The 481,780-nt window shown below is 47.4% G+C and overlaps 1 protein-coding gene and 1 non-coding gene across 3 annotated transcripts; one reads left to right on the top strand and one right to left on the bottom strand.

Annotated features, from left to right (window-relative positions):
* The first annotated feature begins 105,117 nt into the window (after window positions 1-105,117).
* Window positions 105,118-329,777, top strand: fbln2 (fibulin 2). 2 transcript variants are annotated; one of them, XM_078413935.1, is made up of 19 exons: window positions 105,118-106,369; window positions 110,821-110,937; window positions 148,458-148,628; window positions 213,184-213,292; window positions 225,812-225,941; window positions 229,433-229,631; window positions 242,067-242,273; window positions 248,350-248,439; window positions 253,364-253,465; window positions 256,544-256,681; window positions 263,524-263,658; window positions 270,526-270,663; window positions 278,793-278,936; window positions 280,434-280,562; window positions 300,568-300,693; window positions 305,955-306,074; window positions 309,973-310,101; window positions 321,796-321,919; window positions 327,703-329,777. In XM_078413935.1, exons 1-19 carry the CDS (start codon window positions 105,247-105,249, stop codon window positions 328,058-328,060), a joined length of 3,789 nt encoding a protein of 1,262 aa, XP_078270061.1. In that variant the 5' UTR covers window positions 105,118-105,246; the 3' UTR covers window positions 328,061-329,777. The 2 variants fall into 2 exon arrangements, with proteins under 2 accessions (XP_078270061.1, XP_078270062.1); XM_078413936.1 differs by lacking the exon at window positions 263,524-263,658.
* An 80,291-nt stretch (window positions 329,778-410,068) lies between these two features.
* Window positions 410,069-410,151, bottom strand: trnal-uaa (transfer RNA leucine (anticodon UAA)). The gene has a single exon. It is a non-coding gene; the product is annotated as a tRNA-Leu (tRNA).
* Between the last annotated feature and the right edge of the window lie 71,629 nt (window positions 410,152-481,780).

Below are 481,780 nucleotides of genomic sequence, written 5' to 3'. Positions count from 1 at the left end.
TTATAGTATTTTGCACGTTTTAATTTATGTTCAATTCAAGTGCAATTTATGAACTGTAATTACATAATATTACTTTCAGGTTACAGAAGGAGGGATCATTTTGACTTATCATGACAATATTTTGCAATGAATAATTTAAACATCAATTATCAATTATTTCATGTATTCATGTAGTTAGTGCTCTTATTTTTTAATTATTGCTTTCAACATGAATGCAGCTTGTTTATTATGGTGTTTTATTGCAGCTCTGACACGTCTGCTGTGTTCAGCAGTGTTTCCTCCGTTTACTTTGATCTATGTGCGCAAGATGTGGACATCACCAGCAAGTCCAGCACTTGTTATCCTGCCCTAACTGGTTCCCTCAATTGAGTGGTTGGCTGTCCACAGACAGACCACAAAAAGCTGGAGCAACTCAGCGGGACAGGCAGCATCTCTGGAGAGAAGGAATGGGTGATGTTTCGGGTCCGGACCCTTCTTCAGGTTAGCTTCAGGTTAGCAAACATCATATAACATCCTCGGTGCCACCATTGAAGAATCCAAGCAGACCAGGTATCTTGGCTTCAAATTACAGTACGATCTACGTTGGAATAAGAAAATAACTGCAGATGCTGGTACAAATCGAAGGTATTTATTCACAAAATGCTGGAGTAACTCAGCAGGTCAGGCAGCATCTCAGGAGAGAAGGAATGGGTGACGTTTCAGGAGAGGAATGGGTGACGTTTCGGGTCGAGACCCTTCTTCAGACTGAAGAAGGGTCTCGACCCGAAACGTCACCCAGTCGGTCTCTCCTGAGATGCTGCCTGACCTGCTGAGTTACTCCAGCATTTTGTGAATAAAGATCTACGTTGGAATGGTCAGACCCATCGTGCAACGGTGAAAGCAACAGGTGTCCTAAATTTTCTGAGACGCAACTTTTATCATTGTTCAACTTCTATCAAGGAGAAGTTATACTTCACCCTTGCTAGATCACACTTGGACCAGGCAGTTACAGCATGGGACCCATACACAAATAGGAACATTTCTTCCATCGAACGTGTCCAAAGACCGGCAGCTCGTTTTATTACAAATACCTATGAGAGAGAAGTGATTGTTAACGAACTTCTAAATTCATTGGGGTGGAACACTCTCCAAGACAGACATAAAGCTCACCGTGCGACCTGTTTTTACAAAATGTTAGATGGTCAGCTTGACATAGATGACCACATCTACACCAAACCCAAACCTGTCAGGAGCAGACCAGGGTATTCGATTCAATTTGAGATACCAGCTATCAAGACAGATGTGTACAGCAATTCATTCTTCCCTCACACAATTAACGCATGGAATAGTCTTCACCCTCAGAAGGCAGTGGAGGCCAATTCTCTGAATGCATTCAAGAGAGAGCTAGATAGAGCTCTTAAGGATAGCGGAGTCAGGGGGTATGGGGAGAAGGCAGGAACTGGGTACTGATTGAGAATGATCAGCCATGATCACATTGAATGGCGGTGCTGGCTCGAAGGGCCGAATGGCCTACTCCTGCACCTATTGTCTATTGTCACCCTACTATTGTTACTCAACCAGATGCAACTACATTTAAGGCAGCTCTTCTCCAAGAAGCCCTCCTTGCTTAGGTCCATACTCCGCCACCTCCAGTTTAAATTCCATTTGGAATATTTTGGAGGACCAAGAACCAAGCTATCCATTTCAGTTGTCAACAGAGAGTCAACCACATTGGTGACTCGGAATAATTGTAGCCAAGTCCTGGTGAGGAGAGGAAAGCCTGAGTTTTTTCAATCTGCAGGGAGAGACTGCTGATGCTGGTTGAAACCGAAGATAGACCCAAAAATCTGGAGTAACTCAGCGGGTCACACAGCATCGGTGGAGAAAAGGAATAGGTGACGTTTTGGGTCGAGACCCTTCTTCAGACCCAAACCTATTCCTTCTCTCCAGAGATGCTGTCTGACCCACTGAGTTACTCCAGATTTTTGTGCCTACCTAGTGTTTTTTTTCAATAGTCAGAGATTCTCATGCTCACCATCACTGAAAATAACTTGTTCTTTACCAAATTTAATGAACTACTTTCAGTTTGATTTTACTGCTGCCGTGATAAAATTTGAACTTGTGACACTAAGCCAACGAATCAGGCCTTTAGATATTAGTCCTATAAACCGACTCTGCTCCCATATCCCAGTTTGATTAACACCTTGAAACATTCCAAAAGATGAAAGGACCATACACCGATGAGCCAGAACATTATGACCACTGACAGGTGAAGTGAATAACATTGATTATCTTGTTACAATGGCACCTGTCAAGGGGTGGGATGTATTAGGCAGCAAGTGAACAGTCTGTTCTTGAAGTTGATGTGTTGGATGCAGGAGAAATGGGCAGGAGTAAAGACCTGAGCGACTTTGACAAGGGCCAAATTGTTATGGCCAGACGACTGGGTCAGAGCATCCCTGAAACGGCAAGGCTTGTGGGGTGCTCCCGGTCAGCAGTGGTGAGTACCTACCGACAGTGGTCCGAGGAGGGACAAACCACAAACCGGCGACAGGGTGTTGGGCGCCCAAGGCTCATCGATGCGCGAGGGCAACGAAGGCTGGTCTGAACCGACAGAAGGTCGACTGTGGCACAAGTCATAGAAAATTTTAATGGTGGTCACGGAAGGAATGTGTCACAATACACAGTGCATCGCACCCTGCTGCGTATGGGGCTGCACACGGAGGACCAACAGCATATTAGGCAGGTGGTCATAATGTTTTGGCTCGTCAGGTCATAATGTTTTGGCTGATTGGTGTATGAGTAGGAAGGAACTGCAGATGCTGGTTTAAACTGAAGATAGACACTAAAAGCTGGAGTAACTGAGGGAAAACTGGCAAGGAACGTAAAAACAGACTGCAAAAGCTTTTATAGATATGTCAAGAGAAAAAGATTAGTTAAGGCAAATGTAGGTCCCTTGCAGTCGGAAACAGGTGAATTGATCATAGGGAACAAGGAGATGGCAGACCAATTGAACAAATACTTTGGTTCTGTCTTCACTAAGGAAGACATAAACCGTCTGCCGGAAATAGCGGGGGACCGGTGGTCTAATGAGATGGAGGAACTGAGGGAAATCCAGGTTAGTCGGGAAGTGGTGTTAGGTAAATTAAATGGATTAAAGGCAGATAAATCCCCAGGGCCAGATAGGCTGCATCCCAGAGTGCTTAAGGAAGTAGCCTCAGAAACAGTGGATGCATTAGTGATAATTTTTCAAAACTCTTTAGATTCTGGAGTAGTTCCTGAGGACTGGAGGGTAGCTAATGTAACCCCACTTTTTAAAAAGGGAGGGAGAGAGAAAACGGGGAATTATAGACCAGTTAGCCTAACATCGGTAGTGGGGAAAATGCTAGAGTCAGTTATTAAAGATGTGATAGCATCACATTTGGAAAGTGGTGAAATCATCGGACAAAGTCAGCATGGATTTACCAAAGGCAAATCATGTCTGACGAATCTTATAGAATTTTTCGAGGATGTAAAAAGTAGAGTGGATAAGGGAGAACCAGTCGATGTGTTATATCTGGACTTTCAGAAGGCCTTCGACAAGGTCCCACATAGGAGATTGGTGTACAAACTTAAAGCACACGGTATTGAGGGTTCAGTTTTGAGGTGGATAGAAAATTGGTTGGCGGACAGGAAGCAAAGAGTAGGAATAAACGGGTCCTTTTCGGAATGGCAGGCAGTGACTAGTTGGGTACCGCAAGGCTCAGTGCTGGGACCCCAGTTATTTACAGTGTATATTAATGATTTGGACGAGGGAATTGAATGCAACATCTCTAAGTTTGCGGATGACACGAAGCTGGGTGGCAGTGTTAGCTGCGAGGAGGATGCTAGGAGGCTGCAGAGTGACTTGGATAGATTAGGCGAGTGGGCAAATGCATGGCAGATGCAATATAATGTGGATAAATGTGAGGTTATCCACTTTGGCGGCAAGAACAGGAAAGCAGAGTATTACCTGAATGGTGACCGATTGGGAGAAGGGGAGATGCAACGTGACCTGAGTGTCATGGTGCACCAGTCATTGAAAGCAAGCATGCAGGTGCAGCAGGCAGTGAAGAAAGCGAATGGTATGTTGGCATTCATAGCAAGAGGATTTGAGTTTAGGAGCAGGGAGGTTCTGCTGCAGTTGTACAGGGCCTTGGTGAGACCGCACCTGGAGTATTGTGTACAGTTTGGTCTCCTAACCTGAGGAAAGACGTTCTTGCCTTAGAGGGAGTACAGAGAAGGTTCACCAGATTAATCCCATGGATGGCGGGACTTGCATATGAGGAAAGACTGGATAGACTGGGCTTGTACTCGCTGGAATTTAGAAGACTGAGGGGGGATCTTATAGAAACATATAAAATTCTTAAGGGGTTGGAGAGGCTAGATGCGGGAAGATTGTTCCTGATGTTGGGGGAGTCCAGAACCAGGGGTCACAGCTTAAGGATAAGGGGGAAGTCTTTTAGGACCGAGATGAGAAAACATTTTTTCACACAGAGAGTGGTGAGTCTGTGGAATTCTCTGCCACAGAAGGTAGTTGAGGCCAGTTCATTGGCTATATTTAAGAGGGAGTTAGATGTGGCCCTTTTTGCTAAAGGGATCAGGGGGTATGGAGAGAAGGCAGGTACAGGCTACTGAGCTGGATGATCAGCCATGATCATATTGAATGGCGGTGCAAGCTCAAAGGGCCGAATGGCCTACTCCTGCACCTATTTTCTATGTTTCTATGTTTCTATGTTTCTAACTCAGCGGGTCAGGCAACATCTCTGGAGAGAAGGAACATGTGACGTTTTGGGTTCGGGTCTGAAGAAGGGTCTCGACCCAGAACGTCACCTATTCCTTTTCTTCCAGAGACGCTGTCTGACTCGCTGAGTTACTCCAGCTTTTTGTGTCTGTCAAAGGAACATATGGCCTTTTTTTCTGGCTAAAAATGTTACAACGTGGATAAATCGAACCCATTACCCAGGTGATTCGGGCAATACAAGCAGCTCGGATTGTGGAAATATAGGCAGCTGCACATAAAATACTTGCTCCATTTCCCCTGTAGATTCCTGTGCATAATTCAGGAGGAAAATCTCTATTGGCAGCTATAAAATTCCAGTATCTTTTGCATGGCTCATATAAGCAGAAGTGGAGATAATGAACATGAGTAATGGAGTGGAAAACAAACCTGACTCATTTCATGAGTGAGCAAGACTGAGGGGAATTGCAGCAACATCGTAAACAAATGTAGAACTTTTTCCTTTTGTTAGTGTTTCTCGTGAAATGGGTATATCCCGAAAATGTCAAGTCAAGTTTATTTGTCACATACACATACACATACACGACGTGCAGTGAAATGAAAGTGGCAATGCCTGCGGATTAAGTTAACAGTCCTGATGGCCTGTGGGAAGAAACTCCATCTCATCCTCTCTGTTTTCACAGCGTGACAGCGGAGGCATTTGCCTGACCGTAGCAGCTGGAACAGTCCGTTACTGGGGTGGTAGGGGTCCCTCATGATCTTGCTTGCTCTCGATCTGCACCTCCTGATGTATAGGTCCTGCAGGGGGGCGAGTGTAGTTCCCATGGTGCGTTCTGCCGAACGCACTACTCTCTGCAGGGCCTTCCTGTCCTGGGCAGAGCTGTTCCCAAACCAGATTGTAATGTTGCCGGACAAGATGCTCTCTACAGCCCCAGAGTAGAAGCAATGAAGGATCCTCAGAGACACTCTGAATTTCCTCAGCTGTCTAAGGTGGTAAAGGCGCTGCTTTGCCTTACCCACCAGTGCGGCAATGTGTGTTGACCATGTCAGATCCTCTGTGATGTGGACTCCCAGGTATTATGACTCCCAGTCATAACTTTGGAAGTTTGGAAGCTCCTGTGTTTGATTATGACCAGAGGAAACGGCATCGAGAGTGCAGTGATGTGATGTTGCAACGCCGTCTTTGAATATAGAATGAAGCTAATGTTTCGTGCCACAACATTTACACTGTTCCTATGGCCTGCCCTCGAAATAGTGATTCTTTACATTTGAGAAATGTTTGCACACACGGCATTGGGTCTCATCGTGTGCAAAGTGCGCACGTACTACCAAGCAGATGTTGACCCATTCCTTCTCTCCAGGGATGCTGTCTGTCCCGCTGAGTTACTCCAGCTTTTTATGTCTGTCTTCGGTTTAGACCAGTATCTGCAGTTCCTTCCCACGCATTTTGTCTGCTCCACTGCGAAATCTCCTCAAGGCATGTCTACGTTGAGGAGGTTCTCCGACGGGTTCTGCAAAACATCCTGTCTCGCTGCTCCCCCTCTGTGGTTTATCTCTCTACATCATCATCTATATCTCTTGTTTCACTTTTCCCTGGCTGGGCTGGAGAAGGGTCTCGACCAGAAACGTCACCCATTCCTTCTCTCCAGAGATGCTGCCTGTCCCGCCGAGTTGCTCCAGCTTTTAACGTCTATCTTCAGTTTAAACCAGCATCCGCAGTTCCATGCTGTACATTTAGTCGGATAAGAAAATAACTGCAGATGCTGGTACAAATCGATTTATTCACAAAATGCTGGAGTAACTCAGCAGGTCAGGCAGCATCTCGGGAGAGAAGGAATGGGTGACGTTTCGGCTTTGAGCCTTGCAAGCACCCAAGCCCTGAATGAATCGATCTGTGAGCAAACGATATATTTCACCGTTAAATAAGAATTCTGCATGCCGACTGATGCCTGTAAGATTCTTTTGGAAATGCGCAGCGCAAAGGAGATTTCAAAAAGTTGGTAAATCAGAAGCAAAAAACAGAAGCAAAGCAAGTGAAAATGAATAAAGCGATTTGTCGAGTCAAAAGGTTGGGCAATATATTTTAGCTGCTGGAGGAGGTAGGGGGCTTTTCCACACACAGAGGTTTTGCAACGGCTACACCAAGCTGTGACACTTTGCGCGCATGTTATCCAGCATCTTATATAGTGTAGCAGTTCGCAATGTCTAGTCATAGAAAATAACCCAGTGTGTTTTGGACAGATCAGAGGAGCTTTCACTGAGGTGATGGTTCTCAAACTGCAGCTGATGTGTGCGTCGGTGAGTGTCCACGGGAGGTGCACCTGCAGGCTGCAGCAACTGTTTGGGACCAACCTTGACAAATACCACTCATATCCCCCCACGCCTCCCTGGCAAAGATGCAATAGACAATAGACAATAGGTGCAGGAGGAGGCCAATCGGCCCTTCGAGTTAGCACTGCCATTCACTGTGATCATGGCTGGTCATTCTCAATCATTACCCCATTCCTGCCTTCTCCCCATACCTCCTGACTCCGCTATCCTTAAGAGCTCTATCTAGCTCTCTCATGAATGCACTCAGAGAATTGTCCTCCACTGCCTTCTGAGGCAGAGAATTCCACAGATTCACAACTCTCTGACTGAAAAGGTTTTTCCTCATCTCAGTTCTAAATGGCCTACCCCTTATTCTTAAACTGTGGCCCCTTGTTCTGGACTCCCCCAACATTGGGAACATGTTTCCTGCCTCTAACGTGTCCAACCCCTTAATAATCTTATACGCACTCTTGAAACAGATGGAGGGCAGTCTCATTTTCAAAGCAGTCACGAGGCTGTGCGGCTGATTTTCCAACAGTCTTTGGTGGGAATGAATAGGCTAAGTGTGGGTTTTTATTATTATTGTTGCATCACCCTGGTGGCTTTCCCTCTTTTCACATTTCTGAACATGGATGGCAATTAGAAACACAGGAAAATAGGTGCAGGAATAGGCCATTCGGCCCATCGAGCCACCACCGCCATTCAATATATCACCCCGTTCCTGCTTTCTCCCCATATCCCTTGATTCCTTTCGCCCTAAGAGCTAAATCTAACTCTCTCTTGAAAACATCCAGTGAATTGGCCTCCACTGCCTTCTGTCTTGACTAATTGACTAATACACCTATTCATTATTTTCATTATTGCTTTCATTGGGTTCTACTAATTCCTGCAAGAAACATTGAGCTACATTACTTGAACAGAAATGTAGCTAAAAGTAAACTAAGTTGTACAAATGTGTACAATATATATTTTGTTTCCGTTACTTCAAACATCCGATAGCTAATTAGAATAGCTGAGTATAAATCATAGAGTGATACAGTGTGGAAACAGGCCCTTCGGCCCAACTCGCCCACACCGGCCAACATGTCCCAGCTACACTAGTCCCACCTGCCCGCGTTTGGTCCATATCCCTCCAAACCTGTGCTGAAAATGTACCTGTCTAACTGTTTCTTAAATGTTGGGATAGTCCCTGCCTCAGCTACCTCCTCTGGCAGCTTGTTCCAAATTACACCCACCACCCTTTGTGTGAAGAAGTTGCCCCTTCAGATTCCTATTACATTTTTTTCCACCTTAAATGTCGAAGAAAATTGAAGTCTCCAGATACTTAATTATGGTTAGAATTAAGTGATGAAAGGGGGTGTTGATGTGACTGTGGATATCTTTCAGCGGCCAGTTGCAGAGATCATGAGAACCTTGCAAAACAAGTTTTGTCCTCGGTCAGAAATGCTTTCTTGACAAAGATAATATTCATGGTAGATCAGATCGGATACGATGTCCTTGTCAGGAAGTCCTTGTATCAAGCTCAATTTATATGAACCATCTGTTGCTGACGAGGATTAACATAAACAAAGAAATATGTTATGACTAACAGAATAATTAATGTCCATGTAGCAGATAACAATAACAGGAAAACATGCAGTCAAGGACAAAGTGTATTCTCGTATAATTGTATGTAATCGCGCAAAGTTGTTTTACTGCAGTGTAAATATCAGTTGATCCTGCTGCAGAACTGGTGAGCAGTTGGGCTGGTGAAGTCTCTCCATGATATCATGCAATAAAGCCTCTTGAAGTGAAGCTCGAGGTCCCCGTTTTTCCTTGCAGTCAATTGCAGTCAATTTCCTCGACAGAATCTGGCATAGTCGGCAGGATCCCAATTGTAACAGGATCCGAACTAAAACAAAAAGGCTGGAAAGGAATAGTCTCACACTAGGTGGCGCTGTCAGCGATGGCAGCCTCGTCAACGGTCTGTCTGTCTTTGTCTTTTTTGTTATTTTTGGAGTGTTTTAAAAGTATGTGATAATGTTTTATGTGGGGGGAGGGGGAGGGGGTCGGGGGAAACTTTTTTCGATCTCTTACCTTGCCGGAGATGCGATTGTTTTGCGGATCGTATCTCCGGTCGCTCTGCGGCCTAACATCATGGAGCTGGAAGCCTTGCCTGGGACTGACTTTGAGCCCCACTGCGGGCTGTGGACTTACCATCGGAGCCTGCGATCCCTTGGCTGGGATCAACGCTCCAACCGTGGCCTGCGGATTTCACCATCGAGGAGCTCGCAGTCTCGGGTAGAGACTGATGTCGGGAAGCTCCAATTGTTGCAAGAGGTTCGACCAGCCCTGACCTGGGGTCTGATCACCCAGAGCGGGGGAGCTGAGATCCCCCCCGATGTGGGAGCTTGATGCGGAGGGCCCGACCGCAGGCTACGGGAGCCAAGATCGTCCCGTCAACGGAAGGCTCGAGGCCCCCGACCGCGGGAGAACAAAGAAGGGAAGAGATTGAATTTCTTTTCACCTTCCATCAGAGTGAGGAATGTGGAGGAGTCACTGTGGTGGATGTTCATGTTCAAATGTATTTTGTGTGTTCTGTTCCGTTTTATTGGCATGATGACTGTATGGCACATGAAATTCCTCGTATGTTGCAAAACATAGAAACATAGAAAATAGGTGCAGGAGGAGGCCATTCAGCCCTTCGAGCCAGCACCGCCATTCATTGTGATCATGACCGATCGTCCACAATCAGTAACCCGTGCCTGCCTTCTCCCCATATCCCTTGATTCCGGTAGCTCTATCTAACTCTCTCTTAAATTCATCCAGTGAATTGGCCTCCACTGCCCTCTGTGGCAGAGAATTCCACAAATTCACAACTCTCTGGGTGGAAAAGTTCCTTCTCACCTCAGTTTTAAATGGCCTCCCCTTTATTCTAAGACTGTGGCCCTTGGTTCTGGACTCGCCCAACATTGGCTAATAAAGTATGATTGTGATGATTATGACAGGGGGACAGTACCTGGGGCTTCCCCAGAGAAGGGGCAGCCCCGGCAGCCTCGCTACCAGGCCGGTGGCTCACGCTGGGCCAAGAAGCCTCTAGGTTGAGGCAAGACTGCGGAGAAGACAAGTGAAAGTATAGAGGCCGCAGTACTGAGTATCGCACGCTGAATCGTTGAAGGGTGACTTTGAGGCTTGTGGACGCAATAAAACCGGCGAGCTCAAACTGTTAAAAGAGTATTGTAAGAAACTGCCTGCGGAAACCTAACCATTGTTTGCAGACTTGAGAAAAGAACATGGGAAACAGCGGGCAGTCGATCGGATAAATCTCATCCTCCTGGCAGGAAAATGTCTAAGGGGCGGCACGGTAGCGCAGCGGTAGAGTTGCTGCTTTACAGCGAATGCAGCGCCGGAGACTCAGGTTCGATCCTGACTACGGGTGCTGCACTGTAAGGAGTTTGTACGTTCTCCCCGTGACCTGCGTGGGTTTACTCCGAGATCTTCGGTTTCCTCCCACACTCCAAAGACGTACAGGTATGTAGGTTAATTGGCTGGGTAAATGTAAAAATTGTCCCTAGTGGGTGTAGGATAGTGTTAATGTACGGGGATCACTGGGCGGCACGGACTTGGTGGGCCGAAAAGGCCTGTTTCCGGCTGTATATATATGATATGATATGATGATATGAAGGGAAGCGGGTGATCCCGGAGGGGAAAATGCAGATAAGTCAGAAGACTGACAAGAGAATAAAATAGGTCGTAAGACAAGGGTGTGGCACGGTGGTGCAGCGGTAGAGTTGCTGCCTCACAGCGCCCGAGACCCGGATTCGACCCTGTCTGTACGGAGTTTGTACGTTCTCCCCGTGACCTGCGTGGGTTTGCTCCGAGATCTTCGGTTTCCTCCCACAATCCAAAGACGTACAGGTATGTAGGTTAATTGACTGGGTAAATGTAAAAATTGTCTCTAGTGGGTGTAGGATAGCGTGAATGTGTGGGGATCGCTGGGCGGCGCGGACCCGGTGGGACAAAAGGGCCTGTTTCCGTGCTGTATCTCCAAAACTTTTTTAAAAAACTAAAAAACACTGGGAAAAGGTAGGAGGGGTAGGATTGGCCCACCAGGATCACCAGCTGATGTTGCAATTAACGAGACCCCCCCAGAGATGACCGACACGTGGAAACTTTTAGTAGCGATCTGTGTGATCGGTCAAATGGAGATTGGCCATATGGGGGGAGTTTTAAGCCATCTCTGATAAAGGAATGGGAGGAGGTAACTAAATTAGAAGACAATAGACAATAGACAATAGGTGCAGGAGGAGGCCACTCGGACCTTCGAGCCAGCACCGCCATTCATCGTGATCATGGCTGATCATTCTCAGATGAAGGAGACCCCAATTGTGATGTCCCCTACATGATGTGTAAGAAGGAACTGCAGGTGCTGATTTAAACCGAAGATAGACACAAAATGCTGGAATAACTCAGCGGGACAGGCAGCATCTGTGGAGAGGTGGAATGGATGACTTTTCGGGTCGAGACCCTTCTTCAGACTGCTCTGCTGGAGAGAGTATATGGGGGAATAAAAGCTACTTTGGCTAAAGTATGCCAGCAAAATAGGTTGTTGTGGCCAGACATCGTGCCCATAGTAATGTATGCCCTTAGAAATCAGAACAATAGAAGATATGCTCAAGCCATGTGGTAAACAGCAAACAAAATCTATGAGAAAGTGAAGCAGGCTCGGGTCTCTCCAACGCAAGGAAATATGCACCCGTTTAATCCAGGAGATCAGGTTCACGTGCGAGCAATGAACAAGGATTCTTCCTCTCATAGGTGGTAAGGACTATATTTGGTGCTGCTAACAACACGGACAGCAATAAAAGTAAAAGAGAAACCTGATTGGATGCACGCCACCAGATGTAAACGGCATAACTCAGACGAAAAACCGTAACATTTTGTAAAAGATAACAAGTTTTTTTGTTGTTGTTTTGTTTTGTGTTGGTTTGTGGTTATGCAATTGCTTATTTCATTGCTCTTACTGTTGTACTGTGGGTGACGAAATCTGGTCCAAAAGACTTGTTTTTTTGGATGACAATAAAGGTAATTCTGATTCTGATTCTGATTCTGAAGTTAGATGAAAAGTCAAAATGAAGACATATTGTTTGCTGCGAATTATTCTTGTGGCGTTAAATGCTTCCGGATGTACTAGATATGTATGGAATCATAGAGGACATGAGGGTGAAGTGAGGCATCATCATCATCATCATATATATACAGCCGGAAACAGGCCTTTTTCGGCCCTCCAAGTCCGTGCCGCCCAGCGATCCCCGTACATTAACACTATCCTACACCCACTAGGGACAATTTTTCACATTTACCCAGCCAATTAACCTACAAACCTGTACGTCTTTGGAGTGTGGGAGGAAACCGAAGATCTCGGAGAAAACCCACGCAGGTCACGGGGAGAACGTACAAACTCCTTACAGTACAGCACCCGTAGTCAGGATCGAACCTGAGTCTCCGGCGCTGCATTCGCTGTAAAGCAGCAACTCTACCGCTGCGCTACCGTGCCGCCCGTGCGCTACCATCTAGATCATAATGAGAAACAAGAAGGTTTAAGAAGCTGGAGTACGCAACAGATATAAAAGAATCTTTAATAGGGCAACGTCCACGACAATAAACGGGCAGGAAGGATGCAACATGCCCTGTAATAGGAAACCCTGTCTCTTTGGTGTCAGATGCCTCTTCTTCTTCTTTCGTGTCCATCGTCCATGTCTCAAATGTTACATCACTGTCATCATCCGTCCTGAAGAGGGCGCAAGCTTCCGGCGGCAATCAGTGGGAGCCATCGCGTGTACAGTAGACGATGGTGGTAGCAGAATTAGCTCGGGACACTTCCAGTTTGCAGACCCGCGACGTGGATGCTTCTGCTGTGGGGCCGGACCACTGAGATGGCCTTGTAAGGAACCCGAGGAACATTAGTAGGGGAATGAAGAAAAAGAAAAGCCGTAAAGTGCAGAAGGAGATGTGTAGGTAGAAAAGGACACGCCAAGAGATGAAAGAGGGTTGCACGTGAATACCTTTTTGTATATGGCTTATAACGCCGCTGAGAAAGCCGGCAAGAAAAAAGGTGTTGGGTTAGTGCCCATGTCCCCACCCTCGCTGAAGGAGGTGTCCCTCTGCGAGCTAACCCATTTACTGTGCCCGAGGTTGCTCAATGGCTAATCAGATAGAACCACTCGGGAGTGGTTCTTGTGGTCAAGTCAATCACTTTAAGCAGCAGTACATTTTGAGTTAAAATAATCTGCAAGTGACAGATCAGAGAGTGGCAGATTCTGAGGTGCTCAGGTTGCACTGAGTGGTGCAGATTTGCAAGAGCACGTTCTGCAACAGTTCTCTCTGGGGTTGTAATTTAGCACAGTGTTCATAGTCCAGTGTGTGCACGTTCAGTGCTTCAGCCTCATTAGGTCGCAGCTTGATGCAATAATCTGAATGAAAAGCTTGGTGCAAGTCTGCAGTATTTGCTCTGTATTTGCATGTAGACATTTTGTACAGGGATCAAGGAGGGGCTGCAAAACAACACACAAATGGTCTTTTGATATTTTAAATTGCACAGAAACGTGTTGCTAGTCGAACCTCTTGCGACTTTGTCGCTACCCGAGACTGCGAGCTCCTCGATGGTGAAATCCGCAGGCCGCAGTTGGAGCGTCGATCCCAGGCAAGGGATTGCAGGCTCCGATGGTAAGTCCACGGCCCCGCCCGCAGGGGCTCAAAGTCAGTCCCGAGCAAGGCCGCCGGCTCCACGACGTTAGGCCACAGAGCGACCGGAGATACGATCCGGGAAACAATCACATCTCTGGCAAGGTAATCACATCTCCAGCAAGGTAGATAGATAGATTCGTGATTAGTACAGGTGTCAGGTGTTATGGGGAGAAGGTAGGAGAATGGGTGTGATGGGGAGAGTTAGATCAGCCATGATTGAATGTCGGAGTAGACTTGACGGCCTAATTCTGCTCTTATCACTTACGAACTAATCTGCTGGTGACCTTCTACCGCTCCACCATTGAGAGCGTACTGGCATACTGCACCACTGTGTGGTTTTGCTGGATGCTCATCTACAGACCAGAAGGCCCTCCAGAAGGTTGTTAAGACAGCAGAGAAAATTATCGGTTGTCCACTGCCTTCTCTGAAGGACATCTCCAGCTCGTGTTGTCTAAACAGGGCCAGAAATATAATTAAGGACAACACACACCCAGGATATGAACTGTCCTGCCCTCTGGGGGGCGCTACAGGAGCCTAAGGACCAGAACAAACCCACTTAAAACTGTTTCTTTCCCTGGGCCATAAGATCTGTGAATGGAAATACTTGACTTGATGTGACTCTCACTTTCGTTGCTCCTTTTTTATATATACAGCATCTTAGGTGTATTATACCAAATAAAGCTCTGTTATTTATTAGTTTTTATTGGTTTTTATTGATATTGGTACTTGCAGCGGGGCTTGGGTCGGCCCGTTGCGGACATTTCACCGTCCGGCGCAGCCTGGAACGTGGCAACGACAACAGCCTGACCGCAGGAGAAGACGGCAGGGGAAGAGAAAAGACATTCTGGCCTTCCATCACAGTGAGGAGGGGACTGGAGGAGACTCACTGTGATGGATGTTTCTTTTTGGGGGGTTTTGTGTTGGTTGGGGTTGTGTAATTTGCTTATTTTATTGCTCTTATTGTTGGACTGTGGGTGACGAAATTTCGTCCAAAAAACTTGTTTTTTGGATGACAAATAAAGATATCTTGAATCTTGAATCTTGTTGTGTTGGTTCCTATGTTTGTGCGATTGTTTTTGAAAGATTTGCACTGTTTCAGATGTAGCACTTCAAATTTCGTTGTACTGTTTGTACAATGACAATAAAGGCATATTATTATTATTATTATTATTATTATTATTATTATTATTATTATTATTATTATTATTATTATTATTATTATTATTATTATTATTATTATTATTATTATTATTATTATTATTATTATTATTATTATTATTATTATTATTATTATTATTATTATTATTATTATTATTATTATTATTATTATTATCATCAACTTATGAAAACTCTGTTGTCAGGTGAGTGTGTGAGCTTCAGGGAAATAGGTTACCTGTAATTAAACAATTCAACGTCTGTATCATTGTGTTGTAAGATGCCCTATCCACCCCCAGCATCAGATCAGACGGATTGATCTCACTTGGTTGAATTTTCAATAATCCAATCAAACCAACAGTTTCTCAAGATTCTTCATATTACATCAAGAATCTACAAAATAGTTATTCTTAGCTCCATTCTGTTTGCCAGCATCTACAACACCGACCAGAGAGATGAGATCAGACCTCCACATGCACTGACAAAACTTAGATCTGCCTTTCATCATTTCTTTCATGATGTAATGCTGAGGCTCTATCAGACACTGGCCAGGCCAGTGAGCAATTGTGGGCACCGTGTCTGAGGAAGGATGTGCTGGCTCAGGAGAGGGTCCAGAGGAGGTTTACAAGAATGATCCCAGGAATGAGTGGGTTAACCTATGATGAGAGTTTGTCAGCACTGGGCCTGTACTCACTGGAGTTTAGAAGAATGAGGGGGGACCTAATTGAAACATACAGAATAATGAAAGGCCTGGATAGAGTGGATGTGGAGAGGATGTTTCCACTAGTGGGAGAGTCAAGGACTAGAGGTCATAGCCTCACAATTAAAGGATGTTCTTTTTGGAAGGAGATGAGGAGAAAGGCGCTGAGCCGGCCAGGGAGAGGAGGGGAGCTGAGGATAGGCCCAGTGCCAGACCTCAGCCTCCATCTCCACCAATGCCTGGCCCCTCAGGCTCGCGGTTCCCCGGTCATGTCCAGGCCCAGGCCCAGGCTCCGGCTGCTTCTCCCGGCACCAGGCCTGGCTCTCCCGCCGCGACGGAGCCGGCAAACCCGGCCCCAAGAGACAGGCAGCCAAGCCCCGCTCGTACCCGAGATCAACGGGGTCCCATGCGGCGGCCATCTTACCTAAGTACCAGATCAACGGGGTCCCAACTGCACATGTGCGGTTTTTTAAACTTTAAAATGTGAATAACTTAAAAAATTTAGAGCCAATTTGAATGAAACTTCATCCATGGCACCACAGGACGATGGTGAGTAAGGTGGGCCTAATATTGTTGCGCTATCGTGTACCGTTTTGGCTGTAGTTCAGGAACAAACAAACAACCGTTTTAGTATATAGATATATATACCCACACATATACACACATACGCACACACAGAAAACAAACAACAAACAAATGTGCGGGGCATGTTTTATTTTATGCACATGGTGGTAGACGCTTGAAGTGGTGGTGGTGGAAACAGATACAACTGTAGAATTTAAGAGAAACATGTGAACATGAAGGGGATGGACGGAGACACATCACAAGCAGGCAGAAGGGATTAGTTTAACAAGGCATCATGTTTGGCACAGACTTGGTGCCTGAAGGGTATGTTCTAATGTACTGCGTAGGAAGGAACTGCAGAGGCTGGTTCAAACCGAAGATAAACACAAAATGGTGGAGTAACTCAACGGGTCGGGCAGCATCTCTGGAGAGAAGGAATGGGTGACGTTTTGGGTCGAGACCCTTCTTCAGACTGGAGGATGTCCTCCAGTCTGAAGAAGGGTCTTGACCCGAAACGTCACCCATTCTGAGTTACTCCAGCTTTTTGTGTCTATCTTCTAAGTTGTACTGCTCTACAAATTTTATATTTGTGCAATCTTTCTCTCTAATTGATTTGTTTATTAGTAGCAAGTACTCTTTTGTCATGGTTGTTTTAGGATATGCAACATGAAGTAAGTCGTAAAACAAGGAAAGACCGGGGTTAATATAATGCCATTCAGGCACCTTTCAGATGTACAAACGTTTTCTGACTCGTATGATACTTCTGAAATGTGGTTGTGGTTGTGCTGAAGAAAGCTTATAACTCTTACTGATTCATTATGAAGTACCCTGAAGTAACAAGTTGTGTTCTGTTCCATTTAGTTTCCTCCACGACATTCAATACACTTAAGTGATTCTCAACCTTTCTTGATGCTGTCTTTATCCCCCCTAGAGCATTGCACAGAATGGACCAAGCATTAATAAGATCATTAGTCATAGTTTGAAGTGCTCCAATATGTGAAGGTTAAAAGGTGAGTAGACACAAGGAACTGCAAAGTGTGCAGAGATTGAAAAGAGTGTGTTGGATGTCAAATGTGTGGCTGCAAATACAGAGCATATTCTGGACTTTCTGTGATGACTGCCTCATCTTCTGCTCTTTAAAAACTCTTGCTGTAAAGGAGCCAGGAATTCAAAGCCTCATTTTTCCTGAAATAAAGCAGTTTTTCCTGGAAAATTGTAACCACAATGCTCAAGAGGCTTAACACTCCTGCAAAGAGTATCCCACTAGGTTTGAGAGCCTACTATTGGAGTCAATCTATCACCAGCATGCTACCACTGCAGTCTACATCTATTACAATCTATAACTGGAGTTGTCATTCCTCAGAATTTACCACCAAGGAGTGTTTGTGTAAAAAAATCAGGAGAGTACTGTAACTTCCCATTTCTGCCTAAAGTAGTTTAGTTTAGTTTCGTTTGGTTTTGAGATACAGCACGGAAGCAGTCTCTTCGGCTCACCAAGTCCGCGCCAGCCTGCGATCCCCGCACGTTAACACCACCCGACACACGCCAGGGACAATTTTACATTTATGCCAAACCGATTAACCTGCAAAACTGTACGTCTCTGGAGTGTGGGAGGAAAGCGAAGATCTCGGAGAAAACCCACGCGGTCACGGGGAGAACGTACAAACTCCGTACAGACAGCGCCCGTAGTCGGGATCGAACCCAGGTCTCTGGCGCTGTAAGGCAGCAACTCTACCGCTGCGCCACCGTGCTGCCCTATGGTCTTGTAGAATTGTGATTATACTATATTGTTTGATTCTTAATGTTTTAATATTTTATGTTTTATTCTCAATTGTTTACTGTGTGTCGTGTTGTTACTTGCGAGCAAAGCACTGTAAGGGGTTTCTGCGCCGAGCTTTCGCCCGACCTAAGGTCCCTGTGCCTTGCTCTGATCCCTTGACCAGGCCGCGCACACTGGTTCCCCGTGAGTGGTTCGACCCACTCACCCCCTACGGTTCTAGACACTGGACTTAGATGCAGGAGCGTTTATAGTGCAGAAAAACTCAACCAGACCAGATTTGAAAACCAGGGTTTAAATGGAAAAGGCTTTTATTGAGCGCTTGGGACTATTGTCCATGAATACTTATACAGTTCTATAAGACATATCTATAAGACACATACCGAATCACATGAATACTTTTGACTATGAATCATAAAACGCACAGTTCTACAAGACATATACATGAATACCTTTTACTCTGAATTCTAAAACGCACAGTTCTATAAGACATATACACAACTGTAAGATGGGGAACGTACGACACATCGCAAAATTGACCAACACACATTCCTTTACACACCCACGTTTATTCAAACCACCCTCCCCTCTACACTAAACTATGTCCAGGATATGCAAGATCGGGGTGCATGCTCACCATGGGGCTATTACTGGGGTTACTGGCTGTTTGATTTGCAGTATTTCTTCTCGAGTTGCGTGCCTGTTCCTTTCTCTTGCATCCGTTCTTCTTGCCCGTCTTTTCTTCCTCCTGCATCCGTTTGACTTCCTTCTTGCGTGAGTTGCAGGTTTCTTCTTGCATGAGTTTAAAACCCAAAGGTCGTGGCCAGTTATACTATTCTGACCCGTCCTATCTCCCGCCAGATCTTGGGATCTCTTTGTTCAAAAAGATATGTATGAGTTCTCTCTCTGATCTGCGCTTATGTCCGGGGGTACCGGGGATGGCCAGACGGTGTTAATTGGTATTTTGTTGCGAGGTGATGGGTTTAACTGGTTTCCCCTCACCTACCAGGTAGTTTTCTGTGGGCTATTGTGCCCCCTTAACGAGATTAACTGTGTAGGTCGGCTTGGGGCATTGTGAGTATGCTGATGTCAGCGCCCCAGTGTCTGGACTTCGACCTGGTTTCGCAGGTTTCTGCATGGCCAATACCCATCCATTGTTCTGGCCGTGGCTTTGCAGAAACCTAGAGACTGGGCTGTAAGGTTTTTTTTGCTCTTGTGGCCATTTTAGGACCCACAGATTGTGACATCCCTTGGTAAACTGACCACAGCCTTTCTCCGCTATCAGCCCCAATCTCCCGTTTAAAATGTCCAAACTGCAGCTCTTTGGTTTGGTGTTGCTTTCAGAATGAGGGAAAACTTCTCAAATCTTACAGCACCAAGGCAAATTCCTTGTATGTGTACATACGTGGCTAATAAAATTTATTCAACATTCAATTCAATTCAATTCAATTACACCATGGTTCATTATTTCTGGATCAGGAGATTGGAATTACCTGCATATGTTATTGTGGAAGCATCAACAGCATAAATGGATATGCAACGTGAAGTAAATCAGAAAAAACGAGAAGACCTGGCTTACTTAATATGGTGCCATTCGTGCAGGTTTGAGAGGCACAAATGCTTTCTGACCAGGGCGGCACGGTGGCGCAGCGGTAGAGTTGCTGCCTTACATGCAGCGCCGGAGACTCAGGTTCGATCCCGACTACGGGTGCCGTCTGTACGGAGTTTGTACGTTCTCCCCGTGACCTGCGTGGGTTTTCTCCAAGATCTTCGGTTTCCTCCCACACTCCAAAGACGTACAGGTATGTAGGTTAATTGACTGGGTAAATGTAAAAATTGTCCCTAGTGGGTGTAGGATAGTGTTAATGTGCGGGGATCGCTGGGCGGCGCGGACTCGGTGGTCCGAAGAGCCTATTTCCGCGCTGTATCTTTAAATCTAAAAAAATCTAAAAGACCCCAGTCGAAAAAATGTGGCTTGGCCCATACTGCACACAACCTGGGAATGAAGCACAACAAAAGGTGTGACATTCTCTTATAAACCTGTGGATCAACAGAAAAAATATACACCTTTAAAGCAACAAGGTGGTGCAGCAGTGGAGCTAGAGCTACTGAGTTAGTTAGAGCCACTGAGTAGAGCTACTGCCTTACAGCGCCAGAGACCCGGGTTCATTCCCGACTACGGCTGCTGTCTGTACGTAGTTTGCACGTTCTACCTCTGACCTGCGTGGGTTTTCTCTGAGTTCTTCGGTTTCCTCCCGCACTCCAAAGACGTGCAGGTTTGTAGGTTAATTGGCTTGGTATAAATGTAAATTGTCCCTAGTGTGTGTAGGACAGTTGTAAGTGTGCGGGGATCGCTGGGTCGGTGCGGACTCGGTGGGCCGAAGGGCCTGTTTCCGCGCTGTATCTCTAAACTAGACAGAAAAAACCTTGTTGTAGATGCTGCTCATTGATGCTTGGTAACGTAGGTGTACTGTTGCTTGAGATGAACGAGGGCGAAGGTTTCAGACTGCTGGGATTTCTATTTCTATGTGGCTGTGCTTGGCACCATCCCCAGAGCACTGACTACTGAGAAGCAAATGTCAGGCCTAGACCCAGGCTTGCACTCCAGGGCTTTATCCTCCCCTTCAGGTTTTCACATTTAAACAAAGTATTAGCTTCATCTTGATGGCAGGGAAAAGAATTCAACTCAGAAATTCTTTTAGATCCTTCACCTAAATATGTCACTTTTTATCTAGACGTGAAATTTCATTTCAGTTCCTGCACATTATTGATATTCAGGCATTTATTTCAACTGCAATTTATTAATTTTTTATACATCTTTCCCTATTAAAACATGCATTCTTTTGTACAAAGTAATGGTTTGATGTCTGAGGCAGGGTCTCAACCCGAAACGTCACCCATTCCTTCTCTCCACAGATGCTGCCTGTCCCGCTGAGTTACTCCAGCATTTTGTGTCCACCTTCAGTTTAAACCAGCATCTGCAGGTCCCTTCCACACAAGTAGTGGTTTGAATACTGCTTTAAGCCCCTGTCTCACTTAGACGATGTTTTAGACGACTACAGGTGACTAGGCTGTCACCACACGGTCGTCGGGGTGTCACCTGTATGGTCGTGAGTTGTCTCCAAAGAGTTGTAGCGTTTTTCTGGTCGCCGCTAGATTTTGAAATATTTAAAATTTCCGGCGGCTGTTGGTTTGATGCCACTGATCATAGCTTGACGTCTCCTGACGTGGGCGCTGTCGTACGTTGTCGCCAGGTGACGTAGGTTGTCGCCGGTGCTGACTTCGGTGAATTCCATTGGCGACGACCAACATCAACCTACGTCAACCGGCGACAGGTACCGGCGTCAAAACCGGAGGCCAAAATGCTGAGAATTGTCTTCAGTTGTCGCCAACAGGGTCGTAGCTTGTCACGGGTAGACGTAGGTTGACTTCGGTTGTCGTAGGTTGTCGCCTGTGTGGTTGTAGGTTGTCGTAGGCGCGGTCGTAGGTGGACGTCCTAAGTCGCGACGATTGGGTCGCCGGTTGCCGGTAGCTTGCCGTAGCTTGACGTCGACTAGGTGGTAGGTTGTTGTAGCTTGTCGTAGACATTGTCGTAGGGGGTGTCCAGTCTCTGGCTTTTCGGCGACCTGCTACGACTATGACAGTCGCCGGCAGTCACCTAAAAAATCGCCTAAGTGGGACAGGGCCTTTACAAAAAAAAGGTGTACAGTGAACACTTCATGCTACATAAAAATACTCGCTAATGTTCAGAGGTCTTATCAAATGGCAGTGATGGTCCTGTGTGGGAAACAATATGATACTCATTGAAAAGGGATGGGACTGGTAGCTTTTCCAGGTGTTACAGGTGGGATAGTGGTTGGGGTAAAAGAGGAAGGGAGTTGCTTTAGATTGTTTTTAGATTTAGAGATACAGCGCGGAAACAGGCCCTTCGGCCCACCGGGTCCACGCCGCCCAGCGATCCCCGCACACTAACACTATCCTACACACACTAGGGACAATTTAAAAAAAAACATTTGCCCAGCCAATTAACCTACAAACCTGTACGTCTTTGAAGTGTGGGAGGAAACCGAAGATCTCGGAGAAAACCCACGCAGGTCACGGGGAGAACGTACAAACTCCGTACAGACGGCGCCCATAGTCAGGATCGAACCTGAGTCTCCGGCGCTGCATTCGCTGTAAGGCAGCAACTCTACCGCTGTTAGTTATTAGGGAGACTGTCATGGTAGTCCGAGATGACATTACTTATTGTTCGTCTATTGAGGCCATGTGTTTAGTCTAAATTAGTTTAGAGATAGAGTGTGGAAATAGGCCCTTCAGCCCACTGAGCCTGTGCTGACCAACGCTCACCCGTACACAAGTTCTGTCCTACACACTAGGATCGATTTGCACAAGCCAATGAACGGACAAACCTGCATGTTTTCAGAATGTGGGAGGAAACGAGAGAAAGCCCACGTGGTCACAGCGAGGCTATACAGCTCTCTTAGTATCAATGTGTGAGTATCACAAAATGCTGGAGTAACTCAGCGGGTCAGGCAGCATCTCAGGAGAGAAGGAATGGGTGATGTTTCGGGTCGAGACCTTTCTTCAGACTGAAGACTATAAAGAACTGGACTTCAGTAGATCTGACCTAAATGTGCGGGGATCGCTGGCCGGCGGGCACCCGACGGGCCGATGGGCCTGTTCCGGGGCTGTTTTCTCTAAACTAAAAACGAAACTAATCCGGCATTACCAGCGCCATCCTTGTCCCATGAATGAATAAGTGGAATATGGGTTGACCACCTTCGATGACACTGAGATTACACAGCACTCACATGACCAAATCTCCAACATGGAGTTAGTTGCACAGTGCTCACACGCTCAATGTTGGTCTCAAGCCTGATTTTCGGGAACACACAACAGTAACAGTACTGATTTCAGAGAAAGGGTAGTGCCCACACTGCCAACTTCAGAGAATTCCAACCCATCAATAACAGAAGAAGGCTGGTGCTGATGAGATGATGGGATTTGTAATCTAGTTTAGGGTTAAATCGTCCACCAAATTGTCAAATTGACACCGTGTCAAATTTGAAAGTGTGTACGCTCATTGTTGTTTCATGACTAAGAATCACAAGTTCCCTGACAATGGACGGGTCAGATTATTCATTGCAACGAGAACCCAATTGCTCTTCAACATGAGGGATCACATTGCACATTCCAGGAAAACGGCTGGGTGTGTCTTGTCCCAAGTACGAATGCCAGGAATCCTGTAAAGGGTACAGAATGTTCTGCAGTCACGACAAACACATTAACTTGGCTTCTTGTTCGTGCGGCCAAAAGATGAAGCTGCAAACGGGGAATCATTAAAACACAAGGAATTCAGCACGATTGGCTTCAATCGTGGTCAGGATTTCTCCGTTTATGTGAGGGATAAAGAACCGGATGTGTTACAAAATGTAACAGGCACAAAATGCTGGAGTAACTTAGCGGGTCAGGCAGCATCTCTGGAGAGAAGGAATGGGTGACGTTTTGGGTCGAGCCCCTTCTTCAGACTGAAGACTATAAAGAACTGGACTTCAGTAGATCAGACCTAACATTTTAGGTTATAGACCATTTATCGGAAATTGGAAAGAGAGATACAAAATATAATTTTGGACTGCACCGAAGGTGGTGGGAAGGGTGGGTTGGACAGAGGGGATATTTGTCATTGGGTGAGATTTGCCATGGGGTTGACTTGTTCGGTTAACTGAGTTAGTTGGACAGTCAGAGGATAATTGCACTGTGTGTGTGTGTGTGCTGTGAACAGTGGGCTGTATGACATGCTCAGCAGGTCGGGTTGTACTCATGGAAAGAGATAAACTGTCAATATCACAGACAGACAGCTTATATCAGAGCTGTAGGAGGGAACTGGTTTACACCGAAGATAGACACAAAATGCTGGAGTAACTCAGCGGGACAGGCAGCATCTCTGGATAGAAGGAACGGGTGACGTTTCAGGTCGAGACCCTTCTTTATATCAAAGCTGGCCAGATCTGATGCTGAGGGAAAAAAGCGTGTTATGTAAATTGGAGAAATCATTATTGAGTTCAGAGTTGGAAGACCTTAACCCCACCTTAACCCTGGCCTCATGCTGTGAATGGATCCTATTGAGTGTTTCCAGCATTTTATTTCAGATTTACAGCACCTGCATTTTGATTTTGATTTTCCATCAGCTCAGAGCTTTTGGCAAAGTCCTTAGCGCAAATGCCCATTTGCCATTATTCAGGTGGAAAAACCCACAGTTGTCTGACCATCCACGGCTCAACTTCAGCAATACTGCTCACGTTGTACTGAAGATGCAGTTCCAACTTTGCTGAGATATCACTACGTGAGACAGAGACCACTAGGGAGAAATAGCACGTGCAGATCTAGCCTGCAGATGAGGCCAGAGTTATGGTGGGGGTCGCTCAGATCTAATGAAAACATTGTTTGTAAATTCATTTGATCATGGAGAGGCGATGTTTTTGCTAAATTTCTTTATGGTTGTTCAGGAAGATGGGGCCCAGAATGAAGATGGATTTATGAGAATTCCAAGCAGTCGGAATCCAACGCAATTCAATGTATTTTTCATTTAAAATATTTCAACAGCCCTCTTGTATCTGCTGAATTATACACATTCTATGAAGTAAGTTTTGGCAATAATGGATCATTTTAAAATTTGAATTTGTGTGCCTTTTGAAAGCTCTGCACATCTGGGATCAATATGTACAGTCACAGATTTCTGAAACGTTCTCATTCCAGCTCACAGTGAAAGATGTACGAGATCTCCTGCAGCCTAATCACCAGAGAAATTATTTGCTTTGAAATCTGATTCAAAAATGATGTAATGGAATGAAAGCAATTAGTACAAAAGATCTTTTCTGTTGACACATTTATCTCGTACAAAAGCCTCTGGTTAAATGAAAGCATTAAACCATTTCTAAAACAAACATCAGATGGCGAGATTTATTGGTTAACTGGATTTCCTTTCACTATTTTGCTTTTTAAAAATCGTGGCTTTTATGACCCTGCCGTTTATTAATTTAATCCCGGTGAAGTATTTGTCAAGCACGTCTGAATCTGATAACAGCATTCTGCTTCACTGTTTGTTGTGAACCCCGCTGGACTCATGACAACCTTGCACGGATGAACGAGGACTTGTACATCTGCTCAATGTCCAGATGTGAAGCATGTTTTCTCGAAATGCTTTCATTTACAGGTCTACGCTTTTACAGTCCCAAAGAAAGGAAATCACAAATTTGTATTTTAAAAGCGCAGAGAGAATATTCTGTTTTATTGTTGCTCTTTACTGAAAAAAAACAGACTGCTGTAACATTTTCTACTTTGGAGACGAATCTACAATCGCCTTCTCCAGCAGTTTACAGGAGAAGATCGACTCTATCCAGGAATAGTTCTTGAAATGATTTAATGGGAAAATATTTTTTATTTAAATTGAAGGAGTTTTTACAATAACGTGGTATAATTGTTGAGTTACTGTACATGAATCCCGAAATGAGAGCATGAATCTCACTGCAATAGACAATAGACAATAGGTGCAGGAGGAGGCCATTCGGCCCTTCGAGCCAGCACCGACATTCAATGTGATCATGGCTGATCATTCTCAATCAGTACCCCATTCCTGCCTTCTCCCCATACCCCCTGACTCCGCTATCCTTAAGAGCTCTATCTTGCTCTGTCTTGAATGCAGAAGATGTGGACTTAAAATTAATGAAATAAACTTTGAATAATAAAGCTGATATCATTAATGGCAATGTTCAACTGTTGAATTATTTTTCTAAGTCTAGGGTGTATGAGAAATATGAAGTCATTAAATGAACGATCAAAAGAATGATTGCAGTTTTGAGTGCACCATTAAACAATATGAACTGCAGATGCTGGTTTAAACCGAATATAGGCACAAAATGCTGGAGTAACTCAGCAGGACAGGCAGCATCTCTGGAGAGAAGGAATGGGTGACATTTCGGGTCGAGACCCTTCTTCAGACTGCAATACCAATATCTTTCATTTTTGAGTTAGCTAATTAAAAAAAAAAATCTTCTTATTTTTGAGCGTACTCCATTTAAACAGTTGCTACGTCACCTGGAAAAACTTGCTGTTTAGTTTGGATTTGATCACACTGGTTGTGTTATTCTTGCTATTGAGGGCGTGCAGCGTATTCTTTCTATTGAGGGCGTGCAGCGTAGGTTTACTAGGTTAATTCCCGGAATGGCGGGACTGTCATATGTTGAAAGACTGGAGCATACACTGGAATTTAGAAGGATGAGAGGAGATCTTATTGAAACGTATAAGATTATTAAGGGGTTGGACACGTTAGAGGCAGGAAACATGTTCCCAATGTTGGGGGAGTCCAGAACAAAGGACCACAGTTTAAGAATAAGGGGTAGGCCATTTAGAACTGAGATGAGGAAAAACTTTTTCTGTCAGAGAGTTGTGAATCTGTGGAATTCTCTGCCTCAGAAGGCAGTGAAGGCCAATTCTCTGAATGCATTGAAGAGAGAGCTAGATAGAGCTCTTAAGGATAGCAGAGTCAGGGGGTATGGGGAGAGGGCAGGAACGGGGTACTGATTGAGAATGATCAGCCATGATCACATTGAATGGCGGTGCTGGCTCGAAGGGCCGAATGGCTTCCTCCTGCACCTATTGTCTATTGTCTATTGTCTATTCCTTCAAAGGGAGAGAGCTTTGGATACCGCTGTGACCCATGACAACCACAATCATTGAATGATCATGTATCAGATACAGTCTACAAACATGGGCTCATGGTCAAGTAGCTGTCAAATGCCAAGGTGACCCACTATGGACATTACCAGCAATCACAACACAAGGATTCACATTTAAAATAGAATAGAAAACAATCACAATCACAATAACCACAATCATACTTTATTAGCCAAGTATGTTTTGCAACATACGAGGAATTTCATTTGCCATACAGTCATAACAATAAAAACCAACAAGACACACAAAACACATTTTAACATGAACATCCACCACAGTGACTCCTACACATTCCTCACTGTGATGGAAGGCGAAAAAAAGTTCAATCTCTCCCTTCTTTGTCCTCCAGCGGTCGGGGGCCTCTCACCTTCCGTTGACGGGACGATCTTGGCGCCCATAGCCAGCGGCGAGCCTTCCTCGTCGGGGCGATCCAGCTCCTGCATCGGTGGGGGTGAATCTCAGCTCCCCCGCCCCGGGCAATCGACAAATCTGAAGAACGGTCTCGACTCAAAACGTCATCTATTCCTTTTTCCAGAGATGGGCGCCATATCTGAGGAAGGATGTGCTGGCTCTGGAGAGGTTCCAGAGGAGGTTTACAAGAATGATCCCAGGAATGAGTGGGTTAACCTATGATGAGCGTTTGACAGCACTGGGCCTGTACTCGCTGGAGTTTAGAAGGATGAGGAGGACCTTTTTGAAACACACGGAATAGTGAAAGGCTTGGATAGAGTGGATGTGGAGAGGATGTTTCCACTAGTGGGAGAGTCTAGGACTAGAGGTCATAGCCTCAGATTTAAAGGACGTTCATTTAGGAAGGAGATGAGAAGAAATTTCTTTAGTCAGAGGGTGATGAATCTGTGGAATTCTTTGCCACAGAAGGCTGTGGAGGCCAAGTCAGTGGATATATTTAAGGCGGAGATGGATAGATTCTTGATTAGTAAGGGTGTCGGAGGGTATGGGGGGAAGGCAGGAGAATGGGGTATGGAGGGAGAGATAGATCAGCCATGATTGAATGGCGGAGTAGACTTGATGGACCGAATGGCCTAGTTCTGCTCCTATCACTGGGGGTTATTCATGGCACATCTTCCTTTTCATGTACGTCAATGTAGTACACTTACAAACCTTCAATTCAATTTATTACCCTTGCTCTAGTCCAACAAAAAATTAAAATAATTTAATATTTTAAAGTATTCTATTAATGGTTCTAACTGCCATAGATAGTCAGAAACACATGGTTAACATGGTGATGCTGGGGTAGGTTGTCGTAATTACCTGACAAACATTTAATTTCAGCAGGTTTGGGTTGAACTGATCACCTTCCCATCACATAAGATAGACACACAATGCTGGAGTAACTCAGCGGGTCAGGCAGCATCTCTGGAGAGAAGGAATGGGTGACGTTTCTGGTCGAGACCCTTCTTCAGACTGAGATGCAATAATTTAGGCCAATAGCGAATCCCTCCCCTCCTCCTCCTTAAGACCTCCAAAGTGTTGCAACAGATACTTTTCAACTTCACCATAAGCACCATTGTTATATGGTTATTACTACTTTGCCATTGGTGGGAGATTGCTCTGTATATTTCCTACATGACAATGGTGAATCGTTAACATTGTTTGGAAACCACTTCAGGACGTTTTGTTTCGAGATACAGCGCGGAAACAGGCCCTTTCGGCCCACCGGGTCCGCGCCGACCAGCAATCCCCGCACATTAACACTATCCTACCCCCACTAGGGACAATTTTTTACATTTACCAAGCCAATTAACCTACAAACCTGTACGTCTTTAGAGTGTGGGAGGAAACCGAAGATCTTGGAGAAAACCCACGCAGCTCAATAGACAATAGACAATAGGTGCAGGAGGAGGCCATTCAGCCCTTCGAGCCAGCACCGCCATTCAATGTGATCATGGCTGATGATTCTCAATCAGTACCCCGTTCCTGCCTTCTCCCCATACCCCCTGACTCCGCTATCCTTAAGAGCTCTATCCAGCTCTCTCTTGAATGCATTCAGAGAATTGGCCTCCACTGCCTTCTGAGGCAGAGAATTCCACAGATTCACAACTCTCTGACTGAAAAAGTTTTTCCTCATCTCCTACCCCTTATTCTTAAACTGTGGCCCCTTGTTCTGGACTCCCCCAACATTGGGAACATGTTTCCTGCCTCTAACGTATCCAACCCCTTAATAATCTTATACGTTTCGATAAGATAAGGTCATGGGGAGAACGTGCAAACTCCGTACAGACAGCGCCCGTGGTCGGGATTGAACCCAGGTCTCCGGTGCTGCATCTGCTGAGACACCATGCCTATGAAAGCTGCCGGATGGAAGCAAGTCTTTCTCTTCCCATTGTTTCCTTCACGTCAGAGGGGTCCAGCAGAGGCAGCTCACGCTCAATTGATCGCAGTCCAAACTATCATGAATTGCTTGAAAAGGAAAGCGATTTACAGCTCAGGAGGTGTGGGGGAAGGTCACAAGCCTGCCCCTACTCTTGACCGCAATGTGCCGGCCATCTTAGCCTCAGTAGAGCGTTGCAGTGAGATTTGCAGCAAGAGTGGGAAGAGAGGGCGGTCACGGTGGCGCAGCGGTAGAGTTGCTGCCCTACAGCGAATGCATCACCTGTCTCTCGAAGCACCCAGAAGACACAAGCATTATCCTACACATTAGGGACAATTTACACATTTCCATGAAGCCAATTAACCTCTAAACCTGTTCAGGAAGGAGCTGCAGATGCTGGTTTACACCAAAGGCAGACACAAAAAGCTGGAGTAACTCAGCGGGACAGGCAGCATCTCTGGCGAGAATGAAGGGGTGACGTTTCCGGTTGAGGCACCGAAACATCAGCTATTCCTTCTCTCCAGAGACGCTGTTTAACTGGCTGAGTTACTCCAGCACTTTGTGTCTATCTTCGGTGTAAACCAGCATCTGCAGTTCCTTCCTGCACAGGTTTATCCGTTAATTGGCTTCAGGGAAATTTGCAAATTGTCGCCAATGTACAGGATAGTGCTAGTGCATGGAGGCGTCGCTGGTCGGTGTGGACCCGGTGGGCCGAAGGGCCTACTTCCACGCTGTATCTCTAAAGCGAAGTAAAGTATTGATGGTTTTAGGAATTCGACTTCTATTAGCTGTTTGCCTGAAATTATAAAGTAATGCAAACTTTTGGAATGCGAGTGAAGTGTTTTACGAAGGGTCCTTTGAATGCATTAGGGGTTAACCTAACATGCCTGTCGAGTACGAAAGTCAGCTCACTGGCAGTCCAGACTGAGTTACATATTTTGTTTTTCTGCTGTCTCCCAAATGCCCAACTTAATCACGAAGACAGAATTCCAACCTTCTCTCGCCCCTAGTCTGTCTGATTTAATGGCCCCAAAGAAAATCACATTATAATCTGTCTCACTGACATTCTCAATGTAGGTGGCCACGATTCAATGGCAAAGTAAATATTTTCCGGTTGTAAGTATGCAGTGAGCTGAGAAGTCTTTAAGTTCCAATACTGCTGCTTTGCCGTTGCTAACAAAGGCCGGGAGTGTTTTTGTAAGTTTTAAGATTGCTAAAGCAAGGTGGAGCTCAAAGTTTAAGCTCAGTCGATGACAACTTAATGACATATGGTGTCACGCAAAAGGTAGCTCAGCGGGAACGTGAAATCTACCTGACATCAACTTCCTTTCCGAAAAGTGGAACGGCTTGAATGTATTAAAAGTGGACCCGTTTGTCTTGGGCAATAAGACAGAACGTGACTGTTTTCCGAGCTTGCAGTTGGGGTTGGAGGGCTGGGAGATTCGGAGCTGAAAACGTCAATAGACAATAGACAATAGGTGCAGGAGTGGGCCATTCGGCCCTTCGAGCCAGCACCGCCATTCAATGTGATCATGGCTGATCGTCCACAATCAGTGCCCCGTTCCTGCCTTCTCCCCATACCCCCTGACTCCGCTATCCTTAAGAGCTCTATCTAACTCTCTCTTGAAAGCATTCAGAGAATTGGCCTCCACTGCCTTCGGAGGCCACAGATTTACAACTCTCCGAGTGAATTTTTTTTTCCTCATCTCTGTTCTAAAAAAGGTTTTTCCTCAATTCCATTCTAAAAAAAGTTTGTCCTCATCTCCGTTCTAACGTCATGGATATCACACTCACTAGAGCCCCATCCAATGATGCATCCCAGTCAATGGCACATAGACGCAGTCTGAAGAAGGGTCTCGACCCGAAACGTCACCCATTCCTTCTCTCCAGAGATGCTGCCTGACCCACTGAGTTACTCCAACATTTTGTGTCTATCTTTAGCGTCACATAGCATGGAAAGAGCCCCTTTAGCCCGACTCTTCTATGCTGACCAAGTTGCCTAACTGAGCTAGTTCTGCTTGCCTGTGCTGGATGTATACCCCTCCAAACCTTTTCTATCCATGTAGCTGTCTAAGTGTGTTTTAAATGTTGTAACTGGATCAGTCTCTTGCACTTCCTCTGGCAGCTGGTTCCATGTACACACCACCCTCTGTGTGAAAACATTCTTCCTCACTTCCCTTTTCAATTTTTTCCCTCTCACCTTAAACCTGGGCCCTCTGATTTTTTACTCCCCCACCCTAGGGAAAAGACTGGCTATTCACCTCATTTATCCTCCTCGTGATTTCATATACCACTATCAAGCCAGCGTTCAGCGTCCTACACGCGAGGGAACAAATACCCTGGCTAACCAACTTCTCCTTATAGCTTTAAACCTACAGACCCAGTAACAGCTCTGTAAAGTGTAGCAAGGAACTGCAGGTGCTGGTTTAAAATGAAGATAGACACAAAATGCTGGAGTAACTCAGCGGGACAGGCAGCATCCCTGGAGAATTCCCAATGTTGGGGGAGTCCAGAACCAGGGGCCACAGTTTAAGAATAAGGGGTAGGCCATTTAGAACTGAGATGAGGAAAAACTTTTTCAGTCAGAGAGTTGTGAATCTGTGGAATTCTCTGCCTCAGAAGTCAGTGGAGGCCAATTCTCTGAATGCATTCAAGAGAGAGAGCTAGATAGAGCTCTTAAGGATAGCGGAGTCAGGGGGTATGGGGAGAAGGCAGGAACGGGGTACTGATTGAGAATGATCAGCCATGATCACATTGAATGGTGGTGCGTACAGGCTCGAAGGGCCGAATGGCCTCTTCCTGCACCTATTGTCTATTGAGAGCAGGAATGGGTGACGTTTCGCTTTCACATCTTTGTAAATCTTTTTTGAACCCTCTTCCAATTCCATGCCATTCTTCTTGTAGCAGAGTGACCAGAACTATACATAGTATTCCAAATGTGGCACCCCAAGAATTCTGTTTGACAAACCACCCCAGGGGCAGCACAGTTGCATAGCGCTAGGGCTACTGCCTCACAGCGCCAGAGACCAAGTTCCCATCCTGACTACGGGCGCTTGTCTGTACGGAGTTTGTACGTTCCCCCAGAGACATGCGTGGGCTTTCTCCGAGAACTTCGGTTTCCTCCCACACTCCAAGGATAGTGTTAGTGTGCGGGGATCGCTGGTCGGCGCGGTCTCGGTGGGCCGAAGGACCTGTTTCTACCCTGTATCTATAAACTAAGCTAAACTAAAGGGATCTAGCGTTTACTGTAAGTCCTGCCCTGGTTTATCTTACCAAAATGGAACATCTCGCATGTATCTGAATTAAACTCCATCTGCCATTCCTTAGCCCATTGACCTTGTTGATTAAGATCCCACTGTAATCATAGATAAAGTCTTGGCACTTTCCACTATACCACCATTTCAAGTGTCATCCAGGGGTCAAGGAAAGAGCGTTCACATCTCGGCCCTGTTTCCACCAATCTTCCCACCACCACTCACAAGAAGCACAAGAAGTACAAGATGCACAAGATGCACAAGACGCCGTTGTATGCAGATGCTGGGAAGTGTGTTTAGCTCTGGCTGAACTATTTCTAATCTTGTGATGTGGACTCGATAAGAAGAAGTGCCATCCATAAACGTGCCTACCATGTCATGCACATTCACATCCAGATTGTTAATATAAATAACGAACAATAGCTCACCAGCACCGATCCCAGTGGTGGACCACCAGATATGAAGTCAAATAGCTGGGGTAGTTGCAACTGAAGTCACGGTGGCGCAGTGCTAGAGTTGCTGCCTTACAGCGACTGCATCGCTGGAGACTCGGGTTCGATCCCGACTACGGGTGTTCTTGATAAGGAGTTTGTACGTTTGTACGTTCTCCCCGTGACCTGCATGGGTTTTCTCCGAGATCTTCGGTTTCCTCCCACACTCCAAAGATGTAGAGGTTTGTAGGTTAATTGGCTGGGTAAATGTAAATATTGTCCCTAGTTGGTGCAAGATAGTGTTAATATGTAGGGATCGTTGGTCGTCGCGGACTCGATGGGACGAAGGGCCTGTTTCCGCATTGTACCTCGAAACTAAACTAAACAATGAGGACAGAGAATGTACTCTGGCTTCAAATAAGCACTAATGACAGGGCAGAAGGTTTAAAGGAGCATTGATGTTTCTTACTTTTGGCCCCTCAGATAAATATTGCTGATTTATGCTGTTGTTTGGTGGCCCTCTGTTACCATTAATCTGTTGGGAATAAACATAAGAATGTAGATACCAGGGGCAGGGGCAGGCTACTTAGTCCCTTGAACTTGCTGAACCATTTAATGATAAAGAAGGGTCTCAACCCGAAACGTTACCTATCCCTTACAAATCTCCAGAATTGCTGCCTGTCCCACTGAGTTACTCCAGCATTTTGTGTCTATCTTTAATTCATTGTAACTTCAACTCTCTAATCCTGTTTACCCGTGACAATGATGGGGTTTATTGTAATTGCAGGCTAATTAGTTTAATATTGATGGTGCAAATGTTTAGTTTTTAGTTTAGTTTAGAGATGCAGCGCAGATACAGGCCCTACCGACTAGTGATCATCATCATCATATCATATCATATACATACAGCCGGAAACAGGCCTTTTCGGCCCTCCAAGTCCGTGCCGCCCAGCGATCCCCGTACACTAACACTATCCTACACCCACTAGGGACAATTTTTACATTTACCCAGCCAATTAACCTACATACCTGTACGTCTTTGGAGTGTGGGAGGAAACCGAAGATCTCGGAGGAAACCCACGCAGGTCACGGGGAGAACGTACAAACTCCTTACAGTGCAGCACCCGTAGTCAGGATCGAACCTGAGTCTCCGGCGCTGCATTCGCTGTAAAGCAGCAACTCTACCGCTGCGCCACCGTGCCGGTATTGGAATCAAGGCCGAGAGTCTGCGTAAACCCTCATTTCAAGAGACACAACTTAATCAAAGACAATCTTATCGAGAAGGTTATGGCTTACAAATTTTTTTAGGAAAAGATAACAAGGACAGTGGATCAGGGCGGTGCTTTTGATGTAGTCCATGTGAATATCAGCAAGGCTTTTGTCAAGATCCCGCGTGGCAGGTTGGACAAAAAAGTAAAGACCCATGGAATCGAAGAGAGATTGGGTCCAAAATTGGATCAGTTGCAGGAATCAGAAGATTTTGAGTTACTGTTGAGTGCCCATGAGGTTCAGTAGCAGGTTGCCCAATTGATTATTGATTCTCCTTAGTTTAGTTTAGTTTACTTTAGAGATACAGCATGGAAACAGGCGACCCAAAACATCACCCATTCATTCTGTCCAGAGACGCTGCCTGTCCCTCTGAGATGCTCCGGCATTTTGCGTCTATCTTCGGTGTAAAACAGCATCTGCAGCTCGTTCCTGCACATCCAACGGCTGCAACTCACCAGAGAGTCCATGACAGAATTTCTTAACTTCCAGCAAACCAAATTCTAGTTGGACAGCACCAATACCTTGGCAGCGACATTAGCTGGCAACATCACAACATACTTTCAAGAGACCCCACAGGGTGCAGTCCCCACGAGCAAGGTGATTAATGCATCACTTGCAAGGGCAAGCCTGTTCAGTGTATTCTGGGCAGCTCATTGGCAGCAGGTTATGAGATTTTTCCATCTGCTGAGATCACCTCTGTTCAGGGTCGGTGATGGCACTTGGTTCCAGACCCAATTGTGATTGCTTCCGTGAACTCGCTCCCTGAATGTAAAGGTTGGGTTTGACCTTTGTCTTAACATAAAGCCAGTCTAACCCTGACTGTCAGGCATGTTCACAAACGTATTGGTTGCGATACGAGGTATCCCTCCCACACTCAGTTCATTAACATCGGGGGTTATGTTACGTACCGGAAACAACTAAAAACATCACGGTTTTTGTAGAAATTAGTGTGGCCAGACTGCTTTAGATGCGGCAATCAGGAAATCCATTCCAGTACACTGCCAAGAAGTCAAGTCATGCATGACATCATTTTAGGTTTACTTCTGACATCAGAGTTGGCAGAATGTCTATTTACTCAACGTTTTTGGGGCCCGTAATCGCAGATACAATCCACTACACTGACGGCCAGCTTGAGGGGAAGCTGAATAAGCCTGACATCGTGAAAATCTCCACTTAAAACCTGCAATTCACTACAAGAGAAAGCTAAACTGAGAAATCGCAATGGATTTTTAAGTTCAAATAGCAAATTCAGAAGTGTAATAAATTTCTAAATTTCGAGAGAATTAAGTGATTTTAATGTTTATTCACAAATTGCATTTCCATTGTGTTGTAATTGGGTATGTTTTTCATAGGGCACATTCAGGCACAAATAACATTACTGTGATCACATCAATGCTACAGAGGCTGGAACTGTGATGGTTCTGCCTGCCTGGTGTTTTAATTTAAAGGCTTAATCGTAATGGAAATGCCACTAAATTTAGAAGGATGAGAGGAGATCTTATCGAAACGTATAAGATTATTAAGGGGTTGGACACGTTAGAGGCAGGAAACATGTTCCCAATGTTGGGGGAGTCCAGAACAAGGGGCCACAGTTTAAGAATAAGGGGTAGGCCATTTAGAACTGAGATGAGGAAAAACTTTTTCAGTCAGAGAGTTGTAAATCTGTGGAATTCTCTGCCTCAGAAGGCAGTGGAGGCCAATTCTCTGGATGCTTTCAAGAGAGAGCTAGATAGAGCTCTTAAGGATAGTGGAGTCAGGGGATACGGGGAGAAGGCAGGAACGGGGTACTGATTGAGAATGATCAGCCATGATCACATCGAAGGGCCGAATGGCCTCCTCCTGCACCTATTGTCTATTGTCTATTGTCTAAACTTTGAATTACAGTTGATGAGAAGTTAACTTAAACGTTTTTCACCAAAACTCTGGTTGTTAAACACAGATTGAAGAAAATAGATTTTTTTTGTCTTCTCTCTGTAATCAATGCAAATTGTAATTAGCATTTTTTATTTTGGGGAATGTAAAAGGACTGGTCTTCAGACATTGAATTCATGACCTGTGTTGTCTCGGGTGCCTGTCTGAGCTATTTTCAGGATTTTCATGACTCACGGTGCTTTAAGAGTTCCCTTTTAACTTGCCCTGGATGGATATTAGGTCCGTAACTAAGTGGAGTTGTGTGACCTTGATGCAGTCACATCTGCGCTGACAGCAGGGAGGGAATGTCTTTGTTATGTTTAGTGATAAAAAATCCATTGCAATATGCTTCTTGTTCAAGGGGAGGTTGTAGAGGGAAACAGGCCCTACAGTGCAGCTGGCTAGGTATCATAAAATGAAAAGCAGCTGCACTTTCCAAAGGCTGAATTTGTTTTTAGCTTGTGAAGGAAAGAACTGCAGATGCTGGTTTAATGTAGACACAAAATGCTGGAGTAACTCAGCGGGACAGGCAGCATCTCTGGAGAGAAGGAATGGGTGACGTTTCGGTTCGAGATCCTTCTTCAGACTGATCTGGGATCCATCGATGTGAACTGTGGAACTGCTTAAATGGCTTTCAGTGGGAGGAAGGGAGGTGGAAGGGTAGAGAAAGGGGAGAGGGATGGAGGCACATGTAGAGGTTACCGGTTAGAGATAGACACAAAAAGCTGGAGTAACTCTGCGGGACAGGCAGCATCTCTGGAGAGAAGGAATGGGTGACGTTTCAGGATTCAGTCTGCAGTTCGTACCTGTTAGAGAACCCGTTGTTCATACCGCTGGGTAGTGAGCTACCCAAGCATAATATGAGGTGCTGTTTCGTTTCCGTGTGGCCTCATTCTGGCAAAGGGGGAGGCTCAGAACGGAAAGGTCAAAATCGGACGGAATGGGAAAGGGAGTTAAAGTGGTCGCTCAATCTATGCTTTGCCTTGCCAATGTACAGGGGGCCACTTTGAGAACACCGGATGCAGTGGGTTAGAGTAGAGTAGGTAAATGTGACCCTCTGTCTCATGTGGAAGGACTTTTGGGATCCCTGGATGGAGCCGAGTGAGGAGGTATAGGAACAGGTGTGGCAGTTGCAGGAGGAAGTACCTGTGGAGGGGGTGGTTTGGGTGGGAAGGGATGAGTAGACCAGGGAGTTGCGGAGGGAATGGTCTCTGCGGAAGGTGGAAAGGGTTGGGGAAGGGAAGCTGTGACTAGTGGTGGGATCACGTCGGAGGTGACGGAGATGTCGGAGGATGACGTGTTGGCTGTGGAGGCCGGTGGGGTGAAAGGTGAGGACCCAGGCGACCTCTACCTTTGTTGTGTCTGGGGAGAGAGGGGGCGAGAGTAGAACTCTAGGACACAGAGGAGACGTGGGTGAGGGACCCATCTATGACGGCCGGGAGAAAACCACTCTCACTAAAGGATGAGGGCATCTTGGATGTCCTCGCGTGGAAAGACTCACCTTGGGAGCAGATATGGAAAGCCTCGCCACTGCCTCTTGCAAAGACTCCATCCCCTAATTTCAATTCCTACATCTCGGCCGGATCTCCTCCCCAAGTTGAGGCGTTCACTTGCTTTCATCAAACTGATGTCTGTAACAGATTCCTTATCTTGTGCACGGTGGCACAGTGGTAGAGTCGCTCTCTTTCAGCGCTTACAGCGCCAGAGACCCAGGTTCGGACCCAACCGCGGGTGCAGTCTGCACGGGGTTTGTACGTTGTTCCCGTGACCTGCGTGGGTTTTCTCCGAGATCTTCGGTTTCATCCCACACTCCAAAGAAGTACAGGTTTGTAGGTTAATCGGCTCGGTATAAATGTAAAATTGTCCCTGGTGTGTGTAGGATAGTGTTAGTGTGCGGGGATCACTGGTCGATGCTGTGACTCGGTGGGCCAGAGCGCCTGTTTCTACAAAACTAAATTAAACTAAATTAAATACTACACCAGTGTGAGACGCCAAGCTGTGAGTAAATGTTCCCATATCCCTCAGATTTTCTTATGCTATAATTTGGCCCATTGAATCCGCATGAAATCTCATAGCATGCCAATAAGTCCACTCCCCCACTCATTACCCTGTAACCTATCCTCTCACATACCCGTCAATCCCCTCTGACTATCTTGCTCCACACCAATGCTGGAGGGATTATTCAAGAGCATACTTTGGCATGCGGGAGGAAACCAGAGCACCAGGTGGAAACCATGTGGTCATCGGGAGAACGTGCAAACTCTATGCTGCCAGCTCTGAAGCCAAGATCCACCCTCTGCCCCTGGAGCTGCAAGACAGCAATACTGATTGCAGTGCCTCAGTGCTGCCCTGGAAATAACTCTATTGCATTGCCAAACCAGATTATTGACAGTAATGTCTTATGACATTAGGGTTGCCAACTTCCTCACTGCCAAATAAGGGACAAAGGGTGATGTCACTGACCCGCGCCCCCTCGTGACCTCTCCCAGCCAGCGGCCATGTGCTCCCGCTCCACTAATGGCGGCGGCCCGGGCCGGGAGGCGGGTTGCTATGCAACCTCGGTTAGGCGAACACTGTAGGCCCGGGGGCGCTGTAGGCCCGGACACTGTAGGCCTGGGGGCCACTGTAGGCTAATGGAGTGTATTCGGGGAGTGGGTCGAGTGTGTTTAGATTTAGAGATACAGCGCGGAAACAGGCCCTTCGGCCCACCTGGTCTGCGCCGCCCAGCGATCCCCGCACATTAACACTATCCTACACACACTAGAGACAATTTTTACATATTACCCAGTCAATTAACCTACATACCTGTACGTCTTTGGATTGTGGGAGGAAACCGAAGATCTCGGAGAAAACCCACGCAGGTCACGGAGAGAACGTACAAACTCCATACAGAATCGAACCTGAGTCTCCGGCGCTGCATTCGCTGTAAGGCAGCAACTCTACTGTTGTGCCACCGTGTTCACCTAACGGAGGTTGGGTAGCAACCCGCCTCCCGGACCGGGCGGCTGCTATTGGTGGAGCGGGAGCACATGGCTGCTGGCTGGGTGACGTCACCCTTTATCCCTTATTTGGGAGTGAGGAAGTTGGCAACCCTACTCATATGGGACAAGGGCGGTCCCATAATGGACAAACTAATTTCAATAGTCAATAGTCAATAGTCGTTTATTTGTCACATACACATAAATGTGCAGTGAAATGAAACATTACCTGCAGTTGAACAATAAGACCAATAAGAATAATCAATAAAAATGCAATAACACATACAATCGTACACTAACACCAAACAAAAGAAACATCCATCACAGTGAGTCTCCTCCAGTCCCTCCTCACTGTGATGGAAGGCCACAATGTCTTTTCTCTTCCCTGCCGTCTTCTCCCGCGGTCAGGCTGTTGTCGTTGCCATGTCGGGGTGGTCGGGGCTCCCGACATTGAAGCCCCCGCTGAGCGGTGAAAATCCCGCGGCCTATTCCAGGCCGCGCCGGACGGTGAAAGGTCCGCGGCGGGCCGACCCAAGCCCCGCGATTCGGGGCAGGCGAACACGCTGCCTCTGCCGCTGCCGGTGCTCCCCATGTAGGCCCCCACCCAGGGGCCTGCGGGCTTCCGACGTCCACGCGGCCCTCGCCGGAGACGAGTCGCAGCCGCTCCCACAGCATCCGCAGGCAGCCAGCGCCGCAGGTGGTGAGTCCAGGCCACGGGCTCTGCGAACCAGAGCCCCAGGTGGTCCCAGGTGCATGGCCGGTGGTAGGCCGCAACGGGAACGGAGACACGACACAGAACAAAGGTCGCGTCTCCGTTCGGGAGAGAGAATTTTTTACAGTTCCCGTTCCCTCCCACCCCCCCCCCCCCCCCCCCACATAACATACAAACACTACACCATATTAAAACTACAATTCATACAAAAACAACAAAAAACACAAAAGACAGACGGACTGCAGGCAAGATAGCCCAAGATACAAGATGTCCCGGCTAATATGGGACAGTTGGCAACCCTACGTGACATCCCAGCAGAATGCTCTTTGGCATCCATGACCAGAGATTGGTGCTTGATTCAGAGGCCTGGAGAGGCTTGTCTCTCCTGCATCAGATGCCAACGTGAGCCCCCTGATGCAAAGGCAGCAGACATGCATTTGCAGCTGTAAACATGCAGCTGCCAGTGTGGATTGCAACTCTGCTTTAGTCCTGAGGCGAAGGTTAAACTCGTGATGTAAATGATGGTCCTTTTTTACACAGATGCGGAATATATCTTGGGTTGATTCTGCCAAACCACAAGCTGCTGAAAGGCACATGGAGCTGTTTAACTACGTTATCTAAAGGGACCATGGTTTATCATGGACTAGAGGGACTGCTTTATCATGAAGATAGGCACAAAATGCTGGAGTAACTCAGCGAGACTGGCAGCTTATCTCTCTCTCTCTCTCTCTCTCTCTCTCTCTCTCTCTCTCTCTCTCTCTCTCTCTCTCTCTCTGTCTCTGTCTGTGACTCTGTCTCTGTCTCTGTCTCTGTCTGTCTCTGTCTCTGTCTCTGTCACTGTCTCTGTCTCTGTCTCTGTCTCTGTCTGTCTGTCTCTGTGTCTCTTTCTCTGCCTTTATCTCTCTCTCTGTCTCTGTCTCTGTCTGACCCTCTCTGTCTCTGTCTCTGTCTGACCCTCGCTCTCTCTCTCTCTGTCTCTCTCTCTGTCTCTGTCTCTGCCTCTGTCTCTGACTCTGTCTCTCTCTCTGTCTCTCTCTCTGTCTCTGTCTCTGTCTCTGTCTCTGTCTCTCTCTCTGTCTCTCTGTCTCTGTCTCTGTCTCTGTCTCTGTCTCTGTCTCTGTCTCTGTCTCTGTCTCTGTCTCTGTCTCTGTCTCTGTCTCTGTCTCTGTCTCTGTCTCTGTCTCTGTCTCTGTCTCTGTCTCTGTCTCTCTCTCTCTCTCTGTCTCTGTCTCTGTCTCTGTCTCTGTCTCTGTCTCTGTCTCTGTCTCTGTCTCTGTCTCTGTCTCTGTCTCTGTCTCTGTCTCTGTCTCTGTCTCTGTCTCTGTCTCTGTCTCTGTCTCTGCCTCTGTCTCTGTCTCTGTCTCTGCCTCTGTCTCTGTCTCTGTCTCTGTCTCTGTCTCTGTCTCTGTCTCTGTCTCTGTCTCTGACTCTGTCTGTCTCTGCCTCTGTCTCTGTCTCTGTCTCTGTCTCTGTCTCTGTCTCTGTCTCTGTCTCTGTCTCTGTCTCCGTCTCCGTCTCTGTCTCTGTCTCTGTCTCTGTCTCTGTCTCTCTCTCTCTCTCTGTCTCTGTCTCTGTCTCTGTCTCTGTCTCTGTCTCTGTCTCTGTCTCTGTCTCTTCGAGTTGCTGCCTTACAGCGCTTGCAGCGCCGAAGACCCGGGTTTGATCCTGACTACGGGTGCTGTCTGTACGGAGTTTGTACGGAGTTTGTACGTTCTCCCCGTGACCGCATGGGTTTTTCCCGAGATCTTCAGTTTCCTCCCACACTCCTAAGACGGACAGGTATTTAGGTAAATTGGCTTGGTATAAATGTAAAATTGTCCCTAGTGTGTGTAGGATAGTGTTAATGTGCGGGGATCGCTGGTCGGTGCAGACTCAGTGGGCCGAAGGGCCTGTTTCCACGTTATATCTATAAACTAAACTAAACTAAACTAAAGGGACCTAGCGTTTACTGTAAGTCCTGCCCTGGTTTGTCTGACCAAAATGCAACATCTCGCATTTATCTGAATTAAATTCTGTCTGCCATTCCTTAGCCCATTGACTTTGTTGATTAAGATCCCACTGTAATCATAGTGTCATCCACAAACTTACTAACCATGTGTGTAGGGTAGTGTTAATATGCAGGGATCGCTGGTCGGTGCCGACCTGGTGGGTCGAAGGGCCTGTTTCTCTAAACGAAAAACTAAAATAAAAGAAACTATTGTGTCTCACAATCACAATCACAAAACTCAGTCATTGACAGAGTTTGAAGAATGAGCCCATTGTGTGATCTATCAGCTGTGAGCTGAGGGCGAGTTTAAGTTGCAGCAAAATGTGCAGATGCTGGTTTACATCGAAGGTAGACACAAAATGCTGGAGTAATTCAGCAGGGCAGGCAGCATCTCTGGAGAGAAGGAAAGGGTGACATTTCGGTTTGAGACCCTTCTTCAGACTGTCAGGGAAATGATCTATATACTTTCCCTGAGCTTTGTCCCCTTTGATCTCTCGTTTTGTGAACAGGCTTGCAAATTAAGTGTCATTAGTTCTGGACAGTGGATCTGAATGTGTTTCAGCAAGTCATCATGTAGCTGAGTTCACTTTACCATTCCATATCCCTCGTTTACGTCACCCCTGACTCCCAGTCTGAAGAAGGGTCTCGACCCGAAACGTCACCCATTCATTCAATAGACAATAGACAATCGGTGCAGGAGGAGGCCATTCGGCCCTTCGAGCCAGCACCGCCATTCAATGTGATCATGGCTGATTATTCTCAATCAGTACCCCGTTCCTGCCTTCTCCCCATACCCCCTGACTCCGCTATCCTTAAGAGCTCTATCTAGCTCTCTCTTGAATGCATTCAGAGATTGGCCTCCACTGCCTTCTGGGGCAGAGAATTCCACAGACTGAAAAAGTTTTTCCTCATCTCAGTTCTAAATGGCCTACCCCTTATTCTTAAACTGTGGCCCCTTGTTCTGGACTCCCCCAACATTGGGAACATGTTTCCTGCCTCTAACGTGTCCAACCCCTTAATAATCTTATACGTTTCGATAAGATCTCCTCTCATCCATCTAAATTCCAGTGTATACATTCAATCCACAGATGCCGTCTGTCAGATTGAGACCCAAAATGTCACCTATTCCTTCTCTCCAGAACTGCTGCCTGACCCACTGAACTACTCCAGCATTTTTGTGTCTATCTTCCTTTGAAGGGAATACCCTTCTGAAAACTTTTCACCTCACAAGCACCCTTTCCCATTTTTCAGCGACTCCTTAAACCCATTTTTTTGACAAAGCTTTTCACCATTTGACCGACTGACTCTTTGAGTAGATGGGTGGTCTGGTAACTGTTCTGTAAGCACTTTGCCATCACCACAGGAGGAATGTAATGCGAGTGTGAATTATGATTGTTTAGGGGGAATTGCACTTGTCGGTTTGACTGCCTCTCATTGTTGGCGGCGCCACCTACTATTGTAAGGGGCGTCACGGTGGCGCAGCGGTAGAGTTGCTGCTTTACAGCGCTTGCAGCGCCGGAGACCCGGGTTCCATCCCGACTACGGGTGCTGTCTGTACGGAGTTTGTACGTTCTCCCTGTGACCTGCGTGGGTTTTCTCTGAGATCTTCGGTTTCCTCCCACACTCCAAAGACATACAGGTGTGTTGGTAAATTGGCTTGGTAAATGTAAGTTGTCCCTAGTGCGTGTAGGATAGTGTTAAGGGTCTGTCCAGATTTTAAGGCGACTGCCGGTGACTAGACTGTCACCGAAAGTTTGCCGGGGTGTCGCGGGCATGATCGTGAGGAGTCTTCAATGAATCGTAGCGGATCTCGGCGCGTCGCGGAAAAATCTTCCAGATAGAAATTTCTCGGCGACAGCTGGCTTGTCGCCAGGTATCGTAGCTTATTGCGGGCGCTGTCTGTCGCACGCTGTCCCCAGGTTTGCTAGGTTGTCGAAGATGCGTTTAGAAGCACGTAATTTTAAATTAAGAAAAGGCATTTGAAAATACCAGAAGATAGTTTTGTTGAACCAATTTATTTACCGTCAGGACATTTGACAGGTAGATTGGAGGCGGCAGTTTGACGGTCAGGTAAGCGTGGGAATTTCGCGATGTTTCCGAAGACGGTGTAATCTCTTAGCCAGGTGCTAGTTTCACAAAAAAAGTCACTTGTATCGACCTGACTCGGCATTGTCGTGGTCATTGTCGTAGGGTAAAATAAAATTTCAGCGATCTGCTACGACTTTGACAGTCGCCGGCAGTCGCCTTAAAAATCACGTAACTGGGACGGGCCCTTTAATATGCAGCGAACGCTGGTCAGTGCCAACCCGGTGGGCCGAAGGGCCTGTTTCCACGCTGTATCTCTAAACTAAAAACTAAAATTAAAAACACTATTGTGTGTCACCTTTTTCGCCACCTCCAACGGGATCCTAACATCAGCCCCATCGTTCCATCTCCACCCCTTTCTGCTTTCCACAGAGACCGTTCCCTCCGCAACTCCTTGGTTAACTCATCCCACCCAAACCTTCCAGCTGCACCTTCCGCAGAGACCGTTCCCTCCACAACTCCCTGGTCCACTCATCCCTTCCTACCCAAACCACCCCCTCCCCAGGTACCTTCCCCAACAACCGCAGGAGATGCAACACCTGTCCCTTTATCTCCCCCCTCGACTCAGTCCGGGGACCCCGACAGTCCTTTCAGGTGAGGCAGAGGTTCGCTTGCACCTCCTCCAACCTCATCTACTGTATCCGTTGTTCTCAGTGTGGACTCTTACACATCAGCGAGACCAAGCGCAGACCAGGCGATTGTTTTGCTGAACTCCGCTCAGTCCGCCTTGGCCTAGACGACCCCCCGGTGGCCAAACATTTTCCCTCCCATCCCCACACTGACCTTTCTGTCCTGGGCCTCCTCCACTGTCAGAGTGGGGCCCAGCGTAAATTGGAGGAACAGCACCTCATATTTTGCTTGGGTGGCTTACCCCCCCCCTCCCCCCCACCCCCCGTAGTACGAATATTGATTTGTCTAATCTGACGTTTCGGGTCGAGACCCTCCTTTAGATCAGAGCTGGCCAGTTCCGATGCTGACACCTATCGGTTTTGGGTGGAGAACCTTGTTTGGACTGAGAGTCAGGGGAGTGGATATCCAGAGATCCCTTTAAACTCAGCTGGGCCCTGTTTCCCGCAGAAACTTCAACTCGCCCGGTTCACTGAATGATTTACTATGTAAGGAAATAACTGCAGATGCTGGTACAAATCAAAGGTATTTATTCACAAAATGCTGGAGTAACTCAGCAGGTCAGGCAGCATCTCGGGAGAGAAGGAATGGGTGACGTTTTGGGTCAAGACCCTTCTTCAGACTGATGTCAGGGGAGGGGGCGGGACAAGGATAGGATGTAGTCGGAGACAGGAAGACTAGTGGGAGAACTGGGAGAGAAGGAACACATCTCTGGAGAGAAGGAATGGGTGATGTTTCGGGTCGAGACCCTTCTCCAGTCTGAAGATGGGTCTGGACCCGAAACGTCACCCATTCCTTCTCTCCTGAGATGCTGCCTGACCTGCTGAGTTACTCCAGCATTTTGTGAATAAATACCTGAGAATGATTTACTATAATACTGTGTAAGATAGAAACATAGACATAGAAACATAGAAAGTAGGTGCAGGAGGAGGCCGTTTGGCCCTTCGAGCCAGCACTGGCATTCATTGTGATCACGGCAGATCATCCACAATCAGTAGCCCGTGCCTGCCTTCTCCCCATATCCCTTGATTCCGTTAGCCCCGAGAGCTCTTTTAAATTCTAGATCTAAGAAAAGTGAACGAGAAGTGTGCTGGGGTATTAATAGCAGTCAGTGATAAAGAACTCAGTCAGTCTGCCCCCTCAGTTCTGAGTGCGGTGCATGATGGGAATTTTACTCTGCCCCCCCAAGTGTCACACACTCTCAACTGTTCCTCTGCTCTTCAATGCTTCACTTGCATCCTTTCCTGTTTTTGCAGGAGCGCCACATCAATTCTCCTTCACAAGTCTGTGAGCTTTTCACTGGAAGGGTTTAAGGTTCCCACTATGGGATGCTGGCCAGGGCATGCTGAAAGTACGTGTATCACGACGTCTATTTTGATGCCAGTGCTGACATGATTCACGTGCCAAACCTGACATCACGCAAAGTGCTCCATGCTGTGCTTTCAACCCACAGAGATTATCCTGCGTTTTGCATTCGGAAGGAGCTTAATAGTCAATAGTCAATAGTCAAGTTTATTTGTCACATACACATAAATGTGCAGTGAAATGAAAGATTACCCACAGTCCAACAATAAGAGCAATAAAAATAAGCAATAACACACACAATCAAACAAAAAGAAACATCCATCACAGTGAGTCTCCTCCAGTCCCCTCCTCACTGTGATGGAAGGCCACAATGTCTTTTCTCTTCCCCTGCCGTCTTCTCCCGCGGTCAGGCTGTTGAAGTTGCCACGTTCCAGGCCGCGCCGGACGGTGAAAGGTCCGCAGCGGGCCTTTTAAAACGATCGGCAATTGGTGTAGGGAGGAACTGCAGATGCTGGTTTACACCAAACGTAGACACAAAATGTTGGAGTAACTCACCGGGACAGGCAGGTTCTCTGGTCTGAAGGCAGCATCTCTTTAGTCTGAAAAAGATCCTCGACCCAAAACGCTACCTACCTCTGGAGAGGGGTGGCACGGTGGTGCAGCGGTAGAGTTGCTGCCTTACAGCGCCAGCGACCCGGGTTCGATCCCGACTACGGGGGCTGTCTGTACAGAGTTTGTACGTTCTCCCCGTGACCTGCGTGGGTTTTCTCCGGGATCTTCGATTTCCTCCCACACCCCAAAGACGTACAGGTTTGTAGGTTTGATATAAATTGGCTTGATATAAATGTAAAATTGTACCTTCTGTGTGTGGGGTAGTGTTAGTGTGTGGGGATCGCTGGTCGGTGCGGACTCGGTGGGTCAAAGGGCCTGTTTCCGCGCTGTATCTCCAAACTAAAACTAAACTAGAAAAATCTGCAGTTCCTTGTGACACAGACCCTTGTGAGGAGGGTGTGATTGGCATATTGTGCCTGTCCCGCTGAGATAGACACAAAACGCTGGAGTAACTCAGCGGGACAGGCAGCATCTCGGGAGAGAAGGAATGGGTGACGTTTCGGGTCGAGACCCTTCTTCAAAGGGTCAGAGAAGGAAAATGAGAAGGGAGGGAAGGATGTGGGAGGCAGGGGACGTGGGGGGGGGGGGGGGGGAAGGAGGGGGGGTGAACGAGGGTGCAGCAAAGGGAAATGTGGGAGATGGAAGAAGAGCGAACGAAAGAGGGGAAAGGGGCAGGGTGGCTACGGGGGATTGGAGATGTCAGGGGAAATGTGCGCACACCAGGGTGGGGGTAAGGCAGATGGAAGAGAAGGGGGGAAGAGGTGCATTGCTTGAACATGGAGAATTCATTGTACCTACTGTTGAGGTTGTAAGCTATTCAAGTAGACCACTTGGTTGCTCCAGTTTGTGAGTGACTTCACTGACAACAATGGAGACAAAGGCCAGAATGGTTGCTACAGGAATCGAAAGGGGAATTAACATCGTTAGCAATTGGGAGCCCCAGCAGGCCTCAGGGTGGTGAATCTGCGGAATTCTTTGCCACGGAAGGCTGTGGAGGCCAAGTCAATAGATATTTTTAAGGCAGAGATAGATAGATTCTTGATCAGTGCGGGTGTTAGGGGAGAAGGCAGGAGAATGGGGTTAGGAGGGAGAGATAGATCAGCCATGATTGAATGGCGGAGTAGACTTGATGGGCCGAATGGCCTAATTCTGCTCCTATCACTTAAGAACTTATGAACAGAGAGCCCAAGTGCTCGGTGTAACAATCTGAAGGTATCACAAAATGCTGGAGTAACTCAGCAGGTCAGGCAGCATCTGGGAGAGAGGGAATGGGTGACTCTTTGGGCCGAGACCCTTCTTCAGACTGGTGTAACAATCTGTTGGCCAAGCTGCATTGGGTTTGAACACAAATATAAATGTTTATTTTATTTCCAAATTTATGATTATATCCCAATATGTTTAAATAGAGATCGTACAAATAAATGTATTTTCTCAGCATGGTATTGACTGGATGAAAGAATTAACTTGGATGAGGATCTCTGAGGAAAGAGAGTCTTTTTGTGTAGGAAGGAACTGCAGATGCTGATTTACATCGAAGATCGACTCAAAATGCTGGAGTAATTCAGCCGGACAGGCAGCGTCTCTGGAGAGAAGGAATGGGCGATGTTTCGGGTTGAGACCCTTCTTCAGACTGACAGTCAGGGGAGAGGGAGACATAGAGATAATGAAGGCTAAGGTGTGAAAGCGAGACATCAAAAGAGATGACGATCAAGGAAAATGTAGAATAGATCATTGTTAGCCAGGAGAAGGTGACAACAGAGCAAACAGAGATAAAATGGAGTCAGAGGGGCAGTCAGACTGGTTGGAGAACTGGGGAGGGCAGGGATGGAGAGAGAGAGGGAAAGCAAGGGTGACCACAAAGTCTTTTAGTGTCCTGTTTGTGACTTGCACATTATTCGGTAAGATTTTCACTGTACCATGACAATAAACTAAACCAAAACAAATAATGTGACTGAGGTCAGCTCAAGATTTCTTCCAGTTCTTTGCACATCTGAGGTTTTTTTTGTTGTTTTTCCCATTTAGTTTGGAAAGTTCTCTCAATCGCTTGGTATGTGCTTTGTCAGTGTTTGTGATCAAAACTCTAACTTGCAATGGCGGCTTTTAAAGCATCATGAGTCGAGGGAAGCTCTTAGTGTTCACCGATAAGATGAGTGTTGATGTGTTGATGAATAGCGTATTCTTACGTGGCCTTAATGTTTCCTTAAAAAGAGGAAAAATATATTCCTGAATCAACATTGTTAGTTTACATACAGGCCATTTGAAAAGAAGATTGATTTAAATTTGCACAAAATGTAAAAAGCAGGAAATCCTTAGATTGTGAAACAAAGTTAACACAATGAACGAACCACAAGGTTTAATTATCTTTTCATTCTACTTTTAGCATTACCGTTAACATATTGGTGTACTAACTTATTTTTGCACTGTAGATACTAAGATGTGTTTGTTCAGCTCATGTCTGTGTTGAAATAAGGCACAAAGGTAGACATGCAATGAGTTAACAACTGCTCAAGATTTTTGCCATGGAAGAAATTAGACAAAATCTAAAAGAAAAATCTTCGATCATTAATGAAATTAAATTCAAGGTCCATGGAAGAATAGAACCGTTATAAGCATTTATCAGAACAACTGGCAGATCTTTTTCATTATCGGGTAATGTTTTAAATTTGTTTTATTTATGTTAACAATTGTTCTGCTGTGCATTTCTTGCATGACGTAATGGAGAAGAAAGCAGTGGAGAAATGGTGTACAATTTATCCAGAGATGCTGCCTGTCCCGCTGAGTTACTCCAGCATTTTGTGTCTACTTTCGATTTAAACCAGCACCTGCAGTTTTTCCTCCTATGCAATTTATCCTTGTTCATTCTGGAAGGAAATGTAAAAGAAAATTTATGGGCAGCACGTTGGCGCAACAGTAGCGTTGCCCTCTTACAGCGCCAGAGACCCGGGTTCGATCCTGACTACGGGTGCTGTCTGTACGGAGTTTGTACGTTCTCACCGTGACCTGCATGGGTTTTCTCCGGGATCTCTGGTTTCCTCCCACACTCCAAAGACGTACAGGTGTGTAGGTTAATTGGTTTGGTATAACTGTACATAGTCCCTTGTGTGTGTAGGATAGTGTTAAAGTGTGGGAATCGCTGGTCGGTGCGGACCCGGTGGGCTGAAGGGCCTATTTCCGCGCTGTACCTCTAAACTAAATTAATCTAAAATTATAGTAATTTTTTTGAATAATAATATTTTTTCCAAATCGAAAGAATGCATATTAATTCATTTTAATTAATGTGCTTTTTAAATTTTTTACCTTGAGGTTGATAATTTTGATTGGACTGATTATAACTTTGAGTCCTCAAGATACAACTTGTATTTCCATTCTAAAATGTTATACACATATTTTTACGGTAGTTAAGGTGCATAAGTCATTTTGATTTTTTGAGGACAACTAACTTAGGAAAGCAAACCTTCTTGAATTTGAAGCCCATCCAGATTTTCCACCATAATTTTTGAAACCTCATTATTATATTGATATTAAGTTTTATTATTTCATTGCTTCAGGTAGTTTAATAAAATATGAAAAATGGGGCAAACATAGAAACAAAGAAAACTGGGGCAGGGAATGGCCATCCCACCCTTTTGAGTCTGCACCCCCATTCATTACAATCACTGATCCCAATACCAAAGAAGTACAGGGTTGTAGGTTATTTGGCTTGGTATAAATGTAAATTATCCCTCGTGTGTGGACAGTAGACAATAGGTGCGGGAGTAGGCCATTCAGCCCTTCGAGCCAGCACCGCCATTCACTGTGATCATGGCTGATCATCCACAATCAGTACCTCGTTCCTGCCTTCTCCCCATACCCCCTGACTCCGCTATCTTTAAGAGCTCTATCTAACTCTCTCTTGAAAGCATCCAGAGAATCGGCTTCCACGGCCTTCTGAGGCAGGGAATTCCACAGATTCACAATTCTCTGGGTGAAAAAGTTTTAACATAGAAACATAGAAACATAGGAAATAGGTGCAGGAGGAGGCCATTTGGCGAGGATAGTGTTAATGTGCGGGGATCGCAGGTCGGTGCGGACTAGTTGGTGTACAGGTTCTGGCAGCTTATTCCAGAAGAGGACTAGCCTCTGTGGTAAAAAGGTTCCCTCTGGGCTCCCTTTTAACTTTCTGTCCTCACACTTTCAGCCTCTGCCCTCTAGATTTAGAATCCCCCACCTTGGGACAAAGTACTGTTAGCATTTACCTTAACCTTGCCCCTCATAATCTTGTACACCTCACTAAGGTGTACAACCTTCTCAACAACCGTCAGTTTAGTTTAGTTTAGTTTAATTTAATTTAGTTTAGAGATACAGCGCAGAAACAGGCCCTTCGGCCCACCGAGTCCGCGCCGACCAGCGATCCCCGCACATAAACACTATCCTACACACACTAGGGACAATTTTTACATTTATACCAAGCCAATTAACCTACAAACCTGTACGTCTTTGGAGTGTGGGAGGAAACCGAAGATCTCGGAGAAAACCCACGCAATTATGCGGAGAACGTACAAACTCCGTACAGGCAGCACCCGTAGTCGGGATTGAACCCGGGTCTCTGGTGCTGTAAGCGCTGTAAAGCAACGACTCTACCGCTGTGCCACTGTGCCGCCCAACTACAACCTTCATTACAACCTTCTATGCTCCAAAGACTAAAATTCCCACCCCTTCCAACCTCTCCTTATACGTCAAGCCTGCAAGCCCAGGTAACATCCTAACTCTTGCATCCTTCCCAACTTAATGACAAAAAGCTTCCATCATGTAGCCAGGTGACCAGAACAGCACTCTGTGCACGTCTTGGTTTGATACGCCAAAGTGCAACACCTCTCACTCACATGGCCCACTTTCCCAAGTGATCTAAATCTTGTTCTCAACTTAGATAACCTTCCTCACTGTCTACTATACCTCCTATTTTGATGTCATTTGCAAATTTACTAACAATGTTAAGTACATACTTCATCCAAATTGTGGATAGGCACAAAATGCTGGAGTAACTCAGTGGGTCAAGCAGCATCTCAGGAGAGAAGGAATGGGTGATGTCTAGGGTCGAGACGCTCCTTCAGACTGAAGAAGGGTCCCAGTCTGTAGAAGGGTCTCGATCCGAAACGTCACCCACTCCTTCTCTCCAGAGATGCTGCCTGTCCCGCTGAGTTACTCCAGCAGTTGGTGTCTCCCTTGACTAAGAACATTGCCAGGACTCGAGGGTCTGAGTTATAGGAAGAATCTGGGCAAGCCAGGACTTTATTCCTTAAAGCATGGGAGACTAAGGCGTGATCTAGAGGTGTATAAAACCATGCTTGTCTGACAAAAGGTGAACGCACACAGTCTTTCCCCCAGGGAAGCACAATCCTTGTACACCTCTGAAACTACTCCCAACGTGAACATCGACGACACCATTGGTGCCTGTCTCCTGCAACTGTGCTGAACTTGTCATTTTTATCAGTTCCGCTACTCACTGCACTCATTTACAGTCATAGAGTCATAGAGATTCGAAACGGGCCCTTCGGCCCAACTTGCGACAACTGAAGACAACTGAAGACAATTCACGTCATTTTGGCATCCGGTTTTGACGCCGGTTCCTGTCACCAGTTGACGTAGGTCGTCGCCAGTGGAATTCACCGAAGTCAGCACTGGCGACAACCTACGTCACCTGGCGACAACCTACGACAGCGCCCACGCCAGGAGGCATCAAGCTACGATCAGTGGCAGCAAACCAACAGTCGCCGAAAATGGTTAAACATTTCAAAATCCAGCGGCGACCAGAAAAACGCTACGACTCTTTGGAGACGACTCACGACCGTACAGGCGACACCCCGGCGACCGTGTGGAGACAGCCTAGTCACCTGTAGTCGCCTAAAAAATCACCTACGTGGGACAGGGGCTTAAGTGACTGATAATCTCATCCTTTACCACGCCCGCTGGCAGTTTCACCATGAGGCTAACTGATTTGCAGTTTTCTGTTTTTTCTTTGTGCTTATTTCTTTGACTAACAGCGTTACATTTACCATCCTTCAATCTACAAGTACCATTCCATAGAAACATAGACATAGAAAATAGGTGCAGGAGGAGGCCATTTGGCCCTTCGAGCCAGCACCACCATTCATTGTGATCATGGCTGATCATCCACAATCAGAAACCCGTGCCTGCCTTCTCCCCATATCCCTTGATTCCGCTAGCCCCTAGAGCTCTATCTAACCCTCTTTTAAATTCATCCAGTGAAATGGCCTCCACTGCCCTCTGTGGCAGAGAATTCCACAAATTCACAACTCTCTGGGTGAAAAAGTTCCTTCTCACCTCAGTTTTAAACGGCCTCCCCTTTATTCTTAGACTGGACTCACCCAACATTGGGAACATTTTTCCTGCATCTAGCTTGTCCAGTCCTTTTATAATTTTATACGTTTCTATAAGATGCCCTCTCATCCTTCTAAACTCCAGTAAATACAAGCCCAGTCTTTCCAATCTTTCATGATATGACAGTTCCGCCATCCCGGGGATTAACCTGGTGAACCTACGCTGCACGCCCTCAATAGCAAGGAAGTCCTTCCTCAAATTAGGAGACCAAAACTGCACACAATACTCCAGGTGCGGTCTCACCAGGGCCCTGTACAACTGCAGAAGGACCTCTTTACTCCTATACTCAATAGTCTATAACATTTTGTGAAACAGTAATAATGTTTCTATTCTCCCAACCATCACTGCCTGTATTCGTGGTGGGAGCTCCAATTATTATGTGCTGTGGAAACATCAGCTTTCAGGCTCATTAATTTCCTCAGTTCCATTTTCTTGCTAATGCTAATTTTATTTGGTTGTTCACCCTCAATTGATTCTTGGTCCTTAAAATTTAGCATGTTGTTTATTGAAGTCAGACCAAAGTATTTGTTTAAGTGCTTTGCATCCCCCTATGCCTGTTATGAATTCTCTGATTTCTGATCACAGGGGCACCTTTTTGACTGTACTAATCTTTCTTTTTCTATAGTACCACAAAATGCTGGAGTAACTCAGCAGGTCAGGTAGCATCTCTGGAGAGAAGGAATGGGTGACGTTTCAGGTCGAGACTCTTCTTCAGACTGATGTCAGGGGGGTGGGACAAAGGAAGGATATAGGTGGAGACAGGAAGACAGTGGGAGAACTGGAAAGGGGGAGGGGAAGAGAGGGACAGAGAAACTATCTAAAGTTGGAGAAGTCAATGTTCATACCACTGGGCTGCAAGCTGCCCAAGCGAAATATGAGGTGCTGTTCCTCCAATTTGCGGTGGGCCTCACTATGGCACTGGAGGAGGCCCATGACAGAAAGGTCAGACTGGGAGTGGGAGGGGGAGTTGAAGTGCTCAGCCATCAGGAGATCAGGTTGGTTAATGCGGACTGAGCGAAGGCGTTGAACGAAATGATCGCCGAGCTTGTGTTTGGTCTCGCTAATGTAGCGAAGTTGACATCTGGAACAGCAGATACAATAGATGAGGTTGGAGGAGGTGCAGGTGAACCTCTGCCTCACCTGGAAAGACTGTTTGGATCCTTGGATGGAGTTGAGGGGGGAGGTAAAGGGACAGGTGTTGCATCTCGTGCGGTTGCAGGGGAAAGTGCCCGGGGATGGGGTGGTTTGGGTAGGAAGGGACGAGTGGACCAGGGAGTTACGGAGGGAACGGTCTCTGCGGAACGCAGAAAGGTGAGGAGATGGGAAGATGTGGCCAGTGGTGGGGTCCTGTTGGAGGTGACGAAAATGTTGGCGGATGATTTGTTGGATCCGCTGGCTGGTGGGGTGGAAGGTGAGAACGAGGGGGACTCTATCCTTGTTACAAATGGGGGAGGGGGAGCAAGATCGGAGCTGTGGGATATAGAAGAGGGCCTAGTGAGAGCCTCATCTATAAAGGAAGAGGGGAAGCCCCGTTTCCTGAAGAATGAGGACATCTCTGATGTCCTAGTGTGAAACACCTCATCCTGGGCACAGATGCGGCGTAGATGGAGGAATTAGGAGTAGGGGATAGACTTTTTGCAGGAGACCGGGTGGGAAGAAGTGTAGTCCAGATAGCTGTGCGAGTCAGTGGGTTTGTAGTGGATGTCGGTCACTAGTCTGCCTCCTGTGATGGTAGGGAGATGTCGGAGATGGTCCAAGTATATTTAAGAGCGGGATGTTTTCTATACATCTGCAGATGCTTTTACATCCATTGATTATTCCAACCTGTTCACTCTCATACTTTGAGCTGTTGAACTATTGTCCTTCTTTGTTGAAATCTAAACTGCTCCCATTCCTCAGGTTGGTACGTGTAGGAAGGAACTGCAGATGCTGGTATACATTGAAGACAAATTGCTGGAGTAACTCAACGGGACAGGCAGCATCTCTGGATAGAAGGAATGGGTGACGTTTCGGGTCAGGGTCTCGACCCGAAACGTCACCCATTCCTTCTCTCCAGAGATGCGGCCTGTCCAGCTGAGTTACTCCAGCATTTTGTGTTGATACGTTGTCTATCAATCATTTCTCACTCCTCACTGGATTTAATAGTAGCTTTATTTCCTTTTGAATTGGGCTGCTTTTCCTTTTACAGCTTTATACCCTAAGAATGTCTGTTAGATTTTGTTCTTGCATTTGCTTCTTGAACGTTAGCCATTGCCTATGCCCCAACAGAAGAGATAACCATTTTTGCAGAGTGCCTATGTTTAGTTTAGTTTAGTTTGGTTTAGAGATACAGTGCAAAAACAGGCCCTTCGGCCCACCGAGTCCGCACCAACCAGCGATCCCCGCATGCTAACACTATCCTACACACACTAGGGACAATTTTACATTTACACCAAGCCGATTAACCTACAAACCTGCACGTCTTTGGAGTGTGGGAGGAAAACGAAGATCTCGGAGAAAACCCACGCGGGTCACGGGGAGAACGTACAAACTCCGTACAGACAGGAAATACAAGTTGTATCTTGGGGACTCAAAGTATTAATCAGTCCAATCAAAATTATCAACCTCAAGGTGAAATTATAAAAATAAACACATTAAATAAAATGAATTAATATGAATTTCTTCGATTTAGAAAAAAAAAAATTATTCAAAACTTACACCAATGCAAATGTTTTCATCTTTTTAGTTTAGTTTAGGTTTTAGTTTAATTTAGTTTAGAGATACAACGTGGATACAGGTCCTTCGGCCCACCGAGTCTTCACCGACCAGCGATCCCTGCACATAAACACTTCAACGTTTAAGAAACAGTTGGACAGGTACATGGATAGGACAGGTTTGGAAGGGATATGGGCCAAATGCAGGCAGGTGGGACTAGTGTAGCTGGGACTTGTTGGCCAGTGTGGGCAAGTTGGGCCACAGGGCCTGTTTCCACACTGTATCACTCTATGACTCTATGACATCATTTTATAAACATCTGACAGTTCTCCCCACAACCTCTGACATTCCAGAGAAAACAATTCAAGTCTGTCCAACCTCTCCCTGGAGATAATAGTCCTTAATCCAGCTAGCATTCTGGCAAACCTCCTCTGCATCCCTTCCAAAGCCTCCACATTCTTCCTGTGATGTGGTGACCAGAGCCGCACGCAATACTCCAACTCGGCCTAAAGAAAATCCTGAGATGCTGCCTGGCCCGCTGAGTTACTCCAGCATGCTGTGTCTATCTTCAGTGTAAGGAGATGTTGCCTGGCCCGCTGAGTTACTCCAGCATGCTGTGTCTATCTTCAGTGTAAGGAGATGTTGCCTGGCCCGCTGAGTTACTCCAGCATTTTGTCTCTATCTTTGGTGTAGAATAGCATCTGCAGTTCCTTCTTACACTAAACAAAGTCCTATGAAGCTGCTTCATGACTTTCTGACACTTATACTCAATGCCCCAACCTATGAAAGCAAGCACACCACATGCATTGTTAGTAGGGTTGCCAACTATCTCACTCCCAAATAAGGGACAAGGTGACGTCACTGCCCTGCGCCCCACGAGACATCACCCAGCCAGCGGCCACGTGGTCCCGCTCTACCAATGGTGGCCGCCCGGGCCGGGAGGCGGGTTGCTACGCAACCTCCGTTAGGGGGCGCCCGGGCCTCCGGGCCTACAGTGTCCAGGCATACACTGTCCGGACCTACAGCGGCCCCCGGACCTACAGCGGCCCCCAGACCTACACAGTCCGGACCGACAACATCCGGGCCTACACCGTCCGGGCCTACAGTGCCCCGCGGGCCTAATACGGGACAAGGATGGTCCCGTACGGGACAAACCAATTTAGCCCAAAATACAGGATGTCCCGGCTAATACGGGACAGTTGGCAACTCTAATTGTTAGCCATTCTATCTACTTGTGTTGCTACTTTCAGACTGTTATGGGTTTGGACTCCCAAATCCCCGTGTACATCAATGCTGTTCAGGGTCATGCATTAACTGAATATTTCCTCCTTACATTTGACCTCCCAAAGTGCAGAACTTCAGACTTGCTCAGATTAAACTCCATCTGCATTTATCCCCCCATTTCTGTCGTTGATCTACATCCTGCTCTGTACGTTAACAGCCTTCCTCACAGTCCACGACTCCAGCAATCTTGGCGTCATCTGTAAACTTATGAACATACCTGGTGATGTTTAAGTCGTTTGTATATGCCACTAACAGCGGAGGTCCCAGCACGTAACGCTGCAGAACTCCAGAGGTCACAACCTTTCAGCATGAACATTGTCCTCAAGTCAAGTCAAGTCAAATCAAGTCAAGTTTATTTGTCACATACACATACACAATGTGCAGTGAAATGAAAGTGGCAATGCCTGCGGATTGTGCAATAAAAGAATTACAATTACAGCATATAAATTAAAGTTAATACAGAAAAGAAAAATGTAGTCCCTGGAGTTATAATAGTTAACAGTCCTGATGGCCTGTGGGAAGAAACTCCGTCTCATCCTCTCCGTTTTCACAGCGTGACAGCGGAGGCGTTTGCCTGACCGTAGCAGCTGGAACAGTCCGTTGCTGGGGTGGTAGGGGTCCCCCATAATGTTGCTTGCTCTGGATCTGCACCTCCTGATGTATAGGTCCTGCAGGGGGGCGAGTGTAGTTCCCATGGTGCATTCAGCCGAACGCACTACTCTCTGTAGGGCTCTCCACCACAACCCTCTGTCTTCTATCAGTAAGGCAGTTCTGAACTCATACGACAATGTGACTGTTAATCCCAAGTATCTTAATCGTCTGGATTTGCCTACCGTGGGGGACTTTATCAAATGCCTACTAAAATCCATGTAGACAACATCTACTCTCCTACCCTCATTGATCATCTTCATCATCTCCTCAAAAAACTCGATCAAGTTAGTAAGACATGAGGTGCCATGTACAAGGTCATGCTGACTGTCCCAACCTAACTCACCCCCTTCCACATGGGTGTACATCCGTTGCTGAGGAATCCTCTCCAATAAGTTCCCTACCATTGATGTGAGGCTCACCGGGCTATACTTCCCTTCTTAAATAGAGGAACAACATGAACTTCTCTCCAGTCCTCTGGAGCTTTGCCAGTTGCTGGAGGAGATGTAAAGATCTTTGTCAGGGCGCAATCTCCTCTCTTACATCTCTCAATACCCTGGGGCATTCCCGCTGCTGGGGCCGCTGCTGTGGACTGGGAACACGGCCGGAGGCCTTTATCGAGGCGCCGCGGTCTCGATTCCTCACGGATGGCCGCGTGGACGCCTGGGTCGGGGCCCAGCCAGGGCCTCGCGGGGTCGGTGGAGTGGCCGTCGGAGCCCGCGGCTGGGGTCCGGCTCGGCACCACGGAGGCGTGAAGTGGGGCGTCGACAGCGGCGAGGCCTCAGTGGTGGTGAAGCGGCGGCAGAGGCGAAGCCTTGCGACAGTGGGCCCTTGGTGGCGGCAATCCCTCGCGGGTTGACCCGTGGTCGATCGGAATGTAGAGGATCGCCGTGAGGGAGGGGGGGAGAGGAAGAACAATGGAGGACCCAACGTGGGAGGACCACCGTGAGATGGGCGGGGGGGGGGGAGAACAATGGAGGACCCAACGTGGGGGGGGGGGAGTACAATGGAGGAGCCAGTGTGGGGGGATTGTCTTGAGGGGGGGGAGAACAATGGACAATAGAGGTCCGGCGTGGGGGAACCGCTGTGGGGAGGGGGGGGGGGGGGGGTTGAGGGGGGGTTGAGGGGGGGGGAGGAACAATGGAGGAGCCGGCGTGCTTTGTAACTTTGTCAGCTCCGTAGATGGCCGCTATTTGTGTACATCGTGTATGCAAGCAAAGAATCTCACTGTGCCTGGTCACACGTGACAATAAAGCATTCCTAATCCTATTCCTCGATCCCACGCGGTAGTGTAGATTTACGATACAAGATGATACGATAGAACTTTATTTATCCCAGGGGGGAAATTGATCTGCCTTATCCACCTTAATGTTTTTCAAAAGCCCCGACACCTCTTCCTACTTAATCTCAAACTGCTCTCAGTGTGCACATTAGTGTTCTCCACACTGATCTCCCTGTCCTCCATTTCCTTCTCCTTGGTGAAAACAGATGCAAAGTACACTTAGATGCTCACCTACATCCCCAGCCTCCAAGCACAAATGCGTTCGATGCACAGTATCGATCTATTAATGAATATAACATCGCACAATATTGATCTGACCTGCCTGTTAACAATTTAAAGGCTGTATTTCACAATGGAAATTGACATCGTGATTTTCCCCAGGCCCACTCTCAGATATAGAGTGTCAGCAGAATGAATAGATCTGGGTGAACTCAGCAGTGAAGATGATGCCTTCCAATTTGGAACAGCTTCCAGGCAATGATTTCTCCATCTGATTGGTAAACGTGGTGCAGAAATTGCATGCCCTATTTATTCAGATTCCACCAGTTCAGGTTCCAACAGGGGCGGCACGGTGGCGCAGCGGTAGAGTTGCTGCCTTACAGCGGATGCAGCGCCGGAGACCCGGGTTCGATCCTGACTACGGGCGCCGTCTGTACGGAGTTTGTACGTTCTCCCCGTGACCTGCGTGGGTTTTCTCCGAGATCCTCGGTTTCCTCCCACACTCCAAAGACGTACAGGTATGTAGGTAAATTGGCTTGGTATAAGGTAAATTGTCCCTAGTGTAGCGACCATAGAGAATGGTCCGGGTCGTCGAACCCTCAGATTGGCCAGCGAGGTCACGTGTGAACGCGACCATGGGGATTGGTCCAGAGAGCGACATCGCTGATTGGCCAGCGTGGTCATGTGCGCTTTTGGCGCCCGAAATGTCCAGTTCGGCGAAGTCTTCGAAGAAGCCAGTAAGTTTTTGATGGTTGTCCTTTACCTTGTTGTTTAACTCTGTATTCGAATATTGCGGCTGCAATAAACTTCTTCTACAACCAACAAGTTTTCGGACTCGCCATATTGGTGACCCCGACGTGATCTGCACGATCACCGACTATGCAGGGACATGACGCCTCGTTGTTGATTGCCGCGCCTGGCACACCGGAGTTAAGCGCGGTAAGCGTTCACCTTCCGTTGTTTTGGACACATTCACCGCAATCTTGGTTTGTCCACACCGAAGCTCAATTTCATATAAAGAAGATATCGGACGACTCGACGATGTACTACTACCTCGTCAGCGCTCTATCACCGGAGACGACCACACGCGTGATGCGGTTCATCGTTAATCCGCCTGCGGAAAGCAAGTACGAGGCCATGAAGAAAGTGTTACTGCGAACCTTCGGGTTTAATAGGCATGATTGCGCTGCAAGACTTCTGCACCTACCGGACCTCGGAGATCGACGGCCTTCCGTTCTCATGGCCGAAATGATGATGCTAGCCGGTGAGCATACGGATTGCCTTATGTTCGAACAGGCATTCCGAGAGAAGCTTCCTGAGGATGTCCGACTGCTGCTCACGGATTGTTCTTTTAAGGACCCCGAAGCATATGCAGCGAAAGCGGACGCGCTCATAGCGGCTAAAAACAAGGCAAGCGGTTCGATCAACAAGGTCTCGACATCAGTGACCACGCCACAGCGACATCAAGATGGCGCCGCGTCTCCCGCCAGTTCTCCGAAAGCCCGCCAAAAAGATCCGCACAAGCGCGGCTGGTGCTATTATCACCTACGATGGGGTAGCGAATCCCGCAACTGCCGCTCACCTTGTACCTTCGCGGAAAATGCCTCGGCCGATCGTACATAGGGGCAGTTACGATTGGCCAGAACCGACGCCTCTACGTCCACGATCGATTCACGGACACAGAATTTTTGGTGGACACGGGAGCCATCGTCAGCATAGTGCCGCCGACCGACCTCGAAACCAGAACGGGTAAGACAGGTCCCACCCTCATCGCGGTTAATGGCAGCCCCATTCGCACTTTCGGTATACGGAAGATGTCCCTTGTGTTAGGCCTCCGCACGTACGAATGGCCGTTCATCATAGCAGACGTCAGACAAGCGATCCTGGGCGCAGATTTTCTCTGGGCTTTTTCACTGATCCCTGATGTCCGCGGTAACGACCTCCGACCCTCCGCCGGCGAGGAGCCCGTCGCTCCGACAATCGCCTCCCCGCCCAGCCCTACTGTCCAGGCCGTCGTCGCGGCCCCTGACTCGTATGCTGAGATCCTGGCGGAGTTTCCAGAGCTGCTCATCCAACGTTTTGACACGCCTTCGGCCAAGCACGGCGTGGTCCATCACATCCGCACCGAGGGCCCTCCCGTTTTCGCTCGGGCCAGGAGACTACCGCCAGACAAACTGGTGGTGGCACGGGCGGAATTTAGGAAGATGGAGGAAATGGGAATTGTCCGTCAGTCCGACAGCCCGTGGGCCTCGCCGTTGCATATGGTCTCCAAGGCATCTGGGGGGTGGAGACCATGTGGCGATTATCGGCGTCTCAATGCTGTCACCACGGCTGATCGCTACCCCATACCGCACCTACAGGACTTTTCGTCTGGGCTGGAAGGAGCGGTGGTGTTCTCCAAAATCGATTTGGTGCGAGGATACCACCAAATTCCTGTGCGTCCGGAGGACATACAGAAAACCGCCACGATTACTCCGTTCGGGTTGTTTGAATGGTTGCGTATGCCTTTCGGTTTAAAGAACGCGGCACAGACTTTCCAACGACTGATGGACCGTGTGGGTCGGGGTTTACCCTTTTTGTTTATTTATTTAGATGACATCCTGGTCGCCAGCCCCTCAGTGCAGGAACACCAGGTCCACTTGCGGACTGTGTTCCAGCGGCTCCAAGACCACGGGCTCATTATCCAACCCTCCAAGTGTCAATTCGGCCTTCCTTCTCTTGATTTTCTAGGGCACAGAATTACCCCTGCCGGCGCCTCCCCTTTGCCCGAGAAGGTGGAGGCTATCCGGGCATTTCCCAGGCCCACCACAGTAAAAGGACTACAGGAGTTCGTAGGCATGGTTAACTTCTACCATAGGTTCGTTCCAGCAGCTGCGCGGGTCATGCGCCCGCTCTTCCAGTGCCTTGCGGGGAAACCGGTAGAGTTGATATGGTCCCCGGCCGCAGAGTCGGCTTTTACAGCAGCTAAGGCAGCATTAGCAGATGCCACCATGTTGGTCCACCCGAGCCCCTCCGCCCCCATGGCCCTGACGGTTGACGCCTCTGACGTAGCGGTGGGCGGGGTCTTGGAGCAGCAGGTCGGTGGCCGTTGGCAGCCCTTGGCGTTTTTCAGCCGGCAACTAAATTCGGCTGAGCTGAAGTATAGCGCATTTGACCGAGAGCTTCTGGCCCTCTATTTAGCTGTTCGTCATTTCAGGTATTTCCTTGAGGGCCGCCCATTTGTGGCCTTTACGGACCACAAACCATTAACATTTGCATTTTTCAAATTGTCTGACCCATGGTCGGCCCGCCAGCAGCGGCACCTGACTGCTATCTCCGAATTTACCACCGATGTCCGTCATGTCGCGGGTAAGCTTAATGCCGTTGCTGACGCCCTGTCTAGACCGGCTTTTTCCCCTATTTCGGCGGTGGACTGCGAGGTGGATCCCCAGGAGCTTGCGGAGGCACAGCTTCTAGCGGATACCGCTTCGGCATACCAGTCCACCACTTCGGGATTGAAGTTGGCTCAGGTAGCCTGCGGGTCGGAAGGCACGAAAGTCTGGTGTGATGTTTCTCTTCCCCGTCCCAGGCCGGTAGTACCGCCCTCCCTTCAGCGCCGGGTTTTTGATGCCATTCACGGGCTGGCGCACCCGTCCATCCGCTCCACCTCTGCTTTGGTAGCAGCTCGGTTTGTCTGGCATGGCCTACGGAAACAGGTAGCGGGTTGGGCGCGTTCCTGCGTTCCCTGTCAGACCGCTAAAGTCCAGCGCCATGTCCAGCCCCCCGTACAGGAGTTCGAGGTCCCAGCAGTTCGTTTTTTCCACATCCACGTGGATTTAGTCGGGCCTTTGCCTTCCTCCCGGGGCTACACCCACCTCCTCACGGTGGTGGATCGGTTCACCCGGTGGCCAGAGGCTTTCCCATTGTCTGATATTTCGTCAGCGTCTTGTGCCAGGACTTTGGCCCTCCATTGGGTAGCTCGTTTCGGGGTCCCAGCAGTTATTACCACTGACAGGGGGCCGCAGTTCACTTCGTCCCTCTGGGCCGCGCTCGCAGAACTGTACGGTTCCAAGTTACAACCCACTACTGCATACCACCCCCAGGCAAATGGACTCGTAGAAAGGTTCCACCGCCAACTTAAGGCGTCCCTCAGTGCAAGGCTTGAAGGCCCGGACTGGGTAGACCAGCTCCCCTGGGTTCTTCTGGGCATCCGGACTGCTCCTAAGCTAGATCTCGGTGCGTCGTCCGCGGAGCTAGTATATGGCTCGACACTTCGAGTACCGGAGATTTGTTTCCGGACCCTTCAGACCAGCTGCCTACAGTCCCATCAGTTTTAGCATCTCTCCGGGCACGGGTGGGTTCCCTGGCTCCAGTTCTGACTTCACGTCATGGGTGTCCCATGGTACATGAACCGCCTTCCCTGAAGGACTGTGAGTTTGTGTTTCTGCGAAAAGATTCCCATCGCGCCCCGTTGCAGAGGGTCTATCAAGGGCCGTTCAGGGTTTTGCGTAAGGGAACGGCTACCTTCACCTTAGACATGTGCGGCAAGAGTGAGCTCGTCTCGGTGTCCCGGCTCAAACCTGCACACTTGGATCCGGATCAACCAGTCCTGGTCGGCCAAACCCCTAGGAGAGGCCGACCTCCGTTAGTTCCGCTCAGTCCAGGACCCCCCGTTCCGGCAGTTCCTCTAGGACCCCCCGTTCCGGCAGTTCCTCCAGGACCCCCCGTTCCGGCAGTTCCTCCAAGTCCGGAACCCCCGGCTCCTGTGGTTCAGGCTGCCCCTCTCCGTACTCGTTATGGTCGCGAAATCCGGCTCCCTGCTAGGTTCCGTACCTCGGGTTCTGGGGGGGGGGTCATGTAGCGACCATAGAGAATGGTCCGGGTCGTCGAACCCTCAGATTGGCCAGCGAGGTCACGTGTGAACGCGACCATGGGGATTGGTCCAGAGAGCGACATCGCTGATTGGCCAGCGTGGTCATGTGCGCTTTTGGCGCCCGAAATGTCCAGTTCGGCGAAGTCTTCGAAGAAGACAGTAAGTTTTTGATGGTTGTCCTTTACCTTGTTGTTTAACTCTGTATTCGAATATTGCGGCTGCAATAAACTTCTTCTACAACCAACAAGTTTTCGGACTCGCCATACTAGTGTGTGTAGGATAGTGTTAGTGTGCGGGGATCGGCTGGTTGGTTCGGACTCGGTGGGCCGAGAGGGCCTGTTTCCGGCCTGCATGACGAAACTAAGTTCCACATTTTGCTGTAGGTTGTACCTTCAGCAACTTCTGATGCAAAGTACTTAATCAGGCAAAGGCAGATCCAAAAAACTGCAGATGCTTGTTTACAAAAAAAGACACAACGTGTCAGGCAGCATCTCTGGAGAACATGTGTGGGTGATGTTTCTTCAGATCCAATGTTTGGCTAGTATTGCTTGATTCTCTCCTCCAGCAAAATCTTTGTGGAATTTGTGAATTAAAGATGAAGCACTCACAGGCTTTAAAAGAATAACCACAGGGGTAGGATTTGTTAGAGTTTCAAGGACGGATGTAAAGTAAGCCAATGTTGATTGAAATGGATCAAATAGGTACTCGGGTAGTTTTGATCACATTAAACACCATGTGAATTTGCAACTGACATTGCAAAGTGTCATAAGAAAATAACTGCAGATGCTGGTACAAATCGAAGGTATTTATTCACAAAATACTGGAGTAACTCAGCAGGTCAGGCAGCATCTCGGGAGAGAAGGAATGGGCGACGTTTCGGGTCGAGACCCTTTTACTTCATGTGGGCTTAAGTTTCATATCTAGCTCTTTGCTTCAAGGGCAAATAATCCGTATCAGACACCAGAATTCTTTGATTTGCAGCACTTAGTTCCGTTTAGTTTAGTTTAGAGATACAGCGCGGAAAAAGGCCCTTCGGCCCACCGGGTCCGTGCCGACCAGCGATCCCCGCACACTACAGAGTGTGGGAGGAAACTGAAGATCTCGGAGAAAACCCACGCAGGTCACGGGGAGAACGTACAAACTCCGTACAGACAGCACCCGTAGTCGGGATCGAACCCGGGTCTCCGGCGCTGTGAGGCAGCAGCTCTACCGCTGCGCCACCGGCCACAACACTTTATCAAGAAAATATAATGCCTTAGCTGAACTAATAACATGGAAAGATTTAGCATTTTAACCTTTCAGGACAAGTTGCACCACAGAGTTTCACAACTATGACGTATTGTTTTTAAATTCTTGTACAGCAAAGATGAGATTTAATTCAGAACATGAGCACATTTCATGGGGAAACAAAGAAACCATTTCTGTATTTTCACTCGTAACTCATTTTGAACATAAAATGGTAACTTCAGCAAATCTGAATTGCATGTTAATTTTTGATTCTGTTTTTCATTGGAGGGATCTTCCCGCTGGTGGTCTGGAAAATGTGCTGATTTAATGGGTAACACATTTTATTGCCAGCAAGCGTGGAAGAATTTCTTGTTTGAAGTTGGGACAAATTTTCAAAAAGTACGTTTCCAAATGTCTTTCTTCAGCACAATAATCTCTGCTGCCGTCACCACTACTGCAGAACCTGTCGGTTTTTTCGTGTTGTTGTTCCACCGGGTGGCACGGTGGCCCAGCGGTAGAGTTGCCGCCTTACGGCGCCAGAAACCCAGGTTCGATTCTGACCACGGGCGCTTGTCAGTACGGAGTTTGTCCGTTCTCCCCGTGACCTACGTGGGTTTCCTCTGAGATCTTCGGTTTCCTCCCAAGGCAAGACCTTCGCCCGGTCCGCCTTAACCAACCTGATCTCCAGGTGGCTGAGCACCTCAACTCCCCCTCCCACTCCCAGTCTGACCTATCTGTCATAGGCCTCCTCCTGTGCCACAGTGAGTCCCACCGGAAATTGGAGGACAGCACCTCATATTTCGCCTGGAAACATTGACTTCTCCAACTTTAGATAGTTCCTCTGTCCCTCTCTTCCCCTCCCCCTTCCCAGATCTCCCACTGTCTTCCTGTCTCCACCTATATCCTTCCTTTGTCCCGCCCCCCCCCTGACATCAGTCTGAAGAAGGGTCTCGACCCGAAACGTCACCCATTCCTTCTCTTCTGAGATGCTGCCTGACCTGCTGAGTTACTCCAGCATTTTGTGAATATTGTTTGTAGGTTAATTGGCTTGGCATAACTGTAAATTGTCCCTAGTGTGCGTAGGATAGAGTTAATGTTGGGATCACTGGTCAGTGTGGACTCGGTGGGCTGAAAGGCCTGTTTCCGCGCTGTATCTCTAAAACTAAACTAAATTAAACCAAGACACGAAACAATAATGAAACCAGCAGCAAAACATTCTTAGTTGCAGGTTGAGACACAAGAGATTGCTGGTTCTGGGATGTTGTGTAAAAGGAACATGTCACCAGGCCAGGCAGTATCTATGGAGGATGTATTCAAGACAGAGGTAGATAGAGCTCTTGGGGCTAAGGGAATCAAGGGATATGGGGAGAAAGCAGGAACGGGGTACTGATTGTGGATGGTCAGCCATGATCATATTGAATGGCGGTGCTGGTTCGAAGGGCTGAATGGCTTCCTCCTGCACCTATTTTCTATGTTTCTATGTTTCTATCTGTGGAGAGAAATGCCCAAAGAAGGCTCCCCACCTGAAATGTCATCTGTCCTTTCTCCTCCATAGATGCTGCCTGGATCTGCTGAGTCACACAACCTCTCTCTGAAATGAAAGGTACCAAATCCATGAAAACTATCAACCATCCAGATTTGGAGTCACAAGAAACTGCAGAAATTGGTTTCTGGAGCAAAGATAACTAATTGCTGGACGAAGGCACCAGGTCAGGCAGCATGTGTGGATGCAAAGCTATAGTTGATGTTTCATGTTGTAGCCCTGCATTAGGACTGAGAGTGTAATCACAATCACAATCATACTATATTAGCCAAGTGTGTTTTGCAACATACGAGGAATATCATTTGCCATACAGTCATAACAATAAAAAGCAACAGGACACGCAAAATACATTTTAACATGAACATCCACCACAGTGACTCCTCCACATTGCTCACTGTGATGGAAGGAGAAAAAAAATTCAATCTCTTGTCTTCCAGCGGTCGGGGGCCTCTCACCTTCCGTTGACGGGACGATCTTGGCGCCCGTAGCTGGCGGCGAGCCTTCATCGTCGGGGCGATCCAGCTCCTGCATCATGGGGGGGATCTCAGCTCCCCTGCGCCGGGCGATCTACCCCGGGTCGGGACCAGTCCAATGTCGTGCAGCTTGGAGCTCCCAACCGGTCTCAACCCGAGACTGCGAGCTCCGCGATGTTAAAGTCCACAGGCTACGTTGGAGCGTCGATCCAGGCAAGGGATCGCACGCTCAGATGTTAAGTCCATGCCCCGCTGGGGCTCAAAGTCAGTCGCAGGCAAGGCCTCGAGCTCCATGATGTTAGGCCACAGAGCGAGTGGAGATACGATCCGGAAAGCAATCGCAAGGTAAGAGATTGAAAAACAGTTTCCCCCTCCCCCTCTCCCACCCCCCAGATAAAACAAACCAGAGAACATCAGGTGCAGGAAGAGGCCATTTGGCCCTTCGAGCCAGCATTGCCATTCATTGTGATCATGGCTGATCATCCACTGCACCTATTGGCCAGTGTACGAACGTGTGTGTGTGTGCGCGAGTTAAAAAAAAAAATCGGGAGCCTCGATCGTCCAGATGTAGCAGTTTGACTGCCTGACCTCAGGAGAAGAAGCAAGGAGGAGATAAGACTTTTTTACCTTCCATCACAGTGAGGAGGTGCTTGGCGGAGAGACGCGGTGATGGATGTTTATGTTAAATCTATGTCATTGTGTGTTTTGTGTTCTTTATTGTTATGACTGTATGGTAACGACATCTCGTTCAAACTTATTTTTGAATGACCAAAGGTGCATCAATCAATCAATCAATCAATCAATCAATTAATCTGATCTGTATACATGTGTATATTCACAAAATGCTGGAGTAACTCAGCAAGTCAGGCAGCATCTCAGGAGAGAAGGAATGGGTGACGTTTCGGGTTGAGACCCTTCTTCAGAGTGAAGAAAGGTCTCGGCCCCGAAACGTCACCCATTGCTTCTCTCCTGAGATGCTGCCTGACCTGCTGAGTTACTCTAGCATTTTGTGAATAAATACCTTCGATTTGTACCAGCATCTGCAGTTATTTTCTTACACTACCTGTATACATGTGTATGTGTGAGTATGTGTATATACACACAATGTGCTTTTTTTTCTCGTTTATCATATTGTTTACAGTGTACTATGTTTACATATTCTGTTGTGCTGCTGCAAGCAAGAATGTCATTGTTCTATCTGGGACATATGACAATAAAACGCTGTTGACTCTTGGCTCTTGAGGTGTACACCTGATCACGATATCATCAGTGGGTCCATTTTATACTTACCACCCATTTCATCACCAAACATCGCAAAGTTTCATGCTAAGTTTAGAAGCAAATACTTGCAAACAATGTAACCACTCAAGGACAATTGTGGTCCAGTTATTCTTAGCTTCATTATTTCTAAATTGCATAAAACTACACCACAAAGTTCTATTTATATAATACAATCAGGAGAACGTTCAAAGTACTGAACAAGGAGGGTTAAAGTAAATAGAATTCAAACGGGGGATAATAGAAACTGTAATGAGAAAATGAGAGGAATAGATCGGGTAGATGCACAAAGTCTCTTGCCCAGAGAAGGTGAATAGAGGACCAGACGACATAGGTTTAAGGTGAAAGGGGAAAGATTTAATAGGAATCTGAGGGGTAACATTTTCGCATAAAGGGTGGTGGGTGTATGGAACAAGCTGCCAGAGGAGGTATTTGGGGCTGGGACTATCCCAACATTTCAGAAACAGTTAGACAGGTACATGGATAGGACAGGTTTGGAGGGATATGGGCCAAACATGGGCAAGTGGGACTAGTGTAGCTGGGACATGTTGGCTGGTGTGGGCAGGTTGGGACTGAAGGGCCTTGTTTCCATGCTGTATCACTCTGTGACTCCATGAAACTTACTTATGGATATGGGGTCCAGTGGGAGAGAAAGAATGGGAAAATATTTAGGAAGGAAGTTGCGGAGTTGATCCAAAGCAGATGAAAGCAGATGGTGATGTGACTATAGTGCGAGCCTGGTTGGGTGTTGGGGAGGAAGTGGAGTAATGGGTATCAGTGGAATGGAATGCACGGATGGATATTGGACTGGTGGAAGTCACAGAGGTGGGCCCATGGAAAGGACCTGAGAGAGTTACGTCCACAAGTGTTAAGCATGATTCATGGGGAGACCGGAGATGGCAAAAGTCGGAGCATGTGCTGTTGTGTTCTTGGGTGGAGACTCGCAATGCAAGATGTGTAGAAACTGGGGGTTGTGCAAAGTGGAGGGTGGAAGAGCAGGACCGAGAGAATGTTAAAATAGGCTCAATATCGAAGTAAATACAGCTAGAAATGTATGTTTTAACTAGTGCTTGAGAGACGGAGAACAGCTGGGGACCGCCGAGTCAGATTTAAATGGACTTGGGAGATATTAAACCTTTCCATACATCATTTATTGTGAGGCGGGGTGGGATTGAATGTTTCCGTGTTTATAGCATGTGTTTATAGAACTGTGGAAATATGCAATACTGATTTAATCTACCATTAATGTATGCCTTGTTCAATCAAAATAAACATGAAAATAAGCAAGATTCAGACACAAAGAATGTAAATTCAGCATTCCATCAAGCCACACGTAGCCAGAATTCCAGAGAATGTTTGAAGGAGTCTGAAGAAGGGTCTCGACCCAAATCATCACCCGTTCCTTCTCTCCAGAGATGCTGCCTGTCTCGCTGAGACACTCCAGCATTGTGTGTCTCTCTTCGGTGTAAACCAGCATCTGCAGTTCCTTCCTACCCAGAGAATGTTTCATGTGACACGGTGGCATTTTATCTTTTATGTTATTTTTAGTTTGGTTTAGTCTAGTTTGGAGATACAGCGCGGAAACAGGCCCTTCGGCCCACCGGGTCCGCGCCGACCAGCGATCCCCGCACACTCACACTATCCGACACACCCGAGGGACAATTTTTAAATTTACCAAGCCAATTAATCTATAAACCTGTACATCTTTCGAGTGTGGGAGGAAACTGATCTCAGAGAAAACCCACGCGGGTCACGGGGAGAACGTACAAAGATAGTACCGGTGTCAGGGGTTGTGGGGAGAAGGCAGGAGAATGGGGTTAGGAGGGGGAGATAGATCAGCCATGATTGAATGGCAGAGTGGACTTGATGGGCCGAATGGCCTAATTCTGCTCCTATCACTTATGACCAACTCCAGAGTTCCTTAAGCAAAACATGTTACTATATTGCAATGTGATATAAGAGGAGGCCACTTCCACCCATCGAGACTATGCTGGCTCCACAAAGCAATCTGATTTCCTCTCTAACTATCCCTGTGACCTATATCCCCAAATTCCCATCAACTCTCCCCAGATTCTGTCACTCACCCTCAACGTACAGTGACCAATTAGCTTACAAACCCACACGCCTTTAGGATGCGGGAGGAAACCAGAACACCCAAGTCCAATCCATACAGTCACACAGAGAATGTGCAAACTCCAGATAGACAGCATCGAAGGTTAGGATTGAACCTCAGTCAAGGATGTGTCGCACCCTGGCCACTCCCTCTTCTTCAAGATTTCAAGATCAATTTATTGTCACATGTACAATTAAGGTACAGTGAAATTTGAGTGACCACACAGCCGTACTAAGTGAAAAGCAACAAAACACACAGCCACATAAAATAAAATTGAACATAAACATCCACCACAGCGGATTCCACATTCCTCACTGTGATGGAAGGTAATAAAGTTCAACCATCTTCCTCTTTGTTCACCCGCGGTCGGGGTTGTTGAACCGTCCGCGGTCGCCGCTGCCGACTGTCCGAGGCCCTCACGTCGGGATGATCGAAACTCCCCGCATTGGGGCGGTTGAAACTCTCCGCGGCATGGAGCTCCCGAGTCGGCCTCTTCTTACCAGAGACCATAGGCTTTACGGTGTTAAAGTCCACAGGCCCCGCGGTTGGAGCTCTCCGCAGTCGATCCTCGGCAAAGGATGGCAGCTACACGATGTTAAAGTCCGCGCCGTGCCCGCGGCTTGAAGCGCCGGGCCGGTCTCCAGGAAAGGCCGCCAACTCCTCAATGTTAGGCCGCAGTGGGGACGGAGATACGACACGGAGAAACATCGCATCTCCGTCGAGGTAAGAGATTGAAAAAAAGTTTCCCCCAATTCCCCCTCCCCCCCCCACATAAAACAAACCAAGGAACACTAAAACATACCTTAACACACACTTAAAATAATAAAAACAGTAGAGAGGACAGGCAGACTGTTAGTGAGGCAGCCACTGTGTCTTGCCTCTCCCATCGAGCAAAAGGTGCACACCCCTCCAGATTCAGGGACAGTTTCTTCCCAGCTGTTATCAGGCAACTGAACCATCCCACCACAACTAGGCCATCGGACTATCTATGATCAGACTTTACTGGCTTTATTCACATTATTCCCTTTATCATGTATCTGTAGACTGTAAATGGTCTGAATGTAATCATGTAATGTCTTTCCACTGATTGGATAGCACGCAACAAAAGCTTTTCACTGTACCTCAGCGCATGTGGCATTAAACTAAACTAACCTAAACTAAACTAAATCATTCACTGCTGCTGTGAGGCAGCTGTTCTACTAGTTGTGTCCACTGTGTTCACACTCCCCCTCAACTTTGGATGCACATTAAGCTATTGAGGGAGTGCAGCGTAGGTTCACCAGGTTAATTCCCGGAATGGCGGGACTGTCATATGTTGAAACAATGGAGCGACTGGGCTTGTATCCACTGGAATTTAGAAGGATGAGAGGGGATCTTATTGAAACTTGTAAGATTATTAAGGGATTGGACACGCTCGAGGCAGGAAACATGTTCCCGATGTTGGGGGAGTCCCGAACCAGGGGCCACAGTTTAAGAATAAGGGGTAGGCCATTTAAAACGGAGACGAGGAAAAACTTTTTCACCCAGAGAGTTGTGAATCTGTGGAATTCTCTGCCTCAGAAGGCAATGGAGGCCAACTCTCTGGATGCTTTCAAGAGAGAGTTAGATAGAGCTCTTAAAGATAGCGGAGTCAAGGGATATGGGGAGAAGGCAGAAATGGATACTGAATGGATGATCAGCCATGATCACAGCGAATGGCGGTGCTGGCTCGAAGGGCTGAATGGCCTACTCCTACACCTAGTGTCTACTGTTTATTGTCTATTGTCTATTGTCTATTGGAGCATGAAGATGATGCATGTGCACAGATTCAGGATCTTGGCAGTGTGTCCTATTCAAAGTGTTTCCAGTTATGAACCTCTTCATGATGGCCCTACCACCATCATGATTGAGAAGGCTCAGCCAAGTGTTTATAAAACCTAAATTCACAGCTTACACAACAACATTCCAGATTTCCTCCAGTGCAAGTAATTTCTCTTGTTACAAAGCTACACATGGATTCCTAAAATGTTGCTTGGGCAGCTTACAACTCAGCGGCATGAGCACGGTGTCACAGCGGTAGAGTTACATAGAAACATAGAAACATAGAAAATAGGTGCAGGGGTAGGCCATTCGGCCCTTCAAGCCTGCACCGCCATTCAATATGATCATGGCTGATCATCCAGCTCAGTAGCCTGTACCTGCCTTCTCTCCATACCCCCTGATCCCTTTAGCAAAAAGGGCCACATCTAACTCCCTCTTAAATATAGTCAATGAACTGGCCTCAACTACCTTCTGTGGCAGAGAATTCCACAGACTCACCACACTCTGTGTGAAGAAATGTTTTCTCATCTTGGTCCTAAAAGACTTCCCCCTTATCCTTAAGCTGTGACCCCTGGTTCTGGACTCCCCCAACATCGGGAACAATCTTCCCGCATCTAGCCTCTCCAACCCCTTAAGAATTTTATATGTTTCTATAAGATCCCCCCTCAGTCTTCTAAATTCCAGCGAGTACAAGCCCAGTCTATCCAGTCTTTCCTCATATGAAAGTCCTGCCATCCCAGGGATCAATCTGGTGAACCTTCTCTGTACTCCCTCTAAGGCAAGAACGTCTTTCCTCAGGTTAGGAGACCAAAACTGCACACAATACTCCAGGTGCGGTCTCACCAAGGCCCTGTACAACTGCAGCAGAACCTCCCTGCTCCTAAACTCAAATCCTCTTGCTATGAATGCCAACATACCATTCGCTTTCTTCACTGCCTGCTGCACCTGCATGCTTGCTTTCAATGACTGGTGCACCATGACACCCAGGTCACGTTGCATCTCCCCTTCTCCCAATCGGTCATCATTCAGGTAATACTCTGCTTTCCTGTTCTTGCCGCCAAAGTGGATAACCTCACATTTATCCACATTATATTGCATCTGCCATGCATTTGCCCACTCGCCTAATCTATCCAAGTCACTCTGCAGCCTCCTAGCATCCTCCTCGCAGCTAACACTGCCACCCAGCTTCGTGTCATCCGCAAACTTAGAGATGTTGCATTCAATTCCCTCGTCCATGCAGCTCCCTGAATGCAGCGCCGGAGACCCGGGTTCTATCCCGACTAAGGGGGCTGTCTGTACGGAGTTTGTTCGTTCTCCCTGTGACCTGCATGGGTTTTCTCCGAGAACTTTGGTTTCCTCCCACACTCCAAAGACGTACAGGTTTGTAGGTTAATTGGATTGGTATAATTGTAAGTTGTCCCTAGTGAGTGCAGGATAGTGTTAATGTGTGGGCTCGGTGGGCCGAAGAGCCTGTTTCCGCATTGTATCTCTAAAACTAAAACTAAAACTAAAACTATTGACTTCTCTAATTTCTTGTTTCTCTCTCTCTCTCCATCCCTCCCCCATCCTAGTTCTCTGACCAGTCTGATTACATTTTATTTCTGTATGCGTTGTTGTCACCTTTCCCGAGCTAACAATGATCTATTCTACATTCTCCTTGACCCCCGTCCCCTTTGATGTCTAGGTTTTAAAAACCTCATACTTCCTTATCTCTGTGTCTCCCACTCCCCTGACTCTCAGACTGAAGAAGGGTCTCGACCCAAAATGTCCCCCATTCCTTCTCTCCAGAGATGCTGCCTGTTACTGAGTTACTCCAGCATTTTGTGTCTATCTTCATAAAATTTGAATTGCAGTATAAGACGTAATATAACACAATGTAATTGGGGTCCTCAGAGTGCAGCGGAGGTCAGTTTGGTTAAATAAATACAGGGGGAAGATTACTTTGCCAAACACTAAGAATCAAGAAACATACCAATAAATTTAAAATGTCATACCTCACATTGTGCAATTCAGACCATTTTAGTAAAGCTCAGGACACATCAGGATGCCTCATTTCACTAATTGACAAAACAGAATATACATGTGTAGGAGAGAACTGCAGATGCTGGTTTAATCCGAAGATAGACACAAAACGCTGGAGTAACTCAGCGGGTCAGGCAGCATCTCTGGAGAGAAGGAATGGCTGACGTTTCGGGGCGACATTTAGATTACATAGATAATTTGTTTTCCATCCATTTCTAGTACAAAGAGTCAAAGAAATGTTTACATGAGTTTTAATGCTTAACTTTTACTTCTCGATGTACTTTTGTAAATGCATCTTATTCCTGAAGCTTTCAAAGTTATATTATAAATATTACTGTAGGTATTATGCAGCACAATTATTGTGCTTACAATAGACAATAGACAATAGACAATAGGTGCAGGAGTAGGCCATTCAGCCCTTCGAGCCAGCACCGCCATTCAATGCGATCATGGCTGATCACTCTCAATCAGTACCCCGTTCCTGCCTTCTCCCCATACCCCCTCACTCCGCTATCCTTGAGAGCTCTATCCAGCTCTCTCTTGAAAGCATCCAACGAACTGGCCTCCACTGCCTTCTGAGGCAGAGAATTCCACACCTTCACCACTCTCTGACTGAAAAAGTTCTTCCTCATCTCCGTTCTAAATGGCCTACCCCTTATTCTTAAACTGTGGCCCCTTGTTCTGGACTCCCCCAACATTGGGAACATGTTTCCTGCCTCTAATGTGTCCAATCCCCTAATTATCTTATATGTTTCAATAAGATCCCCCCTCATCCTTCTAAATTCCAGTGTATACAAGCCCAATCGCTCCAGCCTTTCAACATACGACAGTTCCGCCATTCCGGGAATTAACCTAGTGAACCTACGCTGCACGCCCTCCATAGCAAGAATATCCTTCCTCAAATTTGGAGACCAAAACTGCACACAGTACTCCAGGTGCTGTCTCACCAGGGCCCGGTACAATGCACGGTGTTTCTCTCCATTTCCGTCACATGAGTGATTAATGATGCATTCATTTCTGGCACAATCATTCCGAGGGTTATGTTTACACTGGCTCCTGCTTCCCAGTGCTCAATGCCAGGGGGCTGGAGGGCAGAACTGGTGGCCTTTCTCCAGTGAGTCCTTGCCACAGAAGGTAGACCACAAAAATGCCGGAGTAACTCAGCGGGACAGACAGCATCTCTGGAGAGAAGGAATGGGTAACGTTTCGGGTCGTGACCCTTCATCTGGACCGAGCTTCGACTTGTCTCTCAGCCTGGGAATGTGCCAGTCCACAATAACAGACCAGAGACAGCTCCTGGCAATAGCACATGGCAATTTCTTTGGGGCAAAAACAAAGGATGCCTTTCACTGAGTTGTTAATCTTCCAGCAACCGTTGATGTTTGCTTGCGAGCAGCCCAGAGAACACGAGCCTTGTATTATGGAATTGACCAGGGTGAAAGTTGGATGCCTTTCCAGACTTTGTAAATGTATAAGACAGAAGGTGAAGGTGGGTGGTCTTTTCCATGATGCAGCTGCCTCCAGGGCCCTGTCCAACCTCCCTTCTTTTGACTCCATTTCCACCTCACGCTGCCTCGGCAAGGCCAGCAGCATAATCAAGGATGAGTCACACCCTGGCCACTCCCTCGTCTCCCCCCCTCCCATCAGTCAAAAGGTGTGGAAACGCACACCTCCAGATTCAGGGACAGTTTCTTCCCAAATGTTATCAGGCAAATGAACCATCCCACCACAACCAGAGAGCAGCGCTGAACTACTATCTACCTCATTGGTGACCCTCGGACTATCCTTGATCGGACTTTGCTGGCTTTACCTTGCACTAAACGTTATTCCCTTATCATGTATCTACGCACTGTAAATGGCTCGCTTGTAATCATGTGTTGTCTTTTCACTGTCGCTCGGTACAGGTGACAATAAACTAAACTAAACTAAAGTGAACCTGTCCAGTATTGCTGAGATACTGATGTGTTTGTTTGAGCGTTCGGGTAATAGGGCAATTTTCCTTTTTGCAGGTCTGACTAGATGGAGATGCTTGATTCAGGCAAATTATCAGTATGTACACAGACTAAGCCAAAACCTTTAGATCGGATTAGAGTGCAGTACACACTTCATTTACAAGAAGTCATTAATGAGTGGGGAAGGAACTGCAGATGCTGGTTAAAGCTGATGAAGACAAACTGTGTAGGGAGGAACAGCAGACGGCAGATGGGATGTGATCTGAAGAAGGGTCTCGACCCGAGACGTCATCTATTCCTTTTCTCCAGAGATGCTGCCTGACCTGCCTGCTGTGTTACTGAGTTACTCCAGCGTTTTGTGTCTGTCTTAAGTCTTTGATGAGATTAGTTAAACTCTACATATCTATTGGATGTACACTACTTTTAACAATGAAACAAGCCACTTTGTTTAGATCAAAGGAAATGCCTGCTGTTCAAATCAGATCCCATCTGTAGTTTAAATCAGTGAATTCATTTGCCTCAACTTAAGAGACACAACTTGACCTTTAAAGGCAAGGGAACAGAAACTGGCCTTATCTGATGAGCCTTTCAAGCATTTTCTGCCTTTATTTCAGATTTCCAATAATCTGGGTGCTTTTGGACTCAGGATAAACCTTCACGTCTGCAGTGGGAAGTTAAAACTACTTACAGGGTTTGTGCTGAGTCTTTCATTCCTATTTCATTCTGAGTGAAAACAGTAAGGATGGGGGAATGTCACTGTGACAGCCTGCAACAGGAGCTAGACCTGTTAGCTCCTTATCAACAAGAGGAACAAAACAATGACACTCTGGTGAAAGCAGGGAGCCAAACGGTAAATAGAAACGGCTCCAAAGTGACTGGGAGTTAAATGGGGAACTAAAGGTAATTTGGATGGTGTAGGAAGGAACTTGTCTGGCGAAATGCCTCATCGCCAGAACTCACCAACAAGCACCAAGACCTGGCTTGGCTGGCGGTGAGGGGAGCCCTCCCTGTCAGATCCTTCCTGCACCGCCGGAACCTCACTACCAGCGCACGCTGCTCTCGGGACGGCTGCTATGGAGGGGAGACGGTGGCCCACCTCTTCACAGAGTGTGGATTTGCAAAGAGAGTCTGGAGAGGTCTGCAGGGGTCCCTGTCACGATTTATTCCGAGCAGCTCCGTCACAGAGGACTCTGTGATCTACGGACTGTTCTCAGGGACGCATTCGGAGACTGACATCGAGTGCCGCTGGAAGGTCATCAACTCGGTGAAAGACGCTCTTTGGTCTGCCCGAGCTTTGTTGACCTCCCAGCGGAGCGAGCTGTCCGTCGGGGAATGTTGCCGACCCGGCCCGCTGCAGACTGCAGGAGTACGTGCTGAGGGACGCACTGAAGCTTGGTGCAGCCAACACCAAGGCTCTGTGGGGGAGGACCACAGTCTAGGGTCCTTCCGCTGCTGGACATAGGAGGCAGGGTGTGGTGGAGACGGCCCTCCAAATAAGGGAAGGGATATCAACCCAGGGGGCCACATGAGTGGCAAGGGAGGGGGGGAGGTAAAATTGTATTTGGGATAAACAGTATTGAATGCATGTCGAGCCTCCGAGAATGTTGGATGGATTTTTTTGCATGGTTCCTGTATTGTACATGTTTATTTACTTGAATAAAGTCTATTTTGAAATTTAAAAAAAGGAACTGCAGATGCTGGTTTACACCGAAGATAGACACAAAATGCTGGAGTAACTCAGTGGGACAGGCAGCGTCTCTGGAGAAAAGGAATAGGTGACGTTTCGGGTCGTGACCCTTCTTCAGACTGATTAAAGTTTCTATAACTGTAAGCCTAATATTTTTATTTGCCATTATACAAATATGTATTGTGCCTGATGAACACACATCTTAGATAGAGCTCTAGGGGATAGTGGTGGAATCAAGGGATATGGGGAGAAGGCAGGCACAGGTTACTAATTGTAGATGATCAGCCATGAACACAATGAATGGCGGTGCTGGCTCGAAGGGCCAAATGGCCTCCTCCTGCACCTATTTTCTATGTTTCTATGTTTCCGTGTACATAAGCATAAAATAACACTTTAATGACACAAGAACATGTATTTTGGAAGTGGAGATTCCTGGCTATTTGTTGGTATCACATTAATTATTTCCTTTGTGTAATAATTGTCTTGAAATCTTAGCACATTGTCAGTCTTTGGTGTCATTGATGGTGATGAGACCTAATGGGGAAACTGACTGCTTCAATAAATCTCCCAAAATATAAACCTTTTAAATTGAAGCAATGCCTGCTTTAATATTGAAAAATGCAAAAGACACCGAATTTTATCTCAGAGTTTAGAATTCAGCGACTAACCTACTTCACCACAAAATCAGGGCGGCACGGTGGCGCACTGGTAGAGTTGCTGCCTTACAACAAATGCAGCGCCGGAGAACCGTGTTCGATCCCGACTACGGGCGGCGTCTGTACGGAGTTTGTATGTTCTCCCCATGACCTGCGTGGGTTTTCTCCGAGATCTTCGGTTTCCTCCCACGTCCACAAAGACGTCCAGGTTTGGAGGTTAATTGACTCGGTATGAATGTAAATTGTCACTAGTGGGTGTAGGATAGTGTTGATCCACAATAGTGGGGATCGCTGGTCGGCGCGGACCCGGTGGGCCGAAAGGGCCTGTTTCCGCGCTGTATCTCTAAACCAAACTAAACCAGAATTCCTGACAATGTTTTAACCTGTTCATTGGATTGCAATTAAGTACCGAACACTTATTTAGTTTAGTCTCTTTTCAACTGTTTTTTTTAGGGAAATGTTTGCTTTCACTTATTTGCTGAGCACTGCGTTTAACAAACGTATTTGGACTCACAGAAAATTCCTCCTCCATTGACCTGGAAAGCAATACGATGACCTTGTCTGCAGAATGCGACTTACAACTTGACAGAAAATGGACCACAGTTTGAAATAGAGGTTTGCTTCATTTTGAAACACATTAGACTAGTTTTGCCTGATTTAGGACGATGAAGTCCTTGTTCATCATCAGCACTCCTAATTCAATGCACTCTGTACCGTAAAATCTTTGTTCAGAATCAGAATCAGAATCAGAATCAATTTAGACACAAAAATGCTGGAGTATCTCAGCGGGACAGGCAGCATCTCTGGATAGAAGGAGTGGGTGATGTTTAGATTTTTTAGATTTAGAGATACAGCGCAGAAACAGGCCCTTCGGCCCAACGGGTCCGCGCCGCCCAGCGATTCCCGCACACCAACACTATCCCACACCCACTAGGGACAATTTTTTTAACATTTGCTCAGCCAATTATGTCTTTGGAGTGTGGGAGGAAACCGAAGATCTCAGAGAAAACCCATGCAGGTCACGGGGAGAATGTACAAACTCCGTACAGACGGCGCCCGTAGTCAGGATCGAACCTGAGTCTCTGGCGCTGCATTCGCTGTAAGGCAGCAACTCTACCGCTGCGCCACCGTGCCGCCACTAAGGGTTTCGGATCGAGACCCTTGTTCAGACTGATGTCAGGGGAGAGGGGAGACACATAGATAACAAAATGTAGGGTGTGAAACCAGAAGAAAGGGTAAGTAGATCAAGGAAAATGTAGATGTATTGGCCAAGAATGCACACATAGAAGGAATTTGATATGGTGCTTGGCTCACACATAGTAAAAACACAATATACAGCAGATAATTAAAAAAACATTATAATTAAAAAATGTAAAAATAAAGTGCAAGAGTAACAAGTGGCAGCTTTAGTTAATAGGTGCAGGAGGAGGCCATTCGGCCCTTTGAGCCAGCACCACCATTCATTGTGATCATGGCTGATCACCCACAATGAGTAACCCATGCCTACCTTCTCCCCATATCCCTTGATTCCACTAGCCCCTAGAGCTCTATCTAACTCTCTCTTAAATCCATCCAGTGATTTGGCCTCCACTGCCCTCTGTGGCAGAGAATTCCACAAATTCACAACTCTCTGGGTGAAAAAGTTCCTTCTCACGTCAGTTTTCAATGGCCTCCCCTTTATTCTAAGACTGTGGCCCCTGGTTCTGGACTCCCCCAACATTGGGAACATTTTTCCTGCATCTCGCTTGTCCAGTCCTTTTATAATTTTATATATCTCTATAAGATCCCCTCTCATCCTTCTAAACTCTAGTGAATACAAGCCTAGTCTTTTCAATCTTTCCTCATATGACAGTCCCACCATCCCAGGGATCAATCTCGTGAACCTACGCTGCACTGCCTCAAATACAAGGATCAAAACTGTACACAATACTCCAGAAGTGGACTTACAAGGGCCCTATACAACTGCAGAAAAACCTCTTTACTCCTACACTGAAATCCTCTCGTTATGAAGGCCAACATGCCATTAGCTTTCTTCACTGCCTGCTGTACCTGCACGCCAACTTTCAGTGACTGGTGTACAAGGACACCCAGGTCTCGCTGCACCTCCCCATTACCTAACCTAACCTGACAGCATTGAGATAATAATCTCCCAACTTGTTTTTGCCGCAAAGTGGATAACCTCACATTTATCTACATTATACTGCATCTGCCACGCATCTGCCCACTCACTGAACCTGTCCAGGTCACCCTGCAACCTCCTAACATCCTCTTCGCAGTTCACACTGCCACCCAGCTTTGTGTCATTTGCAAACTTGCTAGTGTTGCTTCTAATTTCTTCCTCCAAATCATTAATATATATGGTAAACAGTTGTGGCCCCAACACCGAGCCTTGCGGCACTCCACTCGCCACTGCCTGCCATTCTGAAACGGACCCGTTTACTCCTACTCTGTGCTTCCTGTCTGCCAACCAATTCTCTATCCATGTCAACACCCTACCCCCAATACCATGTGCTTTAATTTTGCTCACCAATCTCCTGTGTGGGACCTTATCAAAGGCTTTCTGAAAGTCCAGATACACTACATCCACTGGCTCCCCTTCATCCATTTTAATTGTCACATCCTCAAAATATTCCAGATTAGTCAAGCATGATTTCCCTTTCATAAATCCATGCTCACTTGGACTTGTCCTTTTACTGCTATCCAAATGCACCATTATTACCTCTTTAATAATTGACTCCAGCATCTTCCCCACCACCGATGTCAGGCTAACTGGTCTGTAATTCCCCGTTTTTATATATTGCCCGCTTTGTTATATATTGCACATCTAAAGTGCACTTGGAGAGTTCATAAGTGTTTGTTTACAGATCAGAATGTCGTGGTGTAGTGCGGGTGTTAAGTAGAGCTCCTGCTCTTGGGAAGAAGCTGTTTTTGTGTCTGGGTGTGGAGGTTTTCAGGGAAGGACCTCAGAGTTTTGGGTATTGATTTTAAAGTTGCTGTCAAAATATCAACATTTCCGACACTCGTTATTAATCACATTATTGTCCATGTGTACTGAGTAGTGTTGCCAACTGTCCCGTATTAGCCGGGACATCCCGTATTTTGGGCTAAATTGGTTTGTCCCGTATGGGACCACCCTTGTCCCGTATTAGGCCAGGGGGGTGCTGTAGGCCCAGACACTGTAGGCCCGGGGGCCGCTGTAGGCCCGGACACTGTAGGCCCGGGGGCTGCTGTAGGCCCGGACACGGTAGGCCTGGGGGCTGCTGTAGGCCCGGACACTGTAGGCCTGGGGGCCACTGTAGGCCCGGACACTGTAGGCCCGGGGGCTGCTGTAGGCCCGGACACTGTAGGCCTGGGGGCTGCTGTAGGCCCAGACTCTGTAGGCCCGGGGGCCGCTGTAGACCCGGACACTGTAGGCCTGGGGGCTGCTGTAGGCCCGGACACAGGCTAACGGAGTATGTTCAGGGAGCGGGACCGAGTGCGTTCGCCTAATGGAGGTTGCGTAGCAACACGCCTCCCGGCCCGGCGCCATTGGTGGAACGGGAGCACGTGGCCGCTAGCTGGGTGAGGTCACGTGGGGCGCGGGGCAGTGACGTCACCTTTTGTCCCTTATTTGGGAGTGAGGAAGTTGGCAACCCTAGTACTGAGAAACAGTGAAAAAATAGTTTTGCAGCTGTCCAGGCAAATCATACTTTATACAAGAACAGTATATATGAGTATAGAAGTTGAGAGGTCATGTTGCAGTTGTATAAGACGTTGGTGAGGCTGCATGTAGAGTCTTGTGCTCAGTTCTGGGCACCGTGTTATAGAAAAGATGTTGTCAAGCTGGAAAGGGTACAGAGAGGGTTTACAAGGATGTTGCCAGGACTAGAGGGTTTGAGCTATAGGGAGAGGTTGAGTAGGCTGGTAGTTGGCTGGGACTCTGAGCACAGGAGGATGAGGGGTGATCTTATAGATTGTAGTTACTGGAATCCACCGGAATTTAGAAGGTTGAGAGGGGATCTTAAAGAAGCATATAAAATTATTAAGGGATTGGACACGCTAGATGCAGGAAAAATGTTCCCGATGTTGGGGGAGTCCAGAACCAGGGGGTCACAGTTTAAGAGTAAGGGGTAGGCCATTTAGGACTGAGATGAGGAAAGACTTTTTCACCCAGAGAGTTGTGAATCTGTGGAACTCCCTGCCACAGAAGGCAGTGGAGGCCGATTCAACGGATGTATTCAAGGGAGAGTTAGGTATGTCTCTTAGGGCCAACAAAATCAAGGGATATGGGGAGAAAGCAGGAACGGGGTACTGATTCTGGATGATCAGCTATGATCATATTGAATAGCGGTGCTGGCTCAAAGGGCCAAATGGCCTACTCCTGCACTTATTTTCTATGTTTCTATAAAATCATGAGAGGAATAGATCAGGTCGATGCACACTTTTTCCCTGAGTAGGTGAATCGAGGACCAGAGGGCATAGGATTAAGGTGAAGGGGAAAAATGTAACAGGAATCTGAGGGGTAACTTTTTCACACAGAGAGTGGTGGGTGTATGGTACAAGTTGCTAGAGGAGGTAGTTGAGGCTGGGACTATCCCAACATTTAAGAAACAGTTAGATAGGGACATGGATAGGATAGGTTTGGAAGGATAAGGACCAAACGTGGGCAGGTGGGACTAGTGTAGCTGGGACATGTTGGCCGAAGAGCCTATTTCCACACTGTATCACTCTATGACTCCATGAATCTATCTAAATTATGATGATAGGTGGTGCAAAAAGGGAGAGAAAATAGAGGGCAGAATAATGTGTAGGAAGGAACTACAGATGCTGGTTTCCACTGAAGATAGATACAATATGCTGGAGTAACTCAGCGGGTCATGCAGCATCTGTGGAGAGAAGGAATAGGTGACGTTTCGGGTCGAGACCTTTCTTCAGATTGAGGGTCAAGGGAGAGGGAAACTAGAGGTATGAAAATGTACTGAGCAAATCAAAGCCGGCACCAAATCAAAGATGGCCAATGAGCCCACAATGGTCCATTGTTGGAGTTGAAAAAAACGTTTTCAGTCAGAGAGTTGTAAATCTGTGGAATTCTCTGCCTCAGAAGGCAGTGGAGGCCAATTCTCTGAATGCATTCAAGAAAGAGTTAGATAGAGCTCTTAAGGATAGCGGAGTCAGGGGGTATGGGGAGAAGGCAGGAATGGGGTACTGATTGAGAATGATCAGCCATATTCATATTGAATGGTGGTGCTGGCTCCAAGGGCCGAATGGCCTCCTCCTGCACCTATTGTCTATTGTCCATTGATAATGAAGCGATAAGAACAGTGAAACTAGCAAGACAGCTAGGGTGGGGGAAGGACAGAGAGAGAGAGAGAATGCAAGGTTTACTTGAAATTAGAGAAATCAGTATCGAACCACTGGGCTGTAAACTGCCCAAGCGAAATATGAGGAGCTGTTCCTCCAATTTGAGTGTGGCCTCACTCTGACAATGGAGGAGGCCCAGGACTGGATGGGAATGGAAGGGGAGTTAAAATGTTTGGCACCTGGGAGATCGACCAAGGCGTACGGAGCATAGGCGTTCAGAGAAACGATCACCCAGCCTGAGTTTGGTCTTGCAGGTAACTTTGATATTTAAGGTGGACCCAAAATGCTGGAGTAACTCAGCGGGTCAGGCAGCATCTCAGGAGAGAAAGAATGGGTGACATTTTTGGTTGAGACCCTTCTGCAGACTGAGAGACCGGGAGAGGGAAACTAGAGGTATGAAAAGGTACAGAGTAAATCAAAGCCGGCACCAAATCAAAGATGGCCAATGAGCCCACAATGGTCCATTGTTGGCTGTGGTGGAGGTGATAATGAAGAGATAAGAACAGAAGGGTCTCGACCTGAAACGCCACCCATTCCTTCTCTCCCGAGACGCTGCCTGTCCCGCTGAGTTACTCCAGCATTTTGTGTCTATCTTTGCTGCTGGACCTGCTGAGTTCTTCCCACGTTTCCTCTGTTGCTCTGGCAGTGCATTCCAGTTATCCACCACTGGCAATCTGAACCTTGCACCTTTGATGCTGGTACTCTGGGCCTTTGTGCTACTTGGACAGGCACAGATAGGGTAGACAGTCAGAATCTTTTACCCTGGGCGGAAATGGCAAGGATTAGAGGGCATGGCGTTAAGGTGAGCGAGGAAATGTTTAGAGGATGATCTGTGTGGGGCTAGTATTTTACCCAGGGTGTGGTGGATAGCTGGAAAGCACTGCCAGGGATGTTGGTGGAGGCAAATCCAATAGAGACATTCAAGAGGCTTTTAGATAGGCACGTGGATATACGGGGAATGGAATGATATGGTTCATCAGTTCAGTTTAGTTTATTGTCACGTGTACCGAGGTACAGTGAAAAGCTTTTGTTGCATGCTAAAACCAGCCAGCATAGAAACATAGAAACATAGAAACATAGAAAATAGGTGCAGGAGTAGGCCATTCGGCCCTTCGAGCCTGCACCGCCATTCAATATGATCATGGCTGATCATCCAGCTCAGTAACCTGTACCTGCCTTCTCTCCATACCCCCTGATCTCTTTAGCCACAAGGGCCACATCTAACTCCCTCTTAAATATAGCCAATGAACTGGCCTCAACTACCTTCTGTGGCAGAGAATTCCACAGACTCACCACTCTCTGTGTGAAGAAATGTTTTCTCATCTCGGTCCTAAAAGACTTCCCCCTTATCCTTAAGCTGTGACCCCTGGTTCTTGACTCCCCCAACATCGGGAACAATCTTCCCGCATCTAGCCTCTCCAACCCCTTAAGAATTTTATATGTTTCATTAAGATCCCCCCTCAGTCTTCTAAATCCCAGCGAGTACAAGCCCAGTCTATCCAGTCTTTCTTCATATGAAAGTCCTGCCATCCCAGGGATCAATCTGGGCAGAATCAGCAGAAAGACAATGTGTGGGAAGGAACAGCAGATGCTGGTTTAAACCGAAGATAGACACAAAAAGCTGGGGTAACCCAGCGGGACAGACAGCATCTCTGGAGAGACCCTTCGACCCGAAACGTCACCCATTCCTTCACTCCGGAGATGCTGCCTGAGTTACTCCAGCCTTTTGTGTCCATCGTCAGCAGAAAGACAAAACATGATTACAGTTGATCCATTTACGGATACATGATAAGGGAATGACCTTTAATGTAAGGTAAAGCCAGCAAAGTCCGATCAAGGATAGTCTGAGGGTCACCAATGAGGTAGATAGTAGTTCAGCACTGCTCTCTGGTTGTGGTAGTGTAGCGACCATAGAGAATGGTCCAGGTCGACGAACCCTCGGATTGGCCAGCGAGGTCACGTGGGAACGCGACCATGGGGATTGGTCCAGGGAACGACATCGCTGATTGGCCAGCCATGTCATGTGCGCGTTTGGCGCCCGTTTTAGTCAGTTCGGCGAAGTCTTCAAGGAAGACAGTAAGTTTGTATTGGTTGTCCTGTACCTTGTTGTTTAACTCTGTATTCGTGTATTGCGGCTGCAATAAACTTCGTCTACAACCAACAAAGTCTCGACATCGGTGACCACGCCACAGCGACGGCAAGATGGCGCCACGTCTCCCGCCAATTCTCCGAAAGCCCGCCAAAAAGATCCGCACAAGCGCGGCTGGTGCTATTATCACCTACGATAGGGTAACGAATCCCGCAACTGTCGTTTGCCTTGTACCTTCGCGGGAAATGCCTCGGCCGATCGTACATAGGGGCAGTTACGATTGGCCAGAACCGGCGCCTCTATGTCCATGATCGATTCACGGACACAGAATTTTTGGTAGACACGGGAGCCATCGTCAGCATAGTGCCGCCGACCGACCTCGAAACCAGATCGGGTAAGACAGGTCCCACCCTCATCGCGGTTAATGGCAGCCCAATTCGCACTTTCGGTACACGGAAGATGTCCCTTGTGTTAGGCCTCCGCACGTACAAATGGCCATTCATCATAGCCGACGTCAAACAAGCGATCCTGGGCGCAGATTTTCTCTGGGCTTTTTCACTGGTTCCTGATGTCCGCGGTAACGACCTCCGACCCTCCGCCGAAGAAGAGCACGTCGCTCCGACAATCGCCTCCTCGCCCAGCCCTACTGTCCAGGCCGTCGTCGCGGCCCCCGACTCGTATGCTGCGATTCTGGCAGAGTTCCCAGAGCTGCTCGTCCAACGTTTTGACGCACCTTCGGCTAAGCACGGTGTGGTCCATCACATCCGCACCGAAGGCCCTCCCGTTTTCGCTCGGGCCAGGAGACTACCGCCAGACAAACTGGTGGTGGCAAGGGCGGAGTTCAGGAAGATGGAGGAAATGGGAATTGTCCGTCAGTCTGACAGCCCGTGGGCCTCGCCGTTACACATGGTCTCCAAGGCATCTGGGGGATGGAGGCCATGTGGCGATTATCGGCGTCTCAATGCTGTCACCACGGCTGATCGCTACCCCATACCGCACCTACAGGACTTTTCATCTGGGCTGGAAGGAGCGGTGGTGTTTTCCAAAATCGATTTGGTGCGAGGATACCATCAGATTCCGGTGCGACCGGAGGACATACAAAAAACTGCAACTATTACTCCGTTCGGGTTGTTTGAATGGTTGCGTATGCCTTTCGGTTTAAAGAACGCGGCACAGGCTTTCCAGCGACTGATGGACCGCGTGGGCCGGGGTTTACCCTTTTTGTTTATTTATTTGGACGACATCTTGGTCGCCAGCCCCTCAGTGCAGGAACACCAGGCCCATTTGCGGACCGTGTTCCAGCGGCTCCAAGACCACGGGCTCATTATCCAACCCTCCAAATGTCAATTCGGCCTGCCTGCCCTCGATTTTCTAGGGCACAGAATTACTCCTGCCGGCGCCGCCCCTTTGCCCGAGAAGGTGGAAGCTATCCGGGCTTTTCCCAGGCCCACCACAGTAAAAGGGCTGCAGGAGTTCGTAGGCATGGTTAATTTCTACCATAGATTCGTTCCGGCAGCGGCGCGAGTCCTGCGCCCGCTTTTCCAATGCCTTGCAGGGAATCCGGTAGAGTTGTTGTGGTCCCTGACCGCAGAGTCGGCTTTTACGGCAGCTAAGGCAGCCTTGGCAGACGCCACCATGTTGGTCCATCCGAGCCCCTCCGCCCCCACGGCCCTGACGGTTGACGCCTCTGATGTGGCGGTGGGTGGGGTTCTGGAGCAGCAGGTCGGTGGCCGTTGGCAGCCTTTAGCGTTTTTCAGCCGGCAACTAAATTCGGCCGAGCTGAAATATAGCGCATTTGACCGGGAGCTTCTAGCTCTCTATTTAGCTGTCCGTCATTTCAGGTATTTCCTCGAGGGCCGCCCATTCGTGGCATTTACGGACCACAAGCCATTAACATTTGCTTTTTTGAAATTGTCTGACCCATGGTCGGCCCGCCAGCAGCGGCACCTGACTGCTATCTCCGAATTTACCACAAATGTCCGTCATATCGCGGGTAAGCTTAATGCCGTTGCTGACGCCCTGTCTAGACCTGCTTTTCCCCCTATTTCGGCGGTGGACTGCGAAGTGGATCCCCAGGAGCTCGTGGAGGCACAGCTCCTAGCGGATACCGTTTCGGCTTACCAGTCCACCACTTCGGGATTGAAGTTGGCCCAGGTAGCTTGTGGGTCGGAGGGCACGAAAGTCTGGTGCGATGTTTCTCTTCCTCGTCCCAGGCCGGTAGTACCGCCCTCCCTTCAGCGCCGGGTTTTCGATGCCATTCATGGGCTGGCGCACCCGTCCATCCGCTCCACCTCTGCCTTGGTAGCAGCGAGGTTTGTCTGGCATGGCCTGCGGAAACAGGTAGCGGGGTGGGCACGTTCCTGCGTGCCCTGTCAGACCGCTAAAGTCCAGCGCCACGTCCAGCCCCCCGTACAGGATTTCGAGGTCGCGGCTTTTCGTTTTTTCCACATCCACGTGGATTTGGTCGGGCCTTTGCCTTCCTCCTGGGGCTACACCCACCTCCTCACGGTGGTGGATCGGTTCACCCGGTGGCCAGAGGCTTTCCCATTGTTTGATATCTCGTCAGCGTCTTGTGCTAGGACTTTGGCCCTCCATTGGGTAGCTCGTTTCGGGGTCCCGGCAGTTATTACAACTGACAGAGGGCCACAGTTCACTTCGTCCCTCTGGGCCGCGCTGGCGGAACTGTACGGGTCCAAGTTACAACCCACAACTGCATATCACCCCCAGGCAAATGGACTCGTAGAAAGGTTCCACCGCCAACTTAAGGCGTCCCTCAGTGCAAGGCTTGACGGCCCGGACTGGGTAGACCAACTCCCTTGGGTTCTTTTGGGCATCCGGACTGCTCCTAAGCCAGATCTCGGTGCGTCGTCCGCAGAGCTAGTATATGGCTCGACACTTCGAGTACCCGGAGATCTGTTTCCGGACCCTTCAGCCCTGCTCCCTACAGTCCCATCAGCGTTAGCATCTCTCCGGGAACGGGTGGGCTCCCTGGCTCCAGTGCCGACTTCACATCATGGGTGTCCCATGGTACAGGAACCGTCTTCCCTGAAGGACTGTGAGTTTGTTTTTCTGCGTAAAGATGCCCATCGCGCCCCGTTGCAGAGGGTCTATCAAGGGCCGTTCCGGGTTTTACGTAAGGGAACGGCTACTTTCACCTTAGACATGGGCGGCAAGAGTGAACTCGTCTCGGTGTCCCGGCTCAAACCTGCCCATTTGGACCCGGATCAACCAGTCCTGGTCGGTCAAACCCCTAGGAGAGGCCGACCTCCGTTAGTTCCGCCCAGTCCAGAAACCCCCGTTCCGACAGTTCCTCCAGGACCCCCCGTTTCGGCAGTTCCTCCAGGACCCCCCGTGCCGGTAGTTCCTCCAGAACCTCTCGTTCCGGCTGTTCCACCAAGTCCGGAACCTCCGGCTCCTGTGGTTCAGGCTGTCCCTCTCCGTACTCGTTGTGGTCGCGAAATCCGGCTCCCAGCTAGGTTCCGCACCTCGGGTTCTGGGGGGGGTCATGTAGCGACCATAGAGAATGGTCCAGGTCGTCGAACCCTCGGATTGGCCAGCGAGGTCACGTGGGAACGCGACCATGGGGATTGGTCCAGGGAACGACATCGCTGATTGGCCAGCGATGTCATGTGCGCGTTTGGCGCCCGTTTTAGTCAGTTCGGCGAAGTCTTCAAGGAAGACAGTAAGTTTGTATTGGTTGTCCTGTACCTTGTTGTTTAACTCTGTATTCGTGTATTGCGGCTGCAATAAACTTCGTCTACAACCAACAAGTTTCGGACTCGCCATAGTAGGATGATTCAGTTGCCTGATAACAGCTGGGAAGAAACTGTCCCTGAATCTGGAGGGGCGCGTTTTCACACTTCTGAACAATAGACAATAGACAATAGACAATAGGTGCAGGAGTAGGCCATTCAGCCCTTCGAGCCAGCACCGCCATTCAATGCGATCATGGCTGATCACTCTCAATCAGTACCCTGTTCCTGCCTTCTCCCCATACCCCCTCACTCCGCTATCCTTAAGAGCTCTATCCAGCTCTCTCTTGAAAGCATCCAACGAACTGGCCTCCACTGCCTTCTGAGGCAGAGAATTCCACACCTTCACCACTCTCTGACTGAAAAAGTTCTTCCTCATTGAACCTATTGCCCGATGGGAGAGTCAAGTCAAGTCAAGTCAATTTTATTTGTATAGCACATTTAAACACAACCCACATTGACCAAAGTGCTGTACATCAGTGCAGGTACTAAAAAAGAACATACAATAGCTCACAAACCTAACAACACAGACATAAACAGTTCACAGCGCCCCCTCAGAGGGCCTCAAACGCTAGGGAGTAGAAGTAGGAATAGAGAGGGGAGAAGAGGTAGTGGCCAGGGTGCGACTCGTCCTTGATGATGCTGCTGGCCTTGCCGAGGCAGCGTGAGGTGTAGATGGAGTCAGTGGAAGGGAGGTTGGTTTGTGTGATGGTCTGGGCTGCTGCAATTTCGTGTGGCTGATATGCGGGCAGAGGATGTTAGTTTAACGTAGCAATATGTTCAGCGCAAACATTATGGGCCAAAGGGCCTGTTCCTGACCTGTACTTAGGGTTGCCAACTGTCCCGTATTAGCCAGGACATCCCGTATTTTGGGCTAAATTGGTTTGTCCCGGCCTTGTCCCTTATTAGACCCTGGGGGCGCTGTAGGCCCGGAGGCCGCTGTAGGCCCGGACACTGTAGGCCCGGGGGCCACTGTAGGCCCGGACACTGTACGCCCGGGGGCCACTGTAGGCCCGGACAGTGTAGGCTAACGGAGTGTGTTCGGGGAGCGGGGCCGAGTGTGTTCGCCGAACGGAGGTTGTGTAGCAACCCGCCTCCAGGCCCGGGCAGCCGCCATTGGTGGACACGGGAACACATGGCCGCTGGCTGGGTGAGGTCACATGGGGCGTGGGCGGTGACATCACATTTTGTTCCTTATTTGGGAGTTAGAAAGTTGGCAACCCTACCTGTACTGCTCTATGTTCTCCATTCTATGCGCGACATCTTACTGGGAAAGCCATTAAGATCCATTGCAAGTAACAGCTTCGATCCTGTCAACATTAAATACTACACAAACCACACTATTTACTTATAAAGTGGCATCTGCTCTGTTTATCATTCTGTGGGTTTAAAAAAAATCTTGGCCGAGGTTTACATTCTACCTAAGTATTACTTATAGCGAAAGGCATAAATAAAGCGACTTTAGCCTTTCAAACCAATGATGACCCACGCCTCCTGAGAGTTCCCTTGGAGTGACTCATTGTGGCAAAGGGAATAAAATCGAGACAGGCAAGTGATGAAATATTAGCAGAGCAAATAACCGTAGGTTTGATTATTTTTTAGTATCCTGGGACCTAGACCAAACTACCATTCAAATGAGGCAATGGATTGAAGGAAGATTTAATACTTTGAATCAGAATTCTTTAACTGCACAGGAAAAAAAACTGCAGACGCTGGTTTCAATTGAAGGTAGACTCAAAATGCTGGAGTAACTCAGCGGGTCAGGCAGCATCTTGGGAGAGAAGAAATGGGTGACGTTTCGAGTCAAGACCCTTCTGTTCTTATCTCTTCATTATCACCTACTCCACAGCCAACAATGGACCATTGTGGGCTCATTGGCCATCTTTGATTTGGTGCCGGCTTTGATTTGCTCTGTACATTTTCATACCTCTAGTTTCCCTCTCCCCTGACTCTCAGTCTGATATATATCTCGAAACGTCACCCATTCCTTCTCTCCCGTGATGCTGCCTGACCCGCTGAGTTACTCCACCATTCTTTAACTGCGAGCCTTATTAAACATTTGGTACAATTAATTATGATTTCACAGATTCCGTCCGACTGAATTGCAGTTTATGAATCATGATAACCCAGCAAACTATTACATTTTCAATTGTAATGCTTAAAATATATTCTTAGCAAAATGTAGGAAAATAACTGCAGATGCTGGTTCAAATTGAAGTTAGACACAAAATGCTGGAGTAGCTCAGCGGGTCAAGCAGCATCTCAGGAGGGAAGGAATGGGTGACGTTTTGGGTCGAGACCCTTCTTCAGACTTAGCAATACCGGTATTTTTACCAGAGATTTCAGTTCTACTCAACATATCTCACTTGTCTGATAGCATGTAAAATCGGCAGCTGCACAGTTTGAATGTAAAGTTAGTCTCAGTATGTGATTTCAGTGTTTATTTTCATATAGATGGTGCCATAGTTAACATGGATCTCTGTTCTCGAGTCACTTAACATTATAGACCGAGGAAACGTTTTCTGTAAAAAAAAAAAGTTTGTCATTTTCTTTTCTTTTTTTTGTTGCAGTTTTCATGCAATTTGCCGATGCTGAGGAATTGTTGATCAGAAACGCCAACTTCCAGCAGTGCAGTGTGGTAGACGGGGCATCTGAGAGTAATTTAGGAGTTTCTCTCTAATCTCGCTCAACCACGATTCAGCACTGGGAGAAGTGGTTGCTTACCGGCCATCTGCGATATTGTTGCTGCTTGTCTGCCTGTGGGGACCCCCTGCATTCCAAGCACATAATTGGTCCCCAAGAATCGGGATAGAATCGCATTTCCAAATATTTCATTCGGACCAACAGACGGATGAAAATTCACCAGATTTGAAAGAGTGGTGAGCTAAATACTGAAGCTTTGTGGAACTGTACATTTTTCTTTGCCTGTTGTAACAGCAATATGTTTCATTTCCTTCATAGCAATAAATCAGAACTGTAACCATTTCTTTTCTTGTCTATTTCCACCTGTGGTTTGGACTTATTTTCTCTCTTTAATATTTAAAACATTTTTTAAAAGTTGTCCATTTGAGGGGAAGTATTGTTGTTCAGGTTTTTTGGTGGGGTTTATATGTTTGGAATTCTACAAGTAAGAACTCCAGGAGAATCTAGATGTAGTAAAATGATGGTAATTTCATTAGCTTCCTGTTCCATAATGTAGGTCATGGCAAATATTACTGGATTAGAATATTAGAAACACCCATTACATCATGTCATCCGTAGGTTCCCCTTGGCCACAGAAACATGTGAAAGTGAGGGAAAAGGGTTGTGCTCAGAGGGAAGTCTCAGAGACATCACTTGCTGGAGTGAGGAGTATTAAAAGTGCCTGACAGCAGGTCGCCACATTAGGTAAGCGACTGTGATTGACGAGCGACTTCTTGGGTTTCAGGTTGTACAAATCGCCCTTGCTGTTGGTCAGTGGAGATTGAAGAGTTGGTCCCACCCTGTTAAAACACGTCAAGGTTTACACGCTGTGCACAGCATAAGCTGCTGGAACGGGTAAGTCTCGCCTTTATGCTCTCTTTCTTTTTAGATAGTTTTATGAACCTCCCAGATAAATGTGAAGGAACGAAGACTTCTTGAAATCAGCGGGTGCTGCGTTTGAGGGAGCAGTATGGCAGTTTCTAGTGAAAGTTTTCACTAGCTGTGATTTAAAGCTGCAGTTTGCAGAAGTTGATCTGACCCATGCACTTTAATTTTTCTGTAGGGCAGGAGATTTAAAAGGGGGAAAGAATGTTTATTGAACTGTTTTGGAACCTTGCATTTTGTGTAGAATGCAAACTAGAAATGCATTTTCCAGTTTTGTTTGCAAACTTCATTGTGTTTTGATTTGATAGTTTCAAGACTTGAACAATCCTGTCTGTGTGTTAAAAAAAAACCCCAATCTGTTCCAGCTTTAAAGTTGCACTAACTTAAATCATGGAGTCTCCTTTCAAAATCACCAAAGAGTTAGTCTTTCTAAGGAATTGGAAACTATTTTGTAGAGGCTAACTTTTACAGCTTCGCCAGGAGATAGTTTTTTGTTCTTTACCTTATTTGTCATGGGCTGTGTTCAAACAACACCTCTGGGAGAACTAGCACCCAGTGTGTATTAATGAGAAAGTCATTGTAATCTTTAATGGCAGTATCTGCTTTCAATCTACACGGTGTAGACAGAGTGACCATGCAGAAACATTGCTTCCGATTAAACCAGAGTCCCTCTGGACTGATAACAACTCTGCGTCTTTGAAATTCTAAACAGTTTCCTCACACATCACAGGAGGTAAAAAACTCCACCATAGTCATGGCACTTTTGACTGCTCGGGTTTCACTTTACTCGGTGCAGTCCCAGCCTAAAGGCTGGATTTTGAAAACACACATCATTGCATTGCATGTGCAATAAAGAAATAACTCCCTCCATCCCGGGAATGACAGAAAACTGGGCACCACAAAAGACCGGTTGTATGAAGTGTCTTTTAAATTGTATGTTGATATTGGGTGACTTTTAATCACTCATGTTAGATGTGAATGTGAAACAACATTGTAACCCTTTGCCCAACTTGCTTTAAGATATTTTGGTAGTTTGTGCTGACCACTAACAGTCTCTGAGGGATTATAAGGCACCTTTCTTATTTTATGAAAAATTCTGTTTTACAAAATTATGCCGACGATAAAAAGTTTTAAAGATATTGTTAAGTGTTGGACTGAAGCAAAGCAGTTCTGTGTAGGCACTGCCAGAAAACCATCTAATTAAATACTAGAATTTCCCCAATGTTAAGTTATTTACTTAACTGTTAGACTGTATTGAATTTAGCCAGGAATGTTTACTTGAGATGCAGGAGGTAAATTGTGTTATACAAAGGAGAGATCATATAATCTTGGATTTATAGGATTTGGTTGAAAATTGAGGAAGTAATTAAATTAGTTTTTAAAATGTTAACCATTAATTTACTTGGTGCAATTTATATAAAACATCTTGTGCTGTAAATCAGTAATAGTAGACTTGGCTACTGCCCTGTATGTAAGGGTTCAGCATGAACAGTATTCACCTCATCCCAGTGAAGATGGAGTTGCTTTTTCTCCCACTTTCACAGTTTACTGTCAATGTGACTTGTCTGGATCACATGCATTTCTGAGCTGTTACTGAGCTTGCAGAGGGAGGCTGGGGAAGAAAGGAAGGGCACGTTTAGCTTTGGACAGGGCATGGTCAGTGTAACGGCAGCCGCACAAACAAAACCTGTCCAAAAATAATAATGTGTCGGTACTAAACGAAAACGTGGACACTTTTGACAAAAAGCTGATAGAGGATTCTAACTCCTCTTGGAAGGTGCCTCACCATTTTGAACCTGCAAAGGTATATAGCTCTTTATTGAAGGGTATCACAAAATGCTGGAGTACTGACTGACCCTCAGCGGGTCAGGCACCATCTCAGGAGAGAAGGAATGGGTGACGTTTCGGGTCGAGACCCTTCGTCAGACTGATGTCAGGGGAGGGGGCGGGACAAAGATGGGATGTAGTTGGAGACAGGAAGACGAGTGGGAGAACTGGGAAAGGGGAGGGGAAAGAGAGGGGCTGAGGAACTACCTGAAGTTAGTACCTCGTAGCTCTTTACAGATGTGGCTCTTGGGGCTGGCGGAATCAAGGGGTATGGGGAGAAAGCAGGAACAGGGTACTGATTTTGGTCAACCGTGATCATATTGAATGGCGGTGCTGGCTCGAAGGGCCGAATGGCCTACTCCTGCACCTATTTTCTATGTTTTTATGAAAAAGTAATAAACTGAGTCTGAAGAAGGGTCTTGACCTGAAATGTCGCCCATTCCTTCTCTCCAGAGATGCAGCCTGTCCCGCTGAGTTACTCCAGCACTTTGTGTCTGTCTTTGATGTAAACCAGCATCTGCAGTTCTTCCTACAAACTTAATAAACCCCCCCCCCCGGTTTGTTGGGATCCCTATTTCAGTTTCTTGTTGAAGATTTGCATTAGAATTCACATTACTGGAAGCAATCATTGTGGCAGTATGCTGTGTGATATCCTTACAAGAACATTCACAGTAAACGCTTGTGAAATGAAGGTCCCCTTCTGTGACTGATGCATTAATGAACCACATCGTTGCCAAAGGCAGGAATATTAGTTCTGTTCCTGTGATACTCTCCCAAATCTTAACAAAATACACAGCCATGAGGTAATCCTAAATTGTGACTTGGACTTTATTGTCTGAATGCGAGGAAATGATTGTATTCAGTAACCGCATTTGGGATTTCATTGTGCATGCATTAAGGTGTGGTTTCTATAAACAGTCTTGAACTATTTTGAGTTACTCTCTTGAATGAGAGAGTAATCTCCAACAATCTCTGCAATAGCACAGTGAACATTTATTTGCCGCCTTGCTTGATTTCTTGCATAATGTGATATTAGTGATCGTTTTAAAAAAAAGTAAAAGCAAAAAATACTGCAAATATTCAGCAGGATAGTCAGTATATCTCAGGGAGAGTTGATGTTTCACCAGCTTTTCTCCTGAAACAATTAATTCTACATAATTAATTTTGAAAGTGATTTCTTTATTCGTCAGGCTGATGAAAGCATGTGACAGTCTCACAGCGTCAGAAGGAACTGCAGATGCTGGTTTACACCAAAGATGGGCACAAAATGCTGGAATAGCTCGGCGGGACAGGCAGCATCTCTGGATAGAAGGAAAGGGTGACGTTTCGGACTGAAGAAATGTCTCGAACCGAAACGTCACCTTTGTTTCTATCCAGAGATGCTGCCTGTCCCGTTGAGTTACTCCAGTATTTTGTGTCTACTGTGTAAAGCAGCATCTGCAGTTCCTTCTTACAGATGCACCATAGAAAGCATTTTATCAGGATGCATCACAGCTTGGTTTGGGAACAGCTCCATCCAAGACCGCAAGAGATTGCAGAGAATTGTGACACAGCCCAGGCTGTGAGACAAACCAACCTCCCTTTCATTGACTCCATTTACACCTCACGCTGCCTCGGCAAGGCCAGCAGCTTAATCAAGGACGAGTCGCACCCTGGCCACTCCCTCTTCTCTCCTCTCCAATCAGGCAAAAGTGTGAAAACGCACACCTCCAGATTCAGGGACAGTTTCTTCCCAGCTGTTATCAGGCAACTGAATCATCCATCAGGTGCCGTTCCAGGTTGAGATCCTTCTTCAGACTGAGAGCCAGGGAAAAGGGAAACTAGAAATATAGACGGTGATACACAGAGAGAGAGAGAGAGAGAGAGAGAGAGAGAGATAGAACAAATGAATGAAAGATATGCAAGGAGTATTAACGAACAGGGAAACTATCCATTGTGGGCTAGGTGTTAACGAGATATACAGACAATGAAACTCACCAGGACGACAGTGAAACTAGTACAACAACTTGGGTGGGGGAGGAATGGAGAGAAAGGGGATGCAAGTCGAATGAAAGAATACGTTTATTGGCCAAGTATGTGCATGTACAAGGAATGTGCCTTGGTGCTCCGCTCACAAATGACAACACAAACATACAGTTAACGATTAAGAATAAAGCATAACCACTTCAAAACAGCAAGGATACAACATTACGGTCTAAACATGTGGGTGAAAATAAACCAGAGCAAAAAAGAGACGACTGTGTCAGCTCCCAAAGGTCGGGCCATACCACTACCGAACCCCTCGGCACGGGAATGGACCAGTCCAGGGGGGGCGACCCTTAGCTACGGGGATAAAGGACGGGATTTTAGGCTCGATCTCTCTCTCGCAGACTCGACCGGACTAGAGAACACAACAAATAAATCCCTCCCGAAATACCTCGCCTTTATTTCGGGCTTTTCAACGCGCCACACTACAGACTTTGGTTATTGAGTAGAACTATTACTCGTGGGAAAAAAGCTGTTTTTGTGTCTGGCTGTGGCTGCTTTGACAGTCCGGAGTCGCCTTCCAGAGGGAAGTGCTTCAAAGAGTTTGTGGCCAGGGTGAGAGGGGTCAGAGATGATCTTGCCCGCTCGCTTCCTGGCCCTTGCAGTGTACAGTTTGTCAATGGGGGGAAGGTTGCAGCCAACAACCTTCTCAGCTGATCGAACGATCCGTTGCAGCCTCCAGATGTGCGAACGATCCGTTGCAGCTTCCGGATGTCGTGCTTGGTGGCTGAGCCAAACCAGACCATGATGGAGAAGGTGAGGACGGACTCAATGATAGCAGTATAGAATTGGACCATCATTGCCTGTGGCTGATTGTGTTTCCTCAGTTGCCGCAGGAAGTACATCCTCTGTTGGGCCTTTTTGACTGTGGAGTCGATGGTGGCCCCCCCATTTAAGGTCCCTGGAGATGATGGTTCCAAGGAACTTAAATGACTCCACAGATGTGACTGTGGTGTTGTTGATGATGAGTGGGGGGAGGGGAGGGGGAGCTCTTCAAAAGTCTACAATTAGTTCCACTGTCTTGAGAGCATTGAGCTCCAGGTTGTTGCGATGGCACCAGGACGCCAGCTGTGTCACTTCCCCTCTGTAGGCAGATTCCTCTCCATCCTGGATCAGTCCAATCAGGGTAGTGTCATCCGCAAACTTGAGGAGCTTGACAGAGGAGTCTGTGGAGGTGCAGTCGTTGGTGTAGAGAGAGTAAAGGAGAGGGGAGAGTACGCAGCCTTGCGGTGCTCCTATGCTGAGGGTCTGGGGGTCCGAGATGTGCTTTCCCAGCCTCACATGCTGCTTCCTGTCCGTCAGGAAGTTGATGATCCACTGACAGAGGGGTTCAGGCACAGTCAGCTGGGAGAGTTTGTAGTGTAGTAGCTCTGGCACAATGGTGTTAAATGCAGAGCTAAAGTCCACAAACAGAATCCTGGCATAGGTCCCCTTGTGGTCTAGGTGCTGGAGGATGAAGTGCAGGCCTAGATTGACCCAAAATGGCGGCGCTGCCCTAACAGCTGTTGCTTACCTTCGGTCCGTTTGTCTTTGTGTTTTTGTTGTTTTTTTTGTCTTAATTGTAGATGTGATGTCGTGTTTTTGTTGCTGTGTACTATGTGTGTGTGTGTGTGTGTGTGTGTGGGGGGGAGGGGGGGAACTGTAAAATTGTAAATTTGTCCCTTCCGAACGGAGACCTGACCTTTGTTTTCTGGGTCGGGTCTCCGTTCCTGCTGTGGCCTACCATCGGCCCAACTCCTGGAGCTGGCGGCCTCCAGGGCTCTGGTTCGCAGAGCCCGCGGATCGGACTCGCCATCAGCGGAGACTGCGGGAGCAGCTGCGACTCGCCTTAGGCTCGGGCCGTGTGGATGCCGACATCGGGAGCTCCGGCAGCGGCAGCGTGTTCGCCCGCCCCGGATTGTGGGGCTTGGGTCGGCCCGCTGCAGACCTTTCACCGTCCGGCACGGCCTGGAACGTGGCAACGACAACAGCATGACCGCGGGAGAAGACGGCAGGGGAAGAGAAAAGACATTCTGGCCTTCCATCGCAGTGAGGAGGGACTGGAGGAGACTCACTGTGATGGATGTTTCTTTTTTTTGTGTTGGTTGGGGTTGTGTAATTTGCTTATTTTATTGCTTTTACTGTTGGACTGTGGGTGACTAAATTTCGTCCAAAAAAATTGTTTTTTGGATGACAAATAAAGATATCCTGAATCCTGACTGCGTCATCCACCGATCTATTGGCCCTGTATGCAAACTGCAGGGGGTCCAGCAGGGGGTTTGTGATGTTTTTCAGCTGGGCCAGCACAAGTCTTTCAAAGGTCTTCATGTCCACAGAGGTCAGTGCGACAGGCCTGTAGTCGTTAAGACCAGTGATCCTTGTCTTTTTGGGTACAGGGACAATAGTGGAGACCTTGAAGCAGGCAGGGACAGTGCAGGTTTGCAGGGACTGGTTGAAAATGTCTGTGTTAGAGAAGTCAATATTCATACCGCTGGGGTGTAAGCTGCCCAAGTGAAATTTGAGGTGCTGTTCCTCCAATTTGTGTTGGGCCAGTCATGATGATGATGATGATATGCAAATATCGTGACCTGTGCATCAGGTGACTGGAGAGGGGGAAGGTGTGTTTGCTGTGTACTGCAAGGCCTGAGGTTGCAGTCAGGAGAGTCAATAAACATAGAAACTAGATAATGTAACTTATACAGATTGTGTCTGCATCATTATTCCACATCTGAGGCGGAGATGCGACACTGGCGACGAGGATATTTTGGATATTCTGGATTTTGGATTTTGGATTTGGATTTGGATATTTTGGATTCTGAATCCGTGACTACCTGCTGGAAAAAAGGTTAGAAAGAGGTTGTCATGGCAGTGGCTGGAGCTGATTACTTAGCACTTCGGAGTTCCACACTTTGATCCGATGGGTGATGCGAGTACTGTCGGCGTGACGTGGAACGCGAGGCTGGAGGAATTCGAGGCCTACGCCGAATGGCGGCGCTGCCATAGCAGCTGCGGCTCACCTGCGGTCCATTTGTCTTTGTGTTTTTGTTGTTTTTTTGTCTTAATTGTAGTTGTGATGTGGTGTTTTTGTGTTTGTGTACTATGTGTGTATGTGGGGGGGAGGGGGGGAACTGTAAAATTGTAAATAGGTGTCCCTTCCGAACGGAGACCCGACCTTTGTTTTCTGGGTGTTGTCTCCGTTCCTGCTGCGGCCTACCATCGGCCCAACTCCTGGAGCTGGCGGCCTCCAGGGCTCCGGTTCGCAGAGCCCGCGGACATTTCACCGTCCGGCGCGGCCTAAAATATGCCGCGGGATATTTCTCTGCTGGGCGGGGGCTTCAATGTCGGGAGCCACGACCGCCCCGACGTGCAGCAACAGCAACAGCGGCAGCGTGTTCGCCCGCCCCGGATCGGACTTATCATCGGCGGAGCCGGCCGTCTTCGGAGGCTGCGGGAGCGACTGCGACTCGCCTTAGGCTCGGCCCGCTGCGGACCGTCCGGCGCGGCCTGCAACCACAACAACCTGACCGCGGGAGAGGACAGCAGGAGAAGGGAAAATACATTGTGGCCTTCCATCACAGTGAGGAAATTGAAAGGTCGGCAAGTGAAGTTAGCCATTGATGTAACTGTCAAGCTGAAAGCACAACCAGTGCACAGAACGCCATTTGGACTTCGTGGAGAAGTAGAAGCTAACATCAAGGAGTTGATTGTGAATGATCAGCCACGATCACATTGAATAGTGGTGTTGGCTGAATGGCCTCCTCCTGCGTCTATTGTCTATTGTCTATTGTCTGATCAGGACATTATTGAGCCAGTTGGACGTTTGACACCAGGGGTGAGTCCAGTAGTGATAGTGCCGAAACCCAATAATGACATCCGACTGTGCGTTGACATGAGGAGAGCCAATGAGGCAATTATCGGAGAAAGACACCCAATTCCGACGATCAATGAGGTGCTACAAGAGTTATCAACCAGTAAAGTGTTCTCCAAAACTGATCTCAAGTGGGGATATCACCAATTGGAATTACATCCAGAGTCAAGAGAGGTGATGGCATTTGTCACTCACTGCGTCTCTGAGATGGATTTGATGGGACAGACTCACAAGTGAAGGGCTGAACCCGGCAAAGGCTGAAGTGAAAGATGTTGCAGATGCACGTGAACCTCAGAATGCAACCGAGATGAGGAGCTTTCTAGGACTGGTCAATTACTGTGCAAAGTTTATCCCAAATTTTGCTACACTGGCAGATCTGCTGAGAAAGTTGACCAGGAAAGACATATCGTTCCAGTTTGGTAGTGAACAGAAACAGGCATTCAAAGCACTGAAACAGAGCCTAATGAGTGCAGAAACCCTTAGATATTATGATCCAGCTGCACCAACAAACGTCATAGCAGATGCTGGTCCGGTCGGCTTGGGAGCAGTGCTGGTACAGACACATGCAGATGGACCCAGAATCATAGCATCTGCCAGTCGATCTTTAACCAGCATGGAGAGAAGGAATTCTCAAACAGAGAAAGAACCACTGGGACTAGTGTGGGCCTGTGAAAGGTTCCATGCTTACTTGTACGGCATTGAATTTGAACTCGTTGCAGATCACAAACCGCTGGAAGTGATCAATCAATAAGGTCTAAGCCATGTGCCAGAATAGAATGCTGGGTGCTGAGACTCCAACAGTACAAATACAAAGCGACACGATGGCGCAGCAGTAGAGTTGCTGCCTTACAGCGAATGCAGCGCCGGCGACTCGGGTTCGATCCTGACTACGGGCGCCGTCTGTACGGAGTTTGTACGTTCTCCCCGTGACCTGCCTGGGTTTTCTCCGGGATCTTCGGTTTCCTCCCACACTCCAAAGACGTACAGGTATGTAGGTTAATTGGCTGGACAAATGTAAAAACTGTCCCTAGTGGGTGTAGGATAGTGTTAGTGTGCGGGGATCGCTGGGCGGCACGGACCCGGTGGGCCGAAGGGCCTGTTTCTGCGCTGTATCTCTAAATCTGAATCTAAAGTAGTCCACATTGCTGGGAAAGCAAACATCGCGGACCCGCTGTCGAGACTGTTGAAGGATGAACAGCTGAGAGGAACATCCACGCTAGGGATGGAGGCAGAGAACTTTGTGCGCTTCGTTGCAATTCAGTCAAGGCCAAGAGCCGTGACAACGAAGGAAGTCGAAAGGGAATCAGAACATGACCCTGAACTCACAGATATCAGACAGCCTATTCACAGTGGGCAATGGGATCAATGCCCTTACAAAGTATATGTTCCCATAAAGGATGAAGTTTGTGTGATTGGTCAGTGTGTGCTGAGAGGCAGCAGATTGGTGATCCCACAGGCACTACGGCCAAGGATCGTGTCGTTGGCTCATGAAGGACATTTGGGCAAAGTCGGTACCAAACAAAATTTGCGGAGCAAAGTGTGGTGGTCAGGTTGTGACGGAGATGCCGAAGAATTCGTCAACACCTGCCACGGATGCCAAATCACAAGCAGGAGCAACCCACCAGAACCAATTAGTAGTACAAAGTTGCCCACAGGACCATGGGTTGACGTAGCTGTTGATTTTCTTGGACCACTTCCAACAGGTGAATCAATCAGGTTGGTTAAGGCGGACTGAGCAAAGGTGTTGAGCGAAACGATTTCGGGTTTCGAGACCCTTCGACGTTTCGGGTCGAGACCCTTCTTCAGACTACTTAGTTTCTTAGAAACTAAGTAATGTAACTTATACATCAGGTGTGTCTGCATCATTATTCCACATCTGAGGTGGAGATGTGACAGAGCTTGTGGAGGAGGCCCAGGACAGAATGGTCAGTGTGGGAAGGGGAAGAGAAGTTAAAGTGTTTGGCAACCGGGAGATCAGGTAGGTTTAGGTGGACTGAGCGATGGTGCTCAGCGAAACGATCGTCCGGCCTCTAAAGGACCGCAGAAGAGTTCAGTAGTTGGCGTTCAACCGGGGAATCCGGCATTTCACAATGAAACCTGAGGATGATTTTTAATGATGGTGGCATTAGATGTTTGTGACCATGCTGACAGTTTGGAGACTATGTTAACATGTCACACCACGCTGCCTTAACTCTCTTAAACAGGTTCGGAATACTTTAATTCAAATTTACTGAGATATAAATTAAGATAAAACCATATTATTCTGCATGATTAGAGCCATAGAGTAAGAAAATAACTGCAGATGCTGGTACAATTCGAAGGTATTTATTCACAAAATGCTGGAGTAACTCAGCAGGTCAGGCAGCATCTCAGGAGAGAAGGAATGGGCGACGTTTCGGGTCGAGACCCTGCTTCAGTCTGAAGAAGGGTCTCGACCCAAAATGTCGCCCATTCCTTCTCTCCTGAGATGCTGCCTGACCTGCTGAGTTACTCCAGCATTTTGTGAATAAGAGCCATAGAGTGATACAGTATGGAAACAGGCCCTTCGGCCCAACTTGCGCAAACAGGCCAACATGTCCCAACTACACTAGTCCCACCTGCCTGCGTTTAGTCCATATCCCTCCAAACCTGTCCAGATTTTAGATGATCATATTGAATGGCGGTGCTGGCTCAAAGGGCAGAATGGCCTACTCCTGCACCTATTTTTCTATGTTTCTATCCATGAACCTGTCTAACTGTTTCCTGAACGCTGGGATAGTCCCAGCCTCAACTGCCTCCTCTGGCAGCTTGTTCCATACACCCACCACACTTTGTGTGAAAAAGTTACCCCTCATTCCTATTAAATCTTTTCTCCTTCACCTTGAACGTTAAATTCTTAATAATTAAGAATAATTATAATAATAAGTGAAAAAGGCTGCCTCAAGTCAAATCTAGTGTGAATAAGTTTAAACTCCTTCATTATGCACTGAACAAAAATAGCACTTTAAAGGTAGATAGACATCAGAGTGATCAAATAATTTTCTGTTTGATATTGTGAAATGTCAACATTCTGTTTCATGTGCATTTTCAGATTGCTGTTGATAATAATAATAACGGTTCAGCAATAAACACTTTTGATGATTGGTGATACTTTAATTAGCAGTTATGTTTATGCTATAAGCATTTATGATGGCTGATAATTGTGAATTTGGAAGTTTTCATTACTTTATATTTTTAAAAAAAATTATGATGATCGGCAATTATGTAATTGGAACTAAATTGTTTAATTTTTACATCACACAACTTTGCAAAACTATAAACACTGGGAATCTGGAATGAAAACGAAAAAATTGGGCAAACATGGCAGGCTTGTCATGGAGGACAAGAGGGTATTATTCAGACAGAGTGACTTTTGTCACAGCCAAGTGTCTTATTTTCAGCATTTTCTGCTTGTAGAGTAACACCAAATAAAGCATATTGATTGCAGAAAAATCTAAAACTTCCCAATTTTAATTTAATCTCTCCCACAAACCCTGCCATCAAACTCAAAGGCCTTTGTAAATGAGATTTATGCATATCAGAGTTAAATGTTGTGCATATTGAAAGAATACTGATGGAACAATTTCAGTTAAGAGTGTATAAGAAAATAACTGCAGATGCTGGTACAAATCGATTTATTCACAAAATGCTGGAGTAACTCAGCAGGTCAGGCAGCATCTCGGGAGAGAAGGAATGGGTGACGTTTCGGGTCGAGATCCTTCTTCAGACTGATGTCGGGGGCGGGACAAAGGAAGGCTATAGGTCAAAAGTGTATTGAATTGTTTTCATCCAAGTTCTGGCATTGCACAGAATGAGGCAACCTATGCAGTAACTCAGCTGGAGTCATTTTAAAACAATTCTTGTGTCTGTGGCTGGAAGTAATATTATAGCCATTGAAAATTTATTTTCAATTAGTTAAAACATTGACTTTTTACTTTTAAGGAGGTTTATGTTTCTTTTTGAAATTGATTAACGAATTACTCATTCGAACCCACAGAAGAATAACTTTAATGATACAAGTGTTGTACCATGTGGAATAAACTGCTAATGAGAGTAATTTTGTTGCCATGCACCAAGTCGAGGTGATCCTGTAAGATATGAATAAAATGTTGATTTATGTGCAGTTGAAAGTTGCCAAGAGGTACTTTGAGGCAATCCCTGAGGTTCTGGTAATGGACCATTGATTTCAATTATAAGAACAAATGGTTTGGGTCTTGCCCCAAGTATTAGTGTGTTTTTCCTGTTTTGCACAGAAAGTTTCAGACTTTTCTTTTATTATTTCGAGGTTTAAGAAGAAGAGGAGGAGGAGGAGGAGGAGGAGGAGGAGGAAGGAAAAATAATCTACCATCAGAACTGGGACCTGGATTTTTTGTTTCATAAATCTAACAGTGGAAATCTTTACCTGGCACTGAAACCGAAGCTGCTTCTGCTCACTTTTGCCCGTCTGTGAGATCTCTGCAAAAGACCATGGCTACGCGGAGGCAGGAGATAATATTTGCCATGTTGGACCTCAGGATTTGGACCTGCCTGCTGGTGTTCTACGGCCGGTCTCTCGGCCAGAAGGACTGTACAGGTGTGACTTGCCCTCTGCTTGAATTCTGCTTTGAGGAGGTGCTGGAGCCCGATGCCTGTTGTGCGTCGTGCGTGCAGCACGGCTGTACCTGTGAGGGCTACCAGTACTATGACTGCGTTAACGCTGGCTTCAGGGGTGGCAAAGTGCCCGAGGGCTCGTCCTACTTTGTTGATTTTGGGAGCACGGAGTGTGCGTGTCCCAGTGGAGGCGGCAGGATAGGCTGCTATTTCATCCCTTGTCCCGAGCTGCCGCAGAACTGCATAGAGGTGGTGGAGCCGGCTGAGGGCTGCCAGCAGTGCGCCAAGGTGGGCTGCCTCCACGAGGGCCAGAAGTACATGGCGGGCCACACCTTCCGCATGCCGCCCTGCAAGATGTGCCATTGTGCCAACTCTGGGGGAGACTTGTTATGCTACACTCTGCCCCACTGCGATGCCACTCAGGAACTGAAGTCCGTCCATCCAGAGACCAGCGAGAATGAAGAGCCAGCACAGCATTACGACGATCAGTACAGCTACGACCAGGAGCCTTCGGGGAACGAGCACTTCCAGAAGGAAGCCCCGAAGCAGGCCAAGGAAAACAAGCCTTTTAAGAGAGGGCAACAAAGGCACGACATTAAAAGCTCGGGCACCGATGATGAAATTGAATTGAACAATATGGTGCCTGTTGTTCCCCGCAGTCCACTGTACACCACGACAGAGCCGAGCCTCACCACTGCAGCTCCAACAGAAGCCACAGTCCAACCTACGCTGCCTAAAAGGAAAGGGAAAGGTGCGCGGAGAGCAGAACAGTCGCAACGCGAACGGATCTCGAAGAAGAAAGTGATCGAAGAGAAGACGGACAAGGAGGAAGCCACAGAGCCTGTGTTCCCTACGGTTAAATTCAGCGTCACAAGGCAACCCCCTATTGCTATCAAGGAAGATGACAATTCGGTGCCAAACAAACAGCCACAGACACTGTTGGATTTCCGTTTCGATGAAGTGGACAATAACATTAAACTGCCCTTGGATTTGGATGAAGGTAAGATTTCACAAGAGTTCTTATTTAATGGTATCAATATTAAGGTAAAGTGTTTTGGTCTCCCAACTCATGGACTCTGAGCTAAAGAGAAAGGTTGAGTAGGTTGGGTCTTTATTCCTTGGAGTGCAGGAGGATGAGGAGTGATCTTATAGAGGTGTAAAAAAAAAATCATGAGAGGAATAGATTGGGTAGATGCACAAAGTCTCTTGCGCAGAGTAGGTGAGTCGAGGACCATAGGACATGGGTTCAAGGTGAAGGGGAAGAGATTTAATAGGAATCTGAGGGGTAACTTTTTCACACAAAGGGGTGGTGGGTGTATGGAACAAGCTGCCAGAGGAGGTAGTTGAGGCAGGGACTATCCCAATGTTTAAGAAGCAGTTGGACAGGTACATGGATAGGACAGGTTTGGAGGGATGTGGACCAAACGCAAGCAGGTTGGACTAGTGTAGCTGGGACATGTTGGCCGGTGTGGGCTAGTTGGGCTGAAGGGCCTGTTTCCACGCTGTATCACTCTAAGACTATAACTGTCTAGTCTGGGTTGAGGTTTGAACTTTAACGGATATTAGCATTGATATTTTTGAGTCCCATTATATCTACTAATAGGGATTATTGTTGGAAAGGATGATAAAGATCACTTAACCTCTCCAAGGATGTTGTCGTAAGCACAACTGATCAGTACTCTAAGGTAGACAAAATGCTGGAGTAACTCAGCGGGTCAGGCAGCATCTCGGGAGAGAAGGAATGGGTGACGTTTTGGGTCGTGACCCTTCTGTTCTTATCTCTTCATTATCACCGCCTCCACAGCCAACAATGGACCATTGTGGGCTTATTGGCCATCTCTGATGTGGTGCCGGCTTTGCTATACTCTGTACCTTTTCACACCTCTAGTTTCCCTCTCCCCTGACTCTCAGTCTGAAGAAGGGTCTCGACCCGAAACGTCACCCATTCCTTCTCTCCAGAGATGCTGCCTGACCTGCTGAGTTACTCCAGCATTTTGTGTCTCCCTTCGCTTTAAACCAGCATCTGCAGTTTTTTTTTCCCCTACTGAACGGTACTTTATTTTAAACAGACTGTTCAACAATTTCATTGCTGGGAAATGGACTGAAGGGGGGTAACTTAAATACAATTGTTTATCTTGTACTCTCTTGTCCTTCATTGGAAACGTTTACCAGGTAAAAGCAAGAAAATGACCTCTGTCACCGAGCTAGGTATCATTTAATGGGTCATTAAACCAGCGGCAGAAACGGGCTGTGGTGTTGAAGTGCCTGGTGTGGCTCCAATCCAGAGTAAACTGTGTATCCCAGTGCAGCAGCCTCACCCTTTCCCATAAATCTGGGAACCAATACAATTTTATTTCTCACATTTCTTTTTTTAACAAGAAGCACCAGGACCAGAAAATAGGATGTATGAAATGTTAACTGTCAAAAGAGTCATTAAATTTTAGTTTGTGGCTGATAAAATGCATGGCCTTGACACCATTAATAGCCAACAGATATAATACAAAAAGAACATTCAGAGCTTGGGGACTGGGAATGTAGCTCGTGATGACTCATTACATTGCTGGTGTAAGAAAATAACTGCAGATGCTGGTACAAATCGAAGGTATTTATTCACAAAATGCTGGAGTAACTCAGCAGGTCAGGCAGCATCTCGGGAGAGAAGGAATGGGTGACGTTTCGGGTCGAGACCCTTCTTCGGACTGATGTCAGGGGGGCGGGACAAAGGAAGGAAATAGGTGGAGACAGGAAGATAGAGGGAGATCTGGGAAAGGGGAGGGGAAGAGAGGGACAGAGGAAAAGTTGGAGAAGTCAATGTTCATACCGTTGGGCTGCAAGCTGCCCAGGCGAAATATGAGGTGCTGTTCCTCCAATTTCCGGTGAGACTCACTATGGCACTGGAGGAGGCCCATGACAGAAAGGTCAGACTGGGAATGGGAGGGGGAGTTGGTCATCATAGCAGACATAGCTGGTCATCATTTGGAACAGTAATATATAGCTTTGTAACATTAAAATGATTATGTTTCCTTTAAAAAAAAAAAAAAATGCCAGTTAAGGACATCAAAAGTGGTAAAGCAAAATAGTGTGCTCATAAGGCCATATGTGATAGGAGCAGAATTAGGCCATTTGGCCCATCAAGTCTACGCCATTCAATCATGGCTGATCTAGTTTAGAGGTACAGTGCGGAAACGGGCCCTTTCGGCCCACCGGGTCCACGCCGACCAGCGATCCCCACACATTAACACTATCCTATACCCACTAGGGACAATTTTTACATTTACAAAGCCAATTAACCTACAAACCTGTACGTCTTTCGAGTGTGGGAGGAAACCGAAGACCTCAGAGCAAACCCACGCAGGTCACGGGGAGAGCGTACAAACTCCGTACAGACAGCACCCGAAGTCAGGATGGAACCCGGGTCTCCGGCGCTGCTTTCGCTGTAAGGCAGCAACTCTACCGCTGCGCCACCCCTATCTCTCCCTCCCGTTCTCCTGCCTTCTCCCCATAAACCCCTGACACCTGAATCTATCTACCTCTGCCTTAAAAACATCCATTGACTTGGCCTCCACAGATTCCAAAGAATTCCACAGATTCATTTGGTTCGAGCCACTTTGACAAGTCTGGCCACTTCAATATATTTTTCAATGACTAGTGTTCAGTCCTGTCTTTGAGGAGAGCTCGCCACAGTGATTTAGCAATCCTCTGGCATGGCCTTTTCTTTTTCCCAATGTTGGTTTCTGTGAGACTTCAATCCTTGCCCTCAGCCACCCCATTATTTTAATTCAGTTGGCTGAGCAGCCAAGTACAAATAAGGGAGCAGAAATCACGTTTCTTACTAAAATATTAACTCTTTTGCACGAATGAAATAGAGATTAAACACACGCATCAGATAAAAGGAGAAGTTGAAATGGCTAATAAGCTTATTCATAAATGAAAGAAAGGAATTTCCAGATCACTTTAAATAGAAATAATTAATTGCCTGTGGTAATCACAATCTTCATAGATAAAACTAACACTTTTAGGCCAGAGAATTTGCTTAATCAGTAAAATTCTGATCCTGTATGCCATTAGAAAGTGACTTCTAGTTCATACAGCAAATCCTAATATTTTCAAGGTATTTCACAGATAGAAACTTGCAGAATAGTGAAAGGCTTGGATAGAGTGGATGTGGAGAGAACGTTTCCACCCATGGAGAATCTAGGGCCAGAGGTCACAGCCTCAGAATTAAAGGACGTTCCTTTAGGAAGGAGATGAGGAGGAATTTCTTTCGTCAGAGCGTGGTGAATCTGTGGAATTCATTGCCACAGAAGGCTGTGCGTGCCAACTTAATGGATATTTTTAAGGCCTAGGTAGATAGATTCTTGATTGGTATGTGTGTCGGGGGTTATGGGGAGAAGGCAGGGCAGTGGGGTTGAGAGGGGAAGATGGATCAGCCATGATTGAATGTCAGAGTGAACCTGAGGGGCTGATTGGCCTAATTCTGCTCCTATCACTTATGAACCTGTGAAGAGGCTGCAAGTTCCTGAACTTCCCACAACATCGCTATTTGATTTTGTGCAAGCTCGGACGTGCAAACTTGTGAGTTACAATGCAAGACTGATGATGCCTTGTGGGACCTCATCTTCCTTATTAAATGGTAGTATTTACTTCAATGTAACTTTGCACCTGAAACGCTGTAGCCAGTTTGTACATAGAACAAAGGACAGAGGTCCCAGCACAGATCCCCATGGAACTCCACTGGTCACAGAACTTCAGACAGAAAAAGCCTCCTTCCACGCCAACCCCTTGCCTTCTTGAATGAACTCCTCTGATTAGAGACACATGCCACATGCTGATAATGATCCACTTGCTCCTTCTATTCCCGTTTCCTTATCCAAAAAGAAATTATTCCCCAGCCTCCCATTTAACTAGAAGCAGCCATTTAAATATATCCAGCCCTCTCCAGAATGGCAGGCGGCAAAAGAACGAATATGAGATGGAAAACAAAAAAAAATATATAAAATTAATATAAATGATAAATCGGAATCTGATAAAGTTTAATAAAAAGATGCTGGTTTACCCCAAACGAAGGCACAAGTCACTGGAATAACTCACTGGGTCAGGCAGCATCTCTGGAGAAATTGGATAAATGACGTTTTGGGTCGAGACCCTGCTTCAGACTCAAAGCTTGATAGTTTATAACGTGGAGTAACAATTTCAGTGAAACATGTTGTACTGTTTTTTAGTGAATTGATAAATAATTCAAGGGCATTAATAATTAAAATGCCTGCCAGAAGTTTTATTTTTGAATCTTGTACAAAACTTTCTTTTGTCTGCAAGTGTAAGTATCTGGTAATAATTTGAGGATTTATTTCTGTGTGCTTTTGTGCTTAATTGGTATGGTGTGGTTAACATTTACTGTGCTTGTATAGACAAAACTCACTGAAATCTAATAAAAGTGTTTCCATCTGAAAGGGGCTGCAAGGCATAATATCAGTTACCAGCTTGTGCAGGCTGTTCATCCCAGTGAACCTTCGTTTACCAGTGCTGCTCCCCCACCCAGACCAAGTGAAGATGGAAATCCAACGACAGGTGAGTCCTGAGGTTTAATTTTGACAGCCTGCAGGTGGAAACCCAAGTTAAAACTGAATACATTGGCTTGTCTTGTTGAAGATCGAGCGGTTATTCGGGCGAGAAAAGGGATGCATTGTCCTTTCAGTTTTTTGCATTTCATTTGAGGAAAAAGTTGGGTGAAAACTCAACGGCAGAAGTTAACTTTGCCCTTCGACATTGCGCGAAGATGTGTTTTTTCATGTTTAATCAATTATTTTTCGCGATACTGCTGTACGGTACACTGAAAGGGGAATTTGCAATCGAACCGCTGAGGACTGCTGCTCACAAAAACATCACTGCAGGTCCTGATTTCACTATGCCTTTTTGTGCTATTTCAGTCATTTCCTGAGGTTTATGTAATTTAATCTTGCCAAGTCTCCTCCAGGTCTATTAAACACAGCTGCAGCTAAAATGTTCAAAATTGCCCCCATATACTACCTGAGAATTAACCATTGAAACGTGCATTTTGAATTATGCTGACTTATCTCAAGGTTTGGACTGACCATGAAAGTCTTCTGTTTTTTTTGCCTCCAATGCACAAAAAGCAGAACTGAAAATCCTTTTAGGGACATGTGGCACGGTGGCGCAGCGGTAGAGTTGCTGCCTTCCACGCTTGCAGCGCCAGAGTTCCCGGTTCATATCATATCATATCATATATATACAGCCGGAAACAGGCCTTTTCGGCCCACCAAGTCCGTGCCGCCCAGCGATCCCCGTACATTAACACTATCCTACACCCACTAGGGACAATTTTTTTTTTTTTTTACATTTTACCCAGCCAATTAACCTACATACCTGTACGTCTTTGGAGTGTGGGAGGAAACCGAAGATCTCGGAGAAAACCCACGCAGGTCATGGGGAGAACGTACAAACTCCGTACAGTGCAGCACCCGTAGTCAGGATCGAACCTGAGTCTCCGGCGCTGCATTCGCTGTAAAGCAGCAACTCTACCGCTGCGCTACCGTGCCGCCAGGTTCGATCCTGACTACGGGTGCTGTCTGTACGGAGTTTGTACGTTCTCCCCGTGACCTGCGTGGGTTTTCTCCGAGATCTTTAGTTTCCTCCCACACTCCAAAGACGTACAGGTTTGTAGGTTAATTGGCTGGGTGTAATTGTAAAATTGTCCCTCGTGTGTTAATATGTGAGGATCTCTGTTATAAAGATATATTGTTGTTGTGGGCCGAAGGGCATGTTTCCTTGCTGTATCTCTAAACTGAACCAAAAATGCATCTCGGAATACTTTTTTTGTTAAATTGAAGGGGTGGAAACAAAATGTTAACTTGTACTCATTGTTATAATTGATTTGTGAAGGGTTATTTTCTGTTTATGTAGATTTAAACCATTGCCAAAGAAACCATTGCCCCAAATTATGGCATTACTCTTTCAGAAAGAACAACGTATCCAGTTCTGTCACCAGTGTAATAGTGACCAGAGTTTGTGCTGAGTCTGAATAATGCCCACAATAATTAGCATCCGGTGGCATGGCCTTCCTTTAACCACTGTTGGTTACTGTCAGTCTGCAGTCTCAGGGAACCCTGATACTCAGCAGGCCCTATTGATTTTAATCAAGTTGGCACCATGCCAGTACTAAAAGAAAGTCTAGCTTTTATGTATTTTTCATGACCCCAGAATATTACAATGTTTTTACAGCCAATGTTTTTGAAGTGTGCTGCTTTTCTGAATATTGCAATGTAACTCTATGAATCAGCCTACGCCCAGGATGAGGTGTTTCACACTAGGGCATCAGAGATGTCCTCATTCTTCAGGAAAAGGGGCTTCCCCTCTGGCATTATAGATGAGGCTCTCACTAGGGTCTCTTCTACATCCCGCAGCTCCGCTCTTGCTCCCCCTCCCCCCACTCGTAACAAGGACAGAATCCCCCTCGTTCTCACCTTCCACCCCACCAGCCAGCGTATCCAACAAATCATCCACCAACATTTCCGTCACCTACAACAGGACCCCACCACTGGCCATATCTTCCCAAAACCCTCCCCTTTCTGCATTCCGCAGAGACCATTCCCTCCGTAACTCCCTGGTCCACTCGTCCCTGCCTACCCAAACCACCCCATCTCCGGGCACTTTCCCCTGCAACCGCACGAGATGCAACACCTGTCCCTTTACCTTCCCCCTGAACTCCATCCAAGGACCCAAACAGTCTTTCCAGGTGAGACAGAGGTTCACCTGCACCTCCTCCAACCTCATCTATTGCATCCGCTGCTCCAGATGTCAACTTATTTACATCGGCGAAACCAAGCGCAGGCTCAGCGATCGCTTCGCTGAACACCTGCGCTCGGTCCGCATTAACAAAACTGATCTCCCGGTGGCCCAGCACTTTAACTCCCCCTCCCATTCCCAGTCTGACCTTTCTGTCATGGGCCTCCTCCAGTGCCATAGTGAGGCCCACCAGAAATTGGAGGAACAGCACCTCATATTTTGCCTGGGCAGCTTGCAGCCCAGCGGTATGAACATTGACTTCTCCAACTTTAGATAGTTCCTCTGTCCCTCTCTTCCCCTCCCCTTCCCAGATCTCCCTCTATCTTCCTGTCTCCACCTATATCCTTCCTTTGTCCCGCCCCCCTGACATCAGTCTGAAGAAGGGTCTCGACCCGTAAGGTCGCCCATTCCTTCTCTCCCGAGATGCTGCCTGACCTGCTGAGTTACTCCAGCATTTTGTGAATAAATACCTTCGATTTGTACCAGCATCTGCAGTTATTTTCTTATACCACAATAACATGCTAAGGTTGGCCAACAACATTGTCTCTGACCCCGACTATGTCCTGAACAGTGAACACGAATTGTTACCATCAAATCGGAGGTACAGGGTACCAAGATTTAATAAGGTTAGACTGAAGCACTCTTTCGTGCACCAGTCAATCCTGCAACTAAACAATAAACTTCATCCCAGATCAAATGTACGTTGAAGGGCCTTGAATGTGTTGTCATTTGTGATTGTAATGTTCTGGTGAATATATGTATCCTCGTTTCTTGTCTTACATTCTTTGTCTTTGTTGATGTTGCAAGTGGAGCTGCTGAGATGCAAGAAAAAATTTAGACTTGATCTGACAATAAAGTATTATCGTGTGGTAATGCTGCTGTTTGTAATCTCAGTCAGTTTGAGATCTCAATCCCACTTGGCTGCAGCATGCACTGGGACTCTCTGAAATCCAGAGGCACTGCATTGGGGCAAGTTCCTCCCTCCTCCCCCTCCTCTAACTCTTCTGATCTGTGTGCAAAGGAGATTACAATAAAACCAGCTTCAAGTTGCTCACTTGGACCATTGATGAAGGAAATGTCGTGCAGTTGTGTCAGTGGAAATTTCTCGAGTCCTTTGAGTGATTGAAGTGGACTCTGTTTGTGTGCTGTAACCTTTCTGAAACTAAAACAGTTGAGCCCATGTTGTGCTTTGTGGCTGAGGCTGTGCTTTTCGCATCTAGATTCTTGTACTGTTGGCTAGGCATTCATGAAAGATCTTAACCTACCTGATCTCCCGGTGGCTGAGCACTTCAACTCCCCCTCCCACTCCCAGTCTGACCTTTCTGTCATGGGCCTCCTCCAGTGCCATAGTGAGTCCCACCGGAAATTGGAGGAACAGCACCTCATATTTCGCCTGGGCAGCTTGCAGCCCAGTGGTATGAACATTGACTTCTCCAACTTTAGATAGTTCCTCTGTCTCTCTCTTCCCCTCCCCCTTCCCAGTTCTCCCACTGTCTTCCTGTCTCCACCAATATCCTTCCTTTGTCCTGCCCCCCCTGATATCGGTCTGAAGAAGGGTCTCGGCCTGAAACGTCACCCATTCCTTCTCTCCTGAGATGCTGCCTGACCCGCTGAGTTACTCCAGCATTTTGTGAATAAATACCTTCGATTTGTACCAGCATCTGCAGTTATTTTCTTACACAAAGATCTAAAGGCACTTGCCAAAAATCCCCTCTTTGTGCAATCCCTTCCAGCAGTAGTAAATTCACCCTCTTGACCCAGGAGATACATGGGGATGTTGTTCTTATTATGAATGCGTATTCCTTGCTTCACCAAGTCAACATATCAACTTTGTATTCTGCTCATGTGGGAGCAGTATCATTGAAGACTTCTTGTGCTAATCAACGGCTGCAACTTCTATAATGAATTCAGCCTGGGGAACCGGCATTAGTCCTATGCTTGCCGTCCCTGCAGCTAGCTTTGGCTGGCCTGAAAAAATTATTATATACTTTCATAATTGCTCAAGGGGCAGATAAATTTCAATATCACGACTGTGCTGTTGACATCAATATATCATTGAGGAAACTGAGGACCAGTCAGAATTGTTCCCAAGTTATCAGAGGGATATTCTACGACTTGGCCAACTCCAGAATTTCATTCGTACTCTCGGGATATTTAGAGCATCACCAAGTTGAGAATCTTAACTGATTTCGCGGAAAAGTTAACCGCACCTGGGGCGGTGAATCGGTGGAATTCTTTGCCACAGAAGTCCAAGTCAGTGGACATTTTTAAGGCAGAGACGGATAGATTCTTGATTAGTGTCGGTCGGTGTAGGACATTTTGGGGAGAAGGCAGGACAATGAGGTTGGGAGGGAGAGATAGGTCAGCCATGATTGAATGGCGGAGTAGACTTGATGGGCCGAATGGCCTAATTCCGTTTATGACCTTGCAACATCAGAGAAATGTTTAATCAATGGAATTGTCACAAAGTACTAACTTTTTGTAAAGAAATGGGTTCACTTGTAACTTCATGACCATAGATTTGTTGCGCCTATTTCTGACCGTGAATGACCTTTATTGTCATTCAAAATGAATTGAACGAAAACCATTTGCCACGCAGCCACAACTCCAAAGACGTACAGGTATGTAGGTTAATTGGCTGGGTAAATGTAAAAATTGTCCCTAGTGGGTGTAGGATAGTGTAATGTACGGGGATCGCTGGGCGGCACGGACTTGGAGGGCCGAAAAGGCCTGTTTCCGGCTGTATATATATGATATGATATGATATGATATGAACAGTACAGAGTAAAAGACAAAAGACACACAATTTTAACACAAACATCCATCACAGTGACTCTTCCAGACACCCTCTCACTGTGATGGAAGGCAAGAAAATTTCTTCTCTCTTCCCCATGCTTCTCCCACGGACAGATAGTTTGACTTCTGCCGAGGCGACCGAGGCTCCCGACTCGCGCAGCCACCCCCCCCCCCCCGCAAGGAGATGGAAGGTCCCGCGGCCGAGCCGTGCCGGGCGATGGAAGGTCCCGCGGCCGAGCCGTGCCGGGCGATGGAAGGCCCCGCGGCCTAGCCGCGCCGGGAAAGTCCCGCGTCCGAGCCGAGCTGGGCGATGGAAGGCCGTGCCTTCTGCATGCCATTTGGTAAAGAAAATAGTCTGGGGGTGGGGTTGGGGTGGGGTTGGGGTGGGGTGGGCAATTGATGGATGGGACATAATGCATGTGGCATCTGCCGTTCCTTGTGTCTCCTGGGGCATGAATGTATTGTCAGCAGCCTCTGCCTCGCGTATCTGAGCACTGCAAGGCACAGATATGGGCCCCACATTTGAGGAAGGATGTGCTGGCTCTGGTGAGGGTCCAGAGGAGGTTTACAAGAATGATCCCAGGAATGAGTGGGTTAACCTATGATGGGTGTTTGATAGCACTGGGCCTGCGCTCGCTGGACTCATCGAAACTTACCGAATAGTGAAAGGCTTGGACAGTGTTGGATGTGGAGAGGATGTTTCCACCAGTGGGAGACTCTAGGATTGGAGTTCAAAGCCTCAGAATTAAGAAGTTCCTTTAGGAAGGAGATGAGAAATTTCTTTAGTCAGAGGGTGGTGAATCTGTGGAATTCTTTGCCACAGAAGGCTGTGGAAGCCAAGTCAGTGGATATCTTTAAGGCAGAGGTAGATAGATTCTTGATTAGTATGGGTGTTAGGGGTTATGGAGAGAAGGCAGGAGAATGGGGTTGAGAGGGCGAGATGGATCAGCCATGATTGAATGGCGGAGCAGACTTGATGGGCCAAATGGCCTAATTCTGATCCCATCACTTATGACCTTATGGCACTCCTTCTGAACTTTATGTTTGCTGTCAAGCATTACTGACAAAGACTGCTGGACTTTTATAATCGCACTCCAGTGTAGGGTGCTGTGATCACAGGCCCCTTAATAGACAAAAACAGTAGACACACAATGCTGGAGTATCACAGGCAGTATCTCTGGAGAGCAGGAATGGTTGACGTTTCTGGTCGAGACGTCACCTATTCCTTCTCTGAGTTAGTCCAGCATTTTGTGTCTATCTTTGGTGTAAACCACCATCTGCAGTTCCTTCTTACACTTAAAAAAAAAAAAAAAGAGTGTTTGAGTAACTCAGCTAGCCGAGCATCTCTGGAGTACATGGATAGGCAACGTTCCTGGTCGAACTTGTTCCTTACTGTGGCGTGACCAACTCATTGGCATAGCTCATTGAGCAAGGATATTGAGTTCGCCAGGCACGAGAGCGCCATCTTCCCAGTGTCCCCTTAGCCTCCTTGATAGATGATGTTACTATAACGATTGTAGGACCAGCAAATGTACTTTTGAGGATGTCCTCATTCAATGCACGTATTACATAGACCGTAACGATATTTCACAAAATCAATTCAAAACGGGCTGTGCTAATACCTGTCTTGTGCAGCAGGAAAGGATTATTTGTGAATTTAGAGAAAAGGATTCTTCACGTAAATGGGATAATGCCTGAAGAAGGGTCTCGACCCGAAACGTCCCCCATTCCTCCTCTACAGAGATGCTGCCTGTCCCGCTGAGTTACTCCAGCATATTATGTCTGTCTTCGGTTTAAACCAGCGTCTGCAGTTCATTCCCACACATAATGTTTTACGTGTGTTCAAGAGCAGCACAGCTCAGTCGTGATTTTCCAATCCAATTGCGTGGGATCAATTTGGCTAAGGAAGGTTGGGTAATTGGGATCAAAGTTTCGCTCGTTGATCATGGCACACATTTAAAAAATGCATCAGATTTATCCATGAAGCTTTTTTTTCTCCATTATTGAGAAATAAACCTCTCCATGGAAACAGTACTTCATTCATGGTTAACTCAGGAGATGGAACACAGAAGTGGTGCAAAAGAAGAGGCATGTAATGTAGCCAAGAAGAGTGGTGAAAATGGGAGGCCTTTAGGACTAGCTGCAAATGAAGCAGGAATGCGTGAATATGAATGTAAAGTGCAAAACATTATCGGTAGAATTTAAACCTCCATCGGGCAAAAGGTACAGAAGTGTGAAAACGCACAGCTCCAGTTCAGAGACAGTTTCTTCCCAGCTGTTCCCTGGGTTATTGTGGTGAAAATATCATAAGCCACTATCATTATATGTAACCATATGAGCATAACAATTGCCAGTTAAATTAATGAAATTGATTTGGTTGCGCTCTGAAACAGGAAATGAGGCACCGACCGACCAGTGATCCCCGCACACTTACACTATCCTACACACGCTTTTACAAATTTTACATTCATAACTAAGCCATTTAACCTACAAATCTGTACGTCTTTGGAGTGTGGGAGGAAACTAAAGATCTCGGAGAAAACACACACAGGCCACGGGGAGAACGTACAAACTCCGTACAGACAGCGCCCACAGTCGGGATCAAACCCGGGTCTCTGGCGCTGTAAGGCAGCAACTCTACCGCTGTGCCACCGTACTGCCCTATGTGTGTCATCGATTCCAGTATTTAAATAATTAATTAAGCTGAGAGGAATAAAAATGACTTTTTCATGGAATGAGACACCAGTGGAATATATCTCCAGTTGATGGACACGCTTAGCTGATACGCATGGTTATGTTGTGTCTGATTTGAGGCTCTTTGTGTGTGAGCTGTGTAGTCATCCAAAGAACATGGCAATTTGTCATTGGTAAATCCATCATTAGTTGCAAGTCTCTAAATTGGACTCAAATTCAAAGTAAATCCATCGCAGATTGGAGGAACAGCACCTCATATTTCGCTTGAGCAGCTTCCAACCCAATGGTATAAATTTTGATGACTCTAACTTCAAGTTACCCTCTTTCTCCATCCCTCCCCATCCTCGTTCTCCGACTAGTTTCACTGTTCTCTTGATTAATTTCACCGATTGTCTACCACGTTGTCACCTTCCCCTCAGCTACCCATGAACCATTCTACATTTCCTTATCATTGTCTGCTTTGATCTGTCACTTTCACACCTTGCCCTTCCTGCAACTAATCATGGATTTAGTCAATGACAAATTGCCATGTTCTTTGGATGACTACGCAGCTCACACACAAAGGGCCTCAAATCAGACACAACATAACCATGCAAACCAGTTAAGGGTATCCATCAACGAGAGATATATTCCACTGGTATCTCATTCCATGAAAAAGTCTGCAACCTTCCCCCCATTGACGAACTGTACACTGCAAGGGCCAGGAAGCGAGCGGGCAAGATCATCTCTGACCCCTCTCACCCTGGCCACAAACTCTTCGAAGCACTTCCCTCCAGAAGGCGACTCCGGACTGTCAAAGTAGCCACAGCCAGACATAAAAACAGCTTTTTTTCCACGAGTAGTAGTTCTATTCAATAACCAAAGTCTGTAGTCTCTTTTTTGCTCTGGTTTATTTTCACCCACATGTTTAGACCGTAATGGTGTATCCTTGTTGTTTTGATGTGTTTATGCTTTATTCTTAATTGTTAACTGTATGTTTGTGTTGTCATTTGTGAGCGGAGCACCAAGGCACATTCCTTGTATATGCGCATACTTGGCTAATAAACTTATTCATTCATTCATTCATTCATTCATTTTTCTTTTCTTAGCTTAATTATTTATTTAAATGCTGGAATTGATGACACACATAAGGCGTCTTCCTCTCTCCTGACTCTGTCTGAAGAAGGGTCTTGACCCGAAACGTCACCCATTCCAGAGATGCTGCCTGTCCCGCTGAGTTACGCCAGCATTTTGTGTCTGTACTCTGGCAAACAATACCCTGCAAGTAATACTCTGGCAATTGTCAAGATGGAAGATTATTTTCCAGTCTTTGCAGCTGGTATCACCAATCTCAGGGGAATATCAAAATAATTGCAAATGCTGTTGCACATTTGAAATTGCATTAGATGTTAAGACGGAGAGGGATACTGTATATCGCAAGTCATATTTAATATTATTTATAATACACCACAGGCCCACATCAATACAACTCCCGTAAGCTCAATGCCTGCTTCTAATCAAACATGTCAGATGTAGAGAATCATTTCATTTTGTTGTACTAAAAAATGTTATCGCGATTGGCTGTTCTGTACAACAAAATCTAACTCGGGCATGCAGCTCGGTAAATGATATGCGCAGCACAGTGTGTTGCAGTGCAGTGTGTGTGTGTGTGGCTTCTCCATACCACTGCACACAAGGGATGTTTCTGATTTCCTTTGATATGAATGATGTATTATGTGCTCGTGGCTTGAATCGGTTTGTGCATGAGCTCTGAGGCTCCGTTTCCAAAGGAAATTGAACATCCCTGTGTTAACTGACCACAGAGGCACATGAGAGAGTGCAAGATCATTAGCGAGGACATATCTGTGCAATATCAGAGAGCAGATGTGGTTATTCATGTGAATCCAGCAGGAGGAAGGAGAACCAACGGGCAATGAAAAAATACAGTGTCAAGATCATACTCGGAGGACATGGGATGGTGAAGCTGCCTCCCTTAATATTAGGCACTTGGTCTTCGTAAATAGCAATGTAGAAACGTTATTTACAGTGCAAAAGAAATGCAAGTATTGCAAAATATTCTGCAAACTGTTTCTGTTAGATTCTGTTCAGAAATAACAAATGTTAACGTCCACGTGTGGAGGTTTGGGATTTGAGTGCAAATGCCCAAGTCTTGCATGTCGGCACAGTAGATCACGACTGACCCTGCCCTTACATCTGTGGTTTATCCAATGTCTTTGGACTCTTCACACACATGCAGCGGTAGAGTTGCTGCTTCACAGCGCCGGAGACCCGGGTTCCATCCTGACTACGGGCGCTGTCTGTATGGAGTTTGTACGTTCTCCCCGTGACCTGCGTGGGTTTTCTCCGAGATCTTCGGTTTCTTCCCACACTCCAAAGACGTCCAGGTTTGTCGGTTAATTGGCTTGGTATAAGTGTAAATTGTCCCAATTGTGCGTAGGGTAGTGTTAATGTGCGGGGATCGCTGGTCAGTGCGGACTCGGTGCGCTGAAGGGCCTGTTTCCGCGCTGTATCTCTAAACTAAACAACGTTGATAGAATGGAAGCCTCCACACATTTCTCAGCAGACACGTTAGGAAATGTAACATCCTATCTCTTCCCCTCGTGACCTTCTACACCTATAAGATCACCCCTCCTCCCTCTGTACTCCAAGGAATAAAGTCCTAGCCTGCCCAACCTCTCCCGTTAGCTCAGGCCCTCGAGGCCTGGCAACATCCTTGTAGATCCTCTCCGCGCCTTTTCCAGCTTAACAACATCTTTCCTACAGGATGGAGACCAAAACTGAAAATAATACTCCTAATGTAGCCTCAACAACATCTTGTACACTGTAACATAACATTCCAACTGCCAACATTTCAATACGCTGACTGATGAAGGCCAATGTGACGCAAACTTTCTTGACCACCTTATCGACCTGTGATGCCACTTTCAAGGATTTGTGTACCAGCACTCCTACATCACTCTGCTCTACAACACTCCCCAGAGCCCTGCCATTTACTATGAAGGCCCTGCCCTGGTTTGACTTCCCAAAATGCAACACCTCGCACTTATCTGCATGAAACCGCATTAACCATTCCTCAGCCCGACTTGCCCAATTGATCGAGATCCTGCCGCAATGTGTGATAACCTTCTTGCTTTAGTGTTATCTGCAAATTACTAATCATGCCTTGTACATTCACATACAAATCGTTGAGATAATCCACAAGCACCGATCCCTGAGGCACACCACTAGTCACAGGCCTCCAATCTTCCACTATCACTGAAGATAGACACAGAATGCTGGAGTAACACAGCGGGACAGGCAGCATCTCTGGAGAGATGGAATGGGTGACGTTTCATAAATAGGAGCAGGAGGAGGCCATTCGGCCCTTCGAGCCAGCACCGCTATGCATTGTGATCGTGGCTGATCGTCCACAATCAATAACCCGTGCCTGCCTTCTCCCCATATCCCTTGAAAAAGTGCTGGAGTAACTCAGGTGGGTCAGGCTGCATCCCTGGAGAACATGGATAGATGACGTTTGGGGTCACGGCCCTTCTTTAGACCAAGTCGGGACTCGAACCCAAGACTTCTCCCATCCAAAGCAAGAACCATACCAGTAGACCAAGAAGCCAATTCACATTTCAGGTCGGTTGTGGGTCGGCTGTGGGCTGAAGGACATGTTCCTGTGCAGTACAGCACTCAGTTCTATGTACTAATTGTCTTCATTAAGATATACTTAATGATTTCATTAATTTAAATTGGTTTCTTGCGTTTTAAAGGTTTTAATGTTGTATCGTCTTTGTATGAAAAATAACAGAAATCTGTGAATTGATAGATGAGATATATTCTGCATTTTCATGGTATCATCACACATACTGTTCCCCCAAAACACTGATTACAATATGAGAGGCATAGCGAAGGGCAGGTTTTGCTTGCTAAAATGGCGGACGTTATGCTCCTTTGCGTACTACACTTCAGTATAGGCGATTTCAATGGAGAGGTTCATCTTGCTCCTCTAGTATAACATATATAACATATAACAACTACAGCATGGAAACAGGCCTGTCCGGCCCTACCAGTCCACGCCGACCATTCTCCCTGACCTAGTCTCATCTACCTGCGCTCAGACCATAACCCTCCAATCCCCTCCTATCCATATACCTATCCAATTTACTCTTAAATAATAAAATCGAGCCAGCCTCCACCACTTCCACCGGAAGCCCATTCCATACAGCCACAACCCTCTGAGTAAAGAAGCTCCCCCTCATGTTACCCCTAAACCTTTGTCCCTCAATTCTGAAGCTATGTCCCCTTGTTGGAATCTTCCCCACTCTCAAAGGGAAAAGCCTACCCACGTCAACTCTGTCCGTCCCTCTCATAATTTTAAAAACCTCTATCAAGTCCCCCCTCAACCTTCTACACTCCAAAGAATAAAGACCCAACCTGTTCAACCTCTCTCTGTAGCCCAAGTGCTGAAACCCAGGCAACATTCTAGTAAATCTCCTCTGTACCCTCTCCATTTTGTCGACATCCTTCCTATAATTTGGCGACCAGAACTGCACACCATACTCCAGATTCGGCCTCACCAATGCCCTGTACAATTTCAACATTACATCCCAACTTCTATACTCGATGCTCTGATTTATAAAGGCAAGCATACCAAACGCCTTCTTCACCACCCTATCCACATGAGATTCCACCTTCAGGGAACAATGCACAGTTATTCCCAGATCCCTCTGTTCCACTGCATTCCTCAATTCCCTACCATTTACCCTGTACGTCCTATTTTGATTTGGTCTCCACTCAGAATGTACTGAACCTTTGGAATTCAATAGATTTCAAATAGATGTTTGGATGTTGAAAGAATCAAGGAATACAGGATTAGTACAAGAAAGTAGCATTGAAATAAAAGATCAGACATGCCCACATCACTGGTCCCTGAATTAACTCAATAGCATAAGACTGGTTCCTGAAACTGAAGGGTTTAACATAAACCCATCAGCCAAAACATTATGACCTGATGAGCCAAAACATTATGACCACCTGCCTAATATGCTGTTGGTCCTCCATGTGCAGCCCCATACGCAGCAGGGTGCGATGCACTGTGTATTGTGACACATTCCTCCCGTGACCACCATTAAAATTTTCTGTGACTTGTGCCACAGTCGACCTTCTGTCGGTTCGGACCAGACGGGATAGCCTTCGTTGCCCTCGCGCATCGATGAGCCTTGGGCGCCCAACACCCTGTCGCCGGTTTGTGGTTTGTCCCTCCTCGGACCACTGTCGGTAGGTACTCGCCCCTGCTGACCGGGAGCACCCCACAAGCCTTGCCGTTTCAGAGATGCTCTGACCCAGTCGTCTGGCCATAACAATTTGGCCCTTGTCAAAGTCACTCAGGTCTTTACTCCTGCCCATTTCTCCTGCATCCAACACATCAACTTCAAGAACTGACTGTTCACTTGCTGCCTCATATATCCCACCCCTTGACAGGTGCCATTGTAACAAGATAATCAATGTTGTTCACTTCGCCTGTCAGTGGTCATAATGTTTTGGCTGATCGGTGTATATAGAGATGTTCTTTACATCTCCAATCCCCTCATATAGCGGCCTCATTGAAACATACAGAAGAGTGAAAGGCTCGGATAGAGTGGATGTGGAGAGGATGTTTCCACCGGTGGGAGAGTCTAGGATCAGATCTTCTTATAGCCTCATAATTAAAGGACGTTCCTTTAGGAAGGAAATGAGGAGACATTTATTTGGTCAGAGGGTGGTGAATCTGTGGAATTCTTTGCCACAGAAGACTGTGGAGGCCAAGTCAGTGGATATTTTTAAGGCAGAGATAGATAGATTCTTGATTAGTACGGGTGTCAGGGGTTATGGGGAGAAGGAAGGAGAATGGGGTTAGGAGGGAGAGATAGATCAGCCATGATTGAATGGTGGAGTAGACTTGATGGGACGAATAGCCTAATTCTACTCCTATCTATTAAGACCTTATGACTTTACATTCACTAGGTTTGGCTCAGTGCATTGAGTTTTTTAAAAAAAGGTCTTGTATAAACACTTTAAGGTTCTGGCTGGGGTTGACAGGACAGATGCTGAGAGATTGTTTCCAATATGAAGGGTATATAGAACAAGGGGCATAATTTTGGAATAAGGGATCACCTGATGAAGATGAAGATGAATTATTTCTTCTCTGAGAATTGTATCATTGACATTCTCTACTATAAGGAATGGTGGGGGAAGAGTCAATGAGCATACACAAAGTGCTTGACATATTTGGAATTTCAGGGGAGTCTAGGAATACTGAAGAGATTATGTTGGGACTATACACAGTTACATTGAGAAGAATAAAAGGTGATCTTGTCAAAACACATACAATTCCAGGGAAGAAAGGGACTAAAAGTGCTGGAGTAACCCAGTGGGTCAGGCAGCATCTGAAGAAGGATCTCGACCGGAAACATCACCTATTCCTTTTCTTCTGAGATGCTGCCTGACCCGCTGAGTTACTCCAGCTTTTTGCGTCTATCTCTGGAGAACATGGATAGGTGATGTTTCTGGTCGAATCCCTTCTTCAGACTGATATTTTTTTTGGGGGGGGGGGGGGGATTGGTAAGGTGGTGGCTGGGAGAATGGAAAGTTTAGGGGGTATGGTTTCAGGATCAGGGATCAAGATTGGAGCAGCCATGAATGAACCAGATCGGCTATGATTTTATTGAATTTATCCGAAACAATCTTTCAGCATCCGTCCTGTCAACGACAGCCAGAACCTTAACATATCATATCATATCATATATATACAGCGCGGAAACAGGCCTTTTCGGCCCACCAAGTCCGCGCCGCCCAGCGATCCCCGCACATTAACACTACCCTACACCCACTAGGGACAACTTTTTACATTTACCCAGTCAATTAACCTACATACCTGTACGTCTTTGGAGTGTGGGAGGAAACCGAAGATCTCGGAGAAAACCCACGCAGGTCACAGGGAGGACGTACAAACTCCTTACAGTACAGCACCCGTAGTCAGGATCGAACCTGAGTCTCCGGCGCTGCATTCGCTGTAAAGCAGCAACTCTACCGCTGCGCTACCGTGCCGTCCTAACATGTTTATATATGATTTAAAAATAAAAATAAAATGCACTGAGCCAAATCTAATGAATGTAAAGCAGATTTGATCAGCCAAAAGGCCTGTCTACTCCAGATACTGTTGCCCAAAATTGGAGATAGACTTACCAGCTATCAGGTTACCAAGAGTCAAGAGTGTTGTATTGTCATATGTCCCAGATAGAACAATGAAATTCTTACTTGCAGCAACACAACAGAATATGTAAACATAGTACACTGTAAACAAGATGATAAGTGAGAAAAAAAAGATGTGTATATATATCATATCATATCATATATATACAGCCGGAAACAGGCCTTTTCGGCCCTCCAAGTCCGTGCCGCCCAGTGATCCCCGTACATTAACACTATCCTACACCCACTAGGGACAATTTTTACATTTACCCAGCCAATTAACCTACATACCTGTACGTCTTTGGAGTGTGGGAGGAAACCGAAGATCTCGGAGAAAACCCACGCAGGTCACGGGGAGAACGTACAAACTCCTTACAGTGCAGCACCCGTAGTCAGGATCGAACCTGAGTCTCCGGCGCTGCATTCGATGTAAAGCAGCAACTCTACCGCTGCGCTACCGTGCCGATGCATACTCGCATATATATATATACATATATACAGTAGTGTAAGAAAATAACTGCAGATGCTGGTACAAATCGAAGGTATTTATTTCACAAAATGCTGGAGTAACTCAGCAGGTCAGGCAGCATCTCAGGAGAGAAGGAATGGGTGACGTTTCGGGTCGAGACCCTTCTTCAGACTGATGTCAGGGGGGCGGGACAAAGGAAGGATATAGGTGGAGACAGGAAGACAGAGGGAGAACTGGGACCCGAAACGTCACCCATTCCTTCTCTCCTGAGATGCTGCCTGACCTGCTGAGTTACTCCAGCATTTGTGAAATACATACATATATACAGATCATACACCGACCAGCCAAAACATTATGACCACTGACAGGCGGAGTGAATAACATTGATTATCATGCTACAGTGGCACCTGTCAAGGGGTGGGATATATTAGGCAGCAAGTGAACAGTCAATTCTTGAAGATGATGTGTTGGATGCAGGAGAAATGGGCAGACCTGAGCGACTTTGACAAGGGCCAAATTGTTATGGCCAGACGACTGGATCAGAGCATCTCTGAAACGGCAAGGCTTGTGGGGTGCTCCCGGTCAGCAGTGGTGAGTACCTACCGACAGTGGTCCGAGGAGGGACAAACCACAAACCGGCGACAGGGTGTTGGGCGCCCAAGGCTCATCGATGCGCGAGGGCAACAAAGGCTATCCCGTCTGGTCCGAACCGACTGTGGGAAGACGACAAGCCGGTGGAGGGAGTGTGATGCTCTGGGCAATGTTCTGCTGGGAAACCCTGGGTTCGGCCATTCATGTGGACGTCAATTTGACACGTGTCACCTCCCTAAACATGAAGGTACTTTGCAGACCAGGTACACCCCTTCATGGCAATGGTATTCCCTGATGGCAGTGGCCTCTTTCAGCAGGATAATGCGCCCTGCCACACTGCACACATTGTTCGCGAATGGTTTGAGGAACATGATGAAGTGTTCACAGTGTTGCCCCGGCCTCTAAATTCTCCAGATCTCAATCCGATTGAGCATCTGTGGATGTGCTGGATCGACAAGTCCAATCCACGGCGGCTCCACCTCACAACTTGCAGGCCTTGAAGGATCTGCTGCTAATGTTTTGGTGCCAGATACCACAGGACACCTTCAGGGGTCTTGTAGAGTCCGTGCCTCGGCGGGTCGGCGCTGTTTTGGCGGCACACGGAGGACCAGCAGCATATTAGGCAGGTGGTCATAATGTTTTGGCTGATCGATGTGTATATACATATCACATATATGTATGCAGACACGCTTATTCGAGGTTGTAGTGTTCAATATCCGAATGGCTGTTGTGAACAGCCAAGGAAGTTACCTTGCGGTTTATCATATTAGCACAAACTAGAAATTGGCTACTTCATTAAGAGCAGTTATTACAGGCCCTTCGGCCCAACTTGCCCACACCGGCCAACAATGTCCCAGCTACACTAGTCCCACCTGACTATCCCTCCAAACCTGTCCTATCCATGTCCTTGTCTAACTGTTTCTTAAACGTTGGGATAGTCCCTGCCTCAGCTACCTCCTCTGGCAGCTTGTTCCATACACCCACCACCCTTTGTGTGAAAAAGTTACCCCTAATCATTATGAAGAGTTTTGATGTGATTTGAAAAAGTTATTTTTGATAAACATAGCTTCAAATGCTTCAAAACTTTCCTTTAGCAATCCCCATGTGGATTAGGAACGAGCTGTCACAATAAGGCCTGAATGGTAGTTGTGATAAAAGTGTCACCATGGATTTTAATGCGAGTATAATTGTATTAATTAACTTCTCACTGCTTCAGCCTCTTGGTACAAATGCCCCAGGAAGTGAAGGCATTTATGCCACGATTTCCTCTTTCTCTGCCACTGTACAACATAGATTCAGCATGACAGTTACAGGTCTCCGTGACACCCTGGGCCCTACGTTAGAGGTTCGATATAAATACAGCCTGTTCAGTGAAGGTAGACACAAAATACTGGAGTAACTCAGCGGGTCAGGCAGCATCTCAGGAGAGAAGGAATGGGTGACGTTTCGGGTCGAGACCCTTCTCTCCTGAGATGCTGCCTGACCCGCTGAGTTACTCCATCATTTAAACCAGCATCTGCAGTTTTTCTTCCCCTGTTGTTGAGTGAGTCGGATTGAAAGGAGCAACAATTGATAGGAGCAACAATTGATAGGCCAAGTGCTGTTGACCTGTTACTGTGTACGAAAGAACTGCAGATGCTGGTTGAAACCAAAGATACATACAAAATGGTGGCGTAACTCAGCGGAACAGGCAGCGTCTCTGGAGGGAAGGAATGGGCGACGTTTTCGGGTCGAGACCTGTTATAGTTTTACATAGATCACAGAGAGGAGACATGGCGATGGATGTGTGTTTGCTGCAGGCTCTTATTAAATCTTGAGGCTGAAATTAAAACCATATGCCTGAGTTGCAAAACCAAATCTGAACTGAGTGTTCGGTCTGCGTTTCTGTGAATCCCTGCAGGCCTCATTTTAGACGTGTCGTTCACAGTTACCGGCTCTGATCTACAGTGCCCTCCATAATGTTTGGGACAAAGACCCATCATTTATTTATTTGCCTTTATACTCCACAATTTGAGATTTGTAATAGAAAAAATCACATGTGGTTAATGTGCACATTGTCAGATTTTAATAAAGGCCATTTTTATACATTTTGATTTCACCATGTAGAAATTACAGCTGTGTTTATACACATTCCCCCCATTTCAGGGCACCATAATGTTTGGGACACACAGCTTCACAGGTGTTTGTAATTGCTCAGGTGTGTTTAATTGCCTCCTTAATGCAGTTCTAAGAGAGCTCTCCACACCCAGTCATTCCTGTGTCTTTCCATCACCTTTGGAAACTTTTATTGCTGTTTATCAACATGAGGACCAAAGTTATGCCAATGAAAGTTAATGAAGCCATTTTGGGACTGAGAAACAAGAATAAAACTGTTAGAGACATCAGCCAAATCGTAGGCTTACCAAAATCAACTGTTTGGAACATCATTAAGAAGAAAGAGAGCACTGGTGAGCCTCCACAGCTGATGACAGAAAAATTATCTCTATAATAAAGGAAAATCCCCAAACACCTGTCCGACAGATTAGAAACACTCTTCAGGAGTCAGGTGTGGATTTGTCAATGACCACTGTCCGCAGAAGACTTCATGAACAGAAATACAGAGGTTGCACTGCAAGATGCAAACCACTGGTTAGCTGCAAAAAATAGGATGGCCAGGTTACAGTTTGCCAAGAAGTACTTAAATGAGCAAACACAGTTCTGGAAAAAGGTCTTGTGGACAGATGAGACGAAGATTAACTTATATCAGAGTGATGGCAAGAGCAAAGTATGGAGGAGAGAAGGAACTGCCCAAGATCCAGAGCATACCACCTCATCTGTGAAACACGGTGGTGGGGGTGTTATGGCCTGGGCATGTATGGCTGCTGAAGGTACTGGTTCACTTATCTTCATTGATGATACAACTGCTGATGGTAGTAGCATAATGAATTCTGAAGTGTATAGACACATCCTATCTGCTAAAGTTCAAACAAATGCCTCAAAACTCATTGGCCGGCGGTTCATTCTACAGCAAGACAATGATCACGAACATACTGCAAAAGCAACAAAGGAGTTTTTCAAAGCTAAAAAATAATCAATTCTTGAGTGGCCAAGTCAATCACCCGATCTGAACCCAATTGAGCATGCCTTTTATATGCTGAAGAGAAAACTGAAGCGGACTAGCCCCCAAAACAAGCATAAGCTAAAGATGGCTGCAATACAGGCCTGGCAGAACATCACCAGAGAAGACAGACACAAAATGCTGGAGTAACTCAGCGGGTCAGGCAGCATCTCGGGAGAGAAGGAATGCAACAAAATACTAAACATGGCTACTTTCATTTACATGACATTGCTGTGTCCCAAACATTATGGTGCCTTGAAATGGGGGGGACTATGTATAAACACTGCTTTAATTTCTACATGGTGAAACCAAAATGTATAAAAATGGCCTTTATTAAAATCTGCCAATGTGCACTTTAACCACATGTGATTTTTTTCTATTGCAAATCTCAAATTGTGGAGTACAGAGGCAAATAAATAAATGATGGGTCTTTGTCCCAAACATTATGGAGGGCACTGTACCTAGGTGTAAGAATTCAACACTTTCACATTTTCAAAATGTTCTGCATCACTGAAGTATATCCATTAAATCATAACAAAAGATATGAACTGTTCATGAATAGCATTTCGGTAAAGTGTTTCAGATGCTTGCATTGATTCTGATTACCATACAAACAGGCAATTCTGTATATACTTCATTGTCAGTGAGGCAAATTTGAGGAACAGCATCTCATATTTTGCTTGGGCAGCTTTTCAGCCCAGCGGTATGGGTATTGATTTCTCTAACTTCAAGTAATCCCTGCATTCCCTCTCTCTCCATCCCTCCCCCACCCAAGTCCCACCAGCTTTTTGTTCTCACCTCGACCGCACCTGGAGTACTGTGTGCAGTTTTGGTCTCCAAATTTGAGGAAGGATATTCTTGCTATTGAGGGCATGCAACGTAGGTTTACTAGGTTAATTCCCGGAATGGCGGGACTGTCATATGTTGAAAGACTGGAGCGACTAGGCTTGTACACACTGGAATTTAGAAGGATGAGAGGGGATCTTATCGAAACGTATAAGATTATTAAGGGGTTGGACACGTTAGGAAACATGTTCTCAATGTTGGGGGAGTCCAGAACCAGGGGCCACAGTTTAAGAATAAGGGGTAGGCCATTTAGAACGGGGATGAGGAAAAACTTTTTCAGTCAGAGAGTTGTGAATCTGTGGAATTCTCTGCCTCAGAAGGCAGTGGAGGCCAATTCTCTGAATGCATTGAAGAGAGAGCTAGATAGAGCTCTTAAGGATAGCGGAGTCAGGGGGTATGGGGAGAAGGCAGAAACGGGGTACTGATTGAGAATGATCAGCCATGATCACATTGAATGGCGGTGCTGGCTCGAAGGGCCGAATGGCCTACTCCTGCACCTATTGTCTATTGTCTATTGTTTCCTTTAACATTGTTACTTTTTTGCCTATCTTTCATTCATTGTTGTCTATATCTCTCTAAATTATCGTCAATATCTCTCGTTTCCCTTTCCCGTGACTTTCAGTCTGAAGAAGGGTCTTGACCTAAAACGTCACCCATTCCTTCTCTCTAGAGATGCTGCCTGAGTTACTCCAGCATTTTGTGTCAATCTTCAATTCTGTATAATTCTGTATAAAGAAGAATGACTGAATGAAGAACAATTTTAACACAGGCTTCATTCCAATGCAGGTTCCTGCTGCTTGTATACTCTGCTGCTGACTATGAAGGTCATCAGAGGCCTCACTTTATTGTCTTAAGACACCTTAGACAATACCGACAGTACCAACATCCACCAGTCACCTCGGGTTGCCAACTTTCTCACTCCCAAACAAGGGACTAAAGGTGATGTCACCGTCCCGCGCCCCACGTGACCTCACGCAGCCAGCGGCCACGTGCTCCCGCTCCATCAATGGCAGCCTCCCGTGCCGGGAGGCGGGTTGCTACACAGCCTCCATTAGGTGGCGCCCGGGCCTCCGGACCTACACTGTCTGGTTCTACAGCGGCCCCCGGGCTTACAGTGTCTGGGCCTACAGTGTCCAGGACTACAGTGCCCCCCGGGCCTAATACGGGACAAGGGCAGTTCCATGGGGGACAAACCAATTTAGCCCAATATACGGGATGTCCTCGCTAATATGGGACAGTTGGCAACCCTACAGTCACCCCACTGCTGTGTCAAGCGGGTGTTCCACAGGGATTGATGCTGGTTGTAATATATGTGAATGACTTGACTGTGGAGGCAACATCCCGTATTTTGGGCTAAATTGGTTTGTCCTGTACGGGACCGCCCTTGTCATGTATTAGGCCTGGGGAGGGGGATGCTGCAGGCCTGGACACTGTAGGCCCAGACACTGTGGGCCCGGACACTGTAAGGCCGGATACTGTAAGTCCGGGAGCCGCTGTAGGCCCAGACACTGTAAGGCCGGATACTGTAAGTCCGTGGGGGCCGCTGTAGGCCCGGACACTGTAGGCCTGGGGGCCATTGTAGGACCGGACACTGTAGGCTAACAGAGTGTGTTCGGGGAGTGGGGCTGAGTGCGTTCACCTCACGGAGGTTGCATAGCAACACGCCTCCCGGCCCAGGCAGCCGCCATTGGTGGAGCGGGAGCACTTGGCCGCTGGCTGGGTGAGGTCACGTGGGGCGCGGGGCGGTGACGTCACCTTTTGTCCCTTATTTGGGAGCGAGAGAGTTGGCAACCCTAGTTCGGTGTACCGTAAATGCGGAGCCTTCAATAAGGGGCAGCATATCCTTGCCCCATAGCTGGTCTAAGACCTGCAGGAAGGCTTAAGAACACCAGAAGATTTGTTCTAATTCATCATTGTGCAAAGTCTTACTGCAGCAATCTTGCAGAACAATCTGCCGGATGAGAATGCGGCCGTGATTTAAACAGTGCTTTCAATAGGCCTCAGGGGACTTGCTGTAAATTAAGGCCACAAGAGAGTGGCTGGTTTTCCTGTTGCCCACGTGATAGATTGGGAAGCTCCTTGGCCAAATGCTAATGAATTCCAGTGGTTACAATATCATTCATTCACGTCTGTTTTTAAATCAAGAGTAAAGAGTGTTTAATTGACATAAGCACCGGGAATGGAACATTTAAATTCTTACTGCTGCGGCTTAACAAGCCTGCTAGGACAATAACACAACTGAATATATAGTAAATGATCAGTCATAAGAGGTAAGCAGACTATAATAGTGCACCCCAAAGTACATTGTGTAAACTAAACAAAGTCCAGAGAGGATTATTCCCGAGGTAGGGTCGTGGTTAGGGTTGTGCAGTGTTAGAGTCATAGAGACATAGTGATACAGTGTGGAAACAGGCCCCTCGGCCCAACTTGCCCACACCGGCAAACATGTCCCAGCTACACTAGTCCCATCTGCCTGCGCTTGGCCCATATCCCTCCAAACCTGTCCTATCCTGTCTAACTGTTTCTTAAATGATGGGATAGTCCCTGCCTCAACCACCTCATCTGGCAGCTTGTTCCATACACCCACCACCCTTTGTGTGAAAAAGTTACCCCTCAGATTCCTATTAAATCTTTTCCCCTTTACCTTGAACCTATGTCGTCTGGTCCTCGATTCACGTACTCAGGGCAAGAGATTCTGTGCATCTACCTGATCTATTCCTCTCATGATTTTATGCAAGGTCTTGTTCAAGATCATGATGGTTGTTGGGGAGAAGCTGTTCTTGAAGCTGGAGGTTGCCGTTCCCAGGCCCCTGTAGCACATTGTCGATGGAGGCAGTGTGATGAAGAGTGTGGCCAGGGCTGCCTGGGTCTGATATATGCTGCCTTTTTGTGGCAGTGCTTGCTGTAGATCCCTTCAACGGTGGGAAGCTCAATACCTATGATGGACTTGGTAATGTCCATGACTCTCTGCAACCTCCTTCGTTCCTAAACATCCGAGTTACTAAAGCAAGCCATGATGCCACATGTCTGCACCCACATTTCCCACATGGGGGTGCTGCCCCTCATCGTCTGCGGGTGGCAGGTGGCAGGAGGCAAGATCATCTCAGCCTTGGCTCTGTCTTGGCCTCGAAGAGGAGGTGAAGACAATTTCTGGTTTGTCCCAACAGCTCACTCTGGCCTCAAAGGCTCGGTGCTGGGACCTGGAACAATAGACAATAGACAATAGGTGCAGGAGGAGGCCATTCGGCCCTTCGAGCCAGCACCACCATTCAATGTGATCATGGCTGATCATTCTCAATCAGTGCCCCGTTCCTGTCTTCTCCCCATACCCCCTGAACGTGGCAACTTCAACAGCCTGACCGCGGGAGAAGACGGCAGGCGAAGAGAAAATACATTCTGGCCTTCCATCGCAGTGAGGAGGTGACTGGAGGAGACTCACTGTGATGGATGTTTCTTTTTTGTTGTTGTTTGTGTTGGTTGTGATTTTGTGTGTAATTGTTTATTTTTATTGCTCTATTGCTGGACTGTGGGTGACCTTTCATTTCACTGCACATCTTGTATGTGTATGTGACAAATAAACTTGACTTGACTTGATTTACAATATACATTAATGACTTAGATGAAGGGATTAAAATTAACATTAGCAAATTTGCAGATGACACAAAGCTGGGTGGTAGTGTGAACTGTGAGGAAGATGCTATGAGGTTGCAGGGTGACTTGGACAGGTTGTGTGAGTGGGCGGATGCATGGCAGAGATGCAGTTTAATGTGGATAAATGTGAGGTTATCCGCTTTGGTGGCAAGAACAGTAAGGCAGATTATTATCTGAATGGTGTCAGATTAGGAAAAGGGGGCGTAAAACGAGATCTGGGTGTCCTTGTTCATCAGTCACTTAAAGTTAGCATGCAGGTACAGCAGGCAGTGAAGAAAGCCAATGGCATGTTGGGCCTTCATAACAAGAGGAGTTGAGTATAGGAGCAAAGAGGTCCTTCTGCAGTTGTACAGGGCCCTAGTGAGACCACACCTGGAGTACTGTGTGCAGTTTTGGTCTCCAAATTTGAGGACGGATATTCTTGCTATTGAGGGCGTGCAGCGTAGGTTCACTAGAATAATTCCCGGAATGGCGGGACTGTGGTATGTTGACAGACTGGAACGACTGGGCTTGTATACAGAAGGCCTCTAAATTCCTCATCTCTGTTCTAAATGGCCTACCCCTTATTCTTAAACTGTGGCCCCTGGTTCTGGACTCCCCCAACATTGGGAACATGTTTCCTGCCTCTAACGTGTCCAACCCCTTAATAATCTTATATGTTTCAATAAGATCCCCTCTCATCCTTCTAAATTCCAGTGTATACAAGCCAAGTCGCTGCAGTCTTTCAACATACGACAGTCCCGCCATTTAACATTATAACAAACAAAAATCCAATAATTTAATAACCCCAATACTACTGCGTACCAATCCCCAAAATCTCAGTACATCTCAAGACGATCCCTAAGTGATAGTTATCCACAAAATGCTGGAGTAACTCAGCAGGTCAGGCAGCATCTCAGGAGAGAAGGAATGGGTGACGTTTCGGGTCAAGACTCTTCTTCAGGCTAGTTGTGCAGTGTTCAAGAGCCTGATGGTCGTTGGGATGAAGCTACTCTTGAACCTGGTGGTTATGTTTTCAGACTCCTACACCCTCTTCCCGACTGTTGAAGTGAAATGAGAGAGTGGCCGGGGTGGTGTGGATTCGGGGTGGTCTAGATTCCCTCGATGGTAAGGAGGTCGGTATCTGTGATAACCGTTTGAGTTGCCGAACCTGGCGGTAATGCATCAAGTCAACATGCCCTCTGCTGTACATCTGTAGAAATTCAAGAGAGTATTTGTCCACATGCCAAATCTCGTCAATCTTCCAAGGCAGTAATGGTGTTGATGGGCTTACGTTGTGATTGCATCAATGTGCCTCTTCAAGAGCCCTAACTCTTAGGGCTGCACGGTGTAGAGTTGCTGCCTTACAGCGAATGCAATGCCGGAGACCCGGGTTCCATCCTGACTGCGGGCGCCGTCTGTACGGAGTTTGTACGTCCTCCCCGTGATCTGCGTGGGTTTTCTCCGAGATCTTCGGTTTCCTCCCACACTCAAAGACGTGCAGGTCTGTAGGCGAATTGGCTCGGTAAATGTAAAAAAAATTGTCCCTAGTGGGTGTATGCGGGGATCGCTGGTCGGCGCGGACCCGCTGGGCCGAAGGGCCTGTTTCCGCGCTGTATCTCTAAACTAAACTAAACATTTGCCACGTAATGGAAAAGTTCTCCGCTGCTTCAGAGTCGACCCAAAATACTGCCGCGCCACATTTTGATTGTTCAAAACCGAGATGATGTTTTTTGAAGGCCCTTGAGAGGATCAGTGCGAATAGCAACCAAAACAGTCTTATCCCCAAATGTTATTAAGATATTCCACTGATTGTGGGTGAAGACACACACTGCTTTGGCTCTGAGTGAAATGCTGTTGTATCCGGTATTTAAAATGTGCTCTCTCTCTACCCTGAAACCCCTGTCCCACCCACGTAGGCGATGTTTTAGGCGACTACAGGCGACAAGGCTGCCGCCACACGGTCGCGGGGTGTCGCGTGCATGGTCCACTACGACAGTGGCGGCAGTCGCCTAAAAAAACGCCTAAGTGGGACAGGCCCCTTAAGCCACAGAGCTCAATGGCGTCATTGGTAACTGTAAATACTCAAACTTGCCCGGGGTACCGGAACGTACAAATCACAGCAATTAAACTGTAGACTGCTAAGCAAGGGGGAGATTAACGAGTTGGTGTAGATGTGTGTTGTGAGGCTCAGGGCAATTTGATATCTTAGTCTCTGCTGCTCATGTTCATGGAAATTATCTACCGTAATTAAATTTATCTCTCAAATATGGTGCTTCAGTTAAGATAAACTTCAAGGCAGTGAAACGTTAATGTTGTGTCACAATCCATGATGATAGTTAAAGACTATTTGAATTTTTGCTTTTAGAGATACAGCGCGGAAACAGGCCCTTCGGCCCACCGAGCCCGTGCCGACCCGCGATCCACGCACATTAACACCATCCCGCACAAGGGATAATTTTGATATCTATACCAAGCCAATGAACTTCCAAACCTGTGTGTGTTTGGAGTGTGGGAGGAAACCGAAGTTCTCTGAGAAAACCCACGCAGGTCAATGTACAAACTCCGTACAGATAAGCACCTGTAGCCAGGATCAAACCAGTGTCTCTGGCACTGTAAGTGCTGTAAGGCTGCAACTCTACCTCTGCACCACCTGTTTAAAACATTCATTAGAAAGGACTTTCTGCAGTACAAATGCAACTCTTCACTCAAGCCATGCCCAAGTGCCTTTCACATCTCTTTTGGCATACCCCAAACTAGTTTACACCCAATTAAATAGGAATCAGGGCAACAAACATCCTCATAGCAAGCTAGCTCACCTTCGCCTTAACCAACCTGATCTCCCGGTGGCTGATCACTTCAACTCCCCCTTCCACTCCCAGTCTGATCTTTCTATCATGGGCCTCCTCCAGTGCCATAGTGAGGCCCACCGGAAATTGGAGGAACAGCACCTCATATTTCGCTTGGGCAGCTTGCAGCCCAGCGGTATGAACATTGACTTTAGATAGTTCCTCTGTCCCTCTCTTCCCCTCCCCCTTCCCAGTTCTCCCTCTGTCTTCCTGTCTCCACCTATATCCTTCCTTTGTCCCGCCCCCCTGACATCAGTCTGAAGAAGGGTCTCGACCCGAAACGTCACCCATTCCTTCTCTCCTGAGATGCTGCCTGACCTGCTGAGTTACTCCAGCATTTTGTGAAATAAATACCTTCGATTTGTACCAGCATCTGCAGTTATTTTCTTACATTAGCGCAAACAGCAATATCATTCTGAGCAGATAAACTGCTTTGTTCCTGTCAATTGAAGAATAATGTACAGGTGCTACTTGCATGATAGAGCTACAGGTACAAGACGAGGGGAGGATATCGTTTTGTACGTTCTCCCCGTGACCTGCGTGGGTTTTGTCTGAGATCTTCGGTTTCCTCCCACACTCCAAAGACGTGCAGGTTTGTTGTTTAATTGGCTTGGAAAAATGTAAAAATCGTCCCTAGTGGGTATAGGATAGTGTTAGTGTGCAGGGATCGCTGGTCGGCGCGGACCCGGTGGGCCGATAGGGCCTGTTTCCGTGCTGTATCTCTAACTAAACTAAACTAAACTAAACTAAACTAAACTAAACTAAACTAAACTTTATTCAACGATACTTTATTCAATGATACTGTACCTGGGTACAGGGACATGCTTTGTTTTGCACACAACCTGCTAATAACTCATGCAGCAGCCTCACCTGGCCAGTACATAAGTGCCGGCATGTTTTGGTGCCGACAAAAGTTGCAAATGCTCCCTAAAGAGTCCTGTGTACCGCACGTGGCAGCAGGCCACACCCCTCCCTCCCCCCCACCTCGCTGGCTCCTCCCTTCATTCCTGGCGGACCCCCCCAATGCCCGCTCGGACTCCCCCCCCCCTCCCCCCCCCCCCCCACCCACACTTATTTCTCAGCGGCCTTCCTCGTTCGCCGATGGCCTTCCTCGGTCTCAGCGATTGCTCATGGGTCCCCCCTCGATCTCATCACGTCCCAATCGACACCCGCTGTGGACCAGCCCGACCTACCTGGCCATCGGGTTGCCACCTACTCAGCAACAATCCGAGATGCTGTTCCTCCAGTTTGCATGTGGTCCTCACTCAACACATTTACTCGGTGTGTTTGCTCTTTGCTCAGATGTTAGTCACTCGCATTAAAATGGCAGAACATCACAACAGTGGAAGGCAGACAAACGGAACAGCAAGTTGAAAGAATTCAGGCAGAACTCCAAAAGGAATGTAAGAAAATAACTGCAGATGCTGGTACAAATCGAAGGTATTTATTCACAAAATGCTGGAGTAACTCAGCGGGTCAGGCAGCATCTCTGGAGAGAAGGAATGGGTGACGTTTCGGGTCGAGACCCTTCATCAGTCTGAAGAAGGGTCTCGACCCGAAACGTCACCCATCCCTTCTCTCCAGAGATGCTGCCTGACCTGCTGAGTTACGCCAGCATTTTGTGAAATAAATACCTCCGAAAGGAATGAGTGAGATATGTGTAGGAAGGAGCTGCAGATGCTGGTTTAAAAGAAAGAAAGACACAAAATGCTGGAGTAACTCAGCGGGTGGACAGGCAGCTTCTCTGGAGAGAAGGAGTGGGTGACGTTTCGAGTCGAGACCCTTCTTGCATTTGGTTTGGTCCTTATTGAGAGGGCACTCTGCATGCAACATTGATGTGTGGCACCTCACCACACATATACCAGCATGTCCAAAATGTGGCAATGCTTACCCATGATTCCTTGAGGGTGAAGCAATGCTCTTATGCCCCATTAACAATAATTATATGCATATTTGTTTTGTAGTTGTAATGTAAGGTCATAAGGTCAAAAGGAATAGGAGTAGAATTTTGGTCATTCGGCCCATCAAAGGCTACTCCGCCATTCAATCATGGCTGATCTATCTCTCCCTCCTAACCCCTTTCTCCTGCCTTCTCCCCATAACCTCTGACACCTGTACTAATCAAGAATCTATCTATCTCTGTCTTAAAAATATCCACTGACTTGGCCTCCACAGCCTTCTGTGGCAAACAATTCCACAGATTCACCACCCTTTGACTAAAGAAATGTCTCCTCATCTCCTTCCTAAAAGAACGTCCTTCCTCCTTATCCCATTAGAAAAAGCAACGTATAATCTGAGAAATAGATATGACTTCTTCTTGAAGGTGTGGAACCCATTCATTTTAAAGCTAGGATTAAGAATTGGAAATATTTAAATTCAGGATTGTGTTGTTACCTTTAATAAGAATTTAATAAGAAAGTACTCGGAAGTGACTCCCTCGGGACTCCAGGTTCCTCTCTTTCTTTCTTTTGCTTTTTCTTTTTCTTTCTTTTTAACTGGGGGGTGGGGGAGGGGAGAAAATACAGAACAATACGTGTATAATCGAATTTATAATGTAGTTATTATTGTTTATTATGAAATTTAAAATGTATGAGTTCTGTTAAAACTTAAATAAAATATTTTAAAAAAAAAGAAAAAAAAAGAACGTCCTTTAATTCTGAGGCTGTAACCTCCAGTCCTAGACTATCCCACTAGTGGAAACATCCTCCACATCCACTCTATCCAATCCTTTCACTATTCTGCATGTTTCAATGAAGTCCCCCCTCGTTCATTTACATAAATATGCACCTGTTAAAATATAAGCAGCTACATTTTTGGGCTGCTGCAATCTCCAACCTATATGTTCCACCCCAGCTACTCCTGTAAGCCAGTATTCTGTGTGATCTCACAACCAGTTTAGAATATAAACTGCCCTAGCGCTGCGGCTCGCCTGCAGTCCGTTTGTCTTTTGTGTTTGTTGTTGTTTTTTGTCTTAATTGTAGTGTGTAGATGTGATGTAGTGTTTTTTGTGGTTGTGTACTATGTGGGGGGGGGGGGGAACTGTAAAACTGTAAAATTGTCCCTTCCGTACGGAGACGCGACCTTTGTTTCTGGGTGGTGTCTCCGTTCCCGCTGCGGCCTACCATCGGCCAAACACCTGGAGCTGGCGGCCTCCAGCTGGGACCACCAGGGCTCTGGTTCGCAGAGCCCGCGGACCGGACTTACCATCTGCGGAGCTGGCTGCCTTCGGAGGTTGTGGTGGCGTTGCGGGCTCGGCTGCGACTCGTCTCCGGAGGCTTCGGCCGCATGCCGCATGGATATCGGAAGCTTGCAGGCCCCTGGCTAGATGCCGACATCGGGAGCTGAGGCAGCGGCAGCGTCTTTGCCCGCCCCGGATCGCGGGGCTTTGGTCGGCCCGCCGCGGACCTTTCACCGTCCGGCGCCGCCTGGAATAGGCCGCGGGATTTTCTCCGCCCGGCGGGGGCTTCAATGTCGGGAGCCACGACCGCCCCGACATGCAGCGGCAGCGTCTTCGCCCGCCCCGAGTCGCGGGGCTGGGGTCGGCCCGCTGCGGACCTTTCACCGTCCGGCGCGGCCTGGAACGTGGCAACTTCAACAGCCTGACTGCGGGAGAAGACGGCAGGGGAAGAGAAAAGACATTGTGGCCTTCCATCACAGTGAGGAGGGGACTGGAGGAGACTCACTGTGATGGATGGTTCTTTGTGTTTCTTTGTGTTTGATTGTGTGTGTTATTGCTTACTTTTATTGCCCTTATTGTTGGACTGTGGGTAATCTTTCATTTCACTGCACATTTATGAGTGTGTGACAAATAAAATGGACTATTGACTATAACAATGCAAGCACCTTGCAAATGGATGCTGAGAAAATCACAGGATTTGGGCAGAGTAAAAAAAAATGTTTTTTGATGGGGCGATTGGACTTGACAAATCCAATGTTGTTCAAGATGTAACTTGCAAGATGGATGCAGCGTTGCAGGCTGATGCAGCTGATGCGGAATTTTAAAAAAAGCATTAGAAGGTTGTGACTTAAAGTGAGGGCTGATGAGATGTGTATGAAGGAACGGCAGATGCTGGTTTACACTGAAGATGGACACAAATGCTGGAGTAACTCAGCGGGACAGGCAGCATCTCTGGAGAGAAGGAATGGGTGACGTTTTGGGTCGAGACCCTTCCTTGGGGCTGATGAGGTGGCAAGTGATGTATTCCCATGGATTGAGGGGAAGGCATTTATCATGGAATTGCCACAGGATCTATCCTCAGCCATTAGCTATTTAGTTATGAGGAGAAAAAAACTGCAGATGCTGGTTTAAATCGAAGGTGGACACAAAATGCTGGAGTAACAGCGGGACAGGCAGCATCTCTGGAGAGAAGGAATGGGTGACGTTTCGGGTCGAGACCCTTCCTCAGACTGATATCAGGGGAGGGGGCGGGACAAAGATAGAATGTAGTCGGAGACAGGAAGACTAGTGGGAGAACTGGGGAGGGGAAAGAGAGGGAAAGCAGGGACTACCTGAAGTTAGAGAAGTCATTGTTCATACCGCTGGGGTGTAAACTACCCAAGCAAAATATGAGGTGCTGTTCCTCCAATATGCGCTGGGCCTCACTCTGACAATGGAGGAGGCCCAGGACAGAAAGGTCAGATTGGGAGTGGGAGGGGGAGTTGAAGTGCTGAGATCAGGTAGGTTAGCTATTAGTTACAGGCCAGGCTTGGACTGTTTTGTTTGGGATGCAGGAGATTAGGATGCAGTAAATTAGCGGGACAGGCAGCATCTCTGGAGAGAAGTAATGGGTAACGTTTTGGGTCGAGACCCTTCCTTGAGGCTGATGAGGTGGCAAGTGATGTATTCCCATGGATTGAGGGGAAGGCAGTTATCATGGAATTGCCACAGGATCTATCCTCAGCCATTAGCTATTTAGTTATGAGGGGAAAAAAACTGCAGACTCTTTTGTTTGGAATGCAGGAGATTAGGTAGGTTAATTAGGATGCAGTAAATTAGCTGGACAGGAGATCAGGTAGGTTAGCTATTAGTTACTGTTGTTATTACTGCAGCAAAAGAGGCAATTTGCCCGTCTCTCTGTGGAGCAACCCAGTCAATCCCATTTCCCACTCTAAGTAGCACTCCACCTACAATTTCCTCAAGTTCCTAATGAATTTCCTCAGAAAATCAATGAATCATTTTCACTTTAGGTTTTCCGAGGAGGAGATGAAAGTGATTGATGGGACTAGGGGGGTTGTCTAACTGATTTATACGGCATTTGATAAAATCCCCCATGGTACGCTGATCCAAAAGGTTAAGATGCACTACATTCACAGTGACATGATCGTATGGATTCAGAACTGGCTGACTGACAGCAGACATTGGCTGTGGTGGAAGGTCAATATTCAGGCTGGAGGCCTTGGGATTCTGTGCTGGAACCTCAGTTGTTTGCTGTTATATTCTATATAAATGATTTGGATGTAAATGTAGATGGGTTGGTTAGAAGTTGCAGGTGACACGAAATGTGCAGGAAGGAACTGCAGATGCTGGTTTACACCGAAAATAGATGCAAAATGCTGGAGTAACTCAGCGGGAACGGGCTGCATCTGTGGAAAGAAGGAATGGGTGATTTTTCGAGTCGATTGTTGGAGTTGGAGTCAAGGACTATGAGGAATCTTGGGGTCCAAGTCACTAACTTGCTAAAAGTGACAACACAAAGTTGGGCGGCACGGTGGCGCAGCGGTAGAGTTGCTGCCTTACAGCGAATGCAGCGCCGGAGACCCGGGTTCGATCCCGACTACGGGTGCTGTCTGAACGGAGTTTGTACGTTCTCCCCTGACCTGCGTGGGTTTTCTCCGAGATCTTCGGTTTCCTCCCACACTCCAAAGACGTCCAGGTTTGTAGGTTAATTGGCTTGGTAAATGTAAAAATTGTCCCTAGTTGGTGTAGGATAGTGTTAATGTGCGGGGATCGCTGGTCGGCGCGGACCCGGTGGGCCGAAAGGGCCTGTCTCCGCGCGGTATCTCTAAACTAAAACGAAACTAAAAGTAGCTGGAGTGGTAAAAAAGGGCATGTTGTACACCTGCTTTCGTTGGTCGAGGTAAGAGTTGGTGAGGAAGTCGTGATGCAGCTTTATAGGATCTTGGTTCGGCCGGATGTGGAGTATTGCCAGCAGTTCTGGTGATCGCAGTAAAGGAAGGATGTGGAGGCTTTGGAAGAGATTTACCAGACTGATGCCTGGATTAAAGGGTATTAGCCATAAGCATAGTTTGGCCAGGCTTGGACTGTTTTGTTTGGGATGCAGGTGGTTGCTGGGAGACCTGACAGAAGTATATAAAATGATGGGAGGCACAGATACCAATATTCTTCTGGGTGGAAATGTCAAAGATATAGTTTTCAGGCGTGAGGAGAAAACGGAGAAATTGTGTGGGGCAATTTATTAAACAGAGGATAGTGGATGCTTGCAATTCACTGCCAGGGGTGGTGGTAAGGCTGGTACCATAGTGGCATTTAAGAGCTTTTGGAAGGGCACATAGACATCGAGGAATGGAGGGATCTGGATCACCTGCAGGCAGATGAAGTTTAGTTTATCTTGGCCTCATGTTTGGCACAGACATTGTGGGCCGAAGGGCCTGTTCCTGTGCTGCACTGTGCTATGTTTCTTGCAGGCAAAGAGTTCCAGGAGCCGTAGAAGAGTTCTAGGATAGGACCCGTCTGAAGAAGGGTCTTGGCCCGAAATGTCGCCTTCTCCCGAGATGCTGCCTGACCCGCTGAGTTATTTCCAGCTTTTTGTGTCTGTCTTGGGTTGAATCCAACATCTGCAGTTCCTTCCTGCACAGTTCTAGGATACCACCTGCTGTACTGAAAACTTGGATGAAAGAAAAACGTTGTGAGGTTCACCATGACATGAAGTAGACAATAGACAATAGACAATAGGTGCAGGAGGAGGCCATTCGTCCCTTCGAGCCAGCACCGCCATTCAATGTGATCATGGCTGATCATTCTCAATCAGTACCCCGTTCCTGCCTTCTCCCCATACCCCCTGACTCCGCTATCCTTAAGAGCTCTATCTAGCTCTCTCTTGAATGCATTCAGAGAATTGGCCTCCACTGCCTTCTGAGGCAGAGAATTCCACAGATTCACAACTCTCTGACTGAAAAAGTTTTTCCTCATCTCAGTTCTAAATGGCCTACCCCTTATTCTTAAACTGTGGCTCCTTGTTCTGGACTCCCCCAACATTGGGAACGTGTTTCCTGCCTCTAACGTGTCCAACCGCTTAATAGTCTTATACGTTTCGATAAGATCCCGTTAATTCCCGGAATGGCAGGACTGTCGTATGTTGAAAGGCTGGAGCAATTAGGCTTGTACACACTGGAATTTAGAAGGATGAGGGGGGATCTTATTGAAACATATAAGATAATTAGGGGATTGGACACGTTAGAGGCAGGAAACATGTTCCCAATGTTGGGGGAGTCCAGAACAAGGGGCCACAGTTTAAGAATAAGGGGTAGGCCATTTAGAACGGAGATGAGGAAGAACTTTTTCAGTCAGAGAGTGGTGCAGGTGTGGAATTCTCTGCCTCAGAAGGCAGTGGAGGCCAGTTCGTTGGATGCTTTCAAGAGAGAGCTGGATAGCTGGAGAGCTGTTAAGCGCGTGCTCAGAGCAGTGAATCCCAGGAAAGCTGCAGGCCCCGATGGTGTGACGGGCAGAGTGCTGAGGGAATGTGCAGACCAATTATCTGAGGTCTTCACAAAAATCTTCAACCTGTCCCTTTTAAAATCCACCATCCCCCCCTGCCTGAAGTCCGCCACAATCATCCCACTGCCGAAAAAGTCTGTCATCAGCGGCCTTAACGACTACCGTCCGGTAGCACTCACACCGGTCATCACAAAGTGCTTCGAGAGACTGGTCCTGCAGCACATCAAAGCCAGCCTCCCACCCACCTTCGACCCATACCAGTTTGCCTACAGAGCAAATAGGTCTACAGGGGATGCCATCGACACTGCTCTTCACACTGCACTGACCCACCTTGAACACCAGGGGAGCTATGTGAGGATGCTCTTCCTCGACTTCAGCTCTGCCTTTAACACGGTCATCCCGAGCAGACTGGTCACCAAACTTTCTGACCTTGGATTTTCCCAAACCATCTGTCAATGGATCAAGGACTTCCTGACCAACCGCCCCCAGACCGTCAAAATAGGCCCTCACCTCTCCTCCACCATTACACTGAGCACCGGCTCACCACAGGGCTGTGGGTTGAGCCCCATCCTTTACTCCCTCTACACTCACGACTGCGCCCCCACCCATCCCACCAACACCATCATCAAGTTCGCGGATGACACAACTGTGGTTAGACACATCTCAGGAGGAGATGAGACAGCCTACAGGGATGAAATCCAAAGGCTGGCCGCATGGTGTTCAGTGAACAATCTTGTCCTGAACTCCTCCAAAACAAAGGAACTTATAATAGACTACAGGAAAACCAGTGCAGAACACGACCCACTCTACATCAATGGGACCTGTGTGGAAAGGGTACCCGCTTTCAGGTTCCTGGGTACGCACATCGCAGAGGATCTTACCTGGGCTACCAACACCATCACCACAGTGAAGAAGGCACAGCAGAGACTCCAATTCCTGAGGATCCTCAGGAAAACCAACCTGCAGGAGAAGCTCATGATGTCCTTCTATCGCTGCTCCATCGAGAGTGTGCTGGCATACTGTATAACCACATGGTATGCCAGCTGCTCAGAAAAGGACAGGAAGGCCCTTCAGAGGGTCATCACGACGGCCCAGAAGATCATCGGCTGCTCACTGCCCTCCCTGGGGCACCTGTTCAGCCTACGCTGCCTCAGTAGAGCAGGCAAAATAATAAAAGATCCATCCCACCCCGGCCACCGTCTGTTTGTTCATCTGCCCTCTGGTCGACGTTTCAGGTCGATCAAATCCCGAACAAACAGACTTAAGAACAGTTTTTACCCCAGGGCCATACGAGAACTGAACACTGCCTTCTGCACTAGGCAACAATGTTAAAAAATCTTTTGTACTTAATATAATTGTATTTATTTGTTGTTGCATTTATTGCATATATGTTTTTACGCACCGTCAGGATTGGCTATTTTTTAATTTCGTTGTACTCGTTGCAATGACAATAAATGAATATTATATTATATTATTATATAGAGCTCTTAAGGATAGCGGAGTGAGGGGGTATGGGGAGAAGGCAGGAACGGGGTACTGATTGAGAGTGATCAGCCATGATCGCATTGAATGGCGGTGCTGGCTCGAAGGGCTGAATGGCCTACTCCTGCACCTATTGTCTATTGTCTATAAGATCTCCTCTCATCCTTCTAAATTCTGTGTATACAAGCCTAGTCGCTCCAGTCTTTCAACATATGACAGGCCCGCCATTCCGGGAATTAACCTAGTAAACATACGCTGCACGCCCTCAATAGCAAGAATGTGCAGAGCATGCTGAGAGGAGGTTTTAGAAGCACCGTAGTTAAATTACTGGACTGGTACTGAAAGGTCTGGACTACTGATCTGTAGACTTGAGTTCAAATCCCAATGTCACATTTAGAAATGTAAACTAGTTACCTAAATGTATCCAGAAGCTACTGCCAACGAAGCTACTGGTTCACTGAACCCTGCTGTGTTTTCCAAACGCATGGCTGGTGTATGTATTCTGATCCCACGCATTTGAATAAAATTATTCTAAATAAAACGTGGCCTTGAGCAAACAGGTTTCTCATTTTGCTTCATCTTGACATTTTGAATTCATTTGAGGCCGTTGAAGATGATTTTAGTAAATGTTTTTGACATTTTAATTAATGTTTCCTAATTAATTATTTCCGTTGGAAACAATTTTGAGTATCTCTGATCATCGGAGGCATTTAGAAATGGTTCAACGGCCATTGAATGAATGAATGAACAAATGAATAAGTTTATTGGCCAAGTATGTGCACATACAAGGAATGTGCCTTGGTGCTCCGCTCACAAATGACAACACAAACATACAGTTAACAATTAAGAATAAAGCATAACCACATCAAAACAACAAGGATACAACATTACGGTCTAAACATGTGGGTGAAAATAAACCAGAGCAAAAAAAGAGACTACAGACTTTGGTTATTGAATAGAACTATCACTCATGTAAAAAAGCTGTTTTTATGTCCGGCTGTGGCTGCTTTGACAGTCCGGAGCCGCCTTCCAGCGGGAAGTGCTTCAAAGAGTTTGTGGCCAGGGTGAGAGGGGTCAGAGATGATCTTGCCCGCTCGCTTCCTGGCCCTTGCAGTGTACAGTTCGTCAATGGGGGAAGGTTGCAGCCAACAACCTTCTCAGCTGTGCGAACGATCCGTTGCAGCCTCCGGATGTCGTGCTTGGTGGCTGAGCCAAACCAGACCATGATGGAGAAGGTGAGGACGGACTCTATGATAGCAGTATGATCACAGCAACCAAGCCTCAGGGATGATCAGAGATTCACCGAGGAATCATGTGTCTCATGATAGCCCTGTGTGCATTCATTCTGGTGAAAGTCGACTGGAATTTAGGTGCTTTATTCCTTTCAAGGGATGAGGCATTTAAGACTGAAATAAGGAAATATATCTGTCGTGAGGAGGTATTTGAACGAAGTTTGAGACATCATTGGTGGTATGTTGCCAGTGCTTTGAGTTGGCTGCTGTTGGGAGAACAGGTCTTGGAAATATACAGGATAGTTGGGGTAATGCCACTGAAAAAAAATTGTAAATATAGGTAAATGGAATATGGACACAAAATGCTGGAGTAACTCAGCGGGACAGGCAGCATCTCTGGACAGAAGGAATGGGTGATGTTTCGGGCCGAGACCCTTCTTTCGACCCGAAACGTCACCCATTCCTTCCCTCCAGAGATGCTGCCTGTCCCGCTGAGTTACTCCAGCGTTTTGTGTCTACCTTCGATGCAAACCAGCATCTACAGTTCCCTCCTACACGTGAGGTAAGCAGAATGTTGGACTGAAGGGATTTCAGCAAGACATCATTTCAAGGGTTCGGGATCATCTTAACGACTTACAATGTAAAAGTGCTATTTATTCAAGCCACTGTGCGCGTTACTAAGCTTGTTCTTCTGTGTTTACTATTGAAGGAGATGCCTTGGAGAGGGAGGACAATCTCCCCAGTGGTCCCTTAGACCTAGTTGCTTCCAATTTCACAACCGCTGCCGCTCCTGGATCTACCACTCATCCTACTTCCACCACAACTCCACCATGGTACCCCACCACCACCAGCCCTGGCTCCACCCATGAGGAAATAGACCGTGAGTAGCCTAGATTTAAGCTTGGCGCGGGAAAGCGGGATTATAAACACAAACGTGACATTAAGTTCGCAACGTACAAAGACCCTTGGGCTGGTACCCAACACTGTATTGCCAATGAAATTATTGTGAAGGTAAGAGATTATTGTAAGAGATTAAACATGATGAACAATATGCAGACAGCAAGCTGCCACCAGCAGCATTTTGGTAAGGACCAGCTAATACTGTTTGTAATGTTAAATAGGAAAAGCCATTAGAAATAGCTCCCACTGCCAGGCGTGCCATGAGATCTTTTACATCTACTTGACAGACTGTGGTGGTTATCTCCCATAAGACCAGCTAACCTTGCTTTAATATCTCATCGGCAAGGTGACTACTCCAGCAGTGCAGAACTGAAGTGGATTGTAAAAGACACCATTCTGCTCAGATTTCCAGATTGAGATGTGGTCGGAATAATCGGACTATTGGGCAAAAGTGGCGCTGAATTAGCTGTAGGTCATTCCGTGACCAGGTGGTCCGAGTGGGAGAGAAAGACATGAGAGATGCAGAAATATCTGCTCTGGACAAGTGGTACAACGTCGATCGTTCTTGAGTCGTGGAACAAGAAAGCACCAAAGCGGTTTGTTCGGTCCACTGTGCTGATTCTGCTTTTTTGAAAGAGCTATTGAATGATCCAAGTCTTACGTTCTTTCCCTTTTCATATCATATCATATCATATATATACAGCCGGAAACAGGCCTTTTCGGCCCTCCAAGTCCGTGCCGCCCAGCGATCCCCGCACATTAACACTATCCTACACCCACTAGGGACAATTTTTACATTTACCCAGCCAATTAACCTACATACCTGTACGTCTTTGGAGTACGTCTTTTAAAAGGCATATAGTTGTCATTCTCGGCTGTTGAAGGAAATCTTTCAAGTTTTGAAAGTTATTGTTGAACCTTTCTCGGCCGCCTTTACTGTGTGGTGAATTTTGTCTTCAAAATTATAATTATAAGGGCGGCACGGTAGCGCAGCGGTAGAGTTGCTGCTTTACAGCGAATGCAGCGCCGGAAACAGGTTCGATCCTGACTACGGGTGCTGCACTGTAAGGAGTTTGTACGTTCTCCCCGTGACCTGCGTGGGTTTTCTCCGAGATCTTCGGTTTCCTCCCACACTCCAAAGACGTACAGGTATGTAGGTTAATTGGCTGGGTAAATGTAAAAAAAAAAAATTGTCCCTAGTGGGTGTAGGATAGTGTTAATGTGCGGGGATCGCTGGGCGGCGCGGACTTGGTGGGCCGAAAAGGCCTGTTTCCGGCTGTATATATATGATATGATATGATATGATATGATATGATATGATATATGATATGATATAAAATTATTGCCCCTATTATCTCAAATCTGAGTCCTCTTGTAGACTCTTTGGTTGCCCCTTATTTTCCCACACAAAATCGTTCAAAATCCTAAAGAACTCCCTCAAATGTATCTGCTTTGAGGAGAGTAGTCCAGTTCTATCCGAATTCTGCCTTCTCCCCATAACCCTTGACACCCATATTAATCAAGAAGTCGACAGTCATGTAAGGTGTTCTCAGAGTACTCCGGATCAGTCTGAAGAAGGGTCTCGACCCGAAACGTCACCCATCCCTTCTCTCCTCAGATGCTGCCTGACCCGCTGAGTTACTCCAGCATTTTGTGTCTACCTTCGATTTGAACCAGCATCTGCAGTTATTTTCTTACACTCAGAGTACTTGTGGTACTCACATGAAAGGTACTAATAAGGTCCTCTCTAGGAGTTCCTCAATTTCATTATTGTAGTGCTTGTTGAAGGGGTTGACAATCCTGCAGGATACCAGAATATCACGAAGGCTAAGTTCCTCAATGCTTGTTAGCAATATAGGAGGAAAAGATTTAGGGTATTCACCAACATCTATATATATCTATATACTAAAAATCTCATCTTATATATATATATGTATGTCCCCGAAATACAGCCAAAATGGAGCACAATAGCGCTACAATTTTAGGCCCACCTTACTCACCATTCGCCTGTGGTGTGCAGTATTAAGTTTCATTCAAATTGTTGCGCTATCGTGTACCGTTTTGGCTGTATTTTGGGAACATACATATATATATACAAGATGAGATCGCCATTTTGATCTAATACTTCCGTGTTCATCTCGCGTCACAACGGGTCCAAGGGTTGTCTAGTTATTTACTATTATATTTTACTTGAACTGCTGTTATTTTTAGTTTCAACAATATAAGATCTCCATCAGAAAGGCTTAGGTTTTAAGTTTTAGGTTTTTTTTGTTTTGGAGATACAGCACGGAAACAGGCCCTTCGGCCCACTGAGTCCGCACTGACCAGCGATCCCCGCACATTAACACTATCCTACACACGCTAGGGACAATTTACACTGGTACCAAGCCAATTAACCTACAAACCTGTACGTCTTTGGGGTGTGGGAGGAAACTGAAGATCTCGGAGAAAACCCACGCAGGTCATGGGGAGAACGTACAAACTCCGTACAGACAGCACCCGTAGCTGGGATCGAACCCGGGACTCGAAGCCCTGGCACTGTAAGGTAGCAACTCTTCCACTGTGCCACCGTGCTTTGCCCCAGGTCCATTCTTCCCATCTATCTCACCAATGACAGCAGGCACAAGCAAGAGAGATCTTTCTTGAAAGCTGGCAGAGACCATTAAGAAACGGCCCTCCCCTGCTCCCTGCCACCCACCTTTACTGGAATCATCCCTTCAATGATATTGATTTTTATTTACTGTCAAACTGGATGTACTGAGACAGAAGTGAGAGTTGACTTATGAACTTCTGCAGCAAAGCGAATCAATAATGATATTGCACTAATATCAAAGAAAACTTTTCTTGTCAGTTGACAGCTTAATGTTTAAATCTCAAATCACGTCACAGTGACAATAGACAATAGACAGTAGGTGCAGGTGTAGGCCAATTGGCCTCCACTGCCTTGTGAGGCAGAGAATTCCACAGATTCACAACTCTCTGACTGAAAATGTTTTTCCTCTTCTCCGTTCTAAATGGCCAACCCCTTATTCTTAAACTGTGGCCCCTGGTTCTGGACTCCCCCAACATTGGGAACATGTTTCCTGCCTCTAACATGTCCAACCCCTTAATAATCTTATACGTTTCGATAAGATCCCCTCTCATCCTCCTAAATTCCAGTGTATACAAGCCTAGCCGCTCCAGTCTTTCAACATATGACAGTCTCGCCATTCCGGGAATTAACCTAGTAAACCTGTGCTGCACGCCTTCAGAAGCAAGAATATCCTTCCTCAAATTTGGAGACCAAAACTGCACACAGTACTCCAGGTGCGGTCTCACTAGGGCCCTGTACAACTGCAGAAGGACCTCTTTGCTCCTATACTCAACTCCTTTTGTTATGAAGGCCAACATTCCATTGGCTTTCTTCACTGCCTGCTGTACCTGCATGCTTCCTTTCAGTGACTGATGCACTAGGACACCCAGATCTCGTTGTATGTCCCCTTGTACGTACGTCCCCTTGTATGTACGACCATCTGGAGAAAATGGAAGCTTCCAAGTTTTGAGGCATTATTCTCTTACATCACCAAGTTTTGAGGCATTATTTTGGGTCATTATTTTCCGAGTACAAATTAAAAATTGGGAACGTTCAATGGAATTGTTAAGAGTGTAGGAAAGAACTGCAGATGCTGGTTTAAATCGAAGGTAGACACAAAATGCTGGAGTAACTCAACGGGTCAGGCAGCATCTTGGGAGAGAAGGAATGGGTGACATTTTGGGTCGAGACCCTTCTTCAGACAGATTGTTATTGTGATTGAATGAAATTGTTAAGAGGCTTGACAGGGTAGATGTAAAGCCAAAGTTTCTTTAGCTTTAGCTGTGTGGTTTCTGAAATCAGGGGTCACAGTCTCAGCGTAAGGTATTTATTCATAAAATGCTGGAGTAACTCAGCAGGTCAGGCAGCATCTCAGGAGAGAAGGAATGGGTGACGTTTCGGGTCGAGACCCTTCTTCAGACCCGAAACGACTCGACCCGAAACGTCACCCATTCCTTCTCTCCTGAGATGCTGCCTGACCTGCTGAGTTACTCCAGCATTTTGTAAATAAATACCTTTGATTTGTACCAGCATCTGCAGTTATTTTCTTACACGTCTCAGCGTAAGGAGTCTGCCATTCAGGGAAGAGGTAAAAGCTTTCTTCGCCCTGGAGTAGTGGCTCTAAAGAATCTCTATCCCTGATGAAAATGGAAGTGCAGTCAGTGGATATATTTAAGAATCAGATCAATAGACTTTTAGCCATCAATAGACAATAGGTGCAGGAGTAGGCCATTCAGCCCTTCGAGCTAACACCGCCATTCAATGTGATCATGGCTGATCATCCACAATCGGTACCCCATTCCTGCCCTTTCACCATACCCCCTGACTCCGCTATCATTATAAGCTTTATCTAGCTCTCTCTTGAAAGCATCCAGAGAATTGGCCTCCCCTGCCTTCTGAAGCAGAGAATTCCACAGATTCACAACTCTCTGAGTGAAAACGTTTTTCCTCATCTCCGTTCTAAATGGCCCACCCCTTATTCTTAAACTGTGGCCCCTGGTTCTGGACACCCCCAACATTGGGAACATGTTTCTTGCCTCTAGCATGTCCAATCCCTTAATAATCTTATATGTTTCGATAAATGGTGCCTACTCCTGCACCTATTGTCTCTTGTCTATTGTCTATTGTAAGATCCCCTCTCATCCTTCTAAATTCCAGTGTTCAAGTGACTCAATAAGCAGGTACGTACGAATGAATGTCACCACCAAATGCCAACTCCTGCTCATGTTTCTGATTTGTTCTTATGAAACCTGGAATCACGGTGGCTCAGCGGTAGAGTTGCCGCCTTACAGCGCTTGCAGCACCAGAGACCCGGGTTCCATCCCGACTACGGGTGCTGTCCGTACGGAGTTTGTACGTTCTCCCCGTGACCTGCGTGGGTTTTCTCCAAGATCTTTGGTTTCCTCCCACACTTCAAAGGCATGCAGGTTTGCAGGTTTGCAGGTTAATTGGCCTGGTATAAATATAAATTGTCCCTGGTGTGTGTTGGATGGTGTTAATATGTGGGGGGCCGCTGGTCGGTGCTGACCTGGTGGGCTGAAGGGTCTGTTTATACGCTGTATCTCAGCTAAAATTAATTTTCGAAACAATGCCAATATTGATGAATTCATCTCTCATTCACCAATCATGCAGAGAAAAAATCTTAAAAATAAGAAATACACACATTTAATAATAATAATAATAATAAATGTTATTTGTCATATGTAGGTTGGCACAGGGTCAACGGTACAAGACAGTGGGTCACCTCAGCAGCAATATTCCAAGGATAAATAAGATTTTTTTTTAAATGACATTAGTAAGGTAAAAAGACAATATTAAAAATAGGTAAAAAGACAATATTAAAAATAAACAACATATATGATGTGAAATGTGTTTCTGAGTTCAGAAGCCTGATGGCCTGATGGTAGAAACTGTTCTTAAGTCTGGTGGTGCGTGCAGCCACACTCCTGTATCGTCTGCCTGACGGTAACAAGGAGAACAGCCTGTGTGCTGGGTGGCTGTGGTCCTTGATGATGCTGCGTGCCTTCCGCAGGCACCGCCGGTAGGAAATGTCCTGAATGGCCGGGAGACAGTTGCCAGTGATGTGCTGTGCCGTCTTCACCACTCTCTGCAGTGATTTGTGACTGTGGGCAGAACAGTTCCCGTACCAGACTGTAATGCAGCCTGTCAGCAGGCTCTCGATGGGGCATCTGTAGAAGTTTGTGAGGATGCTGGCGTTCATGCCAAACTTCCTCAGTCTTCTCAGGGAAAAGAGCCGCTGGTGGGCCTTCTTTGTTATTGTGTCCGTGTGCAGTGTCCAGGAATGGTCCTCAGTGATGTGCACACCGAGGAACGTAAAGCTGCTGACCCTTTCAACCTCAGCATCACCATGTGGATGTGGAGGTGTCCACTCCCCTGCTGTCTCCTGTAGTCCACCATCATCTCTTTACTTTTGCTGACATTGAGAGAGAGGTTATTTTCCTGGCACCAGCTGTTTAGTGCCTTTATCTCCTCTCTGTAGGCCGTCTCGTTGTTGTCTGTGATGAGGCCCAAGATGGTCGTGTCGTCGGCAAACTTTAGGATGCTGTTTGAGCTGTGCTCAGCAGTACAGTCGTGCGTGAACAGAGAGTACAGGAGAGGACTGAGCACACAGCCCTGTGGTGTGCCTGTGTTGACGATCAGTGGGGAAGAGGTGTGGCTGCCAATTCTCACCACCTGGGGCCTGCCCGTCTGGAAATCGAATATCCATCCGCAGATGGAGGTCTCCAGTCCAAGATCAAGGAGCTTGGGGACGAGTTTTGAGGGAATAATAGTGTTGAATTTGTAGCATTATAATGAAGTGTCACTTCATCAAGATCCGGTCTTTGGTTTGCATCAGATTAATTGACCAGTTTTTCTGATATCTTAACACTGCAAAGACATTGGATACAAATGCTTTATGCAGCACATTGCTGCGCAGAGGAACTTAAATCAATTGTTTCTTGCGGACATAAACATCAGTCACAAAGTTCCTCCACTCATCTGAGACAAAATTGGCCAATAAGCCAAAAGTTCAAACACTTACAGTTCACGTGAAAGTAAAAATCAATGTCATGTCACTTAGGCCTTAGTTAATCCCATCTATTCTCCTCCATCACATGATGATCGGGATGAGGAAGGTCATTCCATCTAGATTACTTCTCCCATCTCCTTCCTAGTGCCATTTCAAAATTGTTAGTCATAGAGTCATACAGTGATACAGTGTGGACACAGGCCCTTCGGCCCAACTTGCCCACACCGGCCAACATGTCCCAGCTACCCTAGTCCCACTTGCCTGCGCTTGGTCCATATCCCTCCAAACCTGTGCTATCCATGTACCTGTCTAACTGTTTCTTAAATGATGGGATAGTCCCTGCCTCAACTACCTCCTCTGGCAGCTTGTTCCATACACCCACCACCCTTTGTGTGAAAAAGTTACCCCTCGGATTCCTATTAAATCTTTTCCCCTTCACCTTGAACCTATGTCCTCTGGTCCTCGATTCCCCTCCTCTGGGCAAAAGACTCTGTGCATCTACCCGATCTATTTCTCTCGATTTTGTACACCTCTATAAGATCTCCCCTTATCCTCCTGCGCTCAATGGAATAGAGACCCATCCTACTCAACCTGTCCCGATTGCTCACATCCTCTAGTCCTGGCAACATCCTCGTAATTCTTTTCTGAACCCTTTCAAGCTTGACAATATATTTCCCATGACATGGTGTCCACAACTGAACACAATATTCTAAATGCGGTCTCACCAACGTCTTATACAACTGCAACATGACCTCCCAACTTCTATTCTCTATACTCTGACTGATGAAGGCCAAAGTGCCAAAAGCCTTTTTGACCACCTTACCTGCGACTCAACCTTCAAGGAACCATGCACCTGTACTCCTAGATCCCTCTGCTCTACAACACTACCCCGAGGCCTACCATTTACTGTGTAGGTCCTGCCCTTGTTCAACGTCCCAAATTGCAACACCTCACACTTCTCTGTATTAAATTTTATCAACCGTTCCTCGGCCCACCTGGCCAATCGATCCCGATCCTGCTGCAATCGTTCACAACCATCTTCACTATCTGCAAAACCACTAACTTTTGTATCATCAGCAAACTTGCTAATTTTTGTCCTGTATGTTCTCATCCAAATCATTGATGTAGATGACAAACAGTAACGGGCCCAGCACCGAAACGTGATTCATAGTTTTTCATATGAATGACTTAATCTGAAAATCCATTCCCTTGCTAATCAATTTTATGTAAGGGGAATTTGTCGATGATCGATTAGCAGAATTTTTTGAATCCAAGTTATTGATGTAAATGAAAATCCTAGTTTTTCCATCACTGATCCTTAAGCCAATTATTTTTTTCATCTTAAATGATTGCTCTCCAAATATCTGCTCTTCTCTACACTATGATCATTTCCTACTAGATCCACACGATTTAGTCCAAATCCTAGTTTTTTTCTGTTGAAGTTCCGATGCAATAATAGTGGTAGCAACTTATACGTTCACATCCAGAGTTTGGAACCGGTTAATGGTATCTAGTAGTCTTACAGAAAATAAGAGAGGCAGCTATACACCAATTTCTTATTTATATTGGAACAACAAAACTCAAACAGCACTGGATAAGAACATCTGCCCACAATGTCCGTGCCAAACCTGATGACGAGTTTAATGATTCTCCTCTACCTGATGTGATTTATTTTCCTTCCTTCTCTGCACATCCATGTGCATCCAAAAGCCTCTTGAATGCCATTATCCTATATGTCTCACCACCTGCCCCCCCCCCCCCCCAGCAATGTGATCTGCCACTCTCTGTGTAAAAAAAACGTTCTCCCTCTCACATTGTGAACTGAGATGAGGAAAAACTTTTTCAGTCAGAGAGTTGTAAATCTGTGGAATTCTCTGCCTCACAAGGCAGTGGAGGCCAGTTCTCTGAATGCATTCAAGAGAGAGCTAGATAGAGCTCTTAAGGATAGCGGAGTCAGAGGGTATGGGGAGAAGGCAGGAACGGGGTACTGATTGAGAATGATCAGCCATGATCACATTGAATGGCGGTGCTGGCTTGAAGGGCCGAATGGCCTCCTCCTGCACCTCTTGTCTATTGCCTATTGTCTATGAGATTTCAGCCTGGGTAAAGGTTCTGGTTATCTACACTAGCAATTGTTGACTTTTTAAAGAGTAAGATGAGAGAGATCTGGTCTGATGTAGTAGTGCTCATTCAATTGGGCGGCACAGTGGCGTAGCAGTAGAGTTGCTGCCTTACTGCACCAGACACCTGGGTTCGATCCTGACTACGGGTGCTGTCTGTACGGAGTTTGTACATCCTTCCCCGTGACCTGCGTGGGTTTTCTCCGAGATCTTTGCTTTCCTCCCACACTCCAAAGACGTACAGGTGTGTAGGTTAATCGGCTTAAATGCACAGAGTATTTTACCCTGGGTATGGGAATCAAGAACTAGGGGACGTGGGTTCAAGGTGAGGGGGGTAAGATTTACTAGGAACCTGACAGGTAACTTTTTTACACAACAGGTGGCAAGTATCTGGAACAAGCAGCCAGGTGTGGTAGCTAAGGCAGGTACTATTATGTGCCTTAATTTGGACAGGATAGGTTTATAAGGATATGGGCCTGACTCGGGCAGATGGCACTGGTGTAGATGGGGCATGTTGGTTGGCGTGGGGGGGGGGGGAAGGGTGGTTAGGCGGAAGAGCCTGTTTTCATGCTGTATGACTCTGGGACTCGAAATCCCAACACACCAGCTGTGGACTTGTAATTCAATAAATGAAATAAACAACAGAATCTAAGGCTACAATTCAGCTTTTGCAATTGTGAAGCCACGATTGCTTTGTGGTTGCTGCAAAGATCATCCTTTCCTGTTGCCTTGCCTCAGGTCAGTTGAGTCACAATGGGCTCTGCCCCAATGTTCCTCTTGAGGATTGAGGGGTGGAGATTAAACACCGACCATGGAATCATGCCTCACCCCATCCCTGGAGAAAACAGGAATCCAACAAAAACCTCAATCGGCACAATAGTCAACATGGTCATCGCAAAATTGTAAATGCACGAGAGGAGGCATGGCAGCCTAGTGGTAGAGTTACTGCCTTACAATGCTTACAGCGCCAAAGACTCAGGTTCATTCCCGACTACGGGCGCTGTCTGTACGGAGTTTGTACGTTCTCCCCGTGACCTGCGTGGGTTTTCCCCAAGATCTTCAGTTTCCTCCCACACTCCAAAGACGTACAGGTACGTAGGTTAATTGGCTTGGTATAAGTGTAAATTGTCCCTGCCATGCGTACTATAAGTGTTAGTGTGCGGGGATCGCTGGTCGGTGCGGACTCGGTGGGCCGAAGGGCCTGTTTGCACATTGTATCTCTAAACTAAACTAAACTAAAGTAAACTAAAAGGTGGCAGAATAATGATAAAAAGCCAAGTTGGAAATGTTCTCTTTCGTAACCTTGAAATATTTAAATCATGAACATAATTATTTCCTCATCCCTGCGGAAAGTATTTGGACGACGTTAATATTCTCCATGGGAACTTTAGGTTTCTCTAACACTTCACTTTCAGTGCCAAGGAAATGAATCATCACTTGGTTGAATATTATGCTGATCGTTGTTGTTTATTTCCAAGCTAATGAACAAACCATATATTTTGAGTCAACATGCCGGAGTAACTCAGCGGGACAGGCAGCATCTCTGGAGAGGAGGAATGGGTGACGTTTCAGGTCGAGAGCCTTCTCGATCCCAATGTTCCCAGTGTTGGGGGAGTCCAGAACCAGGGGCCACAGTCTAAGAATAAAGGGGAGGCCATTTAAAACTGAGGTGAGAAAAAACTTTTTCACCCAGAGAGTTGTGAATTTGTGGAATTCTCTGCCACAGAAGGCAGTGGAGATTAATTCACTGGATGAATTTAAAAGAGAGTTAGATAGAGCTCTAGGGGCTAGCGGAATCAAGGGATATGGGGAGAAGGCAGGCACGGGTTACTGATTGTGGATGATCGGCCATGATGACAATGAATGGCGGTGCTGGCTCGAAGGGCCAAGTTGCCTCCTCCTGCACCTATTTTCTATGTTTCTTCAGTCTGAAGAAGGGTCTCGACCCAAAACATCACCCATTCCTTCTCTCCTGAGATGCTGCCTGTCCCGCTGAGTTACTCCAGCATTTTGTATCTACCTTCGATTTAAATCAGCACCTGCAGTTCTTTCCTACATATTTTGAGTCAAGTGTCTTTTTGCCACCACCACTCACATTCTTAAGGCAAATGTGCATTAACTTCTTCCCAATTTGGTTTTGCCTGACATTATTAAATAACAGCTCAAAAAGATTCAGCGTTCATTTTTCACTTTATAGTCATTGATTCATAATTCACTTTTTCACTTTTTAACTTGTCATATGTCTCGACAATTAAACAGTGAAATCTCCACTTCCTGCAGCTTAACAGGCCCATAAATGCAAAAACAGATAGATAATATAAATATTCAATAGTACCATAAATTAATGATCAGTAATACCAGGTAACCTTAATAGTTAAGGTTAAAACCAAAGACCTTGGCTGCAATCAAAGACACAGGTCATAGAGAATCATAATAGCTGAGGTTGGCGTTGCCTCGTGTTCAAAAGCCTGATGGTTGAGGGGAAGAAGCTCTTCTTGAAGCTGGATGTCATGAGGAAAAACTTTTTCAGTCAGAGAGTTGTGAATCTGTGGGATTCTCTGCCTCAGAAGGCAATGGAGGCCAATTCTCTGGATGCTTTGAATGAATGAATGAATGAATAAGTTTATTGGCCAAGTGCATATACAAGGAATGTGCCTTGGTGCTCCGCTCACAAATAACAACACAAACATACAGTTAACAATTAAGAATAAAGCATAACCACATCAAAACAACAAGGATACAACATTACGGTCTAAACATGTGGGTGAAAATAAACCAGAGCAAAAAAGAGACTCCAGACTTTGGTTATTGAGTAGAACTATCACTCGTGGGAAAAAAGCTGTTTTTATGTCCGGCTGTGGCTGCTTTGACAGTCCGGAGTCGCCTTCCAGAGGGAAGTGCTTCGAAGAGTTTGTGGCCAGGGTGAGAGGGGTCAGAGATGATCTTGCCCGCTCGCTTCCTGGCCCTTGCAGTGTACAGTTCGTCAATGGGGGGAAGGTTGCAGCCAACAACCTTCTCAGCTGTGCGAACGATCCGTTGCAGCCTCCGGATGTCGTGCTTGGTGGCTGAGCCAAACCAGACCATGATGGAGAAGGTGAGGACGGACTCAATGATAGCAGTATAGAATTGGACCATCATTGCCTGTGGCAGATTGTGTTTCCTCAGTTGCCGCAGGAAGTACATCCTCTGTTGGGCCTTTTTGACTGTGGAGTCGATGGTGGCCCCCCATTTAAGGTCCCTGGAAATGATGAACTTAAATGACTCCACAGATGTGACTGTGGTGTTGTTGATGGTGAGTGGGGGGAGGGGAGGGGGATCTCTTCGAAAGTCTACAATTAGTTCCACTGTCTTGAGAGCATTGAGCTCCAGGTTGTTGCGATGGCACCAGGACGCCAGCTGTGTCACTTCCCATCTGTAGGCAGATTCCTCCCCATCCTGGATCAGTCCAATCAGGGTAGTGTCATCCGCAAACTTGAGGAGCTTGACAGAGGAGTCTGTGGAGGTGCAGTCTTGGTGTAGAGAGAGTAAAGGAGAGGGGAGAGGACGCAGCCTTGCGGTGCTCCTATGCTGAGGGTCTGGGGGTCCGAGATGTGCTTTCCCAGCCTCACATGCTGCTTCCTGTCTGTCAGGAAGTTGATGATCCATTGACAGAGGGGTTCAGGCACAGTCAGCTGGGAGAGTTTGTAGTGGAGTAGCTCTGGCACAATGGTGTTAAAAGCAGAGCTAAAGTCCACAAACAGAATCCTGGCATAGGTGCCCTTGCGGTCTAGGTGCTGGAGGATGAAGTGCAGGCCTAGATTGACTGCGTTGTCCACCGATCTATTGGCCCTGTATGCAAACTGCAGGGGGTCCAGCAGGGGGTTTGTGATGTTTTTCAGCTGGGCCAGCACAAGTCTTTCAAAGGTCTTCATGACTACAGAGGTCAGTGCGACAGGCCTGTAGTCATTAAGAACAGTAGTCCTTGTCTTTCAAGAGCGAGTTAGATAGAGCTCTTAAAGATGGCGGATTCAAGGGATATGGGGACAAGGCAGGAACGGGTTACTGATTGTGGATGATCAGCCATGATTACAATGAATGGTGGTGCTGGCTCGAAGGGCTTAATGGGACATGTTGTGGGCAAGTTGGGCCATGGGGCCTGTTTTCCACACTGTATCACTCTCTGACACTACGACTCTAATTATATTTCCAATCTGCCGCTCGGACTCTCACTCACTCCCATAATGCACCCAACATGACGAGGTGGAATCATTGGAGAGTCTAAAACTCGAGCTGTGTTTGGCGAGATGGTCAAGGATGTCGAGAGAATGAGGGGTTTATTCACAAAATGCTGGAGTAACTCAGCAGGTCAGGCAGCATCTCGGGAGAGAAGGAATGGGTGACGTTTCGGGCCGAGACCCTTCTTCAGACTGATGTCAGGGGGGCGGGACAAAGGAAGAATATAGGTGGAGACAGGAAGATAGAGGGAGATCTGGGAAGGGGGAGGGGACGGGAGGGACAGAGGAACTATCTAAAGTTGGAGAAGTCGACGTTCATACCACTGGGCTGCAAGCTGCCCAGGCGAAATATGAGGTGCTGTTCCTCCAATTTCCGGTGGGCCTCACTATGGCACTGAGGGGACTGAGCTCACAGCTTGGAGGTATTCCTGTGTTGATGGTTATCGGTGAGGAAGTGTTGGTGCCAATCCGCACTGATCGTGGCTTCCCAGCGGGGAAGTCGAGGATCCAATTGCAAAGGGATGAGCAGAGTATTCTTTGAGTTTGATGATAAGTTTGGAGAGTGTGATGGTGTTGAACCCCGAGTTGTATTCGATGAACAACAGCCTGTGGTAGGTGTTCTTATTGTCCATGTGGTCCAGTGCAGAGTGGAGGAGAGGAGACCCAGTGATATTGCATCCCGCGTTGATCTATAGTGGTGGTTAGTGAATGGTAATGGGTCCAGGTCCTCACTCAGGTAGAAGTTGATCTGCATCATGACCAACCTCTCCAAGCTCTTCATCACCATGGACCTTAGTGCCACCTGTCAGCGGTCATTGTGGCATGTCCCATTGGTCTCCTCGTGTGCCAGTGTTACTGATGATTTTTTTAAGCGGATGGGAACCTTGGACCTTGGCCATGAGTGGTGGAAGATGTCAGCAAAAAACCTCAACCAATTGGTCTGGACGTGGTTTAAGAATGCATCAAGCTCACCATCAGAGTCAGCACGGATCGTCTGACATCGGCCTCGGTGACCGGGGTTGCAGCATCGCTGGGGGTGTGGGAGCCCGTGAAGGTGCATCGATGTTCTCCCACTCGAAGCCAGCATGGAAAGTATTGAACTGGTCTGAGAGTGCTGCCTCACTGTCCCTTGAAATGCCACCACTCGGAGGAAGTAATGGCCGGCGACCCGGCCACAGCTGCCAATCGTCCGTCCCACCCTCCCCGTTCGACCAAAACTGCCTCTTCATTTTTCTGCTGGACTTATCGAGGTCTTGCCTGGAATTCCAATAAGACCAGAACAAGGGGCCACAGTTTAAGAATAAGGGGTAGGCCATTTAGAACTGAGATGAGGAAAAACTTTTTCAGTCAGAGAGTTGTGAATCTGTGGAATTCTCTGCCTCAGAAGGCAGTGGAGGCCAATTCTCTGAATGCATTCAAGAGAGAGCTAGATAGAGCTCTTAAGGATAGTGGAGTCATGGGGTATGGGGAGAAGGCAGGAACGGGGTACTGATTGAGAATGATCAGCCATGATCACATTGAATGGCGGTGCTGGCTCGAAGGGCCGAATGGCCTCCTCCTGCACCTATTGTCTATTGTCTATTGACCCTCTATTGCCAGACCGGAACAGAATGCCCAAGATGTGGTCCTCAGTAGATTACAGATCTCTTGGTTCTTACAAGGCCAGTGATGGAACCATTGATCTTGCTGGGACCACTCTCCCTTACGTGTTTCCATATGAAGTCTGTAACAACCGTGGCATATTCATGCAGACGTGTTGCCGAGCCCCTGAACATCGGCCGGTTTACCAATGGCAAGCAGCTGCAGAGTTGTTCCTCTGCCTCCCTTGACCAGCTCAGTGTGATCGTCACTGCCGGAGTTGCACTTTTCAGCTGCTGCCTCTAGGCAGGAAGAAGGATCACAGCCAGGCGTTCCGGTTCTGCTAAGTGAGGGTGAAAGTTGGAGCGATGGACAGGCATCTTGGATTGTAGAGTCGCAATGGTCGAGGGTGTTTGATGCACTGGTCATGTGCTGGTGCAGCTAGCAAGTGGCTCCTTCACACTTGACTAGTTGAAGTCTCTGGCTGGGGTGGGGAAGGCATCCAGGAATGCTGGCTGGTGTTGGTAGACCGCGGCGTGCATCTCCTCCTGTGTTAGCCGAACGTCTGCCTGGTGCGGGATGCAGATCATGGCCATGATGATTGAAGTAAATTCCCTCAAGCGTAGGATGCCTACCACATCATTGCCAGGTGTTCCAGGTGTGTGCAGGTGTATGCAGGTGTGTGTAGCGCTGGTCTGCACCACACGCTGAAGGTTTAACGTGAGGCAGACGCGCTTCCCGTCTCTTTTCCCCAATGACGCTGACTGGTTCCTGTGATGGATCAGGAAAGCTTTGGGCTGGAGGGCTGAGTCTGGTGAGTCGGGATGAGCCAGGTGTCTGTGAAACGCAGTACACAACATCTCGATGGAGATGCGATGTTTCTCCGTATCGTATCTCTGTCCCCACTGCGGCCTAACATCGAGGAGTTGGCGGCCTTTCCTGGAGACCGGCCCGGCGCTTCAAACCGCTGGCGCGGCGCGGACTTTAACATGGCGGAGCTGCGATCCTTTGCCAGAGATCGACTGCGGAGAGCTCCAACCGTGGGGCCTGTGGATTTTAACACCGTGAAGCCCGCGGTCTCTGGTAAGAAGAGGCCGACTCGGGAGCTCCACGCCGCGGAGAGTTTCAACCGTCCCGACGCCGGAGTTTCGATCATCCTGACGCGAGGGCCTCGGACAGTCGGCAGCGGCGACTGTGGACGGTTCAACAGCCCCGACCGCGGGTGAACAAAGAGGAAGATGGTTGAACTTTATTACCTTCCATCACAGTGAGGAATGTGGAATCTGCTGTGGTGGATGTTTATGTTAAATTTTACTTTATGTGGCTGTGTGTCTTGTTGCTTTTCACTCGTAGTACGGCTGTATGTAGCTCAAATTTCACTGGTCCTTAATTGGTACATGTGACAACAAATTGATCTTGAAATCTTGAACCTTGAATCACATGGCGCTTTGTTTACAGTTTACACTTTAGTTTATTTTCACGTGTTCCGAGGTACCGTGAAAAGCTTTTGTTGCGTGCCACCCAGTCAGCAGAAAGACGTAATTAAAGGCAAACACAAAACGCTGGAGTAACTCAGCGGGACAGGCAGGATCTCTGGAGAGAAGGAATGGGCGGCGTTTCGGGTCGAGACCCTTCTGATCAACCTGAAGAAGGTTCTCGACCCGGAACATCACCCATTCCTTCTCGAGAGAGAGAGAGAGAGAGAGAAATGCTGCCTGTCACGCTGAGTTACTCCAGCTTTTTGTGTCTATCTTCGGTTCCTTCCTACACATAATTAAAGACAATACAGATGTTCCTCGACTTACGATGGGATTACGTTCCGATAAACCCATCATAAATCGAAAATATCGTAAGTCGAAAATACATTTAATACACCTAACCTACCAAACATCGTAGCCACCTAACCTACGGTTTCTACTGAATGTTTAGTTTAGTTTAATTTAGTTTAGAGATACAGCGCGGAAACAGGACCCTTCGGCCCACCGGGTCCGCGCCGACCAGAGATCCCCGCACATTAACACTATCCTATACCCACTGGGGACAATTTTTACATTTACCAAGCCAATTAACCAACAAACCTGCACGTCTTTGGAGTGTGGGAGGAAACCGAAGATCTCGGAGAAAACCCACGCAGGTCACGGGGAGATTGTACAAACTCCGTACAGACAGCACCCGTAGTCGGGATGGAACCCGGGTCTCCGGCGCTGCATTCGCTGTAAGGCAGCAACTCTACTGCGTTTGCAACATCGTAAAGTCGAAATATCGTAGGTCGAGGAGCATCTGTGCATGATTAACGACAATGATAAAGCAATCTTGCCCTTAATTACTCAACCATTTTCTAGGGACTATAGATACGTGCAGGGGAGGGGCCGGCTGGTAGTTCCTTCTGCTTCATGTTGACTTGCACGCAGGCTGCTCTTTGCTAGGTACTGTACTCACTGTTCCAGCCACTGTTCCTGCGGCTTTAGGGCTTGTCTACCTAGTACGTGAAGCTTGGGTTCGGCGAATTGCGCGGAGGAAACCACCAGAAGGTTCAACGGGAAGAAAGACGATCCCAGCAAAGCGCCGTGGAGCGCAAACAAGGCAGAGTGAGATACGTAGGACACTTCTGACCATCCACTGCATCCTGACCTGTCCCCAGCCGCCTCGACTATGTCTTGCTGCTAGGCCGGGACGAGAGAGTGAGGCCGGCGATCTGCGCAACTCCCCCTCACTTAAATCCAAGTCAAGCGCAAGTCATGACTTCAACCTCGGCCAGCAGACCACGGCTGGCGGCGATCCCAATCAGCGGTCAAAATAATAATACTGAAAGTGAAGTCACGGTCATCTTCGAACCCGAAGCACGAACAACAACAACAACAACTCACTATTTATGTGGGTCATTGGGTCAGGGGTTCCCCTGCATTACAGCGCTTTTCCATTTAATTGTGAGCTCGTGTTTGTGCCTATAACCATCCTCACTTTATGTGTGTCTATCATGTGCAGACCACATGCCGTCTCTTCCAAAATTTCAAACTTATGAAAATGCTTTCAATGAATAATGAGCTCACTGCTCAATTAATCGGAACCCGGGGAAACCCCATCTCTTATTTTGTGCCTGAATTTCCAAAAAATTAATATTGCTCTTTGAGTGTGTCTGCAAACTGTCTGACTCGTGCATCTGTATCCTTGCTGGTTTTGCATGCAAGTTTCTACGATAGAAATTGCAAAAGGAAAGTTTGATTTTTAAAATATAAAATTGCTCACTTTGTTGCCTTTGAAGGCATTAGCTACCGAGGATTTAAAAAGCACGGAACTGGGCGCACATTGAACTAGTTTGTGCATGTTGTACAGACGCTTAAAATCCCTCCCGAGTGGAAATTGTATGTGGCAGTTGTTATGAGAAAATGGAATGCAAATCATGGTTGGCTGCACTGTGATGAATGAATCATATCAAGGCCGATACCATTGTCTTCCAATGTTCGATATCTTGCATCTTCCAGGAAGGGTTGGGGTTACTCGATCTTGATTTGATCCCATTGATAAAGGCCTCATGTTTACAAGCCATCGCTGCCCCCTCAGGCTGGGATGGGCTAACTCAGCACACGCTGCTAATTGAACCCAGGGCCTCTGGCCTGAACTGTTCAGTCACACTCAAGTGAACCATGAGACAAGCTGTTTTTACTTTCAAAACTATAACAGGATGTGGAATTCAACGGAAACAACGAGCCAAACTGTACAATGCAACTGTTGTGCATCTGAACGTGTGGATTCTACTCTATCTACAGCCTGCACAGAGCCCCACTCACACGGAGAAGACATGTAGAAGTTGTACATGTGCAACCTACAATGTTCCTGTTATTGAAATTTGGGAGGATTATGTGTTGGGTGGACATCGAATGAAGAGTGTGAACATAATGCTGACAGAATATGGAGACAATAGAAACATTCAAGACTATCAGGGTATTTGAAAGGGTGGATTCAGACAAGGTGGTTCTACTTCAGGAGGAGTTTGACGCTGGACATTATAAAAGTAAAACTAACAAATAAATTCAAAAGGAATAGTTTATTTTCACAGAAGATGGTTTCAAGGTGGAACTCTGATCAATGTGATTGATTACAATGTCCCATAAATGTATTTACAGAAAAGATAGAGAAATGTAAGCATAGGGGAATCGATGAGTATTCTGTTTGCTTAAATGACATAATTTTAAAGATATACCAGTTGCATCTGCACTGTAAAATCTATGCAACATGTAACTGCACACCCCACTCATGTGCTTTTCAATTTAAGATCTGCAGTGAAGTTGAGAAAGTTTTGAATCGTTCAGTTCAGTTTAGTTTATTGTCACGTGTACCGAGGTACACTGAAAAGCTTTTGTTGCGTGCTAACCAGTCAGCGGAAAGACAATACATGATTACAATCCAGCCATTCACAGTGTACAGGTGCATGATAAGGGAATCACGTTTAGTGCGAGGTAAAATCAGCAAAGTCCGATCAAGGATAGTCTGAGGTAGGTAGTAGTTCAGGACTGCTCTCTGATTGTGGTCGGCCCTGAATCACGGGGCTTGTGTTGGCCCGCTGCGGACTTTTCACCGTCCGGCGCTGCCTGAAATAGGCCGCGGGATTTTTCTCCGCCCGGCGGGGTCTTCAATGTCGGGAGCCCCGACCGCCCCGACCGCCCTGACGTGCAGCGGCAGCAGCAACGTCTTCGCCCACCCCGGATCGCGGGGCTGGGGTTGGCCCGCCGCGGACCTTTCATCGTCCGGCGCGGCCTGGAACGTGGCAACGACACCTGACCGCGGGAGAAGACGGCAGGGGAAGACAAAAGACATTCTGGCCTTCCATCACAGTGAGGAGGTGACTGGAGGAGACTCACTGTGATGGATGTTTCTTTTTGTTTCTTTTTGTTTGATTGTGTGTGTTATTGCTTATTTTTATTGCTCTTATTGTTGGACTGTGGGCAATCTTTCATTTCACTGCACATTTATGTGTGTGTGACAAATAAACTTGACTTGACTTGACTTGATGGTTCAGATGGGAAGAAACTGTCCCTGAATCTGGAGGTGTGCGTTTTGATGGGAGAGGGGAGAGGAGGGAGTGGCTAGGGTGCGACTCGTCCTTGATTACGCTGCTGGCCCTCTGGGACATGGATGGCGTTGGTGTTTGTCAGATCTGCTTCAGATCTGCTTCAGATCTACTCTGGCAACGGCTTCTTTGTTTCCATTGATTCCAGTGGACGAGCTGGACTGTGTTTAAACTGACCAGGCAAATGCACCCAATCTCTTGGGGAGATTAGCATTGGCAGATCTGGCAGAGTCTGGGTGGGAACATTTCACAGAGCAGCACATTGCAGCATCAAGAAAACCTTTATGAGTTTGGACATCAAAGAGAAAAAAAAAACTTGCGAAATCCTTTGAAGTCCAAAGTACTCAAGAATGTAAACTTGGAAGCAGCGAATTAGACTTGCTTTCCTTCACCGAAGCTAAGCATTCCTTCAGATGGATGTTTCATAAACTTTATTATCTCTGAGAGGAGAACGTCTTCAATGTTGGCATACCTTGAGGAGAATTCGCAGTGGAACCGAAGAGGGTCTCGACCCAGAAACGTCACCCATTCCTTCTCTCCAGAGATGCTGTCTGTCCCACCGAGTTACTCCAGCATTGTGTGTCTACCTTGTTATTTATGATTTGTGGATTGGTTTGAGACGCGTGCTATTTGTGTGAGCATTTTCTCCGGCGCTTCTTTATTCATTTAATGGAAAATAGAGTGGATTGACAGGAGAGGAGAATGTCCTCGGTCATAACTGGTAAATGTACAATACATAGTAGCATTTGTGCTTTAAATCCAGCTTCTAAAGTCCACCCGCATTGTCTCACAGTAGAGTCGAGGACACCTCTTCTCCCTTGAACAGAACTGCACTCAGTATTCCAAGTGGTACAAGTTTAAAATAACTACTTTTGAATTGTCAACTGATGGATGCAAACATTTGTTTTGTTAGCAGTATTATTGCTTTGCTACATTGTTTTGTTCACATTTATACTTTACTAGACCAAGTGGACTGCCTTCGGGCCCAAACCTCTCCCTCCCATTCCCCCCTTCCCTCTCCCCCCCACTCCCCCTCTCCTCTCCCCCCCACTCCCTCTCCCCCCTCCCTCCTGCCCCTTCCATCCTCCCTCTCCCTCTCCCTCTGCCCCACTCCCTCTCCTTCCTGACCCCATCCCTCCTCCACCTCCCCCTCCCTCCCCCTCTCTCCTTTCCACCTCCCCCCTCCACCCCTCCCCCCTCCCCCCTCCCCCCTCCCCCTTCCCCTACCCCCTCCCCCTCCACTACTCCCCCACTCCAACCCCCTCAACCCCCCCTTATCCCCCCTTTCCCCCTCCCTCCCCCTCCCCTCCCCTTCCCTACCACCCCACTCCATCCCCCCAACCCCCCTTATCCCCCCTCTCTCCCCCTCCCTCCCTCCCCCCCTCCCCCTCCCTCCCCCCTCCCCCTCCCTCCCTCCCTTCCCCTCTCCCTCCCTCCCTCCCTCCCTCCCTCCCTCCCTCCCTCCCTCCCTCCCTCCCTCCCTCCCTCCCTCCCAAGGAGATAGATTTAAACTTTAAAATGTGAATAACTTAAAAAATATAACACCGATTTCAATGAAACTTCATCCATTAGCACCAAAGGGACGACGGTGAGTAAGGTGGGCCAAAATTTGTCGCGCTATCGTGTACCGTTTTGGCTGTAGTTCAGGAACAAACAAACAAACAAACAAACAAACAAACAAACGAGAGTTTTAGTGTATAGAGATTATCCACCTGAGCCAATTTCTTATTTCCTCGGTTGTCAGGACGTTCCTACTTTTGCTTTGAAAGTGCATCATATTGACTTCACATTTCTCAGTGCCAATGCCTGTTGTGTTACAATCGTTATACCTTTCCCATCTAATTTCAGTAAAATATTCTATTTTAACAAAAAAAAAATTGTGAAATTATTAATGAAATATGGAACTCACATTTTGCGAAATTGATCTAATTAATTACATCTGATTGACATCTAATAACTGTCTATGGATCCCAATTCATGCAAAAATGCTCTCAAACATTAAAATGTAGATGTGCTTTTTAATGATGTAGTATTAAATGCTGTAATGTAACTACCTGCTTATATTGCAGCATATCTATAATAATATTTAACAGTGAGGACCTATCTACCTATTTTCCAGACAATCCCAAATGAATTTTACCCACATAATCTTTTGTTTGGTCAAAATACATTAGATATCTCCAATGGTCTATTATGCCATTTATTCATAGAGTCATAGAGTGATACAGTGTGGAAACAGGCTGTTAGGCCCAACTTGCCCACATCGTCCAACATGTCCCAGCTACACTAGTCCCACCTGTCTGCACTTGGTCCACATCCTCCAAACCTGTCCTATCCATGTACCTGTCTAACTGTTTCTTAAATGGTGGGATAGTCCCAGCCTCAACTACCTCCTCTGGCAGCTTGTTCCATACACCCACCACCCTTTGTGAGAAAAAGTTGCCCCTCAGATTCCTATTAAATCTTTTCCCCTTCACCTTAAACCTATGTCCTCTGGTCACACTCTGGGCAACAGACTTTGTGCATCCACCTGATCGACTCCTCTCATGATCTTATACACCTCTATAAGATCACCCCTCATCCTCCTGCGCTCCAAGGAATAGAGTTCCAGCCTACTCAACCTTTCCCCATAGCTCACACCCTCTAGTCCTGGCAACATCCTCATAAATCTTCTCTGTACCCTTTCCAGCTTGACGACATATTTCCTACACCATGGTGCACAGAACTAAACACGATACTCTAAATGCTGCCTCACCAGCAACGTCTTATACAACTGCAACATGACCTCCCACCTTCTATATTGACTATTTTCATTCTTTTCTAACTGGACAATTGTAAGCAAACTGCACAGCTGCAGGGGGGTGGAGTGTGGTCATCTCATTTTCATTGCTGCGGTAATGAAGTGAGGTGCAGACTAACACCACCATCTGCTCCAGTTAGCCTTAAATTAATGCGTTGGCAGATCTACACGAGCACATTACCCAAAATCAACGTGAGGATATTATAACCTACAGGCTTGTGGGTTGAAAATTCCATATCAAAGCTCGGAAAGGAGACAGATGTAAAAATGCAATGCTCGCTCTTCCAAAGGTCTTGATTTGCATCATGAGCCGTTTGTATTTTGGGGTAGATTAGCTAAAGTGAGTCAGTCAAGTGGCCTTCATCAGTCTGTGAAGCAAATCTGTGAAGCAATAGACAATAGACAATAGGTGCAGGAGGAGGCCATTCGGCCCTTCGAGCCTGTACGCACCGCCATTCATTGTGATCATGGCTGATCATTCTCAATCAGTACCCCGTTCCTGCCTTCTCCCCATACCCCCTGACTCCGCTATCCTTAAGAGCTCTATCTAGCTCTCTCTTGAATGCATTCAGAGAATTGGCCTCCACTGCCTTCTGAGGCAGAGAATTCCACAGATTCACAACTCTCTGACTGAAAAAGTTTTTCCTCATCTCAATTCTAAATGGCCTACCCCTTATTCTTAAACTGTGGCCCCTTGTTCTGGACTCCCCCAACATTGGGAACATGTTTCCTGCCTCTAACGTGTCCAACCCCTTAATAATCTTATACGTTTCGATAAGATCTCCTCTCATCCTTCTAAATTCCAGTGTATACAAGCCTAGTCGCTCCAGTCTTTCTACATATGACAGCCCCGCCATTCCGGGAATTAACCTAGTAAACCTACGTTGCACGCCCTCAATAGCAAGAATATCCTTCCTCAAATTTGGAGACCAAAACTGCACACAGTACTCCAGGTGCGGCCTCACTAGGGCCCTGTACAACTGCAGAAGGACCTCTTTGCTCCTATACTCAACTCCCCTTGTTATGAAGGCCAACATTCCATTGGCTTTCTTCACTGCCTGCTGTACCTGCATGCTTCCTTTCAGTGACTGATGCACTAGGACACCCAGATCTCATTGTACGTCCCCTGTTCCTAACTGAAGCAGTTATTTCAATATGTCACGTCAATCTCAGGTCCACTGATGATGGAAGTTCTCAGATACAATCACACAGTGAAAGGAAGGTTTGGCCCTTGTGCTCGTAGCTGGAAATCACTTGCATGGATACGTTGTAGCTCCATTAAGGGAGGAGACGTATAGCGAGCGGATTCTGGGCAGCAGAAACCAAGATTACTAAATTTCAATTCGGTTCAGTTATAGTTTATTGTCACCGTGTACCGAGGTGTATAGTGATAGATAAAGCTCTTGGGGCTAACGGAATCAAGGGGTATGGGTAGAAAGCAGGAACAGGGTACTGATTCTGGATGATCAGCCATGGTCATGTTGAATGGCGGCGCTGGCTGGAAGGGCTGAATGGCCTACTCCTGCACCTATTCGCTATGTTTCTGTGCGCAGTGAAAAGCCTTTGTTGCGTGCTAACCAGTCAGCGGAAAGACAGTGCGTGATTACAGTCGATCCATTCACGGTGTACGGACACTTGACTGCGGTTTGTGAAGCCTAAAAAGAAAGACCACCTTCACTCTCCCAACTCCACGCCCGCCCCTGGCCAATCCTCCAAGCTGGTTTCAGGACGTGACTAACGACAACCCGTACTCTCTCACGGAGTCCAAGGTGAAACACTGTAAATGCAGAAAATCTGAAATGAAAAGGAAAAGTCTGAGAATTGTTCATCAGGCCCAGGCTCCAGCAGTGGAGAGAGAATTAGAGGTAAAACTCTCACAATGATGACCTTTCATCAGCATCTTTCATGAACCCCACATTAGAAAATCATAAGTGATAGGAGTAGAATTAGGCCATTCGGCCCATCAAGTCTACTCCACCATTCAATCATGGTTGATCTATCTCTCCTAACCCCATTCTCCTGCCTTCTCCCCGTAACATTTGACACCCGCACTAATCAAGAATCTATCCAGCTCTGCCTTAAAAATATCCACTGACTTGGCCTCCACAACCTGCTGTGGCAAGGAATGCCACAGATTCACCACCCTCTGACTGAAGAAATTTCTCCTCATCTCCTTCCTAAAAGAACGTCCTTTAATTCTGAGGCTGTGACCTCTAGTCCCAGACTCTCCCACTAGTGGAAACATCCTCTCCACATCCACTCTATCGCCACGGCGGCACGGTGGCGCAGCGGTAGAGTTGCTGCCTTACAGCGAATGCAGCGCTGGAGACTCGGGTGCGATCCTGACTACGGGCGCCGTCTGTACGGAGTTTGTACGTTCTCCCCGTGGCCTGCGTGGGTTTTCTCCGAGATCTTCGGTTTCCTCCCACACTCCAAAGACATACAGGTATGTAGGTTAATTGGCTGGGCAAATGTAAAAATTGTCCCTAGTGTGTGTAGGATAGTGTTAGTGTGCGGGGATCGCTGGGCGGCGCGGACTCGGTGGGCCGAAGGGCCTGTTTCCGCGCTGTATCTCTAAATCTAAAATCTAAATCTAAATCCAATTCTGTACGTTTCAATGAGGTCCCCCCTCATTCTTCCAAACTCCAGTGAGTACAGGCCCTGTTCCGACAAACGCTCATCATAGGTTAACCTACTCTTATATATTCATTCATAGATTGTGCATCATCTATATCGGATGTAGATGCATTGATGGCCAAGAAGGCAGTTTAGTGATTCTGGGCGTGCTAAGATGATTCTACTTTGGCAAAAGGCATGGGACAGATGTGCACATTGGTTTACAAATTACTGACCCAGTGGGATTTCTGTTGGATCAGAAGGCAGGCCATATATGGAATAGATTTCATGGTATTAAAAACTGATGGTACACATCTGCATGAATGAAATAGCTTTTGGGTAGCACCCTTTCATGACCCCTCAACATCCCATATGTTTTAAGAATTGGACGTTTCACTTAATAGTCTTACACTTGGGGCTGTGTTTGCTTGCTTTCTGTGAAATCCAGATTGGTTTTGAATCTTGTCAGGAAGGTCTGTGCAGGTTGTGGCGCTAATGAAGTCATAAACATTCAGAGAATCAAAATCTTGCTGCAAATAGATTTTTTTTGTTCATAATGATGTGACAAACTCTCAGGGTGTTCATGATGCCTTCCTGGCATGCCGGACATATTTGGTTTAGAGATACCGCGCGGAAACAGGCCTTTCACCCCACCGGGTCTGCACCGACCAGCGATCCCCGCGCATTAACACCATCCTACACCCACTAGGGACAGTTTACCCATACACCAAGCCAAGTAACCTACAAACCTGTACGTCTTTGGAGTGTGGGAGGAAACCGAAGATCTTCGAGAAAACCCACTCGGTCACGGGGAGAACGTGCAAACTCCGTACAGACAGCACCCATAGTCAAGGTCGAACCTTGGCCTCCGGCGCTGCAAGCGCTGTCAGGCAGCAACTCTACCGCTGCGCCACCATTTTTGTGCTGGCCACTTTTGAGAGTTTGCCACTTTATCTAGATTTTTGGGCTGCAATTCTTCCGCTGCATTCTAACAGTTGGGATTAGTTTAGTTTAATTTAGTTCAGTTTAGGTGAGAGATATAGCATGGAAACAGGAATTTCGGCCCACCGAGTCCACGCCGACCTGCGATCACACATACACTAGTTTTATCCTGCACACCAGGGGCAATTTATAGAAGCCAATTAATCTACAAGTTTGCACGTCCTTGCAATGTGGGAGCAAACCGGAGAACCCGGGGAAATCCACGCAGTCACAGGAAGAACGTACAAACTCCACACACGACAGCACCTGCAGTCAGGATCGAAGCCGGGTCTCTGGCGCTATGAGGCAGCAACTCTACCACTGCCTCCCTGTTTACCTTGATTAATATTTACTCATTGCAGTTCCACCACTGATTTTCTGGCACTCTTGGTTCCAGAGCTTTGCTGGTTTATCCAGCCGGCCAAGGAAGTCGGCTGTGGGGATAGATGTGCTGGCTCCAGCTGGGCTGGAGTTCCAGAGCCCCGGCCGCAGGTTGCAAATTCAACCCACCGATCGGATGTGGAAGTCCTGATGAGGTTGAGATTGGCTGCCTTGCCCAGCCTGGGTGCCACATTTTCGGGGAGATTTCCAGGGCGTGGGGGATTTCTCGCGGAACCCCTAGTGACATCTAGCGGCCGAATGGACAAATTGCAATTACCGACTGTTTTGTGGAGAAATGCGAGGTGAAATCGGAATGGTGATATAAGAAAGCGGAAACTTTACGCCAAATTCAGAAGGGTTGGGAGGGGTGCAACAGTGAAGTGGGGTCCAAAAATAAAATTAACATGGAGAGAAGATAGAAACAATGGCATGGAGATAGTTAAATGGTGAGTTTACAAAACATTGAGGAGAACTAAGATTGGAGATAGAAACTATTTCAACTGATTAGGGAGTTAAGATTGGAGTCATTACATTAACATTTGAGCCAGCCCTTTCTGGCGTGAAATTGCAAAATATTTCTATATACGAGAAGGGGTCGAAGCTTACAGCTAGCTCTTCACTGCCAATTTACTGTCAATTGGTTGCTTTAAATTTGAGACCCACATTTTGTTCAAGGGTGAGATTAAGGACTAAGAGACAAAAATGAGTGAGGTCAGAGATTAATAATGATTTAATTGACTGACAGAACAACGTTGAAGGGTAAAACGTTCCCAGGTTCCCAATTATTAACCCTTGAACTGTAAGGTGAATATGGGTCCTTCTAACATAACAGTAGAAGCCATCACACGTGTTTACACCTACAACTGACACAAATGGAGCAGTGTTTTCGAAGGAATAAAACTAGTGAACTAGAACATAGACACAAAAGCCAAGAGTAACTCAGCGGGTCAGACAGCATCTCTGGAGAAAAGGAATAGGTGACGTTTCGGGTTGAGACCCTTCTTCAGATTGGTTTGCAATCTGAAGAAGGGTCTCGACCCGAAACGTCACCTATTCCTTTTCTCCAGAGATACTGCCTGTCCCGCTGAGTTACTCCAGCTGTTTGTGTCTATCTTTGGTGTAAACCAGCATCTGCAGTTCCTTCCTACACAAGTAGAACATGGAATTGGTTTTCCAAGGGCCTTTCAGGCATTTGGCAATCTTAATGTGGGCAGTGGTGGGGGAGGGAGAGAGTGAATGGGCGAAGTGTGACAGGTTTAGGGTACGTTTAGTCTAGATTTATTATTGTCATGTGGGCGAGTCCAGAATCAGGGGCCACGGTTTAAGAATAAGGGGTAGGCCATTTAGAACGGAGATGAGGAAAAACATTTTCAGCGAGAGAGTTGTAAATCTGTGGAATTCTCTGCCTCAGAGGCAGTGGAGGCCAATTCTCTGAATGCATTCAAGAGAGAGCTAGATAGAGCTCTTGAGGATAGTGGAGTCAGGGGGTATGGGGAGAAGGCAGGAACGGGGTACTGATTGAGAATGATCAGCCATGATCACATTGAATGGTGGTGCTGGCTCGAAGGGCCTACTCCTTGTCTATTGTCTATGTGCACTGAGGTACTGTGAAAATAAGTGAAAAGCTTTGTTTTGCATGCTATCCAATCAGATCAGATATACCGATGGTCCTCGACTTACGATGGGATTACATTCCAATAAACCCATCGTAAATCAAAAATATCGTAAGACGAAAATGCATGTAATACACCTGATCACGTGGCTGACTGGGAGCTGTGGCTTGCTGCCGTTTAGTTTAGTTTAGTTTAGAGATACAGCGCGCAAACAGACCATTTCTGCCCACCGGGTCCGCGCCGACCAGCGATCCCCGCACATTAACACCATCCTACACCCACTAGGGACAATTTACACATACGACTAGCCAATTAACCTACATACCTGTACGTCTTTGGAGTGGGGGGTGAAATCCGGAGCACCCGGAGAAAACCCACGCAGGTCACGGGGGGCGAACGTACAAACTCCGCACAGACAGCACCCATAGTCGGGATGGAACCCGGGTCTCCGGCGCTGCATTCGCTGTAAGGCAGCAACTCTACCGCTGCGCACCGTCGTAAAGTCGAAATATCATAAGTCGAAGCATCGTAAGTCGGGGAGCATCTGTGTACGATATTTCAATACGAACTGAAGGACAATCTTAAGAGCAAAGGGTAAGGTGGTGCAGATTGTAGTTCCCTGCATTGCAGTGCAGCACTATCGTTGACAAAGTCCAATGTTCACAAGGGAATAGAGGTGAATCGGACAGTACCCCGGCTTCTGGAAGAAGCCTAATAGAGAGGAGAAAGCTGCCCCTGAGTCTGGTGGTGCACACTTTAAGGCTCCTGTACCTTCTCCTCTCCACAGGAGTGGAGAGACGTAGGAAAGACCGGGTGGGACGTCTCTGTTCATGTTGGCTGCTTTTCCGAGGCAGCGTGAAGTGTAGATGGAGTCAGTGATGGGGGGTCTGGTCTGTGCGATGGGCTGGGCCAGATCCACAACTCTCTGCTATGCCTTGCGATCCTGGACAGAGCTGGTCCCAAACCAAGCTGTGTTGTAACTCCACAGTAAGCTTTCCACAGTGCATCTACAGGAGTTGGCAAAAGTCATTGGAGACATGCCGGATTTTCTCGGTCTCCTGAGGACGTGGTCAGTTTTAGTTTTAGAGACACGGCACAGAAACAAGCCCTTCGGCCCACCGAGTCCGTGCCGACCAGCGATCCCCGCACACTAACGCTATCGCTACCCACTAGGGACAATTTGCAATTATACCAAGCCCGTTAACCTACAAACCTGTAAGTGTTTGGAGTGTGGGAGGAAACCGGAGCACCCGGAGAAAATCCACGCACTTCACGGGGGACAACGTACAAACTCCATGCAGATGGTACCTGTAGTCAGGATGGAACCCGGGTCTCTGGCGCTGTGAGGCAGCAACTCTACCGCTGCGCCACCGAGCCGCACGGTTTGCCATCTTGGCTGTTGCTTCAATATGCTTGGACCATGATAGATTGTTGGTACTATCAACACCAAGCAACTTAAACATACTGGAAGGATTCATGCACAGGAGATCACGGCCTGAAACCCATCTGTACCCAAAGATATCCAGGAATCGTGTCAAAAGCAAGCACATCTGCTGTGAGACTGCACAACCAGCACTGCTCCCATCAGACTGGTCAACAGTAACAGTTAAGGAATACACAGTAAAACAATTTATCCTTGTCCTTACTTTTATTTATAATGAATGATCTCTTGCTATTCATTTTGCTGCTGTAACACTGGTGTGGGACGAATAAAGGAATATATTATTATTCTCATCCATTAAGAAAATGCGTTAAGATCTGTTAACGTAATACGCTAAAAAATTCACTGGATCCATTCATGAAAGGTGTTAGAGTCATAGAGAGTCACAGAGTGATACAGTGTGGAAACAGGCCCTTCGGCCCAACTCGCCCACACCGGCCAACAATGTCCCAGCTACCCTAGTCCCACTTGCCTGCGTTTGGTCCATATCCCTCCAAACCTGTCCTATCCATTTACCTCTCTAATGGTTTCTTAAATGTTGGGATAGTCAACTACCTCCTCTGGCAGCTTGTTCCATACACCCACCACCCTTTGTGTGAAAAAGTTACCCCTCGGATTCCTGTTAAATCTTTTCCCCCTCACCTTGAACCTATGTCCTCTGGTCCTTGATTCCCCTACTCTGTGTAAAAGACTCTGTGCATCTGCCCGATCTATTCAATAGACAATAGATGCAGGAGGAGGCCATTCGGCCCTTTCAGCCAGCACCGCCATTCAATGTGATCATGGCTGATCATTCTCAATCAGTACCCCGTTCCTGCCTTCTCCCCATACCCCCTGACTCCGCTATCCTTAAGAGCTCTATCTAGCTCTCTCTTGAATGCATTCAGAGAATTGGCCTCCACTGCCTTCTGAGGCAGAGAATTCCACAGATTCACAACTCTCTGACTGAAAAAGTTTTTCCTCATCTCAGTTCTATACGGCCTACCCCATTATTCTTAAACTGTGGCCCCTTGTTCTGGACTCGCCCAACATTGGGAACATGTTTCCTGCCTCTAACGTGTCCAACCCCTTAATAATTTTATACGATTCGATAAGATCTCCTCTCATCCTTCTAAATTCCAGTGTATACAAGCCTAGTCGCTCCAGTCTTTCAACATACGACAGTCCCACCATTCCGGGAATTAACCTGGTGAACCTATGCTGCACGCCCTCAATAGCAAGGATATCCTTCCTCAAATTTGGAGACCAAAACTGCACACTATTCCTCTCGTGATTTTGTGTGCAAGTGTTGCCCTCTCTTGTACCTCCGTGTGAGCCACTGGGTGAAATTCATAAATAACCTCCAGCTTGGTTGTCCGAGCTCAGGAACATGAACGCATCCCCATGGCGACCGGAGTGTGGATATCATCTGAACAACCCATAAACATTCATTGTCATGTAGGAAACTGTTGGATCAATGGTGATGTGAGATTTCATTTCAGGATGTGATATTATTAGCGCTGCATGGGGCAGAGATTAAACCTCTACCCACCTTGCAATAACTGTAAGATATTACACAGAATGAGGAAACATCTGCAAGAAATCCAATGACTAGATACGGTCGGAAAGTTTATTACCCATGAGGGGGGAGGCAGTCTCATGGAGGATAAACTGTACCGGGGGGAACCATTATACTGCCGATCAAAGCTGTGTGGAATTTTATGATTACGTGGTCCAATATTTTGCTTGAATAATCGTCATGGAAATTGCCGTGTTCTGATGTGATTTATTCCCCTCCTGACTTCATCTCTGTGCTGAGTTGTGACTCACACTGAAATAACTCACCCAGGGGCTGGCATGGGAACCGCGGGCTGAACAGCCTCACATAAGCACTGTGAATTCATGTGCTTCGATGTGGAATCACCCTTCAATGCTTTGCCAACTAGCTGCTCCTCCCAGTCCCATGTCCGGAGTGAAACCATAATCTGAGCACTGCAAGGCATGCAGGTATCTGAGGAAGGATGGCTGAGGCTGGCTCCGGAGAGGGTCGAGAGGAGGTTTATCAGAATTATCCGAGGAATGCGTGGGTTGACATAAGATGAGTGTTTGACGGCACTGGGCCTGTACTCACTGGAGTTTGGAAGGATGATGCAGTTTAATGTGGATAAGTGTGAGGTTATCCACTTTGGTGGTAAGAATATAATAATAATAATAATAAGCATTTATTTTATATAGCGCCTTACCAGAAGCTCAAAGCGCTTTACAAAAACAATCATAACATAAAAAAACAAACAGACAAACTATCCTAACGGAGAAGCGGCGAATAAACAGCGCCAGCGTCCTCTCACGTCAGGGTCCGGCAGTATACAACACAAAGCACAGGACACACAGAAACAATTTATAACACAAACAGCCATCACAGTGATTGCTCCAGGCACACCCTCACTGTGATGGAAGGCAAAGAAAAGTCTTATCTCCTCCTCATTCTTCTCCCGTGGTGCCACGAGGTGATCGAGGCTCCCAACTAGCACGAATGGAGACACGACACGATAAAGGTCGCATCTCCGTTGAGGAGGAGATTAGAAAAAAGGTTTCCCCCACCACCCCCCACCACCCCCCCACATACACAAAGTTAAAAATAGAACAAAACATACATTAAATGATGACAATAGATAAAAAAACAAAAAAAAGACAGAGAGACTGCTGGTGAGCCGCAGCTGCAGAACACAGCCACGACCCTTAATAGGAAGGCAGAGTATTATCTGAATGGTGTCAAGTTAGGAACAGGGGACGTACAACGAGATCTGGGTGTCCTAGTGCATCAGTCACTGAAAGGAAGCATGCAGGTACAGCAGGCAGTGAAGAAAGCCAATGGAATGTTGGCCTTCATAACAAGAAGAGTTGAGTATAGGAGCAAAGAGGTCCTTCTGCAGTTGTACAGGGCCCTAGTGAGACCGCACCTGGTGTACTGTGTGCAGTTTTGGTCTCCAAATTTGAGGAAGGATATTTTTGCTATTGAGGGCGTGCAGCGTAGGTTTACTAGGTTAATTCCCCGAATGGCGGGACTATCATATGTTGAAAGACTGGAGCGACTAGGCTTGTATACACTGGAATTTAGAAGGATGAGAGGAGATCTTATCGAAACGTATAAGATTATTAAGGGGTTGGACACGTTAGAGGCAGGAAACATGTTCCCAATGTTGGGGGAGTCCAGAACCAGGGGCCACAGTTTAAGAATAAGGGGTAGGCCATTTAGAACGGAGATGAGGAAAAACCTCAGAAGGCACTGGAGGCCAATTCTCTGAATGCATTCAAGAGAGAGCTAGATAGAGCTCTTAAGGATAGCGGAGTCAGGGGGTATGGGGAGAAGGCAGGAACGGGGTACTGATTGAGAATGATCAGCCATGATCACATTGAATGGCGGTGCTGGCTCGAAGGGCCGAATGGCCTCCTCCTGCACCTATTATCTATTGTCTATTGATGAGCGGAGACCTGATTGAATCTTACCGAATCGTGAGAGGCTTGGATAGAGTGGACGTGGAGAGGATGTTCCACTGGTGCGAGAGTCTAGGCCTCAGAATTAAAGGACGTCCCTTTAGGAAGGAGATGAGGGGGAATTTCTTTAGCCAGAGGGTGGTGAATCTGTGGAATTCATTGCCGCAGAATGAGGTTGTGGAGGCCAAGTCAGTGGGTATTTTTAAGGCAGAGATAGATAGATTCTTGATTAGTATGGGGTGTCAGGGGTTACGGGGAGAAGGCAGGAGAATGGGGTTAGGAGGGAGAGATAGATCAGCTATGACTGAATGGCGGAGGAGATTTGATGGGCCGAATGGCCTAATTCTGCTCCTGTCACTTGTGACCTTATGAAACCATCCCTTTTTCACTCTGTTAAGAAGTGTACAGAGCTCTGTAGAGTTGAGGCTTTGAATGGTAATAGGAATTCTACATTTATCATGGGAAGCTGATATACATCTCATTATGCAATAGTTATGCGGGCTGGGTGGTTCAAAGGCTCAAGTGTTGGTAATCCTCACCATTGCTGATGGTTCACCAACTCTGGATCTTTTCAAGGTGCATCGGTGTGAATTCTATTTCTACATTCATGTTTAATGGACTTTTGGATCACAGGGGTATTATAACTGACCATCGCATCAGCTACATAGGAAAATAACTGTAGATGCTGGTACAAATCGAAGGTATCACAAAATGCTGGAGTAACTCAGCAGGTCAGGCAGCATCTAGGAGAGATGGAATGGGTGACGTTTTGGGTCGAGACCCTCATCAGTCTGAAGAAGGGTCTCGCTCGACCTGAAACGTCTCCCATTCCTTCTCTCCTAGATGCTGCCTGACCTGCTGAGTTACTCCAGCATTTTGTGATACCATCGTATCAGCTATGGCAGACACAAAATGCTGGAGTAACTCAGCAGGTCAGGCAGCATCTTGGAGAGAAGGAATGGGTGACGTTTCGGGTCGAGACCCTAATCAGTCTGAAGAAGGGTCTCGACCCGAAATGTCACCCATTCCTTCTCTCCAGAGATGCTGCTTGGCCCGCTGAGTTCCTCCAGCATTTTTTGTCTACCTTTGATTTATATCAGCATCTGCAGTTTTTTTCCTACACATCATATCAGCTATGATTAGTTTGGGTTAGAGATACAGTGTGGAAGCAGGCTCTTCGGCCCAACGAGTCCATGCCGACCAGCGATCCCCGCACATTAACACCACCCCACACACACTGGGGCCAACTTACATTTATACCAAGCGAATTAAACTACAAACCAATAATGTCTTTGGAGTGTGGGGGGGGTCATAAGGTCATTAGGGTATCGGAGCAGAATGAGGCCATTCAGCCCATCAAGTCTACTCGGCCATTCAATCTTGGCTGATCTATCTTTCCCTCCTAACCCTATTCTCCTGCCTTCTCCCCGTAACCCCTGACACCCGTACTAATCAGGAAACTGAAGATCTCAAAGAAAACCCACGCAGGTCACAGGGAGAATGTAAAAATTCCGTACAGATAGCACCCGTAGTCGGGATCGAACCCGGGACTCCGGCGCTGTAAGGCAGCAGCTCTACCGCTACGCCATCGTGCTGCATAGAGGAGGAGTGGCCTGCGTGGCTCCTACCTCATGTGTCTGAAATGGAGTCCTGACCTGTTCGGTCATCTGTCCACTCCCCTCTTCAGACGCTGCCCGACCCACTCAGCTCCTCCGGGCAGTTTGTTTTTGCACATGATTCCAGCTTCTGCAGTCACTTGTTTAGCATCCCAGCTGCTCTTCAGTGCTTATCATCCTTCCATTTACAGCGTACGATGGATTATGCAGCTTTCTAAATTTGCTGAGATATCACACCGTTACAGTTTACAGTTTAGTTTATTGTCACGTGTACCGAGGTACAGTGAAAAGGTTTTCTTGCCTGCTACCCAGTCAGCAGAAAGACAATGCATGATTACAATCGAGCCATTTACAGTGCGTAGATACATGATGGAATAACGTTCAGTGCAAGGTAAAGCCAGCAAAGTCCAATCAAGGATAGTCCGAGGGCCAACAATGAGGTAGATAGTAGTTCAGGACTTCTCTCTGGTTGTGGTGGGATGATTCAGTTGGCTGATAACAGCTGGGAAGAAACTGTCCCTGAATCTGGAGGTGTGCGTTTTCACACTTCTGTACCTTTTGCCCGATGGGAGAGGGGAGAAGAGGGAGTGGCCAGGGTACGACTCGTCCTTGATGATGCTGCTGGCCTTGCCGAGGCAGCGTGAGGTGTAAATGGAGTCAATGGAAGGGAGGATGGTTTGTGTGATGGATGGTCTGGGCTGCGTCCACAATTCTCTGCAATGTCTTGCGGTCTTGGGCGGAGCTGTTCCCAAACCAGGCTGTGATGCATCCTGATAAAATGCTTTCTGTGGTGCATCTGTTGAAGTTGGTGAGGGTTGTTTCCATTGATGACGGAGAAAGTAAATTCTGGCAAGCGGTGTCTATCCTCAGTGCACCGGCTAAAGGCGTCATGGGCTACTGTGTGAGGGGGGCGAATGTTTCTATGTGGAGCTGCCACCATTTACCTTGTTGTGGCTCTTCCCAATGCTGGTCCATTGGATCTGGATGCTGTTTCAATGTTGAAGCCTTTCACACCACTTGCATTCATATCACAAAGTGCTGGAGTAACTCAGCAGGTCAGGCAGCATCTCAGGAGAGAAGGAGTGGGTGACGTTTCGGGTCGAGACCCTTCTTCAGACTTGCATTCATATCCTTAAAAGGATGCTTTGTGCACGGGTCCGTTTCTTTGCCTCTGACCACGTTCCATCCAGCATGCTCTTGGAGATGGTACCTGGTCATCTGTGCACGTCCAAGCCAACACCATCTTAGCTCGATAACTGCCGGGATGCTTGGCAGCCCTGCTACACTTTTGTCAATATGTTCAGTTTGAACAGGGTTGTTTTGAACAGAGAAAGCTTCCTCTCTGACAGCGTAAACAATCCACCTCTGTCCTTTGGGAAAGAGTAAGCCCGGAGCACAGTGACGCAGATGTCAACCAGACTCAGGGCTAGGGTTGCCAACTGTCCCGTATTAGCCGGGACATCCCGTATTTTGATTGGTTTGTCCCGCACGGGACCGCCCTTGTCCCGTATTCGGCCCGTGGGCCGCTGTTGGACGGGACACTGTAGGCTAACGGAGTGTGTTCGGGGAGCAGGGCCATGTGTGTGTTCGCCTAACGGAGGTTGCGTAGCCATTGGTGGAGCGGGAGCACGTGGCCGCTGGCTGGATGAGGTCACACGGGGCGCGGGGCGTGAGGCGGTGACGTCACCTTGCCCCGTATTTGTGAGTGAGATAGTTGGCAACCCTAGTCAGGCCCTGAACACGATCCCTATGTCTTCCCATTCTTCATCTCAAAACCCTCAGGAGTTAAGATGTCTAGTCTAATGGGGCGGCACGGTGGCGCAGCGGTAGAGTTGCTGCCTTGAGGAGCTTGCAGTGCCAGAGGCCCGGGTTCCATCCCGACTATGGGCGCTGTCTGTATGGAGTTTGTACGTTCTTCCTGTGACGTGCGTGGGTTTTCTCTGAGGTCTTCGGCTTCCTCCCACACTCCAAAGACGCACAAGTTTGTACGTTAATTGGCCTTGGTGTAAATGTATAATTGTCCCCAGTGTGTGTAGGATTAATGTGCGGGGATCGCTGGTCGGTGCGGACACGGTGGGCCAAAGGGGCTCTTTCAGCGCTGTATCTCTAAACTAAACCAAACGAAACTAAATGAAAGGAAACAATTTGATCATGTTGTCATGTTGTCATGAAAGGAATGAATGAGACGGGGAAAGGTTGTATAAACACCCTGTTTGGGAGAGACCCATCCTGCTCATGGGATCAAATACTTTGCTGGAGTCAACAAACACAAGATAGTGTGGGGTTTGCTCTCTTGAATTCTCTTGAAGTCAAAGTTGGAAGAGCGTGTCTATTGTAGACCTTGTCACTTCAAAGCCACATTATGCTTCGAGATATATTTCTGCCAGCTTAATTACGGAGGCTTTTACAAATGACGCCTGCAATGGTTTTTCCAGTGACGTTTAATGGGGAGCTGGCCGGGCAGAGATGCTCGAGCATTCCCGGTTATCCTTGCTGCGGTACAATGTGGTGGTGGTTACATATCCCGTGGGACAATCCACCCCTTCAGTGCATTGACACATGTTGGCAAGGCAACAGATGGGAGCTTCTTCATTTGGGCAATTCAGCTGAAACTCGATCCCTGTCGGGATCTTTCCCGACTGAGAGTTCCCCAACTTTTCCAAGCATGTTCCTTTGAGCCAGCTGTCCTGCCAAGTATTCCTAGCTTTTTTTGCATCTCGCGTATACACACAAAATGTTGGAGTAACTCAGCGGGACAGGCAGCATCTGTGGAGAGAAGGCATGGGTGGCGTTTTGGGTCGAGATCCTTCTTCAGACTCGACCCGAAATGTCACCCATTCCTGCTCTGCAGAGAGGCGGTCCGTCCCGTTGAGTTACTCCAGCATTCTGTGTCTATCTTTGGTGTGAACCAGCGTCGGCAGATCCTCCCAGCACATGGTCAGGAGATGCTGGCATCTGACCTCCAGTTTGCCTTCAACGTCTGCATTTGTTCACGCTTATGTAAGTCTTGAAATGATGAGATCAAAGGGGCTGAGAGTGGACAGCTCCCGACAATTTAACCTCACTTAAAATCATAGTTGGAAATGTGGCCCTTGTTAATCTGCCGGAAGGTTAGCCTGCTACTGTAATGGCTGCATTCACTTCAGATCTCCTGGCATGGTGGTAAGTGGATGCAGGCAGACTCAGAAGCATCTGAAGGACAAACGGAAATAAAGATTCTGATGCGCGGATGCTGGAACTTTGAGCAAAGTACAAAGTGCCGGAGGAACGCTGGGTCAGACAGCAGCCGTGGAGGGAATGGGCAGGTGACGTTTCGGGTCGGGGCTGGTTGGAGTAGGTGGGAAAAAAGCTGGAAAAATGAGGTGGGAGTGGTACAAATCCTGGCAGGCAATCTCGATACAGGTGAGGGGGCTGGGATTGGATGGTGCGTGGAGTGAGCAACAATGGGTGGAGTGAGTAACAATGGGTGGAGTTAGTAACAATGGGTGGAGTTAGTAACAATGGGTGGAGTTAGTAACAATGGGTGGAATTAGTAACAATGGGTGGAGTGAGTAACAATGGGTGGGGTGAGTAACAATGGGTGGAGTGAGTAACAGTGGGTGGAGTTAGTAACAATGGGTGAAGTTAGGAACAATGGGTGGAGTTAGGAACAATGGGTGGAGTGAGTAACAATGGGTGGAGTTAGTAACAATGGGTGGAGTTAGTAACAATGGATGGAGTGAGTAACAATGGATGGAGTGAGTAACAATGGGTGGTTAGTAACAATGGGTGGAGTGAGTAACAATGGGTGGAGTTAGTAACAATGGGTGGAGTTAGTAACAATGGGTGGAGTTAGTAAAAATGGATGGAGTGAGTAACAATTGGTGGAGTGAGTAACAATGGATAGAGTGAGTAACAATGGGTGGAGTTAGTAACAATGTGTGGAGTGAGTAACAATGGGTGGAGTTAGTAACAATGGGTGGAGTGAGTAACAATGGGTGGAGTTAGTAACAATGGGTGGAGTGAGTAACAATGGGTGGAGTTAGTAACAATGGGTGGAGTGAGTAACAATGGGTGGAGTTAGTAACAATGGGTGGAGTGAGTAACAATGGGTGGAGTTAGTAACAATGGGTGGAGTTAGTAACAATGGATGGAGTGAGTAACAATGGATGGAGTGAGTAACAATGGGTGGTTAGTAACAATGGGTGGAGTGAGTAACAATGGGTGGAGTTAGTAACAATGGGTGAAGTTAGTAACAATGGGTGGAGTGAGTAACAATGGATAGAGTGAGTAACAATGGGTGGAGTTAGTAACAATGGGTGGAGTTAGTAAAAATGGATGGAGTGAGTAACAATTGGTGGAGTGAGTAACAATGGATAGAGTGAGTAACAATGGGTGGAGTGAGTAACAATGGGTGGAGTTAGTAACAATGTGTGGAGTGAGTAACAATGGGTGGAGTGAGTAACAATGGGTGGAGTTAGTAACAATGGGTGGAGTTAGTAACAATGGGTGGAGTGAGTAACAATGGGTGGAGTGAGTAACAATGGGTGGAGTGAGTAACAATGGGTGGAGTGAGTAACAATGGGTGGAGTTAGTAACAATGGATGGAGTGAGTAACAATGGATGGAGTGAGTAACAATGGGTGGTTAGTAACAATGGGTGGAGTGAGTAACAATGGGTGGAGTTAGTAACAATGGGTGGAGTTAGTAACAATGGGTGGAGTGAGTAACAATGGATAGAGTGAGTAACAATGGGTGGAGTTAGTAACAATGGGTGGAGTGAGTAACAATGGGTGGAGTTAGTAACAATGGGTGGAGTGAGTAACAATGGGTGGAGTTAGTAACAATGGGTGGAGTGAGTAACAATGGGTGGAGTTAGTAACAATGGGTGGAGTGAGTAACAATGGGTGGAGTGAGTAACAATGGGTGGAGTGAGTTACAATGGGTGGAGTTAGTAACAATTGGTGGAGTTAAGTAACAATGGGTGGAGATAGTAACAATGGGTGGAGTTAGTAACAATGGGTGGAGTTAGTAACAATGGGTGGAGTTAGTAACAATTGGTGGAGTTAAGTAACAAAGGCTAGAGGTGGAAAGGAGGCAAAATGGTGTCAGATGAGTGGCGAAGGAGAGTGAGATGTAGTGATGAACCAAGGGGTTGCTGAGCGAGTGGTCTCTGCAGGAAGGTGAAAGTGGCGGGGGCAGGGTGTGTGACTGGTGGTGGGGTCACCATGGTGGTGGCAGAAGTGTCGGACAATAATTTATTCAGAGGCAAACTGGGTGAAAAATGAGGACCGAGGGAACTCAAGGGGCGGCACGGTGGCGCAGCGGTAGAGTTGCTGCCTTACAGCGCTTGCAGCGCCGAAGACCCGGGTTCCATCCCGACTACGGGTGCCGTCTGTACGGAGTTTGTACGTTCTCCCCGTGACCTGCGTGGGTTTACTTCGAGATCGCCGATTTCCTCCCACAGTCCAAAGCCGTTAATTGGCTTGTTATAAATGTAAATGATCGCTTGAGTGCCAATGTGCAGGGATCGCTGGTCGGCGCGGACCCAGTGGGCCGAAGGGCCTGTTTCCGTGCTGTATCTCTAAACTAAACTAAACTAAACTAAACTAAACTAAACTAAACATGGGTAGTTTGCAACCCGCCTGCCCACCACCATGCCAGTGGGTGCCCAGGTCTCCCACTAGCACCTGCACCCCACCTCTCTCCCCTCTCTCATACACTCATGTCCCATTCCCAGGCCCCGCTCCCCCTCTCTCCCCCTTCCCCCCTGTCCCGCTCCACCTGTATCCCTCCCTCTGGCTTCACACATCACTCCTCTCGTATCCTTCTCCTTTGTCACTTACCCACCCATCTGAGCCCCCCTCACCTGTGTGCACCTGTCACATGGCAGGCTTTGTCCAGCCCCCACCTCTCTTCTCCAGCTTTCTTCCCAGTCGTTCTGAAGAAGTGGTGCAGCGGTAGAGTTCGATCCTGACCTCTTTTTTATTTTTTTTTGTTTTTTTAATTAATTTTTTTTTAATTTTTTTTTATATATAAAAGTTTTTATTCCAAAGAAAAACATACAAACATACTAAGCAAAATGTGATCAAACAAAAGCCGCCTGTATCGGCAGTTTACAAATTAAACAATTATCACATTAAAATCCCGCCATCTCTGTCAACAATACATTCAACCCCCCCGCGGCGACCAGCGTTCCCGGAAGGCCTCCAGAGTCCCTGTGGACACCGCGTGTTCCCTCTCCAGGGACACGCGGGCACGGACGTAAGCCCGGAACAGGGGTTGGCAGCCGACTTCTGTGAGGCCGTCGACTGCCTGCTGCCTGGACCCGCGGATGGCCATCTTGGCCAGGCCCAGGAGCAGACCGACAGGGAGACCCCCTCCTCCCTCCTGACCCTCCCCCCTCTGTACCGGGTGCCCAAACTTTAAAAGCGTAGGGCTAAAATTGAGCCAGAACTTGAGGAGCAGCCCCTTCAGGTACTGGAACAGGGGCTGTAACCTCACGCACTCTGTATACAAATGGTACACGGTCTCCTCCTCGCCGCAGAAGCGACAGGCAGCAGACGAGACCGTGAACCGGCTCAAGTACCTGTTACAGGCTATAGCCTTATGCAACACTCTCCACCCCAGGTCCCCGATGTAAAGCGGGAGGACCCCCTTATAGAGAGACCTCCACTGGGGACCGCTCCCGCCGTCAGGTGGTAACACGGACCGCCAGGGCGTGTCCGGACGGAAGACGAGAGCGAGGAAGTGGAGAGTGTGCAGGAGCAGCCTGTACAAAACGCGCCTCTCCGCGTCACGGAACGGCACGCTGGGCATCTGGGAAAGGCGGCTCATATTGCGTGGGGCCGGCTCTCGGGAAGGGACCCGTGCCGTGGGTCCGATGAGCAATTCCGACGGAGCGGGGGTAAGCCCGGTCGGAATCGCTCCATGCACACGCCTCGATCCTGACCTCGGGTGCGGTCTGTGCGGAGTTTGTACGTTCTCCCCGTGACCGCGTGGGTTTTCTCCGGGTTCTCCAGTTTCCTTCCACATCCCAAAGCCACGCAGGTTTGTAGGTTAATTACCCCTCTGTAAATTGCCCCTCTTGTGTAGAGAGTGGATGAGAAAGTGGGATAGCATAGAACTAGTCTGAACAGCTTGGCGTGGTCTCGATAGGCCGAAGGGCCTGTTTCCATTGGGTGGCACGTTGGTGCAGCGGTAGAGTTGCTGCCCGACAGCGCCAGATACCCGGGTTCGATCCTGACCACGGGTGCTGTCTGTACGGAGTTTGTACGTTCTCCCCGTGACCTGCGTGGGCTTTCTACGAGATCTTGGGTTTCCTCCCAAAAACTTAGAAGTTTATAGGTTAATTGGCTTAGTATAAATGTTAAAATAATGTGTGTAGAGAGTGTTAGTGTGCGAGGATCGCTGGTCGGCGCGGACGGTGGGCTGAAGGGCCTGTTTCCGCGCAGTATCTCTGGATTTAAAAACTGAACTAAGAGTTTTCACCTGAAATGTTTATCGTTTCGAGATACATTATGGAAACAGGCCCTTCGGCCCACCAAGTCCACACTGACCTGTTTCACACTTGTTACCCCACTGCTCACTAGGGGCAATTTACAAGTCCACCCTGACTTGCAAACCCATACATCTTTGGGATGTGGGAGGATACTGAGCACCGAGGGAAACCCACACGATCACAGGGAGAGCGTGCAAACCCCGCACAGATAGCACCCGAGGGGGGGGTCAGGATTGAACCCGGGTCTACGGCACTATGAGGCAGCAACTCTACCGCTGCCGCCCAAATCAATCAATTAACTGTCCATTCCCTCCACGGATGCTGCCTGACCCAATGAGTTACTCTAGCACTTGTGTTTTGCTAATGTTTCTGGGCGATGGTGAGAGCGAGTTTTTATTATATTAATTCTGATGAAAAGGTCATCAATCTGAAGGGTCATCTATTTTTTTCTGTCCACCGTGCATCATTACTGTTGAGCGTTTCCAATATTTTCTGACCTTACATTGTATTTCCAGCATCGGCAGTTTTGTGATCAATGTGCTCGATCACACCGACTGATGGCTGATGGTTCCGCAGGGAGATGTTGGCCATCAGCCATGTTGGTCTCAGCATGTCTTTCAACCTGTGGCCAAATACAGGAGCTCAGAGTGAGTTAGAGGTCAGGTTTGAGTAAAGCACATTTGAGTAAAATCACCAGTACTGAGGAAACAGCTACGTACGTGCTATGGTCTGTTTCAAAAGCAAAAACAAAATCAGAAAACCGCAGTGAACATTGAATTCTCCAATTTTAGGTAACAACCCAATAGGGTTGCCAACTTTCTCACTCCCAAATAAGGGACAAAAGATGACGTCACCGCCCTGCGCCCCACGTGACCTCACCCAGCCAGCGGCCACGTGCTCTCGCTCCACCAGTGGCGGCCGCCTGGGCCGGGAGGCGGGTTGCTACGCAACCTCTGTTAGGCGGCGACCGGGCCTACACTGTCTGGGCCTACAGCGGCCCCCAGGCCCACAGTGTCTGGGCCTACACTGTCCGGGCCTACAGCAGGCCCCGGGCCTACAATGTCCGGGCCTACAGTGTCCAGGCCTACAGCAGCCCCTAGGCCCACAGTGTCCGGGCCTACAGCCTACACTGCCTACGGCCTACACTGTCCGGGCCTACAGCAAGCCCCGGGCCTAGAGTGTCCGGGCCTACACTGTCTGGACCTACAGTGTCCGGGTCTACAGCGCTCCCCGGGCCTAATACGAGACGAGGGCGGTCCCACATGGGCAATCCAATTTAACCCAATATATGGGATGTCCCGGCTAATACGGGACAGTTGGCAACACTATAACCCAACCACAGCCGCCACTCCCTTTCTCTTCCCTCTTCCTTGTGCCCCACTAAGGTCATAAGGTCATAAGTGATAGGAGCAGAATTAGGCCATTCGGCCCATCGTCTACTCCGCCATTCAATCATGGCTGATCTATCTCTCCCTCCTAGCCCCATTCTCCTGCCTTCTCCCCGTAACCCTAACACCCATACTAATCAAGATTGCTCCCATTTCTCCCAATATCCAGCTCCCCATTCCCCTTTCATCCACCCCCCATCTCCTTTCTCTGGCATCACATTTCATTTCTCTTCTCTCCTTATCTTGTCCCCCCATCTTCCAGTTAAAAAAAACCCTCACCTCTATCCACCTATCACTCACCAGGGCTTGTCCCCCCTTCACCCTTTTCCACCCTTCCCTACTGCAGTTAGTCTGAAGAAGGGCCCTGACCCGAAATGCCACTTATTCGTATCTTCCAGAGATTCTGCCTGACTCATCGAGTTAGCCCAGCACATTGTGTGTTGTTTTGTGAACCAATATCTACAGTTCCTGGTGCATGGAGAAAACTACAGCTGCAAAGAGGAATCGGAAGCAAAGGTAGACAACGCTGGAAACACTGCAAGTCAGGCTGCCTCTCTTGGATAGAAGCCAGGCAATATTCCGGGACTGGTGATCTTTGTCAGAACCAGGAGACACACAAAATGATGGAGCTACTCAGCGGGCCAGGCAGCATCTCCGGAGAGAAGGAATAGGTGACGTTTCGGGTCGAGACCTTTCTTCAGTCTGAAGAAGGGTCTCGACCCGAAACGTCACCCACTCCTTCTCTCCAGGGATGCTGCCTGTCCCGCTGAGTTAGTCCAGCTTTTTGTGTGTATCTTCGGTTTAAACCAAAGATACTAGAGGAGCAAGATGAACCACTCCGTTGAAGTCGCCTATACTGAAATGTAGTACGCAAAGGAACGTAACGTCCGCCATTTTAGTAGGCAAAACACGCCGTTCGCTATGCCTCTCGCAGTGTAATCAGTGTTTTGGGGGAATAGTATGTGTGATGATACCATTAAAATGCAGAATATATCTCATCTATCAACTCACAGATTTCTGTTATTTTTCTTTCTAAGTGTTTCTGCAAGTTTCTGCCTACTAAAATGGCGCCGTGACGTACAACGGTTTTTAGGGTCGAGTGGTCTATCTTGCTCTGCTCTATTATCTTTGGTTTACACCAGCATCTGCAGTTCCTTCCTTATGCATTTTGTCAGAACCAGAAAGTTTTGGACCAAACAGTTGCTCTTTCCACAGACACTCACGGCGTTTCCAGCATTTTCTGATTTAGTTTCAGCTTCAAAAGCTGTCAGGGCAATCAGTGGTCAGAGCCTCAGGCTATGAGCACACGCTGGAGCCTACTCCACCTTTCCAGACACCTTGGATGCACAGAGACGGCAAATACTGGGCCTGTACTCGCTGGAGTTTTAACAGGATGAGGGGGGACCTCATTGTCATCCGCTGAGTTACTCTAGCAGTTTGTGTCTACCTTCCAAATCACAGGAGACAGACTAGTGACTGACATCTACTATAAACCCACTGACTCGCACAGCTATCTGGACTACACTTCTTCCCACCCGGTCCCCTGCAAAAAGTCTATCCCCTACTCCCAATTCCTCCGTCTACGCCGCATCTGCGCCCGGGATGAGGTGTTTCACACTAGGGCATCAGAGATGTCCTCATTCTTCAGGAAACGGGGCTTCCCCTCTTCCATTATAGATGACGCTCAACACCTGCGCTCGGTCCGCGTTGGCCAAACTGATCTCCCGGTGGCCGAGCACTTCAACTCCCCCTCCCATTCCCAGGCTGACCTTTCTGTCATGGGCCTCCTCCAGTGCCATAGTGAGGCCCACCAGAAATTGGAGGAACAGCACCTCATATTTCGCTTGGGCAGCTTGCAGCCCAGCGGTATGAACATCGACTTCTCCAACTTTAGATAGTTCCTCTGTCCCTCTCTTCCCCTCCTCCTTCCCAATTATCCCTCTATCTTCCTGTCTCCACCTATATCCTTCCTTTGTCCCGCCCCCCTGACATCAGTCTGAAGAAGGGTCTCGACCCGAAACGTCACCCATTCCTTCTCTCCTGAGATGCTGCCTGACCTGCTGAGTTACTCCAGCATTTTGTGAATAAATACCTTCGATTTGTACCAGCATCTGCAGTTATTGTCTTATATTCCAAATCTGTTAAATTAGCCTTTGTCATGTGAGCACTTTTGCTCAGGTTAGGATGTCAGCAGTAACACATTGTTACATTACTATCAGATTATAAGTAAAATAATTTTAATGGCAAATTGATTTTACTAGGTATTTTTACTCTATTTATTATAGAGTAGGATATTCAGGACTGGGCTCACTTAAACCCAATTTAACCTTGTCACCAGCAGGTATATTACTTTGATCTAACAACCTTAGCTCAAAACAAATACAAGGGTGCAATGCTGAGGCTTTATAAGGTGCTGGTCAGACCGCATTTGAAATATTGGAAGCAAATTGTGGGCCCCATATCTGAGGAAGGATGTGCTGGTGTTGGAGAGGATCCAGAGGAGGTTTACGAGAATGATCCCAGGAATGAGTGGGTTAGCATGTGGTGAGCGTTTGACGACACTGGGCCTGTACTCGCTGGAGTTTAGAAGGATAAGGGGGGACCTCATTGAAACTTACCGAAACATTGAAAGGCCTGGATAGAGTGGATGTGGAGAGAATGTTTCCACTAGTGGGAGAGTCTGGGACCAGAGGTCATAGCCTCAGAATTAAAGGACTTTCCTTTAGGGAGGAGATGGGGAGGAATTTCTTTAGTCAGAGGGTGGAATTTTTTGCCACAGAAGGCTGTGGAGGCCAAGTCAGTGGATATTTTTAAGGCAGAGATAGATAGATTCTTGATTAGTACGGGTGTCAGGGGTTATGGGGAGAAGGCAGGAGAATGGGGTTAGGAGGGAGAGATAGATCAGCCATGTCTGAATGGCGGAGTAGACTTGATGGGCCGAATGGCCTAATTCTGCTCCTATCACTTATGACCTGATGACATGTGAATACTGGCGGGTTGTGCAGGCTATGAGCCCAGCCAGTGGGCTCAGATCAGGAAAATCTCGAACAAATGTAGCACAGTTCAGAAATATTGGTTCCATAATAAATTATTTTCTCTGGATGCCATCAGCAGTTGAAAGCTTTGATCTATTAGCATGAGGCAACATGTGAGGTTGTGAAACTTTGGCTCTGGGTTTATTGGAAAAGGTTGTGCTGCTATTTTTACTTTGATTCCCACTGTGGCTGTCTCAGTTTCGTGCCAGCTTCCTTTAATGTCTTTAAAGTGCTCAAGAGTTACATCACCCCGACGCCTTGACGTTTTGACAGGAGGTGAAATGTGGGGCAGATGGAATCATAGGATGCTGGAAGGGTCAAATGAAACTCGGGCCACTGCTCGCATGGCTTTCCAGTGAGGGACTAAGATGGACATTGTCATTAGTTCGCAGGGCGGCACGGTGGCGCAGTGGTAGAGTTGCCGCCTTACAGCGAATGCAGCGCCGGAGACTCAGGTTCGATCCTGACTACGGGCGCCATCTGTACGGAGTTTGTACGTTCTCCCCGTGACCTGCGTGGGTTTTCTCCGAGATCTTCTGTTTCCTCCCACACTCCAAAGACGTGCAGGTTTGTAGGTTAATTGACTGGGTAAATGTAAACATTGTCCCTAGTGTGTGTAGGATAGTGTTAGTGTGCGGGGATCACTGGGCGGCGCGGACTCGGTGGGCCGAAGGGCCTGTTTCCGTGCTGTATCTCTAAATCTAAAAAAATCTAAAAAAATCTGAATGTAAGTGGCAGAAGCAGGTTGAAAAGAAGAAATGTCTGAAGAAGGGTCTCGACCCAAAACGTCACCCGTTCCTTCTCTCCAGGGACGCTGCCTGTCCTGCATTGCCTAAGACTGCTGAGCAGTTGATGGAGTCATAGAGTGATACAGCGTGGAAACAGACCCTTTGGCCCAACTTGCCCACATGTTCCAACCACACTAGTCCCATCTACCTGCGTTTGGCCCATATCCCTCCAAACCTGTCCTACCCATGTACCAGTCTAACTGTTTCTTAAACATTGCGACAGTCCCTGCCTCAACTACCTCCTCTGGCAGCTCGGTCCATACACCCACCACCCTTTGAGTGGAAATTTACCCCTCAGATTGCGAATAAATCTTTTCCCCTTCACCTTAAACCTCAGTCCTCTGGTCCTCGATTCACCTACTCTGGGCAAGAGACTCTGTGCATCTACCCGACCTATTCCTCTCATGATTTTATACACCTCTATAAGATCACCCCTCATCCCTTTGTGCTTCCAAGGAATAGAGTCCCAGCCTACTGAACCTCTCCCTAGAGCTCACACCCTCTAGTCCTGGCAACATTCTCGTAGTTTAGTTTAGAGAAACAGCGCGGAAACAGGCCCTTTCGGCCCACCGGGTCCGCGCCGCCCAGCGAAACACCGCACATTAACGCTATCCTACACCCACTAGGGACAATTTTTACATTTACCAAGCCAATTAACCCACACACCTGTACGTCTTTGGAGTGTGGGAGGAAACGGAAGAAGAAAACCCATGCAGGTCACGGGGAGAACGTACAAACTCCGTACAGACAGCACCTGTAGTCGGGATCGAACCCGGGTCTCTGGCGCTGTGAGGCAGCAACTCTACCGCTGTGCCACCGTGCTGCCCAATAAGGTACAACTTAGTTGTGGGCTATAATAATTGAAGATGCCTTGGTTGAAAAATATGTGGACTGATTGAAGTTTTTCAATTCACTACCTTGAGATCCATGGCAATTCACATCCACAGATTTCACGTGACTCTTTCAAACACCTCTCGCGCTGGCCATCTTTCCCACGTTGCACCACCTACGCTAACTGCTCAGTGCAGTCAGGAACATGCAGAGCCTGCTTTTTACCATGGTATGGAGTCTCGAATACCTAGAGAGAGAGTTGTGAATCTGTGGAACTCATGGTACAGAAGAATAAGGGGTAGGCCATTTAGGACTGAGATGAAGAAAAACTTTTTCACCCGGAGAGTTGTGAATCTGAGAGATTCTCTGCCACAGAAGGCAGCGGAGGCCAATTCACTGGATGTTTTCAAGAGAGTTAGTTATAGCTCTTAGGGCGAACGGAATCAAGGGATATGGGGAGAAAGCAGGAACAGGGTATTGATTTTGGATGATCAGCCGTGATCATATTGAATGACGGTGCTGGCACGAAGGGCTGAACAGCCTACTCCTGCAATTATTTTCGATGCTTCTACTTACTCATCCTTAGTGATCAGTCCACTCACCCACACTTCAGTGCCCCTCTAGTCTTCAAAACAGCCCGAGGTGATACATCCTCGAGGAGCCCGAGGAGATACAGTTTTGGTCTCCAAATTTGAGGAAGGATATTCTTGCTATTGAGGGCGTGCAGCGTAGGTTTACTAGGTTAATTCCCGGAATGGCGGGACTGCCATATGTTGAAAGACTGGAGCGACTAGGCTTGTATACACTGGAATTTAGAAGGATGAGAGGGGATCTTATTGAAACATATAAGATTATTAAGGGGTTGGACACGTTAGAGGCAGGAAACATGTTCCCAATGTTGGGGGAGTCCAGAACAAGGGGCCACAGTTTAAGAATAAGGAGTAGGCCATTTAGAACTGAGATGAGGAAAAACTTTTTCAGTCAGAGAGTTGTGAATCTGTGGAATTCTCTGCCTCAGAAGGCAGTGGAGGCCAATTCTCTGAATGCATTCAAGAGAGAGCTAGATAGAGCTCTTAAGGATAGCGGAGTCAGGGGGTATGGGGAGAAGGCAGGAACGGGGTACTGATTGAGAATGATCAGCCATGATCACATTGAATGGCGGTGCTGGCTCGAATGGCCGAATGGCCTCCTCCTGCACCTATTGTCTATTGTCTATTGTCTATCCAGCTCCTCTGGGTGTATCTGCAAGGTTGCACGAGATAGCTATCCACGCATTGCAGAAAGTTACTCGTCACTTGCAATGGACCTTGGAGAGGGTGGTGGGCAGAGGGATGTCTGATGCCAGCCTGATATGGGGAGGAACATTAACAGGCATTTGTGGCCTATGGAATGGAAGCTGAAGGTGTCACAATGCAAGAATAATACAGGGTTATTATTTGATGGGTTCCAGCTCAGCAGTTTCTCCTGTGTGAAAAGATGCTTTGAAAGGGCATTTACACAGGGCCTTCAGAACTCGATTGGACATCACGCGCTGCCTCGGCAAGGTCAGCAGCATAATCAAGGACGAGTCGCACCCTGGTCACTCCCTCTTCTCCCCTCTCCCAACGGGCAAAAGGTACAGAAGTGTGAAAACGCACAACTCCAGATTCAGGGACAGTTTCTTCCCAGCTTTTATCAGGCAACTGAACCATCCTACCACAACCAGAGAGCCAGTGCTGAACTACTATCTACCTCATTGGTGACCCTCGGACTATCCTTGATCGGACTTTGCTGGCATTACCTTGCACTAAGCGTTATTCCCTTATATATATATACTCTGTAAATGGCTCGATTGTAATCATGTAATGCCTTTCTGCTGACTGGATAGCGTGCAGCAACAGCTTTTCACTGTACCTCGTTACACGTAACAATAAACTAAACTGAACTACACTGGGCGTGTACTGTCCAGGATGATGTGGACAGTGCCAGCATGTGGGCAGGTAGACGGCACAAGCTGGCATTGAAACCCATTAGATACCATGGCAAAGGTTGTTGCTAAGTTGTCCCTCTGGCCCATGGGTTTCTCACTCATATCATCCTTTAAATGTTCCAGGGAATCTCTCCAACCATTCCACCTCATTCTGCTAAGCAGCACATTGCAGAAATAAGTTGTTTGGAGACAGGAGCACCGAGGAGAGGAATGGGGAGGTTGAGCAGGCCTCCATTCTCAAGGAGGAGGGTGTGAGCAGTAGGGTTGCCAACTGTCCCGTATTAGCCGGGATATCCCGTATTTTGGGCTAAATTGGCTTATCCCTTACGGGACCGCCCTTGTCCCGTATTAGACCTGAGGAGGCGCTGTAGGCCCGGACACTGTAGGTCCGGACACTGTAGCAGGAAAAAAAGTGCAGCTGCTGGTAAAAATCTGTGCCTTCCTTCCGGACAGTGTAGGTATGGACAGTGTAGGCCCGGAGGCCCGGGCTCCTCCTAACGGAGGTTGCATAGCAACCCGCCTCCCGGCCCGGGCGGCCGCCATTAGTGGAGCGGGAACACGTGGCCGCTGGCTGGGTGAGGTCACGTGGGGCGCGGGGCGGTGATGTCACCTTGTCCCTTATTTGGGAGTGAGATAGTTGGCAACCCTAGTGAGCAGCCAGAAGTCATTGTGCACATCGGCACAAATGACATAGGTAGGAAAATGGATGAGGTCGTGCAGAGTGAAGATAGGGAGTTGTCTATGTCCTCTGGTCCTCGATTCACCTACTCTGGGCAAGAGACTCTGTGCATTCCTCTCATGATTTTATACACCTCTACAAGATCAAAAGGTTAAAATGCAGGACCTCAAGGCTGGTCATCACTGGATTACTACTAGCGAGTGAGGGTAGCACCAGGAAGCTAGGGCTGATCTAATACCTGGCTGAGGAGTAGGTGCAGGGGGCAGGGATTCAGAGTTTTGGATCATCGAGATCTCCACTGGGGCAGAGGTGACTTGTACAAGAGGGACGGGTTGCACTTGAACTGCAGGGGAACCAACATCCTTGCAGGGAGGTTTGCTGGTGCTGCTCGGGACGGTTTAAACTAGAACAGCAGGGCCGTGGGAATCAGAGCAACAGGCCCTGTCATAAATATTTCTGTGCAAATTTCTGGAGGCACAGCGGTAGAGTTGCTGCCTTACAGCGAACGCAGCGCCGGAGACCCGGGTTCCATCCCGACTACGGGCGCTGTCTGTACGGAGTTTGTACGTTCTCCCCGTGACCTGCGTGGGTTTTCTCCGAGATCTTTGGTTTCCTCCCACACTCCAAAGATGTACAGGTTTGTAGGTTAATTGGCTGGGCAAATGTAAAAATTGTCCCTAGTGGGTGTAGGATAGTGTTAGTGTGCAGGGATCGCTGGGCGGCGCGGACCCGTTGGGCCGAAAGGGCCTGTTTCCGCGCTGTATCTCTAAACTAAACTAAACTAAAGCCTCAATTCCTTAGCTTCCATGATTTCCTCTCCGTTAAAACGGATGAGAACTATTCATTTAATACTTCCCTCCTCTCTTTAAGGAGACCTATTCTTTCCCAAGTCACTCTTTACTCTAACTATACATCTAGAATCTCCAAGGATTGCAGCCTGCTCAAAATCTGACTTGTGCCTCTGTTGTTTTCCCTCCAAACCTCTTGTCAACTAGGGTTCCCTCAACTTACCAGCCCGGCCCTTTCCCCACACAGGGAATTAATTGCTTCCCCTGCAACCGTGCTATTCCTGACTGTGAAGAGATGTAATCAATTTTATCTTCATCGTCTTAAACTTGACTTCTTCCTGCTCCTTTATATTGAGCTCGGACACACCTGAACTCAACTTTAACACCATATCCTCATTTAACTTGTCCCACCAGCCCTGTCATGTGCAAGCTCTCAAAAGACGACAAACTGTACCCTTCAAAATTCTTAAATCACTTCCATGACCTTGATTCACTTTACCCCGGTGAACTGCTACCAATTCTAACTACCCTTTCCATCGAGCTGGAAAAGGTACAGAGAAGATTTACGAGGATGTTGCCAGGACTAGAGGGTGTGAGCTACAGGGAGAGGTTGAGTAGGCTGGGTCTCTATTCCTTGGAGTGCAGGAGGATGAGGGGTGATCTTATAGAGGTGTACAAAATCATGAGAGGAATAGATTGGGTAGATGCACAGAGTCTCTTGCCCAGAGTAGGTGAATCGAGGACCAGAGGACATAGGTTTAAGGTGAAGGGGAAAAGATCTATTGGGCACCTGAGGGGTACCTTTTTCCACACAAAGGGTGGTGGATGTATGGAACAATCTGCCAGAGGAGGTAGTTGGGGCAGGGACTATCCCACCATTTAAGAAACAGTTAGACAGGTACATGGATAGGACAGGTTTGGAGGGATGTGGACCAAACGTGGGCAGGTGGGACTAGTGTAGCTGGGACATTTTTGGCCGGTGTGGGCAAGTTGGGCTGAAGGGCCTGTTTCCACACTGTATGACTATGACTCTGGTTGCTTTCTTAAGTGTACACTCGTGTGGGGATTTGCTTGATCCTCACTGCCAAAATCCTGACTTATGCCTCCATCTTTTTTTCCAACCAAACCTTCAACATCTCTTGTCAACCAGGGTTCCCTCAACTTACCAGCCTTGCCCTTTGTCCAAAGGTTTGCCCCTGTAAACTTGCTGTCTCACTTTTGAAAGCCTCTCACTTGCCAGCCATCCCCTTAACTGCAAACATCTCCCATTCAACCTCTGCACGTTCATGTAAGGGTTGCCAACTTCCTCACTCCCAAATAAGGGACAAAGGGTGACGTCACTGCCCCACGTGACCTCACCCAGCCAGTGGCCACGTGCTCCCGCTCTCGCCCGGGCCGGGCGGCCGCCATTGGTGGAGCGGGAGCACGTGGCCCTTGGCTGAGTGAGGTCACGTGGGGCACGGGGGCGGTGACTTCACCCTTTGTCCCTTATTTGTGAGTGAGGAAGCTGGCAGCCCTGCTAATGCGGGACAAGGGCGGTCCCGTACTGGACAAACTAATTTAGCCCAAAATACGGGTTGTCCCGGCTGGCACGGGGCAGTTGGCAGCCCTACGTTCATGTCTCATGCCAACAAAATCACCCTTGCCCAATCTAAGGCGTCAACTTGTGGGCCTGTCCTATCCTCCTCCTTAACTACTTTAAAACAGAGTCCATATAGAATTATGATTACAGGTTCTGTTGCTGATGAGGATGTCAGTTTTTTGCCCGCTTGTGGTGGGACGGGAAGATGCCGATGGTCTTGGTTTTGAAGCACTTGCAGCCGATGTAATACTACCAGTAAGCAGATATAGGATGTCGAGCCAGACAATGAGGCGGTGGTACAGCATGTGCCACATCAAGGTGCCGTGTAACTTGAAAGGTGACTGTCCCCCTGATTAAACTTCTATCTCTGCATGCTTCCTTTCCACTTTCTCCTAGCTAACAACGATCTATTCCAAATGTTCCTTGATGCCCATCCCCTTTGATGCCTCCCTTTCACACCTTCACGCTTCCTTATCTCGGTTCCTCCCACTCTCCTGACCCTCCGTCTGAAGAAGGGTCTCGACCCGAAACGTCACCCATTCCTTCTCTCGGGAGATGCTGCCTGACCCGCTGAGTTACTGCAGCATTGTGTGTGTGTGTTAACAGTGACAGCGTTCTTACGAGGTTCCTGCACTGGTCCTTCCACATTTATGTTGTCACATTTTGCTGCCGTGGCCTTCAACAATAGCTTGCTTGGCTTGCGGCTGAGTGGTCTGTCTGCCCATGTTTATTTTTTTGGCGGGGCTTGATGCAATTGAACGGCTTCTTTGACCACTTCAGGAAGTAATTGAAAGCCGACCATGTTGATGCGGGACTGTCCGCCTTGGATAAGTACTTTGAAGGGGGATAAAAAAAACCAAATTGCAGGACTGGGAAAAGTGCCAGGAAATGGGATTAACCGGGTTGGTGTCCATTGCACGGCTGCAGCTCAATGATTCTATAATTACATGACACTATCAGACTAGACCAGGCAATCTCAGAGCCCTGTGCAGTTTATCAGCCAACTTCGAGCTCACGAGAGCACAGTCAATAGACAATAGACAATAGACAATAGGTGCAGGAGTAGGCCATTCAGCCCTTCGAGCCAGCACCGCCATTCAATGCGATCATGGCTGATCACTCTCAATCAGTACCCCGTTCCTGCCTTCTCCCCATACCCCCTCACTCCGCTATCCTTAAGCGGAGTGATAGTCAGGTGCCTCACCACACGAGCTGCTGCCACCATTTCCGATTTCTTCCACAGTTTTGTAGCCTGGTCCGTTTCATAACCGAGTGAATTGAGGAGAAGGCCTGATATTCATGAACAATGCGCTCTGTGAAGAAGCCTGAAGTTGCTCTACTTTGTTGCATGATGTCAAAGCAATACTTAATGGTGCATTGACCCACTATGAGTGCTTATTGATGTCTTTGCTACTGCAGAACTCTTATACAAATTAGAATTTTAACACTTCCGCTAATTATTTTAGAATTCTGTACATTTTAGCATCTAGTTTATATTTTACTTTAAACAGGGCATTGGGGGTATTTTATCTAGAAATCATAATTTGGAAGCTCCAGGAATGACTGTAATGTTTGTTTAGAACTTCCCGAAGGTATTTATTCACAAAATGCTGGAGTAACTCAGCAGGTCAGGCAGCATCTCGGGAGAGAAGGAATGGGTGACGTTTCGGGTTGAGACCCTTCTTCAGAACTTCCTGCTTGCTGTTGTGATAATTTATGGATGGCACGGTGGCGCAGCGGTAGAGTTGCTGCCTTGCAGCACCAGAGACCCGGGTTCCATCCCGACTATGGGTGCTGTCTGTACGGAGTTTGTACGTTCTCCCCGTGACCTGCGTGGGGTTTTTCCGAGATCATCAGTTTCCACCCACACTCCAGAGACGTGGGGCGCGGGGCGGTGACATCACCTCGTCCCGTATTTGGGAGCTAGATAGTTGGCAACCCTAATTGCTGTGCCCTCCCTGCCCGAAGTTACACACAGAGCACGTTCTTGGGAAGAGTGAGCTGAAAGGTCACGGCACCATGAGTTCAGCTTTCATCACAGCGCAACACAACACCGCCAGGACACAATAACGGAGCGGAAATGATAATATTGGCCAAAAGAAGATCTTAATTACACATCAGGGGCCATTTTGCACGTCCCTTGAGCCAATAAATAAACACAATCAGCATCCCCAAAACAGCAGCTTTTCCGGTTGTTATCACATTTCTACTGGATGGAATTTGCTGAGCACTGATTAGCCACACTTGCCTTGATTATACTGGCCGAGCTTCACAGGCAACTTCATTGGCTTTGGCTCATCTTGCGATCATGAAAGGCATCACATTAATGCGAGTTTTCCTTCCAATTCCAATTTTCTTGCTTATGATGCACCATTAAAAGTGTATTCAGATGCTGATAAAGCAATCAATGGATGACACTGCATCAGTGGAAATGAGTCGATCAAGGTCTTGTAGGAAAATAACTGCAGATGCTGGTACAAATCGAAGGTATCACAAAAAGCTGGAGTAACTCAGCGGGTCAGGCAGCATCTCAGGGGAGGAGGAATGGGTGACATTTCGGGTCGAGACCCGTCTTCACACTGATCTGACGAAGGGTCTCGACGCGAAACGTCACCCATTCCTTCTCTCCTGAGATGCTGCCTGACCCGATCAAGGTCTTTATCTCTCCACGTCATCGTCTGTATCTCTCGTTTCCCTTATCCCTAACCAGTGTGAAGAAAGGTCTCGACCCGAAACGTCACCCATTCCTTCTCTCCAGAGATGCTGCCTGTCCTGCTGAAGTTACTCCAGCTTTTTGTGTCTGTCTTTAGATTTTTATTTTTTATTTTTTAGATTTTAGAGATACAGCACGGAAACAGGCCCTTCGGCCCACCGGGTCCGCGCCGCCCAGCGATCCCCGCACATTAACACTATCCTACATCCACTATGGACAATTTTTACATTTGCCCAGCCAATTAACCTACAAACCTGTACGTCTTTGGAGTGTGGGAGGAAACCGAAGATCTCGGAGAAAACCCACGCAGGTCACGGGGAGAACGTACAAACTCCGTACAGACGGCGCCCCGTAGTCGGGATCGAACTTGAGTCTCAGGCGCTGTAAGGCAGCAACTCTACCGCTGCGCCACCGTGCCGCCCTTCGATCGAGGTCTTTGATGAATGTTAACATTTCACATTTGGTATTTTTCTCTTTTTGAAAATATGCAGATTTGTGAAATTATAATAAAATGCAGCATCTCCCAGTATCCACCTCACCTCACATCCGGAATCTTGGAATCATCTTTGATCAAACCCTCTCCTTCGACAAACACATCAAACACATCACAAAGACAGCCTTCTTCCACCTCAAAAACATCGCCCGTCTCCGTCCATCCCTCTCCTCCACAGCTGCAGAAACCCTCATCCACGCCTTCATCACCTCCCGTCTGGACTACTGCAACAGCCTCCTCTATGGCGCACCCTCAAAAATCATCAGTAAACTTCAATACATTCAAAACTCCGCTGCCCGTCTACTCACCCACTCCCTGATCCGTGACCATATCACCCCCGTCCTTTACAAGCTCCACTGGCTCCCCATCCCCCAGAGAATCCAGTACAAAATCCTCCTCATGACCTACAAAGCCCGCCATAACCTGGCCCCATCCTACCTGACTGACCTCCTCCACAGACACACTCCCACCTGCACCCTCCGCCCTGCTGCTGCCAACCTCCTGTCCCCCCCCATCCGGACCAAACTCAGATCCTGGGGGGACAGGGCTTTCTCCATCGCTGCTCCCACCCTCTGGAACTCACTACCCCAAACCGTCAGAGACTCCTCCTCACTCACCACATTCAAAACATCACTGAAGCCTCACCTGTTCAGCACTGCCTTCAACCACTGACCGTCACCTCACCTTCTGTCTCCTTTCTCTGTTCGTTTACTTATTTATCTATTTATTTTCTTCTCTATGTTCTAGTAATCCCTGTAAAGCGTCTTTGAGTGTTTGAAAAGCGCTATATAAATGTAATGCATTATTATTATTATTATTATCAAATGATGGCTATGAAGGTTTAATTCTGCATTTCCTAAAACCCACTATGCATCATCAGGATGTAACGATAAGTGCCATCTATCCTGCATTTTCATTGAGGAACTGTGTTTGGAGGTGGCCTGGATTGCAGAGATGGCTGCTACACTCAGAGACACCAGCGCATTCCCAGAGCATGCCCTCATTTGATCGCCAACACTCGTGAACATGCCTCGTGTTTCAAATGTACGTCAACAAAAAGCCATGAAAGACAGTAAATTCCCACAAATTTAATGAGAAATAGTTGGGCGATCTGCCAGCAACCCTTTACATTTCTTGAGCAGGTAGGCAACAGAATGCTGCGGCAAATTTAGGCCCCAGGCAATTGTGTTTTAACTGGCGCTGAGCTCCGTTGTGGGAGGCTGATGAGGAAACTTTAATTATCTTCTCTTTGAAAACAATCTCTACCTTGGGGTCCCAGATGGCCCAGGAATTCAAAACATTGCCCTTGGTGTGGTGGAGGAAGGATATTCTTGCTATTGAGGGCGTGCAGCGTAGGTTTACTAGGTTAATTCCCGGAAAGGCGGGACTGTCGTATGTTGAAAGACTAGGCTTGTATACACTGGAATTTAGTATGATGAGAGGAGATCTTATCGAAACGTATAAGATTATTAAGGGGTTGGACACGTTCGAGGCAGGAAACATGTTCCCAATGTTGGGGGAGTCCAGAACAAGGGGCCACAGTTTAAGAATAAGGGGTAGGCCATTTAGAACAGAGATGAGGAAAAACTTTTTCAGTCAGAGAGTTGTGAATCTGTGGAATTCTCTGCCTCAAAAGGCAGTGGAGGCCAATTCTCTGAATGCATTCAAGAGAGAGCTAGATAGAGCTCTTAAGGATAGCGGAGTCAGGGGGTATGGCGAGAAGGCAGGAACGGGGTACTGATTGAGAATGATCAGCCATGATTACATTGAATGGCGGTGCTGGTTCGAAGGGCCGAATGGCCTCCTCCTGCACCTATTGTCTATTGTCTATTGTCTATTCAGCCTTTGACAGCAGAATCCAACGTCAACCAACGGCATGGGAAACATCCTTGTTCAGAAACTGCCAGATGTCAGGGGTGTCAGGGGTTACGGGGAGAAGGCAGGAGAATGGGGTTGAGAGGGAGAGATCGAATGGCAGAGTAGACTTGATGGGCTACTTTTGTTCCAATCACCTGTGGACATGGACTTATGAATGAGATATTGGGATCAAATGTGGAGTGGGTCAGACAGCACATGGGTGCAACCCATGAAGAAATATATTCCTGATAGGTGCCCTTGTCAGCACAGATGGGCTACTCATCTCTCATGGAGAGGAACTAGTATTTAGTTGCTTTGGTCAATAATATTAGTGTTCTTAGAGTCACAGAGTCATAGAGTGATACAGTGTGGGAACAGGCCCTTCGGCCCAACTTGCCCACACCAGCCAACATGTCCCAGCTACACTAGTCCCACCTGCCTGTGTTTGGCCCATATCCCTCCAAATCTGTCCTATCCATGTACCTGTTTAACTGTTTCTTAAACGTTGGCATAGTCCCAGCCTCAACTACCTCCTCCAGCAGCTTGTTCCATACACCCACCACCACTTGTGTGAAAAGGTTACCACTCAGATTCCTATTAAATCTTTTTCTCTTCACCTTAAACCTATGTCTTCTGTTCCTTGATTCATCTACTCTGGGCAAGAGACTCTGTGTATCTACCCGATCTATTCCTCTCATGACTTTATACATTACATTCTAGAAGTTCCTAGTGTTATCTTAAGTTGCTTTGGGGTGTCAAGCTTTTACGTTACTGCTATCTAGATAATAAAACTCTCGTTTGTTTGTTTGTTTGTTCCTGAACTACAGCCAAAATGGTACACGATAGCGCGACAATTTTAGGCCCACCTTACTCACCGTCGTCTCTTTGGTGTTAATGGAAGAAGTTTCACTGAAATCGGTGTTATATTTTTAAAGTAATTCACATTTTAAAGTTTAAATCTATCTCCTAGGGAAGGAGGAGGGAGGAGGGAAGATAAGGAGGGGTTGAGGGGGATGGAGTGGGGGGGGAAGGGGGAAGAGGGGAAGGGGGATGTTGGGGGGTGTGGGGGGGGGAGGGGGGGAGGGGGGGGGGAAGGGGGGAGGAGGTGGGGAGGGTGGGGGGGGGGGATAGGGGGAGGGGGGGGGGGACGGAGGGGGGGCGGTTAGTGTAGGGAAGAGAAGGTGCTGCACCAATGCAGGAGAGGTTTGGGCCTAACGGGGTCCACTTGGTCTAGTTTGATATCGTTTTTAACCAGCAGTTATGAGAGTTAAACTGGCTTATTCAAGTAATAGCAATTGGCTATCAGATCTGGAAAGGTTTGCACTGTTGAAATTTGTTGGGTCCTTCAGCCAACAAATAAAACGAGGCCAATTTATTTCTTAAAACTGTGTTGCTGCATCGGAAAAGCAAAGTGGAAAGTTTACTAAAACAAATAAAGTGAATTCAAACACTGAAAAGTTTTATCATTTTCTGCTGCGGATTCTGGTTACTTACAACCAGTCAGTTGTGACATATCTTTGGAAGAGTTCGGCACAAGGAGGTGCGCCTCAGATAAAGCGGGGTAGGAGTTTGCTGACCTCCTGTTCCCCTTCTGTGGGCCCTGGTTAGCAGTCACGAGTGGCTTGGTTGTAAGTGATGCTGTTTGGCAGTTTCATCAGCGTGTTGTGACTCTTTCGAGCGAGGACGAATGTGCTCCAGGTGGATGACCCTGCTTGGTGACAGAAACGTAGCTCTTCCCAAAAAAAAGTAGCAAAAACAAAAACCAGTCGTTGTGGCAATACTTCCGAGGAGCATTGGCATTGTCTCCATCGCATGGCTTTTGAACAGTAACTACCTAAGCTGCAGGGGAAATGGACTCTTCCAATGCTGTTACATTTGCCTGGGCTTTGTGTTTCCAGTTCAGTGTTACAGGTACTGTGATGTGTGAAGATACCATAGCACTTTTTAACAACTTTGTGAAACCGCATGTCTGTGAAAAAAATGATGTAGAATAATGAAATTTGTCTTATTTTTGCATGGAACGAACCCCCATTCAGATGATTGGGTTGAAATTTTAGCTGCTGACTAGACCCAAGTGGACCCATTGGGCCCAAACCTCTCCCTCCCCTCCCCTTCCCACCCTCTCCTTCCCTCCTCCCCCCTCCCCCTCCCCCCTTCCCCCCTTCTCCCTCCCTCCACCCCCTTCTCCCTCCCTCCCCCACCCTCCCCCCTCCCTCCCCTCTCCCTCCCTCCCCTCCCTCCACCCCTCCCCCTCCCCACACCCCTCCCCCTCCCACCCTTCCCCTTACCCCCCCACTCCATCCCCCTCAACACCTCTTATCCTCCTCCTTCCTCCCCTTCCCTCTCTCCCTCCTCTCTCTCTCTCCCCCTCCCTCCACCCCCTCCCCTCCCTCCCTCCCCCCCTCCTCCCTCCCCCCTCCATCCCCCTCTCCCTCCCCCTCCCCTCCACCCCCTCCCCCTCCCACCCTTCCCATTACCCCCCCACTCCATCCCCCTCAACACATCTTATCCTTCTCCTTCCTCCCCCCCTCCCTCCTCTCCCCCCCCCTCCCCCCCTTCTCCCTCCCTCCACCCCTTCTCCCTCCCCCCACCCTCCCCCTCCCTCCCTCCCCCTCCATCCCCCTCCTCCTCCCTCCACCCCTTCACCTCCCTTCCCCCTCCCACCCTTCCCATTACCCCCCACTCCATCCCCCTCAGCACATCTTATCCTTTTCCTTCCTCCCCCCCCTCCCTCCCTCCCCCCCTCCCCTCCCTAGGAGATACATTTAAACTTTAAAATGTGAATAACTTTAAAAATATAAAACCGATTTCAGTGAAACTTCTTCCATTAGCACCAAAGGGACGACGGTGAGTAAGTTGGGCCTAAAATTGTTGAGCTGTCGTGTACCGTTTTGACTGTGGTTCACGAACAAACAAACAAACAAGAGTTTTAGTATATAGATATCACGTGAATTTGGCACTTCACTGCCTCGGCATTAGATGCAGACTTTTGCTTTAGCTGTGTATAGAAGGAATGTCGCTTCTGAAAGTTCGTCTTGTAATAATTCATTGCAGAAGATGGATTTATAGCAAATACAGAGAAATATCCTTGTTCTCTTTTGCGGACTGTCGAGTGGGTTATAAAAGCTTGTGAAGATCACTTCCAGTGATATTACCTTCTTGTGCAGGAAGGAACTGCAGATGCTGGTTTAAACTGAAGATAGACACAAAAAGCTGGAGTAACTCAACGGGACAGGCAGCATCTCTGGAGAGAAGGAATGGGCGACGTTTCGGGTCGAGACCCTTCTTCAGACTGAGAGTTCAGGGGAAAAGGGAAACGAGAGATGTAGACGGTGATGTGGAGAGATATAGAACAAATGAATGAAAGATATGCAAAATTGTAACGATGATCAAGCAAACGGGCCATTGTTGGCTGTGGGCTTGGTGTTAACGAGTTATACAGACAATGAAACTGACCACGACAACAGTGAAACTAGTAGAGCGACTAGGGTGGGAGAGGGATGGAGAGAGAGGGGATGCAAGGGTTACTTGAAGTTAGAGAAATCAAGATTTATTCCCATTCGAAATATGAGGTGCTGTTCCTCCAATTTGCGTTGGGCCTCACTCTGACTGTGGAAGAGGCCCAGGACAGAAAGGTCAGTGTGGGGATGGGAGGGGGAGTTAAAGTGTTTGGCAACCGAGAGATCACTTTAACTGCATTTAAAGTAACTGCAAGATACTCCAGCGTTTTGTGTCGATCTTCGATAGTACCTTCTCGTTAGTCTCAGGAACTGGATACTTAGAATGCTTTTACAGGATCGTGTAGAACACATTGAGTTATTAAAAATCATCTTTTCTATGTTTTTTGTGGAAATTGCACGAACAGGATATTAGTCCAGATCCAAATATATTAAAACAAAATCTACCACACAATTAACCACGACAGAAATGGCTGTAATAATGTGTAAGATAAAGTAAACATTAAGATTCACGCTATCCTGATTCGGGCGGGTCAAGGTGACGCAGCGGTACAGTTGCTGCCTTACAGCGAATGCAGCGCCGGAGACCCAGGTTCGATCCTGACTACGGGTGCTGTCTGTACGGAGTTTGCACGTTCTCCCCGTGACCTGCGAGGGTTTTCTTCCAAGATCTTCAGTTTCCTCCCACACTCCAAAGACGTACAGGTATGTAGGTTAATTGGCTTGGTAAATTAAAAAAATTGTCCCCAGTGTGTGTACGATAGGGTTAATGTGCAGGGATCGCTGGTCGGCGCGGACCCGGTGGGCCGAAGGGCCTGTTTCCGCGCTGTATCTCTAAACCAAACTAAACTAAACTAAACTAAACTAAACCGAAGATAGACACAAAAAGCTGGAGTAACTCAGCGGGACAGGCAGCATCTCTGGAGAGAAGGAATGGGCGACGTTTCGGGTCGAGACCCTTCTTCAGACTGAGAGTTCAGGGGAAAAGGGAAACGAGAGATGTAGATGGTGATGTGGAGAGATATAGAACAAATTAATGAAAGATATGCAAAATTGTAACGATGATCAAGCAAACGGGCCATTGTTGGCTGTGGGCTTGGTGTTAACGAGTTATACAGACAATGAAACTGACCACGACAACAGTGAAACTAGTAGAGCGACTAGGGTGGGGAGGGATGGAGAGAGAGGGGATGCAAGGGTTACTTGAAGTTAGAGAAATCAAGATTTATTCCCAAGCGAAATATGAGGTGTTGTTCCTCCAATTTGCATTGGGCCTCACTCTGACAGTGGAGGAGGCCCAGGACAGAAAGGTCAGAAAACCAAATTAAACTAAACAGTCTGAAGAAGGGTCTCGACCCGAAACGTCACCCATTCCTTCTCTCCCGAGATGCTGCCTGACCTGCTGAGTTACTCCAGCATTTTGTGAATAAATCGATTTGTACCAGCATCTGCAGTTATTTTCTTAAACTAAACAAATCTTTCACTTCAGTAGATGTTATTTGGATTCTGTTGTATCTTGATGTCGGAACTGTTCCTATAAGTTCCAAGTTTACGGAAAACAAATGGTATAATATTGGGATGGTGGGTTTATAACAAATCCTTGATCTAAAAATACATAATCCAGAGATCTCCAGAGATGCTGCCTGACCCACTGAGTTACTCCAGCACTGTGTGTCCATCACTGATGTCTTGGGTACTGAAAGCTTGATTTCAGTTTCTCACCTTCTCTCTCCAACACTGAGGAAAAGCAAGGGTGGAGAGAAGGGTTAAAATGCTGAAATGTGAAACTCCACTACTAAATCGTTAGGTTCTAGGAAACAGTAATATTAATGGCAGTGATCCATTTTTCACAGGGCCCCCCCAGCTGTGACCTCTCAGCGTCAAACACAAGTGCGTACACACACTGCCAAACTACCGTATTTAGTTTAGAGATACAGCGCGGAAACAGACCCCTTCGGCCCACCGGGTCCGCGCCGACCAGCGATCCCCGCATATTAACACTATCCTACACCCACTAGGGACAATTTTTACATTTACCAAGCCAATTAACCTACATACCTGTACGTCTTTGGAGTGTGGGAGGAAACCGAAGATCTCGGAGAAAACCCACGCAGGTCACGGGGAGAACGTACAAACTCCGTACAGACAGCACCCGTAGTCGGGATCGAACCCGGGTCTCCGGCGCTGAGTTCGCTGTAAGGCAGCAACTCTACCGCTGCGCCACCGTGACTCTTAGAACATGACTACCGCTGCGACATCTGGGACTCTTAGAACATTTGTTCAATTGAAGCTGTTGCGTTAGCTTCACTGGAAACCCTGCAACCCAGAAGGCGTTTTCCAATGCATTTTTCAATGCCTCAGCTCTGCAACTGATGAGGTAGTAGCATGAAGGTGTTTCAGTGGGATGTGAATGAGGTATTTGTGCATCTGGAGAGGCAGGGAGCAGAGGCACGATGCATTGCTTGAGGGGGAGGGGCAAAGAGAGTTTGGGTAGATTGTTCATTCACACTCCCCTGATAATTGCACGAATTGGTTTGAAATATTTATTCAACAAAGCCAACAAATTCAGTGGTAGAGTTGCTGCCTTACAGCGCCAGAGACCCAGGTTCGACCCCGACTCCGGGTGCTGTCTGCACAGTGTTTGTACGTTCTCCCCGTGACCTCGTTTTTTCCGAGGTCTGCGGTTTCCTTCCACACTCCAAAGACGTATGGGTATGCAGGTTAATTGGCTTTGTATAAATGTAAAATGATCCCAACTGTGTGGGGACCATTGGTCAGTGCAGACTGGGTGGGCCGAAGGGCCTGTTTCTGCACTGTATCTCTAAACTAAACTAAGCTAGAGTCCTGCAAACAACATCTTCACCAAGGGACAGTGCCACCTATACAGAACACACAAAAACATTCGTGACTCGTGCTGTAATAGATGCAGATGTGGTTAAAATAGTGAAGCAAATCCATTTTTTTCCTTCAGCTTCTATAGATGTGATTGAAGACTGCTGCACTATGGGACAACAGTGGGCTGCAGACAACGGCCAATGCTTTGATATCCCCGCGAGAGGGCTGGAATCTCACACCTGCAGGTAAGCGTGTTCCTCAACCGTGGACATCACGGTCAATGAATGACTCGCATTCCTTTGAAGATGGTGAGAGAAGCAAAGTGTTACCAACAAAAGCATCCACTGATAAACATTTTTATTTATTCAAAGTTGTAGCATCTGGAAGAGTCTAGAACTAGAGTGGGAGAGTGTCGGACTAGAGTGGGAAAGACTCAGAATTAAAGGACGTTCTTTTAGGAAGGAGATGATGAGAAATTTCTTTAGTCAGAGGGTGATGAATCTGTGGAATTCTTTGCCACACAAGGCTGCAGATAGGGTTGCCAACTGTCCCGTATTAACTGGGACATACCATATTTTGGGCTAAATTGGTTTGTCCCGTACGGGACCGCCCTTGTCCTGCATTAGGCCCGGGGGGGGGAGGCGCTGTGGGCCGGACACTGTAGACCAGGACAGTGTAGGCCCGGAAACTGTATGCCCGGACACTGTAGGCCCGGACACTGTAGGCCCGGACACTGTAGGCCCGGACAGTGTAGGCCCGGAAACTGTAGGCCCGGACACTGTAGGCCCGGACACTGTAGGCCCGGACAGTGTAGGCCCGGACACTGTAGGCCCGGACAGTGTAGGCCCGGAAACTGTAGGCCCGGACACTGTAGGCCCGGACACTGTAGGCCACGACACTGTAGGCCCGGACACTGTAGGCCCCGACACTGTAGGCCCGGACACTGCAGGCCCGGACAGTGTAGGCCTGGAAACTGTAGGCCCGGACACTGTAGGCCCGGACACTGTAGGCCACGACACTGTAGGCCCGGACACTGTAGTCCCGGACACTGTAGGCCACGACGCTGTAGGCCCGGACGCTGTAGGCCCGGACAGTGTAGGCCCGGACACTGTAGGCCCGGACATTGTAGGCCCGGACACTGTAGGCCCGGACAGTGTAGGCCCGGACACTGTAGGCCCGGACACTGTAGGCCACGTCGCTGTAGGTCCCGACAGTTTAGGTCCCGACAGTCTAAGTTTCCGACATTTTAGCTCCGGACAGTGTAGGTCCGGAGGCCCGGTCGCCGCCTAACGGAGATTGCGTAGCAACCCGCCTCCCTCCCAGACAGTGATGTCACCTTGTCCCGTATTTGGGAGTGAGATAGTTGGCACCCCTAGAGGTAGAGGCCAAGTCAGTGGATATATTTAAGGCCGAGATAGATAGATTCTTGATTAGTACGGGTGTCAAAGATTATGGGGAGAAGGCAGGAAAATGGGGTTAGGAGGGAGTGACACATCAGCCATGATTGAATGGTGGAGTAGACTCGATGGGCCGAATGGCCCAATTCTACTCCTATTCCTTATGACCTTATGATCTGGATTGCAGGATTGCATCTAAATAAATCCTTAGGTAGCCGTCAGATTCCAGTTGAAGTAAATCAGGTAATGGGAAGGGGTAGGAAGGATCTACAGGTGCAGACCTCCAGTCTGAAGAAGGTTCTCGACCTGAGACCTCACCCATTCCTTCTCTCCCAGATGCCTGACCCTTCTGAGTTACTCCAGCATTTTGTGTCTATCTTCGGTTTAAACCAGCATCTGCAGTTCCTTCCTACACATTTCTCCTGAACAATGTGCACATGACCAAGGTCGTACACTACACGGTTGACATTTACAGCCCATTGACATCTGCAGTAAACTGTCCGATTTTAACTAAATTAATCTCAACTTTGAATAATCATTGTTTACCACTGTCTGACTGTGGGCTGCCTGATTCAAGAGTCAAGAGTCCAGACTGTTTTGTTCTCATACCAAACATAACAATGAATACCATACCAGACCAGACCATACCAGACCAGACCATACCAGACCAGACCATACCATACCAGACCAGACCATACCAGACCAGACCAGACCATACCATACCAGACCAGACCAGACCAGACCAGACCAGACCATACCAGACCATACCAGACCAGACCAGACCAGACCAGACCAGACCAGACCATACCAGACCATACCATACCAGACCAGACCATACCAGACCATACCAGACCAGACCATACCAGATCAGACCAGACCATACCATACCAGACCATACCAGACCAGACCATACCAGACCAGACCAGACCAGACCATACCAGACCAGACCAGACCATACCAGACCAGACCAGACCAGACCATACCAGACCAGACCATACCAGACCAGACCATACCAGACCAGACCAGACCATACCAGACCATACCATACCATACCAGACCAGACCAGACCATACCATACCATACCAGACCAGACCAGACCAGGCCATACCAGACCATACCATACCATACCAGACCAGACCAGACCAGGCCATACCAGACCATACCATACCAGACCAGACCAGACCAGACCAGACCAGACCATACCATACCATACCAGACCAGACCAGGCCATACCAGACCATACCATACCATACTAGACCAGACCAGACCAGACCATACCATACCATACCATACCAGACCAGACCATACCAGACCATACCAGACCATACCAGACCAGACCAGACCAAACCTTTCTCTAAACAGTGAGGGCATCTTTCGTTATGTCTAGCGATACCATCTCTGAGACACCACCACATTGAGAGTTACCAGCAGAATCGTATTCTGCTACGTTAGAGGTTTCCATTTCTCAAGTGGCATTAAGATGGGCGAATGTCAAATGTTGAAGGGCATTAACAAGGCAAGCCTTATGATAATGGTCACACATGGCTACCTGCATGCCGATGAGAGCAGGCTATTTATTTGAGCATCAAACAGGCGGTGGAGCGGCGTTAGAGTTGCTGTCTCACAGCACCAGAGACCCCGGGTTCCATCCCGACTACGGGAGGATAAGAAGGAACTGCAGATGCTGCTTTAAACTGAAAACACAAAAAGCTGGAGTAACCCAGCGGGCCAGGCAGCATCTCTGGAGAGAAGGAATGGGTGACACTTCGGGTGGAGACCATTCCACGGACTGGTTAGGGATATGGGAAACGGAGAGATATAGACGGTGATGTGGAGAGATAAAGAACAATGAATAAAAGATATGCAAAAATGTAACGATGATAAAGGAAACCGCCATCGTTTGCTGTAAGACCGTCACCCATACCTTCTCTCCAGAGATGCTGCCTGTACCGCTGAGTTACTCCAGCCTTTTGTGCCTATCTTCGGTTTAAACCAGCATCTGCAGTTCCTTCTTACACATTGTTAGCTGTTTGTCGGGTGAAAACGAGAAGCTAGTGCGACTTGGGTGGGGGAGGGATAGGGAGAGAGAGGGAATGTCGGGGCTACCTGAAGTGAGAGAAATCAATATTCATACCACTGGGCTAACTACGGGCGCCGTCTGTACGGAGTTTGTACGTTCTCCCCGTGACCTGCGTGGGTTTTCTCTGAGATCTTCGGTTTCCTCCCACACTCCAAAATTGGCTTGATGCCAATGTAAAACTGTCCCGAGTGTGTGTAGGGTAGTGTAATGTGTGGGGGATCGCTGGTCGGTGCGGGCTTGGTGGGCCAAAGGATCTTTATCTCTAAACTAAACTAAAAAACAATTAAAACAATTTTCTACCAAATGTCCTACAATGCCTAGCGAACAATTTTAGTGGGTAACCTGGCAGTTAACAAAGGAACGATGCTTTGGGCAGCTCACAACCCAGTGGCATGAATATTAATTTCTCTAACTTCACGTAACCCCCCTCTCTCCATCCCTCCCCCACCCAAGTTGTACCAGCTTCACAGTTGTCTTCTTGAGTTTCAAGTCAAGTCAAGTCAAATGTATTTGTCGCATCCACATACAAGATGTGCAGTGAAATGAAAATGGCAATGCCTGCGGATTGTGCTCAACTACAAAACAAGATAGAATTATTTTTTTTAACTCCAAAAATAAATGAATACAGTAAATTAAATTAGTCCCTGGTAATGTGAGAGTTAACAGTCCTGATGGCCTGTGGGAAGAAACTCCGTCTCATCCTCTCTGTTTTCACAGCGTGACAGCGGAGGTGTTTGCCTGACCGTAGCAGCTGGAACAGTCCATTGCTGGGGTGGTAGGAGTCCCCCATAATGTTGCTGGCTCTGGATCTGCACCTCCTGATGTATAGGTCCTACAGGGGGGCGAGTGTAGTTCCCATGGTGCGTTCAGCCAAACGCACTACTCTCCGCAGGGCCTTCCTGTCCTGGGCAGAGCTATTCCCAAACCAGATTGAGATGTTGCCAGACAAGATGCTTTCTACAGCCCCAGAGTAGAAGCACTCTACTCGTTCTCACCTAGCCCACAGCTGACAATGGCCTGTTTCCTTTATCATCGTGACTTTTTTGCAGATCTTTCATTCATTTGTTCTATATCTCTCCACCATCGCCATCTATATCGCTCGTTTCCCCTGACTCTCAGTCTGAAGAAGGGTCTTGACTCGAAACGTCACCTATTCCTTCTCTCCAGAGATGCTGCCTGTCCCGCGCTGGGTTACTTTATCTTCGGTTTAAACCAGCATCTGCAGTTCCCAAGGTAGACACAAAATTCAAAGTTGAAAGTTCAAAAGCACTTTATTTGTCCCTGTGGGGCAATTTACAAAGGCACGTCGAGTAGTACAAAAACTATTGGGGTGTGGGGGATGAGCAGGGCGAGCAGCAGGACAGGGGTGGTTGGGAGTTGAGGAGCTGAACAGCCTTGGGGACAAAGGTTGCCCTTTGCTGGAGTAACTCAGCGGATCAGGCAGCATCTCGGGAGAGAAGGAATGGGTGACGTTTCGGGTCGAGACCCTTGTGTCTACCTTCGATTTAAACCAGCATCTGCAGATTTTTTTCCTACACATCTGCAGTTCCTTCCTACGTAAGGAACAATGCTCTTCAACTTCATATTGGCAAAGCCCAGCAAGTAAGATACAAGTCTGAAGTATTGTTTGCCAATATCTGTTGCCACATGCTACATGGATTTCACTTTTCCACGTCTTTAGGAGTACTGGGAGTTTGCAATAATTATGGCCTTGTACCATCACCTCCACTAAAGAACATTTTGCTTTACAAAAGCTCGTTGGGCTAATGTACCTTGTGGTATACACACGATGCTGGAGTAACTCAGCGAGTCAGGCAGCATCTCGGGAGGGAAGGAATGGGTGACGTTTCGGGTCGAGGCCCTTCTTATGTTGACCACAGTCTTCAATCTCGCATTGGATAGAAAATTCTGACATGGATAGAAAATTGGTTGACAGACAGAAAGCAAAGAGTGGGGATAAATGGGTCCCTTTCAGAATGGCAGGCAGTGACTAGTGGGGTACCGCAAGGCTCGGTGCTGGGACCGCAGCTATTTACAATATACATTAATGACTTGCATGAAGGGATTAAAAGTACCATTAGCAAATTTGCAGATGAATCAAAGCTGGGTGGCAGTGTGAACTGTGAGGAAGATGCTATGAGGATGCAGGGTGACTTGGATAGGTTCTGTGAGTGGGCGGATGCATGGCAGATGCAGTTTAATGTGGAGAAGTGTGAGGTTATCCACTTTGGTGGTAAGAATAGGAAGGAAGATTATTATCTGAATGGTGTCAAGTTAGGAAAAGGGGACGTACAACGAGATCTGGGTGTCCTAGTGCATCAGTCACTGAAAGGAAGCATGCAGGTACAGCAGGCAGTGAAGAAATCCAATGGAATGTTGGCCTTCATAACAAGAGGAGTTGAGTATAGGAGCAAAGAGGTCCTTCTACAGTTGTACAGGGCACTAGTGAGACCGCACCTGGAGTACTGTGTGCAATTTTGGTTTCCAAATTTGAGGAAGGATATTCTTGCTATTGAGGGCGTGCAGCGTAGGTTTACTAGGTTAATTCCCGGATTGGCGGGACTGTCATATGTTGAAAGACTGGAGCGACTAGGCTTGTATACACTGGAATTTAGAAGGATGAGAGGAGATCTTATCGAAACGTACAAGATTATTAAGGGGTTGGACACGTTAGAGGCAGGAAACATGTTCTCAATGTTGGGGGAGTCCAGAACAAGGGGCCACAGTTTAAGAATAAGGGGTAGGCCATTTAGAACTGAGATGAGGAAAAACCTTTTCAGTCAGAGAGTTGTGAATCTGTGGAATTCTCTGCCTCAGAAGGCAGTGGAGGCCAATTCTCTGAATGCATTCAAGAGAGAGCTAGATAGAGTTCTTAAGTGTTGCGGAGTCCGGGGGTATGGGGAGAAGGCAGGAACGGGGTACTGATTGAGAATGATCAGCCATGATCACATTGAATGGCGGTGCTGGCTCAAAGGCCTGAATGGCCTCCTCCTGCACCTATTGTCTATGGTCTATTGTGTATTGTCTGTGCTGGGCTTGATACGGCAGTGCCTGATGTTGACACAGTCGACGCCAAGAAGGTGCTGTATTCTCCAAAAATCAACAGGTTTTCATTCAATTAGTACAAAAACCATCAGTTATTGAAAGATTAATTACCCTGTGGTGCAGTGAATCTGTAAATTATCCTGCAATCGATGATTTATTACATTCCTTCACAGGGCACCACTTTAAGGAATGTAGTGCATCTACACCGTTAAATAATTCAAACAGATTCATTGGTTGGAAAAATAACCTGGAGCAAGACTGCCAAATGGATGACTTTTAATTGATTTATAAATGAGCATAATTTCATTGGAACAAAAAATTGCACAAATCATTTTTAATACGTTAATCACTCAAAGGTCGTATCCATGGGACAGCATATTAAAATTTGTACTGAAGGTAGAATTTTCAAAATACCTTGCATATTTTCAAATTGTAGGCTATGCTATTTACGGTGCTCCAGCGGAGGCCTCAATTAGTGACTGAATTGATAGTTTGTCTTTCCCATGGGACAACGTAATTAAGAATTCAAAGGAGAGGCATTGGGCCTGTACGCGCTGGAGTTTAGAAGGATGAGAGCGGACCTCATCGAGACATACAGAAGAGTGAAAGGCTCGGATAGAGTGGATGTGGAGAGGATGTTTCCACTGGTGGGAGAGTCTAGGACCAGAGGCCACAGCCTCAGAATAAAAGGACGTTCCTTTAGGAAGGAAATGAGGAGAAATTTATTTGGTCAGAGGGTGGCGAATCTGTGGAATTGAAGGCTGTGGAGGCCAAGTCAGTGGATATTTTTAAGGCAGAGATAGATAGATTCTTGATTAGTGCAGGTGTCGGGGGTTATGGGAGAAGGCAGGAGAATGGGGTTAGGAGGGAGAGATAGATTAGCCATGAATGGCGGAGGAGACTTGATGGGCCAAATGGCCTCATTCTGCTTCTACCTCATGACCTTATGACCTCAGGAGAGATCACTGGAGATCGTGGAAAAAAGCTGTTTTTATGTCTGGCTGTCGCTGCTTTGACAGTCCGGAGTCGCCTTCCAAAGGGAAGTGCTTCAAAGAGTTTGTGGCCGGGGTGAGAGGGGTCAGAGATGATCTTGCCCGCTCGCTTCCTGGCCCTTGCAGTGTACAGTTCGTCAATGGGGGGAAGGTTGCAGCCAACAACCTTCTCAGCTGTGCGAACGATCCGTTGCAGCCTCCGGAAATAGAAGATGTCCATTGCTCCACATGGGGCTTAGCTTAAACTGAGTTAACAGTCCAGAAAAACATTTGAACCCTAATGTAATGAAACGTGCTCCAAGTCCCTTTAACTGGGAAAGGCCCTCAACATATCTTACATATCCTGAGAACAATCTGCAGGAAAAAAATAGTTAGAGTATAATACTTTAAGGATGGGCCTCCAAATTTGGAACCCTTTTTCACTGTGCTATAAACAGTATTGTTCTAAGGAGGAAAATGGTAAGGGCCTGAGGAAATGGCATTCACTTTTACATCCCCTGCCTTCCTACATTCATGATTCAATGGCCAACAAGCTGCAATAACAAACGGTGTTTTGGACTGACTTCCGCACAACTGGTATCTTAAGAATTCGGCAGTCACCCCACCTTGCGCAGGTAGAGCTGCTGCCTCACAGCGCCAGAGACCCCGGTTCCATCCTGACTGCAAGTGCTTGCCTGTACGGAGTTTGTACGTTCTCCCCGTGACCTGCGTGGATTTTCTCCGAGATCTTCGGATTACTCCCACACTCCAAAGGCGTACAGGTTTGTAGGTTAATTGGTATCAATGTAAAATTGTCCCTCGTGTGTGTAGGGTAGTGGTAATGTGCGGGGATGGGCTGGTCGGTGCGGGTTCGGTGGGCCAAAGGGCCTGTTTCCACGCTGTACCTCTAAGCTAAACTAAACTAAACTAAATCAGCAGTATCATGAAACCTTTTCTTTTAGCAGTCTATGTTAGGAACGAATACTTCCTGCTGCATTTAGCTGCAATCTGAAGCATTCTCTCCTATTCACCACTATGTACTTCAAATTAATCCTCAGGCAAGGTTCTCCTCAAACTAATGCTCAGGTTTTTCGGTTAATTGGCCTGGTATAAATTTAAAATTGCCCCAAGTGTGTAAATGTGCGGGGATCGCTGGTCGATGCAGACTCGGTGGGCCGAAACGCCTCTTTCCGCGCTGTATCTCTAAACTAAACTAAACTAAACTAAACCTCTAACTGCTGCTGATTTGCAAAGACCCCGGGAATTGGATTAGAGAAATTCTACTTGTCTTGCTCCTTGAACCGGTCGGTACAAGCACAACATGCAATATTCAGCACGCTTTGCAGCATTTGCACAATGGACAATTGGGGAAGTGGATCGCGGGGATTCTGGGACATTTCAGTTCAACCGCAATGTCTTCTCACTGTTTTACTTGCAACTGTAATGACATTATGGGCGGCACGGTGGCACAGCGGCAGAGTTGCTGCCTTTCAGCGCTTGCAGCGCCAGAGACCCGGGTTTGATCCCGACCACGGGTACTAGTCTGTACGGAGTTTGTACGTTCTCCCCGTGACAGAGTGGCTTTCTCCGAGATCTTCGGTTTCCTCCCACACTCCAAAGACGTGCAGGTTGGTAGGTTCATTGGCTTGGTGTAAATAAGTGTAAAACTGTCCCTGGTGTGTGTGTGGCGTAGCGTTAAAGTGCGGGGATCGCTGGTCGGCGCGGACATGGTGGGCTGAAGGGCCTGTTCTGAGCTTTATCTCTAAACTAAACTAAACGAAACCAACATTCGTACCATTCTTTATGTAGAGAGGTGAACCGAAAGGCCATGATTTTCCTGAAGATAGACACAAAAGGCTGGAGTAACTCAGCGGGTCAGACAGCACCTCTGGAGAAAAGGAGTCGGTGACATTTTTGGGGTTGAGACCCTGTTTTGATGAGATGATGATTTTCTCGTGCAGGCTGAGTAAGCTGTGCTGTGAGCAGGGTGTGCAGAATAGTACAGCTGCCTCCTAACTCCCAGCATCGCAAGTGCAACCTTGACCTCCGGCAGAGCCTGCACCTTCTCCCTGTGACAGTCAGTTTTCATCTGGGTACTCAGGTTTCCTCTTGTCTCCCAAATATCTGCAGGTCGGTAGGTTAATTGGCCAGTGTAAATTGCCCCCCTATTTTCACGACGAATGGTGGAATCTTATGGGAGTTGAGAGGAATGCAGGAGGAATTAAAATGGGCCTGTGTAGGATGGAACTGCAGGTGCTGGTTTACACCGAAGATGGACACAAAATGCTGGAGTAACTCAGCGGGACAGGCAGCCAGCACATGTGTACCGAGGTACAGTGAAAAGTTTTTGTTACCTGCTATCCAGTCCGTGGAAAGACAATACACGATTACATAGAAACATAGAAAATAGGTGCGGGAGGAGGCCATTCGGCCCTTCGAGGCAGTGCCGCCATTCATTGTGATTATGGCTGACCATCCACAATCAATAACCCGTGCCTGCCTTCTCCCCATATCCCTTGATTCCACTAGCCCCTAGAGCTCTATCTGACTCTCTTATACAAATCTTCATCCAGTGATTTAGCCTCCACTGCCCTCTGTGGCAGAGAATTCCACAAATTCACAACTCTCTGGGTGAAAAAGTTCCTTCTCACCTCAGTTTGAAATGGCCTCCCCTTTATTCTAAGACTGTGGCCCCTGGTTCTGGAATCACCCAACATTGGGAACATTTTTCCTGCATCTAGCTTGTCCAGTCCTTTTATAATTTGATACGTCTCTATAAGATCCCCTTTCATCCTTCTAATTCCAGTGAATACAAGCCTAGTCTTTTACAATCGAGCCATTTACAGTGTATTAGATGCATGATAAAGGAATAACGTTTAGTGCAAGGTAAAGCCAGCAAAGCCTGAACAAAGGAAGTCCGAGGGTCACCAATGAGGTAGATAGTAGTTCGGACTGCTCTCTGGTTGTGGTAGGATGGTTCAGTTGCCTGATAACAGCTATTAGCTTCATGTTTTGTCTCTATGGAAACCTAATCCTATGGGGAAAATACTAGACGTGGGACATGTGATTGGATATTAAAAAGTCTCTGCAGATTTGATCTTACTCAAATAAAATGGTCAAAGCAATAATCTAACCATCCTAATTGGATGCTCAGAGGGAATTCTCTATTGGTAATTTATCTCTTTACAGGATGCAGTACATTTTAAGTAATTAAACTGCTGAACTATTGATGTGTGTTGCATATTTACTTGCAAATGACCTTGTTACATACTTTATCATATCATATCATATCTATACAGCCGGAAACAGGCCTTTTCGGCCCTCCAAGTCCGTGCCGCCCAGCGATCCCCGTACATTAACACTATCCTACACCCACTAGGGACAAAAAATTTTTTTTTACATTTACCCAGCCAATTAACCTACATACCTGTACGTCTTTGGAGTGTGGGAGGAAACCGAAGATCTCGGAGAAAACCCACGCAGGTCACGGGGAGAACGTACAAACTCCTTGCAGTGCAGCACCCGTAGTCAGGATCGAACCTGAGTCTCCGGCGCTGCATTCGCTGTAAAGCAGCAACTCTACCGCTGCGCTACCGTGTCGCACTTTTCAAGTTGCAAATATGACGGAAAATTAATTGGCAGTAAGAGTTAGTCCAATTTGAATTGCAAATATAGTGAGTGAAGCTCTAAAAGAATCTTATGTTCAGCACTCTCGACAGAGAACAGAGAGCTTATCTCAACGGATCACTCCTGATGTAACCCGTAGCAACCAGCCCAGAGCAATACATGTGCAGGTATTAAGTGAAACGCCAGTCTGTCCATTTCTTGTTTTTTTAGATTTAGAGATACAGCGCGGAAACAGGCCCTTCGGCCCACCGAGTTCGCGCCGCCCAGCGATCCCCGCACATTAACACTATCCTACACACACTAGGGACAATTTTTACATTTACCCAGTCAATTAACCTACATACCTGTACGTCTTTGGAGTGTGGGAGGAAAACGAAGATCTCGGAGAAAACCCACGCAGGTCACGGGGAGAACGTACAAACTCCGTGCAGACGGCGTCCGTAGTCGGGATTGAACCTGAGTCTCCGGCGCTGCATTCGCTGTAAGGCAGCAACTCTACCGCTGCGCCACCATGCCGCCGTTTCAATCATGCGCATTATTGTAGGAATATTAAAGCCCCTGTCCCACCTAGGCGATGTTTTAGGTGACTACAGGTGACTAGGCTGTCGCCACACGGTCGTCGGGGTGTCACCTGTACGGTCGTGAGTCGTCTCCAAAGAGTCGTAGCGTTTTTCTAGTCGCCACTGGATTTTGAGATGTTTAAACATTTTCAGCGACTGTTGGTTTGACGCCAATGATCATAGCTTGACGTGTCCTGACGTGGGCACTGTCGTAGGCTGTCACCAGGTGATGTAGGTTGTTGCCGGTGCTGACTTTGGTGAATTCCATTGGCGACGACCTACGTCAACCGGCGACAGGTACCGGCGTCAAAACCGGAGGCCAAAATGACGTGAATTATCTTCAGTTGTCGCCGACAGGCTCGTAGCTTGTCGCGGGTAGACGTAGGTTGACTTCAGTTGTTGAAGGTTGTCACCTGTGTGGTCGTAGGTTGTCGTAGGTGCGGTCGTAGGTGGACGTCCTAAGTCGCAACGATTGGGTCGCCGGTTGTCGGTAGCTTGCCGTAGCTTGACGTCGACTAGGTGGTAGGTTGTTGTAGACATTGTCGTAGACATTGTCGTAGGGGGGGTCCAGTCGTCGGTTTATCAGCAACCTGCTACAATTATGACAGTCGCCGGCAGTCGCCTAAAAAAACGCCTAAGTGGGACAGGGCCTTAACTGTGCTGATTAGTGTAGGAAGGAACTGCAGATGCTAGTTTACACCGAAGACAGACACAAAATGCTGGAGTAACTCAGCGGGTCAGGCAGCATCTCTGGAGAGAAGGAATGGGTGATGTTTCGGGTCGAGACCCTTCTTCAGTCTGAAGAAGGGTCTCGACCCGAAACGTCACCCATTCCTTCTCTCCAGAGATGCTGCCTGACCCATTGAGTTACTCCAGCATTTTGTGTCTACCTTCGATTTAAGCCAGCATCTGCAGTTATTTTTCCTAACCTTCGTATCATGCCTGATCATCTGTGCAAAATTCAAAATCTTTCCTTTGAAAATGTCAAGGCTCATGAATATTTATGCCGCGTCTTGATAATTTTGCCAACGCCATTCGCTGAAGCACTGCCTTCACTCTTTAACATGCCTGTGTTTTGTAACAGAATTGCTCGGAAACAGTGTTGCATCTCGTACTTGGAGGAGCAGAACTGTTTGGTGGGTATGAACTTTGCTAAAGAAAGTGAAGACTGCTTTGCAAACCCAAAAGACGTCTGTGGAGCCGACATATACAAGGCAAGTACTGTGCTGAGGGGCACCCTGCTGCCAACGCACTTTCATGGTTTATTTTGCTTGTACAGAGTAAACCTCTGCCTGGCCTGAAAGTAGGGTTGCCAACTGTCCCGTATTGTAGGCCGGGACAGTGCAGGCTAACGGAGTGTGTTCAGGGAGCAGGGCGGAGTGTGTTCGCCTAATGGAGGTTGCCTAGCACTCGGCCCCGCTCCCCGAACACACTCCGTTAACCTACACTGTCCCACGGGCCGCTGTAGGCCGGGACAGTGTAGGCTGACGGAGTGTGTTCGGGGAGCGGGGCCGAGTCCTAGGGTTGCCAACTGTCCCGTATTTGCCAGGACATCCCGTATATTGGGCTAAATTGGTTTGTCTCGTATGGGACGGCCCTTGTCTTGTATTAGGCCCGGGGGGGGGGGCGGGGGGGCGCTGTAGGCCCGGACACTGTAGGCCCGGACACTGAAAGACCCGGACACTGAAAGGCCCGGACACTGTAGGCCGAGACACTGTAGGCCCGGGGGCCGCTGGAGGCCCAGACAGTGTAGGCTAACGGAGAATGTTCGGGAGCGGGGCCGAGTGTGCTCACCTAACGGAGGTTGCATAGCAACCCACCTCCTGGCCCGGGCGGCTGCCATTGGTGGAGCGGGAGCACGTGGCCGCTGGCTGGGTGAGGTCACGTGGGGCGCGGGGCGGTGACATCACCTTGTCCCGTATTTGGGAGTGAAATAGATGGCGACCCTACCTGAAAGGACTGTCGGGGTTCACTTGCACCTCCTCCAACTTCATCAACCTCATCCTCGATGCTCCTGGTGTACGCTCAGATATATCGGCGAGACCAAGCATAGACTTGACCATCGCTTCGCTGAACACTCTTGCGAGGTCAGCCTTGGCCTACCTGATCTCCTGTTTGCCAAAACATTTTAACTCCCCCTCCCATTCCCACAGTGACCTTTCTGTCCTGGGCCTCCTCCACTGTCAGAGTGAGGTACGGTTGCCAACTTCTTCGCTCCCAAATATGGGACAAGGTAACATCACCGCCCCGCCTCGCCCGCGCCCCACATGACCTCACCCAGCCAGCGGCCACGTGCTCCCGGCCCAGGCGGCCGCCATTGGTGGAGCACGAGGCCGCTGGCTGGGTGAGGTCACGTGGGGCACGGGGCGGTGACGTCACCCTTTGTCCCTTATTTGGGAGTGAGGAAGTTGGCAACCCTACTAATATGGGACAAGGGCGATCCCGTACGGGACAAACTAATTTAGCCCAAAATACGGGATGTCTCGGCTAATACGGGACAGTTGGCAACCCTAGAGTGAGGCCACATTCAAATTGGAGGAACAGCACCTCATATTTCACTTGGGCAGCTTACACCCCAGCAGTATGAATATTAATTGATCTAATTTCAAGTAACTCCTGCATTCCTTCCCCCCCTCCGCTCTGCCCCCCTCCTCTCCCCCACCCTAGCGGTCCACTGTTCACATCCTTGTACCCCTGCAGTCAGCACATCTTCCCCAGCCAACAATGGGCCATCATGGACTCCACCCTTCGTAGGCTGAGGTCACCTGTTGCTGGCCCTGTTCTGTCCTGCCTTCTCTATCTTTCAGTCTGAAGAAGGGTTTCCGAACCGAAACGTCACCTATTCCTTCTCTTCAGGGATGCCGCCTGACCCAGTCCTGAAGCATTTACTTCAGCATGTTGTGTCTTATCTTCAAGAGAAGGGTTGTGTATGGGGTTGGATCAAGGTACTGTCCTATCACGAGGGTCTGACCTCTCCTGGGGAATGAGACGGAACACATTTCCTTGTGCCCCCTGCGTCCACATTATGGAATGGAGCTGATCAGAAAGCAGCACATAAGGCAGTATTGTGTGGAAAATTATTGTGTCGCAAATTGTATTGAAAATAATACGGTTTTTCAAGACTGTATTGAACATCACACCCTGAAAGGTGACAAGAATGTTTAGAGTGATGTAAATCTAAGGCAAAGGAAAAAGTTAGCACAGCTCGGATCACTGAAATGACTGTTGTGTTAAACCTGAAATGTTGTTTCATTAAGCACCTAGAGTCACTTACAATCCACTTGCAATTTGTTCCAAAGAAAGTTTAATAATTGCTTTCTGGAATTCCCTCTCCCACATTTGCATTTCACAGAAACATAGAAAATAGGTGCAGGAGGAGGCCATTTGGCCCTTCGAGCCAGCACCGCCATTCATTGTGATCATGGCTGATCATCCACAATCAGTACCCCGTGCCTGCCTTCTCCCCATATCCCCTGATTCCGCTAGCCCCTAGAGCTCTATCCAATTCTCTTTTAAATTCATCCAGTGAATTGGCCTCCACTGCCTTCTGTGGCAGAGAATTCCACAAATTCACAACACTGGGTGAAAAAGTTTTTTCTCACCTCAGTTTTAAATGGCCTCCTCTTTATTCTTAGATTGGGAACATTTTTCCTGCATCTAGCTTGTCCAGTCCTTTTATAATTTTGTACGTTTCTATAAGATCCCCCTCTCATCCTTCTAAATTCCAGTGAATACAAGTCCAGTCTTTCCAATCTTTCCTCGTATGACAGTCCCGCCATCCCGGGGATTAACCTCGTGAACCTACGCTGCACTGCCTCAATAGCAAGGATGTCCTTCCTCAAATTATGTTCATTCATCACAGTGAGAGATCTTTCAAAGGTAGATCTTTTCAAAACCGACCTCTGTGTGCAGTCATCAGGTTTGATTTGAAGTCCCTTGTGCTTTAGGCAAATGGTTTAATATAAATTGTATTTTGGGTTATCTATGAAACACTGCATTTCTCAGTAAACTAACAGGCAGGAATCAGTTGATGGTAACCAAGTGTCCATTGAACACAAAAATGTCCAGTCAAATAAATTCACCCACTACATTTAGGCCAAGGAACTGATATGGGAAACATTCATTAAAATAAACTATAGGCGTTTCATCTTTACTAGGAAAACTTGTTTAGTTTAGTTTAAGATACAGCGCGGAAACAGGCCCTTCGGCCCACCGAGCCCGCACTGACCAGCGATCCCCGCACATTAACACTATCCTACACACACTAGGGACAATTTACAATTATACTAAGCCAATTAACCTACAAACCTGTACGTCTTTAGTGTGTGGGAGGAGACCGAAGATCTTGGAGAAAACCCACGTGGGTCACGGGGAGAACGTACAAACTCTGTACAGACAACACCCTTAGTCGGGATGGAACCCGGGTCTTCGGCGCTGTAAGGCAGCAACTCTACCGCTGCGCCACCGTGCCGCCCTAGATCATGTTCCTTTAAAGTCAAGGAGCCGGAGGGCTTGGTTCTTCATGTGTTGTTTGCCATTTCATCTTGCAATTTATAATCAGGGTCCTCACCAGCATTAATTGTGTAATCTGGAGATTTTATCTGCTTAATCGAGGTGGGAATGCTAAAGAAATATTTCCTGTTAAATCGTGGATGTGTGCTGTAATGATTTGTTATTATCTGCTCTAATTTGGTTCTCCTTTCAGAAATGTTGTGACTGCTGTACATTAGGTATTATATTCTGGAACCAGTACAGAGTGTGTGAAGAGAAGCCGAGCCTGGGCTTCCCCTGCAGTCAGGCATTTATAAGCTGCTGTGTCGAGGCTGAAGACCTGGGGCATTTCCCCGTGAGGCGCTGGCTCAAGCCAAGACCACTCCCTGAGACCACGTCCATTCCTGAAGAAGGTACTGCATTATTTTACATGTGGATTTATCATTAAAAAAGATGATATGCAATTTCTCATGATCGGAAAGGTCACAAACTCCAAAAACACTTTGAGGGAAGCTTTTGACTCACTAACTCCCAACTGAGCAACTGTCTAGCTCCCAAATAAGGGATAAAGGGTGACGTCACCGCCCCGCGCCCCACGTGACTTCACCCAGCCAGTGGCCACGTGCTCCCGCTCCACCAATGGCGGCCGCCCGGGCCGGCAGACGGGTTGCTAAGCAACCTTCGTTCGGCGAACACACTCGGCCCCGCTCCCCGAACACACTCTGTTAGCCTACACTGTCCGGGCCTATAGCGGCGTCCGGGCCTAACATGGGACAAACCAATTTAGCCCAAAATACGGGATGTCCCGGCTAATACGGGACAGTTGCCAACCCTACTTCCTACTGCCTACTTCTTGTTAGTTTTTTTTTGGTTTAAAGATACAGCGCGAAAACAAGGCCCTTCAGCTCACCGAGTCCACGCCGACCAGCGATCCCCGCACATTAACACTATTCTAAACTAGGGACAATTTACATTTTATACCAAGCCAATTAACCTGCAAACCTTTGGAGTGTGGGTGGAAACGAGATCTTGGAGAAAACCCACGCAGGTCACGGGGAGAACGTACAAACTCCTAAAGAAAATCAAAACTGGTGTTTGAACATTAATTGAGAATCTTACACACTCATTTGGTAACTTGAAATGTCATCCTACCTACTGGAGATCTTGGAAAACTAGTGGGTGGCACTAGAAATATGCAAACCAGTTTCTAATCTGCCAAAACACCCTGACTGTAACGTCCATGGTGAAGGAAAGGTTCTTAAAAGTTGACACACCATGAGGAGATTTCGCAGTGGAGCGGCAAAATGTGTAGGAAGAAAAACTGCAGATGCTGGTTTAAATCGAAGGTAAACACAAAATGCTGGAGTAACTGAGCGGGTCAGGCAGCATCTCTGGGGAGAAGGAAAGGGTGACGTTTCGGGTCTTCTATTCTCCTATGTCTAGCCTACACGAGTGGTAAATCTACAGTAATGAGAGGATGAGAGGAGATCTTATCGAAACGTATAAGATATTAAGGGTTTGGACACGTTAGAGGCAGGAAACATGTTCCCAATGTTGGGGGAGTCCAGAACAAGGGACCACAGTTTAAGAATAAGGGGTAGGCCATTTAGAACTGAGATGAGGAAAAACTTTTTCAGTCAGAGAGTTGTGAATCTGTGGAATTCTCTGCCTCTGAAGGCAGTGGAGGCCAATTCTCTGAATGCATTCAAGAGAGAGGGTAGATAGAGCTCTTAAGGATAGCGGAGTCAGGGGGTATGGGGAGAAGGCAGGAACGGGGTACTGATTGAGAATGATCAGCCATGATCACATTGATTGGCGGTGCTGGCTCGAGGGGCTGAATGGCCTCCTGCTGCACCTATTGTCTATTGTCTATTGTAACAAATTAACCTGACAACTTGATGTGGGAAGAAACTAGAGCACTCGAGGGGAGGTTCACGTGGTCTTTGAGCAAACGTGCAATGTCCAAGTAGACGTCAACGGAGGTTACAATCAAAGATACTAGAGGAACAAGATAGACCACTCGACCCCGTAGTATGTCATGACGCCATTTTAGTAGGCAGAAACTTGCAGAAACATTTAAAAAGAAAAATAACCAAAAATCTGTGAATTGATGGATGAGATACATTCTGCATTTTAATGGGATCACCACACATACTGTTCCCCCACAGCACTGATTACACTGTGAGAGGCATAGCGAACGGCGGGTTTTGCCTACTAAAATGGCTCCTTTGCGTACTACACTTCAGTATACGCGATTTCAACGGAGCGGTACATCTTGTTCCTCTAGTATTCTTTGGTTACAATCTCCACCTGTTGTTTGAGCTGTGAAGATTCAGCAGCAGATACTGCTCCCATTACACACTGTCCAGATAACCTGTGACGCGGTTGAGTCTCAGGCAGGTTATTAGAGTGTACTCAGAGTTTATAGATATGCGGCTGTACAGTTGATCCCTTACCATCAATAGTCAAGTCAAGTCAAGTCAATTTTATTTGTATAGCACATTTAAAAACAACCCACGTTGACCAAAGTGCTGTACATCAGTTCAGGTACTGAGAAACGAACATACAATGGCACACAAACATAACAGCACATACATAAACAGTTCACAGCGCCCCCTCAGAGGGCCTCAAACGCTACACTGCTTGCAGGGCATATGTCGAGAACAAGACCTATGTTCAGGACCTGGCATGAGAGGCATAGATCGGGCAGACGCACAGAGTCTCTTGCTCAGAGTGGGTGAACTGAGGACCCGAGGACATAGGTTTAAGGTGAAGGGGAAAAGACTTAATAGGAATCTGAGGGGTTACTTTTTCACACAAAGGGTGGTGGGTGGGTGGAACAAGCTGCCAGAGGAGGCAGTTGAGGCAGGGACTGAACCAACGTTTAAGAAATAGTTAGACAGGTACATGGATAGGACAGGTTTGGAGGGATTTGGATCAAATGATTGTCAGGGGTTGTGGGGAGAAGGCAGGAGAATAGGGTTAGGAGGGAGAGATAGGTCAGCCATGATTGAATGGTGCAGTAGTCTTGATGGGCCGAATGGCCTAATTCTGCTCCTATCACTTATGATCTTATGAAAAGCAGGCAGATGGGACTAGTGTAGCCGGGACATGTTGGCCGGTGTGGGCAAGTTGGGCCGAAGAGCTTATTTCCACACCGTATCACTCCATGACTTTGTGACTCTATGACCCAGCAGTTGTGACTCTATACCAGATTCCCACGGAAATGCCCCTCAATCATTTTGATCTTTTGTACATTGTTTAATAATATTAGTGCGGTTCTTTTTGCAGATTTGTCAGTGTGATATGCTGTTGGTTGTTCCAAAGATCTTTTTCTTGTAGCTCTCCAGTCTGTTGCCGATGACACTGCTCTCGAAGTAAGATTCTCAGTTTCCACCAGCAAAATGTTTACCAAATTAGTGTAGGTTCCAGTAAGGAGTTTAAAAAAAAATGTGGCTAATTGAAGTTTTGAGAAAGTCAGTTATGTTGATGATCAGGTAATCCTGAGTAACTGGTTCATTGCTATAGACCAGGGGTGGCCAAACTTGCTTGATGTAAGAGCCACATACGATAAAGTTCAGATGTTTGACAGCCGCAAGACATGAACAAAATTTAAACATACGTTTTTATTGTTACATACACATTTTGTTACAAAAATATTAAGAAATGCATGTATGCAATAATATTTATTCATGTATGCAGTTTTTTAAACTGTTAATTTGTATTAGTTTCAGTAACACAAAGTACACATATATACCAAATGTTTTCAAAATCTTGACTGATGATTGTTTTAACTATATTGAGCGTATTTAATACGGTAATGAACTAAGGGAACTTCTAAGATAAATGTGCGAATTTGCATTTCAGTAACATAAAATGAGACTGCCAAAACTAAAACTAAAAAGAAAAAAAATTATATTTTTAATGATATTTATTTGTCTTAGTAAATATCAGGTCAAAACATGGAGGAAAATATGGAAAAAAAAAGCAAACCAATAAAATCAGATACCACCTTACAAAATTACAGTCAATAGACAATAGACAATAAGTGCAGGAGTAGGCCATTCAGCCCTTCGAGCCAGCACCACCATTCAATGCGATCATGGCTGATCACTCTCAATCAGTATCCTGTTCCTGCCTTCTCCCCATACCCCCTCACTCTGCTATCCTTAAGAGCTCTATCCAGCTCTCTCTTGAAAGCATCCAACGAACTGGCCTCCACTGCCTTCTGAGGCAGAGAATTCCACACCTTCACCACTCTCTGACTGAAAAAGTTCTTCCTCATCTCCGTTCTAAATGGCCTACCCCTTATTCTTAAACTGTGGCCCCTTGTTCTGGACTCCCCCAACATTGGGAACATGTTTCCTGCCTCTAACGTGTCCAATCCCCTAATTATCTTATATGTTTGAATAAGATCGAGCTCTTGTTTTAACTATATTGAGCGTATTTAATACGGTAATGAACTACGGGAACTTCTAAGAAAAATGTGCGAATTTGCATTTCAGTAACATAAAATGAGACTGCCAAAACTAAAACTAAAAAGGAAAACATTATATTTTTAATGATATTTATTTGTCTTAGTAAATATCAGGTCAAAACATGGAGGAAAATATGGAGAAAAAAAAGCAAACCAATAAAATCAGATACCACCTTACAAAATTACAGTCCGAAGTGTACCAAATAGGTCTGCACAGTTCAACGTCTTGTGCGTGAGTGCAGTCGGGCCTAGACTCATTAAGCCACCTGTGACCACACTCACTCCCCGGTGCACCCAAATCTTTAACCCCCTTACCCATGACCTCAGTCTTCTGACATTCCTCTGTAACCCTTGCTAACCTGAAATTTCTTTAATCCCTCTGCCTCCCACCATTCCCTCCCCCAGCACTAAAGAACATTTAGCATTAAAATCAGGATTTAAATTCTTAAATATTTTTACTAACCATGAACATTAAACTTACGTTTTATTCCAATGGGGTCTCAATTCATACCCAGTAAATAATTATAAAGCTTGACATTTTTTCTTATTTACCTTTTATATTAACTGTGATGAAAAAAGGAGCTCAGCCAACATATTTCCACGAGCCGCATATTAAAGGTCAAAGAGCCGCATGTGGCTCGCGAGCCGCGGTTTGGCCACCCCTGCTATAGACAATAGACAATAGACAATAAGTGCAGGAGGAGGCCATTCGACCCTTCGAGCCAGCACCGCCATTCAATGTGATCATGGCTGATCATTCTCAATCAGTACCCCGTTCCTGCCTTCTCCCCATACCCCCTGACTCCGCTATCCTTAAGAGCTCTATCTAGCTCTCTCTTGAATGCATTCAGAGAATTGGCCTCCACTGCCTTCTGAGGCAGAGAATTCCACAGATTCACAACTCTCTGACTGAAAAGGTTTTTCCTCATCTCCGTTCTAAATAGCCTACCCCTTATTCTTAAACTGTGGCCCCTTGTTCTGGACTCCCCCAACATTGGGAAGATTTGAAGAGATTAACCAAGCACAATTCATTATATGTTCAAGTCCAATTCATTATATTTTCCTGGTGGGTTCTGTACATTTATTAAGTAATAAAAATATAAACAGTTATGAGTGTGGAGTTGTCTATACTGGGCACTCTTTTTAGAAATAATAAATATATCATCAAAGGAAATTCTGATGGAGGATAGAAATGTTTGCAGTGTTTAATAGTTACTCCACTAATGTGATTCAATGAATAAATGTAATGCTTTGCTTCTGACTTGTAGTCCTTGGTAATTAGAAATTTCCAATTAGGAGCTCTGTTTAAAAAGATGAATTGCTTGTCATTTGTAGCCCTTTCTCCAACTTGTGCTTCTTTCCTGTGCCTCTCGCCGCTGAAAGAATGGGAAGGCTACAGTAGATCTCTGATGTTTTGCAATTTAAATTGTTTTAAAGTTTCAGCCGAATGCCCTACTCCTGCACCTATTGTCTATTGTCTATTCATCAACTCAATGAACAATGACAGACACAAAAAGCTGGAGTAACTCAGCGGGTCAGGCAGCATCTCTGGAGAGAAGGAATAGGTGTTGTTTCGGGTTGAGATGCTTCTTCAGACTGAAGAAGGGCTCCAGTCTGAAGAAGGGTCTCGACCCGAAACGTCACCTATTCCTTTTCTTTTTTTTTTAAATGTCAAGTCAAATTTATTTGTCACATACACATACACGATGTGCAGTGAAATGAAAGTGGCAATGCCTGCGGATTGTGCACAAAAAAGAATTACAGTTACAGCATATAAATAAAGTTAATAAGTTACTATAGTGTAGACAAAAATTTAGTCTCTGGAGTTATAAAAGTTGACAGTCCTGATGGCCTGTGGGAAGAAACTCCGTCTCATCCTCTCCGTTTTTACAGCGTGACAGCGGAGGCGTTTGCCTGACCGTAGCATCTGGAACAGTCCGTTACTGGGGTGGCAGGGGTCCCTCATGATCTTGCTTGCTCTGGATCTGCACCTCCTGATGTATAGGTCCTGCAGGGGGACGAGTGTAGTTCCCATGGTGCGTTCTGCCGAACGCACTACTCTCTGCAGGGCCATCCTGTCCTGGGCAGAGCTGTTCCCAAACCAGACTGTAATGTTGCCAGACAGGATGCTCCCGAGATGCTGCCGGTCCCGCTGAGTTACTCCGTTTTTTTGTGTCGATCTTCGTTTTAAACCAGTTCTTTCCTACACTCAATGAACAATGAGTTTGTGTTTGAGTTTCAGATTTGATTTCAATTTGCAATGAGTGCATTTTGTGGAGAAATTATGTGTATTGTTTGCTCAAAATGCATTTACATAATTCATAAGCGGAAATGCTTTAAGACTGGGCAATTGTTAACTTTAAACACCTTTCTTAAAGGATATTCCTTGATATATTTAAGAATAGTAAACTGCTTTTGTTTTACTAATGTGGCTGAAGTTGTGGTTTAAAAAAAATCGCATTTTTATCAGTGCCCAGTTTATGCCAGAGAATAGTTTGACTTTACGTAGCTAAATATGACTTTGAAAATTATGGCTAGTTTCATTGTCTTCATCGTTCAGCTGCTCAGCTTTTTTTTACATACACGTGAATGTTCAGAAGTTACTTTTAGAAACATAGAAAAATAGGTGCAGGAGGAGGCCATTCGGCCCTTTGAGCCAGCATCGCCATTCAATATGATCATGGCTGATCATTCTCAATCAGTACCCCGTTCCTGCTTTTTCCCCATATCCCTTGATTCCATTAGCCCTAAGAGCTGAATCTAACTCCCTCTTGAAAACATCCAGTGAATCGGCCTCCACTGCCTTTTGTGGCAGAGAATTACACAGATTCACAACTCTCAGGGTGAAAACGTTTTTTTCTCATCTCAGTCCTAAATGGCCTCCCCCTTTATTCTTAAACTGTGACCCCCTGGTTCTGGACTCCCCCAACATCGGGAACAATTTTCCTGCATCTAGCCTGTCCGATCCTTTAAGAATTTAATGTGTTTCTATATTTTGGTATCTGTCAGAAAATTCCTCAATTCAATTTGAGAAGTCGCCTTAGCAGTCCAAAGTTGGCATTGGGCAGAAAGCTGGCATATTCATCAAATTAAACGTGGGAGCATGTGCAAAATGTGCTGGCAGGGCCAGTCTCCAGGGCAATGATTTTTAAGCCAGTGGAACCAGTGGAAATTCTACTCCAGTGTAGCTCTGTGTGCATGAAGATAGTCACTAAACTGCTTGTAACTTGTGAGAAAATTGGCTTTCATCTACAGATAATGTGAGAATTACAACACTTACATTGCCAAGCGAGCATCAATTTCCATCGATGTGTTTAACGCTGGAGGGAACTTGGCTGGCATGCATTCCATCAAAGATGTACACCGAAAAGATCAGCCAAAACATTATGACCTGATGAGCCAAAACATTATGACCAGCTGCCTAATATGCTGTTGGTCCTCCATGTGCAGCCCCACACGCAGCAGGGTGCGATGCACTGTGTATTGTGACACATTCCTCCCGTGACCACCATTAAAATTTTCTGTGACTTGTGCCACAGTCGACCTTCTGTCGGTTCGGACCAGACGGGATAGCCTTCGTTGCCCTCGCGCATCGATGAGCCTTGGGCGCCCAACACCCTGTCGCCGGTTTGTGGTTTGTCCCTCCTCGGACCACTGTCGGTAGGTACTCGCCCCTGCTGACCGGGAGCACCCCACAAGCCTTGCCGTTTCAGAGATGCTCTGACCCAGTCGTCTGGCCATAACTATTTGGCCCTTGTCAAAGTCGCTCAGGTCTTTACTCCTGCCCATTTCTCCTGCATCCAACACATCAAGAACTGACTGTTCACTTGCTGCCCAATATATCCCACCCCTTGACAGGTGCCATTGTAACAAGATAATCAATGTTATTCACTTCGCCTGTCAGTGGTCATAATGTTTCGGCTGATCGTGTAAATTCACTCCACATGGTGGTGTAGTCACCAGAAAGTAGGGACAGGTGTGGGTCACCAGGCCCCTCTAACCTACGCCGTCATTTATTATGGTCATGGCTGATGTACCCAAGTCTCCCCTCCACTTCTGTGCCAGTTCTCCATTGTCCTGAATTCCCCACTCTTTCAAAAATGTCCCTCACACCTCATTCAGTGCTCCCAATGATTTAGCCACTGCATTCCAAAGACGCACAGGTTTGGTGGTTCATTGGCTCGGGATCATTGTAATCTTTTAGTTTTAGTTTGGTTTGGAGATACAGCGCGGAAACAGGCCCTTCGGCCCACCGAGTCCGCACCCACCAGTGATCCCCCACACATTAACACTACCCTCCACGCACTGGGAACAATTTTACACTTATATCAAGCCAATTAACCGACAAACCTGTACGTCTTTGGAGTGTGGGAGGAAATCAAAGATCTCGGAGAAAGCCCACGCAGGTCACGGGGAGAACGTACAAACTCTGTACAGACAGCGCCCGTAGTCGGGATCGAACCCAGGTCTCTGGCACTGCAAGCCCTGTCAGGTAGCAAAGTCACCGCTGCGCCACCATGCCGCCCTGTCCCTAGTGTGTATAGGAAACCGTTAGTGTGCGGGGATCGCTGGTCGGCACGGACTCAGTGGGCCGAAGGGCCTGTTTCCGCGCTGTATCTCTAAAACCTAAACTAAAATAAACCATCTGAGGCAGACAATTCCGGACCATCACGGAAAATGATTTTTTTAAATTAATAAGCAATAAAACAGAAATTCATCTTCTGTTGCACATATTAAATCATGAGCCTTGTCGGTGGAATTTAGTTTCATTGACATTAATAGAGCTGAGTTTCACAAGGAGATTTCTCAGGCAAACGTTGCTACAAATAAAAATGTCTAACTTTTCCGCATGAGAAGAAAAACGTTGGGTTATAATTGTATTTAGAGATATTAAGTCTCTTGTTTCTGTTATTAAACTGGGGACATAGTTAACAACACAGATGGCCTGTGTTTGGCTGCCAGGAAAGAAATGTGTTGGAAACAATACTTATTGGCTCTGATTTTAGGTTGAAAGTAATGAATAGAAATGGACATTTCTGGATGTTGGCAGGACCCTTCCATCAAATTCCTCTTGCCAGTGGAAAATCGGCTTTGATGCAGTTTACACTAATTGTGGCAGTATGGGCAACTGTATAATGAACAGAGGGGGCAAATTATGAACGTTTTTTTCCCCCATCACCTGGAAAATATAAAATTCAATAAAGCTGACCGGCTTTCGAGAAGGTGCTAAAATAGGACACTTCTGACCATCCACTGCATCCTGACCTGTCCCCAGCCGTCTTGACTATGTCTTGCTGCTGGGGCCCGATAGGCCAGGACGAGAGAGTGAGGCCGGCGATCTGCGCAACTCCCCCTCACTTAAATCCAAGTCAAGCGCAAGTCATGACTTCAACCTCAGCCAGCATACCGCGGCTGGCGGCGATCCCAATCAGCGGCCGAAATAATAAGATTGAAAGTGAAGTCACGGTCATCTTCGAACCCGAAGGAAGAACAACAACAACAAAATTGTTTTGCGGCACGGTGGCGCAGCGGTAGAGTTGCTGCCTTACAGCGAATGCAGCGCCGGAGACTCAGGTTCGATCCCGACTACGGGTGCCGTCTGTACGGAGTTTGTACGTTCTCCCCGTGACCTGCGTGGGATTTCTCCGAGATCTTCGGTTTCCTCCCACACTCCAAAGACGTGCAGGTTTGGAGGTTAATTGGCTGGGTAAACGTAAAAATTGACCCTAGTGTGTGTAGGATAGTGTTAATGTGCGTGGATCGCTGGGCGGCGCGGACTCGGTGGGCCGAAGGGCCTGTTTCCACGCTGTATCTTTAAATGAAAATGAAAATAAACTAATGGTTGCAAATGCGTACAGATGAAAAGATGCATAGACCCTAGACGCAAAATGCTGGAGTAACTCAGCGGGTCAGGCAGCATCTCTGGAGAGAAGGAGCAAGACCCTTCTTCAGACGTCACCCGTTCCTTCTCTCCAGAGATGCTGCCTGACCCGCTGAGTTACTCCAGCATTTTGTGTCTACCATCGATTCAAACCAGCGTCTGCAGTTTTCGTTCCTAGGCCCTAGATGCCGTGAAAATGAATCATTTTAATTTAAACCTCTCATTACTTCTGAAAAAGTTTTCATTGAATAATCTGGAACCAAGTGTCAAAGACACAAAGTTTTTATGGTGCCATGATTTAAAAGGCTCTCCATTAAATATAAAAAATATGACGCATGGCTTAATGTCAAATGTAACCTAAATAATAGCTTAGATATGTTATATTGAACAGGAATGCCAATAACTGATGAGATACAGTTTCTGAGGACAAAATCGGAAGAAAACTGTGGAGGTTTTTTAGTGAATGTTGATCTGCAAACTTTGGTTAATGACGATAGTTTGCAATATAGTAAACCCTCGCAACAACGGTGTCTGTTATTGCCACATGTCCGCTATAACAGGGTGTGGGGGGTAAATGTTAATGTTTACGGGTCGAGACCCCTCTTCAGACTGATGTCAGGGGGGCGGGACAAAGGAAGGATATAGGTGGAGACAGGAAGATAGAGGGAGAACTGGGAAGGGGGAGGGGAAGAGAGGGACAGAGGAACTATCTAAAGTTGGAGAAGTCAATGTTCATACCGCTGGGCTGCAACGTCACACGTTTCGACCCGAAACGTCGTCCATTCCTTCTCTCCCGAGATGCTGCCTGACCCACTGAGTTACTCCAGCATTTTGTGAAATAAATACCTTCGATTCGTACCAGCATCTGCAGTTATTTTCTTACACAACCTACGCACCTGTGCATCTTTGGAGTGTGGGAGGAAGCCGAAGATCTCGGAGAAAACCCACGCAGGTCAAGGGGAGAACGTGCAAACTCCGTACAGACAGCACCCGTAGTCGGGATGGAACCCGGGTCTTTGGTGCTATTAGCGCTGTCGGGCAGCAACTCTACCGCTGCGCCACCGTGGAGAGAGTTAAAGTTCCTTTCTACCCATTCCCAAGTGGCATGGGTCGAGAGTAAACAAAGACTGACATGCATGTCGCAATTGGTAGAATTAAATTGCTATTAATATTCTGAGACCTTTGGATAACTGGCATACGAGTTGGAAAATGTCACACCACAGCTTGCCTGAGGATTGAGCTGTGGAACATAGTGGTGAATCGGTGAGAATGCTTCAGATTGCATCTAAATGCACCAGGAAGTGGTTGTTGCTATCATAGAGTGTTAAATAGAAAAGTTCCATGATACTTGCTGGTTTAGTTTAGTTTAGTTTAGAGATACAGCGCGGAAACAGGCCCTTCGGCCCACCGTGTCCGCACCGACCAGCGATCCCCGCACATTAACACTATCCTACACACACTGGGGACAATTTTACATTGATACATTTACACCAAGGCAATGAACCTACAAACCTGTACGTCTTTGGAGTGTGGGAGGAAACCGAAGAACTCGGAGAAAACCCACGCAGGTCACGGGGAGAACGTACAAACTCCGTACTGACAAGCACCTGTAGTCGGGATGGAACCTGGGTCTCTGGCGCTGCAAGGCAGGAGCTCTACCACTGATGGAATTTTTAATTAGTTACGCAGTTGCATTTATAAACTATGGTTTTTAACATTAGCTAAATAAATATGATTTATAATCGCTACCTGCGAATCTCTCATATGTACAAGCTAGGCTGCCTGCCGTCTTGGTGTTTGGTTGCATATATGTTTCAACGTATGTGAAGGTTGCTTTCCTGAACTCTTGCTTGCTCTAATGTGGCAGCTTGTCCTGACTTCAAGATGTTGCTCAGAGTTTCACTGAAACTCTGTCGGTAACGTTGTTTGGCCCAGTCGTTAAGTCTTTGCGCATGTCCGGTCGATGTTTGCGGTATAAATAATCACACGGCACGGTGGCGCAGCGGTAGAGTTGCTGCCTTACAGCGAATGCAGCGCCTGAGACTCAGGTTCGATCCTGACTACGGGCGCCGTCTGTACGGAGTTTGTACGTTCTCCCCGTGACCTGCGTGGGTTTTCTCCGAGATCTTCGGTTTCCTCCCACACTCCAAAGACGTACAGGTCAATTGATTGGGTAAAATGTTTAAAAAAATTCTCCCCAGTGTGTGTAGGGTAGTGTTAATGTGTGAAAATGCAACTGCGTAACTAATTTAAAAAAAGAAATTCTATCAGGGCAGTGCAGTAGTAGAGCTCCTGCCTTGCAGTGTTAGAGACCCGGGTTCGATCCTGACTACAGCTGCTTGTCTGTACGGAGTTTGTACGTTCTCCCCGTGACCTGCGTGGGACCTGCTGGGCGGCCCGGACTCGGTGGGCCGAAGGGCCTGTTTCCGTGCTGTATCTCTAAATCTAAAAAAAAATCTAAATCTAATTGAATGTGCTCCTTCCCTTCAGTTTTGGAAAGAGACCGTGCGAAGGAATCTCATTCACTGACGGAGGCAGAGACGGCATTTAACTTCATCATGGACAATGAGCTCGGTGAATGCACCATGTACCCTGGGCAGCTGTGCCAGCATTTCTGCACCAAAACAGTGGAGTCCTATGAGTGCACGTGCTTCCCCGGATACACCTTGCAAGCAGATGGACGCAGCTGCAAATCAGGTGAGAGGACATGACATCTCAAAATCGTCTCCACAAGTCACCACGCATTTCTCCCCGTCACCTCTGCGAGGTTCCCAGGGGCTCGGGGCGAGCGGAATCAAGGGATACGGGGAGAAGGCAGGCGCGAGTTACTGATTGTGGATGATCAGCCGCAATCACAGTGAATGGCGGCGCTGGCTCGAATGGCCGAATGGCCACTTCCTGCACGGTGGCGCAGCGGTAGAGTTGCTGCCTTACAGCGAATGCTCCGTATGCTCCAGGTTCAATCCTGACTACGGGTGCCGTCTGTACGGAGTTTGTACGTTCTCCCCATGACCTGCGTGGGTTTTCCCCGAGATCTTCGGTTTCCTCCCACACTCCAAAGACGTACAGGTTTGTAGGTTAATTGGCTGGGCAAATATAAAAATTGTCCCTAGTGGGTGTAGGATAGTGTTAGTGTGCGGGGATCACTGGGCGGCGCGGACCCGGTGGGCCGAAGGGCCTGTTTCTGCGCTGTATCTCTAAATCTAAAAAAAAATCTAAATCTATTTTCTATGTTTTCTTGTGTATTTGCCTAAGTATGCCTTGTAAATGAAAATCTTCCAACAAGAAGTGCCACTAGGGGATTGAAGGGATGGGTGACGTTTCGGGTCGATTGCCTTCTTCAGTCTGAATGGCACAGTGCCACCATTCTATTGAACCTTGAATTAGTTTTGTAAATTTCAGTAAGATCATCTCTTCTTCTTGTAAACTCTATGGAGTATACACTCCTACTCATTCAATCTCTCCCCATATGACAAACCTGACACTCAGGAACCAAGCCTGAAATGCTTTTGCATTACCAACAAGGCAATCGATCATTTTTTATCACAGCTGTGCACAGTACTGGCATGGTCTCACCACGCCCCGATATCATTGCAGAGATATTTTGACTTCTCTACTCAAATCCCCTTGCAATGACAGTCAATGTACCATAGATAGACACAACATGATGTAGTAACACAGCTGGGACAGGCAGCATCTCTGGATGGAAGGACCACTTTGCCATGTATGTTTCTTGCACATGCATTCAATTTTCAGTGACTCGTGCACAAAGACACAAATGGTCCTCTGAACCCGGATTTTTTCCAAGCTCTCACAATTGTGAAAAAAATGTTTTTTTGTTGGTTTAGTTTAGTTTTGTTTGGTTTAGAGATACAGTGTGGTAACAGGCATTTTCGGCCCACCGAGTCCGCGCCGACCAGCGATCCCCGCACATTAACACTATCCTACACACACTAGGGACAATTTTTACATTTACCAAGCCAATTAACCTAAACACCTGCACGTCTTTGGAGTGTGGGAGGAAACCGAAGATCTCGGAGAAAACCCACGCAGATCACGGGGGAGAACGTACAAACTCCGTACAGACGGCGCCCGTAGTCAGGATCGAACCTGAGTCTCCGGCGCTGCATTCGCTGTAAGGCAGCAACTCTACCGCTGCGCCACCGTGCCGCCCTTTTTGTGCATGAAAGTTAATGACCTGTCTATCTCTGCCTTAAATATATCCACTGACTTTGCTTCCACAGCCTTCTGTGGCAAAGAATTCCACAGACTCACCACCCTCTGACTAACAAAATTCCTCATCTCCTTCCGAAAAGATCGTCCTTTAATTCTGAGGCTGTCTGTATTGCTATATGTCTGAAGAAGGGTCTGAAGAAGGGTCTCGACCCGAAACGTCACCCATTCCTTCTCTCCAGAGATGCTGCCTGTCCCGCTGAGTTACTCCAGCATTTTGAGTCTGTCTTCGGTTTGAACCCAGCATCTGCAGTTCTTTCCAACAACTATATTTCCCGACCTGACAACTCAATTTTCTGCCCTTCACTTTTCCAACATTGAAGGTGTTTAGTCCAGGTTAAAATGAGTTTTTTTTAAAAACCTCTGATTTCTCCAAAACTGAGAATATTCAAAAATGATTGCCCACAAGAACCCTTGTCTCACTGCCAGACAGATGGTAACAATTGAAAATGTGTGTTTCATTCCATTTAACTGCCTTTCCTGTCATGCTTTATGACGTAAATAATTATGCTCAAGCACCAAGCAGGCCTTGTTTTTGGCTGTCTCAGATAACTCATGGGCACAAGATTACAACATTCAGTTAAAAGCCTGGACTCATCAGCATCGCGGCACAAAGAAATGTTTGGAATGCCAGCAGAGTATGTCATGATGCCGTGGCTGCCCAATCTGTATCATGGCTTGAAACGCAACTGATGTACGATAAGATTCCTCTCCCTGCTTGGCTGTAGTTGTGAAGCTTATGTTTTAAGTGCAGCTTCATGCCGTTAGGGCTTGCAGGAGTTGATTACATCACTGAGTGGTACAGAGTTCACCCGGGCTGGCCAAGTTTAATCAAGATTCTGGCAGCTTTTGTTCGGAAGCAGTGTGTGTGTGTGTGTGTGTGTGTGTGTGTGTGTGTGTGTGTGCATGTTTAGTTTAGCTTAGCTTAGAGATACAGCGCGGAAACAGGCCCTTCGGCCCACCGGGTCCGCGCCGACCAGTGATACCCGCACATTAACGCTTGGGAATATTTTTACATTTTTGTACCGAGTCAATTAACCCACAAACCTGTACGGTATTTGGAGCGTGGATGGAAACAGAAGATCTCAGAGAAAACGCACGCAGGTCACGGGGAGAACGTACAAACTCCGCACAGACAGCGCCCGTAGCCAGGATCGAACCCGGGTCCCTGGCGATGTAAGGCAGCAACTCTATCGCTGCGCCACCGTGCCACATGTGCAGTTACAAACTTTACAATATCCAATCGGGTGATCTGATACATTATCTGAAAGGGTGCTGAAAATATGAACCTGTCATAGAGTGGGTCATAGAGTCACAGAGTGATACAGTGTGGAAACAGGGCCTTCAGCCCAACTCGCCCACACCGGCCAACAATGTCCCAGCTACACTAGAGTCACAGAGTGATACAGTGTGGAGACAGGCCCTTCAGCCCAACTCGCCCACACCAGCCAACAATGTCCCAGCTACACCAGACCCACCTGCCCGCCTTTGTCCATATTCCTCCAAACCTGTCCTATCCATGTACCTGTCTACAGTAACTGTTTCTTAAACGTTGGGATAGTCCTTGCCTCAACTACCTCCTCTGGCAGCTTGTTCCATACACCCACCACCCTTTGTGTGAAAGGGATACCCCTCAGATCCGTCCGGCACGGCCTGAAATAGGCCGCGGGATTTTCTCCGCCCGGCGGGGGCTTCAATGTCGGGAGCCCCGACCGCCCCGACGTGCAGCGGCAGCGTCTTCGCCCGCCCCGGATCGCGGGGCTTGGGTCGGCCCGCTGCGGACCTTTCACCGTCCGGCGCGGCCTGGAACGTGGCAACTTCAACAGCCTGACCGCGGGAGAAGACGGCAGGGGAAGAGAAAAGACATTCTGGCCTTCCATCACAGTGAGGAGGGGACTGGAGGAGACTCACTGTGATGGATGTTTCTTTTTTTTGTTCTGTGTTGGTTGTGATTGTGTGTGTAATTGTTTATTTTTATTGCTCTATTGCTGGACTGTGGTGACCTTTCATTTCACTGCACATCTTGTATGTGTATGTGACAAAATAAACTTGACTTAAATCGTTTTCCATTCACCTTAAACCTATGACCTCTGGTCCTTCATTCACCTACTCTGAGCAAGTGACACTATGCATCGACCCAATCTATTCCTCTCATAATTTTATGCACCTCTATAAGGTCACCCCTCATTTTCCTGCACTCCAAGGAATAGAGACCCAGCCTACTCAACCTTATCCCTACAGCTCAGACCCTCTAGTCCTGGCAAGATCCTATGTAAATCTTCTCAGTGCCCTTGTAGGAAAATAACTGCAGATGCTGGTACAAATCGAAGGTATCACAAACTGCCGGAGCAACTCAGCAGGTCAGGCAGCATCTCTGGAGAGAAGGAATGGGTGACGTTTTGGGGTCGAGACCCTTCTTCAGACTGAGAGTCAGGGGAGAGGGAGGAAGACACTGAGATAAGGAAGGTTGAGGTGTGAGAATGAGACATCAAATGAGATGTGATCAAGGAAAATGTAGAATAGATCATTGTTAGCTCGGAGAAGGTGATCACGAAGCAGAGATAAAATGTAATCAGGAGGGCAGTCAGACTGGTTGGAGAACTGGGAAGGGGGAGGGATGGAGTGAGAGGGAAAGCAAGGGTCATTGGAAGTTAGAGAATATTCAATATTCCGCTGAGGTGTAAGTTGCCCAAGCGAAATATGAGGTGCTGTTCCTCCAATTTGCGCTGGGCCTCACTCTGACAGTGGAGGAGGCCCAGGACAGAAAGGTCAGTGTGGGAATGGGAGGATTGGATCGTTTTTGTGCACTATTACCTTATGATAACCTTACTGCACTATCAGAGAACACAAACTGTGAAACCATTTTGCTAAATCCTCACGAACACTAATGTCTTGAGGTCCCACATTGGAAAGTTAAGTGCATGAACTTTCAAAACAACTCACAAAATCATGTCTTGGTCTATTTTGCAATTTTCCTTCCTCTTCATCTGGAAGAAATCATCGTTGGAGGCATATTATTCTCGATTCTAAAACAATTGTAACAATGACTCATATTTTCTAAGCGAGTTCCATCTGTTTTTTCAAAATCCTGAAATATTTGCATTCTTTGCTTTTTCATGGCCCAGTTACACATAGTATGGTCTGCAGGTCTTCAAGTGTAAAATGTGGATTGCCGTTTATTTACAATGGGGGACGCAACTAGTGGATTTCATTATGAAACATATTTTTACCGCCAGTCTGTATTAGAATTGGCAGTAACTCTAACGCTGCGGTCACGGTGGCGCAGCGGTAGAGTTGCCGCCTTACAACGAATGCAGCGCCGGAGACCCGGGTTCCATCCCAACTACGGGTGCTGTCTGTACGGAGTTTGTACGTTCTGCGTGGGTTTTTTCCGAGATCTTCGGTTTCCTCCCACACTCCAAAGACGTACAGGTTTGTAGGTTAATTGGCTGGGTAAATGTAAAAATTGTCCCTAGTGGGTGTAGGATAGTGTTAATGTGCGGGGATCGCTGGTCGGCGCGGACCCGGTGGGACGAAAGGGCCTGTTTCCGCGCTGTAGCTGTAGACTAAACTAAAATAATTCACACATTGATAGTGATCTTCATCCTAATGCCCAATGCCTTGCCTGGATTTTGCCATCCTCCAATGTCATTTACTGTTCAGAATACATGGTGACGGCACCTCTCTGAATAGACAATAGACAATAGACAATAGGTGCAGGAGGGGGCCATTCGTCCCTTCGAGCCAGCACCACCATTCAATGTGATCATGGCTGATCATTCTCAATCAGTACCCCATTCCTGCCTTCTCCCCATACCCTCTGACTCCGCTATCCTTAAGAGCTCTGTCTAGCTCTCTCTTGAATGCATTCAGAGACTTGGCCTCCACTGCCTTCTGAGGCAGCGAATTCCACAGATTTACAACTCTCTGACTGAAAACGTTTTTCCTCATCTCCGTTCTAAATGGCCTACCCCTTATTCTTAAACTGTGGCCCCTGGTTCTGGACTCCCCCAACATTGGGAACATGTTTCCTGCCTCTAACGTGTCCAACCCCTTAATAATCTTATATATTTCGATAAGATCCCCTCTCATCCTTCTAAATTCCAGCGTATACAAGCCCAGTCGCTCCAGTCTTTCAACATACGAATATGCTGAGATGCTTCTTGAAAGGTGAAGATTGCGAGAATGAGCGTTCAGTTCTTGTTTCTCCATCTTCCTGCCAACGTCAGCAGGGGCTCAACCTGAAACGTCACCCATTCCTTCTCTCCAGAAAGGCTGCCTGCCCCACTGAGTTTTACTCCAGCATTTTGTGCCTTATCGCCAACAACTTTCCAGCGACTTTCCAACATTTCCCACTCAGTTAAAACGTCCTCTAATCACGTGGGTGCTAAATCTATGGAATTAGAGGAGCAAAAAATAATAATTTTTGTAACTTCATTTTTCTTTGGTGATAAATTGAACCTTTTTACATGTTTGTAACTTGCATGTGTAGAGTAACGTCAGGAGTTCACACTTCACTCTTTTTTTAATCTTGAGACAGGATATGACGAGGAAGATCAAAGTTATCTGGATGTGCAGACTTCCGAAGTACCGCGGACTGCAACAACTGATGAAGTGGATCGCTGTGGAGGTACGCGTTTTCATCAGCAACTCTCCTTTGAAATTTGCCCTTGAGGCAACTCTGCAAGCCAAGGAAAAAGTTGGGACTTGCAGCCAGCTCAATAGGCTTTGGTTTCATGGGGGGTTTGCAGGAGACATATCTGTTCATCGCACGACGGAGACAAAAACGATCGAGCTTTTCTAAGTTGCCACAAAGAGCAGAAAAGGTTGCACATAAAATTGGAACATCACCTTTCTCCTTCCATTTGGGGAGCTCAGAGATACACGGATGTAGATACAATAGACAATAGGTGCAGGAGTAGGCCATTCGGCCCTTCGAGCCTTTCAATGTGATCATGGCTGATCATTCTCAATCAGTGCCCCGTTCCTGCCTTCTCCCCATGCCCCCTGACTCCACTATCCTTAAGAGCTCTATCTAGCTCTCTCTTGAATGCATTCAGAGACTTGGCCTCCACTGCCTTCTGAGGCAGAGAATTCCACAGATTCACAACTCTCTGACTGAAAAAGTTTTTCCTCATCTCAGTTCTAAATGGCCTACCCCTTATTCTTAAACTGTGGCCCCTTGTTCTGGACTCCCCCAACATTGGGAACATGTTTCCTGCCTCTAACATGTCCAGCCCCTTGATAATATTATACGTTTCGATAAGATCTCCTCTCATCCTTCTAAATTCCAGTGTATACAAGCCTAGTCGCTCCAGTCCTTCAACATACGACAGTCCCACCATTCCGGGAATTAACCTAGTAAACCTACACTGCACGCCCTCAATAGCAAGAATAGATGTTGAAGATCCAGGCATGGGGGTACCTCGGGCTGCCGAGAACAAAGGGGGGTCCTGGCACGGGGGGAACGGGAAAGGGATGAGTACTTTTTGTAACTTTGTCGGCACCGTTTTTGGACGACTCTTTTGTGCACTGTATATGCAAAGCTAAAATGTTACACTGCACCTAACAAGTGGCAATACAGTATCATCAGCGTCATCCTCAACCGTGCTCGTGACATTACTGTGTACAGTAACCTCATCTACTACACCCGCTGTCAACCCCTGTGCACCAGTGAGACTAAAATCGTTTCGCTGAACGCCTCTGCTCAGTCCGCCTAAACCCACCTGATCTCCCGGTTGCTCTGCACTTCAATTCCCCCTCCCATTCCCAAAAAGGACCTCTCTATCCTGGGCCTCCTCCATTATCAGAGTGAGGCCCAGCGCAAATTGGAGGAACAGCACCTCATATTTCGCTTGGGCAGTGGGTAATAACGTTGACTTCTCTAACTTCAAGTAGCCCTTGCTTTCCCTCTCTCTCCATCCCCTCTGTTCATCCACCCCCCTCCCCCATGGCGGTCCCCCGGGCCGGGTCCTCCTTTGTTCCTTCCCCCGGTAGAGGCGTCCTCATTCCCGCCTGTCCGTCGATTGGCGACAAGATCTTGCGGGCGTGGGTGAATTCAGTGCAAGTGTTGAGTGAAATGGTCATCTGGTCTATGCTTGGCCTTGCCAATGTAAAGGAGGCCACATCGGAGGGCGCGGGTGAACCTCGGTCTCAGCGCGCAGGAACGCTGCGGTCCCTGGGTTGATGTGAGGCAGGAGGTACAGAGGCGGCTGCTGCATCTCCTGCGGTGGCAGGGCAAGGTCGCTGCAGAGCGGGTGGTTTGGGTTGGAAGGGATGAGAGAAGCAAGGGGTTTCTGAGTGGACAGCAGAGATGGTGGGGATGGGAAGACGTGACTGGTGGTGGGATCACGGTGAAGGTAATGGAAATGTCAGAGAATAATATGAATTGAATTGAATTGAATTGAGTAAGTTTATTGGCCAAGTATGTACACACACAAGGAATGTGCCTTGGTGCTCCGCTCGCAAGTTGACACGTTGGATCATTGGGCTGGTGAGGTGAAAGGTAAGCACCAGGACAACGCCATCCTTGTTATGTTTAGTCAAGTCAAGTCAAGTCAATTTTATTTGTATAGCACATTTAAAAACAACCCACGTTGACCAAAGTGTTGTACATCAGTTCAGGTACTAAGAACGAACATACAATGGCACACAAACATAACAGCACATACATAAACAGTTCACAGCGCCCCCTCAGAGGGCCTCAAACGCTAGGGAGTAGAGATAGGTTTTGAGCCTGGACTCAAAGGAGTCGATGGAAGGAGCAGTTCTGATGGGGAGAGGGATGCTGTTCCACAGTCTAGGAGCTGCAACCGCAAAAGCGCGGTCACCCCTGAGCTTAAGCCTAGACCATGTCTAGGGGCAAGGGGAAGGAGAGAAGAACTCTGGGGCTGGATGTCCCAGTGCAGGGGGCAGGAGTTGGGCAGACTGCCTCTTGTGAACAGCACAGAGTGTTAACCATGAGGCTTATCATATCATATATATACAGCCGGAAACAGGCCTTTTCGGCCCACCAAGTCCGCGCCGCCCAGCGATCCCCGTACATTAACACTATCCTACACCCACTAGGGACAATTTTTACATTTACCCAGCCAATTAACCTACATACCTGTACGTCTTTGGAGTGTGGGAGGAAACCGAAGATCTCGGAGAAAACCCACGCAGGTCATGGGGAGAATGTACAAACTCCTTACAGTGCAGCACCCGTAGTCAGGATCGAACCTGAGTCTCCGGCGCTGCATTCGCTGTAAAGCAGCAACTCTACCGCTGCACTACCGTGCCGCCCTGCATCTCCCCTGTTGCACCGACCGGCATCTCCCCTGTTACTGGATGCCACTGGCCGCTTGACATGGTGGACCGAGACACTCCCATGCTCAAGGGCGTGCATGACGGACTACACAGTATGGCCTCCTGTCCCTTTGCCAAAGCAAACGCTGCTATAAACCGACGATTGACACAAAAAGCTGGAGTAACTCAGCGGGGACAGGCGGCATCTCTGGAGAGAAGGAATGGGAATGGAATAAAATGGAATGCTTTATTGTCACATGTGGCAAGTCACAGTGAAATTCTTTGCTCGCACATCCAACGAGTACAAGGGTTTGACGTTCAGTTTCGTTTATTATTGGCACGTGTTCCGAGGTACAGTGAAAAGCTTTCAGGTCGTGATCCTTCTTCCGGCCTTCTTGGCAGGCTCCAGGGCTCTGACTTACTCAAGCTATTCTGAAAATGTCCAGCAACATTCATTTACGTTATCACAGATTGCTCTTAAGTCTTAAGGTCATAAGCGATAGGAGAAGAATGAGGCCGTTCGGCCCATAGAGTCTGCTCTGCCATACAATCATGGCCGATCTACCTCTCCCTCCTCATCCCATTCTCCTGCCTTCTCCCCATAACCTCTGACACCCGGAAGTCCTCATTCTTATTTTCTTGGGGCTGTAGATTGGCCAATTTAATTTGCCCGGGTGGGGGGTGACAGGTCGTGGTCACCGGCACTTCATTCATACTTGCAGGCTGCCATGACAACCACATTCCTGGTCGAAAGGTCCCGACGCAAAACATCACCTTAATTGTCCTCCACAGATGCTGCCTGACGCATTGAGTTCCTCCAGCACAAGGTTTAGAGGGTTGTGGGCCGAATGGTTGCAAGTGGAACTGGCTCAGCTATGATACATGTTTGGCACCGATGAGTTCAGCTGAAGGGTCTGCTTCTCTCCTTGAGGACTATCACACGAGAAAATCATATGTTTCTAAATGTCCTTTAGATTAGGAAAGAAAACTGCAGATGCTGGTTTAAATCGAAGGCAGACACAAAATGCTGGAGTAACTCAGCAGGTCAGGCAGCATCTCGGGAGAGAAGGAATGGGTGGCGTTTCGGGTCGAGACCCTTCTTCAGTCTGAAGAAGTGTCTCAACCTGAAATGTCACCCATTCCTTTTCTCCAGAGATGCTGCCTGACCCGCTGAGTTACTCCAGCTTCTTGTGTCTGCCCTTTAGTTTAGTTTAGTTTAGTTTAGGGAAACAGCATGGAAACAGGCCCTTCGGCCCACCGAGCCCACACTGACCAGTGATCCCCGCACATCACTAGGGACAGTTTACACACACACCGAGCCAATTAACCTACAAACCTGAACGTCTTTGGAGTGTGGGAGGAAACCGAAGATCTCGGAGAAAACCCACGCAGGTCACGGGGAGAACGTACAAACTCCGTACAGACGGCACCCGTAGTCGTGATCGAACCCGGGTCTCCGGCGCTGCATTCGCTGTAAGGCAGCAACTCTACCGCTGCGCCACCATGCCGCCCTGAGATCACGTACGTGCTTAACATCCATTCTGGAGTCTCAGTGCCAAACTCACACGATAATTAATATCAGGGTGTAGGAAGGAACAGACACAAAATGCCGGAGTAACTCAGCGGGTCAGACAGCATCTCTGGAGAAAAGGGAATAGAGGACGTTTCGGGTCGAGACCCTTCTTCAGACCTTATTGGCAGGCATCAGGGCTCTGACTTACTCAAGCTGTTCTGGAAAAGTCCAGCACCACTAATGTATGATATTGCAGATTGCAACTGGTTAATTACCACCCATGATTATTTAGATTTTTAGATTTAGAGATACAGCGCGGAAACAGGCCCTTCGGCCCACCGTCCGTGCCGGCCAGCGATCCCCGCACATTAACACTATCCTACACACATGGGACAATTTTTGCATTTACCCAGTCAATTAACCTACAAACCTGTACGTCTTTGGAGTGTGGGAGGAAACCGAAGATCTCGGAGAAAACCCACGCAGGTCACGGGGAGAACGTACAAACTCCGTACAGACGGCGCCCGTAATCGGGATCGTACCTGAGTCTCCGGCGCTGCATTCGCTGTAAGGCAGCAACTCTACCGCTGCGCCACCGTGACCGCCCGATTATCACGATTATTACCACAATAACAGCAGATCCCACATTCCCAACAGAAGAGAGTTTTTATTTGAGGAGTTCTGATGATGGTTGGAGTTTCTTTATTTGTTTGTCTGTTTGGTCTAATTTTAAAATGAAGCTTCTTTAATACAGATGCCAGCCCATGCATGCACTACTGCACTCAAGTTGGAAAGGATATTATTTGCTCCTGTTTCACCGGGTACAGACTGATGACGGACCAAATCTCTTGTGAAGGTAACACGCATGCTTACTCTCTTTTTAAAATCAAAAGATGAGTCAATTTGAAGTCTATGTCGCTGGTATTCATATTCTCTGCATGTCTGTTTCAGACCTCATCTAAGAATGGAATTGGAATGCACAATCAAGTATATTGCATTCTGATGCCCATGAGACCACCTGATCTGTGAAATGGTGTTAATCAATGGAAAAGGCACAATCAATGTCTCTTGAATATTTTTTTATAGGCATATGCCATTTATGAATGGCAGCAACCTCACATAATGGAAGAGTCCTTCAGCTCAGACCTGGGTAAAGCTCAGACACGGGCAACGACCCAGTGCTATTGAACCAGCCTTCAGCCCAACTTGCCCACGCTGACCAACATGTCCCACCTGCCTGTGTTTGGTCCATATCCCCCTGAACCCAACCTAATCATGCGCCTGTCCTAAATGTTGCAATAGTCCCAGCCTCACCTACCTCCTCCAGCAGCTCGTTCCATACACCCACCAACCTTTGTGTAAAATGTAATGCCCCTCAGTTTCCTATTAAATCTTTACCCTCATCTTAACCCCATGTCTTCTGGTTCTCTTTTCCCCTACTCTGGGCAAAAGTGCATCTATCTGATCTATTTCTCTCATGATTTTGTACACCCCTATCAGCTCAATCCTCATCCTTCTGCGCTCCAAGAAATAGAATCCTAGTCTGCTAAAATCCCAATAAAATCCTAATAAAATCCCAATAGCACAGGCCCTTGAGCCTTGGCAACATCCTCGTAAACCTTCTCTGCACCTTTTCCAGTTTGACAACATCTTTCCGATAACATGGTGACTAAAACTGAACACAATACTCTAAATGTGGTCCCACCAATGTCTTATATTACAGTATAAGAAAATAACTGCAGATGCTGGTACAAATCGATTTATTCACAAAATGCTGGAGTAACTCAGCAGGTCAGGCAGCATCTCGGGAGAGAAGGAATGGGTGACGTTTCGGGTCGAGACCCTTCTTCAGACTGATGTCGGGGGTGGGACAAAGGAAGGATATAGGTGGAGACAGGAAGATAGAGGGAGATCTGGGAAGGAGGAGGGGAAGGGAGGGACAGAGGAGCTATCTGAAGTTGGAGAAGTCGACGTTCATACCACCGGGCCGCACACTGCCCAGGCGAAATATGAGGTGCTGCTCCTCCAATTTCCGGCGGGCCTCACTATGGCACTGGAGGAGGCCCATGACAGAGAGGTCAGACTGGGAATGGGAGGGGGAGTTAAAGTGCTGGGCCACCGGGAGATCAGTTGCGTTAATGCGGACCGAGCGCAGGTGTTCAGCGAAGCGATCGCCGAGCCTGCGCTTGGTTTCGCCGATATAGATAAGTTGACATCTAGAGCAGCGGATGCAATAGATGAGGTTGGAGGAGGTGCAGGTGAACCTCTGTCTCACCTGGAAAGAATGTTTGGGTCCTTTGATGGAGTTGAGGGGGGAGGTAAAGGGACAGGTGTTGCATCTCGTGCGGTTGCAAGGGAAAGTGCCCGGGGTTAGGGTGGTTTGGGTAGGAAGGGACGAGTGGACCAGGGAGTTGCGGAGGGAACGGTCTCTGCGGAATGCAGAGAGGGGAGGGGATGGGAAGATATGGCCAGTGGTGGGGTCCTATTGTAGGTGACGGAAATGTTGGTGGATAATATGTTGGATCCGCTGGCTGGTGGGGTGGAAGGTGAGAACGAGGGGGATCCTGTCCTTGTTGCGAGTGTGGGGATGGGGAGCAAGAGCGGAGCTGCGGGATGTAGAAGAGACCCTAGTGAGAGCCTCATCTATAATGGAGGAGGGGAAGCCCCGTTTTCTGAAAAACGAGGACATCTCGGAAGCCCTAGTGTGAAACACCTCATCCCGGGCGCAGATGCGGCGTAGACGGAGGAATTGGGAGTAGGGGATAGACTTTTTGCAGGGGACCGGGTGGGAAGAAGTGTAGTCCAGATAGCTGTGCGAGTCGGTGGGCTTGTAATAAATGTCCGTCACTAGTCTGTCTCCTGTGATGGAGATGGTGAGGTCCAGAAACGGGAGGGAGATGTCAGAGATAGTCCAGGTATATTTAAGGGCAGGATGGAAATTGGAGGTTAAGTGTATGAAGTCAGTGAGTTCTGCATGGGTGTAAGAGGTAGCACCAATGCAGTCGTCGATGTAGCGGAGGTAGAGTTCGGGGATGGGGCCAGTGTACGTCTGGAACAGGGATTGTTCGACGTACCCGACAAAGAGGCAGGCGTAGCTAGGGCCCATGCGAGTGCCCATAGCTACGCCTCTGGTTTGGAGGAAGTGGGAGGAGTCAAAGGAGACAGTGACATGACCTCCCAACTTCTATACTCAATACTCTGACTGATGAAGGCCAATGTGTCGAAAGCCTTTTTGACCACCTTATCTACCTGCGACTCCACCTTCAAGGAACTATCCACCTGCACTCCTAGATCCCTCTGCTCCACAAAACTCCCCAGAGCCCTGCCGTTCACCGTGTAGGTCCTGCCCATGTTAGACTTCCTGAAATTCAACATGTCACACTTCTCTGCATTGAATTCCATCAACCATTCCTCAGCCCACCTGGCCAATCGATCGAGATCCTGCGGCAATTTTTGACAACTATCTTCACTCTCTATATTACCACCCACTTTAGTGCCATCTGCAAACTTGCTAATCATGCCTTGTACATTCTCATCCAAATCATTGATATAAACCACAAACAGCAACGGGCCCAGCACCGATCCCTGAGGCACACCACTAGTCACAGGCCTCCAGTCTGAAAAACACCATCACCCTCCGTTTAACCAATTTTCTATCCATTCAGCTGTCTGTCCTCGGATCCCATGCGATCTAACCTTCCAGAACAGCCTTCCAGGCGGCACCTTGTCAAATGCTTTGCTGAAGTCCGTGTTCACAACATCAACCTTTTTGGTCACATCTTCAAAAGACTCAGTGAGATTTGTGAGGCACGACCTCCCACATATAAAACTATGCTGACTATCCCTCATCAGCCTTTGCCCATCTAGATGCATGTATATATTATGAGAATACTCTAATTTTTTATAAATCTTTTCCCAATGATTTACTCTACAGATGTGAATGAGTGTGCACTGAGCACACACAACTGTTCAAGGGGAGAGTCCTGTACAAATACTCCAGGATCGTTCCAGTGTATACCAACAATAACTTGTGAGAGTGGTTTCATCCCGAATGCATTCGACAAATGTGTCGGTAAGACCAGAAGTCCTTTCTCGTGCATTTTTTCCATTGAAATGTCTGCTTTTCATTTAGTTATCAGATTAAAGTCCCATATAGAATCAGATACAACTGATCAAACTGCCTGGAATTGCTGCAGTGGTTATGTGGATAGGACGGGTTTGGAGGGATATGGACCAAACGCAGGCAGGTGGGACTAGTGTAGCTGGGACATGTTGGCCGGTGTGGGCACGTTGGGCCGAGGGGCCTGTTTCCCTACTGTATCGTGATTCTATGGTTGACCCATTGTATTCACTGGAGTTTAGAAGGATGAGAGGGGATCTTATAGAAACATATAAAATTATAAAAGGACTGGACAAGCTAGATGCAGGAAAAATGTTCCCAATGTTGGGGGAGTCCGGAACCAGGGGCCACAGTCTTAGAATAAAGGGGAGGCCATTTAAAACTGAGGTGAGAAGGAACTTTTTCACCCAGAGAGTTGTGAATTTGTGGAATTTTCTGCCACAGAAGGCAGTGGAAGCCAAATCACTGGATGGATTTAAGAGAGAGTTAGATAGAGCTCTAGGGGCTAGCGGAATCAGGGGATATGGGGAGAAGGCAGGTACGGGTTATTGATTGTGGATGATCAGCCATGATCACAATGAATGACGGTGCCGGCCCACCGGGTCCGTGCCGCCCAGCGATCCCCGCACACTAACACTATCCTACACCCACTAGGGACAATTTTTACATTTACCAAGCCAATTAACCTACAAACCTGTACGTCTTTGGTGTGTGGGAGGAAACCGAAGGTCTCGGCGAAAACCCAGGCAGGTCACGGGGAGAACGTTCAAACTCCGTACAGACAGCATCCGTTTTTACAGAAGTAAGAGGGCACAGCTTTAAGGTGAGAGGAAGAAAATATAAAGGAGTTTAGTTTAGTTTAGTATTGAGATACAGCGTGGTAACAGGCCCTTCGGCCCATCGAGTACACTCCGACCAGCGATCCCTGCACAGTAACACTATCCTACACACACTGGGGCCAATTTACAATTCTACAATCCAATTAACCTGCAAACCTGCACGTCTTTGGAGTGTGGGAGGAAACCGGAGCACCCGGAGAAAACCCACGCGGCTCACGGGGAGAACGTACAAACTCTGTGCAGACAGCACCCGTAGTCGGGATGGAAGCCTGGTCTCTGGCGCTGTGAGGCAGCAACTCTATCGCTCCTAAGGTTCTTAGGGCCAGAGGGTGGTGAATTTCTTGGGTTAGCGGCTGACGGAGGTGGTAGAGGCAGACGCAGTTCCAACATTTAAAGGACTTAGGCAGATAGTGCGATGGAAAAAGCCTGAAGGGATACGGGTGTAAAGTGGGACAATTGAATTAGTGTGGATAGGCATCATGGTCGGCATGGACAAGATGGACCCAAAGGACCCTAGGCTCGAAGGGCCGAATGGCCTATTCCTGCACCTATTTTCTATGACACACTTCCACTGCCATGTAACTCTATGAGTCTACAGAACAACCCTAAAGGTTAGGAGGGAGAGATTGATCGGCCATGATCGAACGGCGGAGTAAACTTGATGGGCCGAATGGCCTAATTCTACTCCTATTCCTTATGACCCTTATGGGTTAATTTAACTGCAAGGAATTTGTACGAATCATGAGCTGAAATTTACTGTGAGACAGGTACATGAATAAAACTACAGTGCATCATTTTGGTCATGTATAGTTTCAATTGCAGCAGATTTAAATTTAATAAGATAAGCACAATGATAATGTGCGTTAATATCTCTGCGCAAGTGCTGGGGTGGGAATGAATTTTTAATATTGCTGCAGCTCCAGCTTGATTAACGCCAGATGGTTATACAAGAAATGTCGACCATATGGAGAACAAGGACCATAGATCCATTATTTCACTCATTACCGAACAGGAATCAAATGTAATGTGAACTTGAATAAGGAATTGAAACACTGTGTGTGGCTTCTGGCGATTTAACATTTGCGTTTCCATACAGTGGTAGCGATGTGTGCTCCTCCTTGGTCGGTGTCAGGAAGTATTAGAACTGGATTGCCAAAGATGCATTCACTCTATGTACAGTTCCTCTGAGTTCTAGACCTCTGTGGAGGAATAGTTGTAAGCTCAGCAGTGCACAGCTCTCAGTAGTCTGGCCACCCATCTGTTTTTAATCAACGTGACACTGCAGTGGACTTGAAAAATCATTTTCACAAAGGACCTGAGAAGGGGTGGGGGGGGGGGGGGGGGTCATTTTCCTAGGCATTTTACATTCACCTCAGCTAAATTGAACAATAGAAAAAGCTACAAACATGCGTATTGTTCCTTAATTGGGTGTGGTGCAAGGCAAATCCTAATTCCATGGTTGTTTTCGCTGCAGAAGGAGGAACGTGTGACCTTTTTGTTTTATTGGTATGGAAGTTCGTTGATGAAACGTACAGCTTCCGTTGCAGTCTCTCCTGTGCAAGGTCATTTTTTAAAATTTAAAGCAAACTCGGGCGCAGCAGAAAGCTCTGGTCGTGCCACACTCTCGCTCTCAGCCCCATGGAGAACTGGCACCAAGATTTCTTTTATCTCACATAATTACTGGGCGAGAATGAAACTCTTCTCGACGCATGCCCGCAATTCATAAACATGTCGACATTAACCTTTCCAGTTTTGAGATGAAAACGACGATTGCACATTTATCTGCTTTCATTTTTCATTGTCTGCCTTCCTTTGTCAGACGACCAACTCGTGTGTGTTTAATCGATTTATTCACAAAATGCTGGAGTAACTCAGCAGGTCAGGCAGCATCTCGGGAGAGAAGGAATGGTCTTCTTCAGAAGGGTCTCGACCCGAAACGTCACCCATTCCTTCTCTCCCGAGATGCTGCCTGACCTGCTGAGTTACTCCAGCATTCTGTGAATAAATCGAATTGTACCAGCATCTGCAGTTATTTTCTTATACTCGTGTGTGTTTAATGTTGCAATCTAATCTACGGTTCACTCTACCCCCAAGCTCGTTATCCTTGTATTATCTGAGGTTGCTCCACAAACAGACCAAGGAGATTTTAATGCCAGATGGCTGCTTGCAGGATCCTTGCTGACTGATGCATTCCTCGAATTCACATCCAACTGCATTTAAAAACATTGCATTCCTTCCTTATCCACGTCAGCTTATTTTTGACTGCATCCAATGTGTAGGTTACATCAACTACTGGAGTGGACTTTCCATGTATGCATGCAGAAATACATGCCTGTGTTCCTAAGCACAATAGGCTTATGGAACTGAAATAGCAGCTGGTAACATGGGCAACAAAATGACACGATAAAGTGAATATCATGGAGTTGTAGCACAAGGAATGGAATCCTAGACAGGCTAAATTGATCCTTTCGCTGAACGCCATCGCTCGTTCCGCCTGGACCTACCTGATCTCCAGGTTGCCAAACACTTTAATTCCCCCTCCCATTCCCACACTGACCTTTCTGTCCTGGGCCTCCTCCATTGTCAGAGTGAGGCCCAACGCAAATTGGAGGAACAGCATCTCATATTTCACTTGGGCAGCTTACAAAGCAGTGGAATGAGCATTGATTTCTCTAAGTTCAAGTAACCTTTGCATCCCCCCTCTCTCTCCCTCCCTCCCCCACCCAAGTCGCACCAGCTTCAAAGTCGTCTTGTTGAGTCTCATTGTCTGCAACTTGTTTTCACCTAGCACACAGCCAACAATGGCCTGTCTCCTTTATCATCGTTACTGTTTTGCAGATCTTTCATTCATTTGTTCTATATCTCTCTACATCACCGTCTGTATCTCTCGTTTCCCTTTCCCCTGACTCTCAGTCTGAAGAAGGGTCTTTACCCGAAATGTCAACTATTCTTTCTCTCCAGGGATGCTGCCTGACCCGCTGAGTTACGCCAGCTTTTTTTGTCCATCTTCAGTTAAATCCTTAAAATTGGCTGACAAAATCTATTTATGTACTAAACGTTGTAAATACCTCAATGTTTGTGATTTTGGTTAGTTTGGCAATTGGCACATTTTGTGGTTATGTGTCGACTGTTGTGAAATTGTATCATTGATTTCCCAGGCATTCCCGCTAGCACTACTGCCATTCCTTCCACTGCTTCATGTGAGTAGAATGAGTTGATAAGGTCATGGGTGATACGATCAGAATTAGGCCATTCGACCCATCAAGTCTACTCCGCCATTCAATCATGGCTGTTCTATCTCTCCCTCCTAACCCCATTCTCCTGCCTTCTCCCCATAACCCCCGACACCCGTACTAATCAAGAATCTATCTACCTCTGCCTTAAAAATATCAGTTAACTTGGCCTCCACAGCCTTCTGTAGCAATGAATTCCACAGATTCACCACCCTCTGACTTAATGAGGTCATTCAAATGCAGGGTGCCCATCATTTACATAAAGGCAAAGAAAACTCAGAAGGCAGACGACATCTGAGGCTCTACAAGGCGCTGGTCAGGCCCCATTTAGTTTAGTTTAGAAGAATGAGGGGGGATCCTGATTGAAACGTACAGAATAGTGAAAGGCCTGGATAGAGTGGATGTGGAGAGGATGTTTCCACTGGTGGGAGAGTCTAGGACCAGAGGGCACAGCCTCAGAATTAAAGGATGTTCTTTTAAGAAGGAGATGAGGAGGAATTTCTCTGGTCAGAGGGTGGTGAATCTGTTGAATTCTTTGCCACAGAAGGCTGTGGAGGCCAAGTCAGTGGATATATTTAAGGCAGAGATGGATAGAGTCTTGATCAGTACAGGTGTCAGGGGTTATGGGGAGAAGGCAGGAGAATGGGGTTAGGAGGGAGAGATAGTTCGGCCATGATTGAATGGCGGAGTAGATGCGATGGACCGAATGGCCTGATTCTACTCCTAACACTTCTGACCTTATGATCTGTGGGCCGTTGGATGTGCCAGGTCCTCCATGGATGCTGCCTGATCTGACCTGACATTTGGTTGTTGAGCACGTTCAACAGACTCAGCCGAGCACCGGGCTTGCAATGAGATTCCTTGTTCACACGAAGCCCACAGAGTAAACAGTACACAGACTGCAAAGATAAATACAACACTCAACACAACCATGAGCGCAAAGCAGCAGCACGGTGCAAGATTATAGTGCAGTTCAAAATAGTGCAAAAAATAATCCAACAACAGAGCAGCCAAATGCGGCAGAGCTAAGAACTTGCAGCTGTGACTCCAGGGAGGGGGTGTGAAAGAATTTATTTGGTTCTTGAGTTCGATTTGCATTGGGGAAGAAACTGTTCTTAATCCCTGACTTAAGATATCAGGCTCCTGTATCTTCTTGCAGAAGGTACAAAAGAGAAAAGACAAGTGCCAGGATGGTTTTTAGAGATACAGGGCCGAGTCTGCACCGACCAGTGTCCGACCCACACCAGGAACAAGTTTTAGATTCATACCAAGCCAATTAACCTACAAACCAGCACGTCGTTGGAGTGTGGAAGGAAACCGAAGATATCGGAGAAAACACATGCAGGTCTCGGGGGAACGTACAAACTCTGCACAGACAGCACCCGTAGTCGGGATGGAACCCATGGTCTCTGGCGCTGCAGGTGCTGTAAGGCAGCAACTCTACCCCTGCGTCATCAAAAGACCCAAAAGGGTTGGGTTGCTTGTGAGATGATTGCCGAAAAACATGGAATAAATTACGGTGAAGATATTTGTGAATCAATAGATGAATGAATTTTGACTGTTCCCCCACTTACAGAGATTTTGCATCGTCAGATATTCCGCAACACTGGGAAACATAGAAACATAGAAAATAGGTGCAGGAGTAGGCCATTCGGCCCTTCGAGCCTGCACCGCCATTCAATATGATCAAACAGTTTTATTGGTCAGCAAAATGTAGCTCCTCTCCCATTAACACCCAACCTATTGGGCTGAGGAACTTTTTTTCAGCAAAAGTTTCTAAAAAGTTGAATGCTTAATTTAGTTCCATGAGACTTCGGATAATGTCTTTGAGAGTGGGCAAGGATTCCAAAAAAATTCAATGCTCACAGTGTAAACCAGAGCTCTCAAGAAGAAGTTCGCATTTTGCATTTTCTGAAGGATTCTCATTTCGGATTTGTGAATTCGAAGGGTGAAAATAGTCACCAGGCCAGTCAGTGCCTGCGGGGAGAGAAACAGGTTCTGATGAGATGCCATTCACATGAACTTGCCAGCAGTCCATCTTTCACATTGACAACATTTCGCTTCTGCGGGTTCCATATTTGGCGCATAATTGCAGCAAATCAACAAACGGATTGTGTAGGAAAGAACAGCAGATGCTGGTTTAGATTTTCTTTTTAGATTTAGAGATGCAGCGCGGAAACAGGCCCTTCGGCCCACCGGGTCCGTGCCGCCCAGCGATCCCCGCACATTAACACTCTCCTACACACACTAGGGACAATTTTACATTTGCCCAGCCAATTAACCTACATACCTGCACGTCTTTGGAGTGTGGGAGGAAACCGAAGATCTCGGAGAAAACCCACGCAGGTCACGGGGAGAACGTACAAACTCCATACAGACGGCGCCCGTCGTCAGGATCGAACCTGAGTCTCCGGCGCTGAGAAGTCAATGTTCATACCACTGGGGTGTAAGCTGCCCAAGCCAAATATGAGGTGCTGTTCCTGCAGATGCTGGTTTAAACTGAAGACAGATACAAAAAGCTGGAGTAACACAGCAGGACCTGTGGCAGCATCTCTGGAGAGAAGGAATGCTGCCTGTCACGCTGAGTTACTGCAGGTTTTTGTGTCTAAATGGTTTTGATTAGCGCGTTTCATATGTATATCTCATTGGTTTATAAGTGTAAAATTTGAGCTATCAATCTCTTAGCAGTGTGACAGTCATGCATTATAACGTTTCCCTGCAGATATTAATGAGTGTTTAACAGTCACCCAAACATGCCAAAATGGAGAAAAATGTATAAATACAGTTGGCTCCTACAGATGTCAGAGGATGATCACTTGTGGACCAGGCTTTGAACAAATGGTTGATTACTGTCAAGGTTTGTCATTTATATGAAGCATATTGATACTTCACTTTCTTAATCTGTGAATCTCCATGTTCTGTCTAAATGCATATTCCCTCTGCATGGTAGCTGCATGACTGAAATATTAATCCTGACGCCTGAACCGATTAGTCCAAAGAATTCAAGGCTAATCAATTTAATGTTATTCTCTGATTACCATATTGACTGGATGTGTAGGCAGGAACTGCAGACAGACACAAAATGCTGGTGCAACTCAGCGGGACAGGCAGCATCTCTGGAGAGAAGGAATGGGTGACGTTTCAGGGTCGAGACCCTTCTTCAGAATAGTGTCAGGGGAGAGGGAGGTGCATAGATAAGGAAGTGTAAGGTGTGAAAACAGGACAAAGGGGATAGAGATCAAGGAAAATGTAGAATAGATCATTGTTAGCTGGGAGAAGATAAGAACAAACCAAACAGAGATAAAATATAGTCGGAGACAGTAAGTCAAGTCAAGTCAAGTCAATTTTATTTGTATAGCACATTTAAAAACAACCCACGTTGACCAAAGTGCTGTACATCAGTTCAGGTACTTAGAAACGAACATACAATGGCACACAAACATAACAGCACATACATAAACAGTTCACAGCGCCCCCTCAGAGGGCCTCAAACACTAGGGAGTAGAAATAGGTTTTGAGCCTGGACTTAAAGGAGTCGATGGAGGGGGCAGTTCTGATGGGGACAGGGATGCTGTTCCACAGTCTAGGAGCTGCAACCGCAAAAGCGCGGTCACCCCTGAGCTTAAGCCCAGACCGCGGGATAGTGAGTAGCCCCAAGTCGGCCGACCTGAGGGACCTGGAGATAGAGAGGGGGGAGAACTTGGAAGGGGGAGGGATGGAGAGAGAGGGAAAGCAAGGGTTACTTGAAGTTAGAGAAGTCAATGTTGATACCGCTGGGGTGTAAGCTGTTCAAGCCAAATATGAGGTGCTGTTCCTGCAGATGCTGGTTTAAACTGAAGATAGACAACAAAAGAAAGCTGGAGTAGCTCAGCGGATCAGGCAGCACCTCTGCAGAAGAAGAATAGGTGACGTTTCGGGTCAAAGACTGAAGAAGGGTCTCGACCCAATATGTCACCTATTCCTTTTCTCCAGAGATGCTGTCTGACCGACTGAGTTAATCCAGCTCCTTGTGTCTTACCCTACTTACTGGATACTGGTATGGGAGTCATTAAAGGTACCAGTATCAGGATGACTGCAATGTCCATTATCAAGAGCAGCTTGATGTTTCCATTGCATGATTGATGTGACCAAGACCATTTCTGCTAGACTGGGCTTGCAACAGCTGGTGGTGTCTGGCTGGATGCCTGTCTGTGATATCGTTTGTACACTCTTGTTGAGCAGAACATGTTCTATGTTCACACTGAGGCCACCCTCTCTGGAGCAATCTGCCACAGGCCAATCTTTAGAGATACGGCTTGGAAACAGCCCCTTCGCCCTACCGAGCCCAGGCCGACCATCGATCGCCCATTCACACCAGCTCTATGTTGTTCCACTTTCTCATGCACTCCCTATACAATAGGGGCAAGTTTGTAGAAGCCAATTAATCTACAAACCTGCATACTTTTGGTATGTGGGAGCAATTGGAAGAAACCCACACGGTTACGTATTGAACGTGCAAACTCCACACAAATAGCACCCACAGTCAGGATCGAGACCGGGCCTCTGGCACTGTGAGGCAGCAGGTCTACCAGCTGTGCCGCCGTGCCGCCCAATTACACTCCGCAATTCAAATGAAAGAACAAAGATAGCAGTTCAAAGCTGGGTATTTGTGGAGATGCTGTGGCTTTTTGTAACATCAAGACTTGACATGGCCTTGATTCCGGTGTCATCATCAAACCAGTGTATCACACGTCGGGGAACATATTGGGAACAACCCTGGTCATACCTTGGGTTGCCAACTGTCCCGTATTAGCCAGAACATACCGTACATTGGGCTAAATTGGTTTGTCCCATATGGGACTGCCCTTGTCCTGTATTAGGTCCAGGGGGCTCTGTAGGCCCGGACACTGTAGGCCCAGACACTGTAGGCCTGGACACTGTAGGCCTGGACACTGTAGGCCCGGACACTGTAGGCACTGACACTATAGGCCCGGACACCGTAGGCCTGGGGACCGCTGTAGGCCCAGACAGTATAGGCCCAGAGGTCTAACGAAGGTTGCGTAGCAACCTGCCTCCCGGCCCGGGCGGCCGCCATTGGTGGAGCGGGAGTTCGTGGCCGCTGGCTGGGTGAGGTCACATCGGGGGCGGTGACAACACCTTGTCCCTTATTTGGGATTGAGAAAGTTAGCAACCCTAGTCATATCTCAAAGTGAGATGCCAACATGGTCAAAGATACAACTGCAACAGGAAAAAAAAACATGCTGAGGGTGCAGCTAAACAATCCCCAAATAAGTATATCAAATCAAAGTTTTACAATCCAGGTATTTTAGTTTAGTTTAGTTTAATTTAGAGATAAAGGGCCAAGTCCACACCGACCAGCGATCCCTGCACTTTAACAGTGTCCGACCCACACCAGGAACAAGTTTTAGATTCATACCAAGCCAATTAACCTACAAACCAGCACGTCGTTGGAGTGTGGCAGGAAACCGAAGATCCCGGAGAAAACCCACGCAGGTCACGGGGAGAACGTACAAACTCCGTACAGACGGCACCCGTAGTCAGAATCGAACCCAGGTCTCTGGCGCTGTGAGACAGCAAGTAGCTCTGTCGCTGTGCCACCTTGTAATTGGCAGCGACAGTCCTTCAGCAACCTCCTTCAATACCAGCAGATCCTAGCAGACAACTACAGAAAGAAAACCATGTTTGGACTATTTGTAACCGAGGTGCATGATTCCCATAGGCTCCACGCTGAGATCTTCACAGTTGCAGTAGTCCATTACTTTGATTCACTCTGCCGTCCAGCCAATGCTGAATGTAGTGGCCGCAGCAAGCTGGCCAGCCTTGACAACACCTCACCCGTCTCTCCTGAATCTGCCCCATGGCCAGCGGATCCAAATCGGGTCGCTTACGAGTCTAGACACAAAACGCTGGAGCAACTCACTTTCAAATCTGTTATAAAGGCGTCCATTAAAACAAGGGTTTACCGAGTGGAAGAAAGCCCCAGATCAATCTAGGAGCTCCCTCAGCGCCCTCAAGAGGAGTTGAGTATAGGAGCAAAGAGGTCCTTCTGCAGTTGTACAGGGCCCTAGTGAGACCGCACCTGGAGTACTGTGTGCAGTTTTGGTCTCCAAATTTGAGGAAGGATATTCTTGCTATTGAGGGCGTGCAGCGTAGGTTTACTAGGTTAATTCCCGGAATGGCGGGACTGTCCTATGTTGAAAGACTGGAGCGACTAGGCTTGTATACACTGGAATTTAGAAGGATGAGAGGGGATCTTATCGAAAAGTATAAGATTATTAAGGGGTTGGACACGTTAGAGGCAGGAAACATGTTCCCAATGTTGGGGGAGTCCAGAACAAGGGGCCACAGTTTAAGAATAAGGGGTAGGCCATTTAGAACTGAGATGAGGAAAAACTTTTTCAGTCAGAGAGTTGTGAATCTGTGGAATTCTCTGCCTCAGAAGGCAGTGGGGGGCAATTCTCTGAATGCATTCAAGAGAGAGCTAGATAGAGCTCTTAAGGATAGCGGAGTCAGGGGGTATGGGGAGAAGGCAGGAACGGGGTACTGATTGAGAATGATCAGCCATGATCACATTGAATGGCGGTGCTGGCTCGAAGGGCCAAATGGCCTCCTCCTATTGTCTATTGTCTTCTCTGAAGTCTGATTGCTGGGTGACGCTGGTTAGTGAAGGGCATGGTAATCAATAGTTATATCTGTGTGTGTTTATTTGCAAATACATTTATCTAGTGCAGTAAACCCTCGCAACAACGTAGCACAGGGGGCAGGATAGCGTGCATTATTGCTGATTGCCTGCTATACTCGAGTAAAGGTAAAGTTTAATCCAATGCCAGGTGGGGAGAAATGTGATATGGGTGGGTGGGTGGGGAGGGGGGGGCTTAAACATGAGTCGCAACAACGCAGGTTTGTAGGTTAAACGTGTTGGAGGGAACTGCAGATGCTGGTTTAAACCGAAGGTAGACACAAAGTGCTGGAGTAACTCAGCGGGACAGGCAGCATCTCTGGAGAGAAGGAATGGGTGATGTTTCGGGTCGAGACCCTTCTTCAGTTACGATACTTACGATTCTTCCTTCTACTTCACTGACGATCCTCATGTTTCCCCAATAATGTCATCGTTTTTGCTCAATAAATCAGGCAATCACTCCTTTCAAATCTCAATAATCAGCTAAGCGATGGCACCTGAATGAAATTTGTTCAAGAGATCTATGCAGAAAATTCACTGGGACTGGAAATCTCACAGGAGTCTGTGAAAATATGAACTAAAAACAGAAAAGCTGGAGATACTCAGCAGGTCAGGCAGCATCTGGGGAAGGAAGAATACTATCAGCATTTCAAGGTGTGGACCTCCCATCGAGAAGATAAACATGGTTGTGATGACAGGAGATCAATTGTCCCATGAGTATCACAGCACCAGCCTGCAGCCAGCTTGTTACTAGTAGGAATTCTTAGGAAGGAACTGCAGATGGTGGTTTAAACCGAAGGTAGACACAAAAAGCTGGAGTAACTCAGCGGGTCAGGCAGCATCTCTGGAGAAAAGGAATAGATGACGTTTCATAGAAACATAGAAAAATAGGTGCAGGAGTAGGCCATTCGGCCCTTCGTTATGATCATGGCTGATCATCCAGAATCAGTACCCCGTTCCTGCTTTCTCCCCACATCCCTTGATTCCGAAAGCCCTAAGAGCTAAATCTAACTCTCTCTTGAAAACATCCAGTGAATTGGCCTCCACTGCCTTCTGTGGCAGAGAATTCCACTTCAATTCCACTCGGGTCGAGACTTGTCTGAAGAAGGGTCTCGACCCGAGACGTCACCTATTCCTTTTCTCCAAAGATGCTGTCTGGTCTGCTGAATTACTAGTATGAATGTTATTGTCCATGAACTCCCGACTTCGAAGCCTACTTCACCTGGCGGGAGAAACTGCCTTGTGCAAGAGCTAAGCAAAATGTTAGTGAGGCCCTGATGACTTCACAGGATCTAGATATGTGTTTTGTGCTTAGGGTTGCCAACTGTCCCGTATTAGCCGGGACATCCCGTATTTTGGGCTAAATTGGTTTGTCCCGTCCGGGACTGCCCTTGTCCTGTGTTAGGCTTGGGGGGCGCTGTAGGCCCGGGGGGCGCTGCAGGCCCGGACACTGTAGGTCCAGACAGTGTAGGTCCGGACAGTGTAGGTCTGGACAGTGTAGGTCTGGACAGTGTAGGCCTGGAGGCCCGGGCGCCACCTAACGGAGGTTGCATAGCAACCCGCCTCCCGGCCCGGGCGGCCACCATTGGTGGAGCGGGAGCACATGGCCGCTGGCTGGGTGAGGTCACGTGGGGCGCGGGGCGGTGACGTCACCTTGTCCCTTATTTGGGAGTGAGATAGTTGGCAACCCTATGTACGCCCGAGTCTGGTGGGTTTCTCAGTCTTTGTTTTTGTCAGTGGTGATAAAACCATGAATCGCTGCTTAATTCTGAACCAATTTCTGCCCCATTTTAAAATTCCTCCCATGTGATATCAGGGTTGGCTCATCTCCAATCCTCTTGGCAGCCTGGAGCTCGCATAATGGTGGGCACTTTAACTTGACTGAAGTTAAATGTAAAAATAAATGTAACTGTGTGTGAGACTTTTAGCCTAGACCCCTGCAGAACCATCCTCCTGTATGCTGTCAAACAGGCTTGGGTATAAGATGCAGCAGTGAAGCTCTTGCAGAATATTACATTCCCTAGTTTGGTCACATGCGTTCCTCACTGCATAATCAATACTTAGCCGGAAACATTTTTAATGATTTTACTCGAACCAGTATCCCAATTTGACTCGCTGTGATTAACCAAGCAGGGTGCCCTGCAGTGAGATTCACTTTCAGAATAGGGTGCTTGCTCCCTCTTGTGGTGGGATGCCTGAACTGCAGAACCGATTGATCATGGACAATGCAGGAATAGGATTACATCAGTTTTCTGTGGGGCAGGGTGGGAGTGGGGTGGGGGTGAAGGTGAAGGGAGGGGGGAAGGTGGATGGAGGTAGACAGAAAAAGCTGGAGTAACTCAGCGTGGGACAGGCAGCATCTCCAGAGAGAAGGAATGGGTGAGGTTTTGGGTCGAGACCCTTCTTCAGACTCTTCTCCAGTGTGAAGAAGGGCCTCGACCCAAAACGTCACCCATTCCTTCTCTCCAGAGATGCTGCCTGTCCCACGCTGAGTTACAGCATTTTGTGTCTATTTTCAGTTTAAACCAGCATCTGCAGTTCCTTTTATTCACAAAATGCTGGAGTAACTCAGCAGGTCAGATCTGCAGTTCCTTCCTGCACAGGTGAATGCAGACGGTTTCCATAAATGCACATCCTCACAAAAATAGACCATGAGGAAATCTGTTACCAATTACCCAACCAATTTAAAATTCTATGCACATAAATTCAGTTTTGCTCAAAACACTCACATGCCGAAATGTCGAAGCAGAGACAATATAAATTAGCTAATGTCTATTGCCTTTTAATATTCAAGGTAACAAATGAACTCAGTCAGAGACATTTTCGTTGTAAAATTCCATTGTTACTTGGCACTTTTATTTCCGATTTTTAAAAACATTTGCTTGGGGGCTACTTTCAGTGATTGTGCGTGTTTGAGTAAGGACGCGTTGTGTTAGGACTGAGTGATTCTTCTGCCTGATGATTAGATAGCGTGGTGCTGCTTGTCTTCCTGATCAGCATGGTGCAGAGCGATGAATGCTGACACTCTCTTTCTCCCATTTGCAGATATCAATGAGTGTGAGCAGGGCAAGCATGACTGTGCGGTAAATTATGAATGTCAGAACACTCCAGGGTCATTCCGCTGCCTTCCGAAAGTGCTCTGTTCCGAGGGATTTCAACAGGACGCACAAGGGAACTGCAACGGTAATTGACTGTTTTGAAAAACACCTTTTCAAAGGAATAGTATGGATAAACCAGATTAATTAAAAATCTGAAATTTGTTAAAAATGTCAGGGCTTTGAACATCCAAATAGTTTTGTCGAATTACAATCCCAGAGCTGAAACTCTTGTTAACCCCTTGTGTGCCATTTTCTGATCCTCTATTTTTTAGTTTGCAGTTTTAGTTTAAGAGATACAGCGTGGAAACAGGCCCTTTCGGCTCACCGGGTCCGCGCCGTCCAGCGATCCCCGCACACTAACACTATCCTATACCCACTAGGGACTATTTAAAAAAAACATTTACCAAGCCAATTAACCGACAAACCTGTACATCTTTGGAGTGTGGGAGGAAACTGAAGATCTCGGACAAAACTCACGCAGGTCACGGGGAGAACGTACAAACTCCGTACAGACAGCGCCCGTGGTCGGGATCGCACCCGGGTCTCCAGCGCTGTATTCACTGTAAGGCGGCAACTCTACCGCTGCGCCTCCGTGCCCGCCCTTAGGAATTGGAACTTGGGAAATCATAATGAAGCAGGACTGTGGAGTAACATCCAACATTTGACTTTGTAGGACTCATTTACAGTTCATATTTTTAACATGATGAATGCATGTTTCTGGCATCTTATTTGCAGAATACTGAATGCAACTAGTAATTTTACTAAAAATTACTCGCAGCTCCACGATTTTTCCCATGTTGAGGATTTAACTACTACCCCCAACAGTCAGTCTCATTAAAAATATATATATTTTTGAAGCCCATGCATTATAATTGGGATGTAAACGCCACAGAGGAATTAAACTGCTGATCTGGCACTCTGGTGTGAGGACAACAGCCTCCTCTTGAATGTCACAAAAACTAAGGAGATGATTGTGGACTTTAGAAGGGCTCAACATCCGAGGACGTACACACCACTGGAGGTAAATGGGATTACTGTGGATAGGGTGAGCAGTTTTAAATACCTGGGAGTCCACATCACAGAGGATCTGACATGGACAACACACATTGCCGCACTGGAGAAGGGTCTGAAGAAGGGTCTCGACCCGAAACGTCACCCATTCCTTCTCTCCTGAGATGCTGCCTGACCTGCTGAGTTACTCCAGCATTTTCAAATCAAGTCAAGTCAAGTCAAGTTTATTTGTCACATACACACACACGATGTGCAGTGAAATGAAAGTGGCAATGCCTGCGGATTGTGCAAAAAAAAGAATTACAGTTACAGCATATAAATAAAGTTAATAAGTTTATATAGAGAAGCCAAAATTTAGTCCTTGGAGTTATAAAAGTTAACAGTCCTGATGGCCTGTGGGAAGAAACTCCATCTCATCCTCTCCGTTTTCACAGCATGACAGCGGAGGCGTTTGCCTGACCGTAGCATCTGGAACAGTCCGTTGCTGGGGTGGCAGGGGTCCCTCATGATCTTGCTTGCTCTGGATCTGCACCTCCTGATGTATAGGTCCTGCAGGGGGGCGAGTGTAGTTCCCATGGTGCATTCTGCCGAACGCACTACTCTCTGCAGGGCCATCCTGTCCTGGGCAGAGCTGTTCCCAAACCAGACTTTGATGTTGCCGGACAGGATGCTCTCTACAGCCCCAGAGTAGAAGCAGTGAAGGATCCTCAGCGACACTCTGAATTTCATCAGCTGTCTAAGGTGGTAAAGGCGCTGCTTTGCCTTACCCACCAGTGCGGCAATGTGCGTTGCCCATGTCAGATCCTCTTTGATGTGTACACCCAAGTATTTAAAACTGCTCACCCTATCCACAGTAGACCCATTTATCTCCAGTGGCGTGTAAGTGCTTGGATGTTGAGCCCTTCTGAAGTCCACAATCAGCTGATTAGTTTTTTTGACATTCAAGAGGAGGCTATTGTCCTGACACCAGAGTGCCAGATCAGCCACCTCCTCCCGGTAGGCCTTCTCATCGTTGTTGGAGATCCGGCCCACTACCACAGTGTCATCAGCAAACTTGATGATGGAGTTTGAGCTGAACCTGGCCCCACAGTCATGTGTGTACAGGGAGTACAGTAGGGGGCTAAGGACGCAACCCTGGGGGGATCCTATGTTCAGGGTGAGGGAGCTAGATGTGTGTTCCCCCATCCTGACCACTTGGGGCCTGGCAGTGAGAAAGTCCAGGACCCAGGCACACAGAGGGGTGCTAAGCCCCAGTTCCAGCAGCTTCTCAGCCAGTCTGCTGGGGACTATTGTGTTAAAAGCTGAACTAGAGTCAATGAACAGCATCCTCACATAGCCCCCCTGGCTGTCCAGATGAGAGAGAGCGGTGTGCAGAACCTGGGAGACCGCATCATCCGTGGACCTGTTTGGACGGTATGCGAACTGCAGTGGGTCCATGTTGCGAGGAAGGAGGGCACAGATGTGGTTCTTTATTAGTCTCTCGAAGCATTTCATGACACCGAGGTGAGGGCCACCGGTCGGTAGTCATTTAAACACGCTGGAGAGGCATTCTTTGGTACAATGATGGATCTTTTGAAGCATGCAGGGACCACGGACTTGGCCAAGGAGAGATTGAATATTGTGGTGAGCACTGGAGCAAGCTGAGTAGCACAAGACTCCGTACAGACAGCGCCCGTGGTCGGGATCGCACCATCTGGGCCTCCAGCTTTCCTCGTGTTCACACACGTCAGAGCCCACCTCACCTCATGCTCGGACACCGAGAATGTGTGCACATCCCCGGCGGTGGATCCCCCTCCAACCTCGCTAGCCAGCGCCCCGTCGGTGTGAATAAATACCTTCGATTTGTACCAGCATCTGCAGTTATTTTCTTACATTGCCGCACTGGTGAGTAAGGCAAGGCAGCCCCTTTACCACCTCAGACAGTTGAGGAAATTCAGAGTCTCTCTGAGGATCCTTCAGTGCTTCTACTTTGGGGCTGTAGAGAGCATCCTGTCCGGGAACATCACAATCTAGTTAGGGAACAGCTCTGCCCAGGACAGGAAGGCCCTGCAGAGAGTAGTGCGTTCGGCTGAACGCACCATGGGAACTACACTCGCCCCCCTGCAGGACCTATACATCAGGAGGTGCAGATCCAGAGCCAGCAACATTATGGGGGACCCCTACCACCCCAGCAACGGACTGTTCCAGCTGCTACGGTCAGGCAAACGCCTCCGCTGTCACGCTGTGAAAACAGAGAGGATGAGACGGAGTTTCTTCCCACAGGCCATCAGGACTGTTAACTCTCATATCACCAGGGACTCATTTAATTTACTGTATTCATTTATTTTTTTGTGTAACATTTTTTTTCTTCTATTCTGTTTTGTAGTTTAGCACAATCCACAGGCGTGGCCACTTTCATTTCACTGCACATCTTGTATATGGATGTGACAAATAAACTTGACTTGACTTGAAAGTAATATGCCATCTGAGGCATAGAACTCTGGAATTTGACTTGATTATATATATTCTGTCTGTTGTATTTGTCAGTCAGGGGACTGCAATAATCAGAGTTAATAAAAACCTTTGTCGTTGATTTTTATAGCTAGCTTGACAGGGGAGGATTTTGCTGCTATTTTTTGGGTGGATTATAATTTTTTTCAATGAAATGTGTGAATTAATTTCACAAACAAATCTGATATTTTTAATGTAGGAAACAAATTCCAAACTCATCCATCTTGAAAGCATCGGAAGTAAGATTATTGTAACTGAAAGGAAACCTGTTGAATGTTATCAATGAGATCTTCTGTTCGATTTCTGAGCAATGTTAACCATAGTTTCATTGCACAACAGTGGGCCGGTGTTGTTTTGTGGTGAGTTTGGGAGGGTGGGCTGGAATGAAATAATTCTTCCATTCAGCTCATGTTAGTTTGGAGAGAAGGATTTGAACTTGATTTGGCTAGACAAGATGTGGAAAGTGCTGCTGCTTCCAACAGAGGCTACGATAAATCCTTTCAGCCTCCTTCTCTGGCTGGCTTAACATGAGGCCATGCACGAAGCAACAACCAATTGCCGACCAGTTGCCAGTATCAATTTTAGTGAATTTTGGCTGAAAATCCAGAGTTCTAAAAAGCATCAGCAATTTTTCAGGCATTTTCTGCTTCAAATATCTCCTTGGCATCAGATAGACCACAAAACAGCTGGAGACAGCATCTCTGGAGAAAAGGAATAGGTGGCGTTTTGTGTTGATGGGTGCGGGTGTCAGGGTTTATGGGGAGAAGGCAGGAGAATGGGGTTAGGAGGGAGAGATAGATCAGCCATATCTTTCATTCATTTGTTCCATATCTCTCTAAATCGCCACCTATATCTCTCGTTTTCCTTTCCCCAGGCTCTCAGTCTGAAGAAGGGTCTCGTAAAGTCATGAGGTCATAAGTGATAGGAGCAGAATTAGGTCATTTGGCCCATCAAGTCTACTCTGCCATTGGGCCATTCTTAGTCACTTGTGTGACCGAAAATGTGCAAAAATTGTGGAATACATCTCTTATTGGTTTGCACTGTATATATGACTTATATATGTCGAAGTTTAACAAGTGACATTTCTATATGTCATTCTGACAATGTCAGAGGTCAAATATGACTGGTCACGTGTGCGACCTCACATGGCCACACACGTGACCAGTCATATTTGACGTCTGACTCTAAACAAACATTATCAGCGTAACATATAAAAATTTCACTTTGATAAACTTCGACATATATAAGTCAAACATGTAGTACAAAAAAAAATGCTTTCAGAATTAGAAGAGATGTATTCTACAATTTTTCACGTTTCTGGTCGCACACGTGACTAAGAATGGGCCCCAATGGCGGAGTAGACTTGATGGGCCGAATGGCCTAATTCTGCTCCTATCACTTATGACCTCATGACTTTACGAGACCCTTCTTCGCACTGAGAGCCAGGGGAAAGGGGAACGAGAGATATAGGCGGCGATTTAGAGAGATATGGAACAAATAAAGGAAAGATATGTGTAGGAAGGAACTGCAGATGCTGGTTTAAACTGAAGATAGATGTAGGAAAGGAACTGGTTCTATATCTCTCCACATCACCCTTCTATATCTCTCTTTTCCCTTTCCCCTGACTCTCATTCTGAAGAACGTGTCTCGGCCTGAAACGTCAACTATTCCTTTTCTCCACAGATGCTGTCTGACCCGCTGAGTTACTCCAGCTTTTGGAGTCTTTCTTCATTTTAAACCAGTATCTGCAGTTCCTTCCTACACATTTCCTCAGCATCAATTGAGGAGTTTGTGAAAAAGAAAAGGATTTGCATGAACATTTGTCACTAATTGCCCACTCATACCTATGAAGTAAATGTGTAGAAACATAGAAACATAGAAAATAGGTGCAGGAGTAGGCCATTCGGCCCTTCGAGCCTGCACCGCCATTCAATGTGATCATGGCTGATCATCCAGCTCAGTAGCCTGTACCTGCCTTCTCTCCATACCCCCTGATCCCTTTAGCAAAAAGGGCCACATCTAACTCCCTCTTAAATATAGCCAATGAACTGGCCTCAACTACCTTCTGTGGCAGAGAATTCCACAGACTCACCACCCTCTGTGTGAAGAAATGTTTTCTCATCTCAGTCCTAAAAGACTTCCCCCTTATCCTTAAGCTGTGACCCCTGGTTCTGGACTCCCCCAACATCGGGAACAATCTTCCCGCATCTAGCCTCTCCAACCCCTTAAGAATTTTATATGTTTCTATAAGATCCCCCCTCAGTCTTCTAAATTCCAGCGAGTACAAGCCCAGTCTATCCAGTCTTTCCTCATATGTAAGTCCCGCCATCCCAGGGATCAATCTGGTGAACCTTCTCTGTACTCCCTCTAAGGCAAGAACGTCTTTCCTCAGGTTAGGAGACCAAAACTGCACACAATACTCCAGGTGCGGTCTCACCTGTGTAGCAATTGATGTTGCCATAACCCCGTGACAATATGTCTAATCCCTGCAGAGAAGCAGAGCTTGATAGCAGTTGGATGCGATCATAATGACCACACAGTCTTTCACAAATTTTGTTCATTTATATTACGTGGATTAACATAGAAACATAGAAACAGAAAATAGGTACAGGAGCCATTCATTGTGATCATGGCTGATCATCCACAATCAGTAACCCGTGCCTGCCTTCTCCCCATATCCCTTGATTCCGCTAGCCCCCAGAGCTCTATCTAACTCTCTCTTAAATCCATCCAGTGAATTGCCTTCCACTGCCCTCTGTGGCAGAGAATTCTACAAATTCACAACTCTCTGGGTGAAAAATTTGTTTCTCGCCTCAGTTTTAAATGGCCTCCCCTTTATTATAGACAATAGACAATAGACAATAGGTGCAGGAGGAGGCCATTCGGCCCTTCGAGCCAGCACTGCCATTCAATGTGATCATGGCTGATCATTCCCCGTTCCTGCCTTCTCCCCATACCCCCTGAGACTGTGGTCCCTAGTTCTGAACCCACCCAACATTGGGAACATTTTTCCTGCATCAAGCTTGTCCAGTCCTTTTATAATTTTATACGTCTCTATAAGATCACCTCTCATCCTTCTAAATTCCAGTGAATACAAGCCCAGTCTTTCCAATCTTTCCTCATATGACAGTCCCGCCATCCCGGAGATTAACCTTGTGATCCTACGTTGATTAAATCTACACTTTCAATAATAATGAAGTGCTTGAAGAAAATGTAACTGTGAATGGGCGTAGAGGTTTATTAAGAGGTCCCTTCATTTCTTTAGAGCTCAACTATTTATTTATTTTACTGAATAGAAGAGTACAAATGCTAGAACAGAGGTCTCAGTATTAAGCATCTAAGTGCCTTAGAGGTGTATTCTCCTTCCCACTCCCACACTGACCTTTCTGTCATGGGCCTCCTCCATTGTCAGGCTGAGGCCAGACGTAAATTGGAGGAACAGCACCTCATATTTCGCTTTGGCTGCTTATAGCCAAGCGGTATGAATATTGATTTTGCTAACTTCAAGCAACCCTTGCATCCTCCCTCTCTCTCCATCCCTCCCCCAAAGTCGTCTTGTTGAGTCTCATTGTCTGTAACTCATTTTCACCCAGCCCACAGCTAACAGTGGCTTGTTCCCTTTATCATCGCTACTTTGTGGCATATCTTTCATTCATGTGTTCAATATCTCTCTATATATATATCACCATCTATATGTCTTGTTTCCCTTTGCCCTAACTCTCAGTCTGAGGAAAGGTCTCGACCTGAAACGTCACCCCTTCCTTCCCTCCACAGATGCTGCCTGTCCAGCTTTTTGTGTCTATCTGTGGTGTAAACCAGCATCTGCAGTTCCTTCCTACAAGTGTTCTATCATATCATATCATATCATATATATACAGCCGGAAACAGGCCTTTTCGGCCCTCCAAGTCCGTGCCGCCCAGCGATCCCCGCACATTAACACTATCCTACACCCACTAGGGACAATTTTTACATTTACCCAGCCAATTAACCTACATACCTGTACGTCTTTGGGCGCAATGCCTTGGATGTCATATGCGATTGAAATTTGCCCTGGCAGATACTTGCACAAACATTGTGTTGGCTTGCCGCACAACGTCGGTGCTAGCCATGGATTCTAAGCAGTAGTGTCTTGTACGACATTATCCTGCATTGATCATGATGCTTACAGCTGCACGTGTGGATTTCCATTGACTCTTGCTGAGCACTAAGGCACAGTGATGAATTATGTTCCGTGACCTCAATTGCTGCAGCCAAAACAAAACACTTAATTTAAAAAGTCAAGCAGAGGGGGAAACAAATTACCACGCAGATCACAATTTGTGATCTTAGAAAGGTATCGTAAAAGAATCTCTTCACTATAATCTGAAGAAGGGCCTCGACCCGAAAACGTCACCCATTCCTTCTCTCCTGAGATGCTGCCTGACCTGCTGAGTTACTCCAGCATTTTGTGAAATAAATATCTTCACTATAGTCCGTCTCGGATCATTATCGGAATGGGTGACGTCTCAGGTCGAGACCCTTCCTCAGACTGAGAATCAGGGGAGAGGGGAACCAAGAGATGTAGACGGTGACATGGAGAGATATTGAGTCTTTGCACGACCTTTCACAAAACAATTTGAAGGCTAATGAACTGATTTTTATATTTCAGGGGTATGTATGTGTTTTAGGACAAATTGATTAATTGTTTTTAAAAAAATTTTTTTTCATTACAGATATTAATGAATGCACTACATTAACTCAGGCTTGCAAGCCTGGGTTCAATTGCATTAACAATGTTGGGTCTTACACCTGCCAACGAAGTTTCATCACTTGTGGAAGGGGTTATCATGCGAGCACTGATGGTTCTCAATGCATTGGTAAGAATGTTTCATAACACCATAAGTCGAAGCAGCTGCAATTAGCTTAGTTGAGTTTTTTAGTTTAGTGATACAGCACGGAAACAGGCCCTTCGGCCCACCGAGTCCGCACCGACCAGCGATCCCCGCACATTAGCACTATCACACACACACACACACACACACACACACACTAGGTACAGTCTTACATTTATACCAAACCAATTAACCTACAAACCTGCACGTCTATGGAGTGTGGGAGGAAACCGAAGATCTTGGAGAAAACCCATGCAGGTCACGGGGAGAACGTACAAACTCCGTACAGACAGCACCCGTCGTAGGGTTGCCAACTGTCCCGTATTAGCCGGGACATCCCGTATTTTGGGCTAAATTAGTTTGTCCCGTACGGGACTGCCTTTGTCCCGTATTAATCGGGTTGCCAACTTCCTCACTCCCAAATAAGGGACAAAGGGTGACGTTACCCTGGGGTGACGCCCCACATGAACTCACCCAGCCAGGGGCCATGTGCTCTCGCTCCACCAATGGTGGCCACCCAGGCCTCTAGACCTAGGTAGACACAAAATGCTGGAGCAACTCAGCGGGTCAGGCAGCATCTCTGGAGAGAAGGAATGGGTGACGTTTCAGGTCGAGCCCCTTCTTCAGACTGAAGGAGGGTCTCGATCCGAAATGTCACCCATTCCTTCTCTCTAGAGATGCTGCCTGACCCGCTGAGTTACTCCAGCATTTTGTGTTTACCTTTGATTTAAACCAGAACCTACAGTTGTTTTTCCTCTGGACCTAGACTGTAATACCGTATTAGGCCCGGCGGGCGCTGTAGGCCCGGACGCTGTAGGCCCGGGGAGCGATGTAGGCCCGGATGCTGTAGGCCCCGACGCTGTATGCCCGGACGCTGTTATCCCCGACACTGTAGGTCCCGACACGCTAGGTTTCCGACATTTTAGCTCCGGACAGTCTATGTCCTGAGGCCCAGGCGGCGCCTAACGGAGGTTGAGTAGCAACCCGCCTCCCGGCCCGGACGGCCGCCATTGGTGGAGCGGGTGCACGTGGCCGCTGGCTGGGTGAGGTCACGTGGTGTGTGGGGCGGTGACATCACCTTGTCCCGTATTTGGGAGTGAGGAAGTTGGCAACCCCTAACCAGTAGTCAGGATCGAACCCGGGTCTCTGGCGCGGCACGGCAGCAACTCTACCGCTGCGCCACCGTGCCACCCTATGGAAACAGGTCCTTCAGCCTGTCGAGATGAGAACTGTTCAGACTAGTTCTACGTTATCCCACTTTCTCAGCCATTCTACACACTAGTCCGCCCTCTTTTTTAATTCCCCCTTTATATTTTTTGAAATATAAACATCTTTTTCAGTATCACTGAAATGAAAGCTGCTTTAAAATTTGAATTCGCATATTACTGCTGGTCTGGGGGGGGCGGGGGGGGGGGGGGCGGGGAGGGGAGGGGCAATTAGTGTTTTGACCTCAGTGAACCCTGTGGTACTTTGTTTGCACAGACGTCGATGAATGTCACAGTGGAGTGCATCGCTGTGGAGAAGGACAAGTCTGCCAGAACATACCTGGGAGCTATCGCTGCGATTGCAAAAGTGGCTATCACTACAACTCTCTCAGCAGGACGTGCGCTGGTACGTGAAATATCTGTGCCATCACTCCGTGTTATAGCAACAGACACAAAAATATACCGAGCTAAGTAAGGCAGTTCAATATTCCACATCAGTGCATCAACTTGACACATTGCAGTCAGAAATAGCAGCTAATTTGGATTGATGATATGATTTAATTTTTGTTGAGGGGAAAACTTGTGTAGGCCCAGTTTGAGGCCTGCTATACGCAACGAGGAATTGCAGACGATAATTCTGCAAGAACATGGCATGAGAATAGCGGCATCTGTTGGCGGAGTGCCAGCACTGCAGTGTAACCATTGCAGGGAGAACTCTTCATCGCGGTTTGGCCAGCTCACTTGCTGCACCAGTTTCTGCATGAACCACTCACCTGGATGCTGGTGGTCCATTTGTAAGAGGGCCACGGTAAAAGACTGTTAATACTGTGCTGCGGGATCTTAGCACTATGATGCAATACCTTGGCACTACGCTGGGACCTGCAGGACGGGTCGAGCGTGAATCAATCGAATGCGTTACCTTTCATTTCTACCCTTATTTCTGATAGATGTAGAGAAACAGCTGAGATGATGGTAGGGGTGGTGATGTAGTGGGAGAGTCTAGGACTAAAGGTCATAGCCTCAGAATTAAAGGACGGTCTTTTAGGAAGGAGATGAGGAAGAATTTCTTCAGTCAGAGGGTGGTGAACCTGCGGAATTCTTTGCCACAGAAGGCTGTGGAGGCCAAGTCAGTGGATATTTTTAGGGCAGAGATAGACAAATTCTTGATTAGTACGGGTGTCAGGTTATGGGGAGAAGGCAGGAGAATGGGGTTAGGAGGGAGAGATAGATGGGCCGAATTGCCTAATTCTACTCCTATTCCTTATGACCTTGAATTTAATTGAATTGAATAAATTTTATTAGCCAAGTACGTACACCACAAGGAATGTGCCTTGGTGCTTTGCTCGCAAGTAACAACACGACACACACTAAACAATGAAAAATAAAACATTATAATTCAAACATGTGAAGAATGAAATAAAATACCAGAGCACAAGGAGGCTACAGACTTTGCTTGTTGAGTGGAGCTGCTGCTCGTGGGGAAAAGCTGTTTTTATGTCTGGCTGTGGCTGCTTTGACAGTCCGGAGTCGCCTTCCGGAGGGAAGTGTTTCAAAGAGTTTGTGGCCAGGGTGAGAGGGGTCAGAGATGATCTTGCCCGCTCGCTTCCTGGCCCTTGCAGTGTACAGTTCGTCAATGGGGGGAAGGTTGCAGCCAACAACCTTCTCAGCTGTGCGAACGATCCGTTGCAGCCTCCGGATGTCGTGCTTGGTGGCTGAGCCAAACCAGACCATGATGGAGAAGGTGAGGACGGACTCAATGATAGCAGTATAGAATTGGACCATCATTGCCTGTGGCAGATTGTGTTTCCTCAGTTGCCGCAGGAAGTACATCCTCTGTTGGGCCTTTTTGACTGTGGAGTCGATGGTGGCCCCCCATTTCAGGTCCTTGGAGATGATGGTTCCAAGGAACTTAAATGACTCCACAGATGTGACTGTGGTGTTGTTGATGGTGAGTGGGGGAAGGGGAGGGGGAGCTCTCCTGAAATCTACAATCAGTTCCACTGTCTTGAGAGCATTGAGCTCCAGGTTGTTGCGACTCATGACTCATCCAAAATCTGTACTTTCAATTTTACCAACAAAGCCTCTTTCCCTCTTCCATGTTTCCACTCTGACATGTTAACATCACCAATCACAAACCGTTTATAAACCAAGGCAGGTAGAGCCAGCCATTCAAAGTACATATTTAGATAATTGCAGCTTATTATTGATGACTGCTTTAGGAATATCCTTACCCTTTGATAAGGATATATCGATGATTCACTAGTTAATTAAATTTGATTAATGCAGCTGAAATTAGATATAGTTTAAAGAAAATTATTTGCCGTCAACCTTCAACCTTTCGGCAACTTGATTTCAAGTGGTGGAAACCAAGTTTTAAAAAAGATACAAAATCATTTTCTTGTTCCCTTGTGCCAGATCAGAAAACTTTCAAGACCTTTTCAAAATATATTCAGTAAATCTATTGTCTTCAAAATAATTTTAGGGCCACCTTAAACCCTGGGAATGAGCACGATTAATGAAAGCCCACGCTGGCAGTTTGGTCATAGACAATAGACAATAGGTGCAGGATGAGACCATTCGGCCCTTCGAGTCAGCACCGTCATTCAATGTGATCATGGCTGATCATTCTCAATTAGTACCTGCCTTCTCCCCATACCCCCTGACTCTGCTATCCTTAAGAGCTCGATCGAGCTCTCTCTTGAATGCATTCAGAGAATTGGCCTCCACTGCCTTCTGAGGCAGAGAATTCCACAGATTCACAATTCTCTGACTGAAAAAGTTTTTCCTCATCTCAGTTCCAAATGGCCTACCCCTTATTCTCAAACTGTGGCCCCTTGTTCTGGACTCCCATGGACTCCATCCATGGAGTTAATGATCACCGTGGATTGCACTGCACAAAGGCCGCCTGCAGAGCAATGCTTTCAATCAAGAGCAAGCACAACACATGAAGCAGCAGCAGCAGATGACAACTAATGTGTTGGAAGGAACTGTGGATGTTGGTTCCATCGAAGAGAGGCACAAATAGCTGGGGTACCTCGAGTCAGGCAGCATCTCTGGAGAGAAGGAATGGGTGACGTCTCGGGTCGAGACCCTTCTTCAGAGTGAGAGGCAGGGGAAAGGGAAACGAGAGATGTAGGCCAACCTGTGATGAGCGTTTGTCGGCACTGGGCCTGTACTTGCTGGAGTTTAGAACCGAACAGTGAAAGGCTTGGATGGAGTGGATGTGGAGAGGATGTTTCCACTAGTGGGAGAATCTAGGACCAGAGGTCATAGCCTCAGAATTCTGATGGTCTGCAGGGTACTTAAGGAGGTGGCTCTAGAAATCGTGGATGCATTGGTGATCATTTTCCAATGTTCTATAGATTCAGGATCAGTTCCTGTGGATTGGAGGGTAGCTAATGTTATCCCACCTTTTAAGAAAGGAGGGAGAGAGAAAATGGGAAATTATAGACCAGTTAGTCTGACATCAGTGGTGGGGAAGATGCTGGAGTCAATTATAAAAGACGAAATTGCGGAGCATTTGGATAGCAGTAACAGGATCGTTCCGAGTCAGCATGGATTTACGAAGGGGAAATCATGCTTGACAAATCTACTGGAATTTTTTGAGGATGTAACTAAGAAAATGGACAGGGGAGAGCCGGTGGATGTGGTGTACCTTGACTTTCAGGAAGCCTTCGACAAGGTCCCACATAGGAGATTAGTGGGCAAAATTAGAGCACATGGTATTGGAGGTAGGGTACTGACATGGATAGAAAGTTGGTTGGCAGACAGAAAGCAAAGAGTGGGGATAAATGGGTCCCTTTCAGAATGGCAGGCAGTGACTAGTGGGGTACCGCAAGGCTCGGTGTTGGGACCGCAGCCATTTACAATATACATTAATGACTTGGATGAAGGAATTAAAAGTAACATTGGCAAATTTGCAGATGTTACAAAGCTGGGTGGCAGTGTGAACTGTGAGGAAGATGCTATAAGGTTGCAGGGTGACTTGGACAGGTTGTGTAAGTGGGCGGATGCATGGCAGATGCAGTTTAATGTGGATAAGTGTGAGGTTATCCACTTTGGTGGTAAGAATAGGAAGGCAGATTATTATCTGAATGGTGTCAAGTTAGGAAAAGGGGACGTACAACGAGATCTGGGTGTCCTAGTGCATCAGTCACTGAAAGGAAGCATGCAGGTACAGCAGGCAGTGAAGAAAGCCAATGGAATGTTGGCCTTCATAACAAGAGGAGTTGAGTATAGGAGCAAAGAGGTCCTTCTGCAGTTGTACAGGGCCCTAGTGAGTGCACCTGGAGTACTGTGTGCAGTTTTGTTCTCCAAATTTAAGGAAGGATATTCGTGCTATTGAGGGCGTGCAGTGTAGGTTTACTAGGTTAAATCCCGGAATGGCGGGACTGTCATATGTTGAAAGACTGGAGCGACTAGGCTTGTATACACTGGAATTTAGAAGGATGAGAGGGGATCTTATTGAAACATATAAGATTATTAAGGTGTTGGACACGTTAGAGGCAGGAAACATGTTCCCAATGTTGGGGGAGTCCAGAACCAGGCGCCACAGTTTAAGAATAAGGGGTAGGCCATTTAGAACGGAGATGAGGAAAAACTTTTTCAGTCAGAGAGTTGTAAATCTTTGAAATTCTCTGCCTCAGAAGGCAGTGGAGGCCAATTCTCTGAATGCATTCAAGAGAGAGCTAGATAGAGCTCTTAAGGATAGCGGAGTCAGGGGAGAAGGCAGGAACGGGGTACTGATTGAGAATGATCAGCCATGATCACATTGAATCATGTTGGCAACCCTCGTTTGCAACTACTCAAGAAAACCTAGCTACACTGCAAGAGACAGCCATTTCAATCTGGCAAGCAAGGCCTTTGTGAAGATAAATAAGCATCCCTGATTGCAAGAATATTTCTCGGGCCTCTTGCAGAGTGCTCTGAGCAAGTATTCCAGGAGCTACTACCAAGTTAACTGGCCCTATGTGCTGCTAATAAACTCCTTGCTTTGCCTTTCAGAGAACTCTGTCTGATGTGCTCCCCCAGCCTGCAGTTGCTCACATGCTTTGTGACATACCCCTTCTGTTCCCTTCCCCGGCCTGCATTATCCATCTATCACTGAGCTGAGTGCCAGTGGTCTGAGTTAGGACCAGCTGCTCAGGCACATGTTGGTCACCATTTGCATTGGCAGATGCTGAAAGCCCCTTGCCCAAGGTAGATCAGGGAGAGACAGAAACAGGGGGATGGGGCGGGGAGAGAGAGAGAGAGAGGAGAGAAGGGGAAGGTAAGGGGGTGGTGAGAGAGGATGGGGAGGTGAGAGAGGAGGGGGAGAGGAGGTGAGAGAGGAGGGGGAGAGGAGGGGGGGTGAGAGAGAAGAGGGGGTGAGAGAGAAGGGGATGGTGAGAGAGGAGGGGGAGAGGAGGGGGGGTGAGAGAGGAGGGGGAGAGGAGGAGGTGAGAGAGGAGGGGGGAGAAGGGGAGGTGATGGAGGAAGGGGAGAGGAGGGGGAGGTGAGGGAGGAGGGGGAGGTGAGAGGGGAGGGGGGAAAGAGGAGAGGGGGAGGAGAGACGGGAGGGGGAAGAGGGGGAAGAGAGGGGGGAGGGGAGAGGAAAGGGGGGAAGAGAGAGGGGGAGCTTAAAACAATCTTTTGAGCACCAGGCTCTATATATATTACTTTCAATCAATCAATGGCGTGCATGAAGCTTTTCTGAATGGTGCAGATAATTAATGAAAGCTACAACAGGAAGGTGGATTTAACTTCTAATTCAAAAGATGGGAACGCAGGCTGCGATTTGACATTTCTTCTGAAAAGTGGATGGAAAAATTGAAAATCGAGTCAGCTTTGGTTTTCAAAAGGTGAAGTAAAACACAGGTGCTTGCATGCACCAATAACCAAAGGGAGGATGATGTAATTCAGGATCAAGAATATTGGTATTTATGAGGAATTCATGAGGAGGAATTTCTTTAGTCAGAGGGTGGTGAATCTGTGGAATTCTTTGCACCAGAAGGCTGTGGAGGCCAAGTCAGTGGATTTGTTTAAGGCAGAGATAGATACATTCTTGATTGGTACGGGTGTCAGGGGTTACGGGGAGAAGGCAGGAGAATGGGGTTAGGAGCGACAGATAGATCAGCCATGATGGAATGGGGTAGTAGACTTGATGGGCCGAGTGGCCTAATTGTACTCCCATCACTGATGAGAGCAGCAGAAATAGAACAGAAGGTTATTCAGCCGTGGGGCCTGCTTGCCCATTCAGGGCTGGTCTTTTTGCCTTGGTACCACTGCCCTAACCCCATGCGCCTTGACTCCCCCCAAATATTCACAAACCTGTCAATCTCTATTTTGAATATAATCGGTGATTGAATCACGAAAGCCCTTCTGGGTAGAGTACTCAAAAGATTCACCGCTCACTGGGTGGAAGAGATTTCTTCTCAGCCCAGCCCAGAATGGCTGACCTTGCTTTGAGACGGTGATGTGGGACCGAGGAAGTAATATCCCTGTCAAGTCCCATTTGTTTCAATAAGATCACCTCTCATTCTTCCAAACTCAAGAGAACATCGGCCTACTCTATGTAATCTCTCCTCATTAGTTACCAGGTTCCAGAGATATATTTGCCGTCAATCCAATGAATTTGGCAATGCTATTTTTTACTAATGCTAATTTATTTTAATTGCTTATTCCATCTGCCATTCTTCAGCACATTGGCCAAGTTGAGCAAGATCCTGTTGTATTTAGTTTCAGTTTAGTTTAGTTTAGGGATACAACGTGGAAACAGGCCCTTCGGCCCACCGAGTCCGCACCGACCAGCGATCCCCGCACATTAACACTATCCTACACACACTAGGGACAATTTACACATACCCCAGGCCAATTAACCTACAAACCTGCACGTCTTTGGAGTGTGGGAGGAAACCGAAGATCTCGGAGAAAACCCACGCAGGTCAAGGGGAGAACGTACAAACTCCATACAGACAGCACCCGTAGTTGGGATGGAACCCGGGTCTCTGGCGCTGCATTCGCTGTAAGGCAGCAACTCGACCTCTGCCTCCCATTGTTCTCCACTATTTTCAGGAAGCTTTTCATGTTTTCTTTCACGAAGCGAGATGCAAAATATTTGACTATTTTGATGTAATGTCCTTCCGTTTCAGTCTGCAAATAATCTTAGCTGCATTTTCTCCTTTATATATATCTACAGAAGTTTTTTGAATCTGGTTCTTTTTTTTAACGGAATTATTCGCACGTTCTACTTTCCCTTTCTTCACCAATGCCTTGATGCTCCCTTGTTGAAGCCTGAAATGTTACCAGGCCAAAGTTTAGTGCTCATTTTTACGGCGGCACGGTGGCGCAGCGGTAGAGTTCAAGATCAAGATCAAGATCAAGATATCTTTATTTGTCATCCAAAAAACAAGTTTTTTGGACGAAATTTCGTTACCCACAGTCCAACAATAAGAGCAATAAAATAAGCAAATTACACAACCCCAACCAACACAAAACCCCCCAAAAAGAAACATCCATCACAGTGAGTCTCCTCCAGTCCCCTCCTCACTGTGATGGAAGGCCAGAATGTCTTTTCTCTTCCCCTGCCGTCTTCTCCTGCGGTCAGGCTGTTGTCGTTGCCATGTTCCAGGCTGCGCCGGACGGTGAAATGTCCGCAACGGGCCGACCCCAGCCCCGCTGCAAGCGGATGCAGCGTCGGAGACCCGGGTTCGAACTTGACCATGGGCGCGGTCTGTACGGAGTTTGTACGTTCTCCCCGTGACCTGTGTGGGTTTACTCCGAGATCTTCGGTTTCCTCCCACACTCCAAAGACGTACAAGTATGTAGGTTAATTGGCTGGGCAAATGTAAATTAAAAAAAATTGTCCCTAGTGTGTGTAGGATAGTGTTAGTGTGCGGGGATCGCTGGACGGCACGGACCCGGTGGGCCGAAGGGCCTGTTTCTGCGCTGTATCTCTAAATCTAAAAAAAATAATTCAGCTACGATCCTGGCACCAGCTGTTGACAGCTGGCGGAAATATGCTGTAAATCTGGAAGGAATACTGCTTTGGATGCGACAATGTCTTTAAAGAGTAGGCATTTTGGACTATTTATTCCAACTCTCACAATTTAGCAATGCCACGCTGCCAGGCATCAGCCTGTCGTACTGAGCACATGCGAAGAAACCTGCCATTTCAATCTCGCAGACGTTCACGATTGCTTGGAGCAAGACTGGAGGTTTGGTTTAAGACAGGGCAAGTGATATTTGCATCATACGTAGACACAAAATGCTGGAGTAACTCGGCGGGACAGGCAGCATCCCTGGAGAGAAGACTTCTGAAGAAGGGTCTCGACCCGAAACGTCGCCCGTTCCTTCTCTCCAGAGATGCTGCCTGTTCTGCCGAGTTACTCCAGCATTTTGTGTCTAGATTTTTAGATTTTTTTTTAGATTTAGAGATACAGCGCGGAAACAGGCCCTTCGGCCCACCGAGTCCGTGCCGACCAGCGATCCCCGCACATTAACACTATCCTACATACACTAGGGACAATTTACACATACCCCAGGCCAATTAACCTACAAACCTGCACGTCTTTGGAGTGTGGGAGGAAACCGAAGATCTCGGAGAAAACCCACGCAGGTCAAGGGGAGAACGTACAAACTCCATACAGACAGCACCCGTAGTTGGGATGGAACCCGGGTCTCTGGCGCTGCATTCGCTGTAAGGCAGCAACTCGACCTCTGCCTCCCATTGTTCTCCACTATTTTCAGGAAGCTTTTCATGTTTTCTTTCACGAAGCGAGATGCAAAATATTTGACTATTTTGATGTAATGTCCTTCCGTTTCAGTCTGCAAATAATCTTAGCTGCATTTTCTCCTTTATATATATCTACAGAAGTTTTTTGAATCTGGTTCTTTTTTTTAACGGAATTATTCGCACGTTCTACTTTCCCTTTCTTCACCAATGCCTTGATGCTCCCTTGTTGAAGCCTGAAATGTTACCAGGCCAAAGTTTAGTGCTCATTTTTACGGCGGCACGGTGGCGCAGCGGTAGAGTTCAAGATCAAGATCAAGATCAAGATATCTTTATTTGTCATCCAAAAAACAAGTTTTTTGGACGAAATTTCGTTACCCACAGTCCAACAATAAGAGCAATAAAATAAGCAAATTACACAACCCCAACCAACACAAAACCCCCCAAAAAGAAACATCCATCACAGTGAGTCTCCTCCAGTCCCCTCCTCACTGTGATGGAAGGCCAGAATGTCTTTTCTCTTCCCCTGCCGTCTTCTCCTGCGGTCAGGCTGTTGTCGTTGCCATGTTCCAGGCTGCGCCGGACGGTGAAATGTCCGCAACGGGCCGACCCCAGCCCCGCTGCAAGCGGATGCAGCGTCGGAGACCCGGGTTCGAACTTGACCATGGGCGCGGTCTGTACGGAGTTTGTACGTTCTCCCCGTGACCTGTGTGGGTTTACTCCGAGATCTTCGGTTTCCTCCCACACTCCAAAGACGTACAAGTATGTAGGTTAATTGGCTGGGCAAATGTAAATTAAAAAAAATTGTCCCTAGTGTGTGTAGGATAGTGTTAGTGTGCGGGGATCGCTGGACGGCACGGACCCGGTGGGCCGAAGGGCCTGTTTCTGCGCTGTATCTCTAAATCTAAAAAAAATAATTCAGCTACGATCCTGGCACCAGCTGTTGACAGCTGGCGGAAATATGCTGTAAATCTGGAAGGAATACTGCTTTGGATGCGACAATGTCTTTAAAGAGTAGGCATTTTGGACTATTTATTCCAACTCTCACAATTTAGCAATGCCACGCTGCCAGGCATCAGCCTGTCGTACTGAGCACATGCGAAGAAACCTGCCATTTCAATCTCGCAGACGTTCACGATTGCTTGGAGCAAGACTGGAGGTTTGGTTTAAGACAGGGCAAGTGATATTTGCATCATACGTAGACACAAAATGCTGGAGTAACTCGGCGGGACAGGCAGCATCCCTGGAGAGAAGACTTCTGAAGAAGGGTCTCGACCCGAAACGTCGCCCGTTCCTTCTCTCCAGAGATGCTGCCTGTTCTGCCGAGTTACTCCAGCATTTTGTGTCTAGATTTTTAGATTTTTTTTTAGATTTAGAGATACAGCGCGGAAACAGGCCCTTCGGCCCACCGAGTCCGTGCCGACCAGCGATCCCCGCACATTAACACTATCCTACATACACTAGGGACAATTTTTACATTTACCCAGTCAATTAACCTACATACCTGTACGTCTTTGGAGTGTGGGAGGAAACCGAAGACCTCGGAGAAAACCTACGCAGGTCACGGGGAGAACGTACAAACTCCGTATAGACGGCGCCCGTAGTCAGGATCGAACCTGAGTCTCCGGCGCTGCATTCGCTGTAAGGCAGCAACTCTGCCGCTGCGCCACCGTGCCGCCCAGGCTATCTTCGGTTTAAACCAGCACCTGCAGTTCCTTCCTGCACTTTGCCAAGTCAAGGCCATCTCTGACCGAAAAGGGACTCAGCCTTTCCTCTGAACATTCAAAACCTCTATCGCAACCATGGTGAATCACCCTTCCCATATCAACCATCACCATCCTGGAAGCCACCCACCAGCATGACGTGAACAGGACCTGATGAGCTGCTGGGTGCCCTGCCGTTAGTTAGCAACATCTGCCCTAAAGAGAGTCAAGAGTCAAAAGTGTTTTATTGTCATATGTCCCAGATAGAACATTCTAACTTGCAGCAGTACAACAGAATATGTGAACAGAGTACACTGCAGACAATGTAATAAATGAGAACAAAACATTCAGTGGGTGTACGTACACACATACCCACCCACACACACACACACACACACACATGTGTACACACACACACACACACACACACATGTGTACACACACACACACACACACATACTCACAAATGCACACGCACACGCACGCACACACACACATACACACATACCCACACACACACACACACACATACACACACACACACACATGTGTACACACACACACATACACACATACCCACACACACACACACACACACACATACTCACAAATGCACGCACGCACACGCACGCACGTACACACACACACACACGCACGTACACACACACACACACATATGTGTACACACACACGTGCATATGTACACATAAAAAACAAACAAACAATAATAGTGCAATAATAATAATAGTCATGTAGTGGTGAGCTTATTTGAGGTTGTGGTGTTTAACAGCCTGATGGCTGTAGGGAAGAAGCTGTTCCTGAACCTGGACGTTACAGTTTTCAGGCTCCTGCACCTTCTTCCCGATGGCAGGGGTGAGATGAGTGTGTGGCCAGGGTGGTGTGAGTCTCTGATGATGCTGGCTGCCTTTTTGAGGCAGCGACTCCTGTAAATCCCTGCGATGGTGGGGAGGTCAGAGCCCGTGATGGACTGGGCAGCGTTCACAACTTTTTGCAGGCTTCTTCGCTCCTGGGCGTTCAAGTTGCTGAACCAGGCCGTGATGCAACCAGTCAATATGCTCTCTACTGTACACCTGTAGAAGTTCAAGAGAACTTTGTTGTCTGACCCACCAAACCTCTGTAATCCTCTCAGCAAGTATGGGCTTTCTTTACCATTGCATCAGTGTGCTGGGTCCAGGAAAGATCATTAGAAATATGCACGCCCAGGAATGAAGGAATGGGTGACGTTTCGGGTTGATGGAAGGTCTGAAGAAGGGTCTTGACCTGAAACATCTCCCATTCCTTCTCTCCAGAGAGACTGCCTGGCCCACTGAGTTACTCCAGCATTTTGTGTCTATCTCCGGTTTGTAGGTAAATTGGCTTGGTATAAATGTACATTGTCCTTAGTGCGTGTAGGATAGTACTAATGTGCGGGGATCGCTGGGCGGTGCGGACACGGTGAGCCACAGGGCCTCCTGTTTTCATGCTGTATCTCTAAAACTAAAAACTAAAACTAAAAACATGGCAGCCACTTAATTGTGTCATTATCCAAAACCCAGGACATTCCCTCCCTCCACCCTGGTACACCTGGTTGGATGCAACATACATGAGGTCCATTGTACAGTCAAGGGCTCTTTAATATCACTTTCCCAACTTGCAAGATCCACAGCTAGGGTTGCCAACTGTCCCGTATTAGCCGGGACATCCTATATTTTGGGCTAAATTGGTTTGTCCCGTATGGGACCGCCCTTGTCCTGTAGTAAGCCCGGGGGGCGCTGTAGGCCCGGACGCTGTAGGCCTGGACGCTGTAGGCCCGGACACTGTAGGTCCGGACACTGTAGGCCCGGACTGTGTAGGCACGGACACTGTAGGCACGGACACTGTAGGTCCGGACACTGTAGTTACGGACAGTGTAGATCCAGACAGTCTAGGTCCGGACACTGTAGGCCCGGACACTGTAGGCCCGGACAGTGTAGGCACGGACACTAGGCACGGACACTGTAGGTCCGGACACTGTAGTTACGGACAGTGTAGATCCAGACAGTCTAGGTCCGGACACTGTAGGCCCGGACACTGTAGGCCCGGACACTGTAGGCCCGGACAGTGTAGGCACGGACACTGTAGGCACGGACACTGTAGGTCCGGTCACTGTAGTTACGGACAGTGTAGATCCAGACAGTCTAGGTCCGGAGGCCCGGTTGCTGCCTAGCGGAGGTTGCATAGCAACCCGCCTCCCGGCCCGGGCGGCCGCCATTTGTGCAGCGGGAGCACGTGGCTGCTGGCTGGGTGAGGTCACGTGGGGCGCGGGGCGGTGACGTCACCTTTTATCCCTTATTTGGGAGTGAGATAGTTGGCAACCCTATCCACAGCCAAGATATACTAATGCTGTCAATATACTGTTGACCCTTTATCTTCACTGGCTCAAATTCCCAGCCCGCAGCACTGTGTGAAATGTTTTATAGCATAGTCTGCAGCGGTTTATTAGGCAGTACATCACCTTTGGAAGGACAGTTAGAAATGAATAATAAATGCTGGCCTCATTGAAGATTCATAGATACTTAGACAATAGGTGCAGGAGTAGGCCATTCGGCCCTTCGTGCCAGCACTAGCATTCAATGTGATCATGGCTGATCATCCACAATCAGTACCCCGTTCCTGCCTTCTCCCCATATCCCTTGATTCCGCTAGCCTAAGAGCTCTATCTAACTCTAACTCTCTTTTGAATGCCCAGATACCACAAAAATTAAGGAATATCAACCATGACAACTATTATAATTAATGAAAGCTATTCAGAAAGTGTTCAGAACCATAAATTGCTTTATATAAGGACTGGCATGTGTTGCCTCATTGTGAAAGCCAGAATTATACAAATTCTGGAATGTCTTATTTATTTCCAAGATAAACATTTGAAATACAAATGTCAATTTTAGTGCCAATTTTGTATGAATGCTTTCACTCCCAGGCAATGTTATTTGGTCAGTTTGTTGCAGTTTCTCATCCAAAGCTGTGCTCTGAATATAAAAGGCAACAAACTGATGCGGTAGTAAATGCTTGCCGATAGTTCTGCCAATGGAACAGAGAACTGGGACACAGGTAGCTGCCTCAAAAGTAGGTGTGTCATTTATACTTAGGGTTGCCAACTGTCCCATATTAGCCAGGACATCCCGTATTTTGGGCTAAATTGGTTTGTCCCGTACGGGCCCGCCCTTGTCCCGAATTAGGCCCGGGGGGGGGGGGGGGGGGGGGGGCGCTGTAGACCCGGACACTGTAGGCCCGGATGCTGTAGGTCCGGATGCTGTAGGCCCGGACAGTGTAGGTCCGGACAGTGTAGGCCCTGATGCTGTAGGCCCGGACAGTGTAGGCCTGGATGCTGTAGGCCCGGACAGTGTAGGTCCGGACAGTGTAGGCCCGGACAGTGTGGGCCCGGACAGTGTAGGCCCGGACACTGTAGGCCCGGATGCTGTAGGCCCGGACAGTGTAGGTCCGGACAGTGTAGGTCCGGACAGTGTAGGTCCGGACAGTGTAGGCCTGGATGCTGTAGGCCCGGACAGTGTAGGTCCGGACAGTGTAGGCCCGGACAGTGTGGGCCCGGACAGTGTAGGCCCGGACACTGTAGGCCCGGATGCTGTAGGCCCGGACAGTGTAGGTCCGGACAGTGTAGGTCCGGACAGTGTAGGTCCGGACAGTGTAGGCCTGGATGCTGTAGGCCCGGACAGTGTAGGTCCGGACAGTGTAGGCCCGTACAGTGTAGGTCCGGACAGTGTAGGTCCGGACAGTGTAGGCCCGGACACTGTAGGCCCGGATGCTGTAGGCCCGGACAGTGTAGGTCTGGACAGTGTAGGTCCGGACAGTGTAGGCCCGGACACTGTAGGCCCGGACAGTGTAGGCCCGGACAGTGTAGGTCCAAACACTGTAGGCTTGGACACTGTAGGTCCGGACGGTGTAGGTCTGGAGGCCCGGGCACTGCCTCACGGAGGTTGCGTAGCAACCCGCCTCCCAGCCCGGGCGGCTGCCGTTGGTGGAGCGGGAGCACGTGGCCGCTGGCTGGGTGTGGTCACGTGGGGTGCGGGGCGGTGACATCACCTTGTCCCTTATTTGGGAGTGGGATAGTTGGCACCCCTACTTATACTGCCCAAATGATCTATTCGCAATTGAATTTTGTAAGATTCTGCTGATAATAGACATTGCATCCAAATTAGTGGTGATATAAAGCAAAAACTAACGTGCTGGAGGAAATCAACCAGTCAAGCAGAACCTTAGGAGGGTGGGCAGGTTCAGAAGAACAGAACTTTCACAAAGTGAGAAGTCCCTGTGAAATACAGAAAGGGGAGGGAAAAGGGAAGATAGGATTGGTGTAGGAAGGAACTGCAGATGCTGGTTTACACTGAAGATAGACGCAAAATGCTAGAGTAACTCAGCGGGACAGGCAGTGTCTGTGGACAGAAGGAATGGGTGACGTTTCGGGTCTTCACGCTGAGGGGCAGGGGAGAAGTAGACGCAGAGATAAGGAAGGGTAAAGTGTAAAAATGAGACATCAAAAGAAACATAGAGAAATAGGTGCAGGAGTAGGCCATTCGGCCCTTCGAGCCAGTACCACCATTCAATATGATCATGGCTGATCATTTAAAATCAGTACCCCGTTCCTGCTTTTTCCCCATATCGCTTGATTCCATTAGCCCTAAGAGCTAGATCTAACTCTCTCTTGAAAATGCAGATCAAGGACAGTGTAGAACAGATCACTGTTAGCGAGGAGAAGGTAACAACAAAGCAAACAGAGATACAATGTAATCGGGGACAGTCAGACTGGTCGGGGAACTGGGAAGGGGGCGGGGTGGAGAGAGAGGAGAAGCAATGGTTACTTGAAGTTGGAGAAGTCAATGTCCATACCGCTGGGGTGTAAGCTGCCCAAGCGAAATATGAGGTGCTGTTCCTCCAGTTTGCGCCGGGCCTCACTCTGACAGTGGAGGAGGCCCAGGACAGAAAGGTCAATGTGGGAATGGGAGGGGGAGTTAAAATGCTGAGCCACTGGGAGATCAGGTAGGTTTAGTCGGTCTAAGATATGATTGGTGGTACGAACACCGGTACTGACAGAATTTGTGAAAGACTTTGTATCAGGCGACTTTAATGCTCAATCTCAGTGCCATTCCTGATTTGTTTTGTCAGCTGCCTTCACCACTGCCATAGTGAGGCCCAATGTAAACTAGAACAACATGTTGTTTCGGACAGTGGTTGCTCGGCAATCTTCAAGAAGGAACGCTGAATTTTTCTACTTCAGATAAACTGCTCAGGAATCGTTTCCCAATATCACCCACGTTCCCCCTTTCTCACCCGATTCATTTAACCGCCTTGTTCATGGTCCTTGTTATCACCTCGTCTGTCATAACCTACACCGATCAGCCAAAACATTATGACCACTGACAGGCGAAGAGAATAACATTGATTATCTTGTTACAATGGCACCTGTCAAGGGGTGGGATATATTAGGCAGCAAGTGAACAGTCCGTTCTTGAAGTTGACGTGTTGGATGCAGGAGAAATGGGCAGGAGTAAAGACCTGAGCGACTTTGACAAGGACCGAATTGTTATGGCCCGACAACCGGGTCAGAGCATCTCTGAAACGGCAAGGCTTGTGGGGTGCTCCCAATCAGCAATGGTGAGTACCTACCGACAGTGGTCCGAGGAGGGACAAACCACAAACCGGCGACAGACAGGGTGTTGGGCGCCCAAGGCTCATCGATGCGCGAGGGCAACGAAGGCTATCCCGTCTGGTCCGAACCGACAGAAGGTCTACTGCGGCACAAGTCACAGAAAATTTTAATGGTGGTCACGGGAAGAATGTGTCACATTACACAGTGCATCGCACCCTGCTGCGTATGGGGCTGCACACGGAGGACCAACAGCATATTAGGCAGGTGGTCATAATGTTTTGGCTCATCAGGTCATAATGTTTTGGCTGATCTGTGTATTTCTTTAGTTCACACCTCACTCCTCCCTCAGCTTTGCTTTGGAAACCCTCCACACTTTCCCCCACTTCTGAGGAAGGGTCTTTGAACAAAAGGTTAAGTGATTTCTCATTCCAGCTTAACATCCGTTCTGAAGTCCCAGTGCTGCACTCACACGATAATTAATATCAAGGCATACGAAGGAACTGCAGATGCGGGATTAAGGCAAAGATGGACACAAAATGCTGGAGTAACTCAGCGGTTCAGGCAGCATCTCTGGAGAGAAGGAATGGGTGACGTTTTGGGTCGAGACCCTTCTTCAGATCCTATAGATAACGTACCTCGACTCCATCCTATCCTCTCTGGTCCAATCCCACTCTACCTATATCCAATATACCTCATTGAAACGTACAGAATAATGAAAGGCACAGATAGAGTGGATGTGGAGAGGATGTTTCCACTGGTGGGAGAGTCTAGGACCAGAGGTCATAGCCTCAGAATTAATGAGCGCTCTTTTACAAAGGAGGTGAGGAGGGACTTCTTTAGTCAGAGGGTGTTTAATCTGTGGAACTCATTGCCACAGAGGGCTGTGGAGGCCAAGTCAGTGGATATTTTTGAGGCAGAGGTGGACAAATTCTTGATTAGAACGGGTGTCAGGGGTTACGGGGAGAAGGCAGGAGAATGGGATTAGGAAGGAGAGATAGATCAGCCATGATTGAATGGCGGGGTAGACTCGATGGGCCGAATGGCCTAATTCTAACCTTGTGAATAACTTGCGAACGTCCTTTACTTCTGTACATAACCCTGTCTCATTCCACAGATGCTGCTTGATTAGCTGAGTTCTTCCTGCAATTCAGTTCTCTTTTGTTTCAGATTCCAGCACCTGCGGTTTTATTTGCTCTGTAGTACTGGTATAATCTCAGGCCCTCACTCTTGGTAAACCTCCCATGAAGTATTTTTTTACACTAAGTGTAACTCCAGTATGGCGTTTTCCAGCCAGTGTGCGTCACCCAGAGCTTGGAGCCAATGAATGCACTGTGATTCAGTCATTTCTTTCTCCGTAAACCCCGTGATCCCGTTAGATGTGAATTGTTGATCTTTTCTTTCTGTTGAATGTGTTCTTTCTATTTTAAATGCAAACTATTTGCTTCAGTGACTTTTACGTGAAATACGTTTTGAGCAATATAGTTTCAGTGATGTTGTCGCAACATAGAAACATAGAAAATAGGTGCAGGAGTAGGCCATTCGGCCCTTCGAGCCTGCACCGCCATTCAATATGATCATGGCTGATCATCCAGCTCAGTATCCCGTACCTGCCTTCTCTCCATACCCCCTGATCCCTTTAGCCACAAGGGCCACATCTAACTCCCTCTTAAATATAGCCAATGAACTGGCCTCAACTACCTTCTGTGGCAGAGAATTCCACAGACTCACCACTCTCTGTGTGAAGAAATGTTTTCTCATCTCGGTCCTAAAAGACTTCCCCCTTATCCTTAAGCTGTGACCCCTGGTTCTGGACTTCCCCAACATCGGGAACAATCTTCCTGCATCTAGCCTCTCCAACCCCTTAAGAATTTTATATGTTTCTATAAGATCCCCCCTCAGTCTTCTAAATTCCAGCAAGTATAAGCCTAGTCTATCCAGTCTTTCTTCATATGAAAGTCCTGCCATCCCAGGGATCAATCTGGTGAACCATCTCTGTATTCCCTCTAAGGCTAGAATGTCTTTCCTCAGATTAGGAGACCAAAACTGTACGCAATACTCCAGGTGTGGTCTCACCAAGGCCCTGTACAACTGCAGCAGAACCTCCCTGCTCCTATACTCAACGTGGAGTGCGCGAACGAAATAATTGAAGCCGCACAAAAGTTTAACAAGCTGCTGTATTTTTATTGTTGGCTGGGTGCACGTGAACTATTCCAGACATTTGCTCTTGACATTTGCTCTCAAATTGCTTTGCTGCTTACAATTCTCCGAGGGTTGTCACCTTGTCGTGGTGGAGAAGCTCGTGTGGTCCTGAGATCCTGAGAGCGATGCCGTCTGGAGCCATGCTCCTGGTAGGGTCACCCATGGTGGTAAGGTCGAGGGGGAGGTCCCAGACAAAGAGCAATCCGACCAAGACCTCCACGGTGGAACAGGCGGAGGGAGGATGATGGCTGACTTTAGTGGAGCGTCACAACGGCTGGGAAGGCGGATGGATGAAGGCTGCAGCAGAAAAGGGTCCCCGGTCGTCTTGGACTCCACGCCACTGGATCCTGACCCAGATCTGTCAAGGACCGTGTGGTGGCTGTCTGTGCACCAGTCTCCCCACGTTAAACAAAGTCAATACAATACAATACAATATATCTTTATTGTCATTGTACAGGGGTACAACGGGATTGGGAATGCGCCTCCCATACGATGCAATAATTTAATTAGCTAGTCAGTATTAATTTAAACAACCCAGAGAAACAAATTGTAACAGTTTTAAAACAGAATAAAGTGCAAGTAGATCTGTGCCGGATCACTGTGCGATGTGACCATCCGGCTCAGCAGGACCGGTTCATAGCAGCTATGGCCCTGGGGATGAAGCTGTTCCTGAGTCTGGAGGTGCAGGCGTAGAAAGCCTTGTATCGTCTGCCCGATGGTAGAAGTTCGAACAGTCTGTTGCAGGGGTGTGAAGAGTCTTTGTGGATGCTGGTGGCTTTCCTGAGGCATCGTGTGTTGTAGATGCCCTCCAAGGCTGGTAGCTGTGTTCCGATAGTCCTCTGAGCTCTATGGACTACCCGCTGAAGAGCTTTCCTCTCTGCCTCCGTGCAGCTGAGGTACCACTCACAGGCGTCCGACCCTATGGAGAGGACAGTCACACTCGCTTCCAGTGACCGCCGATGATGATGACGATTATTCTCGCAAGTGAAAACAGTGGCCCACACAATATTAGGTTGAGTTCAAAAACACGTTTAATGCAACACACAGTGGAAGATAAATATTACTGATGGCAACGTAACATGTTCTCACCAAATAACTGTTTGCCTGTCCCCACTGCCTCTGATTTCATTTCTATGATCAACTCGTGAGAGGAATAGATCGGGTAGATGCACAGAGTCTCTTGCCCAGAATAGGGGAATCGAGGACCAGAGGACATAGGTTTAAGGTGAAAGGGAAAAGATTTAATAGGAATCTGAGGGGCAACTTTTTCACACACAGGGTGGTGGGTGTGTGGAACAAGCTGCCAGAGGAGGTAGTCGAGGCTGGGACTATCCCAATGTTTAAGAAACAGTTAGACAGGGGGCGCAGCGGTAGAGTTGCTGCCTTACAGCGAATGCAGCGCCGGAGACCCGGGTTCAATCCCGACTAAGGGTGCTGTCTGTATGGAGTGCCTAAAGGGCCTGTTTCTGCGCTGTACAGGTAGATGGAGAGGACAGGTTTGGAGGGATATGGGCCAAACGCGGGCAGGTGGGACTCGTGTAGCTGGGACATTGTTGGCCGGTGTGGGCAAGTAGTGCCGAAGGGCCTGTTTCCACACCGTGTCACTCTATGATTTAGATTTAGATTTAGAGATACAGCGCGGAAACAGGCCCTTCGGCCCACCGAGTCCGCGCCGCCCAGCGATCCCCGCACATTAACACTATCCTACACACACTAGGGACAATTTTTACATTTTACCCAGCCAATTAACCTACATACCTGTACATCTTTGGAGAGTGGGAGGAAACCGAAGATCTCGGAGAAAACCCACGCAGGTCACGGGGAGAACGTACAAACTCCGTACAGACGGCGCCCGTAGTCAGGATCGAACCTGAGTCTCCGGCGCTGCATTCGCTGTAAGGTGGCAACTCTACCGCTGCGCCACCGTGACTCTATAACTGTCGAACAGCGAGAATGTTTAATGTCCCTTAAAGGGCAGAGGCACTTAATCTTAGTGTCACCAAATTCGCTGAATGCAGACGGGGTTCAACTTTCCTGGAGAGTTGGATTCGAAATTAATGATGAAAGGCGTCTTTATTGAACTGGATTGGTAATTTCAGCTTTTTGACACACTCTCATTTTCACTCTGACGTTGAATCTTGCTTGCTCCCGGCAGACGTTAATGAATGTTGGCGCTATCCTGGCCGGCTCTGCGCACATACGTGTGAGAATACCCCGGGGTCCTATTACTGCTCGTGCAGCACAGGATTCAAACTGGCTCCCGATGGCAAGAACTGTGAAGGTATTTAAATCACAACCTTGCTCCCTGGCAATCACGGCAACCGTATAAAACCATAAGCCAGCAGGAGCACTGTAAACATGCTTTGCATCAAAATATAATTGAAGGTGCAGTCAGAAAACGACATTGATGCGTAGGAAAATAACTGCAGATGCTGGTTCAAATTGAAGGCGGACACAAAGTGCTGGAGTAACTCAGCGGCTCAGGCAGCATCTCAGGGAAGAAAAGGAATGGGTGACGTTTCGGGTCGAGACCCTTCATCAGTCTGAAGAAGGGTCCCGACCAGAAACGTCACCCATTCCTTCTCTCCTGAGATGCTGCCTGTCCCGCTGAGTTACTCCAACACTTTGTGTCTACCTTGCTTAGCTTTGATAAGATCACATTCTACAAGATGCACCTTTTAAAAAAATGTTATTGCTTTATTGTTTTATATAATTTTCCACCGGCAATTCAATTTCCTTTCCCAAAGGAGTCCCATCTCTTTCTGGTACAGTCAAGATGTCCCACATCATCACGTTAACTCATAAATGTTTAGGGTTTCTCAATTACATTTGAAACTTCTGATGCAGTGTCGAAGCATCCTGAGCATTCAGTCCTCTTTCTTTGCTCCCCTTTTTCGCGTGAGGATTCTCTTTGTGGTTCCAATCATAATTTCCCCCGTCAACACACTTGTTATGTCTACCCACTCTTCTCCGTCTCAGTGATGCCAGATCCCTCTCCATCAGCATCATTAGTAAGTTGGGTCCAGAGGAGGTTTACAAGAATGGCCCCCAGGAATGAGTGGGTTAGCATGCGATTAGGGGTTGCCAACTTTCTCGCTCCCAAATAAGGGCCAAAAGGTAACGTCACCACCCCGCATCCCACATGACCTCACCCAGCCGGCGGCCACGTGCTCCCGCTCCACCGATGGTGGCCGCCTGGGGCCGGGAGGCTGGTTGCTAGGCAACCTCCGACAGGCAGTGCCCGGGCCTCCAGGCCTACACTGTCCGGGCCTACAGTGGCCCCCGGGCCAACAGTGTCCGGGCCTACCGTGTCCGGGCCTACAGTATCCGGGCCTACAGTGTCTGGGCCTACAGCGCCCCGCCCCCTTGGCCTAATACAGAACAAAGGCGGTCCCTTACGGGACAAACCAATTTAGCCCAATATACGGGATGTCCCGGCTAATACGGGACAGTTGGCAACCCTACATGTGATGAGCGTTTGACTCGCTGGAGTTTAGAAAGTTGGGGGGGGGGGGACCTCATTGAAACTTCCAGAATAATGAAAGACACAGATAGAGTGGATGTTGAAAGGATGTTTCCACTGGTGGGAGAGTCTAGGACCAGAGATCAGAGTCTCCAAATTAAAGGGCGCTCTTTTAGAACGGAGACGAGGAGGAACTTCTTTAGTCAGAGGGTAGTTAATCTGTGGAACTCATTGCCACAGAGGGATGTGGAGGCCAAGTCAATAGATATTTTTAAGGCAGAGATGGACAAATTCTTGAATAGAACGGGTGCCAAGTGTATGGGGAGGCAGAAAATTGGGATTAGGAGGCAGAGATCAATCATGATTGAATGGCGGAGTGGACTTGATGGGCCGAATGGCCTAATTCTGCTTCTATCACATATGACCGTATAATTCTGCAGTCCAAAAATTACTTCAAACCTGTTTTCTCATCTGTTCTCCTGAACATTTGCTTCACGTCCTCAGTTCCCAGCACAAAATGCAAGATGCATGGGGCCTTGCTCTTTTTTCGGCCAGCCTTGTTTTTGTGATGGGCCACTTTCCTTCACATTACATCTTCTCTGATAGCCCTGGCATGACCGTCTCATTCCCTCAGTACTTCCCCTTTTATCCTTTCACGTCCAACTCGTGACCTTATCCTCAGTCACCGTAGGAACGATCCAGGGCAGGTGAGTGCAACATTTGTCAGAGGGAGGTCAGGTAGCAAAGCCAGTGCCGGGCGGGTAGAGTCTAGGGGTGCCAACTATCCCACTCCCAAATAAGGGACAAAGGGTGATGTCACCGCCCCGCCAGAGCCCCACAGGACCTCACCCAGCCAGTGTCCACGTGCTTCCGTTCCACCAATGGCGGCTGCCCGGGCCGGGAGGCGGGTTGTTACACAACCTCCGTTAGGCGATGCCCGGGCCTTGGGACCTACACTGTCGTGATCTACACTGTCGTGACCTACACTGTCCATGCCTACACTGTCCGGGCCTACACTGTCCGGACCTACACTGTCCATGCCTACACTGTCTGGGCCTACACTGTCCGGGCCTACACTGTCCGGACCTACACTGTCGTGACCTACACAGTCCAGACCTACACTGTCGTGACCTACACTGTCCGGACCTACACTGTCGTGACCTACACTGTCCAGACCTACACTGTCGTGACCTACACTGTCCGGACCTACACTGTCGTGACCTACACTGTCCGGACCTACACTGTCGTGACCTACACTGTCGTGACCTACACTGTCCGGACCTACACTGTCCGGACCTACACTGTCCGGACCTACACTGTCCGGACCTACACTGTCCGGGCCTACACTGTCCGGGCCCACACTGTCCGGGCCTACACTGTCCGGACCTACACTGTCCGGGCCCACACTGCCCGGGCCTACACTGTCCAGGCCTACACTGTCCATGCCTACACTGTCTGGACCTACACTGTCCGGGCCTACACTGTCCAGGCCTACACTGTCCATGCCTACACTGTCCATGCCTACACTATCGGGGCCTACACTGTCCGGACCTACACTGTCGTGACCTACACTGTCGTGACCTACACTGTCCGGACCTACACTGTCGGGACCTACACTGTCCGGACCTACACTGTCGTGACCTACACTGTCGTGACCTACACTGTCCGGACCTACACTGTCGGAACCTACACTGTCCGGACCTACACTGTCGGGACCTAAAGTGTCCGGGCCTACAGCGTCAGGGCCTAAAGCATCGGGGCTACAGCACTCCCCGGGCCTAATACGGGACAAGGGCAGTCCCGTACGGGACAAACCAAGTTAGCCCAAAATATGGGATGTCCTGGCTTACCCTAGTGGAATCTGAAAACACTCCAGGGACCAGACACTTGAAAGTGGAAATTCAACATAAATAAACAACTTCCTCCCCATGTGAGAAGATTTATCACTGTATGAAACGTTGCACGTATCCAATTTCACTGCAGGAAATTTATCCCAAATGTATGAAAAATTGTTTCCTTCACACCTTCTACGAATCCTCTGGTGAAATCACTGACTAACTGTTGGGGTTGCAGTACCACATTTGCCAGTCACTCTAGAGATTTGTTCCAAGTGTTAATTATTCAGCTATGAGCCTTGACACGTCGTGTCAACTCTGTAAGGGCCATCAGAGGTCAGTTAGAACATAGAACGTAAAGTACAGCATAAGCACAAGCTTTTGGCCCACAATGTGTGTGCCGAAGTTCATGCCAAGATAAATGAATCTCATCCACCTACGCCTTATCCGTCTCCCTCCCTCCCCTGCATTTCCATATGCCTATCTGAAAGCCACATAAACACTGCCATTGTATCTGCATCCACCATCTCCCAGGCAGCTCGTTCCAGGCACCCTCTGTGTAAAAAAAACATTCCCCTGCATATCTTCTTTAAACTTTGCCAATCTCTCTTTAAATCAAAGATACTAGAGGAGCAAGATGAACCACCCCGCTGAAATCGCCTATACTGAAGTGTGGTACGCTAAGGAGCGTAACGTCCACCATTTTAGTAGGCAAAACCCGCCGTTCGCTCTGCCTCTCGCAGTGTAATCAGTGTTGTGGGGGAACAGTATGTGTGATGATACTATTAAAATGCAGAATATATCTCATCTATCAATTCACAGATTTTTGTTACTTTTTAAATGTTTCTGCAAGTTTCTGCCTACTAAAATGGCGCCATGACATACTACGGTTTTTCGGGTCGAGTGGTCTATCTTGCTCCTCTAGTATCTTTGCTTTAAATCTAGGTCCTCCAGCCTTTGTCAGAGAAACATAGAAAATAGGTGCAGGAGGAGGCCATTTGGCCCTTCGAGCCAGATCATTGTGATCATGATTCATTCGAGCCAGATTCATTGTGATCATGGCTGATCGTCCACAATCAGTAACCCGTGCCTGCCTTCTCCCCATATCCCTTGATTCCACTAGCCCCGAGAGCTCTATCTAACCCTCTTTTAAATTCATCCAGTGAATTGGCCTCCACTGCCCTCTGCGGCAGAGACTTCCACAGATTCACAACTCTCTGGGTGAAAAAGTTTTGGCTCACCTCAGTTTGAAATGGCCTCCCCTTTATTCTTAGACTGTGTGTGGTCCCTGGTTCTAGACTCCCCCAACATTGGGAACATTTTCTTCCTGCTCCTGAACATTTTTCCTGAACATTTGCCGCTTCCATCCTTGGAAAAAGGTCCTGAACGTCTACTCTATATTGATGTTTCTCATAAATCTATACACTTCTATCAGGTCTCCCCTCAACTCCCCTGCGGAGGTCTGGAGAAAACGATCCCAACAGAAACGCAAAGCTGGAGGAACTCGGGAGGGAAGGAATGGGTGACGTTTCGGGTCGAGACCCTTCTTCAGACGGTCGAGACTCTTCTTTAGACTGAAGACCGAAGAAGGGTCTCGACCAAAGACGTCGCCCATTCCTTCTCTCCAGAGATGCTGCCTGTCCCGCTGAGTTACTCCAGCATTTTGGCGTTTATCTTCGGTTTAAACCAGCGTCTGCAGTTCCTTCCTGCAGAAAACCTTCTCTCTTCTTTGCTGCACTTCATGTGTGTGTTCCCTTTGTTGTTCTGTTTGCTAAAATTAAATTCAGTTATGCAAGGTTTAATAGTAATTAACTGTCACTGGTCACTAAAAACTGTCGCTCAAAACTTTAAAGATGCTTTTTTCTATGAAGCAAAATTATCCGCGTGAGGTAAAAGATGACAGGTATTTATTCACAAAATGCTGGAGTAACTCAGCAGGTCAGGCAGCATCTCAGGAGAGAAGGAATGGGCGACGTTTCGGGTCGAGACCCTTCTTCAGACTGAAACGTCACCCATTCCTTCTCTCCTGAGATGCTGCCTGACCTGCTGAGTTACTCCAGCATTTTGTGAATAAACACCTTCGATTTGTACCAGCATCTGCAGTTATTTTCTTGTCTAAAAGATGACAGGACTCAATTCTAAATTTGCAATGGTGCCGACCCAGTGAAAGAAATCACACAACGCTGGAGTCATGAGGGGGACTGGGTGATTGTTTTACATATATCTGCATTTGTGTCTCTTCAGATGTAAACGAATGTGAGAGCAAAGTGTGTGGTCAGGAATGTGCCAACATCTACGGCTCTTACCAATGCTATTGTCGACCGGGATACCAGCTCAGTGAACAAGACAGTCACTCCTGTGAGGGTAAGAACCAGATTACGAAGAGATCTTATTCCTGCCATTCCATTCTGTGTTATTCTACATAGTCATCAATATGCACCGATCAGCCAAAACATTATGACCACTGACAGGCGAAGTGAATAACATTGATTATCTTGTTACTATGGCACCTGTCAAGGGGTGGGATATATTAGGCAGCAAGTGAACAGTCAGTTCCTGAAGTTGATGTGTTGGATGCAGGAGAAATGGGCAGGAGTAAAGACCTGAGCGACTTTGACAAGGGACAAATTGTTGTGGCCAGACAACTGGCTCAGAGCACCTCTGAAACGGCAAGGCTTGTGGGGTGCTCCCGGTCAGCAGTGGTGAGTACCTACCGACAGTGGTCCGAGGAGGGACAAACCACAAACCGGCGGCAGACAGGGTGTTGGGCGCCCAAGGCTCATCGATGCGCGAGGGCAACGAAGGCTATCCCGTCTGGTCCGAACCGACAGAAGGTCAACTGTGGCACAAGTCACAGAAAATTGAAACGGTGGTCACGGGAGGAATGTGTCACAATACACAGTGCATCGCACCCTGCTGCGTATGGGGCTGCACACGGACGACCAACAGCATATTAGGCAGGTGGTCATAATGTTTTGGCTCATCAGGTCATAATGTTTTGGCTGATCAGTGTAGCTTTCCATTGTGTCATACTGAATACAGAGGTCCAGTTACTTGTGGACAGACACAAAAAGCTGGAGCAACTCAGCGGGGTCAGGCAGCATCTCTGGAGAAAAGGAATTGGATGACGTTTCAGGTCTGCCACATCTACCTGTTCATGCGCATGAACAGAGACACAAATGAATGGCCTGGACACCGAAGGTCTAATCTGAACCCATCAGTTGGGAAATTTAAACTCAGTTTATTAATTAAATCAACTTGGAATAACAAAAATGGATGAAGTAACAGCCGTTGTGTAACTGATGGATTGACATATAAATTTGTCTGGGTCATTAGTTTAGTTTAGTCTAGAGATACAGCCCGGAAACAGGCCCTTCGGCCCACCGGGTCCGCGCCGAACAGCGATCCCCGCACATTAACACTATCCTACACACACTAGGGACAATTTACACACTTATACCAAGCCAATTAACCTACAAACCTGTACGTCTTTGGAGTGTGGGAGGAAACTGAAGATCTCGGAGAAAACCCACGCAGGTCACGGGGAGAATGTACAAACTCTGTACAGACAGCGCCCGTAGTCAGGATCGAACCCTGGTCTCCGGCGCTGCATTACTTGTGCTGAGTAAAGGAAACTCGTCATTCTGTCCCTTCTGGCCTACATGTGACTCCAATCCCATTCAACGTGACCAAAAGTGAATTAGTCTCTGACATAGTTGAGGAACATTGAAACATAGAAACATAGACAATAGGTGCAGGAGTAGGCATTTGGCCCTTCGAGCCAGCACCGCCATTCAATATAGTCATGGCTGATCATTCACAATCAATACCCCGTTCCTGCTTTCTCCCCATATCCCTTGATCCCTTTAGCCCTAAGAGCTAAATCTACCTCTCTCTTGAAAGCATCCAGTGAATTGACCCCCCCTGCCTTCTGTGGCAGAGAATTCCACAGGTCTCGGAGAAAACCCTCACAGGTCACGGGGAGAACGTACAAACTCCGTACAGACAGCACCCGTAGTCGGGATCGAACCCGGGTCTCCGGCGCTGCATTCGCTGTAGGGCAGCAACTCTGCCACTGCGCCACCGTGACCGCCCGGTTAAATCCAGGTCGCAGGAGCTGTGAGGGACCAGCTCTACACCACCGTGGAAATATGATTATAAGAACATTTGGAACAGAACTAGGCAATATGAGGACTTGAGTCTGTTCTGCCACTCCCATCCGACCACTCCCTACGACCGTGGCTGACCTGGGCCCAGTCACTACTGCATTATGGTTTTACTTTTCTCCACGGTGCTTGACTGCCCTGCAGATCCAAACACATGGGCTTGAACATGTTCAATGACTTTTATCTCCTCATTTCACACGAGGGGGGATTCCAAAATCCGCAACCCTCTGAGAGTAGAAATTCCTCCTCATCTCCAACTTAAAAGGGTGTGTGTGTGGCCCTTTTCCTGAAAGTTCGTTGTTTCAGGTTGGATTTTGCCACAGGAGGAAATGTGCTCTGAGCATCCACCATGTCCAGCCCTGTCATCAGGATCAATCTCCTATTCTTCTAAACTCCAAAGGCTGTTGGCTGATAATAAGACAACCCATCCATCTCAGGTATCAACGTGGCGATCTAACTCCAATACAGAAATACATATTTTTCTCCTACAAAGAATAAAACAGGACATAGTACTCCAGCTGCTATTTCTACATAGGGTAAAAGCATCCCTCCCTTTGTTGATAAAACATGGAAGGCCATGATTCCTCGACTTCATATTAAGAAACTAAGCTGCTAGCATCATCCACTCAGCAATTACTTCTTTCCCTGATAGTTGACATTGCTTTGCAGATAATCAAAGCAGAGAATCCATAACAAGCACGGCTAAACCGAGGGTGTCAGTGGTTATGGGGAGAAGGTGGGAGAATGGTGCTGAGAGGGACAGATAGATCAGCCATGATTGAATGGCGGCGTAGACGTATGGGCCTAATTCTACTCTGCTTCTAGAACTTAAGAACTTGTAAGAGCACAAAAGAGAATATTCACTTTAGCCGAAGGCAGCCGGTAATTAGAAAAATGGGGGGAAAAATTCTCCAGTTACATTATGAAGCACATAGTTCAACATTCCTCTGCTCAAAAGGAAGCATAAATTAGTTTTACGTTTCAGTAAAGTTGTGCTGTAGTGGAATAGGAATTGTCTTCCAGAAAATTGCTTGAAGAAAGGAACCCAGTTGGCCTCGGTTCAAAATGATGGCGTGATTTAAATTCACGATGAAGACCAATTCACGGCTTAAGAGATTCCAGATCTATTGGAATCAATATGGTCTTGATTACATTTTTGATATTTCTACTCTTGTATAAGTGGGCTCCATTGTATTGCACTACAGTATTGAAGCATTTATATAATGTTCAATGATATTAAATAAATGCAAGAGACTGTAATCAGAATTTATAATGTGCCATTCCATTGAAGAGAAATCATAATCTTAACAGAAAATTAATCAGCATCATTGATTTCCTGTTTGAGTATATATTGAAATGATTAATCAAAAGACATGGAATTGATCTGACTGTTCAGTCCCTAATCTTTTGTAGATCATAAATAAAAGAAACTCTGAATTGATTTCTAATGTTTGGTGTATTAGCTCGTAATGGAGATGAGGAAAAAGAACAACAGGCTAACATGCAACTGAACAAATGAAAGTTTCTGCTTAACTGTGAATTAGTGACTCAGACAGGGGAGTATTATTTTTAAATGTTGAAGTAAACATTTTAATGAAAGATCATTTAAAAATTTTGAAATTCTTCATCCTGTTGCAGCAAAATGTCAATTTTAATTATGCGTTTACTATTTATGCTTTTAAGATTTTTTAAAAATCATCCTTTTCTTTTGGTATATCAAGAGCAAGACAAATAAACATCCATCGCTAATCAAATAATTACAGTTTGTGAAAGAACTGTGGATATATTTGATGTAGATCGAGATCTTTATACTGTTGTCTGAAGAAGGGTCTCGACCCGAAACGTCACCCATTCCTTCTCACCAGAGATGCTGCCTGTCCCGCTGAGTTACTCCAGCATTTTGTGTCTAACTTTTTACTGTTGCCATCTAGTGGTAGACTGCCTCCTCCTCTGAATAGTCTGAAGAAGGGTCTCGACCCAAAACGTCACCCATTCCTTCTCTCCAGAGATGCTGCCTGTCCCGCTGAGTTACTCCAGCTTTACGTGTCTCTCTCCGAATAGTTTGTTGTGTTCACTGATGCAGATTTTCATTACAGATATCGATGAGTGTGCCCAAAGTGGAGGCACAGTCTGTACATTTCGCTGTCTGAATCTACCAGGCAGTTATAATTGTGCCTGTCCAGAGGTTGGTTATACCATGTCCCCGAATGGACGAACATGTAGAGGTAAGACTTTTTCCCCACTCAGTTCTAATTTCTCACAAACATGATTCTTCTGTGTCTCTGAATGAACTTTTTTGTAAAAACATAAAAACATAGAAACATGGAAGTAGGAGCAGGAGGAGGCCATTTGGCCCTTCGAGCCAACACCGCCATTCATTGTGATCATGGTTGATCATCCACAATCAGTAACCTGTACCTGCCTTCTCCCCATATCCCTTGATTCTGCTAGCCCCAAGAGCTCTATCTAACTCTCTTTTAAATTCATCCAGTGAATTGGCTTCCACTGCTTTCTGTGGCAGAGAATGCCACAAATTCACAACTCTCCAGCCTCACCAGGGCCCTGCACAACTGCAGAAGGACCTCTTCTGCAATTAATAAGTTTAATAATGAATCAATACACTTTTTATTCAAATATCTGAGTTCGCGGAGTCATTTGCTTTAACAGAAAGAACTCAAGCAGATTTAATTCATCTTGTGCAACTTGTTCGTAAAATATTGTAGTTGTAGTGAGTGTTATTGACAGATAAAGTCAATAAAAATGCAAGGAGTATATGAAGAGCAAAATTCTAACTAGATAAATAATAGGGGAACTTAAGGATTACTGTGGTTGTGTATGTGTTGAGCCAAAGGAAATGGGCAAAGTCTTAAATAGACAATAGGTGCAGGAGGAGGCCATTCGGCCCTTCGAGCCAGCACCGCCATTCAATGTGATCATGGCTGATCATTCTCAATCAGTACCCCGTTCCTGCCTTCTCCCCATACCCCCTAACTCCACTATCCTTAAGAGCTCTATCTAGCTCTCTTTTGAATGCATTCAGAGAATCGGCCTCCACTGCCTTCTGAGGCAGAGAATTCCACAGAATCCAAATGAATACATATTTTCTGTATTTACTATGGAGACGGACATGGAAGCCGGTAAGTTCAGGGGGAGGGAACAGAGTTATCCTGGAACATTTCAACATCAAGAAGGAACAAGTACAGCAAAGATTTATGAGGATGTTGCCTGGACTCGAGGGCCTGAGGTATTGGGAGAGGTTGTGCAGGCTAGGACACTATTCTTCAGAGGCAGGAGGACAAAGGGTGATCTTTCGAGGTGTACAAAATCATGAGAGGAATAGATCGGGTCGTGTCTCTTGCACAGAGTGGGGGGAATCGAGAACCAGATTAGTAGTGTTTGCAGATAAGACCAATGTTAGTGATATAGTAGAGAGTACAGAGGTTGTCCAAGATTGCAACAGAGCATAGATCACGTGGGAAAGTGGGTGAGGGAATGGCAGGTGGAATATAACTTGGACAAGGATCATTTTGGGAAGTTAAAACAAGCTAGGACATCCATAGTTAATGATGGACCTTGGGCTAGAAGTACATAGCTCTCTGAAAATTGGATGACTGGTAGACAGGATGATGAGGACCTTTATCAGCATTGAATCTAAGAGTGAGAACATGATGTTACAGTGGTACAAAATGTTAGCTACACTATCCTTGCAGTATTATGTGCAGTACTGGTTGCCAGTCTATGGGGAATATGTGATGAAGCTAAGATAGGGTGCAGGAAAGATTCTCAACGTCAATGACTAGACTGGAAGGCATGAATTATAAGGAGAGATTATATTGGCTGGGAAGGAGTCTGAAAAGTAACATGACATACAAAATTATGAAGGGCACAGATAGAGTAGTCGGCACGGTAGCGCAGCGGTAGAGTTGCTGCCTTACAGCGAATGCAGCGCCGGAGACCCAGGTTCAATCCCGACTACGGGTGCTGTCTGTACGGAGTTTGTACGTTCTCCCCGTGACCTGCGTGGGTTTTCTCCGAGATCTTCGGTTTCCTCCCACACTCCAAAGACGTACAGGTATGTAGGTTAATTGGCTTGGTAAATGTAAAAATTGTCCCAAGTGTGTGTAGGATAGTGTTAATGTGCGGGGATCGCTGGGCGGCGCGGACCCGATGGACCAAAAGGGCCTGTTTCCGTGCTGTATCTCTAAACTAAACTAAATATAGATAGCCGTTTCCCATGGTAAGAGTGTCTAAAACTCGAGGGCATAGGTTTAAGGTGAGAGAGGTGTAAAGGGGATTTTAGATGAGGTGGGTGGGTGAGTGGGTTGGGAGAGGGGGGGGGATTGGTAAACCAAGTACTGGCTCCATAGAAGATAAAGGGATTGGTAATATTTTAGATATTTGAAGATTGCTCAATTATGGATGGTTTTAATTACTTCCGTCCTATTCACACAATGAGCAGTTGGTAACTGCAATGCACTTACAGATGAGGTGGTGAAGGCAGGTAGAGCATCAGCATTTCACAGGCATCTTGGCAGGTACCTGAATGAGCAGGGCATAGAAACATATGGAATTAATGCAGGTGAGTGGGATTAGTCTAGGTAGGCATGATGTCAATGGCAAGCTACAAGGCATCTTTTATCACTTGGGCAGCTTACAACCCAGCGGTATGAATATGAATATTGATTTCTCTAACTTCAAGTAACCCTTGCACCCCCTCCTCTCTCTCCATGCCTCCCCCACCCAACTTCGGATCCCACTTCTGACACCATGTACGAAGCAGCATTAACCATAAGCTGTTAAACTTCACAAAAGATACTTTATTAAGATTAGACACAGAGACCATGGCATCAGCCTCTGTAGTATTACACATCGTAGACCAGATTGGCCCCAGCCAGTTGCCTGCCTCTAGATGGCCTAGTGGAAAACCCGACATGGATCAGGGATCAGGTCGGCAATAGGAAAACCAGGTATGGATCAAGTTAGCAATAGCGATTGATCCACAGTACCAGCTTCAAAGTTGGCTTGTTGAATCTCGTTGTCTGTAACTCGTTTTCACCTAGCCCACAGCTAACACTGGCCTGTCTCCTTTATCATCGTTACTGTTTTGCATGCCTTTCATTCATTTGTTCTATATCTCTCTACATCACCGTCTGTATCTCTCGTTTCCCTCTCCCCTGACTCTCAGTCTGAAGAAGGGTCTCGACCCGAAACGTCACCCATTCCTTTTCTCCAGACGTACTGCCTGTCCCGCTGAGTTACTCCAGCTTTTTGTGTCTATCTTGGGTTTAAACCAGCATCTGCAGTTGCTTCCTACAGACCTCTTTTTATGCTGTACAACCTATTCTGCAAACTTACCACACTTGAATGCAAGGAATAATCCAGGGAAATAAAATTCAGGAATCCAGAATAATCTAATCCAACAACTACTGCATCGTTAAATTGCATCTAATAAAGCAAATTAATGTTGCAAATAACTTATCCTTCGTATCTGGCCTCGGTGAAGGCTAAATTCTTCCTAATTCTTGCCAATCATAAATTGTGGCAAAGCTGACATCACCTCTAAACAGCTGACAACTCACAAAGCTGTGAAAAATAGATGGGTATTAAGGCCTCCACTTCAAGGTGACTGAATAAGATAAATTCCTTTTCATGAGATTGGATTTCAGGATTTCATTGATCTTGTGGAGTGGCACCCTGAAATCCAATGGACCAGCCCATGGTTTGTGTGAATAGTGACTGTGCAGTGGACTTGAGCTTACTGTGACCGAGGTTGCATCTGCAGACAATGAACCACAGTGGTTCATCAGTGATGGGAGCAGAATTAGGCCATTCGGCCCATCAAGTCTACTCCGCCATTCAACCATGGCCGATCTATCTCTCCCCTCTGACCCCATTCTCCTGCCTTCTCCCCATAACCCCTGACACCCGTACTAATCAAGAATCTATCTATCTCCGCCTTAAAAACACCCATTGACTTGGCCTGCACAGCTTTCCGTGGCCAAGAATTCCACAGATTCACCACCCTCTGACTAAAGAAATTCCACCTCATCTCTTTCCTAAAGGAACATCCATTAATTTTGAGGCTTGGACCTCTAGTCCTAGACTCTCTCCCACTAGAACAAACGTTCGTCATTGAGGAACCAGCAGTCCATATATTTAAGTGTACGTAACCATGGTATTCCCAAACGGCCTCCCATCCAAGTACTAATTATTAAAGTCTAGGGAACCTGGTTCCCCCAGGCATACACCGGCCCTATCCCTCATCTCCTTCCTAAAGGAATGTCCTTTAATTCTGAGGCCGTGCCCTCTGGTCCTAGACTCTCCCACTAGTGGAAGCATCCTCTCCACATCCACTGTATCCAGGCCTTTCACAATGTGTGCCAGCACTGGAGCAAAGCCGGGGAGAGTGATTCACTGTTTAGAAACATAGAAACATAGAAACATAGAAAATAGGTGCAGGAGTAGGCCATTCGGCCCTTCGAGCCTGCACCGCCATTCAATATGATCATGGCTGATTTAACAACAGACCCGCTCTCAGTAAATCTGGCTCATTGGCTTGGAATGAACATCTACGCAGCAATGGGCAGAAGATGATCATTGCATTATGGCTCACACCTCTGACATAATTATGTTAAGTATTTTTGAAAGGTAAAGGAACCTCTGCATGTCTGCTATCTGTTAGGGCAGGGTTCAGGAAAAAGCAGTTTAGTTTTCGTTTAGTTTAGAGTTACAGTGCGGAAACAGGCCCTTCGGCCCACCGAGTCTGTGCCAACCAGCAATCCCCGCATAGCAATCCAAAATGGCGGCACTGCCCAGCAGCTGCGGCTCGCCTGCAGTCCGCTTGTCTGTGATTTTTGTTGTTTTTTGTCTTAATTGTAGTGTTTAGATGTGATGTAGTGTTTTTTTGTGGTAGTGTACTATGTGTGGGGGGGGGGGGGGACTGTAAAATTGTCCCTTCCGTACGGAGACGGGACCTTTGTTTCTGGGTGGTGTCTCCGTTCCCGCTGCGGCCTACCATCGGCCAAACACCTGGAGCTGGCGGCCTCCAGCTGGGACCACCAGGGCTCTGGTTCGCAGAGCCCACGGGACCGGACTTACCATCTGCGGAGCTGGCTGCCTTCGGAGGCTGCGGTGGCGCTGCGGGAGCGGCTGTGACTTGCCTTCGGAGGCTTCGGCCGCGGGCCGCGTGGATATCAGAAGCTCGCAGGCCCCTGGGTGGATGCCGACATTGGGAGCTCCGGCAGCGGCAGTGTCTTCGCCCGCATCGAATCGCGGGGCTTGGGTCGGCCCGCCGCGGACCTTTCACCGTCCGGTGCTGCCTGGAATAGGCCGTGGGATTTTTCTCCGTCCGGCGGGGGCTTCAATGTCGGGAGTCCCGACCGCCCCGACGTGCAGCGGCAGCGTCTTCCCTCGCCCTGAATCGCGGGGCTTGGGTCGGCCTGCTGCGGCGCGGCCTGGAACGTGGCAACTTCAACGGCCTGACCGCGGGAGAAGACGGCAGGGGAAGAGAAAAGACATTCTGGCCTTCCATCACAGTGAGGAGGGGACTGGAGGAGACTCACTGTGATTAATGTTTCTTGTTTTGTTGTTTTGTGTTGGTTTGTGATTGTGTGTGTTATTGCTTATTTTTATTGCTCTTATTGTTGGACTGTGAGTGACGGAATTTCGTCCAAAAGACTTGTTTTTTTGGATGACAATAAAGGTTATTCTGATTCTGATTCTGATTCTTATCCTACACACACTAGGGACAATTTACATTTATACCAAGCCCATTAACTTACAAGCCTGTACATCTTTGGAGTGTGGGGGAAGCCGAAGATCTCGGAGAAAACCCATGCAGGTCATGTGGAGAACGTACAAACTCCGTACAGACAGCGCCCGTAGTCAGGATTGAACCCGGGTCTCTGGCGCTGTAAGGCAGCAACTCTACCGCTGCGCCAATCTCTCTGCTCTGTGCCTTGCTTTGTGTTTACCTTTCTACTTCAACCACAGTCTTGTTCCGAGAGAGAAGATATTCACCATGTGTGTCTTGCAAGTCGCAAAGGTAGATTGGTGCAACGGTGAATGACCGTACCCTAAAAGGATGGAAGCAATTAAAACCATTCACGACTGAGTAATCGTCAAATATCGAGAATATTACAATTCTTTTTCCTACTCTTGCAGCCAGTACTAGATGTAAAATGTCCTCAAGCAGACTGCACACCACGCTACAGATTGAATTAACAAACGAATATTTTTTGTTTCGTGCTTTAACAAATGTTCTGGCACAGTCAGTAAAATAACACTGGCTGCCTGAGAAAGGAAGCAATTTCCACCTCAGCTCAGTGATATATGGAGTGTCTGGGTTGGGGTGGAAATGTTACAGTGAACAGATGGGAATTGATGGAAGGGAGAACGGAAGAGAGACACTCAATTGGAGTGTAGATTTTGACAGCTTACACCTGCTACGTTCACCCTTGGCAGCTGCATGCCTTCTCAGCGCTCCTTCAGGACCAAAACGTTGCCAGCCACGGCGATGAGAGTGCGAGCACCAGGCAGGTAACTGTTTGAAATCGCGGAGGCCGAGGGTTGATATTAATGAGAGTGGATCAATGTGTGTTCAAGACTGGAGGCTCATGGTGTTCTGTAATGAGCTGGTGCTTGCTAATTATCATTCCCACTTTCAATGGACCTTGGCAACCCTGGTGAGAATCTCCACGTAGAGAAGAGGTTGTCTAGCCGTCTCCTAGGGTGAGTGGCTGTGCATCCTTCCAAACGTAATGAAAGCGGACATCTTACTGAGATCCATCCCGGCCACATGCTGCTGCTCAGTTCCAAGAGTGTGAACTCATCGAGTCATGGAGTGATACAGCAGGGAAACAGGCCCTTCTGCCCAACCTGCCCACGCCGGCCAACGTCCCAGCTACACTAGTCCCACCTGCCCGCGTTTGGCCCATATCCCTCCAAACCTGTCCTATCCATGTACCTGTCCAACTGTTTCTTAAACATTGGGAAACGTTTCTTAAACTGGCGCCAGATTGCGTCTCCTGTACAATATGTTGCAAAAACATACAAACATAGAACCATAGAAAGTAGGTGCAAGAGGAGGCCATTCGGCCCTTCGAGCCAGCACCGCCATTCATTGTGATCATGGCTGATCATCCACAATCAGTAACCAGTGCCTGTCTTCTCCCCATAATCCCTTGATTCCGCTAGCCCCTAGAGCTCTATCTAACTCTTTTAAATTCATCCAGTGAATTGGCCTCCTCTGCCCTCTGTGGCAGAGAATTCCACAAATTCACAACTCTCTGGGTGAAAAAGTTTTTTCTCGCCTCAGTTTGAAATGGCCTCCCCTTTATTCTAAGACCGTGGCCCCTGGTTCTGGACTCCCCCAACATTTGGAACACTTTTCCTGCATTGAGTTTGTCCAGTCCTTTTATAATTTTATAAATCTCTATCAGATCCCCTCTAATCCTTCTAAACTCCAGTGAATACAAGCCCAGTCTTTCCAATCTTTCCTCATATGACAGTCCCGCCATCCCAGGGATTAACCTCGTGAACCTACGCTGCGCTGCCTCAATAGCAAGGACTTCCTTCCTCAAATTAGGAGACCAAAACTGCACACAATACTCCAGATGTGGTTTCACCAGGGCCCTGTACAACTGCAGAAGGACAGAGAGACATTAAAGGGGAAGCTAGGGCAACAGTGTGAGATGAAGACTGAAGGAAGCTGCTTACTCTGCAAGGTTTCTGTATAAGAGGAACATGCTGAAATGGAAGTAAGGCAGAGTCAAGGGTTTGGCCTGAGAATGAATGTACCATGGAAGTGAACAGAGAGGGGTGTTTCGTTTAGTTTAGAGATACAGCGCGGAAACAGGCCCTGTCGGCCCACCGGATCCACGCCGCCCAGCGATCCCCGCACATTAACACCATCCTACACCCACTAGTGACAATTATTACTTTTACCAAGCCAATTTACCTACAAACCTGCACGTCTTTGGAGTGTGGGAGGAAACGGAAGATCTCGGAGAAAACCCACGCAGGTCACGGGGAGAACGTACAAACTCTGTACAGACGGCACCCGTAGTCAGGATCGAACAGGGGTCTCCAGCTCTGCATTCGCTGTAAGGCAGCAACTCTACCGCTGCGCCACCGTGCCGCCCTGTTTAGCAAACGATATATCAGAAGGCATGTGAAGGCCTGTTGATGGGTATTCCTGCAAATAAGGAAATTGGAACAGGTTGACATCAGTGGAGCCTATTTTGCGAGTTGTGGGAACAGCCTGCAGCAGTGGCCATTGACGAATTCCATTCACCCTGGACTTTACAAACTGAGCAAGGCTGTGCACACCTTCTCTGGGACTTCCCCATCAATTGTTGAAATAGGCTCTTCCCCCTTCCCCCTCTCGCCTCTTCAAACAGGCAGCGGTAGAGTTGCTGCGTTACGGTGCTTGCAGCGCCAGAGACCCGGGTTCCATCCCGACCGCGGGCGCTGTCCGCACGTTCTCCCCGTGACCTGCGTGGGTTTTCTCCGAGATCTTCGGTTTCCTCCCACACTCCAAAGACGTGCAAGTATGCAGGTTAGCTGGCTTGGTTTAAGTGCAAATTGTCCCGACTGTGCGTAGGATAGTGTTAACGTGCGGGGATCGCTGTTCGGCGCGGACTCGGTGGGCGGAAGGGCCTGTTTCCGCGCTGCATCTCTAAACTAAACTAAAACAGCGTCCTGAGGGAGGATGAGTGGGTCTGCCTTCCTGCTCCCATATGGAGCCCAGCAGAAGCAATGCTGTTTCAGCTTCAACTAGACTATTTCACATTAAGGAGGCCCCTGAAGAGCTTGCCAGGTGCTAGTGATGATGTCGATGATTTTTCCACTCCATCATATATTAGTTGGGGTTATCATCTGTTAGATTTAAAATGATGGACCTAATTTTTTCTGCAGTGAATGTGCTTCACTTTTGACTTAACCATAGATGCCCACAGCTTACCCCAGTGTTAAAACACATGCTGTTATTTGAATTGTGTCAGAAGGAACTGCAGATGCTGGTTTAAACAAAAGATAGACACAAAAATCTGGAGTAACTCAACGGGTCAGACTGCATTTCTGGAGGGAAGGAATAGGTGATGTTTCGGGACAAGATCCTTCTTCAGACTACATTTCTCTCCATCACCATCTATACCTTTCCCTTTCCCCTGACTCCCAGGGTCTTGATCTCTCTCCAGAGATGCTGCCTGACCCGCTGAGTTACTCCAGCATTTTGTGTCTATCTTTGTGTCTTTTGAGTTGCTCCTCAATATTCCATTAAAGGCTAACGAGCAATTTTGAGCAAAGCTTGAAATTTCATCTCAAAAATTAGTGTAACTAGATCAAGTTGGGTCCAAACCTCACCTGCATTGGTGCAGCACCCCCTCCTCCCCTCTCCCCTCCCCTCCCCTCCCCCTCCCCTTCACCCCTCCACCATCCCCTTCACCCCTCCTCCATCCTCCCTCCCTCCCTCCCCTCCTCCACTCTCCCCCCCTCCCCTCCCCTTCACCCCTCCACCATCTCCTTCACCCCTTCTCCATCCTCCCTCCCTCCCCTCCTCCCCTTCACCCCTCCTCCCCTTCACCCCTCCCCCATCCTCCCTCCCCCCGTCCCTCCCCTCCTCCCCTCTCCCCCCGTCCCTCCCCCCCGTCCCCCTCCCTACTCCCCCCCCTCCCTCTATCTCCACCCCTTCCCCCCCTCGCTCCCCCTCTCGGCCCAACCGTGTAGCCATTGGCGGGCGGGGAGTGCCCCCATGGCCGTGTGGGGGCAAGGTGGGACAGGGAAAAGGTACTGGCCTCGGTCCCGTTTCTCCTGCGGGCCTCTTCTTCGTGGAGCCGAAGCGTCTCCTGCAGCTCGGCTGCGACCTGCGGCGGGGAGCGGTGGCGACGGCATGGACCCGTTGCCGGGTGGAGAGCGTCTCCTGGGGCCGTGGGTGGGTGAGAGTGGACAGGGAGAAGGCACTGACCTCGGCCCCATTTCTCCTGCGGGCTGGGCGTGGAGCCGAAGCCTCTCCTGCAGCCCGGCTGCTATTGGCGGGGAGCGGCCATCTTGTGGATCCTCGGCCGCCGCGCTGCAGAGTTGTAGTAATATATTAGACCAAGTGGACCCAAATCTCTCCTGCATTGATGCAGTACCCTCTCCTCCCCCCTCCTCCTCTCCTCCTTCCCCTCCCCCCCACTCCATCCCCATCAACCCCCCTTATCCTCCTCCCTCCCTCCCCCTCCCTCCAACCCCCCTCCCTCCATCCCTCCCTTCCTTGGGGCTACTGACTATCCCGCGGTCTAGGCTTAAGCTCAGGGGTGACCGCGCTTTTGCGGTTGCAGCTCCTAGACTGTGGAACAGCATCCCTCTCCCCATCAGAACTGCCCCCTCCATCGACTCCTTTAAGTCCAGGCTCAAAACCGATTTCTACTCCATAGCGTTTGAGGCCCTCTGAGGGGGCGCTGTGAACTGTTTATGTATGTGCTGTTATGTTTGTGTGCCATTGTATGTTCGTTCTTAGTACCTGAACTGATGTACAGCACTTTGGTCAATGTGAGTTGTTTTTAAATGTGCTATACAAATAAAATTGACTTGACTTGGCTCCCCCCCCCCCCCCCTCCCGAGGAGATAGATTTAAACTTTAAAATGTGAATAACTTTAAAAATATAACACCGATTTCAATGAAACTTCTTCCATTTGCACCAAAGGGACGACGGTGAGTAAGGTGGGCCTAAAATTGTCACGCTATCGTGCACCGTATTGGTTGTAGTTCAGGAACAAACAAACAAACAAACAAACAAACATGAGAGTTTTAGTATATAGATTGTAATGATGTTCATTATTCATTGCATTTATTAATGCAGTTGTCAACAGAGTTCCTGTGTTAACATAGTTCACCTATGGAATGACAATTTGAAGAACTCCAACTGGGCGGCACGGTGGCGCAGCGGTAGAGTTGCTGCTTTACAGCGAATGCAGCGCCGGAGACTCAGGTTCGATCCTGACTACGGGCGCTGCACTGTAAGGAGTTTGTACGTTCTCCCCGTGACCTGCGTGGGTTTTCTCCGAGATCTTCGGTTTCCTCCCACACTCCAAAGACGTACAGGTATGTAGGTTAATTGGCTGGGTAAATGTAAAAATTGTCCCTAGTGGGTGTAGGATAGTGTTAATGTACGGGGATCGCTGGGCGGCGCGGACTTGGTGGGCCGAAGGGCCTGTTTCCGCGCTTATATATATGATGATATGATAAGATGCAGCATAGAAGGTCCTCCTCCTCTCCCGCGGTCAGGAGAGTCGAACCATCCACAGCCGGCGATCGAGCTCCCACGTCGGGGCGGTCTCAACTCCCGCATCGGGGCGTTCGAAGCTCCTGAGGCTTGGAGTTCCCGACGTCGGTCCCTAACCGGGGACCGCGAGCTCCACGATGTTAAAGTCCGCAGCTCCCGCGGGTTGGAGCGCCAAAGGCCGACCCCTGGCAAAGGGATCGCCCGCTCTGAGACGCTAAAGTCCGCAGGCTCCGCGGTTTTGCAGCTCTCGAAGGCCCAAACAAGAGGCCGCCAACTTCACGATGTTAGGCCGCAGTGCAGACGGAGACACGACATGGAAAAAGTCGCATCTCTGTTGAGGAGAGAGATTTAAAAAGTTTCCCCCAACCTCCCCACCCCCCCCCTCCTCCCCCACATAATACAAAAAACTAAAGATAAGCTAAAACATACATTTTACAACAAACTAAAAACACAAAGAATGAAAAAGACAAAGACAGACGGTTGGCGAGGCAGCCATCGTGCGGCGCCCTCTGGTGGTATCGTATCGTATCGTAAGAAAAATATTTTTCTTTGCATTATTCTTGTCATCAGACAACAAAATGTTTTTAGTTTGCACGTTTTGTTTGGTAAGTGATTGAACTTACTGTAAGTATTTTGCTTAATTTTCCACAGACGTCGATGAATGTTCTCTCGGGACTCACAACTGTACCTCATCTGAAACCTGCTTCAACGTACAAGGAGGCTTCAAATGTCCACATGTTGAGTGCCCACCAAACTACAGAAAAGTATCTGACATGTAAGTCCTACGTTGCTTCCAGTTATCAAGCAAGGTATTTGTGCAGATGGTAAAAAACAGTTTTAGATGGTGTTTGCAATCAAGATCGAAAGATAAGAACTGCAGAAAATATACAGAGCAGAACAAGGTTGCTTGGTTGATGGATGATGTTCTTGTAATGGCAGGATCAGCAAGTGAGACTGAGAGTGCAGACAGCTATCATGGTTATCTCCCCATGTTTTGTATTGAGATACAGTGGCGCAGCGGTAGAGTTGCTGCCTTACAGCGAATGCAGCGCCATCGACCCGGGTTCGATCCCGACTACGGGAGCCGTCTGTACAGAGTTTGTACGTTCTCCCCGTGACCTGCGTGGGTTTTCTCCAAGATCTTCGGTTTCATAGAAACATAGAGATATAGAAACATAGAAAATAGGTGCAGGAGGAGGCCATTTGGCCATTCGAGCCATTCATTGTGATCATGGCTGATCATCTGCAATCAGTAACACGTTATTTTTTAACCAATTCCTTTTTAAACAGTGTAGGATGGAACCACAGTTGCTGGATCACACTGGAATATACGGGCGGCACGGTAGCGCAGCGGTAGAGTTGCTGCTTTACAGCGAATGCAGCGCCGTCGACTCAGGTTTGATCCTGACTACGGGTGCTGCACTGTAAGGAGTTTGTACGTTCTCCCCGTGACCTGCGTGGGTTTTCTCCGAGATCTTCGGTTTCCTCCCACACTCCAAAGACGTACAGGTATGTAGGTTAATTGGCTGGGTAAATGTAAAAATTGTCCCTAGTGGGTGTAGGATAGTGTTAATGTACGGGGATCGCTGGGCGGCACGGACTTGGAGGGCCGAAAAGGCCTGTTTCCGGCTGTATATATATGATGATATGATGATGATAGACACAAATTGCTGGAATATCTCAGGCAGCATCTCTGGAGAGAAGAAAAGGGTGACATTTCGGGTCAAGTCGGAAGAAGGATCTCGACCCGAAACGTCACCCATCCCTTCTCTCCAGAGATGCTGCCTGACCCGCTGAGTTACTCCAGCATTTTGCTCAGTCAATCCAGCAGGATTGATTTAGCAGCTGCAGGCATCTTTTGCCATGTAGGTAAAAGTTTACAGCTCAGGTGAAAGGTTGGGATCACAGCGCACATTCTGTCCTCAAATAGCGTGAATGAAATGAACTACCACTTCATTTCATGCACAGCACAGACATTAGGGGGTATGAATAATAACTTTCCTGCAACAATACCATCGCATCTTGTGGAGAAATCTGAATGGTTGAGTTAATGACCTGCTTTAACTATACGTTATCCTATGTTCATCCATGTTTAGTTTAGTTTACAGATACAGCATGGAAACAGGCCCTTCCACTCACCAGGTCCACACCGACCAGCGATCCCCGCACATTAACACTGTCCTACAGGGACACACTAGGGACAATGTTTTACATTTATACCAAGCCAATTAATCTACAAACCTGTACATCATTGGAGTGTGGGAGGAAACCGAAGATCGCGCAGGTCACAGGGAGAACGTACAAACTCCGTACAGACAGCACCTGTAGTCAGGTTCGATCCTGGGTCTCTGGCGCTGTGAGGTAGTAGTTCCACCGCTACGACACCGTGCCGCCCCAGAACATAGTTTCGAGAACAGAGAACAATACTGCACAGGAACAGGCCCTTCGGCCCACAATGTCCGTGCTGAACATGATGTCAAGTTAAACTAGTCAATAGGCAATAGACAATAGGTGCAGGAGGAGGCCATTCGGCCCTTCGAGCCAGCACCGCCATTCAATGTGATCATGGCTGATCATTCTCAATCAGTACCCCGCTCCTGCCTTCTCCCCATACCCCCTGACTCCGCTATCCTTAAGAGCTCTATCTAGCTCTCTCTTGAATGCATTCAGAGAATTGGCCTCCACTGCCTTCTGAGGCAGAGAATTCCACAGATTCACAACTCTCTGACTGGAAAAGTTTTTCCTCGTCTCCGTTCTAAATGGCCTACCCCTTATTCTTAAACTGTGGCCCTTTGTTCTGGACTCCCCCAACATTGGGAACATGTTTCCTGCCTCTAACGTGTCCAACCCCTTAATAATCTTATACGTTTCGATAAGATCTCCTATACGTTTCGATAAGATCTCCTCTGCCTGCATGTGATCCATTCCCTGCATATCCATGTGCTTATCAAAAGCCTCCTGAATGCCAATCATTTAAAATATATAGCCTGGGGCAGCCACGTTTCAGACTGGCAGACTGTTTGGGTAATGACCAGTTCACAGGGGAGGAATCCTGCCATAACCAGGGAGAACCTGTATTCAAAGTCATGAAAGGTAGTGACAGGGAAGATAGAAGGAGACTCTTTCCATTTGTAGGAAAGTCCGTAAGCAATGACAATATTTGTCTAAAATGTCAGTTCAGAGATAGGAAGAAATGTTTCTATCCAGCGAGTTGTTATGTCCTGGATCGCATTGCCTGAGGCAATTAAAATCAGTTTAAGTTCATTTTTACTCTTTGGTGTATTTCTGGTTAGCTGGAACTTATTTCATACGGCAGGTTTCATATTGCAATGACATTGGCTTCTGAACTTGCAAGGTATTCTCAGCTGTGTAAATATATGGCCTGTGTAGGAAGCAACTGCACAGATGGGCGGCACGGTAGCGCAGCGGTAGAGTTGCTGCTTTACAGCGAATGCAGCGCCGGAGACTCAGGTTCGATCCTGACTACGGGTGCTGCACTGTAAGGAGTTTGTACGTTCTCCCCGTGACCTGCGTGGGTTTTCTCCGAGATCTTCGGTTTCCTCCCACACTCCAAAGACGTACAGGTATGTAGGTTAATTGGCTGGGTAAATGTAAATATTGTCCCTAGTGGGTGTAGGATAGTGTTAATGTACGGGGATCGCTGGGCGGCACGGACTTGGTGGGCCGAAAAGGCCTGTTTCCGGCTGTATATATATGATATGATATGATGATACTGTTGACCCTTTATCTTCACTGGCTCAAATTCCCAGCCCGCAGCACTGTGTGAAATGTTTTATAGCATAGTCTGCAGCGGTTTATTAGGCAGTACATCACCTTTGGAAGGACAGTTAGAAATGAATAATAAATGCTGGCCTCATTGAAGATTCATAGATACTTAGACAATAGGTGCAGGAGTAGGCCATTCGGCCCTTCGTGCCAGCACTAGCATTCAATGTGATCATGGCTGATCATCCACAATCAGTACCCCGTTCCTGCCTTCTCCCCATATCCCTTGATTCCGCTAGCCTAAGAGCTCTATCTAACTCTAACTCTCTTTTGAATGCCCAGATACGGACAGTGTAGATCCAGACAGTCTAGGTCCGGACACTGTAGGTCCGGACACTGTAGGCCCGGACATTGTAGGTCCGGACACTGTAGGCCCGGACACTGTAGGCCTGGACACTGTAGGTCCGGACACTGTAGTTACGGACAGTGTAGATCCAGACAGTCTAGGTCCGGAGGCCCGGTCGCTGCCTAGCGGAGGTTGCATAGCAACCCGCCTCCCGGCCCGGGCGGCCGCCATTTGTGCAGCGGGAGCACGTGGCTGCTGGCTGGGTGAGGTCACGTGGGGCGCGGGGCGGTGACGTCACCTTTTATCCCTTATTTGGGAGTGAGATAGTTGGCAACCCTATCCACAGCCAAGATATACTAATGCTGTCAATATAGGGGCGGCACGGTAGCGCAGCGGTAGAGTTGCTGCTTTACAGCGAATGCAGCGCCGGAGACTCAGGTTCGATCCTGACTACGGGCGCTGCACTGTAAGGAGTTTGTACGTTCTCCCCGTGACCTGCGTGGGTTTTCTCCGAGATCTTCGGTTTCCTCCCACACTCCAAAGACGTACAGGTATGTAGGTTAATTGGCTGGGTAAATGTAAAAATTGTCCCTAGTGGGTGTAGGATAGTGTTAATGTACGGGGATCGCTGGGCGGCACGGACTTGGAGGGCCGAAAAGGCCTGTTTCCGGCTGTATGTATATGATATGATATGATATGATATGCTGGTTTAAACCGAAGATAGACACAAAAAGCTGGAGTAACTCATCGGGACAGGCAGCATCTCTGGAGAGAAGGAATAGGTGACGTTTCAGGCCAAGACCCTTCTTCAGACTTATTTCTCTTCAGGGCAAAGGGAAACGAGGATAAATAAATGAAAGGGGATAGAGTTTGGGGATAGTGCCAGTGTACGCCTGGGGAAAACCAGGACCGGAGATCAATAATTAGTACTCGGATGGGAGGCCGCATGGGAATGCCAGCTGACGTACACTGCTGGTTCCTTAATGATGAACATTTGTTCCAGTGGGAAAGTCTGGGACTAGCTGTCTTAGCCTCACAATTAAAGGACATTCCTTTAGGAAGGAGATGAGAAGAAGATTAGACTTTATTACCTTCCATCACAGTGAGGAGTGTGGAATCCGCTGTGGTGGATGTTTATGTTAACTTTTCTGTAGTTGTGTGTCTTGCTCAATTTTTTTGGTATGGCTGTATGGTAATTCGAGTTTCACTGTACATGTAACAATAAAAACATTAGCAAATTTGCAGATGATACAAAGCTGGGTGGTAGTGTGAACTGTGAGGAAGATGCCATGAGGTTGCAGGGTGACTTGGACAGGTTGTGTGAGTGGGCGGATGCATGGCAGATGCAGTTTAATGTGGATAAGTGTGAGGTTATCCACTTTGGTGGTAAGAATAGGAAGGCAGATTATTATCTGAATGGTGTCAAGTTAGGAAAAGGGGACATACAACGAGATCTGGGTGTCCTAGTGCATCAGTCACTGAAAGGAAGCATGCAGGTACAGCAGGCAGTGAAGAAAGCCAATGGAATGTTGGCCTTCGTAACAAGAGGAGTTGAGTATAGGAGCAAAGAGGTCCTTCTGCAGTTGTACGGGGCCCTAGTGAGACCGCACCTGGAGTACTGTGTGCAGTTTTGGTCTCCAAATTTGAGGAAGGATATTCTTGCTATTGAGGGCGTGCAGCGTAGGTTTACTAGGTTAATTCCCGGAATGGCGGGGCTGTCATATGTTGAAAGACTGGAGCGACTAGGCTTGTATACACTGGAATTTAGAAGGATGAGAGGGGATCTTATCGAAACGTATAAGATTATTAAGGGGTTGGACACTTTAGAGGCAGGAAACATGTTCCCAATGTTGGGGGAGTCCAGAACAAGGGGCCACAGTTTAAGAATAAGGGGTAGGCCATTTAGAACTGAGATGAGGAAAAACTTTTTCAGTCAGAGAGTTGTGAATCTGTGGAATTCTCTGCCTCAGAAGGCAGTGGAGGCCAATTCTCTGAATGCATTCAAGAGAGAGCTAGATAGAGCTCTAAATGATAGCGGAGTCAGGGGGTATGGGGAGAAGGCAGGAACGGGGTACTGATTGAGAATGATCAGCCATGATCACATTGAATGGCGGTGATGGCTCGAAGGGCCGAATGGCCTCTTCCTGCACCTATTGTCTATTGTCTATTGTCTAAAAGACCTTTGAACCTGTGAGGAGGAATTTCGTAGGTGGTGAATCTGGAATTCTTTGCCACAGAAGGCTGTGGAGGCCAAGCCAATGGATATTTTTAAGGCAGAGACAGATAGATTCTTGATTAGTACGGGTGCCAGAGGTTATGGGGAGAAGGCAGGAGAATGGGGTTCGGAGGGAGAGATAGATCAGCCAAGATTGAATGGCGGAGTAGACTGGATGGGCCGAATGGCCTAATTCTGCTCCCATCACTTATGACCTTATTTTCTTTTTGCTTATTATCCAATGGTGAATAAATCATTCTTTATCTCTCAGGCGCTGTGAACGCATTGTGTGTCCCAATTTCATGGACTGCCAGAACATACCTATCAGAATCACCTACTACCAGTTGACCCTGCCGACCAACGTCCAGGTGCCAAGCACCATTTTCCGCATTGCACCGTCACCCGCCTACATAGGAGACAACATCGTGCTGACCATTATCAAAGGGAACACGGAGAACTACTTCAGCACGCGGAAGCTGAACGCTTACACTGGAATCGTCTACGTGCAGCGGCAGCTGATGGAATCCAAAGACTTCCTGCTGGACGTTGAAATGAAACTCTGGCGTCAAGGAACATTCACTTCCTTCCTGGCTAAAATCTTTGTAGTTATCACCGCTCATCCTTTCTAAAGCAAACACTTTAGCTGCCGTATCTGATATAACTTTTTTTGTGTAAAGGCTTGACACTAGATCGCTCCCAAGGCCAGTTGACTTAAATGAAGTGCGGGGGAGAGGAGAGGGGGTATATTGACTTTTATGTCAATAGAAATGAAAACTCGGCGGCTGAATCAATATCACCTATTAACATTTTAACCATGGCCAAAGTTATTCCCAGTGTCACCTTGGGAACTTTATTCACTGTATCTCCCAATGAGTTGCTACCAGGGTATGAACTGAAGCTTGCAAGGTCATTTAATTCACCGGGCTTCATGTATATGGAGTCCAGCCTACCTGAATCATATTCCTAGAAACATAAATGTCCAATGTCGGCATAGGAGACAAATTATTTAGCAGCTCCACAGCCTTGCATGCACATTCAATCCAAAATCTCAATCAATGTAAATGTAAAAGGATGCAGATTTTTAACAAGGTCAGAAGATTAAGCAGATTGGTGTGCACTGCCCTGTGAAAGAGGGTTTGGTTTTTTTAAAATCTCAGCGTGTTTTGCAACCGTGCTTTGCGGTGACATGAATCACATTGAAGTCGGTCGTCATTGGTTTTGGGAAGTTATTACGATACATTAAATTAAAATGACTCTTGCAGCCACCTGAGAGGAAACGAAGCAAATTTCCTTTTGGAAGCAAAAGGGGCAAATGTTTTGGTCCAGATTTATGTTGGATAGAAGTGCAAGCTCATGGTAATGGGAAGGAGGTGATACATGTAGACAAGGGGCTGCATCGTTATGTGGAAACACACTTGAGTTCTGGACAAATTAACATGAAGGATGAGTTAAATTCCCATCATAATGACTAGGAGATTTAAATTCTGTCTGCTAAATCAATATGGAGCAAAAGTTCCTATCAGTAAAAGCAGCTACGAAGCTCCCCTCTCATTAACCAACCCTTGTGGTTTACTCATGTCACTTAATGGAAATAAAGCTGCAATCTTGCCCTGATCTGAAGAACCCTAGATCCGTGGACTTGATGTTGTCTAATAAGTGCCTCTGAAATGCCCAATCAAGCCACTCAGTTTGAGGGCAATTATCGGCTTGTAATAATCATCAATCTTTGCCCACGAAACAGAGAATGAGATTAAAAATATATTTTGAAACCCATTGTCTCTTGAAGTGGACCATCCAATTGGGATGTTTTAACATGGACTTTCTTAATGCCTCGTGTCTGTTGACTAGTTATATTTCCATATGATTTTAGTAGTGAATTCTTTTTTTTTTAAAGTATTCTATTCTAGACAATGCTAACTTTAAAATAGATTTGTTTGCCCTCACATGTTGAGTTATTGAATGAAATGATCAGTGTGAGAATAACATTTTTTGTGTGATACCAGAAAACTTCAAAGACAATATAAACAGGAAAAAAAATTGTTCTCTTTTCTTTTAATAATGCTATCTTAATGGAATGGAATAATCATGTTTAGAGTTCCACTTTTCACAGCCATTATATCGTACTTTCCTTGACACGGCAGATATTTACTGAAAATGTACATCAAATCTAAAAGCTAAGTAACGTTTACACTTTTTCTCATTGAGTAATGTTGGAACTTGAGACTCTTTGCTGTCAGATGAAAGTTTATTCTGCCATGATAGCCCTCAGAGGGTTCAAACGTTGCCACTCTTGACCATGTAAGGACCAGTTATTAAACATGGGCATGGACTTCAAATAGGAAATAAAGTGAGTCTTTATATAAAAGTATTTGTTATTATTTTGTGCAATTTTATATGGATACAATGGGATAGGAGTAGAGTTGCCAACTGTCCCGTATTAGCCGGGATATCCCGTACATTGGGCAAAATAGGTTTGTCCCGTAAGGGACCGCCCTTGTCCCGTATTCGGCCAGGGGGGCACTGTAGGCTCGGACACTGTAGGCCCGGATACTGTAGGCCCTGATACTCTAGGCCCGGACACTGTAGGCCCGGATACTGTAGGTCTGGACACTGTAGGCCCGGGGGCTGCTGTAGGCCCGGACAGTGTAGGCCCGGAGTCCCGGGCACCGCCTAACGGAGGTTGCGTAGCAACCTGCCTCCCGGCCCGGGCCGCCACCATTGGTGGAGCGGGAGCACGTGGCCGTTGGCTGGGTGAGGTCACCTGGGGTGCGGGGCGGTGACGTCACCTTTTGTCCATTATTTGAGAGCCAGAAAGTTGTCAACCCTAGATAGGAGCGTGTTGAAGTTCACTGGTGTGAAACCATGTCAGTGAGTGCAACGCTGGTGAGGAGGGATTGCCTTGACAGATTCTGTCCAGGTTAATGGTGTGGAGTGGGACTCTGGGTCCAGGCTTCAGACAGTTATATGCAATAAGGCCTGACGGTTTCTTGTAGCCACCGGCTGTAGTGAAGGTTCTCTGGGAGCAGGCAGGCCGTTACAGTGGACCACCTACAGTGATGACTGTGTAACAGATAACTGTGGTTGCATGATCAGTTTGCATGACACCGAGCCTTGGCTTTCTGGCACACTGTTCCCACCTTTAAAAGACACAAAGTGCTGGAGTAACTCAGTGGGTCAGGCAGCATCTCTGTAGAGAAGGAATGGGTGACGTTTCGGGCTGAGACCCTTCTTCAAACTGATGGTTTAAACCAGCATCTGCAGTTCCTTCCTACACACTGTACCCACCTTTGTCTGCAAAGATCAGTCTGAAGGAGGGTCTTGTTCCGAAACGTCACCCATTCCTTCTCTCCAGAGATGCTGCCTGTCCCGCTGAGTTACTCCAGCATTTTGTGTCTATCTTCAGTGTAAACCAGCATCTGCAGTTCCTTCCTACACAATCCTCACCTTTCACATGTTTCAAGCCCATATATGTTTCAAGAGTTCATACTCCATATCTATCAGTCTACTGGATCAAGTGGACCCGTTGGGGCCACAACTCATTGGGTTGCCATTGTGATGCTAGACCAAGTGGACCCATTGGAGCCACAACTCATTGGGTTGCCATTGTGATGCTAGATCAAGTGGACCCATTGGGGCCACAACTCATTGGGTTGCCATTGTGATACTGGACCAAGTGGACCCATTGGGACCACAACTCATTGGGTTGCCATTGTGACGTGGGGGGGAAAAAAATCACACTTTTTTCTTTAAAATAAATGGCTTTAAAAAATCTCAATGAAAATCGCGAATTTTCTTAAAAATGTTTTTTTCTGCATTGGTCTAGCACCCTCCCCTCCCTCACTCCATCCCCTCAACCCCCCCCCCCCCCTTCTTCCACACCCACTCCTCCCCTTCCCCTCCCACCCCCCAGTCACCCACTCCGTCCCCCCTTATCCCCCCCCTCCATTCTTAGGGGCTCTCAGGCGGCGCCGCCATTCCCGCCCTTCGGGTTTCCATGGTGACGTGGAACATGGAGGCATTACTGCGCATGGGCGGCTGACGGGCACAGCAAGTGGAAAAGGGATTTATTAAAGTTTAAAATGTGAATAACAAAATATAACAATTGGAACGTTAATAGGATTTCTTGATGCAGGAATTTTCAACATCAGCATCATTTCCCCTTTTCACAACAGGAAGGAGTTGGCGAAAATCGCCACACCAAAAGGTAAGAATGCCGCCAAAAGGCTCATCGTTCCTTTTGCATAGATCTCGAAGAGCTCTGTCCACCACTTCAAAGCTCTCCCTCCTAATCATCGGGCACTCATCCCAAACAATCAGTCTCACAAACCTGATCAAATGAACCGTGTTGGAGTTCTTCTCAATGTTGCACATTGTATTATCGGTCACTTCGATGGGTATCATGAATCGAGAATGTGCAGTTCTTCCACCAGGCATCAATGTAGCTGCTATACCAGAGGATGCTACAGCAAAAGCAACATCAACTTGACCCCAAACTTTGGAGAGGATCAAATTGGTGAGAATTGTTTTGCCCATTCCTGCTGGTGTATCAATGAAAAGCATTGAAGGAACATTCCTTTCCAAGCAGCTGCACACATGGTCATACACTGCTCTTTGCTCCGCATTCAGCAGAGGCTCCTGTTCAACAAACCACTGTTGTTCAGGGCTATTGTACTGCAGTTCACTCAGCAATTCAGGATTGTCACCATCAAGGTTCATCCTTCCATGTCTTGGTAGGGGCACATGAAAGTATCCCAGTGTCTTGTTGTAATTCACAAGCTTGTCTTGAATATACAACATAGCCTGATCATGATGCCTCTCATCAATCATGATATTTGGATCATCGATTGTTCTCCGTTCTCTTTGAATGTAATCGTCAGACATTGAATTCTTGAAGCGATCCCATAATTGTCAAGAAGAGTTGATCTCAGCAATCGTCAGCAAATCTCTCATTACTTCGGGGAGTCTTGTCTGCTCATCATCTTCCATCGTCTGTTGCCAATGGTCGTCAGGTTGCAACAAACCTCTTTCTATGCAGACGTCTTTGAAGGAGGAAGAATATGTCCGTCATGTGTCCTCGATGAATCGAAGAATACTGGCCCTTTTACGTGATGGAGAAGCAGTCTCAAGTAGTAGAGGTCACATCTTGGAGAAACAGTATACACTCGTCCCAGAACGTTGGCTTCAAAAATACCTGGAAGATCTTCCACTATCTTCCCAAACTTCCTCCTTTGCCATTTCTTATTGTTCCGTGTGTAAAATCAGGGTACATCAGCGTAGTACAGTGTTCTTGCAAATTGATCTCGAGAACACAATTCCATGAATCCAGTTAAAGTTGTTCTCGTGATATCCTCATTTCTCACCAGCCGACCAGCATCGACTCTGATGATGACTCGTTGTTCTTGCGGTAGATGTACCTGGAGTCGAATGACAGCGGGGCGTCTCTCGTGAGTTGGAAATCCAAGAATTTTAATCCCACTGCTTCCGACGGACCAATGTATCTGCCAGTAAAGTACTGTGCAATTTCGTCATCCCTGTTAACTCCAAAAACTGCTTGCTCACTCCCCTTCAAGGTACACTTGAACACGTATTTGACCGACTTTACAGAGGAGCATATCTCAACGTTGATGTGACATTTGAACAACTTCAAGAGTTGAGCATTACAGGGCACCACCCATTCAGAAGTAATAGGATGATCCCGGCGTCCTTCTTGATGTCCCTGAAATCCTCCCACATCCAGAGATCGTCTCCTGTACAGAGGATGTGACTCATCTCCACATCTTGTACTTTCGATAAACGGCTTCGGGAATCTCTCTCTGCATCTTCCATTCTTCCAACATGGAGAGTTGTGGTCGCAGTATGGTTCATGAACAGACCTCCCAACATTTGGTTTTATAAATTCATAATTTTGATGTCCAAAATTCCGAATTTTACATCAAATTCATAATATGGCGCGTAATACAACTTTTCAGCAAAAAAAAAGTATGCACGCCAAATGGACATACGTGTTGTGCTGCATTCATGTGTGAATAACGACTTATTTCCAACAGTCTGTAGTTCTTGGACTACATGTACAATGTCAGGCCTATCATGAGTATATTCTGCTATTTATAGAAAGGTTATTGAACAGAGATACTTTTTACAACACAAAGAAAAAATTGTTTTGTTTTGGTTTTTCTATTTTGCTTTTTCCTTACACATCCCAATTCTCTTGGTATTGAATAAAAGAACAATGATCATAAAATGTATGACTAAGTTATGATGAAAGAGTTTCATTTAAAACTGCACATACCTAATTTCATTGAAGACATACTTGGTCCAGTGGTCTTCAACAGCAAATCACAACGGCCTAGCGGGCAGAGAGGCGAGGACCGGTGGGCGGTGAGGTGAGGCCAGGCCCGGGGAGCGGCGAGGCGGGGCACGGGGCGCAGCGAGGCGGGGCACGGGGAGCGGCGAGGCGGGGCCCGGGGAGCGGCGAGGCCAGGCACGGGGAGCGGCGAGGCCAGGCACGGGGAGTGGCGAGGCAGGGGCTTGGCGAGCGGCGAGGCAGGGTGAGGCCCGGCGGGTGGCAAGGCGAGGAAAAGCAAGCCGAGGTGAGGCCCGCTGAGCGGAGAGGCCTGGTGCTTGGCGAGGCGCTGCATGACCTCGGAGGTCTTCCTCCCTCTTGGCATGATGTTAAAAAGAAATAGGTATTGATCAGGTGAGGGGAGGAGGGATAAAGGGGGTGGAGGGGGGATGGAGTGGGTGATTGGGGTTCTTTAAAACAACCTTAACTCAATTTCAGTTAATGCAGGGGAGGTTTGGGGGAGTTTTTAAGGGGTTTATCTTTAGCCGCTCATCAGCAAATAAAATCTTTACACAAAAACTCTTGTTTGTTTGTTTGTTCCTGAACTACAGCCACAACGGTACAGGACAGCGCAACAATTTCAGGCCCACCTTACTCACCGTCCCATGGTCTTATTGGAAGGTTGTGCATCTGTGGAATTCTCTGCATCAGAAGGCAGTGGAGGGAGGGGGGAGGGGGAGAGAGGAGGGAGGGGGGAGGGAGGGGGAGGGAGGAGGGAGGGGGGAGGGAGAGAGGAGGGATGGGGAGAGAGGAGGGAGAGGGGGAGAGAGGGGAGAGGAGGGGGGAGAGTATGGGGGAGAGAGGAGGGAGGGGGAGAGAGGATGGAGGGGGGAGAGAGGTGGGAGGGGAAGGGGAGAGGAGGGGGAGAGGATGGGGGAGAGGAGGGGAGGGGGGAGAGGAGGGGAGGGGGAGAGGAGGGAAGGGGGGAGAGGAGGGGGAGAGGATGGGGGAGAGGATGGGGGAGAGGAGGGGAGGGGGAGAGGAGGGGAGGGGGAGAGGAGGGGAGGGGGGAGAGGAGGGGGAAGAGGAGGGGGAGAGGAGGGCAAGGAGAGGGGAGGGGGGGAGAGGTGTGGAGGGGGGTCGGGCGATGCGTGAATGCGGGAGGAGTTTGGGCCCAGTGGGTTCGCTCGGTCTAATTAGTCTGACCTTTAACTGCTCGGCGATGGATCCGGGGCTGAGTGGTGAAGGAGACGCCCGTGTCTGAGAGTGGCAGCAGCAGCGGCGATGCTGAGCGGAGCTGGAGGTTTATCGGCGACGGCAGTGATGGAGACGCCCTGGAGCGGCAGCGGGAACAGCGGCAGCCATGATGGGGATGCCCCGGGTTTAGAGCAGCATCGGGAGCAGCGGCGGCTGTGTGATGGCTCAGCGGAGCTGGAGAACGGCCATGATGGAGACGCCAGGGGTTTAGAGCGGGAAGGAGAAGCAGCGGCGGCGGCGCGATGGATCAGGGGGGGGCTCCGGGGCCTAGCAGGGGATTGGAGGCAGCGGTGATGGCGGAGCGACGGCCATGATGGAGATGCCTGGGGTTTGGAGCGGCGGCGGTGATGCTTCCCCCCACTTGGGCCGCGGAACCATTCGGGCGTCTGGCGGGAAGTGGGAGTTGAACGAAAATGACGACCCTCCCCCAACTGCACACACGCAGTCACCCGGCGGCCATCTTACGTAAGTGTAGGCGCTGGTCTGGCGGCCATGTTACGTGAGGACCGGCCCCAACTGCACATGCGCTGGTTTTAAAAAACTTAAAAACGTGAATAACACCAGTTTCAATAAAACTACCATTTTTAACGTTAAAGCGATGACGGTGAATAAAGTGGGCCTAAAAATGTCGTGCTATCGTGTACAGTTTTGGCTGAAGTTTAGTCACAAACAAACAAACAAACGAGAGTTTTAGTATATAGATAGATGTTCAGAGCACATAGCTTACACTTTATAAGACCAAGTGTACCCATTGGGCACAAACCTCTCTTACATTGGTGCAGCCAGTCTATATGTATTTTATTGCACTGTCTAATTGTATTGTACTGTATTGTATTGTACTGCACTGTCATCGCCTGTCTACATGTATTGTATTGCACTGTCTAATTGTATTGCACTGTATCGTATTGTACCATATGTACCAATATGGGCGGCACGGTAGCGCAGCGGTAGAGTTGCTGCTTTACAGCGAATGCAGCGCCGGAGACTCAGGTTCGATCCTGACTACGGGTGCTGTACTGTAAGGAGTTTGTACGTTCTCCCCGTGACCTGCGTGGGTTTTCTCCGAGATCTTCGGTTTCCTCCCACACTCCAAAGACGTACAGGTATGTAGGTTAATTGACTGGGTAAATGTAAAAATTGTCCCTAGTGGGTGTAGGATAGTGTTAATGTACGGGGATCGCTGGGCGGCGCGGACTTGGAGGGCCGAAAAGGCCTGTTTCCGCGCTGTATATATATGATATGATATGATATGATATGGTACATGCTTTGTGCCATGTTGCACTGTGGCCCCTGGAGGCACTCAGTGTTGTCCCATTCATTGCATGATCTGTAAGGAGTGGAATGACAAATAAACTAACTGACTAACTAACTAACTAGATCTCTGGCGCTGTGAGGCAGCAGATCCACAACCCGGGCTGCAAATGATCACAAATGATGAAATATGAACTAACATTGAATTTCAAAATCCTTTGAAGTTTGACCCACACGATACTATTTTGAGAGGTGCAAATGGTCAACACAAAGCATTTCTCATATTTCGTACGTTTAGGAAAGAACTGCAGATGCTAGTTTCAATCGAAGGTAGACACTAAAAAGCTGGAGTAACTCAGCGGGACAGGCAGCATCTCTGGAGAGAAGGAATGGGTGATGTTTCGGGTCGAGACCCTTATTTCTTATATCTCTCATTTGCTCATGATATAGAAAGAGACAACTTAGCCCATGGCGGTCCTCGGAATATTCCCATCCATCCCACCCCTCTGATTAATTCCCTGCAACTTATTTTCTCTCATGTGGCCTTGAACTCCTCGATGATTCTCCTGCCATCCATCTACATCATAGGTAGCTTACAATTAGACAATCTCATGTCTTTGGGATGTAGGAAGCAACCAGAAGATCCAAGGAAAACCAATGTGTTTTGTTTAGTTTAGAGATACAGAGTGGAAACGGTTTAAGAATAAGGGGTAGGCCATTTAGAACGGAGATGAGGAAAAAAGTTTTCAGTCAGAGAGTTGTGAATCTGTGGAATTCTCTGCCTTAGAAGGCAGTGGAGGCCAATTCTCTGAATGCATTCAAGAGAGAGCTGGATAGAGCTCTTAAGGATAGCGGAGTCAGGGGTATGGGGAGAAGGCAGGAACGGGGTACTGATTGAGAATGATCAGCCATGATCACATTGAATGATGGTGCTGGCTCAAAGGGCCGAATGGCCTCCTCCTGCACCTATTGTCTATTGTCTATTGTCTATTGTCTATTGAAACAGACCCTTTCGGCCCACCGAGTCTGCACCGACCAGCAATCCCCGTACATTAACACTATCCTGCACCCACTAGGGACAACTTTTTAATTTCCCAGGCCAATTAACCTACAAACCTGCACGTCTTTGGAGTGTGGGAGGAAACCGAAGATCTCGGAGAAAACCCACGCAGGTCACGGGGAGAACGTACAAACTCCGTACAGACAGCACCCGTAGTCGGGATGGAACCCGGGTCTCCGGCGCTGCAATCGCTGTCAGGCAGCAACTCTACCGCTGCGCCACTGTGACTGCCCTGGTGACAGAGAGACTGTGGAGAGACACGGGCATCATCCAGGCTTGTGAGGTTGTGTAGGGGCAGCATCAGCTTCTGCCGCACTGTGCCTGCTGCCCAATGGGGGTAAAACTCCAATGTGGACTGCAGCATGAACTCTCATGAAACCAATAGAACTCATTCAGAATTCTCACTAGTTCAGTACCTCGTTGCTACACTGTACTACACAATACAACATTGTGTATTGCCGGCGCGGTGGCGCAGTGGTAGAGTTGTAGCCTCACAGCGCCAGAGACTCGGGTTCCATCCTGACTACCGGTGTTTTATCTGCACGGAGTTTGTACGTTCTCCCCGTGACTTGCGTGGGCTTTTCCGGGTGCTCTGGTTTCCTCTCACATTACAAAGACGCACAGGTTTGTAGGCCAACTGGTATAAATGTAAAGTGTCCCTAGTGGGTGTAGGATAGCGTTAATGTGTGGGGATCGCTAGTTGGCGAGGACTCGGTGGGCCGAAGGGCCTGCTTCTGCGCTGTATCTCTAAACTAAACTAAACTAAACTAATCTAAACTCATCTAAATATTATGAATACAAATTTGATTTGGTGCTTGCCAAACCTGACGTCTGCTGGTTTTGCAAATACAGTAACCCCTCGTTATAATGGGCCTTGGAGGGTTTGTTATCCATTATTGCCGATTGTCTATTATAACAGAGTATGGTATTGTCATTATATGTAGTTGACCGGCGATGATGGTTAATCCACAAAAGGACACAACGCACTGGAGAAACTCAGCGGGTCAGGCAGGGTCGCTGGAGAACAAGGATAGGTGATGTTGGGACCCTTCTTCAGACTGGTTCAGTGGGCCGAGTTACTGCAGCCCCCCCCCGTGTCGTCTCACTGTAAAACTGGCCGCTTGTCTGCACCAGTGAGCCCCTCCATCAGCGGTCAGCCACAACAACAGCCGTGCGAACCGATTTCCGGGACCGCTGGGGGGGTTGTATGCATCCTTGACAAGGAGTGTAAGATAGTTGTATAGTAGTTTATTGTTTGTCTTGTATTATGGTGCTGGGTTCTGTTTTAGTTTTATTGTATTGTAAATATTATTTTAATATTTGAATAAATATTTTTGATTAATAGAGAAAAAGGGATGGGTGCGTTACTCACGCCACGTTTATGGCGGTCGCTCGATCGCTCTCTCCGTACCCGCTACCAGAAGCCCACCACCTGTATCGTTGGGGAACTGGCGGTGGTGGGGCAGTGGTTCAACAGGAGCCACAGTACGCTGTCACCGAATTCCCCACTGCAGTGGCCCGTTACAGCGAGGGTTTACGGTATTATTAACACCCAGTATGACATACAAATATCTTAAATAACTATTTCCAGTTTTCTTTATTAACGATGAAGTGGAAACCTAAACCCAGTCCAATAAATCTAAGATTTACTGCAACTATTAACCTGAATTAGCTATTGACCTGAAATGCAAACTTAATAAGGGCCTGTCCCACTTAGGCGATCTTTTAGGTGACTGCCGGCGACTGTCAAAGTCGTAGCAGATCGCCGAACTTTTCTTTTGCCCGACGACAATGACCACGACAATGCCGAGTCAGGTTGCGATTACAGCGTCTTCTGAAACATCGCGAAATTCCCACGCTGTCAATGCTTCTCCGGCGTCCTAATTTTCGCTGAAATCACTGACAAGTCGGTAAGTACTTGAGAGTTTTGAACTATAACATCTTGTACGGGTTACTTGAAAACCAAGCTTCACTGTAACAAGGCATAAACTGGATTTACTTCCAGTTCACTAATAGCTGTATTTAAAAAAATAATTTAAAAAGTGGTTAATTGGATTTGTGTGAAAAGTGTGTGGGCATTCTTTGAAAATGTACGCGAGATGCATATCTGGTTTCTGGGTTGCATATCTGGGTTGGGAGCCCACTTTAAATGTAATGGCTGAGGCCAAAAACATCGCGAAAATTCCCACGCTTACCTGACCGTCAAACTGTCGCCTCCAATCTACCTGTCAAATGTCCTGACGGTAAATAAATTGGTTAAACACAAGCGTTTTATGGTATTTTGAAATAACTTTACTTATTTTAATATTACGTGCTTCTAAATGCATCTAAGAGAGCCTAGCAAACCTGGGGACAGCATGCGACAGCGCCCGCAATAAGCAACGATACCTGGCGACAAGCCAGCTGTCGCTGAGAAATTTCACTCCGGATAATTTCGCAGCATCGCGCCGAGATCCACTACGATCTTTGGAAGACTCCTCACGATCATGCCCGCGACACCCCGGCGAACTGTTGGCGACAGCCTAGTCACCGGCAGTCGCCTTAAAATCGCCTAAAGTGTGACAGGCCCTCTATTCCTTTGTCCACAAATGCAGCCTGACCTGCTGAGTGGTTCAGCTTTCTTCATGTTTTTTAAAAAATTTCAATCTAATTTTTGACTGACTGCTTTAGTTTAGTTTAGTTTAGTTTAGTTTAGTTTAGTTTAGAGATACAGCGCGGAAACAGACCCTTTGGCCCGCCGGGTCCACGCCGACCTGCGTACATTAACACTGTCCTACACGCACTAGGGACAGTTTTACATTGATACTGAGCCAATTGACTTACAAACCTGTGCAGTGCGTCGTTGGAGTGTGGGAAGGAACCCGAAGATCTGGGAGAAAACCCGCGGGGAGAACGTACAAACTCCGTACAGACAGCACCCGTAGTCGGGATGGAACCCGGGTCTCCGGCGCTGTGCGGCAGCAACTCTACCGCCTTCTGGCAGGCAATAATGAGAGGGACTCCAATCATGTCTACTTCTCTGTCACAAACCGGGGGGAAAGCTAACATGTTGTTGTCAGAAAAGGGTACCTAAACCAAGCGTCTACCCACTGAGCAGACAGGGCAAGTGACAATGATGAATACATTGGATTAAGCTCACAGAGAAATCCATTTATCACAGAGGCAGGAGATCTATAAATCATAATTGCAGGAAGATTCTGAAGACATTTTCGCATCTTCTCTTTGAAAATGAACCAATTAATCTCGCTTGCCTCATTATGGGAAACAACAATGTCTGCTCCTGTTTTACCTTCTGTTGCTCAGGACCCACCTCTCCTCCCCCCTCCCCCCTTCTCCCCCCTCCTCCTCCCTCCTCCCCCCTCGCTCCTCCCTTCACCCCCTCCCTCCACCCTCTCTCCCCCTCCCCTCCCCTCTCCCTTCACCTCCCTTCCCCGCCCCCCCCCCCCCCCCCACTCCATCCCCCTTATCCTCCCTCCCTCCCCCCTCCCTCCTCCCTCCCTTGGAGATAGATTTAAACTTTAAAATGTGAATTACTTTAAAAATGTAACACCGATTTCAATGAGACATCTTCCATTAGCACCAAAGGGACGACGGTGAGTAAGGTGGGCCTAAAATTGTCGTGCTATCGCGTACCGTTTTGGCTGTAGTTCAGGAACAAACAAACAAACAAACGAGAGTTTTTGTATCTAGATTGCACAGATGATGGTATAAAAAAAAACGTTACCGGGGATGAAAAGGGAGGCTACTTTGAGGGGAACTGAACACCATTCAGTTCAATAGAAGATAAATTCAGCCCATCCCGTTGCCTGGGTTCAAGTTACTTGCACAGATGATGTTTTGATTCCAAATAATAAAGACTAAACTCATCACAAAAGAGCAGACAAAATGTGCAGGAAAGAACTGCAAATGCTGGCTTACACCAAAGGTAGACACGCAATGCTGGAGTAACTCAGCGGATCAGGCAGCATCTCTAGAGAGAAGGAATGGGTGACGTTTTGGGTCGAGACCCTTCTTCAGACTGAGAGTCGGGGGACTCTCCTGACTCGTCTGAAGAAGGGTCTCAACCCGAAACGTCACCCATTCCTTCTCTCCAGAGATGCCGCCTGACCCGCTGAGTTACTCCAGCAACAGGGCAGAGGTGGGTTTCTACATCTCATCTTTGTATGTTTTTTTTAGATTTAGAGATACAGCACAGAAGCAGGCCCTTCGGCCCACCGGGTCCGCGCCGCCCAGCGATCCCCGCACACTAACACTATCCTATACCCACTAGGGACAATTTTTTACATTTGCCCAGCCAATTAATCTACATACCTGTACGTCTTTGTAGTGTGGGAGGAAACCGAAGATCTCGGAGAAAACCCACGCAGGTCACGGGGAGAACATACAAACTCCGTACAGACGGCGCCCGTAGTCAGGATCGAACTTGGGTCTCCGGCGCTGCATTCGCTGTAAGGCAGCAACTGTACCGCTGCGCCCCCTATGTACAGGTAATAACAAAGAGGGCTGAATTGATATGACCATTGCTGGTTTCTATTTGGGATTTCCAAATCCCAGATGGCTTGATAAACCACGCACCTCATCAAATACTTTTAGTGAAGTCTAGATTTTCCTTTTGCCAAGGACTTCCAGGTGGTAGCATTAACCCACTCCTTGATTCTGCTGCTGGTCTTGCCGAGGCCAAGTAAATGCCAATGTAAATGGAGTCAATAGAAGGGCGTCTTCTTCCTGACCCACCCTTCTTCCTGATTCATTATTCATGAGAAACATACCGAAGACTCCCTTCCATTGACTCCATTTACACCTCACGCTGCCTCGGCAAGGCCAGCAGCTTAATCAAGGACCAGCCCCACCCTGGCCACTTCCTCTTCTCCCCTCTCCCATCAGGCAAGAGGTACAGAAGTGTGAAAACGCACACCTCCAGATTCAGGGACAGTTTCTTCCCAGCTGTTTTCAGGCAACTGAATCATCCTAGCACAACCAGAGAGCAGTGCTGAACTACTATCTACCTCATTGGTGACCCTTGGACTATCCTTGATCGCACTTTGCTGGCATTACCTCGCACTAAACGTGATTCCCTTATCATGTATAACATAACAAAACTTTATTGTCATTCGGTATAAATACCGAACAAAATTTCAGCAGTCACAAGACACAGCAAAAAAGAAACGAACACAGGACACACGACCCCAACACAAACATCCATCACAGTGACTCCAAACATCCCCTCACTGTGATGGAGGCAACAAAACTTCCCCTCTCTTCCCCCCGCACCCACGGACAGACAGCTCGACCCCTACCGAGGCAACCGACACGCACAGCCCCCGCAAGAGGATGGAAGGCCCCGCAGCCGAGCCGCCCCGGGCACTGAAACGTCCCGCGGCCGCACCGGACGATGTTAAGTCCAGCGGCCGAGCCGCACCGGGCACCGAAACATCCCGCGGCCGAGCCGCACCGGGCACTGAAACGTCCCGCGACCGAGCCGCGCCGGCGATGTTAAGTCCCGCAGCCGAGCCGCGCCGGGCACTCAAACGTCACGCGGCCGAGCCGCACCGGGCACTGAAACGTCCCGCGGCCGAGCCGCACCGCCGATGTTAAGTCCCGCAGCCGAGCCGCGCCGGGCGATGGAAGGCCCCGCGGCCGCGCCGGGCTCTGAACCGTTCCGCGGCCGAGCCGCACCGGGCACTGTTAGGTCCCGCGGCTGAGCCGCGCCGGCGATGTTAAGTCCAGCGGCCGAGCCGCGCCGGGCGATGGAAGGCCCCGCGGGCGAGCTGCGCCCCGGGGAAGAGACCTAATAAAAGAAAGGTTTCCCCCGCCCCCCCCCAACCCACCCCCCACACCCCCCCACCCCCACACCCCACACCTACACCCCACACCCACACCCACACCCTCACCCCACCCCCCCCCACACATACACAGCCAAAAACAGAAACAAAAACCATCCCAACACCGACACAAACAAAAAAAAGAAAAAAAAGACAAACAGACTGGCAGAGAGCCGCAGCCGTTAGGCGCAGCCAACTCCTCCCATGTATCTGTACACTGTAAATGGTTCGATTGTAATCATGTACTATCATTCCGCTGACTGGTTAGCACACAAAAAAAGGCTTGTATACACTGGAATTTGGAAGGATGAGAGGGGATCTTATTGAAACATATAAGATTATCGAGGGATTGGACATGTTAGAGGCAGGAAACATGTTCCCAATGTTGGGGGAGTCCAGAACCAGGGGCCACAGTTTAAGAATAAGGGGTAGGCCACTTAGAACAGACATGAGGAAAAACGTTTTCAGTCAGAGAGTTGTGAATCTGTGGAATTCTCTGCCTCAGAAGGCAGTGGAGGCCAATTCTCTGGATGCTTTCAAGAGAGAGCTAGATAGAGCTCTTAAAGATAGCGGAGTCAGGGGGTATGGGGAGAAGGCAGGAACGGGGTACTGATTGTGAATGATCAGCCATGATCACATTGAATGGTGTTGCTGGCTCGAAGGGCCGAATGGCCTACTCCTGCACCTATTGCCTATTGTCTATTGTCTAAACGTTTTTCACTGTAGCTCGGTACACGTGACAATAAACTAAACTGAAATTCTTACAGAGAGGAAATATGTGTACTGCATTTGGGCTGCAGGCATTAGTTGGAGGGTTATTGTTTAATAACAAATTAGCTTAAACTTTCCAGATATCCATTGCTTTTTGCATTTTTCAAATGAACAGGAACATGCCTATTTGGGTTCAAGCTTCAATTTATTTCACTCGGTACCAGAATGATAACAGTGTTATTCTGTTGAAATTGCATTTGGCAAATGCAGCCCATTCGCTTTCAATATCTGTCAGTCTCAACCTCAGCCTTCAATTCAACACTGAAGGCTTCTACAGTGAACTGCTGCTGGATGAATTTTATCATTTAATTCTTCCAGCTAACTGAATGCATCTGCTCATTGATGCTGCAAAGTTGTTATGCTTTCAGAATCCTAACCTCCGCAGAGAGTGTTTCCACATCATTAAAGTGTCTTAAGTGATGAGATTGATTCTTTGCCAGCCCCGCATTCTTGTTTCGAGCTAATGTGAAGCGCAGAGAGGCAAGTAGACTGCGGCAATGGAATAGACCTTCATTATTAATTGGTGACATTGAGTAAGACTCGTATGTCATTAGCATTTCTGGCTGCAGCACCATCTGGGAAGGTTTCGTGTCCGCAACGAAAATTGCCCTTTCATAATGCTCTGCAAGTGGGTTTCAATTATCTACCGTTCCTGGGAAATCAAGTCTATCATCCCAGCAGCTTTCCAAATGGCATTTTCTTCCCTTAATGAGGGGATTTTATCTATCGCTCTCAGCAGGAAGAGACAAAGTAATGATGGACTCAGGTAGCAAAGGCATCCTGCTTTTATCCGATAGTCCCAGTGTACCTCTGCCTGCAATTATACGACAAATGCGACTAAAAGGGCGGTCACGGTGGCGCAGCGGTAGAGTTGCTGCCTTACAGCGAATGCAGCGCCGGAGACCCGGTTTCCATCCCGACTTAGGGTGCTGTCTGTACGGAGTTTGTACGTTCTCCCCGTGACCGCGTGGGTTTTCTCCGAGTGCTTCAGTTTCCTTCCACACTCCAAAGACGTGCACGTTTGTGGGTTCGTTGACTTGGTATAAGGGTAAATTTTCCCTAGTGTGTGTAGGATGGCGTTAATGCGCGGGGATCGCTGGTAGTTGCGGCCTTGGTGCCCAAAGGGCCTGTTTCCGAACGTTAATGTGCGGGGATCGCTGGTAGGTGCGGCCTTGGTGCCCAAAGGGCCTGTTTCCGAGCTGTATCTCTAAAGCCAAACTAAACTAAACTAAACTAAACTAAACTAAACTAAACTAAACTAAACTAAACTAAACTAGTGCAGCAACAGTTCCAGAGGCATCTGCTTCGAATGCAAGAGGCCGATTTTAAAAACAAGAAGAAAATGGAGAGGGAAATTAGGCATTCTAGGGCAAGAAACGAAGGCATAAAAAAGTATTAAAAATCTTATCCTGCTTGCCCTGGATAATTGTGTTCAATCTTGGTTCTCTCAGATACTGGGTGAGGTTGAAACATTGAAGAGAGTGCTTACTCTGAGAAAAAAGTATCTTAGTTGTCGTGAGTCTGCACTCTAGAGAAATTAAGATTTTGGAATAATCAATTTGAGATTTACTAGTTATGATAGGAGCAGAATTAGACCATTCGGCCTATCGAGTCTACTCCACCATTCAATCATGGCTGATCTATCTCCCCCCCTTAACCCCATTCTCCTGCCTTCTCCCCATAACCTCTGACACTCATACTAATCAAGAATCTAACCATCGCTGCCTTAAATATATCCACTGACTTGGCCTCCACAGCCTTCTGTGGCAAAGAATTCCACAGATTCACCGCCCTCTGACTAAAGAAATTCCTCCTCATCTCCTTCCTAAAGGAATGTCCTTTAATTGTGAGGCTAATACAGCTAGTCCTAGACTTTCCCACTGGAACAAATGTTCATCATTAAGGAACCAGCAGTCCATATATTTAAGTGTACGTCAGCTGGCATTCCCATGCGGCCTCCCATCCGAGTACTAATTATTGATCTCCGGTCCTGGTTTTCCCCAGGCATACACTGGCACTATCCCCAAACTCCATCCCCCTTTATTTATTTATCCTCGTTTCCCTTTGCCCTGAAGAGTAATGTCTGAAGAAGGGTCTTGGCCCGAAACGTCACCTATTCCTTCTCTCCAGAGATGCTGCCTGTCCCGATGAGTTACTCCAGCTTTTTGTGTCTATCTTTGGTTTAAACCAGCATCTGTGCATTTGCTTCCTACACAGGCCATATATTTACACAGCTGAGAATACCTTGCAAGTTCAGAAGCCAATGTCATTGCAATATGAAACCTGCCGTATGAAATAAGTTCCAGCTGTGAGAAACAGGATGATTAAACCACCAGAAACAGGATACTGGAACTACCACGATGCCGGGGACAGGGCTATTAAACCGTCAGGGGGTAGAGATAGATTGGATGATTGAACTACCACATGTTCGTTGGAGCACTGAGAGTGTGGTACGGGGATAGAGGCAGACTGGACAAAGGGCCATAAATTTAGGAGAGTGTCAAAGTAGCAGGGGTGGGTTGAAATGGGTTGTGAAGGTAACTAAGGGTCATGTGGATAACTACTGCGCTTGCTCAACTAGATAAATGAATATTGCAAATACGCCCCTGAGTGGGGAACAGCCAATTGCCATGCGCATACAATGTATGATCTGGGGGGGTACCTGGGGGTGGTACAGAAGATTGTGCACCTCAGCGCTCTGATTGGAAGGAGCCCGAAGGGGAGGAAGATTCAGCAGAAGGGAGGGAGATTCAACGAAGTTGTACTGTATAAAGAGAAGGCACTGTCTTTGTCTCGGGGTGTCTCGGTTTGGAGAGGCACCCGGTTCTGCAGACTCGTGAATAAATTTCTTGTTTCCACGACTTTGTCTCTGGCATCGTGATTGTGAGCACTCACATTTTACATCTCACAAGCTTGGGGGCTTGTCCGGGATCGCCACTCCGGCCGCTTGGCGGAGGCATGAAAGGAAGGGAAGGTGCACCCTGCTGATTTCAGCAGTCCCTGATCTCCTTGCTTGCCATCAGCGGTTTGAGCGAGTGATATCTGGACAGGAGACTCGTGGAAACAAGAGGGAATCCGGTATCCGGAGTTCTGTCGACAGGAACAGTCGGACAGGGATCGGAGGGAAACTCCGATCGGGATCAATCGAGCAATTCCTGTGCACGGGACCCAGGTAAGAAAATTGACTATTAAGTATTATTCGGGCGATTGGGTTCTGTCGGACGGGAAAAGTCAGACAGGGAGGATAACAGATCGGGAGGGGAGTTCCGATCGGGAGGAAACAGATCGGGAGGGGAGTTCCGATCGGGAGGGGTAGGGCGGTAAGCCCAACCCCAGCATTCCGCCTGATAGTCCGTTGGGGCGAATGCGGGTTCTGTCAGACAGGAACAGTCGGACAGGGATTCTGTCGGACGGGATAAGTCGGACAGGGGGGATTCTGTCGGACGGGATAAGTCGGACAGGGAGGACACTGTCGGACGGGATAAGTCGGACAGGGGGATACTGTCGGACGGGATAAGTCGGACAGGGAGGATTCTGTCGGACGGGATAAGTCGGACAGGGAGGATACTGTCGGACGGGATAAGTCGGACAGGGGGATACTGTCGGACGGGATAAGTCGGACAGGGAGGATACTGTCGGACGGGATAAGTCGGACAGGGAGGATGGGTAATTCTTGTGTTAAAAATAATGACCCAGGGGATAAAAATGTACCAAGGGAAAGGGACCAAAGGAAGAAGGTCCCAACATTCCACCCGATAGTCCGTTGGGGCGAATGTTACAACTCTGGGGAGAGGGAGGCACTGGGGATAAAAATAAGGAGATCATGATTAAATTCTGTTATTTTGATTGGCCAAAGGAACCAATAAAAGGGAGTTCAGTCTGGTGGCCACGACTGGGCTCCGATGAGGATTGGGTACGGCAGGCATTAAACGTGTTTGTCAATTCAAAAGTTTCCCCTAATCTGGAGGAAAGTTGTTATGCAGGCTGTTGGGTTCCTCAGGTACGTTTACGAGAATTGGCAGGTAAACAAGAACCAAATGCTCCCAAATGGGATCCCTTGGAACATTTGCCACCACCATACGTGGTCCCACCGCCTCCCCTTTCCGGGTCTATACCCGAACAACCAAGGGAAGACGGGGGGGAGACGTCAGGTGGAGGAGGACAGGGAGCGGCAGAGAATCTGCCTTCCCTAGAACTCCGTAGATCCCGTCGAATAGAGGAAAGGAGGGGTGAAACTTCAACTGCATATCCCTTGAGGGAGGTCCCCATGGGCGGACCTGACGGGGGATTCGGATTTGTACGGAGGTTAGGAATTTTAAAAAGGAGATGAAGAGTTTGCTGGAAGATCCCTTGGGGTTAGCAGATCAACTCAACCAGTTTTTGGGCCCAAATATATATACCTAGGACGAACTGATGTCCATTATGGGAAATCTGTTCGACTCTGCAGAAAGACAAATGATTAGACAGGCCGGGATTAGAATTTGGGAGCGATCCGAGCATCATCCAGCTGTAGCGGGGAATGTGAAGTACCCGATTGCCTTGCCCAATTGGGACAAGCAGTCCGAAGAGGGTCGGAGAAGCATGAGAGAACTCCGGGAAATAATAATAAAAGGAATAAGGGTGGCCGTGCCTAAGGGACAAAATTTTGAGCGAGCATTTGAGAACCAGCAGGCAAAGGACGAGGGCCCCAATACCTTCCTACAGAGGTTAAGAAAGAACATGCAGCAATATTCAGGGATTGACCCGGAGTCAGACGCTGGGCAACAACTTTTGAGGGTGAATTTTGTAACCAAATCCTGGCCCGATGTCCGGAAGAAATTAGAAAAAATAGAGGATTGGAATGAGAAACCATTAAATCTATTATAAACAGAGGCACAGAAAGTATATGTGCGGCGGGGTGAGGAAAGTCAAAAGGGGAAAGCCAAAATGATGATGCAGGCGGTAAAGCAAGTGGTTGAGCACGACCAAGGGGATAGACGGAAAGAGACCTATAGGGGAAGAGGAAGAGGAATAAGGGGAAGAATGGGAAGCGAGAGAAGAGATATAGGACGCGATGGGGCATGGAGAACAGGACCTGCCAGGTGTTATCACTGTAATGAGGAGGGACATTTCAAAAGAGAGTGCCTTAAACTAAGGAAAGAAGTTCAGTCGTATGCCATGATGGAGGAAGAATAGGGGGGTCAGGGGTTCCCCTCCTTGGGGTTAACAGGACACAAACGGGAACCCCTAGTAAATTTAAAACTCGGACCCCAAGGAGAGGACACAGTGTTTATGGTGGATTCGGGGGCTGAAAGATCAAGTGTGACCAGAATACCTGAAGGGATGGCAACTGGAAAGGGGCATGTGCAGATTTCTGGAGTAGGAGGGAAAGTGATGGCGGCCCCAGAGATAGAAGGAACTATATTTTAGTCAAATATTGTCATTGCTTACGGACTTTCCTACAAATGGAAAGAGTTTCCTTTTATCTTCCCTCTCACTACCTTTCATGACTTTGAATACAGGTTCTCCCTGGTTCTGGCAGGATTACTCTCCTGTGAACTGGTCATGACCCAAACAGTCTGCCAGTCTGAAATATGGCTGCCCCAGGCTATATATTTTAAATGATTGGCATTCAGGAGGCTTTTGATAAGCAAATGGATATGCAGGGAATGGATCACTTGGGGAGGGGACTAGTTTAACTTGACATCATGTTCAGCACGGATATTGTGGGCCGAAGGGCCTGTTCCTGTGCTCTATGTTCTAGAAACTTTGTTCTGGGGCGGCACGGTGGCACAGCAGTGGAGCTACTACCTCACAGCGCCAGAGACCCAGGATCGAACCTGACTACAGGTGCTGTCTGTACGGGGTTTGTACGTTCTCCCCGTGACCTGCGCGATCTTCGGTTTCCTCCCACACTCCAATGATGCACAGGTTTGTAGGTTAATTGGCTTGGTATAAATGTAAAACATTGTCCCCAGTGTGTGTAGGACAGTGTTAATGTGCGGGGATCGCTGGTCGTTGCGGTCTCAGTAGGCTGAAGGGCATGTTTCCGTGCTGTATCACTAAACTAAACTAATCCTAGATGAACCTAGGATAACGTATAGTTGATTTAGCTTTAGTTTAGGTTAGAGATTCTGTGTGGAAACAGGCCCTTCGGCCCACCGAGACCGCGCCGACCAGCGATTCCCGCACATTAACACCATCCTACACACACTGGGGACAATTTACGTTTATACCAAGCCAATTAACCTACAAACCTGTACATCTTTACAGTGTGGGAGGAAACCGAAGATCTCAGAGAAAACCCATGCAGGTAATGGGGAGAACGTACAAACTCCGCACAGACAGCACCCGTAGTCGGGATGGAAACCGGGTCTCTGGCGCTGCAAGGCCTGGTGATTGATGATTGTAGCGTATGAGAGAGTTAGAGCAAATCATTCAAAATCAGTGTGATCTGATGATCTGGTCCGCATGTCCCTTCGAGAACGGAGAACAATACAGCACAGGAACAGGCCCTTCGGCCCGCAATGTCCGTGCTGAACATGATGTCAACTTAAACTAGTCCCCTCTGCCTGCATGTGATCTATTCCCTGCATATCCATGTGCTTATCAAAAGCCTCCTGAATGCCAATCATTTAAAATATATAGCCTGGGGCAGCCATGTTTCAGACTGGCAGACTGTTTGGGTCATGGCCAGTTCACAGGAGAGGAATCCTGCCATAACCAGGGAGAACCTGTATTCAATGTCATGAAAGGTAGTGAGAGGGAAGATAGAAGGAGACTCTTTCCATTTGTAGGAAAGTCCGTAAGCAATGAAAATATTTGACAAAAATGTCAGTTCAGAGATAGGAAGAAATGTTTTTATCCAGCGAGTTGTTATGTCCTGGATCGCATTGCCTGAGGCAATTAAAATGGGACAAAAGAAACATTCTGTAGGAGTCTTTCCAAGTTGCTCGGGTTTGTTCGTTCCACCGACCATTCAAATGGCTTTTTGCGATCTTTTGTTCCGCGTGTTGGTGTATGGACCAGAGAGTCATTTATGTCTATCGTCTTTCTGGTGCTTATCTAATCCTCAGTAGAAACGTAGAAAATAGGTGCAGGGGGAGGCCATTCGGCCCTTCGAGCCAGCACCACCATTCATTGTGATCATGGCTGATCGTCCCCAATCAATACCCCGTGCCTGCCTTCTCCCCATATCCCTTGATTCCGCTAGCCCCTAGAGCTCTATCTGACTCTCTTTTAAATTCATCCAGTGAATTGGCCTCCACTGCCCTCTGTGGCAGAGAATTCCACAAATTCACAACTCTCTGGGTGAAAAAGTTTCGTTCTCACCTTCTCCATCATGGTCTGGTTTGGCTCAGCCACCAAGCACGACATCCGGAGGCTGCAACGGATCGTTCGCACAGCTGAGAAGGTTGTTGGCTGCAACCTTCCCCCCATTGACGAACTGTACACTGCAAGGGCCAGGAAGCGAGCGGGCAAGATCATCTCTGACCCCTCCCACCCTGGCCACAAACTCTTCGAAGCACTTCCCTCTGGAAGGCGACTCCGGACTGTCAAAGCAGCCACAGCCAGACATAAAAACAACTCTTTCCCACAAGTGATAGTTCTACTCAATAACCAAAGTCTGTAGTCTCTTTTTTGCTCTGGTTTATTTTCACCCACATGTTTAGACCGTAGTGGTGTATCCTTATTGTTTTGATGTGGTTATGCTTTATTCTTAATCATTAACTATATGTTTGTGTTGTCATTTGTGAGCGGAGCACCAAGGCACATTCCTTGTATGTGCACATACTTGGCCAATAAACTTATTCATTCATTCATTCATTCATTCACACCATTCCCTTTATCATGTGTCTGTAACACTGTGGACGGCTCGATTGTAATCCTGTATTGTCTTTCCGCTGATTGGTTAGCATGCAATAAAAGCTTTTCACTGTACCTTGGTACACGTGACAAGAAACTAAACTGAACCAGGGGTGGGAGCCAGTATAGTAGGTCAGAAAATGGAAGGGGTGAAGGAGTGAAGGGAAGGTAGAGGTCAGGACCAATAAGTCTCAAAGGAAGATAGGCACAAAATGCTGGAGTAACTCAACGGGTCAGGCAGCATCTCTGAGCAAAGGAATAGGTGACGTTTCACGTTGGGACCCTTCTTAGACCGACATCTGCAGTTCCTTCTCTCCAGAGGTGCTGCCTGACCCGCTGAGTTACTCCAGCACTTTGTGTCTTTCTTCAGTAAAAACCAGCATCTGCAGTTCCTCCCTGCACAGTCTCAAAAGAAGGACAGGCAGGGGGAGGTGAAGCAATACACAATAGACAATAGGTGCAGGAGGAGGCCATTCGGCCCTTCGAGCCAGCACTGCCATTCAATGAGATCATGGCTGATCATTCTCAATCAGTACCCCGTTCCTGCCTTCTCCCCATACCCCCTGACTCCGCTATCCTTAAGAGCTCTATCTAGCTCTCTCTTGAACGCATTCAGAGAATTGGCCTCCACTGCCTTCTGAAGCAGAGAATCCCACAGATTTAGAACTCTCTGACTGAAAACGTTTTTCCTCATCTCCGTTCTAAATGGCCTACCCCTTATTCTTAAACTGTGGCCCCTGGTTCTGGACTCCCCCAACATTGGGAACATGTTTCCTGCCTCTAACGTGTCCAGCCCCTTAATAATCTTATATGTTTTAATAAGATCCCTTCTCATCCTTCTAAATTCCAGCGTATACAAGCCTAGTCGCTCCAGTCATTCAAAGTACGACAGTCCCGCCATTCCGGGAATTAACCTAGTAAACCTACGTTGCATGCCCTCAATAGCAAGAATATCCTTCTTCAAATTTGGAGACCAAAACTGCACACAGTACTCCAGGTGCGGTCTCACTAGGGCCCTGTACAACTGCGGAAGGACCTCTTTAGTTCTATACTCAACTCCTCTTGTTATGAAGGCCAACATTCCATTGGCTTTCTTCACTGCCTGCTGTACCTGCATGCTTCCTTTCAGTGACTGATGCACTAGGACACCCAGATCTCGTTGTACATCCCCTTTTCCTAACTTGACACCATTCAGATAATAATCTGCCTTCCTATACTTACCACCATAGTGGATAACCTCACACTTATCCACATTAAACTGCATCTGCCATCCATCCGCCCACTCACACAACCTGTCCAAGTCACCCTGCAACCTCATAGCATCTTCCTCACAGTTCACACCACATCCACCAGCTCTCCCCTGTCCATTCTCCTAGTTACATCCTCAAAAAATTCCAGTAGATTTGTCAAGCATGATTTCCCCTTCGTAAATCCATGCTGACTCGGAACGATCCTGTTACTGCAATCCAAATGCTCCGCAATTTTGTCTTTTATAATTGACTCCAGCATCTTCCCCACCACTGATGTCAGACTAACTGGTCTATAATTTCCTGTTTTCTCTCTCCCTCCTTTCTTAAAAAGTGGGATAACATTAGGTACCCTCCAATCCACAGGAACTGATCCTGAATCTATAGAACATTGGAAAATGATCACCAATGCGTCCATAATTTCTAGAGCCACCTCCTTAAGTACCCTGGGATGCAGACCATCAGGCCCTGGGGATTTATCAGCCTTCAGTCCCATCAGTCTACCCAACACCATTTCCTGCCTAATGTGGATTTCCTTCAGTTCCTCTGTCACCCTAGGATCTCTGGCCACTAGAACATCTGGGAGATTGTTTGTATCTTCCTCAGTGAAGACAGATCCAAAGTACCGGCTCAACTCGTCTGTCATTTCTTTGTTCCCCGTAATACATTCCCCTGCTTCTGTCTTCAAGGGACCCACATTTGCCTTAACTATTTTTTTCCTCTTCACGTACCTAAAAAAGCTTTTACTATCCTCCTTTATATTATTGGCTAGTTTACCCTCGTACCTCATCGTTTCTCCCCGTATTGCCTTTTTAGTTATCTTCTGTTGCTCTTTAAAAGAGTCCCAATCCTCTGGCTTCCCACTATTCTTTGCTATGTTATACTTCTTGTCTTTTATTTTTATGCTGTCCCTGACTTCCCTTGTCAGCCACGGGTGCCTCTTACTCCCCTTAGAATCTTTCCTCCTCTTTGGGATAAATTGATCCTGCAACTTCTGCATTATTCCCAGGTATACCTGCCATTGCTGCTTGGGCCTCCTTCCAGCCAATTCTGGCCAGCTCCTGCCTCATGCCTCTGTAATCCCCTTTGCTATACTGTAATACTGACACTTCCGATTTTCCCTTCTCCCTCTCAATTTGTAGACTAAAACTTATCATATGATGATCACTGCCTCCTAATGGCTCTTTTACCTCGAGTTCCCTTATCAGATCAAGTTCATTACACCACACTAAATCCAGGCAAATCCAGAATTGCCTTCTCCCTGGTAGGCTCCAGTACAAGCTGTTCTAAGATCCATCTCGGAGGCACTCCACAAACTCCCTTTCCTGGGGTCCAGTACCAACCTGATTTTCCCAGTCTACCTGCATGTTGAAATCTCCCATGACCACCGTAGCATTATATTTGCGACATGCCAATTTTAGCTCTTGATTCAACTTGCACCCTGTGTCGCTGACTTGCTGAAGTGTGTTTACTTCAATTGTGTATTGTGGAGAAGGCAGATGAATGTAGAGGACTATCATGATGCAGCCAATGTGTTTAGTTTAGTTTAGTTTAGAGATACAGCATGGAAACAGGCCCTTCGCCCACTGAGTCCGCAGCGATCAGCGATCCCCGCACACTAACATTATCCTACACACACTAGGGACAATTTTAACATTTACACCAAGTCAATTAACTTACAAACCTGTACGTCTTCGGAGTGTGGGAGGAAACTGTAGAACTTGGAGAAAACCCACACGGTCACGGGGAGAACGTACAAACTCCGGACAGACAGCACCCGTAGTCGGGATGAAACCTGGGTCTCCGGCGCTGCATGCGCTGTAAGGCGGCAACTCTACCGCTGCGCCACCGTGACCGCCCATTGCGGGAGGGGCATGACTGGCAACTTAATGTTCTGGGGTTTTGATGTTTCAGACGTGATGGAGAGGGAGGCAATAGAGGTGGAGTATTTGTGCTACTGACCTGGGGGACTGTTATGTCGGTACTCAAAGCCAACATACTGGAAGCTTGTGACATATTCTTCCCGTGACCACCATTAAACTTTTCTGTGACTTGTGCCACAACAGACCTTCTGGGTTCAGACCAGACGGGATAGCCTTCGTTGCCCTCGCGCGTCGTTGAGCCTTGGGCGCCCAACACCCTGCCTGTCGCCGGTTTGTGGTTTGTCCCTCCTCGGACCACTGTCGGTAGGTACTCACCACTGCTGACCGGGAGCACCCCACAAGCCTTGCCATTTCAGAGATGCTCTGACCCAGTCGTCTGGCCATAATAATTTGGCCCCTGTCAAAGTCGCTCAGGTCTTTACTCCTGCCCATTTCTCCTGCATCCAACACATCAACTTCAAGAACTGACTTCACTGCTGCCTGTTCACTTGCTGCCTAATATATCCCACCCCTTGACAGGTGCCATTGTAACAAGATAACCAATGTTATTAACTTCGCCTATCTTGGCTGATCGGTGTATGTAGATATATTACCACAAGATGCCCAAAGCAACAGGGTTGTGTTAACGGGTGATTTTAACTTTCCCGACATTGTCTGGGATTTGCTCGGTGTCTAAAGCTTAGACAGGGCAGAATTTGTGAGCTGTATCCAAGAGAGTTTCTTGAAGCAACGTGTTCCTTACATCTTCTCCAGCCACACATGCGGTCTTGGGGGACTGGGACAAGTGTTGTTCCTTTATTTAAGAAGACAAGTAGAGAGAATCGAGGGAATTATAGACCGGTGAGCCTTACATCAATAATCGGAAAGGGCGGCACGGTGGCGCAGCGGTAGAGTTGCTGCTTTACAGCGGTAGAGTTGCTGCTTTACAGCGGTAGAGTTGCTGCTTTACGGCGAATGCAGCGCCGGAGACTCAGGTTCGATCCTGACTACGGGTGCTGCACTGTAAGGAGTTTGTACGTTCTCCCCGTGACCTGCGTGGGTTTTCTCCGAGATCTTCGGTTTCCTCCCACACTCCAAAGACGTACAGGTATGTAGGTTAATTGGCTGGGTAAATGTAAAAATTGTCCCTAGTGGGTGTAGGATAGTGTTAATGTACGGGGATCGCTGGGCGGCACGGACTTGGAGGGCCGAAAAGGCCTGTTTCCAGCTATATATATATGATATGATATGATGATATGAAAACTATTGGAGAGGACAGGATAGGACTTACAGCCATTTGGAAGAGAATGGGGGTTTGAGGACAGTTAGCTTGACTTTGTACACGGCAGGCTGTATCTTACTAAATTGACTGAGCTTTTTGATGAGGTGATGAAGGTATCAATGAGGATAGGACAGTGGAGGTTGTCTACATGGATCTTGGTAAGGGCATTATCATAATGTTTCATGCCCTTCCTAAACATGAACCTCTGCTTTAAAAATACCCAATGTCGTGGCCTCCATAGCCATCCATGGCAATGAATTCCACAGTTTAGTTCAGTTCAGTTTAGTTCATTGTCAAGTGTACAGAGGTACAGTGAAAAGCTTCTGTTGCGTGTTATCCAGTCTGCGGAAAGACAATACATGATTACAATTGAGCCATTTACGGTGTGTAGGTACATGATAAGGGAATCACGTTCAGTACAAGGTAAAGCCAGTAAAGTCTGATCAAAGATAGTCTGAGGGTCTCCAATGAGGTAGATAGTAGTTCAGCACTGGCTCTCTGGTTGTGCTAGGATGATTCAGTTGCCTGATAACAGCCGGGAAGAGACTGTCCCTGAATCTGGAGGTGTGCGTTTTCACACTTCTGTACCTTTTGCCTGATGGGAGAGGGGAGAAGAGGGAGTGGCCAGGGTGCGACTGGTCCTTGATTATGCTGCTGGCTTGTGGAATTCTCTGCCTCAGAAGGCAGTGGAGGCCAGTTCTCTGAGAGAGCTAGAGAGGGCTCTTAAGGATAGCGGAGTCAGGGGGTATGGGGAGAAGGCAGGAACAGGGTACTGATTGAGAATGATCAGCCATGATCACATTGACTGGCTCAAAGGGCCGAATGGCCTTCTCCTGCACCGATTGTCTATTGTCTATTGTCTATTGTCTATTGGCCTTGCCGAGGCAGCCTGAGGTATAAATGGAGTCAATGGAAGAGAGGTTGGTTGGTGTGATGGTCTGGGCCGCGTCCACAATTCGCTGCGATGTCTTGCGGTCTTGGATAGAGCTGTTCCCAAGCCAAGCTGTGATGCATCTCGATAAAATGCTTTCCACGGCCCATCTAGAGAAGTTGGTGAGAGTTATTGGGGACATGCCGAACCTCTCCAAGCCTTCTAAGGAAGTAGAGATTCACCACCCTCTGTCTAAAGAAAGATAAATGATGGTCTTGGCATCTTGTTCAGCACAGACATTGTGGGCCGAAGGGCCTGGGCTTGTGTTGTACTGCTCCGTGTTCTCTGTACATGCAAGCTCTAGATGTTGTCTGTGAGTGGAAGAGAGTTGATCGTCAGGCAGTATTAATGACTACATGAAGCTAATGAAGCTACATGAAACTACGGTGGCGCAGTGGTAGAGTTGCTGCCTTAGAGCGAATGCAGTGCCGGAGACTCAGGTTCGATCCCGACCACGGGTGCCATCTGTACGGAGTTTGTACGTTCTCCCCGTGACCTGCGTGGGTTTTCTCCGAGATCTTCGGTTTCCTCCCACACTCCAAAAGACGTACAGGTATGTAGGTTAACTGACTGGGTAAATGTAAAAAAAATTGTCCCTAGTGGGTGTAGGATAGTGTTAATGTGTGGGGGATCGCTGGGCGGCGCGGACTCGGTGGGCCGAAGGGCCTGTTTCCGCGCTGTATCTCTAAATCTAAAAATCTAATCACCCATATTGAGTCTCCGAATGCTAACGATTCATTTTCTGACTGGGATGACAGCCAGACTGCCACCCTCTTTGGAATCATTAATCCTGAGCTTCAAAAATCACCAAATGCATGCACTCCCTTGGTTGCTGGGATGGGATTTGGTAGCTAATTGGGGGAATCCAACTGGCTTGAGGTTTGCCTGGAACAATGGATTCACCCACAACTGCACCAGTTGCTAACAGGCTTTTCCAGTCTTGCCAATATACTGCTTGGCCTGTTGTCCAATTTACAACCACATTATCATCATCATCATCATCATCATCATCATCATCATATATATACAGCCGGAAACAGGCCTTTTTGGCCCTCCAAGTCCGTGCTGCCCAGCGATCCCCGTACATTAACACTATCCTACACCCACTAGGGACAATTTTTACATTTACCCAGCCAATTAACCTACATACCTGTACGTCTTTGGAGTGTGGGAGGAAACCGAAGATCTCGGAGAAAACCCACGCAGGTCACGGGGAGAACGTACAAACTCCTTACAGTGCAGCACCCGTAGTCAGGATCGAACCTGAGTCTCCGGCGCTGCATTCGCTGTAAAGCAGCAACTCTACCGCTGCGCTACCGTGCCAATATAGTAATTGGTTTACTATATTGGGCTTTGTTGGAGTGCATTTAATTTCTTGCACCTTGATTCCATTCTTTCCTCTAATTAAATTGGTGAAGGGAACAATGCTTTGAGACTTGATAACGGCAAGTCCTTAGTTCCAGGATCTCTAGAGGATGGACCATTAACCCAGAAACAATGAAACTTGTGCCAAGACTGGGGTAAGAGGCACTCAAACAGCATCCAGTTGCATGGAGGCTCATGATGATTGGGGGGGCAATGGGAGGAAATGTGCTTTGAACAAATTGTGCTGAAGATACGTGGTTTGACAAGTCAAGAGTGGTTAATTGTACAGATAATGGAACAATGAAATTGTGCTTGTGAAAGCTTAACCGTCCTGAAAACGCAATACAGACAGCAAGGTATTTATTCACAAAATGCTGGAGTAACTCAGCAGGTCAGGCAGCATCTCAGGAGAGAAGGAATGGGTGACGTTTCGGGTCGAGACCCTTCTTCAGACTGATGTCAGGGGGGCGGGACAAAGGAAGGATATAGGTGGAGACAGGAAGACAGTGGGAGATCTGGGAAGGGGGAGGGGAAGAGAAGGCAGAGGAACTATCTAAAGTGGGAGAAGTCGATGTTCATACCACTGGGCTGAGGTGCTGTTCCTCCAATTTCCGGTGGGCCTCACTATGGCACTGGAGGAGGCCCATGACAGAAAGGTCAGACTGGGAGTGGGAGGGGGAGTTGAAGTGCTCGGCCACCGGGAGATCAGTTTGGTTAACGCGGACTGAGTGCAGGTGTTGAGCGAAGCGATCGCCGAGCCTGCGCTTGGCTTCGCCGATGTAAATAAGTTGACATCTGGAGCAGCGGATGCAATAGATGAGGTTGGAGGAGGTGCAGGTGAACCTCTGTCTCACCTGGAAAGACTGTTTGGGTCCTTGGATGGAGTTGAGGGGGGAGGTAAAGGGACAGGTGTTGCATCTCGTGCGGTTGCAGGGGAAAGTGCCCGGGAATGGGGTGGTTTGGGTAGGCAGGGACGATACAATACAGACAGCAAAATCATCTAAACAATTCAATAAACTAATAACTGTAATATTAGTGCAAAAAATGCAAATCCACAGTGCAGTCAAAGGGGCTATTTCTACACTGTATCACTCTATGACTCGATAACACTAGGAAACAAAGGAGATTACAGAGAGTGATAGAAACTGCCTGGTCATTCACAGGTACTGAGGTTAGTATCATGTCATGTTTAAGAGCCTGGTGGTTGCTGAGAAGAAGCTGTTCTTCACCTTGTGCAGGAAGGAACTGCAGATGCTGGTTTAAACCGAAGATGGACACAAAACGCTAGAGTAACTCAGCAGGACTGGCAGCATCTCTGGAGAAAAGGAATAGGTGACATTTCGGGCTGAGACCCTTCTCTAGTCTGAAGAAGGGTCTCGACCCGAAACGTCACCTATTCCTTTTCTCCATAGAAGCTGCCTGTCCCGCTGAGTTGCTCCAGCATTTTGTGTCTTTCTTCTGTTCTTGAACTTGGTGGTCATGGTTTTCAGGCTCCAGTATCTTCTTTGTGATGGTAGGAGTAAAATCAAAGCATGGTGTGGGTGTTGGATGATATTGGCTGCCCTTATGAGACTCTGTGCGCCTCCCATACATCACTTCAATGCTAGGGAATCAGTACCTGTGATGGACCGGGATGGTGTTATAGAGTCATAGAGTGATACAGTGTGGAAACAAGCCCTTTGTCCCAACTCACCCACAACGGCCAACAATGTCCCAGCTACCCTAGTCCCACTTGCCTGCGCTTGGTCCATATCCCTCCAAACCTGTCCTATCCATGTACCTGTCTAACTGTTTCTTAAACGATGGGATAGTCCCAGCCTCAACTACCTCCTCTGGCAGCTTGTTCCATACACCCACCACCCTCTGTGAGAAAGTTACCCCTCGGATTCCTATTAAATCTTTTCTCCTTCACCTTGAACCTACGTCCTCGGGTCCTCGATTCCCCTACTCTGGGCAAGAGACTCTGTGCATCTACCCGATCTATTCCTCTCTTGAGTTCGTATACCTCTGTAAGATCTCCCCTCATCCTCCTATGCTTTGAGTCACTCAACCGGGCAGTTTGTGTGCTCTCTATTGTACACCGATGGAAGTCCAATGGAGTGCGTGTTGACATAACCTTCTGTGGACATAGAGGTGTTGATGAGCTTCCCCTGTGAATGCATCCATGTGCTGGGCTCTGTAACGTACATTTCAATACACGTTCACTATTAAATCGCACTTTTTAAATTTCTTTCTCGATCCTATGATATAAAGTTAACATTTCTCTCTATAATCTCTAGTTGTGAATGAATCCCATTCCATTGTAGGCCGAAGGGCCTGTTCCTGTGCTGTTCTGTCCTATGTTCCAGCCGGCACTAGTCCTGCATCAGAGAATTGCCTGAAAAGGAATTTTTAGTGCTTTTTGCTGGACAGTTCCTTAAGAACGAAATACCGTCGCTTCAGAGACCTAGGTGTAAATATTTCATTTTTATTTTAAATGCAACAGATTTAGGCAGCTCAGTGTGTCAGCTAATGGGAGTTAAAATGCATTAATTCCCAGATTTTCCCAGTGAGGGAAAAGGAATGTGTGGTATGGGGAATGGGAATGCCATGCTGTTGCAATAAGATTAATACAAACTGGGAGTGAATTTTCTTCTCCTCTTGCCAGCCGGATGAACGAAATCTGCTTAATTTGGTTCCGCAGCGCAGAGATTTCCTTGACAATTAATATTTATAGTCGTGTTTAAATATTTTCAGTTTTATATGAGTTGTCGACTGCACCTTACATATAAATGATCGTTGTAAAGTGATTCAAACTGGGACACGGAGAATTTAGTTTATGGTAGAATAAAAAGGAATTAATAGCAGTCAGCCAGAAAAAATGCCTTTGACATTGTAATGTGTGCAAAGGCTGGAACTCATTTGTATTCTCTTTCAGAACTGTTGGCGTTCTTGATGTTCTCAAAAGCTGCATTGATTTTCTGTGTAGGTCTGTCATGTGTTTGACTCTGATAGTGCAAATCGTTTCTTCTCTGCAGTGTGCCAACAGAATAGAACTGAAGCTTCACCATCTTCATTCAACAGGGTGATAAACGCAAAAGGAAAATAGCGGCAGATGCTGGTACAGATTGATTCTTGGGATGGCAGGACTTTCATATGAAGAAAGACTGGATAGACTCGGCTTGTACTCACTGGAATTTAGAAGATTGAGGGGGGATCTTATAGAAATGTACAAAATTCTTAAGGGGTTGGACAGACTAGATGCAGGAAGATTGTTCCCGATGTTGGGGAAGTCCAGAACAAGGGGTCACAGTTTAAGGATAAGGGGGAAGTCTTTTAGGACCGAGATGAGAACGTTTTTTTTCACAGAGAGTGGTGAATCTGTGGAATTCTCTGCCATAGAAGGTAGTTGAGGCCAGTTCATTGGCTATATTTAAGAGGGAGTTAGATGTGGCCCTTGTGGCTAAAGAGATCAGGGGGTATGGAGAGAAGGCAGGTACGGGATACTGAGTTGGATGCTCAGCCATGATCATATTGAATGGCGGTGCAGGCTCGAAGGGCCGAATGGCCTACTCCTACACCTATTTTCTATGTTTCTATGTTTCTAAATCGAAGGTATCACAAAATGCTGGAGTAAATCAGCGGGTCAGGCAGCATCTCTGAAGAGAAGGAATGGGTGACGTTTCTTCAGTCTGAGGAAGGGTCTCGGCCCGAAACGTCACCCATTCCTTCTCTCCAGAGATGCTGCCTGACCCGCTGAGTTACTCCAGCATTTTGTGATACCTTCAAAAGAGTCTGGTCTCTTTTTGCTCTGGTTTATCTCACTCACATGTTCAAACTGTAATATTGTATTCTTAATGTTTTAATGTTTTATGCTTTATTCGTAATTGCTTACTGCATGTTCGTGTTGTTACTTGCGAGCGGAGCACCAAGGCACATTCCTTGTATGTGTACGTACCTGGCCAATAAACATTCATTCATTCATTCATTCAAATGCTGGAGTAACTCAGCGGGACAGGCAGCATCTCTGGGGCAAAGAGACCTGGTTCAACCTGTTCCATTTTATAAAATAGTTGACTGAAACACCAATTTATTTTGGGAGCTGTGCCACAGAGGCTTGGTGGCATTTAGAGTCGTAGAGTGATACGGTGTGGAAACAGGCCCTTCGGCCCAACTTGCCCACACCGGCCAACATGTCCCAGCTACACTAGTTCCACCTGCCCGCGTTTGGTTCATATCCCTCCAAACCTGTCCTATCCATGTACCTGTTCTTTCCATTTCCAAGTATTACAATTCATCATTATTTTAGCAAGATTATTAAAAATCAGTAATGCTTAGATTTAGGAACTACCGTTACTTGGTAACAGGGAAACACAATACAGCTCGTTCCATACCTTGTTTAACAGGGAGCTTTTTTCAGCCGCATTTGAATTAAACAGAATAATAAAATTCCTAATCTCTGTCATCGATGAGCCTGAAAATAGCACAGGACAGATAGAGTCACAGAGTCATAGAGTGATACAGTGTGGAAACAAGCCCTTCGGCCCACCGAATCCGCACCGATCAATGATCCCTGCACAGTAACACTATCCTGCACACACTAGGGACAATTTTACATTTATACTAAGCCAATTAACTGACAAACCTGTATGTCTTTGAAGTGCGGGAGGAAACTGAAGATAGAGTCATAGAGTGATACAGCGTGGAAACAGGCCCTTCGGCCCAACTTGCCCACTCTGGCCAACATGTCCCAGCTACACTTATCCCACCTGCCTGCATTTGGTCCATATCCCTCCAAACCTGTCCTATCCATGTACCTGTTTAATTGTTTTTTTAAATGTCTGTAGTCTCTTTTTTGCTCTGGTTTATTTTCACCCACATGGTTAGACCGTAATGTTGTATCCTTATTGTTTTGATGTGGTTATGCTTTATTCTTAATTGTTAACTGTATGTTTGTGTTGTCATTTGTGGCCAATGAACTTATTCATTCATTCATGTTTGGATAGTCCCAGCCTCAACTACCTCCTCTGGCAGCTCGTTCCATACACCCACCACCCTTTGCGTGAAAAAGATTCCCCCTCAGATTCATATTAAATCTTTACCCCTTCACCTTGAACCTATGTCCTCTGGTCCTCGATTCGCCTACTCTGGGCAACTATGTCCTCTGGTCCTCGATTCGCCTACTCTGGGCAAGAGACTGGAGGCTCCAAATGGTGTATCTCGGATGGCTGACCTTTCAGAGCCGTGTTCACCTGTGGTGCCTCCCGTGAGCCTCCTGTTACAATACCAGAATGGTTCATGAATTGCTTCCAGCACATTCCAGTGCTCTGTGCTGGGGGGGGGGGGGGGGGGGGTCAAGGTTCCAGGTCCAATGAGTGTGGTTCCGAAAGACTGCCTTCATCCTTCAAGCTGCCTGGTGGACGAGAGAAACATGTTTGGAATCATCCGTTGTTCACTGGTGTGGAGATCTGACGGAGAAATTTGGCAAGCGTTTCAGGCGTGGCCTAACCAGCGATCTGAAAGGCAGAGGAGGAGTTGACCAAGAAAATGTGGCTCCAAATTGAGAGCAGATGAAGCACAAAATTGACAGACCACACAAGTCTTGTCAGGTGCAAGCACAAGCTTAGTTTAGTTTAGAGACACAGCGTGGAGATGGCGAGTCCACACCGACCAGCGATCCCCACACATCAACACTACCCTACACACGCTAGGGGCAATTTTACATTTTACACATTTACCAAGCCATTTAACCCACAAACCTGCACGTCTTTGGAGTGTGGGAGGAAACCGAAGATCTCGGAGAAAGCCCACGCAGGTCACGGGGAGAACGTACAAACTCCGTACAGACGGCACCCGTGGTCGGGATGGAACCCGGGTCTCCGGCGTTGCAAGCGCTGTAAGGCGGCAACTCTACCGCTGCCGCCCAATCATGTTCTATGATTATGAAGCTTGAGGAAGGGGCAAAGATGCTTCGAAGCAATTGAGGCAGATTAGACATGAAGGCTAATATGTGTTTTATTGGACCGTGTTAAAGTGCAAAGAGTTCTCAGACTCGGATTTGACCGCGGCTTCGGGTGCTTTCTGTGGGGAGTTTGCACATTCTCCCTGTGACTGTGCCGGCTTCCTCTGGGTGCTCCGGTTTCCTACCCCATCCCAAAGACGAATGGGTTTGTAGGTTAATCGGCCTCTGTAAATGACCTCTTGTGTGCAAGGAGTGGATGGGAAAGTGGGATCACATTGATCTGGTGGAATGGGTAGTGGATGGTCAGTGTAGACTTGGTGGGCCAAAGGGCCTGTTTCCATGCTGTATCTTCCAATCAATGAATCAAAGCTGTGGAGCTAAGGCAGCAGTTGGCTCCAGTCACCAGGGGCAATGGACAAGGTGGTCCACAGCCAGGCTGGGGGTCTGAGGTTGGCCAAGGAAGTGATTGGGGTCAGGATTCTTGGGATGGTGGACAGAAAAACTACCTTCCACCATCACCCTCTGCTTCCTCCCATGGTGCCGATTTTCTATCCATTCAGCTATCTCTCCTTGGATCCCATGCGATCTAACCTTCCAGAGCAGCCTACCATGCGGAACCTTGTCAAATGCTTTGCTGAAGTCCGTGTACACAACATCTACAGCTCTGCCTTTATCAACCTTTTTTGTTCAAATCTTCAAACAACTCAATCAGGTACATGAGGCACGATATCCCATCATGTACAAAGCATGCTGACTGTCCCTAATCAGCCCTTGTCCGTCTTAGTGCCTGTGTATCTTATCCCTCAGAATACTACCTGGTAACTTTCCAACCACGGATGTTGGACTCACTGGCCTGGCCCAGACTGTTCAGTGCAGCCCTTGTTAAATAGAGGCACAACATTTGCCACCCTCCTGTCTTCCGGCACCTCATCAGTGTTTAATGAAGACTCATAAATCTCAGCCAGGTAGCTGCACATTTCTCACTAGCATCCCACAGTGTCCTTGGAGATATCTGATCATGCCTGGGAGATTTGTCTACCGTCACATCCGTTATGGACCTTCAGCACCTCCTCGACTGTGATACTAACTGCCCTCAAGGCACTCCCAATGACTGCCGTAAGCAGAGGCTTGCTGGACATTGGCAGCAGGGGAGGGAGGGTGCAGGTTGATGGCAAAGAATTGGAAAGGAAACCAACTGACAAACAAGCAGGCACAAAGCACTAGGATGCAACAAGACGTCAATGACCACCCTTAATGCACCGCCATCAATGTGCAAGACCGATGATATCCACGATCCCATTGTAAGTGCTGCCAATTTTAGTCAAATAGAACTAACGGGGCTCTGCTGCTGTTTGAAGTCACTGTGCACGCCCTTGCAGCCTCTGTGAGTTTGATTATATTTTTAATGTGCATGATGCCTGCGTCTAATTTAAGGAACGTTGCTACTGCTCCATCAAGGTACCTGACGGCACTCAACAAACGGTCTCCATTAGGATTAATTTCTGCACTGCACACAAGCCTTGCGGTACGTGATAGTGTTTCAACGCCAGTATATTTTCATCAAGGGAACATCTTTGTTTTACTTGAGCCCTACTGCCATCTGCCTGAGCTTCAAGGCAAGCAATTAATAACAAAGAATACGCCACATTTCTTGACAGAAAGTGCAGGATAATCGACAACTAACTTGTATATTTGCAGATTTACACTTTTCAGTTCGGGGTCATTACTCAGGATTTTTCCGTTCAAAGCTCTGGAAAAATGGCCAATGGAATATAGCTTCAATTATCAAGCCTATCTCAGTTTGATAAAATATATATGATGAGCGTTTGTCAGCACTGGGCCTGTACTCACTGGAGTTTAGAAGGATGAGGGGGGGGCCTCATTGAAACATACAGAATAGTGAAAGGCCTGGATGTGGAGAGAATGTTTCCATTGGTGGGAGAGTCTAGGACCAGAGGTCATAGCCTCAGTATTAAAGGATGTTCCTTTAGGAAGGAGATGAGGAGGAATTTCTTTAGTCAGAGGGTGGTGAATCTGTGGAATTCTTTGCCACAGAAGGCTGTGGAGGCCAAGTCAGTGGACATATATAAATATATATAAATATATATAAATATATATAAATATATATAAATATATATAAATATATGTAAATATATATAAACATATATAAATACATATATCACGTATAAAGCCCTAAATGGACATTCCCCCCCCTACATCAAAAATCTTCTAACCCCCCTCTCTAACTCCAGGTCCCTCAGGTCGGCCGACTTGGGGCTACTCACTATCCCGCGGCGTAGGCTTAAGCTCAGGGGTGACCGCGCTTTTGCGGTTGCAGCTCCTAGACTGTGGAACAGCATCCCTCTCCCCATCAGAACTGCCCCCTCCATCGACTCCTTTAAGTCCAGGCTCAAACCCTATTTCTACTCCCTAGCGTTTGAGGCTCATTGAGGAGGCGCTGTGAACTGTTTGTGTGCTACTGTATGTTTCATTTTTTTCCCCCCTTAGTACCTAATCAGATGTACAGCACTTTGGTCAACGTGGGTTGTTTTTAAATGTGCTATACAAATAAAATTGACTTGACTTGACTTGACTTGACATATTTAAGGCAGAGATAGATAGATTCTTGATTAGTACGGGTGTCGGGGGTTATGGGGAGAAGGCAGGAGAATGGGGTTAGGAGGGAGAGATAGATCAGCCATGATTGAATGGCGGAGCAAGACCTGATGGGCCGAATGGCCTAATTCTGCTCCTATTTAAAAAAAGTCCATGACATTATTTGATCGGCTACAAAATATTAATGACATGAAGAAATACAACAAATTGATTTCAAGTTTTGAAACTGCCTGGCCTATTCATTGGAACTTGAATCAGCACTTTTGAAAATAGGTTAAATTGAAACTGGGATGATTTAAAAATCTTTTGAATACAGTAAATTATGTTTTGGATGGTATGGTTACTGTGAACAAAGTTAGCATTTTCCAATAAAAACAAAGCTAAAGCAAACTGCCCTGCCAGTGATGTTCAGTTGGCCATTGGCCAAACTGATGATAAATGTAGGCCAAGAATCTTTTGTCCTTTGTAACAAACGACGAAATTAAAACTCTGCAAAATCTGTAGTAAAAACAGGTTGGTGTGAATACAGAGCTGCCTTCTCCTTTTCCCTGACTGTCAGTCTGAAGAAGGGTCTCGACCCCAAACGTCACCCATCCCTCCTCTCCAGAGATGCTGCCTGTCCCGCTGAGTTACTCCAGCTTTTTGTGGCTGCCTCTTCATTGTGATTAGAGGTAGGACTAGCGAATATATTTCAGATGCATCTGCTTTGATAAAGGAAGGCTTCTGCTGCATTTAGCACTATCTTTTCTTTAACTATGCAGTTTATTCATTTACATTATAGAGTCATAGAGTGATACAGTATGGCTACAGACCCCTCAGCGCAACTTGCCCACAGTCACGGTGGCGCAGCGGTAGAGTTGCTGCCTTACAGCGCCGGAGACCCGGGTACCATCCCGACTACGGGCGCCGTCTGTACGGAGTTTGTACGTTCTCCCCGTGACCTGCGTGGGTTTTCTCCGAGATCTTCGGTTTCCTCCGGCACTCCAAAGACCTACAGGTTTGTAGGTTAATTGGCTTGGTAAATGTAAAAAATGTCCCTAGTGGGTATAGGATACTTCCAGTTTAATCCCTGGTGGACTCTTCAGAAGTGATGACCACAACATACAAGATACAAGATACCAGCCAACATGTCCCAGCTACACTAGTCCCACCTGCCCATGTTTGGCCCATACCCCTCCAAACCTACCCTATCCATGTACCTGTCTAACTGTTTCTTAAACGTGGGATAGTCCTATGGAAGGATAACCAAAACTGAACACAATACTCAAAATGTGGCCTCACCAATGTTTTGTACAACTGTAACATGACCTCCCAACCTCTATACTCAATGCTCTGATTGATGAAGGTCAATGTTCCGAAAGCCTTCTTGCCCTACTTGTGATGCCACTTTCAAGGAACTGTGTACCTGCACTCCTAGATCCCCCTGCTCTACAACACTCCCCAGAGCCCTGCCATTCACTGTTTAGGTCCTGCCCTTGTTAGACTTCCCAAAATGCAACATCGCACATTTCTCCGTATTAAATTCCATCAACTATTCCTCGGCCTACCTGTGGAACTAATCAAGATCCCACTGCAATTTATGACAAGCATCTTCGCTATCTACATTACCGCCCACTTTAGTGCCATCTGCAAACTTGCTAATCATGCCTTGTACATTCTCATCCAAATCATTGATGTAGATGACAAATGGCAATGGGCCCAGCACCGAACCCCGAGGCACACCACTAGTCACAGGCCTCCAGTCCGAAAAACTACCATCCACCACCACCCTACTCACTATCCCGCGGTCTAGGCTTAAGCTCAGGGGTGACCGCGCTTTTGCGGTTGCAGCTCCTAGACTGTGGAACAGCATCCCTCTCCCCATCAGAACTGCCCCCTCCATCGACTCCTTTAAGTCCAGGCTCAAAACCTATTTCTACTCCCTAGCGTTTGAGGCTCATTGAGGAGGCGCTGTGAACTGTTTGCATGCTACTGTATGTTTCATTTTTTTTTCCTTAGTACCTAATCAGATGTACAGCACTTTGGTCAACGTGGGTTGTTTTTAAATGTGCTATACAAATAAAATTGACTTGACTTGACTTGACCCTCTGCTTCCTCCCATGGAGCCAATTTTCTATCCATTCAGCTGTCTCTCCTTGGATCCCATGCGATCTAACCTTCCAGAACAGCTTACCATGCGGAACCTTGTCAAATGCTTTGCTGAAGTCCACCTACACAACATCTACAGCTCTGCCTTTATCAACCTTTTTTGCTCAAATCTTCAAACAACTCAGTCAGGTACATGAGATACGATATCCCATGTACAAAGCATGCTGACTGTCCCAAATCAGCCCTTTTCCGTCTAAGTGCCTGTATATCTTATCCCTCAGAATACTACCTGGTAACTTTCCCAACCACGGATGTTGGACTCACTGGCCTGGCCCAAACTGTTCCGTATAGCCCTTGTTAAATAGAGGCACAACATTTGCCACCATCCAGTCTTCCGGCACCTCATCAGGATTTAATGAAGACTCATAAATCTCAGCTAGGTAGCTGCAAATTTCTCACTAGCATCCCACAGTGTCCTTGGATATATCTGATCATGCCTGGGAGATTTGTCTACCATCACATCCGTTAGGACAATAGACAACAGACAATAGGTGCAGGAGGAGGCCATTCGGCCCTTCGAGCCAGCACCACCATTCAATGTGATCATTCTCAATCAGTACCCCGTTCCTGCCTTCTCCCCATACCCCCTGACTCCGCTATCCTTAAGAACTCTATCCAGCTCTCTCTTGAATGCATTCAGAGAATTAGCCTCCACTGCCTTCTGAGGCAGAGAATTCCACAGACCTTTAGCACCTCCTCGACTGTGATACTAACTGCCCTCAAGCCACTTCCATTGACTGCCCCAGGTTCCCTGGTCCTCATGTCTTTCTCCATGGTAAAAACAGAGGAGAAATGCTCATTGAGGACCTTGCCCATCTCCTGTGGCTCCACAGAGAGTTGACCGCTTTGATTCCATTGTCAGAGTGAGGCCCAGCGCAAATTGGAGGAACAGCATCACATATTTTGCTTGGGTAGCTCACACCCCAGCAGTATGAACATTGACTTCTCTAACTCCAGATAGCCCCTGCTTTCCCTCTCTCTCCATCCCCTCCCTCTTCCCAGTTCTCCCATCAGTCTTACTGTCTCTGACTACATTCTATCACTGTCCTGCCCACACCCCTGACATGAGTCTGAAGAAGGGTCTCGACCCGAAACATCACCCATCCCTTCTCTCCAGAGATGCTGCCTGACCCGCTGAGTTACTCCAGCATTGTGTGTCTGCCTTTGATTCCCGAGGGGTCCCATTCTCTCCCTGGTTACCCTTTCCGCCCCTCTATGTAATTATACAACCTCTCTCTTGGGATTATCCTTAATGATGACAATAAAGTCAGTGTGTTGTCCAAATTTCAGGTGGAAAATAATTCGTTTGGTGAAAGAAGTCGGAAAGAAGCCTTTATGTCACCCACCACTGACCTGGTTGATTCTTAGCCTTCCCTCTGAAGTGCCCAACAGTTCAGAAGGCAATTAGTGATGATGACCCATTAATGTTGGCCTTGCCAACTATGCTCACAATCTGAGAACAAATAAAAAAACACTTGGAGTTTCCTGCCGTTTCTGCCATTGATGGGCATTCATTGCAAATCGATTGGCGCTGTTTAAAAAGGATAGACACAAACTGCTGGAGTAGCGCAGCGGGTCAGGCAGCATCTCTGGATGGGTGACGTTTCGGGTCGAGACCCTTCTTTAGACCTGAAGCAGGGCCTCGACCCGAAACGTCACCCATTCCTTCTCTCCAGAGATGCTGCCTGACCCACTGAGTTGCTCCAGCATTTTGTGTCTATCTTCAGTGTAAACCAGCATCTGCAGTTCCTTCCCACACTGTTTAAAAAAGAATTGGATATTTCTCTCCTTATTCTGAGATCACTCATGTGCCATTCTGCCTCCCACTCACTTCTGCCACCCTTCCTTACAAAGAAGCATCACTAACAGGGAGACATTCTGTTCACAATTCAAAGCTTCACATGACTAGCGATATTAATTAAAATGTTTGATGAAAGATGAAATCCCACACACTCGGGACAAGTTTACAAAGACCAAATTACGGTATCAAAGCCAATTAACGTACAGACCTGTACGCCTTTGGAGTGTGGGAGGAAACCGGAGCGCCCGGAGAAAACCCACTCGGTCAAAGGGAGAATATACAAACTCAGTACAGACAGCAACCGTAGTCAGGATTGAACCTGGGTCTCAGGCGCTGTAAGGCTGCAACTGAATCAGTTGTTCTAATGTCCTTGTATGTGTAGGAAAATAACTGCAGATGCTGGTTCAAATCGAAGGTAGACACAAAATGCTGGAGTAACTCAGCGGGTCAGGCAGCATCTCAGGAGAGAAGGAATGGCTGACGTTTCGGGCCGAGACCCTTCTTCAGACTGAAGAAGGGTCTCGACCCGAAATGTCACCCATTCCTTCTCTCCTCAGATGCTGCCTGACCCGCTGAGTTACTCCAGCATTTTGTGTCTACGTTCTAATGTCCTCAGTCAGTTTGCAACTTGAGCCTCATGCTGCCTTGTTCAGGGAGTGCTAAAACTAATGGTTGCCCGAGGCTTTCTTTTTCTCTCCTCTCAGATCACTGTTGCTAACAGAAGTAGCCCCAGGCATCAATTTCCTGATCGTCCCCTCAGACCGCAAGTAGTAATGGGCTGAATTAAAGTTGGTCAGCTGCAAAGAGACACGTGTTAGCATAGGCTCCATGGTTCATTTAGCTTCATACCTCACGGAGAGTGCAATCATCGACCAAACCATGCATCCAGAGGCTGAACCACTCAGGGCACAAGGCGTACTTGTTAATCAATCCATTGCACTCAAAAATAGTAAGCAAAATAAAACAGGAACATCATTGAAATGGATTCAACAGAGTTGTTAATTCTATAAAAATTGAAGCATGGCCTGGAACTTAATATGTGAATGACATTGCAGCCCATGGACTTTGCTGTTGAAGAAATCTGTTCCGTAGTGTCAACGTGTCTTGATCTAATCAATGCATGTGCCAGGGAATCGATCTTTGCCAGTTTTGGCGCTGAAATCACGTTGTGATCACTCCAGGTTTTTCACTTAGAGAGTTGTGAATTTGTGGAATTCTCTAGAGCACATGGTATTGGGGGTCGGCTATCGACATGGATAGAGAACTGGTTGGCAGACAGGAAGCAAAGAGTAGGGATTAACGGGTCCTTTTCAGAATGGCAGGCAGTGACTAGTGGGGTGCCGCAAGGCTCGGTGCCGGGATCCCAGTTATTTACAATATATATTAACGATTTAGACGAGGGAATTAAATGTGACATCTCCAAGTTTGCGGATGACACAAAGCTGGGTGGCAGTGTGAGCTGCGATGAGGATGCTATGAGGCTGCAGGATGACTTGGATAAGCTGGATGAGTGGGCAGTTGCAGTATAACGTGGATAAATGTGAGGTTATCCATTTTGGTGGCAAGAACAGGAAGGCAGATTATTATCTGAATGGTGTCAGATTAGGAAAAGGGAAGGTGCAACGTGACCTGGGTGTGCTTGTACATCAGTCACTGAAAGTAAGCATGCAGGTACAGCAGGCAGTGAAGAAAGCTAATGGCATGTTGGCCTTCATTGTGAGTGGATTTGAGTATAGGAGTGAGGAGGTCCTACTGCAGTTGTATAAGGCCCTGGTGAGACCACACCTGGAGTATTGTGTGCAGTCTTGGTCTCCAAATTTGAGGAAGGACATTATTGCTATTGAGGGAGTGCAGCGTAGGTTCACCAGGTTAATTCCCGGGATGCCAGGACTGACATATGGTGAAAGAATGCATCGACTGGGCTGGTATTCACTGGAATTTAGAAAGATGAGAGAGGATCTTATAGAAACATATAAAATTCTTAAGGGATTGGCAGGCTAGATGCAGGAAAAATGTTCCCCACATTGGGGAAGTCCAGAACCAGGGGGTCGCGGTTTAAGAATAAGGGGGAGGCCATTTAGGACTGAGATGAGGAAAAATCTTTTTTCACCCAGAGAGTTGTGAATCTGTGGGATTCTCTGCCACTGGGCGGCACGGTAGCGGCACGGTAGCGCAGCGGTAGAGTTGCTGCTTTACAGCGAATGCAGCGCCGGAGACTCAGGTTCGATCCTGACTACGGGTGCTGCACTCTAAGGAGTTTGTACGTTCTCCCCGTGACCTGCGTGGGTTTTCTCCGAGATCTTCGGTTTCCTCCCACACTCCAAAGACGTACAGGTATGTAGGTTAATTGGCTGGGTAAATGTAAAAATTGTCCCTAGTGGGTGTAGGATAGTGTTAATGTGCGGGGATCACTGGGCGGCACGGACTTGGAGGGCCGAAAAGGCCTGTTTCCGGCTGTATATATATGATATGATGATGAGAAGGCAGTGGAGGCCAATTTACTGGATGAATTTAAAAGAGAGTTAGATGGAGCTCGAGGGGCTAGCGGAATCAAGGGATATGGGGAGAAGGCAGGCACGGGTTACTGATTGTGGATGATCAGCCATTATCACAATGAATGGCGGTGCTGGCTCGAAGGGCCAAGTGGCCTCCTCCTGCACCTATTTTCAATGTTTCTATGTTTCTATGACACAAGGTATTGGAGTAGCTCAGCCTGACCTGCTCACTCCAGTACTTGGTGCCTCTTATGATGTGACTGTTGATAGGATTATGTTGAAGGTAGTGGGTCTGCCTAAGGGGTGATTTTGCTGCTGTGGTTAGTTTAAAGGACTTAAAAGTGTGTGTCAAATAATGGTGTGATAGATTTAATATGAGTGGAATGGCTGTTTACTGACAACAGAGAGATAATTAACTAGGAGACTTGAGTAATGGCTTTGCAGGGGAGATTGATAATGCTTGTGTGTAACATTCAAGCACACATTTATTATAGTGGACCGTGAAGTAACTGAACAATGGCATTTTGTATTGTAAAGCTAAGGGACGTAGCATCTGCAGTTGTGGTAGCGATGTCTGGGTTGGGACGAGCATCTGCAGTTGGTCGTGCTGCAGGATGGATGCTGTGCCAGGGGAGCTTGTCACATTATGCAAGAGACACTTCTCTGCCCACTCTCCCAACCTGTCCAAGTCCTTCTGCTGAGTCCTTGCTTCCTCGACACTGCCTGCCCCTTCACCTAGCTTAGCATCATCCGCAAACTTGGCCACAAAGCCTTCAATCCCCTTATCCAACTCATTAATATACAACGTAAAGGGCACCGACCCTTGAGGAACTCCACTAGTCACTGGCAGCCAACCTGAAAAAGCAACTTCTATTGCAACTCTGCCTTCTGCCCTCCAGCCAACCCACTATCCATGCTAATATCTTCCCTTCAATACCACGGGCTCGCATCTTCCCCAGCAGCCTGACTTGCGGCACCTTTTTGAAGGTCTTCTGAAACTCTAGGTAAACAATATCTACAACCTCCCCTCTGCCTGTCCTGATATTAACTTCCTCAAACAACTCCAGCAGATTCATCAGGCAAGATCGTTTAATGTGGATAAGTGTGAGGTTATCCACTTTGGTGGTAAGAATAGGAAGGCAGAGTATTATCTGAATGGTGTCAAGTTAGGAAAAGGGGACGTACAACGAGATCTGGGTGTCCTAGTGCATCAGTCACTGAAAGGAAGCATGCAGGTACAGCAGGCAGTGAAGAAAGCCAATGGAATGTTGGCCTTCATAACAAGAGGAGTTGAGTATAGGACCAAAGAGGTCCTTCTGCAGTTGTACAGGGCCCTAGTGAGACCGCACCTGGAGTACTGTGTGCAGTTTTGGTCTCCAAATTTGAGGAAGGATATTCTTGCTATTGAGGGCGTGCAGCGTAAGTTTACTAGGTTAATTCCCGGAATGGCGGGACTGTCATATGTTGAAAGACTGGAGCGACTAGGCTTGTATACATTGGAATTTAGAAGGATGAGAGGGGATCTTATCGAAACGTATAAGATTATTAAGGGGTTGGACACGTTAGAGGCAGGAAACATGTTCCCAATGTTGGGGGTGTCCAGAACAAGGGGCCACAGTTTAAGAATAAGGGGTAGGCCATTTAGAACTGAGATGAGGAAAAACTTTTTCAGTCAGAGAGTTGTGAATCTGTGGAATTCTCTGCCTCAGAAGGCAGTGGAGGCCAATTCTCTGAATGCATTCAAGAGAGAGCTAGATAGAGCTCTTAAGGATAGCAGAGTCAGGGTGTATGGGGAGAAGGCAGGATCGGGGTACTGATTGTGAATGATCAGCCATGATCCCATTGAATGGCTCGAAGGGCCGAATGGCCTCCTCCTGCACCTATTGTCTATTGTCTATTGTCCCTTCACAACACCATGATGATTGCGGCCTATTTATTGTGAGCTTCCAGGTACCGCGACACCTCATCCTTTGATGTGAGGATGGCATGTAAACATCTGGTCACCGCATGGAGGAGCTTTGCAGGAAGGTGAGGGAGAACCACAAGCTGTGGAAGCGGAGATATAGAGGCAGTGGAACATGTTACAGCTGACGAACGTGGAAACAAGCAACTGCAGGTGCTGGTTTACAAAAAAACCACACAAAATACCGGAGTAACTCAGCGGGTTAGGCAGCATCTCTGGAAACACATAGAGATGGGTAGGTAATGTTTTGAGTTGGAATCTTTGCCTGGATTTAAAAAAAGACACAAAGTGCTGGAATCAAGAATGTTTTATTGTCCTACTAGACCAACTGGACCCGTTGGGGCCAAACCTCTCCTGCATTGTTGCAGCACCCTCTCCTCCCTCCCTCCCCTTTCCCCCCCTCCCCTCTCCCCTCCCCCTCCCTCGCCCAGAGTGCCCGTGGACATCCGGAAATCCCCCAGGGTGCCTGTGGGCATCTGGAAATCCCCCAGGGTGCCCGTGGGCATCTGGAAATCCCCCAGGGTGCCCGTGAACATCCGGAAATCCCCCAGGGTGCCCGTGGACAGCGCGTAGTCCCTCTCTAACCCCACCCGGGCTCGGACGTAACCCCGGAAAAGGGGCAGGCAGCCGGCTCGGCCAGAGCCCTCTTCCGCCTGGCGCCGTGACTCGCAGATGGCCAGCTTGGCCAGGCCCAGGAGCAACCCTACCAGGACATCCTCGGCCATGCTGCCCTCTCCCCTATGCATGCAATTCTTGGCTACTGCCAAGGCTGTCAGACCGGCTGTCTCACATCATATCTGAAATATCTGAACAATTTATGGGCGGGAGAAATAGTGAGCTGTAAATTGGCAGAGACTGCGTGATGAATTGGCGCTCTCCATTATCAGCATCAACACACAGCAGCTCATTCATCTCCCTGCAAGATTCATCAAGTTGCTGCAACGCATTGCTGAATGAAACCTGCAGGCAATCACATTATTCATTCGCAGGTCGCTGGCAATGTGAAGGATTAACCCATCATTAACAGCCTGTGAGGGTCTCCTCTCCCTTGACTCTCAGTCTAAAGAAGGGTCTCCACCCAAAGCATCACCTATTCCCTTTACCCCAGAGATGCTGCCTGACCCGCTGAGTCTCTCCAGCTTTTTGTGTCTATCTGAGGAGGCAGTGATGTTGAATTGCTATCATTCTCTGTAATCCAGGCGGTGGAAGTTTTTTCCACAGCCCAGTGGATGGGAGCATCACCCAGTGAAGGTGAAAGGGAACTGCCTCGTATCGCCAAGTCAGGACAGTGCTCAACAGAAGGGCGGGCACGGTGGCGCAGCGGTAGAGTTGCTGCCTTACAGCGAATGCAGCGCCGGAGATCAGGGTTCGATCCCGACTACGGCCGCTGTCTGTGCGGAGTTTGTACGCTCTCCCCGTGACCTGCGTGGGTTTTCTCCGAGATCTTCGGTTTCCCCCCACACTCCAAAGACGTACAGGTTTGTAGGTTAATTGGCTTGGTAAATGTAAAAATCGTCCCTAGTGTGTCAGTAGGATGGTGTTAACGTGCGGGGATCGCTGGTCGGCAGGGACCCGGTGGGCCGAAGGGCCTGTTTCCGCACTGTATCTCTAAACTAAACTAAAACTAAACTAAACTAAAGAAGAGGACTTGCACGTCCTGTGGACATGCTGCTCGTGAACTTATAGCTGTTACAGGGGACTGGAGACTTTGCAAAATTGTTTGGAGAGTTGCTGTATTGCAGTCTGTGTATGATAAACACTAAATACACAGAACAGAAGGAGAGAATAGACAATCATAATGACGCACAGCTCAGAAACAGGCCCTTTTGGCCCACATCATCCATGTTGATTCATAAGTTCATAGGTCATAAGTCATTAGGCCACTCGGCCCATCGAGTCTACTCCGCCATTCAATCGTGGCTGATCAATCCCGTTCTCAACCTCATTTTCCTGCCTTCTCCCCATAACATCTGACACCCTTACTAATCAACCGCTGACACCAGTACTAATCAACAAGCTTAGCGATGCTTAGTGTGCACTAATCCCAATTGCCTGCATTAGGCCCATATTCCTCTATGTTGCTCCTCTACAAATATCTGTCCAAATCGAGTCACAGAGTGATACAGCGTGGAAACAGGCCCTTCAGCCCAACTTGCCCACACCGGCCAATGTGTCCCAGTTACACTAGTCCCACCTGCCCACTTGTAGTCCACATCCCTCCAAACCTGTCCTATCCATGTACCTGTCTAACTGTTTCTTAAACGTTGCAATAGTCCCTGCCTCAACTACCTCCTCTGGCAGCTCGTTCCATACACCCACCGCCCTTTCAGTGAAAAAGGTACCCGTATTAAATCTTTTCCCCTTCACCTTAAACCTATGTCCTCTGGTCCTCGATTCACCTACTCTGAGCAAGGGACTCAGTGCATCTACCCGAGCTATTCCTCTCGTGATCTTATACACCTCCATAAGGTCACCCCTCATCCTCCTGTGTTCCAAGGAATAGAGTCCCAGTCTACTCAACCTCTCCCCATAGCTCAGAACCTCCAGACTTGGCAAATTCCTCGTAAATCTTCTCTGTACTCTTTCCAGCTTGACAACATTGTTCCAAAACATGGTGCCCAGAACTGATCACAATACTCTAAATGCAGCCTCACCAACGTCTTACACAACTGCAACATGACCTTTCACCTTCTATAGTTCTTAAATGTCTTTTGAATGTTGTAATCCACCACCTCCTCTAGCTGTTTGTTCCAGACATTCTCCACCCTTTGTGTGAAAAAGTTACCCCTGAAGTCTCCCCTCTCATCTTAAACCTGGGCCTGGATAGACTCGGTAGACACAAAATGCTGGAGTAACTCAGCGGGACAGGCAGCATCTCTGGAGAGAAGGAATGGGTGACGTTTCTGGTCGAGACCCTTCTTCAGACTGATGTCAGGGGAGAGGGAGATATATAGATAAGGAATAGTAAGGTGTGAAAACAGGACAAAGGGGATGGATATCAAGGAAAATGTAGAATAGATCATTGTTAGATGCAAGAAGGTAACAACTAAGCAACCAGAGAAAAAAATGTAGTCAGTGACAGACAGATTGGTCGGAGAAATAGGAAGGGGGAGACAATAGACAATTGACAATAGACAATAGATGCAGGAGGAGGCCATTCGGCCCTTCGAGCCAGCACCACCATTCAATGTGATCATGGCTGATCATTCTCAATCAGTACCCCGTTCCTGCCTTCTCCCCATACCCCCTGACTCCACTATCCTTAAGAGCTCTATCTAGCTCTCTCTTGAATGCATTCAGAGAATTGGCCTCCACTGCCTTCTGAGGCAGAGAATTCCACAGATTCACAACTCTCTGACTGCAAAAGTTTTTCCTCATCTCAGTTCTAAATGGCCTACCCCTTATTCTTAAACTGTGGCCCCTTGCTCTGGACTCCCCCAACATTGGGAACATGTTGGAACATAAGGGATGGACAGAGGGGGAAAGCAGCGTTACTTGAAGTTAGAGAAGTCAATGTTCATACCGCTGGGGTGTAAGCTGCCCAAGCGAGATATGAGTTCTAGTTCTATATTCACCTGTCTTGGGAAAAAGATCCGGGCAATCCATCCTATCTGTGCGCTTCATAATTTAATAAATTTCAATAAGGTCACCTCTCAGCCTCCAACCTTCCCCTGAGAATAAAAGCAGCCGATCCAGTCTCTCCTCATAACCACAGGCCTCTATTCCGAACAATATCCCGGTGATTTTCTTCTGCCTTCTCTCCAATGCCTCGACATTCTTCTGGTAGTGCGAGCACCAGGACTCTGTGCTATACTTTGGACAAACACAAAGGTATGGTTTAACCAACAGCTGCAAAATGAAGCCCCAACTCCTCTGCCAAGTCCAATCCAATCCAATAGAACTTTATTGTCATTCGGTACAAGTACCGAACGAAATTTCAGCAGTCACAAAACACAACAGGACACATGACCCCAAGACAAACATCCATCACAGTGAGTCCAAACACCCCCTCACTGTGATGGAGGCAACAAAACTTCCACTCTCTTCCCCCCCACGCCCACGGACAGGCAGCTCGACCCCTACCGAGGCGACCGACACGCACAGCCCCCGCAAGGGGATGGAAGGCCCCGCGGCCGAGCTGCACCGGGCGCTGAAACGTCCCGCGGCCGCGCCGCGCCGGCGATGCTAAGTCCAGCCGCGCCGGGCGATGGAAGGCCCCGCGGCCATCATGTGAAGGCAAGAATATCAAACACACCTCCTCATTACCCCATCCATCTGTGTCGTTGCCACTCTCAATGACATTTGAAATTCAGCCTAAAGTGTCACCGTATATCAATGCATAGAAGCCCCCTGCCATTTACTCAATATATCCCATCAGGATTGACTTCTCAAAGGACATTACCTCATCTGGATTAAGTTCCACCTGCCGCTCTGCCCAACTGTCTGGCAGCTCTTTGTCCCACTGTATTCTTCGGCATCCATCTTCGCGACTGTCATTACAATTCTGTTGTATTCCAGACTCAGGGACAGTCTCTTCCCAGCTGTGATCAGGCAACCGAATCGTCCTCCCACACCCAGAGAGCAGTCCTCAACTACGATCCCAGCTCATTGGTGACCCTCGGACTATCCTTGTGCAGGAAGATAACTGCAGATGCTGCTACAAATCGAAGGTCGACACATAAATGCTGGAGTTACTCAGCGGGTCAGGCAGCATCTCGGGAGAGAAGGGACGGGTGACTTTTCGCGTCTGAAGAAGGGCCTCGACCCGAAACGTCACCCATTCCTCCTCGCTGAGATGCTGCCTGTCCCGCTGCGTTACTCCAGCATTTTGTGATACCTCGGACTATCCTTGATGGGACTTTGCTGGCTTTACCTTGCACTAAACGTTGACAATAGACAATAGACAATAGGTGCAGGAGGAGGCCATTCGGCCCTTCGAGCCAGCACCGCCATTCAATGTGATCATGGCTGATCATTCTCAATCAGTACCCCGTTCCTGCCTTCTCCCCATACCCCCTGACACCGCTATCCTTAAGAGCTCTATCTAGCTCTCTCATGAATGCATTCAGAGAATTGGCCTCCACTGCCTTCTGAGGCAGAGAATTCCACAGATTCACAACTCTCTGACTGAAAAAGTTTTTCCTCATCTCAGTTCTAAATGGCCTACCCCTTATTCTTAAACTGTGGCCCCTTGTTCTGGACTCCCCCAACATTGGGAACATGTCTGGACTCCCCAACATTGGGAACATATTCCCTTATCACGTGTCTACACACTGTAAATGGCTCGATTGTAATCCATGTATTGTCTTGCTGCTGACAGTGCACGTGAAAATAAACTAAGCTGGAACTGAGAACGTGTGGAGATAATCCCACAACTTCATGCCCCACTTGTCTAATGGTGAGGCATCAAGAATTCTGAAAATGGGTGGTGCATTAACAAGACTTTGAAATATTTCACCCAGAATCCAACCCCGTGATTTTATCATGGGTGGATTGCTGCTTTAAATTCATGGGGAATTATTGATTACACATATCGTCTAGCTGGCAATGCATTTCCTTGCAATTTCATTTCTAATTTTAGATGTGCTTTATTTCACACGGGAATGTTATTCGAGGTAGTCAAGCGACAGAATATCTGAAAGATATTGATTTTGTGGCACGGAATGTGAGAACAAGCCCGAATTTTTTTTTGACCACTACCAATTTCCATCCTGCACTCAAATTCACTTGGACCATCTCCGACACCTCCCTCCCCCTTTCTTGATCTCAGACTATCGACTGACACCTATTACAAACCCACTGACTCCCACAACTATCTCGACTATACTTCTTCCCACCCTGCCTCCTGCAAACAGGGCCGGATTAAGCTAGTGCATATGTCATAAAGGGGCCTTAAATACGGGACAAGGTGACGTCACCGCCCATGCCCCACGTGACCTCACCCAGCCAGCGGCCACGTGCTCCCGCTCCACCAATGGCGGCCGTCCGGGCCGGGAGGCGGGTTGCTAGGCAACCTCCGTTAGGCGGCACCCGGGCCTACAGTGTCTGGAGGTAGGCAATAAATGCTGGAGTAACGCAGCATCTCGGGAGAGAAGGAATGGGTGACGTTTCAGGTTGAGACCCTTACCTATCCATCTCTATGTTCTCCAGAGATGCTGCCTGACCCGCTGAGTTACTCCAGCATTTTGTGTCTTCCTTCGATTTAAACCAGCATCTGCAGTTCTTTCCTACACAATAATTGTCCATGTAGTTCAGAGCTTATTTGGAGGTTGCAGTGTTTAATTGGTATAAATATTAAAATTGTCCCTGGTGTGTGTAGGATAGGGTTAATGCGTGAGGATCACTGGGCGGTGTGTGGACTCGATGGGCCGAAGGGCCTGTTCCCCCGCTGTATCTCTAATCAAAACTAGGCCCCTATGGCAACGAGGCTAAAAGTTTTGCAGAGCGTGTTGGTTAATTTGCCCTCTGGTATTCTCACCCTTGATGGGAAAATGTAAGCCATGCCATCGACACCACGTCAAGTTCAGGAACTTACCCAAGATGAAATAAAAGATGGAGAATTTGTATCCTGCCATGCTCTGGCTTGGCACGATGACTTCCACGAATAGTTAGTGTAAGAAAATAACTGCAGATGCTGGTACAAATCGAAGATATTTATTTCACAAAATGCTGGAGTAACTCAGCAGGTCAGACAACATCTCAGGAGAGAAGGAATGGGTGACGTTTCGGGTCGAGACCCTTCTTCAGACTGATGTCAGGGGGGCGGGACAAAGGAAGGATATAGGTGGAGGCAGGAAGATAGAGGGAGATCTGGGAAGGGGGAGGGGAAGGGAGGGACAGAGGAACTATCTAAAGTTGGAGAAGTCAATGTTCATACCGCTGGGCTGCAAGCTGCCCAAGCGAAATATGAGGTGCTGTTCAAATATGAGGTGTCTCCACGAATAGTTAGCCAAACATCGCGGGGCTTGGGTCGGCCCACCGCGGACATTTCATCGTCCGACTCGGCGGGGGCTTCAATGTCGGGAGCCACGACCGCCCCAACGTGCAGCAGCAGCGTCTTCGCCCGCCCCAGATCGCGGGGCTTGGATCGGCCCGCTGCGGACCTTCCACCATCCGGCGCGGCCTGGAACGTGGCAATTTCAACAGCCTGACCGCGGGAGAAGACGGCAGGGGAAGAGAAAAGACATTCTGGCCTTCCATCACTGTGAGGAGGGGACTGGAGGAGACTCGCTGTGATGGATGTTTCTTGTTTTTGTGTTTTGTGTTGGTTGGGGTTGTGTAATTGCTTATTTTATTGCTCTTATTGTTGGACTGTGGGTGACGAAATCTCGTCCAAAAGACTTGTTTTTTGGATGACAAATAAAGGTTATTCTGATTCTGATTCTGATTATTAATATTAACTCAGAGCTCACACCCATGTATGTAAATGACTTCGCATCACAATCATAATCACACAATAATACGATATGCAACATACGAGGAACTTCATTTGCCATACAGTCATAACAATAAAAAGCAACAGGACACACAAAATACATTTTAACATGAACATCCACCACAGTGACTCCTCCACATTCCTCACTATGATGGAAGGCGAAAAAAAGTTCAATCTTTTCCTTCTTTGTCCTCCAGCGGTCGGGGGCCTCAAGCCTTCCGTTGACGAACCATCTTGACTCCCGTAGCCGGCGGCGGGCCTTCCTCGTCGGGGCGATCCAGCACCTGCATTGGGGGGGGGGGATCTCAGCTCCCCCACGCAGGGCGATCTACCCCGGGTCAGGGCTTGTCGAACTTCGTGCGGCTTGGAGCTTCCCGACGGCGGTCTCAACCCAAGACTGCTAGCTCCTTGATGTTAAACATTGCAAACATTGGAATGTGTGTGTAAAATACTTTGACAAAAATAATGCCACGATCTTCACATGAATAATTTTCTGTGCCAAAATTAGGTGGCGTCTTCATTGAATCTTCACTTCCAGATGGTCACTTAGTAGAGAATACAAAAATACAGTGAACAATTTTGAATGTTCACTGCAAAATTCTTGAAGTGGTAACTGCAAATCAACTTCTGTTTGCCTACAGTCATATTAAATTTTGCCAAGTGAAACGCTATGAACTACTTAAAAGATGTACTCATGTAAATGCAGACTTAGATAAGGATAATTCAACATGGTATTTTCATACCTGAAGAAGGGTCTCGACCCTAAACAGAATCAACTTCAAGCTCCTCATATTCACATACAAAACCCTAAACGGGCTTGCCCCACCCCTATATCAAAGATCTTCTAACCCACCACTATCTCCATGTCCCTCAGGTAGGCCGATTTGGGGCTACTGACTATCCCGCGGTCTAGGCTTAAGCTCAGGGGTGACCGCGCTTTTGCGGTTGCAGCACCTAGACTGTGGAACAGCATCCCTCTCCCCATCAGAACTGCCCCCTCCATCGACTCCTTTAAGTCCAGGCTCAAAACCTATTTCTACTCCCTAGTGTTTGAGGCCCTCTGAGGGGGCGCTGTGAACTGTTTATGTATGTGCTGTGATGTTTGTGTGCCATTGTATGTTCGTTTCTTAGTGCCTGAACTGATGTACAGCACTTTGGTCAATGTGGGTTGTTTTTAAATGTGCTATACAAATAAAATTAACTTGACTTGACTTGACTAAACTTGGCCACCCATTCCTTCTGTCCAGAGATGCTGTCTGTCCCGCTGAGTTACTCCAGCATTTTGTGTCGATCTATGATATTTTCAAGGTGTAACTTGAGCAACTTTTTAATCGGGTAGAACAGGGATTGCCAAGAAACCAGCAGTTTGACCTTCTGAGTTCCTCTAACAGTTTGTTATTTTGCTGAAGATGCCAGAGTCTGCACTCTCTTGTGTCTCTGTGTTGCCAACAATCCTGCTGTCCACAATCTATCACTCACCAACTTTGTCCGGATATGATGAAAGCAAAGTGATAGCTGAGAATAGACACAAAATGCTGCAGTAACTCAGCGGGACAGGCAGCATCTCTGGAGAGAAGGAACGGGTGACATTTCCGGTCGAGACCCTTCTTCAGACTGAGAAACCTTTTTTTTCAATTCTTCTGCTTGCACATGTTTGGACAACGAACCAATGAATCTCCTAGAAACATAGAAATGTAAAAACATGGGAAAAAAGGTGCAGGAGTAGGCCATTCGGCCCTTCGAGCCAGCACCGCCATTCAATACGATCATGGCTGATCATCTAAAATCAGCACCCCATTCCTGCTTTTTCCCCATATCCCTTGATTCCCTTAGCCCTAAGAATATCTATGAAGAAAAGGAACAGTGCATTTTCCCCTTGTCTCTAATAATCTAAGTTTCCTTCCACTCAAAATGCAACTCCACCATCGAAGGGATTTATAGGAGTCGCTGCCTCAAAAAGGCAGCCAGCATCATCAGAGACCCACACCACCCTGGCCACACTCTCATCTCACCCCTGCCATCGGGAAGAAGGTACAGGAGCCTGAAAACTGTAACGTCCAGGTTCAAGAACAGCTTCTTCCCGACAGCCATCAGGCTGTTAAACACCACAACCTCAAATAAGCTCACAACTACAATAGACTATTATTGTTATTACTGCACGATTATTGTTGTTTGTTTTTTATGTGTACGTATATGTGGGTATGTGATATATATATATATCAGTCTGAAGAAGGGTCTCGACCCGAAACGTCACCCATTCCTTCTCTCCTGAGATGCTGCCTGACCCGCTGAGTTACTCCAGCATTTTGTGAATAAATACCTTTGATTTGTACCAGCATCTGCAGTTATTTTCTTACACTATATATATATATATATATATACACACACACTGAACTTTTTTCCTCTCGTTAATCATATTGTTTACAGAGTACTATGTTTCCATTGTCTGTTGTGCTGCTGAAAGTAAGAATATCATTGTTCTATCTGGGACATATGACAATAAAACACTCTTGACACTTGACTCTTGACTAAATCTTACCAAAGATACCTTAATATAATTTCTTATGAAGTCTCCTCTGGACATCAAAAGAACCCCTTATTTCATTTTGAGGATGTGATATCCTTAATACGATGATGCTTAGGAGACACGATGCTCATTTTTATTAAAGGAAAATGATCTCCAACTTCCAGGATGATGTCCTAAAAATGACAAATTGATGAACTGTCCATTTACCTTTAGAACTAATGTGCGCTCACCACAGACAATTGGTGGTGGTTTTGTGGCCCCTCACAGAGTTGCAAGGTTCAAAGTTTGTTCACTTTTCCAGCCAATCCCACTGAGGGTGGCGCAGCGGTAGAGTTGTTGCCTCACAGCGAATGCAGCGCCGGAGACCCGGGTTCGATCCCGACTACGGGCGCTGTCTGTACGGAGTTTGTACGTTCTCCCCGTGACCTGCGTGGGTTTTCTCCGAGATCTTCGGTCTCCTCCCACACTCCAAAGACGTACAGGTTTTTAGGTTAATTGGCTTGGTAAATGTAAAAATTGCGTGTCGGATAGTGTTAATGTTGTGATGGTGTGTCGGACCCGGTGGGCCGAAGGGCATGTTCTCGAAACTAAACTTAACTAAACCATTGGGGAAAATTTGCTGATGAGTGAAGACCTTGAGAGAAAGGTTCCAGTCATTATTGGGATTCCCTTTGAATCTGGGATTGTGGACAGCCGACATCCCTGTTAAATCCTTTTTAAAGTTCAAAATAATCTTTATTCAAAGTAACAAATATGCAAAAACCCTTCCAACATTCTCGGAGGCCATATATACATTCTATTTGTCGATATGTAGTGTTTTCACAATTTTACACCCCTCCCTTGCCACTCATGGCCCCATGTGGTGATATCCCTTCCCTTGTTTGTGGGGCGTCTCCACCACACCCCCCCCCCCCCCCCCCCCATGTCCAGCAGCGGAAGGACCCTAGACTGTGGTCCTGCCCACAGAGCCTTGGCGTTGGCTGCATCGAGCTTCAGTGCGTCCCTCAGCACTAGGGTTGCCAACTGTCCCGTATTAGCCGGGACATCCCATATTTTGGGCTAAATTGGTTTGTCCCGTACGGGACCGCCCTTATCCGTATTAGGCCCGGCAGGCGCTGTAGGCCCGGACACTGTACACCCCAATACTGTAGGCCCCGACGCTGTAGGTCCAGACAGTTTGGGTCCCAACACTCTAGGTTTCCGACATTTTAACGCCGGTAGTTTAGGTCCGGAGGCCCGGGCGCCGCCTAACGGAATTGCGTAGCAACCCGCCTCCCGGCCCGGGCGGCCGCCATTGGTGGAGCGGGAGCACGTGGCCGCTGGCTGGGTGAGGCCACGTGTGGCGCTGGGTGGTGACGTCACTTTGTCCCGTATTTGGGAGTGAGATAGTTGGCAACCCCTACTCAGCACATACTCCTGCAGTCCGGAGCGGGCCGGTCGACAACATAACCCAACGGACATCTCACTCTGCTGGGAGGTCAACGATGCTCGGACAGACCAAAGAGCGTCTTTCACTGAGGTGATGACCTTCCAGCAGCACTTGACGTCCGTCTCCGAATGTGTACCTGGGAAAAGTCAGTAGATCAGGGAGTCCTCTGTCCCCACCGTGCCCAGCACGCCACTCACTGAAGTTAAAGAGGGCATAGTCATTCCCGTGTGAGTGCAGTGCTTGGGAAACCACCATGATGTTGTGGTGAGCAGCAGATTGGAGCGGTGACTGCGATCAGCGATGCAGGGTGAGAAATTTAAGGGGCCATGTGTCTTTGAGTTCTACAGAAGGAGCAGTCCAAGCACAAATGTCTGGCTGTAGGTTTTTGCTTTAGCAGGTCATGAAATTCAGTGTAGGAAGGAACTGCAGGTGCTGGTTTAAACCAAAGATAGAGACAAAACGCTGGAGTAACTCAACGGGACAGGCAGCGTCTCTGGAGAGAAGGTATGGGTGACGTTTCGTGTTGAGACCCTTCTTCGGGCTCAGTCTGAAGAAGGGTCTTGACCCGAAACGTCACCCATTCCTTCCCTCCAGAGACGCTGCCTGACCCGTTGAGTTACTCCAGCATTTTGTGTCTATAAACTATGAAGGTAGTTTAATTGCACTGTGGCTCAAAGACAGAGTGTGTTAAATCCAGAGCAGAAGTGAGCATTGCACTATTTGTGACACCACCAGCATGCTTCTGATAGTTTAGTGTAGAGGTACAGCAAGGAAACAGGCCCTTCAGCCCACTGAGTCCACGCTGACTATCCATCACCGCTTCACACATGTTATCCCACTCTACAAACTAGAGGCGATTTACAGAGGCCAATTAACCTACAAGTCTTTGAGATGTGGGAGGAAACCGGCGAATCCGGAGGACGCCTATGCGGTCACAGAGATAACGTGCAAACTACACATAGATAGCCCCCGAGGTCAGAACCACACCCGAGGCAGCAACTCTACCGGCTGCGTCACTGTGATAGTGGAAAAAGATTTCAAGATCAATTTATTGTCTCATGTACCAATTAAGGTACAGTGAAATTTGAATTACCATACAGCCACACTAAGTAAAGAGCAACAAGCCACGTAAAATAAAATTTAACGTGAACATCCACCACAGCGGATTCCACATTCCTCACTGTGATGGAAGGTAATAAAGTCCAATCAACTTCCTCTTTGTTCACCCGCGGTCGGGGCTGTTGAACCGTCCGCGGTCGCCGCTGCCGACTGTCCGAGGCCCTCGCGTCGGGATGATCGAAACTCCCCGCTTCAGAGCGGTTGAAACTCTCCGCGGCATGGAGCTCCCGCGTCGGCCTCTTCTTACCAGAGACCGCGGGCTTCACGGTGTTAAAGTCCACAGGCCCCGCGGTTGGAGCTCTCCACAGTCGATCCTCGGCAAAGGATCCCAGCTCCGTGATGTTAAAGTTCGCGCCGCGCCGCGCCGGGCCGGTCTCCAGGAAAGGCCGCCAACTCCTTCGATGTTAGGCCGCAGTGGGGACGGAGATACGATACGGAGAAACATCGCATCTCTGTCGAGGTAAGAGATTGAAAAAAAGTTTCCCCCAATTCCCCCTCCCCACATAAAACAAATGAAGGAACACTAAAACATACTTTAACACACACTTAAAATAATAAAAACAGTAGAGAGGACAGGCAGACTGTTGGCGAGGCAGCCAGTGCTGGTGGCGCCACCCGGTGGAATAGGGGTGGTCATGAAAGAGGCACACTGAGGTGCCTGGTCCTATTCCTGGGTGGCATAATTTTCTTCACAAATGATCACTCAGGCGAAATTATTCACTTTACTTCAACAAGTGCAGAATTTGCTGAGTGTCTTTTAGAAATACAGCGCGTAAACAGGCCCTTCGGCCCACCGGGTCCGCACTGTCCAGCGATCCCCGCACACTAACACCATCCTACACACACTAGGGACAATTTTACATTCATACCGAGTCAAGATCTCGGAGAAAACCCCTCGCGCTCACGGGGAGAACGTACAAACTCCGTACAGACAGCGCCCGCAGTCGGGATCGAACCCGGGGCTCCGGGGCTACATTCGCTGTAAGGCAGCAACTCTAACGCTGCGCCACCGTGACATCACCATGTCAAGTCTAATTCTCAGTAACACTGTTTACTCAAAGTAAAAACATGCCGCCTGAAACTGATGTTATATTGGAGGACAATGCTGCAAGACTTAATGAGATGTGATTAATTGCAGAGAATTGAGAGGTAGTTTGCTAATTGGGCTGATTGAAGATACTCAGAACATCATGGTGTTATCCTCCAGGGACATTGTATGTATTAGTCAAAAAGAGCCTCTTTCAGTTACTATACTTTCGAAAGCTGTCATGCCAGTTTAGACTAAATGTGCAGGAAGGAACTGCAGATGCTGCCTTATGCCAAAGACACACACATAATGCTGGAGTAACTCAGCGGGACAGGCAGCATCTCTGGAGAGAAGGAATGGGTGACGTTTCAGAACAATCTGAAGAAGGGTCTCGACCCGAAACGTCACCCATTCTTTCTCCCCAGAGATGCTGCCTGTCCCGACAAGTTACTCCGGCATTTTGTGTCTATTCCAGTTTGGACTGTTTAAAACAGGCCACCTTGGTAAAGGATTCCACCAAGTGTGTTAATTACCTATTGAATGTGAACCTTTCCTAACTTGCTGCCTCTAATTAAGCAGACTGCAGGCTCGTAGCTAGCTAACTGTCAATCTGTTGTCCACTCCTAACGAACTGAGATAATTGGGTGTCACCTAGTTACTGCAGAAACTGTCAATGTTGAATGCCTGTAAAGGATATTTGAAAACCAGAGGTAGATTCTTTGGAGAACTTTGTTGGCCATCATTTATTCCTTGCAGAATGTTTTCCCAGATTGATCCCTGGGATGGCAGGACTTTCATATGAAGAAAGACTGGATAGACTAGGCTTATACTCGCTGGAATTTAGAAGACTGAGGGGGGATCTTATTGAAACATATAAAATTCTTAAGGGGTTGGAGAGGCTAGATGCGGGAAGATTGTTCCCGATGTTGGGGAAGTCCAGAACCAGGGGTCACAGCTTAAGGATAAGGGGGAAGTCTTTTAGGACCGAGATGAGAAAACATTTCTTCACACAGAGAGTGGTGAGTCTGTGAAATTCTCTGCCACAGAAGGTAGTTGAGGCCAATTCATTGGCTATATTTAAGAGGGAGTTAGATGTGGCCCTTGTGGCTAAAGGGATCAGGGGGGTATGGAGAGAAGGCAGGTACAGGTTACTGAGCTGGATGATCAGCCATGATCATATTGAATGGCGGTGCAGGCTCGAAGGGCCGAATGGCCTACTCCTGCACCTATTTTCTATGTTTCTATGTTTTCATTGAAGAAGGTATGTACTGTGCCACACTATGTCATCAGACACCAGAAGATCTTCAGGGGCTAGCGGAACCAATGGATATGGGGAGAAGGCAGGCACGGGTTACTGATTGTGGACGATCAGCCATGATCACAATGAATGGCGGTGCTGGCTCGAAGGGCCGAATGGCCTCCTCCTGCACCTACTTTCTATGTTTCTAAGAAAGGGAGCACTTGGTCGCTGGAGCCCCATTCGGGAATATCATCTCAATCTGGCCGAGAAATGGAAACCAGGCAGAGCAGTCCCAGCTGCTGGAAGAGGAAAGGATGTCATAAGTGATAGGAGCAGAATTAAGCCATTCGGCCCATCAAGTCTACGCCATTTAATCATGTCTGATCTATCTGAAGAAGGATCTCGACCCGAAACGTCACCCATTTCTTCTCTCCAGAGATGCTGCCTGTCCCGTTGAGTTACTCCAGCATTTTGTGTCTACCTATGGCTAATCTATCTCTCCCTCCTTACCCCATTCTCCTGCCTTTCTCCCCATAATCTCTGACACCCGTACCGATCAAGAACCTATCTATCTCTGCCTTAAATATATCCACTGACTTGGTCTCCACAGCCTTCAGCGGCAAAGAATTCCACAGATTCACCACCCTCTGACTGAAGAAATTTCTCCTCATCTCCTTCCAAAAAGCATGTCCTTTTGACCTAAAGATGGTTGAGGTGCTCCTAACTTCCTCCTTCTGGTGACAGTACAACCTTCCTTCTCCTGGAGGAGCTGGGAACAAATAGCTCCTCAGTTCACAAAACAGCACACACACTCGATGTAATCAGTGGAAGTTATATGTGCAGGAAGGAACTGCAGATGCCGGTTGACACCAATGCTGGAGTAACTCAGCGGGTCAGACGGCATCTCTGGATAGAAGGAATGGGTGACGTTTTGGGTCAAGACCCTTCTTCAGACTGAGAGTCAGGGGAGGGGGAGACACAGAGATGTGGAAGGGCGAGGTGTGGAAACGAGACATTAAAGGGGATGGGGATCAAGGAAAATGTAGAATAGATCATTGTTAACTAGGGGAAGGTGACAATGAAGTGTACAAAGATAAAATGTAATCAGGAGGACAGTCAGACTGGTCGGAGAACTAGGAAGGGGGAGGGGTGGAGAGAGAGGGAGAGCGAGGGTCACGACGTTAGAGAAGTCAATATTCACACCGTTGGGTTAAATCAGATTCCTCCTGTAGAGTTGCTTCTCAATATCTTGCTGTTTTAGCAAGTTTAATTTGGGTAGGTAGGATGTCCTGAGCCTATTTGGATGGGGCCATATATCCTCTCATGTCTCTACAGCACCCAATGTTCTCAGCTGATCACCAAAATCACTCCAAGCTGATCAATATTCTTACATTATTCTCACCACGCTCTTGCCAATAAGACTAATGATCACTAGGTGGCGCCTGAGGTTTATCAACAGCTCGAGATTGCATTACCAGTGCATGAATTGGCCCAGAAACTTAAACATGTCCAAATAGAGATGTTTTTGAGGATGTGTGAACCTTCTTGAAAAGGTCGATAGCACTATTGCAGTTCTCAGTCTTCACTGCACATGTTTTGAATTGTGCCCTCAACGTTTGAATGCTGTAGTAGACAATAGACAATAGGCAATAGGTGCAGGAGGAGGCCATTCGTCCCTTCGAGCCAGCACCACCATTCAATGTGATCATGGCTGATCATTCTCAATCAGTACCCCGTTCCTGCCTTCTCCCCATACCCCTGACTCCGCTATCCTTAAGAGCTCTATCTAGCTCTCTCTTGAATGCATTCAGAGAATTGGCCTCCACTGCCTTCTGAGTAGTATTGCTAGGGTTAGCCGGGATATCCCGTATTTTGGGCTAAATTGGTTTGTCCTGTAAGGGACCGCCCTTGTCCCGTATTAGGCCCAGGGGGTGCTGTAGGCCCGGAGCTGTAGACCCCGACACTGTAGGCCCCAACGCTGTAGGTCCCCCCGACTGTTTAGTTTACTCTAAGTTTACGACATTTTAGCTCTGGACAGTGTAGGCCCGGGGGCCCGGGCGCCGCCTAACGGAGGTTGCATAGCAACTCGCCTCCCGGCCCGGGCGGCCGCCATTGGTGGAGCGGGAGCATGTGGCCGCTGGCTGGGTGTGGTCACGTGGGGCGCGGGGTGGCGACGTCACCTTGTCCCGTTTAAGGGTAGTGAGATAGTTGGCAACCCTAAGTATTGCAGTAGCTCAACAGCCTGTTACTAACCCAATCCTTGATGGGGAGTTCAAACATATCAGGAGATGGTGACTTGACCGCTCTTTTGGAGATCCTGGTCTCCAACCACTGAGACAGATAGGCCCCATGTACAGATACCCCCTGGGTTGTGTTGCCCACCGGCCCACTGCAAACTGCAGGAGTACGTGCTGAGGGACGCACTAGAAGCTCGGTGCAGCCAACGCCAAGGCTCAGCCTCTGTGGGGGAGGACCACAGTCTAGGGTCCTTCCGCTGCTGGACATGGGGGGGCATGGTGTGGTGGAGACTCCCCTCAAATGAGGGAAGAGATATCACACAAATGGAGGTGGGTGTATGGAACAATAAATGGCAGTCTTATAGACAGACACAAAAAGCTGGATGAAAACTAGTAGTTGAGGCTGGGACAATCCCACCATTTAAGAAACAGTTAGACAGGTACGTTGATAGGACAGGTTTGGAGGGATATGGACCAAACGCGGACAGGTGGAACTAGTGTAGCTGGGACATGTTGTGGGCAAGTTGGGCCGAAGGACCTGTTTCGATGCTGTGACTCCATGACTCTCTGACCTCTGGGGGCCACATGAGTGGCAGGGGTGCGGGATACAATATGATACGATGCAAATGAATGTATGTCTTGCCTCCGAGAATGTCGGAGGAATCTTTGCACAGCTCCTGTTTTGTACAGTGCCTTCCATCATCATATCATCATATCATATATATACAGCCGGAAACAGCCCTTTCCGGCCCACCAAGTCCGTGCCGCCCAGCGATCCCCGTACATTAACACTATCCTACACCCACTAGGGACAATTTTTACATTTGCCCAGCCAATTAACCTACATACCTGTACGTCTTTGGAGTGTGGGAGGAAACCGAAGATCTCGGAGAAAACCCACGCAGGTCACGGGGAGAACGTACAAACTCCATACAGACGGCGCCCGTAGTCAGGATCGAACCTGAGTCTCCGGCGCTGCATTCGCTGTAAAGCAGCAACTCTACCGCTGCGCTACCGTGCCGCCCCAAAACAAAGACCCATCATTGATTTATTTGTCTCTGTACTCCACAATTTGAGATTTATAATAGAAAACAATCACATGTAGTTAAAGTGCACATTGTCAAATTTTAACAAAGGCCATTTTTATACATTTTGGTTTCACCATGTAGAAATTACAGCAGTGTTTATACATAGTCCCCCCATTTCATGGCACCATAATGTTTGGGACACAGCAATGTCATGTAAATGAAAGTAGTCATGTTTAGTATTTTGTTGCATATCCTTTGCACGCAATGACTGCTTGAAGTCTGCAATTCATGGACATGTTGATTGGATTACGATAGGGCTCAGTTGCTGGGAACTATTTGTAACCTGAACAGTTCACAATTTGGAAATGAACAAAAACAGCGTTTGAGAAGCTCACAGGAGCAGCTTCACATTAACCAGAATGGGTTATTTTAAAACATTATACATCCAAATAGATTGCTAGGTCTCGATGCACTCTTTTAAACACTGGAGGGTGGTAATAAGTCCGAGGAAGGGTCTCGACCCGAAACCTCACCCATTCGTTCTCTCCAGAGATGCTGCCTGGCCCGCTGAGTTTTCATCCAGCTTTTTGTGTCCATCTATGAGACTGACATTTAGTGAAAGACACAAGAGACTGCAGATGCTGGAATCTTGAGCAAGAGCAAACTGTTGGAGGAGGTTTTGGGTCGAGGTTTGGCCAAACTGATCTCCCGGTGGCCGAGCACTTCAACTCCCCCTCCCATTCCCAGTCTGACCTTTCTGTCATGGGCCTCCTCCAGTGCCATAGTGAGGCCCACCGGAAATTGGAGGAACAGCACCTCATATTTCGCCTGGGCAGCTTGCAGCCCAGCGGTATGAACATCGACTTCTCCAACTTTTGATAGTTCCTCTGTCCCTCTCTTCCCCTCCCCCTTCCCTGATCTCCCACTGTCTTCCTGTCTCCACCTATATCCTTCCTTTGTCCCGCCCCCCTGACATCAGTCTGAAGAAGGGTCTCGACCTGAAACGTCACCCATTCCTTCTCTCCTGAGATGCTGCCTGACCTGCTGAGTTACTCCAGTATTTTGTGAATAAATACCTTTGATTTGTACCAGCATCTGCAGTTATTTTCTTATACAAACTGTTGGAGGATATCAGTGGGTCAGACCCTTTCCTTCGAGCTCCCTCCCACCTTGATCCATTGTGGAAGTGCTCCACAAAGCTGTAAGTTAGTGCCTTCTGATGTTGATTTAGCAAAGTCAAGACATTGTCCTAACAGGATGGGAAACTGAAAATGCTAGTGCTTCCACACAATCTTCCAGAGAGTGTTTTACTGTCATATGTCCCGAAATGGAACAAATAAATTCTTACTTGCAGCAGCACCCAACATTCGGCTATCAATGGCCTGTTTCCTTTATCATCGTTACTTCTTTGCATATCTTTCATTCATTGTTCTTTATCTCTCTGTATCATCATCTGTATGATTTAGATTTTTTTAGATTTAGATACAGTGTAGAAACAGGCCCTTCGGCCCACCGGGTCCGCGCCGCCCAGCGATCCCCGCACATTAACACTATCCTACACCCACTAGGGACAATTTTTACATTTGCTCAGCCAATTAACCTACAAACCTGTACGTCTTTGGAGTGTGGGAGGAAACCAAAGATCTCGGAGAAAACCCACGCAGGTCACGGGGAGAACGTACAAACTCCGTACAGACGGCGCCCGTAGTTGGGATCGAACCTGAGTCTCCGGCGCTGCATTCGCTGTAAGGCAGCGTCTCTCGTTTCCCTTTCCGCTGACTCAGGGGAAGAAGGGTCCCCAACCGAAATGTCACCCATTCCTTCTCTCCAGAGATGCTGCCTGACCCGCTGAGTTACTCCAGCATTTTGTGTCTGCCTTCGGTTTAATCCAGCATCTGCAGTTCCTTCCCACACATCTGGAAGGTGCAGGCTGCCTTTCTGTTTGCACACGTTAGCCATGGGATCAATAATGTGCTCAATTAATGCTGCCTCTGTTCTGCTTTTAAGTCAGGTCTTTTGAGTTTGACATATAGCCATTGCAACAAGCAATGCCATTCTACATTCCACAGGCCAACTCCCAGGGCTTGAAGCCCCTGCAAAACCAAATGCCTTTCTTTCTGTGAGCATTAGATTTGCTTTAAGACTATTTAAATTGAATCGTTTAGAGTCATAGTCATAGAGTGATACAGCGTGGAAACAGGCCCTTCAGCCCAACTTGCCAACAATGTCCCAGCTACACTAGTCCCACCTGCCTGCGCTTGGTCCATATCCCTCCAAACCTGTCCAATCCATGTACCTGTCTAACTGTTTCTTAAATGATGGGATAGTCCCAGCTTCAACCACCTCCTCTGGCAGCTTGTTCCATACACCCACCACCCTTTGTGTAAAAAGATTACCCCTCGGATTTCTATTCAATCTTTTCCCCTTCACCTTGAACCTACGCCCTCTGGTCCTCGATTCCCGTACTCTGGGCAAGAGACTCTGTGCATCTTCCCGATCTATTCCTCTCATCATTTTGTACACCTCTATAAGATCACCCCTCATCCTCCTGCGCTCCATGGAATAGAGACCCAGCCTGTTCAACCTCTCCCTAGAGCTCACACCCTCTTGTCCTGGCAACAAGGTTACACTAGAATTTGTCAAAAGATGTGCTAATGCTGATACTATGTGTAATACACCACCGGCATTTAATCAATATCCTGATAAGAGATTGATCAAGGTGTGAAGTTTCACCTTGATACACTACCTGTCACCTCTTAAGCAACACTTAGATTTATTGCAATAATTTACAATGTAAACTATGTGAGTTCCTGTGTAATCAGAGGCTAGAAATTAACTTTAGATAATGATCCAGTCACCTGGCACAGCAAGGACAGAGGTTTCATCTATAAATGAATGAATGAATGAATGAATGAATGAATGAATGAATGAATGAATGAATGAATGAATGAATAACTTTATTGGCCAAGTATGTGCACATACAAGGAATGTGCCTTGGTGCTCCGCTCACAAATGACAGCACAAACATACAGTTAACAATTAAGAATAAAGCATAAACACATCAAAACAATAAGGATACAACATTACGGTCTAAACATGTGGGTGAAAATAAACCAGAGCAAAAAAGAGACTACAGACTTTGGTTATTGAATAGAACTACTACTCGTGGAAAAAAAAGCTGTTTTTATGTCTGGCTGTGGCTGCTTTGACAGTCCGGAGTCGCCTTCCAGAGGGAAGTGCTTCAAAGAGTTTGTGGCCTTAAATATAAGTATAACCTGAACAAGTTTATATCGGTACCCTGTATCGTCCGAAGAAGGGTCTCGACCCGAAATGTCAACCATTCCTTCTCTCCGGAGATGCTGAGTGTCCCGTTGAGTGACTCCAGCTTTTTGTGTCTATCTGCCGCTTTAACTTGGTCTGTTGCTGTTTAGTTTAGTTTAGTTTAGTTTAGAGATACAGCGCGGAAACAGGCCCTTTCGGCCCACCGGGTCCGCGCCGACCAGCGATCCCCGCACATTCACACTATCCTATAGCGATATATCCATTAGGGACAATTTTTTAATTTACCAAGCCAATTATCCTACGTCTTTGGAGTGGGGGGGAAACCGAAGATCTCAGAGAAAACCCACGCAGGTCACGGGGAGAACGTACAAACTCCCTACAGACAGCACCCGTAGTCGGGATGGAACCCGGGTCTCTGGCGCTGCGTTCACTGTAAGGCAGCAACTCTACCGCTGCACCACCGCGACCAAGCCTTTTTAAAATGAAGATAATTGCTGCATTTCCTTTCTGGTACAGGGTCAGACATAATGGAAAGTACACTCTCACTTAAATATATTTGAGACAGAAAAGGCAGGGCTGTCTTCCTTTCAGCAGTTGTCGACGAACTCAATAGACTTCCGAGTATTGATGTGCTGCCTGCCTTGTGTGTAGCAGTCATGGGGCCTGACAGATTAGGCTCTTCCCCTGTGACTTTTATCACTTAGCTGTCCCCTCTTTCTGCTGCTTGCCAACTACTCTGTCACACTATCAACTGATGGGAAATGAACTAGGGACATCCTGCCCGGAAGGGTGCAAAGAATCTCCCTAACATTAGCAACATGCATCGGACAACTTGAGTAAGTGCTCTTTAACGATCTGAGCTGAAGGTTAGTCCACGGACTTTGCATTTGTTTACATTGCAACTGATTTACTCCACTCTGCAAAGTTTTAAAATCACATAGTAAATCACTCGATATTTATAATGTTGGCACATTTGTTAGGATTGTACAGGATGTTTTTGTCATATTTCAAGTTATTACTTGCTTATAACAGGCTCTTCTATTAAGATTAGGCCTGCAGACGTTCAAAATCTTTTATTATCCAAATACTATCACACTTGATGACACACTTCGTTCTCCCAGCTAATACAGTATGGACACAAAATGCCGGACTAACTCAGCGTCTCTGGAGAGAAGGAATGGGCGATGTTTCGGGTCGAGACCCTTCTTCAGGCTGAGATTCAGGGGAGAGGGAGAGGAGAGCTATAAACGGTGATGTAGAGAGAACTAGAACAAAGACATTTCAAGACATGCAATGATGATCAAGCAAGCAGCCCATTGGTAGGTGTGGGCTGAATGAAAACGAGTTTTGCAGATCCATGGTGCTAAGGTGTAGGAAGGATCTGCAGATGTTGGTTTAAACCAAAGATAGACACAAAAACCTGGTATTTATTCACAAAATGCTGGAGTAACTCAGCAGGTCAGGCAGCATCTCAGGAGAGAAGGAATGGGCGACGTTTCCTATGTGATTTTAAAACTTTGCAGAGTGAAGTCAATCAGTTATTACTTGCTTATAAAAAGGCTCAGAGAAACGTTGCCCATTCCTTCTCTCCTGAGATGCTGCCTGACCTGCTGAGTTACTCCAGTATTTTGTGAATAAATACCTTCGATTTGTACCAGCATCTGCAGTTATTTTCTTATATTTTGACACAAAAACCTGGAGTAACTCAGCAGGTCAGACAGTATCTCCGACGAAAAGGGATAGGTGACATTTCGGGTCGGGACCCTTCTTCAGAAAATAGACACTAGACAATAGACAATAGGTGCAGGAGTAGGCCATTCGGCCCTTCGAGCCAGCACCACCATTCACTGTGATCATGGCAGATCATTCACAATCAGTACCCCGTTCCTGCCCTCTCCCCATACCCCCTGACTCCGCTATCATTAAGAGCTCCATCTAACTCTCTCTTGAAAGCATTCAGAGAATTGGCCTCCACTGCCTTCTGAGGCAGAGAATTCCACAGATTTACAACTCTCTGAGTGAAAAAAAGTTTTACCTCATCTCCGTTCTAAATGGCCTACCCCTTATTCTTCAACTGTGGCCTTAAGCCCCTTATTATTAAACTTAGACTGGTGCTAAGGTTCTGTGCCAGAGAGCACTCAGCTGTTCAGTTGTTTGGGAGATGGCATTAAATGTATGATTTTAGAAGTAGATCCCAGGAATTAAATCCTCCTGGGTTTCATTCAGAAACCTGGGAATGTTGCATTGGGAGTACAATTCAATCTGCCCATGTTCACCAATACCGAGGGTTGCAAACTTCCTCACGCCTAAATACGGGACAAAGGATGACGTCACCGCCCCGGGCGGCCGCCATTGGTGGAGCGGGAGCACGTGGCCACTAGCTGGGTGAGGTCACGTGGGATGCGGGGCGGTGACGTCACCCTTTGCCCCTTATTTGGGAGCGAGGAAGTTGGCAACCCTACTAATACGGGACAAGGGCGGTCCCGTACGGGACAAACTAACTTAGCCCAATATACGGAATGTCCCGGCTAATACGGGACAGTTGGCCACCCTAGCGCAGAAACAGGCCCTTCAGCCCATCAAGTCCACGGTGACCAGCAATCCCTCCACACCAACACGATCCTCCATGCACTAGGGGCAATGTTTACATTTACATCAAGCCAATTAGCCTACAAACCTGTACATCTTTGGAGTGTGGGAGTAAACCGGAGCACCCGGAGAAAACCCACGCAAGTCACAGGGAGAACGTACAAACTCCATACAGACAGCACCCATAGTTAGGATCGAACCCGGGTCTCTGGTGCTGTAAGGCAGCAACTCTACCATTGCGCCACCATGGTATAAGTATTTTTTTTATCACAGATGTAGATCTCATTCAAGATAATATTTTAAATTAATTACTAATTTGATTTATTATCTATTTATTTTCATATCTTTAATGGGGCTTTCTTGTATATAACTTAAATCAAATCTAATTCTTCCTAGTTTATACAATGCAATGGTCAGTTCGGATTCATTCATCTCAACGTTGAAGAACATTGGAGCTGTTGGCTTTGCGGTGGGAATCAATCATACAAAGAGATTGTAGGCAGTCTGAAGAAGGGTCTCGACCCGAAACCTCACCCATTCCTTCTCTCCAGAGATGCTGCCTGTCCCGCTGAGTTACTCCGGCATTTTGTGTCTATCTTCGGTTTAAACCAGAGTCTGTAGTTCCTTCCTACACAATTCATCCACAGTTCCATGTTATCAGAGAGCAACTGCAGTAAATTCTTGCATCGTGTCAAAGCAGAGGGATGAATTTAGGGTGCAGAAATAGACATTAATGAAAATTCTCAGGTCAAGCCATGACCATGATCACCTGGCATTTTTGACATTTTGATAGAGGTTCTTTATCAAATAATAATTAACACTAAGGCTTCAATAGAAGACCAGAATGAAAGGACATATTTAGATTAGATATAGAGATAGAAAATAGGTGCAGGAGGAGGCCATTTGGCCCTTCGAGCCAGCACCATCATTCATTATGATCATGGCTGATCATCCACAATCAGTAACCCGTGCCTGCCTTCTCCCCATATCCCTTGATTCCACTAGCCCCTAGAGCTCTATCTAACTCTCGTTTAAATTCATCCAGTGAATTGGCCTCCACTGCCCTCTGTGGCAGAGAATTCCACAAATTCACAACTCTGTGGGTGCAAAGAAGGGCCTTGGTCTGGGAGGTGACCAAGAACCCGATGGTCACTCTGACAGAGCTCCAGAGTTCCTCTGTGAAGTTGGGAGAATCTTCCAGAAGGACAACTATATCTGCAGCACTCCACCAATCAGGCCTTTATAGTAGAGCGGCCAGACGGAAGCCACTCCTCAGTAAAAGGCACATGACAGCCCGCTTGGAGTTTGCCAAAAAGCACCTAAAGGACTCACAGACCATGAGGAACAAGATTCTCTGGTCTGATGAAACCAAGATTGAACTCTTTAGCCTGAATGCCAAGCGGCACCGCTCATCACCTGGCCAATACCATACCTACGGTGAAGCATGGTGGTGGCAGCATCATGCTGTGGGGATGTTATTCAGCGGCAGGAACTGGGAGACTAGTCAGGATCGAGAGAAAGATGAACGGAGCAAAGTGCAGAGAGATCCTTGATGAAAACCTGGTCCAGAGCGTTCTGGACCTCAGACTGGGGCGGAGGTTCATCTTCCAACAGGACAGTCAAGACAACGCAGGAGTGGTTTCATGACAAGTCTGTGAATGTCCTTGAGTGGCCCAGCCAGAGCCTGGACTTGAACTCGATCGAACATCTCTGGAGGGACCTGAAAATAGCTGTGCATCGACGCTCCCCATCCAACCTGACAGAGCTTGAGAGGATCTGCAGGGAAGAATGGGAGAAATTACCCAAATACAGGTGTGCCAAGCTTGTAGCGTCATACCCAAGAAGACGAGGGTTCTTCCGTCTGAAGAAGGGTCTCGACCCGAAACGTCACCCATTCCTTCTCTCCAGAGATGCTGCCTGACCCGTTGAGCTACTCCAGCATTTTGTGATACCCAAGACTTGAGGCTGTATTCGCTGCCAAAGGTGCCTCAACAAAGTACTGAGTAAAGCGTCTGAATACTTATGTAAATGTGATATTTCAATTATTTGTTTTTAATTACTTTGCAAAAATTTCTAAACACCTGTTTTCGCTTTTTAAATATGGGGTATTGTGTGTAGATTGATGATAAAAAAAAATGAATTTAATCCATTTTAAAATAAGGCAGTAACGTAACAAAATGTGGAAAAAATGAAGGGGTCTGAATACTTTCTGAATGCACTGTAGATAGATTCTTGATTAGTGTGGATGTCATAGGTTATGGGGAGAAGTTAGGAGAATGGAGTTAGGAGGGAGAGATAGATCAGCCATGATTGAATGGCGGAATAGACTTGATGGGCCAAATGGCCTAATTCTACTCCTATTCCTTACGACCTTATCTTATGGATATGTTGCTGTGATCCATGATGCTGTGGAACATCACCCTTAGGCTTTATCTTCTGGGACGTGTGTTTAGTTAGTTAAAGTTACTATGACTAATTAACGTTAGTTAAAGTCACACTAACGTCTAGACTTTAATGTGCTGATGCTGCCTGACTCACTGAGTTACCCCAGCACTTTTTCTTGTAAACCAACATCTGCAGTTCCTCGTGTCTCCAGTTGAGTAGCAACCTCTTTTTTTCAAACTACCGTGAGATTTTTACGTCGGAAAAGTTGGCCAGCATTTTTGTAAGTGTACAAAGTCCACACATTGGGGAGCAATGTGAGATGGTCAGAGAGTCATAGAGACATCTAAGATATTCTACCATGCAATTGGGGTTGGCAACTGTCCCATATTAGCCGGGACATCCCTTATTTTGGGCTAAATTGATTTGTCCCATACGGGACCGCCCTTGCCCCTTATTAGGCCTTGGGGGGGGGGGGGGGGGCGCTGAAGGCCCCGACGCTTTAGGCCCTGATGCTGAAGGCCCCGACGCTTTAGGCCCTGATGCTGTAGGCCCCGACATTTAGTCCTGGACACTTTAGTTCCCGACAATCTAGGTCCAGACAGTGTAGGCCCAGACAGTGTAGGTCCGGAGGCCCGGCCACCGCCTAACAGAGATTGCGTAGCAACCCACCTCCCGGCTCAGGTGGCTGCCATTGGTGGAGCGGGAGCACGTGGTCGCTTGTTGGGTGATGTCACCTTGTCCCTTATTTGGGAGTGAGATAGTTGGCAACCCTGCATACAATAGCGATCAAACATTAATGGTCTTTGAGGCTCTACTTTTCTACATGCATTAGAAATCGCTAACACCTTTCCTTAAATTCATTTTGGCAAACACATCCCAGGGAGGTAATGATTATTAAGAGCTGATAAGGGTGTCTTCAATTTTACTCATTGGAAATTTAGGATTTAAGTGATTTCTTTCAGCGAAGCTGTTATCTTGTGGAAGATAACTGTCAGATGGAGAGAACCTGGTGAATGTTTCCAGAAAAAATTAACAGAAACCCTGAACAAATAAGGGACAAATCCTGTTCCCCTTCATCTCTGCCAATAGTCCATTGAAATTCCATTTGGAGGTAAAGAGAATGCTTGTGAAAGATTTAGGGCGGTCACGGTGGCGCAGCGGTAGAGTTGCTGCCCTACAGCGAATGCAGCGCCGGAGACCAGGGTTCGATCCCGACTACGGGCGCTTTCTGTACGGAGTTTGTACGTTCTCCCCGTGGCCTGCGTGGGATTTCTCCGAGATCTTCGGTTTCCTTCCACACACCAAAGGCGTACAGGGTTGTAGGTTAATTGACTTGGTAAATGTTAAAAAAAATTGTCCCTGGTGGGTATAGGATAGTCCTAACTGTGCGGGATTCGCTGGTCGGCGAGGACCCGGTGGGCCGAAAGGGCCTGTTTCCGCGCTGTATCTCTAAAACTAAAACTAAAACCAAAAAAAAGATGCTGATTTGCTTTGTAGAACGGTTAGACCTGGGGCCTGTTTGGTCCACAAGGTGGCAACGTGGTGCTACAATTGTAAAATAAGTTTTATTTTATTCTTAGTTCCTAACAGAATAAGGAACTTAATGCTGGTGGACTGGAATTCAAGGCCACCTGAAAGTAGTACTGGGCACTTCCGCTGTTACTGTCAACACATACACACTAAAATATGTCGAGGTGAATTATCAGACAAAAAAATGTTAAAGTCCCCTTCGAGGCAAATTGCAAGAACTTCTGGAATTCCCCTACAAATTAGATATGACCCCACCCAAAGAAGGCACTAGGCCGAAAAGTACCTTTCCATTGGAGATACAGAACAACTTTTGAGTATTGTTTGAACTCAGCACTATCGCAAATTAAATAAAATTGTATCCTCCAGATTTTTTAAAAATGGCAGCAGAAAATATAGTCGGCAATATAAAAGGACAGTGTGGGAAACTTGGTAATCGAACTTTGAAGATACTGAAAGAGAGGGGGAGTATAAAAGTAGGAAGCTTAGTTGATAAAAAGGCACCAAGGAAAGTATATGTAAAAGGAGCAGAGTTGGGATAAGTAAATTAACAGTCGGAATAAACAAGGTCAACTGGATGGGTAATGGCACTGAAAGAACTATTTAAAATAGTGAGTTTGAAAATGGACAGCAAAATAACAAAGTTGTAGCAGGTCAGCAGACAGGCAAACCTGTAATAGTCAGCAGGTCATTAACTTTGAAAGACATAACAATTTGTAGTTACGTGGCAGCTGTTAACCTGGGAAACGGTTTATGTGATTAGTTTAGTTTAGAGATACATTGAGGAAACAGGCCCTTTGGCCCACCAAGTCCGCGCTGACCAGCTATCACTGGTACGCTAGTTCCATCATGCACACTAGGGACAATTTACAGAACGCAATTAACCTACAACACCACACGCCTTTGGAGTTGTAGGAAACCCATGCAGTCACAAGGAGAACGTGCAGAGTGATCTAGTGAGGGAATTTCACAGCTGCTGGAATGACCATCAGTTGTGGAGTACTAAAATTATTGCATAGGAGAGAACTGCAGATGCTGGTTTAAAATGAAGATAAACACAAAAAGCTGGAGTAACTCAGCGGGACAGGCAGCAGCATCTCTGGAGAGAAGGAGTTGAGTATAGGAGCAAAGAGGTCCTTCTGCAGTTGTACAGGGTCCTAGTGAGACCGCACCTGGAGTACTGTGTGCAGTTTTGGTCTCCAAATTTGAGGAAGGATATTCTTGCTATTGAGGGCGTGCAGCGTAGGTTTACTAGGTTGATTCCCGGAATGGCGGGGCTGTCGTATGTTGAAAGACTGGAGCGACTAGGCTTGTATACACTGGAATTTAGAAGGATGAGAGGGGATCTTATCGAAACATATAAGATTAGTAAGGGGTTGGACACATTAGAGGCAGGAAACATGTTCCCAATGTTGGGAGAGTCCAGAACCAGGGGCCACAGTTTAAGAATAAGGGGTAGGCCATTCAGAACGGAGATGAGTAAAACCCTTTTCAGTCAGAGAGTTGAAAATCTGTGGAATTCTCTGCCTCAGAAGGCAGTGGAGGCCAATTCTCTGAATGCATTCAAGAGAGAGCTAGATAGAGCTCTTAAGGATAGCGGAGTCAGGGGGTATGGGGAGAAGGCAGGAACGGGGTACTGATTGAGAATGATCAGCCATGATCACATTGAATGGTGGTGCTGGCTCAAAGGGCCAAATGGCCTACTCCTGCACCTATTGTCTATTGTCTATTGTCTAAGGAATGGGTGACGTTTTGGGTCGAGACCCTTCTTCAGACAAGTTTGATGTTGATGTAGAGAGATAAAGAACAATGAATGAAAGATATGCAAAAAAGTAACGATGATAAAGGAAACAGACCATTGTTAGATCTCCCGGTTGTCAAACACTTTAATTCTCCTTCCCATTTCCACACAGACCTTTCTGTCCTGGGTCTCCTCCCTTGTCAGAGTGAGGCTAAACGCAAATTGAACAGCATCTCATATTTCGCTTGGGCAGCTTACAGCCCAGTGGTATGAATATTGATTTCTCTAACTTCAGGTAGCCCCAGCATTCCCTCTCTCTCTATCCCTCCCCCACCCAAGTCTCACTAGCTTCTCATTCTCACCCAACAAACAACCAACTATGGCCTGTTTCCTTTATCATCGTTACTATTTTGCATATCTTTCATTCATTGTTCTTTATCTCGCTACATCATTGTCTATACCTCTCGTTTCCCATTCCCCTGATGAGTCTGAAGAAGGGTCTCGACCCGAAACGTCACCCATTCCTTCTCTCCGGAGATGCTGCTTGTCCCGCTGAGTTACTCCAGGTTTTTGTGGCAAAAATTATTGCAATGATCACAAGGCCAGAACTGATGGAGTAAAGACATCTCAGAGAGCAAGAGACCTGGAGATTACTTAGGCAGTGAGGGAGAAGGATTTTTGGAAAACAAAAGTAATAATTTGATAACTTGGTGAGAGTCATAGAGTCCTAGAGTGATACAGTGTGGAAACAGGCCCTTTGGCTCACCTTGCCCACAGCGGCCAACATGTCCCAGTTACACTAGTCCCACCTGCCCGTGTTTGAACTAGTTTAACAAGGAGCCAATGAAGATTAGCAAGCACAGAAGACGTTTGTGAATGAGATGGGGTGGCATGGTGGCGCAGCGGTAGAGTTGCTGCCTTACAGTGAATGCAGGGCCGGAGACTCGGGTTCGATCCCAACTATGGGTTTGTACGTTCTCCCCGTGACCTGTCTGTACAGCGTTTGTACATTCTCCCGTGACCTGCGTGGGTTTTCTCCGAGATCTTCGGTTTCCTCCCACGCTCCAAAAGCGTACAGGTTTGTAGGTTAATTGGCTTGGTAATTGTAAAAATTGTCCCTAGTGGGTGTAGGATAGTGTCAATGTGCGGGGATCGCTGGTCGGCACGGACCCGGTGGGCCCAAAGGGCCTGTTTCCGCGCTGTATCTCTAAAACTAAAAAAAAAACGAATACAAGTTACAACATGGGCAACAGCCTTTTGTGTGTCTGCAGCTTCATGGACAGTTTAGCAAGGTGTGTGGTGGTATAATAAAATGGAGTTTAAAGATAATAAAGGCAAGGTTGAGCGTTTCAGAAACAAATGTCCTGGGGCAGGGGCAGTCAAACGACATCACAGGTGGAAATATGTGGTCTCAGCGGTTCTATGTTTACGTGGCCTGAAGTTCACATTGGGGTCAAATATGACACCAAGGTTACAAGATCAGGATGGAGCTAATACCAGATGATGGATGGACACCCTAGTTGTTGGCTTTGATCTTCCTCATGTTTAGTTGAGGTAAAATTCTGTTCATCCAGCACTAGATGTCGGGTAAGCCATTTGGGAATTTAGAGGTGGGACTGAGGAATGGGGGTGGGAAGGTGTGGTTGACAGGAATAGGTGATGTTAAACTGGGCTTCATAGGTGTAACATAGAAACATAGAAAATAGGTGCAGGAGGAGGCCATTTGGCCCTTCGAACCAGCACCGCCATTCAATATGATCATGGCTGATCATCCAAAATCAGTACCCTGTTCCTGCTTTCTCCCCATATCCCTTGATTCCGTTAGCCCTATCTAACTCTCTCTTGAATACATCCAGTGAATTGGCCTCCACTGCCTTCTGTGGCAGAGAATTCCACAGATTCACAACTCTCCGGGTGAAAACGTTTTTCCTCATCTCAGTCCTAAATGGCCGACCCCTTATTCTTAAACTGTGACCCCTGGTTCTGGACTCCCCCAACATCGGGAACATTTTTTCCTGCATCTGGCTTGTCCAATCCCTTAAGAATTTGTTATGTTTTCAATAAGATCCCCTCTCAACTATCTAAAGTCCAGTGAATACAAGCCCAGTCCACCCATTCTTTCCTCGTATGTCAGCCACCAGGAGCCTCGTGCAGTGTAACTTTGAATGGGTTCCCAAGCACGAGTAAAACTTGCAGAAGGTGCAGTTGGAAGATGAGAAAATCAACAACTTGTTCTAACATTTGAAAAAGTCTCCCGTGGGAAACTGATCCAGAAGATAATGATGTGTTGGATCCGCAGTGAAGTGTTCGTTTGGTTCAGAACTGGCTTATTCTCACAAGACAGAGGGTAATGGTGGAAGAGCACTGGTCAGGCCGCACTTGGAATATTGTGAGCAATTATGGGCCGGCTCTGGAGAGGGTCCAGAGGAGGTTTACAAGAACCATCCCAGGAATGAGTGGGTTAACCTATGATGAGCGTTTGTCAGCACTGGGCCTGTACTCGCTGGAGCTTGGAAGAATGAGGGGGGACCTCATTGCAACATACAGAATAGTGAAAGGCCTGGATAGAGTGGATGTGGAGAGGATGTTTCCACTAGTGGGAGAATCTAGGACTAGAGGTCACAGCCTCAGAATTAAAGGACGTTCTTTTAGGAAGGAGATGAGGAGACATTTCTTTAGTCAGAGGGTAGTGAATCTGTGGAATTCTTTGCCACAGAAGGCTGTGGAGGCCAAGTCAGTGGATATTTCTAAAGCAGAGATAGATAGATTCTTGATCAGTACGGGTGTCAGAGGTTATGGGGAGAAGGCAGGAGAATGGGGTTAGGAGGGAGAGATAGATCAGCCGTGATTGAATGGCGGAGTAGACTTGATGGGCCGAATGGCCTAATTCTACTGCTATACCTTATGACCCTTCATTCTCTCCGTCTTCATTTGCCTATCTAAAAGACTCTGAAACGCCATAATCGTATCTGCTTTCACCAGCATGTACCAGGCATCCTTTTGTACTCTGTGTACAAAATGTTAGTCCCACACATCTCCTTTTATTCCCCCCCCCCCCCCCCCACCCCTCACACCTTATAGCGAGGCCTTCAGGTCTTTAAATTTCCACCCTGAGAAAAGGATCGTGGCTGTGTATCCCATCAATGCACCTCATCATTTTATACACGCCCATGAGGTCACCCTCTCAGCTTCTGCTGCTCCAGAGAAAACAGTCAGTTTGTCAAATGGTCCCATATTGCTCCTGCCCTCTAAAACAGGCAGCATCTTGCACCCTCTCCAAAGCCTTCACATCCTCCCCGTAAAGGGGTGGCCATTCAATCATGGCTGATCTATCTCTCCCTCAACTGCACACAACTGCACACAATGCTGGACTAACTGAAGGTTTCGGAAGCTGCATCGTAACTTTCTGACCCTCATGGTTTATGCGCTGAATATTGAATGCCATATGCCTCTTTACTATCTTATCAATCAATCAATCAATCAATCAATACTTTATTACAGACTCAAGGTCCAGATAAAAGCCAAGACATACATATAATAAACATACAGAAGCACAATAAGTTACATACACATTGACTTCTCCAACTTTAGATAGTTCCTCTGTCCCTCTCTTCCCCTCCCCCTTTCCTGATCTCCCACTGTCTTCCTGTCTCCACCTATATCCTTCCTTTGTCCCGCCCCCCTGACATCAGTCTGAAGAAGGGTCTCGACCCCAAACGTCACCCATTCCTTCTCTCCTGAGATGCTGCCTGACCACAGATTCACAACTCTCCGGGTGAAAAAGTTTTTCCTCATCTCAGTTCTAAATGGCCTACCCCTTATTCTTAAACTGTGGCCCCTTGTTCTGGACTCCCCCAACATTGGGAACATGTTTCCTGCCTCTAACGTGTCCAACCCCTTAATAATCTTATGCGTTTAAATATCAGTTCTGTTAAAGATCTTACCATTAACTGTATACTTTCCCCATTAAATTCAACCTCCCAGCGTGAAATGCCTCTCACTTGCACGGATTAAACTCCATCTGCCATTTCTCTGCCCGTTTTTATGACTGATCTTTCTCCCACTGTATTCTTTGCCAGCATCTTTCACTGTCCACAACTCCACTAATTTACATATGATCTGCCACGTTACTGACCACTGATCTGCAATTTTGTCCAAGTCAATTATATATAAATCACAAAGGAAAGAGGTCGCAGAGCAGATCCCTGTGAAGCCCCAACACTGGCCATCGACCTCCAGGCAGAACAACCCACTTGTAATAAGGTCATAAGGTCATAAATGATGGTAGTATTAGGCCATTCGGCCCATCAAGTCTACTTATCGAAACGTATAAGATTATTAAGGGGTTGGACACGTTAGAGGCAGGAAACATGTTCCCAATGTTGGGGGAGTCCAGAACAAGGGGCCACAGTTTAAGAATAAGGGGTAGGCCATTTAGAACTGAGATGAGGAAAAACATTTTCACTCAGAGAGTTGTGAATCTGTGGAATTATCTGCCTCAGAAGGCAGTGGAGGCCAATTCTCTGAATGCATTCAAGAGAGAGCTAGATAGAGCTCTTAAGGATAGTGGAGTCAGGGGGTATGGGGAGAAGGCAGGAACGGGGTACTGATTGAGAATGATCAGCCATGATCACATTGAATGGCGGTGCTGGCTCGAAGGGCCGAATGGCCTCCTCCTGCACCTATTGTCTACTGTCTATTGTCTATCCCATTCAATCATGGCTGATTTATCTCTCCCTCCTAACCCCATTCTCCTGCCTTCTCCCCATAACCTCTGACACCCATACTAATCAAGAATCTATCTATATTCTGCCTTAAAAATATCCATTGACTTTGCCTCCACAGCCTTCTGTGGCAAAGAATTCCACAGATTCACCACCCTCTGACTAAAGAAATTTCTCCTCATCTCCTTCCTAAAAGAACGTCCTTTAATTCTGAGGCTGTGCCCTCTGGTCCTAGACTCTCCCACCAGTGGAAACATCCTCTCCTCATCCACTCTATCCAGGCCGCTCACTATTCTTTACGTTTCAATGAGGTCCCCCCTCACTCTTCTAAACTCCAGCGAGTACAGGCCCAGTGCCGACAAACGCTCATCACTGGTTAACCTACTCATTCCTGGGATAAAATCTAATACCAGGAGTGGGATTCGAACCCACGCAGACATATGTCCATTGGATCTTAAGTCCAACGCCTTAACCACTCGGCCATCCTGGTGGGAGATAAGGGATATGGATCACAAGCAGGCAGGAGTGATGAGTTGTACTGTGCATCATGCAAGCCACTTATATCATGGGCTGAAGCACCTGCTTTGCTGCTATACTGTTCCGTGCTCAATGCAACGTCACAACTTTCATATTGAACGCTGCAACGCAGAAGTGTTGTTCAAACCTAATGAGGAAATATTCACTTAAATGAACCATGAGGCTGGACGAAGGAGTATTTTAAGGGAGAGAAGGCTAATCAGGAAGGTATTTGTGCAAGCAGAGGTATTATTGTCACTGGTCTATTAAACCGTTTCGGACTAATGAACTTATTCTCTCAGATCAATACAAGAAAGTCAAGAGTGTTTTATTGTCATTTGTCCCAGATAGAACAATGTCAATCTTGCAGCAGCACAACAGAATATCTAAACCTAGTGCACTGTAAACAATATAATAAACAAGAATCATTTTTTCAATGTGTGCGTATATACTGTATATACTCACACACACACACACACACACACACACACACACACACACACACACACACACACACACACACACACACACACACACACATATAAAACACAGATACATACACACACAAGCACACACGTAAAAAACAAACAATCAATAATAGTAGGGAATAGGGTACTGACATGAATAGAAAATTGGTTGGCAGACAGGAAACAAAGAGTAGGGATTAACAGGTCCCTTTCAGAATGGCAGGCAGTGACTAGTGGGGTACCGCAAGGCTCGGTGCTGTGACCGCAGCCATTTTACAATATACATTAATGATTTAGATGAAGGAATTAAAAGTAACATTAGCAAATTTGCAGATGACACAAAGCTGGGTGGCAGTGTGAAGTGTGAGGAGGTTGCAGGGTGACTTGGACAGGTTGTGTGAGGGCAGATGCATGGCAGACGCAGTATTATGTGGATAAATGTGAGTTTATCCACTTTGGTGGCAAGAACAGGAAGGCAGATTATTATCTGAATAGTGTCAGGTTAGGAAAAGGGGAAGTACAACGAGACCTGGGTGTCCTAGAACATCGGTCACTGAAAGTAAGCATGCAGCTACAGCAGGCAGTGAAGAAAGCTAATGGCATGTTGGCCTTCATAACGAGAGGAGCTGAGTATAGAAGCAAAGAGGCCCTTCTGCAGTTGTACAGGGCCCTAGTGAGACCACACCTGGAGTACTGTGTGTAGTTTTGGTCTCCAAATTTGAGGAAGGACATTCTTGCTATTGAGGGAGTACAGCGTAGGTTCACGAGGTTAATTCCCGGGATGGCGGGACTGTCATATGATGAAAGAATGGGTCGACTGGGCTTGTATTCACTGGAATTTAGAAGGATGAGAGGGGATCTTATAGAAGCATAAAAAATTATTAAGGGATTGGACACACTAGATGCAGGAAACGTTCCCGATGTTGGGAGAGTCCAGAACCAGGGGCCACAGTTTAAGAATAAGGGGTAGGCCACTTAGATGTGAGATGAGGAAAAACTTTTTCACTCAGAGAGTTGTGAATTTGTGGAATTCTCTGCCTCAGAAGGCAGTGGAGGCCGAGTCATTGGATGCATTCAAAAGAGAGTTAGATAGAGCTCTTAGGGGTAGCGGAATCAAGGGGTAAATGGGATATTGCTCGCAGGCCCCTCATCGCCCTGCGTGGCCTGGCCGCGGCACTTTCCATCGCCCGGTGGGGGCTCAGGACCTTCATCGGCCTGCTCGGCTCGGCTCGGCCCTGGGACTTTCCATTGCCCGGTGGGGGCTTCAAAAGTCGGGAGCCTTGATCGCTTCGTGGCACCACGGGAGAAGAATGAGGAGGAGATAAGACTTTTCTTTGCCTTTCATCACAGTGAGGGTGTGCCTGGAGCAATCACTGTGATGGCTGTTTGTGTTAAAAATTGTAATTGTGTGTCTTGTGTTCTTTATTGTCTACTGCCGGACCCTGACGTGAGAGGACGCTGGCGCTATTTGTCCGCCGCTTCTCCATCAGGATAGTTTGTCTGTTTGTTTTTATGTCTTGACTGTTTTTGTAAAGCGTCTTTGAGCATTTGGAAAAGCGCTATAAAAAATAAATGTTTATTATTATTATTATTATTATTATTATTATTATTATTATTATTATTATTATTATTATTATTATTATTATTATTATTATTATTATTATTATTATTATATTGAGAGTTGGAACACTGGGCTTTTTTAGTTTAGTTTAGGGACACAGCATGGAACCAGATCTCGGAGGAACCAGACCCTTCAGCCTACCGTGTTTGCGATCCCGCGCATTAACACTATCCTACACTGACTAGGGACAATTTACATTTATACCAAGCCAATTAACCTACCAACCTGTACGTCTTTGGAGTGTGGGAGGAAATCAAAGATCTCAGAGGAAACCCACGCAGGTCACGGGGAGAACGTACAAACTCCGTACAAACGGCGCCCGTAGTCGAGATGGAACCCGGGCCTCTGGCGCTGTAAGCGTGGTAGCTCTACCGCTGCGACACCCTGCCGCCAATGTCTTTGAATCTAATGAAATCAGAATTTACAGACCAACAGAGGAATGGGAACTAACAAAACAATGAAGGTTTTAACAGATTGTCGGGGAATTTTTCTCGTCAGTTAGTATTTGTAAACGGGGCCATATTTAATTTCAGTTGGCCAGCTATCTGTCTGAGTGATAGATGGCCTGTTTCCTCAGGCAAGTGATGTGAAGGAAGTCGTGAATCAGTGGAAATGTATGCTGGAAATTTGGGCGGCACGGTGGCAAAGCGGTAGAGTTGCTGCCTTGGAGAGCTTACGGCACCAGAGACCCGGGTTCGATCGGGTGCTGTCTGTACGGAGTTTGTACATTCTCTCCGTGACCTGCATGGGTTTTCTCCGAGATCTTCGGTTTCCTCCCACACTCCAAAGACGTAAAGGTTTGTAGGTTAATTGGCTGGGTACACATATTAATTGTTCCTAGTGTGTGTAGGAAAGTGCGGGGATAGCTGGTTGGTGCGGACTCGGTGGGCTGAAGGGCCTGTTTCCGCGCTGTATCTCTAAACTAAACTAATTCTGAGATAAAACCAGAATATGCTGGAAGCATGTGTAGGAATGAACTGCAGATGCTGGTTTAAACCAAAGATAGACACAAAATGCTGGAGTAACTCAACGGGACAGGCAGCATCTCTGGAGAGAAGGAATGGGTGACGTTTCGGGTCGAGACCCTTCTAGCAGTCTGTAAGAGTGTTGGAAATAGAGTTGCCAACTGTCCCGTATTAACCGGGACATCCCGTATTTTGGGCTAAATTGGTTTGTCCCGTTTTAGGCCCGGACAGGCCCGGACAGTTTGTACGTTCTCCCCGTGACCTGCGTGGGTTTTCTCCAGGACCTCCGGTTTTCTCCCACACTCCAAAGATGTACAAGTTTGTAGGTTAATTGGCTTGGTATAAATGTAAATCGTCCCTAGTGTGTGTAGGATAGTGTTAGTGTGTAGGGATCACTGGTCAGTACGGTCTCGGTGGGCTGAAGGGCCTGTTTCCGTGCTGTATCTCTAAACTAAACTAAGGGTTAAAATTCCCCTTGTGGAACTGCGTATGTGCGGGGTGGTGGTGGTGGGGGGGGACATAAGTAGCAACACTTAAATGTCGCCAGTTGGTTGGTTGATCATGTGGAAGGAATGAAACAGCATAAACGTTGAAGGCTTATTGAACATATCACTGCTAAGATCAACCTCCGTCAGGGAACAGAACAATGTCGCCAGCTTCACTTATTCGGCACAATATGCCGTAATATTAACATCGGAAGAGAGTTATCGGGTACAGTTGGTGACGCAGTAAATGCTTTTAGTAAAGCAGATAGCATCTTCAGCAATTCTAAACTGTCCTTTCGAACAAAGACTTAACTTTACAATGGGCAATATCTTATCTGCCCTATTGCAGGGCATTGAAACCTGGTGTTGGCACTGGCTACAAAGAAGGAACTTGGCAATTTCAACATCAAATGCTTTTTGTGAGAGATTCTTGGATCAGCCGAGCAGATAAAACAGTGACAACATCACCAAAGAACAAAGTGGCTGTTCAGAAGCGAACTTGAAAAGAAGTTTTTCAGTTGGCTGGGTCACGCGATTTCCTGATTCAAAATCCCAAATCTGAAATAGCCACTGTCTGCGGATGAAAAAACGGAGAATACCTCCTCCAATATGCACCAAGGGACTTCGCGGGATCTGGCAACATCTGGAAAACTATCCTGGAGCTTTTGATAAGTGTGTGAGCAACTGGAGTTGGGACTACATGCCTAGTTCATGGCAGGCTCATTGGTCCCAGCATCCCAAGGGTCAAGAGTCAAGAGTGTTTTATTGTCACATGTCCCAGGTGGAACAATGAAACTCTTGCTGCACACAACAGAATATGTAAACACAGTACACTGTAAATAATAATAATAATAATAATAATAATAATAATAATAATAATAATAATAATAATAATAATAATAATAATAATAATAATAATAATAATAATAATAATAATAATAATAATAATAATAGTAATAATAATAATAATAATAATAATAATAATAATGACAATGACAATAATAATAATAATAATAATAATAATAATAATAATAATAACAACAACAACAACAATAACAATAACAATAACAATAACAATAACAATAACAATAACAATAACAATAATAATAATAATAATAATGATATTAATAATAATAATTATAATAATAATAATTATTATAATAATAATAATAATAATAATAATAATAATAATAATAATAATAATAATAATAATAATAATAATAATAATAATAATAATAATGACAATAATAATAATAATAATAATGACAATAATAATAATAACAATAATAATAATAATAATAATAATAATAATAATAGGCGGTCACAGTGGCCCAGCGGTAGAGTTGCTGCCTTACAGTGAATGCAGCGCCAGGTTCCATCCCGACTACGAGCGCTGTCTGTACGGAGTTTGTACGTTCTCCCCGTGACCTGCGTGGGTTTTCTCCGAGATCTTCGGTTTCCTCCCACACTCCAAAGACGTAAAGGTTTGTGGGTTAATTAGCTGGGTAAATGTAAAAATTGTCCCTAGTGGGTGTAGGATAGTGTTAATGTGCGGGGATTGCTGGTCGGCGCGGACCCGGTGGGCCAAAGGGCCTGTTTCGGCGCTGTATCTCTAAACTAAATAATCTATTGTAGTTCAGAGCTTATTTGAGGTTGTAGTGGTTAACAGCCTGATGGCTGTAGGGAAGAAGCTGTTCCTGAACCAGGACGTTACAGTTTCCAGGCTCTTGTACTTTTTCCCAATGGCAGGGGGGGAAATGAATGTGTGGCCAGGGTGGTGTGGGTCTCTGATGATGCTGGCTGCCTTTTTGAGGCAGCGATTCTGGTAAATCCCTGCGATGGTGGGGTGTTTAAGTTGCTGGGAAGTCCAGAGTTATCGGCTTCCCAGAGGAGCTGGGCGTTGAGCTGTGTGGCCAGACTGTGACGGTGGCTATTGGATGGACAGACTTGCTGCAGAAAAGACGAGAGGTCTGGGGCCCACAAGGCATGGTTGGTCATGGGTGGACGGAGGTGATGGGTTTGTGTAGACCTTGTGTAAGACTTCAGCTGGTGGCTCTTACGCTGGAGAAGGAGGGATGGGTCAGATTGGGGTTGGTTGGTTTGCAGGTTTAGTTTAGTCTAGTTTAGAGACACAGCCCGGAAACAGGCCCTTCGGCCCACCTAGTCCACGCCGACCAGCGATCCCCGCACATTAACACTATCCTACACACACTAGGGACAATTTACATTTATACCAAGCCAATTAACCAAAAAACCTGTATGTCTTTGGAGTGTGGGAGGAAAACGAAGATCTTGGAGGAAACCCACGCTGGTCTCGGGGAGAACGTTACAAGCTCTGTACAGACAGCGCCCGCGGTGAAGTCTCGCCCCTTCTATCTCCCATGGGAATTCACCTCCCTCATCCTGACCGTGAAAGGAAACAAGAACACACAGCTGGACAAAAGTGAGGATACCAGCTGATATGATGTTATTGAAGACATGATTAATAGAATGGGCAGCATGGTGGCGCAGCGGTAGAGTTGCTGCTTTGCAGCGCCAGAGACCCAGGTTCGATCCCGACTACGGCCGCTGTTTGTACGGAGTTTGTACCTTCTCCCCTTGACCTGCGTGTGTTTTCTCCGAGATCTCCGGTTTCCTCCCACACTCCAAAGACGTGCAGGTTTGTAGGTTAATTGGCTTTGTATAAGTGTAAATTGTCGCTAGTGTGTGTAGGATAGTGTTAGTGTGCGGGGATCGCTGGTCGGCGCGGACTCGGTGGGCCGAAGGGCCTGTTTCCACGCTGCATCTCTAAACTAAACTAAACTAAACGGTGAATCCATTAACTTCCTTATTTATTTTGGCTGAGTGCTCGGCCAAAGAGAAGCTAACACTAAATTTCTGTTCAGGAATATATCTGCCGATGTTGAAGTGGACTTGGCTAGCATGGAAGACTGATTAAGGATTAACGAGCACAGTTAATGCACTTGATATATTATCTTAAAAGACTTGGATGAATGAAGCAAATTATAGTGCGTAACTCAGAAAATCGATTTCAATTCCTTTGTCTGTCTCTTCACAGTAATCTCACGTTAAGCAACCTCATTGTAAATAGTGTAAAGTTCATTGCGAGAACTCTTTACTCAGATAAACCGCGTCAGAAGGGCATCTGTGGAACGTCAGCTTGCTTCTTTCAGCATGTCTTCTCCCTGGTAAGGCAAGAGAGAGCTGGATAGAGCTCTTAAGGATAGCGGAGTCAGGGGGTATGGGGAGAAGGCAGGAACGGGGTACTGATTGAGAATGATCAGCCATGATCACATTGAATGGCGGTGCTGGCACGAAGGGCCGAATGGCCTCCTCCTCCACCTAAATGTCTATTGTCTATAGATAGTGGATAGGCCGGGATATTGAATGTAACTGGCCTTAAATGTTCTGGAGCTGACATTGGCTCCTTTGCCAACTGTGCACTCAAATGTTTCTGAGTAATTTTATCTACAGGAACAGATTTGTGGCCTCACATTGAGGGATCAGGAAGGACGAATGAAGAGCGCCAGAGACCTGGGTTCGATCCTGACTATGGGTTCTGTCTGAACGGCATTTGTACGTTCTCCCCGTGATCTGCGTGGGCTTTCTCCAGGATCTCCCATTTCCCTGGTAAGGCATAGATAGTGGATAGGCCGGGATAAACAATGGTGCCAAGGGATAAACAATGGTGCCAAGTAAACTCCAGAGGTGAGACATACGTATTTTCAACTTAAGTTAGGCACCACTTTCTGTGACAACCTCTGTCGTTTTGCAGTGAGCCAGTCACCGCTCAGGATGTTTGACTTCAGTGCTGCAGATTTGGACTTTGCCTGCATGTGGACCACAGTTCATCCATGGTTTTCAGTGAGGGAATACACGTATCAACTTCTTTATTATACAGTCCTCCACACACTTGCTGATAAAGTCTGTGACAGCAGTGGTATGCCCGTCTATGTTTGCTGCAGATTCCTCGAATATGGACCAGTCCACTGACTCATTGAAACATAGAAACATAGAAACATAGAAATTAGAAATTAGGTGCCATTCAGCCCTTCGAGCCTGCACCGCCATTCAATATGATCATGGCTGATCATCCAACTCAGTATCCTGTACCTGCCTTCTCTCCATACCACCTGATCCCTTTAGCCACAAGGGCCACATCTAACTCCCTCTTAAATATAGCCAATGAACTGGCCTCCGTGGCAGAGAATTCCACAGATTCGCCACTCTGTGTGGAAAAAAAAAACGTTCTCATCTCGGTCCTAAAAGACTTCCCCCTTATCCTTAAACTGTGACCCCTTGTTCTGGACTTCCCCAACATCGGGAACAATCTTCCTGCATCTAGCCTGTCCAACCCCCTAAGAATTTTGTAAGTTTCTATAAGATCCCCCCTCAATCTTCTAAATTCCAGCGAGTACAAGCCGAGTCTATCCAGTCTTTCTTCATATGAAAGTCCTGCCATCCCAGGAATCAATCTGGTGAACCTTCTCTGTACTCCCTCTATGGCAAGAATGTCTTTCCTCAGATTAGGAGACCAAAACTGCACGCAATACTCCAGGTGTGGTCTCACCAATGCCCTGTACAACTGCAGCAGAATCTCCCTGCTCCTATACTCAAATCCCCTCGCTATGAATGCCAACATACCATTCGCTTTCTTCACTGCCTGCTGCACCTGCATGCCTACTTTCAATGACTGGTGTACCACGACACCCAGGTCTCGTTGCATCTCCCATTTTCCTAATCGGCCAACATTCAGATAATAGTCTGCTTTCCTGTCCTTGCCACCAAAGTGGATAACCTCATTATCCACTTTTATCCACATTATACTGCATCTGCCATGCATTTGCCCACTCACCGAACCTATCCAAGTCACCTTGCAGCTTCCTAGCATCCTCCTCACAGCTAACACTGCCCCCGAGCTTCGTGTCATCCGCAAACTTGGAGATGTTGCATTCAATTCCCTCGTCCAAATCATTAATATATATTGTAAATAGCTGGGGTCCCAGCACTGAGTTTTGCGGTACCCCACTAGTCACTGCCTGCCATTCTGAAAAGGACCTGTTTATTCCTACTCTTTGCTTCCTGTCTGCCAGCCAGTTCTCTATCCACATCAATACTGAACCCACAATACCGTGTGCTTTAAGTTTGCATACTAATCTCTTATGTGGAGATAGAGTGGATGTGGAAAGGATGTTTCCACTGGAGTTTAGAAGGATGAGAGGGGATCTTATAGAGACGCACAAAATTATAAACGGACTGGACAAGCTAGATGCAGGAAAAATGTTCCCAATGTTGGGCGAGTCCAGAACCAGGGGACATACAGTCTTAGAATAAAGGGGAGGCCATTCAAAACTGAGGTGAGAAGGAACTTTTTCACCCAGAGAGTTGTGAATTTGTGGAATTCTCTACCACAGAGGGCAGTGGAGGCCAAATCACTGGATGAATTTAAGAGAGAGTTGGATAGAGCTCTGGGGGCCAGTGGAATCAAGGGATATGGGGAGAAGGCAGGCACAGGTTACTGATTGTGGATGATCAGCCATGATCACAATGAATGGCGGTGCTGGCTCGAAGGGCCGAATGGCTTCCTCCTGCACCTATTTTCTATTATTCTATGTTTCCACTGGTGGGAGAACCTGGGGCCAGAGGTCATAACCTCAGAATTAAAGGGCGCTCTTTTAGAAAGGAGGTGAGGAGGGACTACTTTAGTCAGAGGGTAGTTAATCTGTGGAACTCATTGCCACAGAGGGCTGTGGAGGCCAAGTCAGTGGATAGTTTTAAGAAAGAGACAGACAAATTCTTGATTAGAACGGGTTTCAAGGGTTGTGGGGAGAAGGCAGGAAAATAGGATTAGGAGGCAGAGATCAGCCATGATTGAATGGCGGTGTGGACTCGATGGGCCGAATGGCCTAATTCCACTCCTGTAACTTGTGAACCTGTTGTCTTGCTGTCACCTTGATTATGACAATCTCTGACTGGCCCCTCCATCACTGAGAAATGAAATATTTCCCTACTCCCTCCTGCTGTTTAATTATTCGTGTCCGGAGAGACTCAGCGGCTTGCTGCCTGTCCCTCTGAGTCACTCCAGAGCTTTGTGTCTATCTTTGGTGTAAACCAGCATCTGCAGTTCCTTCCTTGCTCCTTTGATCTCCTCCAATGATTATGGGTTAAGCTTTGCCTTTCCACCACATGCTGCTTCCACTGATTTGCTTACAGGCCAAAATGTGTTGCAGCTCCATCGGCTTGGCACCATTGGATGTGCTTGTACTCTTCCTGATGTACTTTGTGCAAGAAAGAACTGCAGAGGTGCGAGGTTAAGGCATCCCCTCTCTCTCTCTCTCCCTCCCTCCCCCACCCAAGTCGCACCGGCTTCTCGCTTTCACCCAACGAACAGCAAGATGCTGGAGTAACTCAGCGGGACAGGCAGCATCTCTGGAGAGAAGGGATGGGTGACGTTTCGGGTCGAGACCCTTCGTGGCCTGTTTCCTTTATTATCGTCACTTTTTTGCACATCTTTCATTCGTTCTTCTTTATCTCTCCACATCATCGTCTATATCTCTCGTTTCCCTTTTCCCTGACCAGTCTGAAGAAGGGTCTCGACCCGAAACGTTGTCACCCATTCCTTCTCTCCTGAGATGCTGCCTGTCTCGCTGGGTTACTCTATCTTTTTGTACCTATCCAGATGCACCATTCTCAAGTCAAGTCAAGTCAAGTCAACATTATTTGTCACATACATATACAAGATGTGCAGTGAAATGAAAGTGGCCACGCCTGTGGATTGTGCTAAACTACAAAACACAATAGAAAAAAAAAAATTAACACAAAAAATAAATGAATACAGTAAATTAAATGAGTCCCTGGTGATATGAGAGTTAACAGTCCTGATGGTCTGTGGGAAGAAACTCCATCTCATCCTCTCTGTTTTCACAGCGTGACAGCGGAGGCGTTTGCCTGACCGTAGCAGCTGGAACAGTCCGTTGCTGGGGTGGTAGGGGTCCCCCATAATGTTGCTGGCTCTGGATCTGCACCTCCTGATGTGTATAGGTCCTGCAGGGGGGCGAGTGTAGTTCCCATGGTGCGTTCTGCCGAACGCACTACTCTCCGCAGAGCCTTCCTGTCCAGGGCAGAGCTGTTCCCAAACCAGATTGAGATGTTGCCAGACAAGATGCTTTCTACAGCCCCAGAGTAGAAGCACTGAAGGATCCTCAGAGACACTCTGAATTTCCTCAACTGTCTGAGGTGGTAAAGGTGCTGCCTTGCCTTATTCACCAATGTGGCAATGTGTGTTGTCCATGTCAGATCCTCTGTGATGTGGACTCCCAGGTATTTAAAACTGCTCACCCTATCCACAGTAATCCCATTTATCTCCAGTGGCGTGTACGTCCTCGGATGTTGAGCCCTTCTAAAGTCCACAATCAGGTACTTAGTTTTAGTGACATTCAAGAGGAGGCTATTGTCCTGACACCAGAGTGCCAGATCAGCCACCTCCTCCCGGTAGGCCTTTTCATTGTTGTCGGAGATCCGGCCCACCACCACAGTGTCGTCAGCAAACCTGATGATGGAGTTTGAGCTGAACCCTGGCCACACAGTCTGCACAGTCTGCTCTGCCCATTGAACCAGAGCCGACCCCCAGGCTTGATGGCAGAGCTGGGGTCACAACCAGGCTATCACGTTGCAAAATGTGGTGGAAACCATTGCCACTGCTGCAGGGCATCTGTGAGGCCGCGTGGCCTGTGTTTAAAACGGCTGGGTATCTTCCAACAAGGACGATATGCACGGTGGCGCAGCGGTAGAGTTGCTGCCTGACAGCGAATGCAGCGCCGGAGACCCGGGTTCCACCCTGACTACGGAGCTTGTACGTTCGCCCCGTGACCTGCGTGGGTTTTCTCCGAGATCTTCGGTTTCCTCCCACACTCCCAAGACGTACAGGTTTGTAGGTTAATTGGCTGGGTAAATGTAAAAATTGTCCCTGGTCACAGTGACAAATAGGATAGTGTTAATGTGTGCGGGGATCGCTGGTCGGCGCGGACCTGGTGGGCCTGTTTCCACGCTGTATCTCTAAACTAAACTAAATTAAACAAACCAGTGAAAAATCAGATTTGGTCTCTAAGACATCTCACACAAGCCTTCGAACACCTTGGGCAATGTTCACTGCATCTCCACCTGAGCTCTCCTCAGCCTTTCTCCATCCATTGCCTCAGTTAAATCTGTAATTAAGTGCAACCTCTCTCTCTCTCACTCTCTCTCCTTTCTCGCTTGGCCTGGCCACTGGCCATTCATGGTTGATGATTCACCGTGTACAAATCCTGACCATTATCCCAAGTCAGCTGTGCACAGAGTCCCAGGATCTAACTTAGGACTGTGCAACTGAGATGCACAGAGTCTCTTGCCCAGAGTAGGTGAATCAAGGACCAGAGGACATAGGTTTATAGTGAAGGGGGAAAGATTTAATAGGAATCTGAGGGGGGTAACGTTTTCACACAAAGGGTGGTGGGTGTATGGAACAAGCTGCCAGAATAGGAAGTTGAGGCAGGGATTATCCCAACGTTTAAGAAGCAGTTAGACAGGTACATGGATAGTTCAGGTTTGGAGGGATATGGACCAAATGCGGGCAGGTGGGACGAGTGTAGCTGGGACAAGTTGGCCGGTGTGGGCAAGCTGGGCCGAAGGGCCTGTTTTCACACTGTATCACTCTCTGACTCTGCTGGTGGTTGAGGCAGGTGTGGTGAAGTCATGTCGACCTCTCGCAATCTTGAGGTTCATTACCTGGAGCTTGTCCACATGGTTTCTCCAGGTTTAGTTTCAGAGATACAGCGCAGAAGCAAGGCCCTGCGGCCCACCGAGTCGAACACCGACCAGCGATCCCCGCACACTAGCAACACCCTCCGCACAATAGGCACAATTTACACTTATACCAAGCCGGTTAACCTACAAACCTGAGCGTCTTTGGAGTGTGGGAGGAAACCGAAGATCTCGGAGAAAACCCACGCAGGTCACGGGGAGAACGTACAAACTCCGTACAGACAGCACCCGTACAGATAGCACTCTCAATTTCAACAAAACAAAGGAGATAGTTATTGACTTGAGGAAGCGTGGTGCAAGGCAAGCTTTCAGTTGTGCTGATGTGGAGATAGTCACGGGCTTTAAGTTCCTAGATGTAAAGATTACAAAACCATTTGTTGGTGATATTTACAACCACATTGATACTTTGTCCAAGAAAGCACACCAATCCCTCCTCAGAGAGCTAAGGAAATTTGGCATCTCGTTGAGTTTGGTTGAGTTGAGTTGAGTTTATTGTCACGTGTACTGAGGTACAGTGAAAAGCCTTTGTTGTGTGCTTACCAGTCAGTGGAAAGACAATACGTGATTGCAATCGGGCCATTTACAGCGCACCTATGTATGATAAAGAGAAAAGTGTGAATAACGTTTCATGCAAGTTAAGGCCAGTAAAGTCCGATTAAAGATAGTCCAAGTTTCTCTCTCATGACTCTTAATAACTTCTACAGATGCGCCCTGCAATGCGTAATATCCAGAGACATCATTGCTTGCTATGGCATCTGCTTTGCTCAAGAATACAAGAAACGCTAATACAGGTAATTCTGAAATTCAGCAAATGCGTAAGATGTATAATATGATCTGCCTGGAGAACATTTATTTTCCTTTCGCAAACACAGGTGAGAAAGAGAAGCTCCATGCACAGATTTCCCCATTTCATAAGGTCATGAGTGATAGGAACAGAATTAGGCCATTCGGTCTATCGTCTACTCCGCCATTCAATCATGGCTGATCAATCTGAAGAAGGATCTCGACCCGAAATGTCACCATTCCTTCTCTCCAGAGATGCTGCCTGTCCTGCTGAGTTACCTCCCCCCTAACCCCATTCTCCTGCCTTCTCCCCACACCCCTGACACTTTATCTTACCGTATCGTATCTCCGTCCGCACTGCGGCCTAACATCGTGGAGTTGCCGGCCTTTGCTGGAGACTGATGTCGGGAGCTCCACCACGGGTGCCTGTGGACTTATCGTCGTGGAGCCCGTGGTCCCTTTGCCAGGGATTGATCTCGGAGTTCCATCCGTGGGTGCTTGCGGACTTAACATCACGGAGCCCGCGGTCTCTGGTCGGTGACCGACTTCGTGAACTCCCAGCCGCAGGAGCTTCGACCGACCGCCCTGACGCGGGGGCTTCGACCGCACCGACACGGGAGGTTCAATCGCCCCGATGCGGGAGCCTTGACCGCTGGCTGTGGGAGCTTCGACCGCCCCAATGGATGGTTTGACTGCCCTGACTCGGGGAGAATAAAGAGGTTGGTCATTTTTGGCTTCCATCACAGTGAGGAATGTGGGGAATCCACTGGGGTCGATGTTTATGTTAACTTTTATGTAGTTGTGTGTCTTGTTGCTTTTTATTTCGTATGGCTGTATGGTAATTCACATATCATTGTTCCGGCGCGGCTCGGCCGCGGGACTTAGCTGCGCACGGCTCGGCCGCGGGGCCTTCTATCGCCCGGCTCGGCCGCGAGACGTTTCAGCGCCCGGTGCGGCTCGGCCGCGAGGACTTCCATCCCCTTGTGGGGACTGTGCGGTTCGGTCGGGGACGAGCTGTCTGTCCATGGGCGTGGGGAAGAGAGGGGAAGTTTTGTTGCCTCCATCACAGTGAGGGGGTGTTTGGAGTCACTGTGATGGACGTTTGTGTTGGGGTCATGTGTCTTGTGTTCTTTTTTTTTTGTGTGACTGCTATGTAATTTCGTTCGGTACCTCGGTACCGAATGACAAATAAAGCTCTGTTGACTGTTGACTGTTGACTTAATTGGCACATGTGACACTAAAAGACCTTTGAAACATTTGAAAGGTCACTCGACCTTGAGGTACATTGATGGCTAAAAGGTCATGATTACAGAACCCCTGTTGTACACGCTTTTGTACAAAACGACCGGGCAGTCACACACTCCCCACAGATGAACAAAATGACTTGGTTCAGGTCAGGTTAGTTTATTGTCATGTGTACCGAGCTACAGTGAAAAGCTTTTGTTGCGTGCTTTCCAGCCAGCGGAAAGACAATTCAATCGAGCCATTTAGTGTGTAGATACATGGTTCTGGAATAACGTTTAGTGCAAGGTAAAGCCAGCAAAGTCCGATCAAGGATAGTCCGAGGGTCATCAGTGAGGTAGATACCGCCAGTTTAAATTCCATATGGAATATTTTGCAGGACCAAGAACCAAGACAGTAGTTCAGCACTGGCTCTCTGGTTGTGGTGGGATGGTTCAGTTGCCTTAAAAGCAGCTGGGATGAAACTGTCCCTGAATCTGGAGGTGTGCGTTTTCACACTTCTATACCTTTTGCCCGATGGGAGGGGGGAAAGAGGGAGTGGCCGGGGTGTGACTCGTCCTTGATGATGCTGCTGGCCTTGCCGAGGCAGCGTGAGGTGTAGAGGGAGTAATTGGAAGGGAGGTTGGTTTGTGTGATGGTCTGGGCTACGTCCACAATTCCCCGCATGCTAACACTATCCTACACCCACTAGGGACAATTTTTACATTTGCCCAGCCAATTAACCCGTGTTCCATCCCGACTATGGGTGCTGTCTGTGCGGAGTTTGTACGTTCTCCCCGTGACCTGCGTGGGTTTTCTCCGAGATCTTTGCTTTTCTCCCACACTCCAAAGACGTACAGGTTTGTAGATTAATTGGCTTGAGTTTGTATACTTGGTACAAGTGTAAATTGTCCCGAGTGGGCGTAGGCTTGTGTGAGTGTGTGGGGATCACTGGTTGGTACGGACCCGGTGGGCCGAAGGGCCTGTTTCCGCGCCGTATCTCTAAACTAAGCTAAGCTAAACCAAGGAAAATAACCGTCAGTGGTTCACTGACTGATGGTCACAAAGTACTTCTTGTTCAACGGGTGCTTTTGACGGCCGGGGAAGCTTTATAATAACACTTCTCCCACTTTCCCAGTCCTTTGGCAGTAGTGGCTAGCGATACAAAAGATGTGCTGTGCTCCCTCATTTGCATTAATTATACGTCAATTTAAATATTCATGAGCGGCTTGGCGGGGCGCTTTGACAGAATACAGGGGGGTCACAAACTGCTTCATTCACAGAGAGGTTACGCCAGATGGTCGATGATAAACTTGCATATCACTGCGCATTAAAACGTACCCGTGTCACAGCTCCTCCTAATCAGTGCGACTCACCTCCGAAGACAATTAAGCTCCAATTTAATTTCCAAGCCCTCAGCCCTCAATGAATGGGTACTTTTCCAATTAGGACTGGGGAAGCCTTCAATAGAAAAACACAGACACAGACGTCTACTGGAATGATTAGCAACATGACGAATTCTGCCCGGCAACCGCCGGCTTTGCCTTTGTGGAAACAAAAGGACTTTCGCCATATTGTCCTTTGAGACGGGTCGGTGTGCCCTGCCTGAGTAATTTAACATCTCCATAGTTCTTGTTCATAACACCAACTGAACAGAGGCGTGTGTCAATGAGTGGGGGGGGCCAGCTCGCTGAGTAGCCACACTGAAATGTTTGACAGACAACACCAGGAGACAGGACGTCATAATGCCAATGTTTAAACTGGCATCTTTTAGTTTTGAGGGCTGCACGGTGGCGCAGCGGCAGAGTTGCTGCCTTACAGCGCTTGCAGCGCCGGAGACCCGGGTTCCATCCGGACTATGGGCGTTGTCTGTACAGGGTCTGTACGTTCTCCCCGTGACCTGCGTGGGTTTCCCCCACACTCCAAAGACATGCAGGTTTGTAGGTTAATTGGCCTGGTGTATGTGTAAACTGCCTCCAGTGTGGGGAGGATAGTGTTAGTGTGCGGGGATCGCTGGTCGGTGCAGACTCTTATTGAAACGTATAAGATTATTAAGGGGTTGGACACGTTAGAGGCAGGAAACATGTTCTCAATGTTGGGGGAGTCCAGAACAAGAGGCCTCTGCACTGTATCTCTAAACTAAACAGGACACAAAGGGCTGGAATAACTCAGTGGGTCAGGCTGCTTCTCTGGAGAACAGGGACAGGTGACGTTTTGGGTCAAGACCCTTCCCCAAACAGTTCATATTCATTTGCCTAATGTTGAACAAACTGCGCTATGAGGTTACATTTCTAGGTCCACAATTTAATTCAACAAGATATATTTTGATCAAATAATCTTTGGATCCATGTTACCTCAATGCTCTCTTCCAAATAAAGATAGGTTCAATTTAAGGTCATAAGGTATAGGAGTAGAATTAGGCCATTCGGCCCATCAAGTCTACTCTGCCATTCAATCATGGCTGATCTATCTCTCCCTCCTAACCCCATTCTCCTGCTTTCTCCCCATAACCTCTGACACCCGTACTAATCAAGAATCTATCTATCTCTGCCTTAAAAATATCCACTGACTTGGCCTCCACAGCCTTCTGTGGCAAAGAATACTGCAGGCTCACCAACCTCTGACTAAAGAAATGTCTTCTCATCTCCTTCCTAAAAGAACGTCCTTTAATTCTGAGGCAATGACCTCTAGTCCTAGACTCTCCCACTAGTGGAAACATCCTCTCCACATCCACTCTATCCAGGCCTTTCAGTATTCTGTACGTTTCAATGAGGTCCCCCCTCATTCCTCTAAACTCCAGTGAGTACAGGCCCAGTGTAAGGACATTGTAAGAATTTGTGATAAATAACAACGTGAAGAGCAAGCAGGTGGGGATGAGGAGGAATTTGCCCAACAGGAAAAAAAGAGGATGAAAAGTCTGAATCCATTTGTCAGGATCCAGCTCTATTGCTGGTCCTTTACCTGTTTCTAACCCGTGCAGTGATGTGATAACTATCCACTGCTTGAGGGGGTAAGACCAAGAATCTGTCCTTATCACTACCAGGGCGGGACGATTCATTGCCTGGTTTATCTAGATACCTCCGAAAACCCTGTAAAACAGTCTGAGGTTTCAAACGTCGACATTTAAGTTGTACGCAGTTAACGGTCTGTGTACTGAAAAGGTACCAGAATAAATTGCATTGCTTTGCTCAGATCATTTGAATGAAATTGGCGGTGCGATCCTTGAGTCCGTTTTCAGTCTAGAATTAAACTCGTTCTAATGTGGCTATATTTATCCCAGCACTAGACCAAGTGGACCCGTTGGGCCCAAACCTCTCCTGCATTGGTGCAGCACCCTTTCCTCCCCCTCCCCCCTCCCCCCTCCCCCGTCCCTCCCCTCCCCCTCTCCCCCTCCCCTCCCCTCCCCCCTCCCCTTCTCCCTCCCCCCTTCTCCCTCCCCCCCTCTCCCCCCCTCGCCCCCTCTCCCCCTCCCCCCCACTTCGTCCCCCTCAACCCCCCTTATCCACTCCCTCCCTCCCTCCACCCCCCTCCCTCCCTCACCCCCCTCCTCCCTCACCCCTCCCTCCCTAGGAGATAGATTTAAACTTTAAAATGTGAATAACTTAAAAAATATAACACCGATTTCAATGACATTTCTTCCATGAGCACCAAAGGGACGACGGTGAGTAAGGTGGGCCTAAAATTGTCACGCTATCGTGCACCGTTTTGGCTGTAATTCAGGAACAAACAAACAAACAAACGAGGGTTTTGGTATAAAGATTACAGAGGAATGAAAATATGTGGTGAAGAAATATTTCACCATGTTTCTACGATGACTAAATGTAATGGTTCAATGAAGGATGCATTGATCGCAACATTTTGCGTAGCTTGGCAAAACGCTATGATGATAAGCCAAGGCATCAATGAATAACTTGTAATAAACCTGCTCATGTTTCAACAGACAAAACGTTATCGTTATCCCAATCTTAAAATATCTTAAAAAAAAAATTAACTCTACAGGGTTTGGATAAAAATGGTCATTGCCAGCTCTGTTCATTCCAATATTATAAAACAGGTACGTGACAATTAAGGGCCTGTCCCACTTTAGGCGATTTTAAGGTGACTGTTGGCGACTGTCAAAGGTGTAGCAGATCGCCAACATTTTCTTTTACCCAACCACAATGACCACGACAATGTCGAGTCAGGTCGAGATTATAGCGTCTTCTGAAACATCGCGAAATTCCCACGCTGTCAATTCTTCTCCGGCGTCCTAATTTTCGCTGAAATCACTGACAAGTCGGTAAGTACTTGAGAGTTTTGAAATATAACATCTTGCCCGGGTTACTTGAAAACCAAGCTTCACTGTAACAAGGAATAAACCGGATTTACTTCCAGTTTACTAATAGCTGTGGAAGCTCCTGGCTGTGAAACAAATATATTTTTAAAAGAAAAAAACTATTTGCTCTGTTGGAGAGTTCTGAACAAAGAGAGGGCTTTAAAATTGGAGCATAGCTTCACGGTGCGTTGAACATGGAGCACTAGAGGTCTGGACTGCTGCCTCAAAAAAGCCATTGAGGCCAAGGGCTCAGCAGTAGAGTTGCTGCCTTACAGCACTTGCAGCGCCGGAGACCCGGGTTCAATCCCGACTACTCGAGTTGCCAGCTTTCTAACTCCCAACTAAGCGACAAGGTGATGTCGCCGCCCGCGCCCCACGTGACCTCACCCAGCCAGCGGCCACGTGCACCCGATCCACCAATGGCGGCCGCCCAGGCCGGGAGGCGGGTTGCTATGCAACCTCCGTTAGGCAAACGTACTTGATCCCGCTCCCCAAAAACACTCCTCTAGCCTACAATGTCCGGGCCTACAGCGGCCTACAATGTCTGGGCGGACACGGCCCCGGACCTACAGTGTCCGGGCCTACAGTGTCCGGGCCTACAGTGTCCGGGCCTACAGTGTCCGGGCCTACAGTGTCCGGGCCTACAGTGTCCGGGCCTACAGTGTCCGGGCCGACAGGAGCACCCGGAGAAAACACACGCGGTCACAGGGAGAACGTACAAACTCCGCACAGACAGCACCCGAAGTCAGAATTGACCCCGGGGTCTCTGGCGCCGTGAGGCAGCTGCTCTACCGCTGCGCCACCGTGCCACCAGGTGTGAGAGAGATCTATTGGGTGAAGAGAATAGCTTTAGTAATTAAAATAAATAACAGATTGCTTGTTCCCTTTGTCATTTGGGCTTGTATTCACTGGAGTTTAGAAGCATGAGAGGGGATCTTATAGAGACATATAAAATTATAAAAGGACTGGACAAGCTGGATGCAGGAAAAATGTTCCCAATGTTGGGCGAGTCCAGAACGAGGGGCCACAGTCTTAGAATAAAGGGGAGGCCATTTAAAACTGAGGTGAGAAGAAACTTTTCCACCCAGAGAGTTGCGAATTTGTGGAATTCTCTGCCACAGAGGGCAGTGGAGGCCAATTCACTGGATGAATTTAAAAGAGAGTTAGATCGAGCTCTGGGGGCTAGCGGAATCAAGGGATATGGGGAGAAGGCAGGCATGGGTTACTGATTGTGGATGATCAGCCATGACCACAATGAATGGCGGTGCTGGCTCGAAGGGTCAAATGGCCTCCTCCTGCACCTATTTTCAATTTTTTACATTTCCTGAACTAGATCTGAAATACTCTGGAATAATCTAATGTATCAGGATCCATCTATCAGTGTGCTCAAAGACACTAGCCCCACTGAGAGAAAGTGAGAGATGGTGACAATATTGGACCTCCATGTTGTATTAAGTTTCTGAAATCAATAGCATTCTCCTCATGATAATAATTTTTCATTGATTTTGATTTGGACTGAGGGTATTTGGTTATTGTATTGGACTAACAGTACAATTTAAGAAATAATGCATTTTGTACTGTAGTTCATTATGTTTATTCACACAAGGTTATTCTGCTTAATCACCCTGCCCTTCATTTCATCCCTACCACTGCCTCATTCCGAATTATAATGATAATGTGCTTACTTTTTGTTGATTCACTCTGACAAAGTTATTCGAGAATGTAGCCGGATATTATCTGTGGATTAGCAACATTCAGTCAGATTAAGTCCTCTATTTTCATGAAGCTGCATTCTTGAGATCCAACTATTTAATTTAGTTTAGTTTAGGTTAGAGATACTGTGTGGAAACAGGCCCTTCGACCCACTGGGTCCGCGCCGACCAGCGATCCCCGCACATTAACACTATCCTACACACACTAGAGACAATTTTTTCATTTATACCAAGCCAATTAACCTGCAAACCTGTACGTCTTTGGAGTGTGGGAGGAAACCGGAGCACCCGGAGAAAACCCACGCAGGTCATGAGGAGAACGTACAAACTCCGTACAAACAGCACCCGTAGTCAGGATCGAACCCGGGTCTCTGGCGCTGTGAGGCAGCAACTCTACCGCTGTGCACTGTGCCACCCCTGTTAATGACTATCTATATACTAAAACTCTCGTTTGTTTGTTTGTTTGTTCCTGAACTACAGCCAAAACGGTACACGATAGCGCGACAATTTTAGGCCCACCTTACTCACCGTCATCCCTTTGGTGCTAATGGAAGAAGTTTCATTGAAATCGGTGTTATATTTTTCAAGTTATTCACATTTTAAAGTTTAAATCTATCTCGGAGGGAGGGAGGGAGGGAGGGGGTGGAAGGAGGATAAGGGGGGTTGAGGGGCATGGAGTGGGGGGGAGGGGAAGGGGGGAGGGGGAGGGGAGGTGGCGAAGGGGAGAAGGGGAGGAGGGGTGGGGGGGGGAGGAGAGGGTGTTCCATCAATGCAGGAGAGGTTTGGGTCCAACGGGTCCACTTGGTCTAGTATTTAATAATTCTATGGATATGTACAATATAATCATTAATCTGTTTTGGTTTTAAATGCATAGTTAACTTAGGGATGCACAAAAAATATTTTTTTGTAAACACCCGGCATTCACACTTCAAACTATAACAGGCAGCTATTTTCTGACTAAGAGGGCTTCTGATTAGTTTGAAACGGCGGTGCATTTTAAATCATTTTCAGCAATCTGTGGTTCTTGCTTGCATCTAATCTTGTGTGGCATGCTCGAGGCAGTTTTGAGAAGTTGATGTCAATCTGAGAGTAAGATACTTGAGAGACAAGAGATGTGACCTTTGCCTGCACTTACCTCCTGATTTCAACTCAAATCATAGCAACTACCAGCACCTCCCCACCAATGTCCGACACCTCCCCCTTCATTTCCCCCGCCCAAGGTAAATCGCACACACAGTGGGAGGATGCATGGCAGATGCAGGTTAATGTGGATAAGTGTGAGGTTATCCACTTTGGTGGTAAGAATAGGAAGGCAGATTATTATCTGAATGGTGTCAAGTTAGGAAAGGGTGACGTACAACGAGATCTGGGTGTCCTAGTGCATCAGTCACTGAAAGGAAGCATGCAGGTACAGCAGGCAGTGAAGAAAGCCAATGGAATGTTGGCCTTCATAACAAGAGGAGTTGAGTATAGGAGCAAAGAGGTCCTTCTGCAATTGGACAGGGCCCTAGTGAGACCGCACCTGGAGTACTGTGTGCAGTTTTGGTCTCCAAATTTGAGGAAGGATATTCTTGCTATTGAGGGCGTGCAGCGTAGGTTTACTAGGTTAATTCCTGGGACAGTTTAAGAATAAGGGGTAGGCCATTTGGAACTGAGATGAGGAAAAACTTTTTCAGTCAGAGAGTTGTAAATCTGTGGAATTCTCTGCCTCAGAAGGCAGTGGGGGCCAATTCTCTGAATGCATTCAATAGAGAGCTAGATAGAGCTCTTAAGGATAGCGGAGTCAGGGGGTATGGGGAGAAGGCAGGAACGGGGTACTGATTGAGAATGTTCAGCCATGATCACATTGAATGGCGGTGCTGGCTCGAAGGGCCGAATGGCCTCCTCCTATTGTCTATTGTCTATTGTCTATTGTGGTGAGAGGGTGAGCAAGCACAAAAAGGAATACAGAGACAAGCAACAGGATGGGAGAGTTCATGACCGTTCACCCTTCCTGGAGGTCAGTGTTAGTACCAGCGGCCACCCTTCACTTGCAGCCTCGCGGCGGTCGATGGCAGCGTGGTGCGATCGCCGTGGGGGGGGGGAGGGGAAGCACAATGGAGGACCTGGGCATGGGGGGGGGAAGAACAATGGACCATGGAGGTCCCGGCGTGGGGAAAACCGCTGTGGGGGGTGGGGGACAAAAGGGGGAGCCGGTGTGCTTTGTAACTTTGTCAGCGCCGTAGATGGCCGCTATTTGTACACATTGGGTATGCAGCAAAGAATCTCACTGTGCCTTGTCGCATGTGACAATCTGTATACTAAAACCCTCGTTTGTTTGTTTGTTTGTTCCTGAACTACAGCCAAAACGGTACGCGATAGTGTGACAATTTTAGGCCCACCTTACTCACCGGCGTCCCTTTGGTGCTAATGGAAGAAGTTTCATTGAAATCGGTGTTATATTTTTTAAGTTATTCACATTTTAAAGTTTAAATCTATCTCCTAGAGGGGGAGGGTGGAGGGGGGTGGAGGGAGGGAGGGAGGGGGGGGAGGGAGGGATGGAGGGAGGGAGGGAGGGGGTGGGAGGATAAGGAGGGTTGAGGGGGATGGAGTAGGGGAGGGGGAGGGGAAGGGGGAGGGTGGGGTGGGGGGAGAGGGGGGAGGGGGGATGGGGGGGGGAGGGGGGTGAGGGGAAGGGGAAGGAGAGGGTGCTGCACCAATGCAGGAGAGGTTTGGGCCCAACGAGTCCACTTGGTCCAGTAAAGTATAAAGTTTTCCATTCCATTCCATTCCAGTGTCAGAGAGATGAGCTGGAGCGGTGCGTTAAGCCATCAACGTGCTGCACCGTGGACTCCCGGAGGTTGAACGATGCCCTGCAATAACCTCACTTCTCCGTGGATTGTCACCTTGTCGCGGTGGAAAAGCTCGTGTGATCCTGAGATCCTGAGAGCGATGCCGTCTGGAGCTACGCCCCTAGTAGGGTCACCCATGGCGGTGAGATCGAGGGGGAGGTCCCTGACAAAGAGCGATCCAACCAAGACCTCAACGGTGGAACAGGCGGAGGGAGGATGATGGCTGACTTTAGTGGAGCGTCACAACGGCTGGGAAGGCGGATGGATGAAGGCTGCAGCAGAAAAGGGTCCCCGGTCGTCTTGGACTCCACGCCACTGGATCCTGACCCAGATCTGTCAAGGACCGTGTGGTGGCTGTCTGTGCACCAGTCTCCCCACGTTAAACAAAGTCACGCACAGGCGTCCGACCCTATGGAGAGGACAGTCACACTCGCTTCCAGTGACCGCAGATGATGTTGATTAGAACCTCAAATGGTTAGTTTCTGATTTTAGTCGTGTCACTGGACAGATGGGGTGAGCTGAATCAGGGGCCACATATGAGCCCAGCACTCTTGTGCGCTTCATAGCGAAGGAATTCACGCCTTTTATCAACATCAAGGAGTAGTTTAGTTTAAGAAAATAACTGCAGATGCTGGTGCAAATCGAAGGTATTTATTCACAAGATGCTGGAGTAACTCAGCAGGTCAGGCAGCATCTCAGGAGAGAAGGAATGGGTGACGTTTCGGGTCGAGACCCTTCTTCAGACTGATGTCAGGGGGGCGGGACAAAGGAAGGATATAGGTGGAGACAGGAAGATAGAGGGAGAACTGGGAAGGGGGAGTGGACGAGAGGGACAGAGGAACTATCTAAAGTTGGAGAAGTCAATGTTCATACCGCTGGGCTGCAAGCTGCCCAGGCGAAATATGAGGTGCTGTTCCTCCAATTTCCGGTGGGCCTCACTATGGCACTGGAGGAGGCCCATGAAAATACAGCGTGGAAACAGGCCCTTCGGCCCACCGAGTCCGCACCAACCAGTGATCCCCGCACACTAACACTATCCTACAAACACTAGGGACAATTTACACTTATACCAAGTCTAATTAATCTCCAAACCTGCACGTCTTTGGAGTGTGGGAGGAAACTGAAGATCTCGGAGAAAACCCACGCAGGTCACGGGGAGAACATACAAACTCCGTACAGACAGCACCCGTAGTCGGGATGGAACCTGAGTCTCCGGCGCTGCATTCGCTGTAAGGCAGCAACTCTACCGCTGTGCCACCGTGACTCCCCGAGTGCTGGTTAATAGGAAACTTGCAGGCTGAGGACAATATAAATGAGAGAAAATAGTTTTATAGAGAGAATACTTCCTTCAGGAGCAGAGAGCCATACAGTATGGAAGCAAGCCCTTCGGTCCAACATCCATGCCAACCAAGGTGCCCCATCCAAGCTCGTCCCATTTTCCCGCACCTGCCACATCCTTGCAAAGCTTTCCCATCATGCACCTGTACAAATGTCTTCTAAATGTTGTTATTGTATCTGCCTCAATTCCTACTTCTGACAGCTCCTACCATATACCCACCATCCTCTGAGTGAACAAGTTGCTCCTCAGGTTCCTGTTAAAGAAGTAGAAACATAGAAAAAATAGGAGGAGGCCATTTGGCCCTTCGAGCCAGCACCGCCATTCATTGTGATCATGGCTGATCATCTACAATCATTAACCTGTGCCTGCCTTTTCCCTTGATTCCACTAGCCAAGAATCAAGCTTGATCTAACTGAATTCACCCATAGAAACATAGAAACATAGAAAATAGGTGCAGGAGGAGGCCATTTGGCCCTTCCAGCCAGCACTGCCATTCATTGTCCAGAACCAGGGGACACAGTCTAAGAATAAAGGGAGGCCATTTAAAACTGAGGTGAGAAAAAACTTTTTCACCCAGAGAGTTGTGAATTTGTGGAACTCTCTGCCACAGAGGGCAGTGGAAGTTAATTCACTGCATGAATTTAAAAGAGAGTTAGAAAGAGCTCTAGGGGCTAGTGGTATTAAGGTGTATGGGGAGAAGGCAGGCACGGGTTACTGATTGTGAATGATCAGCCATGATCACAATGAATGGCAGTGCTGGCTTGATGGGCCAAATGGCGTCCTCCTGCACCTATTTTCTATGTTTCCATGTTTCTATGTTTCTATGTTTCTATGTTTCTATGTTTCTATGTTTCAATGAACTGAGCTTCTGACCAGAGGACATGGGGTTAAGAAAAAGGGCAGGAGATTTAGAGTGTACTTGAGGAAGAATATTTTATTCAGTGGGTAGATTGAATCTAATAAACACTGCCTGACATGGCGGGTCAGTTTCCATGCTTTATGACGAGATAACTTTGACTAATCAACTTTCTGTTGATTAGCTAATTAATTTATAGCATCATATGGAAGTCATATTAACAATCTTGTTGTACAATGACAATAAAGATATATTGTATTATATTGTATTGTACGTTGACACCAGGTAATGTTTTAGTCCTTACAACCAAACAGCAAGAATAAGTTGTAAGTTCAAAGATCAATTGGTCGTAAGTTTTTGTCCCATTCTAAAGATGAGCACATTGTGACAGAAATGTTAATATTTCTCACGTCGAGAAAGAGGGGAGGTGGAAATATATTTTTGGAGTAAAGTTTTCTTCTGGAAATCACAGCAGAACTCTAGCCTTTTAGCAAAGTCACGAGAGAGAGAAAATTATCTCGGAGCTTTGTCTGCCGTGACTTAAGCTGAAGCAAAATATCAGATTGTGTAGAAAGGAACTGCAGATGCTGCTTTACACCCTAGATAGACACAAAACGCTGGAGTAACTCAGCGGGACGGGCAGCATCTCTGGAGAGAAGGAATGGGTGACGTTTCGGGTCAAGGCCCTTCTTCAGACTGAGCTCCAGTTCATATTTGTACCCAACTGTGAGGTGAGGTTTATGTGCTCACGACAGGAATTGGCGGTCAGAGTACCACTGACCAATCCAACAGGGGCTTTCTGCAAGCCTGGCTGATGATAATATCATTCAGCAAAGTCCTAGATCAGTGCTAAAGGATCAAAAGGTTAATTTGAGGAGGGACATCCTTGCTATTGAGGCAGTGCAGCATAGGCTCACCAGGTTAATCCCCGGGATGGCGGGACTGTCATATGAGGAAAGATCGGAAAGACTGGGCTTGTATTCACTGGAGTTTAGACGGATGAGAGAGGGGATCTTATAGAAACATATAAAATTATAAAAGGACTGGACAAGCTAGATGTAGGAAAAATGTTCCCAATGTTGGGGGAATCCAGAACCAGGGGCCACACAGTCTAAGAATAAAGGGGAAGCCATTTAAAACTGAGATGAGAAAAACTTTTTGTGGAATTTGTGGAATTCTCTGCCACAGAGGGCAGTGGAGGCCAATTCACTGGATGAATTTAAAGAGAGTTAGATAGAGCTCTAGAGGCTAGCGGAATCAAGGGATATCGGGAGAAGGCAGGCACGGGTTACTGATTGTGGATGATCAGCCATGATCATATTGAATGGTGGTGCTGGCTCAATGGACTGAATGGCCTACTCCTGCACCTATTGTCTATTGTCTAGTGTCTACAATGCTGAGGGACTACCTCAGAAAACAGCTCAAGTGACAGCTCCTGCATATAATTTTCATAATTTTATATTATGTTTGCTGTTCATCGACTCTTCTCTGCTTCATTCAGGAGGTGAGACTCAACCTTGGATCAGTCTTGACTTCTCTGTTTTGAAATCTGACTGTTTTGTTGGCCGAGCTTGCTGAAGGGATGCCTTTGGCTGCTTTGCCAAACTTTACACTGGTGTTCACCGACTCTCTCGAACCCTCCTCTCGCCATTGTAGCGCTGGCAAAAGCCGACTGAAATCCTCGCTCAAACCAATGTCCTTTCATGCTGTCTGCGCCATTTAGAGGGACGTGGTTGTGGAAGAATCTCACAAGAGATTTCCACGGATGATTTGTGTAAGAAGGGACTGCAGATGCTGGTTTGCACTGAAGTTAGACACAAAGTGCTGGTGTAACTCAGTGGGTCGTGCAGCATCTCAGGAGAGAAGGAATGGGTGATGTTTCGGGTTGTGAGACTGGTGGAAGTGTGAAGAAGGGTCTCGACCCGAAACGTCACCCATTCCTTCTCCCCTGAGATGCTGCATGACACGCTGAGTTACTCCAGCAATGTGTGCCTACCTTCGATATATAACATCAAATTATGCACAAATTGGTCATGTGAATCTGTCCCCTGCACTCAGCGAGGTAGAAGTTATGTTGCATTCATTCTTGTGTAAAAAAATACAGATGTATAATCCTTGGACCAAAATCCTGTCCTTTCTTTTGGGGTGTCATGGCACCCCTCCAGATGCTTGCCAATTGATTTTGAGGCTTTGCACCGTTTTCTTTGTGAGAGCATTTTTTTGCTGTGAATCGGATGGCACGGCGGTAGAGCGCCAGGGACCCGGGTTCGATCCCGACTACGGGTGCTGTCTTTACGGAGTTTGCACGTTCTCCCCGTGACATGCGTGGGTTTTCTCCGAGACATAGAAACATAGAAACATAGAAAGTAGGTGCAGGAGTAGGCCATTCGGCCCTTCGAGCCTGCACCGCCATTCAATATGATCATGGCTGATCATCCAACTCAGTATCCTGTACCTGCCTTCTCTCCATACCCCCTGATCCCTTTAGCCACAAGGGCCACATCTAACTCCCTCTTAAATATAGCCAATGAATGGGCCTCAACTACCTTCTGTGGCAGAGAATTCAACAGATTCACCACTCTCTGTGTGAAGAAATGTTTTCTCATCTCGGTCCTAAAAGACTTCACCCTTATCCTTAAACTGTGACCCCTTGTTCTGGACTTCCCCAACATCGGGAACAATCTTCCTGCATCTAGCCTGTCCAACCCCTTAAGAATCTTGTAACCTTCGGTTTCCCCCCCACACTCCAAAGACGTGCAGGTATGTAGGCTAATTGACTTGGTATAAGTGTAAATTGTCCCTGGTGTGTGTAGGATAACGTTAACGTGCGGGGATCGCTGGTCGGTGCGGACTCGGTGGGCCGAAGGGTGGGTTTCCGCGCTGCATCTCTGAACGAAACTAAACTAAATAGAGTTTGCATCCATGTCCTACAATAAAACACCCAGAAATGAAGGACCACCCATGGAGTCACGGCAAGGCCATTAGAGAAGTGAGTTGCATACCTTTTATCACCTTTTGTCAGCCAAGGTTGCTGTATGTCAGCAAGCTGTAAACACTAGCATTTGGCTTGGCATTTCTTGCCATTCTCCCTTCTCACTGAAAGATTGCAGATTACCTTTAATGCCATGCTAAATATCCCCTCACCTCGACCACTCACTGAGAAACACTGAGAAACCTGTGACCAAACCTTTCACCAATGTTTTTTATTGCAGTAGGGAAAAACACGCTTTAGTTTAGAGATACAGCGCAGAAACAGGCCCTTCGGCCCACCGAGTCCGCGCCGACCAGCGATCCCCGCGCACTAACGCTATCCTACACACGCTAGGGACAATTTACAATTTTACCTTAGCCAATTAACGTACAAACCTGTACGTCTTTGGAGTGTGGGAGGAAACCGGAGCACTGGGAGAAAAGCCACGCAGGTCACGGGGAGAACGTACAAACTCCGTACAGACGGCGCCCATGGTCAGGATTGAACCCGGGTCTCTGGCGCTGTAAGGCAGCAACGCTACCGCTGCGCCGCCATGCCACACATTTGTCCACGCCACTGACATGTCCACAAATTGATTTCTACCAAATTCTTGGTCAGACTTTGACGGCAGCACGCTTGTGGTAGAGTTGCTGCCTTACAGCGAATGCAGCGCCGGAGACCCGGGTTCCATCCCGACTATGGGTGCTGTCTGTACGGAGTTTGTACATTCTCCCCGTGACCTGAGTGGTTTTCTCACAGATCTTCGGTTTCCTCCCACGCTCCAAAGACGTACAGGTTTGTAGGTTAATTGGCTTGGTAAATGTTAAAATTGAACCTAGTGTGTGTCGGGGATCGCTGGACGGCACGGACCCGGTGGGCCGAAGGGCCTGTTTCCGCTCTGTATCTCTAAACTAAACTAAACTAAACTAAAACTGTGAATATATTGCGATAATAAATAGATTAATATCTTATTTTTTGCCAATATCAGTAGGCCAGTGGTGAGAAACATGGACTGGTGTGTCTGTTTTCAGTAATTAGGTTATCCTACTACTTGGCATATATTAGCGGTTTACCATCCTTTGCATTGTATCTCTGCAATTATTAGTTAAATACGCTATGCTTTTTAATATCCACAGGACCTGGTAGTAATTGTCTTTCACTCATTGACATTGAAACGTATAGAATTATAGGTTGTGAATTGGGTGAGCAGCAGAATTTCACTTCAGTTTAAGAACAGGATATTCCAAAACAGGGGATAAAAAATAGATAGGTGCCTTTCTAAAAACGTTACCCATTCCTTCTCTCCAGAGATGCTGCCTGTCCCGCTGAGTTACTCCAGCTTTTTGTGTTCATCTTCGGTGTAAACAGCATCTGCAGTTCCTTCCTGCGCACGATGCCTTTCATATTCTGTTCTTAAATATTCTCCATTTCCCATAGAACATCGTGTATCATTGTCATTTCCTGACAAATCTGCAGTTACTGAAGTAGGAACTGATAAAGTCTGAATTTCATTGTTGATATTATCATAATTTGAAAATCAAACTGATTGAATTAGTTGAAATTATTTTTTTGTGTTTTGCTAAACCGATCGTAGCCAGTATTTATGTTTGTACTGAAGATCAATTTGCTTTATCTGGTTTTCTTGTTTGATAAATAAAAGAGTTGTCATGCAGGGAAACTGGGAAGACATAAATCAGCTTCACTGCCTGCAAATTTCCATGTGCTCCTTAGATTCCATTAATACGGCACGTTCTTCTCTTGCAGATGCTACGAAAAGTGAGCCTGTAATTAAGTCGTTAGTCTAGAAATTCCTTTCAAAGCAGAGATTTTTAAAAAAATGTTTTTTTGTGAATTAATCTTTGGGTGTTGAAAGATTTGCTTCAACTCTTAAAGTCAACGGACTTCCAAAACAACCTTCAAACGTGTGAGCTCAAAGTAGAATAAAAACAGGTATAAACGCAAAGAATGTAACTCGAGCATTTTCTTTGAACGAGGTTGAACAAATGTGTAGGAAAGAACAGCAGGTGCTGGTTTAAATCGAAGGTAGAGACAAAATGCTGGTGTAACTCAGCGGGACAGGCAGCATCTCTGGAGAGAAGGACTGGGCGATGTTTCGGGTCGAGACCCTTCTTCAGTCTGAAACGTCACCCATTCCTTCTCTTCAGAGATGCGGTCTGTCCCGCTGAGTTACACCAGCATTTTTAGTTTAGTTTAGTTTAGAGATACAGCGCGGAAACAGGCCCTTCGGCCCACCGGGTCCACGCCGCCCAGCGATCCCCGCACATTAACACTATCCTACACCCACGAGGGACAAGTTTTACATTTACCAAGCCAATTAACCTACAAACCTGCACGTCTTTGGAGTGTGGGAGGGAACCGAAGTTCTGGGAGAAAACACACGCAGGTCACGGGGAGAACGTACAAACTCTGTACAGGCGGCGCCCGTAGTCGGGATCGAACCCGGGTCTCTGGCGCTGCATTCGCTGTAAGGCAGCAACTCTACCGCTGTGCCACCGTGCCACTGTGTAGCATTTTGTGTCTACCAAACGTTACTGATGTTCTCTTAAAAGTCCACGAAGCAAAGTGTGATCGTGGGGCAATTTGGGAGAGATTGGGAGTGTTAGAGAGACAGTTTCTGGGAAACTAATTGTCTAGGCATCCTGCACCTAAAAAAGTCCTTCCTTGTAAATATTTAATTGTGGTGGTGATGATAATGATGAACTGCCAACACCCAAATACCATACACTCCCATGCCAACGGTGAGTTATTCCCTAAACACGCACAACTCTTACTTTGTAAATTCACAAGTTCATCCGTGATAAGAGCAGAATTAGGCCATTCGGCCCATCAAGTCTAATCCACCATTTCATCACGGCTGATCTATCTCTCCCTCCTAACCCCATTCTCCTGCCTTCTCCCCATAACCCCCGACACCTGTACGAATCAAGAATCTATCTACCTCTGCTTTAAAAACATTCATTGACGGCCTTCACAGCCTCTTGCGGCAATGAATTCCACAGATTCACCACCCTCTGACGAAAGAAATTACTCCTCATCTTATTGAAGGAACGTCCTTTAATTCTGAGGCTATGACCTCTGGTCCTAGACTCTGCCATGAGCACCTCGAAATGCTGGTGCGTTAGACTAATCCTACCTTGCAAAATGGTACTACTCTACTGAATCTACTCACTGGGATAAGGGCGGCACGGTGGCGCAGCGGTAGAGTTGCTGCCTTACAGCGAATGCAGCGCCGGAGACTCAGGTTCGATCCTGACTACGGGCACCGTCTGTACGGAGTTTGTACGTTCTCCCCGTGACATGCGTGGGTTTTCTCCGAGATAGAAACATAGAAACATAGAAAATAGGTGCAGGAGTAGGCCATTCGGCCCTTCGAGCCTGCACCGCCATTCAATATGATCATGGCTGATCATCCAGCTCAGTAGCCTGTACCTGCCTTCTCTCCATACCCCCTGATCCTTTTAGCAAAAAGGGCCACATCTAACTCCCTCTTAAATATTGCCAATGAACTGGCCTCAACTACCTTCTGTGGCAGGAGATCTTCGGTTTCCTCCCACACTCCAAAGACGTACAGGTTTGTAGGTTAATTGGCTGGGCAAATGTAAAATTATCCCTAGTGGGTGTAGGATAGTGTTAGTGTGCGGGGATCGCTGGGCGGCGCGGACCCGGTGGGCCGAAGGGCCTGTTTCTGCGCTGTATCTCTAAATCTAAAAAAAAATCTAAACCAGCAGTGTGCTCAGGATCCCAACCTAAAACGTCAACGAGCCACATTCTCCAGAGATTTTAGTTTAGTTTAGAGATACAGCGCAGAAACAGGCCCTTTTGGCCCACCGGGTCCGCGCCGCCCAACGATCCCCGCACATTAACACTATCCTATACCCACTAGGGCCAATTTTTACATTTACCAAGCCAATTAACCTACAAACCTGCACGTCTTTGGAGTGTGGGAGGAAACTGAAGATCTCGGAGAAAACCCACGCAGGTCACGGGGAGAACGTTCAAACTCCGTACAGACAGCGCCCGTAGTCGGGATGGAACCTGGGTCTCCGGCGCTGCATTCGCTGTAAGATGGCAACTCTACCGCTGCGCCACTGTGAACGCCCTTACAAAGATCAGATGATGCCTGACTCGCTGAGTTACTACAGTACTTTGTGTCTTTTTTACGCAGTGTTCTCACCCAGGCCTCACTCAACGGTGGAGTTCAAATGACAATGCTTGTGCATTGGGCAGGCCACATCAACCTTATCCATTACCACAGCACCCATTCAAATGGAATGGATGTAAGCTATCCTTGAGGAATTCCCAAAATTCTTTAGATTGTGAGGAAACAGCGACTACAACTCCTTTATTCAAAAAGGAAGGCAGACACCAAGAATCTATAGGCCAATTAGCTAAACATCTTTCAATAAGTTGTTCGTAAAGCGAACTTAGAAAAATCCAATATAATCAGAGAATCTATATATAAAAACCTTCGTTTGTTTGTTTGTTTGTTTGTTCCTGAACTGCAGCCAAAATGGTACACGATAGCACGACAATTTTAGGCCCACCTTTCTCACCGTCGTCCTTTTGGTAGTAATGGAAGAAGTTTCATTGAAATAGGTGCTATATTTTTAGTTATTCACATTTTAAGGGAGAGAGGGAGGGAGGGAGGGAGGGAGGGAGGGAGGGAGGGAGGGAGGGAGGGAGGGAGGGAGGGAGGGAGGGGAGGGGAGGTGGAGGGAGGGGGAGGGTTGGGGGAGGAGGAAGGATAAGGGGGTTTGAGGGGGATGGAGTGGGGGGGGAGGGGAAGGGGGAGGGGAAGAGGGGAGGGGAGGGGGAAGGGGGGCAGGGGGTAGGGGGAGAGGGGATGGGAGGGGAGGGGGAAGGAGGAGGGAGAGGGGTGGGGGGAGAGGGGGGGAGGAGAGGGTGCTGCACCAATGCAGGAGAGGTTTGGACTTGGTCTAGTGGCTTTGTAAAAGGGAAATCTGACTTGGCCAATTTATTAGAGTTCTTTTTCAGAAGTAAATCTGATGGAAGATAGGTTGTGGTGGAAGGTAGATATTGCCTGGAGGTCTGTGAGCATTGGAGTTGTGCAGGGAGCTTTGCTGGGACCTCTGCTATTTGTTTTATATATATAAGTGACCGAGACATAAATGTAAGGTAGACTCAAAATGCTGGAGTAACTCAGCGGGTCAGGCAGCATCTCTGGAGTGAAGGAATGGGTGACGTCTTCGGGTCAAGACCCTTCTTCAGGCTTAAGAAGGGTCTTGACCCGAAACGTCACCCATTCCTTCTCTCCCGAGATGCTTGCTGCCTGACCCGCTGAGATACTCCAGCATTTTGTGTCTACCTTACATTTAAACCAGCACCTGCAGTTTTTTCCCTAGACATAAATGTGGATGGGTTAGCGAGTAAGGCAGTTACCGGCACCAACATTGGAGGACTTGCAGACAGCGAGGAATGCTGCCTGAAGACACAGAGGAATCAACTGCAGAAATAGGTGGAGAAATGACAGATGGAGTTGAATCTGAGCAAGTGTGAGGTGTAAGAAAATAACTGCAGATGCTGGTACAAATCGATGGTATTTATTCACAAAATGCTGGAGTTACTCAGCAGGTCAGGCAGCATCTCAGGAGAGAAGGAATGGGTGACGTTTCGGGTCGAGACCCTTCTTCAGACTGATGTCAGGGGGGCGGGACAAAGGAAGGATATAGGTGGAGACAGGAAGATAGAGGGAGATCGGGGAAGGAGGAGGGGAAGAGAGGGGCAGAGGAACTATCTAAAGTTGGAGAAGTCGATGTTCATACCGCTGGGCTGCAAGCTGCCCAGGCGAAATATGTGGTGCTGTTCCTCCAATTTCCGGTGGGACTCACTATGGCACTGGAGGAGGCCCATGACAGTAAGGTCAGACTGGGAGTGGGAGGGGGAGTTGAAGTGGCGTTAGAGAGGGACTACGCGCTGTCCACGGGCACCCTGGGGGATAGCCGGGACCGCGGGGGGTGGAAAGCATCTTGGACAAGGAGTGTAAGATAGTTGTATCGTAGTTCATTGTTTGTCTTGTATTATGGTGGCGGGTTCTGTTTGGTTTTATTGTATTTTACATATTATTTTAATACTTGAATAAATAATTTTGATTAATTAATAAAAACATGGCAGGGGTCCAGGTTGTTGGGTGGTGAGGAGCAGATTGTGTCCTTGACTAACTTCTAAGGCATTTGTTGACGATGGGTGTCAAAGCTGTGGCTCGCTGGTCGTTCAGGGTGGTGGGGTTGTTGTGCTTGGTTGCGGGGATGATGGTGGAGGTTTTTAGACAGGTGGGGGACGGACCTTAGGGAAAGTGAGAGGTTGGAAATGTTGGTGAGGACCCCCCGCTAGCTGACTTGCACGTACCTTCAGGACGTGACCGGGTCGGCCGCTCTGCGACCAGCGTTGACTCCCATGAGCCACCGGCGCACATTGTCCTCTGTGATGGTCGGGATGTGCTTCCTCTTGAACCGAGCGTAGAACCGGGCGGCACGGTGGCTCAGCGGTAGAGTTGCCGCCTTACAGTGAATGCAGCGCCGGAGATCCGGGTTCCATCCCGACTACGGGTGCTGTCTGTGCGGAGTTTGTACGTTCATCCCGTGACCTGCGTGGGTTTTCTTCGAGATCTTCGGTTTCCTCCCACACTCCGAAGACATACAGGTTTGTAGGTTAATTGGCTTGGTAAATGTACAAATTGACCCGAGTGTGTGTAGGATAGTGTTAATGTGCGCGGACCCAGTGGGCCGAAGGGCCTGTTTTCGCGCTGTATCTCTCAACTAAACTAAACTAAACGAAGTGGTTTAGCTGGTCCAGGAGGGAGGCTGCAGTGTTGGTGGTGTGGTGGGGACTTTGTAGTCCGTTGTGGTCTGCAGACCCTGCCAGAGGTGCCGTGGGTTGCTCGAGGTTAGGCTGCCATCCAGCCTCTCGCTGTCGTGTCTCTTGGCCCTTCTAATTGTGCTCCTCAGTTGGTACCCGGTCCTTTTGTTGTCCTCCGTAGAGCCTGAGTTGAAGGCCGCGGTCCGAGCCTGTCGAGCTGCGAGCACCTCGCCGCCAATCCAGGGCCTCCGGTTTGGAAACATCCGGAACCTTTTGGTTGGAATAACGTTTCCAGGTGAACCTGGTGACTGTGTCTGTGCACTCATTGACGTTGCCGTTCGAAGCGGCCCGGAATGTTGGGCGAGTCCAGAACCAGGGGCCACAGGTCTAAGAATAAAGGGGAGGCCATTTACAACTGAGGTGAGAAGAAACTTTTTCACCCAGAGAGTTGTGAATTTGTGGGATTCTCTGCCACAGAGGGCAGTGAAGGCCGATTCACTGGATGAATTTAAAAGAGAGTTGGATAGAGCTCTCGGGGCTAGCGGAATCAAGGGATATGGGGAGAAGGCAGGCACGGGGTATTGATTGTGGATGATCAGCCATGATCACAATGAATGGCGGTGCTGGCTCGAAGGGCTGAATGGCCTCTTCCTGCACCTATTTTCTATATTTCTATGGAACATCTCCCAGCCCACCTGATCAAAACAGTCCTGAAGTGTGGAGTCTGCTTGGTTGATCTGACCGGTAGGGGGGGGCTTCCCATTGAGCCTCGGCCTGTAGGCGGGGGGGTGCAGGATGGAGGAGTGGGCAGGGGTAGCCTTGTAGCCACGGCAGAAGGTGGCAGTGATCCAGTACATGGTCTCCGCGCGTGGGGCAGGAGATGTGCTGGTGGAGTTTTGGGAGGGCTTCTCTCAGGTTGGCGCTGTTGAAGTCCACCGCGGTGATGAAGGCAGCGTCTGGGAGTGTGGTCTCCTGCCACCGTGAAGTCCGGGTGTGTGGTCTCCTGCGTGCTGATGGCCTCACACAGTTCCTGCTCTGTGGTCGCCTGGGGGGGGACTATAAACAGCCGTGGCACTAATGGCCGTAAACTCCCGTGGTAACCAGAAAGGCCGGCCAAGCAGTGTGAGGTATTCCAGATCGGGGTGGGGGCAGAAGGCTCTCAGAGTCTGTATGTTCCTTTGATCGCACTATAAGTTGTTCATAATCATAATTATAATCATAATCATACTTCATTAGCCAAGTGTGTTTTGCAACATACGAGGAATTTCATTTGCCATCCAGTCATACCAATAAAAACCACCAGGACACACAAAATACATTTTAACATGAACATCCACCACAGTGACTCCTCCACATTCCTCACTCTGATGGAAGGCGAAAAAATAAGTTCAAGCTTCTTCCCTTCTTTGTCCTCCAGAGGTCGGGGGCCTCGAACCTTCCGTTGACGGGACGATCTTGACTCCCGCAGCCGGTGGCGGGCCTTCCTCGTCGGGGTGATCAAGCTCCTGCATTGGGGGGGTGAGGGGATCTCAGCTCCCCCACACCGGGCAATCTATCCCGGGTCGGGGCTTGTCGAACGTCGTGCGGCTTTTGGAGTTTCCCGACGTCAGTCTCAACCCGAGACTGCGAGCTCCTTGATGTTAAAGTCCACAGGCCGCGGTTGGAGCGTCGATCCCAGGCAAAGAATCGGCTCCGATGGTATATCCACACCCCGCGTGACTTTGAGGCAAGGCCTCTAGCTTCACGATGTTAGGCCGCAGAGCGACCAGAGATACGATCCGGAAAACAATCGCATCTCCGGCAAGGTAAGAGATTGAAACACACAAAAGGAACACACTCTTCTGCCCCAGTTCTTCCCCAAATGTTCCCTCACCCTGTCCGCTCGATGTAAGGACAACCTGGTGAGCCCGAGGGCTTGATCCGGGACCCCTGCTGACAGCCAGGTTTCTGTGAGGCAGATGATGTTCATGTCCCTGGTGTCTCGCTGGAAAACTGTGGGCCCGGAAACTGTGGGCCTGAAAAATGTGGGCCCGAAAACTGTGGGCCTGAAAACTGTGGGCCCGAAAACTGTGGGCCCGAAAACTGTGTGCCTGAAAACTGTGGGCCCGAAAACTGTGGGCCTGAAAACTGTGGGCCTGAAAACCATGGGCCTGAAAACTGTGTGCCTGAAAACTGTGGGCCCTAAAACTGTGGGCCTGAAAACTGTGGGCCTGAAAACTGTGGGCCTGAAAACTGTGGGCCCTAAAACTGTGGGCCTGAAAACTGTGGGCCTGAAAACTGTGGGCCTGAAAACTGTGGGCCTGAAAACTGTGCGGCACGGTAGCGCAGCGGTAGAGTTGCTGCTTTACAGCGAATGCAGCGCCGGAGACTCAGGTTCGATCCTGACTACGGGTGCTGTACTGTAAGGAGTTTGTACGTCCTCCCCGTGACCTGCGTGGGTTTTCTCCGAGATCTTCGGTTTCCTCCCACACTCCAAAGACGTACAGGTATGTAGGTTAATTGGCTGGGTAAATGTAAAAAAATTGTCCCTAGTGGGTGTAGGATAGTGTTAATGTGCGGGGATCGCTGGGCGGCACGGACTTGGTGGGCCGAAAAGGCCTGTTTCCGGCTGTGTATATATGATGATGATGATGATTACAGGGAGTTAGAGAACATAGGGAAGTGAATAAATAGATAAATAAGTAAATAAGTAAACGAACAGAGAAAGGAGACAGAAGGTGAGGTGACCTTCAGTGGTTGAAGGCAGTACTGAACAGGTGAGACTTCAGTGATGTTTTGAATGTGGTGAGTGTGGAGGAGTCTCTGACGGTTTGGGGTAGTGAGTTCCATAGGGTGGAGCAGCGATGGAGAAAGCCCTGTCCCCCCAGGATCTGAGTTTGGTCCGGATGTGGGGGGATAGGAGATTGGCAGCAGCAGAGCGGAGGGTGCAGGTGGGAGTGTGCCTGTGGAGGAGGTCAGTCAGGTAGGATGGGCCCAGGTTATGGAGGGCTTTGTAGGTCATGAGGAGGATTTTGTATTGGATTCTCTGGGGGATGGGGAGCCAGTGGAGTTTGTAAAGGACGGGGGTGATATGGTCATGGATCGGGGTGTGGGTGAGTAGACGGGCAGGGGAGTTTTGAATATATTGAAGTTTACTGATGATTTTTGAGGGTGCGCCTTAGAGGAGGCTGTTGCAGTAGTCCAGACGGGAGGTGATGAAGGCGTGGATGAGGGTTTCTGCAGCTGTGGAGGAGAGGGATGGACGGAGACGGGCAATGTTTTTGAGGTGGAAGAAGGCTGTCTTTGTGATGTGTTTGATGTGTTTGTCGAAGGAGAGGGTTTGATCAAAGATGATTCCAAGATTCCGGATGTGAGAACATGCTGTGTTGAATGGTGAACCAAGTACGGGATATAGAGCAGCCTAATAGTTCTCAGATATCACGTGTTCTTCGGGTCAGGCAGCATCTCGGGAGAGAGGGAATGGGTGACGTTTCGGGTCGAGACCCTTCTTCAGACTCACGGTGTTTGGGATGCAAAATGAGAAGGTCATATTAAAGCCTGTTGTTGGAACCCATTAAGGAATTTGTACCTGTATTCAACTTTTGATAGGATTCGAAAGCCAAGGCCTCAATGTTGCTTTAGTGCTGGGATTTACCTTGCTTTTGATTCTGATCTGGGTCTGAACACATAAATGTTTTCACAGTTTAAAAATGAGTCCAGTATTAAAGTTGTGGATCCTCAAATGTGATTACTGCAAAGCAACAGACTAAATTATTGGACCGGTATTTGCTGCAAAAATAATGGCAAATAAACTCAGCACAACTTAGCTCATGTCTAAGTAGCCCAGCAGTCTGCCAGGTAAGCAAGGCTTTGGATGATTTGCATTCCTCTCTCTTTATCCTCACAAAATCTTGTCCTAAATCTTTCAAGGAATTTTACTAAGTTGCTGAATCTCCACCTGGTGTTTCACTGATAACTATCTCCTCCTTAACAGAAATCTGAGTTCCCACATTGGTATTCAACCCAGAAAAAAAAAACAGTTTAAAGTTTGTGTGTCATTTTTACAGGCACTGAATTGCTCAAGAACGTAGAACAGTAAAGCACAAGAACCTTCGGCCCACAATGTCGATGCCAAACATAATGTTCTTTTGTCAGAGGGTAGTTAATCTGTGGAACTCATTGCCATAGAGGGCTGTGGAGGCCAAGTCAGTGGATATTTTTAAGGCAGAGATAGACAAATTCTTGATTAGAACGGGTGCCAAGGGTTATGGGGAGAAGGTGGGAAAATGGGATTAGGAGGCAGAGATCAGCCATGATTGAATGGCGGAATGGACTCGATGGGCCAATTGGCATAATTTTACTCCTATAACTTGTGAACTTGTGATGCCGATAACATAATTTATCGGCCTGCACATGACCCATGTCCCTCCATTCCCTGCTTATCCATGTGCCTGAACAAAAGTCTTGTAAGTATTTATTCACAAAATGCTGGAGTAACTCAGCAGGTCAGGCAGCATCTCAGGAGAGAAGGAATGGGTGACGTTTCGGGTCGAGACCCTTCTTCAGACTGATGTCAGGGGGGCGGGACAAAGGAAGGATATAGGTGGAGACAGGAAGATAGAGGGAGAACTGGGGAGGGGGAGGGGAAGGGAGGGGCAGAGTCTTGTAAGTGTCGCGAGGGCTCCTGGGATGTTCACCAGATTGATCCCTGGGATGGCAGGACTTTCATATGAAGAAAGACTGGATAGACTAGGCTTATACTCGCTGGAATTTAGAAGACTGAGGGGGGATCTTATAGAAACATATAAAATTCTTAAGGGGTTGGACAGGCTAGATGCGGGAAGATTGTTCCCGATGTTGGGGAAGTCCAGAACAAGGGGCCACAGTTTAAGAATAAGGGGTAGACCATTTAGAACTGAGATGAGGAAAAACTTTTTCAGTCAGAGAGTTGTGAATCTGTGGAATTCTCTGCCTCAGAAGGCAGTGGGGGCCAATTCTCTGAATGCATTCAAGAGAGAGCTAGATAGAGCTCTTAAGGGCTTGTACACACTGGAATTTAGAAGGATGAGAGGGGATCTTATCGAAACGTATAAGATTATTAAGGGGTTGGACACATTAGAGGAAGGAAACATGTTCCCAATGTTGGGGGAGTCCAGAACAAGGGGCCACAGTTTAAGAATAAGGGGTAGGCCATTTAGAACTGAGATGAGGAAAAACCTTTTCAGTCAGAGAGTTGTGAATTTGTGGAATTCTCTGCCTCAGAAGGCAGTGGAGGCCAATTCTCTGAATGCATTCAAGAGAGAGCTAGATAGAGCTCTTAAGGATAGCGGAGTCAGGGGGTATGGGGAGAAGGCAGGAACGGGGTACTGATTGAGAATGATCAGCCATGATCACATTGAATGACGGTGCTGGCTCGAAGGGCTGAATGGCCTCCTCCTGCACCTATTGTCTATTGTCTATTGAACCTACGCTGCACGCCCTCAATAGCAAGACTCAGACTGATTCTCCCCCCCCCCCCCCCCCCCCCCCCCACCCTTCCTCCCCACTCCTTTCCACTCGTCACTTTATTTTCATGTTTCATGTATTTTGTGTTTTTATGACTGTTGGCAGATCAATTTCCCTCCTGGGATAAAGAAAGCTCTATCGTATCATATTGTATGGTTTATCAATATAAAAACAGTGACTGTGTCTCAAAGTAATTCATTGCACGTGATTCGCTTCAAGATAAAATGGAGATGCGTTAGGGCAAGGTTTGAACTGCATGTCATTTTTATAACACCTTTTACTGCAAAAGTGCTATTAATTTTCCAGTAACATTTGTGACATCAAATGAAGGTGTCGGCTTAAGGTGAGTCATCATGAAGTGATATGAAATATAGAGTGTAAGAAAATAACTGCAGATGCTGGTACAAATCGAAGGTATTTATTTCACAAAATGCTGGAGTAACTCAGCAGGTCAGGCAGCATCTCAGGAGAAAAGGAATGGGTGACGTTTCGGGACGAGACCCTTCAGTCTGAAGAAGGGTCTCGACTCGAAACATCACCCATTCCTTCTCTCCAGAGATGCTGCCTGACCTGCTGAGTTACTCCAGCATTGTGTGAAATATATAGCACTGTTCCGAATACTCATTCCAACCTTTCTCGGGAACAATACTCTGGTTTAATTAGTACAAGTCAAGGCACCTTCTCTGCGAATGTAGGAATCAAAGTATTCATCAGGCAATTAAAGAATTCCATTTGTGATGGGGAATTTAAGAAACCTCAAAGATCACATGCCAGTTGAAAAGAACCATGATTTAAGATTCTGCACACTCAAAGAGGCAGAGCCACGGTGAGGGTGGAGCCTAGGTGGGGGTGGAGCCTCTGTGGGGGTGGAGTCTCGGTGGGGGTGGGGCCTCAGTGGGGGTGGAGTCTCGGTGGGGGTGGGGCCTCAGTGGGGGTGGAGCCTCAGCAACAGCGGGAGCCTCGTGGGGGTGGAGCCGGTGGGGGTGGGGCCTCGGTGGGGTGGAGCCTCGGTGGGGGTGGAGCCTCGGTGGGGGTGGAGCCTCGGTGTGGGTGGGGCCATGGCGGGGGTGGGGCCACAGTGGGGGTGGAACCTCTGTGGGGGTGGGACCTCGGCGACAGTGAGAGCCTTGGTGGGGTGGAACCTTGGTGGGGGTGGGGGTGGGGGTGGGAGCCTCTGTGGGGTGGAGCCTCTCTGGGGGTGGGACCTCAGTGGTGGTGGAGCCTCAATGGAGGTGGAGCCTCGGTGGGGGTGGGGCCTTGGTGGGGGTGGGGCCTCGGTGGGGATGGAGCCTCGTTGGGGTGGGGGTGGGGCCTCGGTGGGTGTGGAGCCTCTGTGGGGTGGAGCCTCTGTGAGGGTGGGGCCTCGGTGGGGGTGGGGCCTCGGTGGGGGTGGAGCCTCCATGGGGGTGGGGCCTCAGTGGGGGTGGAGTCTCGGCGACAGCAGGAACCTCAGTGGGGGTGGAGCCTCGGTGGGGGTGGGGGTGGGGCCTCGGTGGGGGTGGGGCCTCGGTGGGGGTGGGGCCTCAGCGGGGGTGGAGCCTCGGCGGGGTGGAGCCTCGGTGGGGGTGGAGCCTCGGTGGGGGTGGAGCCTCGGTGTGGGTGGGGCCACGGTGGGGGTGGGGCCACAGTGGGGGTGGAGCCTCTGTGGGGGTGGGACCTCGGCGACAGTGAGAGCCTTGGTGGGGGTGGAACCTTGGTGGGGGTGGGGGTGGGAGCCTCTGTGGGGTGGAGCCTCTCTGGGGGTGGGATCTCAGTGGTGGTGGAGCCTCAATGGAGGTGGAGCCTCGGTGGGGGTGGGGCCTCGGTGGGGGTGGGGCCTCGGTGGGGATGGAGCCTCGGTGGGGGTGGGGGTGGGGCCTCGGTGGGCGTGGAGCCTCTGTGGGGTGGAGCCTCTGTGAGGGTGGGGCCTCGGTGGAGGTGGGGCCTCGGTGGGGGTGGAGCCTCCATGGGGGTGGGGCCTCAGTGGGGGTGGAGCCTCGGTGGGGGTGGGGGTGGGGTCTCGGTGGGGGTGGGGCCTTGGTGGGGTGGGGCCTCAGCGGGGGTGGAGCCTCGGCGGGGTGGAGCCTCGGCAGGGGTGGAGCCTCGGTGTGGGTGGAGCCTCTGTGGAGTGGAGCCTCACGATCGACCCTCGATCAGCAGCCGATCAGTGTGAGGGGGGAGAGGGAAGACAATGGAGGAACCAACGTGGTGGGGGGGGGGGGGTGGCCGTGAGGGACGGTGGGAGAACAAAGGGGGTCCCAGTGTGGGGGGGTGGGGGCACACTAGTTTAGAATCCTCAGCCCTGGGGATAAGTCTGCGTTCGTTTGTTCCAGTCAAGGCGCTGTGCACATGGCAGCCAGCCAACACTCACTTGTCTTTTTCGTTCTGTTTTCACTTTTAATTTAATTTTAATTTCAAGTTTTCGTGTACCTTGTGTGTTGTGACTGTATGCAGACCAATTTCCCTCTGGGGCTGAATAAAGCTCTATCGTATTGTACCGTATCGTATCGTATCGTAAAAAGAACATGCTTTCAAAATGAAGCCTTTCCCAAAGAAATTAGGATTTTAGTTAAAAGAGTTACGGATTTTAGTTAAAAGAGTTGGATAAATAAATTATATTTCCCAAAGATCCTGCACCCGCAGTGGACAAGACACAAGAAGAAAATCGATATTACTTTGTAAAGTTAAGATTCCTATTTCGGATTTGTTTTGCACCAAATGAGTTTTATGAAACAAATTGACTCCAATCATTTAATATATTCCTTTATTCGTCCCACATCGGGGAAATTTAGACGTTACAGCAGATTTATTTTTTAATTACTTAACCAAAAATGTTACCAAAAATGAATGAATCAGGAGGACAGTGAAACTGGTCGGAGAACTAGAATGGGGAGGGATGGAGAGAGGGGAAAACAAGGGTTACTTGAAGTTAGAGAAGTCAATATTCATACCACCGAGCTGCCCAAGCGAAATATGAGGTGTTGTTTCTCCAAATTGCGCTGGGCCTCACTCTGATTAGTGGAGGAGGCCCACGACAGAAAGGTCAGTGTGGGAATGGGAGGGGGAGTTAAAGTGTTTAGCAACCATCGCATAGGCCTAGGCGGCAATGTTTCCAGGTTATTGATTTTGAGACTGAGAGAAATTCCTCTAGCCTACCAATGACTCTCATCATCTTTTACATATTTGGTTCGATATACCCTCTGTATCCTCTGTGGTGAAGTGAGCAGCCTCAATAAAACCAGTTAATCTTATAACCAAGCTAGGGTTGCCAACTTTCGCACTCCCAAATAAGGGACAAAAGGTGACGTCACCGCCCCGCACCCCACGTGACCTCACCCGGCCAGCGGCCACGTGCTCCCGCTCCACTAATGGTGGCCGCCCAGGCCGGGAGGCGGGTTGCTAGGCAACCTCTGTTCAGTGAACACACTTGGCCCCACTCCCCGGACACACTCCGTTAACCTACACTGTCCTGGCCTATAGCGGTCCCTGGGCCTACAGCGGTCCCCGGGCCTACAGCGGTCCCCGTGGCCTAATACGGGACAAGGGCGATCCCGTACGGGACAAACCAATTTAGCCCAAAATACGGGATGTCCCGGCTAATACGGGACAATTGGCAACCCTAACACTGGCCCTGACACTGTTCTTTCTGCATTTACTGCACTAGATGGCAGTCTGATCCATAAATGTAAAATAGTTTCTACTTGTATGTAAACCTGCTTTTCTATATTTTTCAGCCATTTATTTATCCCTCTCCTACCTGCTTGGTAAAGAAGAGCTTTCCTGCACCCCGCAGAACATAGAACGGTACAGTAGAACGGTACAAGGAGCCGCTGGAACCTCGAGCAAAAAATACAAACTGCCGGAGTAATTCAACGGGTCACACAGCATCTTGGAGACGAAGGACACAGAAAACTGGAGTAACTCAGCGGGTCAGGCAGCCTCTCCGGAGAGAAGGAATAGGTGACGTTTCGGGGTCGAGACCCTTCTTCAGACAGCATCTTAGAGACCATGGATGTTTGGAATTGGAATGATCAACTTTAGCTTCCCCCTCTCCCCCACCTTCCCAGTGGCCCACCTGGATGTGCATTATCTCCCACTATCACACCCCCCTTGCCTTCTCCCCATTCCCCCCCCCCCCCTCCCTCACTCCCTCCCACCTACATTCCTTCCTCTGGCCTCACAATTCATGCACCTTCTCTTCTTATCTCACAGCCTTCGCGGGTCTTTGTCCACCCATCTGCCAATAAATCAATAAATCAATAAATCACCCTCACCTGTACCCACCTGTCGCTTGCTTGGCTATGTCCTGCCTCCACCTCGCTGCCAGTTCCCATCCCCTGCTATAACCCTTCTGCAGTTGTACAGGGCCCTAGTGAGACCGCACCTGGAGTACTGTGTGCAGTTGTACAGGGCCCTAGTGAGACCGCACCTGGAGTACTGTGTGCAGTTGTACAGGGCCCTAGTGAGACCGCACCTGGAGTACTGTGTGCAGTTGTACAGGGCCCTAGTGAGACCGCACCTGGAGTACTGTGTGCAGCTTTGGTCTCCAAATTTGAGGAAGGATATTCTTGCTATTGAGGGCGTGCAGCGTCGGTTTACTAGGTTAATTCCCGGAATGGCGGGACTGTCGTATGTTGAAAGGCTGGAGCGACTAGTCTTGTATACACTGGAATTTAGAAGGATGAGATGGTCTTATCGAACCATATAAGATTATTAAGGGGTTGGGCACGTTAGAGGCAGGAAACATGTTCCCAATGTTGGGGGAGTCCAGAATCAGGGGCCACAGTTTAAGAATAAGGGGTAGGCCATTTAGAACGGAGATGAGGAAAAACGTTTTCTGTCAGAGAGTTGTGAATCTGTGGAATTCTCTGCCTCAGAAGGCAGTGGAGGCCAATTCTCTGAATGCATTCAAGGGAGCGCTAGATAGAGCTCTTAAGGATAGCGGAGTCAGGGGGTATGGGGAGAAGGCAGGAACAGGGTACTGATTGAGAATGATCAGCTATGATCACGTTGAATGGCGGTGCTGGCTCGAAGGGCCGAATGGCCTACTGATGCACTTATTTATTGTCTATTGTCTGTTGATCCTGACCTGAGACGTCAACTACACATGTTCGATCGGGTGCTGTCTGTACGGAGTTTGTACGTTCTCCCCGTGACCACATGGGTTTTCTCCGAGATCTTCGGTTTCCTCCCACACTCCAAAGACGTGCGGGTTTGTAGGTTAATTGGCTCGGGTTTGTATTCTTGGTATGTGTAAATTGTTCCTAGTGCGTGCGCTAATGTGCGGGGATCGCTGGTTGGTGCGCACTCGGTGGGCCGAAGAGCCTGTTTCCGCACTGTATCTCTAAACTAAAAAAAAAGAGCAGAAAAATACAGGAACAGGCCCTTCGGCCCACAATGACCAGAATTCCACAAATTTACTACTCTCTGGGTGAAAAAGTTTTTTCTCACCTCAGTCTTAAAATGGCCTCCCCTTTATTCTTCGGTATGACTGATACAGATTCTCTGGAAGCTGCCACAAGTCATAACCAGAATCAATAGAAACAGAGAAACATAGAAAATAGGTGCAGGAGTAGGCCATTCGGCCCCTCAAGCCGGCTCCACCATTCAATGTGATCATGGCTGATCATCCAAAGTTAGTACCCAGTCCCTGCTTAGCTCTAAGAGCTAAATCTAACTCTTTGAAAATTCTAACTCTCTCTTGAAAATGACCCCTTTGGGAAGACACTTCCTAAACTTTGAATGGTGCCAGTTTTAATTTGTGGTTTTTGCATTGGCCAAGGAAGGCATATTTTTGTATTCTTTCTAATTTGTAATTATCGCATGGAGTTGCCGTGATCGTATTGAATGGCAGATTCCGCTGGAGGGGCTGGAAGGCCAACACCTCCTTCTTTAAGTTCATTAAGTGATTATGTTATAAAAGGAAGCATTGTGATCAAACTGCCAGCTCAGAAATCTCAAACAAGTTACCACAAAAGGATGAGTTCAAGATAATTACTCCGCACATCATTATTTTGGAGACACAAAATAGACTGCAGGTGCTGGAATCTGGAGCAAAAACTCAGACTGCTGGAGGAACTCGGGAAGACAGTCAGGTCTAGACCTGAAACGCCACCCATTCCTTCTCTCCAGAGATGCCGCCTGACCCGTTGAGTTACTCCAGCTTTTTGCGTCTATCTTCGGTGTAAACCGGCATCTGCAGTTCCTTTTTACCACAAGCCTGCTGTGGATGGGAGTGAACGGACAATATTTTGAGTTGAGACCCTCGCTCTAGTTTAAAAGAGAGAAATTAGTATAAAGAGGTGAGGGTGGGGGAGGGGAGGGGAGGGGAGGGGGGGTGGAGCAAGAGATGGCATTGATAGGTGAATCCAGCTGAGGAGAGATGGATTGGTGGGTAGGAACAGGTGGGAGAGAGGACTAGTGATAGCAACAGAGACTGGCTCATGATTAGGGGTGGGTGCTAATGATTAGAGATGGCACGGTGGCGCAGCGGTAGAGTTGCTGCCTTACAGCGAATGCAGCGCCGGAAACTCAGATTCGATCCTGACTACGGGGTGCTGTCTGTACGGAGTTTGTACGTTCTCCCCGTGACCTGCATGGATTTTCTCCGAGATCTTCGGTTTCCTCCCACACTCCAAAGACGTACAGGTATGTAGGTTAATTGACTGGGTAAATGTTTAAAAAAATTGTCCCGTGTGTGAGTAGATAGTGTGGATAGTGCTAGTGTACAGGAATCACTGGTCAGCGTGGATTCAGTGGGCCGAAGGGCTTGTTTCCACACTGTATAAACTAAAATAATAGAATATAATTTAGGTGTTGTGTGCAGTTTTGGTCTCCTAATTTGAGGAAGGACATCCTTGCTATTGAGGCAGTGCAGCGTAGGTTCACGAGGTTAATTCCCGGAATGGCAGGACTGTCATATGAGGAAAGTTTGGAAAGACTGGGCTTGTATTCTCTGGAGTTTAGAAGGATGAGAGGGGATCTCACAGAAACGTATAAAATTATAGAAGGACTGGACAAGCTAGATGCAGGAAAAATGTTCCCAATGTTGGGGGAGTCCAGAACCAGGGGCCACAGTGGCACGGACTTGGAGGGCCGAAAAGGCCTGTTTCCGGCTGTATATATATGATATGATATGATATGATATGAATAAAGGGGAGGCCATTTAAAAGTGAGAGGAGAAAAAACTTTTTCACCCAGATAGTTGTGAATTTGTGGAATTCTCTGCGACGGAAGGCAGTGGAGGCCAATTCACTGGATGAATTTAAAAGAGAGTTAGATAGAGCTCTAGGGGCTAGCGGAATCAAGGGATATGGGGAGAAGGCAGGCACGGGTTACTGATTGTACATGATCACCCATGATCGCAAGGAATGGCGGTGCTGGCTTGAAGGGCCAAATGGCCTCCTCCTGCATCTATTTTCTGTGTTTCTATATTAAGCTAATTTTGATTTTCCTCACTAGATTGTATTGCCTTGACATTTATTAATCATTTGATTTCATAATCCTATTTAATTATACATGGTATTTCAGTGTCTCAATAGACAATAGACAATAGACAATAGACAATAGGTGCAGGAGTAGGCCATTCAGCCCTTCGAGCCAGCACCGCCATTCAATGCGATCATGGCTGATCAGTACCCCGTTCCTGCCTTCTCCCCATACCCCCTCACTCCGCTATCCTTAAGAGCTCTATCCAGTTCTCTTTTGAAAGCATCCAACGAACTGGCCTCCACTGCCTTCTGAGGCAGAGAATTCCACACCTTCACCACTCTCTGACTGAAAAAGTTCTTCCTCATCTCCGTTCTAAATGGCCTACCCCTTATTCTTAAACTGTGGCCCCTTGTTCTGGACTCCCCCAACATTGGGAACATGTTATCTGCCTCTAATGTGTCCAATCCCCTAATTATCTTATATGTTTCAATAAGATCCCCCCTCATCCTTCTAAATTCCAGTGTATACAAGCCCAATCGCTCCAGCCTTTCAACATACGACAATCCCGACATTCCGGGAATTAACCTAGTGAACCTACGCTGCACGCCCTCCATAGCAAGAATATCCTTCCTCAAATTTGGAGACCAAAACTGCACACAGTACTCCAGGTGCGGTCTCACCAGGGCCCGGTCTCCTCTGCATGATAGTGTCATATAAGAATGTTTATTTGTGCAAGACTACGTTTTAAAAACATAATGAGTGCATATCCTGACGTTGTTAATTTGCCAGCTTTGCTCTTTTGCAAGAGTAAAGTGGAAAGAAAGCATCGAATTCCAAACAGTGGAAGGCAAGCAACATGAGGAATGCACTCTACAGTTGAGGACGATGGTACATCCTAGAATAATAACTGCTGTAACATTGAGGGAGATAAACTCAGAATATTTAAGATGTACCTAGCCAAGCACTTGACTTGCCTGGGCATGAGAAAGGCCCAAGCCATGAGAAATGGGATCAGTGTCGATCTTGAATTGAATTGAATGGAATACATTATTGTCACATGAGACAGGTCACAGTGAAATTCTTTGCTTGCCAGCCTAAGGTATGCAAATAGTCGCCACACAAAGGGCGCTGCCAAAGTTACAACGTATCCCCTGACAGCCCCAACCTTGTTTTAGATTTTTTTTTAGATTTAGAGATACAGCGCGGAAACAGGCCCTTCGGCCCACCGGGTCCGCGCCACCCAGCGATCCCCGCACATTAACACTATCCTACACACACTAGGAACAATTTTTACATTTACCCAGTCAATTAACCTACAAACCTGTACGCCTTTGGAGGAAACCGAAGATCTCGGAGAAAACCCACGCAGGTCACGGGGAGAACGTACAAACTCCATACAGACAGCACCCGTAGTCAGGATCAAACCTGAGTCTCCGGCACTGCATTCGCTGTAAGGCAGCAACTCTACCGCTGCGCCACCGTGTCGCCCCGTGTTCTCCCCCCCATCCCCCTCCCTCTTGGCCGTTCCCCCCCTCCCCCCTCTCATCATGCCCCCCCCCCCACGCCTGGTCCTCCTTTGTTCCCCCCCCCACGAAGTCCTTTGTTTCTAGCCTTCATTGTCTCCCAGGTGGTCTGTCCTCAACCGTCAGGACCCTCACCAACTGCCACACCGACCTCCGCCACCATCGCCGGCGGGTCCCACGCCTGACGCCTCCGCCGTGCGGACCCAGGGGCCAACCATGGGCCCTGTCGACCCAGGATCCATCGACCCGCGAGGCTCCGACTCCAGCCTGCGAGTCCCAGCCGGCCCACGGGGCTTGATGGTCAGCAGGGGCTGAAGGGCAAAACGTACGACTTCAATTGCTCCATCAAATCCATCCCGTGTCTCGATCAAAGCACAGTGAGAAACCGTCATAATTAGACATCTCAGCAGAGAGGGAATGGGTGACGTTTCGGGTCTTCAGACAGAAGGGTCTCGACCCAAAACGTCACCCATCCCTTCTCTCCAGAGACGCTGCCTGTCCCGCTGAGTTACTCCAGCGTTTTGTGTCTAACTTCGGTGTGAACTAGCATCTGCAGTTCCTTCCTACACATAGTTAGATATCTATTACCTTTAAACAAACATTTTTGGGAAGCAGATGATAAATTTATTCATTGCAACGTAATTCTTCTATTTCATCAGTATTAAAACCCTGCGATAATATATCTTGGGAATAGAGTTGACAAACTGATGGGGAAATAGGTAGCCTGGAAATGATGGCAAATATCCTTGGACAACTTTTGTGCTCAGCAAACAGGTATTGCCTTTAGTACATTTTGGAAAGAATAACTCGTAAAGTGATTCTTGATTAATTTAAGATAAAATACAAATACAAAACCTCGATGAGCCTAGGCAATATCTATGCAATATCTCAAGTCAGCCTTTGTTGATATGTGGACAACAGTACGATGGTCACGGTGGCACAGCGGTAGAGTTGCTGCCTTACAGCGAATGCAGCGCCGGAGACCCAGGTTCGATCCCGACTACGGGTGCTGTCTGTAAGGAGTTTGTACGTTCTCCCCGTGACCTGCGTGGGTTTCCTCCGAGATCTTCGGTTTCCTCCCACACTCCAAGGACGTACAGGTTTGTAGGTTAATTGGCTTGGTAAATGTAAAAAATTGTCCCTAGTGTGTGTAGGATAGTGTTAGTGTGCGGGGATCGCTGGTCGGCGCGGACCCGGTGGGACGAAAGGGCCTGTTTCCGCGCTGTATCTCTAAACTAAACTAAACTAAACTAAACAGTAAATGTGATTCTTTCTGTCCTTTACAAGCTAAAAACAGAGATGACACATTGAACAAAATAGTGATCTGCAAGGGTCAATAAGTTGCCATTTAGGAAAGAAACACCAACAATACTGGGTGAACAACAGGTGGTGTAAGAAAATAACTGCAGATGCTGGTACAAATTGAAGGTATTTATTCACAAAATGCTGGAGTAACTCAGCAGGTCAGGCAGCATCTCGGGAGAGAAGGAATGGGCGACGTTTCGGGTCAGTCTGAAGAAGGGTCTCGACCCAAAAAGTCACCCATTCCTTCTCTCCTGAGATGCTGCCTGAACTGATGAGTTACTCTGGTATTTTGTGAATAAATACCTGGGTGAACAACAGGCTGATAATGAGTCCAAATTTGCTTTGAAGTCCATGTAACACAGTAAGGTTTGGGTTTGTAATGAAAAAAATACAGGAGTCAGATCTAGATTTCTTTTTGCCCCGGGCCATAAATGTTTAGTTTAGTTTAGTTTAATTTAGTTTAGTTTAGCTAGATTAGTTTAGGTTCACCAGATTGGTCCTTGGGATGGCGGGACTGTCATATGAGGAAAGATTGGAAAGACTGGGCTTGAATTCGCTGGAGTTTAGAAGGATGAGAGGGGATCTTATAGAGACGTATAAAATTATAAAAGGACTGGACAAGCTAGATGCAGGAGAAATGTTCCCAATGTTGGAGGAGTCCTGAACCAGGGGCCACAGTCTTAGAATAAAGGGGAGGCCATTTAAAACTGAGGTGAGAAGGAACTTTTTCACCCAGAGAGTTGTGAATTTGTGGAATTTCTGCCACAGAGGGCAGTGGAGGCCAATTCACTGGATGAATTTAAAAGAGAGTTAGAGAGAGCTCTAGGGGCTAGTGGAATCAAGGGGTATGGGGAGAAGGCAGGCATGGGTTATTGATTGTGGATGATCAGTCATGATCACAATGAATGGTGGTGCTGGCTCGAAGAGCCAAATGGCCTCCTCCTGCACCTATTTTCTATGTTTCTATGTTTCTATGTCATGAACTGTACCCCCATGGTGGGGTGTGGGTTTGAGAAGCAGAGGGCAAGGGTTTGAAGAGATTGACCAAATAATAGAAGGTGAGCTGAGGATTATTTAAAAAAATACAAAATCATTAACATCTAGAATGGTTTGCCTGAATGTATTGTGGAGCCAGTTTCCACTGTGACTTTCATGAGGGATATACATCAGTAATGGTGATGTGTGAGGAAAAAATACCAGTACAAAAGCAGCAAAGATTCTATGTTTCTAGGATGATTTGACACGTATCCTCACTGATTGGGGTCTGTTGGTCAGGAAGTCGAGGATCCAGTTGCTTGAACACATTTGCTTTAAACAATTTTAATCTATTCGAAACACATTTGTGACATTTACTTTAACAAGACTGGAGACATTTGAATGATCTTGAAAATATTTTAGAAAGGTATTTTTTGAGAAGTAAATATTTTCAAATACCGTGGGTGGCACGGTGGCGCAGCGGTAGAGTTGCTGCCTTACAGCGAATGCAGCGCCGGAGACTCAGGTTCGTTCCTGACTACGGGCGCCGTCTGTATGGCGTTTGTACGTTCTCCCCGTGACCTGCGTGGGTTTTCTCCGAGATCTTCGGTTTCCTCCCACACTCCAAAGACGTACAGGTATGTAGGTTAATTGGCTGGGTAAATGTAAAAATTGTCCCTAGTGGGTGTAGGATAGTGTTAGTGTGCGGGGATCGCTGGGCGGCGCGGACCCGGTGGGCCGAAAGGGCCTGTTTCCGCGCTGTATCTCTAAATCAAAAAAATCTAAAATCAAATGTCCGAGGTTAAAATTAAAACACAAAGTGCTTGTGCAATAACTGCAGGATAAGCGCTCAACTAAGAAAGGCAAGCCCAAGGCAAAAGTATTATCTAACTATCTAACTAAATATACCAACTTACAGTAAATGACTCCATATGCAAACAACAGCTCCCTACATATTAGCTCTTTAAAAAATCTAATCAAATGTCCAAGTCCTTTATTTAGCCTTTTGCTGCCATTTTCTTCAGTTTTCCATGCTTCCTCTGACCTATTGCAAACTTGTGATTTAACTGTGGGATATTTAGCACGAGCTGCTTTTCCACAGCTGAGTTCAGTGTCAGGAGGAATCACTTATGTTTGAGTGCAGGATGGAAATTAGTAGTGAAATTGCTGAAGTCAGTGAGACCTGCAAGGATGCCCAAATACGGTTGTCAATGTAGCGGAGGTAGACAATAGACAATAGACAATAGGTGCAGGAGTAGGCCATTCGGCCCTTCGAGCCAGTACCGCCATTCAATGTGATCATGGCTGATCATTCACAATAAGTACCCCGTTCCTGCCTTCTCCCCATACCCCCTGACTCCGCTATCCTTAAACGCTCTATCTAGCTCTCTCTTGAATGCATTCAGAGAATTGGCCTCCACTGCCTTCTGAGGCAGAGAATTCCACAGATTTACAACTCTCCGACTGAAAAAGTTTTTCCTCATCTCCGTTCTAAATGGCCTACCCCTTATTCTTAAACTGTGGCCCCTGGTTCTGGACTCCCCCAACATTGGGAACATATTTCCTGCCTCTAACGTGTCCAACCCCTTAATAATCTTATATGTTTCGATAAGATCCCCTCTCATCCTTCTAAATTCCAGTGTATACAAGCCTAGTCGCTCCAGTCTTTCAACATATGACAATCCCGCCATTCCGGGAATTAACCTAGTAAACCTACGCTGCACGCCCTCAATAGCAAGAACGTCCTTCCTCAAATTTGGAGACCAAAACTGCACACAGTACTCCAGGTGCAGTCTCACTAGGGCCCTGTACAACTGCAGAAGGACCTCTTTGCTCCTATACTCAACTCCTCTTGTTATGAAGGCCAACATTCCATTGGCTTTCTTCACTGCCTGCTGTACCTGCATGCTTCCTTTCAGTGACTGATGCACTAGGACACCCAGATCTCGTTGCACTATTCATAATACTATTCATAATACAAAGTGACTGACAAGACTGTCAGTCTGAAGAAGGGTCTCGGCCCGAAACGTCACCCATTCCTTCTCTGCAGAGATGCTGCCTGTCCTGCTGAGTTACTCCAGCATTTTGTGTCTATCTTTGGTTTGAACCAGCATCTGCAGTTCCTTTCTACACACTACACAGAAATACAATGTATTGAAGAAAATTCTACACCACTTTTATCCGACATACCCTCATCAGTGTATATCATAGTTGTCTCATTCATCTCAGTATTTATTGCTAGAATTATATGTTGAAAAAGTTGGAATAGTAGAGGCGGGTACGTCAGTAAGTCAGGGCCCCTTTAATAATGACAGGTAGTGGTAGACAACCCTATTGCTCAGAGCATGCATCGATTCTTCAAATAGAGATCAAAATAAAAGATTCTCAGAGAATAAGGACTGCAAAATGCAATCTGTTCATAATACTATTCATAATACAAAGTGACTGACAAGACTGTCAGTCTGAATAAGGGTCATTCCAGAAACCAGAAATGAATCTGATTTTTGTTTCGTGGGTAAACTGGCATAAGGAGCTGACTGATGAATCTTGTATTACGCATTGTTACCAATACTGTATCCGCCTGCCCTGTTCGACACTGAAAGCAGAGTTTTCTGTAAATTCACTTGGAACTAGGGTTATTATGGATAGTATTTATTCATTACAATTGATTACCTTTACGGACGATTGTGAAATTTCAGTCGAAGAATAATTGCATTTTGGTCGAGGTGTAACATCTCAGATCTTTGCCTAGGAAGGAACTGCAGATGTTGGTTTAAACCGAAGACAGGCACAAAATGCTGGAGTAACTCAGCGGGACAGGCAACATCTCTGGAGAGAAGGAATGGGTGGCCTTTCGGGTCGGGACCCTTCTTCAAACAAGTCAGGGGAAAGGGAAAAGAGAGATACAAACGATGATGTAGAGAGATATAGAACAATGAATGAAAGATATGCAAATAAGTAACAATGATAATTTCAATCGGAAGAAGGGTCTCGACCCATTCCTTCTCTCCAGAGATGCTGCCCGTCCCGCTGAGTTACTCCAGCATTTTGTGTCTATATCTCAGATCTTTCTTTATTGAAATTGTTTCTCTCTGGACATTAAAAGAGATGTTGCTGTACACATTATACTTAACATGAAAGAGCAATTGCGGTATAGCGTTTGACTTAATTAAATCATGACACACACACACAGCGCTGGAGTTAAGATGTCGGAATTCAAAGGCATTGATTATTAAGATGCTTTCTTAACATCTGGTTGTGAACAGAAACGCAGTGATCACTGTAATTTTATCTATGCACTCTGACCCACGCTAACAGAAAGGAAGTAATAAATAGCAGACTTCATGGACAGCATGTTCATCAATCTTGTCAGTAACCATCAAAGGGAAAGCAATCTGTAAAAATTAAAATCGACCTGGGAAGGGAAGTCACCTCCGTTACAGGTTTGTTTCATGGAAGATTTTATTTTTCAGAATTGGCCAACTATTGTGGAAAACCAAGAATGTCAGTGTTAGATGGCCACAAAATGGTGGAGTAACTCAGCGGGACAGGCAGCACATCTGGAGAGAAGGAATGGGTGACGTTTCGGGTCGAGACCATTCTTCATACTAGCTTCAGACTCCAGTGTTAAATTTGATGCCGTTAAAATTGCAGCTTCAAGAGCCCCATTGAGAATATCAGATAGAGCTCTTAATGATATCGGAGTCAAGGGATATGGGGAGAAGGCAGGAACAGGGTACTGATTGTGCATGATCAGCCATGATCACGGTGAATGGCGGTGCTGGCTCGAAGGGCCGAATGGCCTCCTCCTGCACCTATTGTCTATTGTCTATTGTTTATTATCATCAATATAAAGGCAACACAATGTTAAAATTCAGCATGGCACCTTGAGTAAAAGTGGGTTAACAAAACAAAACTGACTTTGTAACTATGGTCTGGAAGTTAGGTTTCAGCTGTCTTGGTGGGTTGGACTGTTGTGTCTTGCGTTCATACCAGTTTGGTCCATGCAAAGAAATGGTGACATTGGAGAAAAGCGACATTTGAAACTGCCTTTTCACTTAAATGGGATACGGTCAGTTCTTGACTGGGCCGCAACTACTGTAGGTTGGTGCAACTGCTAACAACTTGCTGTGGAGGTGTTGGGCCTTGAAGCCACTATCCACACGGAGGCTGGCAACAGATGTGGCTGCAATGGAAAATAACAAGTCTACAGAGAAGAGAACGAGGACATTTAGCAAACGGGACTCAGGAATTCTCAACAGTGATGTAAATATCAGAAGGGGGATTTGTATGTATTGTATTGTATTGTATTGTATTGTATTGTATTGTATTGTATTGTATTGTATTGTATTGTATTGTGTTGTATTGTATTGTGTTGTATTGTATTGTATTGTATTGTATTGTATTGTATTGTATTGTATTGTATTGTATTGTATTGTATTGTATTGTATTGTGTTGTATTGTATTATATTGTGTTGTATTGTGTTGTATTGTGTTGTATTGTGTTGTATTGTATTGTGTTGTGTTGTATTGTATTGTATTGTATTGTATTGTATTGTATTGTATTGTATTGTATTGTATTGTATTGTATTGTATTGTATTGTATTGCATTGGATTGCATTGCATTGCATTGCATTGTATTGTGTTGTATTGTATTGTGTTGTATTGTATTGTATTGTATTGTATTGTATTGTATTGTGTGTTGTATATATCGTATTGTATCGGCAGCATGGTGGCACAGCGATAGATACAGTTGTTGCCTTACAGCGCCAGAGACCCAGGTTCGATCCTGACTATGAATGCTTGTCTGTATGGAGTTTTTACGTTCTCCCCGTGACCTCTATAGGATTTTTCCGAGATCTTCGGTTTCCTCCCACACTCCAAAGACGTACAGGTTTGTAGGTTAATTGGCTTGGTATAAATGCATAAATGTAAAATTGGCCCTAGTGGGTGTAGGGTGGTGTTAATGTGCGGGGATCGCTGGACGGTGCGGGCTCGGTGGGCCGAAGGGCCTGTTTCCGTGCTTTATCTCTAAACTAAACTAACCGATGTAAAGTGAACCACTAGGTGCGACATGTGCAGAGCCTGGCTCCAAGGTTCCAAGGCAAGGAATCTCTCTCATTGGAGCTGTGCATGACTAATTTTACGTTGTCAGAAGATGTATACGAGAGAGTGGCATGCATCTGATCTATTCCAGTTATTGGAGAATGAAATCATTTATAGCCGTCTTAGGGCCAGTGCAATGCAGACACAAGAAACTGTAGCTGCTACAATCTTGAGCAAATCACAAACTCAGTGGGTCAGGCAACAAATTTAGAAGAAATGAACTGATAACATTTTGGATAGAGACCCCTTGTTTAATTTAACATAGAAACATAGAAAATAGGTGCAGGAGGAGGCCATTCGGCCCTTTGAGCCAGCACCGCCATTCATTGTGATCATGGCTGATCATCCACAATCAGTAACACGTGCCTGCCTTCTCCCCATATCCCTTGATTCCACTAGCCCCCCAGAGCTCTATCTAACTCTCTCTTAAATTCATCCAGAGATTTGGCCTCCACTGCCCTCTGTGCAGAGAATTCCACAAATTCACAACTCTCTGGGTGAAAAAGTTTCTTCTCACCTCAGTTTTAAATGGCCTCCCCTTTATTCCATGACTGTGGCCCCTGGTTCTGGACCTCCCCAACATTGGGAACATTTTTCCTGCATCTAGCTTGTCCAGTCCTTTCATATTTTTATATGTCTCTATAAGATTCCCTCTCATCCTTCTAAACTCCAGTGAATACAAGCCTAGTCTTTTCAATCTTTCCTCATATGACAGTCCCGCCATCCCAGGGATCAATCTCGTGAACCTGCACTGCACTGCCTCAATTACAAGGATGTCCTTCCTCAAATTAGGAGACCAAAACTGTACACAATACTCCAGATGTGGTCTTACCAGGGCCCTATACAACTGCAGAAGAACCTCTTTACTCCTATACTGAAATCCTCTCTTAATGAATGCCAACATGCCATTAGCTTTCTTCACTGCCTGCTGTACCTGCACGCCAACTTTCAGTGACTGGTGTACAAGGACACCCAAGTCTCGCTGCAATTCCCACTTACCTAACCTGACACCATTGAGACAGTTTAGTTTAGGGATACAGTGCGGAAACAGGCCCTTTGGCCCACCGAGCCCACACCGACCAGCGATCCCCGCACACTAACACTATCCTACACACTAGGGACTAGTGTACAATTTTTACCGAAGCCAATTAACCTACAAACCTGTATGTCTTTGGAATGTGGGAGGAAACCAGAGCACCCGGAGAAAACCCACACGGTCACAGGGAGAACGTACAAACTCCATGTAGACCCTTCTTCAGATTAAGTGTAGTAGTGGGGAGAGAGCTGGAAACAAATATGTTGGGGGGGGGGGTGGCATGACAAAGCTGGACTAGATGGATTTGATTGAAGAGTTTGCGAATGATATGAAAATAGGTGGCGGGGCAGGTAGTGTGGAGAACGCACACTACCTGCAGAAGGACTTTGGACAGGTTGGGACAGTGGGTAGAGAGGTGGTAAATGGAATACAGTGTAGCAAAGTGTGGAGTCATGCACTTTGGTAGTAGGGATAAAGGCATAGCCTGATTTCTGAATGGGGGGAGGATTCAGAACATGGAGGTGCAAAGGGACTTGGGAGTGCTGGTGCAGTTAATTTGGTTGAATTGGTAGCAAGGAAGTCAAATGCAATGTTTGCATCAGTTTAGAGAGGACCAGAAGATAAGAGCAAGGATGTAATGCTGAGGTTTTATAAGGAACTGGTCGGACTGTATTTGGAGTACTGTGAGCAATTTTGGGCCCCAAATCTGCAGAAGGATGTGCTGGCTCTGGAGAGGGTCCAGAGGAGGTTTACAAGAATGATCCCAGAGATGATTGGATCAGCTTATGAAGTGCGTTTGACGGCACTGGGCCTGTACTCACTGGAGTTCAGAAGGATGAGAGGAGATCTCATTGAAACTCACGGTAGACACAAAATGCTGGAGTAACTCAGCGGGTCAGGCAGCATCTCGGGAGAGAAGGAATGAGTGACGTTTCAAGTCGAGACCCTTCTTCAGACTCATTGAAACTTGCTGAATAATAAAAGGCTTGGATAGGATATTCTAGGTTAATTCCCTGAATGGCGGGACTGTCGTATGTTGAAAGACTAGAACGACTAGGCTTGTATACATTGGAATTTAGAAGGATGAGAGGGGATCTTATCGAAACGTATAAGATTATTAAGGGGTTGGACACATTAGAGGCAGAAAACATGTTCCCAATGTTGGGGGAGTCCAGAACAAGGGGTCACAGTTTAAGAATAAGGGGTAGGCCTTTTAGAACTGAGATGAGAGTCAGAGAGTTGTGAATCTGTGGAATTCTTTGCCTCAGAAGGCAGTGGAGGCCAATGCTCTGAATGCATTCAAGAGAGAGCTAGATAGAGCTCTTAAGGATAGCGGAGTCAGGGGGTATGGGGAGAGGGCAGGAATGGGGTACTGATTGAGAATGATCAGCCATGATCACATTGAATGGCGGTGCTGGCTCGAAGGGCCGAATGGCCTCCTCCTGCACCTATTGTCTATTGTCTATTGAGTGGATGTGGAGAGGATGTTTCCACCAGTGGGAGAGTCTAGGACCAGAGGTCATAGCCTCAGAATTAAAGGACGTCCCTTTGTAAAGTAGATGAAGAGGAATTTCTTTAGCCAGAGGTTGGCGAATCTGTGGAATTCATAGCCACATCTGGCTGTGAATGCCAAGTCCTTAGGTATTTTTAAAGCATAGATTGTTAGGTTCTTGATTAGTGAGGGTGTCAAGGGTTAAGGGGAGAAGGCAAGAGAATGCGGTTGAGGGGGGAAAATAGGCCCGTCATTGAAATGTGGAGTACACTCGATGGACCAAAAGGCCTAGTTCTGCTCCTGTCTTATGGAGTTATAGGTGGATACAGGCGATGAGGATTTGATTGTGAGATGGGTGAAGTGAGAAGAGCTGGAATAGAAGCAAAAGAGTAGCATATCGCAAGGCTCGGTGCTGGGACCGCAGTGACTAGTGGGGTACCGCAAGGCTCGGTGCTGGGACCGCAGCTATTTACAATATACATTAATGACGGATGAAGGGATTAAAAGTAACATTAGCAAATTTGCAGATGACACAAAGCTGGGTGGCAGGAAGATGCTATGAGGATGCAGGTTGACTTGGACAGGTTGTGTGAGTGGGCGGATGCTTGGCAGATGCAGTTTAATGTGGATAAGTGTGAGGTTATCCACTGAGGTTATCCACTTTGGTGGCAAGAACAGGAAGGCAGATTATTATCTGAATGGTGTCAAGTTAGGAAAAGGGGACGTACAACGAGATCTGGGTGTCCTAGTGCATCAGTCACTGAAAGGAAGCATGCAGGTACAGCAGGCAGTGAAGAAAGCCAATGGAATGTTGGCCTTCATAACAAGAGGAGTTGAGTATAGGAGCAAGGAGGTCCTTCTGCAATTGTACAGGGCCCTAGTGAGACCGCACCTGGAGTACTGTGTGCAGTTTTGGTCTCCAAATTTGAGGAAGGATATTCTTGCTATTGAGGGCGTGCAGCGTAGGTTTACTAGGTTAATTCCCGGAATAACGGGACAGTCATATGTTGAAAGACTGGAGCGACTAGGCTTGTATACACTGGAATTTAGAAGGATGAGAGGAGATCTTATCGAAACGTATAAGATTATTAAGGGGTTGGACACCTTAGAGGCAGGAAACATGTTCCCAATGTTGGGGGAGTCCAGAACAAGGGGCCACAGTTTAAGAATAAGGGGTAGGCCATTTAGAACCGAGATGAGGAAAAACTTTTTCAGTCAAAGAGTTGTGAATCTGTGGAATTCTCTGCCTCAGAAGGCAGTGGAGGCCAAGTCTCTGAATGCATTCAAGAGAGAGCTAGATAGAGCTCTTAAGGATAGTGGAGTCAGGGGGTATGGGGAGAAGGGGTACTGATTGAGAATGATCAGCCATGATCACATTGAATGGCGGTGCTGGCTCAAAGGGCCGAATGGTCTCCTCCTGCACCTATTGTCTATTGACTTTTAAGACATTCGGACAGATATGTGCAGAGGAAGGGTATTGAGCGCAGTGGGCCAAATGCGAGTTACCCAATATTCCACCCGTCAGCATGGCAAGGGGGGGGGGGGGGGTGAGGGGGCAAGGGGCCAGTTTCCTGTGATGTACGCCTCTATGTCTCAATTACTGTGACTCGGCTTACAAGCTTGAGTTGTCGGGAGAGGTCAGATAGGTTGGAATTTTTTTCTTCAGAGCGTAGGAGACTGAGGGGGTGACTTATTAAGGTGTACAAGGTCACGACGGGCATGGATAAAATTAGAGCTCAGTCTTTCTCTGAGTTTCTCAGTTCTAGACTAGAGGGCATAGGCTTAAGGTGAGAGGTGAGAGATTTAAGAGAGACCTCAGGGATAATCCATATCTGGAATGAGCCATCAGAGAGGCTAGAGAAGAAGATATAATTATAATTTTAAAAATATATTTGATTTAGATTTAGATTTAGATTTAGAGATACAGCGCAGAAACAGGCCGTTCGGCCCACCGGGTCCGCGCCGCCCAGCGATCCCCGCACACTAGCACGATCCTTCACCCACTAGGGACAATTTCTACATTTGCCCAGCCAATTAACCTACATACCTGTACGTCTTTGGAGTGTGGGAGGAAACCGAAGATCTCGGAGAAAACCCACGCAGGTCACGGGGAGAACGTACAAACTCCGTACAGACGGCGCCCGTACTCAGGATCGAACCTGAGTCTCCGGCGCTGCATTCGCTGTAAGGCAGCAACTCTACCGCTGCGCCACCGTGCCACCCAATTCAGAATCAGAATTACCTTTATTTGTCATCCAAAAAACAAGTCTTTTGGACGAGATTTCGTCACCCACAGTCCAACAATAAGAGCAATAGAATACGCAATTACACAACCCCAACCAACACAAAACACAAAGAAACATCCATCACAGTGAGTCTCCTCCAGTCACCTCCTCACTGTGATGGAAGGCCAGAATGTCTTTTCTCTTCCCCTGCCGTCTTCTCCCGCGGTCAGGCTGTTGAAGTTGCTACGTTCCAGGCCGCGCCGGAAGGTGAAAGGTCCGCAGCGGGCCGACCCAAGCCCCGTGATCCGGGGCTGGCAAAGACGCTGCCGCTGCCCCTGCTGCTGCACGTCGGGGCGGTCGTGGCTCCCGACATTGAAGCCCCCGCCGAGCAGAAAAAAATCCCGCGGCCTATTTCAGACTTTGCCGGATGGTGAAATGTCTGCGGCGGGCCGACCAAAGCCCCGCGATCCGGGGCGGGCGAGCACGCTGCCGCTGCCGCTGCCGGAGCCCCCGATTTCGGCATCCACGTGGCCCGCGCCAAAGCCTCCGAAGGCGAGTCGCAGCCGCTCCCGGAGCCTCCGAAGACAGCCGGCTCCGCTGATGGTGAGTACGGTCCACGGGCTCTGCCAACCAGAGCCCCAGGTGGTCCCGGGTGGAGGCCGCCAGCTCCAGGTGTTTAGCCGATGGAGACACCACCCAGAAACAAAGGTCGGGTCTCCGTACGGAAGGGACAAATTTACAATTTTACAGTTCCCCCCCACCCCCCCCCCCCACACACACACACATAGTACACAACCACAAAAACCATGACATCACATCTACAATTAAGACAAAAAAACAACAAAAAACACAAAGACAAACGGACCACAGGTAAGCCGCAGCTGCTAGATTGGGAGGGGGTTATGGACCAAATGAAGGCAAATAGGACTAGCCCAGTTAGCCGAAGGGCTTGTGGTACTGCTCTCTGACTCTACGAGTGAAGTCATAGGCTCCATAAAAGACTGAAATGCCACAGGAGGCAGCAGAGGCCAATTCACTGGATGAATTTAAAAGAGAGTTCGATAGAGCTCTAGGGGCCAGCAAAATCAAGGGGTGTGGGGAGAAGGCAGGCACAGGTTACTGATTGTGGATGATCAGCCATGATCACAATGAATGGCGGTGGTGGCTCGAAGGGCCGAATGGACTCCTCCTGCACCCATTTTCTATGTTTCTATGTTAAATGATGTCTCTCTGAAACCCAGTATATGTTGGGAAGGATGAAAATGGGCATTGTGCCATTTATTATGTATTTTTATGCACCGTATCTGATGCAGAGAGAAGGTTGGATGTGTGGGAAGGAATTACACCCAGAAATGCCCAGTCAAAATATGGTTCCATTGTTATCTCATCTGCAACCATCACTTTGCATGATCTATTCGGAAAACAAAGTTCTGCATGATTCTGATTTAAAAACAATGCCAATGTGTCCAATTACTGGAATGCTGTAATTTTCACATGGGCATCTGTTTTGTGATTTAGTTTAGCTCAGTATATTATTGTCACTGTGCACTGAGGAATGGGGAAAAGCTTTATTGTGGAGTGCTATCCAGTCAAATGATGACAATGATACTGTCCACAGTGCAGATAAAGGATAAAGGGCATATATAACATTGAACACAAGATAAAGTCTGAGAAAGTCCCATTAGAATTAGTTCAAAGGGTCTCCAGAGGTAGGTGGGAGGTCAGGACCGCACTCTAACTGAACAGAGGACTGCTCAGTTGCCTGATGACAATTGGGAAGAAACTGTCCCTCAATCTATTTGTAACAGTGGGCAACTTCACCTCCATGAGGCAACTTAAAACTGTTGAATCAAAACTTAGTACTGCGAATCAAAGATACTAGAGGAGCAAGATGAACCACTCCGTCGAAATCGCCTATGCTGAAGTGTAGTACGCAAAGGAGCGTAACGTCCGCCATTTTAGTAGGCAAAACCCGCCGTTCGCTATGCCTCTCGCAGTGTAATCAGTGTTGTGGGGGAACAGTATGTGATGAGTCCATTAAAATGCAGAATATATCTCATCTATCAATTCACAGATTTTTGTTATTTTTCTTTTTAAGTGTTTCTGCAAGTTTCTGCCTACTAAAATGGCGCCATGACATACTACGGTTTTTCGGGTCGAGTGGTTTATCTTGCTCCTCTAGTATCTTTGCTGCGAATATCCCCTTCTTAACAGAGGTGCTAAAATACAATGTCAATTAGCTGATAATGCAACTTTACAAATATCATGTGTAGGAAGGAACTGCAGATGCTGGTTTACACGAAAGATGGACACAAAATGTTGGAGTAACTCAGCGGGTCAGACAGCATCTCTGGAGAAAAGGAATGGGTGACATTCCGGGTCGAGACACTCCTTCAGACTGAGAGTCATGGGAGAGGGAATCGAGGGATATGGAAAGGTACATAGAACGAATGAATGAAAGATAGGCAAAAAGTCAGATCAAAGCCAGCAACGGTGATCAAGAAAAGGTGGAGCCCACAATGGTCCATTGTTGGCTGTGGGGAAGGTGATCACGAGGGATATCATATCATATCATATCATATCTATACAGCTGGAAACAGGCCTTTTCGGCCCACCAAGTCCGTGCCGCCCAGCGATCCCCGTACATTAACACTATCCTACACCCACTAGGGACAATTTTTACATTTACCCAGCCAATTAACCTACATAACCTGTACGTCTTTGGAGTGTGGGAGGAAACCGAAGATCTCGGAGAAAACCCACGCAGGTCACGGGGAGAACGTACAAACTCCTTACAGTGCAGCACCCGTAGTCAGCACAAGGAGTGAAACTCAGCAGGGTGACAGTAAAACTAGTACAACGACTATTGTGGGAGAGGGGGTGGAGAGAGAGGAAAAGCAAGAGTCACTTGAAGCTAAAGAAATTAATAGTCATACCGCTGGCGTGTACGCTGCCCAAGCAAAATATGAGATGGTGTACCTCCAATTTGCATTTGGCCTCACTGACAATGGAGGAGGCCCAGGACGGAAAGGTCAGTGTGGGAATGGGAAGGGGAATTAAAGTGTTTGGCAACCAGGAGATCGCTTAGGCTAAGGTGGACTGAGCCTATTATATCTGCTTGAAGTGTGAGCTTTCTGAAGTGGGGCTTTATTGGAAAAAACTCTAAAGTTCACGATCGGGCAAGTGAGATATGACGTTAAGAAAATCAAAGAGGAACACAATTTCCCGAGTCTTGTGAGTGACTCAACAATATCGTGTTTCTTTGGCAAAGGTTCTGATGCGTTGGATTATCTCAAGATAATCTTCACTCTGAGGGAAGAAGTGAAAATCTCATATTTTGATAAGAATTGAGTTTAGAAGTATCATCATCTGTCACTTGGTATTTTGCTGTGAACACAAAGCAGGTGAGCAGAGCTTTTGTGCGAGGGTAGCAGACTGAGTCAGCATCCTCTGTGTGTAGGTTGCTCTTCTACTCTATTTCACCGGTGCAATGTTTTGACAGTAAGGCTGCATTCCTGCAGGGAATGTTGGCATTGAAGCAGAAGAGAAATGTGGTAGATTCATATCGTGACTTGGTGAAAACTGTCTGGATTACATGTGCAGGTAGGTGTCTGCTTTAACTCAAGTAGTCAAAAACCATAACTTGCACTTCAAGATTGGCATTGTGTCAATCACCTCAAATGGTGTCCTTGCTCATTCCCCCTACTCTGACCCATCACAAATATCTATATACTAAAACTCTCATTTGTTTGTTTGTTTGTTCCTGAACTACAGCCAAAACGGTACACGATAGCGCGACAATTTTAGGCCCACCTTACTCACCGTCATCCCTTTGGTGCTAATGGAAGAAGTTTCATTGAAATCGGTGTTATATTTTTAAAGTTATTCACATTTTAAAGATTAGATCTATCTCCTAGGGAGGGGGGAGGGAGGGAGGGGGTTGAGGGAGGGGGAGGGTGGGAGGGGGGGGTGGAGGGGGGTAGGGAGGGAGGGGTAGGAGGAAGGATAAGGGGGATTGAGGGGGATGGAGTGGGGGGATGGGAAGGGGGGGAGGTGGAGGGGGAGAGGAGGAGGAGGGGGTGGAGGAAGGGAGGGAGGGGAAGGGAGGGGGGAGGAAGGAGGGAGGGGAGGAGGGAGAGAGGGGGGAGGAGGGAGGGGGGGAGGAGGGAGGGGGGGAGGGGGGGTGGAGGGAGGAGGCATAAGGGGGGTTGAGGGGGATGGAGTGGGGGAAGGGGAAGGGGGAAGGAGGGGAGGGGAGGGGGAGGGGAGGAGGAAGGGGTGGAGGGAGGGGGGAGGAGGGAGGGGGAGGGAGGGGGAGGAAGAAGGGAGGGGAGGAGGGAGAGAGGGGGAGGAAGGAGGGGGGAGGGAGGGGGAGGAAGGAGGGGGAGGGAGGGGGGAGGGCGGAGGGAGGGAGGTGGAGGGTGAGGGGAGGGGAGAGGGGGGAGGAGGGAGGTGGAGTGATGGAGGGGGAGGAGAGGAAGAGGGGGTGAGGGGAGGGGGGAGTGGGGGAGGGGAGGTTGCAGCACCAATACAGGAGAGGTTTGGGCCCAACGGGTCCACTTGGTCTAGTCAATATATAAAGGGCGGCACGGTGGCGCAGCGGTAGAGTTGCTGCCTTACAGCGAATGCAGCGCCGGAGATCCGGGTTCGATCCTGACTACGGGCGCCGTCTGTACGGAGTTTGTACGTTCTCCCCATGACCTGCGTGGGTTTTCTCCGAGATCTTCGGTTTCCTCCCACACTCCAAAGACGTGCAGGTTTGTAGGTTAACTGGCTTGGTAAATGTACAAATTGTCCCTAGTGGGTGTAGGATAGTGTTAATGTGCGGTGGATCGCTGGGCGGCGCGGACCCGGTGGGCCGAAAGGGCCTGGGTCCGTGCTGTATCTCTAAACTAAACTAAACTAAACTGAATGCCTAACCCAGAATTGTACAGTCTAAGCTTGTTAAATCACATGCATCACCACAGCCATGTTTGCCCAGCCTCACCAGCTCCTTGTGCTTTCAACACTTACCTCCAAAACATTTCCCTCATGAACTCCTTGTTCTCCCCTGGCTCAGTAAATCATTGGGATGTGGGAAGTATCGCAAAATGCTGGAGTAACTCAGCGGGTCAGGCAGCATCTCTGGAGAGAAGAAGTGGGTGACGTTTCGGGTTGAGACCCTTCTTCAGTCAGAATTATAAGTGGTATTTCCCGGGATGAATATCTGGGCAGATGTTTCCACTGTTGATATCAAGAGTTATAATGAAAGGAAATAAACCTAAAGAAATCTCCGCTTAGTGTCTTGTTTTTCGATCCCAACTCTGCTTTCACTGGCCGAATGCACAAACGTCTACTTCCCTGAATTCATTTTGCAGTAACGGCTTCTCTACCGACTCATTACTGACGTCGGATTCTTTCACTAAGCACCATAACCATTGATGCTCACCTCATATACTGTACATTGCTTTTAGATTTAGATGTTTAGAGATACAGCGCAGAAACAGGCCCTTCGGCCCACCGGGTCCGCGCCGCCCAGCAATCCCCGCACATTAACACTGTCCTACACACACTAGGGACAATTTTTACATTTTACCCAGCCAATTAACCTACATACCTGTACGTCTTTGGAGTATGGGAGGAAACCGAAGATCTCGTAGAAAACCCACGCAGGTCACGGGGAGAACGTACAAACTCCGTACAGAGTTTGTTCTTAATTAACTACTGAGGCTCGTGTGAAAACAGTAACCTCCACTGTTTACATGTTACCAGTACGCTGTTGAATCCATTCATTTTGTTTCAAATTTATCACATAAGGAAAATGAGGTAATAAATGTATTATTTTGCTTACATAACGTGTATATATGCTAGTAACAAAGGTAGTGATCAGTCTGAAGAAGGGTCTCCACCCGAAACCCGAAGGGTCTCCACACGAAGGGTCTCCACCCGAAGGGTCTCCACACGAAGGGTCTCCACACGAAGGGTCTCCACACGAAGGGTCTCCACCCGAAGGGTCTCCATCCTTCTCTCCCAAGATGCTGCCTGACCCGCTGAGTTACTCCAGCATTTTGTGTCTACCTTAGTAACAAAGGTCATTGGCTTGCTGGTTTATGGGTGATTTGATTCAAAGGATGAGAGCTCAGCACGAACCCGGCCTTAAAGCTTCTGCCACTGAATAACTGTGGGTGAGTAAAGGGCCCGTCCCACTTAGGCAATGTTAAGGCGACTGCCGGTGACTAGGCTGTTGCCGACCGTTTGCCGGGGTGTCGCGGGCATGATCGTGAGGAGTCTTCAATGAATCGTAGCGGATCTCGGCGCCTCGCGGAAAAAAATTCCGGATAGAAATTTCTGGGCGACAGCTGGCTTGTCGCCAGGTATCGTAGCTTATTGCGGGCGCTGTCTGTCGCACGCTGTCCCCAGGTTTGCTAGGTTGTCGCAGATGCATTTAGAAGCACGTAATATTAAATTAAGAAAAGGCATTTGACAATAACAGAAGATAGTTTTGTTAAACCAATTTATTTACCGTCAGGACATTTGACAGGTAGATTGGACTTGGTGGGCCGAAAAGGCCTGTTTCCGGCTGTATATGATATGATATGATATGATGATATGATATTGGAGGCGGCAGTTTGACGGTCAGGTAAGCGTGGGAATTTCGCGATGTTTCCGAAGACGTGTAATCTCGTAGCCAGGTGCTAGTTTCACAAAAAAAGTCACTTGCATCGACCTGACTGGGCATTGTCATGGTCATTGTCGTAGGGTAAAAAGGAGTAAAATTTTGGCGATCTGCTACGACTTTGACAGTCGCCTTAAAAATCATGTAACTGGGACAGGCCCTTAAAGGTCCAGTTATAAACTTTGGAACACTTGGCCCTGTCAGAACGCTGGATTGGAGTCTGGGGGAAAATGTTGGCACCCGTGCGCTGGGCTGACAGGACAACGTCAGGAGGTCTGCCACTCCCACACAAACACGGAAGGCAGGAACACGCAGGCCAAATTCCACCGACGTTTCCCCGCATCTACTCCCAGATGCTGGAATGTACTCCGCACTGCACGGCCTGCTGGATTTCCTCAGCTGGGATTGATCTGCACCAGGTCTTTGGGTTTTTTTTTTCAAAAAAATGATTCAATTATTTAAAAACAATATTTACAGTGCAATAAAACAACACAGAACCCATCACCAGAATACAATACAAACAAATATACCAATTAAACTATTGTACAACTATATTACAATCCCCATCCAGGATGCGTCCAATCCCCCAGCGGTCCTGGAAATCCCCCAGGGTGCCCGTGGACAGCGCGCAGTCCCTCTCCAATACCACCCGGGCGCGGACGGACGTAACCCCGGAAAAGGGGCAGGTAGCCGGATCAGGCAGAGCCCTCTCCCGCCTGGCGCGGTGACTCGAGGATGGCCAGCTTGGCCAGGCCCAGGACCGCACCAGGTTGGGGCTGGCACTGGAACAGCAACCAACTCATGTGAATGGGGGGGGCATGATGGCCCTGAGGACGAAAAGTGAATACCAGGTAATTTAGACACAAAATGCTGGCGTAACTCAGCGGGACAGGCACAGAAATGTAGAAACATGGAAAATACAGTGGGCCATTCGGCCCTTCGTGCCAGCACCGCCATTCAATATGATCATGGCTGATCATCCACAATCAGTACCCCGTTCCTGCTTTTCCCCCACATCCCTTGATTCTGTTAGCCCTAAGAGCTAAATCTAACTCTCTCTGGTTTTGGGTCGAGACCCAAGCGTCACCCATTCCTTCTCTCCACAGATGCTGCCTGTCCCGCTGAGTTACTCCAGCATTTTATGTCTATCTTCGGTTTTAAACCAGCACCTGCAGTTCCTTCCTACATGCAAGGTAACTTTTACTTTTTTTTAGCTGACTAAAATTTTCAGACTAAAATTACTAAAGTGTTAATGTTTCCAACAGATTAAACATGCATTCTGTAATTTCATATTTAAAATTTGGGGGTAACTTCACCTATTAAGATATTTTAGTTGTTTAATTAATTTTGAATACTTTCTAATGTTTCTAGAATGTGAGCAAGGGGAAGTCTATTTAGCATTGACAGATGGTACTTGAAGAAATATTTCACTGAATGAATATTACCTTGAGAAATATGAAACCTGCCAGAAAAGTAATCCACCTACGGCTTGAAAAGATATATAAAGATAAAATAAGATTAAGATAGGAAGCTTATAAATCAAGCTTGAATTTTTTCAGTTTCTACTTTTTGCTCAGTTCAGGATATATGTCACTGTCATAGAGTGATGTGGATAAATGTGAGCTTATCCACTTTGGTGGCAAGAACAGGAAGGCGGATTATTATCTGAATGATGTCAGATTAGGAAAAGGGGAGGAGACCTGGGTGTGCTTGTACATCAGTCACTGAAAACAAGCATGCAGGTACAGCAGGCAGTGAAGAAAGCTAATGGCATGTTGGCCTTCATTGCGAGAGGATTTGAGTTTAGGAGCAAGGAGGTCCTACTGCAGTTGTACAGGGCCCTGGTGAGATGGCGCCCGGAGTATTGTGTGCAATTTTGATCTCCTAATTTGAGGAAGGACGTTATTGCTATTGAGGGAGTGCAGCGTAGGTTCACCAGGTTAATCCCCGGGATGGCGGGACTGACATATGATGAAAGAATGGATCGACTGGGCTGGTATTCACTGGAATTTAAAAGGATGAGAGGGGATCTTATCGAAAAATATATAATTCTTAAAGGATTGGACAGGCTAGATGCAGGATAAATGTTCCCCATGTTGGGGGAATCCAGAACCAGGAGTCACAGTCTAAGAATAAGGAGTAGGCCATTTAGGACTGAGATGAGGAAACATTTTTTCACCCAGAGAGTTGTGAATCTGTGGAATTCTCTGCCACAGAAGGCAGTGGAGGCCAATTCGCTCCATTCACTGTTTTCAAGAGAGTTAGATTTAGATATGTTTTTCTATGTTTCTATGATACAGCATGGAAACAGGCCTTTCAGCTCAATTTGCCCACACCAGCCGACATTTTCCATCTACACTAGTCCCATCTGCCTCCAATTTGGCTCATATCCCTCCAAACCTGTCCTAACCATGTATCTGTCTAACTGTTTCTTGGGTGTTACATTAGTGGTCCCTGCCTCAACTACCTCCTCTGGCAGCTCATTCCATACACCCACTACCCTTTGTATGAAAAAGTTACCCCTCAGGTTCCTGTTAAATCATTTCCCCTTCACCTTAATTCTATATCCTCTGGTCGTCGATTCCCCTACTCTGGGTAAAAGACTCTGTGCATCTACTCGATCTATGCCTCTCATGATTTTATACACCTCTATAAGATCACCCCTCATCCTCCTGTGCTCCATGGAATAGAGACCCAGCCTACTCAACCTCTCCTTATAGCTCACACCCTGTAGCTCTGGCAACATCCTCGTAAGCCTTCTCTGTATCCTTTCCAGCTTGACAATCTCCTTCTTTTAACATGGTGCCCAAAAGTGACCATAATACTCCATTTCGGCTCGAGACCCTTCTTCAGACTCAAGAAGGGTCTCGACCCGAAACGTCACCCATTCCTTCTCTCCAGAGATGCTGCCTGACCCGCTGAGTTTCTCCGGCATTTTTGTGTTTACCTTACATTTAAGTCCAAGTAATTTACTGTCACAAACAGCAGAGGTCCCAGCACAGATCTCTGTGGAACTCCACTGGGCACAGACCACCAGCCAGAATATCTACCTTCCACCACAACCCTCTGTATTCTATGCGTGAGCCAAATCTGAATCCAAATGACCAACTCACCGTGAATCCCGTACATGAATCCAATATATTGTTTATTGTCTATTGTCTATTAAGGTGAAGGGGAAATGATTTAATAG

Source organism: Rhinoraja longicauda, chromosome 17 (genome assembly GCF_053455715.1).
Source record: "Rhinoraja longicauda isolate Sanriku21f chromosome 17, sRhiLon1.1, whole genome shotgun sequence".
Taxonomy (NCBI): Eukaryota; Metazoa; Chordata; class Chondrichthyes; order Rajiformes; family Arhynchobatidae; genus Rhinoraja; species Rhinoraja longicauda.
This window is presented reverse-complemented; position numbering and strand designations above follow the sequence as displayed.

Excerpts from the sequence above, each read along its gene's own strand:
- fbln2 (XM_078413935.1), top strand. The coding sequence starts at position 105,247 with ATGGCTACGCGGAGGCAGGAGATAATATTTGCCATGTTGGACCTCAGG. Across the intron at positions 310,102-321,795 it reads GAATGGACGAACATGTAGAG|ACGTCGATGAATGTTCTCTC; the intron begins GTAAGACTTTTT and ends AATTTTCCACAG. Across the intron at positions 321,920-327,702 it reads TACAGAAAAGTATCTGACAT|GCGCTGTGAACGCATTGTGT; the intron begins GTAAGTCCTACG and ends TTTATCTCTCAG.